The sequence below is a fragment of the Salmo salar genome, chromosome ssa22 (genome assembly GCF_905237065.1).
Source record: "Salmo salar chromosome ssa22, Ssal_v3.1, whole genome shotgun sequence".
NCBI classification, from domain to species: Eukaryota; Metazoa; Chordata; class Actinopteri; order Salmoniformes; family Salmonidae; genus Salmo; species Salmo salar.
The window spans coordinates 50,527,965-51,063,598 of NC_059463.1; the positions used below are offsets into that span (position 1 = coordinate 50,527,965).

General features: G+C 42.7%; 1 protein-coding gene and 1 long non-coding RNA gene across 3 annotated transcripts; both read right to left on the reverse strand.

Annotated features, from left to right (window-relative positions):
- Positions 1-226,339: 226,339 nt before the first annotated feature.
- LOC106583668 (cadherin-22) lies at positions 226,340-487,185 on the reverse strand. 2 transcript variants are annotated; one of them, XM_045705651.1, is made up of 13 exons: positions 487,026-487,185; positions 425,212-425,306; positions 374,576-375,890; positions 344,239-344,533; positions 306,367-306,486; positions 297,705-297,872; positions 294,438-294,625; positions 290,385-290,641; positions 287,386-287,522; positions 276,417-276,538; positions 253,045-253,162; positions 242,666-242,917; positions 226,340-228,191 (listed from the first exon to the last, which is right to left on the reverse strand). In XM_045705651.1, exons 3-13 carry the CDS (start codon positions 374,795-374,797, stop codon positions 227,674-227,676), a joined length of 2,397 nt encoding a protein of 798 aa, XP_045561607.1. In that variant the 5' UTR covers positions 374,798-375,890; positions 425,212-425,306; positions 487,026-487,185; the 3' UTR covers positions 226,340-227,673. The 2 variants fall into 2 exon arrangements, with proteins under 2 accessions (XP_045561607.1, XP_014023610.1); XM_014168135.2 differs by having other exon boundaries at positions 425,198-425,306.
- On the reverse strand, positions 318,833-321,386 carry LOC123729690 (uncharacterized). The gene is made up of 2 exons (XR_006761381.1): positions 321,037-321,386; positions 318,833-320,542 (listed from the first exon to the last, which is right to left on the reverse strand). It is a non-coding gene; the product is annotated as an uncharacterized lncRNA (long non-coding RNA).
- Positions 487,186-535,634: the final 48,449 nt, after the last annotated feature.

The following is a 535,634-nucleotide window of genomic DNA, read 5'->3' on the forward strand; positions in this document are numbered from 1 at the left end:
CATTAATTCAGGGTACTCAAGGACATCTGACATTAACAGTAGGCCTACAAGTGAATTACATAAAATGATCAAATAAATTGCATCAATTTTAATCAAAGAACCAGACGAAACAGGACAGATCACCAGAGGATGGAGGGGTTGGGTAGAGGATACAAACCCGGTTTAGGGTAAGGGTTTAGGTTTAGGGAGTAGGGCTGGAGTAGGATACGGACCCGGTTTAGGGTTAAAGTGTGTGTGTGGGTTGGGGGGACACGTAGGGATGCACAGAGGTAGGGGTAAGACTGAGTCAATCATAGAACACAGGCTATAGGTAACAGGCATCCTTGAAGAGGTGTGATGATTTTTAGGAAGACTATGTCTGCATCTTGTATGTGTGGAGGGAGAGCATTCCAGAACCTGGCTGCGGAGCAGCTGAAGGCCCAGGCACCTATGGTGGAGAGGCGGAATGGGGGAGACAAGGAGACCAATACAGGAGTGGATAGACTGGGAGAAAGTCAGAGAGGTAAGAGGGTTCCAGATTGTGGAGGGCTTTGTAGGTGAGGAGGAGTGTTTTAAAGTTAATACGGGATTGCATAGGGGAGCCAGTGTAGATTGATGAGGATTGGTGTGATCAGTTCAGTTGATCTGGTACATGTGAGGATTCTGTCAGCAGAATTCTGGACCAGTTGATGTCTGTTGGTGAGTTTGGTGGGGATACCAGCGATCAGAGTGTTGCAATAGTCCAAACTCAAAATGACCAGGGCATGAATGAGGGTTTATGTGCTGGAGTGTGACAGTGAGGGGCGGAGCCTGGAGATATTGCAGAGGTGAAAGAATGCTGTCCTGGTGATGTTTTTCATGTGGGGTTCGAATGAGATGGAACTGTCCAGGGTGACACCCAGGCTTTTGACTTGTGTTGACAGAGGGACTGGGGAACCACCTATGGTGATGCTGAGGTTGTGCTGTTTGGAGAGTGGTTTTGGAGGTGAAGAGCATGACCTCTGTCTTGTTGCTGTTAAGTTTTAGGAGGTTCATGTAAGGCTTTGGCTTTATTACATTTTGTCAGCCGGTTATTGTCATGCAAAAGACTGCTGGTCTCACGGTAATTGACCATGAATTAACATAAACATGTTCAGCATCTCCAGGCCTGCAGGCATACAAGCTGCATACAAGCCGCTGACAGGCACCTTTGGAACATCTACATTTAAAAAAGTATAATATACACCATCACCAAAAATCCATTATTTATTTGAGTCAAGTCTAAATAAACATTGTGAAATGAAGAAAATGTATTTCAGAAAAACAGAATGTGAGTTAGCCTACTGTATGTTATCTGGCTAGGCTCCATGCCATAGGCTGTAGGCTTGTTCATTTGGCAGACAAGATATGCTTATATGTCACGGCTGTCGAAAGGAGCAGACCAAAGTGCAGCGTGGTTGTAGTTCCACATTTTATTAAATCCGTGAATCTTTGCAATACATAAATAACTGTCATGGTTGTTGTCGGTGAATGAGGACCAAAACGCAGCAGGTACGTGAATGCTCATCTTGATTTTTAATTACTCTCAAAAATGAACATACAAAATAACAAAACACGAAAAACGAACACTCGACAAATAAACAGTCTGGTAAGGCACAAGGCTATACACAGAATAATCACCCACAAATCACACACACAAACACACCCTAATATATGGGACTCTCAATCAAAGGCAGATAGACAACACCTGCCTTCAACTGAGAGTCCCAACCCCAATTAACCAAACATAGAAACACACACACCAGACTAACCATAGAATACAAACACATAGACCATCAACCAAAAACCCGGAAATACTAAATCAAACACCCTTTACACAAACACACCACCCCGAACCACATAAAACAAATACCCTCTGCCACGTCCTGACCAAACTACAAAAACAATTAACCTTATACTGGCCAGGACGTGACAGTACCCCCCCCTTAAAGGTGCTACCCCAGAAGCACCTTAAAAAATAACCCGAAGCAACACCAAAAAAAATTCCCCTTTTCTAAAGGGAGGGAAGGGAGGGTGGCTGCCGTCAACGACGGCACTGTGCTACACCCCCCCTCCCCAACCCACCTATTTCTGGAGGTGGCTCTGGTTCCGGCCGTTCCAGGCTGTCGGGCCACTCTGGCATCGCCGAGGGGCAGTCGGGCCAGTCTGGCATCGCCGGGGGGCAGTCGGGCCAGTCTGGCATCGCCGGGGGGCAGTCGGGCCAGTCTGGCAGGTCGGGACGGTCTGGGCAGTCTGGCAGGTCGGGACGGTCTGGGCAGTCTGGCAGGTCGGAACGGTCTGGGCAGTCTGGCAGGTCGGGACGGTCTGGGCAGTCTGGCCACTCCGGCAGTTCAGCGCAGTCTGGCCACTCCGGCAGTTCAGCGCAGTCTGGCCACTCCGGCAGTTCAGCGCAGTCTGGCCACTCCGGCAGTTCAGCGCAGTCTGGCCACTCCGGCAGTTCAGCGCAGTCTGGCCACTCCGGCAGTTCAGCGCAGTCTGACCACTCCGGCAGTTCAGCGCAGTCTGACCTCTCTGGCGACTGTTGACTGGCGGGCAGCTCTGGCGACTGTTGACTGGCGGGCAGCTCTGACGACTGTTGACTGGCGGGCAGCTCTGACGACTGTTGACTGGCGGGCAGCTCTGACGACTGTTGACTGGCGGGCAGCTCTGACGATGACTGTTGACTGGCGGGCAGCTCTGACGATGACTGTTGACTGGCGGGCAGCTCTGACGATGACTGTTGACTGGCGGGCAGCTCTGACGACGACTGTTGACTGGCGGGCAGCTCTGATGACGACTGTTGACTGGCGGGCAGCTCTGATGACGACTGTTGACTGGCGGGCAGCTCTGATGATGACTGTTGACTGGCGGGCAGCTCTGATGATGACTGTTGACTGGCGGGCTGACGCACTATAATCCTGGTGCGTGGTGCTGGTACCGGATATACCAGCTTATGAACACGCACCTCCAGGCTAGTGCGGGGAGCGGGAACAGGACGAGTCGGACTGGGTTGACGCACTTCCGGGTCCGCACGAGAGACAGGAGCTGGAAACCCAGGGCTATGGAGGCGCACAGTCGGTCTAGATCTTACCTCCTGCACAACCCGCCTTGGCTGGATGGAACTAGTAGCCCTGTACGAGCGGGGTGCTCGTACAGGGCAGACTGGGCTGTGCAGGGGCCTGATGGTAGCCGTGCGTAGAGCGGGAGTTGGGTAGCCTGGTCCTCGGAGGCGTACCGGCGACCAGATGCGCTGCGCAGGCATCCTCCTACCAGGCTGGATGCCCGCTCTAGCACGGCACCTGCGAGGGGCTGGAATAACGCGCACCGGACTGTGCGTGCGTATGGGTGAGATAGTGCGCTCCTCAGCGAAACATAGCGCTCTCCACCCCATACGCTCCTCCATATAACCACGGGTAGCTGGCTTCCGGCTCTTCTTACGCCTAGCCAAACTACCCGTGTGCCCCCCCCAAAAATGTTCTTGGGGGTGCCTCTCGTGCATCTCCTTCAGCGCGTCCACTCTGGCCTCGTACCACCGCCTCTCTGCCTTGGCTGCCTCAATTTCCCACTGCGGGCGGCGATAATCCCCAGCCTGATGCCAGGGTCCGGCCCCGTCCAGAACTTCCTCCCAAGTCCACTTCTCCCGCCAGTCCAACTCGAACTCCATCTGCTCCTTCCTCTGCTGCTTGGTCCTTTGGTGGTGGGTGATTCTGTCATGGTTGTTGTCGGTGAATGAGGACCAAAACGCAGCAGGTACGTGAATGCTCATCTTGATTTTTAATTACTCTAAAAAATGAACATACAAAATAACAAAACACGAAAAACGGACACTCGACAAATAAACAGTCTGGTAAGGCACAAGGCTATACACAGAATAATCACCCACAAATCACACACACAAACACACCCTAATATATGGGACTCTCAATCAAAGGCAGATAGACAACACCTGCCTTCAACTGAGAGTCCCAACCCCAATTAACCAAACATAGAAACACACACACCAGACTAACCATAGAATACAAACACATAGACCATCAACCAAAAACCCGGAAATACTAAATCAAACACCCTTTACACAAACACACCACCCCGAACCACATAAAACAAATACCCTCTGCCACGTCCTGACCAAACTACAAAAACAATTAACCTTATACTGGCCAGGACGTGACAATAACTGAATTGACAGAACAACAAACCGTGATGCAGAGAGAAACAAACACTACTCAAAATATAATAACCCACAAAACCCAGGAAGAAAAACCCCTACTTAAATATGATCTCCAATTAGAGACAACGAGGACTAGCTGCCTCCAATTGGAGATCAACCCAAAAAACAACAACATAGAAATAGAAAAACTAGAACTTAAACATAGAAATACAAAACATATAAAAACACTAAACACCCCCGTCACGCCCTGACCTACTCTACCATAGAAAATAACCTCTTACTATGGTCAGGACGTGACATTATGTTACGGCTTGGTAATCGTGGAGGAGGAATGAGGCGCAGGAAGCAGCGAACACAGGGTAGTGGTGTTTTTAATATACACTCACACAAAAAACAAATGTTCCCACACACAGGGGAGAAAATACATATGGCGTCCAACAACGTCGACACGAACATAAGCCATCTGACAAGAAACAATCATTAATCCCGCACGAACAGGAGCGGGCCAGCTAAACTAAATAGCCCCTCTAATGGCTAATTGACCACAGGTGTCACAAAATAAAAAAAGGGAAAAGCAAAAGGGAATCGGTGGCAGCTAATAGGCCGGTGACGACGACCGCCGAGCACCACCCGAGCAGGAGGGGGCGCCACCGTCGGTGGGAATCGTGACAGTACCCCCCTCCTGACTCGCGGCTCCCGCAGTGCGCCGACACCGGCCTCGAGGTCGACCCGGAGGGCGAGGCGCAGGGCAATCCGGACGGAGGTGGTGGAACTCCCTCAACATAGATGGGTCCAGGACGTCCGCCGCCGGCACCCAGCACCTCTCCTCCGGGCCGTACCCCTCCCAGTCCACGAGGTACTGTAGGCCCCTCGCCTGGCGTCTCGAGTCCAGAATGGCCCGTACGCTGTACGCCGGGGACCCCCCGATGTCCAGAGGGGGCGGAGGGACCTCCGCCACCTCATCTTCGTGAAGGGGACCAGCTACCACCGGCCTGAGGAGAGACACATGAAACGAGGGGTTAATACGGTAATAGGAAGGGAGTTGCAACCGATAACACACCTCGTTTATCCTCCTCAGGACTTTGAAGGGCCCCACACACTGCGGCCCCAGCTTCTGGCAGGGCACGCGGAGGGGCAGGTTCCGGGTCGAGAGCCAGACCCTGTCTCCCGGTGCGAACACGGGCGCCTCACTGCGGTGGCGGTCAGCACTCCTCTTCTGCCGCGCACTGGCCTCCTTTAGTGAGTCCTGGACGGCTCTCCAGGTCTCCTTGGAGTGCTGGACCCAGTCCTCCACCGCAGGAGCCTCGGTCTGACTCCGGTGCCATGGTGCCAGGACCGGCTGGTAACCTAACACACACTGAAAGGGTGATATGTTAGTAGAGGAGTGGCGAAGTGAGTTCTGGGCTAACTCAGCCCAGGGAATATACCTCGCCCACTCCCCTGGCCGGTCCTGGCAATACGACCTCAGGAACCTGCCCACCTCCTGGTTCACCCTCTCCGCCTGCCCATTGCTCTCGGGGTGATAACCGGAGGTCAAACTGACCAAGACCCCCAGCCGCTCCATAAACGCTCTCCAGACCCTGGATGTGAACTGGGAACATCGATCAGAGATAATGTCCTCCGGCACCCCGTAGTGCCGGAAGACGTGGGGAAATAGGGCCTCCGCAGTCTGCAGGGCCGTAGGGAGACCGGACAATGGGAGGAGACGGCAGGACTTAGAGAACCGATCCACAACCACCAGAATCGCCTGTTCCCCTGAGAGGGGGGAAGATCTGTCAGGAAGTCGATGGACAGGTGCGACCATGGTCGTTGTGGAACGAGGAGGGGCTGTAACTTCCCTCTTGGTAGATGCCTAGGAGCCTTACTCTGGGCACACACCGAACAGGAAGAGACATAGGACCTCACGTCCTTAGCTAAGGTGGGCCACCAGTACTTCCCCCTTAGACTCCCCACTGTCCTCGCCTCACCAGGATGACCCGCAGTAGGTAGCGTGTGCGCCCACCGAATCAAACGATCACGAACACCGAGCGGCACATACATGCGCCCCACGGGCACTTGTGCAGGCGCAGGTTCCAACACCAATGCCCGCTCGATGTCCGCGTCCACCTCCCATACCACAGGTGCCACCAGCCTAGACGCTGGAATGATGGGAGTTGGATCGATGGGCCGGTCCTCCGTGTCATAGAGACGGGACAGTGCGTCGGCCTTAGTATTCAGGGAACCCGGTCTATAGGAGATGGTAAACCTAAACCGGGCGAAGAACATGGCCCACCTCGCCTGACGTGGATTCAGTCTCCTCGCTGCCCGGATGTACTCCAGGTTTCGGTGGTCGGTCCAGATGAGAAAGGGGTGTTTAGCCCCCTCAAGCCAGTGCCGCCACACCCTCAGAGCTTTAACCACTGCTAGCAACTCCCTGTCCCCCACATTGTAGTTACGCTCCGCCGAACTGAGCTTCTTCGAAAAGAAAGCGCAGGGGAGGAGTTTCAATGGCGCACCCGAGCGCTGTGATAGGACGGCACCCACCCCAGCATCGGATGCGTCCACCTCCACTACGAACGCTAAAGACGGGTCCGGGTGCGCCAACACGGGTGCGTCGGTGAACAGCGTCTTCAACTTCTTGAAGGCTCCGTCCGCCTCCGTCGACCATCGCAAACGCACCGGCCCCCCCTTCAGCATTTACATTACATTTACATTTACATTTAAGTCATTTAGCAGACGCTCTTATCCAGAGCGACTTACAAATTGGTGCATTCACCTTATGATATCCAGTGGAACAACCACTTTACAATAGTGCATCTAAATCTTTTAAGGGGGGGGGGGTTAGAAGGATTACTTTATCCTATCCTAGGTATTCCTTAAAGAGGTGGGGTTTCAGGTGTCTCCGGAAGGTGGTGATTGACTCCGCTATCCTGGCGTCGTGAGGGAGCTTGTTCCACCATTGGGGTGCCAGAGCAGCGAACAGTTTTGAGTGGGCTGAGCGGGAACTGTGCTTCCTCAGAGGTAGGGGGGCCAGCAGGCCAGAGGTGGATGAACGCAGTGCCCTTGTTTGGGTGTAGGGCCTGATCAGAGCCTGAAGGTATGGAGGTGCCATTCCCTTCACAGCTCCGTAGGCAATCACCATGGTCTTGTAGCGGATGCGAGCTTCAACTGGAAGCCAGTGGAGAGAGCGGGGTGACGTGAGAGAACTTGGGAAGGTTGAACACCAGACGGGCTGCGGCGTTCTGGATGAGTTGTAGGGGTTTAATGGCACAGGCAGGGAGCCCAGCCAACAGCGAGTTGCAGTAATCCAGACGGGAGATGACAAGTGCCTGGATTAGGACCTGCACCGCTTCCTGTGTGAGGCAGGGTCGTACTCTGCGAATGTTGTAGAGCATGAACCTACAGGATCGGGTCACCGCCTTGATGTTAGTGGAGAACGACAGGGTGTTGTCCAGGATCACGCCAAGGTTCTTAGCACTCTGGGAGGAGGACACAAGGGAGTTGTCAACCGTGATGGCGAGATCATGGAACGGGCAGTCCTTCCCCGGGAGGAAGAGCAGCGCCCGTCTTGCCGAGGTTCAGCTTGAGCTGGTGATCCGTCATCCACACTGATATGTCTGACAGACATGCAGAGATGCGATTCGCCGCCTGGTTATCAGAAGGGGGAAAGGAGAAGATTAATTGTGTGTCGTCTGCATAGCAATGATAGGAGAGACCATGTGAGGATATGACAGAGCCAAGTGACTTGGTGTATAGCGAGAATAGGAGAGGGCCTAGAACAGAGCCCTGGGGGACACCAGTGGTGAGAGCGCATGGTGCGGAGACAGATTCTCGCCACGCCACCTGGTAGGAGCGACCTGTCAGGTAGGACGCAATCCAAGCGTGGGCCGCGCCGGAGATGCCCAACTCGGAGAGGGTGGAGAGGAGGATCTGATGGTTCACAGTATCAAAGGCAGCAGATAGGTCTAGAAGGATGAGAGCAGAGGAGAGAGAGTTAGCTTTAGCAGTGCGAAGAGCCTCCGTGACACAGAGAAGAGCAGTCTCAGTTGAATGCCCAGTCTTGAAACCTGACTGATTAGGATCAAGAAGGTAATTCTGAGAGAGATAGCAGGAGAGCTGGCCAAGGACGGCACGTTCAAGAGTTTTGGAGAGAAAAGAAAGAACGGATACTGGTCTGTAGTTGTTGACATCGGAGGGATCGATTGTAGGTTTTTTCAGAAGGGGTGCAACTCTCGCTCTCTTGAAGACGGAAGGGACGTAGCCAGCGGTCAAGGATGAGTTGATGAGCGAGGTGAGGAAGGGGAGAAGGTCTCCGGAAATGGTCTGGAGAAGAGAGGAGGGGATAGGGTCAAGTGGGCAGGTTTTTGGGCGGCCGGCCGTCACAAGACGCGAGATTTCATCTGGAGAGAGAGGGGAGAAAGAGGTCAAAGCACAGGGTAGGGCAGTGTGAGCAGGACCAGCGGTGTCGTTTGACTTAGCAAACGAGGATCGGATATCGTCAACCTTCTTTTCAAAATGGTTGACGAAGTCATCCGCAGAGAGGGAGGAGGGGGGGGGGGGGAGGAGGATTCAGGAGGGAGGAGAAGGTAGCAAAGAGCTTCCTAGGGTTAGAGGCAGATGCTTGGAATTTAGAGTGGTAGAAAGTGGCTTTAGCAGCAGAGACAGAAGAGGAGAATGTAGAGAGGAGGGAGTGAAAGGATGCCAGGTCCGCAGGGAGGCGAGTTTTCCTCCATTTCCGCTCGGCTGCCCGGAGCCCTGTTCTGTGAGCTCGTAGTGAGTCGTCGAGCCACGGAGCAGGAGGGGAGGACCGAGCGGCCTGGAGGATAGGGGACAGAGAAAATCAAAGGATGCAGAAAGGGAGGAGAGGAGGGTTGAGGAGGCAGAATCAGGAGATAGGTTGGAGAAGGTTTGAGCAGAGGGAAGAGATGATAGGATGGAAGAGGAGAGAGTAGCGGGAGGGAGAGAGCGAAGGTTGGGACGGCGCAATACCATCCGAGTAGGGGCAGAGTGAGAAGTGTTGGATGAGAGCAAGAGGGAAAAGGATACAAGGTAGTGGTCGGAGATTTGGAGGGGAGTTGCAATGAGATTAGTGGAAGAACAGCATCTAGTAAAGATGAGGTCAAGCGTATTGCCTGCCTTGTGAGTAGGGGGGGAAGGTGAGAGGGTGAGGTCAAAAGAGGAGAGGAGTGGAAAGAAGGAGGCAGAGAGGAATGAGTCAAAGGTAGACGTGGGGAGGTTAAAGTCACCCAGAACTGTGAGAGGTGAGCCATCCTCAGGAAAGGAACTTATCAAGGCGTCAAGCTCATTGATGAACTCTCCAAGGGAACCTGGAGGGCGATAAATGATAAGGATGTTAAGCTTGAAAGGGCTGGTAACTGTGACAGCATGGAATTCAAATGAGGAGATAGACAGATGGGGCAGGGGAGAAAGAGAGAATGTCCACTTGGGAGAGATGAGGATTCCAGTGCCCCCACCCCGCTGGCTCGATGCTCTAGGGGTTTGCGAGAACACGTGGGCAGACGAAGAGAGAGCAGTAGGAGTAGCAGTGTTATCTGTGGTAATCCATGTTTCCGTCAGCGCCAGGAAGTCTAGGGACTGGAGGGTAGCATAGGCTGAGATGAACTCAGCCTTGTTGGCTGCAGACCGGCAGTTCCAGAGGCTGCCGGAGACCTGGAACTCAGCAGTGAGGTAATGGGAGCCGCTACCTGGCCAAAACCCCGGATAAACCTCCGGTAGTAATTGGCAAAGCCTAAAAACCGCTGCACCTCCTTCACCGTGGTTGGAGTCGGCCAATTACGCACAACCTTAACGCGGTCACACTCCATCACCACCCCTGTGGTGGAAATGCGATAACCCAGAAAGGAGACGGCTCGTTTGGAAAACTCACACTTCTCAGCCTTAACGTATAGGTCATGCTCCAGCAGTCTACCAAGCACCTTGCGCACCAGGGACACATGCGCTGAGCGGGTGGCGGAATATATCAGAATGCCATCGATATAGACAATCACGCCCTGCCCGTGCAGGTCCCTGAGAATCTCGTCAACAAAGGATTGAAAGACGGCTGGAGCATTTTTCAACCCATACGGCATGACGAGGTACTCATAATGGCCTGATGTGGTACTAAAGGCGGTTTTCCACTCGTCTCCCTTCTTGATACGCACCAGATTATACGCGCTCCTGAGATCCAGTTTTGTGAAGAACTGTGCTCCGTGAAATGATTCCACCGCCGTAGCGATGAGAGGTAGTGGGTAACTAAACCCCACCGTAATAGCGTTTAGACCTCGGTAATCAATGCACGGACGCAGACCTCCCTCCTTTTTCTTCACAAAAAAGAAACTCGAGGAAGCGGGTGAGATGGAGGGCCGAATTTACCCCTGTCCCAGGGATTCCGTGACATATGTCTCCATAGCCGCCGTCTCCTCCTGTGACAAGGGGTACACGTGACTCCTGGGAAGCGCAGCGTTAACCTGGAGATCTATCGCACAATCCCCCTGTCGATGAGGTGGTAATTTAGTCGCCCTCTTTTTACAAAAAGCGATCGCCAAATTGGCGTATTCAGGGGGAATGTGCACGGTGGACACCTGGTCTGGACTTTCCACCGACGTGGCACCTATGGAAACTCCTAGACACCTACCTGAACACTCCTCTGACCACCCCTGGAGAACCCCCTGTCTCCACGAAATACGGGGATTGTGACCAGCCAGCCAGGGGACCCCCAGCACCACCGGAAACGCAGGCGAATCAATAAGGAAAAAACGAATGCGTTCCTTATGATTCCCCTGCATTACCATGTCCAGTGGCACCGTAGACTCCCTGACTAGCCCTGACCCTAATGGTCGGCTATCTAGGGAGTGCACGGGGAAAGGGGAATCTATCGGCACCCGCGGAATGCCCAGCTTAATGGCAAGTCCACGGTCCATAATATTCCCAGCTGCGCCTGAATCGACTAGCGCCCTATGCTGGGAAGAGGGAAAAAATGTAGTAAACAAAACAGGTAAAAACACATGACCAACAGGGGGTTCTGGGTTAATCTGGTGCTGACTCACCTGAGGTGACCGAGAAGTGTTCTGCCTACCATCTCGACTCCCAGACTGGCTCCTCCAGCACCGGTCGGCCGTGTGTCCTCTCCGACCACAGCTGGTGCAGGAGGAGCCACCTCCTCCGGTGCCCCTTGGCACGGCCCCCCCTACCTCCATAGGGGTAGGGGCGGGGGTGCACGGGGGTGGAACGGGCAGGACCCTCTCCGAACGCCCGCGGGCAGCCAGCAAATTGTCCAGTCGTATGGACATATCTATCAGCTCGTCCAGGGACAGAGCTGTGTCCCGACAGGCCAGCTCCCTGCGGACGTCCGCCCGGAGACTGCAGCGGTAGTGGTCTATGAGGGCCCTGTCGTTCCACCCCGCCCCAGCAGCCAAGGTCCTGAAGTCCAGCGCGAAGTCCTGGGCACTCCTCATCTCCTGCCTGAGGTGGAACAGCCGTTCACCCGCCCTCTTCCTTCCGGAGGGTGGTCGAACACGGCCCGAAAGCGGCGGGTGAACTCTGGGTAGTGGTCCCTCGCCGAGTCTGGACCGTTCCAGACCACATTAGCCCACTCCAGAGCACGGCCCGTCAGGCAGGAAACGAGGGCACTCACGCTCTCCTCCCCCGTGGGAGCAGGTCTGACGGTGGCCAGGTACAGCTCAAGCTGGAGCAAAAACCCCTGGCACCCAGCCGCCGCCCCATCGTACTCCCTCGGGAGCGCCAGACGAAGCGCGCCAGAGCCAGACGTCATGGGAGGCGAAGATGGCTGTATCGGGGGAGGTGGAGGTGGAGAGAGGATACCACTTCTCTCCCATCGGTCCATCCTCTCCATCATCTGGTCCATTGCCGATCCGATGCGATGGAGGACTGTCGTGTGGTGGAGTACGCGTTCCTCCATCGAGGGCAGAGGAGTGGCCGCTGCTCCCGCTGATTCCATGCCTTCTATCGTGGTGCGGGATTCTGTTACGGCTTGGTAATCGTGGAGGAGGAATGAGGCGCAGGAAGCAGCGAACACAGGGTAGTGGTGTTTTTAATATACACTCACACAAAAAACAAATGTTCCCACACACAGGGGAGAAAATACATATGGCGTCCAACAACGTCGACACGAACATAAGCCGTCTGACAAGAAACAATCATTAATCCCGCACGAACAGGAGCGGGCCAGCTAAACTAAATAGCCCCTCTAATGGCTAATTGACCACAGGTGTCACAAAATAAAAAAAGGGAAAAGCAAAAGGGAATCGGTGGCAGCTAATAGGCCGGTGACGACGACCGCCGAGCGCCACCCGAGCAGGAGGGGGCGCCACCGTCGGTGGGAATCGTGACACATTATAAGTCCCATGCCATTATTTTATATTGTATGATTTTATAGTAACGAGAATGTAATTGAACTTAGCTTAATAAAATATAAAGGATATTTTTCACATTCAGGAGCAAGAGTGCGCACATATGAAGTGGCTATGTTGAGCATAAAAGTGATCATTTGAAGCAGGTCCCATATGTCAGATTTAGAGTTATTTGGCAATGTTAGTTTTGGATGATACAAACCTTAGAATGCCTTAGAAAACAAAAGATATAAAGGCTGCATGATGCGACTACAGGCTATTGATGATTTGAGAAAGTGGCAAAAAAAAGACTGCGCTCTGTTCCTTGCTCAGGCTGCACACACTGTTCTCTCATCAAGTGATCATATTTTCACCCATCAGACTATTCTCAATTTAATCTTGTCTATACGAATATGTCAAATTTGTTTCGATTTAGAATGAACCATTATCAAATGGGCAAGAACAGGGAAAATACATGTCATCTGCACTGGAATAGGGAATGGAGACCACTTTTCATCAGTACATTTTTCACTCATGTCAGGTAGGTTACTTCAGTCATTTCGTTGAGCGACAGATGATATTCTGCACAAGCTCTGTATGCCATGGGCTCTCCAACCCTGTTCCTGCAGCTACCCAGTGCTTAATTTGGGAAACCAAGTGAAATCTGTTCGGTAACATCGATAGTAACATGTTTTCAATACAAAACATATTTCATTAAACTGTTGACAGCCCGTCATTCTGCGCATTGGAGAAAGAAATGAAGGAGAAAGGGGAGGAGATGGAAACTCGTGGTGGTGAGATATTCTGTAGCTAAAGGTAATGTGTCAAGAGATATTCTGTAGATGAAGGTCATGTGTCAGCCCATTAATTATGAAAATATGAAAAATGCCCTATAACTAGCCTAGTCAAAATATAAATATATTATAAGATTAGGCAAAATCTGAATTTGTTTAATATAGGCTAGACCATTTATGTTCCAAAGATATCTTAAATCAGTATTTTTTAAATGTTTTTCTGCCATGTGTAATATCCAGCAGGCTATGTATTGTATAACGGCACAATCATTATTTTATTTTATTTTTCCGGACTTGTCCTCATAGAGTGTATTCTATCATTTCTAAAAAAATATATATATATATAAAAAATAAAACACTATACACTATATAGAGTGCATTCGTAAAGTATTCAGACCCCTTGACTTTTTCCACATTTTGTTACGTTACAGCCTTATTCTAAAATATTTTTTTCCCCTCATCAATCTACACACATTGCCCCAAAATGACTTCGTGAAAACAGGTTGTTAGAAATGTTTGCAAATTTATTCAAAATAAAGAACAGAAATACCTTATTTACAAAAGTATTCAGACCCTTTGCTATGAGACTCGAAATTGAGCTCAGGTGCATCCTGTTTCCATTGATCCCCCTTGAGAAGGTTCTACAACTTGATTGGAGTCCTTCTTGGGTACATTCAATTGATTGGATATGATTTGGAAAGGCACACAACTATCTATATAAGGTCCCACAGTTGACAGTGCATGTCAGAGCAAATACCAGGCCATGAGGTTAAAGGAATTGTCCGTAGAGCTCAGAGAAAGGATTGTGTTGAGGCATAGAACCTTCCAGAAAGACAACCATCTCTACAGCACTCCACCAATCAGGCCTTTATGCTAGTGGCCAGACGGAAGCCACTCCTCAGTAAAAGGCACATAACAGCCCACTTGGAGTTTGCCAAAAGGCACCTAAAGGACTTTCAAACCATGAGAAATAAGATTCTCTGGTCTGATGAAACCAAAATTGAACTCCTTGGTCTGAATGCCAAGCATCACGTCTTGATGAAACCTATCACCATCCATACGGTGAAGCATGGTGGAGGCAGCATCATGCGGCGGGGATGTTTTTCAGCTGCAGGGACTGGGAGATTAGTCAGGATCGAAGGAAAGATGCTCCAGAGTGCTCAGGACCTTAGACTGGGGCAAAGGTTCACCTTCTAACAGGACAATAACCCTAAGCGAACATCTCTGGAGAGCTGAAAATAGCTGTGCAGCGATGCTCCCCATCCAACCTTACAGATCTTGAGAGGATCTGTATAGAAGAATGGGAGAAACTCCCCAAATACAGATGTGCCAAGCTTGTAGCATCGTACCCAAGAAGACTCGAAGCTGTAACCGCTGCCAAAGGTGCTTCTACAAAGTACCGAGTAAAGGGTCTGCATACTTGTGATAGTTCCGTTTTTTTATTTTTTTATACATTTGCTAACATTTCTAAAAAACATTTTTTCTTCGTCATTATTGTCACAAAAAGAGCCGTGTTGAATAGACCAAACTGCAGCGGGAATATGGATGCTCATGTTTTAATTCAAAAAAGGAGTAACGCATCCACTGGAAAACAATATACACGACAGGAACAGTTTTGCAGGCACACAACACGCAGTGCAAAAACAACTACCCACGAAAACCAAACAAACACACACCTACTTATGGGACTCCCAATCAGAGGCAACTAGAAACACCTGCCTCCAATTGAGAGTCCAGCACCCAAAACTACACATAGAAAAACAAACCTAGAACCTATACCAAACTAATACACCCCACTACACCACACACAAAACCCCATAATACAAAACAAATATACCTCTGCCACGTCCTGACCAAATATAATAGAAATAATACCTAAATATTGGTCAGGACGTGACATTACCCCCCTAAAGGTGCAGACCCCGGAATGCACCTTAAAAGAAAACACAAAAATCCCCATTACCCCAACAAAACCAAAAAGCAATACCCCCTAAACAATAAGGGAGGGAAGGGAGGGTGGCTGCCGTCAACGACGGCACTGTGCTACACCCTCCCTCCCCAACCCACCTATCCTGGAGGTGGCTCCGGTGCAGGACGTGGACCCTGCTCCACCCTCGGCGTCGCCCACTTCGGTGGAGCCGATAGCTGCGCCAGGCAGACGGACCCCCTCGGGCTGGGCCGGAGGACAGGAGGGCCCCTCGGGCTGGGCCGGGGGACAGGAGGGCCCCTCGGGCTGGGCCGGGGGACAGGAGGGCCCCTCGGGCTGGGCCGGGGGACAGGAGGGCCCCTCGGGCTGGGCCGGGGGACAGGAGGGCCCCTCGGGCTGGGCCGGGGGACAGGAGGGCCCCTCGGGCTGGACCGGGGGACAGGAGGGCCCCTCGGGCTGGACCGGGGGACAGGAGGGCCCCTCGGGCTGGGCCGGGGGACAGGAGGGCCCCTTGGGCTGGGCCGGGGGACAGAAGGGCCCCTCGGGCTGGACCGGGGGACAGGAGGGCCCCTCGGGCTGGGCCGGGGAACAGTCTGGCCACTCCGGCAGTTCAGCGCAGTCTGGCCACTCCGGCAGTTCAGCGCAGTCTGGCCACTCCGGCAGTTCAGCGCAGTCTGGCCACTCCGGCGACTGTTGACTGGCGGGCAGCTCTGACGACTGTTGACTGGCGGGCAGCTCCCACGACTGTTGACTGGCGGGCAGCTCCCACGACTGTTGACTGGCGGGCAGCTCCCACGACTGTTGACTGGCGGGCAGCTCCCACGACTGTTGACTGGCGGGCAGCTCCGACGACTGTTGACTGGCGGTGCTGGGCTGACGCACTAGACTCCTGATGCGTGGGGCTGGTACTGGACGTGCCGGCCTGGAGACACGCACCTCCATGCTAGTGCATCTAGCGGGAAACACCGGACCGAAAGGGCGCACTGGCGGTCTTGAGCGCAGGGTTGGCATCACCCCTTCCGGCTCGATGCCTACTTCGCCCTGGCACATGCGGGGCGCTGGTACCTTGCCTACCGGCCTGAAAATCCCAGGCCTCACCACAGCCCCAACCCCAAAGCACGGGACCTGTCCAGTCTGCCCTACAAGGGTACGGGGAGCTGGCCTGGGGCTGTAATCTCACCCCGCCAAATAGCCCTTGTGCCCCCCCCTAAAAAATTCTTGGGGCTGCCTCCAACATTCCTCCCTCACTTGCCTCTGTCCTCTTCTCCGCTGCTTGGTCCTTTGGTGGTGGGTAGTTCTGTCACAAAAAGAGCCGTGTTGAATAGACCAAACTGCAGCGGGAATATGGATGCTCATGTTTTAATTCAAAAAAGGAGTAACGCATCCACTGGAAAACAATATACACGACAGGAACAGTTTTGCAGGCACACAACACGCAGTGCAAAAACAACTACCCACGAAAACCAAACAAACACACACCTACTTATGGGACTCCCAATCAGAGGCAACTAGAAACACCTGCCTCCAATTGAGAGTCCAGCACCCAAAACTACACATAGAAAAACAAACCTAGAACCTATACCAAACTAATACACCCCACTACACCACACACAAAACCCCATAATACAAAACAAATATACCTCTGCCACGTCCTGACCAAATATAATAGAAATAATACCTAAATATTGGTCAGGACGTGACAATTATGGGGTATTGTGTGTAGATTCATGAAGGGAAAAAACAATTGAATCCATTTTACAAAAAGGCTGTAAACGTAACAAAATGTGGGAAAAGTCAAGGGGTCTGAATACTTTCCGAATGCACTGTATATAGGCCTATGCTTATGCATAAGCTCTAATATGACTATAAGTCCTTTGAATTAATCATCACCTTAGAAAGCGCTGTCCATTTCATTGTGTTAGGCTTTGAAACAACATCCACAACAACCATGTTTTCCACTCAGTTTGAACCTGTTGAATATCTTTCTTCAAATTGATCAATCACAGTGAGGTGAGTTTAAAAGCACATAATGTTTTGATGATAAGTGTTTGATGTGATTTTCGATACATTTACATTCATGTCATTGTCGTTAGAGGGACAATAGAGCCCTAAGTACCAGGCCATTAGCGACCTGATGGAGGGACAATAGAGCCCTCAGTACCAGACCATTAGCGACCTGATGGAGGGACAATAGAGCCCTGAGTACCAGACCATTACGACCTGATGGAGGGACAATAGAGCCCTGAGTACCAGACCATCACGACCTGATGGAGGGACAATAGAGCCCTGAGTACCAGACCATTAGGACCTGATGGAGGGACAATAGAGCCCTGAGTACCAGGCCATTAGGACCTGATGGAGGGACAATAGAGGCCTGAGTACCAGACCATTAGGACCTGATAGGACCTGATGATTGTTAGTGAGTTGGGTACTACCAACGCATGTCCAGAGTGCATAAGAGGAGATTACCGTGACTCAACGGTCACGGTCCTGTGGTCATGACTCATGACTGCTGGTGTGGTGGTAATACGGTCACCGCAACAGTTCCTGTTCATCCTGCTCCGGATGTCTTGAGGTCAGCTGATGAGGGAGGTGGGAGGGGAGTGGTGGGTTTGGTGAAGAGGTAGATCTTTGTGTCATCTGCATAGCAGTGGAAGTGAACTTTGTGATGTCGCATGAGCTTTCCCAGGGGTAAGAGGTATATGATGAAGAGGAATGGACTCAACATTGACCACTGGGGGACACCGTTTGAGACAGTTGCACACCTTGATCTGGGATTTTCCATTTACACAAACTGAAAAGGCGGTTACTGAGTTAGAAGGAAAACCAGGAAAGTGCAACATCCGTGACACCATCACCAGCCAGACGTTCCATGAGTAGTGGATGGGAGATGGTATCGAAGGCTGCACTCAGGTCGAAGAGGATGAGGATGGATAGCAACCCTGAGTCAGCTGCATGAAGTTTGTCATTAGTTTCAGTTCTGTGTTTGGAGTGGAAACCGGACTGGATTGGTTTGTGAATGTTATTGGAGTTGAGATGGTGTTGTAGTTGAGTGGCCACAACCCGCTCCAGTATGTTGGGAAGGTTTGAGATTGGACGGAAGTTGTTCAGGTCATCGGGGTCAGTATTCCGCTCTTTGTGGATGAGGGAAATAGCAGCAATCTTGAGAGCGGAGGTACGATGCCAGTGGTGAAGGAAGAGTTGATTATGCCAGTGAGGACGGGAGAGATGGAAAGCATGCAGGATTTTCACAGGTGATCTGTGTATGCTTGAAAACGAACTACTAGACCAGTTCTCTTGTACAAACGCTTGAGACGGCATCCAATGGCTTTTAACTGGCGTAGCTCTGGGGTGTACCAGGGAGCAGTGTGAGTGAAGGAGACTGGGCGGGTTTGAGGGGAGCGAGGGTATCCAGGGAGAAGGAAAGGCAGTCATTGTAGTCAGTGATTAGGTCAGGAGGGGACTGCGAGTCAGGACTGGGGTATGTATTAATCAGGCTGAGGTCAGGACTGGGGTATGTATTAATCAGGCTGAGGTCAGGACTGGGGTATGTAATAATCAGGCTGAGGTCAGGACTAGGGTATGTATGAATACGGCTGAGGTCAGGACTGGAGTATGTATTAATCAGGCTGAGGTCAGGACAGGGGTATGTATTAATCAGGCTGAGGTCAGAACTGGGGTATGTATTAATCAGGCTAAGGTCAGGACTGGGGTATGTAATAATCAGGCTGAGGTCAGGACTAGGGTATGTATTAATCAGGCTGAGGTCAGAACTGGGGTATGTATTAATCAGGCTGAGGTCAGGACTAGGGTATGTATGAATCAGACTGAGGTCAGGACTGGGGATTTTTCACCTTGTTGGCTCGTGTATTGGAACCAGCGTCCCTTTCAGTTGCTGGCCCAACACTCTAACTGCTAGGCTACTATGCAGTCATGGTATAGTATTCAGCAGCAAAAGCACAGCTTACAGTAGCATCTGCCAGAGGCCCGGACAACAGGCCCTCCGATTTGACACACTGAACTCTATCGGAGAAGTAGTTGGTGAACCAGGCCAGGCAATAATTTGAGAAACCAAGGTTGTTGAGTCTGCCGATAAGGATGTGGTGATTGACAGAGTCAAAAGCCTTGGCCAGGTCGATGAAAATGGCTGCACAGTATTGTTTCTTATCGATGGCGGTTATGATATCATTTAGGACCTTGAGCGTGGCTGAGGTGCACCCATGACCACCTCTGAAACCAGATTGCATAGCAGAGAAGGTACGGTGGGATTCGAAATGGTCGGTAATCTGTTTTTTAACTTGGCTTTCGAAGACCTTAGAAAGGCAGGGTAGGATAGATATAGGTCTGTAGCAGTTTGGGTCAAGAGTGTCCCCCCTTTGAAGAGGGGCATGACTGCAGCTGCTTTCCAATCTTTGGGAATCTCAGACGACACGAAAGAGAGGTTGAACAGGCTAGTAATAGGGGTTGCAACAATTTCGGCAGATCATTTTAGAAAGAAAGGGTCCAGATTGTCTAGCTCGGCTGATTTGTAGGGCTCCAGATTTTGCAGCTCATTCAGAACATCAGCTAACTGTATTTGGGAGAAGGAGAAATGGGAGAGGCTTGGACGAGTTGCTGTGGGGGGTGTAGGGCTGTTGACCGGGGTAGTGGTAGCCAGGTGGAAAGCATGGCCAGCCATAATAAAATGCTTATTGAAATTCTCAATTATAGCAGATTTATCGGTGGTGACAGAGTTTCCTGTCCTCAGTGCAGTGGGCAGCTGGGAGGAGGTGCTCTTCTTCACCATGGACTTTACAGTGTCCCAGAACTTTTTGAGTTTGTGTTGCAGGAAGCAAATTTCTGCTTGAAAAAGCTAGCCTTGGCTTTCCTAACTGCCTGTGTATATTGGTTCCTAACTTCCATGAAAAGTTGCATATCACGGGGGCTGTTCGATGCTAATGCAGAACGCCACAGGATGTTTTTGTGCTGGTCAAGGGCAGTCAGGTCTGGAGAGAACCAAGGGCTATATCTGTTCCTGGTTCTAAATTTCTTGAATGGGGCATGCTTATTTAAGGTGAGGAAGGCATTTTTAAAGAATAACCAGGCATCCTCTACTGACGGGATGAGGTCAATATCCTTCCAGGATACCAGGGCCAGGTCGATTAGAAAGGCTTGCTTGCTGAAATGTTTCAGGGAGCGTTTGACAGTGGTGAGGGGAGGTCATTTGACCGTAGACCCATTACGGATGCAGGCAATGAGGCAGTGATCGCTGAGATCTTGGTTGAAAACAGCAGAGGTGTATTTAGAGGGCAAGTTGGTTAAGATGCTATCTATGAGGTTGCCCATGTTAACGGATTTGGTGTTGTACGTGGTAGGTTCATTGATAATTTGTGTGAGATTGAGGGCATCAAGCTTAGATTGTAGGATGGCCGGGGTGTTAAGCATGTCCCAGTTTAGGTCACCTAGCAGCACAAGCTCTGAAGATAGATGGGGGGCAATCAGTTCACATATGTTGCCCAGAGCACAGCTGGGGACAGAGGGTGGTCTATAGCAAGCGGCAATGGTGAGAGACTTGTTTCTAGAAAGGTGGATTTTTAAAAGTAGAAGTTCAAATTGTTTGGGTACAGACCTGGATAGTAGGACAGAACCCTGCAGGCTATCTCTGCAGTAGATTGCAACACCGCCCCCTTTGGCCGTTCTATCTTGTCTGAAAATGTTGTAGTTAGGTATGGAGATGTCAGGGTTTTTGGTGGTCTCCTAAGCCAGGATTCAGACACGGCTAGGACATCCGGGTTGGCAGAGTGTGCTAAAGCAGTGAATAAAACAAACTTAGGGGGGAGGCTTCTAATGTTAACATGCATGAAACGAAGGCTTTTACGGTTACAGAAGTCATCAAAAGAGAGTGCGTGGGGAATAGGAGTGGAGCTAGGCACTGCAGGGCCTGGATTAACCTCTACATCGCCAGAGGAACAGAGGAGGAGTAGGATAAGGGTACGGCTAAAAGCTATAAAGGCTGGTCATCTAGGACGTCTGGAACAGAGAGTAAAAGGAGCAGATTTATGGGGGCGATAAAATAGATTCAATGCATAATGTACAGACAAAGGTATGGTAGGATATGAATACAGTGGAGGTAAACCTAGGCATTGAGTGATGATGAAAGAGATATTGTCTCTAGAAACATCATTGAAACCAGGTGATGTCATCGCATGTGTGGGTGGTGGAACTGAAAGGTTGGATAAGGTATAATGAGCAGGGCTAGAGGCTCTACAGTGAAATAAGACAATAAACACTAACCAGAACAGCAGTGGAGAAGGCATATTGACATTAAGGAGAGGCATGCTTAGCCGAGTGATCATAAGGGTCCAGTGAGTAGTGAGGTTGGTTGGGGACACGGTGATTCAGACAGCTAGCCGGACCAGGGGTAGCAAGCTAGCAGAAGACGGAGGAGGTCTGTTAATAGCCTCCTCGTGCGTTTCCGTCGGTAGATTAGTGGGGTTCTGTGTGGTAGAGGGGACCAATCCAATTGGCAAAATAGTTATAGTTATAGTGGCCCAAGAAAATTGTCCGATGGACCTATTCAGCTAGCAGCCGATATGCTCTAGACAGCTAACGATTAGCGGGCCGCAGTTGGCAGATGGGTGTTCAGGTTTCGTCGCGACGGACGGGCCAGTTGAATAACCCCCTCGGGCAGATAACGTCGGTAGTCCAGTCGTGAAGGCCCGGTGGGTCTCTGCACCGGCAGTAAAACGGGTCCAGATAGGTGATTGTAGCCCAGGAGTGGCTGATGGAACTCTTCCATCAGTGGTTGATAGCCAGGGAATTTAACCGTCAGACTTTCAAAGGAAGAGTGCTGGGATACACTGACAGGTTTGACTTTAAGATTTTCACAGTATGGTACAGCAACACCACACCCTCGACCCGTAAAGCGAGGTTGACTGATGTACAAGTAACCGGGTGGGATCGCCTGATTAAGTTGATAAGTCATTTGGCTGTTGCCAGGTCTCAGTAAGGCACATAATGTGCAGCTTTCTGTCTGTGATAAACTCATTCACCAGTATGGCTTTGTTAGTGATAGATCAAATATTATAAACTGGGTGGTTAGAGTCCTGCTGATTGGCTGATAGCTGTGGTATTTCAGACTGTATAGCACGGGTATGACAAAACATTTATTTTTACTGCTCTAATTACATTGATAATCAGTTTATAACAGCGATAAGGCACCTCAGGTGTTTGTGATATATGGCCAATATACCATGGCTAAGGGCTGTGTCCGGGCACTCCGTGATGCGTCGTGCCTAAGAACAGCTCTTAGCCATGGTATATTGGCCATATACCACACACCCTCGTGCCTTATTGCTTAATTACGCAAGTTTAAAACAGTCACTCGGGCCGGCATACATTGTTGCCCTGGTAACCGGGCAAAGCTGTGGTCAGAACCACGGTGAGAGTCTTACTGTGTGTAAAGTTGCGACGAGACCCACAGTGAATATATCTTGGTCGACGGAGCATGTCACTGTGAGTAAACAGAGCTGGGGGAGCCCTATAGCTGGTGGAGTGAAGACGTAGTAGCTCCGCTACTGAGTATTTAAGTGCAGAGCTAAGACTGATGGCGATACAGAGGATAATCACCCAGAGAAGCATATTAATCCACATAGCGGCGATGTAGAGGACAACCAGGCAGACAGAAATCGGGAGTTTGAGATTGAGAAGGTAGCTGTGAGGCAGTCTGTCATGACTCTCCTGACAGTGGATCAAAGGACCCATCAGCTAGGTAAATGTTTGAAGATAGTCAGACCCCCTCTCTCCCAAAGAAGAGGGGAAGGGGGGCTGTGCTGGACTTGACACCTTAACACTGGATCGTAAATTTAAGCAGGAGGGAACTTTCCCTCTCGGCCTTTCAGTATCCACCAAAGGAATGCTTTGTCTAGAGAGAGTGTGGCAGCCAAGAAACTGTAACGTCAAATGAATGGACATTGGAACATTCATTTCTGACGTTTGAAATGGGACATGGTCAGTTGGGACTTAAAGAATAATCCTGTCACATTGTTTATTATATTGTGATGTCATTAAGGATGGTATATCAAGGTAATGGTAATGCTGGAAGTGTATGCGCCCTATGTAATCAGGTTTTAAATCTAAATGTTGTAAAAAATTATATGAATAAATATGAGACTACTTTTGTGAAGATAGCAATGTGATTTTAGCCTTCTAAATGAGAATAGTTTTTCATCTAAACTTGTGCCCAATCAGTAGCCACGCCCCAGTGAGCTCAGAGTTCATGCCAGCATGACAGAACGCCCCCTTTGGCCATAGTGCTTAAAAGGACTCGGTAAGAATTAACATACAGCGTGACAGACAGTGTGAGCTGAACGTTACGGAATGGTTAGAAGCCCTGAAATTCTCAATCTCTACAGAAGAAGAGCACCTAGGGTGGCAGGGTAGCCTGGTGGTTAGAGCGTTGGACTAGTAACCAGGAAGGTTGCAAGTTCAAATCCCTGAGCTGACAAGGTACAAATCTGTCGTTCTGCCACTGTTCCTAGGCTGTCATTGAAAATAAGAATTTGTTCTTAACTGACTTGCCTAGTTAAATAAAGGTAAAATAAAAATAAACCTAGGAGACCAGAAACATTCACAGTCTGCCGCTGTACATGTTAATGTTGTCCTAGAACTTCGACTAAAGACACGAGGTTGGAAGGAAGAAACCCCATCTCAGACTATCACTGGTATGTCTGAAGTATCTATCAAACAAACACTCCAAGACCAGAGAAGCTCTACAACTAACAATGACATGATGACCTCCGGTGGACTACCAGAGCCTTACATCAAACCACTACCCATAGATGGATTGTTTGGTTTGGTTTCAACAGAGATACAAGAGATAAACACATCTACATGTAAATATATATTGCATTTACAATCCTAATGAGCAGTGTGCTAAGTATTCGTATTTCCGTGAGCGTAGCTTCCAAATGGACTCTGTTTGTCTCTCCCTCTCTTTATCTTTCCCCACCCCCTTTCCATTGTGTAACAAGCCGTCATATCATGTCAGTCCACTAGGGGCTTTTATCTCATGTACTAGTAAGTGTGTGTGTGTATTCTGTTATTATTTAGTTAGTAAATCAATAATTAAGCCAATTTGTGTATTTTTGATTAATCAATGAGTTTAAGGTTCTTGCAGGTATCAAGGAGTATGCGACGTTCAGAATGAGACTGATATGAGGTAATAATAATTAATAATTGACTGTTATTGATGTAAGAGATATCTATATATCTTTAGAGTTTAAGTCAGGAGATAGTAACTCGTTAAACAACTTTTCCCATGGTGCCTCAAATTCCTAATGAGTTAATTGTTACCTGATTAATTTAATCAAGTAACAATTAAACATAGCTAATTGATAATATAAATAATGTCACGACAAGTCTGTGTATCCATGCATCACTGCAGGCAGTGGGGTAGGCGCACCAGCAGGCCGCACGGTGTGCGGGAGTCCGTCTCACAGTTGAGCCAGCAGTAAGCAAACCCTCCAGGGAGAGAGCACCTCAGCAGACACGAACAGCAGCATAGAGTCGCTCCCTAGCACCAGGCCGTGTCGGATGAAGACCAGGGTCGATCGGTTGATTCAGGAAGAAATAGAATGGGGAAAATAGCCACCTTTCCGAGACAGATCACAGACAGTCAGGTAAATCCAGGTGATCGTAAATCAAAGAGGAATAGAAAAATAGTCTATTTTCGGAGCCAACAGATAGCTAAGCACACAGTTTAATCCAGGTGAAAACAGAAAGAAAATCCAGGAGAAAGAATAGAGAAAATTGTCTATTTTCCAAGTCAGCAGGTAGAAGACAGATAGTAGACAGGTAGCAGACAGGTAGCAGGCAGGTAATAAACATGTAGAATGCAGGTAGAAGAGAGGTAGAAGCAAGTAGCAGGCAGGTAGCAGATGGCCAAAACGGATGCTTCTTGATCCTGCGGTTGTAATAAAAGCATTAAGCTAATGTGGATACTTTGTAAAACACTGTGTATTTAACTTGTAAAATAAAATGCAAGGTCAAATCAACACACAAACACTAGCAAAACATTTTAAATATTCTCGGTAGGAGAAGTGGCAGCCAACTGTGCCAGAATGCTCTCACAACCGTAAATTCCATCTATTGATATACGTAGCTGTTGGTATTGTCTTGCTAGGGAAATGTAATTTAAGTGCTGTCTTTTATCTAGTAGCCTACTTAATCATTGCTGTTTGAAATATCTGATTTGTTAGTACTTGGGACTGTCGTTGTGGATTTACAGTGAGGGAAAGAAGTATTTGATCCCCTGCTGATTTTATACGTTTGCCCACTGACAAAGAAATTATCAGTCTATAATTTTAATGGTAGGTTTATTTGAACAGTGAGAGACAGAATAACAACAAAAAAATCCAGAAAAACGCATGTCAAAAATGTTATAAAAATGATTTGCATTTTAATGAGGGAAATAAGTATTTGACCCCTCTGCAAAACATGACATAGTACTTGGTGGCAAAACCCTTGTTGGCAATCACAGAGGTCAGACGTTTATTGTAGTTGGCCACCAGGTTTGCACACATCTCAGGAGGGATTTTGTCCCACTCCTCTTTGCAGATCTTCTCCAAGTCATTAAGGTTTCGAGGCTGACGTTTGGCAACTCAAACCTTCAGCTCCCTCCACAGATTTACTATGGGATGAAGGTCTGGAGACTGGCTAGGCCACTCCAGGACCTTAATGTGTTTCTTCTTGAGCCACTCCTTTGTTGCCTTGGCCGTGTGTTTTGGGTCATTGTCATGCTGGAATACCCATTCACGACCCATTTTCAATGCCCTGGCTGAGGGAAGGAGGTTCTCACCCAAGATTTGACGGTACATGGCCCCATCCATCGTCCCTTTGATGCGATGAAGTTGTCCTGTCCCCTTAGCAGAAAAACACCCCCAAAGCATAATGTTTCCACCTTCATGTTTGACGGTGGGGATGGTGTTCTTGGGGTCATAGGCAGCATTCCTCCGCCTCCAAACACGGCGAGTTGAGTTGATGCCAAAGAGCTCCATTTTGGTCTCATCTGACCACAAGACTTTTACCCAGTTGTCCTCTAAATCATTCAGATGTTCATTGGCAAACTTCAGACGGGCATGTATATGTGCTTTCTTGAGCAGGGGGACCTTGCGGGCGCTGCAGGATTTCAGTCCTTCACGGCGTAGTGTGTTACCAATTGTTTTCTTGGTGACTATGGTCCCAGCTGCCTTGAGATCATTGACAAGATCCTCCCGTGTAGTTCTGTGCTGATTCCTCACCATTCTCATGATCATTGCAACTCCACGAGGTGAGATCTTGCATGGAGCCCCAGGCCAAGGGAGATTGACAGTTCTTTGTGTTTCTTCCATTTGCGAATAATCGCACCAACTGTTGTCACCTTCTCACCAAGCTGCTTGTCGATGGTCTTGTAGCCCATTCCAGCCTTGTGTAGGTCTACAATCTTGTCCCTGACATCCTTGGAGAGGTCTTTGGTCTTGGCCATGCTGGAGAGTTTGGAATCTGATTGATTGATTGCTTCTGTGGACAGGTGTCTTTAATACAGGTAACAAACTGAGATTAGGAGCACTCCCTTTAAGAGTGTGCTCCTAATCTCAGCTCGTTACCTGTATAAAAGACACCTGGGAGCCAGAAATCTTTCTGATTGAGAGGGGGTCAAATACTTATTTCCCTCATTAAAATGCAAATCAATTTATAACATTTTTGACGTGCATTTTTCTGGATTTTTTTGTTGTTATTCTGTCTCTCACTGTTCAAAAAAACCTATCATTAAAATTATAGACTGATCATTTCTTTGTCAGTCGGCAAACGTACAAAATCAGCAGGGGATCAAATACTTTTTTCCCTCACTGTAGATTAGTTTCAGGCCTATTTGTGTAACAGTCTTGCTAATTTGTAGGGGGTGTTTTCTTCACCTCTGCCAGCAATCAGCAATGAGTGCTTGGCAATTAGTGCTAGTAACTCCCATGTTTTTTACACATGACCTCATCTTCACTAGAGGTTGTTTGCCAGCTAATCTCACTGCAATCCCCCTCCATGTCTCTGATCACTACTTTCTTTCCTTTTCTCTCCATCTCTTCTCAAACCCTACCCACTCCTACCTAGATGGTTATGCGCCGCCTTAATCTTCACACTCTCTCTCTCTCCCGCTACTCCCTTCTGCTTCTATACTATCCACTCTTCCTTCTGCTAAATGTCTCCTGAATTTGCCTCTTTGACTCTACTCTTCACCCTTTCTGCATGCCTTGACTCTCACTGTCCCCATTTCTCCCGGCCGGCCCAACCTTCCCCTCCTGCTTCGGGGCTGAGTGACTCACTGCGTGCTAACAGAACAGGGCTGCAGGCAGCTGAGTGGAAATGGAGGAAAACTAAACTTCTGGAGGACCTATCATCCTTCCATTCCCTCCTCTCTATCTTCTCTTCCTCTGTATCCGCTGCTAAAGCCACTTTCTATCACTCTAAATTTCGAGCTTTTCCCTCCAACCCTGGGAAACTCTTCTCCACATTCTCCTTCCTACTTAACCCTCCACCTCTTCCCCTTCCTCCCTCTCTCTGCGGATGACTTTATCATCCACTGGAAAAAAAAGGTTACGCAGCCTACTGAGTCCACTGGTCCCACTTACACAGAACTTCTCTAAACCTTGACCTCTTTCTCCCTTCTCACTCTGTAGATTAAATCCTGCGATTAGTGATGTCTGGCCACTTGACAACCTGTCCTCTTGACCCCGTCGCTCCCTCCCTCTCCAGACCATCTCCGGAGACCTTCTCCCATTCCTCACTTCCCTTATCAACTCATACTTGACCACTGGCTGCATCCCTTCTGACTTCCAGATGGTCAGTCGCTCCCCTCCTCATGAAACCAACACTCGACACCTCTGATGTCAAACTACAGACGGGTATCCTTTTTTCTTTTCTTTCCAAAACACTTGAGCGTGCTGTCTCTTACCAATTATCTCATTATCTCTCTCAGAACAATCTTCTTGACCCTAACCAGTCAGGGTAAAGTGGCTCACTCAACTGAGACCGCTCTCCTTTGTCACACAGGCTCTCCTCTCTGCCAATGCTGACGCTCACTCCTCTGTTCTCATTCTCCTAGATCTATCAGCTGCCTTCCACACCATGAACCACCAGATCCTCCTCCACCCTTTCAGGGTTGGGTGTCTAAGGTTCTGCACAGTCCTCGATTGCATCCTACTTGGCAGGCTGCTCCTATCAGGTGGCGTGGAGAGGATTTGTGTTTGCACCACGTGCTCTCCCACTACTAGTGTCACCCAGGACTAGGTTCTACGCACACTCCTCTTTACACCAAGTCACTCGGCTCTTTCATACCCTCACAGTCTCTCCTATCATTACTATGCGGATGACACTCAACTACTCATATCCTATCCCCCCCCCCCCAATTCTGACGCCCAGGTGGCGATATGCATCTCTGCGTGCGTGGCAGACATCTCAGCTGGATGTCGGCCCACCACCTCAATCTGAAACTCAACAAAATGGAGCTGCTCTTCCTTCCGGGGGGAAGACAGCGGTTGACAATTCCACGGTGTCCCCCTCCCAGAGTGCAAAGAACCTTACCTCAACCCTGGACAACACCCTGTCATTCTCTGCAAACTTCAAAGCAGTAACTTGCAGGTTCATGCTCTACAACATCCGTAGAGTACTACCTTTCCTCAAGTGGCGCAGGTACTAATCTAGGCACTTATCATCTCCCGTATAGACTTCTGCAACTCTCTGTTGGCTGGCCTCCCCACTTGTGCCATTAAACCCCTGAAACGTATCCAAAATTCTGCAGCCTGCATGATGTTCAACCTTTCTAAGTTCTCCAATGTCACTCATCCGCACACTCCACTGGCTTCCAGTCGCAGCTCACATTATCTTCAAGACCCGGGTGCTTGCCTATGGAGCAGCAAGGGGAACTGCCCACCTTCAGGCTATACTCAAACCCTACATCCCAAATCGAGAAGCAGTCCGTTCCACCAGCTCTGGTCTCTTAGTCCTCCCACCCAAGATCCCGGTGAGCCCAGTCATAATAGCTCTTCTCTGTCCTGACACCTCAATGGTGGAACAAGCTTCCCCCTAAAGTCAGGACAGCGGATCTTTCAAAAACTTATGAAACCCTATCTCTTTGAAGAGTATCTTAAATTACTCTCACGGTGCCTCCGTCACCCCTCCCCCCCCCCCCAAAAAAGATGAAAAGGCCCTTTTTCCCCCCACTAACACTGACTTTGCTGATAAATACTTTGTTGAGGGAAAATATGCTTGACAAACTCAGAAAAAAAAGAAACGTCCTCTCACTGTCAACTGCGTTTATTTTCAGCAAATTTAACGTGTAAATATTTGTATGAACATAACAAGATTCAACAACTGAGACATAAACTGAACAAGTTCCACAGATATGTGACTAACAGAAATTGAATAATGTGTCCCTGAACAAAGGGAGGGTCAAAATCAAAAGTAACAGTCGGTATCTGGTGTGGCCACAGCTGCATTAAGTACTGCAGTGTATCTCCTCCTCATGGACTGCACCAGATTTGCCAGTTCTTGCTGTGAGATGTTACTCCACTCTTCCACCAAGGCACCTGCAAGTTCCCCGACATTTCTGGGGAGAAATGGCCCTAGCCCTCACCCTCCGATCCAACAGGTCCCAGATGTGCTCAATGGGATTGAGATCCCGGGTCTTCACTGGCCATGGCAGAACACTGACATACCTGTCTTGCAGGAAATCAATCACAGAACGAGCAGTATGGCTGGTGGCATTGTCATGCTGGAGGGTCATTTCAGGATGAGCCTGCAGGAATGGTACCACATGAGGGAGGAGGATGTCTTCCCTGTAACGCACAGCGTTGTTATTGCCTAAAATGACAACAAGCTCAGTCCGATGATGCTGTGACACACCGCCCCAGACCATGACGGATGCTCCACCTCCAAATTGATCCCGCTCCAGAGTACAGGCCTCGGTGTAACGCTCATTCCTTCGACGATAAATGCGAATCCGACCATCACGCCTGGTGAGACAAAACTGCGACTCGTCAGTGAAGAGCACTTTTTGCCAGTCCTGTCTGGTTTGTGCCCATAGGCGACGTTGTTGCCAGTGATGTCTGGTGAGGACCTGCCTTACAACAGGCCTACAAGCCCTAAGTCCAGCCTCTCTCTGCCTATTGTGGACAGTCTGAGCACTGATGGAGGGTTTGTGCGTTCCTGGTGTAACTCGGGCAGTTGTTGTTGTCATCCTGTACCTGTCCCACAGGTGTGATGTTCGGATGTACCGATCCTGTGTAGGTGTTACGCGTGGTCAGCTGTCCGTCCTGTCTCCTTGTAGCGCGTCTAAGGCGTCTCACAGTACGGACATTGCAATTTATTGCCCTGGCCACATCTGCAGTCCTCATGCCTCCTTGCAGCATGCCTAAGGCACGTTCACGCAGATGAGCAGGGACTCTGGGCATCTTTCTTTTGGTGTTTTTCAGAGTCAGTAGAAAGGCCTCTTTCGTGTCCTAAGTTTTTAGAACTGTGACCTTAATTGCCTACTGTCTGTAAGCTGTTAGTGTCTTAACGACCGTTGCACAGGCGCATGTTCATTAATTGTGTATGGTTCATTGAACAAGCTTGGGAAACAGTGTTTAAACCCTTTACAATGAAGATCTGTGAAGTTATTTGGATTTTTCTGAATTATCTTTGAAAGACAGGGTCCTGAAAAATGGACGTTTCTTTTTTTGCTGAGTTTATTATTGTGATGTGTTGTGGTCTCACCTAGCTATCTGAAGATGAATGCACTAATTGTTAGTCGCTCTGGATAAGAGCGTCTGCTAAATGACTAAAATGTCAAATGTAGCTACATACAGAGCACTGAGGCTGCATATCTTGAGCTGTCTGTGTCTTCCTGATATGTCTGTGTCTTCCTGATCTGTCTGTGTCTTCCTGATCTGTCTGTGTCTTCCTGATCTGTCTGTGTCTTCCTGATATGTGCCACTACTTCCGCCGAAGTCGATTCCTCTCCTTGTTCGGGCGGCGCTCGGCGGTCGACGTCGCCGTTCTTCTAGCCATCGCCGATCCACTTTTCATTTTCCATTGGTTTTGTCTATGTTTCCCACACACCTGGTTTTCATTTCCCAATTACTGGTCATGTATTTAACCCTCTGTTTCCCCCATGTCTTTGTGTGTGTTTGTTTATTGTTAGGGTCGGTACGTTTCCGGCTAGTTTGTTCCGGGTGCTGTGTTCACCTGTGTTGTATGGCAACCATTATTGTTCGCGCGTTGGTTTTGTTACTTTGTGCTATTTTCTATAGTAAAGTGCTTTGTTCACTCATCTCTGCTCTCCTGCACCTGACTTCATGCACCAGCTACACCCACCACCTGACAATATCTCTGTGTCTTCCTGATCTGTCTGTGTCTTCCTGATCATCTTTTGAAAAATAAACTAAATATGTTTCTCTGCATCTCTGCTAAAATCTGGGTAAAAGATTGAATGGAATATGAGTCCTATTCAATATATTTAGTAATTGCTTGCTTGTCTAAAGTCTAGCACCCTTGCCAGCACGCATGCTAAGTTAGTTAGACAATTTACTCTAACTTGATTGATAGCCTGAAATGGCTTGTTGTGAGGCTGGGAGATTGGGAACCTATCTAGCTGGGTAGCTAAATCAAACTTCATGAAATGTCTAGGTTGTTAGTATTACAGATACAAAAAAAACATTTTAATTTTATTTATTTATCAAGAAGGAATGAATAGGCTACATCGCTTAAACAAATACATTTCCAACATATCCAGTCCTATCCATCACTGGCAGCTAAAATCAAATCAAATGCCGTGTGTGTCACTCAACACTCTCTCCCTTGCTTTGTGGTGCACCTTGGAAGGAGTCACATACTAGGGAGAATGGGGGGGGGGTGTACTCTTTGCCTGGTCCAGTTAGTGTTCCACATCCGCAAAATACCGCTGACAGATATTTTCCTAAATAATGATGATAAAACGTGGGCTTAAAAATGAAGTTCGGTAATTAATTTAACATCTAAAAAATGTATGTTTGAGGGGGCACATACACTCTGCTGTAGGCGCAGTGACTCTACTGTACTGCAGTTATTCTGGTTACTGTAACAGTAGCTATCTTAATAATGATAATACATTATAAAGGCTTTAGTTCGGTGTAATTGCAGTCACACCACAAAGCGTCATTTGCATTTTTTTTTCTCAACAGGAGAGAAACTCATTAATTGTAGTCAATGAGGATTAGGGTTATGTAATGCTAGCTGTAATCTGGCAGCAGAAATGTAATTGGATTTCTACTGTCGGACTACTAACATCCTCATCACAACCACCTCATGGATATTACATGGATATTACGTGCCGTTTGATATAAATAGTTCTTACTCCACCATATTTGTTCCATATTATTATTTTAAACCATTGTTTTACATAAACAGTTTATTAAGTAGGATGAGCCAGAAGAATTGTTCATACTATTTTCTTGATTTGAACCTTGAACCTTGCATTTCACACGTATTTAGCAGGGAAGCCAGCACATTAATTATTTCTTATTTTCTTAATAGGTGTGTCCTACGCTCTATCTCCATTTCACTCGACAGTACAGTCTGCTCTATTATACACATGTATGCACCTAAACGTGTAACCAGATTTGTTTGGCACAAAGCGGTTGCTCAAAAGACTAATGTCACCTGTACCCAATGTGTTCCAAAGGGAAACCCATTAATTATCCAGAGTTTTACTTTCAGATCGTCCCTCAAATTAAATAAGTGGGTGCCGTGATAGTGAAATGGGTGAAAGATTAATCATGGAAAACTCTATTACTGTGATGGAAATTAATGTAACAGGAAAGGCCAGACATGATGAATGGTGAAATGAAATATATAGACAAAAGAATTGGGGGGAAACAAGTCAGCAATCCCGATGAGTATCCCCAGCTTCCCTTTGGGAGTTACTTCTTCTTCATTTACTTTCAGCTGTCGAAGGGAGCGGGAGAGCATAAACAACTGCGGCTCTCCTGTGAGCACTAGGACTAGGCCTAGTGCTAATGATTATGAAATACATGATCAAGCGCCACATAGAGATGTAGGATCTTAATTCGACCAGTACTGTCTCAGAAAAATAATCCTGCAGCAACAGGATTTTAACATTTAAAGTCTATAATGCTGCTTGATCAGTGGTTAAACTGGCCAAAATGAGGCCACGTGAATGGTTGTATAATGTTAATATAATCGTGTGTCATTGCGTTTTCAGTGAATTTGTGTAAATCATCAAGTAATCATGAAGCTCCTCTGGTGCTGGAAAATTCTCAGCAACAAAAGATCAAATTAAGATTCTACATCTGTAGTAGTAGCTCTGTGCTAGTCTAACGTGTCGCTGGTCTTTAATTTCCCACACAGACACATCTGCACACTCAGCCTTACCCTCCACAGATGGAAGTCGCTCTCGCTTCTTTCCATAATACTACCAGCAACATCTGTCATAAATAAACCTGTTAATTTTTTTACTATCCTTTTTTCTAATCAAATAAAATTGTATTTGTCACATGCTTCGTAAACAACAGATGTAGACTAACAATGAAATGCTTACTTACAGTCCCTTTTTCAACAATGCAGAGTAAAAGATAAAATGAACAAAATACAAATAAAACATAAATAGCGACAAAGGACTAAATACACAGTGAATAACGAATAACAATAATGAGTAAAAATAACATGGATATATACAGGGAGTACAGAGTCGATGTGCAGCGGTACGAGGTAATTGAGGTAGATATGTACATATTGGTAGGTGTAAAGTGACGAGGCAACCAGATAGATAATAGACAGAAGCAGCAGCTTATGTGGTGAGTGTGAAAGTGTTTTTGTGTGTGTGTGTGTGTGTGTGTGTGTGTGTGTGTGTGTGTGTGTGTGTGTGTGTGTGTGTGTGTGTGTGCACGTGTGCGTGTGTGTGTGTGTGGCGTCAGTATGCATGTGTGCTCGTGTTATGTGTGTGTGGGTGTGTGTGTGTGTGTGTTGGGGTGTTAGGATGAGAAGCCCACCATTATCTAATCTTGGTCTGGTTACTTTGAAAAATAAATTAGGTTCAAACAAAGCCCTAAGAGTGATCTGTTTATCAGATTATCGCTTGTAGTTTAAAGAAAAAAGTTAGAAAAAGTTAGTATTACTTTTTGAATACTTTGAGATGACTTATGGTCTTCGATACAAGGACACAGCAGCATGACTGTGTTAAATATAATATTCAAACGTTCCTTTGAAAGTGACTTGTAAGACACATCCTGTAACCTTGGTACATCTGTCGAGCTGCGTCCTTGCACCCATACATTACTGATTCATCCAGTGAGAAAGGAAAAAGGCTTCAAACAGACATTTGTTTCCCGCCTGGGGGCTGAGGACACTGTTCCCAAACAATGGCATTGTTTCCCTACGGACCACTTCCAGAGTGGTTGCGCATTTCAAATATATAATTGATATTCCGAGTATCAAGTGAACAGCCATGGAACTATATACTATTCCATCCCATGTTATTAATGTAGAACCCAATTTAAGCATGCATGAAATATGCAAGTTGAAAAGGTGGCTGTGGATTGTTCAAACATATGGGAATTGGTAGTGTCAACATTATGTCATTTCATTCTTCAATTACTATGATAAAGATCTGACAATAGCAAAGCATGTTAAATGTAGTCAACTGAGATAAGAGCTTGAAATTAAGGCTTGTACCACTCATACATTTTCATAGCTATCCAGTCAATGTCAAAAAGGTTATTTTCCTTCAAGCTATTAAGTGTTTCCCAGTCGTCTTTGAACTATCTTCCCAGAGGGCTAACAGCAAGTAATGTATTCGGGCAACTTTGATGGGGTGGGGGCCACAAAAAATCTGAACTCTTCATGAGAAGCCGCAGTTGCTCCACCCTCTGGCCTCTAGACTAACCTACCTATCTAAAAAATGTTAGCTGACATGGGCTAATTGAGTGACTGTCAGTGACTGACATAACAAGAGAAACTGTTGATGCACAGCTAGGGTTGCAAAGGGTCAGAAACTTTCCAGTAAATTTTGGGAATTTTTCCAGACATTTTCCATGGGAAGTTAAGCCCAGGAATTTTGGAAATTTTGCAAAAATTCATCAAAAAAGTAAGCTAATAACAGTGAACCTTTTTTTGTGGGATACATTTAAGGCAATTCTAGGTCTTGTGGCATATTTTGGTTAAACTATCCCCAATTCAACGGAATTGCAACCCTTTGCATGCACAGTGCATTCTTCCATCACATGTACAGTTGATTATCAAGATTTTGCACACCAATGAGATGCTATTGAGCCCACACAACTACACTGTCTGAGCTATGGACTACATGCTTTCTGGTAAGTTTTGATTACAATACCGGGTGGGGTGAATATATTTTATATGACATACATCATGATTGTTTGTTAACTAGTAAATAGTAGCCTACAGCAAATTATGTTTAACTCATTTGTAACTTGTTAACAATTGTTTCTAGTTTGTTTTTGCTACTATGTGGGTTTTAGCTTGAGCATGCTAACTGAGGAGTGTTAATTCACCTGTTTCCATACATCTTTCATTTTAAAACATTTATCTTACAAAGGAGTTGTTTAATCTAACTGCTTAACAAATGTTTTTTCTAATCTTTACAGGAAAATGCCACAGGCACTATCTGATGTGTGGTAACGTTTCACTGCAGCTAATGTAGAAGGAAAAGTTGTGTTCATTTGCAAATGCTGTGCCAAATCATTTGTGAAGAATGAAACAAAGATGCAAAATCATCTGGCCAAGTGCATAAAGTTCCCTCGGCGCTAACAACAAGCAACCTCTGACAAAAGTCCCTCTACTTCTATTCGAGGTGAAAATTATGAATCAGACACCTTATTGATAGCAACAGTTCATGATCCTCCTGGAATCAGACGTTTTTTTGACTCAATGGAGGAACGTAGTCAGAGATATGCTGATGAATGTCTTGCCCAAGCTGTGTATGCAACTGGTTCACCTTTGATGCTCACAGGCAATGTGTATTGGAAGAGATTTCTGAATGTTCTTCACCCAGCATACACTCTACATGAGAGCCAAGGAAAAGGTTAGGTATGTGAAGGGTCATCAAGTTATAGCAGCAGTCTACCTCACCAAGCAAAGTGAGAAGAATAAAAGCACCACATTGAAGCTGCCCAGCAACACCCGTTGGGGTGGTGTTGTCATGATGTTTGACAGTCTCCTGGAGGGGAAGGAGTCTCTTCAAGAAATGGCCATATCACAGTCTGCCGATATGGACAGCCACATCAAGAGGATCCTCCTGGATGATGTATTTTGGGAGAGAGTGGTAAGCAGCCTGAAACTCCTGAAACCTATAGCAGTAGCCATTGCTCGGATTGAGGGTGACAATGCCATCCTGTCTGATGTTCAGACTCTGCGAGAAGAAATCCGTACTGCCCTGCCCACTTCACTGTTGCTCCAAGCAGAGGAAACTGCACTTCTGAAATACATTAAAAAGGGTGAAGACTTCTGCCTGAAGCCCATACAAGCCACAGCGTACATGTTGGACACCAAGTATGCTGGCACCTTGGCAGTCTGGCAAAGTACACGTCCAAGCAAGGGCTTTGGGATGGAGATGCAATATGGCAGTCGTGCCAACATATCTCATCAGCCATCTGGTGGAACGGACTTTGTGGATCTGAGGCTCTTTCCGCTGTTGCCTCCATCATCCTCCAAATCCCACCAACATCAGCTGCCTCAGAGCGCAACTGGTCCTTGTTTGGGAACACACACACCAAAGCACGCAACAGGCTGACCAATACAAGGGTTGAAAAATGTGTGGCCTTCCGGGCAAATGTTTGGCTTTTTGAGCTTGACAACGAGCCATCCTCAACAAGGTTGGGAAGTGACAATTAAGATGAGGCCTCAGAGCCCGATGTTCAAGAGGTGGACATTGAGGAGGTCCAGTGAGAAGACATGGAACCCTGAGAGGAAGACAACCAAAGCTTTAGTTTCTAGACTATCATTTTACAGATGTATGTTGAAAACATTTTTGGGAGATGCGATGGATCATTGGATCATTCAATATTCCCTTTCTTTTGTTGTTCAGTGAAATCTTCCCATGTGAAGATTCAACTCATTTAATTAAAGTTAAATTTGTAACAATTTTATTTTATTTTTTCTATTGGAAGGATTAAATAATTTGCAATTATGTCTCCTTATCATAAGGTAAAATGTTTATGTTTCTGTCTCCATATGATATGGTAAATATATCCAATGCAAAAAAAAACATCTATATTTAAATGGTATCAATATTAATTTGCATACTTTTCCGTAATTCCCATATATTCCCGTTAATTCCCACAGAAAGTTTCCACCTCTGAATATTGCCCAAAATGTGCAATCCTATGTTTTAATTGCAACTTCAGGGGCCCATCCCTGCATTGGGTGTAAGCATACATGAATGTAACGATGGCTTAGCTGTGATACAGATGTACACTGCATGTACAGTATACTCTGTGTCCTCTTGTCAATTAAGTCAATTGAGCACTGAAGTTGGTAGTGCTTCATATTATACTAACTTCCAGTTAGATATGCCTAGTTAAATAAAGGTAAAAAAATATATATATATATAGATAGATAGATAGATAGATAGATAGATAGATAGATAGATAGATAGATAGATAGATAGATAGATAGATAGATAGATAGATAGATAGATAGATAGATAGATAGATAGATAGATAGATATCAGGTAAACAACAATGGAAATAGAACCGTGTGTCTTCTTTGATTTGTAGTCATGGTTACTGTCACGTCCTGACCAGCAGAGGGCGTAATTGTGTTAGTCTTGGTCAGGATGTGGCAGGTGGTTTGTGTTTGTTAAATGTTGTGTGGGTGATTGGACTCCCAATTGAAGGCAGGTGTGTTGAGTTGCCTTTGATTGGGAGTCCTATATAGGAGTGTGTGTTTTTCTTTGGGGTTGTGGGTAGTTGTTTGTGATCACTGCTTGTTTAGCCTGTCACACTGTTGCCGTCGTGAGTATTGTTTTTTTTTTGGTTTTCATGTGGATGCTTTACTTGTTTCTCATCAATAAATATGAGTATCCACATTCCCGCTGCGCCTTGGTCCAGTCCTAACGACGGTCGTTACAGTTACAGAGAATATCATCTCAGAGTAGCACTTAATTTCCTGTTCATTTCCCAAATCAGGTAAATACAACTTTAAATTGTACTGTAAAATAAAGTTATGCTCTGAAGTGTTTACAGCAAACTCTGAGATGATACTCTCAGTAACCGTGAACAAGGTGGGACAAATCAAGATGACATTCTCTCACACTCACAGAGGAATTTGCCAAAATATCGGAGTGATGAAGGGATATTAGGGCTGGAGCACCAGTTTATCAAAAGGAAGGAAAATCGTTGACACGGAAAGAGGAGAAACCTATTCTGCTACTGCGAGACAAAAACATGTCGGACACGAATGAACACAACAAAGGTAGAAGAGAGAAATAAGGAGTGGTGGAGAGAAAGTCGGATATGACGGCATTTCACTTCTGTCAGACCAAAAACATTTCACCTTTCAACTTCCTTTACCTTTCCCCCATTGCAAGCCATCCCGTCTCTGAGCTGCAGGAAGAGACAGTTGTGAGGTGAAGCAGTTAAAGAGGGGCATATCGATCATCCTTGCCCATGGTCGAGGCCTAGTGAGCTGAAAACATCCAATGTGTAGTGGATGAGTGCCTCTTGACTGAATAGCACAGGTCACAAGGCAACAGATGTCCAATTCCAAACGCCAGATACCATACATGCCTTTGGCTTCCAGTTTGCACAAACTATTTCCCTTTTCGTGTCTGTATTTCTGTTCTGGAATGGGTTCACTGGTCTAGCATAAGGCCTGATCAAGACTGAAAGTTATACAGGCTCCTGGTTTGATGTAGCCCTTTTGCTGTGTTATTTTTATAAGGATTCTGAGTGGAATCTAAGATCTTGGAGGATCTGGTAAAAAACAACAATCATACCAGTAATTCTTGAATGTGGATATTGGTCCTCTCCACTATGCTTGAAGCAGTGTTATCATTGGTCCTCTCCTCTATGCTTGAAGCAGTCTTATCGTTGGTCCACAGGAACAACTCTCCACAGCCTTACCTTACTGTACAGAACTCTACTCTGCTGTATTGTACTGCAGTGTACTCTTACTGTGCTATATTGTACTGCAGTGTATTCTACTGTGCTATATTGTACTGCAGTGTACTCTACTATGCTACATTGTACTGCAGTGTACTCTACAGTGCTATATTATACTGCAGTGTACTCTACTGTGCTATATTGTACTGCAGTGTACTCTACTGTGCTGCGATGTGATGTCCAACCTTGTGAAACATGAGGAGAATGACATTCATATCCATAATTACAATCCATTTCACTTACTGTAGGTCAATAACCAAACTATTTAACCATAAAAGTGACAGACAGAAGCCTATGAATACTGCACAAACATTTTCAAAACCCTTGCACACACCCTGCCTAAAAAAAAAGTGAGTTTGTAAAATGTAACATGCTTAAAGGATTCATACCCAAAGAAGTATGACGTTACTGCTATAAACGTCAATCCAAAAGGAAAATTAGCTATACATACAGTACATGCCAGTTAATGCTCAGTATTACACATTTACCCCTATTGTAAAGTCTTACTGAAAGTCGTCTGCCAGATCGAATACCTGCCCAGGCTGTGAAGCGCCTCTAAATTGTTCATTCACAGCACATCTGCCAAGTGCGTTTTGACAGCTGACAGTAACAGATTGTCTGATATCCAGCCTGATTTTCACTGTAGCGATTGGCAGTGCAGTAGTGTTGTGGAACCATTACTCTGTGTATCGAAGTGTAACTAGTTACTACAGGGAGAGCGCACAAATTGATCAATCTCTTACTCTGTGTTTGACAAGGTCAAGTCCAATAATTGGAATACTCAGACAAAACCTCCATCCAGATCCAGAAGGTAACAATATAAATGATTTGACCCTATAGCCCAGCCGTTTCTGAGCAGTGAACTTCATGAACACGTAAGGAAGCACCAAGGTCATCACCGACCAAAATAAATATTACACAATGCTCCACATTTTTTATTTATTTTTACTTTATTTAAATAGGCTAATCAGTTAAGGGCAAATTCTTATTTACAATGACGGCCTACCCTGGCCAAACCCGGACGACGCTGGGCCAGTTGTACGCTGCCCTATGGGACTCCCAATCATGGCCAGATGTGATACAGCCTGGATTCAAACCAGGGACTGTAGTGATGCCTGTTGCACTGAGATGCAGTGCCTTAGACAGTTGCAACACTCGGGAGCCCTCTGAATTTGAATGATTCAACATGTTCAGAGACTGGGCATTACAATAGACTTTAATATGCCAGTTTCCAGTCTAAATTTACTGACAGACTGCCAGTAATAAATTGTGCGGTGATAACTTGCTGCATTGGTTTTGCTGATAAGTATTACATATTGCTACTACTGTAGACTCTACAAGCTCCATGTTTACCTAGCCTTTCTGCTAGGATACAGTCCAGAAAGTGGTCCAGACAGTGTGAACACAGCATAAGCTAGGAGTGACAGGAGTAGAAACAAACACATTGCTTAATTGTCTGTTGCTTTGTTGTCTCTCAGGCTCTGTTGGTTGTCTGTATGACCAGAGTATACTTTCATGGCTGACTTCCTACACGGCATCACCTCGTGACATTTCTCCTGCCTGGAAAGGTTTTCCTCTATTGTAAAGGGTGGCAGGATGGGCTGTCTGCTTTAGCTGTCTATACGTCTCTTGAGTGAGTAGCCAGCTAGCACCTTTGGTTCCTTGGAAGTTGTGGGAATGTACGTTTTTGGTTTCCCATTGGTTCTGGGAACGAAGCCATACTTTTTCTGACCGGTGAAACAGAAAGGTTTTTTAACGTTCTGAGAACGGAAGTGAACATTTTGGGAGGTTCTGAGACCATTTACTAATGGTTCCTTGAAAGTTTCCTGGGAGGTTTTATTAATGCTCTGAGAACAGAAATGTAGGTTTTTGAATAACTTTGTTAACTTTCACTGAGTTTCAATAGGACATTTAATAACAACACTAGCTTATTTTGGGTTAACATATATGACACATGGAAATGAACTAATTTAGCCATTAATCATGCAAACACATGTATTTTTTTATTGTGACACAGCATCAGTTAAATTTGAACCTATATAATCCTCTGTTGTCCATCCATGGAATTAGTTCACTGCTCTACCAGGATGAAGCTAGCATACCACAAAGCTGTTCATTTGAGTCTATTCAAACAGACCCCATTTGAAAGTAAACAAGCACTAAGCATTAAGATTGGGTGTGGCCAATTACTGGGCGCAACCAACACAACTGAACACACTTAACAAGATAGAGGATAGAGAGAGCGTATATGTTTTAAAATAACGTTCTTAGAACATTCTCTGAACATTACTGAAGTTTTCTTGTGGTTTTTATGGAGTTTTGTTAATGTTCTGAGAACGGAATTTATGTTTTTAAATAACATTTTTAGAACGTTCTCTGAGTGTTACTAAAGTTTTCTTGTGGTTTTTATGGAAAGTTTTATAATGTTCTCTGAACAATTTTAGAACATGCCTTTACATAGAGCAATGAAGAAACTTTTAAAACAATGTTATGCTGAAGTACTGAATGTCACGACTTCTACTGAAGTTGATGCCCCTCCTTGTTCGGGTGGTGTTCGGCGGTCGACGTCACCGGCCTTCTAGCCACCATTGATCAGTTATTCATTTTCCATTGGTTTTGTCTGGTCTCTTTACACACCTGTTTCATATCCCAGTAATTATATGTTGTGTATTTAACCCTCTGATTCCCCTCATTTCTCTGTCGGTGATTGTTTGTTTGTTATGTACGTGTTGTTTCTATATCGGTGTGCGACGGGTTATTGGTTTACCCGGATTCTTTTCTACGTTGGTTTTGGAAATAAATATTCCATTTTTAAACCACTCTGTTTTCTCCTGCGCCTGACTTCCCTGCCACCTACATACACAGACTATGACACTGAAATTCCCACAGAAGAACATTCTTTCCTAATGTTCTTGGAACAATTTGAGGACATTAATTTAAATACAACAATGAGGAAACCATTAGCAAATGTTTTGCTAAAGTACTGAAATTCCCAAAAAAGAACGGTTTCTTAACATTCTAAACTATTTGAGAACATTCTCAATATCAAACCAGTTGTAGAACGTTCCTAGAACATTGCCAAAATTTAAATGAAATGTAACCATGTTTGAACTTTTAGGAAACGTTCTGTTAAAGTAATGAGAACATTAATTTAAATAGAACAATGACGAAACCCTTAGCAAACGTTTTCCTGAAGTACTGAAATTCCCAAAGAAGAACATAGTTCAGAGAATGTTAAGAAACAATTTGAGAACATTCTCAATATCAAACCAGTTGGAGAATGTTCCTAGAACATTGCCAAAATTGAAATGAAATGTAACCATGTTTGAACTTTTAGGAAACGTTCTGTTAAAGTAATGAAATACAAATAAAATTACGTTATTTTTCAAGTTCCATAAATGTGCTGAGAATGTTCCACGGCCAAACAACTATCCTGTACCATTCCCAGAAATTTGTGGGAAGGTTGTATGTAAAATAACCATTAGACAACCACACTATCACCAAGCTCTAAGAAACGTGTGGTTCTCAGAACGTTATATGCTAGCTGGGTAAAGTCTTCTAAGCTCCTGCGGAGGCAAACAGTTACTTTCCTTAATCAGATTATACATGCTTTAATCCTTTTATTTATTCTCTAAGGCAGATGCAATTTTGTGCTGGTGAGGATCGATCCTCAAGGCATTGCGACTTAGTACTGATATCTGGCTCGCAAGTTCCAAATGTACTTTTCTTATTGATTTCTTTTTTAATAGGTCAAAACTTTTTTAGATAATTAATAATTTATTCTTTCCCTGCTCTCTCTCCTCCTTCATCTTTCACGATTTCTATTTCACTTTTGAAATATTTCACACATTGTGTTTCATGTCTATTCAAAAATTAAATAGAAATGTTTGTGAGAGACAAATTATTTGAGCTGCTTTTCAAACTCGGCCATAATAGACATTTGACTTGATCTGAATTTACTATATATATGACCAACCTTTCTGGGCCTCACTTCAGAAAGATGTTAAAGCATTAAGTCAGTCATATGCAACTGTTACAGTATATGTTATGAAAGGAGGCATTGAGTCGGACAACGCTAGTGCCAATACTGTTGTCAGGTCATTATTTATTGTACAGTGGAAACAATAAAGAGTCACTAATGTGGAAACTGCAATGGGACACTAACACTACAAATTGTTCTTGACTGATTGATTGGCACTTTTACAAATCAAATTTTACAAATCAAATTTTAAACATCCATAATGTTGGGAAACTAACACTTTCAAGTGTTTTTGAATGACACTTTTAAATGGTCCCATATGTACTATGAAATTGTTAACAATGTGAGCGTTCAAAACGTGATTGGAAATGTGCTGTGTTGTCACGCCCTGATCTGTTGCACCTGTCCTTGTGCTTGTCTCCACCCCCCTCCAGGTGTCGTCCATCTTCCCCATTATCCCCTGTGTATTTATACCTGTGTTTTCTGTCTGTTGGTTTCCAGTTTGTCTTGTTTGTTCAAGTCTACCAGTGGTTTGGCGCAGCTCCTGGTTTTCCCTAGTAGCTCTTTTTCATCGTCCTCCTGGTTTTTGACCTTTGCCTGTCCTGACCCTGTACCCACTTGTCTTTGAGTCTGCCTGCCGTCCTGTACCTTGGCCTCTGCTCTGGATTATCAACCCCTGCCTGCCTTGACCTGTCGTTTGCCTGCTCCTGTGGTTACAATAAACATCGTTCTTCACACAGTCTGCACTTGGGTCTTACCTTGATTCCTGATATGTGTAGCCAGCAAATGGAAGAAAACGGTCTGAAACAGGGAGGGACTACTTGGACTGGTCCAAAAGGAAACATATTTTTTTATTATAAAAATGTTTGCAGTGATGTGCCTTTTTGAACAGGACCCAGACAAAAGACAATGATGTGCTGTGTAGGGACCAAATATTTAATATGAGCAACTCTATTTTCACACACATTATATTGATCCTGATAAAGTCCACTTTAAAAGTTTTACAGCTGCACCACCGAGAGCATCTTAACTGACTGCATTACAGCTTGGTTTGGCAAATGCACCTCCCTCGACCACAGAGGGCGGTGTGGACAGCCCAGTACATCACTGGGGCCGAGCTCCCTGCCATCCAGGACCTTTTATAAGCCATAGACTGTTCACTCTGCTACTGTCTGTCAAACGGTACTGAAGCATTAGCTCTCGGTCCAACAGGCTCTGAGATCGCTTCTACCCCCAAGCATTAATACTGCTAAATAGTTAATTAATGGTAACCTGGACTATCTGCACTGACTATATCTTGCACTCATGGGCGCCTGACTTAGTCTGAAAGTTGGATTGCAAAAGGTTTGGACTTTTTTGGCTGCCATTGTTTGAAAATGTACTTGTCTCAGCAGCACATTTTATGCAATATTTGATGCAATGAGGGTAGAAAGGATTATTTGGTTGATATAACTTACCAAGCCAAGCAGACAGACTCGACGCCAGGATAAAGCGACTAAGGGGGCAGATGAAATCAGTGAGGGGCACAATTTTTGGGGTGGTTCTTGAATTGGAATTATATTGCATTCTCCTTATATCACACTATACCACAATTAATATTAAGTTCAAATGCTGAGACTCCAAGACCATTGAGTGCTTTTGAAGTGACAGGTTGGCACAAAATCTGTACCCCCATCTCCGCTGTTCTGTATCAGCACAATGGACAACAAGCAAGGTCTATTTGGCAATGAACATAGGCTACAAGATATTAAGGGCAATTCACCTATTGCAAACAGCCAATGTGAATGCAGCCATACACACAGCTGTCTTACCAAATAAAGCAAACTAAATGCTGAAAGTAGTAGCCTAGTTATTCATGCAAGACAAAAATACTGAATTGAAGTTTGGCTTAGAATACTGACACAACTGCCAATACGAACGAATGAATGAACAGAACAAAACAAAAGTAGTCCTACTATAGGCCTCTAAACAAAATATCAGATTGATAAAGACATGACAAAATCACCTGTATATTTAGTTATATTAACAGTAAACAAAGGCTAATGGAGATCCAGATAAGCAAAACACAGCCAACTATAGTGAGATACAACCATGCACAGCTGTCTTGCCAAATAAACAGGCCCACTTCAAACATATACAGGCCCACTTTCCTATACAGGCCCACTTCAAACATGGAGAATCATGCCTTTCGCTCATGAGTTCAGCAACACTTCTGTGACTCAAATTCGACCCACGTAATCAATTAAACCAGGTATTCCCAAACTACGCGCAATGCCGTCGGGGGTGTGCCAAATAAAAATGTGATTCACATTTAAAAAAAATAATATTCCAACATTTCATTTATATTTTCCAACGGGGCTATACAATTGGGTGAGGTTTTTTTCTTGCCTGAGTAGCCTCATTTCACTGCCAAAAATAAAATTAAGCCATCTAGTGCTCAGCGAAATAACAACACAATGTCAAATACAGGTAGCCTACTCATTTTTACATTTACATTTTTGTCATTTTAGCAGACGCTCTTATCCAGAGCGACTTACAGTAGTGAATGCATACATTTCATTTCATACATTTTTTTTTTTTCTGTGCTGGCCCCCCGTGGGAATCAAACCCACAACCCTGGCGTTGCAAACACCATGCTCTACCAACTGAGCTACAGGGAAGACCAAATAATTAACATCCAATCACATTAACCGTTACTCTCTCGCGGGAATTCCACTAACGGTCCGTATGTAGCCAAACATAGCTGTTGCTCATTCCGTTTGCTCGAAAATTGATAAATGGTTAAAAAAAAGTAAGGCCCGCGTCCATAGAGACACATACCATCTCTACTGGTAGTACTGCTACTACCAGCTATACTACACCTGCACCTGTCCACGACACAAGTTGTTCTAGTTCCACTAGCACATCCAATGCTAGCATCAGTAATTCTACATTTGTTGTTAGCCCAGCTAGCATGGACACTGACAGTTGTGAATCTGATGCAGCCGAAGAGCTACTGCCCCCTTACCCAGGAAAGCACCGAACAACAGACAGGGACGTTGGACCATCGAAGAGGTGCAAATATGATGAGAACTACATTGATTTGGGGTTCACTTATATTGGGAGTAGTGCCTTTCCTCAGCCACAGTGTGTTATATATCTCACAACTCGATGAAACCTTCACTCTTGCGCAGACATTTAGAAAGAAAACATGCCAATTTGAAAAATAAGCCATGGGAGTTGTTTTTTTTTCTCGCCTGAATGATCTGAATCTAGGATTACAGGGACGCTCTGCAACTATATTCAATGTGAGGGACAAAATTGAGGCTATAAATAAGAAGTTGGAGCTTTTCTCTGTCTGCATTAACAAGGACAACACACAAATGAACTCAAGCTTACGGACAATGTCAAATGTGATATAGGGAAGCATCTGAGTGAGTTGGGTGCGCAATTACGCAGGTACTTTCCCGAAACGGAAGACACAAACAACTGGATTTGGTTATTCCTTTCATGCCCTGCCTCCAGTCCACTTACTGATATCTGAACAAGAGAGCCCCATCGAAATTGCAACAAGCGGTTCTGGATTTGGCTGCGCTCAGAGTATCCTGCCTTGGCAAATCTCTCTGTTAAAAGACACTGATGCCCTTTGCAACCACGTACCAATGTGAAAGTGGATTCTCGGCCCTCACTAGCATGAAAACTAAATACAGGCACAGACTGTGTGGAAAATGATTTCAGATGGAGACTCTCTCCAATACAACCCAACATTGCAGATCTATGTGCATCCTTTCATGCACACCCTTCTCACTAACCTGTGGTGAGTTATTCACAATTTTCAATGAACAAATAAGGTTTTTTAAGTAAGATGGTTAAATAAAGAGCAAAATTATTGATTATTGTTATATTATTATTTGTGCCCTGGTCCTACAAGAGCTCTTTGTCACTTCCCACGAGCCGGGTTGTGACAAAAATTCACATTCATTCTTATGTTTATCTTATAGTTTGTGTGTGTGTGGCAGACTTACAATGTTGTCAATAAAAACAACATTTGAGAGTGTGCTGACCCTGGTGCGAGAGGGGGTACGCAGCTGGAGGTTGAACGTTTGAAGGTGTAAGGGACTATAAAAAGTTTGGGAACCACTGAATTAAGCAATGCCGGCCTACCATAAACAGGTTTCCAATGCGTACAGGTTCATTTACAACCAGGAAAAGCAATAGTCTACCAGGAAAACATAGAATTGAATCTATTTCTATGATGAAACATACCGACATGTAGCGATACCCAGGGGCGTCATTTGGTTCTTGCTTTGGAATTATATGGTATTCTGCTTAAATCATGCTATACCACAATAAACATAAAAGTTCAAATGGCGAAACCATTGAGTGTGTTTGACAAGGAAGTTACAGATTGGCGCAAAATTTCCATTGCGCTCTATCAGCACCATAGACAGCGCCCTACACACTAATCAAGACCTTTTTGGCAATGAAATTATAGACTGGCTAAAGAAGTAATTTTGATCTGTAAATCAGGTATGGATCACGTGTCATACAGGTACCAAGGCAAAATATCCACTTTCCCTATTCTTCCAAATACCCTGGACACCATTTTCACCCAGCAGGTCAAACCAACCACCATGACCACCCACTTCTCCCAGATACCCGAAACCTCCGCTTTCCACCAAGTGTTTTGTAACGAAATACATTACATGACCAAAAGTATGTGGACACCTGCTCTTCGAACATGTCATTCCAAATCATGGGCATTCATATGTAGTTGGTCCCCTGTTGCTGCTATAACAGCTTCCACTCTTCTGGGAAGGCTTTCCACTAGATGTTGGAACTAGAGGTTGACCGATTATGATTTTTCAACGCCGATACCGATTATTGGAGGCCCAAAAAAGCCGATACCGATTAATCGGACGATTCTTCCTGTTTTATTTATTTGGAATAATGACAATTACAACAATACTGAATGAACACTTATTTTAACTTAATATAATACATAAATATTATCAATTTTGCCTCAATTAAATAATGAAACATGTTCAATCTGGTTTAAATAATGCAAAAACTAAGTGTTGGAGAAGAAAGTAAAAGTGCAATATGTGCCATGTAAAAAAGCTAACGTTTAAGTTCCTTGCTCAGAACATGAGAACATATGAAAGCTGGTGGTTCCTGTTAACATGAGTCTTCAATATTCCCAGGTAAGAAGTTTTAGGTTGTAGTTATTATAGGAATTATAGGACTATTTCTCTCTATACGATTTGTTTTTCATATACCTTTGACTATTGGATGTTCTTATAGGCACTTTAGTATTGCCAGTGTAACAGTATAGCTTCCGTCCCTCTCCTCGCTCCTACCTGGGCTCGAACCAGGAACACATCGACAACAGCCACCCTCGAAGCGGCGTTACCCATGCAGAGCAAGGGGAACAACTACTCCAAGTCTCAGAGCGAGTTACGTTTGAAACGCTATTAGCGCGCACCCGGCTAACTAGCTAGCCATTTCACATCGGTTACACCAGCCTAATCTTGGGAGTTGATAGGCTTGAAGTCATAAACAGTGCAATGCTTGAAGAATTGCGAAGGGCTGCTGGCAAAACGCACGAAAGTGCTGTCTGTTTGAATGAATGCTTACGAGCCTGCTGGTGCCTACCACCGCTCAGTCAGACTGCTCTATCAAATATCAAATCATAGACTTAATTATAATATAATAAACACACAGAAATACGAGCCTTTGGTCATTAATATGGTCGAATTCGGAAACTATCATTTCGAAAACAAAACGTTTATTTTTTCAGTGAAATACGGAACCGTTCCGTATTTTATCTAACGGGTGGCATCCATAAGTCTAAATATTCCTGTTACATTGCACAACCTTCAATGTTATGTCATAATTACATAAAATTCTGGCAAATTAGTTTGCAACGAGCCAGGCGGCCCAAACTGTTGCATATACCCTGACTCTACGTGCAATGAGCGCAAGAGAACTGACACAATTTCACCTGGTTAATATTGCCTGCTAACCTGGATTTCTATTAGCTAAATATGCAGGTTTAAAAATATATACTTCTATGTATTGATTTTAAGAAAGGCATTGATGTTTATGGTTAGATACAGTCGTGCAATGATTGTGCTTTTTTCGCAAATGAGCTTTTATTAAATCATCCCCCGTTTGGCAAAGTTGGCTGTCTTTGTTAGGAAGAAATAGTATTCACACAGTTCGCAACGGCCCAAACTGCTGCATATACCCTGACTCTGTTGCAGAGGTGACACATTTTCCCTAGTTAAAAGAAATTCATGTTAGCAGGCAATATTAACTAAATATGCAGGTTTAAAAATATATACTTGTGTATTGATTTTAAGAAAGTCATTGATGTTTATGGTTAGGTACACGTTGGAGCAACAACAGTCCTTTTTCGCGAATGCGCACCGCATCGATTATATGCAACTCAGGACAGGCTAGATAAACTAGTAATATCATCAACCATGTGTAGTTAACTAGTGATTATGATTGATTGATTGATTGTTTTTTATAAGATACATTTAATGCTAGCTAGCAACTTACCTTGGCTTCTTACTGCATTCGAGTAACAGGCAGGCTCCTCGTGGAGTGCAATGTAAAGCAGGTGGTTAGAGCGTTGGACTATGTAAAAATATGTTGTTCTGCCCCTGAACAAGGCAGTTAACCCACCGTTCCTAGGCCGTCATTGAAAATAAGAATGTGTTCTTAACTGACTTGCCTAGTTAAAAAAATATTATTAAAAAAAATAAAAAATTGGTGGCCAAAAATACCGATTACCGTTTGTTATGAAAACTTGAAATCGGCCCTAATTAATCGGCCATTAATTATTGCTGCGGGCGACTTGCTTCCATTCAGCCACAAGTGCATTAGTGAGGTAGGGCACTGATATTGGGCGATTAGGCATTCCAATTCATCCCAAGGGTGTTTGATGGGCTTGAGGTCAGGGCTCTGTGCAGGCCTGTCAAGTTCTTCCCCACCAATCTCTAGAAACCATTTCTGTATGGACCTCACTTTGTACACGGGGGCATTGTCATGCTGAAACAGGAAAAGTCCTTCCCCAAACTGTTGCCACAAAGTTGGAAGTACAGAATCGTCTAGAATGTCATTGTATGCTGTAGCGTTAAGATTTCCCTTCACTGGAACTAAGGAGCCTAGACCGAACCATGAAAAACAGCCCCAGACCATTATTCTTCCTCCACCAAACTTGACAATTGGCAATATGCTTTCGGGCAGGTAGCGTTCTCCTGGCATCCAGCAAACCCAAATTCATCCGTCATACTGCCAGATGGTAAAGAGTGATTCATCACTCCAGAGAACGCATTTCCACTGTTCCAGAGTCCAATGGCGATGAGCTTTACACCACTCCAGCTGATGCTTGGCATTGCTCATTGTGGTCTTAGGCTTTCGTGCAGCTCTAGCAGGGCAGACATTTGACACACTGACTTGTTGGAAAGGTGGCATCCTATGACGGTGCCACGTTGAAAGTCACTGAGCTCTTCAGTAAGGCCATTCTACTACCCATGTTTGTCTATGGAGATCGCATGGCTGAGTGCTCGATTTTATACACCTGTCAGCAACGAGTGTGGCTGAAAGAATTTGAAGGGGTGTCCACATACTTTTGTGTATATATAGTGTTTGACCGGCGCCGCTCTGAAGAGGGACGGATTAAGTATAATAATACAACCCACTTGACACTCGGCTAATTGTCTCCAGCATAATGTGGAAATCATCACTCTCTCTCCTTCTCAACGAACCTAGAGTTCAATTAAAAGTATAAAACTTTGATTAATTACTGTTCCTTAATATCGGGCCGGGGTGGAGTGGCCTGCTCGGAGCTTAGCAGGGCCATCAATTCGGCCTTGGGTGTACGTTTTTAATTTGGAATCTTTTATTTCATGATGTCACCAAGGAGTGTTTGATCGTTACTCGTTCAGTCTGAGCTCTCTGTGTCATTTCCTCCTGAAGGGTCCACACCGGCAGCACATAATGGCCCTTGTCTCCGCTCCTCAGCCTCCGATCCAGATGATTATGCCCTGCATCGCACCAGACAAATGCCAGTCTGCTTTCTCTGCCTCACAATTAACTAAATGCCCTTATTTAAGAATGGGCGTCTCATTCCGAGCACTGAGCTGGCATGAATGCAAAAAGACAAGCGATGGGGCAATTGATCACCCCTCCTTATAAAGTGGAATGTCATTCCCACAATAGAGAGTGGAGACTGGCTTCTTTCCAGGGGAAGGGCAGGCTGGTTTATTCTGATAGGAGCGCCCTTTTTACGGAAAATACTGTTAGTCCCACCACTGGTAATACTAACTGCAGCCAAGTGTAAATGGTCCATTAAATGTACTCACCAATTGATGCAGTGAAAAGGGCATACCTGGGTGTGTGGTGGCCAGTCAGGCTCACAGAGAAAAGGGCATACCTGGGTGTGTGACGGCCAGTTAGACTCACAGAGAAAAGGGCATACCTGGGTGTGTGACGGCCAGTTAGACTCACAGAGAAAAGGGCATACCTGGGTGTGTGACGGCCAGTTAGACTCACAGAGAAAAGGGCATACCTGGGTGTGTGACGGCCAGTTAGACTCACAGAGAAAAGGGCATACCTGGGTGTGTGACGGCCAGTTAGACTCACAGAGAAAAGGGCATACCTGGGTGTGTGACGGCCAGTCAGGCTCACAGAGAAAAGGGCATACCTGGGTGTGTGATGGCCAGTCAGGCTCACAGAGAAAAGGGCATACCTGGGTGTGTGACGGCCAGTTAGACTCACAGAGAAAAGGGCATACCTGGGTGTGTGACGGCCAGTTAGACTCACAGAGAATAGGGCATACCTGGGTGTGTGACGGCCAGTTAGACTCACAGAGAAAAGGGCATACCTGGGTGTGTGATGGCCAGTCAGGCTCACAGAGAAAAGGGCATACCTGGGTATGTGACGGCCAGTCAGGCTCACAGAGAAAAGGGTATACCTGGGTGTGTGACGGCCTGTTAGACTCACAGAGAAAAGGGCATACCTGGGTGTGTGACGGCCAGTCAGGCTCACAGAGAAAAGGGCATACCTGGGTGTGTGACGGCCAGTCAGGCTCACAGAGAAAAGGGCATACCTGGGTGTGTGATGGCCAGTCAGGCTCACAGAGAAAAGGGCATACCTGGGTGTGTGACGGCCAGTCAGACTCACAGAGAAAAGGGCATACCTGGGTGTGTGACGGCCAGTCAGGCTCACAGAGAAAAGGGCATACCTGGGTGTGTGACGGCCAGTTAGACTCACAGAGAAAAGGGCATACCTGGGTGTGTGACGGCCAGTCAGACTCACAGAGAAAAGGGCATACCTGGGTGTGTGACGGCCAGTCAGACTCACAGAGAAAAGGGCATACCTGGGTGTGTGACGGCCAGTCAGGCTCACAGAGAAAAGGGTATACCTGGGTGTGTGATGGCCAGTCAGGCTCACAGAGAAAAGGGTATACCTGGGTGTGTGATGGCCAGTCAGGCTCACAGAGAAAAGGGCATACCTGGGTGTGTGACGGCCAGTCAGGCTCACAGAGAAAAGGGTATACCTGGGTGTGTGACGGCCAGTTAGGCTCACAGAGAAAAGGGCATACCTGGGTGTGTGGTGGCCAGTTAGACTCACAGAGAAAAGGGCATACCTGGGTGTGTGATGGCCAGTTAGACTCACAGAGAAAAGGGCATACCTGGGTGTGTGATGGCCAGTCATGCTCACAGAGAAAAGGGCATACCTGGGTGTGTGACGGCCAGTTAGACTCACAGAGAAAAGGGCATACCTGGGTGTGTGACGGCCAGTCAGACTCACAGAGAAAAGGGCATACCTGGGTGTGTGACGGCCAGTCAGGCTCACAGAGAAAAGGGCATACCTGGGTGTGTGATGGCCAGTCAGGCTCACAGAGAAAAGGGCATACCTGGGTGTGTGACGGCCAGTTAGACTCACAGAGAAAAGGGCATACCTGGGTGTGTGATGGCCAGTCAGGTTCACAGAGAATATGAGATGGCCCTGGCTCCTTTGGCCTTGCTTTAGTTTTAATATTTCACCATGAACATTACATCAGTATGTGCAACAAAATACTCCTAAAATCATGTCATACACACCAAACTCAGAAATAGCTAAAGATAACATTTAACCCCCCACCCCCCGTGACGCAAATTGGAAAGCGTATACCATAACCCCTTAGCTTCAGAAGATATCAACCATCTGTCCTCTAGTGTAGTCAATTAGAGAGTGAAATGCTATGATTAGTTCAAGGGTAATATATAGTTTGTTGGTAGGTTTAGTTGTATAGCCTTCCTTATAATTACTGCACGTGTTTCTTGAATCCTTTAATAACACTTCTTAACAGTACGCTGCTTTGAACACAATATGAATTTCCCATTTGAATTCAGGCATTCTGGATTACCCTCATAGTTAGGGGATACTTGAAAGAAAGATAGAACACAAATAGAACACAAACTGTGTTCTATTTTGATTTAACTGCAATAATGATACCAACAATTGAGCTCTTGATAGTCAACTCGAATTCTAATACAGATGTAGGATCCTGTTGCAAGATAACTTTCTTGTGTCAACCCCTACAAAAATGTCCATGAATTATAATTCACATAATTTGCATTTCCTGTTGCTACAGTATTCCTGCTGCTGCAGTATTCCTGCTGTAGCAAACTGGCTCAAATTAAGATCATACATCTGTAGCACCTTGGTACAATCCATTTCACTTCAGGCACCAATAATAAACAACGGTCTGTCGTAGAAGACTAAACCCTGCAGTAAACTCAAGATGTTGTGGCTGAGACACCAAGGGATGGTGAAAATATGTCTGAGAAAAATGAAAAAAGGGCCAGCACTCACTTGAATATGATTTGCAGTTGAAGCTTTGTGTGTGTAGCAGCATGTTACTAAACCACACACTTACGTTTCAGCTTGTGCCTTTCTCAGAGCCTGTGTGGAAGGCGATCTGAGGAAGAAAAACACCTAATTCCACCAATCGTAATTTGATAGTTAGGACATTTATTTCAATCTAGGTTTCTCTGGAGACATAATATCAAGTCATCCATACCACCAGAGGGTGGAGGTGGACCTGAATCAGTGATTTTTACTAGATAGACAGATAATATGCCAAGATAAAGCTCCTAAGAGTGTACTTTTCTATACCACATATTGTGTGACTGTGTAAAAAAAAAAAGACCTTATTTTTGTCCATATAAAAATTGTCAATGGTATGAAAAGTCTGTCAATGGTATAAATACTTGATATAACTGCAATACAGAATTCAGATACACTCTGAATCCACAGAGAGATCTGTATTGGTGTGTATTCTCAAAAAAGTGGTCATTCTGGGGCAAATCTAAAAAAAGTATTTATTTGAATCCAGGTCTCCCTGGAGATATAATATTAAGTTAAACATATCATCAGAGGGGGACCTGTATCGTTAATTTTGACCAGATACACAGGTCACCTGCAGAAATGAAGCATCTTATGTACTCACCTATGATTATAACTAGGTATGACCATGTACAAAAACTAAATGACCTTACATATAACTCAAAGACATATAAAATATCTTGGTTGTAAAATAGTTGCTAATGAACTGAATATTTAGAATTGAAAAATAAAATGTGTACCTACAGAAAGCTGAAACCCTCCTCTCTTCGAGAGGGACACGAGGACGAAGCTTCTAAAGCTGTGTTTTTCCCGCAATTGCATTTTCAAATGGTATACGCTCAGAAAGCATTTTTCTCTCAGGAACATGGGGGGAAGGAGAGTGGCTCGCTCATCACAGCAGCAGGACATGAGCATAATGCACTTTATTGTTTGACCAAATCATGGTTTTAGCCATCCAAAAAATGCAACTCGCTCGAAAAGAAAAAGCACCCTGGGAAATATGTAAAATAGGCATTACACCACACGGTGTTAAAACAACACCCACATTTATTTTACTGTAACACTACAGGTGTTAATTTCGTACACTGTAATGGTTTCTATTGAGAAGTAGAGGAGTCAGGCGCAGGACACAGGAATAAGTGTAAACAAAACGTGTTTACTCAAAATTATCAATAAACTTCTCACAGAAAATAACATGGTTTAAAAAAAACACCAACAACCACAAAACAGGAAACAATCACGGACAAGACAAACAGGAAAGGCAGAGGGTTAAATAATGAAGATAATTAGGGAAATAAAAAACAGGTGTACACAATAAAGACAAAACCAAACGAACAGTGAAACATCGATCGGTGGTAACTAGTAAGCCGGTGAAGTCGACCGCCGCCCGAACAAGGAGAGGGGCCGACTTCGGCAGGAGTAGTGACAGAGTACCCCCTCCTGACGCGCGGCTCCAGCAGCGCGCCGACACCGGCCTCGGGGACGACCCGGAGGACGGGGAGCAGGGCGATCCGGACGGAAGCGGTGAAAATCCTGGATTAACGATGGGTCCAGGATGTCCTCCGCCGGTACCCAGCTTCGCTCCTCCGGGCCGTACCCCTCCCACTCCACGAGGTACTGAAGGCCCCTCGCCCGACGTCTAGAGTCCATAAGGGCTCGTACTGTATACGCCGGGACCCCCTCGATGTCCAGAGGGGGCGGAGGAACCTCCCGCACCTCCGACTGCTGGAGCGGACCAGCCACCACCGGCCTGAGGAGTGACACATGGAACGAGGGGTTAATATGATAATCAGGGGAAAGTTGTAACCTATAACAAACCTCGTTCAATCTCCTCAGGACTTTAAATGGCCCCACAAACCGCGGACCCAGCTTCCGGCAGGGCAGGTGAAGGGGCAGGTTTCGGGTCGAGAGCCAGACCCGATCCCCCGGTGCATAAACCGGAGCCTCACTGCGGTGGCTGTCGGCACTCGCCTTTTGCCGCCTGATGGCTCGTTGAAGACGTACATGGGCAGCGTTCCATGTCTCCTCCGAGTGCTGAAACCATTCATCCACCGCAGGAGCCTCGATCTGGCTCTGATGCCATGGTGCCAGGACCGGCTGATACCCTAGCACACCCTGAAAAGGGGTCAGGTTAGTAGAAGAGTGGCGTAGGGAATTTTGGGCCATCTCTGCCCAGGGGATAAACGATGCCCACTCTCCCTGCCGGTCCTGGCAATAGGACCGCAGAAACCTACCCACCTCTTGGTTGACTCTTTCCACCTGCCATTTCCTTTCGGGGTGGAACCCTGAGGTAAGGCTGACCGAGACCCCCAGGCGTTCCATAAACGCCCTCCAGACTCTAGACGTAAATTGGGGACCCCGATCAGACACTACATCCTCAGGCACCCCATAGTGCCTGAATACATGGGTGAACAGGGCCTCCGCAGTCTGTAGAGCCGTAGGAAGACCGGGCAAAGGAAGGAGACGGCAGGACTAAGAAAACCGATCCACAACGACCAGGATTGTAGTGTTACCCCGTGACGGGGGAAGATCCGTCACGAAATCTACCGATAGGTGTGACCACGGTCGTTGCGGAACGGGAAGGGGTTGTAATTTCCCTCTGGGCAGATGTCTAGGTGCCTTGCACTGTGCGCATACCGAACAGGAGGAGACATAAACCCTCACGTCCTTGGCTAACGTGGGCCACCAGTACTTCCCCGTAAGGCAGCGCACCGTCCGACCGATACCAGGATGACCAGGGGAGGGTGATGTGTGGGCCCAACAGATCAAACGATCGCGAACATCAAACGGCACGTACACGCGCCCAATGGGACACTGGGAGGGAGTGGGTTCTGCACGTGACGCCCGTTCGATGTCCGCGTCCATCTCCCATACCACCGGTGCCACCAGGCATGAAGCTGGAATTATGGGAGTGGGCTCTGTGGACCACTCCTCTGTATCATACAGCCAGGACAGTGCGTCTGCCTTGACGTTCTGGGAACCTGGTTTGTAGGAAAGAGTGAAAGAAAAGCGTGTGAAAAACATAGCCCACTTAGCCTGGCGAGGGTTCAGTCTCCTCGCTGCCCGAATGTACTCCCGATTTCGGTGGTCAGTCCAAATGAGGAAAGGGTGTCTAGCCCCCTCAAGCCAATGTCTCCAAGCTTTCAGAGCCCCGACAACAGCTAACAACTCCCTATCCCCCACATCATAGTTTCGCTCCGCCGGGCTGAGCTTCTTCGAAAAGAAAGCACAGGGGCGGAGTTTTGGTGGTTTACCCAAGCGCTGAGATAGCACAGCCCCTATTCCAGCCTTGGATGCGTCCACCTCAACTATGAACGCTAAGGAGGGATCAGGATGCGCCAGCACTGGAACCGTGGTAAACAGAGCCTTCAGGTTACCAAAAGCTCTGTCCGCCTCACCCGACCACCGCAATCGCACCGGTCCCCCCTTCAGTAAGGAGGTAATGGGAGCCGCCACCTGGCCAAAACCCCGGATAAACCTCCGGTAGTAGTTGGCAAACCCTAAAAACCGCTGCACCTCCTTTACCGTGGTTGGAGTTGGCCAATTACGCACGGCTGAAATGCGGTCAGTCTCCATCTCCACCCCTGACGCGGACAAACGGTACCCAAGGAAGGAGACGGACTGTTGAAAGAACAGACATTTCTCCGCCTTGACGTAAAGGTCATGCTCCAACAGTCGACCAAGCACCATTCGTACAAGGGACACATGCTCAGCGCGGGTAGTGGAGTATATTAGAATATCATCTATATACACCACTATACCCCGCCCGTGCAGGTCCCTGAAGATCTCATCCACAAATGATTGGAAGACGGATGGAGAATTCATTAACCTCTATGGGACCGGCGGGACGAATTCGTCCCACCTACGTAACAGCCACTGCCAGCCTGTGGCGCGATTTTCAAAATCTTCAAAATCCTATTACTTCAATTTCTCAAACATATGACTATTTTACAGCCATTTAAAGATAAGACTCTCGTTAATCTAACCACACTGTCCGATTTCAAAAAGGCTTTACAACGAAAGCAAAACATTAGATTATGTCAGCAGAGTACCAAGCCAGAAATAATCAGACACCCATTTTTCAAGCCAGCATATAATGTCACCAAAACCCAGAAGACAGCTAAATGCAGCACTCACCTTTGATGATCTTCATCAGATGACAACCCTAGGACATTATGTTATACAATACATGCATGTTTTGTTCAATCAAGTTCATATTTATATCAAAAACCAGCTTTTTACATTAGCATGTGACGTTCAGAACTAGCATACCCCCCCGCAAACTTACGGGGAATTCGCTAACATTTTACTAAATTACTCACGATAAACGTTCACAAAAAGCATAACAATTATTTTAAGAATTATAGATACAGACCTCCTCTATGCACTCGATATGTCCGATTTTAAAATAGCTTTTTGGTGAAAGCACATTTTGCAATATTCTAAGTACATAGCCCAGGCATCACGGGCTCGCTATTTAGACACCCGGCAAGTTTAGCACTCACCATAATCATATTTACTATTATAAAAATGTCATTACCTTTTGTTGTCTTCGTCAGAATGCACACCCAGGACGTCTACTTCAATAACAAATGTTGGTTTGGTCCAAAATAATCCATCGTTATATCCGAATAGCGGCGTTTTGTTCGTGCGTTCCAGACACTATCCGAAATAGTAAAGAAGTGTCGCGGCTCGGCGCAATTCCTGACAATAAAATTCAAAGTATTCCATTGCCGTACGTCGAAGCATGTCAACCGCTGTTTAAAATCAATTTTTACGTCATTTTTCTCGTAGAAAAGCGATAATATTCCGACAGGGAATCTCCTTTTCGGCAAACAGAGGAAAAAATCCCAAAGGCGGGGGCGGTCGGGGTCACGCGCATAAGCTAATGTCTCTTGATGGGCCACTTGAGAAAGGCGATAATGTGTTTCAGCCTGGGGCTGGAATGACGACATTCTCTTTTTCCCGGGCTATGAGAGCCTATGGAAGACGTGGGAAGTGTCACGTTAGAGCAGAGATCCTTAGTAAATGATAGAGATGGCAAAGAAGTTCCAGAAATGGTCAGACAGGCCACTTCCTGTAAAGGAATCTCTCAGGTTTTGACCTGCCATTTGAGTTCTGTTATACTCACAGACACCATTCAAACAGTTTTAGAAAATTTAGGGTGTTTTCTATCCATATGTAATAAGTATATGCATATTCTAGTTACTGAGTAGGAGTGGTAACCAGATTAAATCGGGTATGTTTTTTATCCAGCCGTGTCAATGCTGCCCCCTAGCCCTAACAGGTTAACCCATATGGCATGACGAGGTACTCATAGTGCCCAGAAGTAGTGCTAAATGCCGTCTTCCACTCATCCCCTCCCTTGATACGCACCAGGTTGTACTCGCTCCTGATGTCCAATTTTGTGAAGAAGCGCGCCCCGAGCAATGACTCTGTCATACTGGCGATCAGAGGCAGCGGGTAACTGTAACAGTAATCTGGTTCAAACCTCGATAGTCAATGCACGGGCGTAAACCTCCATCCTTCTTCTTCACAAAAAAGAAACTCGAGGAGACAGGTGAAATGGAGGGCCGAATGTATCCCTGTCCCAGAGATTCAGCGACATATGTTTCCATAAATCTCCTCCTGTGACAGAGGAGACACGTGACTCCTGGGAAGTGCAGCGCCCTCCAGGAGATTTATGGCACAATCCCCCGGTCGATGGGGTGGTAATTGAGTCGCTTTCCTTTTACAGAAGGCGATTGCCAAATCGGCATATTCGGGAGGAATGTGCATGGTGGAAACCTGGTTTGGACTTTCCACCGTAGTGGCACCTAAGGGAACACCTAAACACCTCCCTGAACACTGACAGGACCATCCCTTGAGAACCCTCTGTTGCCACGAAATAATAGGATCATGAAAAGCCAACCAGGGAAGACCCAACACAACGGGAAATGCAGGAGCGTCAATCAGAAAGAGACTAATACTCTCTTCATGACTCCCCTGCGTTACCATAGCAATGGGAGCTGTGACCTCCCTAATCAGCCCCGACCCCAACGGACGACTATCTAGGGCATGTACAGGGAAGGGAACATCAACGGGAACAATAGGAATCCCTAATCTATGGGCTAAGGACCGATCAATAAAGTTCCCAGCTGTGCCTGAATCTACTAGCGCCTTATGCTGGGAATGCGGGGAAAACCCAGGAAATCCTATAGATACCCACATGTGAGCAACAGGGGGGTCTGGGTGAGTCGTGTGCATACTCACCTGAGATGAACCACCAGTGTTCCGCCTACCACCTCGACTACCTGGAAAACCTCCCCAGCACCGACCAGCATTGTGCCCTCTGCGGTCACCTCTAGTGCCTGGAATGGTCTCCCCTCCGGTCTCCCTAGTACCAGCCCCTCCCAACTCCATAGGATTTGGATCTAAAGGACTGGGGGATGGAACCAACGGACCCCGATCCGGACGTCCGCGGGAGGCCAGCAGGTTATCCAGCTGGATCGATAAGTCCACCAGCTGGTCCAGGTGGATGGTGGTGTCCCTGAAGGCTAGATCCCTACGAACGTCCTCTCGCAAACCACACCTGTAGTGATCGATCAGGGCCCGCTCATTCCATCCCGCACCAGCCGCCAGAGTTCTAAAATCCACTGCAAACTCCAGAGCACTCCTCATCTCCTGTCTTAAATGTAACAAGCGCTCTCCCGCCGCTCTCCCTTCTGGTGGATGATCAAATACTGCCCGAAAGCGGCGGGAGAAGTCCTCGTTGTCTTCCAGAGTCGGGCCTTCCTCTTCCCAGATGGCGTTGGCCCACTCCAGGGCTTTACCAGTCAGACAGGAGATGAGGGCGCTCACACTCTCGCGTCTCGAGGGTGCCGGCTGGACAGCCGCCAGGTAGAGCTCCAGCTGGAGTAGGAATCCCTGGCACCCGGCAGCTGTTCCGTCATACGCTCCTGGGAGCGAGAGCCGAATCCCACCGGATACTGACGATGGATGGGTAGAAATGGGTGTATCGGGAGGTGTGACTGGCGGTGGTGTGGCTGGGTTGAAGGGAAATCTTGTTCTCTCCACTCTCTCCATGGTCTGCAGCACGCAATCCATAGCTGTCATGAGACTCTGTATATTACTCGCTTACTGCTGGACGCGCTCCTCTACAGTAATAGGAAAGCTGGCTGCTCCTGCTGACTCCATAGTTGGGTCCGTGATTCTGTAATGGTTTCTATTGAGAAGTAGAGGAGTCAGGCGCAGGACACAGGAATAAGTGTAAACAAAACGTGTTTACTCAAAATTATCAATAAAATTCTCACAGAAAATAACATGGTTTAAAAAAAACACCAACAACCACAAAACAGGAAACAATCACGGACAAGACAAACAGGAAAAGCAGAGGGTTAAATAATGAAGATAATTAGGGAATTCAAAAACAGGTTTACACAATAAAGACAAAACCAAATGAACAGTGAAACATTGATCGGTGGTAACTAGTAAGCCGGTGAAGTCGACCGCCGAACGCCGCACGAACAAGGAGAGGGGCCGACTTCGGCGGGAGTCGTGACATACACCGAGAATGTGTAACAGCGTCAGCACTAAGCAAAGTGAGTCCAGTTTAGTCCAGCCAATCAGTTGTCTTGTGACAAGGTAAGGGTGGTATAAAGAAGATAAACCTATTTGGTAAAAGACCAAGTCCATATTATGGTAAGAACAGCTCAAATAAGCAAAGAGAAATGACAGTCCATCATTACTTTAAGACATGAAGGTCAGTCAAATTTCAGGAAATGTGAGTTTCTTCAAGCGCAGTCGCAAAAACCATCAAGCGCTAAGATGAAACTGGCTCTCATGAGGACTGCCACAGGAAAGGAAGACCCAGAGTTACCTCTGCTGTAGAGGATAAGTTCACTAGACTTACCAGCCTCAGAAATTGCAGCCCAAATAAATGTTTCACAGAGTTCAAGTAACAGACACATCTCAACATCAACTGTTCAGAGAAGACTGTCTGAAACAGGCCTTCGTGGTAGAATTGATGCAAAGAAACCACTACTAAAGGACAGCAATAATAAGAAGAGACTTGCTTGGGCCAAGAAACATGAACAATGGACCTTAGACTGGTGGAAATCTGTCCTTTGGTCTGATGAGTCCAAATTTGAGATTTTTGGTAGCAACCCCTGTGTCATTGTGAGACGCAGAGTAGGTGAATGGATGATCTCTGCATGTGTGGCTCCCACCGTGAAGCATGGAGGAGGAGGTGTGATGTTGCGGGGGTGCTTTGCTGGTGACACTGTTGGTGATTTATTTAGAATTCAAGGCACACTTAACCAGCATGGCTAACACAGCATTCTGCAGCGATACACCATCCCATCTGGTTTGCGCTTAGTGGGACTATAATTTGTTTTTCAACAGGACAATGACCCAACACTCCTCCAGGTTGTATAAGGGCTATTTGACCAAGAAGGAGAGTGATGGAGTGCTGCATCAGCTGACCTGGCCTCCACAGTCACCCGACCTCAACCCAATTGAGATGGTTTGGAATGAGTTGGACAGCAGAGTGAAGGAAAAGCAGCCAACAAGTGCTCACAATATGTGCGAACTCCTTCAAGAATGTGGGTAAAGCCTTCCAGGTGAAGCTGGTTGAGAGAATGCCAAGAGTGTACAAAGCTGTCATCAAGACAAAGGGTGGCACTTTGAAAAATCTCAAATATATTTTGATTTGTTTAACACTTTTTTGGTTACTTCATGATTCCATATGTGTTATTTCATAGTTTTGATGTCTTCACTATTATTCTACAATGTAGAAAATAGTAACAAAAGTAGGTGTGTCCAAACTTTTGACTGGTACTGTACATTTAACACTTTTGATTTTGCTGTGTATATATATAAGGATTTATTATTTGGGAAACTAATTAAGTTAGTTATTCTTATAGTATACACAGCACTACACATAATTAAACATAAATCAAACATGCAAATATATTAATTGTTTTAGTGCTGAACATTTTCTGTCTCAAATTAGTTCCTTTGCAAGAGTAGTTAGTATGTAGTTAGAACCGTTAACACCAAAGTAAAAAAACAAAAATCAAGATCCAAATGCATGGTTAGGCCATGAAGTCATTTTGTTTAGATTAAAAGTGATGGTCAAATCTATTGCTAGTATAATGACAATCATTTCAGAAAGTCATACAGCTTTCCGATTGTTTTGCAGAACTAAATAATCCGATTTAGCTCGGCCTTCTCTTGCATCGGAGTGATAACCAACCACCCATGTACACCAGAACACGCAGACATACTACGGCACGTCTGGGCAGGTTTCCCAAAAACATCTTGCGGCTAAGTTCATCGTTAGAACAATAGGATGGTTCTAAGATGGACTTAGCCTTAAAATGATTTTGGGAAACCGGGCCCTGAATCATTCAAAATCGATTTGTGACTTTAAATTACCTGTACATCCAGATACTACAGATACAGGAAATCGACAGCATTAATTCTGTCAACTGTCACACTTTAGAATATTTTCTGAGAAGCGCTTAGCCGATAGCCACATACAGTATCTCCCCTTGCTTATTTGAGTAAGATATTGGGCCTATAAAATACATGACAAATCCATCTGGCCTCTCAGAACATACAGTATATTTTTCCACATTACACATATTGTAAGATTATTTGTCTTTGCAGAGATGGGGTCTACAAGAGAGAAAGCGTGGGAAAAGAATGTTGTGGAATGTATTTAATCTCAGAATTTGTATTAGAAATATTGTCTTACCTTTGCTGATCTTCGTCAGAATGCACTCCCAGGACTGCTACTTCCACAAGAAATGTTGTTTTTGTTGGAAAAATAATCCATGTTTATGTCCAAATACCTCCGTTTTGTTTGTGCGTTCAGGTCACTATCCAAAGGCGCGAGCGCGAGCGCTGTACCAGAGACGAAAACTCAAAATGTTCCATTACCGTACTTAGAAGCATGTCAAACGCTGTTTAAAATCAATCTTTATGGTATTTTTAACGTAAAATTGCGATAATATTCCAACCGGACAATAGCATATTCATTCAAGAAGAAAAAGAAGGAACGGTGCGCTCGCAGGACCGAGCATATCCAATCCCTTTGTCTCCAGGCAGTCCACTCAGTAACTGAGCTCCTATTATCTGCCCAGTGACAGGAGAATGCTCAAACCACTTTCTGAAGGCTGTTGACAGCCAATGGAAGCCTTAGGAAGTGCAACGTCACCCCACAGACACTGTAGTTTCGATAGAGAATCAAAAGAAGAACTACAATTCTCAGACTTTCCACTTCCTGCTTGGATTTTTCTCAGGTTTTTGCCTGCCATATGAGTTCTGTTATACTCACAGACACCATTCAAACAGTTTTAGAAACTTCAGAGTGTTTTCTATGCAAATCTACTAATCATATGCATATTCTCATATCTGGGCAAGAGTAGTAACCAGTTTAAATCGGGTACGTTTTTTTATCCGGCCGTGAAAATACTGCCCCCTAGCCCCAACAGGTTAAGACCACGCAAACCATAAGACTCGAAAACCATCCCATGTGGAGCATTGGCTACACGGCTGGAAATGGTTACACTCTGAGACTATCGATTCACTACAGAAGGAGCAAATTCTATGACACAAATTACTAGTCTGCAGCTAGAAATTACGTAAACCTAGAACAAGAATACCGACAACCGCCGAACCACATATGTTATGAAAACATTTTTGAATGGTACTCTGAAGTATCCATTCTAACCACCTACAACCACGAAAGACAGACTGTGACTTTTGGGGAACACAACCAGAGACTTTTCTGTCGACTCTCTCGAGCAGACTGACCAGATTCCAACAGAGAAGACGTACGGGCTTAAATATGCATTGCAATTTCTTTTCGAATGAGGGGTCATTCGAGTAAAGTATTAGCAATTCCTATGAGTGTAGTAATCCTCTATGTATGTCCCGCTCTTTCTCGGTCCCACCCCCTTCCCTTTGTCTACCATGCCATCATATGGGCTTAGCCCACTAGGGACTTTTCCATCATTGTTAGTAACCAATATCTACTGTTTGTTTGTTATGTACTTCTATGATTGTTTAGTTAGTTTGTATGTTGCTGATTCATAATTTATGCTAGGGTTCGTGCAGATAACCAAGAATTTTACAACGTTCAGATGAGACTGATAGACTGATTGAAGGTAAAGATGGCGCCAGAGAAGAAGGCAGACGTTTTACGTTCCCCCAACGGATTGTTTTTTTGTTTGTTTATTTTTTTACTTTTTTTGTACATAATGTTGCTGCTACCATCTCTTATGACCGAAAATAACTTCCTGACATCAGGACTGCGATTACTCATCACGGACTGGCAGAATATTCTTTTCTTTTAAGGAGTCTGACGAGGCCGACGCGAACAATATACTGCTTTCTCGGGAACAGGCCCAGATCCCCATGATTTACGTGAAGTGGAGGCGGAGAAAAAGGGGCTGGAGGGCGTGCTGTCTTCTGAGAATTTGTAGGCGATCTAAATAAACCCCCACTTTATTCCATTCTGCTAGCAAACGTGCAATCTTTGGACAATAAAATAGATGACCTACGAGGAAGATTAAACTACCAACGGGACATTCACAACTGTAATATCTTATGCTTCATGGAGATGTGGCTGAACGACAACACTATCAACATACAGCTGGCTGGTTATACGCTGTACCGGCAGGATAGAACAGAAGCGTCTGGTAAGACAAGGGGCGGTGGACTATGTATTTTTGTAAATAACAGCTGGTGCATGATATCTAAGGAAGTCTCGAGCTACTGCTCGCCTGAGGTAGAGTATCTCATGATAAACTGTAGACCATATTACCTACCTAGAGAGTATTCATCTGTATTTTTTGTAGCTGTTTACATACCACCACTGTCAGAGGCTGGCATTAAGACAGCATTGAATAAGCTGTATTCCGCCATAAGCAAACAAGAAAATGCTCACTCAGAGGTGGCGCTCCTAGTAGCTGGGGACTTGAATGCAGGGAAACTTAAATCCGTTTTACAAAATTTCTATCAGCATGATAAATGTGCAACCAGAGGAAAAAAATCTCTGGACCACCTTTAATCCACACACAGAGACACATACAAAGCTATCCCCCGCCCTCTGTTTGGCAAATCTGAACATAATTCTGTCCTCCTGATTCCTGCTTACAAGCAAATGTTTAAGCAGGAAGCACCAGTGACTAGATCAATACAAAAGTGGTCAGATGAAGCAGATGCTAAGCTACAGGACTGTTTTGCTACCACAGACTGGAATATGTTCCAGGATTCCTCCGATGGCATTGAGGAATACACCACATCAGTCATTGGCTTCATCAATAAGTGCATCGATGACGTCGTCCCCACGGTGACCATACGTGCATACCCCAACCAGAAGCCATGGATTACAGGCAACATCCACACTGAGCTAAAGGCTAGAGCTGCCGCTTTCAAGGAATGGGACTCTAACCCGGAAGCTTATAAGAAATCCCGCAATGCCCTCCAACGAACCATTAAACATGGAAAAGTGTCAATATAGGACTAAGATCGAATCGTACTACACTGGCTCTGACGCTCGTCAGATGCGACAGGGCTGGCAAACCACAACAGACTACAAAGGGAAGCACAGCCGAGAGCTGCCCAGTGACACGAGCCTACCAGACGAGCTAAACTACTTCTATGCTCACTTTGAGGCAAATAACACTGAAACATGCGAGAGCACCAGCTGTTCTGGAAGACTGTGTGGTCAACATTCACAAGGCCGCAGGGCCAGACGGATTACCGGGACGTGTACTGCGAGCATGCGTAGACCAACTGGCAAGTGTCTTCACTGATATTTTCAACCTCTCCCTGTCCGAGTCTGTAATACCAACATGTTTTAAGCAGACCCCCATAGTGCCTGTGCCCAAGAACACTAAGGTAACCTGCATAAACAACTACCAACCCGTAGCACTCACGTTTGCAGCCATGAAGTGCTTTGAAAGGTTGGTCATGGCTCACATCAACACCATTATCCCAGAAACACTAGACCCACTCCAATTTGCATACTGCCCCAACAGATTCACAGATGATGCAGTTTCTATTGCACTCCACACTGCCCTTTCCCGCCTGGACAAAAGGAACACCTATGTGAGAATGCTATTCATTGACTACAGCTCAGCGTTCAACACCATAGTGCCCTCAAACCTCATCAATAAGCTAAGGACCCTGGGACTAAACACTTCCCTCTGCAACTGGATCCATGACTTCCTGACGGGCCGCCCCCAGGTGGTAAGGGTAAGTAACAACACATCCGCCATGCTGATCCTCAACACAGGGGCCACTCAGGGGTGCGAGCTCAGTCCCCTCCTATACTCCCTGTTCACTCATGACTGCAAAGCCTGGTATGACTCCAACACCATCATTAAGTTTGCCGATGACACAACAGTGGTAGGCCTGATCACCGACAACAACGAGACAGCATTTAGGGAGGAGGTCAGAGACCTGGCCGTGTGGTGCCAGGACAACAAAGGAGATGAATGTAGACTACAGGAAAAAGAGAACCGAGGACGCCCCCATTCTCATCGACAGGGCTAGGCTACCAGGGCTAGGCTACCAGGGCTAGGCTACCTGGGTCGGCAGGTATTGGGTCAGTAACTAAAGGTTGCTGGATTGAATCCCGAGCTGACATGGTAAAAATATGTTGATCTTCCCCTGAACAAGGCAGTTAACCCACTGTTCCTAGGCTGTCATTGTAAATAAGAATTTGTTCTTAACTGATTTGCCTAGTTAAATAAAGGTTATATAAAATATTTAAAAAATAAAGAGCTACAGTGGAGCCGGTTGAGAGCTTCAAGTTCATTGTTGTCCACATCACCAACAAACTAACATGGTCAAAGCACACCAAGACAGTCATGAAGAGGGCACAAGAAAACCTATTCCCCCTCAGGAGACTGAAAAGATTTGACATGGGTCCTCAGATCCTCGAAAGGTTCTACAGCTGCACCATCGAGAGCATCCTGACTGGTTGCATCACTGCCTGGTATAGCAACTGCTCGGCCTCCGACCGCAAGGCACTACAGAGGGTAGTGTGAATAGCCCAGTACATCACTGGGGCCAAGCTTCCTGCCATCCAGGACCTCTATACCAGGCGGGGTCAGAGGAAGGCCCAAAATTATTGTCTAAGACTCCAGCCACCCTAGTCATAGACTGTTCTCTCTGCTACTGCACGGCAAGCGGTACCAGAGCGCCATGTCTAGGTCGAAGAGGCTTCTAAACAGCTTCTACCCCCAAGCCATAAGACTCCTGAACACTAATCAAATGGCTACACAGACTATTTGCATTGCCCACCCCCCCTTTTTTACACCGCTGCTACTCTCTGTTGTTATCTATGCATAGTCACTTTAATAACTCTACCTACATGTACATATTACCTCAACTAACTGGTGTCCCCACACATTGACTCTGTACCAGTACCCCCCTGTATATAGTCTCGCTATTGTTATTTTACTGCTGCTCTTTAATTACTTGTTACTTTTATTTCTTAATCTTATCTGTATTTTTTTTTTTACTGAATTGTTGGTTAGGGGCTCGTAAGTGAGGATTTCACTGTAAGGTCTACACCTGTTGTATTCGGCGCATGTGATTCATACAATTTGATTTGATTAATAATTGACTGCTATTGATATAAAAGATCTTTAAGAGAGTTGATTCGGGAGATAACCGCTCATATAAATGAATGCTTCCGTGGAGCCCCAGGTTATTAATGGTTTAATTGTTACATGATTTAATTCACTCGCATAATCAATTAAACGTTAGGTAATCGATTTGATGAAATAGCAGGTCATATAATTTTGTCACATTTAAGGATAGTAAAGACACGACACTGCCTTTGACCTGTCTTTTGCCTGCCCCCTGTTTGGGTCAATAAACATCTGTGACTCTAGCTGTCTGCATCTGCGTCTTATCCTGAGTTCTGATACTCATGAAGTGTGAACGAGGAAAGATGTGAAAGTCACAGGAGTATATGTAAAATAATGTTAAAAGAAAAGCTTGCTTATTTTATCTGGGAAAAATTCTTCAAGATCTGGCAAAGTGGCGATCAAGGGGAATCAATAAAATGAACAGGTCTCAACAAAATTATATTTAGGTAGGATAGAGTCGTTTTCAATCCATGAAGAAAAAGCTATTTATTTATCTATTGGTGAAGACCTCTCCATAAGAGTAGCATCACTGTTACATTTCCATAAACCTCAAGACAGGCTTTGTGTGAAGACACAAAGGTTGATTGATTGCCTTTATATTTTCTTCGTCATTATGCTACAAGTATTCCACATAATATATCAGGTAACCTTCAGTCGACTACGGGCAACAATAAACACTTGTCAAACGAGACAGAAATAATGTAGTGCCCTTTGCAGGAAGAAACACAAATTAGCAATTTCTCGCAAAATACATGGTATGTCTATTCAAATTCAGATGGGCCCCACATTTTGAATTAATGACTGAATTATTTCATACATCTTGTTTTGTTCATCTTACCTTAACTTGATTGTCTTACCTTAACTTAATTATCTTACCTTAACTCAATTGTCTTATCTTAACTTAATTAACTTGCCTTAACTTAATTATCTTACCTTAACTCAATTGTCTTATCTTAACTTAATTAACTTGCCTTAACTTAATTATCTTAACTTAATTATCTTACCATAAATCCATTCATCTGGGATAATTTTCATGACCCTCCTTCGTATCGGATAATTAATGGTTTCCCTGTGTGTGTGTGTATGCACGAGAGAGAGAGATAACAAAAACATTATGAGACTAGTATCACTGTCTAGAAGCAACCAACAATGATATTTTCTAAGGGGTAAGCGAGAGCCATTAGCAACACATTGGTAGTGTGTGTTAAAGTAATGAACTAGATAATATTTCTGGAAAAAAGTCGGACAAATGTGAAAATCCAAGAGACGTGTTATGTCGGTAGATTAAGTTTATATGGTCCTAGGCTTCAGTTTGAGAAAACTTCTACATCATCATTAACATTTCACAGAAATGATCCGTTTCGAAGGAACAAAACTTGTCGATCACACTAAGTTACAAGCAAGTCAGGTGAATGAGTAATGGAACGTTGGCTCTTTAAAAAGCTCCAATCAGATCCACCAGTCTCTACAGACTTAATTACCTTCTCCCCTCTCTCACTTTAGCAAAGGGCGGCATGTTTGTGCCTCCAAATCCATATTATATAATCTCTGAGGTCACTCCCGAAACCCCGGCCAGAAAGTGAATTGTCTGTGAACCTCCCACCTAGACAAGGTTTCCTCCTCCTTCCTTTCCGCCTTCCTCACACTCGCTGAGTTCTAACAGCCAAGGTCTTATGGGTAAGAAAAGGTGAAGCGGGGGCGGCTGTTTGAAGCGCTGCTCATTTTTGTTGGAGGTGTCCAATTAGTTTGGTTTTCCCAGTCGCATAACGTTGAGTGATGGTGGGCCGAATGTGCAAAATGAAAGCCAAGGTATATGATGTAATGATGCATTTCCAAAATTCGATGTGACCACAGCAAAAGACCCTGGCCACCTCGTTAAATGCAAATGGAAAAGCATGTCTAATTCTTCCACTCCATTTAGACTTAATTCTACACTGGAGAAAAAAACATTTTAACTGGAAATGATTAGAGCTCGTTTCTGTTACGGGAGATAAGAGGTGTCACACGGGGTAGTGACAGTCACCATAGTATAGCACTGTTTTTCCCCCAAAGCCGCGGTGGCAATCATGGCAAAAGTTCAGAAAGAATTCTAAATCAACCCGTGACAGAAGCAGAAGCTTTCTAATTTCAGTGAAACACAATACAGTGAAAAAAGGGGCCCTTTGTGGAGAGATTTCAATCATTTTCAGCCCAGCCCCTACCAGTGACACTGGCTTTCCTCTTGAGCCCAGAGGCATGTTACCAATCCCTGGAGGACATTGCTGGGTGCAAATGAAATTCTCTCCTATCCTCAAGGCTACAGACGTGATACTATGGAGTCGCTGGTTGATGGATATCACCATATTTTTATCTTCATCTGACTGTTTGATCTGAAACATCAAATAGTTATCTCTGCTTGCTGACCTCAAGACTACCTCAAACTGGTGATAATGCCCCTAACATGTATGCCATGATAACATTATTCAGACACCTTTCGTAAATCCATCAAATTTGACATCATATTGAGTAAATTCAACAATACGTTTTAGAATTGCTCTTCTTTTTTCCATCTTCATCTGTTCTATGGGTGTACAGCAGAAGGAGAATGGGCAGAAGAAAATATAAACTTTCTCCATTATAAGCAAACAGAACAGGCCGTGGTCCACCGGCTAAGGTTTACTCAAGAGAAGTGCCCAGCGCTCAGAGGCCTCATAGAGAAAAGCAAACACCAGCCTTTATCCCCCTATCATCCTTGCCTGGAGGAGGAAATACAATTGTTGCTTCGAGTTCCGAAGAGGCCTGCTGGATGCTTAGAGATCACAGGTCATGTTAGCACTATCCCGAGGTTTGAGCTGACATTTAAAACGTGGATTTGGCCAACATTTCTCTACGGTGTCTGTGGCTACTGGAAATCGTCTTAGATGAAAAGCTACTTTCCGATTCACACTCGCCAGAGCTTGGAAATGAGGTGAGCTTTGAGCCTTGAAGACTATGCCAATGTTGGGGGCCTTAGGGGCCTTGCCTCGGAATGTGGCCGAGCAAATGTGAAGGTAGGATGCCAGGCGCTATGGTGCTGTATCTACACGTTAGAGTGTGTACTCTGTGGAGTATCTGCTGTATCTACACGGCAGAGTGTATACTCTGTGGAGTATCTGATGTATTTACACAGTAGAGTGTATACTCTGTGGAGTATCTGCTGTGTCTACACAGTAGAGTATATACTCTGTGGAGTATCTGCTGTATCGCTACACGGTAGAGTGTATACTCTGTGGAGTATCTGCTGTATCTACACGGTAGAGTGTATACTCTGTGGAGTATCTGCTGTATCTCTACACAGAAGAGTGTATACTCTGTGGAGTATTTGAGCACTGCACATACAGTCCTCCCATGATATACTGGCACAATCAAAATCCATGGGTAGAAGTAAAAAAAAATGGCAAAGGCATATGAGATTTTTTAAATATTTATTTAACTAGGCAAGTCAGTTAAGAACAAATTCTTATTTTACAATGACGGCCTACCCCGGCTAAACCCTCCCCAAACCCGGACGACACTCGGCCAATTGTGATACAGCCCAAGATCGAACCAGGGTCTGTAAAATAAGCCATAGATTCAAAAATGTGCCTAAATACACAACGAAAGGAATGACTTAACTCCTAGGTTTGGTTATTACAGCATGCTTGAGCAGAGGGTTTAAGATGGGAGTCAAATACCATCTATGGGAGGATGTTTGTACAAACTGAATTGTCAGTTAGTAAATTTGGGGTTATCACAGGGGCAGTGCAGTGCAGGAGTACCACTACAACTTTTACATTAATCAGGATACCAAACTAGCTTCTGAGAGATCTGATTAACGATTCACAAAATAATGAAATCTGAGATAATAACGCAGAAGAACATAGAGTAAAGGACCTCTCGAACAGTAGACGTCTGTGTGTCCTCTCTGGCTCATTATTCCCAAATTGTACCAGGGGCGTAATGGCCAAGCGAAAGAGGCATTGGCAGCACACCCAGAGAGAGGCAGCCTTCTGGACCATACTCAGACTGCAGAGAAAATAGATCTGAGACGCCTTTATCAAACTTCAACATCCCGGGATGCCATAGTCCCTGGGCGAAAGAAGTCTATCCTCGTAGAAGAAGTTCTAGCAGCAAATTGCAAGCTTCTCATTTTTGGTAGACGAAAGGAGAGGAGACCAGACGAGCAAAGATGAGACGAGAGGAGAGCAAAGGCCACCTAGCTATAGTTACACACCACTCTATGCTTATTGTGAAACAGAGAGTAGGTAGTGGACCACTGTGAGCTTATTGTGAAACAGAGAGTAGGTAGTGGACCACTCTATGCTTATTGTGAAACAGAGAGTAGGTAGTGGACCACTGTGAGCTTATTGTGAAACAGAGAGTAGGTAGTGGACCACTGTGAGCTTATTGTGAAACAGAGAGTAGGTAGTGGACCACTGTGAGGTTATTGTGAAACAGAGAGTAGGTAGTGGACCACTCTATGATTATTGTGAAACAGAGAGTAGGTAGTGGACCACTCTATGCTTATTGTGAAACAGAGAGTAGGTAGTGGACCACTCTATGCTTATTGTGAAACAGAGAGTAGGTAGTGGGGAGGTCTTGAGGAGGAACTGCTTTTGGGCAAACTCTGAACAACTCAAAGACATTCCACATATTTGTCTTCAAGGCTTTTTGAATGAATAGCACTTTACCCTTCTACCTACTCCAACCTCACTGCAATACATTTGTAATACCAAAAGCTTACCTTGACTTGGAAGAGTTCCAGTGTTGTGTTGGAAAGTCAGAGCCAGCTAACTAATATAGCATCTCTCTGTTTGAGCAGGGTGTTTCAGTAGGTTAAACTAGCTAGCTGCATTTGCTAGCTAAGTAAATGAAACTGAAAGTGAAAACATTTTTGGAAATATTTCTCTCTCTCTACTTCTCTCTTGCTTCTACTTCATTTTGGAAGAAATGAATCTGTTCAAAACTGCTCAACTATTGTCTTTCACTCTTTTTGAGTCAACTACTCACCACATTGTATACACTGCAGTGATAGCTAGCTGTTGCTTATGCTTTCAGTACTAGATTAATTATCTGATCCTTTGATTGGGTGGACAACATGTCAGTTCATGCTGCAAGAACTCTGATGGACGTCCTCCGGAAGTTGTCGTAATTACTGTGCAAGTCTATGGAAGTGGGTGAGAACCATGAGCCTCCTAGGTTTTGTATTGAAGTCAATGTACCCAGAGGAGGACAGAAGATAGCTAGCATAGTTTTATCTAAAAATGATAACTTTTTAAATGTTATACTATTTTAATTTGAATGAAAATCACTGAGGAGGATGGTCCTACACTTCCTCCTCTGAGGAGCCTCCACTGAACTTGTCGTACCTTCAGGCAGCAGACGCCATTATAGAGTTCTACTTCGTTCAGCAAAACAACAAGAAACTGCCTTTGCAGTGGGGTAAGGAACGAAAACACTGGACACTGAAGAATTGCCTGGTCTGATGAGTCCTGGTTCCTGCTGTTTCACACTGATGGAAGGACTAGGGTATGGAGAAAACCACATGAGTACATGCATCCATCTAGCGTGTCAACATTACAGGCTAGTGGTGGTGTGATGGTGTGGGATGTGTTTTCATGGCACACACTGGGCCCCTTGATCAAAGTGAAGCAATGTTTGAATGCCACAGGATATCTGAGCAACATTGCCAATCAGGTGCAGCCCTTCATGGCAGCAGTGTATCCATCTCCAAATGGATTTTATTTGCAGGATAATGCTCCATGCCACAAGGATAGGATTGTCCAGGAATGGTTCCACGAACATGACAGTGAATTCAGCTTACTGTAGTGGCCTGCCCAGTCACCAGATGGCAATTCAATTGAGCATCTGCGGGATGAGATTGAACAAGCTATTCGGAGTAGAGATCCACTACCAGCCAACTTGACACAACCGTGGGAAGCATTGTAGTCAACATGGGCCAGCATCCCTGTGGAACGCTATCGAAACCTTGTATTGTCCATGCCCCGACAAATTGAGGCTGTTCTGAGGACAAAAAGGGGTGCAACTCAATATTAGGTAGGTGTTCCTAATGTTTTGTACACTCAGTGTATATTTCCACAATATGAGGTTGAAATAATACTGTAAAAAAAAAAGATTATGATAATGCTCTTTAAGTGTACATTTTCTGCCTATTTTAAGAGCATTTTGGCCTGCCTGGTGACATCACCAGGTGGTAAATTAGTTAGTAGACCAATAAGAAATAGAGTTCAAGACCTCTTCTGTTAATTTTCAGTTTCCCCCTCCCCACTCAGACCACTCAAAGACAGCCCTAGCAAAATTCTTGCTTGAGAAATTACTCTTTTCCTAAGAAACAATTTTTTATTTTTGGACCATTTTAATTGAAAACAATCACAGTAAGGTAAATTGTTACCCAGAAATATTGAAATAAAAACGGCTGCATTGGACCTTTAAGTAAATACTATAGTACTAGTCCCCAACCTTCCTCCATCTTGTTTTCCAGGTGTTGATGTTGTGGTGTTGGACTGGAGTGCTGTGTTGTATGCTCCACCAAGTGTGATTGCATGATGATCAATCACGATGAACAATATAGTTTGTAGCATCTAAAAAAAAACTTGATTTACACTGAAAGGGATAGTTACATAAGAAAAAAAACACAAGGCATTTCTTCCTAGGTTTTGGCCTTTCTAGGGAGTTTTTCCTAGCCACCGTGCTTCTACACCTGCACTGCTTGCTGTTTGGGGTTTTAGGCTGGGTTTCTGTACAGCACTTTGAGATATCAGCTGATGTAAGAAGGGCTATATAAATACATTTGATTTGATTTGAAGGCATGTATCCTCAAAAGGATTGAAATGGGGAGTCAACAATCAACTCAAAGTGCATAGCAGGATCATTGAAGTTTGTATTCTCTTTGCCTGTTTTGAACTTTTTCACAAGTGTTCTGGTTCTGGATTTTGTTTAGGAATGTGGATATACTGAATCTCTGCTCGGACAAGGATTCTGGGAAAATGTTTCTTGTAGACAACCTCTATCTCTGAGAGTTAGCCGACATGATCTAAAGTAGGTACCCCTGTAACACAGAGATGTGTATAGATGCATGAATGGCCTTATTGATCTCCCGGTGTGTGCTTCCTCTTCACTCATTGGTGTCTTCTATGTTTCCTGCTGGAGTGTGCGGTTGCCATGACGGCAGGACCGAGAGACGTTGCATTCGAAACACGGTTGGTGCAGTGTTGGGAAAGACATGCCTCAGAAGACAAGCCTTGGGTTGTTATTCCCTGTTGGTATTTCATCCTCCTCTTTTTACATCTTTGTTAAAGTGAAATAATAATTCTGCTAAGAGTTTACACAGACACAAACATTAAGTTATATTTAATACCATTGTGAAAATAAAAAAATAAAAATGTATTGCTGTTTATATCATGACACTAGGCGAGACCCAAATGCAGACACAGGAGGCAGATGGTTGAAGTTTAAGATGTTTAATAAATGCAAAGGGAATAGGCAAGAGAATGGTTGTGGACAGGCAAAAGAAAAAGGAGAAAAGCCAAAGCAGGAAAACGGGAAAAAAACGCTGGTAGGCTTGGACATACAAGACGAACTGGCACAGAGAGACAGGAAACACAGGGATAAATACACTGGGGAAAACAAGCGACACCTGGAGAGAGTGGAGACATTAACAAGGACAGGTGAAAGAGATCAGGGTGTGACAGTTTACTGTGATCAGTAAATGTTATCAAGTTACAAACAGATTATATAATAAGGTGTGTGTCACGCCCTGACCTTAGAGACATTTATTTTCCTCTAGTTTGGTTAGGTCAGGGTGCGATGTGGGGTGGGCAATCTAGTTTTTCTATTTCTTTGTTTTGGCTGAGTGTGGTTTCCAATCAGAGGCAGCTGTCCATCGTTGTCTCTGATTGGGAACCATACTTAGGGAGCCCTTTTTCCCTCCTTGATTTGTGGGATCTTGTTTTTGTGTAGCTGCCTTTGAGCAGCACCAGAGCGTCACGTTTCTTTCTGTTTTACCTGTTTATTGTTTTTGTTCGGTTTTTCTTCAATAAAGTATGTGGAATTACCGGCACGCTGCGCCTTGGCTTATATATGACAGGGAGTTCGAAGATAGCGAACGTGACAGTGTGATTGATTGATGGACATATCAAATGATATGTAATGGCTAACAAAATTATTTTTATAGGTAGATATTAAGTAAAGGTTGTCATGACTTTGCCCTCTGGGTTTTCTATGCACCATCCCCCTACCTACCTACCCCTACCCAGGCCCTGTGAGAGGGGTCGTAAAATTCCAAAGGGGAATGTCCTGCCTCACAGGCCACAGTATAAAGAGACAGAGTGTTTTCATGGAGAGAACAAAGGATTCTTCCACCTCACAGAATTGGAGAACCGAATGACATTTATGTTCTGGAGAAGGTATAAAAGGTCGGTGAAGTATCCAGCTACGAACTGGTCCGCTTGGTACAATTTTGTGAGGCTCATTAGAGACAATATGGCCATATTACCATACTAATGTTTATATACTAGCCTCAGCGATGAGACTTACATCTAATGGTTGTATAAAATGATTTAATAAGATTTAAGCTATTTGGAATATGTGGAGATGCTATGTACTGATGTTAATGTGAGAGAATTGTATTTCTGTACAAAGCTTATCTAACCACACTGTCCGATTTCAAAAAGGCTTTACAGCGAAAGCAAAACATTAGATTATGTCAGCAGAGTACCAAGCCAGAAATAATCAGACACCCATTTTTCAAGCTAGCATATAATGTCACAAAAACCCTTAAGACAGCTAAATGCAGCACTAACCTTTGATGATCTTCATCAGATGACAACCCTAGGACATTATGTTATACAATACATGCATGTTTTGTTCAATCAAGTTCATATTTAAATCAAAAAACAGCTTTTTACATTAGCATGTGACGTTCAGAACTAGCATACCCCCCGCAAACTTCCGGGGAATTTGCTAACAATTTACTAAATTACTCACGATAAACGTTCACAAAAAGCATAACAATTATTTTAAGAATTATAGATACAGAACTCCTCTATGCACTCTATGTCCGATTTTAAAATAGCTTTTTGGTGAAAGCACATTTCGCAATATTCTAAGTACATAGCCCAGGCATCACGGGCTAGCTATTTAGACACCCGGCAGGTTTAGCCTTCACCAAAATCAGATTTACTATTATAAAAGTTTGATTACCTTTTGTTGTCTTCGTCAGAATGCACTCCCAGGACTGCTACTTCAATAACAAATGTTGGTTTGGTCCAAAATAATCCATCGTTATATCCGAATAGCGGCGTTTTGTTCGTGCGTCCCAGACACTATCCGAATGGTAAAGAAGGGTCGCGCGCATGGCGCAATTCGTGAAAAAAAATTCTAAATATTCCATTACCGTACTTCGAAGCATGTCAACCGCTGTTTAAAATCCATTTTTATGCCATTTTTCTCGTAAAAAAGCGATAATATTCCGACCGGGAATGTCCATTTAGCTAAACAGAGGAATGAAAACAAACCTTTCGGTCGACGCGGGCACGAGCCTGAGTCTCACAGTACTGTAACCAGCCACTACCCAAACGCGCTACTTTGTTTCAGCCAGAGCCTTCAAAGCCACGATTCCGCTTTTTGCCGCCTTCTGAGAACCTATGTCAGCCGTAGGAAGTGTCACGGGACAGCTAAGATCCTCACTCTTCAATAAACAGAGACAAGAAGAACGACACCTTGTCAGACAGGCCACTTCCTGAATGAAACCTCAGATTTTGGCCTGCCATATGAGTTCTGTTATACTCACAGACACCATTCAAACAGTTTTAGAAACTTTAGGGTGTTTTCTATCCAAAGCCAATAATTATATGCATATTCTAGTTACTGGGCAGGAGTAGTAACCAGATTAAATCGGGTACGTTTTTTATCCAGCCGTGAAAATACTGCCCCCTAGCCATAACAGGTTAATCAGTTTAATCGCGTAATAATAATTACAGGGAGTAATTTGATAAACATGTCTTCAGTTTAATGGTGCCCAAAGACACGACAAGGTTATACTAATTGTTTGGCCGGTGCAGGCCGTCATTGTAAATAAGAATTTGTTCTTAACCTCTTACATCTAGATGTTCCGCTAGCGGAACACCTGCTCCAATATCCAATGATGGGTGTGGCGCGAAATACAAATTCCTCTAAAATCCAAAAACTTCCATTTTTCAAACATATGACTATTTTACAGCATTTTAAAGACAAGACTCTCGTTAATCTAACCACACTATCCAATTTCAAAAAGGCTTTACAGCGAAAGCAAAACATTAGATTATGTCAGCAGAGTACCCAGCCAGAAATAATCAGACTACCCATTTTTCAAGCTAGCATATAATGTCACAAAAAACAAAACCACAGCTAAATGCAGCACTAACCTTTGATGATCTTCATCAGATGACAACCCTAGGACATTATGTTATACAATACATGCATGTTTTGTTCAATCAAGTTCATATTTATATAAAAACCAGCTTTTTTACATTAGCATGTGACGTTCAGAACTAGCATACCCCCCGCAAACCTCCGGTGAATTTACTAAATTACTCACGATAAACGTTCACAAAAAACATAACAATTATTTTAAGAATTATAGATACAGAACTCCTCTATGCACTCGATATGTCTGATTTTAAATAGCTTTTCGGTGAAAGCACATTTTACAATATTCTCAGTAGATAGCCCGGCATCACAGGGCTAGCTATTTAGACACCCACCAAGTTTAGCACTCACCAATATCAGATTTACTATTAGAAAAGTTTGATTACCTTTCCTGTTCTTCGTCAGAATGCACTCCCAGGACTTCTACTTCAATAACAAATGTTGGTTTGGTCCAAAATAATCCATCGTTATATCCAAATAGTGGCGTTTTGTTCGTGCGTTCTAGACACTATCCGAATGGTAAATAAGGGTCGTGCGCATGGCGCATTTCGTGACAAAAGATTTCTAAATATTTCATTACCGTACTTCGAAGCATGTCAACCGCTGTTTAAAATCAATTTTTATGCCATTTTTCTCGTAAAAAAAGCGATAATATTCCGACCGGGAATCTGTGTTTCGGCAAATAGAGGGAAAAACACAAAGACGGGGGCGGCCAGTGCACGAGCCTAAGCCCTTTGTCCTCTGATAGACCACTTAGCAAAAGCGCTCGTGTGTTTCAGCCAGGGCGTTGAATTACGTCATTCAGCTTTTTCCCGGGCTCTGAGCGCCCATGGAAGACGTAGGAAGTGTGACGTTAGAGCAGAGATCCTTTGTAATGGATAGAGATGGCAAAGAAGTTCAAGAAATGGTCAGACAGGGTACTTCCTGTACAGAATCTTCTCACGTTTTGGCCTGCCAAATGAGTTCTGTTATACTCACAGACACCATTCAAACAGTTTTAGAAACTTTGGAGTGTTTTCTATCCAAAGCTAATAATTATATGCATATTCTAGTTTCTGGGCAGGACTAATAATCAGATTAAATCGGGTACGTTTTTTATCCAGCCGTGAAAATACTGCCCCCTAGCCATAACAGGTTAACTGACTTGCCTAGTTAAATAAAGGTATTATTATATATTATTAAGTAAAGTCAACAGTAGCTAGGTTTCCATTAACCTGTACTGGGATTTTTTGGTCGACATTTAGACAGTAGATGCGACAGTGCCTGCTACAATGTGTTTCCATTTAACTGTCTTGTGTCGATAAAAACAGCTGGACGTAATGAGGTCACACCTAAAAAGAAACACATTTTCGCAAAAACCTAGAATGCTGAATAAACGTGAAGTGGTTGAATTGTTTCCATTATCCATTTAGGAAAATTAGGCATTAATAAAGTGGTGAAAGCCTGTATTCCCTCCCACTTATCTGTGTCATGTCTCAGCTATCCTGCAAAAGCCAGCATGGATAGAATGCAAGAATTGACTAATATTTGCCATATTTTAATAATTCTCATGTGCCTACTTATTTTCACGGTCCTCGTCATGGTGTAACTTGTACTCATGTAGGCCTAGAAACAATTTGATGGTGACACTTAAAATTGCAATGTAAAACAATTAAGGCATTTTTGAAAGTCAAAACAATCTTTGTCTTTAAGAACATTCACAGATGATGCTTGTTCTGCGGAAGCCGGAAAACACGACAAACAAGGGCGTAGTAAATGAATTTATTTTTATCTTTATTTAACCTGGCTTGTCAGTTAAGAACAAATTCTTATTTTCAATGACGGCCTAGGAACAGTGGGTTAACTGCCTTGTTCAGTGGCAGAATGACAGATTTTTACCTTGTCAGCTTGGCGATTTGATCTTGCAACCTTTCGGTTACTAGTCCAACACGCTAACCACTAGGCTACCTGCCGAACAGATGCAATACTACTATCCAAAGGAACTTACTGTTTCTCCATGCTCTTATGCACTCCTTTCCACTCTTTTATCTTAGTTGGGTAACACTTTACTGTACAGTAGGTGTCCTTATGCATGCATTCATAAAGCCTTTACAACAGTACTATAATGTTTCATTTGTCCTTAAAATATATATATATATATATATATCCTAAGTACATCTGTGCTTTGCTGTTGAGTCTTGGATCCTCAACTCATCCTGTGGTATAAGCACATTCACAACTGTTTTATAACACCTCAAATGAATGTTTCTTTACTTAAGGTGTCTGTGCACAATGTATATGACATGGTTATGACGTCCATCATTCCATTCAATGTAATAATGTGACACAGAGGTTGGTAAATGACATAACACCCTGTTATAACATCTGGTATATAGACTCTTATGTAGCATGTAATAACATAAGTTGTCATGCAGACTGTGTAATTACATTTACATTTTAGTCATTTAGCAGACGCTCTTATCCAGAGCGACTCACAGTAGTGAATGCATACATTTCATACATTTTTTCCCCCGTACTGGTCCCCCGTGGGAATTGAACCCACAACCCTGGCGTTGCAAACACCATGCTCTACCAACTGAGCCACATGGGACCGTAATAGCAGTTGTTATTAATAGTTGACATTAGAGCATACTGTATGACAACAGGATGAACAGACATTTTTAGCACCCATATAACTGGTTGTATAACATCTCATGCCGTGACTCATAACTATTTAAAACAACTTATGACAGCTTATGACAAATGTTATAATGTGTTATATAGCTTTTATAAAGACTTTATGAATGCATGCATAAGGACACCTACAGTAAAGTGTTACCTTCACGGAGGCATCCAGTCAGTTTGGTTTTCCCAGTCCCATAACGTTGAGTGATGGTTGGCCGAATGTGCTAAATGAAACCCCAGGTATATGATGTAATGATGCATTTCCGAAATTGCATGTGACCCCAGCTAAAGACACTGGCCACCTTGTTAAATGCAATTGGTAAAGCATGTCTAATTCTTCCACTCCATTTAGACTTATAATTCTACGCATATGTAGTTATCATGTTATCACAAATGTAAAGTGAACTTGAATTCTAAAGGAAAGTGTTAACAAGACACTGTTGCGTTTGTCACAGGTCAGAAAATGGAAACGCAGTCAAGCAGACTTCAACGTGCATGTCTCGTCACGCATGAATTAACAGTGAGAAAAAAAAACAGGTTGGAACAAAACAAGAGAATTATCCTCTGAGATAGAATGTGTCACCTCTTCCGTTTTCACACCTTCAGAGATCAAAAGTGAGTGCCATTTTGGAGCCAGTATTCTGACAGGATTCTTGTCAGGAAAGACAGCTGTATTTAGAGAACTGGAATGGTCAGCCTGAAAGAGAGCAACACTCAAGCTGCCGGGGTCAAAGGTTCAACCATGCATCCAGCAAGATTAAGTGCAATTTACTCTAAACTGTGGGAGGTTACCGTGATGTTTATTCTATCCACCTCTAACCTCACTTCTAGCTAGGCTACATCAGTCTGTAGAGATGTGTTGAAGACATTACTGTTTCAATGTGAAAAAAAGGTACATATTAACACTTTATTAATGCAAATGAATGAAATATAATAATAACGTGTATGAATATAAAAAAGGTTACCAAAAGTAGGTTAAGGGGAATTTTCTTCCTTTGTGTGATACAACACCTACCCATACAATATCCTGTGATATGATTGGCTCACCAGACTATGGGATAACCTTTTGATTCTCTTACCCATCATACATTATCATTTACCCAACACCCTGATATGGTCCCGTAGTTATCTTCATCCTATTTCCGCCAATCTGTCAAAGTTGAATCCGCTGCGGTAGATCAGGATTAAGGCCGGCCCCCTGTCACTGTGACCCACCCAGGAAACTGTACACACTGTGCACATTACGGATAGGCAGATGATGCCGTGCTGGACTACGGATAGACAGCTGATGCTGCGCTGGACTACGGATAGGCAGCTGATGCCGTGCTGGACTACGGATAGACAGCTGATGCTGCGCTGGACTATGGACAGGCAGTTGATGCCGTGCTGGACTACGGATAGGCAGCTGATGCTGCGCTGGACTACGGATAGGCAGCTGATGCCGTGCTGGACTACGGATAGACAGCTGATGCCGTGCTGGACTACGGATAGACAGCTGATGCTGCGCTGGACTACGGATAGACAGCTGATGCTGCGCTGGACTATGGACAGGCAGTTGATGCCGTGCTGGACTACGGATAGGCAGCTGATGCTGCGCTGGACTACGGATAGGCAGCTGATGCTGCGCTGGACTACGGATAGGCAGCTGGAAAAGGTCCACATGAGTCAACTGGCAAGTCCCCTCCACAAACGGATATATTTTAACGGGAGCCCCAGGCAAGGCCAGTTAATACATATTCAACTTGACAGGCTAGCCAGGAGGAAACAAGACCAATGACCCGGATTGATCTGCTCTGATGCAGGACTAGAGAGCGAGCTAGAGCAACCAAGTGTTTTTCCACACTCTTTTTCACCCATATTTTTATCAAATTTTTTAGGGTTGATGGTAATCTTTCTTTCCCTTTCTCTAAATAAACTCTTGCAGTAGGGAGACTCTTGCAGTAGGGAGACTCTTGCAGGAGGGACACTCTGAGGTAGGGAGACTTCTGTGGTTGGGATACCTTGAGGTAGGGAGACTCTGAGGTAGGGAGACTCTGAGGTAGGGAGACTCTGAGGCAGAGAGACTCTGAGGCAGGGAGACTGAGGTAGGGAGACACTGAGGTCGGGAGACTGAGGTAGGGAGGCTTTGAGGTAGGGAGACTCTGAGGTAGGGAGACTCTTGCAGTAAGGAGACTCTTGCAGTAAGGAGACTCTTGCAGTAAGGAGACTCTTGCAGTAGGAAGTCTCTGAGGTAGGGGGACTCTGTGGTAGGGACACTTTGAGGTAGGGAGACTTTGAGGTAGGGAGACTATGAGGTCGGGAGACTGTGAGGTCGGGAGACTGTGAGGTAGGGAGACTGTGAGGTAGGGAGACTCTTAGGTAGGGAAACTGAGGTAGGGAGACTGAGGTAGGGAGACTTTGAGGTAGGGAAACTTTGAGGTTGGGAGTCTTTGAGATAGGGAAACTTTGAGGTAGGGAGACACTGAGGTAGGGATACTTTGAGGTAGGGAGACTTCTGTGGTTGGGATACCTTGAGGTAGGGAGACTCTGAGGTAGGGAGACTCTGAGGTAGGGAGACTCTGAGGTAGGGAGACTCTGAGGCAGAGAGACTCTGAGGCAGGGAGACTGAGGTAGGGAGACTGAGGTAGGGAGGCTTTGAGGTAGGGAGACTCTGAGGTAGGGAGACTCTTGCAGTAAGGAGACTCTTGCAGTAAGGAGACTCTTGCAGTAGGAAGTCTCTGAGGTAGGGGGACTCTGTGGTAGGGACACTGAGGTAGGGAGACTTTGAGGTAGGGAGACTATGAGGTCGGGAGACTGTGAGGTCGGGAGACTGTGAGGTAGGGAGACTGTGAGGTAGGGAGACTCTTAGGTAGGGAAACTGAGGTAGGGAGACTGAGGTAGGGAGACTTTGAGGTAGGGAGACTTTGAGGTTGGGAGTCTTTGAGATAGGGAAACTTTGAGGTAGGGAGACACTGAGGTAGGGATACTTTGAGGTAGGGAGACCCTGAGGTAGGGAGACTTTGAGGTAGTGAGACTCTTGCAGTTGAGCGTCTCTTGCATTAGGGAGACTTTGAGGTAGGGATACTTTGAGGTAGGGATACTTTGAGGTAGGGAGTTCTTGGATTAGGGATAATTTGAGGTAAGGAGACTCTGAGGTAGGGAGACTCTGAGGTAGGGAGACTGAGATAGGGAGACTATTGCTGTAGGGAAACTTTGAGGTAGGGAGACTTTGAGATAGGGAGACTCTTGCATTAGGGAGACTGAGGTAGTGAGGCTCTTGCAGTAGAGAGTCTCTTGCAGTAGAGATACTTTGAAGTAGGGAGACTTTGAGGTAGGGATACTTTGAGGTAGGGAGTTCTTGCAGTAGTAAGACTTTGAGGTAGAGACACTTTTAGGTACGGAGACTGAGATAGGGAGACTTTGAGATAGGGAGACTCTTGCAGTAGGGAGTCTTTGAGGTAAGGATATTCTGAGGTAGGGAGACTTTGAGGTAGGGAGACTGAGGTTGGGAGACTTTGAGGTCGGGAGACTCTGAGGTAGGGAGACTGAGGTAGGGAGACTGTTGCAGTAGGGAGACTGTTGCAGTAGGGAGCCTTTGAGGTAGGGAGCCTCTTGCAGTAGGGAGCCTCTTGCAGTAGGGAGCCTCTTGCAGTAGGGATACTCTTGCAGTAGGGAAACTTTAAGGTAGGGAGACTTGCAGTAGTGAAACTTTGAGGTAGGGAGACTTTTGCATTAGGGAGACTTTGAGGTAGGGAGTCTCTTGCAGTAGGGAGACTTTGAGGTAGGGAAACTCTTGCAGTAGGGAGCCTTTGAGGTAGGGAGACTTGCAGTATGGAGACTTTAACCTGTTATGGCTAGGGGGCAGTATTTTCACGGCTGGATAAAAAATGTACCCGATTTAATCTGGTTACTACTCCTGCCCAGTAACTAGAATATGCATATAATTATTGGCTTTGGATAGAAAACACTCCAAAGTTTCTAAAACTGTTTGAATGGTGTCTGTGAGTATAACAGAACTCAAATGGCAGGTCAAAACCTGAGAGATTCCTTTACAGGAAGTGGCCTGTCTGACCATTTCTTGAACTTCTTTGCCATCTCTATCTTTCACAAAGGATCTCTGCTCTAACGTGACACTTCCTACGTCTTCCATGGGCGCTCAGAGCCCGGGAAAAAACAGAATGTCGTCATCACAGCCCCAGGCTGAAACACATTATCGCCTTTCTCAAGTGGCCGATCAAGGGACTGTGGGCTTAGGCGTGTGCCCTGGCCGCCCCCGTCTTTGTGATTTTTCCTCTGTTTGCCGAAAAGGAGATTCCCGGTCGGAATATTATCGCTTTTTTACGAGATAAATTGCATAAAAATGGATTTTAAACAGCGGTTGACATGCTTCGAAGTACGGTAATGGAATATTTAGAATTTTTTTGTCACGAATTGCGCCATGCGCACGACCCTTCTTTACCATTCGGATAGTGTCTGGGACGCACGAACAAAACGCCGCTATTCGGATATAGCGATGGATTATTTTGGACCAAACCAACGTTTGTTATTGAAGTAGCAGTCCTGGGAGTGCATTCTGACGAAGACAACAAAAGGTAATCAAACTTTTATAATAGTAAATCTGATTTTGGTGAAGGCTAAACTTGCCGGGTGTCTAAATAGCTAGCCCGTGATGGCTGGGCCATGTACTTAGAATATTGCAAAATGTGCTTTCACCAAAAAGCTATTTTAAAATCGGACATATCGAGTGCATATATATATATATATATATATATAGAGTGCATATCGAGTGCATATCGAGTGCATAATCTAATGTTTTGCTTTCGCTGTAAAGCCTTTTTAAAATCGGAGAGTGTGGTGAGATAAAGGAGAGTCTTGTCTTTAAAATGCTGTGAGATAGTCATATGTTTGAAAAATTGAAGTTTTTGTATTTTTGAGGAATTTGTAATTCGCGCCACGCCTATCATTGGATATTGGAGCAGGTGTTCCGCTAGCGGAACGTCTAGATGTAAGAGGTTAACCTGTTAGGGCTAGGGGGCAGTATTTGCACAGCTGGATAAAAAAATTTACCCGATTTAATCTGGTTACTAATCCTACCCAGTAACTAGAATATGCATATACTTATTATATATGGATAGAAAACACCCTAAAGTTTCTAAAACTGTTTGAATGGTGTCTGTGAGTATAACAGAACTCATTTGGCAGGCAAAACCCTGAGACAGATTCTGACAGGAAGTGGATACCTGATGTGTTGTATTACCTTTAAACCTATGCCATTGAAAAACACAGGGGCTGAGGAATATTTTGGCACTTCCTATTGCTTCCACTAGATGTCACCAGCCTTTACAAAGTGTTTTGAGTCTTCTGGAGGGAGATCTGACCGAACAAGAGCCATGGAACGATGATGGCCCATTAGACACCTGGCGCGCGAGTTCATGTTGGGTACCCTCGTTCCAATACGTTATAAAAGAGAATGCATTCGTCCACCTTGAATATTATTCATGTTCTGGTTAAAAAGGCCCTAATGATTTATGCTATACAACGTTTGACATGTTTGAACGAACGTAAATATATTTTTTCCCCTCGTTCATGAAGTGAAGTCCGGCGGGCTTAGATCATGTGCTAACAAGACGGAGATTTTTGGACATAAATGATGAGCTTTTTTGAACAAAACTACATTCGTTATGGACCTGTGATACCTGGAAGTGACATCTGATGAAGAGAATCAAAGGTAATGGATTATTTACATAGTATTTTCGATTTTAGATCTCCCCAACATGGCGGCTAGTCTGTATCGCAACGCGTATTTTTCTGGGCGCAGTGCTCAGATTATTGCAAAGTGTGATTTCCCAGTAAGGTTATTTTTAAATCTGGCAAGTTGATTGCGTTCAAGAGATGTAAATCTATAATTCTTTAAATGACAATATAATATTTTACCAATGTTTTCTAATTTTAATTATTTAATTTGTGGTGCTGACTTGAATGCCGGTTATTGGAGGGAAACGATTTCCTGAACATCAACGCCACAGTAAAACGCTGTTTTTGGATATAAATATGAACTTGATAGAACTAAAAATGCATGCATTGTCTAACATAATGTCCTAGGAGTGTCATCTGTTGGAGATTGTAAAAGGTTAGTGCATAATTTTAGCTGATTTTATGGTTTTGGTGACGCCTGTCTTTGAATTGGCACAACATTACACACAACTCTTGTAAATGTACTGTCCTAACATACTCTAAATGTATGCTTTCGCCGTAAAACCTTTTTGAAATCGGAAAACGTGGTTAGATTAAGGAGATGTTTATCTTTCAAAGGGTGTAAAATAGTTGTATGTTTGAAAAATTTGAATTTTGACATTTATTTGGATTCAAATTTGCCGCTCTTGAAATGCACCTGCTGTTGATGGAGTGCACCACGGGTGGGACGCTTGCGTCCCACCTAGCCCATAGAGGCTAAGGTAAGGAGACTGTGAGGTAGGGAGACTGAGGTACGGAGATTTTGAGGTAGAAAGACTCTTGCTGTAGGGAGCTGTACCTGACGCTGTTTTCCTCTCCGCTACAGTTCTGCCTGCCTTGACTCTGGTCCCTGTCTCCAGTCCGACTTCTCGTCAGTCCTGCTACTCTGTCCTGAATTCCCCACTCTACGTTCCCTTGGATTCCCCTCTGGACCGGCTTACCCTGTCCCCACACCTCTCTTTCCAGCCTCAGCCTCTGCACCTGGTTTCCAGCAACCCGCCCGAGCTTCCCCTGGCCTGCACTCAATCTTCCCCCTGTGTTTAAATAAATACCATGGTTACCTCATCCCAGTCTCCTCGTCTGAGTCTGCTCTTGGGTTGACCTGTTCCGCTCCGCGTGACAGTACGATCTGGCCCAAGACATTAACACAGTAGACTCAGATCCTCACCACCAAACCCTCGCCGGCCAAAGCGCCCTGCTCGAGCAACATGACCAAGCCCTGAAAACCCTTCTGGACCACGTCAAGGAGTTTTCATGAAGCCTGTCTGACCTGCAGCGCCGAACCTTCGCCTGGAACTCGCAACCAGACCCTAGTTCGCCTCCTCTGCTCCGTGAGCCATTCGTTCCGGCCCCCGAGCGTTACGATGGCAATCTCCGAGCTTGCAGAGCCTTTTTGTTAGAATGTTTGCTGGTATATGAGCAACAGCTCTACGCTTATGCTAGTGAACGGGCCAAGATTTCCTTCCTGATTGGCAGCCTCTGTGGAGCAGCCCTTTCTTGGGCTGTGTGGGAGAGACAGTCCCCTGTCTGCTCCTCCTACTCCAGCTTCACAGAGGAGATGCGTCTTTGACCACGCTACCTGCGGTAAGGATGCTGCCAGCGACTCCTGTCCATCCGTCAAGGCTCCCATATTGTCGCTGAGATGGCAATCGAATTTTGCACCCTCGCTGCTGAGAGCGGCTAGAATGAGGAGGCCCTTCAGGGAACATTCCAGAACGCTCTCACCGAAACCATCAAGGATGAGTTGGTGTCCAGGGATGAGCCTGATGGACTCGAGGAGCTCATCTCTCTCACCATCCGCATCGACAACTGTCTCCGTGAGCGTCGGATAGAGAGGGCAGAACCCGAATGCATACGGCTCGACCGGGCCCGTCTCTCTCCTGAGGAGAGGCAGCAGCGAGTCAGCACTAGGAGCTATCTATACTGTGGCCAGGTTGGTCACTTTGTGGCTTGGCTGTTGTGGGGGATATACTGTTGAGTCAAAGCGCCAGTCCGTCTTCCCCCAGACCCTTGCTAGACAGCACTCTTATATGGAAAAACCAGGCTTTTTTTCTACCTGCCCTCATCGACTCGGGAGCCGACGAGAGTTTCCTAGACTGAGGTGTTGTTACCCAGTTGGGTCTGGACACTGTTCCACTCGATTCACCCCTCGATGCCAACACTCTCAATGGACAGCTCCTACCCCGTGTCAGTGAGAGAACTGTGCCGGTCATCCTAGGTCTCTCTGGGAATCACCAGGTAAGGATCAGTCTCCACATAATCGACCTCCCTCACTCTCCCCTGGTTCTTGGCCATCCTTGGTTAACCTCTCTGGGCTAGGCGGGACGAATTCGTCCCACCTACGCAACAGCCAGTGTAATCCAGTGGCGCGATTTTCAAATACCTTAAAAATCCTATTACTTCAATTTCTCAAACATATGACTATTTTACAGCTATTTAAAGACAAGACTGTCATTAATCTAACCACACTGTCCGAATTCAAAAAGGCTTTACAACGAAAGCAAAACATTAGATTTTGTCAGCAGAGTACCCAGCCAGAAATAATCAGACACCCATTTTTCAAGCTAGCATATAATGTCACAAAAACCCAGAAGACAGCTAAATGCAGCACTAACCTTTGATGATCTTCATCAGATGACAACCCTAGGACATTATGTTATACAATACATGCATGTTTTGTTCAATCAAGTTCATAGTTATATCAAAAAACAGCTTTTTACATTAGCATGTGACGTTCAGAACTAGCATACCCCCCGCAAACTTACGGGGAATTTACTAACAATTTACTAAATTACTCACGATAAACGTTCACAAAAAGCATAACAATTATTTTAAGAATTATAGATACAGAACTCCTCTATGCACTCGATATGTCCGATTTTAAAATAGCTTTTTGGTGAAAGCACGTTTTGCAATATTCTAAGTACATAGCCCAGCCATCACGGGCTAGCTATTTAGACACCCGGCAAGTTTAGCCTTCACCAAAATCAGATTTACTATAACAAAAATGTTATTACCTTTGTTGTCTTCGTCAGAATGCACTCCCAGGACTTCTACTTCAATAACAAATGTTGGTTTGGTCCCAAATAATCCATCGTTATATCCAAATAGCGGCGTTTTGTTTGTGTGTCCCAGACACTATCCGAATGGTAAAGAAGGGTCGTGCGCATGGCGCAATTTGTGACAAAAAATGTCTAAATATTCCATTACCGTACTTCGAAGCATGTCAACCGCTGTTTAAAATCAATTTTTATGCAATTTATCTCGTAAAAAAGCGATAATATTCCGACCGGGAATCTCCTTTTCGGCAAACAGAGGAAAAAACACAAAGACGGGGGCGGCCAGTGCACGCGCCTAAGCCCACAGTCCCTTGATCGGCCACTTGAGAAAGGCGATAATGTGTTTCAGCCTGGGGCTGGAATGACGACATTCAGGTTTTTCCCGGGCTCTGAGAGCCTATTGGAGCCGTGGGAAGTGTCACGTTACCGCAGAGATCCTAAGTTTTTGAAAGAGATGTCAAAGAAAGACAATAAATGGTCAGACAGGCCACTTCCTGTAAAGGAATCTCTCAGGTTTTGACCTGCCATTTGAGTTCTGTTATACTCACAGACACCATTCAAACAGTTTTAGAAACTTTGGAGTGTTTTCTATCCAAAGCCAATAATTATATGCATATTCTAGTTACTGGGCAGGAGTAGTAACCAGATTAAATCGGGTACGTTTTTTATCCAGCCGTGTCAATACTGCCCCCTACCCTCAACAGGTTAAAGCTGCACAACCCCCAGATCGACTGGATCATCACTTGGAGTACATCTTGTCACTCTAATTGTCTACATTCTGCCCTTCCCCCTGCCTTGTCTGTGCCCCAGTCCATTCCGGAACCCCCGGACCTGTCATCAGTTCCTCCAGAGTATCACGATCTAGCACCTGTGTTCAGCAAGCACCACACCCTGTCTCTGGCAACTCATCGGCCATACGACTGCGCTATTGACCTCCAGCCTGGAGCTCCTCTCCCCTGTAGCCGGTTGTATAACCTCTCTCGCTCCGAGCAAGAGGCCATGGAGGGGTACATCCAGGGTTCCCTGGCTGCAGAACATGTCCGGCCTTCTTCCTCTCCGGTAGTGGCTGGTTTTTTCTTTGTCAAGAAAAAAGATGGGTCACTGAGGCCGTGCATAGACTTCCGTGGGCTGAATAGGATCACTGTTAGGAACAAGTATCCCTTGCCACTCATCAGTTCTGCTTTTGCCAGCCCCCCCCCCCATGGAGCCACAGTGTTTAATAAACTCGAACTCTGGAATGCCTTCCACCTTGTCCTCATCAGAGAGGGAGGGACGAGTGGAAAACGGCGTTCAACACACCACTTGGACACTTTGAGTATTTGGTCATGCTGTTTGGTCTCACTAATGCTCCTGCTGTTTTCCAGAGCCTGGTTAATGACTTTCTGAGGGATGTGATTGGATGCTAAGTTTTTGTGTATGTGGCTCACCACTAACACATTCGCCAAGTTCTTCAACAGCTGTTGGATAATAAGCTTTTTGTTAAGGCTGAGAAATGTGAGTTTCATGCTTCCTCTGTGTCCTTCCTGTGTTACATAATTGCACAAGGACAGTTACAGATGGACCCTGACAAGGTCAGGGCAGTCACAGAGTGGCATGTGCCCTCGAATCTGAAGCAGCTACAGCGTTTCCTGGGATTTGACAATTTTTACAAACGTTTCATCCGTGCCGTTTGGCAGCCCTTCTCACCACTCTCATCTCCACCTCCACTCCGTTCCACTGGTCCCCTGAGTCAGATTCAGCGTTCCGGGAACTCAAGCGCCACTTCACTTCTGCTCCGATCCTCACCCAGCCAGACCCAGAACAGTTTGATGTCGAGGTGGACGCCTCCGACACTGGGGTAGGTGCTGTTCTGTCTCAACAGTCCCCTTCTGATCAGAAGCTCCACCCATGTGCTTTCTTGTCCCGCAAGCTCTCACCTGCAGAAAGAAATTTCGACATATTTAACCGGGAACTTCTGACTGTGAAGCTGGCCCTTGAGGAGTGGCATCACTGCTTGGAGGGCTTGGTTCTCCTCTTCATTGTGTGGACGGACCACAAAAACCTGTCCTACATCCAGACCGCCAAACGTCTGAACTCCCAGAAGGCCAGGTGGGCATTGTTCTTTGGAAGATTCAACTTCACACTTACTTATCGCCCTGGATCTAAGAATACCAAGCCTGATGCCCTTTCCCGTCAGTTCACTGCCGACAACATAGGTTCCGAGCCAGAGACCATTATGCCATCCACCTGCCATCCTGGGAGATCGAATCCCCTATTCGCCAGGCTCAGCAGAACCAGCCTGACCCAGGTGGGCCCATTCTACTCATCTCAACTGTCACCCTGGCATGAACCGGACTGTCGCCCTCCTGCGTCAGCGGTTTTGGTGGCCCACCATGGAGAGAGACATCTGGGAGATCGTCTCAGCCTGCTCAGTCTGTGCCCGGAACACAACCTCCACCAAACCCACTTCCGGTCTGCTTCGACCTCTTCCCATACTCAATCGCCCCTGGTCACACATAGCTCTGGACTTCATTACTGGCCTTCCCACATCAAACAGTTACTCAGTCATCCTCACCATTATCAACAGATTTTCCAAATGGACTCACTTAATTCCACTCTCCAAGCTTCCATCCTCCAGGGAGACTGCGGATCTGCAGGTATCCCATGTTTTTCGGCTGCATGGCATTGGCACTGACATCGTTTCCGACAGTTAGTCTTTCTTCTGGATATCCCCCTCAGACCAACGGCCAGACCGAACGGGCCAACCAGGAGCTGGAGACTGCCCTACACTGTGACTTAGGCTAACCCTTCCTCCTGGAGTGCTCAGCTACCCTGGGTGGAATATGCCCACAGCACCCTCATCTATGCCTCGTCAGGTATGTCACCATTTGAGTGTGCTCTGGGCTATCAACCCTCCTTGTTCCCTGCCCAAGAGGTCGAGGTAGCAGTGCCCTCAGTCCATGACCCCATGCGCCGTTGTCATCACACCTGGAGGAGGGCCCGGGCTGTCCTTCACCGTGCCTCTGCCGGGACCCAATCTCAAGCTAACCGTCGCCGTGCCACAGCTCCAGTCTACACTCCAGGCCAAAGGGTATGGCTCTCATCGAAGGACTTTCCCTTGAAAGTGGCTTCCAGGAAACTTGCCCCTTGATTCATGAGGAGCGCTGCTGGGTGCCGTCACATTCTGGACCCTGGGGGGGGGTACTGTCACATCTGCTCCTGCCACGCCCTCTAGTGCTCATCCGGTGTCTCCTTGACCTGCCTACACTCCACCAGTGCTCTCTCCCTCTCTCTCTCTGTGTGTGTGTGTGTGTGTGTGTGTGTGTGTGTGTGTGTGTGTGTGTGTGTGTGTGTGTGTGTGTGTGTGTGTGTGTGTGTGTGTGTGTGTGTGTGTGTGTGTGTGTGTGATTGTTTCTCTTGTCTTATCCGGTGTCCTGTGTGAATTTAAATATGCTCTGTCTAATTCTCTCTTTCTTTCTTTCTCTCGGAGGAACTGAGCCCTAGGACCATGCCTCAGGACTACCTGGCATGATGACTCCTTGCTGTCCCCAGTCCACCTGGCCGTGCTGCTGCTCCAGTTTCAACTGTTCTGCCTGCGGCTATGGAACCCTGACCTGTTCACCGGACGTGCTTGTTGCACCCTCGACAACTACTATGATTATTATTATTTGACCATGCTGGTCATTTATGAACATTTTAACATCTTGACCATGTTCTGTTATAATATCCACCCGGCACAGCCAGAAGAGGACTGGCCACCCCTCATAGCCTGGTTCCTCTCTAGGTTTCTTCCTAGGTTTTTGGCCTTTCTAGGGAGTTTTTCCTAGGGAGTTTTTCCTAGCCACCGTGCTTCTTTCACATGCATTGCTTGCTGTTTGGGGTTTTAGGCTGGGTTTCTGTACAGCACTTTGAGATATCAGCTGATGTACGAAGGGCTATATAAATACATTTGATTTGATTGTGTGGGCGGAGACAGGTGTGCTGGAGTCAGAGCAGATCCCCACCAGCAACCTGTTCCATAATCAAGACCTCTACAAATACTCAGTCCTACCACTTCTACTCTGCCAGATCGTAATCTCTGCCCAGTCAGTCCATGGTTCTAGCCGTTGGTTACTGTTGTCCTGTTGTGCCTGTTTTCCCTTGCCTGACGCTGTTTTCCTCTCCGCTACAGTTCTGCCCGCTCTGACTCTGGTCCCTGTCTCTAGTCCGACTTCTCGTCAGTCCTGCTACTCTGTCCTGGATTCCCCACTCTACGCTCCCTTGGATTCCCCTCCGGACTTCCTTGGTTACCTTATCCCAGTCTCCTCATCTGAGTCTGCTCTTGGGTTTCCCTGTTCCACTCCGCGTGACAGGAACTCATTGTTTCTCCATGCTCTTATGCACTCCTTTCCACCCACAGCTTTTGATTAGGTGTGCAAATAGCTCTGCTTTTATCTTAGTTGGGTAACACTTTACTGTACAGTAGGTGTCCTTATGCATGCATTCATAAAGCCTTTACAACAGTACTATAATGTTTAATTTGTCCTTAAAAAAAAAATATATATATATATCCTAAGTACATCTGTGCTTTGCTGTTGAGTCTTGGATCCTCAACTCATCCTGTGGTATAAGCACATTCACAACTGTTTTATGACACCTCAAATGACTGTTTCTTTACTTAAGGTGTCTGTGCACAATGTATATGACATGGTTATGACGTCCATCATTCCATTCAATGTAATAATGTGACACAGAGGTTGGTAAATAACATAACACCCTGTTATAACATCTGGTATATAGACTCTTACGTAGGGTTGGGTAGGTTACTTTCTAAATGTAATCCGTAACAGTTATTACTAACCTGTCCAGAATTGTAATCAATAACGTACTTTTTGGATTACCCAAACTCAGTAACGTAATCTGATTAAATTCAGTTACTTTTAGATGACTTTCACCTTAATTAAGAGGCATTAGAAAAATACAAAAATGTATGTTACCAATTGAACAACATCTATTGTAGGATAAATCAATGTTAAAGTTTACATAGCTGGCCATACATGGATGTTCAATTTTACTTTATGGGTTGGTTATGTAGGCTTCTTCTAACCCATCGCTTTCTAATACATATAATACATATAATACGATTTAATTATGTATTTACATTAATATATATAATTTATAAATCCCAAAACGGATGTAGCAACTACAGATTGCCCCTTTAAGTCTATCAAAAGTGTGTGAGTTTGAGCATGTGTCCATTAGGTCTATGGATGTATTTTTTTTTATCAGCATGAATTAGATTGAGTAATAAAGGCCCTACTTTTATTCCATAGGCTGGGATCAGCACTATGCAGGTGTTGCAAGAGCGCATTTTTCACTGGCTGTCCACTGGTTTCAAAAACAACGATTGATAGGCAGCTTAAACTTCTTGAAATCAACCATTATTGAGTTCAAATATACATTTAGATTTGTGAACAGCCATCCACAACAACACAATCCGTAAGGCGGAAATAGCTAAATGAGGAAGCAGCAGTGTGATTCACATCAATGCGCTTTGTAGATATCAATAATAAGTGATATCCTTATCGCCGTAGACGACACCACTGATGTTATCCTTACCTCCAAGCGTTTATTCAAGTTGGATAATCTTTGGATGCCGACAGCAGTCGCACCATTGGAAGACATAGCTTGGACTGTAGCCTACAAAAGCCTATTCCTGCTCTTTTCCCGTGATCCATCAAACACATTTGGTGTGTCATCATAGTGGACTCTGACTTGTGGTCAGACTCGCTCAGGTGGAACAGATTTAAACTTACGCCTTTTTTCAATGCTGATTTGAATGTCATTGAGGCCTCCGGGGCCTCCCACTCCTCTTTCTATTCTGGTTAGAGCCAGTTTGCGCTGTTCTGTGAAGGGAGTAGTACACAGCGTTGTACGAGATCTTCAGTTTCTTGGCAATTTCTCGCATGGAATAGCCTTCATTTCTCAGAACAAGAATAGACTGACGAGTTTCAGCAGAAAGTTCTTTGTTTCTGGCCATTTTGAATCTGTAATCGAACCCACAAATGCTGATGCTCCAGATACTCAACTAGTCTAAAGAAGGCCAGTTTTATTGCTTCTTTAATCAGGCACAACAGTTTTCAGCTGTGCTAACATCATTCCAAAAGGGTTTTCTAATGATCAATTAGCCTTTTAAAATGACAAACTTGGATTAGCTAACACAACGTGCTATTGGGACACAGGAGTGATGCTTGCTGATAATGAGCCTCTGTACACCTATGTAGATATTCCATAAAGAATCTGCCGTTTCCAGCTACTATAGTCATTTACAACATTAATAATGTCAACACTGTATTTCTGATCAATTTGATGTTATTTTAATGGACAAAAAAATGTGCTTTTCTTTCAAAACAAGGACATTTCTATGTGACCCCAAACTTTTGAACGGTAGTGTATATCTTTTTCTTTTTTACAGATATTAGAATACATTTACATTTACATTTAAGTCATTTAGCAGACGCTCTTATCCAGAGCGACTTACAAATTGGTGCATTCACCTTATGATATCCAGTGGAACAACCACTTTACAATAGTGCATCTAAATCTTTTAAGGGGGGGTTAGAAGGATTACTTTATCCTATCCCAGGTATTCCTTGAAGAGGTGGGGTTTCAGGTGTCTCCGGAAGGTGGTGATTGACTCCGCTGTCCTGGCATCGTGAGGGAGCTTGTTCCACCATTGGGGTGCCAGAGCAGCGAACAGTTTTGACTGGGCTGAGCGGGAACTGTGCTTCCTCAGAGGTAGGGAGGCGAGCAGGCCAGAGGTGGATGAACGCAGTGCCCTTGTTTGGGTGTAGGGCCTGATCAGAGCCTGAAGGTACGGAGGTGCCGTTCCCCTCACAGCTCCGTAGGCAAGCACCATGGCCTTGTAGCGGATGCGAGCTTCAACTGGAAGCCAGTGGAGAGAGCAGAGGAGCGGGGTGACGTGAGAGAACTTGGGAAGGTTGAACACCAGACGGGCTGTGGCGTTCTGGATGAGTTGTAGGGGTTTAATGGCACAGGCAGGGAGCCCAGCCAACAACGAGTTGCAGTAATCCATATGGGAGATGAATAGTGCCTGGATTAGGACCTGCGCCGCTTCCTGTGTGAGGCAGGGTCGTACTCTGCGAATGTTGTAGAGCATGAACCTACAGGATCGGGTCACCGCCTTGATGTTAGTGGAGAACGACAGGGTGTTGTCCAGGGTCACACCAAGACTCTTAGCACTCTGGGAGGAGGACACAATGGAGTTGTCAACCGTGATGGCGAGATCATGGAACGGGCAGTCCTTCCCCGGGAGGAAGAGCAGCTCCGTCTTGCCGAGGTTCAGCTTGAGGTGGTGATCCGTCATCCACACTGATATGTCTGCCAGACATGCAGAGATGCGATTCGCCACCTGGTTGTCAGAAGGGGGAAAGGAGAAGATTAATTGTGTGTCATCTGCATAGCAATGATATGAGAGACCATGTGAGGATATGACAGAGCCAAGTGACTTGGTGTATAGCGAGAATAGGAGAGGGCCTAGAACAGAGCCCTGGGGGACACTAGTGGTGAGAGCACGTGGTGCGGAGACAGATTCTCGCCACGCCACCTGGTAGGAGCGACCTGTCAGGTAGGACGCAATCCAAGCATGGGCCGCGCCGGAGATGCCCAGCTCGGAGAGGGTGGAGAGGAGGATCTGATGGTTCACAGTATCAAAGGCAGCAGATAGGTCTAGAAGGATGAGAGCAGAGGAGAGAGAGTTAGCTTTAGCAGTGCGGAGAGCCTCCGTGACACAGAGAAGAGCAGTCTCAGTTGAATGCCCAGTCTTGAAACCTGACTGATTAGGATCAAGAAGGTCATTCTGAGAGAGATAGCAAGAGAGCTGGCCAAGGACGGCACGTTCAAGAGTTTTGGAGAGAAAAGAAAGAAGGGATACTGGTCTGTAGTTGTTGACATCGGAGGGATCGAGTGTAGGTTTTTACAGAAGGGGTGCAACTCTCGCTCTCTTGAAGACGGAAGGGACGTCGCCAGCGGTCAAGAATGAGTTGATGAGCGAGGTGAGGTAGGGGAGAAGGTCTCCGGAAATGGTCTGGAGAAGAGAGGAGGGGATAGGGTCAAGTGGGCAGGTTGTTGGGCGGCCGGCCGTCACAAGACGCGAGATTTCATCTGGAGAGAGAGGGGAGAAAGAGGTCAAAGCACAGGGTAGGGCAGTGTGAGCAGGACCAGCGGTGTCGTTTGACTTAGCAAACGAGGATCGGATGTCGTCAACCTTCTTTTCAAAATGGTTGACGAAGTCATCCGCAGAGAGGGGGATTCAGGAGGGAGGAGAAGGTAGCAAAGAGCTTCCTAGGGTTAGAGGCAGATGCTTGGAGTTTAGAGTGGTAGAAAGTGGCTTTAGCAGCAGAGACAGAAGAGGAAAATGTAGAGAGGAGGGAGTGAAAGGATGCCAGTTCCGCAGGGAGGCGAGTTTTCCTCCATTTCCGCTCGGCTGCCCGGAGCCCTGTTCTGTGAGCTCGCAGTGAGTCGTCGAGCCACGGAGCAGGAGGGGAGGACCGAGCCGGCCTGGAGGATAGGGGACAGAGGAAATCAAAGGATGCAGAGAGGGAGGAGAGGAGGGTTGAGGAGGCAGAATCAGGAGATAGGTTGGAGAAGGTTTGAGCAGAGGGAAGAGATGATAGGATGGAAGAGGAGAGAGTAGCGGGAGAGAGAGAGTCAAGGTTGGGACGGCACAATACCATCCGAGTAGGGGCAGAGTGAGAAGTGTTGGATGAGAGCGAGAGGGAAAAGGATACAAGGTAGTGGTTGGAGACTTGGAGGGGAGTTGCAATGAGATTAGTGGAAGAACAGCATCTAGTAAAGATGAGGTCAAGCGTATTGCCTGCCTTGTGAGTAGGGGGGGAAGGTGAGAGGGTGAGGTCAAAAGAGGAGAGGAGTGGAAAGAAGGAGGCAGAGAGGAATGAGTCAAAGGTAGACGTGGGGAGGATAAAGTCACCCAGAACTGTGAGAGGTGAGCCATCCTCAGGAAAGGAACTTATCAAGGCGTCAAGCTCATTGATGAACTCTCCAAGGGAACCTGGAGGGCGATAAATGATAAGGATGTTAAGCTTGAAAGGGCTGGTAACTGTGACAGCATGGAATTCAAATGAGGAGATAGACAGATGGGTCAGGGGAGAAAGAGAGAATGTCCACTTGGGAGAGATGAGGATTCCAGTGCCACCACCCCGCTGGCTCGATGCTCTAGGGGTATGCGAGAACACGTGGGCAGACGAGGAGAGAGCAGTAGGAGTAGCAGTGTTATCTGTGGTAATCCATGTTTCCGTCAGTGCCAGGAAGTCTAGGGACTGGAGGGTAGCATAGGCTGACTTGTTGGCCGCAGACCGGCAGTTCCAGAGGCTGCCGGAGACCTTGAACTCCACGTGGGTCGTGCGCGCTGGGACCACCAGGTTAGAGTGGCAGCGGCCACGCCGTGTGGAGCGTTTGTATGGCCTGTGCAGAGGGGAGAGAACAGGGATAGACAGACACATAGTAGACAAGCTACAGACGAGGCTACGCTAATGCAAAGGAGATTGGAATGACAAGTGGACTGCACGTCTCGAATGTTCAGAAAGTTAAGCTTACGTTGCAAAAATCTTATTGACTAAAATGACAAATGATACAGTACTGCTGGCTGGTGGAGTAGGCTAGCTAGCAGTGGCTGCGTTGTTGACTTTGAACGTGTAGCTGGCTAGGTAACCTCAATAGTTTCAGTACTACACCTTGTCATGATACAAAGCAACTTTGTAGCTAGCTAGCTAACATAACACTAATCAAGACGTTCCTTGTAATGTATCTAGTTTCTACAATGCTGCTCGTCGGTAATAGTTGGCTGGGTTAGGAAAAATGGCGTCGCGGGGGACGGAAATAGCTGGCTATCTAACCTCGATGGCTGGCTAGCTAACCTCGATAATTACTAAACTACACAATGATCAAGCTATGACAAAGACAACTAAGTAGCTAGCTAGCTAACACTGCACTAGTCAAATCGTTCCGTTGTAAAGTATTAGTATCTACAGCGCTGCTAGTCGGTAACGGTTGGCTAGCTAGCAGTGGGTTAATGATGACTAGGTGTGTTGACTAAGTCTGGCGTCGCGTCGCGGCTGGCTAGCTCACCTCGATAATTACTCAAACTACACAATTATCTTAGATACAGAGACAGCAAAGACAACTATGTAGCTGGCTAACTTACACTAACACTACACTAATCAAGTCGTTCCGTTGTAATGTAATAGTTTCTACAGTGCTGCTAGTCGGTAGAAGTTGGCTAGCTAGCAGTGATGACTAGCTAGCTAGCAGCTAGCAGTGTTGACTACGTTAGGAGGACGAAGATAGCTAGCCTCGATAATTTCTCTAATTACTCTAAACTACTCTAAACTACACAATTATCCTTGATACAAGTCTGAAAAAAATAAAAATAATGATTGTGCCATTATACAATACATAGCCTACTGGATATTACACATGGCAGGAAAACATAAAAAAATACTGATTTAAGATATCTTTTGAACATAACTGGTCTAGCCTATATTAAACTAATTCAGATTTAGCCTACTATCAGGGATGCAGCATCAGGGATTTACATTGTACACAAAAGACATGATCAACATGTTCGTACAAACTCACCCAATGCAAAACTCAAGAGGGGAGTTACATGCAGCCATCTAGGCAGCATATCAAAGATAAGCAAGCCACAACAGCATTTCGCTTAGGGCTCCCGAAAGGTAGAGGTGTGGACTCGAGTCACATGACTTGGACACAAATTTGATGACTTGAGACTGGACTTGATAGAAAACAAAATGACTTGAGACTTGGACGTGGACTTGGAGCATCAAGATTCTGGACTCGACTTTGTCTTGGGACTGATGACCTGAAATGATCTGGCCAGGCTTTCTAACGTTTTGTCACTCATTTTGTGGCCAAAGTCTCCATGGATTACTCTCCATGCAGTCAGATTGGCAGAAACGCACACAAACGTCAATCAACCAGGTCGGGTGCACTTGCACAGTGGGAGGATTAGATTATGCTGAGCCTCTGGGCACCAAGCATAGGCCGATCACTTCATCGGGCGATAAGTGGGGAGGGAGGCGTGCCCTTCTCAAATCACACAGTATTCTGCACATCTCTGATATTTTTTCAACAAGGCAGCAAGGCAGCATTTTCATCCAGATAAAATACATGTTTGAATTTTCTAACTAGTCTTCATTGGGAAGGCAGATAAAAACGTTTTTATCTAAATCAATCCCTTTTGACTGGGAAAAAACTGAATCCTTGTACACATGCTTAATTACGTCACTTTTGTTTTGAGCCGACTTTGCTGTGGGCTTTGAAAGCAGCACCTGGCTCACCCCGGGAGGCAGCCAGGTTACAAATCGAATGCAATCAACTTTCAGCCAATGCAAAACACGCCTACACAGGCGCCTGGTGGGATTAATATAATCCCCTCAAGGAGAAGGTTTTTGGGGGTTGCGATTGTGAAACAAAGGGAAAAATAAATAAATCATACATATTTTAATAGGCCACACATAGCCTACCATTTTTATTTGACAGTATATTTATACCTTTGCTTATTTGACCTGGTCTCTAACATAGGCCTACGGCATTGCACCTAATTTTTGTTTCAAAAACATCGAGGCCGAATCTGTGCTTCTTGACTGTTGACCAATGACCAGTCATCAGCACTGGTGCGAAAAGGTGGGCACACATATCATGATTAGTGACCAGAAAGCACTTATTACATTTTCTCTAGTTTTGCCTGACAAAAACAGAGTAGCCTACCTAAATTAATTATATCCATATAAAGTACTGTTTAGCAATCTGCTACGGACACATCTTTGCCACAACAACATCATGTTCAAATTTCAGATAGGCCTAGTTTGGGTGGGTTATAATTATATACCTCAGTGGTGGTACTGGCTATATCTAAAGATAGCTGGAACATCGCACTACCTTCAATACTTATGGGATGACTAATTCACCAGTAACATATTCTGGTGAATTAATTACGATATTTGTGTGTAAGGAAATGGCTGCTGACAGATCATGCTTTCCATATCCGATCCTGCAACCTCAGCTTGCTCTACTTGGGACTCGAATAATAGTGGCTTGGTCCCACCTCTGCCAAAAGGCTAGGGCCGGCTCTGACTGCATGTGTGGGTATGGATGTGGGTACTCAGAACCACGAGCCACTGCGGCCCCGTCATGATGAGTTCAGATTTTTTGTGTGTCCCCATGATGTAGGCCTACATCTGGCCTACATCATCACACAAAATGCAGATCGTTTTTTGCTCCAATGTAATGTATAGGGACTGTGTCATGCTTGTACAACAGCAATATCCATTACAACAGACAGATAAGATTGTAGCCTTCATAATGTTCAAATCGCAGCAGGGTTTTTAATACAACTGTTAAGAAATATGAGGCAGAGACATAGGCTACATCATCATAGTTTAGACGAGGGTGAATAAATAAATAAATATATTCACTCTGTATTCACAGCCACGGCAATCTATTTTTATCTATTATAGACCTGTTTGGGTTGTTGATAATTTTTGGAGTGGCTCTCTATTTGCCCTAAGCACAGATGTTTTCACCACTCTGAATGTCTGAAGAATCCACATGTTTTTCTTTACATTTTTTAAAAATAATTTCACCTTTATTTAACCAGGTAGGCCAGTTGAGAACAAGTTCTCATTTACAACTGCGACCTGGCCAAGATAAAGCATAGCAATTTGACACATACAACAACACAGAGTTATACATGGAGTAAAACAAACATACAGTCAATAATACAGTAGAACAAAAGAAAACAAAAAGTCTATACGCAGTGAGTGCAAATGAGCTAAGATTAGGGAGTTAAGGCAATAAATAGGCCATGGTGGCAAAGTAATTTCAATATAGCAATGAAACACTGGAATGGTAGATGTGCAGAAGATGAATGTGCTAGTAGAGATACTGGGGTGCAAAGGAGCAAGATAAATAAATAAATACAGTATGGGGATGAGGTAGGTAGATAGATGGGCTGTTTACAGATGGGCTGTGTACAGGTGCAGTGATCTGTGAGCTGCTCTGACAGCTGGTGCTTAAAGCTAGTGAGGGAGGTAAGAGTCTCCAGCTTCAGAGATTTTTGCAGTTCATTCCAGTCATTGGCAGCAGAGAACTGGAAGGAAAGACGACCAAAGGAGGAATTGGCTTTGGGGGTGACCAGTGAGATATACCTGCTAGAGCGTGTGCTACGAGTGGGTGCTGCTATGGTGACCAGTGAGCTGAGATGAGGCGGGGTTTTACCTAGCAGAGACTTGTAGATAACCTGTAGCCAGTGGGTTTGGCAACGAGTATGAAGCGAGGGCCAACCAACGAGAGCGTACAGGTCGCAGTGGTGGGTAGTTGTATGGGGTTTTGGTGACAAAACAGATGGCACTGTGATAGACTGCATCCAATTAGTTGAGTAGAGTGTTGGAGGCTATTTTCTGAAATATGAACACAGAAATACTGGACATTTTGAACTCTTATTATGCTGGCAATTTGACAAAATTACAATCATGGTATTGAATTGGCATTTTTCTGGTTTTGGACCACTCGTCTCCCTCCCGGTCTTGGTCTTGTGTTGGTCTCTCCCCCCTCCTGTCTTGGTCTTACTTAACTTGTACTCGATTTTCTCCGGTCTCTGAATCCGTGTTGCTTTAGGTTGTCTCGAACACAACACTGTGAAAGAGCGTCCACTGAGGTTTGCACTTGCAGCTTGTGGGGTAAAGCAAAATAAATATAATCATTTTAAAGAACCTTTGGAGTTGCTGTGTTACTCAGGAGGTTCCTGTTCTGTAGACTAGACTGGATGGTATACTGCAGGCCTTATCTTCTTTGTTTTCAGAACTATTTTAAAACTGAGTGTATAAACATTAGGAACACCTAGTAGCCTACCAAACTTGTTTACTGCCTTGTACTCAACACTCTATTGTCCCTCTAATCACTCATCAATGCAAATGTAATCGAAAATCGAATCAAACACTTCACGAGAGCCCATGCTCATGTTGTGCAACATTTCTGTTGGCTACGCAATTGCATGAGAAAACAGAGTTTTGATGGCCTCAAAAAGAGGAGGATCTCATCAGCTTTCTAAAGGGTAGGTCTTGTCATGTATACTCACTCTCCGGTGCTCGAGGTCTTCAAGCTGCTCATTATTACACAAACCTGTCACCATCATTACGTGCATCAGCGCCTCATCAGACTCACCTGGACTCAATCACCTGCCTGATTACCTTCTCTATATATGTCACTCCTTTTGGTTCTTTCCCTAGAACCACTGTTTCATGTCTGTACACTACTTGTGTTTCTTGTTTTGTTCCTTGTGTTATTTATTATTAAAACTCACTCCCTGAACTTGGTTCCCGACTCCCAGCGTACACGTTACAGATCTACTATATTTATGTCTCAACTTTCCAAAATAGTAAGCACATTACTTCTCTTTACAACTGGAGTAAAGTTGAAGTTGTACGTCTACATACACCATAGCCAAAAACATTTAAACTCAGTTTTTCACGATGCCGGACATTTCATCCCAGTAAAAATTCCCTGTCTTAGGTCAGTTAGGATCACCACTTTATTTTAAGAATGTGAAATGTCAGAATAATAGTAGAGAGAATGATTTATTTCAGCTTTCATTTCTTTCATCACATTCCCAGTGGGTCAGAAGTTTACATACACTCAATTAGTATTTGGTAGCATTGCCTTTAAATTGTTTAACTTGGGTCAAACGTGTCGGGTAGCCTTCCACAAGCTTCCCACAATAAGTTGGGTTCATTTTGGCCCATTCCTCCTGACAGAGCTGGTGTAACTGAGTCAGGTTTGTAGGCCTCCTTGCTCGCACAAGCTTTTTCAGTTCTGCCCACAAATGTTCTATAGGATTGAGGTCAGGGCTTTGTGATGGCCATTCCAATACCTTGACTTTGTTGTCCTTAAGCCATTTTACCACAACTTTGGAACTATGCTTGTGTCACGACTTCTACCGAAGTCGGTCCCTCTCCTTGTTCGGGCGGCGTTCGGCGGTCGACGTCACCGGCCTTCTAGCCATCGCCGATCCACTTTTAATTTTCCATTCGTTTTGTCTTTGTCTTACACACCTGGTTTCAATCCCCCAATTACCTGTTCATTATTTAACCCTCTGTTCCCCCATGTTTGTTTGTGAGTGATTGTTTCTATGTAGGAAGGTCCATTATTGTGGGCTCTGTTTTTGTATTGCATTTATTATATGTTGAGTAAAATAAGTTTATTTACTCATATCTGCTGTCCTGCGCCTGACTCCTATACACCAGCTACACATAGACCTCTTGACAGAATCACTCACCCTAAAGAATGGAGTCAGCAGGAGCTGACCCCCTCCCTCCAGAGATAGAGGAGTGCGTCCAGCAGCACGCGACCATATTGCAACATCTGGGCACCGCCATGGATCGCGTGCTGCAGAAGATGTATCGTTGAGAGAGAGGAGGAGGTCGTCCAGGCCCCGATCCGCCAGCCCCACTACAGCAGGTCCCACTATCCACCCCTCCTTCACCCGGTTCCAGCGGGATCTGGCTCACGCTCCCGAGGGAGTATGATGGGACGGCTGCCGGATGCCAGGGGTTCTTACTCCAACTTGAGCTCTACCTGGCGACCGTCCACCCGGCTCCTTTCGGGACGTGAGAGCGTGTCCGCCCTCGTCTCCTGCCTCTCAGGCAAAGCCCTGGAGGGAACCAACGCAGTATGGAGTGAGGAAGACGCGGTGTTGGACCATTACGCTGAGTTCACCCGCCGCTTTCGGTCAGTGTTCAACCACCCGCCTGAGGGTCGAGCGACGGGTGAACGACTGTTCCACCTAAGGCAGTGGACGAGGAGCGCACAGGATTTTGCATTGGACTTCCAGACCCTGGCTGTCAGCGTGGGATGGAACGACAGGGCCCTGATCAATCACTACCGGTGCAGTCTACGCGAGGACGTCCGTCGGGAGTTGGCCTGCCGAGACACCACCCTCACACTGGACCAGCTGGTGGACATGTCCATCCGGCTTAACAACCTGCTGACTGCCTGCGGACGTCCAGATCGGGGCCTGTCAGTTCCATCCCCCAGCACCTCCGCTCCGACGCCCATGGAGCTGGGAGGTGCTGCACTTAGGGGGTGACCAGTGAGATATACCTAATAGAGCGCGTGCTACGAGTGGGTGCTGCTATGGTGACCAGTGAGCTGAGATGAGGCGGGGTTTTACCTAGCAGAGACTTGTAGATAACCTGTAGCCAGTGGGTTTGGCAACCAGTATGAAGCGAGGGCCAACCAACGAGAGCGTACAGGTCGCAGTGGTGGGTAGTTGTATGGGGTTTTGGTGACAAAACAGATGGCACTGTGATAGATTGCATCCAATTAGTTGAGTAGAGTGTTGGAGGCCATTTTCTGAAATATGAACACAGAAATACTGGACATTTTGAACTCTTATTATGCTGGCAATTTGACAAAATTACAATCATGGTATTGAATTGGCATTTTTCTGGTTTTGGACCACTCGTCTCCCTCCCGGTCTTGGTCTTGTGTTGGTCTCTCCCCCCTCCTGTCTTGGTCTTAACTTGTACTCGATTTTCTCCGGTCTCTGAATCCGTGTTGCTTTAGGTTGTGCTGGGAGGTGCTGCACTTAAGGCACTTAGGGCAACCGGAGGAGGGGCCATTTCCTGTACCATCTGTGGCCGCAGAGGGCACACTGCTGGTCGGTGCTGGGGGGTTCCTCAGGGAGTCGAGGCAACCCAGGTGAGTCAGCACCAGGCTCACCCAGAGCCCCCTGTTGCTCACATGTATGTGTTTATTTCATTTCCTGAGTTTTCCCCGCATTCCCAGCATAAGGCGCAGCTGGGAATTTTATTGTCCGCTCCACTAGACATGGTTACGCAGGAGGTTCATAAGGATAGAATCAGTCTCATCCTTATTGATTCTCCTGCGTTTCCCGTGGTGCTGGGCCTACCCTGGTTGGCCTGTCATGACCCCACTATTTCGTGGCAAACAGAGCAACAGGCTCAAAAGGGGTGGTCACGAGAGTGCTCAGGGAGGTGTGTGGGGGTTTCCATCGGTGTGACTACGGTGGAAAGTCCAGACCAGGTCTCCACCGTGCGCATCCCCTCAGAATATGCCGATTTGACTCTCGCCTTCTGTAAGAAGAAGAAGAGGGCGACTAAATTACCACCTCATCGACAGGGGGATTGTGCGATAAATCTCCTGGTAGACGCAGCATTTCCCAGGAGTCACGTGTATCCTCTGTCACAGGAGGAGACGGTGGCTATGGAAACATATGTCTCCGAATCCCAACAAAACCCCTCTCTATGGCCAGGGCGTTACAGCTATATTACATGGATTTTGTCACAGCTGTCGTAGGATGAAGGAGCGGACCAAAGCGCAGCATGTGTATCGTTCTACATTTTCTTTATTAAACTGTGAAACTATGCAATTCATACAAATAAACTGAATGAACAAAAACAACAAACTGTGACGAAGAGTTACAACATAGACTTACTCAAAATCAATCTCCCACAAACCCAGGTGGGAAAAACACCTACTTAAGTATGATATCCAATTAGAGACAACGATGACCAGCTGCCTCTAATTGGAGATCATCCCAAACAAAGCCCAACATAGAAATACAAAACTAGAACATAACATAGAAAATCTAAACTTGAAAAAAAAACTATCACGCCCTGACCTACTCTACCATAGAAAATAACAGCTTTCTATGGTCAGGGCGTGACAGTAACCCCCCCCCATCCATAGGTGCGGACTCCGAACGCCACCTAAAACATAAAATAAGGGAGGGTAAGGTGGGTGACTAATGTCTATGGCGGCTCTGGTGCAGTACGAAGAACCTTCTCATCCCGCGGATCCTCCAGGAGAGGAGGCGGCTCCGGTTCGCGGGCGTAACCCCCGCTCCGCCCGCTGATCCCTCTGCTTTTGTGTCACCGGACCCTGTATCGTCGCCGAAGGACCCGGACCGGGGAACATCACCTGAGGTTCTGGACTGCAGACCGTCGCTGGAGGCTCCGGACTGGAGGACGTCGCTGGAGGCTTCGGACTGTGGGCCCTCTCAGGAGGCTTCGGACTGTGGGCCCTCTCAGGAGGCTCCCGACTGTGGGCCCCCTCAAGAGGCTCCCGACTGTGGGCCCTCTCAGGAGGTTCCAGACTGGGGACCGTCGCTGCAGGCTCCGTGCCATGGATCATCACTGCAGGCTCTGCGCCATGGATCATCACTGGAGGCTTTGTGCCATGGATCATCATTAGAGGCTCCGGGCCATGGATTATCACTGGAGGCTTCGTGCCATGGATCATCCCTACAGGCTCCGGGCCATGGATCATCCCTACAGGCTTCTTGCCGTGGATTATCACTGGAGGCTCCGGGCCATGGATTATCACTGGAGGCTTCGTGCCATGGATCATCACTACAGGCTCCGGGCCATGGATCATCACTGGAGGCTTCGTGCCATGGATCATCACTGGAGGCTTCGGACCATGGATCATCACTGGAGGCTTCTTACGTGGAGCCGGAACAGGTCTCACCGGACTAGGGAACGTCGCTGGATGCTCCAGACTGGGGGACGTCGCCGGAAGCTCTGGACTGGGAAGGCGCACTGGAGGCCTGATGCGTGGGGCTGGCCCAGGTGGCGCCAGACTGGTAACACGCACCTCAGTGCGAGGAGCAGGAACTGGGCGTACCAGGCTGGATAGACTCACTGAAGGCCGGGTACGTGGAGCAGGCACAGAATATACTGAGCCGTGGAGGCGCACTGGAGGTCTCGAGCATAGAGCTGGCACAACCCGTCCTGGCTGGATGCTTACTTTCGCCCGGCAAATGCGGGGCGCTGGAACAGGACGCACTGGGCTGTGAATACGCACTGGCGACACAGTGCGCAGAGTCTGCGCAGGATATCCTGGACCGAGAAGGCGAACTGGAGACCAGGAGCTCTGAGCTGGCACCACCCTTCCTGGCTGAATGCTCAACCTAGCTCGGCAAATGCGGGGCGCGGGCACAGATCGCACCGGGCTGTGAATGCGCACTGGCGACACAGTGCTCATCACCGCATAACACGGTGCTTGCTTAGTCACTCGCTCCCCACAGTAAGCACGGGGAGTTGGCTCAGGTCTCCACCCTGACTCTGCCAATCTCCCCGTGTGCCCCACCCAAAACATTTTTGGGGGGCTGCCTCTCGCACTTGCCTCGTGGTTGGTATAGTGCCTCGTAATATCGCCGCTCCGCTTTCACTGCCTCAATCTCCTCTTTAGGACAGCGATACTCCCCAGCCTGCCTCCAGGGTCCTTTCCTGTCCAGTATCTCCTCCCAAGTCCACTGGTCCATTCCACGCTGCTTGGTCTTATTGTGGTGGGAGATTCTGTCACGGTTGTCGTAGGATGAAGGAACGAACCAAAGCTCAAAATCAATCTCCCACAAAAACCCAGGTGGGAAAAACTGCTACTTAAGTATGATCTCCAATTAGAGACAATGATGACCAGCTGCCTCTAATTGGAGATCATCCCAAACAAAGCCCAACATAGAAATACAAAACTAGAACATAACAACATAGAAAATCTAAACTAGAAAAAAAAACATGTCACGCCCTGACCTACTCTACCATAGAAAATAACAGCTTTCTATGGTCAGGACGTGAAGGCGTAGGCTATATTACATGGATTTATTGTGAAGGTGTAGGCTATATTGCATGGATTTATTGTGATGGTGTAGGCTATATTACATGGATTTATTGTGAAGGTGTAGGCTATATTATATGGATTTATTGTGATGGTGTAGGCTATATTACATGGATTTATTGTGATGGTGTAGGCTATATTACATGGATTTATTGTGATGGTGTAGGCTATATTACATGGATTTATTGTGATGGTGTAGGCTATATTACATGGATTTATTGTGATGGTGTAGGCTATATTACATGGATTTATTGTGATGGTGTAGGCTATATTACATGGATTTCTTGGACTTTTTTAAAATGTAAATTCTCCAAAGGTCTGCATCGGGGGCTTGTGGGCTATGAGTGGAAGCCAGGAGATGGTAAATGTGTTTATGTTAATTAACGGTCAATTACCGTGAGACCGGCAGTTATTTGCTAGACAATCACTGGATGACACATTTTCATGACCGCCACAGCCGAACGGGGTATGGTAGGAAATACTACCATACCCTGTTCAATGGCACTGAAATCTTTTCTCTTGCCCATTCACCCTCTGAATACTACACATACACAATCCATGTTTCAATTGTCTCAAGGCTTAAAAATCCTTCTTTAACCTGTCACTTTCCCTTCATCTAAACTGATTAAAGTGGATTTAACAAGTGACATCAATAAGGGATCATAGCTTTCACCTGGATTCAACTGGTCAGTCTATGTCATGGAAAGATCAGGTGTTCCTAATGCTTTGTAGACTCAGTGTATATTTACATTTTAAATACATAATAATATTAATTTAGGAGTGTAAGGGAAATGTGTTTCTTGCATATCTCAACTTCCCCTGAGCCACCCGCAGGGAGTGGGGTCACAGCCAAGGTCACCATTGTACAGCACCCCTGGAGCAATTATGGTTAAGTGCCTTTCTCTAGGGCACAGCAACAGATTTTTTTACCTTTTCGGCTCTGGCATTCGAATAAGCGATCTTTCACTTACTGGCCCAACGCTCTAACCTCGAGGCTATCTGCCACCCATACGTAATTAAAATACATTTTTTGGATTCAATTAAACATTTTTGAAGACATGTCTACACAAATGTATTAAATGACTAACCTCTGATCTGAAATTGTTTTGATTCTGGAGACAACTGGATCTAATTGTTTTTGACTGCATGTTAGTGAATCCCTATGGATATACCGTACAGTAGGTTGAAGACAAACAAAATTTAACAAGTCGACCGACGGACACATTATGTATTTTTTCATGGTTTTGATAATGCTGACAAATTAAAAAAAACTACAGTTGTAAGTGCAACAAAAAAATCCCATCCCTAGATGTAGCCTCACTTAGCCCATAGTGTGTTACCAATAGGACTCTCAGCTCAGCCGAGTGTATTGGGATAGTGGTGGTGGATTAAAAAACCTCCCCATGCAGGTAATCTATGAAGCATGGGTTCCAATACTGTTTGGGATCATTTCAAATACTTGTGCTGGGCTTGATTGAGCTTGCCTGCCTCAATGAATAGAATAGTCACAAAAAAGCAAACCCAACAAACCCGTCCACCTGGCACGCCATGCAGGCAAACGCAAACGCTAAACGTCTTTGAAAGATTTAATAGTATTCTAACAGTATTTGAACCCCACTTTTTTTAAAGGGGAATGAACAACTCCCTCCCCTTTAAATGCCATTGAAGCTAGAGAGTGCTAGGGATCAGCTCTATGGAGAATCCATCGAGTCCATGTGGCTGCATAGCCTGACTGGCCAGTGTGCTCCAGCAGGTTTGATGGACTTTGGACTCTTATCAGTGCCACTCAGTCCCCTACCAAACCCTATATAGAAGGACCAGAAGCACAATGGGGGATCCAGGTTTCCCGGGGAGAAGCTCTCCAACTCACATGGCAAACCCAGGATTAGAGTGAGCTGCACTGGGCTTTAGTCAACACCACCATCATTATCACCATCGCTACCACCACTACTACTACCAACACCAACACCATCAACACCACCACCACTACCACCACCATCACCACCACTACATCTCCACCACCTCCACCTCCACTACTACCACCACCTCCACCACTACCATCACCACCTCCACCACCACTATCACTACTACCACCACCACTACCACCTCTACCACCACCACTACCACTACAACCGCTACATCTCCACCACCTCCACCTCCACCACCACTATCACTACTACCACCACTACTACCATCACCACTACCACAACCACCACCACCACCCATACCACTACCACCACCACCACTACCACCACCACCACTACCTCTACCACCACCACTACTACCACCACTACCACTACCACCACCACCACCACTACCTCCACCACTACCACCACCACCACCACCACTACCACCACCACCTCCACCACTACCACCTCCACCACCACCTCCACCACCACCACTACTACCACCACTACCACCACCACTACCACTACCACCACCACCACTACTACCACCACCACTACCACTACAACCACCACCACTACCACTACCTCCACCACCACCACTAACATTACCACCACCACTACCACTACCATCACCTCCACCTCCACCACTACCATCACCACTACCACTACATCTCCACCACCTCCACCTCTCTCCCCGAGTCTTTTCCAGATACGCCCTACCTGGGTCGGACACATGGAAGCATCTGGAGCCTCCTGCTCACTAATTCCAGAGTAAAGCCATGTGCTGTGACTTGAGTGCAAATCAACCTACCCAGTTATACCCAACTCAGGTGCTGCTGTTGTGTGCTGAGTTGTTGTGGTTGTTTTTTAACTCCACATAGCAATGCATTCATTGTGGAATTTGTGATTTACACTATATATACAAAAGTATGTGGACACCCCTTCAAATTAGTGTATTCGGCTGTTTCAGCAACACCTATTGCTGACAGGTGTATCAATTGAGTACACAGCCATGCAATCTCCATCGACAAATATTGTCAGTAGATTGGCCTTACTGAAGAGCACAGTGACTTTCAACGGCACTGTCGTAGGATGCCACCTTTCCAACAAGTCAGTTCGACAAATTTCTGCCCTGTTAGAGCTGCCCCAGTCAACTGTAAGTGATGTTATTGTGAAGTGGAAAAGTCTAAGAGCAACAATGGGGAAGTGGTAGGCCACACAAGCTCACAGAACAGGACCGCAGAGTTCTGAAGCACGTGGTGCGTAAAAATTGTCTGTCCTTGGTTGCAACACTCACTACCGAGTTCCAAACTGTCCCTGGAACCAACGTCAGCAAAGGAACTGTTCATCGGGAGGTTCATGAAATGAGTTTCCATGGCTGAGCAGTCGCACATAAGCTTAAGCTCACCATGTGCAATACCAAACATTGGCAGAAGTGATGTAAAGCTCGCTGCCATTGGACTCTGGAGCAGTGGAAAAGCATTCTTTGGAGTGATGAATCATGCTTCACCATCTGGCAGTCCAACTGACGAATCTGGGTTTGGTAGATGCCAGGAGAACGCATAGGGTCAACTGTAAAGTTTGGTGGAAGGGCTATTTCTCATGGTTCGGGCTAGGCCCCTTAGTTCCAGTGGAGGGAAATCTTAACGCTACAGCATACAAAGACATTCTAGACGATTCTGTGCTTCCAACTTTGTGGCAACAGTTTGGGGAAGGCCCTTTACTGTTTCATCATGACAATGCCCCCGTGCACAAAGCAAGGTCCATACAGAAATGGTTTGTGGAGATCAGTGTGGAAGAACTTGACTGGCCTGCACAGAGCCCTGACCTCAACCCCATCGAACACCTTTGGGATGAATTGGAACGCCGACTGCAAGCCAGGCCTAATTGCCCAACATCAGTGCCCGACCTCACTAATGCTCTTGTGGCTGAATGGAAGAAAATCCCCGCAGCAATGTTCTGGTGGAATGCCTTCCCAGAAGAGTGGAGGCTGTTATAGCAGCAAAGGGGGGGACCAACTCCATATTAATGCCCATGAATTTGGAATGACATGTTTGACGAGCAGGTGTCCACATATTTTTGGTCATGTAGTGTATTTGTGAATTGTTAACTTTTTTTTGCATGGATTTTGTGTTGAGATCAAAGACATTATAAAACTGTCAAACTGGTATAGAAGTATTGAAACAAGATATCATGTGTTGTTAAACTGAATCCCCTGGATTGCCAGATTTCCTGAACAAAAGTAAGGCTGAGGGTCATTCAAAATGTCTCTGGGTCGGAGTCGAAAATAAACACTTGCTAGTTATCATCTCTCCTCTGGTGTATCAAATATAGTTAATTCATCAGAATGTATAACAATACTATACCTATGAAATATTACATATCTCAATGACAAATATTGGCATTGATGGCATCGAGGTATCGTCAGTTCCATTTTTATCTGTGGCTCAAAGATCAGTCAATGCTGATTCGGTATTGATATAACGTCCTGAGCCGAGACAACTGTTCAAAATGGGAAGATTGAGTAATTTAAATAATTATTATTTAAATTATTAAAGATACCTCTCTCTTTAATCACAAGTGTTAAAAAAAGTATCTATCTATCTATCTATCTATCTATCTATCTATCTATCTATCTATCTATCTATCTATCTATCTATCTATCTATCTATCTATCTATCTATCTATCTATCTATCTATCTATCTATCTATCTAATCTCTCTCTCTCTCTCTCTCTCTCTCTCTCTGTCTGTGTGTGCTTGATTTATGATGGGTATAATGAGATTTGGTGAGGGATGTCTTCCTCGAGTGGCATAAACTCACATTCCAAGAGCTACTATCAAAAAAAGAAGAGAAAGTGTATGTGAGGGGGGCTCAACTGCTCTGCGACTTGTGCTGATTGAAATTGACCCGGAGTCTGCCGTTAAGATCTCCTCGGTCCAAAAGAAAACTGAGAGCCATCGTCAGGTTTTAATTCAAGTGGCTGTCATGTGGTTATCAGGGGTGAAATTCGACACTGAACATTCCAATTTGATCGAGATAAACGAATGAGGAGGCACGGAAATGTGCCTGTCAATCAACAGGGCAGAAAGGGGGGAAAGATGGGCAATTATCTTCTGGAATTGAATTAATGCATTTGCATTTCCTATTTGAGTTGAGGCTGTTAAAAATGTTGCATATGTCTGCTGACAAGACAAAATGTTTGCTTAAGTGATGACACTGCACCCCACAAGCTTAAACTAGGGTAAAAAAGAGAAAAATACAAACAGAAATTGGCTCCGTTGTTGCCTGGCCTTGTACCATCTGTATTTAATCCCCAACTACTCATAGTCACAGATTTATAATGAATGTTCAGTTAGAATGCAGGAACCCGACTACTCGTAGTCACAGATTTATAATGAACGTTCAGTTAGAATGCAGGAACCCGACTACTCATAGTCACAGATTTATAATGAACGTTCAGTTAGAATGCAGGAACCCGACTACTCATAATCACAGATTTATAATGAACGTTCATTTAGAATGCAGGAACCCGACTACTCATAGTCACAGATTTATAATGAACGTTCAGTTAGAATGCAGGAACCCGACTACTCATAGTCACAGATTTATAATGAACGTTCAGTTGGAATGCAGGAACCCGACTACTCATAGTCACAGATTTATAATGAACGTTCAGTTAGAATGCAGGAACCCGACTACTCATAATCACAGATTTATAATGAACGTTCAGTTGGAATGCAGGAACCCGACTAATCATAGTCACAGATTTATAATGAACGTTCAGTTAGAATGCAGGAACCCGACTACTCATAGTCACAGATTTATAATGAACGTTCAGTTAGAATGCAGGAACCCGACTACTCATAATCACAGATTTATAATGAACGTTCAGTTAGAATGCAGGAACCCGACTAATCATAGTCACAGATTTATAATGAACGTTCAGTTAGAATGCAGGAACCCGACTACTCATAATCACAGATTTATAATGAACGTTCAGTTAGAATGCAGGAACCCGACTACTCATAATCACAGATTTATAATGAACGTTCAGTTAGAATGCAGGAACCCGACTAATCATAGTCACAGATTTATAATGAACGTTCAGTTAGAATGCAGGAACCCGACTACTCATAGTCACAGATTTATAATGAACGTTCAGTTAGAATGCAGGAACCCGACTACTCATAATCACAGATTTATAATGAACGTTCAGTTGGAATGCAGGAACCCGACTACTCATAGTCACAGATTTATAATGAACGTTCAGTTAGAATGCAGGAACCCGACTACTCATAGTCACAGATTTATAATGAACGTTCAGTTAGAATGCAGGAACCCGACTACTCATAATCACAGATTTATAATGAACGTTCAGTTGGAATGCAGGAACCCGACTACTCATAGTCACAGATTTATAATGAACGTTCAGTTAGAATGCAGGAACCCGACTAATCATAGTCACAGATTTATAATGAACGTTCAGTTAGAATGCAGGAACCCGACTACTCATAGTCACAGATTTATAATGAACGTTCAGTTAGAATGCAGGAACCCGACTACTCATAGTCACAGATTTATAATGAACGTTCAGTTAGAATGCAGGAACCCGACTACTCATAATCACAGATTTATAATGAACGTTCAGTTGGAATGCAGGAACCCGACTACTCATAGTCACAGATTTATAATGAACGTTCAGTTAGAATGCAGGAACCCGACTACTCATAGTCACAGATTTATAATGAACGTTCAGTTAGAATGCAGGAACCCGACTACTCATAGTCACAGATTTATAATGAACGTTCAGTTAGAATGCAGGAACCCGACTACTCATAGTCACAGATTTATAATGAACGTTCAGTTAGAATGCAGGAACCCGACTACTCATAGTCACAGATTTATAATGAACGTTCAGTTAGAATGCAGGAACCCGACTACTCATAGTCACAGATTTATAATGAACGTTCAGTTCACAAGACGCAGGCCTCCTAATTGTCCCTAGAATTTCTAAGCAAACGGCTGGAGGTAGGGCTTTCTCCTATAGAGCTCCATTTTTATGGAATGGTCTGCCTACCAATGTGAGAGACGCAGACTCAGTCTCAACCTTTAAGTCTTTACTGAAGACTTATCTCTTCAGTAGGTCCTATGATTAAGTATAGTCTGGCCCAGGAGTGTGAAGGTGAACGGAAAGGCTGGAGCAACGAACCGCCCTTGCTGTCTCTGCCTTGCCGGTTCCCCTCTTTCCACTGGGATTCTCTGCCTCTAACCCTTTTACAGAGGATGAGTCACTGGCCTACTGGTGTTCTTCCATGCCGTCCATGGGAGGGGTGCGTCACTTGAGTGGGTTGAGTCACTGACGTGGTCTTCCTGTCTGGGTTGGCCCCCCCCTTGGGTTGTGCCATGGCGGAGATCGTTGTGGGCTATACTCGGCCTTGTCTTAGGACGGTAAGTTGGTGGTTGGAGACATCCCTCTAGTGGTGTGGGGGCTGTGCTTTGGCAAAGTGGGTGGGGTTATATCCTGCCTGTTTGGCCCTGTCCGGGGTATCATCGGATGGGGCCACAGTGTCTTCTGATCCCTCCTGTCTCAGCCTCCAGTATTTATGCTGCAGTAGTTTATGTGTCGGGGGCTAGGGTCAGTCTGTTACATCTGGAGTATTTCTCTTGTCCTATCCGGTGTCCTGTGTGTATTTAAATATGCTCTCTCTAATTCTCTCTTTCTTCCTGTCTTTCTCTCGGAGGACCTGAGCCCTAGGACCATGCCTCAGGACTACCTGGTATGATGACTCCTTGCTGTCCCCAGTCCACCTGGCCGTGCTGCTGCTCCAGTTTCAACTGTTCTGCCTGCGGCTATGGAACCCTGACCTGTTCACCGGACGTGCTTGTTGCACCCTCGACAACTACTATGATTATTATTATTTGACCATGCTGGTCATTTATGAACATTTTAACATTTTAACATTTTGACCATGTTCTGTTATAATATCCACCCTGCACAGCCAGAAGAGGACTGGCCACCCCTCATAGCCTGGTTCCTCTCTAGGTTTCTTCCTAGGTTTTTGGCCTTTCTAGGGAGTTTTTCCTAGGGAGTTTTTCCTAGCCACCGTGCTTCTTTCACATGCTTTGCTTGCTGTTTGGGGTTTTAGGCTGGGTTTCTGTACAGCACTTTGAGAATATCAGCTGATGTACGAAGGGCTATATAAAAATAAATTTGATTTGATTTGATTTGAGAATGCAGGAACCCGACTACTCATAATCACAGATTTATAATGAACGTTCAGTTAGAATTCAGGGAAAGATGCATAGGCACATAAAGATTAGAAAATAAACTTTAAAGATGTAGGAAAGTAAAGCATGCTATTGTGAACAAAACCACCTGCACAAAACCACCTGCACAAATGCTGTCATCAACATACTGGTAAAGTTCAACACCTGCACCTAATTAAAGATAAACAGAAAAGTATAATTATTAGTAACACAAGGACTATATTTCTAATGTGAATTCAATTAGAAAAAGCACAACACCTGGACAACAGATTTGTTGCCTTTTCATTCTAATCTAAAATATTTGCCAAGCACGCATATGGCTTTCCCTAATGTACCCAATCAGAATAGAGTTGGAGAAAGATAGTGAATGATGAGATGAGCTTCATGATTGACCTACATTCACTGAAAACCCACACTGACAAACGGTTATAATAACAGTATTGCAATTTTCATGTAACACAATTTTGGCCAGCTAATAGCCTAGCCACCGATCAAGCAACATTATGGACTAAACACTCACATCCTGTTGCTGAGACATACTGGTCATAGTAAAATCCTATATCTGTACTGTACAAATGTATGCCATGTTTAGGTATATGTTTTACATTGTAATGGTGATTCCGTGTTGCTTTGTCTTTCTTTGTATGATTGTCGCCGCTGTCTTCCTTTCTAATGTTCCACCCCTTTGATTTCTATTTATTTAACCTTTCTTTAACTAGGCAAGTCAGTTAAGAACAAATTCTTATTTACAATGACGGCCTACCCCGGCCAAACCCTAACCCGGCCGACGCTGAGCCAATTGCGCCCTATGGTACTCCCAATCACGGCATGTTGTGATACAGCCTGGAATCGAACCAGGGTCTGTAGTGACACCTCTAGCACTGAGATACAGTGTCTTAGACCACTGCGCCACTTGGGAACCCCCATACAGTAGATACACATGGTTGTCATAGATACACATGTAATTGTTTTCCATCCTGATGGTTTTCATAGATACACATGTAATTGTTTTCTATTCTAATGGTTTTCATAGATACACATATAATTGTTTTCTATGCTAATGGTTTTCATAGATGCACATGTAATTGTTTTCTATGCTAATGGTTTTCATGGATACACATGCCATTGTTTTCTATGATAATGGTTTTCATAGATACACCTGTAATTGTTTTCCATCCTGATGGTTTTCATCGATACACATGTAATTGTTTTCTATGCTAATGGTTTTCATGGATACACATGCCATTGTTTTCTATGCTAATGGATTCATAGATACACATGTAATTGCCAAAACAAATGCTTTCAGAGTCGGCACAAGTCACGCACACAGCCCACTCTGCCACACTTCAATATCTTCCCAAACAAAAGGTGACGTTTTGCCTCATCGGATGAATGCCCAGTTCCTCTCTCCCTCCTTACAAATGAACCATAGAAACAATCACTTAGCAACTGTACATATTCTTTGTTTTTTTACGCAACCAAATTATGTAATTAAAAACACATGAAAAGCCTTAGTAGGGCAGTGCTCCATTTGTCAGGGGCTATGAAGTTCTCTCTTCCCCATCACAGTGTGTGTGTGTGTGTGTGTGTGTGTGTGTGTGTGTGTGTGTGTGTGTGTGTGTGTGTGTGTGTGTGTGTGTGTGTGTGTGTGTGTGTGTGTGTGCGTGTGCGTGTGTGTGCGTGCGTGCGTGCGTGCGTGTGCATGATGAAGAGGGCAGAGTGGGTGAAAATTTGAACACAAGACAAAACACGTTCATCATTTATACCGTATATCATATTGTGTAAATATCCATTTTATTACTATGTATACTACTTTCTTCTACCTGTTGTTATTTTATTTTTGATTATTATTGATGTTAATATTGTACTGCACTGTTGAAGGGAGCTTGCAAGTAAGCATTTCACTGCACCGTTTGTACATGCTGTAAACTGTGTACGTGACGAATAAACATCGATGATTTGACAAACTGTGTTACAAAGAACTACCTTTGACGATAACTAACACATTTTGAATCACTGCCAATAGGGATGATTGGCACCTTTCATTTCTTGTGAGGCACAGACAAGGGCTGAGTCCCAAATGGCATCTTGTATGGTGAACTCATTTTGACCTGGGCCCATAGTGATCCGTGTAGGGAAGAGTTGTAGGGACTATGGTGCCATTAGGGATGCACACAGATTAGATTATCTCAAAACGGATTCCTCCAAAATGTCTAGAGTTCCTTCCCCTAGCGCGTAGAGATGGGCCTGGAAATATTTTGATTCGACACAGACTGTGTTCTTAATTTTCTCTCCTCAATATTATTTCTTAAATAATGTAACAGGTAGTGTGTTATCACCTGTCATGGGAATTTGCCATAAGCAGAGTTTTCTATTCTCAGATAATACTTGCAAAGGGATTTACACCTTTCTTTCACAAGCTATTTGTCCTTCACAATAAGATACTTCTCTATTTGTAACGTCCATCGTTCAAGGTAGACCAAGGCGCAGCGTGAGTTGAGTTCATCATCTTTTATTTTAAAGGTGAACCAGCAAAAAAACAATAAACAACACAACGAACGAAAAGCTTCGTAGTGCAAAATACATGCAACCAAACAAAGACAAGATCCCACAACTGTCTGTGGGAAAAAAGGTTGCCTAAGTATGATTCCCAATCAGAGACAACGATAGACAGCTGCCTCTGATTGGAAACCATAGTAGGCCAATCAAAGGAACAACCCACAGAGAATTACAACACATAGAATGCCCACCCCATGTCACACCCTGACCTAACCAAACAGAGAAAAACCGGCTCTCTCAGGTCAGGGCGTGACACTATTAGTCTTTATTGAGACTATTCTATGACAGATCTCTTTGTATTTTTGAACCAACATTACTCATGGAGCTTTAATATTCCAAAGGTTAACCACTAGAGGTAGAACATCACAATGCTATTTTATGACATTTGCAGTAGGAGAAATTTGGGCAGTATGATTTTATAAATATAATTGTATTTGTTATATGAGGTTGTTTGTTTTGTGCCAGGGAGCTACAGTATACCTTTTCCTTTGGCAAGCAGGCCCTCACACTTCACTATCTCCATTCTCTCACGCAACTCTCTGGAACATCTCCAATGGGAACATTTTCAAAAGGAACATCTCCAATGGGAACATCTCCAATGGGAACATCTCCAATGGGAACATCTCCAATGGGAACATCTCCAATGGGAACATATCCAATGGGAACATATCCAATGGGAACATCTCCAATGGGAACATCTCCAATGGGAACATCTCCAATGGGAACATATCCAATGGGAACATCTCCAATGGGAACATATCCAATGGGAACATCTCCAATGGGAACATCTCCAATGGGAACATCTCCAATGGGAACATCTCCAATGGGAACATATCCAATGGGAACATCTCCAATGGGAACATATCCAATGGGAACATCTCCAATGGGAACATCTCCAATGGGAACATATCCAATGGGAACATCTCCAATGGGAACATCTCCAATGGGAACATCTCCGATGGGAACATCTCCGATGGGAACATATCCGATGGGAACATCTCCAATGGGAACATATCCAATGGGAACATCTCCAATGGGAACATCTCCAATGGGAACATCTCCGATGGGAACATCTCCGATGGGAACATCTCCGATGGGAACATCTCCGATGGGAACATCTCCGATGGGAACATCTCCAATGGGAACATCTCCAATGGGAACATCTCCAATGGGAACATCTCCAATGGGAAAATCTCCAATGTCCTAACATAGACCACTCCTAACACTAATGCAGCAAATCTGGGGCAGCATTTGAACTAGTAGCCAGGTTTCCATCAGTTTGTTGAAAGATTTTCAAGCAAATATTTGAATATTCACACAGAGATATCTGTGCATTACTAGGAGTGGTGTGTTTACATCAAATTAGCTTGTTGTGAATTAATAGCAGTACATAATGACGGGAATTCATCCCGCCCCTCTCCCCGTAACTATTCCCCAGGGCGTTGCTGTAAATGAGAACGTGATCTCAGTCAACTTACCTGGTAAAATAACAGTAAAAATCAAAATTTAAAATAAACAGAAAATCCAGAATCCTCCAACCAGGATTTATGGAAAAACTGGACTATGGCGCATCGCATCGCTGAAGACCTCGGGCCGATGTGCGTTGCTGTAGACCTCAGGCTGATGCGTGTCGCTGGAGACCTCGGGCTGAAGGGCAACTCTGGCTGCGCTGATTCCGGACTGTAGGGCGACTCTGGCTGCGCTGATTCCGGACGGTAGGGCGACTCTTGCTGCGCCGACTCTGGACTGTAGGGCGACTCTCGCTGCGCCGACTCTGGACTGTAGGGCGACTCTCTCGGCTCCGAACTGTGGGCCGTCTCTCTCGGTTCCTGACTGTGGGCCGTCTCTCTCGGTTCCTGACTGTGGGCCGTCTCTCTCAGTTCCTGACTGTGGGCCGTATCTCTCGGTTCCTGACTGTGGGCCGTCTCTCTCGGTTCCTGACTGTGGGCCGTCTCTCTCGGCTCCAGACTGTGGGCCGTCTCTCTCGGCTCCGGACTGTGGGCCGTCTCTCTCGGCTCCGGACTGTGGGCCGTCTCTCTACGGGGCACTGTCGCCGGAAGCTCTGGACGGGGCACTGTCGCCGGACACCTGGATGGGGCACTGTCGTCGAACACTCTGGACGGGGCACTGTCGCCGGAAGCTCTGGATGGGGCACTGTTGCCGGAAGCTCTGGACGAGGCACTGTTGCCAGAAGCTCTGGACGAGGCACTGTCGTCGGAAGCTCTGGACGGGGACTGCGCACTGAAGGCCTGATGCGTGGGGCTGGCTTAGGACGCGCCAGACTAGGGACACGCATCATAGGGCTAGTGCGAGGAGCAGGAGCAGGACGAGCTGGACTGGGCTGAAGCACTGGAGGCCTGGTGCGTGGGGCTGGTACTAGAGGTGTCAGACTGGAGACATGCACCTCAAGGCTAGTGCGAGGAGCAGGAACAGGACGTACTGGACTGGGCTGACGCACTGGAAGTCTAGTGCGTGGTGCTGGCTTTGGAGACGCCAGACTGGAGACACGCACCTCAGGGCTAGTGCGAGGAGCGGGAACTGGATACACCGGGCCATGGGTAGGCACTGGAGGTCTGGAGCGCACCTCCTGCACAACCCGTCCTGGCTGGATGGTAATAGCAGCCCTGCACGAGCGGAGTACTGGCACAGGGCGAAATGGGCTGTGCAGAGGCCTGATGGTTGCCGTGCGTAGAGCAGGCGTAGGGTAGCTTGGGCCTAGGAGGCGCACCGGTGGCCAGATGCGCTGCGCAGGCATCCTCCTTCCAGGCTGGATGCCCACTCTAGCACGGCACTTGCGAGGGGCTGGGATCGCTCGCACCGGACTGTGCGTGCGCATGGGCAAGATCGTGCGCACTTCCGCATACTCCGGCGCTCTCCACTCCATATGCTCCCCATAATAAGCATGGGGAGTTGGCTGAGGGCTCACCCTTGGCCCAGCCAAACTACCCATGTGCTCCCCCCAAAGAATTTCTTGGGGGTGCCTCTCGTGCTTCCCAATCGGCGCGTATAACGCCTCACACTGGGGCCGCTCTGCCTTGGCTGCCTCTATCTCCTCCGGTGGGCGACGGTATTCACCAGCCTGGTGCCATGGTCCAGCCCCGTCCAGAATCTCCTCCCATGTCCACGATTCCCTGTAGTCCACATAATTCCTCTCCAGCTCCTTACCCCGCTGCTTGGTCCGTTTGTGGTGGGTAGTTCTGTAACGATCGTCGTATGTAATGGACCAAGGTGCAGCGGGAAAATGTATACTCATCTTCTTATTTATTATAAAACAAGGAAAAAACTAAAAGAAACACGTATACAAAAACGAACGAACGACATTAAACAGTCCCGTCAGGTGCTACATACACTAAACAGGAAATAATTACCCACAATTCCCATTACCAAAACACCCCTATACATAGGACCTTCAATCAGAGGCAACGAGGAACAGCTGCCTCCAATTGAAGGCCAAATCAATAAACTAAACATAGAACTAGAAAGACTAGACTAGAACATAGAAATATACTAACATTGAACATTAACCAAAACCCCGGAACACTCTAAACAAACACCCCTCTACATAAACACATAGCCCAACAAACCCCGAACCACATAAAACAAACACCCCCTGCCACGTCCTGACCAAACTACAATAACAAATAACTCCTTTACTGGTCAGGACGTGGCACAACAATACACAAAAATCCAAAGTAAAGGAATGGAATTAAGAATATATAAATATTTGGACGAACAATGTCGGAGCGGCATAGACTAAGATACAGTAGAATAGAATAGAGTACAGTACATACGTATGAGATGAGTAATGCAAAATATGTAAACATTGTTAAAGTGACCAGTGATTTCAAGTCTATGTACATAGGGCAGCAGCCTCTAAGGTGCTACTGATAGCTATTTAAGAGTTTGATGGCCTTGAGATAGAAGCTGTTTTTCAGACTCTCGGTCCCAGCTTTGATGAACCTGTACTGACCTCGCCTTCTGGATAATAGGGGGCTGAACAGGCAGTGGCTTGGGTGGTTGTTGTCCTTGATGATCTTTTTGGCCTTCGACACTAACAGGATCTGTCACACCCTAATTTGTTTCACCTGTCTTTGTGCTTGTCTCCAACCCTCTCCAGGTGTCGCCCATCTTCCCCATTATCCCCGGTGCATTTATACCTGTGTTCTCTGTTTGTCTGTTGCCAGTTCATCTTGTCTCGTCAAGCCTACCAGTTTTCCCGTACTCCTGTTTCTTGTTAGTTCCTGTTTTCTAGTTCTCCCGGTTTTGACCATTCTGCCTGCCCTGCCCCTGCCTGCCGTTCTGTACCTCTTGACACTGCTCTGGATTACTGACCTCTGCCTGCCCTGACCCTGAGCCTGCCTGCCGTTCTGTACCTTACAAACTCTGCCCTGGATTACTGACCTCTGCCTGCCCTTGATCTGTCGTTTGCCTGCCCCCTGTTTTGTAAATAAACATTTGTTATTTCGAAGTGTCTGCATCTGGGTCTTATCCTGAGGTCTTATAGGATCAGGTGACTTAGGAGTAGAAAAAGTGACCAACTCTCAACACATAAGGAAACATCTTTATTGGTGGCGTTGATAACCTTCATTTTAATGATCTCGACGAGTAATTCAAATTATGGCCCCGGCCAAAGAAATTAGAATGAATGGAGATATAATCCTAAACAGCAAAGACTTCATCACTGAGGGGCAAGCAATATATCTCTTTTAAAGGCCTTTATGTGAGGAGGAGGGAGCTTTCCAATGACAAACGTATTATCTGTCACTCACTATGCAAGGTTGAAGGGAGATATCCATGGGAAGCGGAATTGGAAACAAGGGCATTTTCATATAGGAAGGGCTTTTTTATAATAGATGATCAGTGTCATTATGAGTGATGAGGTCCCACTGTCGTTATTCAAAACGCTAGTAAGAGTTGAGAACGACTTTCATTTCTAGGGAAAGATACCATCTTTTCCATAGCTTGCACATGTAGATGAGTTGGCCAGGACACTTTAGAAATAGGTGACTCATGGCCTAAAGTTACATTGGTTTATAGGTTGTTAGGGAGTACGCAGAACGTATGAGATCCTAAAGAACCTTGGGTTTTGACATAAGCATAAGTCACAATTATGTCATCCCTGCCAATAGCTTGTTTAACTCTTCAGCATGCAGTCATACGTTCTTGTATACAGCAGTGTTTATGCTTATATAACTCCCTATCTCAGAGACTGGGAGTCTCATGGAGCTGTATGGCCCTGATCAGAATGTCTTTTGCTTGGATTTTTGTATGTTTGTCTACATTGCAGTATATTTCCAGTTCAGCCTAAACCACGTGACAACAACAAGACTGTCAAAGTCAAATCATGTCCAAAATGGCCCTGGAGGATCAACAAGCCTTCTTAGGGTGGTTGGTCACATGTCCTTGCGTTGGAGTATCTCCACTGTGTGTGAGAGCAACCGCAGACAGGAGATAGTTAACTTTGGGAAAAAGACAGTGATTAATGGACTTCCCGGACTAGCGTCTTTGCCAGTGCTTGGGAAAGATGGCTGTAGGCGTTTGCTCTCCATAATCCACAAAGTTCCCAACGTTAGGCTACATTCTTCGGAGAGACCAGAGGGGTATAATACAAAGTAGGATCAATGAGTTTCTTTTTTATAAAGATAAGCTTGAAATGGGCAGGGTCTAATTCACTCAATAACCAAAAACACATATCTATGTTTAGTTTTCATATTAATGACCAGAAAATCAATAGTTATTTCTGGTTGTTTATCAAAGTTAGCTGGCTTCTTCATTGATCCTGCTTTGTATACCCGTCAGGGCCAATATTCATGAAGCAATTCAGGTGTTCTGATATAGGAAAAATGTTGCTTTTTCGATAATAAAGATGGACAAGGAGGACTCTTTGTGAATACAGGCCCTGATGGCTCAAATGCTGAGAGAGCAGTGGAGGCTGGTAGGAGGAGTTATAGGAGGACTGGCTCATTGTGATGGCTGGAATGGAATGGAGTCAAACATGTATACTAAAGTATGTGGACCCCTCTTGAAATCAGTGGATTTGGCTATTTCAGTCACACCCGTTGCTGACAGGTGTATAAACGTGGCACCTTCATAGGATGCCACCTTTCAAACAAGTCAGTTCGTCAAATTTCTGCCCTACTATAGTGGCCACGGTCAACTTTAAATGCTGTTATTTTGAAGTGGCAACGTCTAGGAGCAACAATCGCTCAGCCCTGAAGTGGTAGCGGGGCTGCCGAGTATTGAAGCTTGTAGACGGTTAAAAACATTTGTCCTCGGTTGCAGCATTCACTACAGAGTTCCAAACTGCCTCTGGAAGCAACGTCAGCACAATAACTGTTCGTCGGGATCTTCATGAAATGGGTTTCCATGGTCGAGCCCATATTAATGCCCATGATTTTGGAATGAGATGTTCGAAGAGCAGGTGTCCACATACTTTTGGTCATTTAGTGTAGCTGTGTGGTGTGGCAAAGCTGAAAAAAAGAAAACAGGATAAACAAAACAAAATGGCCTCCTTGGGTTGTTCTCTTTAGAAATTGTACCTATTGTGTGGCAGATAAAGAAAAATCTCATTCTCTCTGTCAATGTTGTGACAACATGTTTCATGAATTGGCTTTTGAGACGCGGCTTGAAAAGAGCAATTGTTACTGAACATGTGAGGTTAAAGGTCAATGTTGAATGCATTGTTGTTATTACTGTATAATAAACAAACCATTTTCTCTAAATAAATCAAATTGATAATACATATAAAAGGTTATACTTCATCATTTGAAGCCTATTGTAGCATTTATTTTGTTTATTTCTGTAGTTTTTCCACTTATATAGACTATGTAGTCTATACTCTATACATTGCAATTCAGCTTTTAGAAGCAACATTTTACCTTTACGGTTTCCATGTTAGGACAGCCTCAATTTCAGCAGGACTGAACAAACCATAATCGTTTTTTTTTAAAGATTCAGTCTATAAGAGAATTTCATGGCCTAATTCCCCTGCAAGCCCTTCATTCAACCCATATTTTTCCACTCCACCCGTTCTTTTACCAGTCAGTGAATACTCCACCGCAGCCAGACAGCGAGAGGAAACTATCTGCCACTTAATTGGACTTCCTTTGCGAGTGGGTACTGGAAATGAAAATTAAATCAAGACTAATGAGCAATGAACAGTAAAAGAGGAAGATAAATGGTTTGATGGCAGCGAGACAGGCAAGGTTGAGAGAGTCAAATAACTTTCTCCCTTCCTAATTTCTCCATTCAAATGGGAGCTGAAGCAATCATATGCTTTCAGGGTAACGCAGGTCTTCGTTCCTCTAGGACAGGGTCAACAACAGGCGTCTCGCGGACCAAAACCATCTAGTGAGGGATTTTTGTGTGTACTTTTTTGTTAAAACAAAACAAAAAATGATTGTAAAATCACCAGGAATTCAGCAAAAAAATATATAATTTTGTAAATCTGTTCCCAAGTATTCCCACAAACATAAAAAGAGACACGTGATCATGCCTCAATGTAATCAAGGTATGGAATTATTGTTATTTTCAAATTCAATCTGTTTTTGTGCTTAGTTGTGGTCAATTTGCAGTGTACAAATTATTATAGTTATGTGTCGTCCCCCGACCATCCGCTCCAACAAAAATCAGCCCGTGGCTGAATCTAGTTGAATTTACAAGACCTTTAAATAAGCAATACTTCCAAATCAAGATCCAGTAAACATATTGCATTGCATAAGGAAACTGTAACATTGCCAAAGAAACATGTCTTGTATAGGTGATATTCACAAGTGTTAGTATTAAAGCTTTTGTTTTGAAGAGAGTGTTGACAAAGAAAAAGGCAATTGTGTCTGTTTACTCGTCCAAATAAAGTAGCTGAGAAAAAAGGTTTTAATTTCCTGATATCTTCAAGCTTGGCTGTGTGGTCGCTTCAGGGTACAGGAGATGTGGTTAAGCTGTTTTATAAGAATCCTCTCATGCTGTTTGAATAGATTTTTAAGCAGAGTCTAATAGGATAGTAGCAGCTTAATCTGCAGGCAATAGAGAACAATTACTTTTCTGCTTCGGTGGTCATAGCCTGGCCCTATGTCAGTTTGTCTAATGTGTTGTTTATACATAAGATGTTAAAGATAGAATTTCACACATACAACCTTGACATTGCCACTGACATCAAAGTTATACAGGAGTTGAATCCGTGTACAGCGTTGTACAGGATGGATAGTTTTAATTGTATTAATACAATGTGCACGACCGTGCTTCTGTGAAACACTTTGTAGAGAAACTCTTTGCAATCACAGCCAAGGTGTTGGTTGATAGCATTGAGGCTTCTGTACAGGTTGTCCAAACTCACCATTTGACTAACCAAATGGTGCAATGTAAGTGGACGCTTTCATTTCATACCTTGTGTAGCTAGCTACTGTAGCCACCTAGTACAAGGTGGTAATGTAATGTAATAATAATTCTGCATGTTCTGATGAGAACATTAGATTTGTGCTTGGACAATTAGATTTTGATTGGCATAATTCATCATTACTATTAACACATGCATACAACACATTGTGGTTGTTCAGTGATTCAGGCCCATGATTAATTTGTTTGCAGAACAAACAGAACAAACAGATGTCAGAAAAGAACACAAGAAAACATCTGATTTGTTCTTAATCCTCATGGTCCAAGAATACACAATGGTGTGTTATCATAATCATAAACAACAGCCATAAAGCCAGGAAATACATATTTACATAGCCATATAATTCCAAACTCAATGCATAATGTGCAAGTAATGTCAAGCTCAATGTTACGAATATATCTGTCTGTTATACTGCAGTTCAAACAAATGTTTTAAGGAAGAATGTGGCTTTATGTCAAAAACAATTAAAGTGACTGTGGGAATGTTGGTGTGAAAGTGTCAAATTGGTGTGCACTGGGAAACAATATGGAGCACCTTGCATATACAGTTATATATGTTTATCAACCAGGTAGTTTGGATCATGCATGATGATTGGTTAAAACAGCATCCCCCTTGCTTCTAGCCTAGCATTTGGTTTGCAAAAATGTAAGTTTATATAAATATTGCTGTATGCCTCTCAACAACAATGACCTCTGCAAAAACATTTCAATGTAGAAATGCGATCTTCCCTGTAGCCTTTATTGAATGTTGTCTTGACGAGACAACAACATTTCTGACCAGACCCAGGCAAAATAATGCATCAGCATCAATGTTATTTATATATATTTTTTAAAGACCAGATAAAACGGCTAAAACAAACTAAAATTAAGCTGTCCTTGTCGTGTCTGAATCCTGGTTTAGAAAGGCCACAAACAATTCTGAGATTTCCATACCCAACTACAACATTTTCCGTCAAGATAGAACTGCCAAAGGGGGAGGAGTTGCAATCTACTCCAGAGATAGCCTGAAAAGTTCTGTTATACTTTCCAGGTTCTATGCCCAAACAGTCCGAGCTTCTAATTTTAAAAATGAATCTCTCCAGAAATAAGTCTCTCACTGCTGTGTCCTGGACACCATATGTGAATTGATTGAACCCCCATCTATCTTCAGAGTTCGTTCTTTTAGGTGACCTAAACTGGGATATGCTTAACACCCCGGCAGTCCTACAATCTAAGGAAGATGCCCTCAATCTCACACAAATGATCAAGGAACCCACCAGGTACAACCATAAATCCGTAAACATGGGCACCCTCATAGACATTATCCTGACCAACTTGCCCTCCAAATACACCTCTGCTGTTTTCAATCAGGATCTCTGCCTCATTGCCTGCATCCGCTATGGGTCAAACGACCACCCCTCATCACTGTCAAACAATCCCTAAAACACTTCTGCGAACAGGCCTTTCTAATTGACCTGGCCTGGGTATCCTGGAAGGATATTGACCTCATCCCGTCAGTCGAGTATGCCTGGTCATTCTTTAAAAGCAATTTCCTCACCATCTTAAATAAGCATGCCCCTTTCAGAAAATGTAGAACTAAGAATAGATATAGCCCTTGGTTCACTCCAGAACTGACTGCCCTCGACCAGCACAAAAACATCCTGTGACGGACTGCAATAGCATCGAATAGTCCCCGCGATATGTAACTTTTCAGGGAAGTCAGGAACCAATACACGCAGTCAGTCAGGAAAGCAAAGGCTAGCTTTTTCAAACAGAAATTTGCATCCTGTAGCTCTAACTCCAAAAAGTTTTGGGACACTGTAAAGTCCATGGAGAATAAGAGCACCTCCTCCCAGCTGCCCACTGCACTGAGGCTAGGTAACACCGTCACCACCGATAAATCCACGATAATCGAGAATTTCAATAAGCATTTCTCTACGGCTGGCCATGCTTTCCTCCTGGCTACCCCAACCCCGGCAAACAGCTACGCACCCCCCGCAGCTACTTGCCCACTCCTCCCCAGCTTCTCCTTCACCCAAATCCAGATAGCAGATAACAAATCAGCTGGGCTAGACAATCTGGACCCCCTCTTTCTAGAATTATCAGCAGCCATTGTTGCAACCCCTATCACCAGTCTGTTCAACCTCTCTTTCGTCTGAGATCCCTAAAGATTGGAAAGCTGCCGCGGTCATCCCCCTCTTCAAAGGGGGTGACACTCTAGACCCAAACTGTTATAGACCTATATCCATCCTGCCCTGCCTTTCTAAAGTCTTTGAAAGCCAAGTTAATAAACAGATCACTGACCATTTAGAATCCCACCGTACCTTCTCCGCTGTGCAATCCAGTTTCCAAGCTAGTCACGGGGGCACCTCAGCCACACTCAAGGTACTAAACGATATCATACCGTCATCGATAAAAGACAGTACTGTGTAGTCGTCTTCATCGACCTGGCCAAAGCTTTCGACTCTGTCAATAACCATATTCTTATCGGCAGACTCAACAGCCTTGGTTTCTCAAATGACTGCCTCACCTAGTTCACCAAATACTTCTCAGACAGAGTTCAGTGTGTCAAATCGGAGGGCCTGTTGTCCGGACCTCTGGCAGTCTCTATGGGGGTACCACAGGGTTCAATTCTCGGGCCGACTCTTTTCTCTGTATGTTTCAACGATGTTGCTCTTGCTGCGGGTGATTCCCTGATCCACCTCTATGCAGCCGACACAATTCTGTATACATCAGGCCCACTGTGTTAACTAACCTCCAAACGAGCTTCAATGCCATACAACACTACTTCCGTGGCCTCCAACTGCTCTTAAACGCTGGTAAACCCAAGCGCATGCTTTTCAACCGTTCGCTGCCCGCACCCGCCAGCCTGACTAGCATCACTACTCTGGACGGTTCTGACTTAGAATATGTGGACAACTACAAATACCTAGGTGTCTGGCTAGACTGTAAACTCTCCTTCCAGACTCATATTAAACATCTCCAATCACAAATTAAATCTAGAATTGGCTTCCTATTTTGCAACAAAGCCTCCTTCACTCACACCACCAAACATACCCTCGTAAAACTGACTATCCTACCGATCCTCAACTTCGGCGATGTCATCTACTAAATAGCTTCCAATACTCTACTCAGCAAACTGGATGCAGTCTATCACAGTGCCATCTAATTTGTCACCAAAGCCCCTTATACCACCCACCACTGCGACCTGTATGCTTTAGTCGGCTGGCCCTCGCTACATATTCGTCACCAGACCCACTGGCTCCAGGTCATCTGTAAGTCTATGCTAGGTAAAGCTCCGCCTTATCTCAGCTCACTGGTCATGATAACAACACCCACCCGTAGCATGCGCTCCAGCAGGTATATCTCACTGGTCATCCCCAAAGCCAACACCCCCTTTGGCCACCTTTCCTTCCAGTTCTCTGCTGCCAATGACTGTATCGAATTGCAAAAATCGCTGAAGCTGGAGACTTATATTTCTCCCACTAACTTCAAACATCAGCTATCTGAGCAGCTAACCGATTGCTGCAGCTTTACATAGCCCATCTGTATATAGCCCACCCAATCTACCTACCTCATCCCCATATTGTTTTTATTTACTTTTCTGCTCTTTTGCACACCAGTATTTCTACTTGCACATCACCAACTGCTCATCTATCACTCCAGTGTTAATTTGCTAAATTGTAATTACTTCGCTACTATGGCCTATTTATTGCCTTACCTCCTCACGCATTTGCACACACTGTATATAGACTTTCTTTCTTTTTCTATTGTGTTATTGACTGTACGCTTGTTTATTCTACGTGTAACTCTGTGTTGTTGTTTGTGTCGCACTGCTTTGCTTTATCTTTACCAGGTCGCAGTTGTAAATGAGAACTTGTTCTCAACTAGCTTACCTGGTTAAATAAAAGTGAAATAAATGTTTTATTTAAAAAAAAAATAAGATTGCATCATCTGTGTATCTGTTAGTGCAGTATGCAAATTGGAGTGGGTCTAGGGTTTCTGGCATAATGGTGTTAAATGTGAGCCATGACTAGCCTTTTATGGCTACAGACGTGAGTGCCACGGGTCAGTAGTCTTTTTATCTAATTTTTCTTTACGTTTATTTAACTAGGCAAGTCAGTTAAGAACAAATTCTTATTTTCAATGATGGCCTAGGAACAGTTTGTTAACTGCCTTGTTCAGGGGAAGAATGACAGATTTTTTGCTTCTTCTGATCTTGCAACCTTCCGGTTACTAGTCCAAAGTTCTAACCACTAGGCTACCTGCCACCCCACACCATGTACTATTTACGTAGGTTATCTTAGTGTTCTTGGGCACAGGGACTATGGTGGTCTGCTTGAAACATGTTGGTTTTACAGACTCAGTCAAGGAGAGGTTGAAATGTCAGGGAAGACACTTGCCAATTGGTCAGCGCATGCTCAGAGTACACGTCCTGGTAATCCGTCTGGCCCTGCGGCCTTGTGAATGTTGACCTGTTAAAAGGTCTTACTCACATCGGCTGCAGAGAGTGTGATCACATAGTCGTCCGGGAACAGCTGATGCTGTCATGCATGTTTCAGTGTTACTTGCCTCGAAGTGAGTCTTGTAGGCTCATGTCACTTAGCAGCTCTCAGCTGTGCTTCCCTTTGTTGTCTGTAATCGTTTGCAAGCCCTGCCACACCCTGCCATATTTTTTTGTTGCTCTTTTGCACCCCAGTATCTCAACTTGCACATCATCATCTGCACATCTATCACTCCAGTGTTAATGCTAAATTGTAATTATTTTGTCACTATGGCCTATTTATTGCCTAACCTCCCCAATCTTACTACATTTGCACACACCGTACATAAATTTTTCTATTGTGTTATTGACTGTACGTTTGTTTATCCCACATGTAACTCTGTGTTGTTGTTTTTGTCGCGCTGCTTTGCTTTATATTGGCCAGGTCGCAGTTGTAAATGAGAACTTGTTCTCAACTGGCTTACCTGGTTATTAAATAAAGGTCAAATAAAAAATAAAACATCCGACGAGCATCGGAGCTGGTGTAGTACGATTCGATTTTAGTCCTGTATTGACACTTTGCCTGTTTGATGGTTCATCGGGGGATAGTGGGATTTCTAATAAGCTTCCGGGTTAGAGTCCCGCTACTTGAAAGCAGCAACTCTACCATATAGCTCAGTGCAAATGTTGCCTATAATCCATGGCTTCTGGATGGGGTATGTACATACTGTCACTGTGGGGACGATGTCCTCGATGCACTTATTGATGAAGCCAGTGACTGATGTGGTGTACACCTCAATGCCATCGGAAGAATCCCAGAACATATTCCAGTCTGTGCTAGCAAAACAGTCCTGTAGTTTAGCATCTGCTTCATCTGACCACTTTTTTATAGACCGAGTCACTGGTGCTTCCTGCTTTCATTTTTGCTTGTAAGCAGGAATCAGGAGGATAGAATTATGGTCAGATTTGCCAAATGGAGGGCAAGGTGGCAGAGTTCCAGCATGATTGTCCAGTATGTACTAAAGTGCTTGCCATATGGCCATGTTTATGACCGAAATGTTGAACATAGTTGTCATCAGAGGCTCCTTATTTGCCTATATGGCATACCCGGCTGGCATGCAGACATCCAGGTACATACACTGAGTGTACACAACATTAGGAACACCAACCTAATATTGAGTTGCACCGCCTTTTGCCCACAGAACAGCATCAATTAGTTGGGGCATGGCTTCTACAAGGTGTTGAAAGCGTTCCACAGGGATGATGGCCCATGTTGACTCCAATGCTTCCCTCACTTGTGTCAAGTTATGGCCTCCCGAGTGGCGCAGCGATCTAAGGCACTGCATTGCAGTGCTAGAGGTGTCATTGCAGACCCTGGTTTGTTCCCAGGCTGTGTCACAGTCCGGTAGGGTGGCGCACAATTGGCCCAGCTTCGTCCAGGTTAGGGGAGGGTTTGGCAGGGGTGTAGGCCATCATTGTAAATAAGAATTTGTTCTTTACTGACTTGTCTAGTTAAGTAAAGGTAAAATAAATACACTTTTTTTTTAAGTTGGCTGGACCATTCTTGATACACATGTGAAACTGTTGAGCGTGCGATACCCAGCAGCTTTTCAGTTTTTGACACACTCAAACCGGTGTGCCTGGCATCTACTACCATACCCTGTTCAAAGACACTTTAATATATTGTCTTGCCCATTCACCCTCTGAATGGCACACATACACAATCCATGTCTCAACTGTCTCAAAGCTTAAAAATCCTTCTTTACCATGTCTTCTCCCTTTCATCGACACTGATTGAATTGGATTTAACAGGTTACATCAATAAGGGATCATAGCTTTCACCTAGATTCACCTGATCAGTTGTTGACATGGAAAGAGAAGGTGTTCCTAATGTTTTGTACACTCACCTAGAATTATGGTCTATACCATTGAAGAAAAAAGACAGGTATTACTTCCCAAAGGCCTCTTGCCCAGTACAGCATAGAACCATGTATACGTGCAGCAGTAGAGGTTGCTGAGGGGAGGACGGCTCATAATAATGTCTGGAACGGAGCGAATGGAATGACATCAAACCATGTGTTTGATGTATTTGATACCATTCCACTCCAGCCATTACCATGAGCCCATCCTCCACAATTAAGGTGCGACCAACCTCCCTTGACATGTAGCTCATTAAAGGGGAAATCTGCAGTGACAACAGTACAACAGCAAAGCAGTCAATGGGTATACTGTATATTATTAATTTAAACATTCAACAATGAATGTACTAATCACAGATTGCTCCTTTAAACATTTAGGAAAGCCTGCTTTTCTAAAGCTTTAGGGGACTTCTCACCCAAAATCTGGGGCCCAGAGAGAGGGAAAGTTTGGATCAGTACAAGGCACGGTAAAAAGATAAGATATTTGGGCACCCCCGTTGTGTCTTGAACAATATACTGTAATAGAGCGGAACAACTAAAGGCACTTCCTGATTACTTCGCCTAAATTCTCTTTTTGGTTATCCTTGACATCTCAATAAAATGTAATTGGATGAAGTGACTGAGAAATAATGTACTTCGCACAAAGAAATCTACGGGCTTGCAGATACCTTCCACGAGGATTAATGTTATTATTACAGTTCAGCCGCCACACAATCAACAACGGGGAATTGACTGTTCCAAACGCAATACCAGCCAGATGTATTTCCGAACACCAAACATTCATTTTTGTTAAGAGGCTAGATAATTTGGATTCTGAGTGGGACAATCATGCTGGAACTCTGCCACCTTGCTTCCCTGAAGAATAACAACAAAGTTAACAGCGAGCCTTTCCTTACCCGCTGTTATTATCATTGGTTTCAATCAATTTTACACCATTAGGTATGACCTAAATCAATGCATATTGGATATTCCATTATCTGAACAATCCAACATTGACTCTTGTATAGACCACCGGAGTGACTGTTGCTTGATTCCAGATCTATAACTGTCCAAGCAGTGGAGCCCACATATTTAGCCTGTTTAAATGTCTGATTTCGCAGGGGTTTATATGCTACTGTTCAAAGGGTAAACTACCTAAGGTCAATGTAAACAGCACCACATGGGTGCAGCATAGGCACAGGCAAAACTAGACACAGATTCTTCCCACAGGGCCACCATACCATAAATCAAATGCTAACCCTTTATTTTTAGCACAATATGTTTATGTGAGTCAGATTGTGAGCCATAGATGCTATTAAAGCTAATGAACCAGAGCCATATATCCTTATTTCATCACAAAACTCTCTCTCTCTCTCTCTCTCGATCATTAGAATGAAGACAGTGGAGCTTCACAGCTGAAGCAGAATGTATAAAAGGTATAATTTACCATTTAAATACAGCGGGAAACCAGTCTTAATTGCTATCACGGATGACTCCTAAACCAGTCAAATGACAGGTAGTGTTGACTGAGATAAGAAAGTCTCTCCACTCTCAAATTATCAGGCCCATCAAGATAGGAGAGCAATTTCCAGGCTCTCATTTTATTAGCCATGCATATCAATGCTCCATTAATCAAATCCCAAACCGATCCCAAAACCCCCTACACCTGCCCAGTTCATTTTAATGGCACTATCTTAAGAGGTTCTACTTCCCAGTTGAGTGACCTGATAGATAGATTCCCATTGGAGGGACTAGATAGATAGATTCCCATTGGAGGGACTAGATAGATAGATTCAGTTTGGAGGGACTAGATAGATAGATTCCCATTGGAGGGACTAGATAGATATATTCCCATTGGAGGGACTAGATAGATATATTCCCATTGGAGGGACTAGATAGATATATTCCCATTGGAGGGACTAGATAGATTCAGTTTGGAGGGACTAGATAGATAGATTCCCATTGGATGGACAAGATAGATAGATTCCAGTTGGTGGGACTAGATAGATAGATTCCAGTTGGTGGGACTAGATAGATAGATTCCAGTTGGTGGGACTAGATAGATAGATTCCAATTGGAGGGACTAGATAGATAGATTCCAATTGGAGGGATAGATAGATAGATAGATAGATAGATAGATAGATAGATAGATAGATAGATAGATAGATAGATAGATAGATAGATAGATAGATAGATTGAATACCAGTCAAAAGTTTTAGAACACCTACTCATTATGCTGAGCACTTGTTGGCTGCTTTTCCTTCACTCTGCAGTTCGACTCATCTCAAATCATTTCAATTTGGTTGAGGTAAGGGGATTGTGCAGGCCAGGTCATCTGATGTAGCTCTCCATATTTTTCTTATTTTTTTACATTTTATTTCACTTTTATTTAACCAGATAAGCTAGTTGAGAACAAGTTCTCATTTACAACTGCGACCTGGCCAAGATAACGCAAAGCAGTGCGACACAAACAACAACACAGAGGAATGGAATAAACAAGCGTACAGTCAATAACACAATAGAAAAAAAAGAATGACTATATACAGTGTGTGCAAATGGCATGAGGAAGTAAGGCAATAAATAGGCCATAGTAGCGAAGTAATTACAATTTAGCAGATTAACACTGGAGTGATAGATGAGCAGATGATGATGTGCAAGTAGTGATACTGGTGTGCAAAAGAGCAGAAAAGTAAATAAAAACAATATGGGGATGAGGTAGGTAGATTGAGTGGGCTAGTTACAAATGGGCTATGTACACCTGCAGCGATCTGTTAGCTGCTCAGATAGCTGATGTTTAAAGTTAGTGAGGGAAATATAAGTCTCTGGCTTCAGCAATGTTTGCAATTCGTTCCAGTCACTGGCAGCAGAGAACTGGAAGGAAAGGTGGCCAAAGGAGGTGTTGGCTTTGGGGATGACCAGTGAGATATACCTGCTGGAGCGCATGCTACGGGTGGGTGTTGTTATCGTGACCAGCGAGCTGAGATAAGGCACTCTCCTTCTAGGTAAAATAGCCCTTACACAGCCTGGAGGTGTGTTGGGTCATTGTCCTGTTGAAAACTAGGTGCAAACCAGATGGGATACCGTATCGCTGCAGAATGCTGTGGTAGCCATGCTGGTTATGTGTGCCTTGAATTCTAAATAAATCACAGAAAGTGTCACCAGAAAAGCACCACCACACCATAACATCTCCTCCTCCATGCTTTAAGGAGAGAAATACAAATGCAGAGATCATCCGTTCACCCACACCTCGTCTCACAAAGACACGGTGGTTGGAACCAAAAAATCTCCAATTTGGACTCCAGACCAAAGGACAAATTTCCGGCGGTCTAATGTCCATTGCTTATGTTTCTTGTCCCAAGCAAGTGTCTTCCAATTGGTGTCCTTTAGTAGTGGTTTCTTTGAAGCAATTTGAACACTAAGGCCTGATTCACACAGTCTCCCCTGAACAGTTGATGTTGAGATGTGTCTGTTACTTGAACTCTGTGAAGTATTTATTTGGGCTGCAATTTCTGAGGCTGGTAACTGTAATGAACTTCTCCTCTGCAGCAGAGGAAACTCTGGGTCTTCCATTCCTGTGGCGATCCTCATGAGAGCCAGTTTCATCATAGCGCTTGATGGTTTTTGGGACGACACTTGAAGAAACTTTGACATTTTCCGTATTGACTTACCTTCATGTCTTAAAGTAATGACGGACTGTCATTTCTCTTTGCTTATGTGAGCTGTTCTTGCCATAATATGGACTTGGTATTTTACCAAATAGGGCAATCTTCTGTATACCCTGTCTACCTTGTCTCAACTCAACTGATTGGCTCAAATGCATTAAGAAGGAAAGAAGTTCCACAAATTAACTTTTAGGAAGCCACACCTGTTAATTGAAATGTATTCCAGGTGACTACCTCATGAAGCTGGTTGAGATAATGCCAAGAGTGTGCAAAGCTGTCATCAAGGCAAAGGGTTGCTATTTGAAGAATCTCGAATATAAAATATATTTTCATATGTTTAACACTTTTTTGGTTACTACAAGATTCCATATGTGTTTCTTCATGTATTCACTATTATTGTACAATGTAGAAAATAGTACAAATAAAGAAAAAACATTAAATGAGTAGGTGTTCTAAAACCTTTGACCGGTAGTGTAGATGCAGACAGAGATAGCTCTGCATGAATAAGTCAAAATAGAAGTATAAGACTTTTTGGGAGAAAATGTACTCGATACAGTAATATTAACTACATTCGTGTGATTTGGATGGAACTCTTTGAATAGATTTCTTCAGATGAATATTGTTAACCTCATTGAGTTTTCAGTGTTATTTTTCCATTCGCCACTACCAGTGTGAGTCAACAATTACTTTTTGAAACTGAACGATGAAATGGCACAAGATGAAGATTGACAGAATGTAAATTGCTCAACAGTTTTCCATCATCGGTGACTGAAAAAATGGTTGGGGGGGGATGCTTTGGTGGGAAAAACCCTGAAAACTATCCTTCTCATCTGTTACATGGCTGAGAAGCATGACAGTGTGATTGATTGCTACTTTTGTTAAACAAAGCAATTAAGTCAGAGGCTACATCTCAGAGGCTACATCTCCAATGGTACCCTATTCCCTATGTAGTGCACTACTTTTCACCAAGGTCTAAGTCAAAAGTAGTGCATTAAATAAGGGATAGGGTGCCATTTGGGATGCAGACAGAGAGTAGTTGTTGTCGTGATGAGGGAATCTGTGGTGTCTTAAAGAGCGATTGCCCATAAAAAATCTACTTCTGGTTTTGAAAATGGCTTGTGTGGCATCAATTTGAGTCAGAAACATTTCTTCTAGTGTCAAAATTGATTGAAAGCTGTAAACAGGATCATTCTTGTCATAAAGTCAGTCTTGTCCAAAACAGATATTTGCGAGACGATAGGAAAAAAATTGCATGTCACGGAATGAAGTCTACCGTAACATACCCACAGCTGGCAGCACCCAAGTAATGATCAATTCGGAGCACAGCTGCATACCACCTGATCATAGTGCCCATAGTCAATTTGGTTTGACATACTGTACGATATCCATAATGGGCTAGTTATGGACTATCAAAATATGGGCTATTATTTTAAAATGTCATAGCTCTGAATTTCAATTTCTAAATTGTAGAAATTCATATAGAAATATTGAAAGCATTTAATGAGAGAACTAAAACATGTGCAACATTAAAATACTGTCCCATTTACATTGTGTAATTTATTGAAGGTCCCTAACTAGCCCCAAAGATAGGCTATCCAAAGTCAAACTAATTTTGCCACGGTCGCACACCAGCCAGCTGAAGCTAATTGGCTAAATTATTTTGCTAACTCTTCCCACCTGCGAACACACACAAGAGACATCCACATCAAACCACACCCCGAAACCAACTCACGATGTAATTCAGTCATGGCCGCTAGCATTTCTTAATGAACCAAATCTAAAACGAGGCCAAATCAGGAAGTGCAGTCACCCTTTAAATTACACTAACCAATGGAGAAAGACCTGAAATACATTACTAATTAAAATGGATGATTTAAGGATGAGAAGCATGATTGCTTTCAAACTATAGTAATATTCAAATGAGAGAAGTATGCATAATCAAAATCTACAGAGGGATGAAGGCAGTCTTTTTGGATGAACAGTATCTTTATAATCGAAGATACAGAAATTGTGCTGCAAACGAAAGCCGTTGGCCAGGTCATCGGGCCTGTTGGCATGATACAGTGTTTGAAGCCACAAAGCAAAGCGGTCTATTGTGAAAGACATTCATGACTCGATAACAGCTAATTCATTAAATTATGTTCATAAATATGTACAGTGCCTTCAGAAAGTATTCACACACTTTACTTTTCCACATTTTGTTGTGTTACAGCCTGAAATTAAAATCAATTAAATTAAGCCTTTTTGTCACTGGCCTACACACAATGCCCCATCATGTCAAAGTAGATTTGTTCCCCTTTTTTACAAATGAATAAAAAATGGAAACCTGAAATGTTTTAAGTCAATAAGAATTCCACCCCTATGTTATGGCATGCCTAAATAAGTTCAGGAGTTAAAATGTGTTTAACAAGTCACATAATAAGTTGCATGGACTCAATCTGTGTGCAATAATAGTGTTTAACATAATTTTTGAATGACTAACTCATCTCCGTACCCCACACATACAATTATCTGTAAGGTCCCTCTATCGAGTAGGGAATTTCAACCATAAAAACCAGGGAGGTTTTTCAATGCCTCACAAAGAAGGGCACCTATTGGTAGATTGGTAAAAATAAAAAAATCCTACATTGAATATCCCTTTGAGCATGGTGAAGTTAAGAATTATACTTTGGATGGTACAGTGACTTCGGAAAGTATTCAGACACATTGACTTTTCCCACATTTTGTTGCGTCACATCCTTATTCTAAAATGGATTAAGTAAAAAAGAAAATCCTCAGGAATCTACACACAATACCCCATAATGACAAAGCGAAAACAGGTTAAGATTTCTTTGCACATTTATACAAATAAAAAAACAGAAATACCTTATTTACATGAGTATTCAGACCCTTTGATATGACATACTGTTTTTCTCATATAATTTAAAAAACTGTTTGCTAGGTGTAGGCAAGGCCATTAGCAAATAGGTGAACTGGGATATGACTAAAGAGTCAATCGGGGTGAATTTTCCACAAATAGAAAGGTATTTGCCTTTCCATGGCAGCAAGATCTTATCTATTTTTGCTAACTTTCTTTTAAAATATATTGGAATGAGAATTTATTTTGGGACATGTATATCCACATCACCATCAGACCATTTTATTAGTAAACTACATGGTAATGTAGAATTATTTTTTTGTGATCCAATACGTGATATAGTACACTTATAATCATTTGGTTGTAATCCGGAGAGGTTATGATTAATTTTTCTATCTCCTATCAGGGGTATGAATACGTTCTGAAGGCACTGTATTAATGAGTCTACTGGGTCTCAACGGCTGTGCAGTCTAAATAGAACTTTAAGGTGTTGACTGACCGCTGCAAGGTCATGGACAAATTCGTTCTCACCAGATGATCAGTTGTCGAAGCGCGTACATTCGTCGGAAGATCAAACATCTCTTAACCAAACTGGACAGATATTTTCTTGGACCGACCTCTCTTGTCCCTTCCTCTCCTTCAAACCACTTCATGGGATCAAAGTGCAGCTAAATAATTGACCAGGCGAATTAAAGAATCGAGTAGTGAACAGCAGCTTTCGAATTGTATCAATTCCGCCTTTCTACTTTTATTAACGACAACCTCCACACAGGGCATGTAACTAGAGTATACAACCAGTTGGAAGTCCCCTTAATCAGGAGAAGACAACCAATCTAATAAGGCCTTGTTTGCCCCAGAATCAACTCCTGTGACAGAAGCACATTGACCAAGCCTACACTTTACAACATGCCATTTTACTCAACAAATAACCTAGTATGTCAGTATGCAAAGTACAAAAGACATGCCCGCCACCCCACTAACTTTTCACTTAACCAGAGTGGATAATATCAATTGTCTCAGCCAATGATGGCTAGCGGGAAGGTTCCTGTCCGTGTCTAAACCAACTAGGCTCGTAATTTAATAATTGTATTGTTATTTACAGATAGCATACCCGTTTGTTATTAAGTCGCATTGAAAGTTCACATGTTCCAGAAGGCATTTCTGCCAAAAAACACATTTTGATAAAAAATTCATTCCAATGCCACACCAGTGAAGTAGAGACGTGCGACGTTCCCTGAAACGAGTCACATATACAGTACTGTACATCAACTCGACGACATACATGAACCAATGCATCGGTCATGGCTTTGCAATCGAGGCAATAGAGTTAAGCTGACAAGCCTGGTTTTCAAATTGTTTCCACCTCATAAATTACCTGCACAATACTATGAAGAAGTTCAGCTACAATGAGAAGAATGTTACACTGTGTAATGATGTCAGACTGTTTCATGATGTCAGACTGTTTAATGATGTTACACTGTGTAATGATGTCAGACTGTGTAATGATGTCAGACTGTCTAATGATGTTACACTGTGTAATGATGTCAGACTGTGTAATGATGTCAGACTGTGTAATGATGTCAGACTGTTTAATGATGTCAGATTGTGTAATGATGTCAGACTGTGTAATGATGTCAGACTGTTTAATGATGTCAGACTGTTTAATGATGTTACACTGTGTAATGATGTCAGACTGTGTAATGATGTCAGACTGTGTAATGATGTTAGACTGTGTAATGGTGGTCCCGTGTGGCTCAGTTGGTAGAGCATGGTGTTTGCAACGCCAGGGTTGTGGGTTCGATTCCCACAGGGGACCAGTATGGAGAAAAAATGTATGAAATGTATGCAATCACTACTGTAAGTTGCTCTGGATAAGAGCGTCTGCTAAATGACTGAAATGTAATGTAAATGTAATGATGTCAGACTGTGTAATGATGTCACACTGTGTAATAGATACAGTAGGCTACCCATGATGAAGTGATTTCTTCAGGCATACATTGTTTGAGCCAGCTTTTATGATATATAAACAACATTTTGATTATGCATTACTACAGATTTATTTATACTCTCTTACTGGTTTGTATAAGAGTGTGCTATTTAAGTGATAATGCCCTCGAAGCCGGTGTTTGGAGGATATATTGGAACCGGTGTTGTTCTGTTGAGGGCCGGCAAACAGTTCCAATATATCCTCCAAACACTGGCTTTGAGGGCATTATCACATTTATATAACGGGTTACTAACATATTCAAGTAAAGATTTACATATTTTCATTAAAAACATTATTTGTATGAATTGTTTCATAGTAATTCATCCTTCCACGAGACATAGTCCTGACAGAAATCTAGGGTTGCTACTCATGCCGGCTGGTTGTTCATTCTATCGGTTTGGTTGCCGGAGACGAGACCCAGTCGTTAACTTCTATGGGCTAGGTCAACAGTCAGTGGAATCGCGTGGCGCGAAATACAAATACCTCAAAAATGCTATAACTTCAATTTCTCAAACATATGACTATTTTACACCATTTTAAAGACAAGACTCTCGTTAATCTAACCACATTGTCCGATTTCAAAAAGGCTTTACAGCGAAAACAAAACATTAGATTATGTCAGGAGAGTACCCTGCCAAAAATAATCACACAGCCATTTTCAAAGCAAGCATATATGTCTCAAAAACCAAAACCACAGCTAAATGCAGCACTAACCTTTGATGATCTTCATCAGATGACACTCCTAGGACATTATGTTGTACAATACATGCATGTTTTGCTCAATCAAGTTCATATTTATATCAAAAACCAGCTTTTTACATTAGCATGTGATGTTCAGAACTAGCATACCCACCGAAAACTTCCGGTGAATTTACTAAATTACTCATAATAAACGTTGACAAAATACATAACAATTATTTAAAGAATTATAGATACAGAACTCCTTTATGCAAATGCTATGTCACATTTTAAAAGAGCTTTTTAGCGAAAGCACATTTTGCAATATTCTGAGTACATAGCTCGGCCATCACAGGCTAGCTAATTTGACACCCACCAAGTTTGGGGCTCACTAAACTCAGAATTACTATTAGAAAAATTGGATTACCTTTGCTTTTCTTCATCAGAATGCACTCCCAGGACTTCTACTTCAACAACAAATGTTGTTTTGGTTCCAAATAATCCATAGTTATATCCAAATACCTCCGTTTTGTTCGAGCGTTCAGGTCACTATCCGAAGGGTAATGCGCGAGTGAATTTTGTGACAAAGAAATTCTAAATATTCCATTACCGTACTTAGAAGCATGTCAAACACTGTTTAAAATCAATTTTTATGCTATTTTTCTTGTAAAATAGAGATAATATTCCAACCGGGCAACGTTGTATTCATTCAAAGGCTGAAATAAAAAAATGGTGAATTCTCGTGAATGCGCATCTCAGTCTCACTGTCCCCAGGCTGACCACTTACAAACTCTGCTGCTGTACTTTGCCCAGAGACAGCAGACACCCCATTCCACTTTCTGGCGGCTTTAGAGAGCCAATGGAAGCCTTAGAAAGTGTCACGTTACAGCACAGATGCTGTATTTTCAATAGAGATGCAACAGAAGGACAACAAATTGTCAGACAGGGCACTTCCTGTATGGAATCTTCTCAGGTTTTGGCCTGCCATATGAGTTCTGTTATACTCACAGACACCATTCAAACCGTTTTAGAAACTTTAGAGTGTTTTCTATCCAAATCTACTAATTATATGCATATTCTCGTTTCCGGGCAAGAGTAGTAACCAGTTTAAATCGGGTACGTTTTTTATCCGGCCGTGCAAATACTGCCCCCTAGCCCGAACAGGTTAAGTATTTTTGTTTTGTATCTATGGACGCGACCCAGTCATTCATTCTAAATGTTCTATTGCCATTCTAGCTAGCAACATTCCTATTCCTAGCTTGCTAGCAAACCAACTACGGCTAACTTACAGTCAAATCAAATCAAAGTTTATTTGTCACGTGCACCGAATACAACAGGTGTTACCTTACAGTGTAATGCTTATTTACAGGCTCTAACCAATAGTGCGAACAAACGGTCTGTGTGTGTGTGTGTGTGTGTGTGTGTGTGTGTGTGTGTGTGTAAAGAAATAAAACAACAGTAAAAATACATTTTAAAACAAGAGTAGCAAGGCTATATACAGACACCGGTTAGTCAGGCTTATTGAGGTAGTATGTACATGTAGGTATGGTTAAAGTGACTATGCACATATATTAAACAGAGAGTAGCAGTAGCATAAAAAAAGGGGTTGGCGGGTGGTGGGACACAATGCAGATAGCCCGGTTAGCCAATGTGCGAGAGCATTGGTTAGTCAGGCCAATTGAGGTAGTATGTACATGGATGTATAGTTAAAGTGACTATGCATATAAGATAAATAGAGAGTAGCAGCAGCGTAAAATAGGGGTTGGGGGGGGCACACAATGCAAATAGTCCGGGTAACCATTGGTTACCTGTTCAGGAGTCTTATGGCTTGGGGGTAAAAACTGTTGAGAAGCCTTTTTGTCCTAGACTTGGCACTCCGGTACCACTTGCCATGCGGTTGTAGAGAGAACAGTCTATGACTGGGGTGGCTGGGGTCTTTGACAATTTTTAGGGCCTTCCTCTGACACCGCCTGGTGTAGAGGTCCTGGATGGCAGGCAGCTTTGCCCCAGTGATGTACTGGGCCGTACGCACTACCCTCTGAAGTGCCTTGCGGTTGGGGACCGAGCAGTGCAGCCAGAATAAGTAGCTGCATTTGCATTTGTTTAAGCAGTTTTCTAGTGACATTTATTTGGATACATTCCTAACAATGAGCTAATGATGCACTATTTCACCTGGCATAGAAAATGTGCTCTCTTGTCAGGACACTGTTGTTCAGAGGAGCTGATCAACAACACAATTGCTTCAAACTGAAGCTGGAAAGACTGCAAACTAGCTGCATTTCTTTTCGTTTGACCTGTTTTCTATTGACATTTCTTTGTATTTATCCTCAACAATTATGCTGGTTAATGATTTCGACAGGCTGAGAAAAGTTGCCTGCCTGTCTGTCTCATCCGGACTCCCGACCCCCACACGTTCATTACTATAGGACAGCTGGAGATCAAATTTTAATATTGAAGCCATGTTGCAAATGTCAGAGAGACAGACAGCAAGGTGAGAGGTGAATGTCAATACAATGCTGCCTAGGTGATATCTTTAGACACATCATCTTCAAAGACTGCTTTAAGCGCGTGAAGACAAAAACTGAAAACCCTGTTCTACGATCAACTGGAAGACATCTGGTAGGACATTGTAAACCTGTGCAGCAATCCCAGGGATTTCTAAAGAGAAAGAACATGACAGTACACAAACCTTGTTAGCTTCCCTTGCCTGAAGGTATTGATTTCATTATCCTCTGGGTTCTCCCACTTCTCAAACAGCACTGATGGAGCTCTCGTATTAAGTGATGTAAAAATGGTTTAATAGGGAAACTTAATGAAGGCGCCCCTTTGGGGTTTTCAAGCTAACATCGCTTAATGAAACAACCAGGGTCAGAGATTCCATTGAGACCCGACAATAAGAGCCAATAAAGATGACAAACGGCGAGGGGCAAGAACAGGAAATGCAATACTCCTTTGAACGAATACAGAGTTGAACAGTTCATGCTCTATTGTGAATTGACTTGCGTTTTTTTCATGCAAAATTTGTTTATGTATAGCGTATGGACATCTATTGTATTTTTTTTTTCTTTCCGTTTCATTAACTCAGAACATTTTAAGAAAAGTTACTGAACAATTTTCTGAATGGGTCTGAATAAAACTCACCAATTAAGTTAAGGCAAAAAAAACATTTTACTTTAAGAAAGTGCTGAGGGCCTATCCAGGATAGGAAATTAACTGTATTTATGCTGGTAATTGGAGTTTACTATTGACTTTAGTGAAGTAGTGGGAGGGAGAGATTATAGGCTTAGCTAGGTTCCAAACCTTTCCCAAAGCAGAGAGATTAGGATGCAAGTAATCAGTCTTGTCTGAAATGAAGAGAAAAAATCAGCATGTTTACCTCCCATTTTTACATTCTTGTGTTATTAAACACCACCAAATATCACTGACATGAAAAGGTTCTTAGAATAGCAATATCTAGAATTCGAAAAATATTAATCTTTAACTTACAATATGTGGATACTATGCGATTTGGTTAAAAATCCATATAAGGCATCACAGCACAGTTGAAAAATATATGTCACAGTGTAAATCAAAAGAGGATGGTCTACAGAGATAGGAGGGACAGGCAAAGAGTAGCAGAGGCATGGGATGATCATGATCGGTAATAGTTATTTCTGAAAACACTATATAGATTATATATCTCCGTGACACGTAACGTGTATTATAGAAAAAACTGTTATGTAACTAATGTGTGTAAAAGTTTAATTTACTGTATTTAGTTTAGTTAGTTAGGATCCCTATTAGCTACTGCACATGCAGCAGCTACTCTTCCTGGTGTCCATACAAAACGTACAAATACATGACAAATTACAGAATAGTTATAACACAAGAACAACACAAGATATTACATTAAATTCTAAATAAAAAAAATAAGAGTCATTTATTGAAAAGACACCAAGAGACACCAAAAATACTATTTACACACTATTCACATATATATATATATTTACATTTAAGTCATTTAGCAGACGCTCTTATCCAGAGCGACTTACAAATTGGTGCATTCACCTTATGATATCCAGTGGAACAACCACTTTACAATAGTACATCTATATCTTTTTTTGGGGGGGGGGGTGTAGAAGGATTACTTTATCCTATCCCAGGTATTCCTTAAAGAGGTTGGGTTTCAGGTGTCTCCGGAAGGTGGTGATTGACTCCGCTGTCCTGGCGTCGTGAGGGAGCTTGTTCCACCAGAGCAGCGAACAGTTTTGACTGGGCTGAGCGGGAACTGTGCTTCCTCAGAGGTAGGGGGGGCAGCAGGCCTGAGGTGGATGAGCGCAGTGCCCTCGTTTGGGTGTAGGGACTGATCAGAGCCTGAAGGTACGGAGGTGCCTTTCCCCTCACGGCTCCGTAGGCAAGCACCATATATGTGTATATATATATATACATATATATATATATATGTTAATGTTTTTATATACAGTACAGTTAAACTAGATCCTTAGAAAGAGGAAAAGCTTTGATACAATACTTTTTTTAATCTGTTTTTTCAAGCTAAACTTGCTTTTTGCCTGAGTAACCTCTGGTGGCAGAGCATTCATAAAGACATGGCTCTATACATAACTGAGCTATGCATTAAATCTGTTTTTGGTTTGGGTACAGTGAAGAAACCCATAGTGGCGAGTCTGGTGGGGTAAGTATGTCTGTTTGAAGTGTATGCAAATACAAGTGGTTTGGCAATTTCAGACTAGAATGGAAGTAGTACATTTTCTCCTCAACCTTCAACCATGAAGGTCTAACTGTGTGGGCATGGTGCAAGGCATGGTGCTTTGTTTTGAGCCAGCTGCAGCTTTGTTCGGTCTTTGCTGCGCCTGACCATATTACCGGACAGTAATCAAGATGGGACAAGATCAGAGCCTGAACAACTAGTACAGTTGATCTTTGTGTCAAAAACGCAGAACAACTTTGTCAATATGACTTGACCATGATCACTAACCATCCAATGTTACTCCTAGGAGTTCAGCTTCTTCAACTAATTCAATGGTCACATCCTTTATGTACAATTCCATTTGAGGTTTAGGTGTAAGAGAATGCTTTGAACCAAATAAAATGCTTTTGGTTTTAGATGTATTTAAGACCAGTTTATTCTTAATTACCCGTTATGACACTGTAACTCCTTGCTAAGAGTGTCAGTGAGCTCACTGGCTGTAGGTGCTGATGACTTCTTCTAAGACAAGTAGCAAATCATTTCTTAAAATAGAGAAGTGTAACAGCCCAAGGCAAATACCCCGAGGGACACCGCACTGTACATATCTGATGTTAGAGAAGCTTCCACTGAAGAATACCCTCTGGGTTTTATTGGATAAATAACTCTCCAACCATGTGATGGCAGGCGATGTAAAGACATAGCAAGTGAGAATCTTCAATATCAGATTATGATCAATAACATCAAAGGCTGCAATGAAATCGAACAATACATCTCCAACTATCATCTTATTATCCATTTAATTTAGCCAATCATCAGTCATCTGAGTGAGGGCAGTGCAAGTTGAGTGCCCTTCCCTATATGCATGCCGAAAGTCAGTAGTTAACTTGTTCTTTGTTGAAACCCAATTTTCACCACCAGTTTACTACGAACAGGCAGCAAACGCATTGGTCAGCTGTTAGAGCCAGGAAAGGGTGTTTTACTATTGTTAGAGAGTGGAATTACTTTAGCTTCCTTCCACGCCTCTGAACACACACACACTACTTATGGCTTTGGTTAAAGACATGGCAAATAGGTGTGGAAATACAGTCTTCTACCATGGCTTATCATTATTGATGGATAACAATCGTTTTTCCACCTCTTCCACATAAACCTGACTAAATTCAAAACAGCAATCCTTCTCTTTCATTATCAATACACAAATATGATGGTTTACTGTTCAGTATTGTCATTTCACTTCTCAGTTTGTCCACTTTACTAGTGAAATAGTAATTGAAATGATTGGCTATATCAAAAGGTTTTGTTATAAACGACCCATCAACTTCAACGAACGATGGAGATTAATTACACTTTCTGCTCATAAAGCGACTCGAAAGTCTTTTTCAATTGTTTTTTATGTCATTTATCTTGTTTTGGTAATTTAATTTCTTATTTATTTTGCTAAGTTCAGTAAAAAATGTCTCAGTTGACATTATGTCAACCAATTAGCTGAGCAGCCTGAATTGTTTGCCACCTTTTTTGAATTATTAATTTGAACCATACAATTACTCAATTCATCATTGATCCAGGGGGCTCCAGGTGACTACCTCATGAAGCTGGTTGAGAGAATGCCAAGAGTGTGCAAAGCTGTCATCAAGGCAAAGGGTGGCTACTTTGAAGAATTTAAAATCTAAAATATATTTTGATTTGTTTAACACATTTTTGGTTACTACATGATTCCATATGTGTTATTTCATAGTGTTGATGTCTTCACTATTTTCTACGTTTTCCTTTTCTTTTCTTTTTTTATCTTTATTTTAACAGGGAAAACAGACTGAGACCTGGATCTCTTTTATGGCTGTGCCCTGTGTAAACATGTTGACATGTACAGTTTTAGGCATACAGACAAGAACATTTCAAACATACAAAACAAAGGCACAATTCAACAGAAACAATCACAGACAACATCATATTGATCCTCCATAACATTTTAAAAATGGGCAAGGGACACCAGAGTGTCTAACTACTAATGTAGAACATAGTACAAATAAATAAAAACCCTGAATGAGTAGGTGAGTCCAAACTTTTGACTCGCACTGTATATATACATAATTGAAAATACAGTATGATATATTTCAAATATCAATATCTATAATTGTACATTGATGTATTGTCCCCAGACATTGACACTGAGTAGCAGTGAAATGTAATACTGGACACAATCATGTTTTGTAGCTGCTCCATTTGAATTGAAAATGTCTCTTCCCGAAAACAAATAATTAATACCTGGAGAGGTTATAAGCTGTCCGTTTAGGACACAATGAGTAACACACTAACTTGATGAACTTTGTCTGTGCTTTGTTACAGAACGTTCTGCTAGGTCTGCCTGTCATGGTTATCACGTGTCTGAAGAGAGAACTCCGAAGCCGGAATCTACTGTGTATTTGTATCTATGGTGGTTGTAATTCAAAAAATGGTTGTGTGGATAGATGTGGTTTAGTGTTTCCAATGAAAATGTCCATGACATTTTAATCTTTGAGTACTCAGGGACACGATAGGAAGCAGCATTGGAGGTGTGTCAGCCATAAGTCCTCTACACCACAGTTTCAGACAGTCTACAATATGTGAATGTGCTGTGCAGGCCAAGTAACCACTTTACGGCCCTGTATAACAAGTTTGGCACAATGGTTGTGATACAACAGAACATTTTTCTGCACGTAATTAAATACGCATGTGTTGTAGAGACATTGGACAATGGTGGTGTAAACATTTTTGTGCAGAAAAACTCAGTTCTATTACAAAAACATCAGTTGTATCAGAATGATTGTGCTAAATGAGTCGTAAATCAGTTGTACAACTTGAGGTCTCTTGGTGTTGGCTGACCTGTATCAGAAACTGATAAAATATTGCTGATTGATATTAATGGTGAAGAGAGCTGGTCAGACTAACAAATGTCAATACACTGCTGGAGAACGCTATGACCTGAGCACCTTTTCTTGTATAATTAGCCTATTAGCCTATTAATTATTCTGTTGTGGGTTAGGTTGAATCTACGTGCATGTTATGGTTCAGGATGAATCTATGTGCATTGTATTTAGGCATAGGGAAAGTACAGAAGATACCTGTCTCTGAGGGCAAGAACAATTCCATAAAGGTTGCATAGAAACCATCTGCCTGGTTTAGGGGTTGAGTTACTGTCCAACTGTTCAGTTTCTGTGGGAAGGAAAGAGATGGCTTTCAACGTGGTAGTTGGAGAGTGGAATGAGAACAACAGGATGCAGATAGCGGAATCGTATCTCAAGAAGGGAGATCAGAGCCAGACAGCCATCTGGCCCAGCCTGGGTCATCCTACTGAGACATTTATTTTACTGTAGATAAGACTGACTCTGTGTCACTATGCCATTTAGTTAGGTGAATAAATCTAGTTTGAGCTTTTCTCTGTGTCCGTCTGGGTCTGTATCTGAGTACTGTACCTAGTAAGACATACTGCAGATGGAGCTCTGATGTTTTCTGCTTTCATCACTCACCCACAACCTTTAGAAGGAAACCAGGGTTTGTACTCAAGCCAATGACTCAGGCTTGGCTACATGTCTAGCATACAATGCCCATTTAAGGAGGGTATTGTGAACTCTGTAGCATAGAAAGTATCAGTCCGAATAAAACGTGCAGATGTCAACAGTCATTGTAATCGGATTCATTTTCTTGATAATATATATATTTCAAAGCCACAAAGCACTTTACTTCCCCTCAAGACCAGATTTAGAAGAAAAAAAAAACTCCCAGGGTCAAAGACAAAAGACAGAGGTTTGTCCTCAAAGTCATTAATGACCAACATGTATGACTGGGACCTCCCTCCCTCCCTGAGCGCACTTCGCCAAGGGTTTGTCTGGAATCAAAAGCTATTACAGCTGCACAGCCTCTGTGGCTGGCGAGACTAAGGATAAGTGACAAGGTTACCCCGGGGACAGTTGACAATAGAGGACAGAGAGCGGGGCGGGCGAGAGAGAGAGGGCGGGAGGGCCAAAGGGATGTTACCCTGTGAATGAAACTGACTGAGAACTATTTTCCTTTTTTGGTCTCCGTAGTCCACTATGTTAGAGAGATAATGGCTAAATTGAACTGCTATCCATGGCACGGACTGTACTCCAGAGACTGGTTGTTCCCCACAGGATTAGGTATTAGAAGAGGGGTAAATGAGAGGCAGGTTCAGCTCATTACATTTAAACCTGTATATTTGACCAAGCCCCTAAATTGCACTGCTCTAATAATTTGTAGCCTCTCCAAAAAAATCTATATAAACTTAATGAATTGAGCATCATTTTATATTACTCAAGGGTATGTCTAGATTGAAGTAGGCCTATGTGTATGTCCGTCTGAAATCCAATAGCAAGAAAGCTCTGATTTGATTTCAGATGGTGTAACGTGCAGACAGAACATTCCCCAGAACATTGCTGAGCACTAAATAGAACACATTTCCCTCCTTAACTTGGATATTTGTTAGTAACTGAAGAGGCATGTGTTATTGAGTCGCAGTGTGGAATGTATTGATGTTTTTGGCAAACTGTTTTCTATTCCGGTTATTACAATGCGGTTGACTTGGGACATAACATATTCAGGGGGTTGTAAACATACAGTTTGTGCTCATTATAACCTGCTGTAACAACATTATAATGTACTCTCTAAAACAATTGCCATGTGCCTCATCACATAACAGTATTTGAACATGTACACAAACACACAGACAGACACAATCAAACACACTTACATTCACACATATGCACGCTCAAACACACACGCACACGCACAGACACACACACACACACACACACGCACACTCACACGTACACTCACACATGTACACTCACTAAGAACTAGCTATTTTGCAGCGGTGTGCCTGCTCTCAGGGATATGCCTGCAGAGGTGGAGTGAGCTGATTATCCCTGTCATAGGAATGCAGCCTCAACACTTTCCTACCTCTTCCATTACTGTACTATAGCTCTGCAGCTGTGCCTGGGTTCCACCTGGGCACATACAGTAGAGTACAGCACTGTACCTACCTGCCTGGGCCCGTATTGACCCATTCACGTCCTTGTACTATATTTAGTACACTATTAAAATGCGCCACAGAACAAATTCTGTTTGGTGTAAATGCATGAAGTGTGGTGTCAACATAGCTAGTACTAATGTCTAGACAGGACACATGGCTATTTTAACATTGTCATTATCTATCATACTTGCAGTGTCAATCAAAGTTGTGATTTTGAGAAAATGTGAAAAAGTCTTTAAAATTTACATTTACATTTTAGTCATTTAGCAGACACTCTTATCCAGAGCGACTTACAGTAGTGAATGCATTTTCAGCATATTTTGAAATACATTTCAGAATGAAATTGTTTAAAACCTTATAGTACTGTTATTTGACCTGTTCTAAGCTAAATATATGATTAAACTCATTGTCGTTTGTAAACCTACAGCCGATTCGGTATCATACTACAGTATATTTAAGCAATAATGCATGAGGGGGCCAATATACCACGACTAAGGGCTGTTCTTAAGCACGACACAACGCGGAGTGCCTGGATACAGCCCTTAGCCGTGGTATATTGGCCACATACCACAAACCCCTGAGGTACCATATTGCTATTTTAAACTGTTTACCAACGTAATTAGAGTAGTAAATAGGAATGTTTTGTCATACCCGTGATATATGGTCTGTTATAAACCGGGTAGTTTGGATACTGGATGCTGATTGGCTAAAACAGCATTTAGCCATGTGTATGTGAGACTGTATACCATGACTATGACTTTTTGCCTTTTCGCCTTGATATCAATTCACAACGAGCAACAATGTGTTTGTCTGCGTGATTAAAAAGTTGAGGAAAGAAGGGTGCTGCCCAACACGCAGCCGTAACTGAACACCATCAAACAATCCAAGGCTCTGGACACTGAAACACCTGAGGGTTTGGTGAAGAAAATGTGGTTTGATGTTCAACTTCATTTTGTGGCAAAGGTGGAAGGAGGGAAACCGTTTTCTTAAAACGGACTAATTTAACATATGTACAGACGAGAACTGCCTACAGTATGTGTCACGACTTCTGCCGAAGTCGATGCCCCTCCTTGCTCGGGTGGTGCTCGGCGGTCGACGTCACCGGTCTTCTAGCTATCATTGATCAGTTTTTCATTTTCCATTGGTTTTGTCTTGTCTTCCTACACACCAGTTTCCAAGCTAATTAATCATGTTGTGTATTTAACCCTCTGTTTCCCCTCATGTCCTTGTCGGTGATTGTTTGATGTTATGTTACGTGAGTTTGTGTATCGGTGTGCAACGGGTATACTTTACCCAGGTTATTTTGTACTTTGGTTGTGGAGCTTGTTTTTTCATTAAATACTCCATATTAACCAACTTGGTTTCTCCTGCGCCTGACTTCCCTGCCACCTACATACACGGATATGACAGTATGCAACTCTCTCATTCAACGAACCTACAGAAAACCACAAGGGCCCGCAGGAGAAGAACAGGGAGAGTGGATGGGGATTCATGTTTTAACAGCCAGGTGATCCACTCTGCCTGGTAGCTTCCCTTAAAAAGTATCTTTCCCTCCTTCCGTTGTACCTCCACCTGAAACGGAAAGCAGTTAACGGATACATATGGTATCTAGCTGTTAGCTAGCTAGCTAAATCAAAATAACCGGTAGCTATGTAGGCCTAACTATTAGATAACCATATTTTGTTGCATATGTTTTAGGTACACCAAAGAGCTTATGGGAGTGAACACCCTTGCAACAATGTTCCTAAAGATCTGCAAAATAGCTGGTACATCGCAGATTTACACAAACCACTGCGTCCGAACCATCATGATCCAGAAACTGTCAGATGCCGGACTAGAGGCATGATAAATAATGTCTGTCAGTGGACACAGGTCCGAAAACCTCTCTTTAAAGTTACTGGATGCCAAATCGGGAAGCGGTGGAGCACTGTTCTATCTGACAACACAGCAGCTATCAGTTTCCATTTCCAGCTGTGTGGAGCCAACAAACGACAACATGGGCAAGCAAACAACCAACGATAACATGGGACAACTTTTTCATTTGTGCACAATAAATGGCAACATTCAGATCAACATGAATAAATCATTGCCGTGTGTTAGTCACTGTTGAAGTGGTAATAATGCTCGGTTTTTGTATACATTTAATGTAAGTTTTCTAGCTAGCCTGTGGTTATGTTGCATAGCAACCAGTCTAGCAACATGACTTTTGTCCGGACTACTTTTTCTGGCAGAATGTATTTATTGTGAATTTATTTATTAAAGCAACATTTTCATTTTAAGTGTGTCATTCCTGGCCTTTCTGTGTTGTTAAACCGATTATAAAAGCAACATAGGTACCTTGGGGGTTAGTGGTATATGGCCTATATACCACAGCTAAGGGCTGTATCCAGGCACTCCGCTTTGCATTGTGCGTAAGAACAACCCTTAGCTCTTATATAGGCCACATACCACAACCACTCAGGCCTTATTGCTTAAATAAACTATGGCTGTCAGCCAACCAGCATTCAGGGCTCAAACCATCCAGTTTATAATGTCTGATATACCACAGCTGTCAGCCAATCAGCATTAAGCGCTTGAACCACCGAGTTTATAAGTAGTCTTTGGACACAAGGGTTACTATTTTTTAAACATTTAATGAATCAAGTAATGTGAATACATGTTCAAATGATCAGATCTTAATAATTGGTGGTAATGTATATACACTACTCAAAAAAATGAATGGAATAATCTTATTAAATAATTTTTTCTTTACATAGTTGAATGTGCTGACAACAAAATCACACAAAAATAATCAATGGAAATCCAATTTATCAACCCATGGAGGTCTGGATTTGGAGTCACACTCAAAATTAAAGTGGAAAACCACACTACAGGCTGATCCAACTTTGATGTAATGTCCTTAAAACAAGTCAAAATGAGGCTCAGTAGTGTGTGTGGCCTCCACGTGCCTCTATGACCTCCCTACAACGCCTGGGCATGCTCCTGATGAGGTGGCGGATGGTCTCCTGAGGGATCTCCTCCCAGACCTGGACTAAAGCATCCGCCAACTCCTGGACAGTCTGTGGTGGATGGAGCGAGACATGATGTCCCAGATGTCCTCAATTGGATTCAGGTCTGGGGAATGGGCGGGCCAGTCCATAGCATCAATGCCTTCCTCTTGCAGGAACTGCTGACACACTCCAGCCACATGAGGTCTAGCATTGTCTTGCATTAGGAGGAACCCAGGGCCAACCGCACCAGCATATGGTCTCACAAGGGGTCTGAGGATCTCATCTCGGTACCTAATGGCAGTCAGGCTACCTCTGGCGAGCACATGGAGGGCTGTGCGGCCCCCCAATGAAATGCCACCCCACACCATGACTGACCCACCGCCAAACCGGTCATGCTGGAGGATGTTGCAGGCAGCAGAACGTTCTCCACGGTGTCTCCAGACTCTGTCACGTCTGTCACGTGCTCAGTGTGAACCTGCTTTCATCTGTGAAGAGCACAGGGCGCCAGTGGCGAATTTGCCAATCTTGGTGTTCTCTGGCAAATGCCAAACGTCCTGCATGGTGTTGGGCTGTAAGCACAACCCCCACCTGTGGACGTCGGGCCCTCATACCACCCTCATGGAGTCTGTTTCTGACCGTTTGAGCAGACACATGCACATTTGTGGCCTGCTGGAGGTCATTTTGCAGGGCTCTGACTGTGCTTCTCCTGCTCCTCCATGCACAAAGGCGGAGGTAGCGGTCCTGCTGCTGGGTTGTTGCCCTCCTACGGCCTCCTCCACGTCTCCTGATGTACTGGTCTGTCTCCTGGTAGCGCCTCCATGCTCTGGACACTACGCTGACAGACACAGCAAACCTTCTTGCCACAGCTCGCATTGATGTGCCATTCTGGATGAGCTGCACTACCTGAGCCACTTGTGTGGGTTGTAGACTCCGTCTCATGCTACCACTAGAGTGAAAGCACCGCCAGCATTCAAAAGTGACCAAAACATCAGCCAGGAAGCATAGGAACTGAGAAGTGGTCTGTGGTCCCCACCTGCAGAACCACTCCTTATTGGGGGTGTCTTGCTAATTGCCTATAATTTCCACCTGTTGTCTATTCCATTTGCACAACAGCATGTGAAAATGATTGTCAATCAGTGTTGCTTCCTAAGTGGACAGTTTGATTTCACAGAAGTGTGATTGACTTGGAGTTACATTGTGTTGTTTAAGTGTTCCCTTTATTTTTTTAAGCAGTGTAGATTGGCTGGACCACTATATACAGTATCAGTCAAAAGTTTGGACATACCTACTTATTCAATGGTTTTTCTTAATGTTTACTATTTTCTACATTTCAGAATAATAGTAAAGACATCACAACTATGAAAAAACACATATGGAATCATGTAGTAACCAAAAAAGTGTTAAACAAATCTAAATAGATTTTAGATTCTTCAAAGTAGCCACCCTTTGCTTTGATGACAGTTTTGCACACTCGTGGCATTCTCTCAACCAGCTTCACCTGGAATGCTTTTCCAACAGTCTTGAAGGACTTCCCATACAGTGCCTTGCGAAAGTATTCGGCCCCCTTGAACTTTTCGACCTTTTGCCACATTTCAGGCTTCAAACATAAAGATATAAAACGGTAATTTTTTGTGAAGAATCAACAACAAGTGGGACACAATCATGAAGTGGAACAAAATTTATTGGATATTTCAAACTTTTTCAACAAATAAAAAACTGAAAAATTGGGCGTGCAAAATTATTCAGCCCCCTTAAGTTAATACTTTGTAGCGCCACCTTTTTGCTGCGATTACAGCTGTAAGTCGCTTGGGGTATGTCTCTATCAGTTTTGCACATCGAGAGACTGAAATTTTTGCCCATTCCTCCTTGCAAAACAGCTCGAGCTCAGTGAGGTTGGATGGAAAGCGTTTGTGAACAGCAGTTTTCAGTTCTTTCCACAGATTCTCGATTGGATTCAGGTCTGGACTTTGACTTGGCCATTCTAACACCTGGATATGTTTATTTGTGAACCATTCCATTGTAGATTTTGCTTTATGTTTTGGATCATTGTCTTGTTGGAAGACAAATCTCCGTCCCAGTCTCAGGTCTTTTGCAGACTCCATCAGGTTTTCTTCCAGAATGGTCCTGTATTTGGCTCCATCCATCTTCCCATCAATTTTAACCATCTTCCCTGCCCCTGCTGAAGAAAAGCAGGCCCAAACCATGATGCTGCCACCACCATGTTTGACAGTGGGGATGGTGTGTTCAGGGTGATGAGCTGTGTTGCTTTTACGCCAAACATAACGTTTTGCATTGTTGCCAAAAAGTTCGATTTTGGTTTCATCTGACTAGAGCACCTTCTTCCACATGTTTGGTGTGTCTCCCAGGTGGCTAGTGGCAAACTTTAAACAACACTTTTTATGGATATCTTTAAGAAATGGCTTTCTTCTTGCCACTCTTCCATAAAGGCCAGATTTGTGCAGTATACGACTGATTGTTGTCCTATAGACAGAGTCTCCCACCTCAGCTGTAGATCTCTGCAGTTCATCCAGAGTGATCATGGGCCTCTTGGCTGCATCTCTGATCAGTCTTCTCCTTGTATGAGCTGAAAGTTTAGAGGGACAGCCGGGTCTTCGTAGATTTGCAGTGGTCTGATACTCCTTCCATTTCAATATTATCGCTTGCACAGTGCTCCTTGGGATGTTTAAAGCTTGGGAAATCTTTTTGTATCCAAATCCGGCTTTAAACTTCTCCACAACAGTATCTCGGACCTGCCTGGTGTGTTCCTTGTTCTTCATGATGCTCTCTGTCAGGGATTTCTTCGTCGGAGGACGATATAACGAAATCATCGTCGGAAAAAGATGACCAATACGCAGCAGAGTCGATATAGTTCATTTTGAACATTTAATAAACTCAAGATGGATATACAAAATAGCAGCTCCGACGACTGTTGACTGGTGGGCAGCTCCGACGACTGTTGACTGGCGGGCAGCTCTGACGACGACTGTTGACTGGCGGGCAGCTCTGACGACGACTGTTGACTGGCGGGCAGCTCTGACGACGACTGTTGACTGGCGGGCAGCTCTGACGACGACTGTTGACTGGCGGGCAGCTCTGACGACGACTGTTGACTGGCGGGCAGCTCTGACGACGACTGTTGACTGGCGGGCAGCTCTGATGACGACTGTTGACTGGCGGGCAGCTCTGATGACGACTGTTGACTGGCGGGCAGCTCTGGTGACGACTGTTGACTGGCGGGCAGCTCTGGTGACTGTTGACTGGCGTGGCTGGGTTGACGCACTTGAAGGCTAGTGCGGGGAGCAGGAACAGGACGAGTCGGACTGGGTTGACGCACTTCCGGGTCCGCATGAGAGACAGGAGCTGGAAACCCAGGGCTATGGAGGCGCACAGTCGGTCTTGATCTTACCTCCTGCACAACCCGTCTTGGCTGGATGGAACTAGTAGCCCTGTACGAGCGGGGTGCTGGTACAGGGCAGACTGGGCTGTGCAGGGGCCTGATGGTAGCCGTGCGTAGAGCGGGAGTTGGGTAGCCTGGTCCTCGGAGGCGTACCGGCGACCAGATGCGCTGCGCAGGCATCCTCCTACCATGCTGGATGCCCGCTCTAGCACGGCACCTGCGAGGGGCTGGAATAACGCGCACCGGACTGTGCGTGCGTATGGGTGAGATAGTGCGCTCCTCAGCGAAACATAGCGCTCTCCACCCCATACGCTCCTCCATATAACCACGGGTAGCTGGCTTCCGGCTCTTCCTACGCCTAGCCAAACTACCCGTGTGCCCCCCCCAAAAAAATCTTGGGGGTGCCTCTCGTGCTTCAACGCCAGTCTTGATCCTCGGAAACGTTCCCGGTCCTTACCAGCCATACTCCATGGGCCTTCTCCGGCCATAACCTGCTCCCATGTCCATCTCTCCACATAGTCCGTATCCTGAGCGTGCTGCTCCTTTCTCCGCTGCTTGGTCTTGGTTTGGTGGGTGATTCTGTCAGGGATTTCTTCGTCGGAGGACGATATAACGAAATCATCGTCGGAAAAAGATGACCAATACGCAGCAGAGTCGATATAGTTCATTTTGAACATTTAATAAACTCAAGATGGATATACAAAATAACAAAACCAAACTCACAATAAACTGACAGTCCTGTTAGGCTTGACGCTATACACGGAACAATCACCCACAAATAACAAACACAAACACACCCTAATATATGGGACTCTCAATCAAAGGCAGATAGACAACACCTGCCTTCAACTGAGTCCCAACCCCAATTAACCCAACATAGAACCAGACATACTAGACTAAACATAGAATACATGGAAACCAAACAGTGCCCAAAAACCCCGGAATACTAAATCAAATGCCCCTTCAACAAACACACCACCCCGAACCACATAAAACGAATATCCTCTGCCACGTCCTGACCAAACTACAATACTAATTAACCTTTATACTGGCCAGGACGTGACACTCTCTGCGCTTTAAACGGACCTCTGAGACTATCACAGAGCAGGTGCATTTATACGGAGACTTGATTACACACAGGTGGATTCTATTTATCATCATTAGTCATTTAGGTCAACATTGGATCATTCAGAGATCCTCACTGAACTTCTGGAGAGAGTTTGCTGCACTGAAAGTAAAGGGGCTGAATAATTTTGCACGGCCAATTTTTCTGTTTTTTATTTGTTAACCTCTATGGGCTAGGTGGGACGCAAGCGTCCCACCCGTGGTGCACTCCATCAACAGCAGGTGCATTTCAAGAGCGGCAAATTTGAATCCAAATAAATGTCAAAATTCAAATTTTTCAAACATACAACTATTTTACACCCTTTGAAAGATAAACATCTCCTTAATCTAACCACGTTTTCCGATTTCAAAAAGGTTTTACGGCGAAAGCATAAATTTAGAGTATGTTAGGACAGTACATTTACAAGAGTTGTGTGTAATGTTGTGCCAATTCAAAGACAGGCGTCACCAAAACCATAAAATCAGCTAAAATTATGCACTAACCTTTTACAATCTCCAACAGATGACACTCCTAGGACATTATGTTAGACAATGCATGCATTTTTAGTTCTATCAAGTTCATATTTATATCCAAAAACAGCGTTTTACTGTGGCGTTGATGTTCAGGAAATCGTTTCCCTCCAATAACCGGCATTCAAGTCAGCACCACAAATTAAATAATTAAAATTAGAAAACATTGGTAAAATATTATATTGTCATTTAAAGAATTATAGATTTACATCTCTTGAACGCAATCAACTTGCCAGATTTAAAAAGAACCTTACTGGGAAATCACACTTTGCAATAATCTGAGCACTGCGCCCAGAAAAATACGCGTTGCGATACAGACTAGACGCCATGTTGGGGAGATCTAAAATCGAAAATACTATGTAAATAATCCATTACCTTTGATTCTCTTCATCAGATGTCACTTCCAGGTATCACAGGTCCATAACGAATGTAGTTTTGTTCAAAAAAGCTCATCATTTATGTCCAAAAATCTCCGTCTTGTTAGCACATGATCTAAGCCCGCCGGACTTCACTTCATGAACGAGGGGAAAAAATATATTTACGTTCGTTCAAACATGTCAAACGTTGTATAGCATAAATCATTAGGGCCTTTTTTAACCAGAACATGAATAATATTCAAGGTGGACGAATGCATTCTCTTTTATAACGTATTGGAACGAGGGTACCCAACATGAACTCGCGCGCCAGGTGTCTAATGGGCCATCATCGTTCCATGGCTCTTGTTCGGTCAGATCTCCCTCCAGAAGACTCAAAACACTTTGTAAAGGCTGGTGACATCTAGTGGAAGCAATAGGAAGTGCCAAAATATTCCTCAGCCCCTGTGTTTTTCAATGGCATAGGTTTAAAGGTAATACAACACATCAGGTATCCACTTCCTGTCAGAAAATGTCTCAGGGTTTTGCCTGCCAAATGAGTTCTGTTATACTCACAGACACCATTCAAACAGTTTTAGAAACTTTAGAGTGTTTTCTATCCATATATAATAAGTATATGCATATTCTAGTTACTGGGTAGGATTAGTAACCAGATTAAATCGGGTAAATTTTTTTATCCAGCCGTGCATATACTGCCCCCTAGCCCTAACAGGTTAAAAAAGTTTGAAATATCCAATAAATTTCGTTCCACTTCATAATTGTGTCCCACTTGTTGTTGATTCTTCACAAAAAATTACAGTTTTATATCTTTATGTTTGAAGCCTGAAATGTGGCAAAAGGTCGAAAAGTTCAAGGGGGCCGAATACTTTCGCAAGGCACTGTATATGCTAAGCACTTGTTGGCTGCTTTTCCTTCACTGCAGTCCAACTCCTGCCAAACCATCTCAATTGGGTTGAGGTCTGGTGATTGTGGAGGCCAGGTCATTTGATCCATCACTCCATCACTCTCTTTCTTGGTCAAATAGCTCTTACATTGCCTGGATATGTGTTAGGTCATTGTCCTGTTGAAAAACAAATGAGAGTCCCACTAAGCGCAAACCAGATGGGGTGGCGTATCGCTGCAGAATGCTGTGTTAGCCATGCTGGTTAAGAGTCCCTTGAATTCTAAATAAATCACCAACAGTGTCACCAGCAAAGCACCCCCACACCATCACACCTCCTCCTCCATGCTTCACGGTGGGAGCCACACATGCGGAGATCCTCCATTCACCTACTCTGCATCTCACAAAGACACGGAGGTTGGAACCAAAAATCTCTAATTTGGACTCATCAGACCAAAGGACAGATTTCCACTGGTCTAATGTCCATTTCTTGTGTTTCTTTTCCCAAGCAAGTCTCTTATTCTTATTGGTGTACTTTAGTAGTGGTTTCTTTGCAGCAATTTGACCATGAATGCTTGATTTACACAGTCTCCTCTGAACAGTTGATGTTGAGATGTATCTGTTACTTGAACTATCTGAATCATTTCTTTGGGCTGCAATCGGAGGCTGGTAACTCTAATGAACTTCTCCTCTGCAGCAGAGGTAACTCTGGGTCTTCCTTTCCCGTGGCAGTCCTCATGAGAGACAGTTTCATCATAGCGCTAGATGGTTTTTGCGACTGCACTTTTCCAGATTGTCTGACCTTCATGTCTTAAAGTAATGATGGACTGTCCTTTCTCTTTGCTTTTTTAGCTGTTCTTGCCATAATATTGACTTTCCCAAATAGGGCTATCTTCTGTATACCACCCCTACCTTGTCACAACACAACTGTTTGGCTCAAACGCATTAAGAAGGAAAGAAATTCCACAAATTAACTTTTAACAAGACACACCTATTAACTGAAATGCATACTACGTGACGACCTCATGAATCTGGTTGAGAGAATACCAAGAGTGTGCAAAGCTGTCATGAAGGCAAAGTGTGGCTTTTTTGAAGAATCTCAAATATAAAATATATTTTGATTTGTTTAACACTTTTTAAGGTACTACATGATTCCATGTGTTATGTGTTATTTCATAGTTTTGATGTCTTCACTATTATTCTACAATGTAGAAAATAGTAAAAATAAAGAAAAACTCAGGAATGAGTAGGTGTGTCCAAACTTTTGACTGGTACTGTATATAAAAACAATATCTAAAGAAACCGACACACACTCTCTCTTTCACACACACAAACACATTATCTCACACACACACACACACACACACACACACACACACACACACACACACACACACACACACACCCTAGAGTATATGCAGTATAAGCAAATCCAATGCAAATCAATGGAGACTAAACAGTGAGTCATTTTACTGGATTTTCCTTATATATATAAACAGTATCTAAAGAAATCCACAGACTCTCACACACACACCTGGAGTATATATTTTAATATCTCCTTGTCCCAGTCTGTAACCACAACATGTTTCAAACTGACCACCATTATCCCTGTTCCCAAGAGCTCCAAGGTAACCTGCCTAAATGAATATCGCCCTGGAGCACTCACATCTGTAATGATGAAGTGCTTTGAAAGGCTGGTCATGACATACATCCACACCATCATCCCAGACACACTATAACCACTCCAATTCGAATACCGCCCCAACAGATCCACAGATCCCTCAATCTCAATTGCACTACACACTGCTCTCTCCTACCTCGACAAGATTGGAAATAACTATGTGAGAAGGCTGTTCATAGACTACAGCTCAGTGTTCAACACCAGTCCCCTCCAAGCTCATCACCAAGCTAGGGACCGTGGGACAGAACCCCTATCTCTGCATCTGGACCTGCTGATGTGATGGCCCCAGGTGGTGAGGGTAGGCAACAACACCTCTACTACTACACTAACCCTCAACACAGTAGCCCTACAGGGGTGTGTGCTTAGTGCCCTCCTGTACTCCCTGTTCACCCACAACTGCGTGGCCACGCACGGCTCCAACACCATCATCAAGTTTGCTGACGACACAACGGTGGTAGGCCTGATCACCGACGGTGATGAGTCAGCACACAGGAAGGAGGTCAGAGACCTGGCAGTATGGAGCCAGGACAATAACCTCTCCCTCAACATACAGTTAGATCAAAGAGCTGACCGTGGACTATATGAGAAAGAGGGGAGATTACGCCCCCATCCACATCGACAGGGCTGTTGTGGAGTGGGTGCACACACACCCGTACAGTTGTGAAGAGCTTTCAGGAGGCTGAAAGGATTTGGAATGGGCCCTCGGATCCTCAAAAAGTTCTACAGCTGCAACATCGAGAGCATCTTGACTGGCTACATCACCGCTTGGTATGGCAGATGCCCTTGACCGCGAAGCGCCACAGAGGGTGGTGCGGACAGCCAAGTACATCACTGGGGCCGAGTTCCCTGCCATCCAGGACCTATATATCAGGCTGTGTCAGAGGAAGGCCCCCAAGCCACCCAAGCCATAGACTGTTCACTCTGCTACCGTCCGGCAAAGAGTACCGAAGCATTGGCTCACTAGACTATACATACACATACAACATATGCACACACTGAAGGCAAAGGGTGGCTACTTTGAAGAGTATATCAAATATATTTGATATTTTGATCACTTTTTTATTTACTACATGAATCCATATGTGTTATTATATTTCATAGTTTTGATATCTTCACTATTATTTTACAATGTAGAAAATATAAAAAATAAAGAAAAACCCTGGAATGAGTAGGTTTGTGCAAACTTTTGACTGGTACTGTATATAAAACCATATCTAAAGAAATCAACACATACTCACACACACTCCTAGAGTATATTGTACAGTATAATAAAATCGATGGAGAGTGAGGTATACCAGAACAAAGTACTCAAAGATGAGCCATACCCCACCCTACCAGGAGACGTCCATGCACACCCATGTGTGTGTGTATGTCTGTGGCACAGAGTGAGAGAGAGTGAAAGAGGGAGCATGCTGAAGAATGCCTCACTCTCCATTGGGTTTGATTACACTTTATAATATACTCTAGGAGTGTGTGTGTGGATTTATTTAGATATTGTTTTATATATGACTGTATATATATATATATATATATATATACACACAGTTGAAGACGGACATTTACATACGCCTTAACCGCCTTAACCAAATACATTTAATCTCAGTTTTTCACAATTCCTGACATTTAATCCGAGTAAAAATTCCCTGTCTTAGGTCAGTTAGAATCACCACTTTATTTAAGAATGTGAAATGTCAGAATAATAGTAGAGAGAATGATTTCTTTCAGATTTTATTTCTTTCATCACATTCCCAGTGGGTCAGAAGTTTACATACACTCAATTAGTATTTGGTAGTTGGGTGAATTTTGGTCCATTCCTCCTGACAGAGCTGGTGTAACTGAGTCAGGTTTGTGGGGTTCCTTGCACGCACACGCTTTTTCAGTTCTGCCCACAAATGTTATATAGGATTGAGGTCAGGGCTTTGTGATGGCCACTCCAATACCTTGACTTTGTTGTCCTTAAGCCATTTTGCCACGACTTTGGAAGAATGCTTGGGGTCATTGTCCATTTGGATGACCCATTTGTGACCAAGCTTTAACTTCCTGACTGATGTCTTGAGATGCTGCTTCAATGTATCGACATAATTTCCCTTCCTCATGATGCCATCTATTTTGTGAAGTGCACCAGTCCCTCCTGCAGCAAAGCACCCCCACAACATGATGCTGCCAACCCCATGCTTCACGGTTGGGATGGTGTTCTTCGGCTTCTTTTCTGAGGTCTTGGCTGATTTCTTTTGATTTTCCCCTGATGTCAAGGAAAGAAGCACTGAGTTTGTAGGTAGGCCTTGAAATACATCCACTGGTACACCTCCAATTGACTCAAATGATATCTGGAATTTTCCAAGCTATTTAAAGGCACAGTCAAATAAGTGTATGTAAACTTCTGACCCACTGGAATGGTGATACAGTTATAAGAGAACAAAATTTGTCTGTAAACAATTGTTGGAAAAATGACTTGTGTCATGCACAAAATAGATGTCCTAACCAACTTGCCAAAACTATAGTTTGTTAAAAAGAAATTTGTGGAGTGGTTGAAAAACAAGTTGTAATGACTCCAACATAAGTGTATGTAACTTTCCAACTTCAACTGTATATATATGTCCAGACAATAACTAAGATTTGAACTTGTTTAAGATCTGAGAAAAAGAGAAAACGCTGTAAAATTACTCTCCAGTCTTTTTTGGATCTTCTTACAAATTCATACACTCTCGTGGTGTGTGTGTGAGAGAAAGAAAGATGGAGAGTGTGTGGATTTCTTAAGATATTATTTTATACATACAGTATATTGATCCAGGCAAAATGTATACCAACCATTTTTAAGATTTGAACATTTCACGACTTGATTCATCGAATGTGTAAAAACATAATAATACTGTAACCCCATGCGACCAAAGACTGAATATACAGTGCCTTGCAAAAGTATTCATCCCCCTTGGTGTTTTTCCTATTTTGTTGCATTACAACCTGTAATTTAAATTGATTTTTATTTGGATTTCATTTAACGGACATACACAACATAGTCCAAATTGGTCAAGTGAAATGGCAAAAATTACTTCTTTCAAAAAAAGTTTAAGAAAAATAGAAAAAAGTTCAACAGAAAAGGGTGCATGCATATATGCACTGTATTCACCCCCTTTTCTATGAAGCACCTAAATAAGATCTGGTGCAACCAATTACCTTCAGAAGTCACATAATTAGTTAAATAAAGTCCACCTGTGTGCAATCTAAGTATAACATGATCTGTCAGATGATCTCAGTATATATACAACTATTCTGAAAAGCCCCAGAGTCTGCAACACCACTAAGCAAGGGGCACCACCAAGCAAGCGGCACCATGAAGACCAATGAGCTCTCCAAACAGGTCAGGGACAAAGTTGTGTAGAAGTACAGATCAGGGTTGGGTTATAAAAAAATATCAGAAACTTTTAACATCCACGGAGCACCATTAAATCCATTATTAAAAAATGGAAAGAATATGGCACCACAACAAACCTGCCAAGAGAGGGCTGCCCACAAAAACTCACGGACCAGGCAAGGAGGGCATTAATCAGAGAGGCAACAAAGAGACCAAAGAGAACCCTGAAGGAGCTGCAAAGCTCCACAGCGGAGATTGGAGTATCTGTCCGTAGGACCACTTTAAGCCGTACACTCCACAGAGCTGGGCTTTAAGGAAGAGTGGCCAGAAAAAAAGCCATTGCTTAAAGAAAAAAATAAGCAAACACGTTTGGTGTTCACCAAAAGGCATGTGGGAGACTCCCCAAACATGTGGAAGAAGGTAGTCTGGTCAGATGAGACCAAAATTTAGCTTTTTGGACATCAAGGAAAACACTATGTTGGTGCAAACCCAACACATCCCATTACCCCGAGAACACCATCCCCACAGTGAAGCATGGTGGTGGCAGCATCATGCTGCGAGGATGTTTTTTATCGGCAGGGACTGGGAAACTAGTCAGAATTGAAGGAATGATGGATGGCGCTAAATACAGGGAAATTCTTGAAGGGAAACCTGTTTCAGTCATATAGAGATTTGAGACTGGGATGGAGGTTCACCTTCAAGCAGGACAATGACCCTAAGCATACTGCAAAGCAACACTCGATTGGATTAAGGGGAAACATTTAAATGTCTTGGAATGGCCTAGTCAAATACCAGACCTCAATCCAACTGAGAATCTGTGGTATGACTTAAAATTGCTGTACATTAGAGGAACCCATCCAACTTGAAGGAGCTGGAGCAGTTTTGTCTTGAAGAATGGACAAACATTCCAGTGGCTAGATGTGCCAAGCTTATAGAGACATACCCCAAGAGACTTGCAGCTTTAATTACTATTTCAATACCAGGTTGTAAGGCAACAAAATAGGAAAAATGCCAACGGGGGTGAATACTTGCTCAAGCCACTGTAGTACAATATTAAAAAACTCACATTGTAGACAAACGCTTTGGCTGGTTTAAAACATACAGGAAACAGGAAACATACAGGAAAAACCCACATCATTTCACATGTTTTTGGAACACTTCATGTGATCATGTGAAATTCATGTGGTTATTCCGTAACGGTATTCAAGGTTTAAAAAGGCTTCTAATGTTTGTAATTTCCACTTTACATTTTTTGACTTGATTTGCCCTTACAAAAAAATATAAGCTCCTGCTAAAATTTCCATTAATTATAATCCACACAATAATTTATATTGTCTGTTACAGCAAGATTATTTTCTTGTGTGAGAAGCAAGGTCAACATTAAGATCTGACAGCAAATCTTGATTTGGGACCTATGCAAGTCTCTGGAACTTTCAGACACATCCTGAATTTATTTAATAAAATGTTTAACTTTGACAGTGTGTGTTCTAGTTCAAAATGGTATTTTGCTCTTGTTTTAGATGACCAAAGTACTTCCCATTGTTTTTAACACAATTGTTTTCTGGACATATTTCTCATTGACACATACACTAAATGACCAAAAGTATGTGACACCTGCTCGTCGAATATCTCATTCCAAAATCATGGTCATTAATATGGAGTTGGTGCCCCCTTTACTGCTATAACAGCCTTCACTTTTCTGTGAAGGCTTTCCACTATATGTTGGAACATTGCTGCGGGGACTTGCTTCCATTCAGCCACAAGGACATTAGTGAGATCAGGCACTGGTGTTGGGCGATCGGCGTTCCAATTCAAACCAAAGGTGTTCGATGCGGTTAAGGATCAGGGCTCTGTGTAAGCCAGTCAAGTTCTTCCACACAATTTCTGTATGGACCTCACTTTGTGCACTTTGGCATTGCCATGCTTAAATGGGAAAGGGCCTTCCCCAAACTGTTGCCACAAAGTTGGAAGCACAGAATTGTCTAGAATGTCCCTTCACTGGAATTAAGGGGCCTAGCCCGAAACATGAAAAACAGCCCCAGACCATTATCCCTCCTCCACCAAACTTTACAGTTGGAACTATGCATTCGGGCAGGTAGCGTTCTCTTGAAATCCATCAAACCCAGATATGTCTGTCAGACTGCTAAATGGTGAAGCGTGTTTCATCACTCCAGAGAACGTGTTTCCACTGCTCCACAGTCCAATGGCGGCGAGCTTTACACCACTCCAGCCGACGCTTGGCATTGCGTATGGTGATCTTGGCATTGCGCCGCTGCTCGGCCAAGGAAACCCATTTCATTAAGCTCCCGACAGTTCTTGTGCTGACATTGCTTCCAGAGGCAGTTTGGAACTCGGTAGTGAGTGTTGCAACTGAGGACAGACGATTTTACACACTACATGCTTCAGCACTCAGCGGTCCCATTCTGTGAGCTTTGTGGCCTACCACTACGCGGCTGAGCCGTTTTGGCTCCTAGATATTTCCACTTCACAATAACAGCACTTATACTTGACTGGGGCAGCTCTAGAAGAGCAGAAATTTAACAAACTGACTTGTTGGAAAGGTGGCATCCTATGACGGTGCCAAGTTGAAAGTCACTGAGCTCTTCAGTGATATCATTCTACTGCCAATGTTTGTCTACGGAGATTGCATGGCTGGGTGCTCGATTATATACACCTGTCAGCAACTGGTGTGGCTGAAATAGCCAAATGCATTAATTTGAAGGGGTGTCCACATACTTGTATATATAAAGTGTATATGACCTTGAACTACAGAGCATAATTGCAGTAATGATGTGTAACTAGTGAGAAGGAACAGATTATCTTATGATGGATCATGTGAATCCCATCAATCATATTTCCAGTGGCATGGAGGAAAGGGTGTGATTGGCAGACAGTTAACCGTGAAATTCAGTGTCAGTGACGTTAAAAGGGATGCAATTTGCCAGAGGGATTGGGGTGAATCCCCCCACCACATTCTCATGCAAATGCATGCACATACAAAACACACACACACGCGTACACACACACAAACATACACACAGTGTCACTCTTATCTTCCTACGGGAATTAAAGGCCCAGAATTCAGGTATGGACTCTACCCTGACATGATTATTACATTATTATTAGCTCAATCATGCAAAATCCCCTTCTGTTTCCATGACAACAATGCTGAGTATAAGTCATCAGTGAGTACTTGTTGAGCATTTCACAATGGATCAACATGGACACAGTTCCCCACCAGTGTTATATAACTGCTCAGCATGTTTGTTGTGTAGCTGAAAAAGAATGCAAATTTGACCCTTAGTGGATGCCTCTGCGCTATTTGACTTGACAATTGGCAACATACTGTACCATTTACACCACTAATGAGAAAATGTCTCACTCGCCCGCAGCAAAGCTCAGGGCAGTAATTCCGCACTCCGCCGCCGTAATAATAAGCTTCACAAAGTCCAAATGAAAACTTCAAGTTTTCTTCCAATTAGGATATGTTTTCCAGACAAAAATAATGTTTCCTGACACTCATTGCCTCCAGCATTGGAGGAGAAGATACTCAGTGGTCTATGCGGATATACAGACAATATATTTAGTAAATTATATGGATTTTGCAGATCTAGACAGAGTGGCCCTAGGGGGAATGGTTCAGAGGCTTTGCTCACAGTCAGAAGAGGGAATGGAAGGGGTCACAAGAAGCCAGGACGGACTTAAATGGAGGAAGTGAAAACAAGTTGTACATTATGAGAAGGAGGCAGAGTTGTTAAAAAATAAGTCTCATAAGACTCTCGCCAAGTCTTGAATCGTCTGCAGCACAAATTCACATTTTATTCAGAGCAGAGTGAGAGTTGTTCTGGCTTCGCTACGGGCAAAATGAACTCATAAACTTGGCAAGCACAATGGGCCGCTACCCAGGATTTTATAATCAAAGACATGCATTTTCCCATAAGCCCTGTGAGACAATACTGTATATATTATAATTATACATACAATAGAATATATCACCAGAAATGCAGTGATAACTTTTTGTAAATAAATATATATACAGTACCAATCAAAAGTTTGGACACACCTACTCATTCCAGGGTTTTTCTTTATTTGTAATATTTTCCACATTGTAGAATAATAGTGAAGACATCAAAACTATGAAATAACACATATGAAATCATGTAGTAACCAAAAAAGTGTTAAACAAATCAAAATATATTTTATATTTGAGATTCTTAAAAGTAGCCACCCTTTGACATGATGACAGCTTTGCAAACTCTTGGCATTCTCTCAACCAGCTTCACGAGGCACTCACCTGGAATGCATTTCAAAGCTAGACGTGCCGCTAGAGCCCCACCTTTACAACATCAGGTGAAATTGCAGAGCGAGAAAATTCAGCCGCTTTGTTCAAAAAAATCCAGCCACTTTGTCAGATTTCAAAAAGGCTTTACGGCGAAAGCATACCATGCGATTATCTGAGGACAGCGCCCCGCATACAAAAGCATTAAAAACATTTTCCAAACCAGCAGAGGCATCACGAAGTCAGAAATAGCGATAAAATAAATCACTTACCTTTGAAGATCTTCTTCTGTTCGCAATTCCAAGGGTCCCAGCTACATAACAAATGGTCGTTTTGTTCAATAAAGTCCTTCTTTATATCCCAAAAAAGTCAATTTAGTTGGCGCGCTTGATTCAGTAATCCACCAGTTCCCCTCGTTCAAAATGCATACAAAGGAATCCCAAAAGTTACCAATAAACTTCGTCCAAACAAGTTAAACAACGTTTCTAATCAATCCTCAGGTACCCTAATATGTAAATAAATGATAACATTTAAGATGGAGAATAGTGTGGTCAATACCGGAGATAAATAACGAAGTGCGCGCCCTGATCAACGTGCGCCACAAGACTACAGTCAAAATGAGAGCCACCTAGAAAAACAACAAATTCTAGCTCATTTTTCAAAAAACAAGCCTGAAACCCTTTCTAAAGACTGTTGACATCTAGTGGAAGCCATAGGAACTGCAATCTGGGAAGATTTCCTTTGATTTTCCCATAGACAGCTATTTCAATGGGTGGTCACCTCAATAACAAAAAAATCCGGATGGATTCTTCTCGGGTTTTCACCTGCCATATCAGTTCTGTTATACTCACAGACATTACTTTAACAGTTTTAGAAACTTCAGCGTGTTTTCTATCCAATACTACCAATTATATGCATATCCTAGCTGTCATAATCTTCGTCATCTGAAGAGGAGAAATCATCAGACCAATATGCAGCGGGGATATTGCTCATCTTCGTATTTATTGAAGGTAACACACTTAAACAAAAATAACGACGATAACAGTCCAGTAAGGTGCACAGACTAAACCGGAAACAATAGAAAACTAGAAAAACCACATAGAAAACATAAAACATAAACCAAAACCCCGAAACACACTAAACAAACACCCCCTGCCACGCCCTGACCAAACTACAAAAACAAATAACCCCTTATACTAGTCAGGATGTGACACTAGCTTCTGGGCCTGAGTAACAGGCAGTTTACTTTGGGCACCTCAGTCATCCGAACCTCAGAATATTGCCCCCTATCCCTAAGAAGTTTTAACAGGCGTGCCTTGTTAAAAGATAATTTGTGGAATGTCTTTCCTTCTTAATGTGTTTGAGCCAATCAGTTGTGTTGTGACAAGGAAGGGGGGTACACAGAAGATAGCACTTTTTGGTAAAATACCAAGTCCATATTAAGCAAAGAACAGCTAAAATAAGCAAAGAGAAACGACAGTCCATCATTACTTTAAGACATGAAGGTCAGTCAATACGGAACATTTCAAGAACTTTGAAGTTCTTGAAGTTTCTTCAAGTGCAGTTGCAAAAATCATCAAGCGCTATGATGAAACTGGTTCCCATGAGGACCGCCAAAGGAAAATTAATTTGCGTTATCAGTGTCAGAAATTGCAACCCAAATAAATGATTCACAGAGTTCAAGTAACAGACACATTTCAAAATCAACTGTTCAGAGGAGACTGCGTGAATCCGGCCTTCATGGTCAAATTGCTGCAAAGAAACCACTACTAAAGGACACGAATAAGAAGAAGAGACTTGCTTGGGCCAAGAAACATGAGCAATGTACAATAGACCAGTGGAAATCTGTCCTTTGGTCTGATGAGTCCAAATTTGAGATTTTTGGTTCCAAACGCTGTGTCTTTGTGAGACGCAGAGTAGGTGAACGGATGATCTCCGCATGTATGGTTCCCACCGTGAAGCATGGAGGAGGAGGTGTGATGGTGTGGGGGTGCTTTGCTGGTGACACTGTTGGTGATTCATTTAGAATTCAAGGCACACTTAACCAGCATGGCTACCACAAAAGTCTGCAACGATACGCCATCCCATCTGGTTTGCACTTAGTGGGACTATCATTTGTTTTTCAACAGGACAATGACCCAACACGCCTCTAGGCTGTGTAAGGGCTATCTGACCAAGAAGGAGAGTGATGGAGTGCTGCATCAGATGATCTGGCCTCCACAATCACCCGACCTTAACCCAGTTGAGATGGTTTGGGATGAGTTGGACCGCAGAGTGAAGGAAAAGCAGCCAACAAATGTTCAGCATATGTGGGAACTCCTTCAAGACTGTTGGAAAAGCATTCCAGGTGAAGCTGGTTGAGAGAATGCCAAGAGTGTGGAAAGCTGTCATCAAGGCAAAGGGTGGCTACTTTGAAGAATCTCAAATATAAAATTCCATACAGTATGTGTTATTTCATTGTTTTAATGACTTCTATTATTTTACAATGTAGAAAATTGTGAAAATAAAGAAAAACCTGGAATGAGTAGGTTTGTCCAATCTTTTGACTGGTACTGTATATATATATATATATATATATAAATTCAACCACAAAGACAGGGACCAAGTAATCTGTCATTTTACTGACAACAGTTAGCTTTTCTTTTTATTTCCTCATTGGTATTATTATTATAGTGATTTTATGGTTTAAAAAATCCCTACAATGAAGAAATCTTGAGATAAACACAGTATACAGACAGTATACAATAGTCCGTATATTAACTAAAAGACATGGAGACAGACGGTATAGGCAGTATATTAACTAAAAGACATGGAGACAGACGGTATAGACAGTATATTAACTAAAAGACATGGAGACTGACGGTATAGACAGTATATTAACTAAAAGACATGGAGACAGATGGTATAGACAGTATATTAACTAAAAGACACGGAGACAGATGGTATAGACAGTATATTAACTAAAAGACATGGAGACAGACGGTATAGACAGTATATTAACTAAAAGACACGGAGACAGACGGTATAGACAGTATATTAACTAAAAGACATGGAGACAGACGGTATAGACAGTATATTAACTAAAAGACACGGAGACAGACGGTATAGACAGTATATTAACTAAAAGACATGGAGACTGACGGTATAGACAGTATATTAACTAAAAGACATGGAGACAGATGGTATAGACAGTATATTAACTAAAAGACATGGAGACTGACGGTATAGACAGTATATTAACTAAAAGACACGGAGACAGACGGTATAGACCGTATATTAACTAAAAGACACGGAGACAGACGGTATAGACAGTATATTAACTAAAAGACACGGAGACAGACGGTATAGACAGTATATTAACTAAAAGACACGGAGACAGACGGTATAGACAGTATATTAACTAAAAGACACGGAGACAGATGGTATAGACAGTATATTAACTAAAAGACACGGAGACAGACGGTATAGACAGTATATTAACTAAAAGACATGGAGACAGACGGTATAGACAGTATATTAACTAAAAGACACGGAGACAGATGGTATAGACAGTATATTAACTAAAAGACATGGAGACAGATGGTATAGACAGTATATTAACTAAAAGACATGGAGACAGACAGTATAGACAGTATATTAACTAAAAGACATGGAGACAGACGGTATAGACAGTATATTAACTAAAAGACATGGAGACAGACGGTATAGACCGTATATTAACTAAAAGACATGGAGACAGACGGTATAGACCGTATATTAACTAAAAGACATGGAGACAGACGGTATAGACCGTATATTAACTAAAAGACATGGAGACAGACGGTATAGACCGTATATTAACTAAAAGACATGGAGACAGACGGTATAGACCGTATATTAACTAAAAGACATGGAGACAGACGGTATAGACCGTATATTAACTAAAAGACATGGAGACAGACGGTATAGACAGTATATTAACTAAAAGACACGGAGACTGACGGTATAGACAGTATATTAACTAAAAGACACGGAGACTGACGGTATAGACAGTATATTAACTAAAAGACACAGAGACAGACGGTATAGACAGTATATTAACTAAAAGACATGGAGACAGACGGTATAGGCAGTATATTAACTAAAAGACACAGAGACAGACGGTATAGACCGTAAATTAACTAAATGACATTGTTGGCTATTGACTGGGTTATGAGGAAGACCACCGAATGGAGATAACTGGACGACCTCAACTTTTAGTATGATGGAACAAGCTGGAGAAGACTATTCAAAACAGAGTGCAGTGTTTGATGCTGTGTTTGATGTTCCCTGAGGAGTCATGGGCCTAAGAAAATAAGTAACTGAAACATCAGCAAGGCATCAGAGAAGAGGGTGAAGTATGGTGAGTGAATATCAATCAAAAGCATTGATCCTTAAATACACTTAATCCTTATGCAATATTTAACTTTTCAGATTTAATTTCACACAGACCCCAAGTTCGTACATGCTGTCAGATTTCCTCAGCCATGATTGAATCAAAGCATCATCGTCAACAATGCACTTACATTTAAAGCTCAACATATGCTTGAATCGACATCTGCAGCGTTTACCATGAATGTGATCGCCGCAAACATCAGAGAAATTGTATTTTTAAAGGTGCAAAGTTGACAGTGCCATGTGCTTATCAACAATGGACCTTCAGTTGAATCCTAGCCAAGATCACTACAATACACCAGTGAGGATTCAGTGGGTTGACATTTACGTCATTTAGCAGACGCACTTATCCAGAGTGACTTAGTGCATACCTTTTTTCCCCTTTCTCCTCCGTACTGGTCCCCCGTTGGAATCAAACTCACAACCTTGGCATTGCAAGAGCCATACTCCTCCCACTGAGCCACATGGGACTATACAACAACAATGGTTACACACTCCATACCGACAAAGGGAGAAGGCTAACGCTCATAATGTTCTCATAATATTATATAAATCCACTAGTAAAGTATTATTGTCACATATAATAGGTTATTTCCTTTTTACTGTGCCACGTGTACAATAAGTAATTGATTAATGGACCTGGTAAGCTGGTGACAATGGCTTTGTTCAAGGACTCTTCAGGGCAGAAGGTGAGGCTACGGAGGATGTTCTAAGCACGGCTAACCTTGTCGGCAGAGGACTTAACGGCACGCTCGATAACGCAAACAATGTCATTAGGCACAAACAGGACCTGTGTCTCCTGTTGTTGATGGGGAAAGATAACCACTGCTTAATTAGCATGAGAATTGTCGTCACCGAACCGATTCGGGTCTTAGCTTAATAATAATAAAAGTGTGCATTATAATACAGATGCTTAATTAAGGGTGAAGTTACTGATAATTAACCACCGACCAATCAACAGGTTATCTTCAAAAACAAGGGGCGGATTTAGCCATGGAAGGGAAAATTGTTAAATCTGGCTAAATATACTCTCCCTGCCCGTTCCAGTCTGCTGTTATTCTCAACACATGTAGGATCTTAATTTGAGCCAGTTTGCTAGAGCAGGATAATAATTATTCAGCAACAATGTGAATCATTATGTGGATTATAATTCATGGACATTTGTGTAGGGGTTGATACATTTTTCGTAAGGGAAAATCTCGACTGAAAGTTATCCTGCAAGACGTTGATCAAATTAGGATTCCTACATCTGTATGTATGATTATTAATTTCATAAGTGATAGGAGTATCTGTAGGAATCCTTAGGTTTTTACAGATACAGGCTGAATACTGAGAGAGTAGGGCACGTCTGGAAAATTGTGCAGGTGCAGAGTAACATAATTATATAGCATTGTCCAACAACATGTTTTCAGGGTTTTGGGTCAACAAGAGTTTGATGAAATTACCATAAAAAAACACCACGGTCGCAGTTAACATGTGTTTCATTTCATGAATTTACCTTCATTGATTCAGGACTGCCTCTGCACAGTTGGCGGCAATCCATCACTGTGTTGAATATAAGAAAGCCAACCTATCAGCCCTGCCCACTTCCCCCTCCCAATGTCAACCCCTGTTTTAAAGAAAGATTCTATGTTTTTTTCCCCCTTATAACTCCATCGTCATCAACCATAATGAACCAGCCTAATAGTGGATTCAAGTGAAGGGAGGCAGACCAGTGGGGCAAGAACTCGTCTTTTTTCTTACCCACTCTTTATGGGCAAGGAGTTTGGATTTACTGTTTTAATAAGACTGCTGTATTTCTTTCCTCCTCTCCTGTATTTATGGTGCACTGAATTATGCCACCAAACATTATCCCAGTGAGCCAGGAGTTATGGGGACATCACCTTACATCACCAGAGATGTATCAGTACAATGAAATATGACTTCACAAGCAGGGCAGATCCAGCCGTGCCAGTTGGATTCAGTATCTGGGGGCTGACGGAGCATGGGAGTGCACGTAGATGCTTTTACCTCATTGCCATACATTTCATATTCAGCAATCAGTCATAGTAGACATTTCCTGAACAGAGCAACAGGTCTTCAGTCACAATAAATGCCCTTCGCAGGTATTCACAAAGCCTCAAAGTCAAACGTGCACCTTTGAGTACAATCACTGGCCCGGTGAGTACAGTCACTGGCCCGGGCCCTTTGAGTACAATCACTGGCCCGGGCCCTTTGAGTACAATCAAGTCAAGCAGAACAGTTTGATTACGATTAAGTCACTGTCAAAGATCTGGACAACATAATTCCCTAGAGAATAGACTTTGAGGAGTTTCAGAGCAATATCTTTCTCCAAAAGGGTACTATATACAATGTGAGCAAATGAGGTGAGATAAGGGAGGTAAAGGCAAAAAAGGCCATGGTGGCAAAGTAAATACAAAATAGCAAGTAAAACACTGGAATTGTAGATTTGTAGTGGAAGAAAGTGCAGAGTAGAAATATAAATAATGGGGTGCAAAGGAGCAAGATAAATAAATAAATAAATACAGTAGGGGAAGAGGTAGTTGTATGGGCTAAATTATAGATGGGCTATGTACAGGTGCAGTGATATGTGAGCTGCTCTGACAGCTGGTGCTTAAGCTAGTGAGGGAGATAAGTGTTTCCAGTTTCAGAGATTTTTGTAGTTCGTTCCAGTCATTGGCAGCAGAAACTGGAAGGAGAGACGGCCAAAGGAGGAATTGGCTTTGGGGGTGACCAGAAAGATATACCTGCTGGAGCGCGTGCTACAGGTGGGTGCTGCTATGGTGACCAGTGAGCGGAGATAAGGGGGGACTTTACCTAGCAGGGACTTGTAGATGACCTGGAGCCAGTGGGTTTGGCGACGAGTATGAAGCGAGGGCCAGCCAACGAGAGCGTACAGGTCGCAGTGGTGGGTAGTATATGGGGCTTTGGTGACAAAACGGATGGGATAGACTGCATCCAGTTTATTGAGTAGGGTATTGGAGGTTATTTTGTAAATGACATCGCCGAAGTCGAGGATTGGTAGGATGGTCATTTTTACGAGGGTATGTTTGGCAGCATGAGTGAAGGATGCTTTGTTGCGAAATAGGAAGCCAATTCTAGATTTAATTTTGGATTGGAGATGTTTGATGTGAGTCTGGAAGGAGTGCTTACAGTCTAACCAGACATCTAGGTATTTGTAGTTGTCCACATATTCTAAGTCAGAACCGTCCAGAGTAGTGATGCTGGCAGGTGCAGGCAGCGATCGTTTGAAGAGCATGCATTTAGTTTTACTTGTATTTAAGAGCAGTTGGAGGCCATGGAAGGAGAGTTGTATGGTATTGAAGCTAGTCTGGAGGGTTGTTAACACAGTGTCCAAAGAAAGGCCAGAAGTATACAGAATGGTGTCGTCTGCGTAGAGGTGGATCAGAGACTCACCAGCAGAAAGAGCGACATCATTGATGTATACAGAGAAAAGATTTGGCCCAAGAATTGAACCCTGTGGCACCCCCATAGAGACTACCAGAGGCCGGGACAACAGGCCATCCGATTTGACACATTGAACTCTATCAGAGAAGTAGTTGGTGAACCAGGCGAGGCAATCATTTGAGAAACCAAGGCTATTGAGTCTGCCAATGAGGATGTGGTGATTGACAGAGTTGAAAGCCATGGCCAGGTCAATGAATACGGCAGCACAGTATTGTTTCTTATCGATGGCGGTTACGATATTGTTTAGGACCTTGAGCGTGGCTGAGGTGCACCCATGACCAGCTCTGAAACCAGATTGCATAGCGGAGAAGGTGCGGTGGGATTCGAAATGGTTGGTAAGCTGTTTGTTGACTTGGCTTTCGAAGACCTTAAAAAGGCAGGGTAGGATAGATATAGGTCTGTAGCAGTTTGGGTCAAGAGTGTCCCCTCCTTTGAAGAGGGGAATGACTGCAGGTGCTTTCCAATCTTTGGGAATCGCTGACGACACAAAAGAGAGGTTGAGCAGGCTAATTGGGGTTGCAACAATTTCGGTAGATAATGTTAGAAAGAAAGGGTCCAGATTGTCTAGCCCGGCTGATTTGTTGGGGTCCAGATTTTGCAGCTCTTTCAGAACATCAGCTGACTGGATTTGGGAGAAGGAGAAATGGGGAAGCCTTGGGCGAGTAGCTGTGGGGGGTGCAGTGCTGTTGTCCGCGGTATGGGTAGCCAGGTGGAAAGCATGCCCAGCCGTAGAAAAATGCTTATTGAAACTCAATTATAGTGGATTTATCGGAGGTGACAGAGTTTCCTATTGTCGTGTCTTTGGGGGTACCATTAAACTGAAGATATGTTTATCAATTAGCTCCCTGTAATTATTATCACGCGATTAAACTGATTAATCGTTTAATTGTAATTAACTAGGAGATCGGGGCACCAAGGAGAATATTCAGATTACAAAGCTATAATTTTCCTAATATAACTTTCCTATACTATAATATTATATTCTATTATAGGCCGATTATCTTCTGGTTTAAATGGTGTATTTTACCTCGAGTCCAGTCTCATTCCAAACGTCGTAAATTGTTGTATCTGCACGAATCCAGTCTTGACTAAAATCATCCATACATCAATTGTCTTAAAATCATTTATTTACTACACTAAGTAATTAACAGAAAACATACAAACAGTAATTATCGTCACAAAGGATTGGTATAGTAATGTGCGCTATTGGCTAACAGTCTGTTAGACAATGGGTCATAAACGGTCAGCTGAGAATGCACACCTACAGAGTTCATTAATATTAATTAACAATTGACAATTGAAGGCTCACTCATTCGGGAACAATTGCAATCAATATATATTTACGCTCAGTGTGTCGTTCTGATTCTTGCTGGAGAGTTCGATTCTGTTGGGGAGTTTCCTCCGCGTTCTCTCTCTCTCTCTCTCGGTTAGAATGGATGTTTCGTTGGTCTTCGCGTTCGATGATATAATTTACTTAGCTGCAGACTAATAATTAATATCAAAGACTTGTTCTTATTCTGTCGGTCTCGATAGTCTAAAAGTTAACCACGTGGTATGGTTCACTTTCAGTAGAGGAATTGGATGGTAAAACCTATTGGCCATGGAGTGAAGGCCTGGTCTGGGGAAATGTAAATCAGGGTGGTGTTTTATAGTGCCCATAGAACAGGCTTGTCAAATGACGCCTGGTCCTGTATGTGTCCCTGGGGGGCGGGCCGATGACTGAGCTAGACTTGGTTACAGAAATACAATTCTATCACATTAACATCAGTACAATAGCATCTCAATGTATTATAAAAGCTTCATCCTTATTAATACATTCTATACAACCATTATGATGCAAGTCTCAAGCTGAGTCTATTATATAAACAGTTTTATGGTAATATGGCTATATTGTCTCTTCTGAGTATCACAAAATTGTACCAAGCGGATCAGTTCGTAGCTGGATTCTTCACCAATCTTCCATACCTTCTCCAGAACACACATGTCGCTCGGTTCTCCAATTCTATGAGTTGGAAGAATTTCCTTTGTCTCTCTATGGGCCATGTGGCCAGAGACTCTACTGGAATTTTAGAGTTTTTACAACCCTTTACACACAGGGTGGATTGGGGGGAAGGTAGGTTGGGTGGTGGTGCAAAAGGGAGGGGGTCAACTGTCCTCCCTGTACCAAAAGAGGCCAACGTCATGACATACCCCCCCTGGTGGTTTGGATCTTGTTTATCCTGCAAGTTACAAATCAACATAAAATCATGACCACGTGATGTCCCATTGGTAGATCATTGTTGCAGTCCTCTCTGGTGGTTGAACTTGGTAGGCTCTCTGAAAGCGGAGCCGTCCACCACAAGGATGGGCAGTTGATGTCCGGTTGGTGATCGCCGTTGCGGTCTCCTCTAGTGGTGTACCTTGGTAGGTTCCCTGGAAGCTGTAAAGTACCCCAGGAAGGGCCAGAGGATGTCCTGGTTGGTGATCGCCGTTGCGGTCCCCCCCTCTGGTGGCTTACCTTGGTAGTCTCTCTGACAGCGGGCATGCCGCCACAAGGATAGGCTGTGGGTGTCCGGATTTGGGGTCGCCGTTCCGGACCCGTCGTCCAGACTGGAAGATCTGGGCAGTAACTTAGGCAGATGTTAACAACGCACACACACTCATGAAATATATATAATTACATTCATTCCCCAATGAGCGGCATTGTGGCACTAAGTGATGGTTGTATGGGGACTTTGTTTATGGCTCTATCACTTCCTAAGTGTCAAAGGAACTGAACCGAAAAGGAATGAAAGCATAAACAAAACTAAAAATATACAAAATATAGTTCACACAAAAAAAATCATCTAATTGGACTGTATTCTATATACGTCCAATGTTCTGGCAAAATGATTATCATGGCATTGTCTCTAATGCCATATCTAGGGTTTTTCCTACTTGGTGTGTTGCTTATGCGCTATCCTAAGATTAACTATATGGTGAAGGGTCCCAACTAGTCTACAGCTGTAATGCACTAGTTTTGGGCAGTCTACAGGTATGACCTACGGACTTCTGGGAAGAAAACTGGTGAGTGCTGTAGAGTCAAAGGCCTAGAAGTAAATGTTCAACTTTACTAAGGCTGGTATATTGCTTGGGCCCTTAAGTGGTCCTAGCATAAATCCTAATTGGATGTTCCGTTGTGCATGTGCGTTTATGCTTACACAAGCGCTCATGTCAAGGGAAGAAAACCAAGTATCGGGGCAGATTACAACTTGTTCAGAATGAGTCTAACGTAGTCAGGTAATTTTCAGGTCAATGCCTGGAGGTCAGTCAGAATTGGTGTCAAGGGAGTCTGTAGTAGTTTTTCTACAAGTCACTGTTTCTTCCACTTTTGTAGTGGCGATAGGTATGAAGTCTATTTCATAGCTATGTTATCCACGGAGGAGCTAACCTCACGACGGAAGTACTCTTTAAGTATTGGACCAGTCATATGTGGTGTGATCATGGTTCATGACTTGTAATAATTTTACTCCTGAATGGAGGGTCCTATTTATTAGTGACATGTGTGTTAACCATTGGAAGAGTGCACTGGAGATTCCCCTCCACGTGTTGCACTCTGAGTGACTCCTATGTCGCTGTTGTCAATGGTAATTTGATTGGTTAAGTCTCTAACCTTCTTACTGATTGTAGCTGGACTGACTGTTGCTAGTATTGGTACTGGTACTCAAGGGGACCAGTTATCCTACCGATTTATTCTGAAATATTATCTACCGGAACACATGATTGGAGCATTTTACTAGTTGTATTGTAGTTGAACCTACGCATGGCAACCAATGATTATTGATGCCATTAGTTTTGGAGGTGGACAAGTCCACTGGACTTCCTTTACGACCAGTGTGGTACACCTCAGTACTATCTTAGATGTCTTCTAAGATAATCCCCGTCTAGGGGCCTGTCTGCTCCTCACTGTTCTCATAGGAGAGTTTACAACTAGATTTGATTTATGCTCTGGCGGCCTCGTACGGTGTTGTCCGTAGTCTTGACCCCCCCACCGGCCTCGATGAGGCTCATCATAGGTCTGGGCTACTATTCCCCCCCTTTGTGCCTCGGGACCCCCCCACCAGCGGGTGGTGTTGGTGTCCGCTGCGCAAACGAGAAGATCGGACCCTACGTACGAGTTTTCAGCGGCCGCGTTGTTATGAGAATGGCTGTAACCTTTCAACCAAGTCTCCTGGTGTTTGTGCTTCAAAACGCTCAGTGGCTGTCGAGGCATGTCAGTCACCACCGCGTCCACGTGTGGCAACCTCTTCATTACCTGCGAACTGAGACGAGGATATCGGTCTGTGATATCGCAAAGTGTTTCACCAGTGGGAGTCATCGGGTCAGTTGCTGGACTGACGCCATTAGTGTCATTGTAAGGGGTGACAGTCCCCAACAAAGCGGAAGGTGTATCATCGGAAACAGAGTATACTCTGCGCATCAATGTTTTTCTTGCTGAGACGGCCGCAGTGCTTGCGGAAGTGTCCAAAGGGCAAGAGAAGTTCATCTCAACTATCGTATTGCACGACTGCAAGGAGGAGGGAAGTTGCTTATTCACAGAGACAGCTGGCTCGAAATCATGAAAAGAATGGTCAATCAGGTTGGCTGATGGAATGTGTTGAGATATCGTACTATCTCCGTGGATCGGATTTTGTACCAAGAGGTTTCTAAACGTCTTTTTCCCAAGGGGTGCTTTCGACAGATACCCCTCGTGAATGACTGCGTTGCAGCTAGCGTTAGGGGGAGACGGTGTGGTCAGTGGAGAAGGCACTGTGGCCTGTGACCATACCTGGTTGGTTTTCCAATCCATCAATGGGAGTAACCGATCCATCAAGTCTGCTCCAAGTAGCAGGGTTACAGTTTCGAGGCTGGTAACATACACAGGGTGAACGAGCGATACATCCTGGAAGTGTAGTTTCAGCATGACTCTCAATGTGAGAGGCGAGGTAGTCTGAGTGACCCCTCGAAGTTTAGTGTCGCATCGTTCCACTTTTAACCAACGTTTAGTTGGCTTCAAAGCCCTTTTGAGATCATCAAACAATGTTTGAGAGATGAGTGATATTGTCGCACACGAATCAATTAGCGCATGACAAGCTAAGCAGTCCTCCAGGACTGTTTCCAGGTATGGCCGTTTAGATTCGTGGTTAGTGGACATATTCCCCACAAAGTGGAGTGGTCGTTCGCAACGACGTGATGTGCCATGTCTGTTCAAGATGGAAGCAGATTGACTTTTCCGATTTTGAGTGGGCTTGGCTTTAACGAAGCGTTTGACCTTTTTCTTCGCAACTTTTGTATCAGAGTCTATAGACAGAGCCCGGGGGCTTGTTTCTTGATCAAGCGGGCCCTGGATAGGGTCTTGAATGAGAGCGGGAGAAATTTGAACTTTAACGTCCATGCTATGGGTGTTAATTCCTGCGGACCTGGTGTCCGGTAATTCCCCGTCTAGTCCTTGTGACTTATCTTTTACCCTTTTCTCAAATTGTTCTCGCTTAAGTTCTTCCCGTAGTGGGACTTCTGAAGAACATTGGTCTACGTTTTGATCGTCCTTCAACCCTTTGTTACCCTTGTGCTCTGACACTTTTTGTGGGTTGGGTGCAGGAACGTAGCGAACGGGTCGATTGTAGCGGTAGTCATGTTGATGGCTACGTACTTTACAGTTATTTCGACCGCGGAGGTTATTGGAATCATGGTTTCGTGGTAGAAACTGTTGTTGTGCGTCATCTCTCGACGCTCCAATACCTGATAATGCACCCTCTAACTGGAGTGAGTGCTCCTGGTTAAACTTCAAAACTGAGTGGTTAGGGCTCTTAGCGTTGTGAACTTTTGATGCCTCAAAAGCTGTGCTTGCAAGCTCTCTGAGTTGTAAGATAGGCAAGCCAACGTGGGCTGCAGGGCCCAAGTAGGTAATGAAGGTGGGATACATGTTTGACAGAAACATTTGTTTGAATGGTAACAGGTCTTCCATTCCTGTTTCAGTGAGTAGGCCAAAGTAAGCTGAACAAAGCCTATGATAGTAAGCTTGTGGGTGTTCGTTCCGAGCTTGTTTGACGGTGTTAGCCAGTGAGCTATCGTGTTTGCGAGTCGCAGAACCACTGAATTCTAATTTCAAAGCTGTGGCAAGTTTAGCATAGTCATTTAGCACGTGTTGCTGTTGTAGACGAATGAACCTCGTCACGTGTCTATTTGACGTTCGCTTCAACAGGTAAACCCTGTCAGAACCCGTAGCATTCGGGTAGCCACCCAACGCGTCCTCTATGTCAGCTAGGAACGTCTCAGTATCGTTTGGCTGACCTGGAATGGGGTCAAAGGTGGGGAAATTCTTGACGAGTTTGTCAAGGTATTCCGAGCCAAGTGGGCGGGGAGGGTTGGCTTCATCCTGTGGAGAAATTGGGGCCGAAAGACCAAGAGAGGAAGCCAAGCCTTGTTGTTGTTGGCCAAGAGGCGCCATATTACTCAGTGCCGAAGGGCAAAGAGGAGAAGACTGAGGGACACATGAGGGAGGCAAGGTCTGAAACCTATTGTCTTCACTCCTGTGAGTACAGGGCTCCGGTTGCTTGGATGGGTAGTCGTGCTGTAGAGCGTGACCATTCTGGATTTCCTCCAGATGGTACCTAAGGGTGGAATTCTGCTGCATTGCAGAGTCCACTTGAGCGCTTAGAGTACTGATTTTGGACACGTGAGTGTCACACCTGCTCCTTTCGGTCTCAAACGTATCTGTCATGGTTTGCAGATAGAGGTCTTGAGTACGGAGCGAGAGATTCAGTGATGAGATTTCCTCTGCTTGCTTAGAAATCAATATTTCCAACCTCATCACCTGAGTTCTCTCATCATTCATTTGGTCAGCGACTTCAATAAGTTCTGCTGATTTATCATCCAACTTTGTCATTGTGTTCATTAACTGATCGTCTTTGGTCTGCAGCGCTTTGAGGAGCACCGTGTTATTTTGAGTAACATTCAACAAAACAGCATGCATGTTGTCAAGTTGAGCGCTCCTGTTTGTAGATAACTCTTCAGATTTATCTAGTTTGGCGTGGACATCATCGTATTTAGTTTTGGCTAAATCGAGTTGTTCCTGTAGCATATGATTTTGTTCCTGTAGAAAACGATTTTGTTGAAGAGCTTGTGCTTGTTCATCGTCATACGTTTTTGCAATTACATTTAATTGTTCGGTTTTCAAGCACAGTTCCATAGCTAGCAGAATTTTTCCCTTTTCTGCATTTGTCATTGGTTTCTCGGTTCTCTCCACCTGTCCCTTTATGTCTACCGTTACCTGCTCGTGCTTCAGCTGTGCACTGCGGTATTGGACAGATGGCAATCTCGGATGGCAAGACATCAGAGCTAGACTGGAGAGAACCTTTACGAGGCCTGCGCCCGATGGTTGATTTTGGAAAACATTGTTGTCTGCTTTTCCACTAATGGCATAATTAGGGTTGTTATCGCTGCTGAGGTCAGAGATCAATCCATTTACGGGTGGAGGTTCACTAATTAGCGGGCGAGTGGGGACCACCCCCTCTGATAGCTTGCACATTATTAGAACATTTGAAAGGAAAAAATGTTTTTCCTAATTTTCCAAAAAATTTGGAATGTGGGGAGCTGCAAAGACGATTTTAATCTATTTATAGACGTTAATGAACCATCAGTACTGTACAGTACTGTGGAAGTTGGACGTGAATGAATTTGCAAAAGCAAATTGAATTAATCAATGCCAATGATTAGTCCTACCTGGGTAGGCTATCTGGGTATTAAACTTGAATTACCTGAGAGGTTGCTTCATCCAGGTTAATATGCAAAGTTTAAGTTGTCTCATTTAATTGGAAGAACCTAGAAAGGTATGTTCGACAATTTAACTAAATAAATTGAATGAGACGATAATCCATACAATCTCCATTGATTGGATATCATAAGTGTAAACCGTAGGTCAAATGTTGGGACCCTTCACCACTAGGGTACGCTCCTCCCTGGGGCTGAGCGTCAGTAAAGGGGTTTTACTGACAGTGCCTTGCTAAAGCAGATTTGACTGATTAATCTATTTATGATATATCAAACCTGTATAGGCTATCTGGGAATTAACTTTCAATTAACCTGAGAGCATTGCTTCATCTAAGTTAAGTTTGGAAAAAGTTAATCATGTCTCATTGTAGACGCCCAATCAATTTTGGATATTATTTGAAAGATCCACTTGAAAAGGTAAATCTGGCAATTTCACTTGTTACTTAAATTGAATGAGACGTGCTCCACGTTTGAATTTCCCCTAGAGATGTATTAGCAATTCTTCACCACCAGGGTGCAGAATGCTGAAATTAAACGGAAGTACAAAGGTCGGACTTCCGTCGCGCTAGCGGAGGACTTTTAAACGTGTTACGGGGAGAGGAAATGTTCCCTCTCTGTTAGCTTGCCCTTAATGCTAAGCTATTGCTACTTGGTTCAGGAGTATCCTTCCAAGCACCAAAATAGGATCCTTTCACTATGGAAAGGGTGGGTTTTCTAGTGACGTCTCACCTTAACCCCCTTCAGCCTATTCTGCTGGCGTTTATGCTGACCGGAGCGACACGGTACTTAAATACCGATACGCATACGGTCTGCCCACACTGTCTTAGTGCGGTAGGCAAATTATTCGGCTCGGTTACCGGACAGTTAACTTCTAATTTCTAACCTTACTCTAGAAGTTAACATTTACCGACAGAAATAGTACCGTTTGGCCTAACGGACTAAAACTGGAATTTATCCCTCACTGCTATCGACATAAGACCGGAGCTACTCTAAATAGCTTCTCTCAATGGAAAATGCACAATCACTTTTTTTTAGACAGCAGCTGTTTGTACAATTCTGTTTGCACAATTGATATATAGAATTTCACAGCAAAGCCCAATTCTATCTTAGATTCCTCGCACGGGGGCTCCAATATGTATTATCAAAATGAACCAACGTGCGTTTTAGTTTGAGTCACAACACGGGGGCACCATATGTCGTGTCTTTGGGGGTACCATTAAACTGAAGATATGTTTATCAATTAGCTCCCTGTAATTATTATCACGCGATTAAACTGATTAATCGTTTAATTGTAATTAACTAGGAGATCGGGGCACCAAGGAGAATATTCAGATTACAAAGCTATAATTTTCCTAATATAACTTTCCTATACTATAATATTATATTCTATTATAGTATAGGCCGATTATCTTCTGGTTTAAATGGTGTATTTTACCTCGAGTCCAGTCTCATTCCAAACGTCGTAAATTGTTGTATCTGCACGAACCCAGTCTTTACTAAAATCATCCATACATCAATTGTCTTAAAATCATTTATTTACTACACTAAGTAATTAACAGAAAACATACAAACAGTAATTATCGTCACAAAGGATTGGTATAGTAATGTGCGCTAATGGCTAACAGGCATGGCTGGTCTGTTAGACAATGGGTCATAAACGGTCAGCTGAGAATGCACACCTACAGAGTTCATTAATATTAACAATTGACAATTGAAGGCTCACTCATTCGGGAACAATTGCAATCAATATATATTTACGCTCAGTGTGTCGTTCTGATTCTTGCTGGAGACTTCGATTCTGTTGGGGAGTTTCCTCCGCATTCTCTCTCTCTCTCTCTCGGTTAGAATGGATGTTTCGTTGGTCTTCGCGTTCGATGATATAATTTACATAGCTGCAGACTAATAATTAATATCAAAGACTTGTTCTTATTCTGTCGGTCTCGATAGTCTAAAAGTTAACCACGTGGTATGGTTCACTTTCAGTAGAGGAATTGGATGGTAAAACCTATTGGCCATGGAGTGAAGGCCTGGTCTGGGGAAATGTAAATCAGGGGGTGTTTTATAGTGCCCATAGAACAGGCTTGTCAAATGACGCCTGGTCCTGTATGTGTCCCTGGGGGGTGGGCCGATGACTGAGCTAGACTTGGTTACAGAAATACAATTCTATCACATTAACATCAGTACAATAGCATCTCAATGTATTATAAAAGCTTTATCCTTATTAATACATTCTATACACCCATTATGATGCAAGTCTCAAGCTGAAGCTATTATATAAACAGTTTTATGGTAATATGGCTATATTGTCTCTTCTGAGTATCACAAAATTGTACCAAGCGGATCAGTTCGTAGCTGATACCTTCTCCAGAACACACATGTCGCTCGGTTCTCCAATTCTATGAGTTGGAAGAATTTCCTTTGTCTCTCTATGGGCCATGTGGCCAGAAACTCTACTGGAATTTTAGAGTTTTTACAACCCTTTACACACAGGGTGGATTGGGGGGAAGGTAGGTTGGGTGGTGGTGCAAAAGGGAGGGGGTCAACTGTCCTCCCTGTACCAAAAGAGGCCAACGTCATGACACTATCCTCAGTGCAGTGGGCAGCTGGGAGGAGGTGTTCTTATTCTCCATGGACTTTACAGTGTCCCAGAACTTTTTTGAGTTTGTGTTGCAGGAAGCAAATTTCTGCTTGAAAAAGCTAGCCTTGGCTTTTCTAACTGCCTGTGTATATTGGTTTCTAACTTCCCCGAAAAGTTGCATATCACGGGTGCTGTTCGATGCTAATGCAGAACGCCACAGGATGTTTTTGTGTTGGTTAAGGGCAGTCAGGTCTGGAGAGAACCAAGGGTTCCTGGTTCAACATTTCTTGAATGGGGCATGCTTATTTAAAATGGTGAGGAAGGCATTTTAAAAAAAATAAGCAGGCATCCTCTACTGACGGGATGAGGTCAATATCCTTCCAGGATACCCGGGCCAGGTCGATTAGAAAGGCTTGCTCACTGAAATGTTTCAGGGAGCGTTTGACAGTGATGAGTGGAGGTCGTTTGACCGCTGACCCATTACGGATGCAGGCAATGAGGCAGTGATCGCTGAGATCTTGGTTGAAAACAGCAGAGGTGTATTTAGAGGGCAAGTTGGTTAGGATGATATCTATGAGGGTGCCCGTGTTTACGGCTTTGGGGTGGTACCTGGTAGGTTCATTGATAATTTGTGTGAGATTGAGGGCATCAAGCTTAGATTGTAGGATGGCTGGGGTGCTAAGCATGTCCCAGTTTAGGTCACCTAGCAGCACGAGCTCTGAAGATAGATGGGGGGCAATCAGTTCACATATAGTGTCCAGCACACAGCTGGGGGCAGAGGGTGGTCTATAGCAGGCGGCAACAGTGAGAGAATTGTTTTAGAGAGATGGATTTTTAAAAGTAGAAGTTAAAATTGTTTGGGTACAGACCTGGATAGTAGGACAGAACTCTGCAGGCTATCTCTGCAGTAGATTGCAACACCGCCCCCTTTGGCCGTTCTATCTTGTCTGAAAATTTTGTAGTTAGGGATGAAGATTTCAAGGTTTTTGGTGGACTTCCTAAACCAGGATTCAGACACGGCTAGAACATCCGGGTTGGCAGAGTGTGCTAAAGCAGTGAATAAAACAAACTTAGGAAGGAGGCTTCTAATGTTAACATGCATGAAACCAAGGCTATTACGGTTACAGAAGTCATCAAAAGAGAGTGCCTGGGGAATAGGAGTGGAGCTAGGCACTGCAGGGCCTGGATTCACCTCTACATCCCCAGAGGAAAAGAGGAGGAGTAGGATAAGGATACGGCTAAAAGCTATGAGAATTGGTCGTCTATGACGTCCGGAATAGAGAGTAAAAGGAGCAGGTTTCTGGGGGCGATAAAATAGCTTCAAGGTATAATGTATAGACAAAGGTATGGTAGGATGTTAATACAGTGGAGGTAAACCTAGGCACTGAGTGATGATGAGAGAGATATTGTCTCTAGAAACATCATTGAAACCAGAAGATGTTATAGCATGTGTGGGTGGTGGAACTGAAAGGTTGGATAAGGTATAATGAGCAGGACTAGACGCTCTACAGTGAAATAAGCCAATAAACACTAACCAGAACAGCAATGGACAAGGCATATTGACATTAAGGAGAGGCATGCTTAGCCGAGTGATCATAAGGGTCCAGTGAGATTCAGACAGCTAGCCATAGGTAGCAAGCTGGCAGAAGATGGAGGGAGGTCTGTTTTTAGCCACCTCGTGCGTTTCCGTCTGTAGATTAGTGGGGTTCCGTGTGGTAGGGGGGACCAGTCCAATTGCCAAAATAGTTATAGTTATAGTGCCCAAGAAAATTGTCCGATAGACCTATTTAGATAGCAGCTGATAAGACAGCTTACGATTAGCGGGCCACAGATGGGCGTTCCGGTTACGTCGCGACGGGGCCAGTTGGATAACTCCCTCGGGCAGATAACGTCGGTAGTCCAGTCGTGAAGGCCCGATGGGGCTCCGCATCGGCAGTAAAACGGGTCCGGATAGGTGATTGTAGCCCAGGAGTGGCTGATGGAACTCTTCAGCTGGCTAGCTCCGGAATAATTGATGTTAGCTCCGGGACCGACGTTAGCCAATAGTCACTCGGGTAGCATATATACAGTACACCACTAGCCATGCTACTGTATGACCTGTTATTACAGCAGGCAATGCCACAAGGCAGAATATTGTCATATATACAGTACACCCCTAGCCATGCTACTGTATCGCAAACACAGGTAATGAATAACAATATACCCAGCGGACAAAATACACCAGATTACAACCAAATGCTTCTTGGATAAAATGTTCCTTTTACAATCAGTATACAACCTGACATCACAAAATTGCAACTACTTTTGCCTGCTGGGTAAGCACTAAGTCCACTTGTTTGGCACCAGCAGCTCCACAGCAGAATAAGCGCTGTGTAATAGTTTACAGTTCACACGCCATCTGCATCACTGCATCACAATAACTCACTGCACATTATTCACTCGGTTTGTCGCTAAGCCGCTCAACATGTAGATGAGCTGCTGTTACACCACTGTGAAATCAGACTGCTGGAAAAGATCTAGTGGCAAAGCAGCATCTTCTGTCGTCTCCGCAGTCCCATTTCCTTTTTTGGCCAAGCAGCATTCCAACCAACGTTCCATCTACATTCCATCATAATGTGAGACATGTCAATCAGAGCTCATAAGAAGCACACTGATCTCCCAGAGAGATTATTATGTCATCAGAGGATATAGAGGAAACATGCACATCTCCCTGTCCATCCTCTCCTGAGGAGGGCTTTAAAAAGAGAGGAAGAGACTCCTTGGCTGTGATTAGAGAGGGAGATTGAGTGCATTTGTGCAACGTGGCGACAGCTTATTACAATGCATAGCATGTTGTTGGAATGATGTGTTGTGTTCTGTATACTCCCAATAGCTTTCCAAAATGTCAATGCAACACAATACACAACCTCTGCTTGGCCTATTGTTCTACTCAACTGTTTAATATTGCCAGCTTGCTGATGCACAGTATATCCTAATTGCTTTTTTGGTCCGAAAAGGAGATTGCAAAATGCATTGATTCCAGTCCAATCTCAGAGACACTCTTTCAAACTTTTAGATTTAATCGCTTCAGTGCCAGTAACACAGCCAGTCCTCCCTCCAGAGTGGAAAAATGCATCATCCTTACACTGTCGCCGGTGTGTAGTGAGCTGCATGATGCAGTCACCATTGAGAATATGAATGGGAAGTTACCATTGTGAAAATGAATGGGAAGTTACCATTGTGAAAATGAATGGGAAGTTACCATTGAGAAAATGAATGGGAAGTTACCATTGGGAAAAGGAATGGGAAGTTACCATTGTGAAAAAGTAATGGGAAGTTACCATAGAGAAAATGAATTGGAAGTTACCATTGTGAAAATGAATGGGAAGTTACAATTGAGAAAATGAATGGGAAGTTACAATTGAGAAAATGAATGGGAAGTTACAAGTGAGAAAATGAATGGGAAGTTACCATTGTGAAAATGAATGTGAAGTTACCATTGACAAAAAGTAATGGGAAGTTACCATTGAGAAAATGAATGGGAAGTTAATATTTTGAAAATGAATGGGAGCTCTAACATTTGAACTCTCCCAGCAGTCTTGGTTTTTGAGAGATAGCAATGTAAAATTGTGTAGATTGCCTCTGAATTAAAATCCAAGCTGTGGTCTGTATAGATGCGTGTTCTCTTTCTCTCTCTCTCTCTCTCTCTGGTAGATTTAAAACAACGTACAATGGAGAATATTCCTTTAACTTTTTGTGCTGTTGTTTGGGAACATTGGATATATTGAATCAAAACCCTTGAAGAAGCTTGTCTATTCTCTCACGCACATGGCATTAGTATATTGTCAAGGCTCTATTTCTTGTGGTTGTAGGTAACAATTCCAGGCAACAAAACGGACATCAATTTCCAAGCGAGTCCCACGCTTCCTGGTAATATGAAACCAACCATGAAACAATTGTTTGATACATAATAGAAAAATTAGTTTTCGCTTCCTCGTTTGCGTGAGTCAAAGTCTTCCCACAGGAGCCTGTACACATATTTCCTCTCCTGTTTTGGTTTTCAATTAATTTACTTAATGTATTTTCATCCCCAGGTTTTAAAACAACTCAAAAGGAACTGCCTCCATGCTGTTATGAGACTATTTCTTATTAAGAGAGTCATTCATCCCTATTCATCTCTCCTGGGTCAGGCATGTGACTGGTGTACTGCCAACTAGCTGTTCGGGAGTTACACATGTTGGAATTTGTCCTTGTCGTCTCCCAAATTAGCCAGAAAATTACTCAAGGCTAAACGGTGTTCAGGACAACAACAATGAAAAAAGAGGGACGGGGGACGGGAGACCAAATATAGCAACACCTTGTGAATATTATAACAGTTATATTGTACAGGACAGCAGACCTGGATTCAAATACTATTTCAAATTATTTCAAATGCTTTATCTGGGCTTGATTGAGCTTGTCTGATGCAGTGGAACCAATAGAGTAGTTGCAAAACTACATTCCTCTAAAACTGTTTGGCTAGCTAGCTAACAAAGATACAGTGCATATACATTCTTCAAATTCACTATTTTACATACTTTCCTATCACAGCAATGGCAAACCACAGTTGACCACCTCCCTGACCAAAATGGCTGACCTTTAGCCCATCATAAGAAGGTTCATGTCCTAAATAGTATTTTAATTCCTAATTCTATGGGGACGACCTCCAAGGGAGGTCCATATTTGTAAGGACACAAACACACACTGACACACACTGACACACACACACACACACATTCAATAATGTTGAACTCTGCTGTGGTCAAATAAAGCAACCATCATAAAACAACTTATCAGTGCAAAATCTGAATTGTGACACACTTACCGATCATGTGCCATGGTGAAATAACTTTGATGGGCTTCAACTCCGTCACCACAGTCTTCACCCTTTCAAACTTCTGGCAGGCTAGACAGGTACTGACCTTTAAGCTCAAAGTGACAAATTGAAACATTGTGTGCTCTCTGATGTGGCATTCATAGAAATAATAATTTCACATATAATAGAATGTGATCGATAAACAAAAGGTTATTTCACTTGCCCAACTGTCCACATCCTTGACAATTCCACACCAGAAGAAGCGTAGGTTGATTTTGGCAATCATGCACTGCACTCCGAAATGGTCAGCATGCATCTCGGTCATTACGGCCTCCTTCTCCTCCTTTGTGAAAATCACCCTCCTGCATGGCTGGTCATCCTTCCCCTGTAGGTACATGTGATTGCCTAACAAGTTGGAAGGCAAGAGTTATTGAAATACTAGAGTTTACGTCTGGAGATATGTGAATGTGGTAGGCCTGATCACCGACAATGACGAGACAGCCTATAGGGAGGAGGTCAGATCCCTGGCCAGGTGGTGCCAGAATAACAACCTATCCCTCAACGTAACCAAGACTAAGGAGATGATTGTGGACTACAGGTAAAGGAGGACCGAGCACGCCCCCATTCTCATCGACGGGGCTGTAGTGGAGCAGGTTGAGAGCTTCAAGTTCCTTGGTGTCCACATCAACAACAATCTAGAATGGTCCAAACACACCAAGACAGTCGTGAAGAGGGCACGACAAAACCTATTCCCCCTCAGGAGACTGAAAAGATTTGGCATGGGTCCTGAGATCCTCAAAAGGTTCTACAGCTGCAACATCTAGAACATCCTGACTGGTTGCATCACTGCCTGGTACGGCAATTGCTTGGCCTCTGACCGCAAGGCACTTCAGAGGGTAGTGCGTATGGCCCAGTACATCACTGGGGCTATGCTGCCTGCCATCCAAGACTTCTACACCAGGTGCTGTCAGAGGACGGCCATAAAAATTGTCAAAGACCCCAGCATGGCAAGCGGTACCGGAGTGCCAAGTCTAGGACAAAAAGGCTTCTCAACAGTTTTTACCCCCATAGTACTTCACCTGGTTGGAAAGAAAAAAAAGAAAAATCTCCTCGAGGGATGCCATTAAAGTGCAAGCTACATACAAACAGAAAGCTACACTAACAGTTACCTAGCTAGCTTAAGTTAGCTAAATAAAACTGTCTGGCTAGCTAGCTAACTAGCTGACAAGGCAGGCTGAGGTAAATGAGCAGCTAGCAATGTCAATCTGAAAACTGCTTAAATTATTTAACAATATTATCATATACAAAGACAAATATATGGTAAGGAAAGTCCTCTTTTCAGTCTTTTCTGAAGCAGTACTGTATGTAGTCAGCAGGTAGTCACGATTGTGAGGTAATACATTTGCGCGGACTGAGCGGGCGCTTATAAGTTGAAATAGAACTAGAACTACCCGTGTCCTCCATCCTCTGAAACGAGGTAAAATAGAGCCAAGCAGCCAGCAGAGCATGGAAGCTTTGGGGCAAATTATTATTATTATTTTAAGGGGGAAAAATTGCGTGACACCAAAGCCCGCAGGGGCTGCGGGGGTGTGTGGAACGCCAGTGCTCCAGTGTTGTATTGGTGGACATCTCTAATAAAATTAAAATAATTGGATAGGTACCTGGGGGCTGAATCTAATAATTTTGAGGACCAGACCAAGCTGAATTAATTTTACCCTTTTCTATACAGAGCCACCCTAGCTGATTAAAATGCTCGACCTCCAGATGAGTACGAGGTGGGTGTACAATGTACAATTCGCACCAGCTTGTTTTGGTTGGTCTGTTGCTTATTCTTTAGATGTTTGGGTATGCTGGTGAACCATGGTGTGCACGCATAATCAGTGATAATGAACTAGCGTACCTGCCAGAACATATAGAAACTTGTTTACAATTGTTGGTAATCAAATTTACTGCAACACCAATTAATATCCCAACATTTTATGTGGCTCATTAAACAACCACGTAGATAAATATTGCAAAAGTCGTTTATGCTTTGATCCATCTATAGACAGTAGATTTAAAGCTGCAATGTGTAGCTTTTTTGGGCGACCCAATCAAACCCACATAGAAATTTGAGTTGTAGATCAGTCATTCTCAGTTTTTTGTTGTTGCATCTTTTACATACACAGCTGGTGTACTCTAGTCTACAATATTTTTAGTTATGGAAAATATATTTCACAGTGGTTAGATGGTTCATTGATTTTCCACACTATACTTGATTGCCTATTTTCAGTTTGTGTCAAAACAAACTATTAAACTATCCCAGTTTATCAGAGGAGTGCATGCAGAAATTAACACAAATTAGCACTGTCCTGCAGAACCATAAAAACAAAGGGAGGGGATGTGCTGGCTATATGCCAGATATACATATTCGGGGAAAAACAGCTCTTGCAGTCCATAGGCATGGCCCGGTTGTGAGATCACCGGCTGTGTTGTTATAAATCAGATTCACAACCTATTTTTACTCATCAATAAATCTTATTTGAGAAAAAATCACCAGAGGAACCCATGAAGCAACACCAACGACTGAAACAAGCAAGTTACTTCTAGTGCCACGTTGGTTAGAACACCGCGGCCCGCGTAATGATCGTTATTTATTTTAGCTGTCTTCTCGGTCTCAGATACTAATATCGGGCTGATCTGTCTAAGTAGCAATGAGAACAACATTAGGAGGGTGAGTGGTCATTAGCCAGTCTTGTTAATTGCACATATCGTGGCAATTAAGAGTCATGGTGAATGCAAGTAAGATCAACAATCATGTTAATAGATGGTAGACATAATACTTGGTGTGTGGTGTCGAAGAGGATAAGATATTAGTGGATGTTTTATAACTCAGAAGAATGTAATGCAATTATTCATTGGATTAAATCTGGCCTATATATTATGGCAGGTTGGGACACATGTTATCCATTAAAAAAGATGCCACAAGATTTACAAACCAAAGAGAATATGAAGAATTTTAGCTGGACCTATAAAATCTACACAATAGTACATAGTTACCGGCAGACCTGGGTTTAAATACAAATTGAAATCATTTCAAGTACTTCATCTGTGATTTATTGAGTTTTCCTGGCTTAATGGACCAATAGAATAGTCACCAAAATGGCAAACCCCGTCCATTAATAACTCCAGGCAGACTACAGCAAATGCTTAAAAGTATTTTAAAGATTTCAAATAGTATTAGAACCAAGATCTGGTTCCCAGACAGCCTATATACAGAAACTGTTATACCCATGAATCTCATGAGACATGAGACATACTGTAGCATGTGTCAATGTCATAGAAACATACTGTAGCTTGGTACATTTGGCTCACAAAGCCATCCAATCCACATTACAGGTTGTACGTTAATTCCGCATGACGATATTGAATTAATGTAGTAATATGGAAATATGAACTCTGAAGAAATAGTACCTAATGGGGCATACGTTGGATCGTTATGGTCCATAATTACCGAGAACTCCACGCCTGACAGGCATGTTATCGATTCCTCGTGCTATGATGTCCACTCTGTCAAAAGTCTAAGACTGCATTCTGACAACTCTATCAAAAGACTCCATTCAAAAATCTTTCAGATCAATATAGATGATATAAGTGATGTCTTAATGATGTCCTTTCCGTAACTACCTAAGCACTGCGATGGGGGTTTGGGTAGTTGGGTGTATTCTTCAAAATGTTTTTTTTTTCTTCTCTGGGCATTGGAAGTGTAATGATCTTTTTACCCTCTCTGGTAGAGCAGAACCAAATCATCTCAATCTTATTTGTATTTGAATGATTAATGATTAATGACGTACAAACACTGATCATTTGTTGGGTGGCACATCCTTCCATCTCTTCATTCTCAAACAAAGAGTTGTAAATGGTTAGCACTCGAAAAGATGTCACATAAAGCAAACTTCAACCAGCCAAGCTTCTGGGAGAGCAGCATGGTTCTCTTCTGGTTCATCTCTTCTTTCTTCTCCGCTAGACTCAGATGAAAAACATATATAGGTGTGTGTATAATGAGTGTGCCTATTTAATACACGTTAGATTTAGGGGTCCAACTAAAATATGAACATCGAGGTTCATGTGTTTATGTGCAAAGGCGGGAAAATAGATTTATATTGAGAATTGATGCAAAGAAGGTTATGCTGGTAATTCCATAAGTATACCAAAAGGCTGGCCTGTTGAAAAAGTTGAATTGAAAAAAGCATTGACATTTTGTACCATCAGAGCACCTTGGTCATGTCCTACGCTAGTCTGATTTATTTTTAGCCAATCAGTGTAGGAGATGTATCATGGACAGGTCAGGCCCGTTTTTATCACTAGACCAAATGCAGCTACTTCTACTAAATGCTGATAACACTGAAAAGTAACTTTCACTCACAACAATCAATCAATCAATCAATCAAATGTATTTATTAAGCTCTTTTTACATCAGCAGATGTCACAAAGTACTGTATAGAAACCCAGCCTGAAACCCTAAACAGCAAGAAAAACAGCAAGTAATGCAGATGTAGAAGCACCGGTGATAGCAACACCGGTGTTGCTATCAGTGAAAATCATTTCAGTTGACAGTGTATGTACATGTATACCATTGATCATGGTCTTCCCCATGCATAGGGGGGCTGATCCAGTACAAGATGGGTGTACTTAATGAACTGGCCACTGAGTGTATATCAATTATGCATATTTCTGCTGCTTAGTGATTCACCTATGGAATATGTGTTTTATGAAGATTTTGATGTACTGCTTAGGTTTAAGTTTAGGCTTATATGAACATCTTTGTACATATGCAGAAATATACATCAAATGTGATGTCATCCAATATAAAACACAAATATAAAGATATGATCAGCCTAGTTATATGGACAGTGCATCATCAATAAGTCACAAGTCATTAACAACAAATTGGCATACCACTCAATCAATACAATGCATATCAAATGTCTTTAGTGATAGAGAATGTAATTTAGGTAAAACTTTACTGTAGGTGTCCTTATGCATGCATTCATAAAGCCTTCATTACAGCTATATAACATATTATAACATTTCTCATAAGCTGTCATAAGCTGTCATAAGTAGATTGAAATAGTTATGAGTCATGGCATGAGATGTTATAAAACCGGTTATAATGGGTGTTAAAAATGACTGTTCATCCGGTTGTCATATGCTCTACTCTTTTATTACACAGTCTGCATGATAATGTATGTCAAATGTTATTACATGCTACATAAGAGTCTACATACCAGATGTTATAACATGGAGTCATGTCATTTGCCAACCTCTGTGTCACATTATAACATTGAATGGAATGATTGCCGTCATAACCATGTCGTATGCCTTCATAGAGTGTTCACAGACACCTTAAGTCATGTGACATTCATTTGTTATATGTGTGCTTATACCACAGGATGAGTAGAGAGTATCACAAACATTTACCATTCAAAGGATCTCCAAGAAACATGGGCAAATGGGAGCACAGTTGTTCTTAGGATTTGTATTTATTTGAAAAAGCATACATTAAAATACCAACAACTTGACAAGAAAACACAATGTTGAAAGAGCCTACAGGGAGGAGGTCAGTGACCTGGGAGTGTGGTCAGGGAGGAGGTCAGTGACCTGGCAGTGTGGTCAGGGAGGAGGTTAGTGGCCTGGCAGTGTGGTGCCAGGACAACAACCTCTCCCCCAACGTCAGTAAGACCAAGGAGCTGATCGTGGATTACAGGAGGCGGAAAGTTCTACAGCTGCACCATTGAGAGCATCTTGACTGGCTGCATCACTGCTTGGCATGGCAACTGCATGGCCCTCAATCGCATGGCCCCATATATAGAGATAATGTTTAAAATGCCCCAGGTTGAGAGGTAATGTTTGAAATGCCCCATGTATAGAGGTAATGTTTGAAATGTCTCATGTAGAGAGATAATGTTTAAAATGTCCCATGTATAGAGATAATGTTTGAAATGTCCCATGTATAGAGGTAAAGTTTGAAATGCCCCATGTAGTGAGGTGAAGTTTGAAATGCCCCATGTAGATAGCTCTACTGTACCTAAGACAAGGCCTCTTGTACTGTTCCCCCAATCCAACAACCTTCAAAGCTATTAACTTGTATGGAAGGATAGCCATTGTCATCCCCGGACAGACACGTTTAGCTTGAAAGAGCTCTCATTCAAACAAGCCTTAATAGACTTTAATTACATCCTACCAACTGCAATCTGTAATGTCGCTAAATTTATCAATCGAATCGCCCAGCTGAACCACCCAGTCGGAGCTAAAAAAGCATGAAATGACGTCCCTCGTCATTTTATTTCATAACAAAAAGCAAAACGAGAGGACATGAGAGGCTGTGTGATAACCTTGCCGGTGGCATTTGTCTTGTGTGGCGGGCGATGTCGTGGCTGGGCCTGCTGAGACAGCTTGTACACAGCCCAGTGTCTGTCGGGGCCCCATGTGGAGACAGGCTGCAACCCACCACCGCGGGGGCCGAGTCCGATACATTCATATCGGTCATGGAGCCATTTGGCTGTAGATTCTGGTGTTGTTAATTAATTTGATCAGGGGCGGAGGGGGAAGCGAGCCCCGCCAGAGGAGGGGGCATGTGTAGTGCGTGTAGTACAAATGACTCCCAAATGAAAGGCACATTTTAATCAAAGGGGGGATGTCCAAGTGATTTTGTAACTCTTGAGGGTGATTGAAGATTAAATGGAGGGACAGATCACGACATTCACCCCTCAGTTGTAATGAATGATGAAGCACTGAAATGGCTAGAGCCCAGAGGTCTTTCCTGCCAGGCCACGTGGTTAGGAAAACTCCAGGCCCTAGCCATGACGTAATAGAAAAGAAGCAGCTATTATTATTATTTTTAGCATTTTAGGCGTTACATCATTAGGTTATTCCAGTGTTAAGCGCTTTGGGTGAATTGGTATATTATGTTAATTTTCATCCCGTTATAAGTACTCATGCCAGCACTGTGAAGATCTTGACTCCTTCCATCAATCTTACATGAGACAAAGTAAAAATAATTGGCTTTGGCAAATTGTACTTCCTAGCTGAGTTTTACAATGTTGACATGTAGAGAGGATATTGAAGGGATCATCACTCTGATACTATATCCCAAAGCCCTGTCTCTCACCCCTGACATTGTTCAAGGAGCATAACTGTTTTAGGGCAAAACAGGTGTCAACCTAAATCAACTCCAAATGTTTTATGGATGTAACACTGAGCACACAAAATGGTGGGGTTTGATCTATTGAACGAGGGCCAGGGAGACTCTCATGCTTCATTTCGAATGAATTTCGTTATGTGTCCTTTTCATCCTTTTGATTCCTTTGCTCTCCAGCCTTTAGCTGAAATGAAATTGATTTGCATAATGAAAAGAGATCAAATTTACTGTACAGAACTGAGACATAATAATGAATTCTCTCTCAGGCAGAATGGGGTATAAACCACAAAGAGCAGGGAGATGAAGGGAGAGGTGAAAGAAAGAAACACTAAAATGCAATTATACAGCACCAATAAACCTAGAACTTCTCCATGTACCAATACCAAGATAGGAGGCTCACATTATTTCATTCGGCAAAGCCAACAAAGGCTCATTCAAAGCCGCAATGAGTCTTACAACATGACAATTCCTCTAATCGGCCGTGCTCCAAAAGTGAAAAGACAATGTAGGCATCCCTGTCGACAGCCCCTTTTCTTTTGGAGGTTTTACTAATTACATTTCTGTTATCATGCTAATGCCCAGTCGCAACATAGAATCTCTTCTAATTATTCTGTTATTTGTTATATCTCTGTTAGGGGAATCATGTTGGAGTGGGAGGGGAGCACGGCTAAAGTGCATCTGGGCAAAGTCTCCAAAATTTGTTTTTGGAAAAGGGAGGGTAGAGGGAGTTGGAGGGTTTTTGCTAAAACAGTTGAGGTAGATGACTTTCCTACATCCTCTCCTAGGTTAAGAATTACCTTGAACCTTTCTTTCTGTAGTTTTACTGAAATTGGACTTTTGATAGAAGTTGTACCAGCTGAGAAGATTTGGAAGTGGGTGGTACATACAGTAATTACAATGGGAGTTGCCAGTATTAGCGTTTACATGTGCTCATATGCTGTTTAATAGTGTACACTGTGGAGGCTCCTCAGAGGAATAAGGGGAAGACCATCCTCAGTGAATTTCATAAAAATAAAAATAGTGAAACATTAAAAAAGTTATCCCTTTTAGATAAAACTATACTAAATATTTTCACGCCAACAAAAAATTGATTAAAACACACGGCTTTGCAATGAAGTTCTACATTAGCCTCAACAGCACTCTGTAGGGTAGCACAGTGGTGTAGCCGGTTGTTTCCATCCTCCTCTGGGTACACTGACTTCAATACAAAACCTATGAGGCTCATGGTTCTCACCCCCTTCCATAGAGTAACACACCAATTATGACAACTTCTGGAGGACATCCTCCATCCTATGAGAGCTCTTGCAGCATGAACTGACGTTGTCCACCCAAACAAATTATCAGAGAATTAATCTAATACTGAAATCATAAGCTACAGCTAGCTAGAACTGCAGTGCATAAAATGAAGTGAGAAGTTAATTTTTTTTAAATTAGTAGGCAAGTCAGTTATGTACAAATTCTTATTTACAATGACTGCCTACCAGGGAACAGTTGGTTAACTGCCTTGTTCAGGGTCAGAATGACAGATTTTCACCTTGTCAGCTCAGGGATTTGATCCAGCAACCTTTTGGTTACTGGCCCAATGCTCTAACCACTATGCTACCTGCTGCCACACTTTGAATTGACTCAAAGTGAAAGACAATAGTTGAACAGTTTTTAACAAATTAATTTCTTTAAAAATGAAGTGGAAGCAAAAGAGAGAACTAGCTATATTTCATAGTATTTTTTTCAATTTCACTTAGCTAGCGAACACAGCTAGATAGTTTAGCCTACTCAAACACCCGACTCAAACAGAGATGAATGCTATGTTAACCAGCTCACTATGCCTATCCAACACTGGAACTCTTCCAAGTCAAGGTAAGCTTTTGGTTTCATTAATTTATTGCCACCAGGGCCCGCCGGTGTAACTTCTAAACTGCTTGCTGACTGTACACTCTACTGAATGATTGCAGTGGGTTCACTAATGTGTTAGTCATAGTCAACATAGCTACTAAAACGAACTAATATGGTGACAATGATGTAGACTGTGTGTAGTGGTTAGCGGTTATGATAAAAAGGTTTGACTTTGCCTGGTCACAAACAGCTGATGTGTTGTGAACTGAAGTCCACAAGTGAAGGGAAAAGTTGAGAGGAGGAGAGTGCGTAGATAGATCCAAGAAGGAATTATACAATGAGCAAAATTATCATGCTGTTTGTATGTGGCTGCTATGAAAGTGGACTGTGTTTACGTGTGATCAGGGTTTTATTGATTCCGCCGATTCTGTAGACAACAGTTTCTTAAACTGAAGCAAACTGAACGAAACGGGGATAAACATTCCTGAATTTGTCCTATAGAGTCTCTGGTTTGCAACTGTTGAACTAATGATTTCACCCTAGATCAGCTAGATGCAGGCAAGCGTGTGCAAGGCGGTACTGAATGTGTCACTACCTTGATTAATCAAATTTGTCTCTCGACCTGCGCACCTACACCTTGCAAACTTCCATTCATAGGCTAGGTTGTAGCAACCTCATGATAGGTACAGGGACAATTTGAGCATCATGTAGTAGTCTAAACCTATCAATGTTACATTGAACTGGGTGAATGGAATATGAATGACAGTCATCCAATATACTGTAATAGAAATAAGGCCACGCTCACAACATTTTGTATCGTCCTCCCTCATCTTAAACGTCACCGACCGCTACTGAGTGTACAGTATATCAAACTGTCATCCATATGAAACCCCTTCATCCACAACTCAAGGCTGAGATGTTTCCCTGGGATAGCACAACGAGTAACTCACCAATGACTCTCTCCCACCACAGAATGGCCTCTTCTTCACTGCGATGTTTTCAATAATGCATGAGGACCATGTCGGTGCTACCTGTCTGCTCTCGACAAATGTCAGAGGTGAACGGTGTGGAAGTGTGAACAGATAACTTCCTTATATATCACAACTTCCTTATATATCGCGCCACTTCAAGCGGATAGGGAAAATAACCTCTTACTGTCTCCCAGGTAAATGAATAGGCATATGGATGAGCTCCATGTACCCTATAGTCACGGCTCCTCTGCTCTCACCATAATTCCATCTGCCTCCACTCTCTCTCTCCATTTGTGTGCCCATTATAATGGTGCATGAAACCATGTCATTCCATGCCTCAAAATTGCAGAAAGTCTATTATACACTGTTTATTTTCATTAAAACCAGAGAGCGATATTCTACTTTTCCAATTATTGGACTTGTCCATGGTTTTGCTTTGAGCGCAGAAGACCGGATTAAGAAGCTTCACATTATTATTAGCACATGCAAATTCTTATCTATTGAGAGTGGTATGTTACACCACCTCTCAGAGTCGCCGACGTTCAAGGATCCTCTCAAGTGAGCGTAGGGATAGGTTCTTAGGTGGCGCATGGTGTGAACGTGAATGGAGAAAAAAAGCATTTTGTGGCTTAATTAAAGTAATATTATGTGTCTTACACTTTGTAACTGACATTTTTCCAATTGCAATTTTGGGGCCATTCAGACCAAGGCATGAGCGTGCATAAGAGGAAGTTGGCATGTTCAAGTCCAGGCCTTGGCAACCTGTTTATCTGTGATTAGTTATCATTCATCAGTCATCATGATTATACAACGGGTGGGTCTAATCCTGAACGCTGAATGCTGGTTAAAAGCTCATTCCAGCCGGTGTCTATTCCACAAGTTACCACCAGCTAAATCTAGGATGTTAAAATGCCTATTTACTCTGTTCCATTTGACTGCGCAATCCACTGTCTCATCAGCCCAGCAAGTTATAAACTTCATCTCCACTATAAAAAGCAGCCAGACATTATCTCACATTTCATTAAGACTAACATTTAGTTTTCAACAGCGGAGATTTGTATAAACTTTGCTATCTGTCTCTCCGACATTTGCAACATTGTTTCAATATTCAAATTCGATCTCCAGCTGTCCCATAGTAAAGAACAAGTCGGGACGAGACAGACAGAAAGGCAGCGTTTCTCAGCCAGTCGAAATCATGAATTAGCTGGCATCATTTTTATGGATATATGCAAAGAAATGTCAGTTGAAAAAAGGTAAAAAGAAACGAAGTGCAGCTACTGTAGTTTGCAGTCTTTCCAGCTTCAATTTGAAGTGACTGTGTTAGCTGTGTTGTTGGCTAGCTCCAACAGTGTCCTGACGAGTGAATACATTTTCTATGCCAGGTAAAATCGCGCCTCATTAGCTAATTATTATGGATGTATCCAAATAAATGTCACTAGAAAACAGCTTAAACAAATGCAAATGAAGCTACTTTTCTGTTATTCTTGCTGCACTTTTTGACGTGACTGTAAGTTAGCCGTAGTTGGCGAGCTAGCAAGTAAGAACGTTGCCAGCCAGTATGGCAATGGAACCAGTGTTGCCAACTCCTCAGTAAGGAAAGTAGCTATTGGCTGTCCTAAAAGTTACTAGAAGTCGCTAAATGATGTCATCACCTAATTTGCATAATTGGCCATGAGCATGTAATTGTGATGGACGCTGTAGGAGAGAGGAATAACGTCATGGGAGAGACAAAAAGTGAGTAAAAAACACCCTAAATATGTTTAGAACTACAAATGAGCAAGCTGCAGAGAGTGGCACACACAGCGAATAAGAACCAGATATTTGAGGCCATACTCCTCCTTCAGCACTTTATGGACCCCATTGTTAATCCCCGTCAAAACAGAAGCATTGTCAGTCCCTATCTCCAGGAGTTTCTCTTTTTTAAGACAACACTTCTCAAGGAAAGCCACAACAACACAGGCTACAGATTTAGCATCTCCTCCCTCCCTCCAACTCAACAAGACCCAGAAATGTTGATACAATTGTCTGCTTGGTGTCACTAAAGTACCTTATCACAACCCCCAGGTACTTAGAAACACTTACATCCGTGGACTCATCAAGGAGGAGGCTGAAACGCTGGTCACCACCATCTGCGACCAACTTTTTCAGAAAGTATGGTGCTAGAACACCATTAATCATTTCTGTGCACTTTGTCCTGTGCATTTTGAAGTGGGTAGCATCAGTGGAGTCTGAGAAAGCAGCTCTACATGCTTCTCCAATGTGATCACATGCCAGCATGGAACAGTGTTCAGCGATAGCTAATGCCATGGTGGCCTCAGACTTCTTTGCAGGTACATTTTTTTAACCATAAACGGCAGCTGGTTTTGGGTGGAAACTGTTTTAAGGCTTTGCCTTTTGAGTATGTTTTTGAGTTGTCATGTGTTTTTTTACATCACTAAGTTTGGCGTAGAAATCAGCCTTACAATACAGGCAGTATGCCCGTGTATCATCTCCAATAAACGGCTTCAACCAGCCTTTGAATTCAGGGTTTGATTCCCACTCCTTTCTGTATTTTTGAGTGTACAGTTTAGACTGAGACATGATGACCTAGCCAGCTAGATGTTTAGTTTATTTCACAGAGAGGCACACACAGTGGACAAGGTGAGTAAGTGACTGAGGCTCTGTGAGTCAAATGCAGTGATTTATTTTTGTGCAGTGATTTAATTTAGACAAAGAACATTTTACATTTACAGCCAGCGGCGGCTTCCCGCATGCGCAATTCATTTGCAGTCTGGACGCGAAGGGGTGAACATCTCCTGCTCTGACTGCAGCTGGGAGGGACTGCTGCGCAAGGACGGGGTGGGGCCCACGGGAGAACCCGCTGCTCGTTGAGAAGAGTAAGAACGATAAGTGCTTTCACGTCAGAGTCTCCAAAAGTCTCCAATAACACCAGAAAAAGTCGCTAGATTTGTCGCTAGTCGCTTTTTTGAAAATGTGTCGCTAGAGGGGTCTGAATACTCACTAAATATAGTGACAGAGTCACTAAGTTGGCAACACTGAAGGGAACACTTAGAATGAATGACTGGGTCGCGTCCATAGATACAGAAACATATAGAACGAATGACTGCCAGCTTGGGTAGCAACCCTAGATTTGTGTCGGGACTATATTTTGTGGAAGGATGAAATAAGTATGAATATTTAATCAAAATATTATTTTTAATTAAATATGTCAATCATTATTTGAAAATGTCGGTAACCGTTGTAGAAAAGTGATAACTGCCTCAAAGCTGGTGTTTGTAGGATATATTGGCAAAGTTTGACTTCGTCTCGGGCCTAACAACACCCGTGCCAATATATCCTCCAAACACCGGATTCTCGGGCATTATCACTTAATTACTTGTCATTCACTCGGGAATTCTGGCACCTTCATGGCATTGCATGTGTCACATTGATTGATTGGTCATTTTTGTTTAACCATAAATGTTCATTTTAAAGCTAAATAGTGAATCATTTTGGACAAACAAGTATCAATCAGGTTTGAATGTATGCCACATAAATAAATAGTGAATATCAATGAGAGCGTATTGCATCGCAGAAGAGAGGACATTAAGAAGGGAACTTAACAACATCCTCAGCAGGTTTGGCGATCTAAAAACATGAAATACGCTATCTGTTTTGAGGACAATTCATCTTAGCAAGGCTTGCAGCATGCACATAGAAGTATACAATTGGATCAATTGTCCTCACTTGTACCTGTGATACAGGTTGTACCAACATTACCAGTCCTACTCATTTCAGAGTTTTTCCTTATTTTAAAAATGTTCTACATTGTAGAATAATAGTGAAGACATCAAAACTATGAAATAACACATATGGAATCATGTAGTAACCAAAAAAGTGTTAAACAAATCAAAATATATTTTATATTTGAGATACTTCAAAGTAGCCACCCTTTGCCTTTTTCTTAGCTAAACCGGTGGGTCTCAAAACAGGTGGGTCTCTGCCCTGAATGACGGGTCGCCACATGTCTATTGAACTGTATTTCTGTGATGTAATACTGTGTGGAAAAGTGTAATTTGTGTGAAATGTATGTAGCAAAATATCTGTAAAAACAAGAGTACAAAACAAGGTTGCTTTTGTCCTCTAAAGGGGTTGGGTGGGTGATGGCTTTAAAATAAATAATAATTTCTCTACTGTTTTATGTATTGAATTTGTCAAAAAAAAGAAAGAAATAATAAGTTCTCTCAGTCTGGACACACAAGGTTACTCAAATTCGAATTGGCACCACCCCCTGAAATGCCACTTCGAGGGCATATTGAAAACATGCTGGTCTCTGTTGTGTGTGCATATGATGACATCAAAAAAGGATCGTCTTTGGCTTTCTGAATGCTGCTTTTGAATACAGCCCTGAGGGAGTTCCTGCATTGTGACAGCTGAATTTCCGGAAAAAAAATGAAACATTTTGAAATAGAATGTATGACAGTTGATGTCAACCTAGGTGAACCATTGGCCTGGAGGGAAGCAACATCTAACAGCATTGGAGAGGCCCAAGATAGAGCAAGCCTAGAGAAATAGGGTCTCAAGGGGCATCTACAAAGATACGTGCGAGAGGATCAAGCTATCTTTCAACTGTGTAAACTAGCTAGTTAGATTGTCAGCTTTTCTCTGGAGCAGAATAGGGATTTTGCCAGTTCTGAAATTACGGAGAAAAGGATTGAGAGAGAGAGAGAGAGGGGGGATGGCAAGCCAGACAGTTTACAGCTAAAAAAGCAGCAGATATGTGGAAAAACAAAGACTTCTATAAAAATCTTAATCCAATTTAGCTATCCCAAATAAGGTAAACAGAGTACAGCATCACCGTAATCCAGAGGTTTCTAATTATTATATTAACTTAACCTTATAAAATATTGCTAACTGCATTATTTAATATTATGTTGATATATTATGTTAAATGCATTTGCTAAGATGTTTTTTCTCATAAATAATGAAAAGTATTTGAGCATTTATTTACCTTAGCAAATGCATATTTACCCAATACATACAAGATTCAGGGCCAAAAAGTATTACATTTCCCAAATGTTCATATATGTTCATCATCACTGGCTCTCTATGCAGGCATTTTTTGCACTGTGGGTTCTAGGAGGCATCCCGAAAGCACAGATAACCACCCTTTAATATTTATCTGATTGTAAGATGGCTGACATTATACAACATGATGAACTGTGGAATAAACACTGCATGGTGGAATACACTTTACACACAAGCCACAGGAGAAGAGAGACAATACCATTTCTCCATTGGAGATTACAGTATCCATAGCACTGACGTCCTTTTTTATTCAAAGTGACATAGCTGCCATAGAGGTATAGTCTCAGCACTAGTAATATGGAGTCAGTGTCAAATCAGTTCTTTAGTTACAGTCAGTGTCTAGGGGTTTTAGAGGACTTCCCTGTGACCTCTAAATATAGGGTTTGGTCACATCAGAACTTTATTGTGATATTTAAATGACATCCTCATAAAATATCAAATAGTATATACTTAAGCAATAAGGCAATGCGGAATGCCTGGATAAAGCCTTTAGCTGTGGTATATTGGCCATATACCACAAACCCCAGATGTGCCTTACTGCTATTATAAACTGGCTACACATGTAATTAGAGCTGTACAAATACAGTTGAAAGCGGAAGTTTACATTCACCTTAGCCAACTACATTTAAACTCAGTTTTTCACAATTCCTGACATTTAATCCCAGTAAAAATTCCCTATCTTAGGTCAGTTAGGATCACCACTTTATTTTAAGAATGTAAAATGTCAGAATAATAGTAGAGAGAATGATTTATTTCAGCTTTTATTTATTTCATCACATTCCCAGTGGGTCAGAAGTTTACATACACTCAATTAGTATTTGGTAGCATTGCCTGTAAATTGTTTAACTTCGGTGTCACGTCCTGACCAGTAAAGGGGTCTATTTGTTATTGTAGTTTGGTCAGGACGTGGCAGAGGGTATTTGTTTTCATGGTTTTGTGTATGTGTTTAGATAGAGGGATATTTTGTGTAGAGTGTTTCTGGGGTTTATTGGTGTAGTGTCGATGTAGAGGGGGTAGTTGATTTAGGTGGTTCGGGGTGTGTGTGTATTGTAGAGGGGTATTTGATTTATGTGTTCCGGGGTGTTGGGTATGTTCATGTGTTTGTATTTCTAAGGGGCTGTTCTAGTTTTGTATTTCTGTGTTGGCCTGGTATGACTCTCAATCAGGAACACCTGTACATTGTTGTTGCTGATTGAGAGTCATACTTAGGGAGCCTGTTTTCACCTGTCACCTTGTGGGAGGTTATTTCCGTGTTTAGCATTATGCCTTACAGGACTGTCTATCGTCGTTGTGTTTTTGTATACGTGTTTGTTTTTGGTTTCCCTTCTTTATCCTAATAAAAGAAGATGAGTGTACATATACCCGCTGCATTTTGGTCTCAACCCTACGACTACCATGACATTCGGTCAAATGTTTTGGGTAGCCTTCCACAAGCTTCCCACAATAAGTTGGGTGAATGTTAGCCCATTCCTCCTGACAGAGCTGGTGTAACTGAGTCAGGTTTGTAGGCCTCCTTGCTTGCACACGCTTTTTCAGTTCTGCCCACAAATATTCTATAGGTTTGAGGTCAGGGCTTTGTGATGACCACTCCAATACCTTGACTTTGTTGTCCTTAAGCCATTTTGCCACAACTTTGAGAATCTGTGGTATGACATTTGCGACCATGCTTTAACTTCCTGACTGATGTCTTGAGATGTTGCTTCAATATATCCACATAATTTTCCTGCCTCATGATGCCATCTATTTTGTGAAGTGCACCAGACCCTCCTGCAGCAAACCACCCCCACAACATGATGCTGCCAACCCCGTGCTTCACGGTTGTTCTTCTGCTTGCAAGCCTCCCCCTTTCTCCTCCAAACATAACGATGGTCATTATGGCCAAACAGTTCTATTTTTGTTTCATCAGACCAGAGGGCAAAAAGTACAATCTTCGTCCCCATGTGCAGTTGCAAAACATAGTCTGGCTTTTTTATGGCGGTTTTGTTGCAGTGGCTTCTTCCTTGCTGAGCGGCCTTTCAGGCTATGTCGATATAGGACCTGTTTTACTGTTGGTTAGATACTTTTGTACCCGTTTCCTTCAGCATCTTCAAAAGGTCCTTTGCTGTTGTTCTGGGATTGATTTGCACTTTTCGCACCAAAATACGTTCGTCTCTAGGAGACAGAACGCTTCTCCTTCCTGAGCAGTATGACACTCAGGAAGGACCGCTTTCTGAAGGACCGCTTCCTGAGTGGTCCTTCCTGAGCGGTATGACTATATATGCATAGTCACTTTAACTATAAATTAATGTACATACTACCTCAATTGGCCCGACCAACCTGTGCCCTTGCACATTTACTGTTGTTTCGCAGTCGCACCACGCTTCGCTCCACAGGTAATATTCCACTTCGCTACATTACAACGGCTTGATTTGTTTGATCTGAGCAATTCTTCTTAGCTAGCTACATAGCCGTCTTTGTATCAAAGATAATTGTGTAGTTTAGAGTAACTGAGTAATTATCGAGGCTAGCTATCTTCGTCCTCCTAACGTAGTCAACACTGCTAGCTGCTAGCTAGCTAGTCATCACTGTTAGCTAGCCAACTTCTACCGACTAGCAGCACCGCAGAAACTATTACATTACAACGACTTGATTAGTGTGGTGTTAGTGTTAGTTAGCCAGCTACATAGTTGTCTGTGCTGTCTCTGTATCTAAGATAATTGTGTAGTTTGAGTTTGAGTATTATCGAGGTGTGCTAGCCAGCCGCGACGCGGCGCCAGACTTACTCAACACACCTAGTCATCATTAACCCACTGCCGGCTAGCCATCCGTTACGGACTAGCAGCGCTGTAGTTACTAATACTAAACAACGGAACGATTTGACTAGTGCAGTGTTACCTAGCTAGCTACCTAGTTGTCTTTGTCATAACTTGTTAATTGATAATTGTTAGCTAGCCAGCCATCGAGGTTAGCTAGCCAGCTATTTCCGTCCCCCGCGACGCCATTTTTCCTAACCTAGCCAACTATTACCGACGAGCAGCATTGTTGAAACTAAATACACTACAAGGAACGTCTTGATTAGTGTTATGTTAGCTAGCTAGCTACAAAGTTGCTTTGTATCATGACAAGGTGTAGTACTGAAACTACCGAGGTTACCTAGCCAGCTACACGTTCAAAGTCAACAACGCAGCCACTGCTAGCTAGCCTACTCCACCAGCCAGCAGTACTGTATCATTTTAGTCAATAACATTTTTGCAACGTAAGCTTAACTTCCTGAACATTCGAGACGTGTAGTCCACTTGTCACTCCAATCTCATTTGCATTAGCGTAGCCTCTTCTGTAGCTTGTCTACTATGTGTCTGCCTATCCCTGTTCTCTCTCCTCTGCACAGGCCATATAAACGCTCCACACCGCGTGGCCGCTGCCACTCTAACCTGGTGGTCCCAGCGCGCACGACCCACGTGGAGTTCCAGGTCTCCGGCAGCCTCTGGAACTGCCGGTCTGCGGCCAACAAGGCTGAGTTCATCTCAGCCTATGCTACCCTCCAGTCCCTAGACTTCCTGGCGCTGACGGAAACATGGATCACCACAGATAACACTGCTACTCCTACTGCTCTCTCCTCGTCTGACTACGTGTTCTCGCATACCCCTAGAGCATCGAGCCAGCGGGGTGGTGGCACTGGAATCCTCATCTCTCCCAAGTGGACATTCTCTCTTTCTCCCCTGACCCATCTGTCTATCTCCTCATTTGAATTCCATGCTGTCACAGTTACCAGCCCTTTCAAGCTTAACATCCTTATCATTTATCGCCCTCCAGGTTCCCTTGGAGAGTTCATCAATGAGCTTGACGCCTTGATAAGTTCCTTTCCTGAGGATGGCTCACCTCTCACAGTTCTGGGTGACTTTAACCTCCCCACGTCTACCTTCGACTCATTCCTCTCTGCCTCCTTCTTTCCACTCCTCTCCTCTTTCGACCTCACCCTCTCACCTTTCCCCCCCTACTCACAAGGCAGGCAATACGCTTGACCTCATCTTTACTAGATGCTGTTCTTCCACTAATCTCATTGCAACTCCCCTCCAAGTCTCCGACCACTACCTTGTATCCTTTTCCCTCTCGCTCTCATCCAACACTTCTCACTCTCCCCCTACTCGGATGGTATTGCGCCGTCCCAACCTTCGCTCTCTCTCTCCCGCTACTCTCTCCTCTTCCATCCTATCATCTCTTCCCTCTGCTCAAACCTTCTCCAACCTATCTCCTGATTCTGCCTCCTCAACCCTCCTCTCCTCCCTCTCTGCATCCTTTGATTTCCTCTGTCCCCTATCCTCCAGGCCGGCTCGGTCCTCCCCTCCTGCTCCGTGGCTCGACGACTCACTGCGAGCTCACAGAACAGGGCTCCGGGCAGCCGAGCGGAAATGGAGGAAAACTCGCCTCCCCTGCGGACCTGGCATCCTTTCACTCCCTCCTCTCTACATTTTCCTCTTCTGTCTCTGCTGCTAAAGCCACTTTCTACCACTCTAAACTCCAAGCATCTGCCTCTAACCCTAGGAAGCTCTTTGCTACCTTCTCCTCCCTCCTGAATCCTCCTCCCCCTCCCCCTCCTCCCTCTCTGCGGATGACTTCGTCAACCATTTTGAAAAGAAGGTTGACGACATCCGATCCTCGTTGCTAAGTCAAACGACACTGCTGGTCCTGCTCACACTGCCCTACCCTGTGCTTTGACCTCTTTCTCCCCTCTCTCTCCAGATGAAATCTCGCGTCTTGTGACGGCCGGCCGCCCAACAACCTGCCCACTTGACCCTATCCCCTCCTCTCTTCTCCAGACCATTTCCGGAGACCTTCTCCCCTACCTCACCTCGCTCATCAACGCATCCTTGACCGCTGGCTACGTCCCTTCCGTCTTCAAGAGAGCGAGAGTTGCACCCCTTCTGAAAAAACCTACACTCGATCCCTCCGATGTCAACAACTACAGGCCAGTATCCCTTCTTTCCTTTCTCTCCAAAACTCTTGAACGCGCCGTGCTTGGCCAGCTCTCTTGCTATCTCTCTCAGAATGACATTCTTGATCCTAATCAGTCAGGTTTCAAGACTGGGCATTCAACTGAGACTGCTCTTCTCTGTGTCACGGAGGCTCTCCGCACTGCTAAAGCTAACTCTCTCTCCTCTGCTCTCATCCTTCTAGACCTATCTGCTGCCTTTGATACCGTGAACCATCAGATCCTCCTCTCCACCCTCTCCGAGCTGGGCATCTCTGGCACCGCGCACGCTTGGATTGCGTCCTACCTGACAGGTCGCTCCTACCAGGTGGCGTGGCGAGAATCTGTCTCCGCACCACGTGCTCTCACCACTGGTGTCCCCCAGGGCTCTGTTCTTGGCCCACTCCTATTCTCGCTATACACCAAGTCACTTGGCTCTGTCATATCCTCACACGGTCTCTCATATCATTGCTATGCAGATGACACACAATTAATCTTCTCCTTTCCCCCTTCTGACAACCAGGTGGCGAATCGCATCTCTGCATGTCTGGCAGACATATCAGTGTGGATGACAGATCACCACCTCAAGCTGAACCTCGGCAAGACGGAGCTGCTCTTCCTCCCGGGGAAGGACTGCCCGTTCCATGATCTCGCCATCACGGTTGACAACTCCCTTGTGTCCTCCTCCCAGAGTGCTAAGAGCCTTGGCGTGACCCTGGACAACACCCTGTCGTTCTCCACCAACATCAAGGCGGTGACCCGATCCTGTAGGTTCATGCTCTACAACATTCGCAGAGTACGACCCTGCCTCACACAGGAAGCGGCGCAGGTCCTAATCCAGGCACTTGTCATCTCCCGTCTGGATTACTGCAACTCGCTGTTGGCTGGGCTCCCTGCCTGTGCCATTAAACCCCTACAACTCATCCAGAACGCCGCAGCCCGTCTGGTGTTCAACCTTCCCAAGTTCTCTCACGTCACCCCGCTCCTCCGCTCTCTCCACTGGCTTCCAGTCGAAGCTCGCATCCGCTACAAGACCATGGTGCTTGCCTACGGAGCTGTGAGGGGAACGGCACCTCCGTACCTTCAGGCTCTGATCAGGCCCTACACCCAAACAAGGGCACTCCGTTCATCCACCTCTGGCCTGCTCGCCTCCCTACCTCTGAGGAAGCACAGTTCCCGCTCAGCCCAGTCAAAACTGTTCGCTGCTCTGGCACCCCAATGGTGGAACAAGCTCCCTCACGACGCCAGGACAGCGGAGTCAATCACCACCTTCCGGAGACACCTGAAACCCCACCTCTTCAAGGAATACCTGGGATAGGATAAGGTAATCCTTCTAACCCCCCCCCCCTTAAAAGATTTAGATGTACTATTGTAAAGTGGTTGTTCCACTGGATATTATAGGTGAATGCACCAATTTGTAAGTCGCTCTGGATAAGAGCGTCTGCTAAATGACTAAAATGTAAAAAAAAAAAATGTAAAAAATGTACTTAACTATTGTTCACCTAATTGCACTGTTGTATAGAGCCTATAAGTAAGCATTTCACTGTAAGGTATACACCGGTTGTATTCGGTACACGTGCCAAAAAAACTTTGATTTGACAGCTGCGTGGTCCCATGGTGTTTATACTTGCGTACTCTTGTTTGTACAGATGAACGTGGTACCTTCAGGTGTTTGGAAATTGCTCCCAAGGATGAACCAGACTTGTGGAGGTCTACAGGTTTTGGCTGATTTCTTTTGATTTTCCCATGATGGATAGCAAAAAGGCACTGAGTTTGAAGATAGGCCTTAGACTAGGTCAATTAGACTATCATAAGCTTCTAAAGCCATGACATAATTTTCTGGAATTTTCCAAGCTATTTAAAGGCACAGTCAACTTAGTGTATGTAAACTTCTGACCCACTGGAATTGTGATACTGTGAATTATAAGTGAAATAATCTGTCTGTAAACAATTGTTGGAAAAATGACTTGTGCCAAGCACAAAGTAGATGTCCTAACTGACTTGCCAAAACTATAGTTTGTTAACAAGAAAATTGTGGAGTGGTTGAAAAACAAGTTTTAACGACTCCAACCTAAGTGTATGTAAACTTCCGACTTCAACTGTAAATGTTTTGTCATTCACATGGTATACGGTCTGATATACCACGGCTGTCAGCCAATCAACATTCAGGGCTCGAACCACCCAGTTTATACTGTAACTCAAGACGCATTGTTTTGAATTGTCCTTTGTGCCTTTAGATCAGAACAGATTGACATCAATAATACTGTACATAGTGAGCAGCATAATGTGAGGTAGGGCAAGCCATCAAGGTTGTGTTATTAAGATTGTCCTGTTCCTTTCAATCGACATTAAAAGAGAAACATTAATTCATAAAGTGACACATTCTGGCCCTTGTGCTGTGGATGGCGTTTTGTCAGCTATGGAGTCTAGTCTAACATCATCTTATAAGTGGTGTGGTCTGATTCTCAGAACAAAGCAGATTGTTCTTTCTAATTGGGTCCTGAACAAAGTAAATATCTGTCTCTTATATTATAGTGTATTGACAGAACAGACACTCAACCTGTACTAATTGATTTGTATCAATATTTTCTAGATGTTCATTTGGTGGTTTTTCCAGGGTTAAAATTAGTCCAGGGCTAGCTTACCCTCCCTTCCACACAAACATGTGTTAACCCAGGGCTCTCTGAAACTCATTTTTAATCTGGAGTAGAATATTCAAATGATGTGACAATAGAAAAAAGTTGGTGCCAAGACTCACAAGTAGGGCCAGCTAACCTGGGTAAAGGTTGGTGCTATCCCACTTGAGAATGTGCAAATGTCAGCAATAACTTAACCATGGGATAAAATCTATCTTAGATTTTCCTGGGCTAAGTGCAGTGTCCCAGGGTCTTCAAAAAGTCCATTATCGCAGATATCATACAGCTGGTAGGGTTCTATTCTTTGAAAACTTTTCAAACAAGAAATAAAACTATCTGGAGGTTTCAGTGGTATAACAAGGCATGTGCTAACTAATTTAATCAAAATGTAATTACTGGCAATCATAATCTAAATAAATAACTACAGTATCAAAATAAAAAAGGTCATCATTTTAAATCAAGGAATCTTGAAGTTTAAGTGATAAAACATATGTTTTGATTTATGAAATTAAGTTGTACATACAACAGGGCCCAATGTTCCCATTGCTAAATTATCTAAATTAATTGGGTTGTGCATAATTCAACATAATCAGAATTTCAGCAAGTATTTTCAGTCTCAAAATATACGTTTTTAGAAAATGTTTAAACTCCCTGAAACGTTTTTTTTCTCTCCATCTAGCAGGTTTAAATGACATCAGGTTTAACCTACAGCAGTCTTGCATTTCATGACATAAGTAAAGAAAATGTAGGTTTGTTTTTCCATCCCTCTTTGAAAGCTTTGTTTTTCCATTGTGCCTTCGAAAAGTAAATAGTGCTCCGCTGCCAATTTTATTAATAAATAAGTTCTATAGTACATTCATATTTTCACCATGTCTAATCAATTGTCATTATCAATCCCAATGAGAAAAGTGGGGGGACTTTAGTGTCAGCCCAGAAATTTCCCCAGAGCACTGTCAATCACTTTTCATCCACACGCATAACAAAACAATGTCCTCATGTTGCCCTTGGACAGTCTGTGATTTATTACGACACATTAATATGTTAGCATCTATAGCCTATTATTGAAAAATGGCCACTGCTGCCTCTGTGAAGACGCTCGTTTATGGGCGGAGAGTGGAGTGACCAGGAGTCCTGGGAGAAACAGATATTCCCCCTTAGGCAGTGCTTACTCTTTAACCTTCTACATTGAATTAGTCATTCAGCGGTATCCTGCTGACATTTCACTGATGAGGAATTCATTCAGTTCCCGTCTCTTGTCCTATGTCTCTAATGGCCTGGGTGTTTATAGGCAACAGTCTAGAGGAATGTAGGCTATGCCATCACGTCATCCGGTGCTGTCGTCGTGGAGTTATGATTAATAATACACTGAACAAAAATATAAATGCAACATGCAACAATTTCAAAGATTTTACTAAGTTACAGTTCACATAACTGCCCACACAATGCCACACACGCTGTCTGCCATCTGCCCGGTACAGTTGAAACCAGGATTCATCCGTGAAGAGCACACTTCTCCAGTGTACCAGTGGCTACTTGAAGGTAAGCATTTGCCCACTGAAGTCGGTTACAACGCCAAACTGCAGTCAGGTCAAGACCCTGGTGAGGACGATGAGCACACAGATGAGCTTCCCTGAGACGGTTTCTGACAGCTTGTGCGACCATTCTTCAGTTGAGCAAACCCACAGTTTCATCAGCTGTCTGGATGGCTGGTCTCAGATGATCCTGCAGGTAAAGAAAACAGATGTGGAGGTCCTGGGCTGGCGTGGTTACACGTGGTTTGCGGTTGTGAGGCCCGTTGGATGTACGGCCAAATTCTCTAAAATGACGTTGGAGGCAGTTTATGGTAGAGAAATTAAGATTCAGTTCTCAGGCAACAGTTCTGGTGGATATTCCTGCAGTCAGAATGCCAATTGCACTCTCCCTCAAAATTTGAGACATCTGTGGCATTGTGCTGTGTGACAAAACTGCACATTTTAGAGTGGTCTTTTATTGTCCCCAGCACAAGGTGCACCTGTGTAATGATCATGCAGTTTAATCAGCTTCTTGATATGCCACACCTGTCAGGTGGGTGGATTAGCTTGGCAAAGGAGAAATGCTCACTATCAGGGATGTAAACAAATGTGTGCACAACATTTGAGAGAAATAAGGTTTTTGTGCATATGGAACATTTCTAGGATAATTTATTTCAGCTCATGAAACATGGGACCAACACTTTGCATGTTGCGTTACTATTTTTGTTCAGTATAGCCGTGTCATCCCACATTACGATTAGACCTGGCCACATCCAATCTCTCCTGGCCACATCCTTTCTCTCCTGACCATGTCCAATCTCTCCTGACCACATCCAATCTCTCCTGACCACATCCAATCTCTCCTGGCCACATCTAATCTCTCCTGACCAGATCCAATCTCTCCTAACCACATCAAATCTCTGACCACATATAGCTCTCTCGCCCTCGCTTTTCTTGTTCAAGTCGCATACAGTGACTTGCAAAAGTATTCATCCTCCTTGGCGTTTTTCCTATTTTGTTGCATTACAACTTGTCATTTAAATTGATTTTTATTTGGATTTCATGTAATGGACATACACAAAATAGTCCAAATTGGTGAAGTGAAAAGAAAATAATAACTTAAAAAAAAAAAATGTAAATTACAAACAGAAAAGGGTGTGTGCATATGTATGCACCCCTTTGCTTTGAAGCTCCTAAATAAGATCTGGTGCAACCAATTACCTTCATAAGTCAAATAATTTGTTAAATAAAGTCCACCTGTGTGCAATCTCAGAGTCACATGACCTGTCACATGATCTCAGTATATATACACCTGTTTTGAAAAGCCCCAGAGTCTGCAGCACCACCAAGCAAGCGTCACCATGAAGACCAAGAAGCTCTCCAAACAGGTCAGGGACAAAGTTGTGAAGAAGTACAGATCAGGGATGGGTTATAAAGAAATATCAGAAACTTTGAACATCCCACGGAGCACCATTAAATCCATTATTAAAAAAATGAAATAATATGGCACTACAACAAACCTGCCAAGAGAGAGCCGCCCACCAAAACTCACAGACCATGCTACGAGGGCATTAATCAGAGAGGCAACAAAGAGACCAAAGATAACCCTGAAGGAGCTTTGAAGCTCCATAGCGGAGATTGGGGTATCTGTCCATAGGACCACTTTAAGCTGTACACTCCACAGAGCTAGGCTTTACAGAAGAGTGGCCAGAAAAAAAGCTATTGCTTAAAGAAGAAAAAAAATAAGCAAACACGTTTGGTGTTCACCAAAAGGCATGTGGGAGACTCCCCAAACATATGGAAGAAGGTACTCTGGTCAGATGAGACTCAAATTGAGCTTTTTGGCCATAAAGGAAAGCGCTATGTTTGGCACAAACCCAACACCTCTCATCACCCCGAGAACACCATCCCATGAAGCATGGTGGTGGCAGCATCCTGCTGTGGGGATGTTTTTCATCTGCAGAGACTGGGAAACTAGTCAGAATTGAAGGAATGATGGATGGCGCTAAATACAGGGAAATTCTTGAGGGAAACCTGTTTCAGTCTTCCAGAGATTTGAGACTGGGACGGAGGTTCACCTTCCAGCAGGACAATGACCATAAGTATACTGCTAAAGCAACACTCGAGTGGTTTAAGGGGAAACATTTAAATGTCTTGGGATGGCCTAGTCAAAGCCCAGACCTGAATCCCATTGAGAATCTGTGGTATGACTTAAAAATTGCTGTCTACCAGCGGAACCCATCCAACTTGAAGGAGCTGGAGCACTTTTGCCTTGAAGAATGGGCAAAAATCCCAGTGGCTAGATGTGCCAAGCTTGTAGAGACATACACCAAGAGACTTGCAGCTGTAATTGCTGCAAAAGGTGGCTCTACATAGTATTGACTCTGGGAGGGGGGGGTGTGAATAGTTATGCACGCTCAAGTTTTCCGTTTTTTTTTCTTATTTCTTGTATGTTAAAAGTTATTTGCATCTTAAAAGTGGTAGGCATGTTGTGTAAATCAAATGACACAACCCCCCCCCAAAAAAAAATCAATTTTATTTCTAGGTTTTAAGGCAACAAAATAGGAAAAATGCCAAGGGGGTGAATACTTTCGCAAGCCACTGTATATTTCCAGCCAACAGTCAAGTTTAAATGTTATTATTGGAATGTTTTTTACTAATCTTGTTCTGGTTCAATATGACTGTCCACCCTGACCATAGAGAGCCCTCTGGGTTCTCTATGGTGTTTTAGGTCAGGGCGTGACTAGGGGGGTTTCTAGGTATTATATTTCTATGTTGGTGTGTGTGTATGGTTCCCAATTAGAGGCAGCTGAATTTCGTTACCTCTAATTGGGGATCATACTTAGTGTGTCCTTTTTCCCACCTGCTAGGTGGGATATTGTTTTGTATGAGTGCCTATGTGCGCTATGTATTTTACGATCGTTATATTTTTGTTGTTTTGGAAGTTTCACTATCATTAAAATGTGTAACTCTACTCACGCTGCACCATGGTCCAATTATTCATACGACGGTCGTGACAGAATATCCCACCCAGTCAGGACCAAGCAGCGTGCTCAAGAGGTGAAGGAGAGTTGGTCATGGGAAGAGATACTGGATGCGAGACCCTTCCTTGGCGGGAGTCGCCGAGGAGTAAAGGAGGACAGCGACGACGCCGGCCACAAACAACCCAAGGGCAACCCCAAAGTTGGGGGGGAGCACAAGGGGCGGTCGGCCAAGGCGAGGAGAGAGCCAGAGACTGTCTGGGAGTCGATGGAGCAGTTTGAGGAGGGATATCGGAGAGAGATGTTGGCTAGGATTATGCTGCAGCGCAGGCGTTTTGAGGAGCATGTCATCAGTCCGGTGCAACTTGTGCCGGCTCCACGCACCAGGCCTCCAGTGCGCCTTCCCAGCCCGGTACGTCCTGTGCCGGCTCCCCGCACTCGCCGCGAGGAGCGTGTCATCAGTCCGGTGCAACCTGTGCCGGCTCCAAGCACCAGGCCTCCAGTGCGCCTTCCCAGCCCGGTACGTCCTGTGCCGGCTCCCCGCACTCGCCCTGAGGAGTGTGTCATCAGTCCGGTACAACCTGTGCCGGCTCCATGCACCAGGCCTCCAGTGCGCCTTCCCAGCCTGTTATGTCCTGTGCCGGCTCCCCGCACTCGCCCTGAGGAGCGTGTCATCAATCCAGTGCAACCTGTGCTGGCTCCCCGCACTCGTCCGCCAGTGCATGTGTACAGTCCGGAGTCTCCAGCGACGGTCTACAGCCCGGAACCTCCAGCGACGGTTCACAGTCCAGAGCTTCCAGTAACGGTCCACGGACCCCGGAGCTTCCTGCGCCGGTGCCATGGCCGGAGCCTTCCACTGCACGAATGCCCAGTCCAGGCATGGTGTCCAGTCCCGCTCCATGGCCGGAGGCCTTCCTCTGCGCCGGTGCTCAGTCCAGGCACGGCGTCCAGTCCCGCTCCATGGCCGGAGCCTTCCTCTCCCCCTGTGCTCAGTCCAGGCACGGCGTCCAGTCCCGCTCCATGGCCGGAGCCTTCCTCTGCGCCGGTGCTCAGTCCAGGCACGGCGTCCAGTCCCGCTCCATGGCCGGAGCCTTCCTCTGCGCCGGTGCCCAGTCCAGGCACGGCGTCCAGTCCCGCTCCATGGCCGGAGCCTTCCTCTGCACCGGTGCCCAGTCCAGGCACGGCGTCCAGTTCCGCTCCATGGCCGGAGCCTTCCTCTGCGCCGGTGCCCAGTCCAGGCAGGGCGTTCAGCCCGGCTCCATAGCCGGATCCACTGTCTGAGCGGGTGCTACGTCCCGCACCGGAGCCGCCACCGACAATAGTTGCCCACCCTAACCCTCCCCATCTAGTTTCAGGTTTTGCGGTCGGAGTCCGCACCTTTTGGGGGGAAGTTTCACTATCATTAAAATGTGGAACTCTACTCACGCTGCGCCTTGGTCCAATTATTCATACGACGGTCGTGACAATGACCTTGAAGGATAGACATATTAGAAGTCTCCGACTTGTCAATGTTTTGGAAGTACTGTAGATATTCAGCAGGCAGATTAATTAGATTAATGTTAGGGGTTAAATCAAGGTAAGGTACAGACAGACAGTGGTTACATGTAGGTTTAGGGTTAGGTTTAAGGTTAAAGGGAGAGTTTGCTTTTTTAAGTTTAGAAAAAAGTTAACTATCCCTTTAAGGCAGTGGTATTCAAATATTTTCAGGAGCCCCATTTTATTCCCCACAAGTTTGTCACAACCTCACCCTACCTCAAATCTAATGACAACCTTAAATAACCTTTTAATTCATTGCATTTTCATCACTCATTAAAACGAAAATAAACATTTACTCAATTAAAACACTCTAGGGGTCGCGAACCCTACTTTGAATAGCACTGCATTATTAAGGTTAGGGTTAAGGGAAGATGTAGGTTAAGGATTAAGGATATAATTTGGGATAAGAATCTGCCGGTTAAATGTCCACTGTCCAACATTTTTCAACATCCTTAGTCAAAACGGCTGACTCAACACTCAAGTGAAATTTTAACTTTAAACTCACAATGGACCTCCTACTGATCAATTCAGTCCATAGCGCGGAAGACCTGCAATTGGTAGAGTGATTGACATTTAAAGGCATTGTTACCGCGTTCGCAGAGACAGCATTCGCGGTAAACACTGCATATGTCGGCTCAATTGGAAATTACCTTTAAAGGTCAACTGCGCTACAACATAGATCTTCTACACTAGGGTTTGAATTGAGCCCTTAGTCCTTTGAAGTGAAACACGACATGGTATGACTTGGCCACCACCACAGACCACAAAGATGAGAGACTGAACTCCATATGCTTCAGGATCCTCAGGTAAACTCTACCCATCCTCAGCAGTAATTAGACTTACACATTCTGACTGTACTCTCTCTAGTGGAACCAAGCTATACAATTACTTCCTGGATGCAGGACTATAGATCCCTAAAAATATAAATATCTTCAGTCAATAAGTGTCATCATACCATAATTATGAGGGTAAAGTTTCACTGTATTAAATCAGCTATTATAATATCAAACTGTCCCCTACATCCCCCCCCCCCCCCGGAAAACTGTAGCGACTCTCACAAAGAATGACATAATAAAACAAGATTATGATGTTAAAATTATATTAGATCATAGGGATGTCTGTTTTTGCAGTGTGGAGAAATAGCCAACAGAGTATTTAAAAAAACAAAACGATAAAATATTTATTGATTTTTATTTCCCATACATTTGCAAGTTTAAGGTCAACATTAAATAGGTTCTGGATGGTGGGTAGAGGAACTCCATCTCCGCACCTGTCACCCCTTCACATATCCATCCATCTTCTAAAATAGACCCAAAAGAACAAAAGCGATCAAATCTTTCAGAATATAAAACAAGTTGTTCGCATATTACACACATACAAATACTGGAATGAAAATGAACTCCTCAGGAAGAGTTAGCTTATAGCCAAATTCATGAAACCAACAGTCATTTCATATAGTCCTGGATCACTCGTGTGGATTGTGCCTTATAGCCTTTTAAATGGCGCTGAAAAAGAAAAGCAAAAACCCGGTTATCACATAATGTCCCACAACCTTCATAACCCCTTACAAATCTTCACAATACAGTGAAAGTATGTCAACACAAAACCAATCTGTGCACTGAATTGTCTCATCCTTTGTTCTCTCACTCTTTTCTTTTCTGTCGTGCTCTGTCTTCAGTTGTTTATTTTACAAAAGTGTTCCTGAAAAATAAATACAAATATTTCCAATACTGTAGTTGTCTGTGACCCAAATATCACCTTTGTGAAAGCAGTATGTAAAGTCCTATCTATGCTAAGTGCTTCTGTAGAAGCTCTTCTCTCCTCAGGTTCTCACCATAATAAACTTTTCTTCTTTCTTTCTGTATCATTCTTCACTGATGTCCATTGTTACAAGTGGTGCGGTGATTATGGACAAAATAAATAAATAAATACAAAGGAATAAATACATATTGTAAATATTTTCTTAAATAAATACATATCAGATAGTTTGCCTTGTCTTGAAAAAAAATTACTTGACCCCCTGCTGTTTCATAATGTTCATATTTCTCGGAATGTCCTCAGAACGTCCACTCACACAGCTAAAAATTAACCCAGTCTTAAATTCCAGACAGAACATACACAGAAACTAATTTGAAAGGTAATGGTATTGTAACCTGTGGCGCCCCACTTATATTCTATTACGTCATACTCCTCTCTTCCTTATTGGAATTAAGGGAAAAGTGAATGGATAACACCTGCTTTTATCCCTCATTTAAACAGCCCACCTTTCACCCTGGAGTTTCAAAACCTTTGAAAACATTCTTTTGCTTTGAAAAACGTCAAACTTAAAGATTCAAAGTAAGAAAGATTTTTTAACCTAATCGATTTCCAACACATCAACTGGGCTTCAGTTCTGTTGCTGTGGAGATGATGGAGGAGGGCTTTATAGGACAGTGTTGACACTGGGCTCCCTTGATACGGTGCTGGGGACAGAGGAGGAGAAGGCAAAGGTCTGGGCTGAGGACACTGCTAGGAGCCCTCTTCCTCAGGATGTCCCGGGGCGTAGTAGCCCGCCAGCTGCCTGAAACGTGGCCCCCAGTCGCTGAGGTAGGAGAAATCCTGCTCGGACGTAGTGGACAGGGTGTGGATAGAGCTGAGAGAGAGGGCCGGCGAGCTGGTGCCTTCAAAGGCGTAGGTCTGGAACGAGTCGTAGGGCGGCACTGACAGGTCGGCATCCGCCTGCTCCACCTTCTTGCGGATGTAGCCCTTGAAGAGGGAGAAGTCGGCTGCCCCGCCATCGCCGCTCACCCGCCCCTGGATCCACTGGGGCAGTGCATGCAGATCAGGGCCTGACTCAGAAGATCCACTCTTGGCCTCGGGGAAGTCATAGAGGTTGCGCAGGGCACTCATGTCATAGGCCTGCGTGTCCTGCTCGCCGCCGCCCTCGTCGTTGTACTTGATGACGTTGTCGCGCATGTCCTCCTCGTCCTCTGACATACGCTGGCCCTTGCGGTGGCGCTTCAGGGTTAGGATTAGCAGCACCAGGACTGCAGAGGTGGAGAAAGAGCATGGAATTAGGGATTAAGGGGGTTAGGGGATTACAGCGGGGAAGTCAGAGCCAAAGATCTGGATTATTATCTGGAGTAGGGAGAAACTTTTTGAGAGTAGATGGTAGAGAGTCATTTCACGTAACAGGGAGAAGACTAATGAATTATAGGAATGAACAAAAACATCGGGGGCCATCTGCCCTTTTGTAAAGATTCTCTCAAGCACAATGGGGAATAACACAATTAATGAAGAGTTATTGGATTATGCAAGTGGCTAATAAAATTTCAACAGCCTTTTTTGTCAATATCAGGAAAAAGTTTCCCCTTTTCCATCTCTGGTTTTCTAACTTTGATTTCACCCCAAAAAGACAGCCAAGTGAAGTGAAATAACAAAGGGTAACATTTCCAATGCATGAGCATCGATTCTCCACGGGATGCACGAACACAATCTTTAATTTTGCTTGCCCAGAAATATGTTTTCAAATGCTTAATAGAGGCTGATCCGTCTATCAATACTTATTCAAGTGAAACGTGCTGCGGTAGAACCAGACAGAAAATCATAGCAGAGATCTACTGTATTGGGCTCTACCTAGAGAGGGTTTAATGACTGAAAAATGAGGTCTGAATTAAAAAGGAAAACAATTGAGATGGATCACTTAATAGTCTAATGAGACGGAGGAAAAACAAAAGCTGTATCCACCTCAATAAATCAATGAAGGCTTTAATCCAAGCTTACTTCTTTTAATCACCTCCTTTATGTCTGATTAGAAAACTTCCACTTAGCAATAGCCCCCTTCTCCAGACATATCGTTATTCTGGAGGGGCTGTAGCTTGATTCGTTAATGAATTAACTATAACTTAATGTCTACCACCAAAGCAAATGTCATCGCTATGACAACAACATTCTAATCAAAAGTGTCTATCGATTGTGGAAATAAAAAGATAAGATAATTAGAATGACGATATGAATATTCAGACAATATTAATGTATATCATGACTATTATGGAGTAATATAACCATTACTATGAATAATACTGCTATGACCATTACAATTATTGGGATTGATGTGAAAACTGTTTTTCTTCTGTTTGTTAGGATCCGCATTATCCTATGCAGAAGCTACACTTCCTGGGGTCCACAAAAAAACATTACAAGTAACAAAGCACTGATACACTGACAGACAAGGACAGTTACACATATTTAAAATACAACGACATACAAACAATAAATCATAAAAATGATGTATCTGTTAGAGTGTGTCTGTGTGTGCATGTGTTTGTGTGTAATTCCCTTCATAGTCATTACCGTTTCAGGAGTTTTTGTTTAATCCTTGTTTTAAAGGTAATATTGCTGTTTGCTTGAATGGAAGAGATTTTTTAAGGGGGTAGATCAGCTTCAATATTGCTGATAGAAGCCACAATCTATCAATGTAATTGTCTGCATCATTTCCTATCCGCATCATTTCCTATATTATATATATATAGCACAACATGATGCTACCACCCCCGTGCTTCACGGTTGGGATGGTGTTCTTCGGCTTGCAAGCCTCCCCCTTTCCCCTCCAAACACAACAATGATCATAATGGCCAAACAGTTCTATTTTTCTTTCATCAGATCAGAGGATATTTCTCCAAAAAGTATGATCTTTGTTCCCATGTGCAGTTGCAAACCGTAGTCTGGCTTTTTATGGCGGTTTTGGAGCAGTGGCTTCTTCCTTGCTGAGCCGCTTTTCAGGTTATGTCGATATAGGACTCTTTTACTGTGGATATAGATCATTTTGTACCTGTTTCCTCCAGCATCTTCACAAGGTCCTTTGCTGTTGTTCTGGGATTGATTTGCACTTTTTGCAACAAAGTACGTTCAGAACGTGTTTCCTTCCTAAGTGGTATTACGGCTGCGTGTCCCATGGTGTTATTACTTGCATACTATTGTTTGTACAGATGTGGTACCTTCAGGCGTTTGGAAATTGCTCCCAAGGATGAACCAGTCTTGTGGTCTACACTTTTTTTTTATTTTTAGGTCTTGGCTGATTTATTTTGATTTTCCCATGATGTCAAGCAAAGAGGCACTGAGTATGAAGGTAGGCCTTGAAATACATCCACAGGTACACCTTCAGTTGACTCAAATTATGTCAATTAGACTATCAGAAGCTTCTAAAGCCATGACATCCTTTTCTGGAATTTTCCAAGCTGTTTGAAGGTACAGTCAACTTAGTGTATGTAAACTTCTGACCCACTGGAATTGCATTAAGAAGTTCCTCCTCTGTAATTTGGCCTACACATGAGTCTTTCTGTACAGCTGTTCATTTTAAGGGAAGGGAGTTCCATGCAATCAAGGCTCTGTATAAAACTGTGCATTGCCGTGAATTCGTTTTTTTGGACTTGGGGACTGTGAAGAGACCCCTGGTGGCATGTCTTGTGGAGTATGTATGGGTGTCTGAGCTGAATGTTACTTGATTATGCAGACAATCTGGAATTTTCATCACAGTAATATTTCTCATAAAAAAAACTAGAAGAGAGGCAGTTAATCTCTCATCAACTCTCAACCAGGAAGGACTGGCATGCATGTTGTTGATGTTACTTCTGTATGTGCAGATACGGGCAAGGTGTGCTGCTCTGTTTTGAGCCAGCTGCAGAAATGCTAGGTTTTCCTTTGCTTTGACAATATTACCGGACAGTAATCAAGATGGGACAAGACCAGAGCCTATAAAAACACATATCTTTTTATAAGAGACATAGCCCTCCGCATCTTCACAAAAGCGTTGTTAAAATGAGTTGACCAACATCATTGACCATTCAATGTTATACCTAGGAGTTTAGCAAACGCAACTTGCTCAATGATCACACCCTTTATGTACAACTCCAGTTGAGGTTTATGTCTTAGAAAATGTTTTGAATAAAATATAATGCTTTTAGTTATACATGTTTTAATTATTAATCACCCATTCTGATACTGACTAACTCCTTATTTAGAATTTCAGTGAGGTCCATGCTTTGGTTGCTAACATGTAGAGTGTGGAATCATCCACATAGATAGTCATTTTAGCTTAGTGTAAGAGTAACGGCCCAAGGCAACTGTCCTGAGCGACACCGCACTGTACATATCTGATGTTAGAGAAGCTTCCACTGTAGAATACTCTCTGGGTTCTATTGGATAAATAACTCTCCAACCATGTGATGGCAGGTGATGTAAAGCCATAGCAAGTGAGCTTTTTCAATAACAATTTACAATCAATAACATCAAAGGCTGCACTGAAATCTAACAATACATCTCCAACTATCATCTTATTATCTATTTACTTTAACCAATCATTGGTCATCTGAGTCAGTGCAGTACAAGTTGAGTGCCCTTCTCTATATGCAGGCTGAAAGTCAGTAGGTAACTTATTCTCTGAAAAATAGTATTTGGTGAACCACAATCCTCTCCATCAGTTTACTAAGAACAGGCAGCAAACTGATTGGACTGTTGATATAGCCAGCAAAGGGTGCTTTACAATTTCTAGGCAGTGGAATTACTTTAGCTTCCTTCCACGAAGCTAAAGTAAATAGGGGTGGCAATACAGTCTGCTACCATTCTCAATAGTTTCCCATTAAAGTTGTCTTTACCTAGTGGCTTATCATTATTGATGGATAGCAATAGTTTTTCCACCTCTCCCATACTAACTTGACCAAATTCAATATATAAATCCTTCTCTTTCATTGTTAGATCTCTTATACAAAAATATGATGGTTCACTGTTCAATGTTGTCATTTCACTGCTGAGTGATTTCAATTAAATTCTGACCTTGGTTTCTGCCAACTCATTGGTTTAGACTTTACAAATAATTGTCTTGTTTCCAGTATCAGTATGGTAGGCCTACTGCCATTTAAATGGTACAATATGTATCCTAAAATGCAACTGTGAATCCTATTATCAGTATCACTGATAAACTCTAAAAAGAAAGATTAACTTAATTTATCTAAATATACAGTGCCTTCAGAAAGTATTCACACCCCTTGACCTTTTCCACATTTTGTTGTTCTGCAGCCTGAATTTAAAATTTTGATTTTGTGTCACTGGCCTACACACAATACCCCATAATGTCAAAGTGGAATTATGTTTTTAGACATTTTTACAAATTAATTACAAATATAAACGCTGAAATATCTTGAGTCATTAAATATTCAACCCCTTTGTTATGGTAAGCCTGAATAAGTTCAGCAGTAAAAAAGTGCTTATCAAGCCACATAATAAGTTGCATGGACTTACTCTGTGTGCAATAACAGTTTTTAACATGATTTTTGAATGACTACCTTATTGCTGTACCCCACACATACAATTATCTGTAAGGTTCCTCAGTAGAGCAGTGAATTTCAAACAAAGATTCAACCACAAAGACCAGGGAGGTTTTCCAATGCTTCACAAAACATCTGACATTGAATATCCCTTTGAGCATGGTGAAGTTACTACACTTTGGATGGTGTACACCCAGTCACTACAAAGATACAGGCATCCTTCCTAACTCAGTTGCCGGAGAGGAAGGAAACCACTCAGGGATTTCACCATGAGGCCAATGGCGACTTTAAAACAGTTACAGAGTTTAATGGTTGTGATAGGAGAAAACTACTCCACAATACTAACCTAAGAAGGAAGCCAGTACAGAATAAAAATATGCATCCTTTTTGCAACAAGGCACTAAAGTAAAAATGAACTTTATGTCATGAATACAAAGCGTTATGTTTGGAGCAAATCCAACACAATACATCACTGAGTACCACTTTTAATATTTTAAAGCATGGTGGTGGCTGCATCATGTTATGGATATTTTTAGGGCGTTTTTGTTAGGGCGTTCTTGTTAGGGTGTTTTTTCAGATATAAATATGTGGAACAGAGCTAAGCACAGGCAAAATCCTAGAAGAAACAAATTCACCTTTTAGCAGGACAACAACCTAAAACGCAAGGCCAAATATACACTGGAGTTGTTTACCAAGATGAAATTGAATGTTACTGAGCGGCCTAGTTACAGTTTTGACTTAAATTGGCTTGAAAATCTATGTCAAGACTTGGAAATGGCTGTCGAGCAATGATTAACAACCGACATGACAGAGCTTGAATATTTCTTTTACAACCCAGGTGTGCAAAGCTCATAGAGACCTACCTAGAAAGACTCACAGCTGTAAATGCTGCCAAAGGTGATTCTAACATGTATTGACTTAGGGGTGTGAATACCTATGTGAATTAGATATTTGTGTATTTAATTTTCAGGAAATTTGCTAACCTTTCTAAAAACATGTTTTCACTTTGTCATTATGGGGTATTAAGTGTAGATGGGTGAGAAATTCAATTTTTAAGCCGGGCTGTTGGAATAAGTCAAGTATGTATGGTATGAATGAATACTTTCTGAAGGCACTGTGTGTATGTGTGTGTGTGTGGTTCACTTACCATGGCCTTTCTCTCGCATACTGTACGTGTTAACCTAGCGGTGTAAAACGTGATTGATGTTATTTCCTTGCAGACACAATTTGCTAAAAATAGTCCTCTGTGCATTGCTTTTGGAATCTCAATCCTCCCTGACTCTCTAGCTTTTGTTTCGATGACCGTTAGCAAGCTGGATAGTGAAGAGACCATAAATGTAGGTCTATTATCATTCATAGACAGTTTCGATTTGGTTTTGGTCATTTCAACGTCGATTGAGATTGTTTTTTCCCGGGAAAACCAAACTACCCACGGGCAGCGGGCCGGATTGAATGGGTTCGCGGGGCGGTTCCGGGCTGGAACACAAAATTGTGGAGATTGTATGCTGAATAGATGGCAAAGACACTAAATGAAGATAGGAACACTAACCAAGCTTATCCACGGATGAGGAGCTTGAGAAGAAATGGAATAAAAAAGAAATGAAAAAGAAACATTTGAGGTCACGGTAATGGGTGTTTCAAGGCAATATTACTGTTCAAGAGAACATTACCAGGCAAGGGAAAAGAAACCCTCATAGTTGTGATAGTGTTCGTCATTGAGAATGCACACTAGCAAGCCAATTGTCTTTAACAATGACCGCTTGCCCAGACATACTGTATATGATATGCACAGCCATTTATTTCAATTAATATTAAGAATCTTAAAGAATATCACCTATCTATAAATGCCTCACAAGCTTTATTCAACTGTCTAACTCCATCATATCCCAAAATATAAAGTCAGGCCAAAAATATGCACAAAAAATGGTTGTATTTTTTTTATTTAAGGATTTGGCTCTATGGATCTATTATACTGGTAACTTCGCTATCCGGTCGGCACAAGATACTTAAAGGCCCAATGCAGATGTTTTTATCTCATTATATCTCATTTCTGGGTAACAATGAAGTACCTTACTATAACAGTTTTCCATTAAAATTGTCAAAAATAAATAAAAAGTTTATTTGGCAAAAAAAACTATTACTCAAGCAAAGAAATGCAAGGACTGTCTAGGAGTGGTCTGAGTGGAGTGGGTAAGGCCACCAAAGTGGTGGAGGGACCTAATGGGAGGGATACGTAATTTAAAAATTGTTATTGGCAGAGGTTTGGATGTCACCAGCAAGCTGAGTGGCGCAGCAGTCTAAGGCAATGCATCTCAGTGCTAGAGGCATCCCTACAGACCCTGGTTTGATCCCAGGCTGTATACCGGCTGTGATCGTGAGTCACATAGGGCAGTGCACAATTGGACCAGCGTCGTCCGGGTTAAGGGAGTGTTCGGCCGTCATTGTAAAATAAGAATTTGTTCTTAACTGTCTTGCCTAGTTAAATTAAATAGCCAAAACTCCCTCCATGCAAAACATGCTCATTAGAAGGTCATGTGTTGACTGCATTTTCAACAAGCAAGTAGTGTTAATTTCATCAGCTGTTGTATAGTATATGATCCAAAACACAGAAAAAATCTGAATTTCCACTGCACTAGGCCTTTAGTGCTCTAACCCCTCACACTACTAAAGTCACACATTGTGAATGTGAGAGATATGGCCTGACAATTAACTCAAAGAAAATGAATGACAGTACACTATTTTTTTTAATTGGGTATGTCAGTGAACCCTTATATCTTGAAGGATTTGATAGACTTCTATTGGATTCGCAGCTTGATGCAAAGCACAGGCCCTTAGGGAATATACAGTCCTACCCTTAACCGTGACCTTGATAGTCGGAACATGACGCTGAAACTCTGATTGTTTCACCTTTCTTTCATGTTTTTTTTTCCTCTTATGTGAAAGAGCAAAATGCAACAGTGACAAGCATATTAATCTGTATAAAAAAAACTTGTCTTCATTTGCTGTAAATGACTTGAAAAATAAGACTGGGAGTCGTAGAGAAAATGGCCTGCGTTCCCATCTGGAGAGCTGCGTTTGAAGAAAGGAAGATGAGGACTGTTGATCGTCTAGAGCCTCTTGTACAATAACTCTTCATCTAGCCACTTCTCTTAACCTACATTGTCTCCATGGTGCCATGGGGAGATGGATGTCTTTGATCATTGTGGGAGTTTTTCCTCCGCATTCCCCATCATTGGAGACAGTTAATAGCCGGGTCCAGCCAATAGACACGGGTCATACTAACCTCTTGATGCATGCTGCTGTGCATGCCAAACATGCACTTGATTATTACTCTCAATTCCCAATGGTGAAGAGGGTAATGGGAGGCGGAGATCTTGATTATACGACTCCTCTACTAACCAATCAGTGGTGTGCTTGGTAAACTGTGTGAGTGATATAAACTGCATGCGAGATGGGGACAGTGTTTTTCTTCTCTTAGTGGAAATGGAAAATCAGAGGTAATACATTGGCTGGTTCATTCCTCTTAGAGATATTAACTTGAACGTTCTATATTACGGTTATTCGCCGTATTACAGCGACGGTGATATAGCGCATGATATGCAAAGTCACATTTTCCATGTTATGCATGGAATAATGCATCACAGCCTGTTGTATATGTCCTGCAAACAGTGGCCAAACCCTGTAGTATAGTACCTGCCTTGCCAACATGTGGCTGTTCCTCTGTGTACAGATGTTCTGATAAGCGGTCCTGACAAGACGGCTAATTTACCCTTGGGCTGTGCCTAGCCGCACGAGGCCAAGGGTTCATCTTGGCAGATGGGGCTTAATTGGAACGGATGTGCGCAGATGCCTCGCCAAAATGGATTTATCACGTCACCCACTAAATTAACTGATGGAGGGATTGTTTATTTGTTGCTAATTAGGCAGAAATTTGTTTTCATTTCGCTCATCATGCCACAATTGATCTAATAGGTTGCTTGGGCGCCTCCGGGGAGCTGGTTTCTCCAACCCAACCACACTCATAAACATGTACAGAACAATGGGTGAGTTTGTGTGTGTTCTGTATGTGTGTCTAGGCTCTGTGTGTGGTTCTATTCTCTCTCTGTGTGTGTGTGTGTGTGTGTGTGTGTGTGTGTGTGTGTGTGTGTGTGTGTGTGTGTGTGTGTGTGTGTGTGTGTGTGTGTGTGTGTGTGTGTGTGTGTACGCTCTGTCTGTGTGTTCTGTGTGTGGGTGGATCATTGGGAAGTCATTGCCACCACACAAGCAGTCAGTTGTTTTGCTCCAGTACATCTCTCCCATTAACACACAAGGTTGGCTGTTAACACAGTGCTGTCCATTCTCGTTCCGCTCTCTCCCCATACGGCAAAGAAATATATGGCAATATATGTATAGTTGAAGACGGAAGGTTACATACACTTAGGTTGGAGTCATTAAAACTTGTTTTTCAACCACACGTTTCTTGTTAACAAGCTATAGTTTTGGCAAGTCGGTTAGGACATCTACTTTGTGCATGACACAAGTCATTTTCCCAACAATTGTTTACAGAGATTATTTCACTTATAATTCACCGTATCACATTTCCAGTGGGTCAGAAGTTTACATACATTAAGTTTACTGTGCCTTTAAACAGCTTGGAAAATTCCAGAAAATGCTGTCATGGCTTTAGAAGCTTATGATAGGCTAATTGACATCATGTGAGTCTATTGGAGGTGTACCTGTGGATGCATTTCAAGGCCGACCTTGCTTGACATCATGGAAAAATCTAAATAAATCACCCAAGACCTCCGAAGAAAAATGGTGGACCTCCACAAGTCTGGTTCATCCTTGGGAGCAATTTCCAAAGGCCTGAAGGTACCACATTCATCTGTACAAACAAAGTACGCAAGTATAAACACCGTGGGACCACGCAGCCGTCATACCGCTCAGGAAGGAGACACATTCTGTCTGAACATACTTCGGTGCGAAAAGTGCAAATCAATCCCAAAACAACAGCAAATGACCTTGTGAAGATGTTGGAGGAAACAGGTACAAAAGCATCTATATCCACAGTAAAACGTATCCTATATCAACATAACCTGAAAGGCCGCTCAGTAAGGAAGAAGCCACTGCTCCAAAACCGCCATAAAAAACGGCAGACTACGGTTTGCAACTGCACATGGGGACAAAGATCGTACTTTTTGGAGAAATGTCTTCTGGTCTGATGAAACAAAAATAGAACTGTTTGGCCATAATGACCATCGTTATGTTTGGAGGAAAAAGATGGAGGCTTGCAAGCCGAAGAACAACATCCCAACCGTGAAGCACGAGGGTGGCAGCATCATGTTGTGGGGGTGCTTTGCTGCAGGAGGGACTGGTGCACTTCACAAAATAGATTGCATCATGAGGAAGGGAAATTATGTGGATACATTGAAGCAACATCTCAAGACATATTTATTTTAACTAGGCAAGTCAGTTAAGAAAAACATTTTATTTTCAATGACGGCCTAGGAACAGTGGGTTAACTGCCTTGTTCAGGGGCAGAATGAGAGATTTTTACCTTGTCAGCTCGGGGATTTGGTCTTGCAACCTTTCGGTTACTAGTCTAATGCTCTAACCACTAGGCTACCTGCCATCCCACATCAGTCAGGAAGAAAAGCTTGGTTGCAAATGGGTCTTCCAAATGGAGAATGACCCCAAGAATACTTCCAAAGTTGTGGCAAAATGGCTTAAGGACAACAAAGTCAGGGTATTGGAGTGGCTTTCACAAAGCCCTGACCTCAATCCTATAGAACATTTGTGTGCAGAACTACAAACCTGACTCAGTTACACCAGCTCTGTCAGGAGGAATGGGCCAAAATTCACCCAACTTATTATGGGAAGCTTGTGGAAGGCTACCCGAAATGTTTGACTCAAGTTAAACAATTTAAAGGCAATGCTACCAAATACTAATTGAGTGTATGTAAACTTCTGACCCACTGGGAATGTTATTCAAAGAAAGAAAAGCTGAAATAAATCATTCTCTCTACTATTATTCTGACATTTCACATTCTTAAAATTAAGTGGTGATCCTAACTGACCTAAGGCAGGGGATTTTTACTAGGATTAAATGTCAGGAATTGTGAAAAACTGAGTTTAAATATACTTGGCTAAGGTGTATGTAAACTTCCGACTTCAACTGTATATTATTTATATATTATATGCCCATATATGGTGCAAACATACAGTATATGCCAATAAATGGTGGAAATGTATATGCCCATATATGGTGGAAACATACAGTATATGCCCATAAATGGTGGAAACATATCTGCCCATGTATGCTGGAAACATATATGCCCATATTTGGTGGAAAGATACAGTATATGCCCATATATGGTACAAACATTTATGCCCATGTATGCCATGTATGTATGTCACATATATGTTGAAATATATAAGAATTGGCAGTTTTCATAAATGTGACATATGTTATTGAAATATATGATAATATATTTTAAAATGTATGTCACGTTCATTTATGGGATTTAAAAATATGATAATATATTTTAAAATACCGTACCAGTCAAAAGGGTGGACACACCTACTCATTCCAGGGTTTTTCTTTATCTTTACTATGTTCTACATTGTAGAATAATAGTGAAAACATCAAAACTATGAAATAACACATATGGAATCATGTAGTAACCAAAAAAATGTTAAATCAAAATATATTTTATACTTGAGATTCTTCAAAGTAGCCACCCTTTGCCTTGATGACAGCTTCGCACACTCAACAAGCTTCATGAGGCTTCAATTAATGCATTTCAATTAACAGGTGTGCCTTGTTAAAAGTTAATTTGTGGAATGTCTTTCCTTCTTAATGCATTTGCCATAACAAAGGGGTTGAATACTTATTGACTCAAGACATTTCAGCCTAACATTTTTAATTAATTTGTAAAAACATAGTTTCACTGTGTAGGCGAGTCACACAAAATCTAAATTGAATTCATTTTAAATTCAGGCTGTAACAAAACAAAATCTGGAAAAAGTCAAGGGGTGTAAATACTTTCTGAAGGAACTGTATGCGTTTCAATATAGCACAATCTAAATGGAATACTGTAAATACTCTATAGCTATAGCACCACCAAAACCACAGTACCTTTTAACCAATGCTTTTTGTAGTGAAGCTTGTCTCCTTACGATTTGAACATAACCATAATGTGTTGGTTGAGGGCCAAAAGGCTTTTAAAAACCACAATGAATAAAATATAAGTGGCTTTTTAAACTCACTACGCTTAAGTTAACGGAGGCATAACTTTAACCGTACTCTCATTTAAACCACCCTAAAAACAATACCCCTTCCCTGATTCAGAGACCCCGGGTGACCTAAGGTATGTCCCAAATGCCCCCCCCCAATCCCACTGCCCTGGTCAAAGGTAGTGCCCTATATGGGGACTAGGGTGCCATTTAGGGACCTAGTCCCAGCCTGTTCATCAATCATTCAAAACAAACAAGATGTGAAACATGTTAGTGAAGTAAGACAAGGGAACCGAAAATAAACTGACAACGATGTACACTGCGTTATTGCGTTTCAACCGCAGCCGAAAGAGGAACGTTTCGGGCAATATTGACGAGGCAAGCGACTCATTAAATGTTTAAACATGACAATCCAAAATCCTCTCTCGCCTAGCACTCCTGCTGAGAGTCGTGCATGTGAGTGCTTGTATCTGAGAACGTCTGGAAAGCCTTATCTATTTAAAGAGCGTTGTTCCAGGGGGACGTTAGGGCTGATGCAGCAATCCCCCCCTCTCCTCCTAGTTCTTCTAGGCCTCCCACTCTCTCCACTCAGCTCCCCCTACCTCCATATTCTGGGAAGCAGAGTGGTTTGATATCATTGAATTGTATACACTCTCCACTTGGACAAAACTTTTTCTCATGAAAGGGGGTTGAGTTTTCTGACTGCAACATCAGCAGTTACCCGTTTGAAGGAAAAAGATGGAAAAGTAAAGAAATGCATCACCTTTTAATGTAATCTGTCCTTGTTTTTCCAGCCTGTTCTACATGAGATGAGAGAAAAAAGTAACCCTAAAAGGTGGACTGTCCATTAAAGCCTAACAATGATAGTTGTGGTGGGGTGATACACTCAGTTTTAGTACTACTTGGTTTATCGTTCAGATAAGTGCCACACATTTGGATAAGTGCTGTTTGGTGGGATAGCATCATGAACTGTATATCCTTAGTCAAGCATAAGGAAATGTTGAAGGAATGATAAGGAAATGGTGACAATAAATGTAAAACAAATCATAGATACATGCAATTCATGAATGAGGGATACAGCTACAGGGGTATATTGTTTGGTGGGATTGCATCATGAACTGTCTACACTAAGACAAGGATAAGAAAATGAGGGATACATTGGTAGTGGTAGATTTTAGTTTGGTCTTATGGTCTCTATATTATCCACATTGTTTTGAATAATTCCCATATACTCATACAGTGCATTCGGAAGGTATTCAGACCCCTTCACTATTTACACATTATGTTACTGTACATTACAGCCTTATTCTAAAATGAATTAAATAAAAAATGCCCCTCAATCTACAACACAATACCCTATAATGAAAAGTGAAAACAGATTTTGAGAATTTTTTTTAACAGAAATACCTTACATAAGTATTCAGACCCTTTGCTATGAGACTTGACATTGAGCTCAGGTGCATCTTGTTTCCATTAATCATCCTTGAGATGCTTCTACAAATTGGTAGGATTCCACCAGTGGTAAATTCAATTGACTGGACATGATTTGGAAAGGCACACACTTGTCTATATAAGGTTGACTGTGCATGTCAGAGCAAAAACCAAGCCCTGAGGTTGAAGGAATTGTCCGTAGAGCTGCAAGACAGGATTGTGTTGAGGCACAGATCTGGGGAAGGGTACCAAAACATTTATGCAGCATTGAAGGTCCCCAAGAACACAGTGGCCACCATCATTCTTAAATGGAAGAAGTTTGGAAACACCAATACTTCCTAGAGCTGGCCACCCAGCCAAACTGAGCAATCGGGGGAGAATGGCCTTGGTCAGGGAGTTGACTAAGAACCCGATGGTCACTCTGACAGAGCTCCAGAGTTCCTCTGTGGAGATGGGAGAGCCTTCCAGAAGGACAACCATCTCTGCAGCACTCCACCAATCAGGTCTTTATGGTAGAGTGGCCAGACGGAATCCGCAGGAGTGACTTCGGCACAATGTTCTTGAGTGGCCCAGCCAGAGCCCAGACTTAAACCTGATCGAACATCTCTGGATAGACCTGAAAATAGCTGCGTAGCGATGCTCCACATCCAACTGACAGACCTAGAAAGGATCTTCAGGGAAGAATGGGAGAAACTTCCCAAATACAGGTGTGCCAAGCTTGTAGCGTCATACCCAAGAAGACTCGAGACTGTAATCACTGCCAAAGGTGCTTCAACAAAGTACTGAGTAAATAGTCTGAATACTTACGTAAATATGATATTTTACGTTTTTTATTTTGAATACATTTGCTACAATTTCTAAAAACCTGTTTATGCTTTGTCATTATAGGGTATTGTGTGTAGATTGATGAGGAAAAAATATATTTAATCAATTTTAGAATAAGGCTGTAACATAACAAAATGTGGAAAAAGTCAAGGGGTCTGAACTTTCTGAATGCACTGTATATGTGATATACATATAGCAGAATTATCATATTTTACACCCATATACTGTATACTATCTATTTGTCTGTTTTAAAACAAAAGCATTTTTTGTGTCCCTATAGACCCCCATCAGATTATCCAGAGCAGATGTTTTTAATGCCAGTTGTAAACATACTTTATTCCATACTTTATCCCAACAAACAATCTGTATCCTTGAAATTGATCCTATGCCCAGCTTGTGTCTTTACAGTTCACTTATTCCAACAGAAGGGCCATCTCATTAATGAAATAGACAGAAATCTCAACAAGTGTGCAATTATGTTGCCCCAAAAACTGTATAAGCAGACCAACCGGTCATAGTGTTGTTTGTTTTGTGCATAGTTTCTTTACATAAATGCTCACTTCTTTGCGAGCTAAAACAGATGTTTTCAGACCTGGGTTCAAATAGAATTTGTTTCTTTCAAAAACCATGAGCGTTTGATTGCCTAAAGTGCCAAATAGACTGGAATTTCACTTTTATAACTATTATGTTGGCAACCTCAATCAAGAAGGGGTTTCGTCGCTGCTTACCTATGAGTATGAGCATGCAGACCAGTAGAGCTATGAGGGCCCCGGGACTGAGTGAGGCGCTAATGACGTAGGCGGTGGCATTGCAGGACTGGATGGCGCCCTCCGGGTCACAGCCACACACGTGGATGGTCAGGGTGCCCGTGGAGCTCAGAGCAGGAGGCCCGGTATCCACCACCAGGATAGGCAGCAGGTAGACGTTCTGCTCGTGGCGGTTGAAGCCCGAGCGCTGGGTCCGGATCCCTACAGTGTTGTCTGGAACATAGAGATATAATATTATACAAGGGTAGCCTATGTCAAACATAGACCTTCATAACTATCTGCTCGTGGTGGTTGAAGCCTGAGCACAGGGTCTGCAGTGTTGTCTGGAACATAGAGATATATGAGATAATATTAGTGCCGGGATGATACCAGTATTTCATTACCAGTATTCCAGAGTCATATTTAGTTATTTTCCAAGCTATAGTACACAATATTTTACATACAGCAGGTTTTTAAACGACTAAAGAGTTGGTCTGCTTCGTCTAATATTGGGACGGAAACTCAAAATGTAATACATTTCAACTCTATATCTGACATGGTACAGGTGTCATTTTGTTAAGTCCATAACCATGTGTGTGAGGTGTATACTTTGGTTTCAAAGTAGATTTGTTTAAGACTACCAAGAAACACTCTGTATGACCCTGATTTAGCCCACTGCAGTAAAATGTTAATTCTATGGTCTGGAATTCCACACAGACAGATGAATCAATCAAGATAATTCAGTACAGCCATGTGGAAAAATAAAATAGGTGCTACTTAATAAATACATTTGCTTCTGCTCAGGTAGACCATTTGTGTCACAGATTTCTTCGTCGTCAGACGATATAGCGAAATCGTCGTCGGAGAACGTGGACCAATACGCAGAGGAGTTAGTGCTCATCATCTTAATTTATTAAAAGAATGTGAACACGGAGGAAAAACAAGAAAACGAAATAAGACTAGTGACAGTTTTAAAGACATAAATAAACGCAGTGCAAAATACAACTACCCACAAAACACAAAGACAAACACACCCTATTATATAGGACTCCCAATCAAAGGCAACTTAACACACCTGCCTTCAATTGGGAGTCCAACCCCAATTAACTATACATAGAAAAACAAACCTAGAACCTATACCAACAACTAACACCCCACTACACCACACACAAAACCCCAAAATACAAAACAAATATACCTCTGCCACGTCCTGACCAAAATATAATACAAATAATACCTAAATATTGGTCAGGACGTGACATTCCCCCCCCCCAAAGGTGCATACACCGAATGCACCAACATAAAGAAAACCCAATACAAAAATAAACCCCCTAAACTAAAGGGAGGGAAGGGAGGGTGGCTGCCGTCAACGACGGCACTGTGCTACACCCCCCCTCCCCAACCCACCTATATTGGAGATGGCTCCGGTTCTGGCCTACTGCCCTCCAGACCGTAGACAGACTTGCTTGGCTTTGGACAGTAGGCAGACTCCTTCGGTTCCAGGTCGTAGGCCGACTCCTTCGGTTCCAGGTCGTAGGCCGACTCCTTCGGTCCCGGTCTGTAGGCAGACTCATTACAGTCACAGTTACTTAATTCAAATTTGGGATCGTAGCCAGACTCACCCGGTTCTGGGTCACAAGCAGATTCCCTCGGTCCCGGGTCGCAGGCCGACCCCCTTGGTTCCGGGTCGCAGGTAGACCCCTCCGGGCAGACGGGCCACTCTGGCAGCTCCGGGCAGATGGGCCACTCTGGCAGCTCCGGGCAGACGGGCCACTCTGGCAGCTCCAGAGTGGCCCGTCTGCCCGGAGGGGTCTACCTGCGACCCGAACCAAGCTGCCCGGCAGCTCCGGGCAGACGGGCCACTCTGGCAGCTCCGGGCAGACGGGCCACTCTGGCAGCTCCGGGCAGACGGGCCACTCTGGCAGCTCCGGGCAGACGGGCCACTCTGGCAGCTCCGGGCAGACGGGCCAATCTGGCAGACGGGCCACTCTGGCAGATCCGGGCAGACGGGCAACTCTGGTAGATCCGGGCAGCTCTGGCGACTCCTGACTGGCGGGCAGCTCTGGCGACTCCTGACTGGCGGGCAGCTCTGGCGACTCCTGACTGGCGGGCAGCTCTGGCGACTCCTGACTGGCGAGCAGCTCTGGCGGCACCAGACTGGCGAGGCTGGGCTGACGCACTAGATGCCTGATGCGTGGGGCTGGTACTGGATGTGCCAGTCTGGGCACACGCACCTTAGGGCTAGTGCGGGGAGCGGGAACAGGCTGAACAAGACTAGGCTGACTATTGGGAAGCTTGGTCCGGGTTGCTGGTACTGGTCGTACTAGACTGGGAGTACTCACTTCCGGGATACTCCGAGAGGCAGGAACCGGAAAGACTGGGCCATGGAGGCGCACAGGTGGCTGTGATCGCACCGCCTGCACAACCCGTCCTGGCTGGATGGAACTAGTAGCCCTGCACAAGCGGGGTGCTGGTACAGGGTGGACTGGACTGGGCTGTGCGTGCGTATGGGCGAGATAGTGCGAAACACGGCGCTTTCCACCTTCTTCGCCCCTTCCTGCACTCACGCATAGCTGGCTTATGGCTCTTCCTACGCCCAGCCAAACTACCCGTGTGCCTCCCCAAAAAAATTATTGGGGGTGCCTCTCCGGCTTCCTAGCCAGACGTGTCCCAACGTAGCATTCCTGTTCCACCCCAGCCTTCTTCCACGGGCCCACTCCGGCCAATATCTCTTCCCAAGTCCACTTCTCAGAATAATCCATAAATTCCGCGTCCCAATCTTTACTCCGCTGCTTGGTCCTGTTGTGGTGGGTAGTTCTGTCACAGATTTCTTCGTCGTCAGACGATATAGCGAAATCGTCGTCGGAGAACGTGGACCAATACGCAGAGGAGTTAGTGCTCATCATCTTAATTTATTAAAAGAATGTGAACACGGAGGAAAAACAAGAAAACGAAATAAGACTAGTGACAGTTTTACAGGCATAAATAAACGCAGTGCAAAATACAACTACCCACAAAACACAAAGACAAACACAACCTATTATTTAGGACTCCCAATCAAAGGCAACTCAACACACCTGCCTTCAATTGGGAGTCCAACCCCAATTAACTATACATAGAAAAACAAACCTAGAACCTATACCAACAACTAACACCCCACTACACCACACACAAAACCCCAAAATACAAAACAAATATACCTCTGCCACGTCCTGACCAAAATATAATACAAATAATACCTAAATATTGGTCAGGACGTGACAATTTGGTCATATGGTTACTACCATCCATCATTTTTTATATTATTTTTTTATTTAACCTTTATTTAACTAGTCAAGTCATTTAAAAACAAATTCTTATTTACAATGACAGCCTACCGGGGAACAGTGCCTTGTTCAGGGGCAGAACAACAGATCTTTACCTTGTCAGCTCAGGGAATTGATCCAGCAACCTTTTGGTTACTGGCCCAACGCTCTAACTACCTGCCACCCCAAATTATCAAATTAACAGTTCAGAAGCATTTACTTGTTCATGCATAGATGGGTTATACAGGCTAAATAGACATTATTTGAAGTAAACACTCCCATTTTGCCAAAGATAGATACCTCAGATCATCAACTCTGAAATAATTTAAAAAAAAATGTTTTACTTATTATTATTTTTATTTTTTCACCTTGATTTAACCAGGTAAGCTGGTTGAGAACAAGTTCTCATTTACAACTGTGACCAGGCCAAGATAAAGCAAAGCAGTGCGACAGAAACAACAACACAGTGTTACATGGAATAAACAAGTGTACAGTCAACACAATAGAAAAAAAGAACGTCTATATACAGTGTGTGCAAATGCATGAGGAGGTATGGCAATAAATAGGCCATAGTAGCAAAATAATTACAATTTAGCAGATTAACACTGGAGTGATAGATGAGCAGATGATGATGAGCAGATGATGGTGTGTAAGTAGTGATACTGGTGTGCAAAAGAGCAGCAAAGTAAATAAAAACAATATGGGGATGAGGTAGGTAGATTGGGTGGGCTATTTACAGATAGACTATGTACAGCTGCAGCGATCGGTTAGCTGCTCAGATAGCTGATGTTTAAAGTTAGTGAGGGAAATGTAAGTCTCCAGCTTCAGCGATTTTTGCAATTCGTTCCAGTCACTGGCAGCAGAGAACGGAAAGGAAAGGCGGCCAAAGTAGGTGTTGGCTTTGGGGATGACCAGTGAGATATACCTGCTGGAGCGCATGCTAAGGGTGGGTGTTGTTATCGTGACCAGTGAGCTGAGATAAGGCGGAGCTTTACCTAGCATAGACGTGTAGATGACCTGGAGCCAGTGGGTCTGGCGACGAATATGTAGCGAGGGCCAGCCGACTAGAGCATACAGGTTGCAGTGGTGGGTGGTATAAGGTGCTTTGGTAACAAAACGGATGGCACTGTGATAGACTGCATCCAATTTGCTGAGTAGAGTATTGGAAGCTATTTTGTAGATGACATCGCCGAAGTCGAGGATCGGTAGGATAGTCAGTTTTACTAGGGTAAGTTTGGTAGTGTGAGTGAAGGAGGCTTTGTTGCGAAATAGAAAGCCGATTCTAGATTTAATTTTGGATTGGAGATGTTTGATATGAGTCTGGAAGGAGAGTTTACAGTCTAGCCAGACACCTAGTTATTTGTACTTGTCCACGTATTCTAGGTCAGAACCGTCCAGAGTACTGATGCTAGTCGGGCGGGTGCGGGCAGTGAACGGTTGAAAAGCATGCGTTTGGTTTTGCTGGCGTTTAAGAGCAGTTTGAGGCCACGGAAGGAGTGTTGTATGGCATTGAAGCTCGTTTGGAGGTTAGTTAACACAGTGTCCAAAGAAGGGCCAGATGTATACATAATGGTGTCGTCTGCAAAAAAGTGGATCAGGGAATCACCTGCAGCAAGAGCGACATCGTAGATATATACAGAGAAAAGAGTCGGCCTGAGAATTGAACCCTGTGGTACCCCCATAGAGACTGCCAGACGTCCGGACAACAGGCCCTCCGATTTTACACACTGAACTCCATCTCCGAAGTAGTTGGTGAACCAGGCAAGGCAGTCATTTGAGAAACCAAGGCTATTGAGTCTGCCAATAAGAATACGGTGATTGACAGAGTCGAAAGCCTTGGCCAGGTCGATGAAGACGGCTGCACAATTCTGTCTTTTATCAATGGCGGCTATGATATCGTTTAGTACCTTGAGCGTGGCTGAGGTGCACCCGTGACCAGCTCGGAAACCGGATTGCACAGCGGAGAAGGTATGGTGGGATTCGAAATGGTCAGTGATCTGTTTATTTACTTGGCTTTCAAAGACTTTAGAAAGGCAGGGCAGGATGGATATAGGTCTGTAACAGTTTGGTTCTAGAGTGTCACCCCCTTTGAAGAGGGGGATGACCGCGGCAGCTTTCCAATCTTTAGGGAACTCGGATGAAATGAAAGAGAGGTTGAACAGACTAGTAATAGGGGTTGCAACAATGGCGGTGGATAATTATAGAAAGAGAGGGTCCAGATTGTCTAGCCCAGCTGATTTGTACGGGTCCATGTTTTGCAGCTCTTTCAGAACATCTGCGATCTGGATTTGGGTGAAGGAGAAGCAGGGGAGGCTCGGGCAAGTAGCTGCGAGGGGTGCGGAGCTGTTGGCCATGGTTGGGGTAGCCAGGAGGAAAGCATGGCCAGCCGTAGAGACATGCTTATTGAAATGTTCGATTATCATGGATTTATCGGTGGTGACCATGTCATCTAGCCTCAGTGCAGTGGGCAGCTGGGAGGAGGTTCTCATGTTCTCCATGCACTTTACAGTGTCCCAAAACTTTTTGGAGTTAGAGTTTCAGGATGCAAATTTCTGTTTGAAAAAGCTAGCCTTTGCTTTCCTGACTGACTGTGTGTATTGGTTCCTGACTTCCCTGAACAGTTGCATATCGTGGGGACTATTCGATGCTATTGCAGTCCCCCACAGTATTTAAGGACATGGAGCAAGGGAATCACATGTGTCAAGCCCATACACTTCAACCATGTCTTTTTTTAGAGTGAACACATGAATTGCTAGCTGTTGTCAGTGAGCATTCAATTCAATTACAATTTAAGGGGTTTTATTGGCATGGGAAACACATGTTTACATTGCCAAAGTAAGTGAAATAGATAATAAACAAAAGTGAAATAAACATTAAACATTACACTCACAAAAGTTCCAAAAGAATAAAGACATTTCAAATTTCATATTCTGTCTATATACAGTTTTGTAATGGTGTGCAAATAGTTAAAGTACAAAAGGGAAAATAAATAATCATAAATATAGGTTGTATTTACAATGGTGTTTGTTCTTCACTGGTTGCCCTTTTCTTGTGGCAACAGGTCACAAATCTTGCTGCTGTGATGGCACATTGTGCTATTTCACCCAATAGATATGGGAGTTTATCAAAATTGGATTTGTTTTCGAATTCTTTGTGGGTCTGTGTAATCTGAGGGAAATATGTGTCTCTAATATGGTCATACATTTGGCAAGAGGTTAGGAAGTGCAGCTCAGTTTCCACCTCATTTTGTGGGCAGTGTGCACATAGCCTGTCTTCTCCTGAGAGCCAGGTCTGCATCGTCACACATTCTTTTTAGTCAAATGAAACCAAGGGGCGAAAATGGGAGGACGTCATGATTTGAAATGAAACCTCACTGGTGCACAGCCTCTCGGGGAGACACATGTAACAATAAATGTATTTGTATGTTTTTATTTAACCTTTATTTAACAAAGCATACAGTAGCAGGCTTTGACAAATATAGTCAGAATAGCTAGTGTGGATGGACTTGCATATAAGACACTGGGAAATCCATCACCGGAGGCAGACATCACTGTTATGGACGTAGCAACAACACTGTCAGGAGGCAGACATCACCGTCATGGACGTAGCAACAACACTGTCAGGAGGCAGACATCACTGTTATGGACGTAGCAACAACACTGTCAGGAGGCAGACATCACTGTTATGGACGTAGCAACAACACTGTCAGGAGGCAGACATCACTGTTATGGACGTAGCTACAACACTGTCAGGAGGCAGACATCACTGTTATGGACGTAGCTACAACACTGTCAGGAGGCAGACATCACTGTTATGGACGTAGCTACAACACTGTCAGGAGGCAGACATCACTGTTATGGACGGAGCTACAGCACTGTCAGGAGGCAGACATCACTGTTATGGACGTAGCTACAACACTGTCAGGAGGCAGACATCACTGTTATGGACGTAGCTACAGCACTGTCAGGAGGCAGACATCACTGTTATGGACGTAGCTACAACACTGTCAGGAGGCAGACATCACTGTTATGGACGTAGCTACAACACTGTCAGGAGGCAGACATCACTGTTATGGACGTAGCTACAACACTGTCAGGAGGCAGACATCACTGTTATGGACGGAGCTACAGCACTGTCAGGAGGCAGACATCACTGTTATGGACGTAGCTACAACACTGTCAGGAGGCAGACATCACTGTTATGGACGTAGCTACAACACTGTCAGGAGGCAGACATCACTGTTATGGACGTAGCTACAACACTGTCAGGAGGCAGACATCACTGTTATGGACGTAGCTACAACACTGTCAGGAGGCAGACGTCACTGTTATGGACGGAGCTACAGCACTGTCAGGAGGCAGACATCACTGTTATGGACGTAGCTACAACACTGTCAGGAGGCAGACATCACTGTTATGGATGGACGTAGCTACAACACTGTCAGGAGGCAGACGTCACTGTTATGGACGTAGCTACAACACTGTCAGGAGGCAGACATCACTGTTATGGACGTAGCTACAACACTGTCAGGAGGCAGACATCACTGTTATGGACGTAGCTACAACACTGTCAGGAGGCAGACATCACTGTTATGGACGTAGCTACAACACTGTCAGGAGGCAGACATCACTGTTATGGACGTAGCTACAACACTGTCAGGAGGCAGACATCACTGTTATGGATTATGGACGTAGCTACAACACTGTCAGGAGGCAGACATCACTGTTATGGACGGAGCTACAGCACTGTCAGGAGGCAGACATCACTGTTATGGACGTAGCTACAACACTGTCAGGAGGCAGACGTCACTGTTATGGACGTAGCTACAACACTGTCAGGAGGCAGGCATCACTGTTATGGACGTAGCTACAACACTGTCAGGAGGCAGACGTCACTGTTATGGACGTAGCTACAACACTGTTATGGACGTAGCTACAACACTGTCAGGAGGCAGGCATCACTGTTATGGACGTAGCTACAACACTGTCAGGAGGCAGACATCACTGTTATGGACGTAGCTACAACACTGTCAGGAGGCAGACATCACTGTTATGGACGTAGCTACAACACTGTCAGGAGGCAGACGTCACTGTTATGGACGTAGCTACAACACTGTTATGGACGTAGCTACAACACTGTCAGGAGGCAGACGTCACTGTTATGGACGTAGCTATAACACTGTCAGGAGGCAGGCATCACTGTTATGGACGTAGCTACAACACTGTTACAGGCAGGCAGTACACTCTTCCTATTACAGTAACTTTGCTGAGTATAATGTCTTTGACATTGTCCCTCTGACCTTTACTCAGCATCCTATTTCAGTGCATCTTTCTATCTGAAAAAGAGAAGGTGTGGACTGAAAAGGGATGGCTCCATCCTAGTTGTATTGTTTATTTCAGAAAGATATGATAACCATATAGCAGGTAATTACTTTGAAATTCCTTGTTAAAATGTTAATGAACTAATACACTTTAGTTTCTTTGAGATTGACACAATAATTGTTTTGGACCATTTAGTTACCAATGGTGTTGAATTCTTTGAGATGGGTACCAGAGTGTATTCATTATTAACATGCCAATACCACCTTAAACTCATCGAAAATAAAGCGGAATTTCATTGCACTAATAGGTGCATTGACGAGTGCTGTGGAAACAGTCTGTATATTTTAATATGTATTTTATGAGGCGACAGGGAAATGATTAAGCTAATTACGTGTGTTTTAATGGAGTGAAATATATACAGAACAGTTTTTGTTATTGAATGTCACGTTAATTTACAGTAATCAGTTGAGTAAATTAACAAAAACTGATAAGCTAAGACAAAACAAAACACACGTCTTTCATTAGCTTCATAAATAATATTTACCTATGGGGAAAATGCAGTAAAATAGTCAGTAAAATAAAGCAAGACGTTTCTCTATTTTTTGCAATAACTCCAGACCTTCTTCAATGGCCAAGATTAGCTTTACAGACATCCAAACAAACAATGAGTATAACAGTTTTAAGGGATGGAATAAAAGAGAGTGTCTGTTTGTCCTGATGTATCAAAGCTCAAAGACAGAATGCAATGTGAAGCCGTGATGGTGGAGAGAGAAAGTGACAGATCCAATCTGACAGGTTGACAAACGTGTCCATGAAAACAGAAGTACAGTGGAAAACAAGAGAGATGGGAGGAGAAAAAAAAAGGTCTGAGTCACTGCGTGTCTCTGTGTTAGAGCATACTTTTAAGCACTGTGTGTGTGTGTGTGTGTGTGTGTGTGTGTGTGTGTGTGTGTGTGTGTGTGTGTGTGCATGTGTGTGTGTTTGCTGCCAGCATACAGATTTTTCTGTGTGTATACATGAGTGATTGGTTCAAATAACCTGTGTCTATGCATGTGCATGTGTTTGTCTGCCTGCATCTCTGCGTATACGTGAACCCGTGAGCCTGCCTGTGTGGAGGGGTGAGTGGACCCATGCGGACGCTGAGCCCCATGTTTCCCCGTACTCAGGACCCCCTGCCCTGGCGCGTGACTGGGGTTACACCACACCACGCCGCAGCCTCCGTTGACATTTCCCTGGCTCACTCGCCTGACATTTTCACTGTGTCAGATCAATCTTGATTTAGCCACGTGTCACATTCACTTAGGTACACATCTCCAAAGAGGGATTTGCTTGCGAACATGTAATCCCTCTTGGCTACGTGGGTCAATGTTTTGCAACAACAAAAAAGATGGATGCAAAGTCACCACTCTGTATGGATGTCCTTATGTGGTGTTTTCTAATGCAGTGGCAAGTTAAGCTAAACAGTGTGTCCATATACCAAATTCCCATGTGCCACATGTTAGTGTAGCTACACAGTCATTTTATATTTCAAAATATGTTAACGACCTTTTATGCTACACAGTTGGACCTATTCATTTGATAATACGGTACAGCCTACTCTAAAAGCATTCACTGATAGGCTCAAAGACCGTCTAAGGCATGACACCAGGATGTACAGTATCATCCTTCAGAATACCCTTCAGAGTGACTCTGTAACAGCTGGAAGTCCTTTGATTTATGAATTCTTACCCCTTACCTTTGACATCCCACAGGGTGAAGTGGCGGTTGTTGGTGGCCTCCGGAGCCAGGGTGAAGGAGAAGCGTTGGCCCGACTGCGGCTCGTCCCTATCCACCACGCTGATGGTGTGAATGAGCTGCCAGAGAGGAAGGAAATCAAGATGCATGGAACACAAGCCACCATCCCACTCCCAACCATATTTTCACCTCAAGACAAGACAGCCTTGTAATGACAATTAATACTTTATTCTATTTCAGTGCGGCCAGCATCGAACCGCCGGTTGATAAATTACGTTTTCACATTAAAATCAGTGTGCCACAGACCGATGAGAGAAGTAGCACATCGAGGGAAACGTGGTGAACTTCTAAGAGTGGTTTACCAAATCAGCTGCAGTTATTGAATTAAGTGACTGTATAAAATAACAGGAGGAGGAGTTGCGATAAAAGGAACACTTCAGGCAATCCTCCTAAAATACAAAGTTCACTTTTCCCATTAAACGCTTGTCAAAAGATGCGTACAGTTCTGGGTTTATTTCACTTGGCTAAGTCTGTGAAATCCAAATGACAAATTAGGAGGCCAGGGACATTTCCTCAATGCAGAATCTCTTGAGCAGTTGTGTGGCTCATGTACAAACTGGAAGAGACTCTGTCCTTCTGTCACTCCTCTCAAAACGACAGAGTACAGACAGAGAGAGACAAGGGGCAGAGAGAGAGAGAGAGAGAGAGAGCATCCACATAGAGATAGAGAGCAAGGGCATCCAGTCACACAGAGAAAGAGAGAGCAGGGACCTACAGACTTATACATACACACACACACCTGATCTCGTGCTCTTCTCTCACACTCTCTTTCTCTCTTTTCTCTTCTCTCCTTCTCTCTATTGTCAAGAACTGTCTTATAATTTAATGTGTTTATTGTTTGTCTATCTTTTTTATGTATTTGTCTACAAGTTTATATATGTTTACAACAAACAAGGGGAAGACATCAAAATAGGGGCATTGGGGAATAACAACATATTGTACTGAATACATTTGTACTGTAGTGAAGCTGTCTCGAGTAATGCAAGGTCTCTCATGATCATGTGAAACATCAATTGCTATGGAAATGCTGGGATGTGTTTTTCAATTATGTTAAAGGTAATTATGATGGAACTATGATGGTGATACGATATGGATTACAATTATGAATATTAAGGCTATACGCACTACATGTTACACACATTGACACTCAAACATGCAAATTGGCAGAGTTATTATTTATTTGGACATCGCACATTATAGTCTTACTCTTATACAGACATCATACACTCTCATTATATCATATCCAATATCATACACATCAACCTACTCAGATTTGTGACACACATCATTTGTCTTAATTTTCTAACATCTGTGGCATTGGATCACAGGCAAACAGGCAAGGGAATAAAAATATATTGCTAGAACCTATTTCCTGAATTCTAAATATCAGACATTTGAAAGCTCTAGTTTTGACCTTCATAATACCTCTGATGGCAGTAACTTTACAAGCACTAATTATGGTCAATTTAGACTGAGAATAGTATCTAGTTAAGGTAAGGGGTGAAATAAGTATAGCTAGTTATAATTGTAATGGTTTGGCAGATTATAAAAAAAGAAGGTCAGTCTTTACGTGGCTAAAAGAAAAGGAATATAACATATACTGTTTACAGGAAACTCACTCTACATCCTTAGATGAAGTTGCGTGGAAAAAGGAATGGGGTGGTGAAATAATTTTCTGTCATGGACAAAGGAACTCAAAAGGTGTGATGATATTAATTAACAAACATTTTGATCTGAATGTGCAAATAATCAGGAATGATTCACAAGGAAGGTGGATCCTTTTGAATATGAAAGTGGACGAAAAAGAGATTTGGCTCATTAATCTATATGGTCCAAATCAGGATGATCCACACTTCTTCGAAAACATTTATACCAATTTATTGAACTTACAGGCAACAAATGATCTAATCATTATGGTAGGAGACTATAACACAGTGTTAAGTACCTCAATGGACCGTAAAGGTAATCACTCTACAAACTATCATCACCGTGCCCTTAAGGAAATCACAAATATTATGGACACATTAGAAATAGTGGATATTTGGAGACTAAAAAAACCAGACCTAGTGAGACATACATGGAGGAGACTTAATCAAGCTAGTCATCTTGACTACTTTCTTGTCTCTTTCATCAAAGGTTTAAAAAGTTTTAATAGGAGACAGAATGCGATCGGATCATCTAATTGGCCTTCACATAACTCTCATAGATTTTCCACATGGATGGTGATATTGGAAATGTAATCAAAGTTTACTGGGGGACAACTTATTTTTAACTAAGACAAAATAATTTATAACTGAATTTTTCCAGTATAATATAGGTTCAACAAATCCCCTTATTGTTTGGGATACCTTTAAATGTACCTTCAGGGGTCATTCAATTCAATATTCATCAATAATAAAAAAGCAGTTTCTGGCTAAAGAAACAAGACTACCAAGGGAAATCCATGAACTAATAGTACAGGTAGATAGCAATAAAAACGATACTACAGATATATAAAATAAGTTATAGGAAAAACAAAAAGAACTTGAGGAACTTATTAGGATCTAATGTAATCTATTACAAAAATAAAGCAAACTGGATGGAAAATGGAGAAAAATGCACAAAATTCTTCCTGAATCTCCAACACAGGAACGCTAACAAAAAGAATTTGCAGAAACTCGTTACTGAAGACGGAGTCATCTATGATTCTCCGAATTATATTTTAAAAGAGGAAGCTAATTATTTTAGGCAGATGTTCTCTTTTCCATCTCATCCTCTCCCACTGAATGAAGATTACGGTAAGGAATTCTTTCCAAATAATATAAAAAATTGAATATTAACAAATGTACAGAAAGATCAGTGCGAAGGCCTATATTACAGAGGAATAACTTTTTGAGGCTATTAAATGCTTTCAGTCTGGAAAAAACCCCAGGGCTTGATGGCATACCGGTAGAGGTATATCAAGCATTCTTTGATCTACTAAAAGCTCCATTGTTAGATTGTTTTAACTACTCCTATAGAAATGGTAGTCTGGCAGGTTCTCAGCAGGAAGGTCTGATTTCTCTATTATTAAAACAAGACCCAGATGGCAAATATAAAGACCCAGTCTATCTAAAAAAGTGGAGGCCCCTTACACTTCAATGTTGTGATGCAAAAATACTAGCAAAATGCATAGCACTCAGAATTAAAAGGGATTTGCCAGGTATTGTTCATCCTAATCAGACAGGTTTTTTACATGGACGATACATTGGAGATAATATAGGACAACTACTAGAAATAATAGAACATCATGAAACATATAAGAAGCCAGGAATGGTATTTATAGAGGATTCTGAAAAGGCTTTTGATAAAGTAAGACTGGATTTTATTTATAAATGCCTGAATTTTTTCAATTTCGGTAATTCTCTTATAAAATGGGTAAAAAATAATGTATAGCAACCCCAGGTGTAAAATAGTAAATAACGGCTACTTCTCAGAGAGTTTTGAATTGTCAAGAGGAGAAAAACAAGGGTGTCCGCTGTCACCATATCTATTTGTTATGGCCATCGAAATGCTAGCTATTAAAATCAGATCTAATAACAACATTAGAGGATTAGAAATCCAATGCTTAAAAACAAAGGTGTCCATGTATGACAATGACTCAAGTTTTATGTAAGTCCACAAGCTAGATTTTATATTTACATGTTAGTCATTTAGAAGATGCTCTTATCCAGAGCAACTTACAGTAGAGTGCATACATTTTTACATACTGGCCCCCCATGGGAATCGAACCCACAACCCTGGCGTTGCAAGTGCCATGCTCTACCAACTGTCCTACAGTAGATCCCTGCAATGTCTCATTAAAGATCTAGATAACTTTTCTGTACTCTCTGGACTAAAACCTAATTATGATAAGTGTACAATATTACGTATTGGATCCTTAAAAAATACAACTTTTACATTACCCTGCAGCTTACCAATAAAATAGGCTGATGGTGAAGTAGACATACTCGGTATTCATATCACAAAATATATAAATCTGCTCGCCACAATGAATTTTAATAGAAAACTTGTAAAAATAGACAAGAACCTGCAACCATGAAAAAATTGACCTGATTAACTCCTTAGTCATATCTCAGTTTACTCACTTAATTATGGCGCTGCCTACTCCTGATGATTTGTTTTTCAAATCATATGAGCAAAAAATATTTCGCTTTATCTGGGATGCTAAACCAGACAAAAAAGTTTTATTTTAACCCTATATGGTTCTCAAGTAGATTAATAAGAAAAGCTCATCCATTGTTTAAAAATGGCCTTTTTGCCTTTGTGCAGATTGCCATGTCTCATTTTCAATTAATTGAAGATTATTATTTTTTCAAAGTATCTGTCTTTTTCAAACAAGCATTGTAGAGCTGGCTACAATTTCAATTTCATCCCCCTGAAAAGATAGAACAAATGTTACAACAAGTATTATGGCTGAACTCAAATGTGCTGGTTGATAAAATACCTGTATTTATGGGAAAGATGTTTGAAAAGGGTATTTTGTTCTTAAATGATATTGTAAATTGTAATGGTAGAGTTATGTCCTTCATGGAGTTATCAGAATTGTACGGGAAGGTCTGCTCAATCCAAGAGTACAACCAATTGATTACAGCATTGCCCCAAAAAATGGAGGAGGCGGCTGGCAGCGGGAGGAGGTAGGGAACTGGTCTGTCTGCCCAATATAAAGGATCAAAACTGGTGGAGGAAAAAAATTGCATAAATAGGAAAGTATACCAGTTTCATTTGAGGACCAGGATGTTGACAACTGTGCCATACAGATTGCAAAATAGTTGGGAAGAGATTTTTGATGTACCGATTCCATGGTACAGGGTGTATGAGTTGATATAAAAAAACAACGCAAGATTCAAGACTTCGTGCTTTTCAGCTAAAATTATTATATAGAATTCTTGCCACCAACAAAATGTTGAATATTTGGGGCATAAAATCATCAAAGCTCTGCAGATTTTTTTGTGAGGATACAGAATCAATAGACCATTTCTTTTGGTATTGCCCTCAGGTAGCCTGTTTCTGGTCTCAGGTTCAGGAATGGCTGAAAATACATAGCATTGATCTAAAATTGACCCTACAAATAGTACTGTTAGGAGATCTGGAGAGACCGGTCAGTCAATTACTAATATACTAATACTCTTAGTAAAAGTATTTATCTTCAACACGCAATCTGTAGATTCCATTCGATTAGATAGATTGAAATTATACGTTAAACATCACAGCATAGTTGAAAGATATGTGTTGTGTAGAAACACGAAGTGGGTGGCCAGCAGAGATAGATGGGATGGGCTGAGGGAAGCTGAGGGTTAGTATGTGGAATTGGAGACAAGTGGGAGTGGAGTTGCTGTGTGAGAGAGAGAATGATGGTCAAAAGATAAAGGGGAAAAAAAGTCCAAATAAAACATAATAAAAGTACATTTGAATGACACTAAGTGGCAGTGTTTTTACAACTAATGCCGGTTTGCCTGAGGCTGATGCTGTGCAGGTGTTTGTACACATGCATATACACACACTCTCATTCAAATAAACACATACAAGAACACACACATACATGTAATAGTGCCAGACATGCAGACAAACATATACAGTTGGCATTGCTGTTATGATTTCAGTTGTCCTTGATGTCTTTTGTTTTAAATATATTATTATAATTTTTTTTTTTGCATTGTTGTTTGCTGTTTTCTTCTGTCTTTTCCTTTTTTCTCTTTAGTTCATTCTCTTGGTTGTTGGTGCATTGGGGGGTTCTTGGGGGTGTGGAATGGAATTAATTGTCTTTTTTTATTATTCGGGGGGAGGAACTGTGGGAGGGGTCTCGAATGGTTGAGGGACAGCTATTGGGGAACTGTGGGGGGATCTTGGAGGGTTTGGATTTCACAAGATTGTGATCATGAAAAAGGAAACTATGTCATATATTTTATATCACTATCAAGGACACGCACCCTCACACGTAAGGATGGCTCTGTTGCGGAAAGACTGATACATGTTTGATAGTGTCTTGATGCTGTATTGTTTGTCCTTCATGTTCTAATACTTTAATGTTACCCTTGTGTTTCTTTTAATAAATAAAAAAATAAAAAAAAAGAGAGATAGCAGGGGTATCCACACAGAGAGACAGAGAGAGAGCAGGGGTACCAACACACAGAGAGAGACAGAGAGAGAGAGAGAGAGAGAGAGAGCAGGGGTATCCAAACACAGAGAGAGAGAGAGAGAGAGAGAGCAGAGGTATCCACACACACAAAGAGAGAGAGAGAGAGAGAGAGAGAGAGAGAGCAGGGGTATCCACACACAGAGAGAGAGAGAGAGAGAGAGGGGTATCCACACACACACACACACACACACACACAGAGAGAGAGAGAGAGAGCAGGGGTATCCACACACACACACACAGAGAGAGAGAACAGGGGTATCCACACAGAGAGGGAGCAGGGGTATCCACACAGAGAGAGAGAGAGAGAGAGAGAGCAGGAGTATCCACACACACAGAGAGAGATAGAGAGAGAGAGCAGGGGTATCCACAGAGAGAGAGAGAGAGAGAGAGAGAGAGAGAGAGCAGGGGTATCACACACACACAGAGAGGGAGAGAGCAGGGGTATCCACACACAGAGAGAGAGAGAGCAGGGGTATCCACACACACACAGAGAGAGAGAGAGCAGGGGTATCCACACACAGAGAGAGAGAGAGAGAGAGCAGGGGTATCCACACACAGAGAGAGAGAGAGCAGGGGTATCCACACACGGAGAGAGAGAGAGAGAGAGAGAGAGAGAGAGCAAGGGTATCCACACACAGAGAGAGCGAGAGCAGGGGAATCCACACACAAAAAGAGAGCGAGAGAGAGAGAGCAGGGGTATCCACACACAGAAAGAGAGAGAGAGAGAGAGAGAGAGCAGGGGTATCCACACACAGAGAGAGAGAGAGAGAGCAGGGGCATCCACACACAGAGATAGACAGTGCAGGGGTGTCCACACACAGAGAGAGAGAGAGAGAGAGAGCAGGGGCATCCACACACAGAGAGAGAGAGAGCAGGGGTATCCACACAGAGAGAGAGAGAGAGAGAGCAGGGGCATCGACACACAGAGAGAGAGAGAGCAGGGGCATCCACACAGAGAGAGAGAGAGAGAGAGAGAGCAGGGGCATCCACACACACAGAGAGAGAGAGAGCAGGGGCATCCACACACAGAGAGAGAGAGAGAGAGAGAGAGAGAGCAGGGGCATCCAGTCACACAGACACACACACAGAGAGAGAGAGCAGGGGCATCCAGTCACATACACAGAGACAGCAAGAGAAAGCAAGAGAACGCGAGAAGGGGCATCCACTTACACACACAGAGAGAGAGAGGGCGAGAGAGAGAGAGACAGACAGACAGACAGACAGACAGACAGACAGACAGACAGACAGACAGACAGACAGACAGACAGAGCAGGGGCATCCACTCACACACAGAGAGAGCGAGAGGGAGACAGAGAGAGAGAGAGAGAGAGAGCAGGGGCATCCACACACACACACACACACACACACAGAGAACAGGGGCATCCACTCACACAAGCATGCGTCTCTCGACTCTCTCTTACACACGTACTGTACACACGGACACATTTTTCTTAGTTACGGTTTGAGCTCCGTACGGACTTCACATAACAAATAACCCCAGTTCTAACCGTGACACTTTTCAAGGCTGAAGACTTGGAGAGTCGTAAAGTGTGGCTTTAAGTCCTGGAGAACATGATTCCCTTGTCTGGGCTTGGTAACATTCTCCAGAAGATAGATCTTGTGGGGGAAAAAATCAAGGATTTATAAGCTGGTTTAGTGTAGTACAGTGAGGGGAAAAAGTATTTGATCCCCTGCTGATTTTGTACGTTTGCCCACTGACAAAGAAATCTATAATTTTAATGGTAGGTTTATTTGAACAGTGAGAGACAGAATAACAACAAAAATATCCAGAAAAACGCATGTCAAAAATGTTATAAATTGATTTGCATTTTAATGAGGGAAATAAGTATTTGACCCCCTCTCAATAAGAAAGATTTCTGGCTCCCAGGTGTCTTTTATACAGGTAATGAGCTGAGATTAGGAGCACACTCTAAAAGGGAGTGCTCCTAATCTCAGTTTGTTACCTGAATAAAAGACACCTGTCCACAGAAGCAATCAATCAATCAGATTCCAAACTCTCCACCATGGCTAAGACCAAAGAGCTCTCCAAGGATGTCAGGGACAAGATTGTAGACCTACACAAGGCTGGAATGGGCTATAAGACAATCGCCAAGCAGCTTGGTGAGAAGGTGACAACAGTTGGTGCGATTATTCGCAAATGGATGAAAACACAAAAGAACTGTCAATCTCCCTCGGCCTGGGGCTCCATGCAAGATCTCACCTCGTGGAGTTGCAATGATCATGAGAACGGTGAAAAATCAGCCCAGAACTACACATGAGGATCTTGTCAATGATCTCAAGGCAGCTGGGACCATAGTCACCAAGAAAACAATTGGTAACACATTACGCCGTGAAGGACTGAAATCCTGCAGCGCCCGCAAAGTCCCCCTGCTCAAGAAAGCACATATACATGCTCGTCTGAAGTTTGCCAATGAACATCTGAATGATTCAGAGGACAACTGGGTGAAAGTGTTGTGGTCAGATGAGACCAAAATGGAGCTCTTTGGCATCAACTCAACTCGCCGTGTTTGGAGGAGGAGGAATGCTGCCTATGACCCCAAGAACACCATCCCCACCGTCAAACATGGAGGTGGAAACATGCTTTGGGGGTGTTTTTCTGCTAAGGGGACAGGACAACTTCATCGCATCAAAGGGACGATGGACGGGGGGGCCATGTACCGTCAAATCTTGGGTGAGAACCTCCTTCCCTCAGCCAGGGCATTGAAAATGGGTCGTGGATGGGTATTCCAGCATGACAATGACCCAAAACACACGGCCAAGGCAACAAAGGAGTGGCTCAAGAAGAAGCACGTTAAGGTCCTAGATTGGCCTAGCCAGTCTCCAGACCTTAATCCCATAGAAAATCTGTGGAGGGAGCTGAAGGTTTGAGTTGCCAAACGTCAGCCTCGAAACCTTAATGACTTGAAGAAGATCTGCAAAGAGGTGTAGGACAAAATCCCTCCTGAGATGTGTGCAAACCTGGTGGCCAACTACAAGAAACGTCTGACCTCTGTGATTGCCAACAAGGGTTTTGCCACCAAGTACTAAGCCATGTTTTGCAGAGGGGTCAAATACTTATTTCCCTCATTAAAATGCAAATCATTTTATAACATTTTTGGCATGCGTTTTTCTGGATTTTTTTGTTGTTATTCTGTCTCTCACTGTTCAAATAAACCTACCATTAAAATTATAGACTGATCATTTCTTTGTCAGTGGGCAAATGTACAAAATCAGCAGGGGATCAAATACTTTTTTCCCTCACTGTATATGTTGTCTCCTCTCTTTAAGATGGTTGCGTGTTTTAAAAATTTGAGACGTCAGTTGGGCAGTCTGTTTTGCTCAGTGGTGTAAAGTACTTAAGTAAAAATACTTTAAAGTACTAATTAAGTTAGGTATTTTTTTGTATCTGTACTTTACTTTACTATTTATACTGTTGACAACTTTTACTTCACTACATTCCTAAAAAACAATAATGTACTTTTTACTCCATACATTTTCCCTGACACCCAAAAGTACTAATTTTGAAGGCTCATCTGGCAGAATCACTAAACACAAATGCTTCATTTGTAAATGATGTCTAAGTAATGCTTCTGGCTACCTGGAAATAAATAAAAACTAGAAAATGGTGCCATCTGGTTTGCTTTACATAAGAAATGATTTGTACTTTTACATTTACTTTTAATACTTAAGTATTTTTTAGCAATTACATTTACTTAAGTATATTTAAAACCAAATACTTTTAGACTTTTACTCTAGCAGTATTTTACTGGGTGACTTTTACTTTTACTTGAGTTATTTTCTATTAAGCTATCTTTACTTTTACTCAAGTATGACAATTGGATACTTTTTCCACCACTGCTCTCATATGCTCGCTCTAAAATTAAACATATCGACATAAAAAGCCATACTGTTAGGTACAATTCCATGTCTTTGAAGTGATAGACATATGGAACAGACCCTAAGCTCTGCAGTGACCTAGCCATTCATTATTTTGTTCGAGTTTTGTAGGCAGAAGGGAACTTGTTACACTAGTGAGTAGGTCTATAGAGTATTTATGGACAAGCATTGTTCAGAACATTTACAATCTGTCATAATCGTGTATGTAGGTGGCAGGGAAGTCAGGCGCAGGAGAAACAAAATTGGTTAAACTGGAGTATTTAATAACAAAAAACAAACTCCAAAACCAATGTACAAAATAACATGGGGAAAAATAACCCGTCGCACACCGATACAAAATACACACGTACATAACATCACAAACAATCACCAACAAGGACATGAGGGAAAACAGAGGGTTAAATACACAACATGTAATTAATTGGATTGGAAACAGGTGTGTAGGAAGACAAGACAAAACCAATGGAAAATTAAAAACTGATCAATGATGGCTAGAAGACAGGTGACGTCGACCGCCGAGCACCGCCCGAACAAGGAGAGGCATCGACTTCAGCAGAAGTCGTGACACAATCACTCCTCAACCGCCAGGCTTTCATTTGGGAAGTTGTTATGCAAAGGCATATAGCAACTTTGATATTATATATTTATATTTTTTTTTTACCCAATACAGTGTGAATAGAGATTTTTTTGTATTACTTTCCTTTGTTTGGAGCTGTGGAAAATTGTGTAGGAACTATGGACAAACTCTCACTGTCATCTTTCCTTCAAAGGCGACAAATATGCTAAGTTCTGTTGAAGATGCAGACGTTTTCCATCATGTCCTCTCCACTCACATAAACAACAAGCCAGAAAGCATACTGACGCTTACCACCTACAGCACAAATACCAGCCCTATCCCTGCACAACAGCACATGTAAATACCAGCCCTATCCCTGCACAACACCACATATAAATACCAACCCTATCCCTGCACAACAGCACATATAAATACCAACCCTATCCCTGCACAACAGCACATATAAATACCAACCCTATCCCTGCACAACAGCACATATAAATACCAACCCTATCCCTGCACAACAGCACATATAAATACCAACCCTATCCCTGCACAACAGCACATGTAAATACCAGCCCTATCCCTGCACAACAGCACATATAAATACCAACCCTATCCCTGCACAACAGCACATATAAATACCAACCCTATCCCTGCACAACAGCACATATAAATACCAACCCTATCCCTGCACAACTGCACATATAAATACCAGCCTTATCCCTGCACAACACTACATATAAATACCAACCCTATCCCTGCACAACTGCACATATAAATACCAACCCTATCCCTGCACAACAGCACATATAAATACCAACCCTATCCCTGCACAACACCACATATAAATACCAACCCTATCCCTGCACAACAGCACATATAAATACCAACCCTATCCCTGCACAACTGCACACATAAATACCAGCCCTATCCCTGCACAACAGCACACATAAATACCAACCCTATCCCTGCACAACAGCACACATAAATACCAACCCTATCCCATTACATTTTGTTCAAACGATAGATTTAGAAAAAATTATCAGCGAGTTTACAAAAAGCAACGGTGGCCAAATTGTTTCTCGGCTTGACTCTTTGAACTCGGCCCGCTTTTGTTTAATCTGTCATAAAGGAATCAAATGACAAAGTGTAAACAAGAGCCTCTAGTTGGATGAGAGATGACTGCCTTAGCATTGCTAGTCATAATAACGGGCATCTAGGGCAAAAAACAATCACCAGAATGTGGATTCCTGTGACAATGCTCCCACAGTAGGGAGCTCTCTAAGGCGAGATAGAGTGAGAAAGAGAGAGAGAGAGGGAGGCAGAAAAAGAGAGAGAAGAGTGCGAGAGTGTGTGGGAGTTTATTGAGCAGAGCGAGAAGCTCCCTCAAGCACAATCACCTAATTAGATTTCTATCTAACAGTCCCCTGTCTGACCCCTTAAATCTCAGACAGCCTTGGAAAGAAAGAAGGGTAGATTTACTAGGCCATCTTCTCCTGGGCTAACCTGGGTAAAGGTCCGGACAGGCGGTCTGCTTTCCCAAAACTTCAAGAGGGTAACATTAATCAAGGTAAGATAAATGAATCTTTAAATCGCCACAAAGGGGGTTCGTAATCATTACGGGGAGGTTAGAATTAGGATTGAATGGCGGGAACCCAGGTTACCGAGATTTACCAGGGTTTACGGCACAAAACCACTCAATTTTCCCGGGATAAGTAACAGCGAGAAAGCGGTAAATTATCATAAATGATTTAATGAAACAGCATAGCGTGAAATGGAACTGTTAAATTACTGTATATGTGATGTCTAAATCTGTCTTCTCTATGGCCTCTGCATGATGAATCATCAATGCTCAGGGTGGGGACAGACAGCCCATCTCAGTACGGAGTACAGTTCACAATGCATGTAGACTTATCATCTCATCATGGGAACTTTTTTTCTTCTGACAGGTAGGCCCGTCAGCATAGCCTAGCTACAGCAATATAAAGACCGAATGTGCGTCTAATTTACCTTATCTGACTTTCGGGGGTCACCTTATTTTTTCATTGTAATGATTATTATTTGTTTTTATTCCAGCTGCAGAGTTTTAAAAAAGCCTATCAGTCGAATATTGATGCTTTAAATCATTGAAAGCGTGACCACTCTCTCTCTCGCAGTCTTGCTCTCTCTCAATCAACTCCATTTAAATTGCATCCAAAATAGATAATCCTGTTCTAGATTGATATATAGTCCTATATATAGATGTTCTAGCCTACCTCTTTCAAGAAATACCTTCATTGCAGTATTAGCTTTATATTTAGTTAAGTAATGATGGCTTATGCATAATAAGCTTCTAATTTATAGTCTCTGTCTCTTGTGCAATACGCACACACCTGTGCTGCGCTGGCCTCTCTCCTTAAAAAACGCTCTTTAGCTCTTGGAGTCCCATGCAGAAAAAGCTAAACTAGAATACTGCCCTACCAAGCAAAAAGGCAGTAACAGCTCATAGTGTGGAACTGAGAAAAAATGGCTTTTATTTACCTTGGTTTCACAGTAACATTATGCAGTTACTTTTAACATGACCCCAATTTTCTCCAAAACACAATAGAGGTAGGATACTAGTCACATGATTAAGCATATATTTATTGTAGCAAAAATTACATTAACAAATTTTCGATCAAATGGGCAGTTACTGACCATTTGCTTGGTATATATTTTTGTTTACAGCTTTTCTCCCCAATATCATGGTATCCAATTGTTACAGTCTTGTCCCATCTCTGCAACTCCCGTACGGACTCGGGAGAGGTGAAGGTCGAGAGCCGTGCATCCTCCAAAACATGACCCAGCCGCACCGCTTCTTGACACAATGCCCACTTAACTCTGAAGCCAGTCGCACCAATGTGTCGGAGGAAACACTGTACACCTGGCGACCGTGTAGCGACCCAGTCCCTGCTGCTGAAAAACATCCCCACAGCATGATGCTGCCACCACCGTGCTTCAACGTAGGGATGGTAATAGGTTTCCTCCAGATGTGACATTTGGCATTCAGGCCAAAGAGATCAATCTTGGTTTCATCAGACCAGAGAATCTTGTTTCTCATGGTGTGAGAGTCCTTTAGGTGCCTTTTGGCAGACTCCAAGCAGGCATTCAATGTGCCTTTTACTGAGGAATGGCTTCCGTCTGACCACTCTACCATAAAGGCCTGATTAGTGGAGTGCTGCAGAGATGGTTGTCCTTCTGGAAGGTTCCCCCATCTCCACAGAGGAACTCTGGAGCTCTGTCAGTGTGACCATCGGGTTCTTAGTCACCTCCCTGACCAAGAGCCTTCTCCCCCAATTGCTCAGTTTGGATGGGCGGCCAGATCTAGGAAGAGTATTAGTGGTTCCAAACTTCTTCCATTTAAGAATGATGGAGGCCACTGGGATCTTGGGGACCTTCAATGCTACAGAACTGTTTTTGTACCCTTTCCCAGATCTGTGCCTTGACACAATCCTGTCTCTGAGCTCTACGGACAATTCCTTCGACCTCATGGCTTGGTTTTTGCTCTGACATGCACTGTCTACTATGGGACCTTATATAGACAGGTGTGTGCCTTTCCAAATCATGTCCAATCAATTTAATTTACCACAGGTGGACTCCAATCAAGTTTTAGAAACCTCAAGGATGATCAATGGAAACAGGATGCACCTGAGCTCAATTTCAAGTCTCATAGCAAAGGGTCTGAATACTTGTGTAAATAAGGTATTTCTGTGTTTTATTTGTAATACATTTGCAAAAAAATTTAAAAACCTGTTTTTACTTTGGCATTATGGCATATTGTGTGTAGATTGATGAGGATTGTTTTATTTATTTAATACATTTTAGAATAAGGCTGTAAAGTAACAAAATGTGGAAAAAGTCAAGGGGTCTGAATACTTTCCGAATGAACTGTATGTGTCAGCCTACTATTTATATAAATAGGCCCTATTCTATTTCAAAGTGTTGTTGTCCACATGTACTGCAAGAGAACATTCTCTCCATGCTTTATCATGGTAATTCCAGTCCATATAATACAGTATAATACAGTACAGTACAGTAATACAGTTCACACTCAAAAATATTAGCCTACTGGAGCTAGTTTCATTTATTTACCCAAGAGAGCATATAGCTAGCTACATCTATGGGCTTTTATGTTTTTCTGTCATGTGTAATGTGCATCCTATATTATATACTGTACAGTATGTACTTGATAACAGCACAATCATTTTGGCTTTTTTGGGCTTGGGCTCTTTAAATGTCTTTAATGTAAGACTCATAAAATATATTTCATGAATGGCTCATCAGGGTCAGGTAGGAGCAGGCTTGAATTTTTGATCAAAGCTCTAATCAAATCCAAACATAAGCCTATTTATATGTTTTATACTGCTTTAAAAAAGTATATATACATATATATTTTAAATGTAACCTTTATTTAATTAGACAAGTCAGTTAAGAACAAATTCTTATTTACAATGATGACCTACCCCGGCAAAACCCAGACAACGCTGGGCCAATTGTGTGCCGGCCTATCGGCCTATGGGACTCCCAATCATGGCCGGTTGTGATACAGCCTGGAATCGAACCAGGGACTGTAGTGACGCCTCTAGCACTGAGATGCAGTGTCTTAGACCGCTGACCCACTCAGGAGCTTATGAATGACACTTCCGGTTTTGGCGGGAAATACCAGTTTACCCGGGAGAAAAGTGATTTATTCTTGTGATTGAACATTTGTAAAATATCGGGAAAATATTCAACCCTAGTTGGAATGAAACAAAACAGTCAAGTAAATAAACATTAGTCTTTGTGCGAGACAAAGATAAATTGCTTTAGTTTTTTCCGAGACACAAATTGTTGAGGGTTGTTGAATCTAGACAGTGTCTTTGTATGCTTGTCTGTCTGTCAGGTTGTATTTGCATGTTAATCAGCAATACATTTTTGCTAATGTTATTTTCTGCGAGTAAAAAGATGATTCATTTAATCTCAGACACAGCTCACAAAAGACTTGCTTGCAAATCTGACTGTCTGGTAGTCAGATTGTCTGTTTGCATGCAAATGTGTGTGTGTGTGCCTGCAAATGTGTTTGTGTGTATATTTGTCTCTGTATGTGTGTGACTGTGCACAGATCTGTGTGTGCATGTGATTGCGGATTTGGGCATGCACACGTGCGCATGAGCCAGTGTGTGCGTGTTTCAGAGGGCCCTCGCATTAGTCATTTTACTTGTAGTGTGGAGGATCTGGCTCGACCCACTTGCTCAGCTATGAGAAGTACTGTGGAGGACTGAACCTTGGTGATCTGTCTCGCCAACCCACTGGCTCGGCTATGAGAAGTGCTGTGTTGAGTTGACAGGCTCCTCTAGCCGGGGAAATACTCAGTATGTGCCTCTCCACCTGGTCTTTTCCTATACACACGGCACTACATGCCACTATATGGCACTATATGGCTCTACACAGCACTACACTGCACTACACGGCACTACACTGCACTACACGGCACGGCACTACACTGCACTACACTGCACTATATGGCACTACATGGCACTACACTGCACTATATGGCACTATATGGCACTACACGGCACTACGCCGCACTATATGGCACTACACTGCACTATATGGCACTACACTGCACTATATGGCACTACACGGCACTACATGGCACTACACTGCACTATATGGGACTACACGGCACTACGCCGCACTATATGCCACTACACGGCACTATATGCCACTACAGGGCACTACATGGCACTACTGTATATGGAACTATATGGCACTACTGTATATGGAACTACACAGCACTATATGACACTATATGGCACTATATGCCACTAAACAGCACTACATGGCACTACTGTATATGGCACTATCTGGCACTATATGGCACTACGAGACAGCAGGAGCGGTAGAGATACTCTGAATGATCGGCTATGAAAAGCCAACTGACATTTACTCCTGAGGTGCTGACCTGTTGCACCCTCGACAACCACTGTGATTATTACTATTTGACCCTTCTGGTCATCTATGAACATTTGAACATCTTGGCCATGTTATATGGCACTACTTTATATGGCACTACACGGCACTATATGACACTACACGGCACTACATGGCACTACATGGCATTACTGTATATGGCACTACACGGCACTATATGGCACTATGCGGCACTACATGGCACTATATGGCACTATGCGGCACTATATGACACTATATGGCACTACGCGGCACTACATGGCACTATGCAGCACTACATGGCACTATATGGCACTCGAGGGGACAACACGGCAGTATATGGCACTATGTGGCACCATGTGGCACTACACGGCACTATATGGCACTATGTGGCACTACGTGGCAATATATGGCACTATATGGCACTACGAAACACTATATGGCACTACGCGGCACTACATGGCACTACGCGGCACTATATGGCACTACATGGCACTTTATGTCACTATATGGCACTATGCGGCACTACACGGCACTGTATGGCACTACACGGCACTATATGGCAGTACATGGCAATATATGGCACTAAACGGCACTATATTGGACTACAGGGCATTACATGATATCTGTCTATTTGCATCTAGTCTGTCAAATGCCACAGGGTCGATGAGGAGGATCGACTGAGGCCTGAGACTTGGGGTAGCTTTGGGGGTATCTTTGTTAGCAGGCAATATTAACAAAATATGCAGGTTTAAAAATATATACTTGTGTATTGATTTTAAAGAATGGCATTGATGATTATTGTTAGGTACATTGGTGCAACGACAGTGCTTTTTCGCAAATGCGCTTGTCGAAGTAGGATGTGATTCAATGAGAAATTAACAGGCACCGCATCAATTATATGCAATGCAGGACATGCTACATAAACTAGTAATATCATCAACCATGTGTAGTTAACTAGTGATTATGTTAAGATTGATTGTTTTTTATAAGTTTAATGCTAGCTAGCAACTTACCTTGGCTTCTTGCTGCCCTCGTGTAACAGGTAGTCAGCCTGCCACGCAGGCTCCTCGTAGAGTGCAATGTAAGGCAGGTGGTTAGATCGTTGGACACCTAACCGGAAGGTTGCAAAAACGAATCCCCGAGCTGACAATGTAAAAATCTGTCGTTCTGCCCCTGAACAAGGCAGTTAACCCACCGTTCCTAGGCCGTCATCGAAAATAAGAATGTGTCTTAACTGACTTGCCTAGTTAAATAAAGGTGTATAAAAAAATAAATAAAAAAGATCGGAAAATTGGTGTCCAAAAATACCGATTACCGATTGTTATGAAAACTTGAAATCAGCCCTAATTAATCGGTCGACCTCTAATTGATTCATTCTCCCTTTCAGGAGTGGACTTGTCAATTACCAATCAATGAAGAAACACCATGCAAAAGTACAAAGTACACTTCAACTTCATACACCAGGACTAAGAATGAGAGAAACTTAGCATCTAAGAACTGTTCACACGAATTGTCAAATTTTAGGGTGCAGCAAAATTGGGGGAAAAACACAGAGAAAAACCTACATTCCTGGAAAACAACAGAGTGCAGCAAATCTGTAGTTTTGCCAAGGCAGAGAATGAACACGAGAAACCCTCTGACCTAAAGATAACAACATTTTCGTTTAATCTCCCAGAGGTCAAAGGCACATCAGGGGTTTGTGATATATTGCCAATATATCATGACAAAGGGCTGTGTCCTAGCACTCAGCCCTAAGCCGTGGTATATTTGCCATATAACACACTCCCTCTGGCCTTATTGCTTAAAATGTGCATCCAACATAAATAGAAATCCATTTTATTTCTATTGCTTACATGAAAAATTAAATATTTAAGTCGAATGAAAAATATTTCCAAATGTCAATGTGCAATCTAAATGGACCTGTGAAAGAACCTCCTCACTGTCGGGGGTGGGAATCTCAACCACAAGACTAACGGTCGTCCCTGTGATTATGTGTTGAAGGTTAATGTTGGCTCGCAGATGGAGGAGGGAGTGAGGAAGGAGCGAGATGGAGAGAGATCAGACCACACAATGTTCTTGCGAAACGTGGCGAACACAGAGGGCGATGAGCATTTAAAAAAAGTCTGCAGATCAAGAGGAGGGGAGGCCTAGGCCTCATTACACATGTAGCTTCCAGCAAGGAGGCCACGCTTTAAAGACATCGCAAATGGCACCCTATATAGTGCACTACCTCTCACTAGGTCCCATAAGGCACTGGTCAGAAGTAGTGGACAATATAGGGAGGAGGGTGACATTTTGGACACATTCCCAGTCTTTTAATTATTCCTTTGCTCCGCTCAGCGTAATTGGCTCCAGCTGAGCCCCGGGCCTGTTGACTGAATGTAAAATAAAATACCTTAATGACCCTGTCCATTTTTAATGGTAGTTGAGAATCAGGGCTCCGGATAGATGGATTATCGCTATATTTACACGTGTATATTCTGTCTATTCTCTTCAATCTGCCACCAACTGTTCTAAGATCATGGCCTTTAGATTATGCATTCATTTCTGGCCAACTTCAATGATATTGTGTAATCTCTCCACTAAATCGGCTGTTGAATATTACGTAGTAAATATCAACACAGCTGGTAAAAAAATAGCTAAATGGAACAGATGAAGGATATCAAATCGCATGACGGCAACGAATCAAAATAACATACTCCTCTAATCCATCCTCCAAAAGGAGTAACTCAATTCATATTTTTTGTACATTATATTGAAAACTGATACAGTACATGTATTTTATACTTGGGCCGCCATTATGAAAATGTATGCACTCACTGTAAGTCGCTTTGCATAAAATAGTCTGCTAAATGGCATAATATTGATCTAAATTGACATATTCACCCAACTGATTCAATCCCACCTTTGTCTTTGTATGTATTATGGATGCTTCCTGAGGTCCAGCAAAATGAAGGCAATTATATACAGTGCATTCTGACTTTTTCACATATTATGTTACAGCCTTATTCTAAAATTGATTAAATTGTTGTTTTTCCTCATCAATCTACACACAATACGCCATAATGACGAAGCAAAAACAGTTAAAAAAAAAATTGTTTGCAAATGTATATAAAAAAATCTGAACTATGACTTTTACATAAATATTGAAACCTTTTACTCAGTAGTTTGTTGGAGCACCTTTGGCAGCGATTACAGCCTCGAGTTTTCTTGGGTATGACGCTATAAGCTTGGCACAGCTGTATTTAGGGAGTCTCTTCCATTGTTCTCTGCAGATCCTCTCAAGCGCTGTCAGGTTGGATGGGGAGCGTCGCTGCACAGGTATTTTCAGGTCTCTCCAGAGATGTTCGATTGGGTTCAAGTCCGGGCCCTGGCTGGGCCACTCAAGGACATTCAGAGACTTGTCCCGAAGCCACTCCTGCATTGTCTTGGCTGTGTGCTTAGGGTTGTTGTCCTGTTGGAAGGTGAACCTTCGCCCCAGTCTGAGGTCCTGAGTGCTCTGGAGCAGGGTTTCATCAAGGATCTCTCTGTACATTGCTCAATTCATCTTTTCCTCGATCCTGACTTGTCTCTCAGTCCCTGCCGCTGAAAAACATCCCCATAGCATGATGCTGCCACCACCATGCTTCACCGTAGGGATGGTGCCAGATTTTCTCCAGACGTGACACTTGGCATTCAGGCCAAAGATTTCAATCTCAGTTTCATCAGACCAAAGAATCTTGGTTCTCATGATCTCAGAGTCATTTAGGTGCCTTTTGGCAAACTCCAAGCGGGCTGTCATGTCCATTTTACTGAGGAGTGGCTTTTGTCTGGCCACACTACCATAAAGGCCTGATATGTGGAGAGCTGCAGAGATGGTTGTCCTTCTGGAAGGTTCTCCCATCTCCACAGAGTTTCTCTGGAGCTCTGTCAGCGTGATCATCAGGTTCTTGGTCACCTCCCTGACCAAGGTCCTACTCCCCCGATTGCTCAGTTTGGCCGGGCGGTCTGCTCTAGGAAGAGTCTTGGTGGTTCCAAACTTCTTCCATTTAAGAATGATGGCGGCCACTGTGTTCATGGGGACTTTCAATGCTGCAGATTTGTTTTGGTACCATTCCCCCAGATCTGTGCCTCGACACAATCCTGTCTTGGAGCTGTATGGACATTTCCTTCGATCTCATGGCTTGGTTTAGACTCTGACATGCACTGTCAACTGTGGGACCTTATAAGGTCTGAATGCTTATGTAAATAAGTAATTTTTTTTTTTTTAATACATTTGCTACATTTTCTAAAAACCTGTTTTTGCTTTGTCATTATGGAGTATTGTGTGTAGATTGATTAGGATTTTTTAAATATTTAATCAATTTTAGAATAAGGCTGTAACGTCACAAATTGTGGAAAAAGTCAAGAGGTCTGAATACTTTCCGCATGCACTGTACAATTTTTTTATATATTTTTTTACCTTTATTTAACTAGGCATGTCATGCTCGTAGAAAAGGTCGGACCAAGGGGCAGCGTGATTTGAGTTTCACATATTTTATTAAAGTGAAACTAAGAAGAAAATAAACATACAACGAACGTGAAGTCATAGTGCTCAACACATTAACACAAAACAATATCCCACAACCCAGGTGGGAACAATGGAGAACTTAAGTACGATCCCCAATTAGAGACAACGAACATCAGCTGCCTCTAATTGGGAAGCATACCAAGAGCACCAACATAGAAATGAAAAGACTAGAACACCCCCTAGTCACGCCCTGACCTACAACACCATAGAGAACCAAGAGCTCTCTATGGTCAGGGTGTGACAAGGCAAGTCAGTTAAGAACAAATTCTTATTTTCAATGACAGCCTAGGAACAGTGGGTTAACTGTCTTGTTCAGGGGCAGAACAACAGATTTGTACCTTGTCAGCTCGGGGATTCAAACTTGCAACCTTTCAGTTACTAGTCCAACACTCTAACCACTAGGCTACGCTGCCGCCCGAACATCACATTACATTTCCCCTCAGATTTCACAGCACATTATGTAGATGCCCACAGGCCACTAATCTACTACAGCACCATATATCGACAACACAAAATCCATGTGTACGTGTGTGTATAGTGTGTATATTATCATGTGTAGTCGTTCCACACGGTGTGATTTTACTGCTTGCATGAGTAACTTGATGTGGAATAGAGTTCCATGTAGTCATGGCTCTGTGTAGTACTGTGCACCTGCCATAGTCTGTTCGGGACTGTGACGAGACATCTGGTGGCATGTCTTGCAGGGTATGCATGGGTGTCTGAGCTGTGTGCTTGCAGTTTAAACAGACACCTCGGTGCATTCAATATGTCAATAATTCTCACAAATACAAGTAGTGATGAAGTCAATCTCTCCTCTACTCTGAGCCAGGAGAGACTGACATATTAATGTTAGCTCTCCGTGTACATTTAAGGTTTCTTTGAGGCACCTGACCACACGGCTGGACAATAGTCCAGGTGTGACAAAACTAGGGCCTGTAGGACCTTTCTTGTTGATTGTTAAGAAGGCAGAGCAGCACTTTATTATGGGCAGACTTCTCCCCATTTTAGCTACTGTTGCATAAATAGGTTTTGACCATGACAGTTTACAATCCAGGGTTACTCCAAGCAGTTTAGCCTCCTCAACTTGCTCAAATATTTTATTGGGGTTTAGCGAATTATTTGTCCCAAATACAATGCTTTTTATTTTCAAAACATTCAGCTCTTTGTTACCTCTTCAGTCAAGAAAACACAAATGCAGAGCACACAAATACATCTTCCTTTTATAACTGATAACTCAAGTATTGGCGTGAGAATAGTTTGGCAAGCTGCTTCCCGTGCCCAAAACAGCATTTATAAATTGCCTTTGGAACAAAGTGTCAAATAGATCATGCTGTCCAATTGAAAAAGGTCCAAACGAGAAACTAGGCAATAATGAAACAATTCTGACAAAGAGGGAAAATGATTGGCTGTGCCCTACAACCAACACAAACTTATTGCCGACCACTCTTAGGTGGCAAGCATCCAACGGTCTACTAGTTTATAGCAAGGCCCCAGGGATTTACGTTTTGCACACAGTTTTGAAAACAACATTTCAGATTTAAAACAGCAGAGATAGTTGAAATGAGGAGATGCATTGTTGACACTGCATAGTTCCTAAAACAAAACTGGATGTAGCACAATGCAACCATGGGCTGTTTCACAACGGTGATATTGAAGTCCTAGGTCGTGATGTTAAATTACATTACATTTCTGGATGTACACCATACAAATCCCAAATGAGTACAAAATATTTTCAATGAAGTCAGTTCCTCAATGGGATTTGTTTTATTCGTCCCCTCTTGCTGTTGTACTCAGAGTTGTGGTTGAGTCATGGTAATATATTTGTTCATCTACTAAAAATAATGATTATGCTTATGACAGGAAATACTAGCAACTTCATTCACACACAGCATTCATACAGCAAGCACTTTGTAGTCCATTAAGACAGGGTATCCCAAACTCGTCCTCCCCCCACCCCCACCCTCCCGGGTGCACATTTTGTTTTTTGCCCTAGCTCTACACCGCTGACTCAAATAATCAAAGCTTGATGATTAGCATGCTATTTGAATCAGCTGTGTCATGCTAGGGCAAAAACCAAAACATGCACCCAGGTGGGGCCCCCAGGACCATGTTTGGGAAACCCATTATTAAGCTGTAGTAATTATGTTGTAACACATTAGTTACATGGTAATAATGCATTACTTTAGAATTTGCCCTTACCTGACCCGGCTTAGCGTCCTCACAGATGGACGCCTCGTAAGGTCTGGCCAGTTCAGGAGGGTTATCGTTCACGTCCAGGATACGAATGCTCACTGACGAATGGGATATCTGGGATACATTATCTACAAAGAGAACAGATTTATTTACAGTGTTAGTATTGAATATTTTACACAATAGTGATTTTGTACTGTTCTAATGTGTACTACAACAGTACTCTATTGTACTGACAAAATGAACTTGACATTGCTACGGTCAGAACTGCCAATGTCTATAATTGCAAAGAAAGTGAGTTAAATAAATATTTGCTACCAACCAAAACTGTACATCATATCTACAGTATAGCTTTCTGAGGTACAAAGCTGAATGAGTTCTGAGAAAACAGAAGGTTATAATATTGTGTAGTGCATTCTCTTATAAACACACGGTTGAGTGATGACATACGGTTGATTGTTGTGTTCAACGGAAGACTGTACAAAAGACAACATATACCCAATGAAGCCATCAGTCAGCTCGTGCATTTTCACTAAGTGATGACAGCTTTTAATGTATCCTGAAATTACCTCCATTACCAGGATAACACTTTTCTGACACAAGTCAGGGCTAACACAAATGAGCGAGCCCATTTTCATATCAGAGCTCCAGCTATCAAATAATGAATAAATAAAAAATTACAAGTTTAATGATTAGAGTACACCAGGGGCCTGACTTAATCATTGAAATATGAATTAATGCACTTAAAATTATTTTGATCACACCCTTGTTAAAAGATTAACAAAGCAACGAGTGCACACCCCTATTCTCCTGCAAACTTCTTAAAAGACTACATCGAAATGAGGGAGGGGAGACGATTACATAATTAGCGCAATCAAAATCCATTTCAAATTAGCCCTACTACCCTAATTACAAGACTCTGTGGGTTCGGCACTCCGACTTGTCGTTGCATTTTAATTCCAACTCCTAATTATTTGATTATGTTTGACGAGTTTCCATTTTGCTTCTGAACCATTTACAGTGGGGTGCTTCGAACGGGAGTCAATTCCAGTTGAAAGTGAGTCATCACTGCAATCTCATGTGCAATTTCGGTATCTACAGGATGTAATTATGTTCTAACATATCTATATATGTAAGAGTGTGTACAGTCCCCATTTAGCGATGCCTCTTTAATTGTCAGCCATTTACAGTTTCAAATCCATAACACGAAATGCGTTCCATTAAAGGGACAAACTGCAGTTCAAACAACCACAAAACACACCACTGTTTTGGTAAACAATAAACAGTGATATGGCTGGAAAAATACACCATAAGATTTCAACATGGTCTAAACTGCAGTCTTCAGTCAGTGTTAGCCCAGATACTCCATATAGACCAGGTACCCCAGATATCCCAGGTACCCCAGATAGCCAATATACTCCATATTGACTAGGTACTCCATATAGCCCAGGTACCCCAGATAGCCAATATACTCCATATAGCCCAGGTACCCCAGATAGCCAATATACTCCATATAGCCCAGGTACCCCAGATAGCCAAGATACTCCATATAGACCAGGTACCCCAGATAGCCCAGGTACCCCATATAGCCCAGGTACCCCATATAGCCAAGATACTCAATATAGCCAAGGTACCCCAGATAGGCCAAATAGCCCAGATACTCCATATAGCCCATGTACCCCAGATAGCCAAGATACTCCATATAGGCCAGGTACCCCAGATAGCCCAGATACCCCATATTGCCTAGGTACTCCATATAGCCCAGGTACCCCAGATAGCCAAGATACTCCATATAGACCATGTACCCCAGATAGCCAAGATACTCTATATAGACCAGGTACCCCAGATAGCCAAGATACTCCATATAGCCCAGGTACCCCAGATAGCCAAGATACTCCATATAGCCCAGGTACCCCAGATAGCCAAGATACTCCATATAGACCAGGTACCCCAGATAGCCCAGGTACCCCATATAGCCCAGGTACCCCATATAGCGCAGGTACCCCATATAGCCAAGACGCCCCATATAGCCCAGACGCCCCATATAGCCCAGACTGCCCAGGTACCCCAGATACCCCAGATAGCCAAGATACTCCATATAGCCCAGGTACCCCAGATAGCCCAGATACCCCAGATACTCCATATTGCCTAGGTACTCCATATAGCCCAGGTACCCCAGATAGCCAAGATACTCCATATAGCCCAGGTACCCCAGATAGCCCAGATACCCCAGATACTCCATATTGCCTAGGTACTCCATATAGCCCAGGTACCCCAGATAGCCAAGATACTCCATATAGCCCAGGTACCCCATATAGACCAGGTACCCCAGATAGCCCAGGTACCCTATATAGACCAGGTACCCCAGATAGCCAAGATACTCAATATAGCCAAGTTACCCCAGATAGCCCAGGTACCCCATATAGCCCAGGTCCCCCAGATAGCCCAGGTACCCCATATAGCCCAGGTACCCCATATAGCGCAGGTACCCCATATAGCCAAGACGCCCCATATATCCCAGACGCCCCATATAGCCCAGACGCCCCATATACTCCATATTGCCTAGGTAGTCCATATAGCCCAGGTACCACAGATAGCCAAGATACTCCATATAGCCCAGGTACCCCAGATAGCCCAGATACTCCATATTGCCTAGGTAGTCCATATAGCCCAGGTACCACAGATAGCCAAGATACTCCATATAGCCCAGGTACCCCAGATAGCCCAGATACTCCATATTGCCTAGGTACTCCATATAGACCAGGTACCCCAGATAGCCAAGATACTCCATATAGCCCAGGTACCCCAGATAGCCCAGATACCCCAGATACTCCATATTGCCTAGGTACTCCATATAGCCCAGGTACCCCAGATAGCCAAGATACTCCATATAGCCCAGGTACCCCAGATAGCCAAGATACTCCATATAGACCAGGTACCCCAGATAGCCCAGGTACCCCATATAGCCCAGGTACCCCATATAGCGCAGGTACCCCATATAGCCAAGACGCCCCATACGCCCCATATAGCCCAGACTGCCCAGGTACCCCAGATAGCCCAGATGCCCCATATAGGCCAGATGCCCCATATAGCCCAGATACCCCATATAGACCAGATACCCCATATTGCCCACGTACACCAGAGTGTAATATTATATTATTATATTATATTATATTATATATATTACCCCATATAGCCAAGACGCCCCATATAGCCCAGACTGCCCAGGTACCCCAGATAGCCCAGATGCCCCATATAGGCCAGATGCCCCATATAGCCCAGATACCCCATATAGACCAGATACCCCATATTGCCCACGTACACCAGAGTGTAATATTATATTATTATATTATATTATTATATTACCCCATATAGCCAAGACGCCCCATATAGCCCAGACACCCCATATAGCCCAGACTGCCCAAGTACCTCATATTGCCCAAACGCCACATATAGCCCAGACGCCCCATATAGCCAAGATTACCCAGGTACCCCAGATAGTCCATATAGCCCAGATTCCCCATATACCCCATATAGCATATACCCCATATAGCCCATATACCCAGGTACCCCATATAGCCCAGATGTCCCAGATAGCCCAGATACCCCAGATAGCCCATGCCATCCTACTGCACACATTTCCTAGCTATCACTTGCTTTTCATTGAAGTGGTAGTAGTGCTGATGAGAATACTCACTCCACTAATAGCATAATCCTCACATCAATGCTATATTTTAATTGAGCGGTTTTTGCCTGAGCAGCAAGAATATAAATGGATGTGCTCTCACAGTCTTATCTACCTTAATTCAGCCCTCCACAGTGGACCTACAGAGCAGATAGGAGAATGGCAATAATCAGTGCGCATTACATTTCAATCCCACGAACAAAAAAGAAAAGCTAAAATTGGGCACATTGGGAAACTGGAATCATTGGGAAACTGAGGAACATTGGGAAACTGAGGAACATTGGGAAACTGAGGAACATTGGGAAACTGGGTCATTGGTCACTTTAAACCTCAGTGGGGGGATCCTCCGTCGTTTTCAGCAGACTGTTTTTATTTGCCTCACTGGTGAGCTGATCTGTTCTAAATTTGTCTTGAAGAAATATCAGAGACATGAAGAAAGTGGATTTCAACAGATTATTGACACGCTGTACATCTGGTGGCTGCTCAGCAGATGTTAAAAATCTTGATAGCAGATTTCTTGCTGAAATAACATTATACTGAGAGTCTTCTTCAGAGAGTCTGGAAAGGAAGCCCGTGACCACCATGCCACAGAACCACCATACCACCGAACCACATAACAATGTCACATAACCACCATACCACATAACCACCATACCACATAACCACCATACCACAGAACCACCATACCACCAAACCACATAACAATGTCACAGAACCACCATACCACATAACCACCATACCACAGAACCGCCATACCACATAACCACCATACCACCAAACCACATAACAATGTCACAGAACCACCATACCACATAACCACCATACCACAGAACCACCATACCACATAACCACCATACCACAGAACCACCATACCACAGAACCACCATACCACATAACCACCATACCACAGAACCACCATACCACATAACCACCATACCACATAACCACCATACCACAGAACCACCATACCACAGAACCACTATACCACCAAACCACCATACCACATAACAATGTCACAGAACCACCATACCACCGAACCACCATACCACATAACCACCATACCACAGAGCCACCATACCACAGAACCACCATACCACATAACAATGTCACAGAACCACCATACCACATAACCACCATACCACAGAACCACCATACCACCAAACCACATAACAATGTCACAGAACCACCATACCACATAACCACCATACCACAGAACTGCCATACCACATAACCACCACACCACCATACCACATAACAATGTCACAGAACCACCATACCACAGAACCACCATACCACAGAACCACCATACCACAGAACCACCATACCACAGAACCACTATACCACCAAACCACCATACCACATAACAATGTCACAGAACCACCATACCACATAACCACCATACCACCGAACCACCATACCACATAACCACCATACCACAGAGCCACCATACCACAGAACCACCATACCACATAACAATGTCACAGAACCACCATACCACATAACCACCATACCACAGAACCACCATACCACCAAACCACATAACAATGTCACAGAACCACCATACCACATAACCACCATACCACAGAACCACCATACCACAGAGCCACCATACCACAGAACCACCATACCACATAACAATGTCACAGAACCACCATACCACATAACCACCATACCACAGAACCACCATACCACATAACCACCATACCACAGAACCACCATACCACCATACCACATAACAATGTCACAGAACCACCATACCACATAACCACCATGCCACAGAACCACCACACCACCAAACCACATAACAATGTCACAGAACCACCATACCACATAACCACCATACCACAGAACCACCATGCCACAGAACCACCATGCCACAGAACCACCATACCACCAAACCACCATACCACAATACCACATAACAATGTCACAGAACCACCATACCACAGAACCACCATACCACATAACCAGGCCTTAGACATAAAGGAATTGTGTAGATTCATGAACAATTGTTTAGGATGATTGCTACAGGAAACAGTTTGTTCTAAATGTAAATTGGGTCAACAGGGAAATGGGGATATGAATGGACTCTGAGTTATTCTGTCTTTGTTTTACCTCCCTTCTGAGGTGAAAGCACAGTGAAGTAGAGAATGGGAGCATATATGGTCATTTTGCTAGCAAAACAAAACACTATCAAAACACAAAATGTGACGTTATACTAAACATTGCCACTAACCAAAAACACATGAGGATGCATACACTCAATAGGAAATGTTTAGTTAATAATGTACAGTCCTGTGCAAATCTAATGTTAACTCAAAGGGATAGTTCAGCAATACATATGTAGCTATTTATTTTACCTTGAAAGACAAGAAGTGACTGGAATACATACTGGGGTTAAAATGTAATGCCCAAATAATCTAAAGAAATTAAGAAAATGCTACATTTTAACAAAACCAAAGTACTCCTTGTCCAGAGACTGCTTTCAAAGTAAGAAAATAAATGTTAAATTGCTGAACTGTCCCTTTAGGAAAAACACTTGTAATGAATATACACCAGTCATTAGCATACAGCCTTACACAAAGGTGCTAGACATGGTAGTGTATGAGGTGCGTTACCTCTGAACAATGTCAAGAGCTTTGTGCACTTGGAAAAGCACAATATGAATCCAATCCATTAAATACAACTGGCTGACATGATACATTGATCACAAAAACAATATTCAAAAGTTCAAAATATCGCTAAGCAGTCTTGATAAGGACATCGCGTAGATTATACAATCACAGACAAATCCCACAGGTCAGTGTGGCTCTGATGTATGATCAGTCTGAATATCTGTCTGAAATGTCCTCCACAGAGCACACCATTACTAAATGAATCCTAACAAACTCACCTTCGTCATCATTGGCTCAATGGTAAGCATAAATAATTTCCTCTGTTATATAATGTCCCTTCTCATTTGAACTGTTACACAGCCTAACACATAATGTTTTGTGCAAATTAATTCTCAAGTGTTCACGTTCATTAGTATGTCGTATCCAATTAGACAAAATGGCCACTATTTGTCATATTTCTATTACTTTTATACAGTTGCAACATTTCAATACTTTACAAATTCTAAGATATTTCCTTGCGAGGAAGCAGTCTGCACCAAGTCAGGGGCAATGTGAAACCTTCGCTTTAAATATATTTTCTTGAAAGATAAAGACTTTCAAACTACTCAGGTATCTTTTTACCCTAAGGGTGGGACAAGTACACATTTCCCCCCCATTTAACTGTCTCTGGGAGAAAAAAAAACAGTTTGCAATGTGATATCATACTATCTATCACAGGTCTTTGAAATGATGTGTCAGTCTTGCCGCCCTGATAGGATTCTTCCCCGGCAGGTCTGTCAAGAGTCTGCAGAAGATGCAAAAAGCTGCTTTTGACATTACTACTCAGCTCTTTGGTCTCCCATCGAGGGAAGAACTAGATACAGTACACTGCAGAGGGAACCACCTTTATGCTGCCTTCATGCGCAAATTGGAACTAGGAAACTCCAAAATATCCAACAAAGGAAACTGGGGATACAATGCTTCTGATCAAGTTTCACACTCGTATTTACCACTTGAAAGCTGGTAATGAACAGTTTTGGACGTCTCAAGCTCTGAATTAAGACACGTTCTAGGGATTTTTAAGCATATGTGAATGAAAACAATTGAGTTGATACTTTGTTGCGAACAATTGAGTTGACACTCCGATAGGAAGAAAATGCTGTATGATTGCCTCTGACATGGTGATATCATTCTTAAAGTATAATATGTTTGTTTGTTCTGGCCTTGCTCGTTACAAATCGGGGTCAATCCCCCCTGCAACATGATGACCAACCATGGAACTCATTCAAGAAAGGATTCAACAATGCTGATGTACTGTAGCTAGCAATCACACGGTTTCAATGTCAATAACGGAGTTGGGGGATAATGAGGGGTCATGTTATTTTCCTGTAATCTTAAAATGGCCTTGTTCAATTCAACCTTTTGCCACTCCAACCATAACTAGCTGAGGAGTCATAAAACCAAGTTGCACAAAACTGTTGAAAGAGTTCTTTAAAAAAAGTTTTGTCCTGGTGGTTTGCTGCTTCACTTCTCTTGACTCCTGCTCAATGTGCTCAAGAATCAATGAGCCGCTGGCGATAAGAAACATTTAGAGAGAATTTCTGATGAAGTCAACTGTCGACTTTGTTTGTCTGGGTAAAAAAAAAAAAGAGAAGCAAGGAAGGGCTTTATCTGTCAAGCACAGCCCTGTGTTTATGCCTGATATAGGCTCAAATTACTCTCTCACACACAATTAAATGGTAAATTAACATTAAAATGTGCCTATGTCATAATGTGAGCACAGAGAGAAAGAGCACAATAGCAAACAATTTGTCTTGAGAATTACAACACCAAGCAGATGCTGAAAGACTCCCAAATGCTCATTTGCTCCACATGTTTGAGTGAGAAGTTTGCTTGCAAGGCAAACAAATGTGTCGTGTAGAGCACTTGGAGAAAGCACAATCCCAAACTACCATGAATAATTATATTCGTACACGTATAATTATAACACACAGTATAAGGCTACATTTTTACACTTAAAGGGATAGTTCACACAACTTATACATTAGTTTCATTACCTTGTAAGCAGTCTATGGACAAGTTATGATGACAATCCATGCTTTGGTTTAGTTTCCCTAGCACTGTTTCCACATGCTAACATTTTAGCCTTTTTTTGGCACAAATCCAATTCAAGTCATGGGACTGAAATTAGCACTTTTAGCGCACCATGTCCGAATCATCAAAAGTATCTAAAATTGATTGTGAAGCTTAACAAATTTACTTAAAGATGATTTAAACATGATGCATGAAAAATGCAAATATCAGTCCTATGACATGAATGGGATTTTTCATACAAATGCTAAGTCTTTAGCATGTGGAAACAGTGCCAGGAAAGCTAAACCAAAGCATGGATTGCTGTCATACCTTGTCCATAAACTTCTTACAGGGTAAGGAAACCAATATGTAATTTTGTAATTTGGGTGAACTATCCCTTTAAGGGAGAAAAACAAACACAGAGAGACGTAGAATTCACTGTTGTGCTGAAATGGTTTATTTCATCCTGTGAGGCCAGGTAGATATTACTAGCCAGATGCAGAATGCAATCTCTTGTGCTTTCAATACAATCCCAACTTCACTTCATCTGTCAAAGATTGGAAAAAGTACTCTGTGTATTCCTGTCACTGCACGACGTTTAGTTCTTAGGGTATAAGAATAGCTTGCCACCAGCTACTCCACCGTCAGGGTATTACATTCTTCATTTTCTTTGCGAATGAAAAAGTATTGAACAAGATGAAACAATGTTACATGTGTTCTGCTTTTATTTTGGATTATGTGACAGCTTGTTGGTGCTGACGATATCTGTTGGTCATCTGTGATTCCATAGCAATATCATAACAATCACTTCACGTAGAGCCTTATTATATATGAAAAAGCAAAACAAACCAAACTTCAGATTAGTATCATATCAGTTACTATTGGGTCAAGGCTGGGTGTTATAAACTGGTATGACAGGTGCTATGTCATTCTTATGATAGTGTTATGTATCATGGCCCTGTATCAGCCTCTCAGTCAAAGGCATATTACCAATTCTTACTTAATTTAAAACATACAGGTATAATGCTTTAAAACTTGTTATAAGCATGTACAGTGGGGGAAAAAAGTATTTGATCCCCTGCTGATTTTGTACGTTTGCCCACTTACAAAGAAATGATCAGTCTATAATTTTAATGGTAGGTTTATTTGAACAGTGAGAGACAGAATAACAACAAAAAATCCAGAAAAACGCATGTCAAAAATGTTATAAAATGATTTGCATTTTAATGAGGGAAATAAGTATTTGACCCCTCTGCAAAACATGACTTAGTACTTGGTGGCAAAACCCTTGTTGGCAAACACAGAGGTCAGACATTTCTTGTAGTTGGCCACCAGGTTTGCACACATCTCAGGAGGGATTTTGTCCGACTCCTCTTTGCAGATCTTCTCCAAGTGATTAAGGTTTCGAGGCTGACGTTTGGCAACTCGAACCTTCAGCTCCCTCCACAGATTTTCTATGGGATTAAGGTCTGGAGACTGGCTAGGCCACTCCAGGACCTTAATGTGCTTCTTCTTGAGCCACTCCTTTGTTGCCTTGGCCGTGTGTTTTGGGTCATTGTCATGCTGGAATACCCATCCACCACCCATTTTCAATGCCCTGGCTGAGGGAAGGAGGTTCTCACCCAAGATTTGACGGTACATGGCCACGTCCATCGTCCCTTTGATGCGGCAAGTTGAGTTGATGTCAAAGAGCTCCATTTTGGTCTCATCTGACCACAACACTTTCACCAGTTGGCCTCTGAGTCATTCAGATGTTCATTGGCAAACTTCAGACAGGTATGTATATGTATTCTTGAGCAGGGGGACCTTGCGGGCGCTGCAGGATTTCAGTCCTTCACGGCGTAGTGTGTTACCAATTGTTTTCTTGGTGACTATGGTCCCAGCTGCCTTGAGATCATTGACAAGATCCTCCCGTGTAGTTCTGGGCTGATTCCTCACCGTTCTCATGATCATTGCAACTCCACGAGGTGAGATCTTGCATGGAGCCCCAGGCCGAGGGAGATTGACAGTTCTTTTGTGTTTCTTCCATTTGCGAATAATCGCACCAAATGTTGTCACCTTCTCACCAAGCTGCTTGGCGATGGTCTTGTAGCCCAATCCAGCCTTGTGTAGGTCTACAATCTTGTCCCTGACATCCTTGGAGAGCTCTTTGGTCTTGGCCATGGTGGAGAGTTTGGAATCTGATTGATTGATTGCTTCTGTGGACAGGTGTCTTTTTTACAGGTAGCAAGCTGCGGTTAGGAGCACTCCCTTTAAGAGTGTGCTCCTAATCTCAGCTCGTTACCTGTATAAAAGACACCTCGGAGACAGAAATCTTTCTGATTGAGAGGGGGTCAAATACTTATTTCCCTCATTAAAATGCAAATCAATTTATAACATTTCTGACATGCGTTTTTCTGGATATTTTTGTTGTTATTCTGTCTCTCACTGTTCAAATAAACCTACCATTAAAATTATAGACTGATCATTTCTTTGTCAGTGGGCAAACGTACAAAATCAGCAGGGGATCAAATACTTTTTTCCCCCACTGTATGAGCCTTTATGATGTCTTATAACAAGGCTGATAATATGTTATGTCTCTCTATGTATACAATGCAATACACATTCATAGAACTGGAGCATATACCTGCTTCCACTGCTGTCACAGTGATGTTGTGCCAGCCAGCCGTCTCTCGGTCCAGAATCTTGCCCAGGGTGATGGCGCCCGATACTGGATCAATGTGGAAAATCTGCTCCTGGTCTGTACTTCGGTCAATGGAGAACCTGGTATGGAGAGCAAGAAAAAAGGGGAGTACGTATTTGAACAGTGTAAAATCCAATTCTAAACCATCTGCAATACTTTTTCGGTGGCTGCCCTAACACTGTGGCCCATTGGGATATTGCCAGTTGCCGTTGACATCGGATTATGGCTATACATTAGCATTTTCAAATGTAGGGAAACTGTGAGCCAGATTAAAAAGAGGATGAAAATAATTATCCATTTAGCATCTGTATAGGAAACCTGTCACAGTGCTTGTGTCCCTACTGCACCTACATCCCTAAACAAGTCTGTGGTTTCAGCCCATGCTGGAGGGGAAAAAATAAAAATGAATATTTCATGTTGCACTCCAATGAAAGCAAAATACATTTGCACATCCTTGTGGTTGGCTCCACGAGGAGCGCTCAGAAGAGTATAGAGCCAACAAAACCCTGTGAGGAGTTTATTTTTTTCTCTTGAGCAGGCTCGTGTGCCCGTCGGGACTTTAATGGAATATTATGAGCATAATCATTTCCTTTTCTACCTTTTGGACAAAAAGCTCATCAAAGGGACCAGTCGGGTCTTTGTACAAGTCGTACAAGACAGCTAAAAGGGCTACAGTGAGATGAGCTTCATGTAGTCTAGGTGTTGAGGTGCATACTGCATCCACAGATTATTCTAGTCATATTACATTAGAGTCTGCCCGCTCTGAATCTGTAGTCTATACAAGGAACAACACATTTCATAGCAGCAACGTTTATACATGTTTACACTACATCAATCAACAGTATAGTTAATTCTATCATTAAAATTTATTTTATTTATGCAAGAATTAGTGACAAACGGTGACACCTACAAAATAATTATATAAATGACATCAAATTATATTTCAGTTTTCAAAACTGCTATAGTAGTTGGTGAAGGGAGATCATGAAGATATTACCAGATATTACCAGTGTATCTTATAACATTTGCAAATATGCCATCACTTTAAAATATTAATGGAGAAGTACACATTTCCAGAAGATCTGTAAGCACTAATATGATCTGTAAGCTCTAAACACATCTACCCAAACACTTCAGTTTCAAGACGCCATTCCATCTTCCTGATAAAGAGCCAAACAAACAAAACAAACACATTTTCTGTTCACACGAGGCCAGATTTTGTTTCCAGAGGCTGTGTTCATTCCTCTGGAACTCTTACCCCCTTGGTACAGCGCCCGTTACTGCCTGCTAGTGCCAGCCAGTGTCCAGCAATACCCGATCGGTGCCCTCCGGAGCAGGGTGACAGGAGTGTGGGAGAGAGTGATGGGCCCTTGGGCACCAGGTGGCGGGGTTAGTTCCGTCCAATCGAGATGATTAAAGTGGTACCGATGGGCATGGCGCAGCGCCAGGGTACCCTCGAACCCGTTGGCTCTCGCCTGCCAACAAGCAGGCAGTGGCACTGCCATTGTGTTGTACTTTATTACACCTGGAGCACTTTCAGTTCAGCCTCATGCATTTTTAATAGAGGTAATTTGCACAGTCTGTGTGTGTCGGTGTGCGTGAAGCTCCACTCGCCTCACCGCTATTATTCCTCCACCCAAGACCTGAGGTGGAGGCTCTGGCACAAAATAATATCATTCTGTTCATAAATAGGGATCTGAGCGAATGCACAAAGATGTGTGAGATACTGAGGAACCCTATAGCATGGTCAACAGTCAATGCAGTAGCCTAGAGTAATGTGATTCTGGCATTGTACAAATGGATGAATCAATGTTTTCATGATTCAAATTGTGTCATGGAGCGATCTTCCAATTGTGTGTATATTACCATATTTAAAAAGAAATGTCAAATCCCAAGCTCCATGTACATCTAAACGTGTGTTTGTTGATATAAGATGCCATTTAAATCAGTCCTATAAATGCAGTAATGTAGTCCTTATTTGGGGGTCTTATATGACATTGCAAACATATGGTCGGGTCATTTGTAGCTATGAACAAGTTTCTATTTGTTGAATGTTCTGCTTCTTTACTTGTGAAGCATACATTATACTAATGGTATGTCTTATTATAGGCATATCTCTACCCGTTCTTATAGCCATATCTCTACCCGTTCTAATAGCCACATCTCTACCCGTTCTTATAGCCATATCTCTACCAGGCTCATAGCCATATTTCTGCCAGTTCTTATAGCCATATCTCTACCCATTCTTATAGCCAGTTCTACCAGTTCTTATAGCCATATCTCTACACATTCTTATAGCCATATCCCTTCCCGTTCTTATAGCCATATATCTACCAGTTCTTATATCCATATCTCTACCGGTTCTTCTAGCAAAATCTCTAGTAGTTCTTATAGCCATAAATCCACCAGTTCTTATAACCAGTTCTATCAGTTCTTATAGCCATATCTCTACTAGTTCTTATAGCCATATCTCTACTAGTTCTTATAACCATATCTCTACCAGTTCTAGCAGTTCTTATAGCCATATCTCTACCGGTTCTTCTAGCCATATCTCTACTAGTTCATATAGCCATATCTCCACCAGTTCTTATAAACAGTTCTAGCAGTTCTTATAGCCATCTCTACTAGTTCTTATAGCCATATCTCTACCAGTTCTTATAGCCATATCTCTACCGGTTCTTCTAGCCATATCTCTACTAGTTCTTATAGCCATATCTCCACCAGTTCTTATAACCAGTTCTAGCAGTTCTTATAGCCATATCTCTACTAGTTCTTATAGCCATATCTCTACCAGTTCTTATAACCTGTTCTAGCAATTCTAGGCTTATCTGTAGGTTTATCTGTAGCAATACTTACATACCCATCTGAAGCAGTTAATGAAGAACTATCTGAATGAAATAATAAACTGTATTGGATTTGAAAAAAGGAGCCATGATCCATACCTGACAGGTGCGTTCTCCTTGTCCGGGTCCTTGGCGGTAGCTGTGCCCACCAGTGCACCTAGCCTGGCATCCTCCTGGACCTCCATGATGGCCCCCTCAGCAGGGAGGAAGACAGGCGGCTCGTCTGCATCAGTTACGCTGACCCGCACGATTGTCTGGTCGCGGAAAGAGCCAAGCTCCAAAAATCGGGGATCCACGTGCTTGTTGACAGCCTCCACCACCACGTTGTGTGTACGCTTGCTCTCGAAGTCCAGTGGCTGAACGGAGCACAAACAGGGAAGAGCTAAAGCAATGACATGTCACTCTAAGGGGAAATAATTCACCCCTCAGGCAGACGCTATAGGGTGCCTAAGTGTAAACTGAGCAGATATAAGGATTGCCATGTCTATCAAATACCTAAACAGCAATAAGGAAATCTGAGCTCTACTGCTGTACAAACCTTTTCTATTCATATACTGTCCATGCCTTCAGAAAGTATTCACAGCGCTTCACTCTTTTCACATTTTGTTGCGTTACAAAGTGGGATTCAAATGGATTTATTTGTATTTTTTTTGTCACCGATCTACAAAAAATACTTTGTAATGTCAAAGTGGAAGAAACATTCTAACATTTGTAAAAAAAAATATGAAAAATAAAACACGAATATATCTTGATTAGATAAGTATTCAACCCCTGAGTCAATACATGTTAGAATCAACATTGGCAGTGATTACAGCTGTGAGTCTTTCTGGGTAAGTCTCTGGGCTTTCTACACCGGATTGTGAAACATTTGCCCATTATTCTTTTCATAATATTTCAAGCTCTGTCAAATTGGTTGTTGATTATTGCTAGACAACCATGTTCAGGTCTTGCTATAAAATTTCATAACGATTTCAGTCAAACGGTAACTCGACCACTCAGGAACACTCACTGTCTTCTTGGTAAGCAACTCCAGTGTAGAGTTGGCCTTGTGTTTTAGGTTATTGTCCCGCTGAAAGGTGAATTAATCTCCCAGTGTCTGGTGGAAAGCAGACTGAAGCAGGTTTTCCTCTAGGATTTTGCCTGTGCTGAGCTCCATTCCATTTATCTTTTAATTCCGAAAAACTCCCCAGCCCTTAACAATTACAAGCATACCCATAACATGATGCAACCACCACTATGCTTGAAAATATGGAGAGTGGTACTCAATTATGTGTTTTATTGGATTTTGAAAGGACAAAAAGTTAATTGCTTTGCCACATTTTTTTCAGTGTTACTTTAGTGCTTTGTTGCAAACAGAATGCATGTTTTGGAGTGTTTTTTATTCTGTACAGGCTTCCTTCTTTAAAAAAACAATTCTATAAAAAAAATAGATTTCGGCCTTTACTATTAAAGCCCATAAAAACACATGAAATAACACATTCATAAATGGCAAAAAAAGAGTCAAAAAATAAATCATAAGGAATGAGGTCTTGAAGTGTCTTTCCTATATTTAGAAGATACAAGAAAGCTCAGTGTTCGTGAGTCTCGTCTTTCTATAGTGGGGTCATATTAGTTTGTAGCTCAAACGGTTCGGACACCACAGACAGAAGTTAGCACATCAGCGTTACCGACTTCAGACGAGTCCAGTGACACTTGTTGGGTCCGTAGAGCAACATGGAGAACACCATTGTCTTCGTGAGAGTCTCCCCTTTCCATAGAGGGTTCATAATAGTTCAACCAAACAGTTCAGACGATACAGACATTTTGTGTGAAGACGGATTTTCTGGATGTCTCATGGTCTGACAAACTCCGCTGTGCTGTAGCTCAGCCACTGATATAGGCGGATGAAAAAGGCTGATATAGGCAGATAAAAAAAAACTGATATTTGTAGCTTAAACTAACGGATTTTGATGGGGATTTTTTTAGTATCTTACTTACAGTAGATGGAATCATGACTGTTAAGGATTAAAGTCCCCATTGGCCTCATTGTGAAATCCCTGAGCGGTTTCCTTCTTCTCCGGGGTATTGGAAAACCTCCCTGGTCTTTGTGGTTCAATCTGTGTTTGAAATTCACTGCTCAACTGAGGGACCTTTCAGATAATTGTATGTGGGGGGTACAGAGATGAGGTAGTCATTCAAAAATCATGTTAAACACTATTATTGCACACAGAGTGAGTCCATGCAACTTACTGTGAAGCACATTTTTACTCCTGAATTTATTATGGCTTGCCATAACAAAGGGGTTGAAAACTTATTGACTTAAGACATTTCAACTTTTAATTAACTTGTAAAAATTGTGAAATACATAATTCCACTTTGATATTATGGGGTATTGCGTGTAGGCCAGTGACTGTACCGTATATATACAGTACTAGTCAAAAGTTTGGACACCTACTCATTCAAGGGTTTTCTTTATTTTTACTATTTTCCACATTGTAGAATAATAGGGAAGACATCAAAACCATGAAGTAACGCATTTGGAATCATGCAGTATCCAAAAAACTGTTAAACAAATCAAAATATATTTTATATTTGATATTCTTCAAAGTAGCCTTGATGACAGCTTTGACAACACACTCTTGGCATTCTCTCATCCAGCTTCATGAGGTAGTCACCTGGAATGCATTTCGATTAACAGGTGTGCCTTGTTAAAAGTTAATTTGTGGAATTTCTTTCCTTCTTAATGCATTTGAGCCAATCAGTTGTGCTGTGACAAGTTAGGGGTGGTAAACATAAGATATCCCTATTTGGTAAAAGACCAAGTCCATATTATGGCAAGAACAGCTCAAATAAGCAAAGAAAAACAACATTCCATCATTACTTTAAGACATTAAAATGTCAAGTTTCATCAAGTGCAGTCGCAAAAACCATCAAGCGCTATGAGGATACTTGCTCTCACGAGGACCGCCACAGGAAAGGAACACCCAGAGTTACCTCTGTTGCAGAGGATAAGTTCATTAGAGTTACCAGCCTAAGAAATTGCAGCCCCAAAAAATGCTTCACAGAGTTCAAGTAACAGACACATCTCAACATCAACTGTTCAGAAGAGACTGTGTTAGTCAGGCCTTCATGGTCGAATTGCTGCAAAGAAACTACAACTAAAGGACACCAATAAGAAGATTAAACTTGCTTGGGCCAAGAAACACGAGCAATGGACATTAGACTGGTGGAAATCTGTCCTTTGGTCTGATGAGTCCAAAATTGAGATTTTTGGTTCCAACCGCCGTGTCTTTGTGAGACACAGAGTAGGTGAACGGATAACCTTCACATGTGAAGTTCCCACCGTGAAGCATGGAGGAGGAGGTGTGATGGTGTGGGGCTGCTTTGCTGGTGACACTGTCTGTGATTTATTTAGAATTCAAGGCACACTTAGCCAGAATGGCTAAAACAACATTCTACAGCGATACGCCATCCCATCTGGTTTGCACTTAGTGGGACTATCATTTGTTTTTCAACAGGACAATGACCCAACACACCTCCAGGCTGTGTAAGGGCTATTTGACCAAGAAGGAGAGTGATGGAGTGCTGCATCAGATGACCTGGCCTCCACAATCACCCAACCTCAACCCAATTGAGATGGTTTGGGATGAGTTGGACCGCAGAGTGAAGTAAAAGCAGCCAACAAGTGCTCAGCATACATATATGTGGGAACTCCTTCAAGACTGTTGGAAAAGCATTCCAAGTGAAGCTGGTTGAGAGAATGCGAAGAGTGTTCAAAACTGTCATCAAGGGTGGCTACTTTGAAGAATCTAAAATATAAATATAAAATGCTATAACATTTGCAAATCTGTGTAAGCAACCAATAAACTTTGATTTGATTTAACTCAAACGCTCCGACTTAAACATTACAATGGCTGGAGCAGAGGGCAGCCGCAGTGCCCAATGAGCAGTTTAGGTCCTTGCTCAAGGAAAAATTGGCAATAGGTGGCACCTGAGATATTACTGCCAGCAACCCTCCAGTTGCCTGCTCACTCCTGACAGATTTTCTTTCACACCGTCAGCACTGGGATTTGAACCAGCAACCCTCCGGTTGCTGGCCCGCTACATTAACCTCAAGGCTATCTCTGCCCCCAAATCCAAACTGATCCCAAATCAGCTACATTCTACTCCCACCTTTTTGATAGTGATGACAGCTTCCTGCGTGTCTCCGTCGGTGGTAACCTTGAAGAGTTCCCCGCCCTCCTCGTCTTTGATCAGGTAGCTCATGTCCGTGTTCTCCCCCATGTCTGCATCTGTGGCGATCACCCTCCCCACCGGCGTCCCCACGGCCGCCCCCTCAGACACCGAAAACTGGTACATCTCTGAAGGAGAGGAATGAGGAGTAGGTGGAAAAGGAGGAGGAGGAGGGTGGAGGAAGAAGAGGAGAGAAAATGGAAGAGGGTGAAGAGAAAGGTGACAGGAGCGTGGAGGATGAAGATTAGGGGAAGGGTGAAGAAAGGGAGGAGGAAGAGAAGGAGAAGGTTAACGAGAAGGTGTAGCGGTAGAGTCGATGGTGAAGATGAGAGGAAGGAAGTGGAAGAAGGACAAATACATACAAGCCCACCATTTACTGTATATAAGAGCACTCTTCCCATTGGCAAGAAAATTCAGCAAAAAGAAAATTCACCCAGGATTTTTATTCTGTAGCGCCAACTTAGTTGCACATGAATCCATCCGCCCCCAATGCTTGACCCTTAACCCAATTGGCCCTCAGCATTCCCTTTAAGTAATGCACTGGATCTTTGCTCATGTTAGACCAAGGCACTATGCGATTATGTTAACCACGTCTGGTAAAAATGCTGACCCCGGGTGATCATTGGCAGGGCGTGGAGTCTATGTATGGAAGGTTTTACGCTTACTCTTTCAATACCCTCCTGTAAAATTTCCAAAATATACTTTTTAATCAACTTTTTGTTGACCACAGCACTTCCACAGCACAAAGCAACATTTTGTGTGAGATATCAGCGCAGGGGTCAATTACATTTCAGTTCAGTCAATTCAAAACGGAAATTCCAATTCCAATTTTCCTCAATGATTCCCTATGTAAATATTTAGTTGGAATTTGAACTTCTGTTTAATTCCTGAATGAAGGAAATGTAAATGGAATTGACCCCAACCCTGTAAAACAGCTGCACTTGTCACACAACTCTGTTCTTTTCTAATAAAACGATGTATCCTCGAACCGCAGACAGCATTTTGAAAGCGCTAGGAAGTTATAGAAGAGAGAAAATCACATAGGCGACAGCCAGGAAACGAAATCAGATTATGTGAGACAAAGCGATGAGAGCATCACGACTGGAGCGTCATGACACTTGAACTTAGACTGAGCTCTCTTAGCTTTAATAACATGTATTGTTGTTTATCTCACAAAAGTGGGAGAGGAAAAGTGGGAAAGTGCAATAACACCGCTATTCACAGGCTATAGAGTCTGGAGTCTTAACAGGAAGTACCTTTTTCTGTCATTCATTATGAGCTGGTTATATGCAGAGGGTTTACAAAAGAACTAAACTTTCAATTCCACTAAGATGTCCAGGGTACAATAGAAAGGGTTGTTGAAGTTTCTAAATTATGTACTAGCGTCATAGGTAAGATTTCCCCCAGCAGGAAATACAGATTAAAGTAAAACATCCTTTTACTGAGCACCATTGTGAAATGTACAATGAAATATAATACACATTTGAAATGGACTTTGTCTTTTTTTGCTGTAGCGAGTAGTACAAGTTGGGTCCAAATTGGTTCACCTGAGATTCATTTATCAAATACAATCTGAGAAATCAAATAGAAAAGTTTCAGAATTCTAAATATTCTAAGCATTTTTACAGCCTAAGTCCCTGATTAAATATTTTACACATGCATCCTTCCTTCCTTATTTCCTTGAGCTAAGCACCTACTGTATCTAAGTGATTGGATAAGAGTAAGCAAGGTCACCAACCTATTACTTTCACCAATCCAGATCAGTAAGCACTTCAAGAAAGGTAGGAAGGAAAGACTTCTGTAGTAATGCATCCATTTTAACATTCAATATGATCTGCTGTTTTCACATTGTAAACTTAAACAGTAAGAACAGGCTGGGTAACATTGTGAAACAAAGTAGCTGGATCACCAACTTAACTGACCTTGCAGACCTTTCTCACCTGTAGTATCAGCCACCAGTGATACTCATGGCGCAATCCATTCTGAGGGACACCCAGCATCCCCTGTTTGATGAATTTATGTTGCTTCTCTCAAAGCGCAGATACAGACTCCCCACGTTCAAAACTAATAGGTCTAAACTTCATGCCAGCTGCTATCAGCTTTCTCCATACGCTGTATTGTTACTGTTAGCTGTGTACATATTGCTGTATGCATTGCTTTGCTGTATATTTATTGTCATGTGTTCAATGTGTTTTTACTACGTGCTACAAAATGAATTGCTCCCCGGGGATAATAAACACTCTACTAGTATTCAAACAGGGTCCTGTATATTGACCATAATGTTATTACATTATGGCCTTTGACCTTTCTCCAGCTGATAAATAACGGATGTCACCTACATAAATCCATACCACTGGAATGTTAAAATTGTTAAATCGGCTCCATCTTATCGTATGCAGACATATGGAAACTCCCAAAACCACTTTCATCAGATGATTGCCTAACCCTTCTTAGCGGAGTGTTTGACATGTGGATAAATATAAGTGAAATGATTTTCTCAGAGTGCTTCTGACCACTCCATGGAGTCCGATACTTCTATTACTGATGGGGGTACTTCTATTACTGATGGGGGTACTTCTATTACTGATGGGGTACTTCTATTACTGATGGGGTACTTCTATTACTGATGGGGATACTTCTATTACTGATGGGGGTACTTCTATTACTGATGGGGGTACTTCTATTACTGATGGGGTACTTCTATTACTGATGGGGGTACTTCTATTACTGATGGTGTACTTCTATTACTGATGGGGTACTTCTATTACTGATGGGGGTACTTCTATTACTGATGGGGTACTTCTATTACTGATGGGGTACTTCTATTACTGATGGGGGTACTTCTATTACTGATGGGGGTACTTCTATTACTGATGGGGGTACTTCTATTACTGATGGGGTACTTCTATTACTGATGGGGGTACTTCTATTACTGATGGGGGTACTTCTATTACTGATGGGGTACTTCTATTACTGATGGGGGTACTTCTATTACTGATGGGGGTACTTCTATTACTGATGGGGGTACTTCTATTACTGATGGTGTACTTCTATTACTGATGGGGGTACTTCTATTACTGATGGGGGTACTTCTATTACTGATGGTGTACTTCTATTACTGATGGGGGTACTTCTATTACTGATGGGGGTACTTCTATTACTGATGGGTGTAAGTTCACCGCTGCCATCAATATGAGAGTGACTCACTCTGCGGAAAGCGTGGTGGGTTGTCATTAACATCTGTGATCACTATGGTCACCGTGGTGGAGCCGGAAAGACCGCCCATTTGCCCTGCCATGTCGGTTGCCATGACGACCAGCTCGTAGCGATCCTGCGTCTCCCGGTCCAGATCGGCCACAGCCGTCCGAATCAGTCCTGATAAGAGAGAGAGAGATCCAAAGGGAAAGGTCAAGTTAGCTCTTAGCTCTCATATACGATAGCCCGTTACATCTTCTCTGGTCGCAAATATCAATTTCAGAGTTTACACAGGCAGCCGAATTCTGATATTTTTTTCACTAATTGGTATTTTTACCAAACATATCAGCTCTGAAAAAGACCTGATGTGAAAAGATCGGATGTGATTAGTCAAAAGACCAATTTTTAGAATTGGGCTTCCTGTGTAAACACAGCCTATTAGAGGCACAAGTGCGGCACATTCCATTTCGCCCTCTCGACTCGTCTTGATAGAGTAGATCGTGTCACATCCGTGGCTCCATTCACATATCCTTACGGCTGAGCTCTATTAAAATTCATAATATATATGGGCCAAAATGAAGGCACACACAATTGAAGAATGAGGCTTATGTTCCGGAGAAAAAGCCTGTGCACGTCTTTCTCTGGCAGTCGGAGAGGAGTGGATTTAAGAGAGAAAACCACAACAATCTCATGAGTTGTCTTAATCCTACTCCAGTGAGCATTTTGTTCCGATGCTTTAACAACGCCCTTGGAGTACAGACCTACTGCTGTGTTTAGCCAGGTTTATATTTCTACTGAAGTAACTATAGTTGGAAGTGGATTAGTCTGAGGTTAAAAATAAATGGAACTTTGGTGGCCCCCTTCTATTTCATACTGGTATGAACAAATATACAATATTTTGCCACTGATAAGACTTGGAATTGTCTTAATCTCACATTTGTTCTGATCGATATAATGACACTGCATATCCCTCTCCTAAACAGTACATTAAGTTATTAGCATCTACATTTGGGCATGTCCATATCAGTACAATCCCTGGAGTTGAAAGGGGTTAAACTAATCTCATGACTGAGGTCAGATCACCATAACCAATTTACATGGCGGACATTCTAAAACCATGACAGTGTAATGACAAATACCAGCTTTTTGTAGTTCGAGGAGCACCATGTGTATTTTTTCCATACAATATGTTTCCCCTTTACCTTCCAAGGTATGTTTCTCCAAGAACCTGGCGGAAAAGAACGTCCCCGTACCATTGGCAGTATACAGCCAGAGCTCAATCTGAATTACATCCTCAGCTAACACTTTATTTGGATAGTCCATCTGCAGATGCTCTATCAGTAACATTTCAACTAACTATCTACTAAACCTAGCTCTAACCTTGACCCTTATCCTAACCCTAAACTTAACCCTTACCCTAAACCTAGCCCTAATCTTAACCCTTACACTTATTCTAAACTTAACTCTAACCGTAGAAAGCAGTTGCTTATCAACAGATAGTTTGTTGATATAATCCGGACTATCCAAAGTGTGACCCATCCTCAGGGTTAAGTACAATATTTTAAAACAGAAAAGAAAATAGAAAACCAGGGCATGTGGTGAAATTCTGCTCCTTTCAGTGCAATTTCCACCCATATATATATTTAGATACAGATCCTAGACTCACAATGACCCACATGAATCTTCTCTTTGTGCCACACTGGGTTCAAAGGCCTTCTGTTTCATTTTTCTGTATTTAATTATCTGTATATGTTATGCATGTGCAACAGTGTTCCTTCCGTCCCTCTCCTCGCCCCTACCTGGGCTCAAACCAGGGACCCTTGGCACACATCGACAACAGTCAACCTTGAAGCATCATTACCTATTGCTCCACAAAAGCCACAGCCCTTGCAGAACAAGGGAAACAACCACTTCAAGGTCTCAGAGCAAGTGACGCCACCGATTGAAACTCTATTAGCGCACACCCCGCTAACTAGCTAGCCATTTCACACCGGTTACATATGTATGTATTTACTGTGGCTTACAAAAAGTATTCATCCCCCTTGGCATTTTTCCTATTTTGTTGCCTTACAACCTAGAATTAAATAGATTTTGGGGGGGGGGTTGTATCTTTTGATTTAAACAACATACCTACCACTTTGAAGATGTAAAATATTTTTTATTGTGAAACAAACAAGAAATAAGACAAAAAAACTGAAAACTTGAGCGTGCATAACTATTCACCCCCCATAGTCAATACTTTGTAGAGCCACCTTTTGCAGCAATAACAGCTGCAAGTATCTTGAGGTATGACTCTACATGCTTGGCACATCTAGCCACTGGGATTTTTGCCCATTCTTCAAGGCAAAACTGCTCCAGCTCCTTTAAGTTGAATGGGTTCTGCTAGTGTACAGCAATCTTTAAGTCATACCACAGAATCTCAATTGAATTGAGGTCTGGGCTTTGACTAGGTCATTCCAAGACATTTAAATGTTTCCCCTTAAACCACTCGAGTGTTGCTTTAGTAGTATGCTTAGGGTCATTGTTCTGCTGGTAGGTGAACCTCCGTCCCAGTCTCAAATCTCTGGAAGACAAACAGGCTCCCTCAAGAATTTCCCTGTATTTAGCAACATCCATCATTCCTTCAATTCTGACCAGTTTCCCAGTCCCTGCCAATGAAAAACATCCCCATAGCATGATGCTACCACCACCATGCTTCACTGTGGGAATGGTGTTCTCAGGGTGATTAAAGGTGTTGGGTTTGTGCCAGACATAGCATTTTCCTTGATGGCCAAAAAGCTCAATTTTAGTCTCATCTGACCGGAGTACCGTCTTCCATATGCCTTTTGGCGAACACCAAATGTGTTTGCTAATTATTTTCTTCAAGAAATTGCTTTTTTCTGGCCACTTTTCCATAGAGCCCAGCTCTGAGGAGTGTACAGCTTAAAGTGGATCTATGGACAGATACTCCAATCTCCGCTGTGGAACTTTGCAGCTCCTTCACAGGGCTTTCTTTGGTATCTTTGTTGTATCTCTGATTAATGCCCTCCTTGCTTGGTCCGTGAGTTTTGGTGGGCGGCCCTCTCTTGGCAGGTTTGTTGTGGTGCCATATTCGTTCCAATTTTTTTTTATAATGGATCGATCTGGAGGGACTGTATCCATACATGTCATAGTGTTGCCACCATGCCTCTCTTCAGTACATGGTTTGTTGGAAGTAATCATTAAAATCCAGACAGAAAATATTTACACAAGTATCAACCTAATATCACACAGTCAACCTCTCATTTCATTTAGTAAGTTCACCATTCTGCCATTCTCAGAGTAAAACATGGTGCTCTGTGGGATGTTCAAAGTTTCAGATTTGTTTTTATAACCCAACCCTGATCTGTACTTCTCCACAACTTTGTCCCTGACCTGTTTGGATAGTGCTCTGTGGGATGTTCAAAGTTTCATTTTTTTTTTATAACCCAACCCTGATCTGTACTTCTCCACAACTTTGTCCCTGACCTGTTTGGAGAGCTCCTTGGTCTTCATGGTGCAGCTTGCTTGGTGGTGCTGCTTGCTTAGTGGTTTTGCAGACTCTGGGGCCTTTCAGAGCAGGTATAAACAGTTGAAGTCGGAAGTTTACATACACCTCAGCCAAATACATTTAAACTCAGTCTTTCAATATTCCTGACATTTAATCAGAGTAAAAATTCCCTGTCTTAGGTCAGTTAGGATCACCACTTAATTTTAAGAATGTGAAATGTCAGAAAAATAGTAGAGAGAATTATTTATTTCAGCTTTTATTTCTTTCATCACATTCCCAGTGGGTCAGAAGTTTACATACACTCAATTAGTATTTGGTAGAATTGCCTTTAAATTGTTTATCTTGGGTCAAATGTTTTGGTTAGCCTTCCACAAGCTTCCCACAATAAGTTGGGTGAATTTTGGCCCATTCCTCCTGACAGAGAGGAATGAACTGAGTCAGGTTTGTAGGCCTCCTTGCTCGCACACACTTTTTAAGTTCTGCCCACAAATGTTCTATAGGATTGAGGTCAGGGGTTTGTGATGGCCACTCTAATACCTTGACTTTGTTGTCCTTAAGCCATTTTGCCACAACTTTGGAAGTATGTCATTGTCATTGTATGTCATTGTCCATGTGGAAGACCCATTTGCATCCAAGCTTTAACTTCCTGACTGATGTCTTGAGATGTTGCTTCAATATATCCACATAATTCTACCTCCTCATGATGCCATCTATTTTGTCCCTCCTGCAGCAAAGCACCCCCACAACATGATGCTGCCACCACTGTGCTTCACGGTTGGGATGGTGTTCTTCGGCTTGCAAGCCTCCCCCTTTCTCCTCAAAACACAACGATGATCATTATGGCCAAACAGTACTATTTTTGTTTCATCAGACCAGAGGACATTTCTCCAAAAAGTACGATCTTTGTCCCCATGTGCAGTTGCAAACCAGAGTCTGGCTTTTTTATGGCGGTTTTGGAGCAGTGGCTTCTTCCTTGCTGAGCGGCCTTTCAGGTTATGTCGATATAGGACTTGTTTTACTGTGGATATCGATACTTTGTACCTGTTTCCTCCAGCATCTTCACACGGTCCTTTCCTGTTGTTCTGGGAATGATTTGCACTTTTCGCACCAAAGTACATTCATCTCTAGGAGACAGAACGCGTCTCCTTCCTGAGCAGTATGATGGCTGCGTGGTCCCATGGTGTTTATACTTGCGCACTATTGTTTGTACAGATGAACGTGGTACCTTCAGGCATTTGGAAATTGCTCCCAAGGATGAACCAGACTTGTGGAGGTCTACCATTTTTTTCTGAGGTCTTGGCTGATTTCTTTTGATTTTCCCATGATGTCAAGCAAAGAGGCACTGAGTTTGAAGGTAGGCCTTGAAATACATCCACAGGTACACCTCTAATTGACTCAAATTATGTCAATTAGCCTATCAGAAGCTTCTAAAGCCATGACATCTTTTTCTGGAATTTTCCAAGTTGTTTCAAGGCACAGTCAACTTAGTGTATGTAAACTTCAGACCCACTGGAATTTTGATACAGTGAATTATAAGTGAAATAATCTGTCTGTAAACAATTGTTGGAAAAATGACTTGTGTCATGAACAAAGTAGATGTCCTAACCGACTTGCCAAAACTATTGTTTGTTAACAAGAAATTTGTGGAGTGGTTGAAAGCCGAGTTTTAAGGACTCCAACTTAAGTGTAAACTTCCAACTTCAACTGTATATACTGAGATCATGTGACACTTAGATTGCACACAGGTGTACTTTATTTAACTAATTATGTGACTTCTGAAGGTAATTGGTTGCACCAGATCTTATTTAGGGGATTCATAGCAAAAGGGGTGAATACTTATGCACGCACCACTTTTATGTTTTTGAATTTTTTAAACAAGTAATTTTTTTCATTTCACTTCACCAATTTGGACTATTTTGTCTTTGTCCATTACATGAAATTCAAATAAAAATCCATTTAAATCACAGGTTGTAAATGCCAAGGGGATGAATACGTTTGCAAGGCACTGTATGTATGCATGTATGTGTATATGTATGTATATATATTATTTTACTGCTCTGGGGATGTAATTATTTGTTTGTGTCAATTAATTATTTTTTATGTGTCAAGTTTGTTAATGTGTCAATTAATCTCATAAGGGATGGGTTGCCAATTGGCGATTTCACACAAAAAGAAAATGTCATTCATTCATTCATTCATTCATTCATGATAAACTGAACGAGATGGCAATGGGAAGAGTCTACTCTCTGGTCAAATAGCGGGAGCCAAACTCTATTCCCTGGTGGGTTATCCACATCAAATTCTATTGTTGCCCTTTCTTAGTTGATGGCACCTCTCCCAGTGCCTTGCATTGTGCTACTCAGCTAGACACACAACTTAGAGATTGCACTCACATTTAACATCAGGTAGCTGCAGGCAATGCTTGTATGTCAGCATACAGTGCACAGGCAAATTCAGTTGCCGGATATGGAGGCACATAATAATAGCTTTCAATAACAAAGGGCATGGGGAGCATCAGAAATGCATATTTTTGCATCAGCTCTTTCTTAGTCAGAACTTATTCAACAATCAAATGTTTCTTGACTGCTAACATTTGTAACATGCTTGAAAGGGGATCTCATTCATAGCATACTATATATTGCACATCAATTGTCAATGACTATGAGTCCTGTGTATTTGCCTGTTAGTCGTTTCGGATAAGAGCGTCTGCTACAGTAAATGACCAAAATGTAAATGTATTGTTATGACAGTGTCTGAGATCAGAGTGCCAGGTAGTTATGTCTCTTTCCTAGAAATGTATGGAATATAATTTAATAGAATCCTCAGGCTTTCATCCTGAGAAGAAGCTCACTTGAACTTCAATACCAAATACCACTCTGAAGTTCAAATACATTCAAATGACTGCTACTTTCGAAAAATCCCTCAGACATTGACCATTGATCATATTCTAGTCATGTATCTGGAACGGAGAAAAAGATAGTGAAGGATTAACACTCTTTTGAATGACTGGGGCGACATTAATGAGGGGAAATTCACAGCTGCTCTGTTCTCTTGATGACCTCTTCCCCCTGCACCTATTTGAATGGTTAATGTCGATAAAAAAAGAAGGGGGGGGACAAGAGTTGGTACGATCTGCAAGTCTCCAGGCCAACGTTGCCGAGACAAGGCCATTTATCATCTAGGCACTAGGGCCAACCGAATCAAAGTGGGGAGACCAAAAAAAGGAATCATTAAAAGTTTAGTGCTGCTCCCAGGAGGACATTTGCAGGCAACACAAACCTTGGGATATGCCTGAGAGACTACGATTCAAGCCCAGGTACAGGCCCTCAGACCAAAAGGGAATTCACCCAAATGTGCTGACTGGGAGAGACAATTAGAGAATCCGCATCTGGACAGACTGTAATATAACACTTCAGAGATTTAATCGCAACTATTTTCATTTCAATATGTATCCTTAAATGTTGAGAAATATAAACTCAGCAAAAAAAGAAATGTCCCTTTTTCAGGACCCTGTCTTTCAAAGATAATTCGTAAAAATCCAAATAACTTCACAGATCTTCATTGTAAAGGGTTTAAACACTGTTTCCTATGCTTCTTCAATGAACCATAAACAATTAATGAACAAGCACCTGTGGAATGGTCGTTAAGACACTAACAGCTTACAGACGGCAGGCAATTAAGGTCACAGTTATGAAAACTTAGGACACTAAAGAGGCCTTTCTACTGACTCTGAAAAACACCAAAAGAAAGATGCCCAGGGTCCCTGCTCATCTGTGTGAATTTGCCTTAGGCATGCTGCAAGGAGGCATTAGGACTGCAGATGTGACCAGGGCAATAAATTGCAATGTCCGTACTATGAGACGCCTAAGAAAGCGCTACAGGGAGACAGGACGGACAGGTGATCGTCCTCGCAGTGGCAGACCACGTGTAACAACACCTGCACAGGATCGGTACATCTGAACATCACACCTGCGGGACAGGTACAGGATGGAACAACAACTGCCCGAGTTACACCAAGAATACACCAGGAACGCATCAGTGTTCAGACTGTCCGCAATAGACTGAGAGAGGCTGGACTGAGGGCTTGTAAGGCAGGTCCTCACCAGACATCACCGGTAACAACGTCGCCTATGGGCACAAACCCACCGTCGCTGGACCAGACAGGACTGGGAAAAAGTGCTTTTCACTGATGAGTCGCGGTTTTGTCTCACCAGGGGTGATGGTCGGATTCGCGTTTATCGTCAAAGGAATGAGCGTTACACTGAGGCCTGTACTCTGGAGCGGGATCAATTTGGAGGTATGTCACAGCATCATCGGACTGAGCTTGTTGTCATTGCAGGCAATCTCAACGCTGTGTGTTACAGGGAAGACATCCTCCTCCCTCATGTGGTACCCTTCTTGCAGGCTCATCCTGACATGACCCTCCAGCATGACAATGCCACCAGCCATGCTGTTCGTTCTGTGTGTGATTTCCTACAAGACAGGAATGTCAGTGTTCTGCCATGGCCAGTGAAGAGCCCAGACCTCAATCCCATTGAGCATGTCTGGGACCTGTTGGATCAGATGGTGAGGGCTAGGCCCATTTCCCCCAGAAATGTCTGGGAACTTGCAGGTGCCTTGGTGGAAGAGTGGAGTAACATCTCACAGAAAGAACTGGCAAATCTGGTGCAGTCCATGAGGAGGAGATGCACTGCAGTACTTAATGCAGCTGGTGGCCACACCAGATACTGACTGTTACTTTTGATTTTGACCCCCCTTTGTTCAGGGACACATTATTGTATTATGTCTGTGGAACTTGTTCAGTTTATGTCTCAGTTGTTGAATCTTGTTATGTTCACACAAATATTTACACATGTTAAGTTTTCTGAAAATAAATGCAGTTGACAGTGAGAGGACATTTCTTTTTTTGCTGAATTTAAGTACACAATATGAGGTATGAGACAAGAAATATATCAACTCACTATCATTTCCGTGGATAAAGCATGGGGTTGATACTTGTGTATTTCACTCAATACTGTAACACTACACGTATAATACTGCAAGTAATACTTGTAAAATACAAGTATTACCACAAGTAATATATAGTATGTAAGTATTACTACAATTAATACATTGTATACACATCATCTTTGACTCTGTCTGGTCATGCCAGGAGTCTGCCCTTACCAGTCTGTCTGTCCACGGTAAAGAAGCTCTCTCTGTCCAGCACACTGTACACCACCCTGGCACTGCTCCCGTACGTAGGGTCATCTGCATCCCATGCAGTGACCTTCATCACTGATGTTCCTGCGGGAGAATTGCATGTCAGAACAGCACAATAACACAAGGCTTCAGGACCTCCAGGCGTGCCCTTCACTTAAACAAATGGATAGTGAATCAGAGAGGAAGAGGAAGCGTGAGATAGGGAGAGAGGGCAGGCTGGAGAGCTATTTTAATTCACTGCATATTGTTTGTTACTGAAAATAATGTGTTATTTCAGAACACCTCTCCTAAACGACCTCTCCTTCGTGACAGAGCGTTATCCGGGATGAAAGAGCGCATCAAGATATTTAAGAACTCTATCTTCAAAGACAGATGGAAGAATATTAAAAATCAAACAAACAACTAATGATGATTACAACCATTTATGAACCTGAATAGTTTCCATGACGCCTTTAAAAAAAATATTTATTGGGGGACACAGTTGTTTCATTGAATCATAATTCTTGTCTGTTCTAAGTAAATTGTGTGGAGCCACAAGCCTCTGGCACTGCAAAGCCTATATTTTACATTTAGTCACACATTTTAGCCAAAGCAAAGCCTTAAGCCTATAAAGCTTAATGGGCCACAGTCCTGTGGGGAAAGAAAAACTCAACTAGCCTTTTAGCGGTGTTTCTCTGTGGAGAAACATCTTGTTTGGGGTGACTGGGTTGGTGGCAGCAATGGCCCCTCAAGGACGGAGAGTCAGCCTCCATCCTTGGCCCAGCTATAGGTAATTACTGACAGCTGGTGTTGTCCACAAAAGGTCACAGCTGTAGCATTCCCAGAGCCCTGTCATGCCTTATGCTAATTATGCTAATTAGCAGAATGTGTCAGCGTTCTGTTTGTTTCCTGTCATGAGAGTCGCTCCCGAGGGTGGTGCAGGGAAAAGGATAGTGTATTATATTAAAAGCCACCCAGACATTACCACAGGCGCCTCAGATCAGTATCTGTCTCCACCTTTTTGGTTTCTCCTTAATCTTCACTTGCTAGCAGGGCCCGGAACTTTTCTCCATGGCGGCTTGTGCTAGCTATTAGCATAGCTAGCTAAGGGGAATGTTTTCCATGCAATGGCATGGAACTGAAGCCTAGGAATTCTGCGATGTTCTCGAACTCTAAGCTGGTTTCCTATTATTGCACCGCTAAATCCTCATCAGTGTAGCCCTTTGAGTTTAACCTAATTCCAGCTTTTAGTGATTCATATTTCACCTCATGTCGAATAATTCAAAGGCTGGATCTATTGATGCTGTTCTTATGGGGTCTTTAAGTATGTACTGTGTTGTATAATACCATCATTATCACTCCTAAAATGCTAAAGTAGACACCCTGCCTATCCTCAAACAAAGGGGTTTGTGTCATTGTCTGGCTGAGATCAGTTTGAAACTGTCCTTATCATCTTAAAAAGAGAAGGTATTTTAAGCAGTTAAAAATGTTGCATTGCTGGAAATGGGGGGTTTGTGCATTTCTGCATACCTGGTTGTGCGCTGGTAAAGCTGGGACGCTATTCCCATTCATGGGGTTATTTTGTTATCTTAATTTTCCCCAGGTAATAATCAGCGTGAAGCCATTTCGGGGCTGCCTGGGAGTGAGGCGGCTGGAAGAACTATATAAATGCAAATGCTAAGTTATTGTGTTTTAAAATAGGGAAGTAGGAGTTATAGTCTGCAGCAGCTAGAGTCCTTATTAATGCCTTGACTGGCCTCAGCTTTCACAAGCAGAAGCACCTAAGTCATTAGTTATTGGCTGGGGTGTTTGTCTGTTTTAGGCAGTCTACTTTGTGACAGCCTCAAGGGGATTTCAATAAAAGTTTTTGACTAACCCAATAGGAAAACAGAACAAAATATTACAGTAATGAGAAAAGTATTTTAATGAAGAAAGTGTCCGTTATTCATCATCTAAAGATTTGTTTTGCTGTCTCTAAATAAAACTTGATAAGTAAATTGCTTTGATATGAGATAGAAGGTAGTGGAGTAATTATTAGCTTTTTTTATTTGTTACAGTTCAGCGTAATGGCAGATATGCACTTAGTGAACATATTTTTTAAACAAGCATTTTTTCCTGTTTGTTTGTGGGTCCTCCTCCTCTTCAGTTGAGCTTCACGTTGACTGTTTTCAATCTCTGGCTACTGTAGGTTTGTATAGACCTGCTCTTAGCACGTCCTGGCCATTAATATTGCATATACTGTGGAACTTCACATCACTGCTCCACAAGAATAATAAAGGAATTCTGAAGGCTATCTCTGCATCCCAACTGGCATCCTTATTCCCTACATAGTGTATTTATGTATTATTTTATTTATTTAACTAGGCTAGTCAGTTAAGAAAAAAATCTTATTTACAATGACGGCCTATCCTGGCCAAGCCCGGACAATGCTGGGCCAATTGTGTGCCGCCATACGGGACTCCCAATCATGGCCGGATGTGATTCAGCCTGGATCATGCTGTTTAATCAGCTTCTTGATATGCCACACCTGTCAGGTGGATGGATTATCTTGGCAAAGGAGAAATACTCACTAACAGGGATGTAAACAAATTTGGACACAAAATTTGGAGTGAAATAAGCTTTTTGTGCGTAGGGAACATTTCTGTGATCTTATATTTCAGCTCATGGAACATGGGACCAACATTTTACATGTTGCGTTTATATTTTGTTCAGTATACAATTGCTCAGAGAAAGATATTTTGTTTAACAAGTTATATCTTTTTTGGTTAAAAAGATAGGGACCTAAAATATTGTCACCCCTGTTTTTAATATATTTCAATACATCACCTTGCGAGGATAACAGAAGTCAGCCTTTTTATAAAAAGAAATATGAGATTGGAGAACACATTGGGAGAGACCTTAGGCCATTCCTCTATACAGAATCTTTCCAGATCCTTGATATCCTTCATCTGTGCTTATGGACCGCCCTCTTCAATTCAAACCACAGGTTTTCAATGGGTTTCATGTCCTGAGACAAAGAGAAGGTCTCAAGGTTTTGCTCACCTGAGTTAGAATACCTCATGATAAGCTGCAGACCATATTATATACCACGATAGTTCACATCTATACTTTTCATAGTTGTCTATTTACCAAAACAAACTGATGCTGTCACTAAGATCGCACTCAACGAGCTGTATAGGGCCATAAGCAAACAATAAAATGCACATCCAGAGGCGGCATTCCTAGTGGTCGGTGATTTTAACACTGGAAAACTGAAATCTGTCTTACCTCATTTTTTACCAGCATGTCACCTGTGCAACTGGAGGCGACACGACTCTAGATCACTTTTACAACCACACACAGAAACGGATACAAAAGCTCTCCCTCTCCCACCATTTGGAAAATCTGACCATAACTCTATCCTCCGGATTCCTGCTTTCAAGCAAAAACTCAAACAGGAAGTACCAGTAACGTAAATGGTCCGATGACGCGGTTGCTAAGCTAGAGGACTGTTTTGCTAGCACAGACTGGAATAAGGTCCGGGATTCTTCCGATGACATTGAGGAGTACACCACATCAGTCACCAGCTTCATTAATAAGTACATCGACATCATCGTCCCCACAGTGACCTTACGTACATATCCCAACCAGAAGCCATGGATTACAGGCAACAGCCGCACTGAGCTTAAGGCTAGACCTGCCGCTTTCAAGGAGTGGGACAAAATCCAGACGCATATAAGAAATCTTGCTATGACCTCCGAGCCAGCAAACAGTCAAAACGTCAATACAGGACTAAGATCGAATCCTACTATACAGGCTCTGACGGTCATCGGATGTGGCAGGGCTTGCAAACTATTATGGATTACAAACGGAAACCCAGCCGTGCGCTGCCCATTGATGCAAACCTACCTAACCAGCAAAATGCTTCCATGCTCACTTCAAGGAAAGCAACACTAAACCATGCATGAGAGCACCAGCTGTTCCGGATGACTGTGTGATCTCACTATCAGTAGCCGATACGAGTAGGACCTAGCGGGGCCAGACGGATCACCAGGACATGCACTCAGAGCATGCTCTGACCAGATAGCAAGTGCCTTCACTGACATTTTCAACCTCTCCCTAACCCAGTCTGTAATACCTACATGTTTCAAGCAGAGCACCATAGTCCATATGCCCAAGAATGCCAAGGGAACCTGTTTAAATGACCATCGCCCGGTAGCACTCACATTTGTAGCCATGAAATGCTTTGAAAGGCTGGTCATGCCTCACATCAACACCATCATTCCAGACACCCTAATCCAGGGACATTAAATACTGTAATTATGTTCCGGCCCCCCACCATCTGATCAAGAGAAAAGTCTTGCATACCGCCCCAACAGATCCACAGATGACACAATCGCTACTGCACTCCACACTGCCCTCTCCCACCTGGACAAGAGGAACACCTACGTGAGAATGCTGTTCATTGACTATAGCTCAGCGTTCAACACCATAGTGTCATCACTAATCTCGGGACCCTGGGACTGAACACCTCCCTCTGCAACTGGATCAACTGGATTCTCGCCCCCAGGTGGTGAGGGTAGACAACAACACATCCGCTACGCTAACCCTCAAGACAGGGGGCAACTCAGGGGTGGGTGCTTAATCCCCTCCTAAACTCTCTGTTCACCCACAACTGCGTGGCCGCATACAACTCCAACACCATCATTAAGTTTGCTGACAACACGATGGTGGTTAGCCTGATCACTGACTACGATAAGACAGCCTATAGAGAGGAGGTTAGTGACCTGGCAGTGTGGTAACAGGACAAAAACCTCTCCCTCAACATCAGCAAGAGAAAGGAACTGATTGTGGAATACAGGAAACAGAGGACTGAGCATGACCCCATCCACATCGATGGGGCTTCAAGTTCCTCAGTGTCAACATCACTAAGGAATTATCATGGTCCACACTCACCAACACAGTTGTGAAGAAGGTACGACAATGCCTCTTCCCCCTCAGGAGGCTGAAGAGATTTGGCATGGGCCCTCAGAATCCCCAAAAAGTTGTACAACTGCACTATTGAGAGTATCTTGACTAGCTGCATAACTGCCTGGTATGGAAACTGCTTGGAATCTGACCGCATGGTGCTACAGAGTGTAGTGAGTAAATCACTTGGGCCAAGGTCCCTGCCATCCAGGACCTCTATACCAGGCGGTGTCAGAGGAAGGCCCTAAAAATCTTCAAAAACTCCAGCCACCCAAGTCATAGACTGTTCTCTCTGCTACCGCAGTGATGCAGCTAGTCAAGGTGCCAATGCACTCAGTCTGGAACCAACAGGACCTTCAACAGCTTCTACCCCCAAGCCATAAGACTGAAATAGTTAGATAGTTAAATAGTTAACCAAATAGCCCCATTTCATGAAGCTCCCCATTAACAGTTCTTGTGCTGACGTTGCTTCAAGTTTGAAACTCGGTAGTGAATGTTGCAACCGAGGACAGGCGATTTTTACCCGCTATGCGCTTCAGCATTTGCCGGTCCCGTTCTGTGATCTTATGCGGCTGAGCCGTTGTTGCTCCTAGACATTTCCACTTCACAATAACAGCACTTACAGTTGACTGGGGCAGCTCTAGCAGGGCAGAAATCTAACAAACTGACTTGTTGAAAAGGTAGCATCCTATGACGATGCGACGTTGAAAGTCACTGAGCTCATTGGCCATTCTACGGCCAATGTTTGTCTATGAAAATTGCATGGCCCTGTGCTTGATTTGAATCACCTGTCAGCAATGGGTGTGGCTGAAATAGCCACACCCATTGCTGAAGGGGTGACCATAGACTTTTGTAGTGTATCTACCTTAACTACTTCATACCCCTGCACATGGACTCGGTACTAGTACCCTGTGCATATAGCCAAGTTGTCGTTACTCATTGTGTATTTATACATAGTGTTATTACTTTTCTGTTATTTTCTCTATTTTCTTCTCTCTGCATTGTTCGGGAAGGGCTCGTATGTAAGCATTTCACTGTTAGTCTACACCTGTTGTTTATGAAGCATGTGACAAATAACATTTGATTTGATTTGAAATGGCCAATAAGCATAGCCTACTGGACAACAATGCAAAATGTGGTGCTGTTGGTTGTGGTCCTGTTAGTTACAAAATAATACAGTGTTAATAACAAAAATGGTAATATCCTGTATCAGCATTTTAAAACATGAATAGTTGGAAGCCTCAGGTGTTTGGAGCATCTCTGAGTAATTGCACCCACAGTGATATACTAAGGAAGCGGCAATTGAAGCGTAATAAGCCATTTTTTTCTGACCATGAACATTGTGTGATGAGCTTCCAGCACCTTTGAGGCTGCTCTTGAGTAGCATCCCCCAAGTGGGTGCTACACGGTGTTAGTGTGGAGTCGCCTCAATCTAGCTAACCATCTACAAAGCCGGAGAAAGTAGAACCTGAGGGGGCAGCGAGGTATGTAGCTGAGGCTGCGCAGTGGACCTTTCTGTCTCTCTGACGCCAACTGACTGGCTACCTCCGAGACCATCAATGCTTCCTCCGCTCTCAATTCCATCTGAACTGCTTCAAATCCAAGATAAATTACCATCCATCCTTCAGCTCCCATCCTGCATGACACTTAAAATTGTTTTTGCTTAAATTACATGCTCATGGATTTCAGTTTGTATTGACTGCTATATGAGTGTAATAAAACTTGAACTTGAATATACTGTGGATTACAAATACATGCAGAGGTAAGTACTGTATGTGCACAAATACATATATATATATATATATAAAGCCCTTTTTACATCAGCAGTTGTCACAAAGTGCTATACATACACCCAGTCTAAAACCCCAAATAGCAAATAATGCAAAAGTAGACGCACAGTGGATAGGAAAAACTCCCTAGAAAGGTAGGAACCTAGGAAGAAATCTAGAGAGGAACCAGGCTCTGAGGGGTGGCCAGTCCTCTTCTGGCTGAAAAACATTTTAAGGCCAGCTACCTTCGGAACGAATGGAGGGTTTTGGGTTGATAGCTTTCTTTTTCGCCCCTACTGGCAAGATTTATGCATAGGCCTGTTTTAATGGCAGCAACACAGTCTGTTCAAACGGCTTCCCACAGCATTCTACACTCAGAAGGAGATGGTTCAATTACTGTGTGGGGAGCTGTAGAAGAGTGCCATGTGTGAGACACTAGACTGACAGATATTTAAGAGGCAGCCTCGTAAAAGAGATTTGTGCCCATCTCAGGCGCGTCGGCGATGGCTGCGTGGCGGCAGCTAACGCAGCATCCTCCCCCGGTTCGGCCCGCCCTAATCTGCAGGACTGAGTGCTCCCGTATTATGGATCATTTAGTAAAGCCATAAAAGCCTAGGTGTTTTCACATGAAAAGTTATTTATCCACTACTTCCTGGAGTGATTCATTTCTCAGCGGTCCACGTAAAAGGACAGGAAGGGAAAAAAAAGATGAGGGGAAAAATTTGCTGTGTCATAAAAGTAAATGGCCTGCTTACTGAACATTTCTATGAGGTCCCCCTGAGGATTTAGCGATAATATTTCCCATCTCCCGTGACAGAAAAAAATACATTTAGCCTTTATTAGCCCTTACCTTTGTTATTTTATCAGATTGTGTCATTATTTGTTTACCAGACAGTATTGTGGAGCCGCTGGCCTTCAGTTGGCTCCCGCGAACCACAGCTACAGTTCAGTCTAAAAGCAATCGATTTAATGCTAACAGCACAGAGCAGACACTTGTGCGGCCAGGGAACCAAGGAGGGGGTCTGTTAAGTACACTTGAAGAAGTATGAAACATAGTGAGAACAATGTTGAATAATGCAATGGTCAATATGAACATAATCTCTTTGAAACAATAAACTGTACTGGAATTGGCTTACAGCTGTGTGTGTAATGAAATACACACTTTTAGAAAAGTTAAGTAGAACCATATATAGGGTTATTCAGCTTGTTCCCATAATGCAACCCCTTTTGGTGCTAGGTTGAACCCATTGCAGAGGGTTCTACCTAAAACCCTCTATGAAGGGTTCTTCATAGAACCCTCTATAAATGGTTTTACCTAGAACCCACTATGAAGGGTTCTTCCTAGTAGCCTCTATAGAGGGTTGCCAGGCGACATTAAACACCCCCTAGCGGCCATGTTGGAAGACCACCACATCAATTATTCCGACAACAACAGCTGCGTCTACCCCAAGCTGCATTACAACAGTGCCTAAAACTAGTTGATTCATCACCACAGACAATTTCTGTGCGGTATTTGGCTGCTCTAACAAGGCAGGAAAGAACATAGGGAAAAAACATTTTCAACAGCAAACATGAAACACTAAGGAGATAAGACTCACGAGCTGTCAGAAAAGCGAAGAAACCTTTTTGCCCGTCAAGACCTGAACCCAGACAGCCGTCAGTACAGGGTCTGCTACGATCATTTCATCACTTGTCAGTCTGATCTATTTAGAGTTTAGTGTAGCTGTTAGCTGTTATGCTAACCAGGTGTTGACAACAAGACTAAGTTAGCCAACATTTGCTAGCTACATAGCTTGTAGTCTAGCTATTAGCATGCGTCTCTCTCATAGGCGGCGGGTGAGTTAAAGTTTTGCGGAAGCAAATGTTTTACCATAAAAATGCACCTTTATAATAAAGCATTGCATGCATATCAGGGACCTACATTTCTCTGAGCAATTTGCAGACTAATGTAAGACTACTATTCTTAATGTGATGAGTAGATTGGAAAGTCAATTTATTAGGCTATTAATTAATAATCACTGCATGATTGAGCGTGTAGTGGTATAGGCCTATAGACTATATCAGAGAGGTTGCTTTTATTTCCCTTTCACAGGAAAAGTATTTCCTTTGATAAACACATTTCATGCAATTCTACTACACTTTATATGACTGGAGACATTAGCTTAATCTTTTTTAAGACGATAAATCATGGTGAAGCCTAGGCCTACGCTGCTGACACTGACAAACAGATCAATAAAAATGACCTTTGTAACCATCTAATCTAGGCCTACGAAAAAGGGGAGGCATGCATTTTACAATATGGCGTCAATCTAGCCTGGAGGAGGACATTATTGTCCAAAAAACCTCCAGTGACCCAATGATCATTTGTTGAGAACTTTATTCATAAGAGGTCAAATGTATGGACGTTACAGCATAGGCCTCAATGGGATAGGACAACCTGCTGTGTTGACTATTGGTTGTTCCAGCACAACAAAATATGTAATCTTTATATTAAACTAAAACACCTGAATTAATTAAACACAACCAAACATTCAATAGCCCTGATGGTATAGGTGACCTGAATAAGTGATATTCTAACAGCAGGTGTAGTTTTCATTTGTTTATGTACTGTAGGTTCACTAGCTGACTTCCTACAGTCTGTCGACTGTATTCCCACTGTAAAAGATGCGCAATGCTGCATCAGCATTATTTTCTACTTCTACTACTTTGTCCTTTTCCAGATAGGAAAGGAGAGGTCCCTCAGTTAGACAAAATGGTTGACATATGCTGTTCCTTGGTCAATCTGAATGATTCTGTTGTGCCATTTAAGTAGTGTCCCCTTAAACCGAATGAAGAGTGTAGCAATAACTGCTGACTAAACAGAAACACAGTTTCCCAGTCATTTATTTATGTACATGTATTAATAACTAAAATGTAACTTGGAACAACATGTAAAATACTATTATTTATTATATTGTAAACATATTGTACTTTAATAATAGGCTCTTTTGTTGTATGAGTGAAATGAAAAGTATTTTGTGTGTCATCTCTGCTTTGCTTAGCCCCATTGAATAAAATGTATACTGCTCAAAAAAATAAAGGGAACACTAAAATAACACATCCTAGATCTTAATGAATGAAATAATCTTATTAAATACTTTTTTCTTTACATAGTTGAACGTGCTGACAACAAAATCACACAAAAATAATCAATGGAAATCCAATTTATCAACCCATGGAGGTCTGGATTTGGAGTCACACTCAAAATTAAAGTGGAAAACCACACTACAGGCTGATCCAACTTTGATGTAATGTCCATAAAACAAGTCAAAATGAGGCTCAGTAGTGTGTGTGGCCTCCACGTGCCTGTATGACCTCCCTACAATGCCTGGGGATGCTCCTGATGAGGTGGCGGATGGTCCTGAGGGATCTCCTCCCAGACCTGGACTAAAGCATCCACCAACTCCTGGACAGTCTGTGGTGCAACGTGGCGTTGGTGGATGGAGCGAGACATGATGTCCCAGATGTGCTCAATTCGATTCAGGTCTGGGGAACGGGTGGGCCAGTCCATAGCATCAATGCCTTCCTCTTGCAGGAACTGCTGACACACTCCAGCTACATGAGGTCTAGCATTGTCTTGCATTAGGAGGAACCCAGGGCCAACCGCACCAGCATATGGTCTCACAAGGGGTCTGAGGATCTCATCTCGGTACCTAATGGCAGTCAGGCTACCTCTGGCGAGCACATGGAGGGCTGTGCGGCCCCCCAAAGAAATGCCACCCTACACCATGACTGACCCACCGCCAAACTGGTCATGCTGGAGGATGTTGCAGGCAGCAGAATGTTCTCCACGGCATCTCCAGACTCTGTCACGTCTGTCACGTGCTCAGTGTGAACCTGCTTTCATCTGTGAAGAGCACAGGGCGCCAGTGGCAAATTTGCCAATCTTGGTGTTCTCTGGCAAATGCCAAACGTCCTGCACGGTGTTGGGCTGTAAGCACAACCCCCACCTGTGGACGTCGGGCCCTCATACCACCCTCATGGAGTCTGTTTCTGACCGTTTGAGCAGACACATGCACATTTGTGGCCTGCTGGAGGTCATTTTGCAGGGCTCTGGCAGTGCTCCTCCTGCTCCTCCTTGCACAAAGGCGGAGGTAGAGGTCCTGCTGCTGGGTTGTTGCCCTCCTACGGCCTCTTCCACGTCTCCTGATGTACTGGCCTGTCTCCTGGTAGCGCCTCCATGCCCTGGACACTACGCTGACAGACACAGCAAACCTTCTTGCCTCAGCTCGCATTGATGTGCCATTCTGGATGAGCTGCACTACCTGAGACACTTGTGTGGGTTGTAGACTCCGTCTCATGCTACCACTAGATTGAAAGCACCGCCAGCATTCAAAAGTGACCAAAACATCAGCCAGGAAGCATAGGAACTGAGAAGTGGTCTGTGGTCCCCACCTGCAGAACCACTCCTTTATTGGGGGTGTCTTGCTAATTGCCTATAATTTCCACCTCTTGTCTATTCCATTTGCACAACAGCATGTGACATTTATTGTCAATCAGTGTTGCTTCCTAAGTGGACAGTTTGATTTCACAGAAGTGTGATTGACTTGGAGTTACATTGTGTTGTTTAAGTGTTCCCTTTATTTTTTTGAGCAGTGTATTTCTTATAGCCAAACTATTCTTTCTTTCTTTTACAATTTAAACATATTTAGCATAGACAATGTGATTGTTGTGGTAGTCTTAGGTAAACCATTTTCATTATCACAGTGACACCTCCAAGTGCCACTCAGACCTTCTGGAAAAACAGTATCTGTCATTGAACTTGGTGGTAGTGGTTGTGTGTATATTTTAAGCTATGGACCCCATCATCTCCTGCTTCCAGACATTTCACCACCTAGATTACAAGTGCTGGATTTGCACTGAAACAATTTCATGTTAGCACAAGGCATGTACAAAATCTAGTATAATGACTAGCCTCATACACATTGTCTACTGATGTAGTTTTAACATTGAGAACATACAGCTGAACAATATGTAAACAACATGTGACATGTAAACAACATGTGACTTAAGCGATTCTCTGCTTCAGCTACACAACGTCAAGGGGTGCATTGCAAATGCCCATAAGGTTAACGCCATCATACTGTAGGCCAGTGGTTCCCAACTCCGGTCCTTGAGTACCCCCAAATAGGGTTGAAAAATTCCAGGAACCTTCAATAAATTCCCTGGTATTCCCAAAATCCCAGTTGGCATTTTACCTGAATCAGGAGGGCAGTAAGCAGGAAATCTGGAATCCTCCAACCAGGATTTCTGGAAAACCACTTAAAAAAAAAAATATTGTCGCCCCGGTCAAGCACACCTGATTCAACTTGTCAACGAATCATCTGGCCCTTAAAGTGGCTACAACCAAAATATCTGCTGTTGGGGGTACTGGAGGACCGGAGTTGGGAAGCACTACTGTAGGCCTATGGTGCTTTGGCGTTGCATGCCATTATAGTCAGCTGCAAAATGGGTTCACATGGCTGATATTCTGAGATAGCGTGGCAATCAAATAAAACAAATTGGAGAACTTAAAACTGAACAAAAATGTAATGTTAATTTGCGAATAAAACACAGAAAAACAGACAAATTAGAGACAGATTCCCTTCCCCTCTTCATTGTGATCTGTGATTGTGATGTGATTAATCAACATTGACACTAGTTCATCTTGAATAATATTTTTAAGTTAACAATTAAAACAACTTTAAACACTTCACTTCAAAGAATCAACATTTTATTTAATATCATTTCAAAGTGTACAAGTAAGCTAACTCATATGTAAAGGTTAGATATCTTAGTAACAAATAGGTTATTATTACTAAAGCATCATTTCAGATGAACAAAAAAAAGACAACACCAGAGGTGGCCAACCTCGCTCAACTGATCGCTGTTCTACTTGGTTCCAGCCCAGAAATAGCACAATTGATTATCAACTAATTAGGTTTGATTATTTGAATCACGTGTGTTATTGCAGGGCTAGAACAGAAGCCTGCACAACCAGCAAGGTTGGCCTGCTCAAGTTGTAATAGGTTTATACGTACATTGTGTGTGACTATTAAACTGTATTTTTGTTTACAACATTGCTAACATAGGTACACGTAACTCATGTTATACAACAGTGGTCACCAAACGGAAGATCGCGATCCACTAGTCGATCTCCAAACATTTCTGCAAAAGACCCAACACTAAAGCCTTGCGTTCCTATTTGTTTTATTTTCGTTTCACGCTGTTGGCGGTAAATGCACTTGATTCAGCAGCCCAAATGCCGGGAAGGCAGTGTTCCCATTTTTAGCCTTTTCATGTGTCTGAAGGTAGAACTACCCAGCAGGCCCAGAGAGCAAATCAAGTGCACCTATAGGCCTACCGCTGGCCAATCAGATAGCTCAGATCACTGTGTCGGCCCAGTTTCTCACGCCATAGACTGTAAAAAAAGAAGCCTCAAACGCACAGCAAAGTTGATAATATGAGATTTCAAAACTTTTAAAACCATGACTAGAGAGAGACTCAACGAATACAGCAAAGAGCTGCTGTTTTTATGATTAAGTTCATGTTTAAGTTGTTATTCAGCACTGTCAACACTTTGGTGAACAGTTTTATAAGCCATAAAATGCGCGTTTCGATAAGCTTGAGTTGTTATTTGCAGCTTGTCTTTTTTAATATCGAGGATTTATTACACTTTCTATGGTCATAGGAGTAACAACATGAATTGGTGCATGAGGCAGAAATAATGCATTGTGACTTAAGTTTGGGCATCAGCTGGAAGACTGTATCCCCTTTTCTCAGCGGAGGGAGAGAGGAAATACGGTGAATCAGGTGAGAGGCAGCCTCACCGCTGCTCCCTCTCTCCCCTCAGACTGACCATCAGATGCAGGCCATCAGTCCAGTAAAAAAATAAGCAAATGATTATGCTCACTCAGCTGTGCCTCACAAGTAATATAACACATGGTCTATTACCAGTGTGATAATGTAGCTAAAATGTTTAAATATAATTTCAAAATGGTCTGAGAAGAACACATTGGCAGGGCAATTCAAGCTTTGCCAATATGCAGTGATAATGTATCGGGGCCTATAGTCTACTGCGCAAACCTCATCGCTACAGACCTGTTTTTAATTGGTTAATGTTGCTTAGGCTTATATGTTTTAAGCCATGCTTTAAAAAAATCTGAGGGATAGATCTCACATTTACATTACATTTAAGTCATTTAGCAGACGCTCTTATCCAGAGCGACTTACAAATTGGTGCATTCACCTTATGATATCCAGTGGAACAACCACTTTACAATAGTGCATTTTGAATCAGAAAGTGATCTCAACTCAGAAAAGGTTGGTGTACAAGGACCACTGGTATACAAGGATGTACCCTTATTCTCTTGGATCATTCATTGGGACCTCTTCATCTGCAAACAGGGTTTCACAGCTCTCTGTATCTGACGACAGAAAACATCACAAAGAAACAGGCTTCATTACACTCAAATTAGACAGCACTGAATATCATGTTGCTATATATTTGTCCCCACAGTTTGTCTTGCTAGGGACTAGAACTGGAGAATATATTCATAATGTCCTCCCACAAAGGTTTCTGCCATATCCAGCGTAGCCTACTCTCTTCTTTCTCTGACAGCTGGAGCTGTTAGTTAATCCACTCACCCTCTTCCATTGCTTTTAGCTAGCTTTTCGAGTTTGTGTTTTTAATTTACAATGATAAATACATCACGATAGCTAACTAGTGAATATAAAGTTAACTAGCTGGTGATATGTAATTCACTTAGCTACCTGAATCTATACAGTATGTAAAGTTAGCTAGCTCACCAGCTAACATTATGTTAGCAGCTAATTTGAGTTAGCCTGCACACAAAGTTTCGGTAGTAAAAATAATATTATATTTTATTTTTTATCTAATTTCCTTAATATATTTACTTACTTGAATAGGTTCTCCCACTGCCACTGTTTTCTACGTCCTTAGAAAAATAAAATAATGGTCAATCTTCCCAATGTTTTCAGTGGTAGCAAAACATAGCCAGCCATGTGGTTGATTAGGACTTCCACCAGACTGACTCTGATCTTCCAACATGCCACCTGGTGTGGTTGCTAGGTGATTTGTGATGCAACTGCTACTGCTACCCCTCTATAAATGGTTCTACCAAGAACCCTTTTATCATCTAAAGGTTCTTCCTAGAACCCTCTATGAATGATTCTACAGAGAACCTTTTATCTTATGTTATCTTTAAAATTAAGCTCTTTATGACAGTATGTTACATATATCATAAGGCCTTTTGTTGGAGGCTTAGTTAAATCGTAACACAGTGGTCTGAAACCAAGGCCGCATCAGACCTGCAAGTCACATTATGCTGGCTTGCAAAGTGGAATCCAGCCAAAGTGAGGATATCGAATAATTTGAACTTTTAATCACCCGCAACCCACATTCAGAATGACTGCAAAAGTAGCGAATATTGATAGATATTGAGACTACATAAATCACCTAAATTGGAACAACCATCTCAGTAACGGGTCCAATTTATACAACTACTAACATATTTGTTTAGAAACGTTTATGTTATTTCTCTTTGTGTAGCATACGATTAATCAACCAATCAATGCACATGCATAAACACAGATATTGCAACAAACAATTCTGTAAATCAACCTGCAATAAAGGATGCTGGGAAATACAGTAATGATGGGTGTGATTGAGTGTTTTTCTATTTATTTATTTATTTATTTATTTTCATCAGGGAGTCATGCTGAAACCAAGGATACTTTCTCAGATGAGCCATGCATACAGATCAATACACTAAAAGTAAAAGAGTCATAAAAAAACTAAACATTCTTCAGTAAAATGGTCCTCTATCAGCATTTTGAATTGTCCTTGAGGCACCTGGTTTAGATCTCATCTGTCAGAAAGATATCAGTTCGTCTCTGTGGATGGTTGGTCCTCTGACAAATCAATTTTAAGTTTGTGTTCCTCAAGGTTCCGTTTTAGAACCACTATTGTTTTCACTATATATTCTACCTCTTGGTGTTGACATTGCATTTCCAAATGACAACTTTCACTGCTATGCGGACGACACACAGCTCTACATGTCGATGAAACATGTTGAAGCCCCAAAATTGCCTACTCTGTGTATACTACGGTCACAAGACACAGGCCTCCTTATTGTCCATAGAATTTCAAAGCAAACAGCTGGAGGCAGGGCTTTCTCCTCCTCCATTTTAATGGAATGGTCTGCCTATCCATGCGAGAGACGCAGACTCGGTCTCGACCTTTAAGTCTTTACTTAAGACCCATCTCTTCAGTAGGTCCTATGATTGAGTGTAGTCTGGCCTAGGGGTGCGAAAGTAAACGGCAAGAGACTGGAGTGATGAACCGCACTTGCTGTCTCTGGCTGGCCGGCTCCCCTCTCGCCACTGGAATGTTTTGCCCTGACCCTATTACGGGGGCTGAGTCACTGGCTTACTTGTGCTCTTCCATGCCATCCCTAGGAGGGGTGCGTCACTTGAGTGAGTTGAGTCACTGACGTGATCTTCCTGTCCGGTTTTGCACCCTTTCGGGCTCATGCGGTGGAGGAGATCTTCATGGGCTATACTCAGCCTTGTCTCAGGGTTGTAAGTTGGTGGTCTGTTGATATCCCACTAGTGGTGTGGGGGCTGTGCTTGTGGGTGGTGTTATATCCTGCCTGGTTGGCCCTGTCCGGGAGTATAAGCCGAACAAGGCCACAGTGTCCCCTACCCTTACTGTCTCAGCCTCCAGTATCTATGCTGCAATTGTCTATGTGCTGGGGGGCTAGGGTCAGTCTGTCCTATCTGGGGAAATTCTCCTGTCTTATCTGGTGTCCTGTGTGAACTTAAGCATGCTCCCTCTAATTCTCCTCTCTCTCTCTAACTCTCTCTCTGAGGACCTGAACCTTAGGAAAATGCCTCGGACTACCTGGCCTGATGACTCCTGGCTGTCCCCTGTCCACCTGGCCGTTCTGCTGATCCATTTTCTGCTATGGCTATGGAACCCTGACCTGTTCACCAGATGTGCTACATTGTCATGCTGCTGCTCCAGTTTCAACTGTTCTGCCTGTGGCTATGGAACCCTGACCTGTTCACCGGACGTGCTACCTTGTCCCGGACCTGCTGTTTTCGACCCCCCACCTCTCTCTCAAGGAAGCATCATGCAAAATATATTGGCACACTCCACTTACCAAGATCATTACCAAATAAGGTGTGCTGTCACCTGCTTTTATAGTAAGCCTTGAGGTGGTACCACCCAGTATACACATTTCATACTGAACCGAACCAAATCTACATCACTTTTGCAACTAACAGTCAAAGTTAACACCAGAATTAACTTGTTTCATTAGAACTATGCCTAAAACATCTGGTTTTCAATATTCTCTCTCTCTCGCTCTCTCATGAAAAGCCAAGTGACATTTACTCCTAAGGTGCTGATCTGTTGCACCCTCTACTGTGATTATTATTTGACACTGCTGGTCATCTATGAACATCTTGAAGAACGATCTGTCCTTTATGGCCATCTACTCTTATAATGTCCACCTGGCACAGCCAGAAGAGCACTGGCCACTCCTCAGAGATTGGTTCCTCTCTAGGTTTCTTCGTAGGTTCCTCCCTTTCTAGGGAGTTTTTCCGAGCCAACATGCTTCTACATCTACATTGCGTGCTGTTTGGGGTTTTAGGCTGGGTTTCTGTATAAGCACTTTGTGACATCTGGTGATGTAAAAAAAGGCTTTATAAGTATATTTGATTTGATTTGACCAATTCATCCAATTTTAGGTAGCTTTGGAGATTATTCCACAAGTAAGCTGCAAGGAAAATCTAAAAGCAGATTTACCTAACTCAGTGGAGATAGAAGGGATCTCCAGAGTTAGCCATCCCTGAGACCAGGTCTGGTATCTCGTATGTCTATAAATTAACAATGAAGTAAGGTACAGCGAAGTTTATGCACAGGAGGGCTTTGTATTTTTTTTTTACTGTATTCAGAGTAAAAATTATTCAATCACACTTAACTGCAGTATAGTTATTAACCCCTACATTGGGGTTCTTTAAGAGTCACTGAGTGTTAATTTAACTCCTGAATGAACATTAGTAATGGTACACTGAAAACCACTAGGTAACACAGGTCAATTTGCTGTGTACCATGCAATACATACACTGCTGGGTTACTCAGACTCTCTTCTATGCTCCTACTCTCTGCCAAAAAAGAACCACAGAAAATACTCATTTGAAATACGGAAATCATGGCAAAGATATCAACTATGTCAGTACTGTATGTAAAATGATTAAGGGATTACCAGATACACAAACATTCCCATAATATACACTATATATACAAAAGTATGTGGACACCCCTTCAAATTAGTGGACTCGCCTATTTCAGCCACACCCGTTGCTGACAGGTATATACAATCAAGCACACATCCATGCAATCTCCATAGACAAACATTGGTAGTAGAATGGCCTTACTGAAGAGCTCAGTGACTTTCAACATGGTACTGTCATAGGATGCCACCTTTCCAACAACTGTTCTTTGGGAGCTTCATGAAATTGGTTTCCATGGCCGAGCAGCCGCACACAAGCCTAAGATCACCATGCGCAATGCCAAGCGTCAGCTGGAGTGGTGTAAAGCTCACTGCCATTAGTCTCTGGAGCAGTGAAAACGTGTTCTCTGGAGTGATGAATCACGCTTCACCATCTGGCAGTCCGACGGATGAATCTGGGTTTGGCGGATGCCAGGAGAACGCTACATGCCCGAATGCATAGTGCCAACTGTAACGTTTTGTGGAGGAGGAATAATGGTCTGTGACTGTTTTTCATGGTTTGGGATAGGCCCCTTAGTTCCAGTATAGGGAAATCTTAACGCATAGAAAGACATTCTAGACAATTTTGTGCTTCCAACTTTGTGGCAACAGTTTGGGGAAGGCCCTTTTCTGTTTCAGCATGACAATGACCCCGTGGACTAAGCGAGGTCCATACAGAAATGGTTTGTCAAGATCGGTGTGGAAGAACTTGACTGGCCTGCACAGAGCCCTGACCTCAACCCCATTGAACACCTTTGTGGTGAATTGGAACGCCGACTGCGAGCCAGGCCTAATCAGCTAACATCAGTGCCCGAAATCACTAATGCTCTTGTGGCTGAATGGAAGCAAGTCTCCGCAGCAATGTTCCAACATCTAGTGGAAAGCCTTCCCAGAAGAGTGGAGACTGTTATAGCAGCAAAGGGGGGGACCAACTCCATATTAATGCCCATGATTCTGGAATGTTCAACGAGCAGGTGTCCACATACTTTTGGTTATGTAGTGTAGGTACAGCTTAAAACATCTCACACCTATTTTTTTTGTAGATTACTCAAATTGCTGTCATGACGTTTCCCTGTTGGGGGAGGTTTATGACACCCCCATAAATACCTTTCCCGCTTTTTCTCTCCACTCTACAGAATGGACTCTTGGAAAGCCCTTTGTTAACATAGAGAGTGCATTGTAACATCAAAAGGTTGGGGAAAAGAACAATCTTTATGTAATCCAACCAGTTGGAATTGTCCGTTGGTACTTAAAGAATATGATGTCAGATCAGTTGTTGTCTGGGACATTATTACTGATGATAGGACAACAAACTGTATCTTGGAAAGTCTACACATTCTAGTTATCAGATTCACATGGAACTGTTGTGCAATTTAAATATTGAAATATGAAACTATTTATGAAAATATGAAATGTAAATGTAGTTTTTAAAATGAGAGAATAGGCATTGGTTGGAAATGATGAACCAACCCCTTTTCTACATTTCTATAAGAGCCCCCGTGACCCAATTCACGGCGAACTAAGCCAACCTCAGCGTGACCTCTGGTTGCGAATGGTTGAACGACTACAACCTAACGAAATTAACATTGTGTTCCCGATGACATGAGGACTAATGTCCATACGTTTAGAAGGGCGAATTTCAACGTGGAGATGACGATTGCCACGCTGGAAGGAATTTGATTACACAATCCAGAATATAGCATGAGCTTATAGTATGGCAACTTGGTATGAACTTTGAACTCTTATTCACTAAAGAAGTGATACATCCTAGACGTCGAGTTATCAGCAGCAGTTGTAAATGTGCGTGGCCTAGGAAAGGACAAACAATCTCTTCAGAACGACAGGATACTACAACGTATCCCTTCTACCACACGACGACGGCACTACAACGTAACCGTTCTACCACAAGACGACAGACTACAATGTATCCGCCCAGAAATATTCTTCAAAGGAACCCAGCCTTCAATCTTCGACCAATCTATTGAAGCGCAACTCAGAGTAAATATATTTCTTGCATTTTACTTTTCCGAATGAGCGGTTATTTAGAATGCATAAGATTCTGTATTTACGATAGCATAGCTTCATAAGGTCCGATAGAGACCCAATCCTTTTGTTCCTCAGCCTTCCCGCGCTTTCATTCAAACCCTATCCCCTTTCTTTGTGTAACCAGCCATCATATCGGTTTCGTCCGCTAGGGACGTTTTCTCTTAGGACATAATTATTAATCATTCTATGATCCATCCTGTGCATATGAAATTCTGTGTGATTATTTAGGTATTTAGTAAATAAATAATTAAACCAAATTTTGTATTGCTGATTCAACTTGTTAGCCAGGGTTCGTGAAGATAACCAAGAATATACGACGATCAGATGAGGCTGAATAAGGTGACGATTAATAATTGACTGCTATTGATATAAAAGATTACCAGGTCTTTAAGAGTTTATTCGGAAGACATCAGATCTATAAACATTCTTCCGTGGTGCCCCGACTTCCTAGTTAATTATATTTACATGATTAGTTTAATCAGGTAATATTAATTAGAGAATTGATTTTATAAAATAGCATGTCATATCATTTAATCCATAGTAAAGACACAACACTGCTGATGTTAAAGTTTAAACATTGAGGTAAACACCAATACTCAGGCACTATTTAAAAGAAAGAAAAAAATACAATAAAAACGTATTCAGATTCAGATGTGTTCTATGTAGAACACTTCCTGCCTTCCAAAGAAACATTCTTGCCTTCCAAAGAATCAAAGAACCCATTCTTCCAAAAGACGGTTCTTAGGATGAAAAAGGGTCTTGGTGCTTTAGTTTAATATCCTTACATGAGAGCAATGTTGTACGTCCAAAAGACTGCACGACTAAAATGTCTAGGTCATGTCACTCAAGGCATGAAAAATGTCCCTTGAAAGTGGATATGCCTGCTCTGCCTTTGTCCATCCAGCTCTCCCAGGTGACACATCAGACTTCCCCACTTCCATGTCAATTCATGCTCGGCGACTTCAGACACGTCAAAATCAATGAGTTACGACGTAGGGGTTGAGTCTGTAACACTGGATGTTCCTAGGCAAACAAATAGACTTGGACGTGGGCCATATTGATCGAAGCACGCGGTCGGACCATCCCATTCCTTTTCACTGTGATCTCTCTCATTTCACGTCTCACCTGCACTTAGCCTGGATAGGCTGTCACTGTCATGATGGTAACCTCTGCAATCTACAGCTCTCCACAGCATAGAAAGGTTATATAGACCATATGCTTACTTTAGTCTCTACTATGGGATCTGTGCTCTACCCTAAGCCCTGTGCTATGCCCTGCCAATCAACACAGGTAGCATCAGGTAGGGCTTTGAAGGCTGTGAAACGAATCTCATGTCCTAGCTTCTCTTTCCTGGCCAGGGTCCCCTTTGAAGGAAACCACATCAATCACAGGATTAAAGCAGCGAAAAAGTTCACACAATGTTCACCCACTGATGCTCCTGTCTGAGGCTGTGTTGACCATTAATATAATAAATAATATAATAATAATAATAAATGCCATTTAGCAGACGCTTTTTTCCCCAAAGCAATTTACAGTCATGCGCGCATACATTTTTAAGTATGGGTCGACCTGCGAATCGAACCTACGCCATGCTCTTCCAACTGAGCTACAAAGGACCACTTTGGGGTCACCGTGAGTGTGACTCGTGCAAATACAGTGCATTCCGAAAGTATTCAGATCCCTAGACTTTTTCCACATTTTGTTACGTTACAGCCTTATTCCAAAATGTATTAAATTGTTTTTATCCCCTCATCAATCTACACACAATATTCCATAATGACAAAGCAAAAACAGGTTTTTAGATTTTTTTTGCAAATTTATTAAAAAGAAAAAACAGAAATACCTTATTTACATAAGTATTAAGACCCTTTGCTAATTGATCATCCTTGAGATGTTTCTATATCTTAATTGGAGTCAACCTGTGATAAATTCAATTGACTTGACATGATTTGGAAAGGCACACACCCGTCTATATAAGGTCAGAGCGTTTACAGCGCATGTCAAAGCAAAAACCAAGCCACGAGGATGAAGGAATAGTCCGTAGAGATCCGAAACAGAATTGTGTCGGCACAGATCTAGGGAAGGGTACCAAAAAATATCAGTAGCATTGAAGGTCCCCAAGAACACAGTGGCCTCCCTCCATCATTCTTAAAATGCAGAAGTTTGGAACCACCAAGACTCTTCCTAGAGCTGGTCGCCCGGCCAAACTGAGCAATGGGGGAGAAGGGCCTTCCAGAAGGACAACCATCTCTGCAGCACTCCACCAATCAGGCCTTTATGGAAGAATGGCCAGATGGCATCCTGACTGGTTGCATCACTGCCTGGTATGGCAACTGCTGGGCCTTCGACCTCAAGGCACTACAGAGGGTAGTGCGTACAGCCCAGTACATCCCTGGGGCCAAGCTTCCTGCCAACCAGGACCTCTATACCAGGTGGTGTCAGAGGAAGGCCCTAAAAATTGTAAAAGACTCCAGCCACCCTAGTCATAGACGGCAAGCGGTACCGGACCGCCAAGTCTAGGTCCAAAAGACTTCTAAACAGCTTAACAGCTATTGTATTCGGCGCATGTGACAAATACAATTTGATTTGATTTGGAAGCCACTCCTCAGTAAAAGGCACAAGACAGCCCGCTTGGACTTTGACAAAAGGCACCTAAAGGACTCTCAGACCATGAGAAACAAGATTCTCTAGCCTGATGAAACCAAGATCGAACTCTTTGGCCTGAATGCCAAGTGTCACATCTGGAGGAAACCTGGCACCATCCCTACAGTGAAGCATGGTGGTGGCAGCATCATGCTGTGGGGATGTTTTTCTGTGGCAGGGACTGGGAAAAAGGATTGACGGAAAGATGAACGGAGCAAAGTACAGAGAGCTCATTGATGAAAACCTGCTCCAGAGCGCTCAGGACCTGAGACTGGGGCAACGATTCACCTTCCAACAGGAAAATGAACCTAAGCACTCAGCCAAGACTACACAGGAGTGGCTTCTGGACAAGTCTCTGAATGTCCTTGAGTGGCCCAGCCAGAGCCCGGACTTGAACCTGATCGAGCATCTCTTGAGAGACCTGAAAATAGCTGTGCAGCGATGCTCCTCATCCAACCTGATAGAGCTTGAAAGGATCTGCAGAGAAGAATAGGAGGAACTTCCCAAATACTGGTGTAGACTTGAGGCTGTAATCGCTGCCAAAGGTGCTTCAAGAAAGTACTACGTAAAAGGTCTGAAAACGTATGTAAATGTGATATCAGTTTATATTTAATACATTTGCAAAAATGTTTAAAAAAAAGCTGTTTTTGCTTTGTCATTATGGGGTATTGTGTGTAGATTGAGGAGGGAAAAAAACAATTTCATACATTTTAGATAAAGGCTGTAACGTAACAACATTTGGAAGAAAATCAAGGATTCTGAATACTTTCCGAATGGACTGTGTCTTAAAAGCATACCCACAAATTACAACAATTTGAGCAATTTTCTATACCAGACCTAGGTTCAAATACTATTTTAAATAATTTCAAATTCTTTATCTGTGCTTTATTGAGCTTGCCTGACTTCATGGACCGATACAATAGTCCAGAAACTGCAAGTGCATACACACTTATGATAATACATTTAGCAATTGGAGATATGCGTCCTTGCTTTTTATACCAGACCTGGGTTCATCAGATGTCAAACAAATTATGCAAAATGGGTTGATGCAGATAGTTAAGTATTTTAGCAAATAGTTAGCCGGACTAACTATTTAGAAGTCTTATGGCTGGAGGGTAGAAGCTGTTCAGGGTGCATCGGTACTGCTAGCCTTCTTCTGAAACCGCCTGGTATAGAGGTCCTGGATGGCAGGGAGCTAGGCCCCAGTGATGTACTGGGCCGTACCCACTACCCTCTGTAGCGCCTTAATTATTGTGTTGGAGTCGTGCGCGGCCACGCAGTCATCTGTGAACAATGAGTACTGGAGGGGACTAAGCACGCACGCCCCTGACGGTCAGCATGGCGGATGTGTTGTTGCCTCCCCTCACCACCTGGGGGTGGCCTGTCAGAAAGTCCAGGATTCTCACATGGGTGTTCCTCTTGTCCAGATGGGAGAAGGCGGTGTGGAGTGCAGTAAAGATTGCATCATCTGTTGATCTGTTGGGGCAGTATGCAAATAGGAGTGGGTCCAAAATGTCTGGGATGATGGTGTTAATGTGAGCGATGACCAGCCTTTCAAAGCATTTCTTGGCTACAGATCTGAGTGCTACCTTGGTGTTCTTGGACACTATGGTGGTCTGCTTGAAATATGTAGGTATTACAGGCTGGGTCAAAGAGAGGTTGGAAATCTCAGTGAAGACACTTGCCAGCTGGTCAGCGCATGTATCCTGCTAATCTGCGGCCTTGTGAATGTTAACCTGTTTTACAGACATCGACGGATCCCTAAGGGGCCCAAGGCTGGGTAGTTTTTTTACAAAAACTTATGCAGAGTCCAAATGGTTTGAGCAACAAACTATTAAAAGCTTTCTATGATGACGATCAAAAGCTACACAAGAGTTGTTAGAAAGTAAGGGGTTCTTCTACATGGAAGATCATATTGAATCCCAGGACATAGTGTCTATAACACTGTAATAAGCTTGCATTGTTGCTGTCACAAACTCCACATAGTTCTCACTGACTAGTTGGATACTTATTTCCCAGTGAGCAAAGAATGTCTGTACTTACAGCATTAATATAAATTCATTTTTATCAGGTTTTTGGCGGACTTTATTTTTTTTTATTAACATTTGTCAATGAAACTCATGTCATAAATGTAACTGTTTATATCAAATGTATTTCTGTTCTACTTGGTTGTCCTGAAAGGAAAATGATAAAACACTTAATTGTGAGGCTAAATATAAGGGCTGGACATCCAGATAAATCGATCCTTCCAATGCATACAAAAGCCATATTATCCATGTTCTTGTTCAGCCACAACTCAGAGAAACATAGGATATTACAATTCCTCAGGTCCTGTTAATAGGATAGTCTCGAATGGCGCTCACCCAGTTTGTTATCCGGCACTTCATGCAGTCTAGGGCAAATGCTGAAATAATTTGTAAGATTTCAAACAGCATTTGAAGGTCTGTTCTAATTGAAGGCCCTGCTCTACAAGTAAGGTTGTTACCGTGCAGAATGGAAGGTAACCTTTCTTGACCTTTTCTGTTAGGTCAAGGAGTGTGACCTTTAGGGGATTATGGGTCAGAGATAATTGTAAGACATGTTAGAGGTTTTTTTGGATTAACTATAATGATCAATGTCCAATGAGGTTTGTATTTTATACTTTTGATCCACATGGATATAGAATTTGTATTATCTATCCACTTGGAGGTCTCTGGTGGCGTTAACAAAGACAGCCCAATTCTGATATTATTTCCCAATTATGGCAAAAAACCTGATCTGATTAGTGGGAAAATATCCAAATTAGGCAGCATGTATAATGTCTGAGGGTGACATTTTAAAGTATCAGTGCTGCCAAAATTCAGTTTTTTTCTGTGTTGTATAGCATATTGTACAGCAGCTGATGGAACCAACACTGTAAAAGTGTGAAACCATTTGATCAGTGTTGTTTCCTGATAGTTGCTGGTTGAAATTACAATCTACAAGGGACCTTCTAATCAGCGGGTTTGCATGGGCGGGAGTTTCAGCTTTCCATGGTGACATCACCATGTGGTAGATTGGTTAATAGACCAATAACAAAGAGAGTACCAAACCTTTCTGCCAATAACAGCTCATTTCCTGTTTTCCCCTCCCCACTCAGACAGTCCTGGTAAAATTCTCATTTGATAAAAAATGTTTTGCTAGAAAACAATTTATTACAGTAAGGTACTTACTGTTCATTGTTACCAAGAGATTATTTGATATTGATATAAAAATGGCTGCATTGGGCCTTTAAAGAGTCCAGAAAAATGATGCATCATTGTTTGTTCCTGACAAACAAAATGTAAGAAATACAATTCTCAATAGTGCTGTGGATCATTGAGAAAATGTACAGAATAAGTTTGACATCACTTTTTCATGTAGCGCAAGTTTTTGAAACTGTAGGCATGGTGTATAAAGCAAAGCTAAATATTTAAACCCCTACTTTGGCTGCCATGGTCTGAAAGAGCGAGGAGATGGATCCCATTCAAATATTAATGGCTTCTCTTTCTATAGCGCTAACAAAAGGCAGAGTTTGATCCAATTCAAGCCCTTCTCAATATGTTATTTTCAAATTGTCAGCAAAAAAACTAAAAGACTGGTATTTGTTAAAAAGTTGAAAAATCCATGTCGCAAACACATATCTCCAGCAAGTATATTGTGTGGTGTACTGCAAAGCCATAGGCGACGCAAAGTGCCATTATTATTTTTCAAGTGCCGTTTTTTTCAGAACTGTTTCACACTGGTCGAGTCACTGCTGTATACAATCTTGCTCCATAAACATGTACAAACAGAGATATACACACTGCCCTGCACGCACCAGTACAGTATGTGCACATCAAATATAATACATTATCTTTTTCAGCAAAGTGGGTTTTTCCATCTTGAGCATACCACTTGGAAAGATAAACCATACTCCTCTCAGTCGCATAAACAATGCCTAGCAGCCACGCTGTGAGCACTTATCTACCTCCGCACCCTCATGCTTGAACCACCTCCTCAACACCGAGCTAGTAGACCTATGGTAGTTTGTTTACCATTACCAACTTCTGAGTGGACTGTGTGAATAAAATCTCCTCTTTCAGAATTGTCCATCTTGACATATAATCACTGTTTTTATCAGAGCCAAATTAGAGCTATGGGAAAAGTAACTATGGCTTTTGGACTTTAAATGGACGGCTGACCACGGCTCGCAAATGGACAGCGGTAGGTAACATTAGCTTTTAACACGGCCGCATAATTTACAATAATGCCAGGGCCATTTTATTTAGAAAATAAAAAAGACTCTTAAAGAGAGATGATGTCCTGGTGTTTTTAAATTGAACAGACAATCAAAAAGGCATAGATAGAAGCCTTCATCGTGTGGAGGGCTCTCTCAGGCTACCGTTAGCACTGGCTCATCGCATTAGCATTGAACGAACTGCCTGACCCCGCAGCTAGCCACAATTTGCTCTGCTAGCTGCTGCTTTTACCCTGTAGCAGATACATGTGTGCATAATAGGGCAGCAACATTACATAGGAAGACACTACAGAACCCATGAACATACCATAGGTGGGCAAAGAGAGTAGCACTCACAAAAATATGCTAATGCTAATTCTACCACTATTGTTCTGACAATATTCATCAATTTTATCAACCTTTTGATCGCTTATCATGGATCTACATTAGGTAGAATCCTGGTGGAATTGAAACATCAAGTATATCTCTGGTAAGGTCTGAGTAAGATGAGTTTGAAAGTATAAGCTGTACTACATTTCCTGCAACACCTAACTACATAGAACACGTTCCACTATCCTCACAGGACCCTTAATACAGAGGTGAAACAGCCTGTACAGCAGCCTGACTCTCCCTGTTCAACCAATAGTCCGAACATGAAGACATTCACACGGCTCAGTGCAAAATTCAATCGCCGTCGCAAGGCAAATTTGATTTAAGACTCAGATTTCATTAGCCAGACCATGTTTTCGCAGGACAACGGCGAATGATCCCTCTGAATTAATCTTCGCCCTGACAGGCCTAGTTTATTCTCCTCTCCTCTCCTCCTTGGCGTTAACCGATCTGAAACAACAAGCAGACTTTGAATGATATGTAAACAAAAAAATGTTGGTTCCCGGGCTCTCTCTTGTAAGGGCTATGAGCTATGGCAGGGCCATGTTAGGAAGAACATGACAGCAGCGTTAAGAGAAAATGAATATGCCGCATTACTTTCATCTTCTTGTTCTTCTTATTACACAACAGCTTTCCACCAAGGCAATAAAACAGCACAGCGAGCATGTGCATGTTACTGGGTGAAGATGTGTCCCATGGGCATGCTACTGGCTGAAGATGTGTCCCATGGGCATGCTACTGGCTGAAGATGTGTCCCATGGGCATGCTACTGGCTGAAGAAGTGTCCCATGTGCATGTTACTGGCTTAAGAAGTGTCCCATGGGCATGCTACTGGCTGAAGATGTGTCCCATGGGCATGCTACTGGCTGAAGATGTGTCCCATCTGCATGTTACTGGCTGAAGAAGTGTCCCATGTGCATGTTACTGGCTGAAGAAGTGTCCCATGGGCATGTTACTGGGTGAAGAAGTGTCCCATGGGCATGTTACTGGCTGAAGATGTGTCCCATGGGCATGTTACTGACTGAAGATGTGTCCCATGGGCATGTTACTGGGTGAAGATGTGTCCCATGGGCATGTTACTGGGTGAAGATGTGTCCCATGGGCATGCTACTGGGTGAAGATGTGTCCCATGGGCATGTTACTGGGTGAAGATGTGTCCCATGGGCATGCTACTGGGTGAAGATGTGTCCCATGGGCATGCTACTGGGTGAAGATGTGTCCCATGGGCATGCTACTGGGTGAAGATGTGTCCCATCTGCATGTTACTAGCTGAAGATGTGTCCCATGTGCATGCTACTGGCTAAATGTGTGTCCCAAATGGCACCCTATTCCCTACCTACACTATTAGAAAAAAAGGTGACATCTAGCAGTGGTGAAAAGTACTTAAGTAAAAATACTTTTCAATACCACTTAAGTATTTTTTGGGAGTATCTGTACTTTACTATTTATATTTTTGACAACTTTTACTTGTACTTCACTACATTCCTAAAGAAAAGAATGTACTTTTTACTCCGTACATTTTTCCTGACACCCAAAAGTACTTCTTACATTTTCAATGCTTAGCAAGAAAGAATTGGTCCAATTCACATTCTTATGAAGAGAACAATCCTGGCGATCCATACTGTCTTTGATCTGGCGGACTCACTAAACATACATTCTTCATTTGTAAATTATGTCTGAGTGTTGGAGTGTGACCCTGGCTATCCATAAATTCTAAAAACAAGAAAATTGTGCTGTCTGGTTTGCTTAATATAAATCATTTTATAAGTAATAAGTAATTTTTCATTATTCATACTTTTACTTTTGATACTTAAGTATATTTTAGCAATTACATTTACTTTTGACACTTAAGTATATTTAAAAGCAAATAATTTTACTCATGTAGTATTTTATTGGGTTACTCGCTTTTGGTTTTACTAATTCACTGCCACCGGGGTCCGACGGTGTAAGAGCTTAACTGCTTAGTGACTGTACACTGTAACGTTACTGCATGATTGTAGGGGATTTCCTAATGCGTTAGTCCTATTAGCTATGTTGACTATGAAGTTACTTTAGCCAATATGGTGACAACGAAGTAGGCTGTGTGTAGCAGTTATGATATGGTTTGGCTTGGAAATGTTTGGCTTGGAAATCCAGTCAGGAGAGTGCAAGGGATTATTGAATGTGTTACTGTCTATACATGTGTCACTGGCCTGTGTGCACGTACGTTGTAAACTTTCATTCATAGGCTAGGTTGTCGCAACTTCATGAAAACTAACTATCGTGTAGTAGCCTAAAGCTATCAATGTTACATTCAACTGGGTAAATGGAGGGCCGTGCTCCTGAAAAAAAAGTGTCCTCCCTCATCTTAAACTGCACTGATCGCCACTGGTCTCTGGGTAGAGTGGTTACCATCTCTGATAGAGAGTGGTTACCGTCTCTGATAGAGAGTGGTTACCGTCTCTGATAGAGAGTGGTTACCGTCTCTGATAGAGAGTGGTTACCGTCTCTGATAGAGAGTGGTTACCGTCTCTGATAGAGAGTGGTTAACGTCTCTGATAGAGAGTGGTTAACGTCTCTGATAGAGAGTGGTTACCGTCTCTGATAGAGAGTGGTTACCGTCTCTGATAGAGAGTGGTTACCGTCTCTGGTAGAGAGTGGTTACCGTCTCTGATAGAGAGCGGTTACCGTCTCTGATAGAGAGCGGTTACCGTCTCTGATAGAGAGCGGTTACGGTCTCTGGGTAGAGAGCGGTTACGGTCTCTGGGTAGAGAGTGGTTACCGTCTCTGATAGAGAGTGGTTACCGTCTCTGATAGAGAGTGGTTACCGTCTCTGATAGAGAGTGGTTACCGTCTCTGATAGAGAGTGGTTACGGTCTCTGATAGAGAGCGGTTACGGTCTCTGGGTAGAGCGGTTACGGTCTCTGTGTAGAGCGGTTACGGTCTCTGTTAGAGCGGTTACGGTCTCTGATAGAGAGGTTACGGTCTCTGATAGAGAGGTTACGGTCTCTGATAGAGAGGGGTTACCGTCTCTGATAGAGAGTGGTTACCGTCTCTGATAGAGAGTGGTTACCGTCTCTGATAGAGAGTGGTTACCGTCTCTGATAGAGAGTGGTTACCGTCTCTGATAGAGAGTGGTTACCGTCTCTGATAGAGAGTGGTTACGGTCTCTGATAGAGAGGTTACGGTCTCTGATAGAGAGGTTACGGTCTCTGGGTAGAGAGGTTACGGTCTCTGGGTAGAGCGGTTACGGTCTCTGATAGAGAGGTTACGGTCTCTGATAGAGAGGTTACGGTCTCTGATAGAGAGGTTACGGTCTCTGATAGAGCGGTTACGGTCTCTGATAGAGAGGTTACGGTCTCTGATAGAGAGGTTACGGTCTCTGATAGAGCGGTTACGGTCTCTGATAGAGCGGTTACGGTCTCTGATAGAGAGGTTACGGTCTCTGATAGAGAGGTTACGGTCTCTGATAGAGAGGTTACGGTCTCTGATAGAGTGGTTATGGTCTCTGGGTAGAGCGGTTACGGTCTCTGATAGAGAGGTTACGGTCTCTGATAGAGAGGTTACGGTCTCTGATAGAGAGGTTACGGTCTCTGATAGAGCGGTTACGGTCTCTGATAGAGAGGTTACGGTCTCTGATAGAGAGCGGTTACGGTCTCTGATAAAGCGAGATTACGAACTCTGGGTAGAGAGTGGTTACGGTAGGTCTCTGGGTAGAGAGTGGTTACGGTAGGTCTCTGGGTAGAGAGTGGTTACGGTAGGTCTCTGGGTAGAGAGTGGTTACGGTAGGTCTCTGGGTAGAGAGTGGTTACGGTAGGTCTCTGGGTAGAGTGGTTACGGTCTCTGTGTAGAGTGGTTACGGTCTGTGGGTAGAGAGTGGTTACGGTCTGTGGGTAGAGAGTGGTTACGGTCTCTGGGTAGAGAGTGGTTACGGTATCTGGGTAGAACGGTTACGGCCTCTGGGTAGAGCGGTTACGGTCTCTGTGTAGAGCGGTTACGGTCTCGGTAGAGCGGTTACGGTCTCTGGGTAGAGCGGTTACGGTCTCTGGGTAGAGAGTGGTTACGGTCTCTGATAGAGGGGTTACGGTCCCTGATAGAGAGTGGTTACGGTCTCTGATAGAGAGTGGTTACGGTCTCTGATAGAGAGTGGTTACGGTCTCTGGGTAGAGTTGTTACGGTCTCTGGGTAGAGCGGTTACGGTCTCTGATAGAGAGGTTACGGTCTCTGATAGAGAGGTTACGGTCTCTGATAGAGTGGTTACGGTCTCTGTGTAGAGCGGTTACGGTCTCTGATAGAGAGGTTACGGTCTCTGATACAGCGGTTACGGTCTCTGATAGAGAGGTTACGGTCTCTGATAGAGTGGTTACGGTCTCTGATAGAGAGGTTACGGTCTCTGATAGAGAGGTTACGGTCTCTGATAGAGAGGTTACGGTCTCTGATAGAGTGGTTACGGTCTCTGATAGAGAGGTTACGGTCTCTGATAGAGTGGTTACGGTCTCTGATAGAGAGGTTACGGTCTCTGATAGAGAGGTTACGGTCTCTGGGTAGAGCGGTTACGGTCTCTGATAGAGTGGTTACGGTCTCTGATAGAGAGAGGTTACGGTCTCTGATAGAGAGAGGTTACGGTCTCTGGGTAGAGTGGTTACGGTCTCTGATAGAGCGGTTACGGTCTCTGATAGAGAGGTTACGGTCTCTGATAGAGAGGTTACGGTCACTGATAGAGAGGTTACGGTCTCTGTGTAGAGCGGTTACGGTCTCTGGGTAGAGCGGTTACGGTCTCTGATAGAGCGGTTAAGGTCTCTGATAGAGAGGTTACGGTCTCTGATAGAGAGGTTACGGTCTCTGATAGAGAGGTTACGGTCTCTGATAGAGAGGTTACGGTCTCTGGGTAGAGCGGTTACGGTCTCTGATAGAGAGGTTACGGTCTCTGATAGAGAGGTTACGGTCTCTGATAGAGAGGTTACGGTCTCTGATAGAGCGGTTACGGTCTCTGATAGAGAGGTTACGGTCTCTGATAGAGAGGTTACGGTCTCTGATAGAGAGGTTACGGTCTCTGATAGAGTGGTTATGGTCTCTGGGTAGAGCGGTTACGGTCTCTGATAGAGAGGTTACGGTCTCTGATAGAGAGGTTACGGTCTCTGATAGAGAGCGGTTACGGTCTCTGATAAAGCGAGATTACGGACTCTGGGTAGAGAGTGGTTACGGTAGGTCTCTGGGTAGAGAGTGGTTACGGTAGGTCTCTGGGTAGGGAGTGGTTACGGTAGGTCTCTGGGTAGAGAGTGGTTACGGTAGGTCTCTGGGTAGAGAGTGGTTACGGTAGGTCTCTGGGTAGAGTGGTTACGGTCTCTGTGTAGAGTGGTTACGGTCTGTGGGTAGAGAGTGGTTACGGTCTGTGGGTAGAGAGTGGTTACGGTCTGTGGGTAGAGAGTGGTTACGGTCTCTGGGTAGAGAGTGGTTACGGTATCTGGGTAGAACGGTTACGGCCTCTGGGTAGAGCGGTTACGGTCTCTGTGTAGAGCGGTTACGGTCTCGGTAGAGCGGTTACGGTCTCTGGGTAGAGCGGTTACGGTCTCTGGGTAGAGAGTGGTTACGGTCTCTGATAGAGGGGTTACGGTCCCTGATAGAGAGTGGTTACGGTCTCTGATAGAGAGTGGTTACGGTCTCTGATAGAGAGTGGTTACGGTCTCTGATAGAGAGTGGTTACGGTCTCTGATAGAGAGTGGTTACGGTCTCTGGGTAGAGTTGTTACGGTCTCTGGGTAGAGCGGTTACGGTCTCTGATAGAGAGGTTACTGTCTCTGATAGAGAGGTTACGGTCTCTGATAGAGGGGTTACGGTCCCTGATAGAGAGTGGTTACGGTCTCTGATAGAGAGTGGTTACGGTCTCTGGGTAGAGCGGTTAATGTCTATGATAGAGAGGTTACGATCTCTGATAGAGAGGTTACGGTCTCTGATAGAGAGGTTACGGTCTCTGATAGAGAGTGGTTACGGTGTCTGATAGAGAGTGGTTACCGTGTCTGATAGAGAGTGGTTACGGTGTCTGATAGAGAGTGGTTACGGTCTCTGGGTAGAGCGGTTACGGTCTCTGGGTACAGCGGTTACGGTCTCTGGGTAGAGTGGTTACGGTCTCTGATAGAGAGTGGTTACGGTGTCTGATAGAGAGTGGTTACGGTGTCTGATAGAGAGTGGTTACGGTCTCTGGGTAGAGCGGTTACGGTCTCTGGGTACAGCGGTTACGGTCTCTGGGTAGAGTGGTTACGGTCTCTGGGTAGAGCGGTTACGGTCTCTGATAGAGAGGTTACGGTCTCTGGGTAGAGTGGTTACGGTCTCTGATAGAGAGGTTACGGTCTCTGATAGAGATTGGTTACGGTCTCTGGGTAGAGAGTGGTTACGGTCTCTGGGTAGAGAGTGGTTACGGTCCCTGTGTAGAGCGGTTACGGTCTCTGTGTAGAGCGGTTACGGTCTCTGTGTAGAGCGGTTACGGTCTCTGTGTAGAGAGGTTACGGTCTCTGTGTAGAGCGGTTACGGGCTCTGATAGAGAGGTTACGTCTCTGATAGAGAGGTTACAGTCTCTGATAGAGAGGTTACGGTCTCTGGGTAGAGTGGTTACGGTCTCTGATAGAGAGGTTACGGTCTCTGATAGAGATTGGTTACGGTCTCTGGGTAGAGAGTGGTTACGGTCTCTGGGTAGAGAGTGGTTACGGTCCCTGTGTAGAGCGGTTACGGTCCCTGTGTAGAGCGGTTACGGTCTCTGTGTAGAGCGGTTACGGTCTCTGTGTAGAGAGGTTACGGTCTCTGTGTAGAGCGGTTACGGGCTCTGATAGAGAGGTTACGTCTCTGATAGAGAGGTTACGGTCTCTGATAGAGAGGTTACGGTCTCTGATAGAGTGGTTACGGTCTCTGATAGAGAGGTTACGGTCTCTGATAGAGAGGTTACGGTCTCTGATAGAGAGGTTACGGTCTCTGATAGAGAGGTTACGGTCTCTGATAGAGCGGTTACGGTCTCTGATAGAGAGGTTACGGTCTCTGATAGAGAGGTTACGGTCTCTGGGTAGAGAGGTTACGGTCTCTGATAGAGCGGTTACGGTCTCTGTGTAGAGCGGTTACGGTCTCTGATAGAGCGGTTACGGTCTCTGATAGAGAGGTTACGGTCTCTGATAGAGAGGTTACGGTCTCTGATAGAGAGGTTACGGTCTCTGATAGAGAGATTACGGTCTCTGATAGAGCGGTTACGGTCTCTGATAGAGAGGTTACGGTCTCTGATAGAGAGGTAAAAGGGTCTCTGATAGAGAGGTTACGGTCTCTGATAGAGAGGTTACGGTCTCTGATAGAGAGGTTACGTCTCTGATAAAGAGGTTACGGTCTCTGATAGAGGGGTTTACGGTCTCTGATAGAGAGGTTACGGTCTCTGATAGAGAGGTTACGGTCTCTGATAGAGCGGTTACGGTCTCTGATAGAGAGGTTACGGTCTCTGATAGAGGGGTTATGGTCCCTGATAGAGAGTGGTTACGGTCTCTGATAGAGAGTAGTTACGGTCTCTGGGTAGAGCGGTTACGGTCTCTGGGTAGAGTGGTTACGGTCTCTGATAGAGAGTGGTTACGGTCTCTGGGTAGAGCGGTTACGGTCTCTGGGTAGAGAGGTTACGGTCTCTGATAGAGAGGTTACGGTCTCTGATAGAGAGCGGTTACGGTCCCTGGGTGGAGTGGTTACGGTCTCTGGGTAGAGAGCGGTTACGGTCTCTGGGTAAAGAGTGGTTACGGTCTCCGGGTAGAGAGTGGTTACGGTCTCCGGGTAGAGAGTGGTTACGGTCTTCGGGTAGAGAGTGGTTACGGACTCTGATAGAGAGTGGTTACGGTCTCTGATAGAGAGGTTACGGTCTCTGATAGAGGGGTTACGGTCCCTGATAGAGAGTGGTTACGGTCTCTGATAGAGAGTAGTTACGGTCTCTGGGTAGAGCGGTTACGGTCCCTGGGTGGAGCGGTTACGGTCTCTGGGTAGAGCGGTTACGGTCTCTGGGTAAAGAGTGGTTACAGCCTCTGGGTAGAGTGGTTAGAGCCTCTGGGTAGAGCGGTTACAGCCTCTGGGTAGAGTGGTTACAGCCTCTGGGTAGAGAGTGGTTACGGACTCTGATAGAGAGTGGTTACAGCCTCTGGGTAGAGCGGTTACAGCCTCTGGGTAGAGTGGTTAGAGCCTCTGGGTAGAGCGGTTACAGCCTCTGGGTAGAGAGTTGTTACGGTCTTCGGGTAGAGAGTGGTTACGGACTCTGATAGAGAGTGGTTACGGTCTTCGGGTAGAGAGTGGTTACGGTCTTCGGGTAGAGAGTGGTTACGGTCTTCGGGTAGAGAGTGGTTACGGACTTCGGGTAGAGAGTGGTTACGGTCTTCGGGTAAAGAGTGGTTAAGGTCTCTGATAGAGAGTGGTTACGGTCTCTGGCTAGAGTGGTTACGGCCTCTTTGTAAAGTGGTTACGGCCTCTTTGTAGAGCGGTTACAGCCTCTGGGTAGAGCGGTTACAGCCTCTGGGTAGAGCGGTTACAGCCTCTGGGTAGAGCGGTTACAGCCTCTGGGTAGAGCGGTTACAGCCTCTGGGTAGAGCGGTTACAGCCTCTGGGTAGAGCGGTTACAGCCTCTGGGTAGAGCGGTTACAGCCTCTGGGTAGAGCGGTTACAGCCTCTGGGTAGAGTGGTTACAGCCTCTGGGTAGAGTGGTTACAGTCTCTGGGTAGAGTGGTTACAGTCTCTGGATAGATTGATTACAGTACAACGACACCAGAAATAAATGATGCTTTTTGCAAATCCATCAGTCAAATGTTAATGCTTGGTGAAATGGTGGCAGTTTAATGTATGGGACATGTACAGAATGACCTCCTAGAAGCCATCTGAAGTTTGAAATGAACATATTCAAATTTAATCTGAATGGTAATAAGTCACAAATCAACCATGTCTAGAAAGCGAAAAAATAATAATATTTTTATGACACTTCCATTATAATTAATAGAAATTGACTTCAACATTATTTCACAATTTTTCATATAGTTCACATTTTCCATAAACAATGCAAGTTGTTCCATTCAAGGACTGCTACTACTATTACCAAGTCATACAGTACTGTAGGTGAAGATATATATGTATACTTTAGCCAACATAATATTCAAGTGTGAACACCATCAAGTAGGCCTATGCAGTGGCCCTAATTGCCCTGCGCAGGGCCGGCCCCAGGCATAAGCGGTCGATTAGGGCCACTGGACGGTTTTGTTTTTAGGAACTCAGTTCGGGTCTCAACTCACTGTTAAGAGTTAGAATAGTAGAATACACAAGGTGCAATCTCAAAATGGGGTAGTGCATCAGCAGTTTTTCTCATGTTATGTCAGTCACTGACAGTCACTCAGTTATTGTTAGCTAACATTTATTAGATTGGTAAGTTAGCCTAGCCAGCTACTGTATGTAAACTTGTAGTAATCATGGTCAAATGACCGACCGGGCACGAAGGGCACGTGCCCAGGGGCCCTGACCTCCAGTGGGCCCCCATTGATTTTGTTAGTCACTCTCACTGAGATATGATATTAACATGGCATAAGAAGGAAATTAGCAGTAAAAGTGCAACAACATTTCACAGAGGGCCCCCAAAAGGCTGTGTTTGGGTTGAGGTCTGCTTCAGTACTTGACAGTCTGTCACCATGCACCGCGGTGACTTTGACCTTATCACAGTGGTGCCAGATCAACGCCATTAGCTGTTGTTCTACAGGAAGAGGAAATATGACCAGAAAACAAAACGGAGGGAAATGCTTGACTAAGCACTGCAGTTCTCATTAGCCTTGACACTTTACTCAATGTATAAAACATGAAGTGCACACTCACTTAATGTGTAATTTGACTGAAAGGTGGGGTAACAAGGAGGAGGAGGAGGGAGGGTTTGAACGTTAACCACCATCCCCCCTCTCACTCTATATTTCTTTTCTCTCCCTCTCTCTTCTGTTCTCTCTCTACTCTTTCTCCTGTTTCAATAAGCATTGCCGACAGAAAAGGGCCAAAACGTGCTGCGGTAGCAGGAATTAATTCCAATCAGAGGCGAAGGAGGGCGAGATCCATTACATTTATTCTAGTATCCCCTTCTCACAAGTAGACTCCCTCTCACACATACACGCAAACAATGTTCTGCTGTACATCGAAAACAATCACACACAGGCATAAACAACGTCTCCCACTTCCTCACAAACTATCAAACCATCTGGTGATCATTATCTTGGGACTGGGTTGGGTAGCATTCTGACCTGGGTAAAAATCGCACCATCTACACAACTCTTCAAATGTACACTGAATATATAAAACATTAAGAACACCTGCTCTTTCCATGACATAGACCGACAAGGTGAAAGCTACGATCCCTTATTGATGTCACTTGTTAAATCCACTTCAAATCAGTAAAGACGAAGGGGAGGAGACATGTTAAAGACATGGATTGTGCCTTTGAAAGGGGTATGGTAGTAGATGCCAGGCGAACTGGTTTGTGTCAAGACCCACATACAGATACTCCTCCCTGGTTATCCTCTTACCCATTTGTGAAAGCTCCGCCACACTCCCAATATATGGCCCTTCCAGGAACTTGGGTTCACTGTCGTTGATATCCTGGACCTTGATGATGAACTCTGACTCGGATTCCAGCAGGTGGTTGGTGAGTCGGTCCCGGGCCTGAGCTCTGAGGGTGTAGTAGCTCTGCTCCTCACGGTCCAATCGCTCGGTGGCGTGGATGTCGCCCGTCAGCTCGTCGATGATGAAGATAGTGCCCGCTCCTTCCCCGGAGATGGTGTACTTGATGTTCCCCTCGCCCTCGTCCGAATCCGTGTGGATCTGTCAATTAAGGCAATTAAAGTCAAGCTGAGATTTTATGCTTTTAGGAGGTATACGTCGTTATTTAAAAAATATTTAGAAAATGCATTGATTTCATTGACTGACAGTTGACACTACTGTGAATGCAGTACTCAGATTTCACAGCATCAGCATCATGTAGAATTATCCTTCACTTTCTCTTCAAAGATACAGCTGATAAACAAACATGTACGTATAGAATTCCATACTCCAAAATAACATATGTTCGAAATGCAGTGGATGAAAAAGTACCCAGTTGTCATACTTGAGTAAAAGTAAAGATACCTTATTAGATAATTACTCATCTAAAAAAGAAAGTCACCCAGTAAAATACTACTTGAGTAAAAGTCTGAAAGTATTTGGTTTTAAATATACTTAAGTATCAAAAGTAAATGTAATTGCTAAAATATACTTAAGTATCAAAACTAAAAGTAAATGTACAAATAATTTCAAATTCCTTATATAAAGCAAACCAGAGCTTCATTTTCTTGTTTTTTTGTGCAGAAAGCCAGGGGCACGCTCCAACAGTCAGATATAATTTACAAACAAAGCATGTGTTTAGTGAGTCCTCCAGATCAGAGGCAGTAGGGATGACCAGGGATGTTCTCTTGATAAGTGTGGGAATTAGACCATTTTCGTGTCCTGCTAAGCATTCAAAATGTAAGGAGTACTTTTGGGTGTCAGGGAAAATGTATGGCGTTTAAAAGTACATTATTTTATTTTGTAATGTAGTGAAGTAAAAGTTGGCAACAATATAAATAGTAAAGTGAAGTACAGATACCCCAAAAAACGACTTAAGTAATACTTTCAAGTATTTTTACTGAAGTACTTTACACCATTGTCAAAATGTCATATAAAAAAAAACAGCCTTGAACCTGCCAATCACAACATGTTTATTATATACATTTGAGCCACTTTATAGGATGCCCTTTACAGAACTGTCAAGGCTTTGCTCTTTCTTTTATGTCAGATTTTCTCTCTAGTCATCAAGAAGCAAAGTTCCTATTTCACAGCTGGTAAGAGAGGAAAGAGGAGAAGCCCTCGCCTCCCTCTAGGGTTGTCATCAACAGTACCATGACAAAAGACACTGCAGTGCTACCGGTGATTTACACAATCCCCACATGGCGTGCCCTTCACAGAATTAGGGCCCCTCAAATTAGAAGTAATTTCTAAAGGTTTTTAAAGTTGCGGTACGAACATGAACACGGTTGGGGCCGACAAATGAACTTAAAGAGCCCTTATAAATCTGCCATGACTTCTTCTAAAGTGATTAAAAGACATTCTAGCAGCCCCCTATGCATCCTGTGGCTTTACTGCACATCTGAACTGCTACTCCCTTCCAATATGAAATTAGAATGCAGGACTCGGGCTCCATAGCCTGTAGGACCCATCTCGCAAAACAGGCGGGAATTGAGGGAGAAAACGCCCGTCTCCCACGTTAATATTTTATAAAGGCTTAATTAAATACAGGACTCGATCGCCCTCGCGGGGGTTTTCATTAGGTATTTGTCGTAAAACAGGGGAATAATGCAAAACATAGCCCCCTCTTTCTTTTCATTTGGAATAGTCCCCAAGTCAAATAAATGCACACTGAGAGAAAATCTACTCTTTTTGGGGGCATCAATATTTCAGCGATAATAAAATAAACTTCAATAGCCCAGTCGGTAAAAAGACAGTAGAAAGCTCTCCAATATGTGGAGATATGTGACGTCTGCCTTTACATTGTCTGACTGTCTCTCTATTGCTTACTGTCTTTGATCAATTTGAGACAACTTACTGCAATCAAGTCTTTCAAGAATATTAGAGCAGATTCTGAAGACAAGGATCAACAGTGATGCATCATCCAAACACATCCAAACATCTTTAGAGAGTCTTGTGGTTACAATGTGTTCAGTAGAATGTAAAGGGTTTTCTACCATCACAGTCGATATTTGCTCTCCGATCACACACGTACTGTTTGCAAATAAACACCCACACAAATGTCATGCACACACACAGTCATGCATACACAATCATACTCACATTTCTCTCCCTCGCTTTCTCTCACACACACACACTTCGTCCATACATATACAATAGGGCATCCTACAATGCCTTGCAAAAATACTCATCCCCCTTGGCGTTTTTCCTATTTTTATGCATTACAACATGTAATTTAAATTGATTTTTATTTGGATTTCATGAAACGGACATACACAAAAGAATCCAAATTGGTGGAGTGAAATGAAAAAAATTACTTGTTTAAAGAAATTCTAAAAAATAAATGGAAAAAAGGTGTGTGCATATCCTTTTGCTATGAAGCCCCTAAATAAGATCTGGTGCAACCAATTACCTTCAGAAGTCACACAATTAGTTAAATAAAGTCCACCTGTGTGCAATCTAAGTGTCACATGATCTGTCACATGATCTCAGTATATATACACCTGTTCTGAATGTCCCCAGAGTCTGCAACACCACTAAGCAAGCAGCACACCAAGTAAGTGGCACCATGAAGACCAAGGAGCTCTCCAAACAGGTCAGGGACAAAGTTGTGGAGAAGTACAGATCAGGGTTGGGTTATAAAAAATATCCAAAACTTTGAACATCCCAAAGAGCACCATTAAATTCATTATACAAAAAATTTAAAGAATATGGCACGACAACAAACCTGCCAAGAGAGGGCCGCCCACCAAAACTCACGGACCAGGCAAGGAGGGCATTAATCAGAGATACAACAAAGATACCAAAGATAACCCTGAAGGAGCTGCAAAGCTCCACAGCGGAGATTGGAGTATCTGTCCATAGAACCACTTTAAGCCGTACACTCCACCGAGCTAGGCTTTATGGAAGAGTGGCCAAAAAAAAGGCATTGCTTAAAAGGCATGTGGGAGGCTCCCCAAACATATGGAAGAAGGTACTCTGGTCAGATGAGACTAAAATTGAGCTTTTTGGACATCAAGGAAAATGCTATGTCTGGCGCAAACCCAAATCCTCTCATCACACCGGGGCGGCAGGTAGCCTAATGTTTAGAGAGTTGGGCCACGATCCGAAAGGTTGCTAGATTGAATCGCCGAGCGGACAAGGTAAAAATCTGTCGTTCTGCCCCTGAATAAGGCAGTTAACCTTGTTCCTAGGCCGTCATTAAATTCCTTATATTAAGCAATCCAGACAGCACCATATTGTTGTTTTTTTATTTAGAGATAGCTGGGGTCACATTCCAACACTCAGACATAATTTACAAATGACGCATGTGTGTTTAGTGAGTCCGCCAGATCAGAGGCAGTAGGGATGAGCAGGGATGTTCTCTTGATAAGGGCATGAATTTGACAATTTTCCTGTCCTGCTAAGCATTCAAAATGTAACGAATACTTTTGGGTGTAATACACAAGTGAATTTGTCCCAATACTGTTGGTCCCCTAAAATGGGGGGACTATTTTTTTAAGTCCTCAAATTTCTAAACGGTTCACCCGATATGGATAAAAATGCCTTCAAATTAAAGCTGACAGTCTGCACGTTAACCTCATATTCATTGTATTATTTTAAATCCAAAGTGATTGAGTACAGAGCTGAAACCACAACAAAAATGTCACTGTCCCAATACTTTTGGAGCTCATTGTATTTTGTTGTGAGTAGGCACACGTGGCAACAACGCAGCGCAAATGTGATTTTTTTTTTCACAGATCATGCTCGTTCTCCCCCTTCAGGCTCAATGTGTCAGTCCATCCGTCAGTATGTCCTCATCAAAGTGATTTTGTGGCTAAGCTGTGGACTTCAAACAAAAGGTCAAAGCCAGGGCTTCACTTAATGCTTAGCAATCATAACCATCAGCAATGTCAACATGCCATTGCCAGCTAAATTCCCCTTCCAACCAAACAAAACAGTAGGGACGCATTCCAAATGGAACCATGTTCCCTATGTAGTGCACTACACCCCTATGGGGCCTGGTCAAAAGTAGTGCATTAAATAGGGATTAGGGTGCCATTTGGGACGCATTCTAGGCCTGCAGTAAGCCTTCCCCATCATGAAGAAAAAGTAGCTATTTATCACAACAATAGTGTTGGCACTTGGCAGTTGGAAGAAAACAATATGTCTATAAACAGGACTCATAATGTCACCTCCCACTCTAGACGGCAACAGGGTCTTCGTCTTAAATGGTACCCTGTTCCTTACATAGTGCACTACATTTGACTAGGGTCCATAGGGGTCCATAGGGCTCTGGTCAAAAGTAGTGCGCTATGTAGGGAATAGGGTGCCATTTGGGACATGCCTTGTGGCTTCAATAATCAAATCGCCCGTGCACCTTTGGTCAACTCTCCAATACTGTACATGCTGCCTGCTTCCTCAGCAACGAGTGTATAGACAAATACAGTAATGCAGGCATGCACACACACATACAGACACACAGAAAAACACATGCACACACACACACACACATACACACAGAAATACACACACAGACGGGTACATAGATATGGAACTGCCCTGCCAAATAGGGGTCAGCGCACTAACGAAGACCAATGGTGTCGCTTTGGCCTCAGGGCAAGCCAGCCTACTGAAAGGACATCAAAATGAGGCAGCTGATTGAAGAGGAGATCAGGATATACCGCGGGAAAATGTCCTTGTCTCACCTTGCTATGTAAAAATAAAAGCATTCATTGTAAGTCGTAAGAGCGTCTGCTAAATCATGGGTTCCAAAACAATTTGACTTGGGGCCCCCGTTCCAGCATTGGGGAACATCCCACGGCCCCCCTGTGAACGCGCACCACGTCTATTTCTATGGGAACAAGCACTGTTCATTACCCAAACTATTCACACCGCTCTTGTTGGTGGAAAGAATGTTGCAGGTTTAAAGCTTATTTCCTACAATTCTACTCATTGACATTGGGTCCAAAGAAAATAGTGTAGTTTAAATACACATTTTCTTGAAATTCTATACATTTTGCCATGTCTAATGTGAATTCATGTGATATTTGTGTGACAACGGTAGCTGACATGGGCTTGTTGATGTGGACATTTCTGACACATTATAAATAGCTCTCTATAGTATGTAATGACTGAGATGGGATAGTTGATGTGGACATTTCTGACACATTATAAATAGCTCTCTATAGTATGTAATGACAGATGGGATAGTTGATGTGGACATTTCTGACACATTATATATAGATCTCTATGGTATGTAATGACTGGGATGGGATAGTTGATGTGGACATTTCTGACACATTATAAATAGCTCTATAGTATGTAATGACAGATGGGATAGTTGATGTGGACATTTCTGACATGTTATAAATAGATCTCTATAGTATGTAATGACTGAGATGGGATAGTTGATGTGGACATTTCTGACACATTATAAATAGATCTCTATAGTATGTAATGACTGAGATGGGATAGTTGATGTGGACATTTCTGACACATTATAAATAGCTCTCTATAGTGTGTAATGACAGATGGGATAGTTGATGTGGACATCTCTGACACATTATAAATAGATCTCTATAGTATGTAATGACTGAGATGGGATAGTTGATGTGGACATTTCTGACACATTATAAATAGCTCTCTATAGTGTGTAATGACAGATGGGATAGTTGATGTGGACATTTCTGACACATTATAAATAGATCTCTATAGTATGTAATGACTGAGATGGGATAGTTGATGTGGACATTTCTGACACATTATAAATAGATCTCTATAGTGTGTAATGACACATGGGATAGTTGATGTGGACATTTCTGACACATTATAAATAGCTCTCTATAGTATGTAATGACTGAGATGGGATAGTTGATGTGGACATTTCTGACACATTATAAATAGATCTCTATAGTATGTAATGACAGATGGGATAGTTGATGTGGACATTTCTGACACATTATAAATAGCTCTCTATAGTGTGTAATGACTGAGATGGGATAGTTGATGTGGACATTTCTGACACATTATAAATAGCTCTCTATAGTGTGTAATGACTGAGATGGGATAGTTGATGTGGACATTTCTGACACATTATAAATAGCTCTCTATAGTATGTAATGACTGAGATGGGATAGTTGATGTGGACATTTCTGACACATTATAAATAGATCTCTATAGTATGTAATGACTGAGATGGGATAGTTTATGTGGACATTTCTGACACATTATAAATAGCTCTCTATAGTATGTAATGACTGAGATGGGATAGTTGATGTGGACATTTCTGACACATTATAAATAGCTCTCTATAGTATGTAATGACAGATGGGATAGTTGATGTGGACATTTCTGACACATTATAAATAGATCTCTATAGTATGTAATGACTGAGATGGGATAGTTGATGTGGACATTTCTGACATGTTATAAATAGCTCTCTATAGTATGTAATGACTGACATGACAAGAGGAACTGATGATCCAATACCCAATTTATAAATGGCACCTTGTGCATTCTACTATTATAACGTTCAAGAGTAAATTCAAAGCTGGACTGAGTTCCATTAAAAAGTTCCATTTTGAGGGGGGGGTATCCACGCGCCCTCTTGCCCTTGCTGACCCCTCGCACCCCCCTAGGGCGCGTGGCCCACAGTTTGGGAACCACTGTGCTAAATGACTCATATGTACTACATTTGTTATAAGGAATTGGCATAATCTAAAAAACTCAATAATATCTGGAAGAAATTCTAATCAACAGAATCTGGAAGTTATTCAAATCAACCGTATCTGGAAGATATTCTAATCAATAGTATCTGGAAGATATTCTAATCAAAAGTATCTGGTAGAAATTCTAATCAACACTATGTGGAAGAAATTCTAAACAACAGTATCTGGAAGTTATTCTAATCAACAGTATCTGGAAGATATTCTAATCAACAGTATCTGGAAGATATTCTAATCAATAGTATCTGGAAGATATTCTAATCAACAGTATCTGGAAGATATTCTAATCAACACTATCTGGAAGTTATTCTAATCAACACTATCTGGAAGTTATTCTAATCAACAGAATCTGGAAGTTATTCTAATCTACCAAATCTGGAAGTTATTCTAATCAACCCTATCTGGAAGTTATTCTAATCAACCGTATCTGGAAGTTATTCTAATCAACAGTATCTGGAAGTTATTCTAATCAACAGTATCTGGAAGTTATTCTAATCAACAGTATCTGGAAGTTATTCTAATAAACAGAATCTGGATGTTATTCTAATCAACCGTATCTGGAAGTTATTCCAATCAACAGTATCTGGAAGTTATTCTAATCAACAGTGTCTGGAAGTTATTCTAGTCAACCATATCAGTATCTGGAAGTTATTCTAATCAACAGTATCTGGAAGTCATTCTAATCAACCGTATCTGGAAGTTATTCTAATTAAAAGTATCTGGAAGTTATTCTAATCAACCATATCTGGAAGTTATTCTAATCAACAGTATCTGGAAGGAATTCTAAACAACACCATCTGGAAGTTATTCCAATCAACAGTATCTGGAAGTTATTCCAATCAACAGTATCTGGAAGTTATTCTAAACAACAGAATCTGGAAGTTATTCTAAACAACAGAATCTGGAAGTTATTCTAATCAACCGTATCTGGAAGTTATTCTAATCAACAGTATCTGGAAGTTATTCTAATCAACAGTATCTGGAAGTTATTCTAATCAACAGTATCTGGAAGTTATTCTAGTCAACCGTAACAGTATCTGTAAGTTATTCTAATAAACAGTATCTGTAAGTTATTCTAATAAACAGAATCTGGAAGTTATTCTAATCAACCGAACCTGGAAGTTATTCTAATCAACAGTATCTGGAAGTTATTCTAATCAACAGAATCTGGAAGTTATTCTAATCAACACTGTCTGGATGTTATTCTAATCAACACTATGTGGAAGTGATTCTAATCAACTGTATGTGGAAGTGATTCTAATCAACCGTATGTGGAAGATATTCTAATCAACCGTATGTGGAAGTTATTCTAATCAACCGTATCTGGAAGTTATTCTAATCAACAGTATCTGGAAGTTATTCTAATCAACAATATCTGGAAGAAATTCTAATAAACTATCTGGAAGAAATTCTAAACAACACCATCTGGAAGTTATTCTAGTCAACTGGTATCAGTATCTGGAAGTTATTCTAATCAACTATATCTGGAAGTTATTCTAACCAACAGAATCTGGAATGTATTCTAATCAAACGTATCTGGAAGTTATTCTAATCAACCGTATCTGGAAGTTATTCTAATCAACACTATCTGGAAGAAATTCTAATCAAAAGTATATGGAATTTATTCTAATCAACAGTATCAGGAAGTTATTATAAAGAACAGTATCTGGAAGTTTTTCTAATCAACACAATCTGGAAAAAATTCGAATCAACAGTATCTGGAAGTTATTCTAAACAACACTATCTGGAAGAAATTCTAATCAACCGTATCTGGAAGTTATTCCAATCAACAGTATCTGGAAGTTATTCTAATCAACAGAATTTGGAAGTTATTCTAATCAACAGTATCTGGAAGTTATTCTAATCAACAGTATCTGGAAGTTATTCTAATCAACAGAATTTGGAAGTTATTCTAATCAACAGTATCTGGAAGGTATTGTAATTAACCGTATCTGGAAGTTATTCTAATCAACCGTATCTGGAAGTTATTCTAATCAACCGTATCTGGAAGTTATTCTAATCAACAGTATCTGGAAGTTATTCTAATCAACAGTATCTGGAAGTTATTCTAGTCAACCATATCAGTATCTGGAAGTTATTCTAATCAACACTATCTGAAAGAAATTCTAAACAACACCATCTGGAAGTTATTCTAATCAACCATATCTGGAAGTTATTCTAATCAACCGTATCTGGAAGTTATTCTAATTAACAGTATCTGGAAGTTATTCTAATCAACAGTATCTGGAAGTTATTCTAAACAAGAGTATCTGGAAGTTATTCTAATCAACACAATCTGGAAGTTATTCTAATAAACTCTATCTGGAAGAAATTCTAAACAACACCATCTGGAAGTTATTCTAGTCAACTGGTATCAGTATCTGGAAGTTATTCTAATCAACAGTATCTGGAAGTTATTCTAACCAACAGAATCTGGAATGTATTCTAATCAAACGTATCTGGAAGTTATTCTAATCAACCGTATCTGGAAGTTATTCTAATCAACACTATCTGGAAGAAATTCTAATCAAAAGTATATGGAATTTATTCTAATTAACCGTATCTGGAAGTTATTCTAACCAACAGTATCTGGAAGTTATTCTAATCAACAGTATCTGGAAGGTATTCTAATCAACAGTATCTGGAAGGTATTGTAATTAACCGTATCTGGAAGTTATTCTAATCAACCGTATCTGGAAGTTATTCTAATCAACAGTATCTGGAAGTTATTCTAATCAACAGTATCTGGAAGTTATTCTAATCAACAGTATCTGGAAGTTATTCAAGTCAACCATATCAGTATCTGGAAGTTATTCTAATCAACACTATCTGAAAGAAATTCTAAACAACACCATCTGGAAGTTATTCTAATCAACCGTATCTGGAAGTTATTCTAATCAACCGTATCTGGAAGTTATTCTAATTAACAGTATCTGGAAGTTATTCTAATCAACAGTATCTGGAAGTTATTCTAAACAAGAGTATCTGGAAGTTATTCTAATCAACACAATCTGGTAAAAATTCTAATCAACAGTATCTGGAAGTTATTCTAATAAACTCTATCTGGAAGAAATTCTAAACAACACCATCTGGAAGTTATTCTAGTCAACTGGTATCAGTATCTGGAAGTTATTCTAATCAACAGTATCTGGAAGTTATTCTAACCAACAGAATCTGGAATGTATTCTAATCAAACGTATCTGGAAGTTATTCTAATCAACCGTATCTGGAAGTTATTCTAATCAACACTATCTGGAAGAAATTCTAATCAAAAGTATATGGAATTTATTCTAATTAACCGTATCTGGAAGTTATTCTAACCAACAGTATCTGGAAGTTATTCTAATCAACAGTATCTGGAAGTTATTATAAACAACAGTATCTGGAAGTTTTTCTAATCAACACAATCTGGAAAAAAATTCTAATCAACAGTATCTGGAAGTTATTCTAAACAACACTATCTGGAAGAAATTCTAATCAACACTCTCTGGAAGAAATTCTAATCAACCGTATCTGGAAGTTATTCCAATCAACAGTATCTGGAAGTTATTCTAATCAACAGAATCTGGAAGTTATTCTAATCAACAGTATCTGGAAGTTATTCTAATCAAGAGTATCTGGAAGTTATTCTAATCAACAGAATTTGGAAGTTATTCTAATCAACAGTATCTGGAAGGTATTGTAATTAACCGTATCTGGAAGTTATTCTAATCAACCGTATCTGGAAGTTATTCTAATCAACCGTATCTGGAAGTTATTCTAATCAACAGTATCTGGAAGTTATTCTAATCAACAGTATCTGGAAGTTATTCTAGTCAACCATATCAGTATCTGGAAGTTATTCTAATCAACACTATCTGAAAGAAATTCTAAACAACACCATCTGGAAGTTATTCTAATCAACCGTATCTGGAAGTTATTCTAATCAACCGTATCTGGAAGTTATTCTAATTAACAGTATCTGGAAGTTATTCTAACCAACAGTATCTGGAAGTTATTCTAATCAACAGTATCTGGAAGTTATTATAAACAACAGTATCTGGAAGTTACTCTAATCAACACAATCTGGAAAAAAATTCTAATCAACAGTATCTGGAAGTTATTCTAAACAACACTATCTGGAAGAAATTCTAATCAACACTCTCTGGAAGAAATTCTAATCAACCGTATCTGGAAGTTATTCCAATCAACAGTATCTGGAAGTTATTCTAATCAACAGAATTTGGAAGTTATTCTAATCAACAGTATCTGGAAGTTATTCTAATCAAGAGTATCTGGAAGTTATTCTAATCAACAGAATTTGGAAGTTATTCTAATCAACAGTATCTGGAAGGTATTGTAATTAACCGTATCTGGAAGTTATTCTAATCAACCGTATCTGGAAGTTATTCTAATCAACCGTATCTGGAAGTTATTCTAATCAACAGTATCTGGAAGTTATTCTAATCAACAGTATCTGGAAGTTATTCTAGTCAACCATATCAGTATCTGGAAGTTATTCTAATCAACACTATCTGAAAGAAATTCTAAACAACACCATCTGGAAGTTATTCTAATCAACCGTATCTGGAAGTTATTCTAATCAACCGTATCTGGAAGTTATTCTAATTAACAGTATCTGGAAGTTATTCTAACCAACAGTATCTGGAAGTTATTCTAATCAACAGTATCTGGAAGTTATTCTAAACAAGAGTATCTGGAAGTTATTCTAATCAACACAATCTGGTAAAAATTCTAATCAACAGTATCTGGAAGTTATTCTAAACAACACTATCTGGAAGAAATTCTAATCAACACTCTCTGGAAGAAATTCTAATCAACCGTATCTGGAAGTTATTCCAATCAACAGTATCTGGAAGTTATTCTAATCAACAGAATTTGGAAGTTATTCTAATCAACAATATCTGGAAGGTATTCTAATTAACCGTATCTGGAAGTTATTCTAATCAACGCTATCCGGAAGTTATTCTAATCAACAGTATCTGGAAGTTATTCTAGTCAACCATATCAGTATCTGGAAGTTATTCTAATCAACACTATCTGAAAGAAATTCTAAACAACACCATCTGGAAGTTATTGTAATCAACCGTATCTGGAAGTTATTCTAATCAACCGTATCTGGAAGTTATTCTAATCAACAGTATCTGGAAGTTATTCTAATCAACCGTATCTGGAAGTTATTCTAATCAACCGTATCTGGAAGTTATTCTAATCAACAGTATCTGGAAGTTATTCTAATCAACCGTATCTGGAAGTTATTCTAATCAACAGTATCTGGAAGTTATTCTAATCAACAGTATCTGGAAGTTATTCTAGTCAACCATATCAGTATCTGGAAGTTATTCTAATCAACACTATCTGAAAGAAATTCTAAACAACACCATCTGGAAGTTATTCTAATCAACAGTATCTGGAAGTTATTCCAATGAACAGTATATGGAAGTTATTCTAATCAACAGTATCTGGAATTTATTCTAATCAACAGTATCTGGAAGTTATTCTAATCAACACTATCTGGAAGAAATTCTAATCAAAAATATCTGGAATTTATTCTAATCAACTGTATCTGGAAGGTATTGTAATCAACCGTATCTGGAAGTTATTCTAATCAACCTTATATGGAAGTTATTCTAATCAACAGTATCTGGAAGTTATTCTAAACAAGAGTATCTGGAAGTTATTCTAATCAACACAATCTGGTAAAAATTCTAATCAACAGTATCTGGAAGTTATTCTAATAAACTCTATCTGGAAGAAATTCTAAACAACACCATCTGGAAGTTATTCTAGTCAACTGGTATCAGTATCTGGAAGTTATTCTAATCAACAGTATCTGGAAGTTATTCTAACCAACAGAATCTGGAAGTTATTCTAATCAACAGTATCTGGAAGTTATTCTAGTCAACCATATCAGTATCTGGAAGTTATTCTAATCAACACTATCTGAAAGAAATTCTAAACAACACCATCTGGAAGTTATTGTAATCAACCGTATCTGGAAGTTATTCTAATCAACCGTATCTGGAAGTTATTCTAATCAACAGTATCTGGAAGTTATTCTAATCAACAGTATCTGGAAGTTATTCTAGTCAACCATATCAGTATCTGGAAGTTATTCTAATCAACACTATCTGAAAGAAATTCTAATCAACCGTATCTGGAAGTTATTCTAATCAACTGTATCTGGAAGTTATTCTAATCAACCGTATCTGGAAGTTATTCTAATTAACAGTATCTGGATGTTATTCTAACCAACAGTATCTGGAAGTTGTTCTAATCAACAGTTTCTGGAAGTTTTTCTAAACAACAGTATCTGGAAGTTATTCTAATCAACACAATCTGGAAAAAATTCTAATCAACACTATCTGGAAGTTATTCTAAACAACACTATCTGGAAGAAATTCTAATCAACACTCTCTGGAAGTTATTCTAATCAACACTATCTGGATGTTATTCCTATCAACCGTATCTGGAAGTTATTCCAATCAACCGTATCTGGAAGTTATTCTAATCAACAGAATCTGGAAGTTATTCTAATCCACAGTATCTGGAAGGTATTCTAATCAACCGTATCTGGAAGTTATTCTAATCAACAGAATCTGGAAGTTATTCTAATCCACAGTATCTGGAAGGTATTCTAATCAACCGTATCTGGAAGTTATTCTAATCAACCGTATCTGGAAGTTATTCTAATCAACAGTATCTGGAAGTAATTCTAATCAACAGTATCTGGAAGTTATTCTAATCAACTGTACCAGTATCTGGAAGAAATTCTAATCAACACCATCTGGAAGCAATTCTAATCAACACCATCCGGAAGTTATTCTAATCAACCGTATCTGGAAGTTATTCCAATCAACAGTATCTGGAAGTTATTCTAATCAACAGTATCTGGAAGTTATTCTAATCAACAGTATCTGGAAGTTATTCTAGTCAACCATATCAGTATCTGGAAGTTATTCTAATCAACACTATCTGAAAGAAATTCTAAACAACACCATCTGGAAGTTATTCTAATCAACCGTATCTGGAAGTTATTCTAATCAACCGTATCTGGAAGTTATTCTAATCAACACTATCTGGAAGAAATTCTAATCAAAAATATCTGGAATTTATTCTAATCAACTGTATCTGGAAGGTATTCTAATCAACCGTATCTGGAAGTTATTCTAATCAACCTTATATGGAAGTTATTCTAATTAACAGTATCTGGAAGTTATTCTAACCAACAGTATCTGGAATTATTCTAATCAACACAATCTGGAAAAAATTCTAATCAACACTATCTGGAAGTTATTCTAAACAACACTATCTGGAAGAAATTCTAATCAACACTCTCTGGAAGTTATTCAAATCAACACTGTCTGGATGTTATTCTTATCAACCGTATCTGGAAGTTATTCTAATCAACCATATCTGGAAGTTATTCTAATCAACAGTATCTGGAAGAAATTCTAATCAACACTATCTGGAAGAAAATCTAAACAACACCATCTGGAAGTTATTCAAATCAACACTGTCTGGATGTTATTCTTATCAACCGTATCTGGAAGTTATTCCAATCAACCGTATCTGGAAGTTATTCTAATCAACAGAATTTGGAAGTTATTCCAATCAACACTATCTGGATGTTATTCTAATCAACCGTATCTGGAAGTTATTCCAATCAACCGTATCTGGAAGTTATTCTAATCAACAGAATCTGGAAGTTATTCTAATCAACAGTATCTGGAAGTAATTCTAATCAACAGTATCTGGAAGTTATTCTAGTCAACTGTATCAGTATCTGGAAGTTATTCTAATCAACACTATCTGGAAGAAATTCTAAACAACACCATCCGGAAGTTATTCTAATCAACCGTATCTGGAAGTTATTCCAATGAACAGTAGCTGGAAGTTATTCTAATCAACAGTATCTGGAAGTTATTCTAACCAACACCATCTGGAAGAAATTCTAATCAACAGTATCTGGAAGTTATTCTAATCAACAGTATCTGGAAGATATTCCAATCAACAGTATCTGGAAGATATTCTAATCAACAGTATCTGGAAGATATTCCAATCAACAGTATCTGGAAGATATTCTAATCAACCGTATCTGGAAGGTATTCTAATTAACAGTATCTGTAAGTTATTCTAACCAACCGTATCTGGAAGTTATTCTAATCAACAGTATCTGGAAGTTATTCTAATCAACACTATCTGGATGTTAATCTAATCAACACTATCTGGATGTTATTCTAATCAACCTGTCACGTCCTGACCATAGTAAGTTGTCATTTTCTATGGTAGAGTAGGTAAGGGCATGACAGGTGGTGTTTGTCCATTTTTGTATTTCTATGTTTAATTTCTAGTTTTGTATTTCTAGGTTGGTTTTTGTTTGGCATGACCTCCAATTAGAGGCAGCCAGTTGTTGTTGTCTCTAATTGGAGGTCATATTTAGTTGATGTGTGTCCCACTTGTTTTTTGTGGGTGATAATATTTTGTGAGTAGTGCTTGTTCCTCCTGCGTCACGCTTTGTTGTTTTGTCCTTCAGTTTATTTTTTGTATTGCATTAAGTTTCACAGTTTAATAAATATGTGGAAGGAAACAGACGCTGCATTTTGGTCTGATCATTCAGACAGCCGTGACACAACCCTATCTGGAAGTTATTCTTATCAACCGTATCTGGAAGTTATTCTAATCAACAGTATCTGGAAGTTATTCTAATCAACAGTATCTGGAAGGTATTCTAATCAACCGTATCTGGAAGTTATTCTAATCAACCGTATCTGGAAGTTATTCTAATCAACAGTATCTGGAAGTAATTCTAATCAACAGTATCTGGAAGTTATTCTAGTCAACTGTATCAGTATCTGGAAGTTATTCTAATCAACACTCTCTGGAAGTTATTCCAATCAACACTATCTGGATGTTATTCTTATCAACCGTATCTGGAAGTTATTCCAATCAACCGTATCTGGAAGTTATTCTAATCAACAGAATCTGGAAGTTATTCTAATCCACAGTATCTGGAAGGTATTCTAATCAACCGTATCTGGAAGTTATTCTAATCAACAGAATCTGGAAGTTATTCTAATCCACAGTATCTGTAAGTTATTCTAATCAACCGTATCTGGAAGTTATTCTAATCAACAGAATCTGGAAGTTATTCTAATCCACAGTATCTGGAAGGTATTCTAATCAACCGTATCTGGAAGTTATTCTAATCAACCTTATCTGGAAGTTATTCCAATGAACAGTAGCTGGAAGTTATTCTAATCAACAGTATCTGGAAGTTATTCTAATCAACACCATCTGGAAGAAATTCTAATCAACACCATCTGGAAGAAATTCTAATCAACAGTATCTGGAAGTTATTCTAATCAACAGCATCTGGAAGTTATTCTAATCAAAAGTATCTGGAAGTTATTCTAATCAACAGTATCTGGAAGTTATTCTAATCAACACCATCTGGAAGAAATTCTAATCAACACCATCTGGAAGAAATTCTAATCAACAGTATCTGGAAGGTATTCTAATCAACCGTATCTGGAAGGTATTCTAATCAACTGTATCTGGAAGGTATTCTAATTAACAGTATCCGGAAGTTATTCTAATCAACCGTATCTGGAAGTTATTCCAATGAACAGTAGCTGGAAGTTATTCTAATCAACAGTATCTGGAAGTTATTCTAATCAACACCATCTGGAAGAAATTCTAATCAACAGTATCTGGAAGGTATTCTAATCAACCGTATCTGGAAGGTATTCTAATCAACCGTATCTGGAAGGTATTCTAATTAACAGTATCTGTAAGTTATTCTAACCAACCGTATCTGGAAGTTATTCTAATCAACAGTATCTGGAAGTTATTCTAATTAACACTATCTGGATGTTAATCTAATCAACACTATCTGGATGTTATTCTAATCAACCTGTCACGTCCTGACCATAGTAAGTTGTTATTTTCTATGGTAGAGTAGGTAAGGGCATGACAGGTGGTGTTTGTCCATTTTTGTATTTCTATGTTTAATTTCTAGTTTTGTATTTCTAGGTTGGTTTTTGTTTGGCATGACCTCCAATTAGAGGCAGCCAGTTGTTGTTGTCTCTAATTGGAGGTCATATTTAGTTGATGTGTGTCCCACTTGTTTTTTGTGGGTGATAATATTTTGTGAGTAGTGCTTGTTCCTCCTGCGTCACGCTTTGTTGTTTTGTCCTTCAGTTTATTTTGTGTATTGCATTAAGTTTCACAGTTTAATAAATATGTGGAAGGAAACAGACGCTGCATTTTGGTCTGATCATTCAGACAGCCGTGACACAACCCTATCTGGAAGTTATTCTTATCAACCGTATCTGGAAGTTATTCTAATCAACAGTATCTGGAAGTTATTCTAATCAACAGTATCTGGAAGTTATTCTAATCAACACTATCTGGAAGAAATTCTAATCAAAAATATCTGGAATTTATTCTAATCAACCGTATCTGGAAGTTATTCTAATCAACTGTATCTGGAAGTTATTCTAATCAACCGTATCTGGAAGTTATTCTAATTAACAGTATCTGGATGTTATTCTAACCAACAGCATCTGGAAGTTGTTCTAATCAACAGTTTCTGGAAGTTTTTCTAAACAACAGTATCTGGAAGTTATTCTAATCAACACAATCTGGAAAAAATTCTAATCAACACTATCTGGAAGTTATTCTAAACAACACTATCTGGAAGAAATTCTAATCAACACTCTCTGGAAGTTATTCTAATCAACACTATCTGGATGTTATTCCTATCAACCGTATCTGGAAGTTATTCCAATCAACCGTATCTGGAAGTTATTCTAATCAACAGAATCTGGAAGTTATTCTAATCCACAGTATCTGGAAGGTATTCTAATCAACCGTATCTGGAAGTTATTCTAATCAACAGAATCTGGAAGTTATTCTAATCCACAGTATCTGGAAGGTATTCTAATCAACCGTATCTGGAAGTTATTCTAATCAACCGTATCTGGAAGTTATTCTAATCAACAGTATCTGGAAGTAATTCTAATCAACAGTATCTGGAAGTTATTCTAGTCAACTGTATCAGTATCTGGAAGTTATTCTAATCAACACTATCTGGAAGCAATTCTAAACAACACCATCCGGAAGTTATTCTAATCAACCGTATCTGGAAGTTATTCCAATGAACAGTAGCTGGAAGTTATTCTAATCAACAGTATCTGGAAGTTATTCTAATCAACACCATCTGGAAGAAATTCTAATCAACACCATCTGGAAGAAATTCTAATCAACAGTATCTGGAAGTTATTCTAATCAACAGTATCTGGAAGTTATTCTAATCAACAGTATCTGGAAGATATTCTAATCAACAGTATCTGGAAGATATTCTAATCAACACCATCTGGAAGAAATTCTAATCAACACCATCTGGAAGAAATTCTAATCAACAGTATCTGGAAGGTATTCTAATCAACCGTATCTGGAAGGTATTCTAATCAACTGTATCTGGAAGGTATTCTAATTAACAGTATCTGGAAGTTATTCTAACCAACCGTATCTGGAAGTTATTCTAATCAACAGTATCTGGAAGTTATTCTAATCAACAGTATCTGGAAGTTATTCTAATCAACCGTATCTGGAAGTTATTCTAATCATCAGCATCTGGAAGAAATTCTAATCAACACTATCTGGAAGAAATTCTAATCAACAGTATCTGGAAGTTATTCTAATCAACAGTATCTCAAAGTTATTCTAATCAACAGTATCTGTAAGTTATTCTAATCAACAGTATCTGGAAGTTATTCTAATCAACCGTATCTGGAAGTTATTCTAATCATCAGCATCTGGAAGAAATTCTAATCAACACTATCTGGAAGAAATTCTAAACAACAGTATCTGGAAGTTATTCTAATCAACAGTATCTCGAAGTTATTCTAATCAACAGTATCTCGAAGTTAATCTAATCAACAGTATCTGGAAGTTATTCTAATCAACAGTATCTGGAAGTTATTCTAATCAACAGTATCTGGAAGTTATTCTAATCAACAGTATCTCAAAGTGAATCTAATCAATCGTATCTTGAAGTTATTCTAATCAACCGTATCTGGAAGTTATTGTAATGTACAGTATCTGGAAGTTATTCTAATCAACAGTATCTGGAAGTTATTCTAACCAACCGTATCTGGAAGTTATTCTAATCAACAGTATCTGGAAGTTATTCTAATCAACCGTGTCTGGAAGTTATTCTAATCAACAGTGTCTGGTAGTTATTCTAATCAACCGTATGTGGAAGTTATTCTAATCAACCGTATGTGGAAGTTATTCTAATCAACAGTATATGGAAGTTATTCTAACCAACAGTATCTGGAAGTTATTCTAACCAACAGTATCTGGAAGTTATTCTAACCAACAGTGTCTGGAAGTTATTCTAACCAACCGTGTCTGGAAGTTATTCTAACCAACCGTGTCTGGAAGTTATTCTAATCAACAGTGTCTGGTAGTTATTCTAATCAACCGTGTCTGGAAGTTATTCTAATCAACAGTGTCTGGTAGTTATTCTAATCAACCGTATGTGGAAGTTATTCTAATCAACCGTATGTGGAAGTTATTCTAACCAACAGTATCTGGAAGTTATTCTAACCAACAGTGTCTGGAAGTTATTCTAATCAACACTATCTGGAAGTTATTCTAATCAACACTATCTGGAAGTTATTCTAAATCAACTGTATCTGATGCCTATATCACTTCCATTCCATTCAATCTAACTGATATAAGCAGACTGCTTCAACGTTCCAGCAATAAGGTGAAATCCAAGATGTATAGCATGACATGAAGCGAAAAGAGGAGCCATGAAATAATGCAAAAATGAACCAGGCAAATATCACCCTGTTCCTTCACATCTTCCCAAGACCGTATTCCCTGATATTAGAACAGATCTTCTAAGATTGTAATCCTTTCCATCCAGTCCACATCGTTTTAAATGTGCTTGGAACTTCATGCCAAAATAAATTATTGAAATAGATGTATGTGATCAAACACTTCCTACACACATCCTGATTAAACATGTCGTCAAAGACGATTGTACTATCACAGCCAATCAAAGAGGCATTACAGTCCATGAACAATAACAACAATGAACAGTTTACATGTAGTCAGTCTGACTAAAGCTAAATGACATTCACAGTTATCCCATATTTTAACCCTTTTTTCGTTGTTGTTATTGTTTTAGCACATTGATTGTGCTGAAAATCTAAAAATATTAAATGAAAGGTAAAGCCACAGTCTGTCAGATTTTCAGTAATTTCATGTCATGAAAGACAGTACTTAAGTTGTAGTAATAACTTATAAATAAATTAGTACTTTACTGTAAGAAGGCTATCATACACAAAAAAATGACATATGATTCCTGTGTGTGTGGATGTGTTGTCATAGGAGACCTTGCAAGCAAATTATGTATGGTTAAAATCATCATGTAAATCATGTTTAAGCTAGAGATATCTGGGTTTTCTCAATCCACCGCATCTGCCTATGTAACACATCTACATCTGCCTGCTGTATTTACCACATCCACATCTGCAGTGAAAGGCAACAGAGCTAGAGCGCTGTTTGTCAGACCATGAGACGGCCTTCTCACAAAATCGTCTGTAGTGTCCGGGCGCTTTGGCATAAACTATTATGGAAAGATGAGACTCCCACGAACACGTCCATGTCAGTAGTTTTGTTTTAGGACGCCCACAGGCCTCACAAGACTTGTCTGAAGGTCACCTGGAACCAGTCCAAAAAAGTTATGGAAGTATAAATGGAGAATGTTTAGTGGCAAAAATAAGGGGTTTAATGTACAAAAAATATATGTTTCCTGATCTTTCTTATATCAGATATAGGATAGACACTTCAGAACAAACTTCATTTAGATTTTTTGGGGGGGACTATCTGTTGATCCATGTAGTGAATCTGTTATCCTGTCACGTTCGTCGTAAGGATGGGACCAAAGCGCAGTGGGAATGTGAATACTCATCTTTATTATGAAGAAAACCAAAAATAACACTTAAACAAAACAACGACGAGAAACAGTCCTGTAAGGCACACAGCTACACATGGAACAGCTACCCACAAAACCCCATGAAAAAACACCCCTACTAAATAGGACCTTCAATTAGAGGCAACGAGGAACAGCTGCCTCCAATTGAAGGTCAACCCAATAAACTAAACATAGAAATAGAAAAACTAGAACGAACATAGAAACATACTAACATAGAACATTAACCAAAAAACCCCGAAACACATAAAACAAACACCCCCTGCCACGCCCTGACCAAACTACAATAACAAACAACCCCTTTTACTGGTCAGGACGTGACATATCCAATGTGTTTGTATGGGCTAATAGCAGTAAGGACAAAGATTAAAAATACAGTGCCTTGCAAAAGTGTTCATTCCCCTTGGAGTTTTCCCTATTTTGTTGCATTACAACCTGTAATTTAAAAATATTTTTATTTGGATTTCATGTAATGGACATACACAAAATAGTCAAAATTGGTGAAGTGAAATGAAAAAAATGACTTGTTAACATTTTTTTTTTTTTAACGGATATGTATTCACTCCCTAAAAATGGATATGTATTCACCCCTTTGCTATGAAGCCCCTAAAAAAGATCTGGTGCAACAAATTACCTTCAGAAGTCACACAATTAGTTAAATAAAGTCCACCTGTGTGAAATCTAAGTGTCACATGATCTCTCACTTGATCTCAGTATAAATATACAGTGGGGCAAAAAAGTATTTAGTCAGCCACCAATTGAGCAAGTTCTCCCACTTAAAAAGATGAGTGAGGCCTGTAATTTTCATCATAGGTACACGTCAACTATGACAGACAAAATGAGAAAAGAAAATCCAGAAAATCACATTGTAGGATTTTTTATGAATTTATTTGCAAATTATGGTGGAAAATAAGTATTTGGTCACCTACAAACAAGCAAGATTTCTGGCTCTCACAGACCTGTAACTTCTTCTTTAAGAGGCTCCTCTGTCCTCCACTCGTTACCTGCATTAATGGCAACTGTTTGAACTTGTTATCAGTATAAAAGACACCTGTCCACAACCTCAAACAGTCACACTCCAAACTCCACTATGGCCAAGACCAAAGAGCTGTCAAAGGACACCAGAAACAAAATTGTAGACCTGCACCAGGCTGGGAAGACTGAATCTGCAATAGGTAAGCAGCTTGGTTTGAAGAAATCAACTGTGGGAGCAATTATTAGGAAATGGAAGACATACAAGACCACTGATAATCTCCCTCGATCTGGGGCTCCACGCAAGATCTCACCCCGTGGGGTCAAAATGATCACAAGAACGGTGAGCAAAAATCCCAGAACCACACGGGGGGACCTAGTGAATGACCTGCAGAGAGCTGGGACCAAAGTAACAAAGCCTACCATCAATAACACACTACGCCGCCAGGGACTCAAATCCTGCAGTGCCAGACGTGTCCCCCTGCTTAAGCCAGTACATGTCCAGGCCCGTCTGAAGTTTGCTAGAGAGCATTTGGATGATCCAGAAGAGGATTGGGAGAATGTCATATGGTCAGATGAAACCAAAATATAACTTTTTGGTAAAAACTCAACTCGTCGTGTTTGGAGGACAAAGAATGCTGAGTTGCATCCAAAGAACACCATACCTACTGTGAAGCATGGGGCTGGAAACATCATGCTTTGGGGCTGTTTTTCTGCAAAGGGACCAGGACGACTGATCCGTGTAAAGGAAAAAATGAATGGGGCCATGTATCGTGAGATTTTGAGTGAAAACCTCCTTCCATCAGCAAGGGTATTGAAGATGAAACGTGGCTGGGTCTTTCAGCATGACAATGATCCCAAACACACCGCCCGGGCAACGAAGGAGTGGCTTCGTAAGAAGCATTTCAAGGTCCTGGAGTGGCCAAGCCAGTCTCCAGATCTCAACCCCATAGAAAATCTTTGGAGGGAGTTGAAAGTCCGTGTTGCCCAGCGACAGCCCCAAAACATCACTGCTCTAGAGGAGATCTGCATGGAGGAATGGGCCAAAATACCAGCAACAGTGTGTGAAAACCTTATGAAGACTTACAGAAAACGTTTGACCTGTGTCATTGCCAACAAAGGGTATTTAACCTGTTGGGGGTAGGGGGCAGTATTGACACGGCCGGATAAAAAATGTACCCGATTTAATCTGGTTACTACTCCTGCCCAGTAACTAGAATATGCATATAATTATTGGCTTTGGATAGAAAACACCCTAAAGTTTCTAAAACTGTTTGAATGGTGTCTGTGAGTGTAACAGAACTCATATGGCAGGCAAAAACCTGAGAAGATTCCTTACAGGAAGTGCCCTCTCTGACAAGATCTTGTTCTTCTTGTCTCTGTTTATTGAAGACTGAGGATCGTTGCTGTAACGTGACACTTCCTACGGCTCCCATAGGCTCTCAGAGCCCGGGAAAAAGCTGAATGATATCGAGGCAGCCCCAGGCTGAAACACATTTGCGCTTTTGGCAAGTGGCCGATCAGAGGACAATGGGCTTAGGCGCGTGCACGAGTCGACCCCGTGCTTTATTTTCTTTCGTCTTTTTACCTAAACGCAGATTCCCGGTCGGAATATTATCGCTTTTTTACGAGAAAAATGGCATAAAAATTGATTTTAAACAGCGGTTGACATGCTTCGAAGTACGGTAATGGAATATTTAGACATTTTTTGTCACGAAATGCGTCGTGCTCGTCACCCTTCTTTACCCTTTCGGATAGTGTCTTGAACGCACGAACAAAACGCCGCTGTTTGGATATAACTATGGATTATTTGGGACCAAACCAACATTTGTTATTGAAGTAGAAGTCCTGGGAGTGCATTCTGACGAAGAACACCAAAGGTAATCAAACTTTTCTAATAGTAAATCGGAGTTTGGTGAAGGCTAAACTTGCTGGGTGTCTAAATAGCTAGCCCTGTGATGCCGGGCTATCTACTTAGAATATTGCAAAATAGTGCTTTCACCGAAAAGCTATTTTAAAATCGGACATATCGAGTGCATAGAGGAGTTCTGTATCTATAATTCTTAAAATAATTGTTATGCTTTTTGTGAACGTTTATCGTGAGTAATTTAGTAAATTGTTAGTAAATTCGCCGGAAGTTTGCGGGGGGTATGCTAGTTCTGAACGTCACATGCTAATGTAAAAAGCTGGTTTTTGATATAAATATGAACTTGATTGAACAAAACATGCATGTATTGTATAACATAATGTCCTAGGGTTGTCATCTGATGAAGATCAAAGGTTAGTGCTGCATTTAGCTGTCTTCTGGGTTTTTGTGACATTATATGCTAGCTTGAAAAATGGGTGTCTGATTATTTCTGGCTGGGTACTCTGCTGACATAATCTAATGTTTTGCTTTCGTTGTAAAGCCTTTTTGAAATCGGACAGTGTGGTTAGATTAACGAGAGTCTTGTCTTTAAAATGGTGTAAAATAGTCATATGTTTGAGAAATTGAAGTAATAGCATTTCTAAGGTATTTGAATAACGCGCCACAGGATTCCACTGGCTGTTACGTAGGTGGGACGATTTCGTCCCGCCGACCCTAGAGAGGATAACAAAGTATTGATATAAACTTTTGTTATTGCCAAATACTTATTTTCCACCATAATTTGCAAATAAATTCATAAAAAATCCTACAATGTGATTTTCAGGATTTCTTTCTCATTTTGTCTGTCATATTTGAAGTGTACCTATGATGAAAATTACAGGCCTCTCTCATCTTTTTAAGTGGGAGAACTTGCACAATTGGTGGCTGACTAAATACATTTTTGCCCAACTGTACCGGTTCTGAAAAGCCCCAGAGTCTGCAACACCATCAAGCAAGTGGCACCATGAAGACCAAGGAGCTCTCCAAACAGGTCAGGGACAAAGTTGTGGAGAAGTACAGATCAGGGTTGGGTTATAAAAAAATATCCAAAACTTTGAACACCCCAAAGAGCACCATTAAATCCATTATATTTTTTGGGGAAAGAATATGGCACCACAACAAACCTGCCAAGAGAGGGCCGCCCACCAAAACTCAAGGACCAGGCAAGGAGGCCATTAATCAGAGAGGCAACAAAGAGACCAAAGATAACCCGGAAAGAGCTGCAAAGCTCCACGGTGGAGATTGGAGTATCTGTCCATAGGACCACTTTAAGCCGTACACTCCACAGAGCTGGGCTTTACGGAAGAGTGGCCAGAAAAAAGGCATTGCTTAAAGAAGAAAATAAGCAAACACGTTTGGTGTTCGCCAAAAGGCATGTGGCAGACTCCCCAAACATATGAAAGAAGGTACTCTGGTCAGATGAGACTAAAATTTAGCTTTTTGGCCATCAAGGAAAACGCTATGTCTGGCGCAAACCCAACACCCAACACCTCTCATCTCTCCAAGAACACCATTCCCACAGTGAAGCATGGTGGTGGCAGCATCATGCTGTGGGGATGTTTTTCATCAGCAGGGACTGGGAAACTGGTCAGAATTGAAGGAATGATGGATGGCGCTAAATACAGGGAAATTCTTGAGGGAAACCTGTTTCAGTCTTCCAGAGATTTGAGACTGGGACGGAGGTTCACCTTCCAGCAGGACAATGACCCTAAGCATAGTGCTAAAGCAACACTCGAGTGGTTTAAGGGGAAACATTTAAATGTCTTATATTTTTATACTTTAAGAGGTCTTAAAATTTAAAAAATTTAATTAAAAAGGAAAATGATCCTTGGTATGACCTTCTTAAAACATTTCCATATAGCTCAGCTTAGACAGGATTTTGACTCTAATGCTTAAACATTGAAGTCATTCCTTGATCACTACAGATATATCACTACTGATATATCATGGAAATCACAAGTCCATGTGAAAATGTCATGGGATGCATTTGCTCGATTGCTTACGTTTTTTGTTGGTGGCCCACTGTTTGGTGGTATGCACATCTCACAGAGTGTGGCTTTAACTGAATCTAAGACATCTTGTATCTGCAATGAAACAAACGAATACAGCTTGAGACAAAGGTTGTGTCACCAAACAGTATGCTCTAACACTATGATCTATACATTTAAAATGTAGAATGTCATTATTATTTTTTTGCACAAGTGTTTAATGATTAGTGTCTTGTAAGCTCTTATGGGCTGGGCACCAAATGCTGAATGACACTGAAATAAAATGAATGAATGAATCATTCAGTCAATCAATCAACCAAGCATATACAGTAGAGTAAATGCAATACTTTCTTGGTTTATAATGTCTTTAAATCTGCTAGTTTATAATGGTTAGAACCCTGCTTTACTATATCTAATTAACAAACTGACAAGTAGTTACTACAATAAAGGTGAAAAAGTATTAATTTCATTTCCCCCTTATACAATAGGTTCCATATTCTAAGAATCTAGACCTTTGGTTCAGATACATCACTGTCAGATTGTATCCGAATGCCTCTAACTGACAATGGGTTCTACGAGTTCACATGTATCATTAGAAGTTGTGAGTAGCTGTAACCACAGAACAAGAATGTCATTCTGTCCATGGCTGTAACCTTCTAGCTCCTGAATGTGGTTCAGCGTCAACATTGAACTTCTTAAAAGGCTCTTGAGATTGAATAACCACTTTCATATCTCTGCTATAGATGAATCTGAATGTAAACCTTGGAACACCTTTCTGTTTCAACCTGTAATAGATTTGTCCCGACACCAGTATTGCGACACTCAGAAGTATCGTGGCAAGGAAACAAAACAGCTTGGGGACTTAATTTCTTTAGAAAATAAATGTTGTAATATTGCAAACACACAGCCTTCTGTTGTCATCCAGAGTCCCATTAGTTTTTTTAACAAGCTATATAACTCTATGTTTAGCATACTGCAGGTTTTTAAAGACCATCTGCTTTGTGTTTCCTTCTTTGTTGCGATGGAAAATCTATATCGTGATAACCCTATTAGGTAATCTTTCAATATGAACTTTCACCCCAGTGAATAGCTTAGTTTCACTTACTGTAATTTCACTAGACTAAATGGATTCTGGATTCACATGGAGTACGAAAAAAAAAGTGGTTCCATGCATATTACTGTACAGGAGTTTTGACTGAACCACCATCAAGTCTTAAAACGGGAAAGGGGCAAGTACAGTGCCTTCAGAAAGTATTCACACCCCTTTACGTTTTTCACATTTTGTTGTGTTACAAAGTGGAATTAAAATTGATTTAATTGTCATTTTTTGGTCAACGATCTACACAAAATACTCTGTCAAAGTATGGAAAATAAAACACTAATATATATTAATTAGATAAGTATTCAACCCCTTGAGTCAATACATGTTAGAATTACCTTTGGCAGTGACTACAGCTGTGAGTCTTTATGGGTAAGTCTAAAGAGCTTTACACACCTGGATTGTAGAATATTTGGCCATTATTCGTAAAAAAAAATATTCAAGCTCTATCAAGTTGGTTGCTATACATTCATTGTCATGTCATGCCATAGAATGTCAAGACTACTTAAGTAAAATCTGTAACTAGGCCACTCAGGAACATTCAATGTCATCTTGGTAAGCAACTCCAGCGTACATTTGGCCTTGTGTTTTAGGTAATTGACCTGCTGAAAGGTGAATTTGTCTCCCAGTGTCTGTTGGAAAGCAGACTGAACAAAGTTTTCCTCCATGATTTTGCCCTAGCTTAGTTATCTCTATTCTGTTCATTTTTATCAACAACAAAAAACTCCCTAGTCCTTGCAGATGAAAAGCATAACCATAACGTGATGAAGCTACCACCATGCTTGAAAATATGAAGAGTGGTACTCAGTGATGTGTTGTATTAGATTTGCCCCAAACATAATGCTTTGTATTCTAGACATTTTTTTCAGTTTTACTTTAGTGCCTTATTGCAAACAGGATGCATGTTTTGAGATATTTTTATTCTGTACAGGCTTCCTTCTTTTCACTCTGTCATTTATGTAAGTATTGTGGAGTAACTACAATGTTGTTGATCCATCCTCAGTTATGTCCTATCACAGCATTTAAACTCTGTAATTGTTTTAAAATCACCTTTGGCCTCATGGTGAAATCCATGAGTGGTTTCAAATTGTCACATGCTTCATAAACAACAGGTGTAGACTAACAGTAAGATTGCTTATTTATGGGCCCTTCCCAACAATGCAGAGAGACACAGAAAAATACATAAAAATAACAAGAGAAGGAAACAGCCTGTATCTTTGTAGTGACTGGGTGTATTGACACAACATCCAACGTGTAATGAATAACTTCACCATGCTGAAAGGGATATTCAATGTCTGTTTTCTTCACCCATCTATCAATAGGTGCCCTTCTTTAAAAAACATTGGAAAGCCTACCTGGTCTTTGTGGTTGAACCTGTGCTTTAAATACACTGCTCGACTGAGGGACCTTACAGATAATTGTATGTGTGTGTGGGGTAAAGCAATTAGGTAGTAATTAAAAAATAATGTTAAACACTATTATTGCACACAGAGTGAGTCCATGCAACTTATTATGTGACTTATTAAGCACATTTTTACTCCTGAACTTATTTAGTGTTGCCATAACAAAGGGGTTGAATACAGCTATTCATTTTTAATTCATTTCTAAACATAAAAAAACGACATAATTCCACAATATGGGTTATTGTGTGTAGAACAGGGACACGACATCTAAATGTAATCCATTTTAAATTCAGGCCGTAACAACAACATGTGTAAAAAGTCAAGGGGTGTGAATACTTTCTGAAGGCACTGTAAGCACTGTGAATGGGATAAATAAAGCTTTCAGCATTTGAATCATGAACTTAAAAGAAATAAATGTTAAGGGTCAGAAGGGATGTGCAGCAACACAAAATATACAGTACAAGATGTATGAATTTCAAAAGGAGGCCTTGGAGTGAATTGAGAGAGAGAGAAAAACCTCTGAGGAACATAGTCTTATTCTCTTTCCCTCAACAATAGATCAGTGGAAAGTGATGCTTTGGATTGGATTTTTTCAATCTGCTGGAGAATTTTTTTTTCAGTGTAAGTGCATCTCCCTGCATTTCAATGGAGTCACGAGTGCATCTTGTATCTCAATATTAGATGTGGTATACAGTAGTAAGCTACCTCCAGAAAACCAGTGTGGAAATAGGAAGCAGGAGGGTTCTCAAATCATAGAAGACCAAGGAATTTCATTACCCAAATGTATTGAACGAAGCTGTCAGGTTATTGCGATGTGAGTGACCATTTAGGGAAAAACATATTTCATTAGCAAATGAATGGCGGGAGTAGGACAGCCTTGGCATCTTTGCTGAGTTGGATGAAGAAGAATTCAGAAGAAAATGTGTTGTAAATGGCCAGTGCTGATAAAAGGCATGCTGGCCATATTTAATACTAGATTGCTCTAATTAAAGTATTTGATATCCTTAGCGATGGTTGAGTCCGGCAACACCACCACCCAGTGACTATTAATAGTCCTGGCTTGTGCTTCATGGAGAGCAATCATTCTGGGTAATTTTATAAATAAAATAATTTCTCTTTCTTTCCCCTCTGCAATGCCTCGACCACATTTATATATCAGCGCCTTGCTTTCCCCACCACACTCTCCCGCAATGAATCACTTCAAAATGCATGAATCCTTTTACGCTCTCCCTCTTCCCCTATTTTCCCCCTTGCTCTATCCCCCTCATCCTCCCTTTTCTCCCCCCTTCTCTCCCCCACTTCTGTCCCCCTCTTTCCCCCCCTTCTCTCCCCCACTTCTGTCCCCCTCTTTCCCCCCCTTCTCTCCCCCCTTCAGACCCCCTCTTTTCCCCCCTTCTCTCCCCCTCTTTTCCACCCTTCTCTCCCCCTCTTTTCCCCCCTTCTCTCCTCCTCTTTTTCCCCCATTTCTCTCTCTCCTTCTAGCTCGTTATTTTGAGCTCATCTTTGCTCGGTCTGTCTGTCTGTCTGTCTGTCTGTCTGTCTCTCCATCTTCACTCCGCCGCCACCCCCCTCTCTCTCTCACCCTCTCTCCTCCTCTCATTCTCTCTCTAAGTCTGACTAAGTCCCATAATGGATCCTGGCTGAAGAGATAGACTGCTGTCCCCTAAGAGAAATAATAGAGGCAGACAGAGGGATTCTAACACCGCCTTTATAAGGAAAATCATTCAGATTGGAGTTCAAAATATGAATATCAATTGCAAATGACTGAATTCAGACAGACATGGGTATGCAGTAAAATGTATACAAGAACCATCCCTATTTCTTTTGCAGTTGGCATCAAAATTCCATCTGATTTGATTGCATAGCACATCTTATCCTTTCCAATCCTAACTTGTCATACAAATCAAATCACAATCAACTCACACATAAGACATGAATCATGTCTAGAGCAAAAAACTTAAACTGTAATGTTAAGTGTTCTTCCCCTAAACACACAAAAAACTCTCAAAGTCTTACCTTTCCAACGTAGAGAGGTTCTGTGCCTGTGTACTCCTCCACCACAAAGAACTGGTTCCACACCCATCCCCTCTTCACTCGTTCATGGGACATGAGCTGCTGCTCCTTAGTTTCTCCCTTGGCCATGCCACTAGTCCTCTCCGACCATCCACAACTACAGCAATGCAAAAGCCAAAGGGCCGTCAACAGGCTACATGCTCCCAGTCTCCAAGAGGGAGCCATTTTGGAAAATCCTGCTTGGCTCTACATGTGACGGGGATTTCCAAAGAGGTGAAAAGAGTCCTCAAACCGGCAATGTTGAAGAAATTAAACCCAGAGGCCAACCAAAATCTCTGTTCTAGGACACTTGAATTAATCCACAAGATTCTTAAGTATTCTATTGTCTTAAATAGTTCTATTGTCTTAAATAGTTCCACCTCAGGACGCAGGGCATGCCATGGCACATCATGACTCATTGAATTTAGACAGGCTACAGAAGGTTTTTTCTCTGTGCAGAAGAAACTTGGCAAATCATGTTGAACCGGCCTTATCTTTCCCATGTAATCTTCTCCATCGGGTTTTTCCCTGACTTATCTCACCTGTCCGTCTACACTGGTATCAAATCCATTCGGGTAACAGAGATGTGTTTTGTTACGGTACAAGGGAAAACTGCATTCAAGATTTCCAAGACAAACTTTCCCATATGTTCTAAGGCAGCTTCAATCTTTCCCACAAGTGTTGTGGTGAAGGGAGTGGGCCTGACATTGATTTAAAAAAACCTCCCTGAGAATTAAAATTGACACTTTCAATCCATAGGTGGTAATTTACTTGATTCCAATACATTAATTTGAGAAATCATTTAATGGATCGGGTCCTTTGAGAAGATCATGATACCGATAACCATTGAAATGGCATTTGTATAATTGTCAAGGACAATGTGGGTTTTACCTGGTATGACAAGGTTCAAATCTTACAGAAACCCATAGTGAGATACCCAAGGCTATCTCCAAACTATTGGAACTGATTCTCACTAAAATGCTTAGTTATCTTTCACAATATCTTTGTTCTGTTTTTTGTAACTCATTAGCAATGGATTTCAAAGAAAAGTGGATCATTCTGATACTCGGGTCCTCAGATCAAAAGGTTCTCTCCAGGTCAAGGATCCTAGGGTTGTGTGTATGGTCCAGCTGCCATCTCTTGTCACTTCATTCCAGTATTAGAGAACAGTATCCTTCAGGAGACCCCATTGGCTCAGATCTTATTTTGTTCCATAATTCTTCTGGATGGTTCAGGCAGTGAGAGGACCCCCATAAAGTGCTGAGAGTAGTGGCAAAACCTGCAAAAGACCAGAAAGCATAGGTTACCATCACATTTTCCTGTAGAACAGAGATGGCATCCATCACTGGTTGGGCTTTAACACTGCAGGGTCTTTCATTACACAGTATATGAAATTGTATACATTTTCCAAACGCGCACTGCAAACAAAACGTGTTCAAGCCTGAACTCATTTATCTTTTTATTAGCTCTTCACAAATCGAGCCACAATAATGAAAATGTGTTTGTTTTTCTTCGGATTATCTGGAGCGAACTGTTTTCAGCTGGTCTGTTGTTGTGTTCGACAAGAAACCCAAACAATGTGCTCTAAGAGCGATGGCGCAGTACTGTACGAGGGCAGAGAGCACCAGGTGTGTGGAGGGGAGGATGCTGCAGAATAGAGGGAAGAGAGAAAGAGAGGGATGGTTCTTCTTCATGAGCCAGGCCACTAGCATCTGTCTGCTTTAGTCCGGCCAACCAAGCGGCCCTAACCCCGGCCAGCTGATTAATTGCATGAGGGAACACTAATTGGATAAAAGTATTAATTCAATCCATCACGGCAACAGCCCCCTAATGCCTCAAACAAACACTGCTGAGAGAGGCGGGAGTAGATAAGAGGCGGTACGTTGCGGCGAGGCGGGAGTAGATAAGATGCGGTGCTTTGCGGTGAGGCGTTGCGGTGTGAAGAAAGTAGATAAGAGATGGTGCGTTGCGGCGAGGTGATGCGTTGCGGGAGTAGATAAGAGGCGGTGCGTTGCTGCGAGGCGGGAGTAGATAAGAGGCGGTGCGTTGCGGCGATGGCGGGAGTAGATAAGAGGCGGTGCGTTGCTGCGAGGCGGGAGTAGATAAGAGGCGGTGCGTTGCTGCGAGGCGGGAGTAGATAAGAGGCGGTGCGTTGCTGCGAGGCGGGAGTAGATAAGAGGCGGTGCGTTGCGGCGAGGCGGGAGTAGATAAGAGGCGGTGCGTTGCTGCGAGGCGGGAGTAGATAAGAGGCGGTGCGTTGCGGCGAGGCGGTGCATTGCGTCGAGGCAGGAGTAGATAAGTAATGATGCGTTGCAGCGAGGCGAGGCGGGAGTAGATAAGTGGCGGTGTGTTGCGGTGAGGCGGGAGTAGATAAGTGGCGGTGTGTTGCGGTGTGGCGGGAGTAGATAAGAGACAGTGCGTTGCGGCGAGCCTGCTTCGCAAAAAGAGGTTGTGATTAATGGGCTTTGTGAAACCTTTAGAATGGGCAAAAAAAAAACATTTTAGTGTGTCTGTGGTGTCACCACCTCAAGGCAAAGAGATGGCAGCACCAGTGGGAGGAAGAAGTGGAGGAAAGCTGTTTCGAGCTGCTTCAGGACAGCAGTTGTTTAACCTACTGTGCCTTTGTGCTAGCTGGGTGAAGCTCTCCAATATTTCTCCATGCCTACAAGCAATTTTTTTTTTTTCTGTAAAATTATTCAAATTCAGACTGAGGTCAAACGAACACTGTGCATGGTATTTGCAATTGAGCTCTGTGAATGAAGCCAAAGAATAGGAAGTAGGAAAGCATAGTTTTAAAGGCCTCTCGGTTTTGAGGCAGGGTTATGAGACAGAGCTTTGTGGCAGGGTTTCGAGACAGGGTTTTGAGGCAGGGTTTGCATCGCATTTGTGCTGCAATGTAGGTATGAGACACTCTCCCTGAACACATATTGAACTCCTAAATGTAAATTCCAACATGGCCTTGAATAACAATGACCAAGTTGTGTAAGGAGAACACAATCATATATACCTGTAGATATTGCATACAAAGTACAACATCTGCGAAGTGTGAACATACAGTATATTTACATAATCAGATGTGATATATACAGCCCAACCATGAATAAAATGCATGGCATCATGGCAGACTGCACAATAGCGTTGTTAGATGCTTTCCATTTGATTGTGTCATGTATTTGGTTGTGAAAAGCTGTGATCTGATAGCTTTGTTTTCAGTCTTGTATAATACTGAGTACTAGCAGCACTACCATTTGTTCCTCAGTCTTGCATCTATGAATTATTGTGATGTTAAAAGGTTATGACGTGTGACATTTAGAGGAAGAAGTGGCAAAGATGACTCAAGTCACAATTCAACATGACTTTTTGATCCAATGGAAAAACCTTGACATCTAGGAGGGAAAAAACTCTATTAGAAATAAATAGAATAAGAGAAAAATAAATGCAATGAAAGGAAAATATTAAATCCAATTTAATATGGTAAAATGAATCATTTACGTCGTCCATATTGAACAAAAGTCGGCCAAAATATCCTTGCAAGTCTTTTTCCTCGACTTTAATTGATCCAAAATATTATTTTTCATGTCTCCAATTAGACTCGTATGTTTTAGCTAAAGAGCTGACTTCAAAGTTAAAGTCGTTGTTTATTCCTTTCCGCCTCAAAGGCAAACGGCTTGGGGAGAAAAACCCAGATGAAATCATTTTTTGCCTATCTACGCTTACCCTGCCCCCTTAACTCTAGATATTTTAACTGTGTGCTTGGCAGTGCGTATATGATTAATTAGAAACCATTTGTATCAAAAACTTTTCTGGGTGAACATACAGCTCTGAAGTTGCACTCTAACCGAAACATTTGCTTGACACCAAACCAAACCGCTTGGCATTTCAAAACAGCAACCAGACTGCCAAATCCTTGTTTTTCTAGCTCACTCTGGGAATTTCATTAAGTGCGTATGCATTTACTCTTAATGAGGTCCAAAAAAAGTATAAAACCCTAATGAGTTGGAGAGAGAGAGAAAGCGCACGATAGAGAGAAGTCTCGTTCTCTATCGCAACTTGGCCACACAAGAGAGGTCGTGGAAGCTCGTTGCTAGTAGCCGGGCTAATTAGCGCTGTGTCAATTAAAGACCTTCCAAGCAGGGGCAAGCCAGCTAGCCGATACAGTACAGTCGCAAGGCATCTCTTTCACCCCAAAAGCTATTAGCAAGCTCTGCAGTCATTCGTGAAATTTTAGGGCAGTGGATTGATTCTTAAACATGGCTGCTGTTTCACATCAGTGGCCGTGCCCAGAGCAGGCCCCCTGACAGCTGGCAAGCGGCAGACGACGGACTGGGAGACTGATCACTGCAAAGTGATGGGCGTGGGGCCAGTGACCGGGCGACAGGCCCTCTCAGTCACCCCCCCCCCCACCCCTCCATTACGCCCATCAGCTCTTGCTTTCTCTCAGTCCCTCTCATCCTTCTCTTTTCTCACTTTGTCATCTTTCTCGCAATCCTCCTCTTCTTCTACTGTCTCCACCTCCCCATCTCATCCTCTTCACCTACCGTCTCCACCTCCCCATGCCCTCCTCTTCTCCTACTACTGTCTTCACCTCCCCATCCCGTCCTCTTCTCCTACTATCTCCTCTTCTGCTACTGTCTCCACCTCCCATCTCCTCCTCTTCACCTCCCCATCTCATCCTCCACTTCTCCTACTGTCTCCACCTCCCCATCTCATCCTCCTCTTCTCCTACCAACTCCACCTCCCCATCTCTTCCTCTTCTTCTCCAACTGTCTCCACCTCTCCATCTCATTCTCTTCTGTCTCCACCTCTCCATCTCATCCAACTGTCTCCACCTCCCCATCTCATCCTCCTCTTCTCCAACTGTCTCCACCTCCCCATCTCTTCCTCTTCAACTGTCTCCACCTCCCCATCTCATTCTCTTCTACTGTCTCCACCTCCCCATCTCATCCTCCACTTCTCCTACTGTCTCCACCTCCCCATCTCTTCCTCATCTTCTCCAACTGTCTCCACCTCCCCATCTCATTCTCTTCTACTGTCTCCACCTCCACATCTCATCCTCCTCTTCTCCAACTGTCTCCACCTCCCCATCTCATCCTCCTCTTCTCCAACTGTCTCCACCTCCCCATCTCTTCCTCTTCTTCTCCAACTGTCTCCACCTCCCCATCTCTTCCTCTTCTTCTCCAACTGTCTCCACCTCCCCATCTCTTCCTCTTCTTCTCCAACTGTCTCCACCTCCCTATCTCATTCTCTCCTACTGTCTCAACCTCTACATCTCATCCTCCTCTTCTCCAACTGTCTCCACCTCCCCATCTCATTCTCTTCTACTGTCTCCACCTCCCCATCTCATCCTCCTCTTCTCCAACTGTCTCCACCTCCCCATCTCTTCCTCTTCTTCTCCAACTGTCTCCACCTCCCCATCTCATTCTCTTCTACTGTCTCCACCTCTCCATCTCATCCTCCTCTTCTCCCACTCTCTCCACCTCCCCATCTCATCCTCCTCTTCTCCAACTGTCTCCACCTCCCCATCTCTTCCTCTTCTTCTCCAACTGTCCCACCTCCCCATCTCTTCCTCTTCTTCTCCAACTGTCTCCACCTCCCTATCTCATTCTCTCCTACTGTCTCCACCTCTCCATCTCATCCTCCTCTTCTCCAACTGTCTCCACCTCCCCATCTCATTCTCTTCTACTGTCTCCACCTCCCCATCTCATCCTCCACTTCTCCTACTGTCTCCACCTCCCCATCTCTTCCTCATCTTCTCCAACTGTCTCCACCTCCCCATCTCATTCTCTTCTACTGTCTCCACCTCCACATCTCATCCTCCTCTTCTCCAACTGTCTCCACCTCCCCATCTCATCCTCCTCTTCTCCAACTGTCTCCACCTCCCCATCTCTTCCTCTTCTTCTCCAACTGTCTCCACCTCCCCATCTCTTCCTCTTCTTCTCCAACTGTCTCCACCTCCCTATCTCATTCTCTCCTACTGTCTCAACCTCTACATCTCATCCTCCTCTTCTCCAACTGTCTCCACCTCCCCATCTCATTCTCTTCTACTGTCTCCACCTCCCCATCTCATCCTCCTCTCCATCTCATTCTCTTCTACTGTCTCCACCTCCCCATCTCATCCTCCACTTCTCCTACTGTCTCCACCTCCCCATCTCTTCCTCATCTTCTCCAACTGTCTCCACCTCCCCATCTCATTCTCTTCTACTGTCTCCACCTCCACATCTCATCCTCCTCTTCTCCAACTGTCTCCACCTCCCCATCTCATCCTCCTCTTCTCCAACTGTCTCCACCTCCCCATCTCTTCCTCTTCTTCTCCAACTGTCTCCACCTCCCCATCTCTTCCTCTTCTTCTCCAACTGTCTCCACCTCCCTATCTCATTCTCTCCTACTGTCTCAACCTCTACATCTCATCCTCCTCTTCTCCAACTGTCTCCACCTCCCCATCTCATTCTCTTCTACTGTCTCCACCTCCCCATCTCATCCTCCTCTTCTCCAACTGTCTCCACCTCCCCATCTCTTCCTCTTCTTCTCCAACTGTCTCCACCTCCCCATCTCATTCTCTTCTACTGTCTCCACCTCTCCATCTCATCCTCCTCTTCTCCCACTCTCTCCACCTCCCCATCTCATCCTCCTCTTCTCCAACTGTCTCCACCTCCCCATCTCTTCCTCTTCTTCTCCAACTGTCCCACCTCCCCATCTCTTCCTCTTCTTCTCCAACTGTCTCCACCTCCCTATCTCATTCTCTCCTACTGTCTCCACCTCTCCATCTCATCCTCCTCTTCTCCAACTGTCTCCACCTCCCCATCTCATTCTCTTCTACTGTCTCCACCTCCCCATCTCATCCTCATCTTCTCCTACTGTCTCCACCTCTCCATCTCATCCTCCTCTTCTCCTACTGACTCCACCTCCCCATCTCATTCTCTTCTACTGTCTCCACCTCTCCATCTCATCCTCCTCTTCTCCAACTGTCTCCACCTCCCCATCTCATCCTCCTCTTCTCCAACTGTCTCCACCTCCCCATCTCTTCCTCTTCTTCTCCTACCAACTCCACCTCCCCATCTCTTCCTCTTCTTCTCCAACTGTCTCCACCTCCACATCTCATCCTCATCTACTCCAACTGTCTCCACCTCCACATCTCATCCTCATCTACTCCAACTGTCTCCACCTCCACATCTCATCCTCATCTACTCCAACTGTCTCCACCTCCCCCTCAGTCTCCTCCTCTCTACCTCTCCCTCTGTTTCTTTTCTAATATCATTCCATACTCTTCCTCTCTCCGCCTCTGCAGCTGAAGCCTACTATGGTGGTTTAATACACACTTTAATAGTAAAAACTCATCCTTACTTCTTATCCTGCTAACTTTTAACAGTCTATCCCTTTCTGTCTCTCACTTTCTTAGTCTCTCCCACTTAGCTACTCCCTTTCTCTCCCTACGTCTCCATTTCACTCCCTACGTCTCCCTTTCACTCCCTACATCTCCCTTACACTCCCTACGTCTCCCTATGTCTCCCTTTCACTCCCTACGTCTCCCTTTCTCTCCCTACGTCTCCCTTTCACTCCCTACGTCTCCCTTTCACTCCCTACGTCTCCCTTTCTCTCCCTACGTCTCCCTTTCTCTCCCTACGTCTCCCTTTCTCTCCCTACGTCTCCCTTTCTCTCCCTACGTCTCCCTTTCTCTCCCTACGTCTCCCTTTCTCTCCCTACGTCTCCCTTTCTCTCCCTACGTCTCCCTTTCACTCCCTACGTCTCCCTTTCTCTCCCTACGTCTCCCTTTCTCTCCCTACGTCTCCCTTACACTCCCTACGTCTCCCTTTCACTCCCTACGTCTCCCTTACGTCTCCCTACGTCTCCCTACGTCTCCCTACGTCTCCCTACGTCTCCCTATGTCTCCCTACGTCTCCCTTTCTCTCCCTACGTCTCCCTTTCTCTCCCTACGTCTCCCTTACACTCCCTATGTCTCCCTTTCTCTCCCTACGTCTCCCTTTTCTCTCCCTCACGTCTCCCTTTCACTCCCTACGTCTCCCAACCTCTCCCCTACGTCTCCCTTTGTCTCCCTACGTCTCCCTTACACTCCCCTACGTCTCCCTACGTCTCCCTATGTCTCCCTACGTCTCCCTTTCTCTCCCTACGTCTCCCTTTCACTCCCTACGTCTCCCTTACACTCCCTACGTCTCCCTTTCACTCCCTACGTCTCCCTTACGTCTCCCTACGTCTCCCTATGTCTCCCTACGTCTCCCTATGTCTCCCTACGTCTCCCTTTCTCTCCCTACGTCTCCCTTTCTCTCCCTACGTCTCCCTTACACTCCCTATGTCTCCCTTTCTCTCCCTACGTCTCCCTTTCACTCCCTACGTCTCCCTTTCACTCCCTACGTCTCCCAACCTCTCCCTACGTCTCCCTATGTCTCCCTACGTCTCCCTTACACTCCCTACGTCTCCCTATGTCTCCCTACGTCTCCCTTTCTCTCCCTACGTCTCCCTTTCTCTCCTTACGTCTCCCTTACACTCCCTATGTCTCCCTTTCTCTCCCTATGTCTCCCTTTCACTCCCTACGTCTCCCTTTCACTCCCTACGTCTCCCAACCTCTCCCTACGTCTCCCTATGTCTCCCTACGTCTCCCTTACACTCCCTACGTCTCCCTATGTCTCCCTACGTCTCCCTTTCTCTCCCTACGTCTCCCTTTCTCTCCCTACGGCTCCCTTTCTCTCCCTACGGCTCCCTTTCTCTCCCTACGGCTCCCTTTCTCTCCCTACGGCTCTCTTTCTCTCCCTACGGCTCTCTTTCTCTCCCTACGGCTCTCTTTCTCTCCCTACGGCTCTCTTTCTCTCCCTACGTCTCCCTTTCTCTCCCTACGGCTCCCTTTCTCTCCCTACGGCTCTCTTTCTCTCCCTACGGCTCTCTTTCTCTCCCTAAGTCTCTCTTTCTCTCCCTACGTCTCTCTTTCTCTCCCTACGTCTCCCTTTCTCTCCCTACGGCTCCCTTTCTCTCCCTATGGCTTCCTTTCTCTCCCTACGGCTCCCTTTCTCTCCCTACGTCTCCCTTTCTCTCCCTACGGCTCCCTTTCTCTCCCTACGTCTCCCTTTCTCTCCCTACGTCTCCCTTTCTCTCCCTACATCTCCCTACGTCTCCCTTTCTCTCCCTATGGCTTCCTTTCTCTCCCTACGGCTCCCTTTCACTCCCTATGGCTCCCTTTCACTCCCTACGGCTCCCTTTCTCTCCCTACATCTCCCTACGTCTCCCTTTCTCTCCCTATGGCTCCCTTTCCCTCTACAGCTCCCTTTCAGTCCCTACGGCTCCCTTTCTCTCCCAACCTCTCCCTACGGCTACCTTCCTCTCCCTACGGCTCCCTTTCGCTCCATTCTATAATGACATTTTTCAGGTTTTTAGAGCCATCTGCCTTTCTCTTCCAGTCATGTTATTCCCTTTGTTTGTTTAATTTTCTACCCTGCATTACCCCATCTCTCAAAACTTTTCCCTCTTCATCATGCTCCTCCTGTTCATCATGCTCCTCCTCCTCCTCTCTTAATGATGCTCCTCTCTTCATCATGCTCCTCCTTCTCTCTGCAGCTCTTCATCATGCTCCTTTCTCTCATCTCACCTGGTTAATTTTCTTGTTGTGTACACTAGTGAGGTTCCCTGTACAACAAGCGAGTAAAAAACAATGACCACGCAGGTTCCTTTAAGCCAGTGGTCACCAAGATGAAAGCAGAGATTTACTGGTCAGATTTAATTTTTTATTCACTTAATGTAAGCCTATGCAACATTAAACTATTAAAAACAGTACTGTAGCAATGATGGTTGTGCAGTAGGCTATAGGCCCAACATATTATTACTGCATATTCGCTTTGCTTGAATTGCCCTGCTAATGAATTGTTGATCGGACCATTTAAAATTATATTTCAAAGTTTGAGGTACTGTAGGCTATATGATCTCATCGGTAATAGATGAGTTGTTGTATTACTTGTGAGGCACAGCTGAGTGAGCATACATTTAAATTATTTTATTTTACTGGGCTGAAGGAGCCTGCATCTGATGGTCAGTCTCAGTGGAGGGAGAGAGCAGCAGACTGAGGGTCCATCCCTCAACATACCTCTGCTCTCCCTTTCCTCCACTGACACTGACCAAAAAGGACACCGTCTTCCAGATGATGGCAAAACTCAAGTTGCACCGCATAATTTCTACCTCATGTACAAATTCATGTTGTAACGCCAATGAACAGAGAAAGTTAAATATTCCTCCATATTAAAAAAGACCCAAGCTGCTAATAACAACTCAAGCACATCGATACACTTTCCTACTCATTCATTACAGCTGCACTGCTGGTTGTAGCATGACCGGAAGTAGGAAGAATGCACATTTTATGGCTTATGAAAGTCTTGATTTCAAAGTGCTGACAGAGTTGAGTAAGAACTTGAAACATGAACTCACTCATAAAACAACAGCTCTTTGCTGTATTCATTGACAGTCTCTCTCTAGTTTTAAAAGTTTTGAAAACTCACAGTATCAACCTTGCTGTAGTTTATTTTATGCCTGCTACGTTACTGCAGACACAGTCATCTGAGCCATCCAATTGGCCAGTGGTATGCCTACAGTGCAATTGATTTGCTCTCTGGGCCAGCCGGGAAAGCAGAGTTTTTACCTTCAGACACATGAAATGGTTCAAAATGGTAATGCATTGCGAGACAACTTTTTTTTTTAAACAGGAACTCAATGTTTTTTTTTTTACAGAAGTGTTTGAGATCGACTAGAAATGCCTTGGAGATCAACCAGTTGATTGACCGGTTGGTGACCGTGTCTTTAAGCACACGTCTGACATCCCTAGTATCACTGCAACATCACCACATAGCTCCTTTAACAACGTGTAATTTCAGGCAGCCAAGAAATAGACTGAATTGATTACAATCTCAGGGGGAGGGGGTGAGGGATTATGTTCGGAAGCTAATAGCTAATAGTTATCACATAACCCTCCTTTAACCCCCCCCCCCCCCCCTCCTTCCTCCTGTGTTTTCTATATTACTCATTTTGATTCGTCCACCGATTAAGTATCTGCTCAACACTGTCCCTACACGTCCCCCCATACCCTCCTCCCTCACTTTTCCACCCCCCCCCCCCATATCTCGTATCAGATGGATGAAAGCGATCATCAAAGCAGTACCCATGTCTGCTTATTCAAGTGAGCCCTGCCACCAGAGTCAAATACCCTTTGCCATGCTTATTAAAAAAGCCTATTTTGTCATCTCCAGTCCTAATTTGTCACAGTTGCTTGGGTTCCGTGGCCATGGTGTTGAGGAGAAAAACCACAGCACACAGCATACACAACAAAAAACATTGCTTTGGCGTGAAATGTTTATGTGGTCTCACTTTATCTGGAGTTTTAATGGGTAGTCTAATTCAAGATTGACAGAGGAAGAGTGGGTTGAGAGTTCAGTAGGCTGAAAACATAAAAATTGTGCTCACACAAGGAGCATTAGAACTGTGGTGGAATCATTTAAAACTTTTTGTAACAGTTTAAAAGCATTTCCATGAAAGTAAACAAGTAATGTAATTTCATTGAAAAACAGCTTACCTTAAATTAGTTTATTTTAAACACCTATGCATTGTGGATAGGTAATGACAGAATAGACTAGAATATCCATATCTACCTTGATTAAAGAGAGTATTTGCTAAAAGCATCTTCTGGATCATCATATTGTGTAAATGTGTTTTCAAGTCTCTTCAGCTACACACCAAAATGTACTAATTTAACACATAAGATAATTTGGATGCACTCGTTGTAAAAACATTCCTCTCAAATTACAGAATTTGAGAAAATATCTAAAATATCTAAAATATGCATTCAAACATCTCCAGACAACACATTTGATCTCATGAATTACTAAAACCCCCATTGATGTTGCGATACCCAGATATTGACTGCATCCAGACAGCAATGCTCCAGTGACTATTATTGTTTGGAACCTTCACCTTGTGAAAGGCATTCTGCATCCAAAAGACCCAGTGTCCTATTGGCAGGGCCAGCTCTAGTCTTTTGGGGGCCCTGTGCGAGAATTGTTTTGCTGTTTTAAAACACATTCCCTGAAATTCTCCAAATTTTATTATGACTGATGTCATGTTAATTTGATATCTGAGTGAGAATAACTAACACAAACAAATGGGGACCTCCTGTCGGTCAGGGCTTGTTCAGTATTCAGCCATGATTACTACAAGTTTAGATAGCTGACTAGAATAAATAAGAATAAAAACATTGTTAGTTGACATGGCTAATTGAGTGAGTGACATAAGAGAAAAACTGCTGACACACAACCACATTTTGAAATTGCAGCTGGTGTATTCTACTATTCTAACTATGATCACTGAGTTGTGGGTGTGTATATATATATATACATGTATATATATATGTATGTATATATATATATATATGTGTGTATATATGTATATATATATATATATATATTATATATATATATATATATATATGTGTATGTATATATATATATATATATATATATATACACACACATATATATACACATATACATATATACACACATATACATGTATACATATACATTTATATACATGTATATATTATATATATATATATACACATATACACATATATATACACACACACATACACACACACACATACACACATACATACATACATACATACATACATACATACATACATACATACACACACACACACACACACACACACACACACACACACACACACACACACACACACACACACACACACACACACACACACACACACACACACACACACACACACACACACACACACACACACACACACACACACACACACACACACACACATATATATACACACACTCAGCAAAAAAAGAAACATCCCTTTTTCAGGACCCTGACTTTCAAAGATAATTCATAAAAATCCAAATAACTTCACAGATCTTCATTGTAAAGATTTTAAACACTGTTTCCCAAGCTTGTTCAATGAACCATAAACAATTAATGAACATGCACCTGTGGAACGGTCGTTAAGACACTAACAGGTTAAAAACAGTAAGCAATTAAGGTCACAGTTATGAAAACTTAGGACACTTAAGAGGCCTTTCTACTGACTCTGAAAAACACCAAAAGAAAGATGCCCAGGGTCCCTGCTCATCTGAGTGAACGTGCCTTAGGCATGCTGCAAGGAGGCATGAAGACTGCAGATGTGGCCAAGGCAATACATTTCTATGTCTGTACTGTGAGACGCCTAAGACAGCGCTGCAGGGAGACAGGACGAACAGCTGATTGTCCTCGCAGTGGCAGACCACGTGTAACAACACCTGCACAGGATCGGTACATCCGAACATCACACCTGCGGGAAAGGTACAGAATGGCAACAACTGCCGAGTTATACCAGGAACGCACAATCCCTCCATCTGTGCTCAGACTGTCTGCAATAGGCTGAGAGAGGCTGGACTGAGGGCTTGCAGGCCTGTTGTAAGGCAGGTCCTCACCAGACATCACCGGCAACAACGTCGCCTATGGGCACAAACCCACAGTCACTGGACCAGACAGGACTGGCAAAAAGTGCTCTTCACTGACGAGTCGCAGTTTTGTCTCACAAGGTGTAATGGTCGGATTCACGTTTATCGTTGAAAGATTGAGTGTTACACCGAGGCCTGTACTCTGGAGCGGGATCGTCCGTCATGGTCTGGGGTGGTGTGTCACAGCATCATCGGACTGGGCTTGTTGTCATTGCAGGCAATCTCAATGCTGTGCGTTACAGGGAAGACAACACCTCCCTCGTGGTATCCTTCCTGCAGGCTCATCCTGACATGACCCTCCAGCATGACAATGCCACCAGCCATACTGCTCGTTCTGTGCATGATTTCCTGCAAGACAGGAATGTCAGTGTTCTGCCATGGCCAGCGAAGAGCCCAGATCTCAATCCCATTGAGCGTGTCTGGGACCTGTTGGATCGAAGGGTGAGGTCTAAGTCCATTCCACCCAGAAATATCCGGGAACTTGCAGGTGCCTTGGTGGAAGAGTGGGGTAACATCTCACAGCAAGAACTGGCAAATCTGGTGCAGTCCATGTGGAGGAGATGCACTGCAGTACTTAATGCAGCTGGGGGTCACACCAGATACTGACTGTTACTTTTGATTTTGACCCCCCCTTTGTTCAGGGACACATTATTCAATTTATTTTAGTCACATGTCTGTGGAACTTGTTCAGTTTATGTCTCAGTTCTTGAATGTTGTTATGTTTATACAAATATTTACACATGTTAAGTTTGCTGAAAATAAACGCAGTTGACAGTGAGAGGACGTTTCTTTTTTATATATACACACACAGTTTGGACACACCTACTCATTCAACGGATTTTCTTTATTTTTACTATGATAGTCCCACTAAGCGCAATCCAGACGGGATGGCGTATCGCTGCAGAATACTGTGGTAGCCATGCTGGTTAAGGGTGCCTTGAATTCTAAATAAATCACAGACAGTGCCACCAGCAAAGCCATACCATCACCGTCATATTCCCTCCTCCATGCTTCACGATGGGAACCACACATGCGGAGATCATCCGTTCACCTACACTGCGTCTCACAAAGACAAGGCGGTAGGAACCAAAAAGCTCAAATTGGGACTCATCAGACCAAAGGACAGATTTCCACCGGTCTAATGTCCATTGCTCGTGTTTTTTGGCCCAAGCAAGTCTCTTCTTATTATTGGTGTCCTTTAGTAGTGGTTTCTTTGAAGCAATTTGACCATGAAGGCCTGATTCACACAGTCTCATCTGAACAATTGATGTTGAGATGTGAGATTACTTGAACTCTGTGAAACATTTATTTGGGCTGCAATCTGACGTGCAGTTAATTGCCGATTTCTGAGGCTGGTAACTCTAATGAACTTATCCTCTGCAGCAGAGGTAACTCTGGGTCTTCCTTTCCTGCGGCGGTCCTCATGAGAGCCAGTTTCATCGAAGCACTTGATGGGTTTTGTGACTGCAGTTGAAGAAACTTTACAGATTGACTAACCTTCATGTCTTAAACTATTGATGGACTGTCGTTTCTCTTTACTTATTTGAGCCGTTCTTGCCATAATAGGGACTTGATCTTTTACCAAATAGGGCCATCTTCTGTATACTACCTCTATCTTGTCACAAAACAACTGATTTGCTCAAACGCATTAAGAAGGAAATAAATTCCACAAATTAACAAGGCACACCTGTTAATTGAAATGAATTCCAGGTGACTACTGTACCTCATGGTGCTGGTTGAGAGAATGCCAAGAGTGTGCAAAGCTGTCATCAAGACAAAGGGTGGCTACTTTGAAGAATCTCAAATATAACATATATTTTGATTTGTTTAACCCATTTGGGTTACTACATGATTCCATATGTGTTATTTCATAGTTTTGATGTCTTCACTGTTATTCTACAATATACACTACAGTTCAAAGTTTTGGGCTCACTTAGAAATGTCCTTGTTTTTTAAAGAAAAGCAATATTTTGGTCCATTAAAATAACATCAAATTGATCCGAATTGCAGTGTAAACATTGATAATGTTGCAAATGACTAATGTAGCTGAAAACGACAGATTTTTTATGGAATATCTACATAGGCATACAGAGGCCCATTATCAGCAACCATCACTCCTGTGTTCCAATGGCACGTTGTGTTAGCTAATCCAAGTGTATCTTTTTAAAAAGGCTAATTGATCATTAGAAAGCTCTTTTGCAATAATGTTAGCACAGCTGAAAACTGTTGTTCTGATTAAAGAAGCAATAAAACTGGCCTTCTTTAGACTAGTTGAGTATCTGGAGCATCAGCATTTGTGGGTTTGATTACAGGCTCAAAATGGTCAGAAACAAAGACTTTCTTCTGAAACTCGTCAGTCTATTCTTGTTCTGAAAAATGAAGGCTATTCTATGGGAGAAATTGCCAAGAAACTGAAGATCTCATACAACGCTGTGTACTACTCCCTTCACAGAACAGCGCAAACTGGCTCTAACCAGAATAGAAAGAGGAGTGGGAAGCCCTGGTGCACAACTGAGCAAGAGGACAAGTACATTAGAGCGTCTAGTTTGAGAAACAGACACCTCACAAGTCCTCAACTAGCAGCTCCATTAAATAGTACCCGCAAAACACCAGTCTCAACGTCAACAGTGAAGAGGTGACTCCGGGATGCTGGCCTTCTAGGCAGAGTTGCAAAGAAAAAGTCATATCTCAGACTGGCCAATAAAAAGAAAAGATTAAGATGGGCAAAAGAACAGACACTGGACAAAGGTACTCTGGCTCGAAGGTCAGCATCCCGGAGTCGCCTCTTCACTGTTGACGTTGAGACTGGTGTTTTGTGGGCTACAATTTTCCAGTTACAACATTAACAATGTCTACACTGTATTTCTGATCAATTGGATGTTATTTTAATGAACAAAAAAATGTGCTTTTCTTTCAAAAACAAGGACATTTCTAAGTGACCCAAAACATTTAAACGGTAGTGTATATACAGTATCGGTCAAAAGTTTGGACACCACTACTCATTCAAGGGTTTTTCTTTATTTTTACTATTTTCTACATTGTAGATTAATAGCGAAGACATCAAAACTATGAAATAACACATATGGAATCATGCAGTAACCAAAAAAAAGTGTTAAACAAATCAAAATATATTTTATATTTGAGATTCTTTAAATTAGCCAACGTTTGCCTTGATGACAGTTTTGCACACTCTTGGCATTCTCTCAACCAGCTTCATGAGGTAGTCACCTGGAATGCAGGCTAGCGGTCGCGGGCCCTAAGTGACCGCTTATGCCATGTGTGCCTGGAACCGGCCCTGCCTATTTGCTAAGTCAATGATATGCAACTGGCTGAAACTGGAGACTAGCATCCACATTGACACACACAAGGTAGCCAGGGAAAAACTGTCCAAAGAACGCTGAAGCCCGTTGCCTCATATTAAGCCCTGTGTTTACTTACGGGATATAATGAGAGGTGACATATATTGTCAGAGCCTTGCTAAAGCTGGTAGCCTAATTACATTAATTGCTGCTTTCCACCCCCACTCACTCTCTCTACCTCTTTTCTCCCTCCCTCCCTCCCTCCCTCCCTCCCTCCCTCCCTCCAGTACAGGCATGGCTCTGCAAAGCTCTTCAAAATCTGCCCACAGCAGAAAACTGCATCCCTGCCTTTCTCTCTCTGTCTTCAAATCAAATCAAATTGTATTTGTCACATGCGCTGAATACAACAGGTGTAGACCTTACTGTGAACAGCTTACTTACAAGTCCTAACCAACAATGCAGTTAAAAAAAAAAAAAAAAAAAAGAATAACAACTAAAAGTAACAAATAATTAAAACAAATAATTAGAGCAGCAGTACAATAACAATAACATCCCTGCCTTTCTTTCTATGTGTCTTCATTCCTGCCTCTCTCGCTCTCTCTCTCTCTCTGTATCCCTGCCTTTCTCTCTCTGTATCCCTGCCTTTCTCTCTCTGTATCCCTGCCTTTCTCTCTGTATCCCTGCCTTTCTCTCTCTGTATCCCTGCCTTTCTCTCTCTGTATCCCTGCCTTTCTCTCTCTGTATCCCTGCCTTTCTCTCTCTGTATCCCTGCCTCTCTCTCTGTATCCCTGCCTTTCTCTCTCTGTATCCCTGCCTTTCTCTCTCTGTATCCCTGCCTTTCTCTCTCTGTATCCCTGCCTCTCTCTCTGTATCCCTGCCTTTCTCTCTCTGTATCCCTGCCTTTCTCTCTCTGTATCCCTGCCTCTCTCTGTCTTCATCCCTGCCTTTCTCTCTCTGTATCCCTGCCTTTCTCTCTGTATCCCTGCCTTTCTCTCTCTGTATCCCTGCCTTTCTCTGTCTTCATCCCTGCCTCTCTCTCTGTATCCCTGCCTTTCTCTCTGTATCCCTGCCTCTCTCTCTGTATCCCTGCCTTTCTCTCTGTATCCCTGCCTCTCTCTCTGTATCCCTGCCTTTCTCTCTGTATCCCTGCCTCTCTCTCTGTATCCCTGCCTTTCTCTCTGTATCCCTGCCTCTCTCTCTGTATCCCTGCCTTTCTCCGTCTTCATCCCTGCCTTTCTCTCTCTGTATCCCTGCCTCTCTCTCTGTATCCCTGCCTTTCTCTCTCTGTATCCCTGCCTTTCTCTCTCTGTATCCCTGCCTCTCTCTCTGTATCCCTGCCTTTCTCTGTCTTCATCCCTGCCTTTCTCCGTCTTCATCCCTGCCTTTCTCTGTCTTCATCCCTGCCTTTCTCTGTCTTCATCCCTGCCTTTCTCTGTCTTCATCCCTGCCTTTCTTTCTCTGTCTTCATCCCTGCCTTTCTCTGTCTTCATCCCTGCCTTTCTCTGTCTTCATCCCTGCCTCTCTCTCTGTATCCCTGCCTTTCTCTCTCTGCATCCCTGCCTTTCTCCGTCTTCATCCAAGCCTTTCTCCGTCTTCATCCAAGCCTTTCTCAGTCTTCATCAGTCCCTCTCCCTCATAATTTTTGTCTCTCACTCTTCTATGCCCCCTTCTTTTTGGTCATCTCCCCCTCTCCCTCTGTACAGACAGCCCCCTGACTACTGGCTGGCTGCACATGCCACACTGCCCACCACCGTGGCGCAGGCACGCACATGGGGTGCCCGCACTGCCAGCTGCGCAATTACTCAATCGTTCATCTCACGGGTGGCTGGCACACTGGAAGCCCCGGCTTTGGTCAATAATCAGGGGGTGCGAGAAAGCAGGAAGAGCAGGGAGAGCTGGTAAAGCTCTGTCTGAGGCTGGCCTGGCCAGAACGCTCACTGACGCTGACAGACAGAGGACGTCCAAAGCAGCTGACAGCTGTCGGTACACATGGTCCCAGAACAGCAGAAAAGCATGGGTATCTGCTAGTTTCATCACTGTTGGAGAGTCAGTTCCTGTGAGCTCAGGTTCTTTGGCTCGTAAGGGGTCGAGGATAGGGCCAAGGGTTCGACAGAGCTGATCCCAAACCTCTTGGGCAGAGGGTGAGCTGAGCGGGTCACTCCGGGCTGAGGAAAAAGCTTGGCCACGTGCAATGTGCCTCCTCCAGTGTGATCCAACATCCACAAGCCATGGCAAGTCTCTCTGAGGAGGACCTCATTACATCATTAACCATCATCACTCAGGCGTGGACTGTCAAGTGATGGATGTTAAGCTAATCACACAACAGCAGGGGCATAATCAGTATTTTGCTACAATGTTGAGCCTCCTCCATCCGCATATACAGTCCTCTCCATATGCATTTGGACACTGAAGCAAAAAAATTATAATTTGTCTATATTCTCCAGCATGCTAACATCTCACCATTACCAATAACAGGGCAGGTTAGAATGTCTTGGGAGTACGATCTTTGACCCTCTAACATTCTCACTTACTATTCACGATTCATTCAGAATTATCCGTAACCATGGTAGCATCCACATTAATGTAGAAGTCTTTAAAAACATGATATTCTTATTGACAATAAAAGTGACTCAATATGACACAATACATTATTTACCATTATTTCTACTGGGCACAAAAAGTTCTGAAACACAAGCAAAACGAACTGCAAATGAATCCAACAAGTTTGTAGAGTCACAAGCTTCATGTAGTCATTGCATGCTAGGAATATAGGACCAAATACTAAACTTTTGACTACTTTATTTATAAGAATCTTTAGAGACGTCAGTAATTTTGACCTCCAAATTTTTTTGAGAAAAAAAGATGACTTGTTGAACAAAATCTTTGAGTATTTGTGTTAGTATAAAATAAATCTCCCAATTTTTTGGACCACAGAATATAGTTCAGTATTTGCATTATTTATTTTATACACTCTTTATTACTAATCTTTATAAAGGGTGTCAATAATTTAAGATCCCACTGCATCTCCCCCCCCCCATGAGAAGAAGTCATACGTATTTGGACAAATTCACTTACAGTGTAGTCAAAAGTTTAGTATCTGGTCCCATATTACTTGCATACAATGACAACGTCAAGCTTGTGTGATATTTTTGGGGTAATGTTTTGCCTAGTGCGGAGCCATTAAGATAAATGTAGCCTATTTTTACTTTTTAAACTACTAATTGACCAATCTCGGTTCAATTATTTGAACTCCATTTCATTTGGTATTTTCTAAACTTAATGCACAGTTTCTCTAGAGACAAAATCAGATCAGGTCCAAACTGTGCAGTGTAGTAGGGAGTTGTAGTTTCCAACTGACCAATATTCTACACTGAATTGCCATTGATAAAATGCACTTGTGTTCGTTGTCTGTAGCTTATTCTTGCCCATACCATAACCCCACCACCACCATAGGGCACTATGTTCCCAGTACTGACATCAGCAAAACGCTCGCCATCTGCACAGTGCAGTTGAAACCGGGATTCATCTGTGAAAAGCACACTTTTCCAGCATGCCAGTGGTCATTGAAGGTGAGCATTTGCCCACTGAAGTCGTTTACAACGCCGAACTGCAGTCAGTTCAAGACCCTGATGAGGACAACGAGTTTCCCTGAGACGGTTTCTTGATAGTTTGTGCAAAAATTCTTCACTTGTGCAAACCCACAGTTTCATCAGCTGTCCGGGTGGCTGGTCTCAGACGATCCCGCAGGTGAAGAAGCCGGATGTGGAGGTCCTGGGCTGGCGTGGTTACACGTGGCTATGCAGTTGTGAGGCCCCTTGGGTGTACTGCCAAATTCTCAAAAAAGACGGAGGTGGCATATGATAGAGAAATTAACATTACATTTTCTGGCAAGAGCTCTGGTGGACATTCCTGCAGTCAGCATGCCAATTGCAGGCTCCCTCGAAACTTGTGGTCATTGTGTTGTGTGACAAAACTGCACATTTTAGAGTGGTCTTTTATTGTCCCCAGCAATTTTTGTTCAGTATACATAGTTTTTTTTAAAAAGCACTAACCACTCAGCACTAGTTTTGCCCAAACATGGGCAACAGGTAGCCTAGCGGTTAGAGATGTGAACCAGTTTGAATACCATGTCTAGCAAGGAAATAAATCTGTCAGGAAGTGAGCTGGCAACCAGAGGCTTGTGACTCTACAAACTCTTTGGATGCATTTGTGGTTTGTTTTGGGTTATGTTTTGCCCAATAGTAACTGAATGGTGAATGATGACTGGAGTAATTTTCTTTCTAAGTGAGTAGATAAGACGTTTCTGAACACTTCTAAAGTCATCTTGATAATGCCATGAGTAAGAAAAATGATGAAGAACATGTCACTCTCCCTAGGAGAGGGGGTGACCTCGATGATGTATTGTTAAAACGAGAGGCTGCCTTTAAATCTAAAGACCATTGTTCCCTTCGGTCTCAATGTAGACTTTGATCTGAAGCCATTCTTGTGATTTTGCTATTCATTGTAAATGTTTGTAGGCCTATGTAGCCAAATTGTATCTATGATCACATGCTATCCATTCATGTTCTTTGTATGTTATTTTTATATCTAAGAATTAACCAATGATATCAGGCCACAACCGGCCATGATTACAGACACCTGTGTGACACTATATAAACTAGTGAATCGCAGTGTTTGTCATTATACCTTGATGAAGACAGTTTGTCTGTCGAAATGTTGGATATTAGGTTCTTAAATTATTGCATCTGAGCAGCTCTCATTTTCTTTTTCAAAACCTCTCAGCAGGGGAGATTAGTATTGGGCGGGTATGATCATTGTGCCTGTGTAATCTTCCCACTTCACAATTCATTTATGATTATCCATAATCATGGTACAGTAGCATCCACATTAATGTAGACGTGTCTTTTATTCATCTTCTATTCTTACTTACAATAAAAGTGACTCCAAATGGCAGAAGACATTATTTACCATTCAGTTCCATTTGGTTAGATTAAGATTACTTTATTTGTCAATTGTACACAACGTCCAAATGAAATTTGACTTCTGCTTTATCCCAACTTCTCTGAATGACTCGCATAACAGGTTGGAGCAGTTGTTTTGGGGGGTTAAGTGCCTTGCTCAAGGCAATAGCATCTAGGATTTGATACCATGATGGTTGCCAGCTCACTTCACAACAGCTTTTTTCCTCGTCAGACCTGAGATTCTAACTGCTAGGCTCTCTGACTGCTAGGCTCACTTCACAACAGCTTTTTTCCTCGTCAGACCTGAGATTCTAACTGCTAGCTTCTCTTCAGACCTGAACCTCTTTTCTTTCTTTCCTCGTCAGCTCTAACCGGTTCGCCTCTCTGACTGCTAGGCTACCTGCTGCCCCTGTTTGGGAAAACATAACCCAAAACACATCTAATGAGTTTGTAGTCACACAAGCCTGATGTAGTAATATGGGACCAAATAAACTTTTGACTACTTTCATACACTATGAGTGAATATTTCCAGGGGTGGAAAAAGTACTCAATGGTCTTACTTGAGAAAAAGTAAAGATGCCTTAATAGAAAATGACAAGCAAAAGTGAAAGTCACACAATAAAATCCTACTTGAGTAAGTCTAAAAGTATTTGGTTTAAATGTAATTGCTAAAATATAATTAAATATCAAAAGTGAAAGCATAAATCATTTCAAATTCCTTATGTTAAGCAAACCAGACGGCACCATTTTCTTGTTTTTATTATTTACCAATAGCTAGGGGCACGTTCCAACACTCACACTGTTTAGTGAGTCCGCCAGATCAGAGCCAGTAGGGATGACCAGAGATGTACTCCTGATAAGTGTGAGAATTAGACCATTTTCCTGTCTGGCTGTAACACTCTTCGTCGTCAGACGATACAGAGAAATCATCGTCGGAGAAAGTGGACCAATACGCAGCGGGGTTATGTGTACTCATCTTCTTTTATTTACTGGATAAGAAGGCAAACCGAAAACAAAACACGTACACAAGAAAAACACGACGACGACAACGACGACTAACAGGCTTGTAAGGCACACCGCTATACAATGCATATAATCTCCTACAACTCTAATTATAGGACTCTCAATTAGAGGCAAATAAAAACACCTGCCTCCAATTGAGAGTCCACACCCAAACCTAACCTAGATAGAACGTAGAAAATACAACCTAGAACATACCCAACACCCAGAACTAACAAATCACACACCCTAAACACAACCAACCACCCCGAACCAACCAAAACAAATACCCTCTGCCACATCCTGACCAAACTACAATACAAATAATACCTAAATACTGGTCAGGACGTGACACTGGCTAAGCATTCAAAATTACTTTTGGGTGTCAGGGAAAATGTATGGAGTTAAAAGTACATTTTCTTTAGGAAAGTAGTGAATAAAAAGTAAAAGTTGTCAAAAATATAAATGGTAAAGTACAGATACCACAAAAAAAGTAATTAAGGAGTTTTTCTAGTATTTTTACTTAAGTACTTTAGACCACTGAATTCTTACAAGTATTTTGACTTCTTCAAATGGGGATACTGTACATAAAATGTTTCATTTCTAAATGGTAAAACAGATACTGTTAGTATGAAAATACCCTCAAATAAAAGCTGACATCATGTAGTGTCGCCTAATATGAAACATCTAAAATCTAAACTGCTGGAGTATAGAGCCAAAATGTAGCTTCACTGTCCAAATACATATGCAGGGGAGTGTAGCCCACTGACCCTGTCCACTCAAACAGCTTCAAGTGCTTTGTTTTCCATTGCAAAGTGATAGTTCAGTGATTTTATATATTAAGATACTTGTTTGCTTACCTTGAAAACAGTCTATGGACAAGACAAGGAGAGACCTTCATCTACACTTTAGTTTTGTTAAAATGGCACTAAATGCTAATATTAGTAGACCAAAACCGCACGCAATTCAATCGCTGAACTATGCCTTTATATTATCTCACGGTTTATTGTTAAAGATCGAGATATGCTGAAGAGCTACACAACCAGGCCACAAAGCCACTGAGTCTGAAAGCGTGCTAATTGGGTGTTTTCATGCACACTACGTATTGACACTTAGTCAACGCATTATCACAGACCATCGTAAAATAGACAAATTACTTATTCAAAATGTGTGTCAGGCACACAATTGTTTTTTTATTTGTGTACACTACATGTTTATTTTATTCCAATTTGTAGCTAACGTTAGCTAGGCTAGGGGTTATGGGTTAAGGTAGGGGTTAAGGTTAGGGGTAGGGAACACAACAGCTAAGCAGTTAAAATTAGTAAGTAGTTGCAAAGTTTCTAATTAGCTAAAATGCAAAAGTTCATCATGTGATTCTAACACGCAACGTTTGGGTTGCTTGACCTTTGCGTTATTTGCCCACCCATCCTCCCCGACCAACCTCCCTCCTATCGTTTCTGTCTTATGTAACATACTGCTTTTATCAGTGATTGAAATGCACTGCATACCAAATTGTGTGGTGGACATGAAGAAAAAAAATCAGCTTTTTAGTATGTCTGTCACGAATTCCACAAGAAGTAATTTGTGTCTATTTGTGTCTATTTGTGTCTACAATAATTTGTGATAGTGTGTTGTCAAAGTACTTCTACTGACCCACATGATATATAGCAAGAATCTTATCCCCAAACAAGTTATTAGTTAAGAATGCTTAACATGAAACAAGAAACAAAAATATAAATGGTGGTACATTTATTCAAGGAGTATTCGCAAAACACAAAACCCAGGACCTTTTTTTTCTCCATTTTCTCAATAAAGAAATATGCTACTTACTTATTTCTATCGTCAGATTGGTTTTTTATGACGGTCAGTAGAATGTTTTTGTTTATAATCATGTTATGTAAAGTCTCTAATCTCTTAATATATTCAGGCCAATAAACATTTTATGAGGACTTCAGAAGCACAACCATCTCATGCTTTCCCTTCATTGCTGTACAAATCCAGATATAATATCCTGAGACAAAATAAATATTATCTCAAGAAATTCGCTGCCCCCCTTTTGCCCTCAGAACAGCCTAAATTTGTTGGGGCATGGACTCTACAAGGTGTCTAAAGCGTTCCACAGGGATGCTGGCCCATGTTGGCTCCAAAGCTTCCCACAGTTGTTTCTAGTTGGCTGGATGTCCTTTGGGTGGTGGACAATTCTTGATACACACAGAAAACTGTTTAGCATGAAAAACCCAGCAGCGTTGCAGTTCTTGACACAAACCGGTACGCCTGGCCCCTACTGTACTACCATACCCCGTTCAAAGGCACTTCAATCTTTTGTTTTGCCCATTCTCCCTCTGAATGGTGCACATACACAATCCATGTCTCAAGGCTTAAAAATCCTTATCTAACCTGTCTCCTCCCCTTCATCTACACTGACTGAAATGGATTTAACAACTGAAATCAATAAGGGATCATAGCTTTCACCTGGATTCACCTGTTCAGTCTGTCATGGAAAGAGCATACTCTAGAACAGTGGAGAGTGTGGGTGAGTTATGTCACAGCGTGAGAGTTCTTAATGTTTTGTCCACTCAGTGTATACTGTAACAAAACAAACAGTAGGCCATGTACACAAACATGATCTACTGTTTGTTTTGTTGCAGTATACACTGAGTGTACAAAACATTAAGAACACATTTTTCCATGACAGACTGACCAGGGGCGTTGTCCACCATTACAACCCGGATATTCAGACCACCAAAGCAAAAGGGACTTGGGAAAATATCCAAACCACCTAGCCAATAACAGACAAAGCTACAAAACTTCACTGCATCAGTGTGAGAAGACAAGGGGGAGCCCTGAATGACTTCCGAAGGTCTCGCTTTCTGGGAAGAAAAGCAACACCTTGGCTCTGATTTGAACACTTCATCATCAATCCCATTGTTGACCATTTATTTCTCTTGGAGGCTGCCTCCCCACTTCCCCCCCTGCTCTCTCTCACAGTGCAGTTCATTTTCCCTGTGACAGCGGCACAGCTGGAATGCTTTCATTCCACCGCCATACATCCTGGGCCCGAGCCTCTGCGCACTCAGCCATAAGATTCCCATTAGACCGGGCAGTGGTCAGAGAAGGCCAGACTCCCAGTGTGTGTGAACCCTCAACCTCATGATGTGTCGGAGCTGCCTCCCCGCCCGCCCGCCATCTCCCCGCCTCCCCGCCCGCCACCTCCCCGCCCGCCGCCTCCCCGCCCACCACCTCCCCGCCCGCCACGCCATCTCCCCACCTCCCCGCCCACCACCTCCCCGCCTCCCCGCCGCCACCTCCCCGCCGCCACACCGCCTCCCCGCCCGCCATCTCCCCGCCATCTCCCCGCCCGCCACCTCTCGCCTCCCCGCCCGCCACCTCCCCGCTGCCACCTCCCCACCTCCCCGCTGCCACCTCCCCGCCTCCCCGCCCGTCACCTCCCCGCCTCCCCGCCGCCACCTCCCCACCTCCCCGCCCGCCACCTCCCCGCCTCCCCCCGCCACCTCCCGCCTCCACACCGCCTCCCCGCCCGCCATCTCCCCGCCTCCCCGCCCGCCACCTCCCCGCCCGCCACCTCCTCGCCTCCCCGCCCGCCACCTCCCCGCCGCCACCTCCCCGCCTCCCCGCTGCCACCTCCCCGCCTCCCCGCCCACCACCTCCCCGCCTCCCCGCCCGTCACCTCCCCGCCTCCCCGCCCGCCACCTCCTCGCCTCCCCCCCCGCCACCTCCCCGCCGCCACCTCCCCGCCTCCCCGCCCCGCCACCTCCCCGCCGCCACCTCCCCGCCTCCCCGCCCGCCACCTCCCCGCCTCCCCGCCCGCCATCTCCCTGCCTCCCCACCCGCCACCTCCTTGCCTCTCCTCCCCGCCCCGCCACCTCCGCGCCTCCCCTCCCCGCCCGCCACCTCCCCTGCCTCCCGCCACCTCCCTGCCTCCCCGCCCGCCACCTCCCTGCCTCCCCGCCCCTCCCCAAGTCCAGGTAAGCCCACACCCTGGGTGGCCATTAGATTCCCATGAAGAAGACCACGGGAGAAAGGAGAAAAGGAAGCCCCATCCCAAGTTAGATATTATGATGGTGAATTGGTTCCGTTACACATCTGACTGAGTGAAAGGTTGAATGAAACCTGTATTACTAAAGAAAAAAAAGCTTGTTTTGACATTTAGAGAAATGAATGTGCAATTTTGAGAAAGGCCAACCTGGTCAACCTTGTCGAGTGCAATACAGTCCTGAGGTTCATGACAGGAGACAATAACACCATTTCAATTGTCTTGAAAAAAGTGCCATGTTTTTCCCATGATATGGAATCCAGATTTTATTTAACACGTGTGTAACGGATGGCTATGATAACATTGCCAGTCCCGCCCTGAGATCTGAAGTACTGTAACTGGTATCAACAGTGCTTCTAGAGCAGTGGTTTCCCAACCTTTCTCACTTGCAGTAGCACCGCGCAAGTGTACCCCCTCATGGTCATTTTATCAGTAGGTCTGTGGTCTCATGGTTCTTCTCAAGGACCCCCTGTGGATAGGCCAAGTACCCCCAGGGGTCCTAGTACCACTGGTTGGGAACCACTGTTGTAGAGTATGTTTGATTATCTTGGCGTGAGTTCAAATCCCAGGTCCGCCATGGACAGCTTATTGGCCTATACGTGGACCACAAATTGTTTTGCTGAAGATTTACAGTATCTTAGTTTGATCACTCTTCAAAACCCACATTAGTTATATTAAACCCACACGGTTATATTAACAGTATTGCACTTTTCATGTAGCTTACTTTTGGCCAGCTAATAGCTTAACCACCGAACAAGCAACATTATGGACAAAAATTAGAAATCCTGTTGCTGCAGGATTTTTTTGCTGCAACAATATAGGTCAAATTAAGATCCTACACATCTGTACATGCATATACTGTAGTTTCATATTAATGGCAGCAGCTGGAATTGAACCCACGATCCTGGCGTTGCGAGTACCATTCTCTACCAACTCAGCCACACAGCTAAAGATGAAACTGTGTAGATCATATGAGGACACTGCAGCTGATTTCACAGGTTAGCCTCATCATCACAAAACACACTCCCTCATCATCCCAGAGAGCCTTTTTGCAAATCAATAATTGGCTGACTGACCAACCACTGTCTACTAGAGACTACGTTACAAATATAAAGAGCTCCCTACAAGAGCTCTGCTTTTTCTTCACAGTCTTATAAATATTTTGACAATCCCAACCCAATTCTAACAAGACTCCAGGGAAAGCAGAAGAAAATATGTAGAGATTGCAGCCCTGGAATGTGTGGCAGCTAGGGAAAACCACCAGTACACAGTAGCCTCCTTGAAAAGAAACTCAGAGATCTACATGGCAAGATAAATAGTTCAGACGCCAAATATGAACCCGGGAGGAAGTCGTTATTACAGTATAACATAGAACTCAGATTTGTTCCGTGCCAACTTTCGGGGAGTCTGACAATGTCAAGAGCAGTCATTAAAACAGATGGTCTACGTGACAGATACCTATTTGTTTGCCGTGTGAGTTTGTGGTAACAAAGCCGCTTCCGCCCTTTAGGTGTCACATCCCCAGAGTTCACATTAGAAATCACTGTGTGTGTCGCCAATGGCACCCAATTCCCTGTGTATAGTGCAAAACTTTTTACCAGGGTCCATTGGGCTCAGGTCAAAAGTAGTGCACTATTTAGGGAATAGGGTGCCATTAGGGGCGCAGATTAGAAATCCCTTTGTGCAAATGGCTCCTCGATCAAATGCAATATTCACAGCTGAGTATCAATATCAGTTGCTCGCTACCAAACAGCTGGCAAACGCGGTAGGGTGGTGGATGGGTAGCGGGCTTGGTAAATACTACATGATCCCGTGAGCTCTGGATGTGCCTACAAGTGAGGTGACATTGTCATGTCACCGCTTAAATACAGCACTTGCTTGATTTGCAGCTCTCGTGCGGGGCCGTCTCATTTCTAGTCAGTGAGGATGTGTTAGCTGCATGTTGTCCTTGTTGTATAGTGCTCATTATCACACTTTATGAGCACTAAGGCACAGTGGTCATTATGGCCCACACAAAGGCTTCACAGAGCATTCGTAAAGCCTTCATAAGCACTACATAGATGATTCACTGAATATTTAAGTCGTACTACATATAGGGTGATAAGAACATCGCATAACCCATGATATACGAAGGCTTCATTAAGCCTTAAAACGTGTTTGTTTAAAGTAGGCTGCCCGTCATGATGAACTCAGTCACCTCAAGATACAGTGTTTTCGAAAAGCAGACCCCTTCCCCATTCATTGCCATAGCATGAGTAATACTCCGTACCTACACACACACTCCCACACTCTCTCGCTGTCACACAGCCCTGTCCCCGGTATGATTGACAGGCCCATTACACGAGTCGCCATTACTATATTGACTAATCAATCTATTCAATGTATTCCCTCATGGCGAAAAAAAAAGGCAATCTATCTTTCGAATAAAATGTTGGAGGAGTGATTCGAAGGAGGAAAAGTGCAGGATTTCAATTGGTTGAATGGAGTAGCTAGATAATTGATGAGATGAATCTACTTCAGGAGGTCTTTGGCCAAAAACATTGTTATTCTAACTTTCTCATCTAAAGACATTAATGCAATATTAAACAAAGATACATTGCGTATGTCTTAACATGTATAATATTGCATGTACTTACTTAAAGAAAATACAACTCCCAAGTGGGGCAGCGGTCTAAGGCACTGCATCTCAGTGTAAGAGGTGTCACTGCAGTCCCTGGTTCGAATCCAGGCTGCTTCACATTCAGCTGTGATTGTGAGTCCCATAGGGCGGTGCACAATTGGCCCAGCGTAGGCTGGGGTAGGCTGTCATTGTAAACAAGAATATGTTCTTTATTTAAATAAGCAAGTCAGTTAAGGTTAAATACAAATTTAAAAAAATACTATGAATATACCTTTATCCCACAGAATATTAAAATCCAGCAAGTACAGATCTCTTTCTTCCTCATCTTTGAGAACACAATGCACAAATCAACTCAAAATATATGCAGAACAAAAACATTCTCAGTGATTGGGCGAAAAAATTTATACAATTACATATGCAGATATTATTTTTGACAATATCCCAATATTATGTTTGTACTAGTTGGCTGTACCTGCACTAAAACTCCAGTATTTGTCCTTCTATAGCGTGTTCTCCATCTTCTTTTAAATGGCGAGCCAATAACTTTTTTGCACTTTTATTTCCTTGACTGATCAAAACTAGTTGTTTTCTCATGGCTCTCGTCTCTCTGCAGCAGACATATAGTGAGCAATATGTTTGGAACATCAAATCGCAATAAAATCTCAGTATCGAATCCCCATACATGTAGAATTGTGAAAATCACAATAAATATTGGCACCTAAGTGTCGTAATGGGCCGAAACTTAAATCGAATGTCAATGACAACAAAAACACGATTTAGATTGTACGTGCAGGGCTCTTAATTCTGACCATGAAACAACCAGAGACCCCTGAAACAACCAGAGTACCCTGAAACAACCAGAGACCCCTGACTCCCTGAAACAACCAGAGACCCCTGACTCCCTGAAACAACCAGAGACCCCTGACTCCCTGAAACAACCAGAGACCCCTGACTCCCTAAAACAATCAGAGACCCCTGACTCCCTAAAACAACCAGAGACCCCTGAAACAACCAGAGACCCCTGAAACAACCAGAGACCCCTGACTCCCTGAAACAACCAGAGACCCCTGACTCCCTGAAACAACCAGAGACCCCTGAAACAACCAGAGACCCCTGAAACAACCAGAGACCCCTGACTCCCTGAAACAACCAGAGACCCCTGACTCCCTAAAACAACCAGAGACCCCTGACTCCCTAAAACAACCAGAGACCCCTGAAACAACCAGAGACCCCTGAAACAACCAGAGACCCCTGACTCCCTGAAACAACCAGAGACCCCTGACTCCCTGAAACAACCAGAGACCCCTGAAACAACCAGAGACCCCTGAAACAACCAGAGACCCCTGACTCCCTGAATCAACCAGAGACCCCTGACTCCCTGAAACAACCAGAGACCCCTGACTCCCTGAAACAACCAGAGACCCCTGAAACAACCAGAGACCCCTGAAACAACCAGAGACCCCTGAAACAACCAGAGACCCCTGAAGACCCCTGACTCCCTGAAACAACCAGAGACCCCTGAAGACCCCTGACTCCCTGAAACAACCAGAGACCCCTGAATCAACCAGAGACCCCTGAAACAACCAGAGACCCCTGAAACAACCAGAGACCCCTGACTCCCTGAAACAACCAGAGACCCCTGAAACAACCAGAGACCCCTGACTCCCTAAAACAACCAGAGACCCCTGAAACAACCAGAGACCCCTGAAACAACCAGAGACCCCTGACTCCCTGAAACAACCAGAGACCCCTGAAACAACCAGAGACCCCTGAAGACCCCTGACTCCCTGAAACAACCAGAGACCCCTGAAGACCCCTGACTCCCTGAAACAACCAGAGACCCCTGAAACAACCAGAGACCCCTAAAACAACCAGAGACCCCTGACTCCCTGAAACAACCAGAGACCCCTGAAACAACCAGAGACCCCTGAAACAACCAGAGACCCCTGAAACAACCAGAGACCCCTGACAACACCAGAGACCCCTGAAACAACCAGAGACCCCTGAAACAACCAGAGACCCCTGACCCCCTGAAACAACCAGAGACCCCTGACCCCTGAAACAACCAGAGACCCCTGAAACAACCAGAGACCCCTGAAACAACCAGAGACCCCTGAAACAACCAGAGACCCCTGACTCCCTGAAACAACCAGAGACCCCTGAAACAACCAGAGACCCCTGAAACAACCAGAGAACCCCTGAAACAACCAGAGACCCCTGAAACAACCAGAGACCCCTGACTCCCTGAAACAACCAGAGACCCTGACAACCCCTGAAACAACCAGAGACCCCTGAAACAACCAGAGACCCCTGAAACAACCAGAGACCCCTAAAACAACCAGAGACCCCTGACTCCCTGAAACAACCAGAGACCCCTGAAACAACCAGAGACCCCTGAAACAACCAGAGACCCCTGACCTGGAACAACCAGAGACCTCCCTGAAACAACCAGAGACCCCTGAAACAACCAGAGACCCCTGACTCCCTGAAACAACCAGAGACCCCTGAAACAACCAGAGACCCCTGAAACAACCAGAGACCCCTGAAACAACCAGAGACCCCTGACTCCCTGAAACAACCAGAGACCCCTGACTCCCTGAAACAACCAGAGACCCCTGACTCCCTGAAACAACCAGAGACCCCTGAAACAACCAGAGACCCCTGAAACAACCAGAGACCCCTGACTCCCTGAAACAACCAGAGACCCCTGAAACAACCAGAGACCCCTGAAACAACCAGAGACCCCTGAAACAATTAGAGACCCCTGAAACAACCAGAGACCCCTGACTCCCTGAAACAACCAGAGACCCCTGAAACAACCAGAGACCCCTGAAACAACCAGAGACCCCTGAAACAACCAGAGACCCCTGACTCCCTGAAACAACCAGAGACCCCTGACTCCCTGAAACAACCAGAGACCCCGGAAACAACCAGAGACCCCTGAAACAACCAGAGACCCCTGACTCCCTGAAACAACCAGAGTACCCTGAAACAACCAGAGACCCCTGAAACAACCAGAGACCCCTGACTCCCTGAAACAACCAGAGTACCCCTGAAACAACCAGAGTACCCCTGAAACAACCAGAGACCCCTGAAACAACCAGAGACCCCTGACTCCCTGAAACAACCAGAGTACCCTGAAACAACCAGAGACCCCTGACTCCCTGAAACAACCAGAGTACCCCTGAAACAACCAGAGTACCCCTGAAACAACCAGAGACCCCTGAAACAACCAGAGACCCCTGACTCCCTGAAACAACCAGAGTACCCTGAAACAACCAGAGACCCCTGAAACAACCAGAGACCCCTGACTCCCTGAAACAACCAGAGACCCCTGAAACAACCAGAGACCCCTGACTCCCTGAAACAACCAGAGACCCCTGAAACAACCAGAGACCCCTGAAACAACCAGAGACCCCTGAAACAACCAGAGTACCCTGAAACAACCAGAGACCCCTGAAACAACCAGAGTACCCTGAAACAACCAGAGACCCCTGACTCCCTGAAACAACCAGAGACCCCGGAAACAACCAGAGACCCCTAAAACAACCAGAGACCCCTGACTCCCTGAAACAACCAGAGACCCCTGAAACAACCAGAGACCCCTGAAACAACCAGAGACCCCTGACTCCCTGAAACAACCAGACACCCCGTGACCCCTGCTCAAGCAGAGTCTTTGCCTTCCTAGGAAATTGCATGAAAACAAGACAAACTAATATCCACTCTGCTCCAGGCTGAATCATACTTTTGAACATTGAGAGCTGGTAGTGCACCCCACTGGGACTGTGCCATAGTAATCAACGGACTATAGGGACGGTGTGCCGGGAGAGAGTGAATACCTATGATTGTGACCACTATCATTATTACGGTATTACTATTATTATTACCATCATAAACAGCATTATAGCCATCAGGAGCCTATCAGAAACTCTGTGTGAGGCTGCCGGTAGCGTGTCGACGGATTTCAACTCAGCTCGAGGTGGCCTCTATGAAGAACAGCTGTAGGCTAACAATAAATCTGATATTTTAGTGGGGAAAACCTATGGATCTTATGAAAGTATCTTATGAAAATGCCTTCCCTACATGTTATAACTAAGGAAAAAAAATGCCAATACTAAGTAAACACTAAAAACCATGCAGTGTATAACATCACAGAGCTTTCCCTTTTCATAATTTATGACGCTGGCCCCCCATCAAGCCCGCTGTCAATATGAGACAACAGGAACTTGCTATGTTTCAGGTCAAAGCTTGCACATATTAGGGAGTCAGGAATGTCTAAAACAAATAAAACTACACTGATTTGGGGAAGCATTTGATAATGAGACAACCCAGAGGGCTAGTGCATTTCTCAATTTGTGTTCTCAGAAAATAGTCTTCATCATGTTGGTTTGTTTGTAAAAAACAAAAGATCCCCTTTGGATACAATTAAAAACTTTTGCATAAACGACTCACCAAGACATTCAATTATTGTTAAACCACATAAAAAAACTGGATTGATCTTTCAAATAAACTTTGAGGCATCCCTTCCTTGTCTTCTTTGGAAACACTCTCAGTAGTTTTAAAAAGGTGGACATGCTTTCAGTTTAATTTTGTTTGTTTGAGTAAATTGCTATTTAGATAGATTAGGATAAGAGGGGCTGTCAAAGTTGCATTATGCGAGAGTGAGTAACTCAGAGAAAATACATCTAGATTATCACAAGCACACTCTAGAGTGTGAACATTAATCGTTTACTGCATGCATTTAACAGAAAATGGATGCCACATTAACGGCGTCTAACCCACTGCCCGCCTAACATCCATAAATGGAAACAGCATTGAGTGAATTACATGCTGAAAACATAAAGACATGACATACTGTATGAGGGATGGGAGTGCATAGGGGTTGAAAAGTACAGACTACAGTGTCTAGGAGAGAACAATTACAGTGTAGGTAGCAGTTTTCAAACTCCCACCTCTCATTTTTCTTAATTACCGGGCAAATAGTCTCCCTCTTCTGCTTCATTAGCTCCTTTGTTGATCAGTTAGTAACGTCAAAGAGAATATAGAGGGACGGGGTAGTGAAGCGATGGGGAAAATATAATAAATTGTCTAGACCCCTTGCCTTCAGTCTCAGATCATGCACCTGTATTAGTGCCTAGGAAAGTCTCCTGAGTGCTGTGGCCTCTATAACTCAAAGTCCACCAGTCTGACAGATGAAGGCCTGGATAAAACAGGGTCAAAATCTTGTCCAGTCCTGCCAGATTTAAAGGCGTCGACAAGAGGGAAAAAGAGAGATCAGGCTTTCTTAGCTGACATGAATCAGGTTCTTCTAAGAGTGGAAAAATCCCTACATGCAGTTATTTTACTATATTCTCAAATACAAATCTCCTCTTTTCAGAAGTTGTCTTGATGTTTGGTCTAATTTAGGCAGAGGTTGATCACTTGATCGCACTAAGATTTCACTCCTCTTTCCCCCTTCCTCTCCCCCTCTCTCTCTCCCTCTCCACGATCCCACACGGTGCACTGAAATTGTTATTCCCAAGTCATTATCCTATTTGTGCGTCTCCACTCGGCTGTAAATCCTCCAGGTATTATGCAGGCCTACTTCTCCTCAAGTAGCTCCACTGCACCGAAACTTCAGATGTCAATCACAAGCCTCCAACCGGTAAGCGAGAGAAGCGAGTCTTAAGGGCTAACGGAGGCAAGCGAGAGGCCTAAGAGAGTCCAGATGAGGGTCAGGCACTTCAGTTTTCAGGTTGCTATGGAAACGTCTGGAAATCGAGAACTTAATTCCCCGTTTATTTTTTTTGCCCTGTCCTTCGGTTTAAAGATAAAGCAGCGCTGGCAGGGGTTGTACAGAATCTGGAGTGCTAATTGGAACTTTGGTCAAGTTTGACAGAGGAGTGCCTTCAGAGAAAATGGGATCTCGAGCAGCAAGTCCAGGGTGGCTATGAGGAAAATAATAAGTCTTACCTTGTCTTTGGACATGTTCATCAAACTCCTATTGGAAATATCAAGATACTCCTGCTTTACTAAACAATGAACCCAAAACACAGGTCATCTTTCTGTTCTACACCTGGAAACACCCAGATTTAAGCCTGTAAAACATTCCACTACTAACATACTCTTAAACCTTACAGGCCCTGGACAAAAGTAGTTGACTATATAGGGAATAGGGTGACATTTGGGATGTAACCAGCCCTAGCTCTGTTCCCTGCCTCTACCAATCCCTCTGTGATTATAGTATACACAGTCTCTGTGCACTGCATGAGAATTAGCTTTATGCTGTAGTAGTCGGTGCAGGCCCATCTGGTTGTATTAATCCTTCCTAGGTTAAGGTCAGTCGCATTACAACAATAGCAGCCTGCTAATAAGCAAGTCTAAAGATTTTTCTGGGGTCCAAAATTATTCAGAAGTGCGACGCAAAAGCGGTTGAGACAGTCAGCGAAACGACGTCAGAATTAATGGCGGCCGCCTTAGCACCTCGCCGCAATCTTCCATCTCGTCCCGCACATCTGAATCCAGCAATCACCATGGTGTGGAATTAACGAGTGCATTAGAGTGGAGGACACAAGCAATTAGAGTCTGCTAAGGTTGTCGTGCAGGGATGCCAAAACAAGACATTAACGGGTGGTCATCCACCTCCAGCGTATCAACATCAGATAGGAACAGTGGCCTCAGAGGTTCTGAAAAATTACATTTAAACGGTGTATGATGTTGACCTAACACAAGAGGACAAGACTATGCATTTGCCATTACTCTTATCGGCCCAGCTTAAGCTACTTGTTGTTCTCATGAATCATAATGATTCTATTTCTCTAGTGAGGCCTGGTTGTTAGCGAAGCACGGACAGAAAATTGCAGAAGTTTCAGGAAGGGAATAAAGCACATTGATTTGTGAGAGCAGAATAGCTTTGCATCATGAATACATGAGTCCTGTATTGGTAGTACCAACATGAGGGATTGTAGGTACCCACTTGAAGGTATTTTAGATTCGGTCAGAAATTCATTCAAGATTTTCCCCAATAGCACAGTGTCTATTCTATTTTTTCTCACTGTTTACTTCCAATAAACAAACCAGGAAGCAAACCATTGCAGATAGTGTCCTTCCAGATAACACTTTCCGAAGTGTTTTTGATTTGCACAGCAGCTTATCATGGATTGAGGAAGTTGACACTTGATTTAGAAAGTGGCATTCCCATGGCGTGACCTGTTCAGTTCTGTCCGCAAACCTGGCTGAGAAGTCTTTCAGAGCATGCAACCGGAAAGACAATTTTTATATCAAGTGTCAAGTCATGCTACTGTGGAAAATGGTGGAAATCAAAGGCTCTTCTAAAAGCAATATTTGCATTTGATTGAGTCCCTTCCATAGAGTTTGTTAGAACATTTTGGGAAGAAAACGGTTTGACATAAACCTATTCGCATCTGAATTCAGTATTTACCTACATTACATGTCGAAGTTGATAATATTACCTGACAATCATTAATTCCCCTATCAACAGCTACACAATATCACTAATATTTTTCACTTCAGTATATGCTGGCTGAGATTACCAATAAGGCTGTTCACTTTACAAGACCTTTTAATGTCGACAGTCAAACACAAACTGTATTACAAACCAATATATATTTGTGTAGACTAGGAACATACTACATCAACAGTATTATTGTCAGATTAATTTCAGAGGCGATGTAAACATAAATGTACCAAGAGCCTCAAAGTGCAGAGTGGACCCTGATCTGGATAATAAGGAGAACAGAGAACTGTTATAACCAGGCCTAAAAGGAGAAGAAAAAAAATACAGTTACGAAGTTAGTGGCCTGTTTTTCATGGAAAGTACCAGCTTGTCTTGAGCATAATGTACTTCTACTTTTTTGTCAATCAAGAATTGACTGTTTTCTTCAGGGACAGTTGCGATCTAAAAATGGACCGTACTTTTTTTTCTTCCAGGCAGGAGTCTTCAGTGCAAGTAATTCAAATCCTGTGGGGGATTCAATCGGGTGTGCAGGGGAGTGTTTGTTGACTCTTTATGGAAGGCGGCTGGTAGCTGTCTGGATCGAGACGAGCCTTTCCCACAACCCAAACAACAGGGTCAGGGAAGTGAAGTATCACAATCAATGAATGACAGACAACGCTGGGGCGAGCTTCACCAAACACACATACAAGATCTGGGATTAAATAGTATTTGGTTTTCTTTCAGATACTTTGACGGTTTGTTTGAGACTTCCTGGAGTGCAAGATGTACGGGGATGACTTTTGGGACTATTCCATTGGTTCCTTTGCACCAGGCAAGCTTAGAAAAACACAGATCAAGAATATGAAAGAACACAAATACTATTTGAACCCTAGGTCTGACATGTACACAAACATACGCACAAAATATGTACACGAACAAGCCCATACCTCTACTCGCACATATGAAAAAACACAAATGAAATTGAGACAAATCAAGCAACATTTTGTAACAGGTCCTTATATAATCGAATCAAACATATTGTGGACATTGTTCATGAAATTTTGACAAATATTGTGTGAGTATTTCACAATTGTAAGTTGTAGACCGACAAAGGGATGAATGACTGCCATCCCACAGAGTATGACATGTTTCTGCTTTATGTTACTTTCAATGTCAACATTTTACTCACAGAATCCTTCAATCTCAGTTAAATCTTGGCATTGGAATCCAAGAAACACTCATGGTCTCCTGTTGTTTCTCATGAGTTTATGCATGTGCTTCCCTGTTCCTCAGCAGACAAGAACACCCCTGCACATTGACCTGTAACCCTGCACATTAACCTGTACCCCTGCACATTAACCTGCACATTGACCTGCACCCCTGCACATTAACCTGCACATTGACCTGCACCCCTGCACATTAACCTGCACATTGACCTGCACCCCTGCACATTGACCTGCACATTGACCTGCACCCCTGCACATTGACCTGCACATTGACCTGCACCCCTGCACATTAGCCTGTGCATTGACCTGCACATTGACCAGCACCCCTGCACACTGACCTGCACATTGACCTGCACCCCTGCACATTAACCTGGTACCGGTACCACTTGCATAGAGCCTCATTGTTATTTTATTGTGTTACTATTTTTCCTTTAGTTAATTTAGCAAATGTTTCATACTTTTTTAAAGCTCTGTATTGTTGGTTAAGGGCTCATGAGTAAGCATTTTCACGGTAAGGTCTACAACGGTTGTATTCGGCGCATGTGTTCATGTTTCAACAATTTCTGCTGAGATTGAAAGAAGTCCTGCAAATACTGAGGCTGTCCTAATAGACACCGTACATGTTGACGATGCATGCAAACCTATTGGTAAAACCAAAGACTGAGGCTGTCCTAATAGACACCGTACATGTTGACGATGCATGCAAACCTATTGGTAAAACCAAAGACTGAGGCTGTCCTAATAGACACCGTACATGTTGACGATGCATGCAAACCTATTGGTAAACCAACGCAACAGGATGCCAAATTTCACACGACAAAATAAAACAAATCAATACAACCATATCTGTAATAAATGTGGCTGAAAATACAGCGCTAAAATGCTCCCACAGAGAGACTGAATGCTCATGTTAGTATAAACCAACACAAGCAACACAATACCATGTACATTCATCATCAAGCAAATGGACCCTGGGCTAATAATGTAAAACAAACAGGCGCGCTGCTAGGCTCATAATGAGACCCTGTTGGGCTACTAAGGCAAGCAACGGCTTGCTGTTCAACAGAGGAAAGACATTATGGGCAGTCACATAATGTATCAGTCAGGGATTTCGTCTTAACACCATGCCCATAGGTGAGAACATTAGGTACTTCATTTCAATGGTGATGGATAACAGTGCATTGAGTAGGTAAGAAACATGTACAAAACATTAGGAACACCTTCCTAATATTGAGTTGTCAGCCTCAATTTGTCAGGGCATGGACTCTTCAAGGTGTCGAAAGCATTCGACAGGGATGCTGACCCATGTTAACTCCAATGCTCCCACAGTTGTGTTAATTTGGCTGGATGTCCTTTGGGTGGTGAACCATTCTTGATACACACAGGAAAATGTTGAGCGTGAAAAACCCAGCAGCATAGCAATTCTTGACACACTCCAACCAGTACACCTGTCACCTACCACCATACCCTGATCAAAGACGCAAAATATTTGTCTTGCCCATTCACTGTGAATGGCACACACATACAATCATGTCTTAATTATCTCAAGACTTAAAAATCCTTCTTTAACCTGTCTCCTCCCCTTCATCTACACTGAATGAAGTGGATTTAACAGATGACATCAATAAGGGATCATAGCTTTCACCTAGGAAAGAGCATGTGTGCTTAATGTTTTGTACACTCAGTGTATACTAATGTTTACTAAAGTTTATTTTGAATATTTTCAGCTATACCATGAACATTATTTCCATTACGTAGCTACTAGGCTCTTTCCAGATTATCAATTTGGACATCTGATTGTGTGTGTAGACAATGCCACAGAACAACGTTCAATAACATAATCCAGGTCAGTGCAGAGCCCAGAGAGAAAGTTTTCAGAATTTAGTCCAATCTATACCTAACTAAATGAGTCATGAGTTGGAAGCAAATGTGCCTTGTTAACCAGGGCCTGTATTTATATAAAACATCTAGGACTGCTTATCTAGAATCAGTTTTGCCCTTTAGGTCATAACAAATAAGATTACATAGCCAAGACCCAAAGATCTTCATTTCCGGCGCCAACAGAGATGGCCGCCTCGCTTCGCGTTCTTAGGAAACTATGCAGAACACAAGCATTTCGCTACACTCATATTAACATCTGCTAACCATGTGTATGTGACCAATAACATTTGATTTGAAGATCATTGGCCAGACAGTCCTCTGATATGAAATTTAGCACCCCTAATGTCCTCAGCACAGTATTGCAACACTTCATTGTTCAACTGGGTAAGGACCATGGATTGTACCAGAATGGATAAAGTAACCAGACTATATATTCCATATTACTAAGGGTTTCAAACACATTCTGGATTAATTGTCACACACTATAATTGACTACATATAGTAAGTATTATTAGTGACTTTATATCTTCCAGTTTCATGAAAAGCAAATGCATAGAATGAGAAGAGTTGAAAACTACAATTATAAAAAAATATTTTAATTTCCATGTTTGTGAACGAGTAGAAGCACATTTCGGTCTCTTCAGACCCATATTCCATGCCTTAAAATATTTCAGTTGTACGTACACTGCATATCTTCAGTCACAACTTATGAAAAGCAAACAGAATGCATTTCACAGCCTCCACAAAACAAGATTTATAAAACCAATTGATAGGTCTGGTAATTGCTGCCAGCGCGGCACTTGAAAACGACTGACATGGTTTCTTTGGAACGCGTGAAGGTAAATATAAGCCTCTTTTAATGAGAACCAGGGTCACATTGAGCTTACACAAATGTTAAAATACCGATACATACAACTTATCCCTGTACGATTACTTTCTCTAGGTCTTAAGTTAAACATGACATTCATCCACAAAAGCCTATAGAATAATGTTAAACTACAGGAAATACACTACATGACCAAAAGTATGTGTACACCTGCTCATTGAACATTTCATTCCAAAATCATGGGCATTAATATGGCGTTGGTCCCCCCCCTGTGCTGCTATAACAGCCTCCACTCTTCTGGGAAGACTTTCCACTCGATGTTGGAACATTGCTGCGGGGACTAATGCCACAAGAGCATTAGTGAGAATGGGCACTGATGTTGGGCGATTAGGCCTGGCTCGCAGTCAGCGTTCCAATTCATCCCAAAGGTGTTCAATGGGGTTGAGGTCAGGGCTCTGTGCAGGCCAGTCAAGTTCTTCCACACCGATCTCGACAAACCATTTCTGTATGGACCTCGCTTTATACACGGGGGCATTGTCATACTGAAACAGGAAAGGGCCTTCCCCAAACTGTTGCTACAATGTTGGAAGCACAGAATCGTCCAGAATGTCATTGTATGTTGTAGCGTTAAGATTTCCCTTCATTAAAACTAAGAGGCCTAGCCCAAACCATGAAAAACAGCCCCAGACCATTATTTCTCCTCCACCAAACTTTACAGTTGGCACTATGTATCGAGGCAGTTAGCATTCCCTTGGCAGTTTGGAACTTGGTAGTGAGTGTTGCAACCAAGGACAGACGATTTTTACACGCTATGAGCTTCAGAACTTGGCGGTCCCGTTCTGTGAGCTTGTTTGGCCTACCACTTGCGGCTGAGCCGTTGTTGCTCCTAGGTGTTTCCACTTCACAATAACATCACTTACATTTGACCGGGGCAACTCTAGCAGGGCAGAAATTTGACAAACTGAATTGTTGGGAAGGTGAAATCCTATGACAGTGCCACGTCATTTCAGGCCCCACCTCTTTCTAAAGTAATTTCAGTCTCTACTTGTTTATCACAGTAATTTAAGTCTCCACCCCTTTTTATAGTCATTTCAGTCTCCACCCCCTGCTAGTCATTTCAGTCACTGTATTTGCTAATTAGAGTCTATCTTTAATTGGGCAGCCATGTTTGGAGACTTCTATGGTAAGGCACAATGTCAAAAGAGAAACCATGCGTGATACATTCAGCTTGAGTGAGTCCCAAGGAGAAGAGCACTGAGTCACAAGCTGATGACTGCCAACGACAAGTGAAAGTGGCTCTGCTAGACTCACTCCTAGTTATGTGGTTAGTCAGTGTCTGTCAGTTGTAGTCTACATGTACAGGTTATGCCATGAATGGAAACACATAGGCAGTTGAAAATCTGAAGGCAAGCATTTGGTATTTCCTTTTCAAGAGAGAAAGAAACAGTATCTTAAATAATCCTCCTCACCACGACCCACCCCCCTCACCACGACCCCCCCTCACCACGACCCCCCCCACCACGACCCCCCCCTCACCACCGACCCCCCCTCACCACGACCCCCCCCTCACCACGACCCCCCCCTCACCATGACCCCCCCTCACCACGACCCCCCCTCACCACGACCCCCCCCTCACCATGACCCCCCCCTCACCACGACCCCCCCTCACCATGACCCCCCCCCTCACCACGACCCCCCCTCACCATGACCCCCCTCACCACGACCCCCCCCTCACCACGACCCCCCCCTCACCACGACCCCCCCTCACCATGACCCCCCCCTCACCACGACCCCCCCTCACCACGACCCCCCACATCAAAAAATAAAAACACTTAACCAGCACTTGCATTTGACCCCCCCCTTCTAGCTCGGACTCTACTGATAGCTACGTTGGGGGAAAATGCCTGTGATGTGTGGTTGTCCAACCTAGCTATTTTAAGATGAATGCACTAACTGTGAGTCGCTCTGGATAACAACGTCTGCTAAATGACTCAAATGTAAAAAAAAAAAAAATTAAGAAAAGAGAGAGGAGGAACCTCCAGCCCATTGGTTGAAGGATCATTTGTACACCGATTTCACCCCAACGGCACTAAACTCGATCAAATTCTCCTCATTCTTCAGTGCCGTATTAACCTAGCGAGCAGGGACAGCGGTTCACTCCCTCAATTAAATGCTTGCTCTCACATAATTAACGGCTGTTTTGTCCACAGATCAATAAAGGGCATGTTCATTAAAAGTCCCTTTGCTTCCTCAAAGAACCCCTTGGCAAAGTTCTCTCATGGTACGCAGAGGAGGCACATGGCAGAATTTGCATTCGGGTTTTGTGTTTTTCAGTGCGTGTTTCGTTTTTTTCTCTGCGGAAAGAGACTAGCGGAAGTCAAAGAGAAAGAAAGGGGGAGAATGAAAGCTCGCTGGAGCTCAGTTGTAAAGAGAAAGGGGCTTGAGGGATCGTATTAGATTGAATGCACTGCCGTAAGAGAAGTAGAGTGGGTTTGGTTAACCTTGCTTGAGTAACATGGAGAAATAAGCCGGAATATTGGAGGGAGGGGTCCACACTCGACATAACACAGCTTCGCCTTTCTCCAAGAGAACAGCACTGCTAGTGCTCACACCATCAGTGTTTACAGATGCAAAAACAAAACACTTCTCTGTATCGTCTTTATGGATAGAAAATCCATAAAGGCAGCAGCAAGCCTCCATTCAACACCCAGTCTGCCAGCCACCTGCCACAGATAACATGCACTGATTAAATGTATCGCACCACACAACCACAATCAATAGAGACTTTATACCCTTTTAACAATCGCCTCTGCTATTCGCTATGGTATAAGAGGATATCGTGAGAAGGTTTACAGGGTTTGAACTTGCAAAGAGTATTGCAGTTTGTTAATATTAACCATGTTAGAGCCTGAGCATTACCTTGAAGATTTGAAATCATTATCAGAAGCAGAGTGTTTTCTTAAATGTGTGCCTCAGAAGTGCTGGTCATGCCCTGAGGATTATTGTATTGAATCATTTATCATCATTAATTACTGTATGTTATCAAGGGAAATATCTGCCCATTGATGCAGTGGTATTCTATATTAAATATCTTGAAATGCCTATATTAACTGTATCATTGTTATACACTGGAGTAAACAATTTCTGATTCATACAGTGGTGCACTCTGCTTATAGTGAGCATAGCCACAGTAGTCAAGTGCTTGTCCTACACAAAATGTGATTACTGTATTGTATTTCTATTGTGGACTGTTGCAGACAAGTCTTGAACTGGGAAAGGGGGATACCTAGTCAGTTGTACAACTGAATGCATTCAACTGAAGTGTGTCTTCCGCATTTAACCCAACCCCTCTGAATCAGAGAGGTGTGGAGGGCTGCCTTAATCAACATCCACGTCTTCAGCGCCCAGGGAACAGTGGGTTAACTGCCTTGCTCAGTGGAAGAACAGATTTTTACCTTGTTGCTGGATCGAATCCCTGAGCTGACCTTTCAGTTACTGGCCCAATGCGCTAACCACTAGCCTACCTGTCTATTGCTGTCGCTACCTTCTTGCCCAATAATGTTTGTAACATGTTTATTCCTGCTACCATGTTGTTGTCATGTTGTGTTGCTACCATGCTGTGTTGTCATGTGTTGCTGCCATGCTGTGTTGTCATGTGTTGCTGCCTTGCTATGTTGTTGTCTTAGGTCTCTCTTTATGTAGCGTTGTGTTGTCTCTCTTGTCGTGATGTGTGTTTTGTCCTAGATTTTTTAAATCCCAGCACCCGTTCCGGCAGGAGGCCTTTGCCTTTTGGTAGGCTGTCATTGTAAATAAGAATTTGTCCTTAACTGACTTGCCTTAAATAAAGGTTAAATAAAATAAATAAAAAATCTTAGTCTTTCTACGACAATACAGTGCATTTTGACTATCTGCACACTGAAATATTAAAACAGACTATGAGTACAATAATTCAGCTCTACTATTCAATCAAATTTTATGTCTCTGATCAAAGTTGCTCAATGAAAAACATTTAACTTTGACTGTGGACCATCAATGGGTAATATTCCATGTGAAACACAAGCCTGATCTTTTTTATTTCATTTCACCCAATTTAAAAAAAAAAACATTTTAAAAAACATTCCACCCCTGTCAGTGTATGGCATTTGGAGCTTCTCTAACCAGTCTCCAGTTCTGCATTCACTCTCATCGCATAAACTAGTGTAAAATCTCCTTCTTACTGCTTTCAGTGCTTTTCTCATATTCTGGGCACAGGATCAAAATAAGCTTTGTATTGTGTATGGGCCATGGTCAAACATAGTGCACTTTATAGAAAATATGCTGCCATTCGGGACACATCCCTAAACTGCTTTGTAATCTGAGGTAATGTTGGCACCGTGCGTTCAACGCTAAAACTCGACCATATATAGGATATAGAATCTTAATTTGATCACTCTTTTGTTACTGAGAATTTTCCTGCACAGCAGGAAATGCAAACTTGTAGTGTATTCACAATTTTAAAAGGCTTCTAAAGTTTGTAATTTCCACTAAAAATGTCAGACTTGATTTGCCTTTATGAAAAATTTATCAACCCCTACAAAATAAATCCCACTAATTATAATCCACATAATAATTATAATTTCCTGTTGCTACATGATTATTTTCCTGCTGTAGTTAACCGGCTCAAATTAAGATCCTACATGTGTCCACCCCCACAGACAGATTAAGGAGCAAAACCACTCTTAGACTTCCCCTGGGTATAGTAACTAGTCTTGTGGATTAGCATCACAACCCACACATTCAAAATGAAACTATTGCATTTACAGTTACTGCACTGATTTTGGAAAGTGTATCTTTAGAGAATTTAAGCTAAATTAAGGTATATAACCATTTCAAGTAACAACTGTACACAATGAAAGTATTACATTTAACTTTGAGAATTGTCGAATTTGGAGTATTTGAAACGTCTCTGCGTCAGAGATGAGATTTACAGTACCTTCTAATTTTTAAAGTGTATGTGAGGTGAAATTTAATGACAGCATATAACTGTTTCAATGATCAAGAATAAGGACTGTAGCAACTGTATATTGACATTATTTAGCAGACACTCTTATGCTGAGCAACTTACAGTAGTGGAAGCATACATTTTCATACTAGTCCCCCATGTGCATCGAAACCACAACCCTGGCATTGCAAGGCCATGCTCTACCAACTGAGCTACATGGGAAATATACACAACAAGATATCTAACAATAGTAGCGCTGTACTATCACTGTAGTAGTCCATGGGGAAAAACAGCCTGGTTCACTAACATTACCTCAACTGTTAACAGTTGTCGTTGGTGTTATTTTGGTTTTGAAATTAGAGCATTAGCTACACACAGCAGCACCGCTTCCACTCAACTGTAGTAAGGCTGATGGATGAGGGGTAATGCCTTGTCATGGATTGAAACCAATGATACGCTAAGAATACTGTATCTCAGTGCCCTCTAAACCACAGTTCCACGTGATGGAAAACATTCTGTACATGATGCAACATCCCCCTTGGCTGGGAAGCAAACTGCAGTACTATACCGTTATGACGATGCTGTTCCCTCACTGTGATAACGTGTCTCAGTACTATACCGTTATGATGATGCCGTTCCCTCACTGTGATAATGTGTCTCAGTACTATACCGTTATGATGATGTTGTTCCCTCACTGTGATAATGTGTCTCAGTACTATACCGTTATGAAGATGTTGTTCCCTCACTGTGATAATGTGTCTCAGTACTATACCGTTATGAAGATGTTGTTCCCTCACTGTGATAATGTGTCTCAGTACTATACCGTTATGATGATGTTGTTCCCTCACTGTGATAATGTGTCTCAGTACTATACCGTTATGAAGATGTTGTTCCCTCACTGTGATAATGTGTCTCAGTACTATACCGTTATGATGATGCTGTTCCCTCACTGTGATAATGTGTCTCAGTACTATACCGTTATGACGATGCTGTTCCCTCACTGTGATAATGTCTCAGTACTATACCGTTATGACGATGCTGTTCCCTCACTGTGATAATGTGTCTCAGTACTATACCGTTATGATGATTTTGTTCCCTCACTGTGATAATGTGTCTCAGTACTATACCGTTATGAAGATGTTGTTCCCTCACTGTGATAATGTGTCTCAGTACTATACCGTTATGATGATGCTGTTCCCTCACTGTGATAATGTGTCTCAGTACTATACCGTTACGATGATGCCGTTCCCTCACTGTGATAATGTCTCAGTACTATACCGTTATGATGATGCTGTTCCCTCACTGTGATAATGTGTCTCAGTACTATACCGTTATGAAGATGTTGTTCCCTCACTGTGATAATGTGTCTCAGTACTATACCGTTATGATGATGCCGTTCCCTCACTGTGATAACGTGTCTCAGTACTATACCGTTATGATGATGCTGTTCCCTCACTGTGATAATGTGTCTCAGTACTATACCGTTATGATGATGTTGTTCCCTCACTGTGATAATGTGTCTCTGTACTATACCGTTATGATGATGTTGTTCCCTCACTGTGATAATGTCTCAGTACTATACCGTTATGAAGATGTTGTTCCCTCACTGTGATAATGTGTCTCAGTACTATACCGTTATGATGATGTTGTTCCCTCACTGTGATAATGTGTCTCAGTACTATACCGTTACGAAGATGTTGTTCCCTCACTGTGATAATGTGTCTCAGTACTATACCGTTACGATGATGCCGTTCCCTCACTGTGATAATGTGTCTCAGTACTATACCGTTATGATGATGTTGTTCCCTCACTGTGATAATGTCTCAGTACTATACCGTTATGATGATGCTGTTCCCTCACTGTGATAATGTCTCAGTACTATACCGTTATGATGATGTTGTTCCCTCACTGTGATAATGTGTCTCAGTACTATACCGTTATGATGATGTTGTTCCCTCACTGTGATAATGTGTCTCAGTACTATACCGTTATGATGATGTTGTTCCCTCACTGTGATAATGTGTCTCAGTACTATACCGTTATGAAGATGTTGTTCCCTCACTGTGATAATGTGTCTCAGTACTATACCGTTATGATGATGTTGTTCCCTCACTGTGATAATGTCTCAGTACTATACCGTTATGATGATGCTGTTCCCTCACTGTGATAATGTGTCTCAGTACTATACCGTTATGACGATGCTGTTCCCTCACTGTGATAATGTGCTCAGTACTATACCGTTATGATGATGCTGTTCCCTCACTGTGATAATGTGTCTCAGTACTATACCGTTATGACGATGCTGTTCCCTCACTGTGATAATGTGTCTCAGTACTATACCGTTATGATGATGTTGTTCCCTCACTGTGATAATGTCTCAGTACTATACCGTTATGATGATGCTGTTCCCTCACTGTGATAATGTGTCTCAGTACTATACCGTTATGACGATGCTGTTCCCTCACTGTGATAATGTGTCTCAGTACTATACCGTTATGATGATGTTGTTCCCTCACTGTGATAATGTGCTCAGTACTATACCGTTATGATGATGCCGTTCCCTCACTGTGATAATGTGTCTCAGTACTATACCGTTATGAAGATGTTGTTCCCTCACTGTGATAATGTGTCTCAGTACTATACCGTTATGATGATGCTGTTCCCTCACTGTGATAATGTGTCTCAGTACTATACCGTTATGATGATTTTGTTCCCTCACTGTGATAATGTCTCAGTACTATACCGTTATGACGATGCTGTTCCCTCACTGTGATAATGTGTCTCAGTACTATACCGTTATGATGATGCTGTTCCCTCACTGTGATAATATGTCTCAGTACTATACCGTTATGATGATGCTGTTCCCTCACTGTGATAATGTGTCTCAGTACTATACCGTTATGATGATGCTGTTCCCTCACTGTGATAATATGTCTCAGTACTATACCGTTATGACGATGCTGTTCCCTCACTGTGATAATATGTCTCAGTGACAGCACAGGACAACAATAAGACAAAATGCACTGTAAAATATGCTCTCTTGGTAGAAAGCCTTACACTAGATATGAAGACAAAATCCAGTAGTTGTCATGAAAATCGTATTACTGGGGCAGTAAAGGAAAGAAACACAGGAGAGAATAAAACGTAGGGCTTATGTTAAGTCCTGACATGTCAATGTGGAAGGGATATATCTGGTAAAAGCCTGTAGTGCTATGGACTTAAATGTACTATATTATAGCCCTTAAATTAGCATTCACCAGAAACAACTGAGCGGTGTTAAAAGGGATTTGGGTATTACTTGAACAAGTAACAGAGACGAGAGTGAAAGCCATACACATTACATCCACTGTTGTGTCAACACAAACGCATGAAGACGATAAACACATAGCGAGATCTAGTTCGTACACCGTACCCTGTCTGGAAGACATTTTGGGGTCGAGAAGCCCTTGCGACACACAACAGCCACGTCGCCCGGATCCATCTGATTATGGTATACATTACTGAAAAGGCAGATGCTGTAAACAAATTCACACACTGTAATCTGGAGAGATTGGGTTCTTTATCTGGGCGTTACCTCTTATATCAAAGACACTGACACAGACATATTAAATTGGGGAGGTCCATAAGGTCTATAATCATGTGTCAGCAGATTTTGGTTGCATGTTAATCCAGAGCATTGGGGACACACGAGGACAGAATTGGGAGAACTGCTTTAGCGACAAGAGGAGGATTTTCTCTTCATCTATTCCCGGTTTATTATGATAATCAGGATGTGATTACTGTGCGTGCAGCCGTTTCCTTTCGTATGTAAATATGGTGAATTATAATACATTATTAATCAATCACATAATAATCATTTAATTTGTAGAGCGCATTTTCCACGCTCAATGCGCATGTCTAAATGTATTTATTTATCCCAAACATACTGGTTTAACGTTCCAATCTCTCAAAGAATGTGCTTATGATAAAGACCCTGTTGGGGAAATTGAAATAATATTTAGCATTTCTATGTACACTGATTGCATACTTATATAGTAGTTAATTGGTCTGTTGATGAAAATGTATAATAAACATTTGTATTCCAGCACACAGTTGGTTGAGAAGGTTTGAATCTTAACGCCTGAGGATTCTTTTTCTCCGACGGGGGTGGGGGGGTTGCAGCAACCTCAGCAACCCTACTTCCTGCGGCTATGGCCAGTGGTTTCCTTTAAGCAAAGTAAACCAACAAAACTAAGGCTGAATGTGCTGGAAAACCTTGCAACTAGGTAAAGTTGTTGGTTGTGGTACTCATTTGAATCTCCTGATTATTATATTGTCAACCCCAAATTTGACTTAAAACACGTTTTTTGGGAATGTAATATGTACATGTATGTTAAGGTATACAGGAACATTTATAAACACTTTGCTAATGGTTAATAAAGCAATAAGGCCCGAGGAGGTGTGATATATGGCCAATATACCACGGCTAATGGCTGTTCTACTGCACAACGCAATGCAGAGTGCCTGGATACAGCCCTTAGCTGTGGTATATTGGCCATATATCACAAACCCCCGAGGTGCCTTATTGGTATTATAAACTGGTTACCAACGTAATTAGAGCAGTAAAAATAAATGTTTTGTCATACCCGTGGTATACGCTCTGATATACCACGGCTGTCAGCCAATCAGCATTCAGGGCTCGAACCACCCAGTTTATAATAAAGTATTTGATAATGGTTTATAAGCAGGTTATAAGTATAAATCCAAATGAAACATTAGCTACTTAAATGGTGTGCTCATACCATAGTCACCTGACCTTGTTGGTTTCTTTAGAATGATATACTCTTCAGGTATTCTGGTCCTTCTCAATATTCCACCCCTTCTTCCACTCTTTCCATCTGCCCCACAGACCTGCAACAAAGGAGGAACAGGAGTCTACTTAATTGTTTTCCAAGTTAAGATGAATTAATTTCGAAGACGTACATCTAACGGCAGTGAGGGGAGGTAATTTGCTAATGGAATGGAGAAAAATGGTGGGACCATTTCCCTCGCGGATGAAAAGTGAGGCTACCCTCACACTGTCTGGAAGTGAAGGCAAGAGCTAAAGTGGTTTTATAAAACTGAGTCATTAACTGTCATCCTCTACTCTCAGGTCGGGGGGTAAGAAGGCACCACTTTGTTCGGGGCGAGAACACATTCAATAACCCACAGACATTTATTTAATTACCTCCCCCCCAAAGGTAGGGTACAGGATCCCCCGAGACGGTGCCATGTCTATTTAAACTCTTTTAATTACATTTTAACTCCCGTCTAATCACACAAACTTTGTTCCTGACAACGTACTTACGAAGAGATACATCCTGCATCTACCCCACAGCAGTCAGCCAGCGGACCGAGACATGCGTTATTAACTCTGTCATTACGGGTTGGGTGTGAAGTTGGCCCCTTGCTAATAGCCTGTCTGTTGTGCTGCTTGGTGAGCTTCAGCAAGTAGATAGGTGGCTTGGTCAAAGAAGATTGACCATTGATTACAATGAGGGTGATTTTCTCTGTTTACCTGGCAACCCACATTTGATCCAGAATTGATACGTGAATAAAAGTGAATGTGATGATATAACAAAAAAAATCGATCATTTCAAAAGGCAATTTTATTTTATTACAAAGGAACAATTTTGGCTCTCGTACTAGTACCTTTCGTTTGGCACCAGAAAGCGATATGCAGTGGGGTACAGCTATGGTAAATCAATGCTTGAGGCTCACACAAAAACAAATACTACTCGCACGGCATATACTGTACGTAGGATCTTAAATTTGATCACTCTTTTGTTGCTGAGAGTTTTGCAGATGAGCTTCATGATTTATAGAAATTCACTAACACACGGTTAACAGTATTGCACTTATTAACAGTATTGCACTTTTCATTAAGCTTAATTTTGGCCAGCTAATAGCCTAACCACTGATCTAGCAACATGATGGACTAAACGTAAAAATTTAGCTGCGACAATACTGGTCAAATTAAGATCCTACACTTGTAAAGCACAGTGTTTGTATAGATTGCATCAAATAACAAAGCAACACTACAGAAATGGTGACTCTGACTTGGACATAATGCACAGTCAAACAGTGAGACCTTGTGTACTTTGATGAAAACAAACCTACAAGATAACTGTCGTTGAGCACTAACATAAGCCCTTGAGGAGACGCACAAGCACACAGCTCACCTGATCAAACACTTCAGTGTACGGAGAGATTGTTTCCTCAGGCCTCTGACAGTTTCCTGCGTCGCTCCAGTTGTGCTTAAACAGATCCACCACGTCACGGGGCGTCTAAAGACATCACCCTAAGGTGGAATGACATCCTCTTCACACAGTTAAAAAAATTTCAACTTTGATTTATCTCCGTCTCTTTGTTTGTGTAGGCATTGAAAGACTTCACACTGTAGCCTTGGAGGTGTGGTGCCAATACAGAGCGCAAACAAATAAACACGGAGCCTAAGACGTAGGATACTGATTTATTCTCTTAGAACAATAGTAGAACTAACACCAATCATGTTGTCTTTCACCTAGAGTTGACCTTACTGAACATACAGTAGGAAGAGAAATGGATAGGTTTTCTCAAGTTCATTGAGAAACAGTTGTACTGTAAACCCTTAATCGAGCACAGAGGTCAAAAACAATTCAACTTGTGCCGGAAAAGACAAATGAAAGCGCATGGTTTTATAAATCTTCTTTAAACTGCTACTCTGTCTGTGTCTCAGACGATCCTACTGAGGAGGAGTCTGTGCCGTTATAGTGTAGGAATTGGTGGCAGCTGTGGGATCCAGTGTAGGGTGAAGTCAACCCTAGACGCTGATCTTGGGTCAGTTTTGCATTTCCCTCACTAATGGTTAAGGTTAGGATTGGGAGAAGACAACCTGATCCATGATCTATACCTACGGGAAACTTCACGCCAGAGTAGTGGAATCCAGGGTCATTGGGCAGCCCTGCAGTTATGTCATCACAAAGGAAGACTTGTTCATAGATTAATACCTGATATTGACAATAGACTAATGCAGGTAGGACACTCTGCCAGTTGGCAAACCAATGCATGCGTGAAAGACTTCTAGGGAAAAGGCTCCAGAACACATGGACACAATATTATTTTCTACCACTTTGACCTAAAAATACCCTTGATGCAAAATCAAAATAACATATTTTTCTACAAGTCAACAATAAAAGTAGAGGAAAGTTTAACTTTAGTGTGTCTTAGCATTGTTTGTCTCTACTTTAGGAAACAAGAATCAAATCTCGGATGCGCTGACCAGCTACTCAACTTCATGCTGAATGTTAAAATCAGCACTGATCACTCTCAAATCCAGGGTCCTGCCCCTTCGAAAAGTCCACCCGTATTTACAAGTTGGCTGCACAGGATGCACTGAATGACAACAGGTATTTGACAATGTTTTCAATTTTATATGTTATCAGTGTAACCCTTATCCATTTTTCCAGCAGACGTTTAACAATCTGTCACAAGTACTTGTGTTGCTCTCAATACTCTTACTTTGCATCATCCATATAATCATAAGTGTGTGACTTGGAGGCTCATTGATGGTTTAGTCCTACCACCAGACGTGTATTCCATATGACAGTTCAACATTAACAAACAGAAAGCCCACAATTTTTTTTTTTTTTTTTTACATTTTAGTCATTTAGCCGACACTCTTATCCAGAGTGACTTCAGGAGCAATTAGGGTTAGGTGCCTGGCTCAAAGGCACAGACAGATTTTCCACCTAGCCAGCTCAGGATTTGAACCAGCGACCTTTCGGTTACTGTCCCAACGCTTTTAACCGCTAGGCTACCTGCTGCTCTTCTCTATCAGTCAGTGGAGCCATTCCAAGCCAAACTCTAAAATCACAGTTGATAAGCACCCTACCACCAATCACCAACCATCCAGTTCAAGCGCTCAACTATACCTAAACATGGAAGCCTTTTCCAGGTCTACCCAAGTGCCAGCTTTAGGTGACATCAGACACAGGCACATGAGGCCCATCTAATCTGTTAATCACAGAAGTAACTACATGGCTGCTGGCTAGGATTGTCTGCACTGAAACGATATGATCCTGGCCCCCACCCCTCCTGAGTCCCTAGCAAAGCCCTGTGTATCTGGGGGTATTAGACAGATCAGGGTGGAACAGCAGCCACCCGCTTTAATGTGTCTTCCTGAGGTGCTGTTTCAGAAGCCTGCTGCAGAGCTGGATAAACGCACACAGCCTAACCACAATCCCACAGCCTAGGGCTTCCTCAGCCACACTCAGTCTGTACCCCTCCCCTCTCCACCTTCCCTTTCTTCTCTTCTTCACTCTATCCATATTTTCCTCTCTCCAGACTCCTCACTGCCTTGACAAAGGCTTTTGGCCATCCTCCCCTAGCTGGCACGGAGGAGACGGAAGGGGCTATAGAGTATAGCTGATGCAGATTCGTTGCATCACACAAACCCCACCACTCTGTACAGTCTACTCACCATATAACACAGTCAAGATGGTCATTCATATTTTGCAAGAGTTTATTAGTTTCCTGAAATGTATTTGCTAGCTAAAGTGCAAACACAAGGTCCATCTTGTGCAGGAGTGAGTGAGTGAGTGAGTGAGTGAGTATTTATGTGGATTGAACCTGACTAGAACCAAAAAATTTGATCATATTACTCCAGTGCTAGCCTCCCTACACTGGCTTCCTGTTAAGGCAAGGGCTGATTTCAAGGTTTTACTGCTAACCTACAAAGCATTACATGGGCTTGCTCCTACCTATCTTTCCGATTTGGTCCTGCCGTACATACCTACACGTACGCTACGGTCACAAGACGCAGGCCTCCTAATTGTCCCTAGAATTTCTAAGCAAACGGCTGGAGGTAGGGCTTTCTCCTATAGAGCTCCATTCTTATGGAATGGTCTGCCTACCAATGTGAGAGACGCAGACTCAGTCTCAACCTTTAAGTCTTTACTGAAGACTTATCTCTTCAGTAGGTCCTATGATTAAGTATAGTCTGGCCCAGGAGTGTGAAGGTGAACGGAAAGGCTGGAGCAACGAACCGCCCTTGCTGTCTCTGCCTTGCCGGTTCCCCTCTTTCCACTGGGATTCTCTGCCTCTAACCCTTTTACAGGGGCTGAGTCACTGGCCTACTGGTGTTCTTCCATGCCGTCCATGGGAGGGGTGCGTCACTTGAGTGGGTTGAGTCACTGACGTGGTCTTCCTGTCTGGGTTGGCGCCCCCCTTGGGTTGTGCCATGGTGGAGATCGTTGTGGGCTATACTCGGCCTTGTCTTAGGACGGTAAGTTGGTGGTTGGAGACATCCCTCTAGTGGTGTGGGGGCTGTGCTTTGGCAAAGTGGGTGGGGTTATATCCTGCCTGTTTGGCCCTGTCTGGGGGTATCATCGGATGGGGCCACAGTGTCTTCTGATCCCTCCCGTCTCAGCCTCCAGTATTTATGCTGCAGTAGTTTATGTGTCGGGGGGCTAGGGTCAGTCTGTTACATCTGGAGTATTTCTCTTGTCTTATCCGGTGTCCTGTGTGTATTTAAATATGCTCTCTCTAATTCTCTCTTTCTGTCTTTCTCTCGGAGGACCTGAGCCCTAGGACCATGCCTCAGGACTACCTGGTATGAGGACTCCTTGCTGTCCCCAGTCCACCTGGCCGTGCTGCTGCTCCAGTTTCAACTGTTCTGCCTGCGGCTATGGAACCCTGACCTGTTCACCGGACGTGCTTGTTGCACCCTCGACAACTACTATGATTATTATTATTTGACCATGCTGGTCATTTATGAACATTTTAACATTTTAACATTTTGACCATGTTCTGTTATAATATCCACCCTGCACAGCCAGAAGAGGACTGGCCACCCCTCATAGCCTGGTTCCTCTCTAGGTTTCTTCCTAGGTTTTTGGCCTTTCTAGGGAGTTTTTCCTAGGGAGTTTTTCCTAGCCACCGTGCTTCTTTCACATGCTTTGCTTGCTGTTTGGGGTTTTAGGCTGGGTTTCTGTACAGCACTTTGAGAATATCAGCTGATGTACAAAGGGCTATATAAAAATAAATTTGATTTGATTTGATTTGAACCTCCCCCTTATCAAAAGAAGTCTGGGACTTTAAGAACTTTTTCTCAACAATGAACCTTCTTCAGCACAACTTTATGCTTTGTTCCCACATTGAAATAGGTTAGATATTGATGGGTATGCATCCTCAAAATGTTCTAATGAAAGACAGACATGACAGTTCCGACAGCGCATTTCTGTGATGTATTGGCGGTTTGAGATTTGGAGAGCTATTAAAAAAAACTTTTTGAAAACGGGTCTACAGCAGACGCTTTAAGTGAGACTAGCAGGGAAGCCAAGTGTCTGAGCAAAGCTTTCAGACCAAACGCATCCCTATCTCCAGTAAATACCGCTTCAAAAGCCAGTTTAGAAAAAAAAACATCTCACTCAATCAAGCTTTTCATTCAACATTCTTGCATGTAAAGTATAACACTGTGTGAGAACACTTTACGAGGCCACCCAAGGCATTGTCAGATAGGAGTAGGCACCAACCAAAGATAAAACGGATTCAGTGATATCAATATTATTTTATGAACTGAAGGTCCAAAAAGCTCCTGCAAATTCAATCAGCAGTGTACAGATGTAGGATCTTAATTTGAACACCCTGTGCAGGAGATCTTTCCTACAATGCAGGAAATGTAAAACTTGAAGTATATTTGAGGTTTAAAAAGACTTCTGAAGTTTGTCACCTACAAAAATGTCTATTCATTATAATCCACAAAATAATTCACATTTCCTGTTGCTGCATGATTATTTTCCAGCTGTACACTCTTAGAGAAAAAACATTATTCAGCTGTCCCCATAGGAGATCCCTTTTTGGTTCGAGGTAAAACCCTTTTTTTCTAAGACTGTAGCAAACTGGCTCAAATTAAGATCCTACATCTGTAGGTACTGTGCACATCAAAGAGACCGGCAAACTGAAGTAAAAGGCCAAGAGATTTAAATCTTCCCAACTTCAAACATCTCCTTATTTTCATAAAATTCTTCCAACACACAGACGAATGGAAAAATGTGATGAAAAAACACATTATTTACCACAGAGCTGGGAAGAGAAAGAAAATAAATTCCCTTGTCCTTTCAAATAGCACGCCGAGATCTCATCAGCAGAAGGACACAGAAATAAAACATGGGTAGTACAACATGACAGTATCTCATACAGAGAGGATAATGCTTCACATTAGCGTGCTAAGGGATGAAGGGAAGGACAGACAATTCTAATACAAGAGTAAGACGGAGCATCTCAAAAAAAAAAAAAAACTATCTGATTCAGGAGTTATGTTTGTGGGTCTGTGTCTGTCTGCACATTTCTATTTATTTAATTAGGCAAGTCAGTTAAGAACAAATTATTATTGACAATGACAGCCTAGGAACAGTGGGTTAACTACCTTGTTCAGGGGCAGAATTACATTTTTTTTACCTTGTCAGCTCAGGGATTCGATCTAGCAACCTTTCGGTTACTGGCCCAATGCTCTAACCACTCAGCTACCTTCCACACCACATATGCAACACATATTCTAAAAAAAAGTTGCTAATACTGCCTGTTCTAATGTCTGTTCTACAATATAATCTACAGCCATAATTTCCTCCAGTCAGTGATGTAGCTATTGTGCCTATAGCAGAGAGCAGTAGGCTAAGCTATTGTGCTTATAGCAGAGAGCAGTAGGCTAAGCTATTGTGCCTATAGTAGAGAGCAGTAGGCTAAGCTATTGTGCCTATAGCAGAGAGCAGTAGGCTAAGCTATTGTGCTTATGGCAGAGGAGTAGGCTAAGCTATCGTGCCTATAGCAGAGCAGTAGGCTAAGCTATTGTGCTTATAGCAGAGAGCAGTAGGCTAAGCTATTGTGCCTATAGCAGAGAGCAGTAGGCTAAGCTATTGTGCCTATAGCAGAGAGCAGTAGGCTAAGCTATTGTGCCTATAGCAGAGAGCAGTAAGCTAGGCTATCGTGCCTATAGCAGAAAGCAGTAGGCTAAGCTATCGTGCCTATAGCAGAGAGCAGTAGACTAAGCTATCGTGCCTATAGCAGAGAGCAGTAGGCTAAGCTATTGTGCTTATAGCAGAGAGCAGAAGGCTAAGCTATTGTGCTTATAGCAGAGAGCAGTAGGCTAAGCTATTGTGCTTATAGCAGAGAGCAGTAGGCTAAGCTATTGTGCTTATAGCAGAGAGCAGTAGGCTAAGCTATTGTGCCTATAGCAGAGAGCAGTAAGCTAGGCTATCGTGCCTATAGCAGAAAGCAGTAGGCTAAGCTATCGTGCCTATAGCAGAGAGCAGTAGACTAAGCTATCGTGCCTATAGCAGAGAGCAGTAGGCTAAGCTATTGTGCTTATAGCAGAGAGCAGAAGGCTAAGCTATTGTGCTTATAGCAGAGGAGTAGGCTAAGCTATTGTGCTTATAGCAGAGGAGTAGGCTAAGCTATTGTGCTTATAGCAGAGCAGTAGGCTAAGCTATTGTGCCTATAGCAGAGAGCAGTAGGCTAAGCTATTGTGCTTATAGCAGAGGAGTAGGCTAAGCTATTGTGCTTATAGCAGAGGAGTAGGCTAAGCTATTGTGCTTATAGCAGAGAGCAGTAGGCTAAGCTACTGTGCTTATAGCAGAGCAGTAGGCTAAGCTATTGTGCTTATAGCAGAGGAGTAGGCTAAGCTATTGTGCTTATAGCAGAGCAGTAGGCTAAGCTATTGTGCTTATAGCAGAGGAGTAGACTAAGCTATTGTGCTTATAGCAGAGGAGTAGGCTAAGTACAATAGGATCTACAGTGTTACAGACACTTGAAAAATAATGAACACCACTTCTTTTGAAAAAGGAGAGCTCTACAATTGTATGTCCTTTCCTCAGTCTGCTTTTTACTCAACAATGAATGACAGAGGCACAAACATAAATCTCAGCATAAACCTCAATTCCAACAATGTTGAGCAATCGTCTCATGCCCCCACTGATTTAGCTTTTTTAACTGACAGCACATTATGCTGACATGCTACGTCAGAACAATTAGAATTAAAGATTTGAAAAGATAAAACACAATTCGGCCTAATTTCAGTGAACTTATCTCCATTATGTTGACATGTACTTCGGTCCAATTATGCGTCAAAATGGCCAAAAGAGAGGAGACGGGGGTGGAACGTGACGGCCGTACATTTATCTAACCCCCATTTTTCTCAGAAATGGCGATGAAGTTGTGAAACGACAAAGAGGCAAAGGTTGTGTGAAGGTTAGAGGTCAACCACGTCGCCCAGATTATCAACATTTTTAAAGAGCTACATTCATTGACCGTCTATCAAATGTGATCATGGAAATATTTAACTAGATTGGTTTCGATAACTGAAAGGGGTCGGGAGGTAGACCTGTGTAGAACTGTACTTTTTGATGACCACTTTTCAGCTTAAAATACTGTATGGTACAAGTTCATTGAAAATGATATTTTTTAATCGAAGAGACAATTAGTATTCAACTGGTAAAACTGACATGCTGTCTTTTTTGTTGTGTTTACCGTCCTGAATCCCTTGGCCAAGCAGAATATGAAAGGGTTGGACAAATCAATACCAGGAAATGGCAATGTGATGATGGTGTAGAGGTTCTGTGTATGCAAGTCCCAGAGTATGGTCTGTACTGAGTTCTCTGATTTGGCTGCCCACGACTTCCCAAACTATGGCCAAAAAAGAAAAGGTCAGGACCTTGGATGGTGAAGAGAGTGCAGCATACATCTCCTGCAGCATACATCTCCTCCTGTAATTTCAAATGTGAACAATCAAATGTAGGCTAAGTCTTTGTGAGCTCTTCTTTGGTAATAGCAGTTTGTACTGCACGATCACAAAAGGTGCTCAACAATAAATACATCAATAAGGCCACATGATTTTGCAACTGAAACCTAATCCCTGTAAATACCATTGAAACCACAAACCAACCAAGCACTCATTTCTTTCATGCTTTTGTGACAAATTGAGAATGCCGAATTTGATCACAAAAGTTAAACAGCTGTGCAAATCGGATATGGACATGGTGGCATACAGAGCTAAATCGCTGTGTGGAATTGGGTGCCACATTCATTTATATCCACCTGATTAACCTTGCATCAAGAGGGGAAATTTGCCTTACTGTGTACTGTTTGGCTGCTGTCACGATAAGACGAGATGGCTTCTGGAGAGGCGGCATGCCTTTACAAACCTATTCATGTCAGAACAGTTAAAATGTTGGTTTAGGCTGCCTTATGGTTGTAGTAATGCAGCAAAGAAAATCCTTCAGAAATCACATACGCATAATTGCACTATTTATTTCACCAGATCTCAGCGTTTAAGAATCTTCCTAATTTCAATGTGCATTTAGATGAATTTGAGAGGACAAGAGCCTTTTAACAGAGAGGCCTTTTGACAGAGAGGCCTTTTGACAGAGAGGCCTTTTGACAGAGAGGCCTTTTACAAGTCAATTTCATGCTTATTTCTCTCTGTCCCTGGTGATTCAGTTGATGTCGCCTAAAAACTTAATCCTGTCCAGATTGTCATCTCACTCTGGAAAGGAACAAAAAGCCATTTTTATGAAATATCAAGTTCAGAAATCAACTTGTTAATGAAGTGCGTTAAAATGTGTAAACTATTGTATTACAATTTTTTTTATTAAGATCACAAAAGTTCTGGCTTTTGGTTTGACTGTTGTCCAAGATAAAACAACTTCTATTGTTCTTACTCTGGACATCTACTTCTCTTCCCATCGGTCATCGTCGGTGAGGCATCAGCTCAGTAGAATGCAAAGAAATCATTTTGCAGTAATTGGCAATACACCATTCTAACAAGGCCAACAGTCTCTTTGAGTTTACCCAGGATCCCCATCTCCTGCCTCTAATGCCAAACTGGGTTGGAATTACAGAAAAATCCCAGGGCAGATGAGTCGAAGTTGAAGCCGGAATTTAGGTAAGTAACTTCCGTTCTGATGTTCAAAAGATATTGGTCGGTTAAAATAAATGATAGTGGATAGATTTTGTGAAAATAAAAGTAAAAATAAACACCAAAATATTCACAAAATAGCAAAGTTGGTTCGGAGCTCGCAGAACCACGGCCATACAGTACAGCACCATCTTTGATTCAGGCGGTGTGAAAGGAAGGACCGGAAAAACGTTAAAGACCCCAGCCATCCAAGCCATAGACTTATCTCTGCTTCCGCACAGCAAGCGTTACCGGAGCAACAAGTCTGACACCAACAGGCTCCTGAACAGCTTCTATCACCATTCAATAAGGCTGCTGAATAGCCTTCCCTGTAGCTCAGTTGGTAGAGCATGGTGTTTGCAACGCCAGGGTTGTGGGTTCGATTCCCACGGGGGGCCAGCACAGAAAAAAAAAAAAATGTATGAAATTGTATGAAATCTATGCATTCACTACTGTAAGTCGCTCTGGATAAGAGCGTCTGCTATATGACTAAAATGTAGCTTACAAAATGACTATCTGAGTTTATTTTTGCACTCACAGGACTCTACACACTGACACTCCAACACACACACACACACACACTTCATTTGCTCACACACACATGCACACAAGTGGAGGCTGCCGAAGAGCAAACGGCTCACCATAAATGGTTGGAACGGAGCAAATGGAATGGCATAAAACACATGGAAACCTTGTGTTTGATACCATTTCACTTATTGTGCTCCAGCCATTACAACGAGCCCATCCTCCCCAATTAAGGTGCCACCAACCTCCTATGATGCACACACATTTATACTGACTCTGCACACACACACAATTATCATACAGTATATGGTGCTGCTACTCTGTTTACCATATATCCTGATGCCTAGTCACCTTACCCCTGTACATATCTACCTCTATCACTCCAGTATCCCTGCACATTGTAAATATGGTATTGCCACTGACACTGGAACTTACCCCGTATATAGCTTATTTTCTCGTGTTCTTCATATTTTAATTTTTTTTTTAATATATTGTATGTTTTTGTTCTACCTTGTGTTATTTTTGGTACTACATTGATTACTGCGTTGTTGGTTTTAGAGCCCCGAAAAGAAAAAAGAAAGGCATTTCCCTGTACTTGTGCACGTGACATTTAAACTTGAACCACTTCCCTGATAATCCCCCCCTACTTTACAATACAGTTGCTGTGCACACTGTGTCTGACACAGGAGTGACTGACCAATACGCTTTTATAGAATATAAAATCCAAAGAAAATGAGCACAGTTAATTGCATTGGTAAGTATTGGAGTCTCACACATTTCACAGTTCTAAATAACAACACTGAAGCCAAATATTGTGCTACAGGTTTTGAGTAAGACACACCTGTATGTGTCTAAAAGCAAAAGATACTCAAAGATCCAGTTGTTTTGGGACAATGTTCCGGTCATTTTTGGGAAACTAGTCCAAAAATGAATATTACATACAGTCAGAAAGTGATTGAACATCTATCATTAGATAATCAATATTCCCCTCCTCAGTGAAGCTAGGAAACTCTGAACTATTTCAGAAAATAGAATATGACTATAATTATGATTCAAGTTCTCAAAGACGGCCAGGATGAACGTCATTTGAGAATCCACTATTGTGTGTTATTGATAGCAAGGCTCATGTCTGAGATGTGCTTCCAGAATAATTGTCCCAGGGAACTTTAGAAATAGAAAATGCCTCAACAAAACAGCTTCAGAGAAATGGAAGAATGACAATGGCAAAGATGTCAGTCTTAATACTCCTCTTATCAACGTTATTGATTTGTCATTCGACCAGCGATCTCGCGTCATTGAGGAGAAAAGAAAGGTTCAGCTGTACTTTTGGAGAAGGTCCAGTGGTCAATCTGAATAAATCCCTCTCCAACACACACGGCCAGTGGTCAGTCTGAATAAATCCCTCTCCAACACACACAGCCAACACATCCAAAAGATAAGGCCTACAGCCTCTAACACTCAAATTTAAACTTTCTCTCAAATGCTTTTTTTGCGGTATCCTGAGAGAAATGCTGGTCCGGTTGCCCTTAAGAGTTCCAATGAAGTTTCACTTACTTTTCAATCACTGTCACAGGGTCTGACCTTAAGTTAATGTTCTCGAGATACCTGGGCACTCGGGAGTAACCTTTCCCCTCAATGAAAGACTGGCACTTGTTCGTCGACATCATTACCCTTGTTCACTACCTCTAAATGTATCTCAGAAAACCCAGTGGCACCCAATATGGGCTGACTCTCTTTAGTTCCTGTTTCTACTTCTCTCCATTATGTGGCACTCATTGACCTGATAAGCACAAGCTCTCAAGCAGCTCTCTGTTTTGCCTTGTAAAGGGGCGAGTGAGTGACAAAGAGAGGCTAGATCATAGCAGCAAAAGGAAGGAGGGAACTGAGACAGGGGTGCAGATCAGACAGAGGGAATTAGGAAAGGAAAATGGTGTTTATAAGTCATGTCACAAGAGAATTCGCAAAGAGGGACAGTAACAGATAAGCCACAACAAGCACTGTGAAAATGTTTTGGTTTTGTTACATTAAATGCACAAAGACCAAATAGGTATATTTTTTGCTGAAGAGCTACATGTGGCATATTATCACATAAAGAAATAAGATGAGATCACAGAAGATAATTATTAGATAGTAGTACTGAAGAAATTATGGACACATTTTGGCATAACAAGTGTCATGGACACATCAATTGATATTGGGCCACTATATTTCTACATTCCCATAACCGACTGGGTAGCTTTCACTTTTTGCTCCATTTTCACATTAGTTTCAACTGAAAACAGAAGCTAAATTAATATTAAAATTAGCTGCCTGCTGCGCATAGAACTTGCTAATCATACCCTGCCAGAAAGAATTCCCTCCTGTTCTCTTAGCCATAACCAGAAAAAAAGATGTTCATTCTGTTTACGGGGCGAAAGCCACAAAGTAAGAGCCAAAGAGTGTCTGTCATCAATAAACTGTATGTTCCAATCGCATCCGACAAGCCTTTATGGTCGGTCTTATGATCTCAGTGACATTAAAAGGTAACCGTTTTTCTTGCTTGGGGAGAACAGGCAAACAGGCCCATTGCTGTGGGAAATCCCGAGGGATGACATACATTAGTCTTTAGAGTTCCCTTCCCTGTTCGATCGTGTTCAACAAAGCAGCATGTTCTACCAAGCCTCAGCCATTAGAGGAGACGGACTTGACTGCAGAATCTATAAAACAAGGGACCAAAGATGTTGACTGGACAAGGCCCATTTAGCCGGGCCACATTGTTAGTTAAATGGTGAATCTAGCTGCCACGGAGAGGAGATTGCACACCACCTGATTTACAAGGTCTCTTGTTCCAAGGTGCACCTTCCACAGGAAAGGCAAGAGAGCGGCCATGGCCAAGGCCAAAATTGAAGTCTTTTAGATTAACCAGGTTCAAGATTAAATGCTAACTCTCAACCTTTGCCCAACCCCTTCAAATAATAAAAAAAAATGAGAAGTTGTGGGTGGGGGGGATTGTTCAACTATATTTATTTTGAGGGTGGGTAAACATAGTTGTACCTGACCTAAACGCTTTCTCCCTAAAGCATACTTACCAGAAGTCCACTGGCATGCTCTGATAATAAAATTATGTGCTTTACAAGCCAACGCGGCTTTGGACAGTTAGCTCATAGTAAGTAGTAAGGAGCCGAGTTCTTACCATCTATTGCCACTTGCAAAGCGCAATCATCACCTAGAAAATGAAGATTATGGCCTCAACTCAATCCAACCCGCATTGCCATATTTACACAGTAGCTCTTTTTCAAATGGTCAAAACTTTTACGAATTAGAAGTGTGTGGGCACGGGATGAATATTCCAAAAGGATTTGGAAGAAAGAAAAACAAATTCTTCCCCATGTGGGATTAAAAGTCTTGAACTATGAGCCAACTGTTTTAACAGGACTGCGCCACCAATCAGTCGTAGCAGTTGGGGGAAAAATGCAACGAGTTGACATGACCACCATGCTCATCTATTTCTTGTTACGATGGATGTAACCACGAATATAAGCGTATAATCCTCATAGCCTCCTTTTTTTTTCTTCGTAAAAGCACATCGATGTGTATGAAACGGTACGCAAAAACGTTGAATTTGGTCATATATAGAAATGTGCTTTACTGCATTTTTAATTTTGTGTAACGTCAGTAGTCTAGGCAAGGAAGCATCATGCAAAATATATTGGCACACTCCACTTACCAAGACCATTACCAAATAAGGCACGCTGTCACCTGCTTTTATAGTAAGCCTTGAGGTGGTACCACCCAGTATATCTAGAAGGGAGTGCATTTCATATCGAACCCCTCCCTTGAGATGATGTAGAAGCACATCTACATCACGATTTCAATGGTAGAGTTGAACCACTAGGGGCAAAAATGCTAGATTTACTACTAAAATACCAAAATATATCACTTTTGCAACGAACAGTCAAAATGAACACCAGAATCGACTTGTCTCATTATAACTATGCCTAAAACATCTGCTTTTCAATGATAGATCGATCTATCTATCACTTTTTATGAAACTTACTTTAGAAAAGATACTAGTAGTATACTGCTACCGGCCTTTTTGTGGACAGTATTTTTCTAATATCAGAAGTTCCAGTGTTCTCATTTTAATGTTCAGAACACAGAGTGCTTTCTTACCCTTCAGAGGGTGATCCATCACCTCTTCTCCCTTCTGCATAAGATCTAGAGGAGCCCAGAAGAACAACAGAGCCACATTGACCTTTTGTCATAGAAGCCTTTTACTGTAGCTGTTATAGTAGGCCTCAGAGTCCCAGATACAAAGGAAGTGCACTAGCTATTGTTTTTAAGGGAAAGGTCAGAGCAGACCCAGTTTACAAATGTTGGTTCGAAGAATGTTGTGGCAAACTAAACAATAACCTTTTGGGAATGTTACAGGAACATTGTGTTAGCTGGGGATTCTCCATTAATCTACCTCTTTTGGGAGTTTTCAATGGAAATACAAAATAGTACGGGGAAGATAACAATTGAAATAATAATACATATTTCAACTAGGCCTAATTCGTTATCAACTTTGGAAATATGTGACTGAGCTGTCAATCAAAATATCTAACATGACTTCACGTTTAGAAACAACACGTCACTGTCAACCCTTAAACCCCTAGTTTTGGCTGCAGAGCAGAACACGCTCTCGAAAGAGCGTTCATTTCTCCTGGGAAGTGACATGCTTTGGTTGTGGGTTCTCCCCTGAAACCTGCCTACGCACCATATTCACCTGTCAGATCAACGGTTGTGTACCAAATGGCACCCTATTCCCTATTTAGTGCACTACTTTATAGGTCCTGGTCAAAAGTAGTGCACTAAATAGGGAACCGTTTGCAATGCACCCAGTCTGGAGCCCAGGCAGCACCCCTTTCCGCAGCTGCCAACTCTGCAAAGTCTTCCAAAAACAAACCTTTCTCTTCAGAATTCCATCGTCCTCCGCACACACAGCCTATACCACTTCAAAACCACACAACACAATGACACATACTGTAATGGTAGAGAAAACAGAGTGACAAAAACACACACAGTTATACTATGTACTTCTGCACGTGACAAAACTTGAAAAACACTCTCGCCTTCTCTCACACACACCCTCTCTCTCCCACACAGTTAAAATGGTGACATCTTATCTGTAGTAGTAATGTGTAAATATACTGTATGTACGTGTCATGCTATGTCATGTACAGATCCAAGTGTATAGCTCCATTACCACTGTTGACATGTTCCTTTCCTTTCCTTTAGAAACCACAAAGATCACTTCTATGTGTGTGTGTGTGCTGATGGATATGGACATAATATCTGCCTGGTTCTTGCAGGACCGCCTGTAGTTGGGTCAGACCAAAGTAGAGTTAACTTAAGTCACTAGTGAGTGAGGGCATCTACAGCCAACCGCTCAGAAGGCTCCAGGTAGCCGTTTTAACACTTGCGCTCCTATAAAAAATATATATTATTTATGTTGCACTGTTGGTTGTAAGTGCACTTGATTCAGAAGCCCTGTGCACCGGGTAGGTAAAGGGTTCCCATTTTGAACCATTTAATTTGTCTTTATAGATGACCAGAGAGAGATTGTCAAAGAATACAGCAAAGAGCTGCAGTTTTTAACTTCTTCAGGCTAGGGTCCTTTTTTCTCAATTTCCGCCTGACTGACGTGCCCAAAGTAAACTGCCTGTTGCTCAGGCCCTGAAGCCAGGATATGCATGTAATTGATACCATTGGAAAGAAGACACTTTGAAGTTTGTAGAAATGTTACAATAACGTAGGAGACTATAACACAATAGATATTTTAGGATCCAACATTTTTATTTTGTTTTGAGAGCCCATGCTCTTACAATGGAAAGTATAGGGAAATAATTAAATCTCGCACACAGTATGCAATTCCTATGGCTTCCACAGGGTATCAGCACTCTATGTTCAAGGTTTCAGGCTTGTTTCTTCCAAAACGAGGAAGAATAATGAGTTTTAGTACTGGGACACACTATTGGAAATTCGTGTTTGGGCGTGCGAGGAAGACAAGACGCACCTGCTAATATCAGATTCCTATTGAACATACTTCTTTGTGTATGAAATATTGTAGTTTGATTACATTTTAGGGTATCTGAGGAGTCAATAGAAACATATTTTGACTTGTTTTACCAAAGTTTAGCGGTAGATTTTTGGATTCGTTTCTCTGCATGTTTCACTCAAGTCGATGGCGCCAACTCAACTGACTTTTTGGGATATAAAGAAGGATTTTATCTAACAAAACGACATCTTATAGCTGGGACCCTTTGGATGACAAATCAGAGGAACATTTTCAAAAGTAAGTGAATATTTAATCGCTATTTGTGAATTTATGAAACCTGTGTCGGTGGAAAAATATTTTGATGTGGGCGCGCCGTCCTCAAACAATCGCATGGCATGCTTTCACTGTAATGGCTACTGTAAATCAGACAGTGCAGATAGATTAACAAGAATTTAAACTTTAAACCGATATAAGACACTTGTATGTACCTACATGTTTAATATCCGGTAGCGGGACGCTTATCCCAGAGTGAGTTTTTATTCAGCACTGTCAACACTTTTTATTCAACACTATTAAAAAAACATAACACACTTCTCCCTACTTCCACTCGCGCTGCAGCTGCAATGAATAAGTAGCCAAGTGTATTGATAGCCCTGCGTTTCTATTATTATTAGCAGCTCGCTGTGTCTATTTTAATATCAAGGAATATTTTACTTTCTCTGGTCATAGGAACAACATGAATTTGTACATGAGGTAGATGCGGTGCGACTCGAGTTTTGCCATCGGGTGGAAGACTGTCCCCTTGCTCTGGTTAGTCTCACCGGCGGAAAGGAAGGAGAGAGCAGCGACCATGAGTGGTGGACCCTCTGCTGCGCACTTCAGTGCATTCAAGACAACTGGGAACTCAGAAAAAAACGAGATCTGACTGGGAAAAATATTTTTGAACGGTCATCCAACACTGACCTTATGATTTGACCTCATTTTTTTGTCCAAGTTCCCAGTTGTATTGAAAGCACCATGACCATCACAAGCAGGTACCATCATTTAAGTAAAATAAAAAAGCTAATTATTTGCAAATTATTTAAATTTATGCTCAGCTGTGTCTCGCAAGTGCTACACCGACTAATCTATTTGTTATCAAAGGTTGAGTTTTGCAATATAATATGGTCTGAGAATAACAATATTGGCAGGCCAGGCATATAGCCAATATGGTGTGATAATGTAGGCTATTAGGCCTACTATATAAACCTCATTCCTACAAAACAGTTTCTATTAGGTTCATGTTAAAAATGTTTAAGCCATGTGCCCTCTTTTCTCCCCAATTTTCGTGATATCCAATTGCGATCCAATTTACGAATCTTGTCTAATCACTGCAACTCCTCAACGGGCTCAGGAAAGGCGAAGGTCGAGTCATGCATCCTCCGAAACATGATCCGCCAAACTGCGCTCCTTAACACCCGCCAGCTTAACTCGGAAGCCAGCCGCAACAATGTGTCGGAGGAAACACCGTTCAACTGACAACCGGAGTCAGCCTGCTGATACCCGGACCTCCACAAGGAGTCTCAAGAGCGCAAATGAGCCAAGTAAAGCCCCACCGGCCAAACCCTCCCCTAATCCGGACGACACTGGGCCAATTGTGCGCCGCCCTATGGGTCTCCCGGTCACGGCCGGTTGTGACACAGCCTGGGAACGAACCCGGGTCTATAGTGACGCCTCAAGTCCTGTGATGCAGTGCCTTAAACTGCTGCGCTACTCGGGAGACCCTCGGCTTGATTTTTGACTGCGAAAGTGATTTTGACCACTGACTTAAAAGGGGTAGGTAGCATAAACGTAACCACATGTAACATATGGATATGCATTAGTATACACATTAAAAGTCCCAATGCAAATTTACACCACACATTTCTATTTTGAGTTATTACATAAAACCGATCAGAATTCCAAAGAATGACAGAAAAGAAATACAGGGTGTGATGTAATATGGAGGACCCGGGAAGCCAGGCTCCCTATAATGTAAACTCCAATAGAAATCGTTTGCACTCATCGCTAGTGGGTTCAATTTATTTTTCATTGTGTATTTCCATTTGTGGAATATTTAGGTAAAGCTTGGAATAAAAGAAAAAGGGCTACCTATAATTGAATTATACAAATATTAAGCTTCTATGTGGTAAATGGCACGTGTGTATATAGATTGTGTAGGGTACTTGTCTCCCACATGAATCTCCTCTTTGTGCCAGACTGGGTTCAAATGCCTTCTGTTAAATTGTTCTGTATATGTTATGTATATTTTATTTACTGCTATATATAGTAGTTTGGAAAACCTTATTTGCTATTATGTATTGATTTGTATCTTACATTTTTTCATTCTTTACATGATGCGAACTGCAAAGAACACCGGAAGAAGAATTATCAATGAATTGTCACAGCAAATTATTGTAAGGTTTGTTTATGTGTTAATTAATCCCATAAGGGATGGGTTACCAACTGGCGATTTGACACGAAAATGTAATTTAATTAATTAATTCATACAAGCAAATACTTTGAAGTTATTACATTAAAGTAAACCAAAGTTTTTGAAATACATATCGCCATCTAACCAGATATCAAAGAATGTTAGTTATATACAGTTATCTTAGCCAGCAAGCTAGCCAGACAGCTAACATGAGCCATTTAGCCAATTAGCTATTAACCTAGCTAGCCTAGCCAACCACCACAGTAATGGTCGGCAAGCTAGAGCCAAACTACTGGAAACCAGCTAGAACACAACTAAAACATAATGGCAGATTAAAAGTAAAGAGAGCAGAGACTTACAGATTGATAGCAGACAGAGTTAGCTACCAAAGCAAGGGGGAGGCAGGCACTTCACCAGGCCAAAATCCAAAGTAGATAGATTCCAGATGTTAGCTAATGCATTAGCACTAAAAGTTACAAAACTCCCGTAGCCTAATCGACAGAGTTGATAAAGCAAACAGGAGAACAGATGAAGTACTAAACAGGTATGATTTTCTCTTTCGTCTTGAGCCCACTGCAAGTAAGCACCAGAGCCTGCGTGCTAACGGGTTTCCACCAGATAATAGTCATAAAATCTGTGAATAGCATGAGTTGAGGCTAACGTTAGTTAGCATACGAACTCTGTAGCACAGAGTAAATCCTCCATATGACGTTGAGAAATAGTATATTGTGGATAGTTTAGAACTGATGTAATAACCCCAAAACATTACTATGTTTGTACTTATAGGTAACCAGATCATGTATACAACTAAGTTACTAAGTCTTTGACCACACAGCCTTGTTACATTGGTGAGTAAAAACTCATGCTTCCTACCCTTTAAGTGGTCTGGACTGTTTTTACTTAGACCTCAAAACATGTGTAAATAGCGCCGCCGGTCTTTCCTGAATAATTAACTGGGCAAAATCATAGGTTACACATTCATTATGGAGAATATGGCTGCAGCTATTCCAAGGCAGCCGAGCCTGGTGAGCTCCATGTTATTTACAGAGTTGAGCACTCAAACATTTAATCAGGGGCAGAAAATTGCATGTTCCTTACCTGGAAAACCTAGTCAAAGTGGAGTTAACGTCGTAGACCTTTGCCAACCTCTTTCACAATCTCTGCTGCAATTGGTTGGCATCTCTGTAATTACAGGTGAGATTGATGTTTGCCATTTTGGCAGGAGGGCGAGGCAGCTTCACTGAGATAATATGATAAAGTTTGTCGGTCATGTTTGTGTGACCACTACTAATGAAGTGGGAGTAGGAGTTCCTGAGCGGTGTAGTTTCAGTTTAATGTACGGTTTCTTTGAGTGCATCGATTTGATGTGATTAAAACGGCGGCCATGTTTGCTTGAACACTAAAGGCCGTGGCCACATTGAGATTGTGCCTGAGTATTTCGGATTGGTTAACGCTTTTTTAAATGGGAGTCATCATCCATTGCAGGATGAATGACAACGGGGATGGTTGTGCGTCAAAAAACGCAAAAACTGTGCTTATGTGGAAAGGGTTCTACTTGGAACCAAAAGTGTTCCAGCTATAACAGCCTGGTCAAAGGTCACCCCGGGGGCCGAATGCGGCCCGCGACCTGATTCAATACTGCCTGCGCAATCAAATAACATTTTATTGGTCACATACACGTGATTAGCAGATGTTATTGTGGGTGTAGCGAAATGCTTGTGCTTCTAGCTCCGATATTACTGTACTAACTAACAAGTAATATCTAACAAATTACACAACATATACTCAATACACACAAATATAAGTAGGAATGAATTAAGACTATATACATATGGACGAGCAATATCAGAGCGGAACGGACTAAGATACTGTAGAATAGTATAGAAAAAACAGTATATACATATGAGATGAGTAATGCCAGATATGTACACATTATTAAGTGACTAAGATACCATAGAATAGTACAGAATACAGTATATACATATGAGATGAGTAATGCCAGATATGTAAGCATTTATGTGACTAGTGTTCCATTCCTTAAAGTGGCCAGTGATTCCTAGTCTATGCCTATAGCCTCTAATGTGCTAGTGATGGCTGTTAAACAGTCTGATGGCCTTGAAATAGAAGCTGTTTTTCAGTGTCTCGGCCCCAGCTTTGATGCACCTGTCCTGACCTCGCCTTCTGGATGATAGCGGTGTGAACAGGCTGTGGCTCGGGTGGTTGATGTCCTTGATTATCTTTTTAGCCTTCCTGTGACATCGGGTGCTGTAGGTGTCCTGGAGGGCGGGTAGTTTGCCCACGGTAATGCATTGGGCAGACCGCACCACCCTCTGGAGACCCTTGCGGTTGTGGGCAGTGCAGTTGCGGTACTAGGCGGTGATACAGCCCGACAGGATGCTTTCAATTGTGCATCTGTAAAAATTTGTGAGGGTTTTAGGTGACAAGACACATTTCTTCAGCCTCCTGAGGTTGAAAAGGCTCTGTTGCGCCTTCTCGCCACAATGTATGTGTGGGTGGTCCATTTCAGTTTGTCAGTGATGTGTACGAAAGGGCCTTTTTGCACATCCGATGTACAGCCTTGTCAAAGCCTTCAAGGGAAAATTACTCCTCCTGACCCGTCAAGTAGAAGCCAACAATCTCACCCACCTTCCGACACAACTAGTCTGTTCCCTATCAGATGACCAGCGGGAGAAGTATACATCACTGCTGCGTGCTTTGAACAGTGATTTTTCTCGTCGTTTTGAGGATTTCAAAGTGTTGGAAAATGACATGCTGTTGGTTTCCTCTCCTTTCACCTTCAATGTGGATAACGCTCCCACTGACCTGGAACTTGAGCTTATCGATCTTCAGTCTGATGCAGTGATTGGAGAACTATTCAAAACAATGTCACTGACGAGGTTCTATGCATCTCAGCATGAACAAAACTTTCCAAAGATTAGGAGTCATGCTCAAAAGATGTTTGTACTGTTTGGGTCAAACTATGGATGTGAACAGACATTTTCAGTGATGAAATATAACAAGTCAAGGCATCATCTCTTACTGATGCTCACCTCTCAGCAATCCTGCGCATAGCAATGTCAGAAACTATACCTGACTTCACTGCTCTAGTCAATGCCTATCAGAGACTTCATTCCTCACACTGATAGAGTAGTTTAAATGTAATGTTGAACTCTCTCTCTCTTTGTGTTTTTGTGCATACCCGTTAACACAAGTTCTGTCTGTGGTGTTGAATGCAGTCTACTTTTCCCTCCGTGTAGTTCATTGCATGTTTAATAATGAAAATACCTACCAAAAAGGCGTACACGGAAGTGGTTTATTTCTGTGCATGTTAAAAAACTAAAATAAGTAGCATATCTGGACGTGATTTACAGTAGATAGATCTGTCAACACAGTCATACACATGATGTATAATCCTGTAATAATATATTTTAATGTGGCCCTACATGGAAAATAATTGCCCAGGCCTGACCTATAATCAAAAAGGGTTCTTCAGAGGTTTCCCCTATGGGTTCTATACTAAGGGTGTAGTTGACTTGAGTTGTCCTTTTGATGGACAAAAACAGACAATGATGGGCTTCATGTACGATTGCATCCGTGGTCATGTGTCTCAGTGTAGCTGTACTTTAAGGCTGGGGAGTACATCAAATGATATTTGTCAAACGTTTCATAAAACAGGGATAGACTAAAACTGAAAATCTTAATTACAGGCCCTTCCCAACAATGCAGAGAGAAAAAAATAACAAGGAATAAATATACAATGAGTAAGGATAACTTGGCTATATACACGAGGGTACCAGTACCGAGTCCATGTGCAGGGATACGAGGTAGATATGTACATATACAGTGCATTCTGAAATGATTCAGACCCCTTGACTTTTTCCACATTTTGTTACAGCCTTATTTTAAATTGATTCAATTGTCAATCTACACACAATACCCCATAACGACAAAGCAAAAACATGTTTTTAGAAATGTTTGCAAATGAATAAATAAGTGAAATATCATATTTACATACGTAACTATTCAGATCCTTTACTCAGTACTTTGTTGAAGCACCTTTTGCAGCGATTACAGCCACAAGTCTTCTTGGATGTGACACTACAATCTTGGCACATCAGTATTTGGGGAGTTTCTCCCATTCGTCTCTGCAGATTCTCTCACGCTCTGTCAGGTTGGATGGGGAGTGTCGCTGCACATCTTTTTTAGGTCTCTCCAGAGATGTTCGATCTGGTTCAAGTCCGGGCTCTGGCTGGGCCACTCAAGGACATTCCGAGACTTGTCCTGAAGTCACCCCTGCGTTATCTTGGCTGTGTGCTATGGGTCGTTGTCCTGTTGGCAGGTGAACTGTCGCCCCCAGTCTGAGGTCCTGAGCAGGTTTTCATCAAGGATCACTCAGTACTTTGCTCCGTTCATCTTTCCCTCGATCCTGATAAGTCTCTCAGTCCCTGCCGCTGAAAAACATCGCCACAGCATGATGCTACATCCCCCATGCTTAACCGTAGGGATGGTGCCAGGTTTCCTCCAGATGTGACGCTTGTCATTCAGGCCAAAAGTTCAAATGTTGGTTTCATTAGACCAGAGAATCTTGTTTCTCTTGGTCTCAGAGTCCTTTAGGTGCCTTTTGGCAAATTCCAAGTGAGCTGTCATGTGCCTTTTACTGAGATGTGGCTTCTGTCTGGCCACTCTACCATAAAGGCCTGATGTGGAGGGCTGCAGAGATGGGAGAACCTTCCATAAGGACAACCATCTCCACAGAGGAACTCTGGAGCTCTGTTAGAGTGACCATTGGGTTCTTGGTCACCTCCAAGGCCCTTCTCCCCAGATTGCTCAGTTTGGCCGAGCAGACAGCTCTAGGACGTGTCTTGGTGGTTCCAAACGTCTTCCATTTAAGAATGATGGAGGCCACTCTGTTCTTGGGGAGCTTCAATCCTGCACACATTTTTTGGTACACTTTCCCAGATCTGTGTCTCGACACAATCCTGTCTCGGAGCTCTATGGACATTTCCTTCAACGTTATGGCTTGGTTTTTGCTCTGACATGCACTGTCAACTGTGGGACCTTATATAGACAGCTGTGTGAGCCTTTCCAAATCATGTCCAATCAATTGAATTTACCACAGGTGGACTCCAATCAAGTTGTAGAAACATCTCAGAGGTGGTCAATGGAAACAGGATGCACCTGAGCTCAATTTCGAGTCTCATAGCAAAGGGTCTGAATACTTATGTAAATAAGGTGTTTGTTTATTATAAATATGCAAAGATTTCTAAAAACCTGTTTTCTCTTTGTCATTATGGGGTATTGTGTGTAGATTGATGAGAAAAATAAATAATTTAATCAATTTTAGAATAAGGCTGTAACGTAACAAAATGTGGAAAAGGTAATGAGGTAAGGAACAAGTGGCTAGGCAACAGAATTGACAAACAGTAGCAGCAAGGTATGTGATAAGTCAAAAGAGTCAATGCAGATAGTTAAATAGTTAACCAATAGCAACTAGGACAAACTACACTATGTGGACACAGATTTGGTCATGCAGTGTATTTAGCAGTCTTATGGCTTGGGGGTAGAAGCGGTAGAAGCTGTTCAGGGTCCTGTTGGTTCCAGACTTGGTCCATCGGTACTGAGTGCCGTGCGGTAGAAGAGAGAACAGTCTATGACGTGGTTGGCTGGAGTTGGACAATTTTTTAGGGCCTGGATGGCAGGGAGCTCGGCCCCAGTGATGTACTGGTCCGTATGCACTATTATCTGTAGCGCCTTGCAGTCGGATGCCAAGCGGTTGCCATACCAAGCGGTTGCCATACCAAGCGGTTACCATACCAAGCAGTTGCCATACCAAGCGGTTGCCATACCAAGCGGTTGCCGTACCAAGCGGTTGCCGGACCAAGCGGTTGCCATACCAAGCAGTTGCCATACCAAGCAGTTGCCATACCAAGCAGTTGCCGTACCAAGCAGTTGCCATACCAAGCGGTTACCATACCAAGCGGTTACCATACCAAGCAGTTGCCGTACCAAGCAATTGCCATACCAAGCGGTTACCATACCAAGCGGTTATGGTCAGATTTGCCAAATGGAGAGTGAGGGAGAGCTTTGTATGCGTCTATGTGTGTAGTGTAAAGGTGGTGTCATGACGTTGGCCTGTGGGTAAGGTTTATGACACCCCCCCCCATAAATACCTTTCCCCCTTCCCCTCTCTGAATCTACTGAAGGACTTGAATACCCTGTGTTAAATATAGAGAGTCTGGGAACATCAAACAAATGGGGAAAGGTACCACATATTTTGTTAATAAAACCAGTTGGAAATATGCTTGGGAACGTAATGAGTATGTATGTCAGTTCGGTTGTCATCTGAGACATTATGACTGATGACAGGACGACATAAACTGTATCTGAGAAAGTATACGCCCTCTAGTTATCAGAGTCACATGGAATTGTTATGCAATTGAAATGTTTGATATTGAAAATGTTTGTTAGGAGATGAAATGTAATTTTAGCTTCCGAATGAGAGATTTGGGTTTTCATAAGGAAAGTGCCCTGCTCGATCAGTGGCCCAACCCTGTGAAGAGACAGGGGTTATAAACGATGAAACACCTCCCTCCCCCTCTCCACTATATAAGCCTTTGACGAAAAGATAACAAGTGGTTCCAGTACGGGAGGTCTGCAGCCTCTACGTTAGAAGGACACACATGTCAAGAACAGAACTAAGCCAACCTCGGCATGAGCTTTGGTGGCGAATGGTATGAACTTTGAGCTTATTCACTACAGAAGTGCTACTTCCTAGCCGTTGAGTTAGCAGCGGCCGCTGCTTACGTGGGCTAGGAAAGGACGGACGACGGATCCAGTCTAACAGACGGACGAAGATACCACCACGTATCCAATTTACCACCAGAGACATTCTTGCGAGGACAGGAAGGTCTGTTGGCCAACCCGGCCAGCATCTACGACCAATCTACCGAAGCACAGCTCAGAGTAAATATTTATTGCATTTTCCTTTTCCAAATGGCCGGTAATTTAGAATGCATAAGATAATGTATTTACGATAGCATAGCTGCTGTTTCTGTGTTCCTAAATCTTCCCGCTCTTTCATTCAAGCCCAACCCCCTTTCCTTTGTGTAACCAGCTTTCATACAGGTTCCGTCCACCAGGACGTTTTCTGTATGACATCATTGTATTCTGTGTATTTGTAATTCTGTGTGATTAGTTAGGTATTTAGTAAATAAATAATTAAACCCAATTTTGTATTGCTGATTCAACTTGTTAGCCAGGGTTCGTGAAGATAGCCAAGAATTTACAACTTTCATTATGAGACTGAAAATAAGACAAGGGTTAATATTGACTGCTATCGATGTAAAATATTACAAAGTATTTTAAGAGTTTATTCGGAAGATAACAGCTCTATAAACCTTCTTCCGTGGTGCCCCGACTTTCTAGTTAATTACATTTACATGATTAGCTTAATCAGGTAATATTAATTACAGAGAAATCATTTTATAAGTTAGCATGTCATATCACTTAATCCGGCATAGCCAAAGACACGACAGTGGTCTATAGTTTTTTCGCCTCTAGTTGCACAGGTGACATGCTGGTATAAACTACCAGTTCTCACAGTCTTGCATCAGAATTAAAGGTTCATCCATGTTTCTCAAATGTCAAAATGTCGAAGTTGTTCCAAACATCAAATTTCAAAGTGTAAAAGGGTAAGAATGGATAAGGTAAGGGTTAAGTACAGGCATTAACTCTGAATGGTGTCATGACGTTGGCCTCTGAGTACAGGGAGGACAGTTGACCCCCTCCCCCCTTGCACCATCGCCCAACCTACCTCCCCCCACCCAGGCCCTGTGTGAAAGGGTTGTAAAATTCCAGAGGAGAATCTTACAACCACATGGCCCAGTTGAGACACAGAGGGGTCCCATAGAGAGACACAGGAAATTCTTCCAACTCACAGAATTGGGGAACCGAATGACATTTGTGTTCTGGAGAAGGTATGGAAGATTGGTGAAGAATCCAGCTACGAACTGGTCCGCTTGGTACAATTTTGTGATACTCAGAAGAGACAATATAGCCATATTACCATAAAACGGTTTATATAATAACCTCAGCCTTGAGACTTGCATCAACATGGTTGTATAGAATGTATTAATAAGGATAAAGCTATTTGTAATACATTGAGATGCTATGTACTGATGTTAATGTGATAGAATTATATTTCTGTACCAAGCTTAACTCAGTCATCGGCACGCCCCCAGGGACACAGACAGGACCAGGTGTCATGTGACATGTTCACTATAAAACCATAGCCTGATCTACTTTCTTTAGACCCCGGCCTCCACTCCATTGCGAGTTGGCCAATAGGTTTGACCATCCAAGTACTCTACTGAAAGTGAACCATACCACGTGGTTAACTTTTAGACTATTGATACCGACAGAATAAGAACAAGTCTTTGATATTAATTATTAGTCTGCAGCTAAGTAAATTATATAATTGAACGCGAAGACCAACGAGACATCCATTCTATGACGACATTAATGAATCCATTCTAACCGAGAGAGAGAGAGAGAACGTGGACAAAACTCTCCAACGGGGCGACGCTCCAACAAGGATCCCGACGACACACTGAGCGTAAATATATATTGATTGCAATTGTTCCCGAATGAGTGAGCGTTCAATTGTCAATATTGATGAACTCTGTGTACCTCCTCAGCTGAACATTTTATGATCCATTGTTCTACAAGACACCAGCCACGCCTGTTTAGACCACTAGGGCACATTACTCTACCAATTCTTTGTGATGATAATTACTGTTTGTATACTTTCTGTGAATTAATTAGTTTAGTAAATAAATGATTTTAAGACAATTGATGTATGGATGACTCTTAGTAAAGACTGGGTTCATGCAGATACAACAATTTACGACGTTTGGAATGAGACTGGACGCGAGGTAAAATACACCATTTAAACCAGAAGATAATCGGCCTATACTATAATAGAATATAATATATAATGTTATAATGTAGGAAAGTTATATTAGGAAAATTATAACTTTGTAATCTGAATATTTTCCTTGGTGCCCCGATCTCCTAGTTAATTACAATTAAACGATTAATCAGTTTAATCGCGTGATAATAATTACAGGGAGTTAATTGATAAACATGTCTTCAGTTTAATGGTACCCCAAAGACACGACAATGGTTAAGGTAAGGGTTAAGGTTAGGCATTAACTTAGAATGGTTAAGGTAAGGGTTAAGGTTTGGGATAAGCTTAAACAAAAATGATCAAAAATACCTTTCTATCGCAACCTTTGGAATCAGAGTCAATGAAATGTATTTAGAAAGCCCTTGTTAAAACAGCTGATGTCAAAGTGCTGTACAGAAACCCAGCCTAAAACCCCAAACAGCAATCAATGCAGGTGTAGAAGCACAGTGGCTAGGAAAAACTCCCTAGAAAGGCCAGAACCTAGGAAGAAACCAGGCTGAGTCAGATGCTTATGCCTATCCACCATCCCTTCTACAACTGAAACCTACTTGAAGGTAACAGTGCTCACTGTTGCCCCTAATGGCTGGTTTCCACGTCATCTCCTGATGTCCTCAGACATGGATGGATGTTGAATACCTGGCTGGAATGAGATAAAAACGGATTTCAGTGCATTTATGTCACCGGCCACTAGAAGCGCCGCCTCTGGGTGAGCATTTTCTTGTTTGCTTATGGCCCTATAGAGCTTGCTGAGTGCGGTCTTAGTGCCAGCATCGGTTTATGGTGGTAAATAGACAGCTATGAAAAATGTTGATAAACTCTTGGTAAATTGTATGGTCTACAGCTTATCATGAGGTATTCTAACTAAAGCAAGCAGAACCTCGAGACTTCCTTAATATTAGAGATTGCGCACCAGTTAACAAAAGAGACACACACCACCTCCCCCCTTGAGCTTACCCGTTCTGTCCTACCGATGTATAGAAAGAAAACAGCTAGATTTACATTTACCATGTCCTTGTTCAGCCACAACTCAGAGAAACATAGTATATCACAGTTCTTCAGATCACGTTGATAGGATAGTCTCGAACAGAGCTCATCCAGTTTATTATCCAGTGATTGCACGTTGGCCAATAGAACGGAGGGTAGAGGCGATTTATCCTTTCTCCGACAGTCTCATCACGTATCCCGCCTCTATGATGCCGTCTCCTCCTCCTCAAGGTGTCGGGAATTTAGGCCTGGTCCGGCATAATCAATGTACTTCGCCTCCGACTCATAGAATTAGAAATCCTCATCCAAGTCGAGGTTAGTGATAGATGTTCTGATGTCCAGAAGCACAATTGGTCAGGAGACAGTAAAACGTCCGGTATTCCCTCCAGCGCTATTCCCTCCAGGAGGTGTAGTTCAGTTTAATGGACTATTTCTTTGAGTGCATCGATTTGAATAACTGATAGGAGCTAATGAGAACTCTGGAACTAAAGGCTTGTTGTGTAATTAGGGTAAAAGCACAGCAAGGAGGCCCTGTTACTCAACAAGTATCTTCCTTCGCTTTCGGCTTGGATGTTAATTAGCCACAGACACTATTTTGCAATGAGTCATGTCTCAGAAGACTTCCACAAAACCCTGAAAAAAAAGTTTCTCTCTGTTCTTTAGCTATATTATTGTGACTGAGCATCCAAACAATTCGATTGGGACAATTTAAGGACAATTTGAAATAATAGGTTGTGTCATCCTTATCGAAATCCTAGTCAAAGTAGCTTGAGTTGTCATCGTATCGAAGACGGACACAAAGGACATCCTAGACTTATGTGGTCAGGAAGGAACAATTTGGATAAATTACCTTCAATCCAAATCAGCATTCCCCAGTTAATTCAGATAAATCGTAAGCAAAAAGGGTGTGTGTAATGTACAATCTAAGGCGGAATGTTAAGTGTGTATAAAACACACATGCACGTAGACATACTCAAGGAAAGGATGAAGCCCAGTGTTGTGTAGGAGTGACTGGAACACAGCCTCTTTGTCAGACTCCCACCGTAAGCTGGATCATCATGTCATTTACTGATTAGACCTTTGTCGAGGCCTAATCTAACGTCGTCTAACTATGGGCCAATAACAGCTGATCTGCAATGTAGCCCATCCAGGCCCAAGCCTCTCGTCCCTTTTCAGATGAGGCCAATACGGCATTTGGAGAGTACTGTCTAACAGCGTTCTGTCATGCCTGCCTGCTACTGCCTTGCGGGTCTGAAGATGCGTAATTTTCTCCCAACAAGGGCTCCCATGATAGCCCTCTGCTTTGAGTAGCGTTTATTGCCTTTTCCTCTCAGTGGCCTGTCAAACACATTAATCTGCAGCTAGGTGATGGAGGGAAGGGAAGAGCAAGAGGAGAGGAAGACGGGGTGTTCTTCATCCACGGGTCACTCCACATCAGAGCTGGGTTCTGATTGGCTGTCAGCTCGCCCACTCTCGTCAAACCTGCATGGCTCTTTGTGGCCAAACACTGACCCATAATCACAACCACTGGAGTTGCTCGAAAATAAATTCCTCAGTACGGAATAATTTCTGAGACAAATAGCCAATTTGTTAAATCCTATTGTATATTGTCTTGCAGCTGAGAATACACAGGAGGTTGTGATGGTGAAATTGGAATGCAAAGTGAAAATGAAGACTTTTGTCGAGGGGCTAAACTAAGAATAGCTATGAAAGTTCATTAATTGTCTTATGCTTCTCTTAGTGTTTTCTCCGTTAGACCTCTTGTTAACTCAGGCAACCATGTTAGAATTGGGTGTACTACTTTCCAAATCAACATTTGTGTTCAAAAACTGCTGCTTGTTGAAACAATGCCTAGTGATGTATGTACATTGGATACAGAACACTTGGTTCCAACTTCAAAAGGAAGCAGCAACATGTCATATTTAAGCATTAAAGCCCGAGGAGGTGTGGTATATGGCCAATATACCACGGCTAAGGACTGTTCATACGCACGACGCAATGCGGAGTGCCTGGATACAGCCCTTAGCCGTGGTATATTGGCCATATACCACAAATCCCCAAGGTGCCTTATTGCTATTATAAACTGGTTTCCAACAGAATTAGAGCAGTAAAGATACACATTTTGTCATGCACATGGTATACGGTCTCATATACCATGGCTGTCAGCAAATCAGAATTCAGGGCTCAAGCCACCCAATTTATATTGCAGAATATACTATGCATGAATACAGTGATACTCTGAGCATTTGGAGTATCCCAATCCAATTTCAAGTTTTGACACGTTAAATAATGACTTGAAAAGGATGAAACACTACAAAGTGAATTATATAGAATAATAAAAAGATACCTCTCCATGAATGCAATTCAGCACAGGCATCAAACAGCAAAAGTTAAGTGGTGCAGACCTACAGAGGTATTTTAATTCAGTGTTTTCATTCATTCAAAACATGACAAGACATTGTTACTGTAATACCAATAGCTGATCTTAAGAGATGTGATAATGAATTGAATGGATTTTAATTCAAGAAACTCAAATCACCATGAAACTTATACTGTAGCATGTTAGGGATATTGACTTCAGAATTAGCCTAATGTATGTGTAAATAGGATAACGCTTAACTAATTATTAAACCATCTGGAGACTGGAGTTGAACAATGCCCAGTGTTCAAAGAACCCATATTCCCTCCTTGAGAGTTCTGAGTAGAAACAAGATAGGCTTTTATTTTATTTAACTAGGCAACTCAATTAAGAACAAATTCTTATTTACAACGACGGCCTACCAAAAGGCAAAAGACCTCCTGCGGGGACGGGGGCCTGGGATTTAAAAAATACAAAATAAATATAGGACAAAAACACACATCACAACAAAAGAGACAACACAACACTACATAAAGAGAGACCTAAGACGACAACATAGCAAGAGAGCAACACAGCATGGTAGCAATACAACATGGTACAAACATTATTGGACACAGTCAACAGCACGAAGGTCAAGAAGGTAGAGACAACAATACATCACACAATCTAGCCACAACTGTTAGTAAGTGTCCATGACTGAGTCTTTGAATAAGATAAAACTGTCCAGTTTTAGTGTTTTTTGCAACTCGTTCCAGTCGCAGTGAACTGAAAAGAGGAGCAACCCAGGGATGTGTGTGCTTTGGGGACCTTTAAAAGAATGTGATTGACAAAACAGGTGTTGTACGTGGAGGATGAGGGCTGCAGTAGATATCACAGATAGGGGGAGTGAGACCTAAGAGGGTTTTATAAATAAGCATCAACCAGTGGGTCTTGCGACAGGTATACAGAGATGACCAGTTTACAGAGGATTATAGAGTGCAGTGATGTGTCCTATAAGGAGCATTGGTGGCAAATCTGATGGCTGAATGGTAAAACACATCTAGCCGCTCGAGAGACACTTACCTGCCGATCTATAAATGATGTCTCCATAATCTGGATAGGAAGGATGGTCATCTGAATCAGGGTTAGTTTGGCAGCTGGGGTGAAAGAGGAGCGATTACAATAGAGGAAACCAAGTCTAGATTTAACTTTTGCCTGCAGCTTTGATATGTGCTGAGAGAAGGACAGTGTACCGTCTAGCCTTACTCCCAAGTACTTGTATGAGGTGACTACGTCAAGCTCTAAACCCTCAGATGTATTAATCACACCTGTGGGAAGATGGGCATTCTTCTTACCAAACCACATGACCTTTGTTTTGGAGGTGTTCAGGACAAGGTTAAGGGTAGAGAAAGCTTGTTGGACACTAAGAAAGCTTTGTTTTAGAGCATTTAACACAAAATCTGGGGAGGGGCAGCTGAGTATAAGACTGTATCATCTGCATATAAATGGATGAGAGCTAAGTCCCTAAGGGGAAACGGGGAGTTAGGAGGTAAACATGCCTGACTTTTGGCTGTCTAAATTGATCATTGTAAAGGGAACGCATTCTTAGCTTTAGGACAGGGCTGCCCAACCCTCTTCTTGGAGATCTACGGTCCTGTGGGTTTTCAGTCCAACACTAATTTAGCACACCTGATTCTACTAATTAGCTGCTCAACAAGACCTTAACTATCCGAATCAGATATGCTAAATTAGAGTTGGACTGAAAACCTACAGGAGAGTAGATCTCCAGGAAGAGGGTTGGGCAGCCTTGCTTTAGGACAACAGCCTTGCTTTGCTTTCCATGTTGCCCAAACAATAGTTACTATGCAAGGCATTACATGCACAAACAGGATAGTAATGACTTGTGTTGGGCTAAAGTCAGATTTATTTCAAGGGTATTAAAGCTGAGAGTTGTCCAACCCAGTGACACAGAACAGAAAATTAATTCAAAAGGTGACGGCCCTTCATATGATTTACAATTTGTTTTTATTTGAAGTGTAACACATCCATAAATTAAAGATGCCCCTGAAAATCTTAAGAGGAATGTCATATCTCCATTGTACTTCAAATGTGGCATATGTGGACAAATATTTGCTTTATTAATATCTATATGCCATATATGCTATTATTGCTTGTTTAAAACATATTTGGTGATTTTACTACTAAATGCCATGCTTGAATATATGGCCAACTGGCTGTTGGCGTAGCTACAATAATTCTGGGTTACATCTATTAGTTTCCTGTCCGTGGATTTGATTGCAAATCAGCTCTTTTAATAATGCGAGCTAGCTAGTTAACTAGTGTGTTTTGATTTAGTCTCCTAAAATATGAGGAGGACAGCAATGGATGGCGAGCTGGCAGTGAAATTAATAACTCAGTCTGATGATTCCTACGGCTATGTGGATCCCATTTGACTGTCACCACATTTGTTGGAGTCTTGAAACACCCAAAATGTTAAATTTGCAGACATTTATAAAAAACTGATTTTGCTATGTCATTATGGGGTATTGTGTGTAATTTGAAATTTTTTAGAATAAGGCTGTAATGTAACAAATGTGGAAAAAGTCAAGAGGTCTGAATACTTTCCAAATGCACTCTATGTAGCTACTTAATAACAGAGAGAAGGTGTGGAATATTTCTTAAGAAAATTGTCATGCAGTGCATTTGGAAATTGTTCAGATCTCTTGACTTTTTCCACATTTTGTTACATTACAGCCTTATTCTAAAATTGTTCAAATGGTTGTTTTTCCCTCATCAACACACAATACCCCATAATGACAAAGCACAACATTTTTTATAAATATTTGCAAATGTTAAAAAAATATATATATTACATATCACATTTACATAAATATTCAGACCCTTTATTAAGTACTTTGTTGAAACACCTTTGGCAGAGATTACAGCCTTGAGGCTATTTGGGTAAGACGCTACAAGCTTGGCACACCTGTATTTGGGGAGTTTCTCCCATTCTTTGCAAATCCTTTCAAGCTCTGTAAGGTTGGAAGGATAGCATCGATACACAGCTGTTTACAGGTCTCTCCAGAGATGTTCGATCGGGTTCAAGTCCAGGTCACTCAAGGACATTCAGAGACTTGTCCACCCCTGCGTTGTCTTGGCTGTGTGGTCACCACCCTGACCAAGGCCCTTCTCACCCGATTGCCCAGTTTGAATTTACCACAGGTGGATCAAGTTGTAGAAACATCTTAAGGACAATCAATGGAAACAGGATGTACCTGATCTCAATTTCAAGTCTTATAGCAAAGGGTCTAAAGACTTATGAAAATAAGATTTTTCTTTAAAAACATTTGTTTAATGTTTTTGCTTCGTCGTTATGCAGTACTGTGTGTTTTAGAATAAGGCTGTAATGTAACAACATTGGGAAAAAGTCAAGGGGTCTGAACTTTCCGAATGCACAGTATATATTTTATTATATACAGGCACTTGTCATCTCCCGTCTGGATTACTGCAACTCGCTGTTGGCTGGGCTCCCTGCCTGTACCATTAAACCCCTACAACTCATCCAGAACGCCGCAGCCCGTCTGGTGTTCAACCTTCCCAAGTTCTCTCACGTCACCCCGCTCCTCCGCTCTCTCCACTGGCTTCCAGTTGAAGCTCGCATCCGCTATAAGACGATGGTGCTTGCCTACGGAGCTGTGAGGGGAACGGCACCTCCATACCTTCAGGCTCTGATCAGGCCCTACACCCAAACAAGGGCACTGCGTTCATCCACTTCTGGCCTGCTGGCCCCCCTACCTCTGAGGAAGCACAGTTCCCGCTCAGCCCAGTCAAAACTGTTCGCTGCTCTGGCACCCCAATGGTGGAACAAGCTCCCTCACGACGCCAGGACAGCGGAGTCAATCACCACCTTCCGGAGACACCTGAAACCCCACCTCTTTAAGGAATACCTGGGATAGGATAAAGTAATCCTTCTACCCCCCCCCCCCCCCTAAAAGATTTAGATGCATTATTGTAAAGTGGTTGTTCCACTGGATATCATAAGGTGAATGCACCAATTTGTAAGTCGCTCTGGATAAGAGCGTCTGCTAAATGACTTAACCTGTTAGGGCTAGGGGGCAGTATTGACACGGCTGGATAAAAAAACATACCCGATTTAATCTGGTTACCACTCCTACCCAGTAACTAGAATATGCATATACTTATTACATATGGATAGAAAACACCCTAAATTTTCTAAAACTGTTTGAATGGTGTCTGTGAGTATAACAGAACTCAAATGGCAGGTCAAAACCTGAGAGATTCCTTTACAGGAAGTGGCCTGTCTGACCATTTCTTGAACTTCTTTTCCATCTCTATCATTTACTAAGGATCTCTGCTCTAACGTGACACTTCCCACGTCGTCCATAGGCGCTCAGAGCCCGGGAAAAAACAGAATGTCGTCATCCCAGCCCCAGGCTGAAACACATTATCGCCTTTCTCAAGTGGCCGATCAAGGGACACTGGGGTTATGCGCGTGACCCCGACCGCCCCCGCCTTTGGGATTTTTTCCTCTGTTTGCCGAAAAGGAGATTCCCTGTCGGAATATTATCGCTTTTCTACGAGAAAAATGTCGTAAAAATTGATTTTAAACAGCGGTTGACATGCTTCGAAAGTACGGTAATGGAATATTTAGAATTTTATTGTCACGAATTGCGCCATGCGCGCTGCACTTCTTTACTATTTCGGATAGTGTCTGGAACGCATCGAACAAAACGCCGCTATTCGGATATAACGATGGATTATTTTGGACCAAACCAACATTTGTTATTGAAGTAGCAGTGCTGGGTGTGCATTCTGACGAAGACAACAAAAGGTAATCAAACTTTTATAATAGTAAATATGATTATGGTGAGTGCTAAACTTGCCGGGTGTCTAAATAGCGAGCCCGTGATGCCTGGGCTATGTACTTAGAATATTGCAAAATGTGCTTTCACCAAAAAGCTATTTTAAAATCGGACATATCGAGTGCATAGAGGAGGTCTGTATCTATAATTCTTAAAATAATTGTTATGCTTTTTGTGAACGTTTATCGTGAGTAATTTAGTAAAATGTTAGCGAATTCCCCGGAAGTTTGCGGGGGTATGCTAGTTCTGAACGTCACATGCTAATGTAAAAAGCTGGTTTTTGATATAAATATGAACTTGATTGAACAAAACATGCATGTATTGTATAACATAATGTCCTAGGGTTGTCATCTGATGAAGATCATCAAAGGTGAGTGCTGCATTTAGCTGTCTTCTGGGTTTTGGTGACATTATATGCTGGCTTGAAAAATGGGTGTCTGATTATTTCTGGCTTGGTACTCTGCTGACATAATCTAATGTTTTGCTTTCGTTGTAAAGCCTTTTTGAAATCGGACAGTGTGGTTAGATTAACGAGAGTCTTGTCTTTAAATAGCTGTAAAATAGTCATATGTTTGAGAAATTGAAGTAATAGGATTTTTAACGTTTTGAAAATCGCGCCACAGGCTGCCAGTGGCTGTTACGTATTATTATTATTATGAGACTGAGAGAAAATGTTGTGGTTTTATAGCTAATTTCCTGTAATTCCCCCAAAGTAATTCATGGCTTATGACGTGTTTATATGCTTTCTGGGGACCTCCGGGGGACCGACCCCCCCCGGAATCTCAAATATAAAATATATTTTGATTTGTTTAACACTTTTTTGGTTACTACATGATTCCATATATGCTATTCATAGTTTTGATATATTCACTACTGTTCTACAATGTAGAAAATAGTACAAATAAAGAATGAGTAGGTGTTCTAAAACTTTTGACTGGTAGTGTACAGTAGGCCCGTGGCTGGGGTTGGTCTAATGGTTAGCGATGGCCCCTGCAGCACCTATACCTGCCCAAGTCAACATTCAATCGAATCCACGTCCCAACACTGTTGTTCTGACTCTCTCCAACCTTTTTGATCTGTTTCTCCAAGATTAGAAAACTTAAGTGTACACAGAATGGAAATGTGTCTTTGCTTACAGTAAATGATAAAAAAATAGACAAACATTACATATTGAGCATCTACTACAGTGGGGGGAAAAAAGTATTTGATCCCCTGCTGATTTTGTACGTTTGCCCACTGACAAAGAAAGGATCAGTCTATAATTTTAATGGTAGGTTTATTTGAAAAGTGAGAGACAGAATAACAACAAAAATATCCAGAAAAACGCATGTCAGAAATGTTATAAATTGATTTGCATTTTAATGAGGGAAATAAGTATTTGACCCCCTCTCAATCAGAAAGATTTATGGCTCCCAGGTGTCTTTTATACAGGTAACGAGCTGAGATTAGGAGCACACTTTTAAAGGGAGTGCTCATAACCGCAGCTATATACCTGTAAAAAAGACACCTGTCCACAGAAGCAATCAATCAATCAGACTACAAACTCTCCACCGTGGCCAAGACCAAAGAGCTCTCCAAGGATGTCAGGGACAAGATTGTAGACCTACACAAGGCTGGAATGGGCTACAAGACCATCGCCAAGCAGCTTGGTGAGAAGGTGACAACATTTGGTGCGATTATTTGCAAATGGAAGAAACACAAAAGAACTGTCAATATCCCTCGGCCTGGGGCTCCATGCAAGATCTCACCTCGTGGAGTTGCAATGATCATGAGAACGGTGAGGAATCAGCCCAGAACTACACGGGAGGATCTTGTCAATGATCTCAAGGCAGCTGGGACCATAGTCACCAAGAAAACAATTGGTAACACACTACGCCATAAAGGACTGAAATCCTACAGCGCCCGCAAGGTCCCCCTGCTCAAGAATACATATACATGCCCGTCTGAAGTTTGCCAATGAACATCTGAATGACTCAGAGGACAACTGGTGAAAGTGTTGTGGTCAGATGAGACCAAAATGGAGCTCTTTGACATCAACTCAACTCGCCGTGTTTGGAGGAGGAGGAATGCTGCCTATGACCCCAAGAACACCATCTCCACCGTCAAACATGGAGGTGGAAACATTATGCTTTGGGGGTGTTTTTCTGATAAGGGGACAGGACAACTTCACCGCATCAAAGGGACGATGGACGGGGCCATGTCCCGTCAAATCTTGGGTGAGAACCTCCTTCCCTCAGCCAGGGCATTGAAAATCGGTCGTGGATGGGTATTCCAGCATGACAATGACCCTCATTAAAATGCAAATCATTTTCTAACATTTTTAAATGCGTTTTTCTCGATTTTTTTGTGGTTATTCTGTCTCTCACTGTTCAAATAAACCTACTATTAAAATTATAGACTGATAATTTCTTTGTAAGTGGGCAAACGTACAAAATCAGCAGGGGATCAAATACTTTTTTCCCCCTCTGTACATCTTTCAGTTCATTGAAAATGTACAAATATTCAATAAATAATAAATAAATAAATGTTTTTTTCAGCCTATTCGTGCCATTGCTTTGGTGCATGATTGTACAAAATCTAAATGTTTTAATTATTCAATTCAGTGGCTAAAGATTAACGATTGATGCTCTTCACAGAAATGGATTAAGTCCTTTATGAATAAAGCCTTGTGATGAATGTAAGAAATTGAAGTGGCCCCTGTCTCACAACTTAATCTCAGGTCCAAAAATTGGGTAAATTGCCAGCCCTGTACAATAGAAAGGTGCTTTGGCACTTGACCTTTTTTTGAGGAAATCATCTGCAATTTGATCGATTTTATTTCTGCAGATAATCTCCTCTAGACAATATGAGCTCTTAAAGTGGCTATGTGCACTATCCACAGGTGAGACTACCTTTTGCATGAAACCACTTCACAAAATCCCCTCACTCTGATCATGTCCCGCTGACTGCAAAGCTGCATTATCATCTGATCGCTGCAATTCACTGTGCCTATATAACCTAAATGGGCCAAAAGAGAATGATCACAAACATATTTCAGACACCAAAATGAGATTCTATTGCCATTTCCATTGCACTGACAATACACCATTATCTGAGAAAATTTATTTCAGGATGTCAGTCTAAAAAGTTTCTAAACGTGCCTAAAAAAGGTTCTAAGCATTCTAAGACCAAACTAATAAAACATATATCACTAAAAGCAACCTACTGGCAACTTCCACAGCAGCAATATTGTTTGCCGTCGGTATCATTACTGTGGCTTGTCAACAGCAAGGGGAAAGAAAACCAAGATGAGGAATCATTGTCTTGACAACTTCCAGAGAAAGGTACCTCCACCCATCATCCTCTTACCCCTCACCCTCCTTGAAATTCCGGGGTGGGGGGGGGGGGGCAAGCACACTCCCTGGCCCCTGTTTGATTTTGGAAGATCAGGTGTCAGTGTTCTCTACAAGCACAGGTTGAACCATGAATAATGGATCTGCCAGTGGCCCGGGCCCCTGCGGGACCCATAGCCCTCACTGTGACTGAAATTACCATGGGACCCACAGGCCTCACTGTGACTGGAATTACCAATGTTCCATTATCAGCCAGTGATTCGTAGAGCCATCCCCAAGGGAAATGGGATTAGTTCCATAGAGGTTGGTCTCATTTGAAGACAGTGGGTGCCCCTCCAAATCCTGGTTGTTCGTTTGCTTTATTTAGAGGTTTTTAATTAGGTTTTTAATTGTGGGTGTTTTGGGGTGAAAGAGATATATATAAAAAAATAGAATATTAGATATTATAGTGAGGGCCAGGCGTTTTGGTAGTTTTTTGTGGGGGTTTTCTTTGACCATTATTTACAGCATTATCCACTGGGTTTACTGCATACAAAAAATCCTAGGACATGCTCTTTAATTGACAAGCTGTCTCCAGTCAATCATTCAATGTCTGGTTGTGCGCAAGTGTTTGGTCGGTGGGGAATGCCTAAACCAGGGGAGGCGTAGCATACGAATCTTAATTGCACAAAGCGTGTTACTTGACAGTGAATACTATTTGTAAATCAGTCATACCACACATCACTTTGCTCAAACTGATCCCCTCCAACAGACTCAATCCCTGATCATCGGTGGTTATAAAAATGGGGCAGTTAGGACAGTTAAAGAGGAGAGACTATGAATCCAACCAGAAAATATTCAAAATCACAATATCGCTTGAAAAAAAGAGCGCACCAATATCCCGCTGGGACACTCTTTGCAGACAATATATTCTGCTAAACCTGCAATTCAGCATTAGATTATAAACCGAAAGATAGGCTCGACAGCTATCTGAAATAAAACATTTAAAAATCATGCTGTCTTAGAAGAATGCTTCTACCTTAAGTTGTCGAGGATATAGCGAATCACTCATCCTTACATAACAAGAAAACATCAATCAACAAAAATATTTCACAACGTATTCCTTGTCTGTCCTTAACATATACAGTTGAAGTCGGAAGTTTACATACACCTTAGCCAAAAATATTTAAACTCAGTTTCACAATTCCTGACATTTAATCCTCGTAAAAATTCACTGTCTTAGGTCAGTTAGGATCACCACTTTATTTTAATAATGTGAAACGTCAGAATAATAGTAGAGAGAATGATTTATTTCAGCTTTTATTTTTTTCATCACATTCCCAGTGGGTCAGAAGTTTACATACACTCAATTAGTATTTGGTAGCATTGCCTTTAAATTGTTTAACTTCGGTCAAACGTTTCGGGTAGCCTTCCACAAGCTTTTTTTTACGTTTCCCACAATAAGTTGGGTGAATTTTGGCCCATTCCTCCTGACAGAGCTGGTGTAACTGAGTCAGGTTTGTAGGCCTCCTTGCTCGCACACACTTTTTCAGTTGTGCCCACACATTTTCTCTAGGATTGAGGCCAGGGCTTTGTGATGACCACTCCAATAACTTGACTTTGTTGTCCTTAAGCCATTTTGCCACAACTTTGGAAGTATGCTTGGGGTCATTGTCCATTTGGAAGACCCATTTGCGACCAAGCTTTAACTTCCTGACTGATGTCTTGAGATGTTGCTTCAATATATCCACATAATTTTCCTGCCTCATGATGCCATCTATTTTGTGAAGTGCACCAGTCCCTCCTGCAGCAAAGCACCCCCACAACATGATGCTGCCTCACAGTTGGGATGGTGTTATTCGGCTTGCAAGCCTCCCCCTTTTTCCTCCAAACATAACGATGGTTATTATGGCCAAACAGTTCTATTTTTGTTTCATCAGGCCAGAGGACATTTCTCCAAATAGTACAATCTTTGTCCCCATGATCTTTGTCCCCATTTGTCCCCGTGAGCAAACCATAGTCTGGCTTTTTTAATGGCAGTTTTGGAGCAGTGGCTTCTTCCTTGCTGAGCGGCCTTTCAGGTTATGTCGATATAGGACTCGTTTTACTGTGGATATAGATACTTTTGTACTTGCTTCCTCCAGCATCTTCACAAGGTCCTTTGCTGTTGTTCTGGGATTGATTTGCACTTTTCGCACCAAAGTACGTTCATCTCTAGGAGACAGAACAGGTCTCCTTTCTGAGAGGTATGACGGCTGCGTGGTCCCATGGTGTTTATAGGTCTACAATTCTTTTTCTGAGGTCTTGGCTGACTTCTTTTGATTTTCCCATGATGTCAAGCAAAGAGGCACTGACTTTGAAGGTAGGCCTTGAAATACATCCACCGGTACACCTCCAATTGACTCAAATGATGTCAATAGCCTATCAGAAGCTTCTAAAGCCATGACATCATTTTCTGGAATTTTCCAAATTAGTGTATGGAAACTTCTGACCCACTGGAATTGTGATATGAATTATAAGTGAAATAATATGTCTGTAAACAATTGTTTGAAAAATTACTTGTGTCATGCACAAAGTAGATGTCCTAACCGACTTGCCAAAAGTATAGTTTGATAACAAGAAATTTGTGGAGTGGTTGAAAAATGAGTTTTAATGACTCCAACCTAAGTGTATGTAAACGTCCGACTTCAACTGTAAATATGATAGGCATTTTTATATTAGAAAACGTAGGGGGGGGAGGGGGGTTCGCCAAAAGGCATGTGGGAGACTCCCCAAACATATGGAAGAAGGTACTCTGGTCAGATGAGACTAAAATTGAGCTTTTTGGCCATCAAGGAAAACGCTATGTTTAGCACAAACCCAACACCTCATCACCCCGAGAACAACATCCCCGTGATGCTTCCACCACCATGCTGTGGGGATGTTTTTCATCTGCAGAGACTATGAAACTGGTCAGAATTGAATAAATGATGGATGGCGCTAAATACAGGGAAATTCTTGAGGGAAACCTGTTTCAGTCTTCCAGAGATTTGAGACTGGGACGGAGGTTCGCCTTCCAGCAGGACAATGACCCTAAGCATACTGCTAAAGCAACACTCGAGTGGTTTAAGGGGAAACATTTAAATGTCTTGGAATGGCCTAGTCAAAACCCAGACCTCAATCCAAATGAGAATCTGTGGTATGACTTAAATTGCTGTCCATCAGTAGAACCCATCCAACTTGAAGGAGTTGGAGCAGTTTTGCCTTGAATGGGCAAAAATCCCAGTGGCTAGATGTGCCAAGCTTATAGAGACATACCGCAAGAGACTTACAGCTGTAATTGCACCAAAAGGTATTGACTCTGGGGCGGGGTGAATAGATATGCACGATCAAGTTCAGTTTTTTGTCTTATTTCTTGTTAGTTTCACAAAAAAATATTTAGCATCTTCAAAGTGGTAGCCATGTTGTGTAAATCAAATGATACAAACCCCCCCCCCAAAAAAATCTATTTTAATTCCACTTTGTAAGGCAACAAAATAGGAAAAATGCCAAGGGTGGTGAATACTTTCACAAGCCACTGTATATTTCGCCTTGCGTTTTAGGTTATTGTCCTGCTGAAAGGTGGATTTGTCTCCCAGTGTCTGTTAGCTCTATTCCTTTTCTTTTTATCCAAAAAACTCCCTAGTTCTTGCTGATGACAAGCATACCCATAACATGATGCAGCCACCACTGTGCTTGATATGAAAAGTGGTACTCGGTGATGTCTTGTATTTGCCCCAAACATAATGCTTTGTATTCAGGACAAAAAGTTACTTTCTTTGTCACCGATTTTGCAGTATTACTTTAGTGCCTTATTGCAAACAGGATGTATGTTTTGGAATATTTGTATTCTCTACCGACTTTCTTTTCACTCTGTCATTTAGGTTAGTAATATGGAGTAATTCTTAACAGCTAGTTAACAGATACTTAGAATAATTTACCCTTACAATTCTGAACTGATTTCACCATATTTTAGAACTACACAACAGTGACTTAGAAAATATTACCTCTCAAAATGTTCCTATAGCATTCAGTAGGTTGGATTAAATCCAACATTGGTTTCTCTGAGGTACGGCTCCTGTTTGTGGTCACGCTGCTCGTTAGCAGTGCCTCCATGCCTCATTCCAAATGTGCAATCTTGGAAAGGAATATCCGTTCCCTGACACCATAGTTAATTTCAGGAGCAACATGGGAGGAGCTAAATTATCCCAGTGTTGTACACTCACTGTTAACACCACTATGATAGGATGGGGGCATTCATTTACAACTAGGACATTTGTGCTTGCTATCTGTTGTTATCACTTCTATTTCATTCTCAGAGACGGCCTCGACGTCACCTGTCTACTAACCACCGGTCCTGGCAACCCATCTGTACGCACACCTGGCAACCATCATTACGCACACCTGCGTCTCATCATCATCAGTCACACCTAGACTTCATTACTCCCTTGATTACTTACCCTTTATATAGCACTCTTTAGTTAGCAGTCATCAGGTATTGTTTATGTTTCCATGTCAGACGTTTCTCTTATTTTGTATTGCTTCATGCTCGTTATTATTAAACTCACTAACTACGTTATAGGTTTCATATCGTAAATGCTCAGACATTTATTTTCAGTCTCAGCAGGTTAACAAGCAGGCAAAAATGGTCCCAATGACATCATAGATTTGTAATAACATCATAATTACAAACCTATGTCACAGGGATCAGTTTTGCCGCTGGGTATGACTGACATTTTAGCCTAACTGAACATTTTGTCTGTTATTATAATTTTATTTAACTAGGCAAGTCAGTTCAGAACAAATTATTATTTACAATGACGGCCTGCATCGGCCAAAACCGGACGCCGCCCTATGGGACTCCCAATCATGGCCGGGTGTGATACAGCCTGGATTAAGACCAGGCTGTCTGTAGTGACGCCTCAAGCACTGAGATGCAGTGCCTTAGACCGCTGCGCCACTCAGGAGCCCTGCCTTTTAAAACAGTGAATTAACTAAAATGTATATTTATATATTAAATAATATATTTAAAAGGGACCACAGTAAAACATCAGATAAAAATAATTAAATCAATGACAATTGTGGATCTTTGCAAAATTGCCAACAAAAAGACTTCGAAGTCATTGACCGTTATATCGCACCTCAAGGTTAGTAGAACATATGGTCGAAAAATGACAAGATTATGTTTTAATAATGCTTATGCATCAAATAAGGTTTGATGAGTACTCTCTCATCTGTGTCTGTGGGACTGAGATGGGCCTCTGGGGCTTGGCGCTAGCAATTGATTTATGATGGCTTGGTGATAAAACCTGCAGCATGCATTCCATAGAAATAGTTGGTGTTTGTATACTGTGAGGTACCAGGGAGATGTTTCTGGTGTGGACAGCTGATGGGAGGAACCTCGTCTTAGGGGCCAAACCCCGGTTTATATATAATTGGAACAGTCTTTACAGTAAATGCTATCTGGCTGGAGGATACTCCTTTCTCACATACAAATCCTAACCTTTTGACCTATTCTAGACATCTGTTGTTTGTCACGTATTCAGGAGGATGTGTCTTAACTATAAAGTAATGTGGCTCGGTTCTGCTCGTTGAGCTCTCGGCATCACACTTGAGAGTGTGGGATCGACCAGCTTCATTATTGCAATAATTAATCGATATTAAATAAAGATCATTGTTTGAAGAAATGACAAAGTCTCTCTCACTTGATTAGAATATTCCACGACAAACAACTACTACACAACCGATACACTGACACCAACTTCTGTCTCTCATTTTTTGTTATCCTGAAATCCAATTAAGCCTGGATACAAAATAATATGTTCTACGCAGTCTGGGCTTTAGTATGGTTACATCAAGGAGACTAAACCTCTCCCACATACCCCTGATCCCTCCCCCTCCCTGCTCCCTCCTCCCTTCATGCCCCCTACCCCTTCCTGCCCCCTCCCCACCACCTGTCATCTTGAAACGTGACCACAACAGTCCAAAAACATCAATTGCCATTCCCATCACCTTTTATGCCCTCCATTTTTTCTTTGCCAGCAATCTGGGAGAAGACAGCATCTATGTTTCTCCTTTCAAGACAGAAGATTTGAATAGAACCACCTGTTGTGCTGAGCAGTTGGAGGCACATTAAACATCTGTGGCATGTTGCCTCCTAAATATGCAGTTGGCTCAGACACGATTAGAAGACTGGGCAGCCCATAAAGTGAGACTTGTGCTACTGGGGAGGCGTGTGGTGTTGGAACAGCGTAGGGCTGGTTAGCGCAACACAGCGAGGGTGCCTTGGAGAGGCTTCAGTGCACCAGAGACATTGTCACTGAGAAGCCACAAGGAAAAGCACAGGAGGCCCAGCCTTAATAAACACACTATCAAACTGTCACCCAATGGAAAGGAGGGACTTTAGGGGACCCATCACTCAAAATACTTCCTCAAATGCACTAGTAAAACAGAGCATAGTAAGACTGATATTGACAGCAACAAAACTCATGTAACTCATCCCTATAGGCAAAATACGTTAAAAATATGTGTTTTTCGTTGTCTTGTGGTCACTGGGATACATGTGGTAAAATAATATTTTAAGCGGTATCAGGCAACAAGCCGGGGAGTGGTAAAATACCACGTTAAGGAGTATTTTATTGTCCTTTTGCAGCTGTTTGCTTGTTAAGACCGAATTTAACTGTGAGTTATGCATCCACAAGCATCCCACATCAACAAACTGATTATAGCCCTGTCTGTTACAATGAGGACTTGGAAAGACAAAATGGATAGCTTCAAAGGCTGCAATATTAACTCTATAAGAGCCACGCCATTATCTGTCCCCTCTGAAAAGGGAAACGTCGGCTATAGAGGTGAAGGGTTCCATTCTGGTCAAGCGGTCATTCATTCAGGTAAAACCTAGGGTGAAACTGACATAAGAACGAAGGTCAGACCATTTAAATTGAACTGCCAGGTGTCCTTTATCAATGAGAGCTGTTGGAGCCTTGAGTATAATGAGCTGTTTATCTGCGTATTACAGACCACCTTGTAAAATAAATCAGCTGTCGTAAACAACGCACCAAACCACTGTTACACTGCACCTCGCAAGATAAGAAGTGGAGTTTAATTAGGAGTTCATCTTCACAAGTAGAATGATGTATTATTTCATAGCCTTGTAAAATAGCAACCCAGCCAGTTATGGGCAGAGCCATATTCCACTCATTCAAATGTCATTTTCTTTTCCTTGTTCAAGATGTTTGAGTTGATTGCGGTGCAAAAGATCAAACTTAAAATCAGAATATCAATTTAGTAGGTAAACTTGAGGAAATTTATACCGATCAGGTAATTGAAGAAACTTATGAAGGACCACGAAAAGTGCAAAGTAATAAGGAAAGTAATTATCGAGTAGCAAATCACAGAAACAATTAAACTTTATTAACTTTTAAATGTTTAAAATGTAGTTTGGAGACCATAACAGTAGTCCCGTTCTACTGGGGGATATTTTGAAAAATCAAAAAGAAAAATAGTAATTTTCTTTAAAAAAAAACATTCATACTCAATCTACAGGGTTACTAGAGGACATGACTGCACTGCAGGCATTAAGACACAATCAAGTATTGTACAAAAGGCAGTGTATTTTCTAAAACATCTCACTTTACCCTCTTTTCCATAACGTCTTATATTTTCTTCACACTTATAAGGCAAGTGCTACTTTTCGTGTTACCTTTAATGGTTAATTTAGCTGATGAAACAGTAAGGTGTGACATCCCGCACTGCCCACTGTGAAACCTCACAGATCGAAAACCTGTAAACCGTGGGCAGTCCCCATCTCATAAATATAACACTCAGGCAACTGTTTGCTATTGCATGTGACATCCTTCCCTCTCCATTTAAGGTCATCCAATAAAGAAACGCCACATTTCTTTATTTTTACCAGAGGCATGTGTCTTCATGTACTGTTAACTGTGGACAAAAGGAGTACACTACTGGGGCGGCAGGTAGCCGGGTGGTAGGAGCGATGGGCCAGTAACCAAAAGGTTGCTGGATAAAATCCCGGCGCTGACAAGGTAAAAATCTGTTGTTCTGCCCCTGAGCAGGGCAGTTAACCCACTGTTTCCCGTGTGCCGTCAATGTCAATTAAGGCAGCCCCCCACACCTCTCTGATCCAGAGGGGTTGGGTTAAATGTGGAAGACACATTTCAATAGTATGCATTCAGTTGTACAACTGACTAGGTTTCCCCACTATAGGGATTTGACATTAAGTCCCAAAATGGCACCCTTTTCCCTATACAATACAGTACACTACTTTTGACAAGAGCCCCATGGGCCCTGGAGCCCATGTATACTACTGTCCAACTTCATCATCAGTCAACCAGAACCCCATCACTAGAAGCCGACTGACTGACCTCGACTTCATCAGTCAATCAGAACCCCATCACTAGAAGCCGACTGACTGACCTCGACTTCATCAGTCAATCAGAACCCCATCACTAGAAGCCGACTGACTGACCTCGACTTCATCAGTCAACCAGAACCCCATCACTAGAAGCCAACTGTCTGACCTCAACTTCATCAGTCAATCAGAACCCCATCACTAGAAGCCGACTGACTGACCTCGACTTCATCAGTCAATCAGAACCCCATCACTAGAAGCCGACTGACTGACCTCGACTTCATCAGTCAACCAGAACCCCGTCACTAGAAGCCGACTGACTGACCTCGACTTCATCAGTCAATCAGAACCCCATCACTAGAAGCCGACTGACTGACCTCGACTTCATCAGTCAATCAGAACCCCATCACTAGAAGCCAACTGACTGACCTCGACTTCATCAGTCAACCAGAACCCCATCACTAGAAGCCAACTGTCTGACCTCAACTTCATCAGTCAATCAGAACCCCATCACTAGAAGCCAACTGTCTGACCTCAACTTCATCAGTCAATCAGAACCCCATCACTAGAAGCCGACTGACTGACCTCGACTTCATCAGTCAACCAGAACCCCATCACTAGAAGCCAACTGTCTGACCTCAACTTCATCAGTCAACCAGAACCCCATCACTAGAAGCCGACTGACTGACCTCGACTTCATCAGTCAACCAGAACCCCATCACTAGAAGCCGACTGACTGACCTCGACTTCATCAGTCAATCAGAACCCCATCACTAGAAGCCGACTGACTGACCTCGACTTCATCAGTCAACCAGAACCCCATCACTAGAAGCCAATGTTGACTATGCAAAACGATCCTTATCAGAATGGCATCACTCTGAGTGAAAACTCAAAAAGAGAAGAGGAAATATAGAAAAGAAAGGAGGACCGCAGCGATTAATGTCTCTGCCAAATCCACTCGTTCTGTGTGTTCCAATCAGAGTGGAAGCGACTTCGAACTGGGACATATCACAATCCCAGCTCAGTAGTGTTGTGTCTCATGGGTATTAACTTACAAAGCCCATTATGCTGCAGAAACAAAGAAGCGCACGCAGAATGACAGAAAACTCTGTAAATCCAGGCAGAGGGCTTAATCTCCCAAAGATATGCATCATCAGAACAAATCCCAACGTGTCCCCAGATTAAATTCATGTGTGCATGTGGCTGTGCACCATTAAAAACAGATGTGCCATTGTCATATCATAACTTCTTTACACAGATATGGCAGATTCAGCAGTGAACACAGAAATGCTGACGCGCACACATACACACAAAATGTGAAACACCGGATGCATATAAATGCATGCTTACATTAGCAATAGGGTGCTTAAGCATAAACTCAAAACACACCCACATATTATCATGCATGTACACAGAAATACCATTAACAATACCATAATCGTGCATAACTACACAATGATTTACTACAACACACATTAACACCCCAAGATAAGACAACATGATCTTGGTCATGATGCAAGCCTAGCTGCAGATAGGAAGCAAGGAAGTAAATGTCTCTGTTAAAATGTTTGAAATTTGGCCACAATCTCCTTCACACCCACCTAGTGTGCGTCCCACATTTTGCACCCTATTCCAGGTGTAGTGCACTACTTTTGACCAGGGCCCATATGACTGTGGTCAAAAGTAGTGCACTATATTAGGTAGTAAGGTATCATTTGGGAGGCAGGCCTAGTCAACACCTCTCTCAGTATGGAGAGAATATCCGCAGCCCACCAGAGGCAGGCCTTTTCAAAGCTACGTTGCTCTGAGATGCTTCCTAACCTTGTTCACTGTCACGCAGATGATCTAGTTTACTTAGCAGCCTTCCAGATATCCAGAACAGAAGCACTCTGCGCTCGGTCCCACGCACAATGGCCCAGTCTGATTCAGCCTCCTCTTTCTCCCCACACTGTGGCTGACCACAGCGAGTGGGGAAAGAAACACACGCACACTCAATTTTAATTCAATTTAAGGGGCTTTATTGGCATGGGAAACATGTTTACATTGCTTAAGCAAGTGAAATAGATAAACAAAAGTGAAATAAATTATAAAACAATTGACAGTAAACATTACACAGTTAAAAGAATAAAGACATTTCAAATGTCATATTATGTCTATATACAGTGTTGTGTAAATGATGTGCAAATAGTTAAAGTACAAAAGGGAAAATAAATAAAACATACACTCTCTCTCCATCTTTCGCACACACACACACACACACACACACACCCCATCTCTTTCTATCTCTCGTACCCACCCACACACAGCGTTTTTATATTAGTGCATGAACTACTGTAAATATAATACCTGTGACCATCTAATATTGAAGTGAGCAAATCCTGTGCTGCCCATCTTGATTAGACATTTTTAAATTCTATTTCAATAGAGATTTCTCTCTTTCTCTCCTGTTGTTATCATAACTTGTAGCACATCACGACACATACAGCGGAAATCCATTTGTTATTTTGTTTTATAAAATCCTCATTGATAGCACATTGTTATGCGCCTACACTTGGCATTTTTTGAATTTTAAAAGAAAGTGTCGCCTGAGAACACTGAGAAAATCGTATTGTCAGGTTGTAAGACCTTGAGGTAACACTGAGAAAATCTTATTGTCAGGTTGTAAGACCTTGAGGTAACACTGAGAAAATCTTATTGTCAGGTTGTAAGACCTTGAGGTAACACTGAATGTCTGTCTGCCTTGAGATGAAAAAACATTGGCCACAGTATCACAAGCTGTGCTTTCTTTTCCAAAAGACTTCTGATATTGAGTCCAGAGCAGAAGTCCTCACCCCAAGGCACACATTGTGCTGTAGTCTAAGCCTCCATATGTCAAGATCATGTCTATATATGACAGCTTAACGATGGTCAGAGCTGGCCAGACCCTGGGCAGGGCAAATGTTGCAGGAGACAAAGAAAACTCTTTTAGAGACAGAAAGAGATGGAGGGAAACAGGGGAAAGAGAAAGTGAAAGAGAGACAGAAACAGAGACGACCACAGGGGCTGTCTAAACAGCTGATCTACAGTATACAGTAAAGCTGTACAAGAGACAATTTCTAGCCTGAAAGCTGAAAACAAAATCACCGTATCTGTCGAGTTGGTCAACCGCACAGGACTTCAACATTGCACAGTGCAATGTTGTTACTTTATAGACGCAATCAATTGGCTAGTACTCCAGAAATCCCTCAATTGAGATGAGGGATGAGTAATCATTTGGATGAGGGATGCGGGTGGTTGGATGGGGAAAGGGATGTTGTTTTCTTTAAAGTGGCAGTCAGCAGTAGAAACAATAGCAAAGATCCTCCCTGCCCCTGTTTTGGTAAAAAGCTGAGGGATGGGGCTTGAGCAATGTAACCACTCAAATTCATAGAGAGAGTGCTATGGATACAAGGACTGACATCCATGATATCAAAATTATAGTTTTAACCGTGTTTTTGAAGCTGTGTGGCTCAGTTGGTAGAGCATGGTGTTTGCAATGCCAGGGTTGTGGGTTCGATTCCCACGGGGGACCAGTATGGAAACAAATTAAATAAAAAGAAATGTAAAAGAAATCTATGCATTCACTACTGTAAGTCGCTCTGGATAAGAGCGTCTGCTAAATGACTAAAATGTAAAATGTACAAAACAAGTGTATATTTGGCTTCTGATGGGGTAGGACAGTTACACTGAGTTCGTGAGGCATTTATAAGTTATATTCTTCAAGAATCAATAGTTACTGTACATATTCATTTATACGTCCCAAAATGTGCCAACTGCTGATTGCCCCTTTAAATACAAATATTATTATCATGTGATATGATGGTTTCAATTTTGTATGTTTTTCTTTAGATTGGCAGCCCACATGTACTACAATAATATACATTTAAAAATATGGAACCAAAAAATATGTTGAGAACTGAATATGAATTGATATGCGTTTGAATATTGTACCTGTAACCCCCAAACAAAAAAATGGCAAGCAAAATAAAAGGTTGATTACAAATAAAAAGGATGAGTAATGATTCAATACTATCTGTTATCCGTGTGAGCGGTCGACCAATACTATCTGTTATCCGTGTGAGCGGTCGACCAATACTATCTGTTATCCGTGTGAGCGGTCGACCAATACTATCTGTTATCCGTGTGAGCGGTCAACCAATACTATCTGTTATCCGTGTGAGCGGTCGACCAATACTATCTGTTATCCGTGGGAGCGGTCGACCAATACTATCTGTTATCCGTGTGAGCGGTCGACCAATACTATCTGTTATCCGTGTGAGCGGTCGACCAATACTATCTGTTATCCGTGTGAGCGGTCGACCAATACTATCTGTTATCCGTGTGAGCGGTCGACCAATACTATCTGTTATCCGTGTGAGCGGTCGACCAATACTATCTGTTATCCGTGGGAGCGGTCGACTTGTAATGATGGGAAGTTCGGCTCTTTTTACTGACTCAGATCTTTGCAACTCATTCAGTCAAAAGAACGAATATTTCAACCAATTTCCTTCATTTAATTCAGTAATGTCCAGAGCACCCTACCGGAGAAGATGGAGAAAAAAAAAAGATTCTACAAGCCTCTCATTCGCATGTCGTTCACCATAGGGGGCTTATTGGAGCTGTGTATTGTAACTGAGACTTATAAAAGTGTGCTTCAAATAATGTTATTTTGTGATTGCTAAACATTCAAATAAGATATATTGTTCATTTGAACCAAGGTCTAGTTGCCAATCTCTTAGTTGCGGAAGCAACCGGACCAGATTGTGAACGACTCTTGGCGTAATTCATAACTGCCACGAGGGAGAGATTAGCATAATATTGTTCGCAAACTGCAGCATCCCCCAATGTTTAGGTATGTTTTGAAAGTTTCCGAATGTTTAGGTATGTTCTGAAAGTTTCAGAATGTTTAGGTATGTTTTGAAAGTTTCAGAATGTTTAGGTAAATGTTTTGGTTCTACAAAGCACTGTCTATCGATTACATTCAATAATCTAATCAAATCAATTGTTATTGGTCACATACACATGGTTAGCAGATGTTAATGCGAGTGTAGCGAAATGCTTGTGCTTCTAGTTCCGACAGTGCAGTAATATCTAACAAGTAATCTAACAATTCCACAACAACTACCTAATACACACAAATCTAAAGGAATGGAATAATATGTACATATAAATATATGGATGAGCGATGACCGAGCGGCATAGGCAAGATGCACTGGATGGTATAAAATACAGTATATACATATGAGATGAGTAATGTAAGACATGTAAACATTATTAAAGTGGCATTATTTAAAGTGACTAATGATCCATTTATTAAAGTGGCCAATGATTTCAAGTCTGTATGTAGGCAGCAGACTCTCTGTGTTAGTGATGGCTGTTTAACAGTCTGAAGGCCTTGAGATAGAAGCTGTTTTTCAGTCTCCCGGTCCCAGCTTTGATGCACCTGTACTGACCTCGCCTTCTAGATGTTAGAGGGGTGAAAAGGCAGTGGCTTGGGTGGTTGTTGTCCTTGATGATCTTTTTGGCCTTGACATCAGGTGCTGTAGGTGTCCTGGAGGGCAGGTAGTTTGCCCCTGGTGATGCGTTGTACAGACCGCCCCACCCTCTGGAGAGCCTTGCGGTTGAGGGCGGTGCAGTTGCCGTACCAGGCGGTGATACAGCCCGGCGGGATGCTCTCAATTGTGCACCTGTAAAGGTTTGTGAGGGTTTTAGTTGACACATTTCTTCAGCCTCCTGAGGTTGAAGAGGCACTGTTGCGCCTTCTTCACCACACTGTCTGTGTGGGTGGACCATTTCAGTTTGTCCGTGATGTGTACGCCGAGGAACTTAAAACTTTACACCTTCTCCACTGCTGTCACGTCAATTTGGATAGAGGGGTGCTCCCTCTGCTGTTTCCTGACATCCACGAGCATCTCCTTTGTTTTGTTGACGTTGAGTGAGAGGTTGTTTTCCTGACGCCACACTCAGAGTGCCCTCACCTCCTCCCTGTAGGCTGTCTCATCGTTGTTGGTAATCAAGCCCACAACTGTTGTATCGTCTGCAAACTTGATGATTGAGTTGGAGGCGTGCGATGGCCACGCAGTCGTGGGTGAACAGGGAGTACAGGAGGGGGCTGAGCACGCATCCTTGCATTTATAAATTGCATTTATTCTTGCACCATGCGAACATGTATTTTTATTCTCTATGCTGCCTGCAGAGTGATATTTTTCACGTACATTTGGGCTGGGCGATATGGCCAAAATATGATAGCACGGTATTTTTTTAACTTTTGACAGTATGACAGTATTTTATGTTTTTGAATAATAAAAGTTCAAAATTTGCTTAAGGAGTAGTGGTGGCAACACATACATTCTAAGTTATTTCAATGGGTCTTTCTACATTGACTGTTTTATACTGTCCAATTACATTAACAAAAAAATTAAGTATATATTTTCATATATTTCTGCATGTCCTGCACTCATTTGATATTATTTCCACACTACCACGTAGGGCTGCATGATATGGTCAACCAAATATTGCAATTGCAATTCGACTTGTGATTTAGATCAAAACACTTGGGTAAACTGTTGGAATTGTGGAAATAGAATGCTTATTCTAATTCTATAGTTAGAATATAATAGTGGGCAGTTTAAGTAGAGTTTTTTAAGATGAGAAAAAATAAGAAACCCGCACACTGCTCTTGCTAGTATCGCTGCTCTTTATTAAGCTTTACGTATCGGCCTCAAGGCCTTCGTCAAATCTTTGAGGCCGATATGTAAAGCTTGAGAAAGAGTCTTGATCCTAGCAAAAGCAGTGTGCAGGTTTCTTCTTTTTTCTCATCTTATTAAACTGTTACCATGCACCTGCAACAAAGATAACTCAGATGTGTGACTGCCTTTTGAATACAGTGATGTTTGACATGACAACAAATGAAAATGCCAAGGATGAGTGATTTTGACAGGTTAGGAACCAAAGTGTTGGTCAGTGTTTCCTACGGGACCCTAATCTTTTGCTACATTAAATGTTTTCTCTTTGCTACCTCATGTAGCTAACATATTCATGCTTCGCCTATTCCTCTTTGATTTAGAAGATACTGTTGTACAAACATGCTGATTTAAGCCTACACCATCACTGGTAGCTACGTTTGCTCTGACTCCGTACATATTTTAGCTAGCTAGACAGCTAACTAGCGATTAGCAGCTAACATGATTTAGCCACAACTTGCTAAGAAAAGACAAACTAGCTGTTTGCAGATATAAGAACGCTTGTGAATTTATAATAGAAGCGGAAACAGCATCGTTAACAACATTGTTGCATGACCATGTAGACTGAACGCAAGTGTCTATTGGTTGAGCAACAAATGTGCTCACTCCTTCAGTGACAGGGGGCGGTGCCAGGTATGTGTGGAAAGTGGCATGGAGAGAGAGAGCGGAGAGGGATGACAAGTAGAGGATTTAACTATAAAAATGGACGTTACACACAGCGTATTATATTTAAACCAAACATTCAAATACCGTTATAGAAGGTAAAGTAAAAACTCAAACCGGTTCGTGCATCAATATCGGTATATAGTAAAATACAGTATATCGCCCAGCCCTAACGCACATGATAGACTGTTGGTCGGAGCACGTCTCTGGAGCAGCTGAGCCCGAGGAGCGCGTATTCAGTCCTGCTGAAGAATTCATTGCGGCCAGCAAGTCAAACAAACGACTAAAATGAATGAGTCACTCTAAAAAACAAATAATGACTCTCAAGTCATTCAAAAAGAACAAATAGTTTGCGAACTGCACAGCACTATTGACTTGCCATCTTTAGGTGGTGATGGAGTCTGTTAGCTGGGCATTGATCGATTCTTGCCTGTAATCTGCGATAAGAGTCATTGGTCATGTAGGATGCCCTTACGGTCAGCAGGAACGATCAGGTAAATTCATGATATTATAGACTCAGAAGGAGAAATGCATTGCCTTGCTGAAGAAAGGTACCAAGCCTGACAAGAAGAAACACCATGAGATCTAGGTTCTGGTGTGTAGCGTTCTAGGCTGAGACACCCCCGGCAATTCTCGCAAGGTTTTTTATTTTATTTGTTATATCTTAGAAACTTCAAGAGTCCATCTCCATCTTCTTCTTTACCACACAGTGCACACACCATGAATCCTGTCTATGCCTCTAAAAACTCAGAAATATGGTAATGCTATTCAGACTTTCTGCTGCATCTGCGTCACAAGCAGTGCTGTAGCGGTCAGGCCAGAGAGCACTGGAGTTGGAGCTGGAGGCGATTATTTGGCCAGCAGTCTCCAGAGGTAAACAGAGGCCAAGGCAGCCGTGACTCTCACAGCACTAGGCTAGCATAGGCACAAGGCTCTGGCCTTAGTACCAGAGGATTACCAGCCTAACAGCAGGCCTCCTACTTTATCTAGCCACTTTACCAATTTCCAAAGGAACTTATGGATGTACGTGTGTATGGAGAGGGGGAGATAGTGTGGGGGTGGTAGCAGCGTGTGTGTGGAGAGGGGGAGACTGTGTGTGTGTACCAGGTGGAACTATGAACGCACCACTACCATCCCAGATAGTGCCACTAATGCATTATTCAGAAGCTTCAAATGTGAAACTTTGGGCAGTTTTGTCCCAGGGGGCGTATAGGGGGTAAGGGCTTTTCTATCTTATAAAACTACCCTACTACCACTGGTAACAGCTAGCAAACATGTGATTTGCATGGGCGGTGGGACTCTCTAATCAATACATGGCTCTAGGAAGTGTGTTGCAGTTTACTCATTTTACAAAATGTGTACCATCACTGAGCATTAAACTCACAATATTTAGGGAATGATTTTTATGTGCCTGAATCCAGACAGTAGGACACAAATAAATCAGTGGAACTTGTGATTACTTCCGTCAGTAAAGCTAACAGACTTTTGATTTATTTACCTAACCTGAAAATAGATAGGCTATTCATATCGAACATATATCACATTTATTTATAAAGCCCTTTTTACATCAGCAGATGTCAAAGTGCTATACAGAAACTCAGCCTAAAACCCCAAACAGCAAGCAATGCAGATGTAGAAGCTGCTATTTACCATTTACTCCCTTTTTATGACACCTAGATACCGGAAATCACCTTTATCCTTAGCCTCCTTTATCATTAACAGTTACAGATGGAAATACCAGTAAAGTGAGACAAGCAAATCATGCATTTTCAGTCTTTTGCTCTGTGACAAAGGCCAAATGTCCTCCACAAAAGCTAAATTGCCAAGGAAACAGTGAGCCTGGTGATAATCATAGGAAATTCATGACATCCTACTATTACAACAACAAAAAAACGCAAAATCATGTTATTTTGTTGATGCTCTCAACATCATTATAGCACTTACGAGCATTGGCCGAATGCCAAGGCACTTCAAAGAGATTCACAGAATCTTGGTAAAACGGTCTAAATGCTACAAAGTGAATTTTACGTTTGCACCATTACATTCCTACATTACAATTATGTTATGACTGAAAATTCAGCACATTGTAAAAACTATGGGGGATATCAATGTAAATTGAGTATGACCAATTCTGTGTTTTATTTGTTTATATGTCAATGGAACTTAAATAAATGTAAAAAAAATATATATATATATATATATATTTATATATATATATATATAACAAAAAAAAATATATATATATATATATATATTTTTTTTTTTACATTTATTTAAGTTCCAACTTGAACAACCGTAAGTAGGGGCGCACTGCTGGAAACCATTTCAAATTCAGGATCATACAGTACACTACGCAGTATCAGTTGAAATGGTTTTGGAGCCAAACTGTCCGTTCTTGGTACCTGAGTCACTTTAAAGAAATACAGTCCCATCACCAAATCTCATTTTAGGGACACTCATTGTTAAGGATCACTTTCAGTCTGCCTCTGTGTTGCCAAGTCCTTTAGGCAACACCAGATGAGAACAGATCTTAAACCGTCTTCTATCCACAGTAAATAAAATAACATTGAAAAGTTATTAAACCATCTTGGAACACAGTAAATGCCATTGAAATAGACTATTGCCCAATTTCAAATCGACCCCTCACCACTACACCCAAAGCACTTATGTAGATTTGAAAGTATTGGATAGAAATAAGCAAGCTAGTAATAATGTAGCTTCATTTTGGTCTTCGATTTGCTAGGGCTAAACTACATTGTCTCCACCATATTGTTTTGCCTATCCAATCCTTCTAGATCAAGTAGCTAGAGGCCTGGTGGGCTATAGGGATTTGGTTAAAAGGTTCTGGTTACGTTACGTTAAGGTTCAGGGTTATTTGTTGGCATGTCAGTCACGTCCCTTTTAGTCACACCCCATCTGTGTCAGTTTCCGCCAAACAACCCAGAAGCGATAGTCACCACAACCTCCTGGCAGACGAGCCTGGTTCCTGGGGCAGCAGGTGTTCGACTGTAACCCGGAGAGCGTGAATGAGCCACCCACCCACCCCCTGGTCCCGGGCCAAAGACACAGGAGCAGGTGTGGAGCAGAGTGGAGCACTGCAGATGAACTAAGGAACACACGGAGCCCAGATCAATTAAACAGCCTAATAGTCATAGGATTCATAAAGCCTCTCTCGTTTGTAACCCCTATTTGTCATCTTTACGACCCCTTCCTTCCATCCATCTCCCCCTCCTCCCTCGGCTGAGGTTTATACCCAGGGTCGGTAAACAGTAATCAATGACCCAAAACGGTGGACTACTTCATCGTAACGATTTATCTGAGGGTTGGGGGGAACCTAGAATCGGCTAAGAGGCTGCCCCGAGAGCCCCCAGATATGCATTCAGTGGAGGTACACATATCACCATAAATCCATAACGTATTCAGTTGGGAGATCTGGGTTACTAGCGCATAAACCCTGTAATTTGCATACTGCTTACAACAGACCTGGTCTATATGAGATTATAAACTGAGTGGTTTGAGTCCTGAATGCTGATTGGCTGACAGCCGTGGTATATCAGTCCGTATACCACGGGTTTGGCAAAACATTTGTTTTTAATGCTCTATTTACGTTTGTATACAGTTTATAACAGCAATAAGGCACCTCTGGGGTTTGTGGTATATGGCCAATATACCACGGCTAAGGGCTGTATCCAGGCACTCCACGTTGCGAAAATCCCTTAGCCGTGGTATATTGGCCATATACCACAAACCCCAGAGGTGCCTTATTGCTATTATAAACTGGGTGGTTCGAGCCCTGAATGCTGATTGGCTAAAAGTTGTGGTATATCAGACAGTATGCCATGGGTATGACAAAACATTTATTTTTACCACCTCGGGGTTTGTGATATATGGCCAATATACCACGACTAAGGACTGTGTCCTAGCAGTCCGTGTTGCATCATGCGTAAGAACAGTCCTTAGCTGTGGTATATAGGCCATACACCAGACCCCCTCGTACCTTATTGCTTAAATATACCACGGCTGTCAGCCAATCAGCATTCAGGGATCGATGCACCCAGTTTATAATGTCTGATATACCTTATTGGTTAAATATGAGCATGACCAGGTTTAATAGATGTCATAGACAACATTCATTTGTCTATGACTTGGGAGCCCATGGCTCTAATATAGACACAAATGTTCCACCCTCGTCCTATAGTGTTACCGTGGTGAAGGTCTAAAACCGATGCGCCACCTAGGTCAATATGGGTTCAAGGGCAATCCCTAGTGGCTTTCAGAGTCTGCTAATTCTTGTTGTGGATCAGCATCCTAATTGGATAATTACACTCATTGATTGGATGGTGAAAGAAAGAGGCCCTCCCCTCTCGCTCGGTTTCCCCAACCTATTAGATTCTAGCCTAGTTGTGAGAACTAGCAACCTCCCAAAAATTCAACTTGGACACTTCTGACCTCCAGCAAGGTCAGACAGTAATAAACAGGTGTAAAACGTACACAGGCTAGCTACCCCCCCTGGTCACAAATCAGATTTATTGGGAGTAGACAGTATTTTATTCTGCTCCTCCCCCTTGGTAGTAGGCTGTATTCATCCTGGTCTATATTAACAGTATTGCACTTTTCATGTAGCCTACTTTTGGCCAGCTAATAGCCTAACCACTGATCAAATCCTGTTGCTGCAGGATCATTTTGCTGTGACAATATAGGTTAAATTAAGATCCTACACCTGTAGACGTAGATAAACCACAAATAAAACATTGTTTAAATTTTTTTTCATTAAAAACTACTAAAACATTTTTTTCAAAACTATTAGTTTGTGGATACATCTTTGTCATCTACCCAAAGGAAAATGCAAAACATTGCAAATTAGGTTAAAACCATCATCAGTCTGAATGACCAACTCTAGAGTGGTTGAGACCAGACCTCTCCTTAGAATGCATTACTTTCTGAAGGATATGCAAGCACATTCATGGAACAATGGAATACAAATTATCAAAGGATTCAATCACTGACTTACTGATTTCTAACTATCTGGAGTTATACAGCATAAGTTTGGCATAACATACACTTGGCAAAAGAAAGGCAAAAATGTAATATGAATGTATAAAGAAAGGTATGACTGAATAGGCCTACATAAAACCTCATCTAATGTATGCTATAGAAGACCCATACGGTAAGCCATATGGTACAACCTAACTAATACAAATTGGTGTCACTGTTTTGGGTGAAATTTCCAACAAAGAACCCCAGAAGGCAAATAACTGGAGATGTGCTGTTTTAGACATAAAATGTTCCATCACATTATAACTGGAGGTATATTGATGATGATAAAAATAAATACAAAAATATTATTATTAGTATTATTATTAACAACTAATTGAGCCTTAAACGTGAAGTGAATATGCCGTTTTGACAGGTAGCCTTGATATGGACATGCAATATTCAGCCTAGCGCACACGTCCAACTTCCATGCACACAGGAGTCTGCGCATCAAGTGTCAACTCCAGTCGTTTTCAGAATGTGTGAAACTCGCCCCCCCCCCAACAATGCCAATTCATTATAATTTCTAAAGAATATCCCATATACAGTGAACTGACAGTCGCTCCAAACAGTGTTTTATTTCGTTCTCTCCCCTTACCTATCGTTGCGCAAATAAAAAAATGTGCAGTGCGTGTCCCATTGAGTCCATCTGCATCGATTACATTGGGTTTGCAGACAAAATAGTATCAATCTATTCAATAATCTAATCGCATAGGCTACTGCAAGACTCGGCTACTATACTAGAGTGATGTGTTTTCAATAGCCTACCTCAATTCCTTAAGTAGCCTGGCATTTTAAGTTTTTATTTTATTTATTAGACTTTCATTCCCTGAACTCAGTGACCAATCATAGACCTCCAGACCAAATACACATATTGCGCAACCCATTATGCCTTTTTTTTTTATTCAGATCATTTAAAATATCTTCTGACATAATTAGATTTAAAACAAGCTGCAAACAAGTTGACTGTGAACCGATGATTTCCATAATGCACGAGATGGACAGAACATTACGTACGGTCAATAGTTCTTTCACTTGAGATATCTATCCGCCTTCATCAGTGTAGTGATGCAAAATGGCAACAAGTTCGATCTTCGATTTAGCCTAATTGCATCGTTAATCGCCCATCACTAATGGGAGCATATCCATGAGAACTGGCAAGGCATTCTCCCGTCGGTTGCCATACAAAACTCTCCAGTTTTCAATTCTAGTTCCTCTCATTCCGCTTGAACTACGATATTGAAGACGGAAACGAGCGCGGAAAGAAGTCGCTCATACAGCCGGTTTATACATGTCCAAATAAATGCAAAACTAGACTAAACAATATGCTCGTACCTTTTTACGTGGGAGAATGTCAAAGACTCGGTTAGCAAGTTGGAGAGACTGGTCTTGTCTATCCGACTTGCAGTTTTTCCAAAAGGTATGATCCTCTATGAGCAGCAGCAGCAGCAGCAGCAACGGCGGCGGTTAGTCTGAAGCGCAGCTACGCTCATCCTCCCTGCCACCACGCTTTTATTGGAGTCTTCTTTTTGACAGGACAGAAACACACTGCACGGTTAGGAAAGCCCCTTGTGGTGATGGAGAGAATTTATAAATGAAAGTGAGGGAGAGAGCGTTGAGAGTAGTGAGATTAAGCCTTGCTGCATTATATAAACCATTCACCCCCTTTTTTCATAAATGCCACCAGTTTGGAGCCAAAACATTTTCAACAAAGACATATTGACCTAGTAAAATAAATAGTGTAAAAAAAGATATATGTACAGTTTGGAAAGTATTTAGACCCATTGACTTTTTCCATATTCTGTTACGTTACAGCCTTATTCTAAAATGGATTAAATTATTTTTTCCCCTCATCAATCTACACACACTGGCAAAGCAAAAACACACAAACACATATATATTTTTATTGTATTAAAAATAAAACAAATACCAAATTGAAATAACTATTCAGACCCTTTACTCAGTACTTTGTTGAAGCACCTTTGGCAGTGACTACAGCCTCGAGTCTTGGGTATGACGCTGCAAGCTTGGCACACCTGAATTTGGGTTTCTTCTCTGCAGATCCTCTTAAGCTCTGTCAGGTTGGATGAGGAGAGTCGCTGCACAGCTATTTTCAGGTCTCTCCAGCGATGTTCGATTGGGTTCAAGTCTGTGCTCTGGCTGGGCCACTCAAGGACATTCAGAGACTTGTCCCGAAGCCACTCCTGCCTTGTCTTGGCTGTGTGCTTAGGGTCGTTGTCCTGTTGGAAGGTGAACCTTCGTCCCAGTCTGAGGTCCTGAGCACTCCAGAGCAGGCTTTCATCAAGGATCTCTCTGTACTTTGCTCCGTTCAACTTTCTCTCGATGATGCTGCCACCACCAAGCTTCACCGTAGGGATGGTGACAGGTTTCCTCCAGACGTGACGCTTGGCATTCAGGCCAAAGAGTTCAATCTTGGTAGGGCGGGCTGTCATGTGCCTTTTACTGAGGAGTGGCTCCAGTCTGGCCACTCTACCATGGCCTGGTTGGTAGAGTTCTGCAGAGATGGTTGTCCTTCTGGAAGGTTCTCCCATCTCCACAGAGGAACTCTGGAGCTCTGTCAGAGTGACCACTGGGTTCTTGGTCACCTCCCTGACTAAGGCCCTTCTCCCCTAATTGCTCAGTTTGGCCTGGCGGCCAGATCTAGAAAGAGTTTTGGTCAGTACAAACTTCTTCCATTTAAGAATGATGGAGGCCACTGTGTTCTTGGGGACCTTCAATGCTGCATACATTTTTTGGAACCCTTCCCCAGATCTTTGCTTGACACAATCCTGTCTCAGAGCTCTACGGACAATTCCTTTGACCTCATGGCTGGTTTTTGCTCTGAAATGCACTGTCAACTGTGGGACCTTAAATAGACAGGTGTGTGTCTATCCAAATCATGTCCAATCAGTTGAATTTACAACAAGTGAACTCCAATCAAGTTGTAGAAACATCAAGGATGATCAATGGAAACAGGATGCACCTGAGCTCAATTTTGAGTCTCATTGCAAAGGGTCTGAATACTTATGTAAATAAGGTATTGGTTTTAGTTTTTTTATACATTTGCAAAGATTTTTTTTTAAACTGTTTTTGCTTCGTCATTATGGGGTATTGTGTGTTGATTGATTAATCCATTTTAAAATAATGCTGTAACATAACACAATGTTGGCAAAGCCAATGGGTCTGAATACTTTCCAAATGCACTGTATAAAATGATTTTTTTTAAATAAATGCAACGTAACAATTTCAAAGATTTTACTGAGTTACAGTTCATATAAAGAAATCAGGTAGGAGCATGGATCAGAAAACAAGTCAGTATCTGGTGTGACCACCATTTCCCTCATGCAGCGCAACACATCTCCTTTGCATAGAGTTGATCAGGCTGTTGATTGTGGCTTGTGGATTGTTGTCCCACTCCTCTTCAATGGCTGTGCGAAGTTGCTGGATATTGGCGGGAACTGGAACACGCTGTCGTACACATCAATCCAGAGCATCCCAAACATGCTCAATGGATGACATTTCTGGTAAGTATGCAGGCCATGGAAGAAATGGAACATTTTCCGCTTCCAAGAATTGTGTACAGATCCTTGCGACATGAGGCTGTGCATTATCATGCTGAAACATGAGGTGATGGCGGCGGATGAATGGCACGACAATGGGCCTCAGGGTCTCGTCACGGTATCTCTGTGCATTCAAATTGCCATCGACAAAATGCAATTGTGTTCATTGTCCATAGCTTATGCCTGCCCATACCATAACCCTACTGCCACCATGGGACACCTTGTTCACAACGTTGACATCAGCAAACTGCTTGCCCACACGACGCCATACACGCTTTCTGCCATCTGCCGGGTACAGTTGAAACAGGGATTCATCCGTGAAGAGCACACTTCTCCAGTGTACCAATGGCTGTTGAAGGTGAAGTCAGTTATGACACCAAACTGCAGTCAGGTCAAGACCCTGGCGAGGAAGACGAGCACGCAGATGAGCTTCCCTGAGACAGTTTCTGACAGTTTGTGCAGTAATTCTTCGGTTGTGAAAACCAACAGTTTCCTCAGCTGTCCGGGTGGCTGGTCTCAGATGATCCCGCAGGTGAAGAGGCCGGATGGGGAGGCCCTGTGCTGGGGTGGTTACACATGGTCTGCGGTTGTGAGGCCGATTGGCCATACTGCCAAATTCTCCAAAATTATGTTGGAGGCTGTTTATGGTAGAGAAATTAATATAAAATGATCTGGCAACAGCTCTGGTGGACATTCCTGCAGTCAGCGTAACAATTGCGCACTACCTCAAAACTTGAGACATCTGTGGCATTGTGTTGTGTGACAAAACGTAACATTTTAGTGGCCTTTTATTGTCCCCAGGCAAAGAAGACTTGTTTAATTAAAAAATATATATTTCACCTTTATTTAACCAGGTAAGCTAGTTGAGAACAAGTTCTCATTTACAACTGCGACCTGGCCAAGATAAAGCAAAGCAAATGATCATCCTGTTCAATCAGCTTCTTGATATGCCACACCTGTCAGGTGGACGGATTATCTTGGCAAAGGAGAAATGCTCAATAACAGGGATGTAAACAAATTTGTACACAAAATTTGAGAGAAATAAGCTTTTTGTGTATATGGAACATTTCTGTGATATTTGTTTTCCACTCCAGAAACATGGGACACTTTTCATGTTGTGTTTATTGTTTTGAAAAAAAAAAACTAATTAAGTTATTCAAGTATAAATTACAAAAATTACAGAAGATTCCAGTAACTTTGGTAAATTAGCCAACCGGTAGATTTGTAACCCTATTCATGGTGCTATATGACAGATGGCATATTGTAAATGGCATCTTCAGTTACATTAGCCTACAGGTATGTGGATCTCATATTGATAGTGATAATGATGCCTTCCTTTATAGGCAGGGGATGGTAGCTTGTTATATTAGCTTAGTCTAGACTAGTTCCTAAGGAAATAGCTATTGAATATTATTATGTTTTCCTCAGTGAGGTGTTGAAACAGTGGCAGTGCCAATCCCTCATGCTTGTAATGAGAACCAAACAGTAGCAGCTATAGTGAAAGACAAACAACAAGGGGATCAATCATGGCTAGAAACAGAACAAAATACAAATCAAAAAGTCTTTAACAGAGCACTGTAATCCGTTGATGGCCAAACCACTATTGACATAATACTGGATACCGGTGGTCAGATTGATATTTAGGCCAAATAGGGGTACGGTCTACAATATGTTACCATAGTGAGTACTGTAGTTACTGTTGTAGATTACGAGTGTGTTCAATTATGAGCGCGTTCTGGCCTTCGTAGTGTTTCTCTCTCAGAGAGTTCAGAGCGCACACTGGACGCTCTGGTCAAGGAGTAGGGTTGATCTGAGCGTTCTGACCTCACAACAGCAGTCAAGCACACATGCTAACTGGCTAATATTGGCTAGCTACTTCCAGACAAATGAGAGAACACCTCACTCTGACCATTTTACTTATCCACAGCGTTGGTGACTGTACTGCTGCTGGCAACAATTTAAACATGTTTTTTTGTCAACGTTTGGCTGAGCATTCTTAAATCCATCAGTTATTCTGCGCTCTGGGAGTAGATGGCCAGAGTGACTTTACAAATTCTCCTGTACATGGAAGATTGCATGTGTAGCGGTTGGCTAAACGCTCAGCTACTGCCTTTATGTACTGCTTGTAGTGTACTGAGGTAGGGTCACCCCACATTTAGAAACGCATTGGCTTTTCTGAATCAGTGGTATTGACAGTGCTTCCTGAGTACATTGTGTTACAGTGCAGAAGGTCTTGAATTTGCGCCCCAGTAGGGGAGAACTTTCCACTCCATCACACACTTACAGGGTTGGGCAGGTTGGATATATTTTAGTCAGGGAGTCCCATTGAGACCAAGGTCTCTTTTTCAAGGGTCCTCTGCATGACAAGATCTGCAGCAATTACACAAATAGATACTACAATAAAGGCAGGAGCACAGGAAACGCAAAGAAAAATACAAAAACACTATCATTAAACAACAAGAGGTCCTCTACCAACATGAAGCTCAAAGCACCCATTCTTTTCAAAATTGCCTTGAGATAATATCCTCTCATTTTGGTAGGAAGAATGTGAAACCGCAATAAACATAATCATTGTTATTTCTGGCTGTTCAGATTATTTTTTATAGCACTGTACATTATTGTCTTTGTATGTCGGTGTGTGTGTGTGCGTGCGCGTGTGTCAACCGTCATTGTTTGATGGCAAGGGAAGAGGAACAATAAACCAGAGGCCACCTGGTCACAAAGCCCAATGTTATGTTAATGCATGTAAATACACTACAAAGCACAACAGTTGATGCTTTGTGGTAGCTTGGGTGCCAGTCTTCTAGCTAACATTCCACTTCTTGTAGCCTACTCCGTGTCAAAACTTAGGGAAAGAGTTTGGAAATGCTTCTCAAATAACCCACACAGAAACCGTCAAAAAAACAACATGAAACCCAGAGACAAAATGTCAATCTGGCAGATAGTGTCATTTTGGCCCTCTGGGTTATGTTTTATTATTATTATTATATATATATTTTTTTAAAGTATTACCAAACTCTTTCTCAACGTTTTCCTTAAAGGCTATTGCAATTAAGCTTTGAGTAACCTGTCGGCGAAATGCCTAAAAGATTTCATCGTGTTTATTTTGACAGCAAGCAACCTACTCTGTAAACAATTATGTCAAAACAACTACAGCAGGAGTTCATCTCTGTTCAATTGCCTCCGTAACTGTTTTTCTGTAATACATTTAAAAATGTCATAAATGTCATGTGGACTATTTAAATATAAAGCCACATATGATTTTGATGGGGAGAAAATATCTTCATACTAATGAGAAACATAGAGCAAAGGAACCACCAGGAGAGAGCACAAACAATTTTTATTTTCATTGTTTTTATTTCACCTTTATTTAACCAGGTAGGCTAGTTGAGAACAAGTTCTCATCTACAACTGCGACCTGGCCAAGATAAAGCAAAGCAGTTCAACACATACAACAGAGTTACACATGGAATAAACAAACATACAGTCAATAATACAGTACAAAAAGTCTATATACAGTGTGTGCAAATGAGGTGATTTTAATATATATATATATATATATAATGATTGTCATTGAAAAACAACATACACAGATCCTGTTTGGTTTTTCATGCTTTGAAATATGTAGGGCTGGAACCACACCACATATTTTTGATCAGTCTGTTTATAGACTGATCAAAAACATAAAACGCAACATGTAAAGTGTTGGTCCCATGTTTCATGAGCTAAAATTAAAGATCCCCAAAATGCACAAAAAGCTGATTTCTCAACAACAACAACAACAACAAAATCACACATTTGTTTACATCCCTGTTAATGAGCATTTATCCTTTACCTTTTGTGGCATATCAAGTAGCTGATTAAACAGCATAATAATTACACAGGTGCACCTTGTGCTGGGGACAATAAAATCACACTCTAAAAGATGCACATAACAAAATGCCACAGATGTCTCAAGTTTTTGTGGGAGTGTGCAGTTGTAATACTGACTGCAGCAATGTCCACCAGAGCTGTTGACAGAAAATTAAGCCGCCTCCAACGTCGTTTTAGAGAATTTGACAGTACGTCCAACTGGCCTCATAACCGCAGACCACGTGTATGGTGTTGTGTTGGCAAGTGGCTTGCTGATGTCAACATTGTGAACAGCGCCGCATGATGGCGGTGGGGTTATGGTTTGGGAGGGCATAAGCTACGGACAACGGACATAATTACATTTTATTGATGGCAATTTGAATGCACAAAGATACTGTAATGTGATCCAGAGGCTCATTGTGGTGTCATTCATCCGCTGCCGTCACCTCATGTTTCATCATGATAGTGCACGCCCCCAAGTCGCAAGGATCTATACACAATTCCTGGAAGATTTTCCATGGCCTGCATACTCACCAGACATGTCACCCATTGAGCATGTTTGGGATGCTCTGGATCGACGTGTATGACAGCGTGTTCCAGTTCCCGCCAATATCCAGAAACTTCGCACAGCAATTGAGGAGGAGTGGGACAACATTCCACAGACCACAATCAACAGCCTGATCAACTCTATGCGAAGGAGATATGTCATGCTGCATGAGGCAAATGGTGGTCACACCAAGTACTGATCCACTCTCCCCTACCTCTTTTTTTAAGGTATCAGTGACCAACAGATGCATATCTGTATTCCCAGTCATGTGAAATCCATAGATTAGAGCCTAATTTATTTAAATTAACTGATTTCTTTGTATGAACTGTAATTCAGTAAAATCTTTGAAATTGTTGCTTTTATATTTTTGTTCTGTTTGAAAATTATGCCAAATCTCCACATAAGTTAGAATGAGGATGAAAACACAATTTGATAAAAAAAACACACAATAGCTCTTAAAAAAAAAGTTTTTGAGGACAGAATGTTCCTGGTAAGCCCCAAATAACCCAAATTCAGATCAAAACATCAATGAAAAGAGGAAGGCACTGTCCCAATAGTACCATGGGCTACACACAGTTATCTGCACATTGACAGATATCTGACGTATCAGTCTGTATCAGCCCTCTCTCAGTACACATCTTCCCTGTGATTAGAAAAACATTAGATATCCCCTCAATCTGAGAAACTTCCCCAAGGTTAAACCAGCATCTATCCTAAATGAGCTAGCTAGCAGCTCTAAAAAGGTTGCCCTGATCACCTCCACTGATTTGATCTCATCAGCTCTGAGGCAGTAAGATACTTTGAAAGGTTTCTGTTCTGTCACTGCAGCCATTCAAAGTGTCATTCACCTAAACAATGAAATGTTAAAACCTCGAAACCTCAACAACTGACTTTGAGGTATTGTAAAGAAAAAGCCAATCAAGTGCAAAGTATTAACATTTTCCTTTGCAGACACTTAAAGCCGGCATTTACACACATTAGTAGTTGAGGTTTAGAGGAAAAAAAAAAAACGCTGCAAGAGTGCGAAGCATGAAAGCGTTCCTGTTTTTTTTCTGATTCATTTGGTTGTCAGCAAAGATCATCATTTACCTAAACACTGAAATGTAACACCTAAGTTGTCGAGGGTTTGAGGAAAGAAAAACGCCACACGAGTGTGACGTACAGTATGAAAGTTGCCTCACATTTTCTTTCTTCACTAATGCGCATGTGACTTAAGTTTAGGGAAAGCAAAGAGTGACTCATTTCCAAATGGTCCAGGAAGTTAAAAATAGACTCATCTTTAGAAGATTCATCTTTCTTTACTCCTGGAAGAAAGAGGGGGGGGGAATCCAGTTATTTTTTAAAAGATAGTTTCTTTAAATCACATATTATTACCACCGCATTATATGGGTTGGTTCTGGAACATAGAAGCAATGTATTGCATCCCAGTCTAATCTTCCGTCAGAAATGTAATAGGTGTGAAAATATGACATCATTCTATAAGAATATATGAGAAGAAGAAAACAGTATGGTCCCTCGCCCTGCTGTTAACATATTCACATCACATTACAACTTTTGTTGTTGTTTCTGAGCATGAGGATTGAGACATGAGTAAATAGCATGGCACGATATGCAGTAGCTGACAAAGGTCAGGAAATGACTATTTAAATGTGTTTTCATGTTGTAATCAATTAATGACGTGGGCTGTCATCCACTCAGGATGAAAATGTGTAGGTTCTTATGACTGTAGGGTCATGGTGCTCATGAAGCATGCACACTATTGATGCCCAATGTCAAATTACTATGTGGAGAGAATATTTAGGAGGCTCTAGTCAAGGACTGGTAGGAACATTTCTTTGAGGAGATGCCGCAAAATAATCCCCAAAGTGTTATTGGCTGTTAGGGAAATGGGTTTGTGGCTTTGGAGGGGGGAAAAAACAGAGTAAAAGCAATCAAGGCTTTAAATAAAAAGGCATATTGAAAATGTTTCATGTGAGGGCAAAGTCACATCTACTGTAGCTAGCATTCAGGTTAATTTCTGAATAATTACTCTAGTGCTCAATGGCACTGCTCTCCCATGGCAACTGCCTGTTTATCTGCTATTGCTACTGTAACAAGCCCCCTACTCCTAAGCAACTTCTCACCTAGTAAGCCATGGTTGAAAGGAGAATTGCTTAAGTACTGTGAAATAAAAGGTTACGATTGCTTTTAAATGGCTGTTGCTATAATGTGTTTATACAACCCGAAGTTACAAAGGGAACAGAGAACCATAATGTCCTTAAACACAAGCACACCAATTTAACAGCATCGGTTTCGGGCCGATTACAACTCACATGGGGAAGAGACATTTTCCCATATACTTTAATCAATTTATGCCCATTGACATCATTGAGGGGGCCGAGACTCTCAAGAGCGTCCACCGTGGTGAATTGAAAAGTGTGGAAGGCTGAGATTACAGCGGTGAAGAACTTTGATTTGACACAAGGTCAGAGGGAGCGCTGATTGACGAGTCTGATTACTGACTGTGCCACACAGGGCCGGGCTTTGGCAGAAGCTCCCACTGCCGGGCGTTTCAACCGACAATCTCTCATTCACAACATCGCCGCCACTCGACAAGCTGACACAAGCGGGCGCCCTGATAGATGGACCGGGTCGAGAGATGGAGAGATTTTAAAAAATGTACGGGAGCAGGCACCGGCTAAACAGCAGCCAGGAGGGGGGCTACACAGACACTGCAAAGACCTATATGTCCTTTCAATTTCCCATTAGACATTGGGACAGTTAGAGCAACGTGTTCATTGATAGAGGAATTCATCAAAAGTAGCATTTTTACACTAATTGGTCAACCAATCAAGCTACTTTTCCAGACAAGTTCATGTTAAACACTGCAATCAGAAGAACAGACATATTACATCGTATCTCAGTGAGATGGTCACTACATGGCCCTGGCCAGCACCACACATGCCTAAGAGCATGATTAAGAAGTGGTATGAGGGAAAGATCGGGAATTTAGCCAGGACACCGGGGTTAACAACCCCTACTCTTACACTAAGTGCCATGGAATCTTTAGTGCCCACAGAGAGTCAGGATGCCCGTTTAACATCCCATCTGAAAGACAGCACCCTACACAGGGCAATGTCCCCAATCACTGCCCTGGGGATACTTTTGATGTGTTGGCCCTCCAACACAACTTCCAGCAGCATCTGGTCTCCCATTCTGGGACCAACCCTGCTTAGCTTCAGAGGCAAGCCAGCAGTGGGATGCAGAGTGGTGTGCTGCTGTACCCTATAAGATAATCATGCATATAAAGACTATTTCAGCACATAGATCACATTTGCAGTAGGCTAGGTATGTGCTGCTAACAAACAATTAGCCTAGCGAGAAAAGGCGCATATAAATTGCTTCCCTCCAAACAACACACTTAAAATGGGGCTACTTACATGTTATAATGATGCACACAGTACCACCACAAACCTTTGTAGCTTGCTCTGCTCACATCTGTCCGTTTCCCTCACGTTATCAAATTAGCCACACCCAGTAGGCGCACACCAGCTGGCTGATTGGAGGACACACAGGAGCAGTGATTGGTTTGTGGTCGGGCCAATCAGGGTAGCTGTAAGGGTGAGTGAGCCAGATGGTTGGGTTAGGATTAGATGATTGGGTGGCTATGATATGCAGATTGTGAATACGTGTTTCCATTCATTCCAGCCATTATTATGAGCCGTCCTCCCATCAGCAGCTTCCACTTATCCAGAAATGCAGTGTTATCACTCCTCAAACGTCAGGGTTTTTAGCTAAGCTAACGTCTTTATTTGTCAGACCTAATGTAGGATGATAGGATAATAGAAAACTGCATACATAATGTTACACACAGCACTTGAAACCTACTAATCCCTCCATTGAGTCTCTTGGCCGTAGTCTTAGTCGTTAGCATGACGAAGAGGAGGACATGGCCAAGATTTGAATATGGAAGGACAGTAGTCTGTATGAAGTTACATACATATACATAGCACCCTAACCTGTCTTCTATAAACAGCTTTAAACACCTGCTCAGAATATACACGGCAAAACTGTCATCTATGCACTAAGCATGTTAAGTATGCCATGGAGCAAACCTGGGTTCAAATAGTATTTGAAATCTTTCATATACTTTGCGTGTTTACTTAAGCCTGTTTGGAGTGCCAGATAGACGGGTTTTGGTCTTTTGAGGCTATTTGGTTCCATTGAGCCCGACAAGCTCAATCAGTATTTTTAAGATTTCAAATGTGATTTCAACCCAGGTCTGGAAGAGAGTCGTACCACATGACACGTTCCCTTGCCCATATCAAGTTATGGAACATCTCACGGAGCTTCAGTGTAGCCATAATAATTACAGATGTAGTATTACTTTGATACTTATTCATGCGAGAGAACCACCCTTGTGTCCTAGGATTGTCATAATGACGTGGGACTTTTACAGCTGCAAAAACATTTAAACGCAAATAAATGGCTTCAATGGCACTTGTACATTTCTTTCTAATTGATGCCCAGCAGAACACCACTGAAGGACACATTGTAGGGCATTCATTGAAGTTGTAAGTAACAGTTCAGTGTGCCATTAAAGTTGTCTGTGATGCTATTACCGGGCTGTTCATAAAACCAACATGTTATGACATTTATGTTGATAGCTGTGTGAGAAAATGCTGACTTTAAGGAATATTTGTTTAGTCAACACAGGGAACATGTACAATATATAAATGTGGTCATTAAATCTCTCTCTTGCATGTCTGGATGGGGATGAATGTTACTACTGTATGTAAAATAGAAGACGACAAAGGAGGCAGATGGTCATAGAGGGATATTTAGTTTTCATGTTAAGAACCTTTAGAGGGCATAGAGGGATAGTTAAGTTTTCATGTTAAGAACCTTTAGAGGGCATAGAGGGATAGTTAAGTTTTCATGTTAAGAACCTTTAGAGGGCATAGAGGGATAGTTAAGTTTTCATGTTAAGAACCTTTAGAGGGCATAGAGGGATAGTTAAGTTTTCATGTTAAGAACCTTTAGAGGGCATAGAGGGATAGTTAAGTTTTCATGTTAAGAACCTTTAGAGGGCATAGAGGGATAGTTAAGTTTTCATGTTAAGAACCTTTGTTTCAGTCCAATAATACACATAAATCTGATAAAATCAAAGTTTATTGGTTGCACACACAGTTTTGCAGATGTTATTACAGGTACAGTGAAATGCTTCTGTTTCTAGCTTCAACAATGCAGCAATATCTAGCAATTCAATAACAATACACACATAATCCACATATCACAACAAGCAATGTCAGAGTCCGGAACATAAATAAATATATATGTATGTGAATAGTGTGTATAGACAGTATGGACAGTATATGAATAGAAAAGGTGTGTAACAGCAGTAGTTATATATGATGAGCCATGACTAGAATACAGTATATACATATGAAGTGGGTAAAACACAACGTAAATACACTGCTCAAAAAAATAAAGGGAACACTTAAACAACACAATGTAACTCCAAGTCAATCACACTTCTTTGAAATCAAACTGTCCACTTAGGAAGCAACACTGATTGACAATAAATTTCACATGCTGTTGTGCAAATGGAATAGACAAAAGGTGGAAATTATAGGCAATTAGCAAGACACCCCCAATAAAGGAGTGGTTCTACAGGTGGGGACTACAGACCACTTCTCAGTTCCTATGCTTCCTGGCTGATGTTTTGGTCACTTTTGAATGCTGGCGGTGCTTTCACTCTAGTGGTAGCATGAGACGGAGTCTACAACCCACACAAGTGGCTCAGGTAGTGCAGCTCATCCAGGATGGCACATCAATGCGAGCTGTGGCAAGAAGGTTTGCTGTGTCTGTCAGCGTAGTGTCCAGAGCATGGAGGCGCTACCAGGAGACAGGCCAGTACATCAGGAGACGTGGAGGAGGCCGTAGGAGGGCAACAACCCAGCAACAGGACCGCTACCTCCGCCTTTGTGCAAGGAGGAGCAGGAGAAGCACTGCCAGAGCCCTGCAAAATGACCTCCTGCAGGCCACAAATGTGCATGTGTCTGCCCAAACGGTCAGAAATAGACTCCATGAGGGTGGTATGAGGGCCCGACATCCACAGGTGGGGGTTGTGCTTACAGCCCAACACCGTGCAGGACGTTTGGCATTTGCCAGAGAACACCAAGATTGGCAAATTCGCCACTGGCGCCCTGTGCTCTTCACAGATGAAAGCAGGTTCACACTGAGCACATGTGACAGACGTGACAGAGTCTGGAGACGCCGTGGAGAACGTTCTGCTGCCTGCAACATCCTCCAGCATGACCGGTTTGGCGGTGGGTCAGTCATGGTGTGGGGTGGCATTTCTTTGGGGGGGCCGCACAGCCCTCCATGTGCTCGCCAGAGGTAGCCTGACTGCCATTAGGTACCGAGATGAGATCCTTAGACCCCTTGTGAGACCATACGCTGGTGCGGTTGGCCCTGGGTTCCTCCTAATGCAAGACAATGCTAGACTTCATGTGGCTGGAGTGTGTCAGCAGTTCCTGCAAGAGGAAGGCATTGATGCTATGGACCGCCCGTTCCCCAGACCTGAATCCAATTGAGCACATCTGGGACATCATGTCTTGCTCCATCCACCAACGCCACGTTGCACCACAGACTGTCCAGGAGTTGGCGGAGGCTTTAGTCCAGGTCTGGGAGGAGATCCCTCAGGAGACCATCCGCCACCTCATCAGGAGCATGCCCAGGCGTTGTAGGGAGGTCATACAGGCACGTGGAGGCCACACACACTACTGAGCCTCATTTTGACTTGTTTTAAGGACATTACATCAAAGTTGGATCAGCATGTAGTGTGGTTTTCCACTTTAATTTTGTGTGTGACTCCAAATCCAGACCTCCATGGGTTGATAAATTGGATTTCCATTGATTATTTTTGTGTGATTTTGTTGTCAGCACATTCAACTATGTAAAGAAAAAAGTATTTAATAAGATTATTTCTTTCATTCAGATCTAGGATGTGTTGTTTAAGTGTTCCCTTTATTTTTTTGAGCAGTATATTATTAAAGCGACCAGTGTTCAATGTCTATATTCATGGGGCAGTAGTCTCAGCAGCCGGCTAGTAACAGTGTTTAAGGTTCAGGGCAGAACAAATATTCAACAGTGACTGTAACTACTTGTAACAGTAACAGTACCTGTAACAGTGACTGTAGCATTAACAGTACCTGTAACAGTAACAGTACCTATAGCAGTAACAGTACATGTAACAGTAACAGTAACTGTAGCAGTAACTGTACCTGTAACAGTAGCAGTACCTGTAACAGTAGCAGTACCTGTAACAGTAGCAGTACCTGTAGCAGTAACAGTACCTGTAACAGTAACAGTACATGTTACAGTAACAGTACCTGTAATAGTAACAGTGCCTGTAGCAGTAACAGTACATGTTACAGTAGCAGTACCTGTAACAGTAACAGTACATGAAACAGTAACAGTACATGTAACAGTAGCAGTACCTGCAACAGTAACAGTACATGTAACAGTACCTGTAACAGTAACAGTACCTGTAACAGTGTGTAATCCTCACATATTCAATATTATTAGACAGAGAAAAATAGTGACCAATGACCAGCCATCTTTTATTTGCATATGTATCCTCCTACTTTGAAGGGGTAAGCGGGGTAGGCTCCAGAGTCTAGACGATCCTATTTCACCAATCAGGGCTGTGTATGGAAATATATTTAAAGCATTTCAATGCATTTCAATGGAAAAAGTAGTTTATGGGGAATAAAAACATACATTTTGAGTTATTTTCATAAAATAAACACACAGTGATTTATTATTAGACATATAGTGATGATATATACAATTAAAAAGACTGCACGTGGGGCTTTAAGAATTTACATAACATATCTAGCACTTCACAAGATACATTTTTCCATGAAATCCCACCTAAAAGGATTCCACTCTTACTTATACATACTGAGATCTCTACCGAACTGTGTGGAAGTCTGCCATGGAGGCGGTATTGTGTGCTTTTGAAAATGGATGAACGCTTCAGTAAATATCTTTGCTGTTTTCCAACACATCTCTTTGTACCCGCTCTGTGTCATCAGCCTCTCTCTTCTCTCCCTCCTTCCTCAAAGCGCTACGTCTTGAAGAGACATTTTATCTTTTCACACATCATCTCAATGCTTGATCACTCCTCGTCTTTGTAGTGAAGAACACTGGCAGATAGATAGATAGAGAGATTAATCTTTATCAAGCACATAAATGGTTACACAATATGAAAAACCCTGTGAGGACCTCAAGGTGGAAAAAGTTTGAGAGAGAATACTAAGAACTCTTGGTTCCATCCCAAAAGGCACCCTATAGGCAGCCCTCCATAGAGCACAACGTTTTATCAGAGCCCTATGGCCCTGGTCAAAAGTAATACATTATATATGGAGTTGTTTGGGATGCACACTATATATATTCACTCTGAGAGGTTACAAGTATAACCAGTAAGTTTGTGCCTCATCATTCATAGATAACTAATAGGTATTGAGTGTACTCATAGATATACACATTTGTATGTGTTTTTTCCCCATATAGGCAATCAGAAAACAATGCCTCATGCAAATGAAACTTGATAGTGAAAAAAACATTCATACATTACTTTCACGAGATAAATAACAACGACAACAACAACAACAGCAATCAAACAGTTTATTTTTTTGCAAATGTAATGAAGAATTCAGCTGCACCTTTCTCCTCAACAGTTACTAATTCTCATATTTTTCAAGAAAATGTATTCTGCTGACTGATGTGCTTTTGTAATAGCCTAATAGTATGCCACTGGCCCATCATTCAACTTGAACTGATAGAGACAAGAATATATTGATTGAGAGGCCTGCTCTGCTCCATGATTTAATAGAGAGATATCATTTTGCTTCATTTTTTAATTTCTGCAACCTTTGATGAGAAAAAATAATAACAGAAAAACATGAAAGACATGAAAGACAACGTTCACAATTACAGAATATTTAAGTTTGAGAGTCATAATTGCATGGGCCCAAGTAGTCGAGACCAAATCAAGTAATACCAAATAACATAATACAATTGTATCCCACCTGGCAGGCCGCTCCTACCAGGTGATGTGGAAAGGATTTGTGTCTGCACCATGTATTCTCACTACTGGTGTCCCCTAGTGTCTACTGGGCCTTCTCCTCTTCTCTCTATACACCAAGTCACTCGGCTCTGTCATATTCTCACATGGTCTCGCCTAACATTGCTTTGCGGATGACACTCAACTACTTTTCTCCTTCCCCCCTTCTGACACCCAGGTGGCAGACATCTCAGCTTGGATGTTGGCCCACCACCTCAAGTTCAAACTCAACATGACGGAGCTGCTCTTCCTCCTGGGGAAAGCGTATCTGCTCCAAGACCTCTCCATCAAGGTAGACAATTACACGGCGTCCCCCTCCCAGAGTGCAAAGAACCTTGGCGTGACCCTGGACAACACCCTGTCATTCTCTGCAAACATCAAAGCTGTGACTCGCTCCTGCATGTTCATGCTCTACAATATCCGTAGAGTGCAACCCTACCTAACACAGGAAGCGGTGCAGTGCCTAATCTAGGCACTTTTCATCTTCCATCTGGACTACTGCAACTCGCTGTTGGCTGGGCTCCCCGCTTGTGCCATCAAACCCCTGCAACTTATCCTGAATGCTGCAGCCCGCCTGGTTTTCAACCTTCCCAAGTTCTCTCATGTCACCCCGCTCCTCCACACACTCCACTGGCTTCCAGTCAAAGTTTGCATCCACTGCAAGATCATGGTACTTGCCTACAGAACAGCAAGTGGAACTGCCCCTCCCTACCTTCACCTCCCTATCTTCACCCCTCTGGTTTCCTGGAACTCCCACCCGCCCTGGCACCCGAAAGGTGGAACCAGCTTCCCCATGAAGCCAGGACAGCAGAGTCCCTGCCCATCTTCTGAAAACATCTGAAATCCTAATTCTACAAAAAGTATCTTAAATAATCTCACAGCACCCCGCCCTCTCACACCCCGCCCGTCTTGTTGAGGGTTCGTAGCTTCAACCCCGCAGCACACACACACACACACACACACACACACACACACACACACACACACACACACACACACACACACACACACACACACACACACACACACACACACACACACACACCAACTGATTAATGGACTGCTAAATGTTTTTTTTCTAGTTTTGTTTGTTATTTTCCATATTATGTCTATCTCTGATTAGCTACCCAAGAAAAGCCTGAAAATAGCCCATATTAATATACGTAGCCTTATATATAAGGTTCATGAAATCAATAACTTGTTAACATCAGATAACATTTATATATTAGCCATTTCTGAGACTCACTTGGTAATTACTTTGATACAGCAGTAGCAATACAAGGATATAATATCTATCAAAAAGACAGGAATGCTTATGGGGGAGGTGTTTCTGTATATATATTCAGAGCCATATCCCTGTAATGCTTAGAGAATATCTCATGTCAAGTGTTATTGAAGTGTTGAGGTTGCAAGTTCACCTGCCTCATCTAAAGTCTATTCTTTTGGAGTGTTGCTATAGGTCACCAAGTGCTAACAGTCAGTATCTAAATCATGTGTGTGAAATGCTTGATAGTGCATGTGATGTAAACAGAGAGGTCGACTTTCTCGGAGACATGAATATTGACTGGTTTTCATCAAGTTGTCCACTCAAGAGGAGGCTTTTCATAATAACCAGTGCCTGTAATCTGGTTCAGGTTATTAATCAACCTACCAGGGTGTTTACAAACACTACATGACCTAGATCATCCACATTACATTTTTAATAACACTGTAGAACTTTGTTCTAAAGCTCTATCCATACCCACTGGATGCAGTGATCACAATACTAGCTATATCCAGGAAAGCCAAGGTCCCAAAAACTGGGCTTAAAATAGTGTATAAGAGATTATACAAAATACTTTGATGTGACTCTCATGTGGATGATGTAAAGATATGTGTTGGTCTGATGTGATTAATAAGGAAAATCCAGATGCTCCACTTGATGAATTTATGAAATTGGATCTTCCAATTACATGCACTTGTTAAGAAACTGACTGTTAGAACTGTTAAGGCTCCATGGATTGATGAGGAATTTAAAACTGTATGGTTGAAGGACATGGGGCAAAAGGAGTGGCTATTGGTTGCACATCTGACTGGCTGACTCTGCAAATTGAGAAATTATGTGACTAAACTCAACAAAAGAAGAAGAAACTGTATTATGAAGCCACGATTATTGACTTAAAGAATGATGGGGAAAAAACCTTTGGAGTACTTTAAATGAAATTATGGGCAAAAATACTAATTCAACTCCATCTTTCATTAAATCAGATGGCTTATTCATCACAAAACCATTTGATGTTGCCAATTATTTTAATGATTACTTAACTGGTAAAGTGGGCAGATTTAGACAAGAAATTCCAACAACAAAGTGAGCCATCATATTCATGCATTAAAAAAAATTATGAAAGAAATTCATTGTAAGTTTGAATTTTGTAAAGTTAGTGTGGGAGAGGTGGAAACAATATTGCTATCGATCAAAAATGACAAACCTTCTGGCATTGACAACTTGGATGGAAATCTACTGAGGATTGTAGCTAACTCTAAAGCCTCTCCCATCTGTCATATCTTTAATCTGAGTCTAGAGGAAAGGGTTTGTCCTCAGGCCTGGAGGGAAGCCAAAGTCATTTCGCTGCCCAAGAACGGTAAAGTGGCCTTTACTGGTTCTAACAGCAGACCTATCACCTTGCTGCCAGATCTTAGCAAACTGTTGGGAAAAATTGTGTTTCACCTAATTCTCTGTAATGTAATTAACAACTGCCTTCGAACATGCTTAACATACATGACTGATGATTGTTTGAAAGAAATGTGTAATAAGAATAGTGTCTGAGCTTTACTGTTAGATTTCAGTGCAGCCTTTGATATTATTGACCATAACCTGTTGTTGAGAAAACTTATGTCTTATGGCTTTTCAACCTTTGCCATATCCTGGATTCAGAGCTATCTATTTCATAGAACTCAGGGTATTCTTTAATGGAAGCTTCTCTAATGCCAAACATGTAAAGTGTGGAGTACCGCAGGGCAGCTCTCTAGGCCCTCTACTCTTTTATATATATATATATAAAAGAGGAGGCTTCTCTTTTTACCAATGACCTGCCACTGGCATTAAACAAAGCCTGTATGTCCATGTATATTGGTGATTCAACCCATACGCATCAGCAACCACATCTAATGAAGTCACTGAAACCCTTAACAAAGAGTTGCAGTCAGTTTTGGAATGGGTGGCCAGTAATAAACCTGTCCTGAACATCTCTAAAACTAAGAGCATTGTATTTGCTATTTCTGATTTTAGTTGACTCCAAATGGCGGGTATCTGTATTGCTTGTTGTTGTTGTCTGAGCGCTGTACTCAGATTATTGCAAAGTGTGCTTTCGCTGTAAAGTTTTTATGAAATCTGACACAGCGGTTGCATTAAGGAGAAGTGTATCTATAATTCTTTGAATAACAGTTTAATATTTCATCAACGTTTATGATGAGTATTTCTGTAAATTGATGTGCTCATTCACCGGAAGTTTTGGGAGCCAAAACATTTCTGAACATTACACGCCAATGTAAAATGTTTTAAAAAAATATATAATTATGAACTTTATCGAGCAAAACATACATGTATTGTGTAACATGAAGTACTATGACTGCCATCTGACGAAGATCATCAAAGGTTAGTGATTAATTTTAGCTGTATTTCTGGTTTTTGTGACGCCTCTCCTTGCTTGGAAAATGGCTGTGTGGTTTTTCTTGTCTCGGCGCTGTCCTAACATAATCTAATGTTATACTTTCACCATAAAGCCTTTTTGAAATCGGACAATGTGGTTGGATTAACGAGAAGTGTATCTTTAAAATGGGATATAATAGTTGTATGTTTGAGAAATTTGAATTATGAGATTTTTGTTGTTTTGAATTTGCCGCCCTGCTATTTCACTGGCTGTTGAATAGTGTGTCCTGCGGGTGGGACGCTAGCGTCCCATATTTCCCAGAGAGGTTAATAAGTTGACTGTTTATAGATGTGATAGGTAAAGACCTTTTAGAGTTTAACTCGGGAGATGGTAAGTCTTTGAAGAACCACTCTCGTGGTGCCCCAGATCCTAATGAGTTAATTGTTGCATGATTCATTTCATCAGGTACAACTAAACATATTTAGATAATTAGATAAATTACAGTCTTCAGATTAATATTAAAGTCAAGTCACGACAAACATCTTAAGAATGATCAATGGAAACAGGAATCACCTGAACTTAATTTCGAGTCTCATAACAAAGGGTCAGAATAATTACGTAAATAATGTATTTCTGTTTTAAATTTTTGATAAATTTGCTAAAATTACAAAAAACCTGATTTCACTTTGTCATTATGGGGTATTGTGTGTAGAGTGATGAGGGGAAAAAATTATTATACAAGAAAATGAATTAAATCAACCGCAAGGTGGACTAGCAACCACAAGGCTGCAAGATCAAATCCCTGAGCTGACAAGGTACAAATCTGTCCTTCTGCCCCTGAACAAGGCAGTTAACCCACTGTTCCTAGGACGTCATTGAAAATAAGAATTTGTTCTTAACTGACTTACCTAGTTAAATAAAGGTACAATAATTTTTTTTTTAAAGAAATATAATCCATGTCAGAATAAGGCTATAACGTAACAAAATGTTGATGAGTCAAGGGGTCTGAATACTTTCCGAATGCACTGTATGTTGGAAATTCCAAATTGTTTGCAGAGTCAACTTACAAACAGCACTGGCACACACGCTTACCCCACCAGACATGCCACCAGGGGTCTTTTCACAGTCCCCAGGTCCAGAACAAATTCAAGGAAGTGTACAGTATTATACAGAGCCATGGGTGCATGGAGCTCCCTTCCATCTGGTTATCAAAAAACAAGCAAAGCAATCCGTCACAGCACAATGCCTCTCCCCCATGTGACCTACTTGTGTATACAGTATGTACTCACATGTAAGTGTAACTGATAGTGCTAGAGGCGTCACTACAGACACCCTGGTTCGAATCTAGGCTGTATCACAACCGGCCGTTTATTGGGAGTCCCATAGGGCGGCGCACAATTGACCCAGCATCGTCTGGGTTTGGCCGGTGTAGGCCGTCATTGTAAACAAGAATTTGTCTTAACTGACTTGTCTAGTTAATTGGGGCTAGGGGGCAGTATTGAGAATTTTGAAAAAAATATGTGCCCATTTTTAACTGCCTCCTACACCAACTCAGAAGCTAGGATATGCATATTATTAACAGATTTGGATAGAAAACACTCAGAATTTTCAAAAAACTGTTTGAATGGTGTCTGTAAGTATAACAGAACTCATATGGCAGGCAGAAACCTGAGAAAAATACAAGCAGGAAATGAGAATTTTGTGGCTGTACTATCTTCGAGTCATTGCCAATAGAACACACAGTGACAAAGGATTCATTTTGCACTTCCTACGGCTTCCACTAGATGTCAACGATCTTTATAAAGTTGTTTGAAGCGTCTATGATGAACAGAGACCGGATGAGAAGGAAGGGAAGTTGACGTCCCTGGGATGTCATCACTTCATTATTGCGCGCACATGTGAGATGAGACTTTGTATTTCAAACGTTTATCAAGACACAGGAGAGGTCCTGTTGAAATATTTATCCGTTTCACGTTCTCAAGGCCTGAAAGATTGATGCTAAACAACGTTTGACATGTTTGAACGAACGTAAATAGATTTTTTTTTTTTACTTTTCGTCGTGACTTTTCCCTCCCCTGCCCTACATTTTGTGTAGCCTACTGAACGCGCTAACAACATGGAACAACTTGGAGTTATTTGGACATAAATTATGAACTTTGTCGAAAGAAACAACATTTTTTGCGGACCTGGGATTCCTGGAAGTGCCTTCTGATGAAGATTATTAAAGGTAAGGGAATAGTTCTAATGTTATTTATGATGTTAGATGACTCCAACATGCCGGCTAACTGTATAGCCTAGCCTATTTTTCTGAGCGCAGTAGTCAGATTATTGCAAAGTGTGCTTTCCCAGTAAAGTTATTTTGAAATCTGTCAATGTGGTTGCTTTCACGAGATATTAATCTATAATTCTTTGAATAACAGTTTAATATTTTATCCACGTTTTATAATGAGTATTTTTGAAAATTCACCTGCAGTTTTTGGGGAGATACATTTTCTGAACGTCACGCGCCGATGTAAAATGCTGTTTTAGATATAAATGTGAACTTGATGGAACAAAAAATGCATGTATTGTCTAACATAATGTCCTAGGAGTGTCATCTAATGAAGATTGTCAAAGGTTAGTGCATAATTTTAGCTGGTTTTCTGCTTTTGGTGACGCCTGTCTTTGCATTGACAAAACATTACACACAGCTATTTTCAATGTACTCTCCTAACATAACCTAACTTTATGCTTTCGCCGTAAAGCCTCTTTGAAATCGGACAATGTGGTTGGATTTAGGAGATGTTAATCTTTCAAATGGTGTAAAATAGTTGATTGTTTGAGAAATTGAAATTATTAGATTCTTGCCGTTTTGAATTTCCCGCCATGGTATCTTGTCAAGCAATCCCGTTAACGGGATCAGAGCGGCAAGGGGTCCCCAACAGGTTTTAAATAAAGGTTACATTTTTTATTTTTATTTCAACCTAGCTATTTTAAGATTAAAGCACTATCTAAGTCGCTCTGGATAAGAGCGTCTGCTAAATTACTAAAATGGAAATTTAAATGTACAAGGTAAAGGGGAAGTGTATAATAGGCCTATAGCGGGCCAGATGCTAGCAGCAATAGCGCTAATACCATATTCTAAAGAAGAACCAAACATCTGTGGTTTTTACAAGACAATAATGCTCTTTACAATATTATAACAAGATAAACTGCAGCAGAACAGAAGTGGCCTTTTCATGCAAGACATATGCATGACATTTGTTTTCCTGCCTTTCTGCCTTACTCAGTATCTGAGACAGAGCCATTCAAAACAAGTCTTCTCTTGTTTATCATTCACACTCGACCACAGGTTGAAGGTTGAATCCTTACAAAGACGCAGAAGATGTTACATGGCATATGTTATTGTTGGCTCTATTTCAGTGTTTCAACATCGTCCTGTAAGACGTGCTATCATTCAAAAGAAAGACCGAAGAGAAGCCAACCCGTCTCATTCAATACCTGTGAACACAAAAGCTGTATATTTTCACGATAAAGATTCATTTTTTTATAGCAATGCTAAATGTAATACTATTCCCCACATACAGAGTGAAGAGACCACAGGCACATCCATAGTCAAACACTCCAGAATTGGATTCCATCTCCAATGCCCAGAGCATATACAACAGGTCATCTTGAATTGGATTTTTATTTTTATATATATTTGGATAGTGTTCCCTGTAACCTCCCACTCCAGCTCAACACAGACAGACTGGATACGTTCCAAAAGACACCCTTTTCACTATGGACCCTGGTCAAAAGTAGTGCACTATAAAGGAAATAGGGTGCGATTTGGGACGAACAGACTGTTAGAGCGGAGCACCTGTGTCAGCTTACACCAATGTCATCCATCTTTGTACAATCCAGACAGTTCCTGTGCACCAGTGACATCCAGGCATGCAGTGGGCAGGAGTTTGGAACATATGGACATGCAAATTTGACAAGACGTAAGGGTAATTCTGGGATGTTTTCCAGTGCACTGATTTCTAATTGGTAAAAAGAGAATCTTGTCTGCTGTAGAGCCAGTGTATTTTTCACCTTGGCCCTTTGTGTACACAATTTAACTCAGTTATTTTGCATTTAATATCTGAAATGTATTGAATAGGGATTTAGTTAATCTTATAATATAATAATATATATGGAATTTAGCAGGCACTAAATATAGATGCCATTTAGCAGACGATCATGCATTCATACATTTTACACACAGGTGGTCCAGGGAATCAAATGTCCTATCCTGGCATTGCCAGGACCATACCTACTGAGCTGCATAGGACTGCATAAAATAGATATGTAGTGGATGGCTTTGTTAGCTTCACTACTTCTTTACTGAGACCCGAAACCCTGTCGCACCAGACCAAGAATTGGCTCTGATTTTCTGGGTCAGTGGTATTCTCTGTGTTCTGTAGAGTATGTTGTGTTGTTGTGGGTTCGGATCCCAGGTCTGTTGTGGCAGGATGACCTGTGATATACACCACATTAGTTTATGTTACTGTAGTACCTTAACCACCATGTAAAGCACTGAACAGTTGTCTGGCTAGCTTTATATGTCACAAACATGAACATCTCATCAACAATTCCATGATCAGCTTGATTCACCTGCTAAATGTTCCTAGCAGCCAACAGTATTTTTCTTTTTCATGGTTGCCAAATTCTGAACTCTCAAGCCATCTCAGCTGCCATTCAATACACATGCAGTATTTTCAGCGAAAGGCCATCCCAACAATACACTCCCAGCTGGCTGTGAGAGCTAAGCGCTATAAGTATGGGGAAACAGATTACAGCTCTGTTTATAGTTAAAGTGTTTGTGTTATTCCCCATCCTACCAGTCCCCTATATCTACCAAGCCACTGACACTATCAGGTCGCTGCAATGCATGTGTTTATTCCCAGCTCCCTCTCTTTTATCAATCTCTCCTCTAAAATGTTTAAGAGAGAAAATCAAAACTTCTCCCTTTGAATTTAATTAATTGCTTTTATCGTTTGAATTAGGAATTCAGTAGCATTCACTAGGCACCAAGGAGGGGTACAGTCCGGAGAGGCAGAGGGAGTGAGGGATACAGTACGGAGAGGCAGAGGGAGTGAGGGATACAGTACGGAGAGGCAGAGGGAGTGAGGGGTACAGTCCGGAGAGGCACTGGGGAGGGAGGGGTACAGTACGGAGAGGCAGAGGGAGTGAGGGGTACAGTACAGAGAGGCAGAGGGAGTGAGGGATACAGTACGGAGAGGCAGAGGGAGTGAGGGGTACAGTACGGAGAGGCAGAGGGAGTGAGGGGTACAGTACGGAGTGGCAGAGGGAGTGAGGGATACAGTACGGAGAGGCAGAGGGAGTGAGGGGTACAGTACGGAGTGGCAGAGGGAGTGAGGGATACAGTACAGAGAGGCAGAGGGAGTGAGGGATACAGTACGGAGAGGCAGAGGGAGTGAGGGGTACAGTACGGAGAGGCAGAGGGAGTGAGGGGTACAGTACGGAGAGGCAGAGGGAGTGAGGGGTACAGTACGGAGAGGCACTGGGGAGGGAGGGGTACAGTACGGAGAGGAAGAGGGAGTGAGGGCAACAGTACAGAGAGGCAGAGGGAGTGAGGGGTACAGTACGGAGAGGAAGAGGGAGTGAGGGCTACAGTACGGAGAGGCACTGGGGAGTGAGGGGTACAGTACGGAGAGGCACTGGGGAGTGAGGGGTACAGTCCGGAGAGGAAGAGGGAGTGAGGGGTACAGTACGGAGAGGAAGAGGGAGTGAGGGCTACAGTACGGAGAGGCACTGGGGAGTGAGGTGTACAGTCCGGAGAGGCAGAGGGAGTGAGGGGTACAGTACGGAGAGGAAGAGGGAGTGAGGGGTACAGTACGGAGAGGCAGAGGGAGTGAGGGATAAAGTACGGAGAGGCAGAGGGCGTGAGGGGTACAGTCCGGAGAGGCACTGGGGAGTGAGGTGTACAGTACGGAGAGGCAGAGGGAGTGAGGTGTACAGTACGGAGAGGCAGAGAGTGAGGGGTACAGTACAGAGAGGCAGAGGGAGTGAGGGGTACAGTACGGAGCAGCAAAGGGAGTGAGGGGAACAGTCCGGAGAGGCAGAGGGAGTGAGGGGTACAGTACGGAGAGGCAGAGGGCGTGAGGGGTACAGTACGGAGAGGCAGAGGGAAGGAGGGGTACAGTACGGAGAGACACTGGGAGTGAGGGGTACAGTACGGAGAGGCACTGGGAGTGAGGGGTACAGTATAGAGAGACACTGGGAGTGAGGGATACAGTACGGAGAGACACTGGGAGTGAGGGGTACAGTACAGAGAGACACTGGGAGTGAGGGGTACAGTATAGAGAGGCACTGGGAGTGAGGTGTACAGTACAGAGAGACACTGGGAGTGAGGGGTACAGTACAGAGAGACACTGGGAGTGAGGGGTACGTTACGGAGAGACACTGGGAGTGAGGGGTACAGTACAGAGAAGCACTGGGAGGGAGGGGTACAGTACAGAGAAGCACTGGGAGTGAGGGGTACATTACGGATATGGTGACTGCAGTTTGTGACTCTGGGTTCCTATTTGTATGCAGAGAGTCTTGGCATATGAAAGTGTCCAGTATCTTGTGTCCATAAAAGCCAGAACCAGTCCTGTGGGTGACCATTAATGAGAATCTATGTACTGGGCCTTATTAAATGTTAATGACACCTGCCTGCCTGCCTGCTGGCCTGGCTGGATACCTGAAATGATCCCTACCAATCATCTACACAGGGAATGTCAAATTGCCCGGAATAGAGGCCCATATGGATTCAGATGGATATAGATTCTCATATACAGTATAATTATCAAACTACTGGATCAGAATGATTCTGTACAAGGAGTAACTACTTCGGTAGCAGTTTATTTATAGAGTAATGACCTATTAATTACTTGTGTGTTTCTTTGGGATTCATTCAGTCAAGCACAACTGGGGACCATTTGGTACCAGGTAGTTACCAATTGTGTGGTGTTGTTTGAAGTATGTACAAGGAAGTACCATTTGTTACTACATAATTTTCTGATAAATACTTGTGGAAGCAGTATTGTAAAATATAGTGCTGCAATCACTGTTTCAGTAGGATCATACACTACCGTTCAGAAGTTTAGGGTCACTTAGAAATGTCCTTGTTTTTGACAGAAAAGCAATTTTTTTTGTCCATTAAAATAGAATCAAATTGATCAGAAATACAGTGTAGACATTGATAATGTTGTAAATGACTATTGTAGCTGGAAACGGCAGATTTTTTATGGAATATCTACATAGGCGCAGAGGCCCATTATCAGCAACCATCACTCCTGTGTTCCAGTGGCACGTTGTGTTAGCTAATCCAAGTTTATCATTTTAAAAGGCTAATTGATCATTAGAAAACCCTTCTGCAATTATGTTAGCACAGCTGTTGTTCTGATTGAAGATGAAATACAACTGGCCTTCTTTAGACTAGTTGAGTATCTGGAGCATCAGCATTTGTGAGTTCGATTACAGGCTCAAAATGGCCAGAAACAACTAACTTGCAACAGGGTGATCAAATGAAGATCCTACATCTGTATAAAGTCTCATTACAGAATGGTAATGAGGCGTGTTATAAATAATGGAAGATGTTACTTTGTACTGTTATATGAAATTCCCTGTAGGTTGGCCAATTTTATCACCTCTACTTCCCTTTATGTATCTCCAACAGTGATGAATAAAACATTCACCAATGTCTTTGTCTCTAAATCCACAGTACAGACTTGTGGTTTGTTGCAAATAAATGTATGCCAGCTTTCTGTAGACAATTAAAAGAAAAGAGTGTGTTAATGAAAAGTAGCATACAGGGAGACTGTGTGGGCTGCCGTTATATACTGTGTGCTACTACGAAGATACCTTAGCATGGGTGTTTAGCATGAACAAGCTGACAATTGCAGTACTCATGGGTGTGTTAATTAGTGCACACCGTAGCAACATGTTTTGCAGTGAATATGAGCATTTCTTATTGGACAGGTTCAGGTTAGTCCTCACTGTTTTGTCTCGTTTGCTACCGTTTGGTTCAGAGTGAATAAACCCCTGGTTATACCTCACAAGGTGTACCTTTGTACAATAATTGAAAAGACGGAATATGAGTGTGTTTGTTTCCATGGAAACATCACAATCTATGAGAGGCTCTGGTCCTCATGCCTCTTCTATGTTACCTGGTCAGACTGTATGATGTATATCACGTCAGGCTGTAAACTAGAAGCTATGAGCTTTTATTATCGTGCGTGCGTGCGTGCGTGCGTGCAAGAGGGAGAGAGAGAAAGAGAGCAAGTGCGAGAGAGAGCGAGAAGGTCATCTTAAGGGAATCTTCCCCAAAATCCTTTGAAAAGTCACCATATTATAGTCCAATTTAAATGTAGGACTATTACCAATGTAGGACAATTACTATTACTTGTGAACCACAGCCTTGGAATCAAATAGATTATAGATTTTTTTTTAAATGACCCAAACACATTTTGATCAAGTAGACTTTTGAAGATGCTATCATGATGTTTGTGGTCAACTCAACCTTTTCAATTGTACATAACTACATTAAAACATGCAGGGAAAAATCCAATGGTTGATCATTCACATGCACCTATCCATGACATGGCTTTCTTCCATTATGATCTGGGGATTTCTCTCTCCACTGGCAGTAGGATTCTTTTACATCTTCTGAGTATTCCTTTGGTCATGGTCAGCGAACAGGCCTCTGGATTACTACATTTCCTCCTCCATCATCTCCAAAGGTTTGGGAGGGTGGAGGGTTGTAGAGCAACATCTGAGAACTTTATGTATGTAGATACGTATGTCAACCCAAGCCAACCCAATAGAAGAGGCTCAACATTCTGCCATTCAGCAGGTAAGCATCAGTTCATGGCATGGCAGCAGCTTGCTCTTTAGGGTGTGGGATTCCATCACCCTAAGTGCTGCGCTCAGGTCAGTTCTGCTTTTTACTCCCAAGTTGTTCAAGACAGAATCAGACAGGGGATAAGCTGACCCTAGCTCAGCACTTAGTAGCAACTTGTACCTCTAGCGCTCCCTGGCATCTGTCACGTTCGTCATAATAATGATCGGACTAAGGCGCAGCGTGAGTATCGTTCCACATAATTTATTAGAAAGTGAAACTTTTGAAAAATACAAAACAAATAAAGAATAAACGAACCGTGACTACAATGCAACTACACATAAACAATATCCCATAATCCCCAAGTGAAAAACAAGCTACTTAAGTATGATCCCCAATTAGAGACAACAATTACCAGCTGCCTCTAATTGGGAATCATACCAAATTAACCAAACATAGAAAAACTAAACTAGAACCCCACATAGAAAATAATAACTAGGAAAACCCCCCTGACCTACTCTAACATAGAAAATAAGAGCTTTCTATGGTCAGGACGTGACAGCATCAAAGTGGATGGTGATTGATGGCTGCGACAGTGTGGGCCAAGAGGTGTATTTGTATGGGTTCAAAGTGGTACATGTATGACATTTTTCCTTTTCAAGACTGGGATGAAAGCAACGTTCTTCGACATAGGCAACCCATGTTTTGTGCTTGGCTGGTGGAATAGGCCTTTATACTGGTGAATTGTGGGACATTTGAAAGAGGACATTGACGTTGATTAATTTGAGACCTTTCCATTGAATGAACTTTGGATGTTATGACAGGTATTATAGGGAGTAATACAGTAACACTTCTCTCCGAGGCCGCACAGGATAAAACCATTGTAGGCAGCACAGGATCAAACTCTTCTAGGCAACACAAGATCAAACTATTCTAGGCAACACAGGATCAAACTCTTTTAGGCAACACAGGATCAAACCCTTCTAAGCAACACAGGATCAAACCCTTCTAGGCAACACAGGATCAAACTCTTCTAGGCAACACAGGATCAAACCCTTCTAGGCAACACAGGATCAAACTATTCTAGGCAACACAGGATCAAACCCTTCTAAGCAACACAGGATCAAACCCTTCTTGGCAACACAGGATCAAACTCTTCTAGGCAACACAGGATCAAACTCTTCTAGGCAACACAGGATCAAACTCTTCTAGGCAACACAGGATCAAACCCTTCTAAGCAACACAGGATCAAACCCTTCTTGGCAACATAGGATCAAACCCTTCTAGGCAACACAGGATCAAACTCTTCTAGGCAACACAGGATCAAACCCTTCTAGGCAACACAGGATCAAACTATTCTAGGCAATACAGGATCAAACTCTTCTAGGCAACACAGGATCAAACTCTTCTAGGCAATACAGGATCAAACTCTTCTAGGCAACACAGGATCAAACTCTTCTAGGCAACACAGGATCAAACTCTTCTAGGCAACACAGGATCAAACCCTTCTAAGCAACACAGGATCAAACCCTTCTTGGCAACACAGGATCAAACCCTTCTAGGCAACACAGGATCAAACTCTTCTAGGCAACACAGGATCAAACCCTTCTAGGCAACACAGGATCAAACTCTTCTAGGCAACACAGGATCAAACCCTTCTAAGCAACACAGGATCAAACCCTTCTAGGCAACACAGGATCAAACTCTTTTAGGCAACACAGGATCAAACTCTTTTAGGCAACACAGGATCAAACCCTTCTAGGCAACACAGGATCAAACTCTTCTAGGCAACATAGGATCAAACCCTTCTAGGCAACACAGGATCAAACCCTTCTAGGCAACACAGGATCAAACTCGTTCAGGCAGCACACTTTTCCAAGCAGCAAAGTATTCCTTAGAGTGAGACTAAATGGTGTAGACGGCCCCAGTACCAATACTGATCAAGATGAGATCAATGTTATTACTTGAAATGCTAATTTCTTGAAAGCATGATTGGGTTTGAATGTATCTCAGTAAAATGTCTTCATAATAATACTAACACTGCCAGATGCCAATACTGTCAGAGAATACATTTCAGAAAAAAGTAGCCGCATGTATTGTATGCAAAAGCTCTTTTCAGAACTCTCCTCCAGGTATTGCACTCAGACTCGAGGGTTTACAGCCAGCCATCCTATATGTTCCTATTGTAGCACTGTTTCTCTTACTCTAAACAGCATCTATTTCCTAAATGGTTCAGGGTGATGGCACTGCGTCACAGACCTTATCTATTGATACATAGAGCAATACATTCTGCCGCTGCCAATGTGTCACCCAGCAGCTGTAATCTCTGGCAAGATTCCATTAGAGAGCCTGACCAACATTCATTGAAACCAACGTCGCCTAAGGGGCATTGTGAAAGCTGTCTTCTCCATCCTTTATATCAACCTCCACCTGTCAATAAGCCTTGGTCACTAGATCAAGGTCCACATGTAGCTGCCTCCTTCCAGATAGTACAGATTGGCTCCAGTACGACATTAGAGTTTACAAGATACCATGGCTGTGTCCGAAATGGCACCCAATCCCTATATAATGCACTACTTTTGACCAGGGTCCATAGGGCTATTGTCAAAAGTAGTGCACTATGTAGGGTAGTGGTTCCCAACTCCAGTCCTCCAGTACCCCCAACAGCACACATTTTTGTTGTAGCCCGGATAAAAAACACCTGATTCAACTCATTGAGGGACTGATGATTAGTTGAAAAGATTAATCTGGTGTGCTTGTCAGACTACAATAAAAATGTGTACTATTGAGTGCAGGCCCGACACCATGAGGGGGCTAAAGTTCAAACTTTATCTTGCACAGTTTTAGGTCCCTATATTAAAATAGCAAAAAAAGAATTAATGATTGATTGACAGGTTGGCGCCCCAAAATCTGTATCTCTGCTGCACTGTGTAGCTGTGTGTACGCAGCCTTGGCTGATAGACTAGACGTAACATTGTAAATGTAAATCTGGGACACTCAAATCAGTATGATATGTTACGTTTAGTTCGGTTGCATAAGACAGAAGCTACAAAGTTGCAATATGCTGAAATCGCTCCTCCATTTCTTGGTTGCTAAAATTCGAATAGTTTGCTTAATTTCAGTTTATGTGACAAAACAAGCAGTCATAGTGTAGAGAATCATTGTACTATCTAAACTGCTGTGAAATATATTTTCCATAACCACAACTATTGTATTTTCAGCTGTTTGAAGCTGGTGTACAAAACCAAAGGTAAAAGATGCAGAAACTAAACTTAAGAATGGGATGCATAGAAATAGTGCACATTCTTAGACTTGCTTTCAATGAGAATGACAGATCTATATCTCAACATTTCTATGTGACTTTGGGTCAGATCACCCAAAAAATGACATATTGCAGGGTTAAGATAAAAACATATTGTACGATTTGCTAATTCATAACATATCATACGAATTGTAATTCGTAACATATCATATGAAAATGGATGATGGACATTCTCAAATTAATACATACCATACGAAACGTAACATATGGAATGTCTAGGCTTTACGTACAGACTAACACAAAATGCTCTGAGACCAGGTTGCAGCAGGGAGCCTATGGAAAGCCACTGGGCGGTTAGGTATGACTCCTTTGGGTTTCCATAAAAAGCGGAAAAAAGGCTTCTGATCTCTCATCGCTGAAGTAGGTTAAGTAAATAGCGTGATACGCCTTCACCTGTAATATTTAATTTTGATTTAAAAGGGCAGGGTCAAGTTTACTTTTTTTACCTTTATTTAACTAGGCAAGTCAGTTAAGAACAAATTCTTGTTTACAATGACGGCTTACCCCAGCCAAACCTGGACGACGCTGAGCCAATTGTGCGCCACCCTACGGGACTCTCAATCACGGCCGGATGTGATACAGCCTGGATTCAAACCAGTGATGCCTCTTGCACTGAGATGCAATGCCTTAGACCACTGCGCCACAGTTGAAGCTGCTTCACTCTTAGCTACAGCTGTAAAAAGCGTTAGTGTTATTATCCTTAGCCTATTTAGCTAGCTCAAACCAGCTAATCTGCCACGATTGATATCAAAAATTGGCATTGACAAAGTACCAGAACAAAGGAGAAGGAAAGCGATGAGCAGCAGCATCAAACCACTGAGGCCGCCGCCAAGCCCAACAGCTATGATGCTCCCGAGCTCCAGCTAGCTCTGTGTGCAGAACCTACCCACCCTTCCACAAGCGTCAACATAATGCTAATGGCTCCATAGCCGCCTCCACCTCCGAGTGATCCTGATGATCTTGGAACAAAAGAGCCAGCCCAGGTTAGCCTAGAATCCTATCCTAGCCGCAGGTTTTCTGTCCAAAAACCTTCATTTAATAGCAACTGGTTCATAGGAAGAAAGTGGCTGGAATACTCGTTTACTGCAGATGCTGCATTTTGTTTCCCATGTCGAAAGTTCTGTATTGGATCCAATGGTAACGTAGACAAGGCCTTCACCCAAGCTGGGTATTCTAAGTGGAAGAATGCTATTGATAGGACCAAAGGACATGCTAGGCACGCATCAAGCAAAGAGCATTTGAAATGCCCTGCACTGTGGAAATAAAAACTAGTTTGAAGTGCAATGGGAACTTCGGTGTCAACACTTGCATGTATTTGTCATCGATTGTGGACATTATTGAGTTCCTTTTGGGTCGTTCACAGATACATGAACACCCCAAAAGGAGCTAATTTCCCACTTTGACAAACTGTGTTCAGTCAGCACAGAAGAAGCATGCTTCACCTGAGGAAAGCTCAATTAATCCAACTGGCATTTGAGGAGAATCTTACAAGAAGATTCCGGAGAGAATGGAGATTGGAGAATGGAATGATCGATTACTCAGGAAGTTTTACAGAGCAATCAAGGCATCTGCAACTCTTTTGAAAAGGCAAGATTGAAACAGTCTAGCTGGTTTGTTTATTATCAAAATCTTGTTTTGGTTGAGGGTGCTATCCATGGTGCTGATAGAGTGTAGCGAGATATCGTGCCATTGTTACTTCTTACTTCTTTGATCAAAAGCTTTTTTTTTTTACTTTTATGTTTATTGTGGTATAGCGTGATATAAGCAGAATTCAATATAATTCCAATGAAGAACCCAAATGATGCCCCAGGGTATAGCTACATTATAGAGCTACATACTGCAGGCTACATTCTATTATGGTTTTCTACGTAGCCTATTGCTTTTCATTGCTGTAAATGGAACTGTACATAATGGTGTTTATGGTAGGCCGGCATTGCTTAATTGATTACGTAGGTCGAATTTGAATCACAGAAGTGTATTGTGCCATATCACAATGTGTTGCTGAACTCATGAGCGAGAGGCATGATTCTCCATGTTTGAAGTGAGACTGATCAGGCCTATTTATTTGGCAAGACGGCTGTGCAGGGCTGCATCTCACTGCAGTAGGCTGTTTTGGTTATTTGGATCTCCATAAGCCATTTGTTTGCTGTTAATGTAACTAGCATGAATATAGATTGTGTCATGTCTGTATCGATCAGATATTTAGTTTACTGTTAATGTAACTATCCTGAATATAGATTGTGTCATACCTTTATCGATCAGATATTTAGTTTACTGTTAATGTAACTATCCTGAATATAGATTGTGTCATGCCTTTATCGATCAGATATTTAGTTTACTAGGCCTGCTACTTGGTATCTCTGTTTTGTTCTGTTCTCATTCGTTGTGCCAGTATTCAAAGCCAAACTGCTGCTACTTTCAACATTTCATTTGCATTATTTTGGTAAGACAGCTGAGTGTACAGTGCATTTACATAGGCTGTTTGTAATAGGGTAATTGCCCATCTAAACGGCCTAGCTGTAGGGGGCTGTCTGATGCAGTGCAGCGGAGATAGGCCACAGATTTTTTTTAAACACTCAATGATCTCGGAGTCTCTGCATTTGAACGTTACGTTTGTTATGGTATAGCATGATTATGTTTAAGTAAAATTCAATATAATTTGAATGTAAGAACCCCAAACAAATTTTGCCCCCTTGGTGATTTCAACAGCCCCCTTAGTCACTTTATCCTGGCCCCGGATCTGATTGGTGTTACTCGAGGACTGGAGTTGGGAACCACTGTTGTAGCGGGTGCCATTTGGGATGCAGCCCATCAGTTGCCATCCCTTCACTGGAGCGACTCGAAAGGCCCTACCCATGGGCAGGTATCGGGGAGCATTCCCATCATGATAGCAACAATGGTTAAAACCTACAATTTGGTGAGGATGTTGCAGTGATGCATGCTGTACATTGCATGATTATTCAGGAAGTGTCCCTCAATGAGGAGTAAACGTGAACAGGAGGGGACTTAGCTGTAAATACAAATTGCAGGATGTGTAGGCTTCATCCATGTGTCTTCAATGTCACATTCAATATCCTATCTTTCTTCACCTCAGGGATTTCCAAAATATCACCGGCATTAGTCAGTGTGGTTAATGCAGGATTCATTCTGAATGAAATATACTCCACAGAGCACAGAGAATACCACTGACCCAGAAAATCAGAGCCAATTCTTGGTCTGGTGCGACAGGGTTTCGGGTCTCAGTGAAGAAGTAGTGAAGCTAACAAAGCCATCCACTACATATCTATTTTATGCAGTCCTATGCAGCTCAGTAGGTATGGTCCTGGCAATGCCAGGATAGAGAATTTGATTCCCTGGACCACCTGTGTGTAAAATGTATGAATGCATGATCGTCTGCTAAATGGCATCTATATTTAGTGCCTGCTAAATTCCATATATATTATTATATTATAAGATTAACTAAATCCCTATTCAATACATTTCAGATTTTAAATGCAAAATAACTGAGTTAAATTGTGTACAAAAAGGGCCAAGGTGAAAAATACACTGGCTCTACAGCAGACAAGATTCTCTTTTTACCAATTAGAAATCAGTGCACTGGAAAACATCCCAGAATTACCCTTACGTCTTGTCAAATTTGCATGTCCATATGTTCCAAACTCCTGCCCACTGCATGCCTGGATGTCACTGGTGCACAGGAACTGTCTGGATTGTACAAAGATGGATGACATTGGTGTAAGCTGACACAGGTGCTCCGCTCTAACAGTCTGTTCGTCCCAAGTAGTGCACTATTTCCTTTATAGTGCACTACTTTTGACCAGGGTCCATAGTGAAAAGGGTGTCTTTTGGAACGTATCCAGTCTGTCTGTGTTGAGCTGGAGTGGGAGGTTACAGGGAACACTATCCAAATATATATAAAAATCCAATTCAAGATGACCTGTTGTATATGCTCTGGGCATTGGAGATGGAATCCAATTCTGGAGTGTTTGACTATGGATGTGCCTGTGGTCTCTTCACTCTGTATGTGGGGAATAGTATTACATTTAGCATTGCTATAAAAAAATGAATCTTTATCGTGAAAATATACAGCTTTTGTGTTCACAGGTATTGAATGAGACGGGTTGGCTTCTCTTCTGTCTTTCTTTTGAATGATAGCACGTCTTACAGGACGATGTTGAAACACTGAAATAGAGCCAACAATAACATATGCCATGTAACATCTTCTGCGTCTTTGTAAGGATTCAACCTTCAACCTGTGGTCGAGTGTGAATGATAAACAAGAGAAGACTTGTTTTGAATGGCTCTGTCTCAGATACTGAGTAAGGCAGAAAGGCAGGAAAACAAATGTCATGCATATGTCTTGCATGAAAAGGCCACTTCTGTTCTGCTGCAGTTTATCTTGTTATAATATTGTAAAGAGCATTATTGTCTTGTAAAAACCACAGATGTTTGGTTCTTCATTAGAATATGGTATTAGTGCTATTGCTGCTAGCATCTGGCCCGCTATAGGCCTATTATACACTTCCCCTTTACCTTGTACATTTAAATGTCCATTTTAGTAATTTAGCAGACACTCTTATCCAGAGCGACTTAGATAGTGTTTTAATCTTAAGATAGCTAGGTGGGACAACAAATCTCAATCATAGTACATTTTTCTCAATAATACAGCAATCAGCAAAGTCGGTGCTAGTAACTCAGTAGTGAGTGTTGCAACCGAGGACAGAAAATGTGTACGTGCTACACGTTTCAGCGGTCACGTTCTGTGAGCTTGTGTGGCATCCACTTCGCGGCTGAGCCGCTGTTGCTCCTAGACATTTCCACTTCCACTTCACAATAACAGTTGACTGGGGCATCCCTAGCAGGGTAAACATTTGACAAACTGATTTGTTGGAAAGGTGGCATTCTATAACGGTCACTGATCTCTTCAGTAAGGCCATTCTACTGCCAATTTTTGTCTATGGAGATTGCATGGCTGTGTGCTCGATTTTATACACCTGTCAGCAACGGGTGTAGCTGAAATAGCCGAATCCACTAATTTGAAGGGGTGTCTGCATACTTTAGTATATATAGTGTAACTAGCAGGTCTATTAGGCTACAGCAGTTAGAATTTGCCTGTCCACAATTCAACTGTGGGAACGTGACGGCTCTCAACACCAGACAACAGAAAGAGCTGGGCTCTACTATACAAGAGATTTTTTATGAGGAGATTACCTCTAACCTTGACATACAATTAAAACCGGTGAATGAATTGTTGAAAGTGCTCACTGCTAAATGGATACCTATTCAACCAAAGTGGAAAGTCTGGAGAAGACAGCCAATGCGACAGAGCTTCAACTCCATGACCTGGAAACAGTGCTAGCTGAGTTGAAAGGGATAATCACACTCCTAAAAGACTAAACGGAATCACTCGAAAATCATTCCCGTAAGTTCAATATGCGGGTCACAGGACATGAAACTGGTGTGGAAGCTGGCATCCAAACTTCCTTCGTGAGCAATCTTTTCCATGAACTATTCGGGCAGGAGAAGCTGGGTCGCATGCTGCTGTTTAACATCGCACACCACACAGGTTAACTCAACAACGGCTCTCGCTGTATGATTTTATGGATTCACAGCTTTGAAGTTAAGCGGCAAATTGTTCGCCTTGCAGTGGAATCCGGGGGGGTAACCTTTGCAGGGAAGAGGATCAGCATCTACCCAGACCTGATTTTCGAACTGCATAAAAACAGAGGGAGACCTACAACGAAGTGAGATCCCAGCTACCAAGTTAAACCTGAGATGCGACTTCATCTACCCTGTAAAACTCATCTTAACCTTCCAGAACACAACACATGTTTTCCGCTGCCTAGGAAGCTGAAGACTTCTTCGATAAGCCTATCAAACCCAACATACAAGGGGACAAGACCGACAGATAGAACCCATGACTGGCTCATTATTCAGGTATTTGGTAATTGGTATTTAATTAAGATCTGCATTAGCTGTTGCGAAAGCAGCAGCTACTCTTGCTGGGGTCCTCACAAAACATGAAACATGACATAATACACAACATTAATAAACAAGGACAGAGCTACATAAATGTAAAAATGGCACACATAGCCTATATATCAATAAATACCCTGACCCCGAGCCTGCCTGCCGTTTATACATTTATTTAACTAGGCGAGTCAGTTAATAACATATTCTTATTTTCAATGACAGCCTAGGAACAGTGGGTTAACTGCCTTATTCAGGGGCAGAAGGACAGATTTGTACCTTGTCAGCTCAGGGATTTGATCTTGCAGCCTTGTGGTTGCTAGTCCACCTTGCGGTTGCTAGTCCACCTTGCGGTTGCTAGTCCACTGCTCTAACCTCTAGGCTACCTGCCGCCCCTGAGTTGTGAGAGTGCCGCTCTGTTCTGGGCCAGCTGCAGCTTAACAAGGTCTTTCTTTGCAGCACATGACCACATGGATGGAGAATGCATGGCTGTTTGTTTGATTTTATACACCTGTCAGCAACAGGTGTGGTTGAAATAGCCAAATCCACAAATTTGAAGAGGTGTCCACATACTTTTGTGTATATATAATATAGCTCTGAATGCACGATATGGTAGAGGCTGAAAAGTCATAAAACATACGTTTTCTCAACAACAGGTTATGGTCAATAATATTAAAGGCTGCACAGTATAGCTCCCACAATAATTTTATTATCAATTTCTTTCAACCAGTGCAGTACATGTTGAATGCCCTTCTCTATAAGCATGCTGAAAGTCTGTTGTATTTGGTGAAACACCATTTCTTTCAACAGTTTGGGAAGAGCTGTCAGCAAGCTGATAGGTCTGCTGTTAGAACCAGTAAATGCTGCTTTACCACTCTTGGGTAGCGGAATGACTTTGGCTTCCCTCCAGGTCTGATGACAAAAACTTTCTCTAGACTCAGATTAAAGATATGACAGAGTGGCCATAGTCAGCTACCATCCTCAGTAGCTTTCCATCTAAGTTGTCAATGCCAGTAGGTTTGTCATTAATGATCGATAACAATCATTTTTCCACCTCTTCCACACTAACATTATAAAATTCTAATTTACAATGCTTTTTTTCATTATTTGTTTTTTCATGCATGAATACGATGGCTCACTGTTCGTTATTGGCATTTCCTGCCTAATTTTCTCCTCCATTGCCAATGAAGTAATCATTAAAATAATTGGCAAAGTGAAATGGTTTTGTGATGAATAAGCCATATGATTGGATGAAAGATGGAGTGGAATTTGTCTTTTTGCCCAAAATTTTATTTAAAGTACTCCAAAGTTTTTTTCTATCATTCTTTATATCATTGATCTTGGCTTCATAATACAATTTTTTCTTCTTTTGCTGAGTTTAGTCACATCATTTCTCAATTTGCAGTAAGTCAGCCAGTCAGATGTGCAGACAGACTTATTAGCCACTCCTTTTGCCCCATCTCTTTCAACCATAAAGTTTTTCAGGTCTTCATCAATCCATGGAGCCTTAACAGTTCTAACAGTCAGTTTCTTAACAGGTGCATGTCATTGGAAGAAGCAATTTCATGAATTCATCAAGCGTAGCATCTGGATGCTCCTTATTAATCACATCAGACCAACAAATATTTTTTTCATCATCCACATAAGAGTCACATCAAAGTATTTTGTATGTTCTCTTATACACTATTTTAAGCCCAGCTTTTGGAACCTTGGCTTTCCTGGATATAGCTACTATGGGGATCACTGCATCCAGTGGGAATGGATACAGCTTTCGAACAAAGTTCTACAGTAATATTAAAAATGTGATCAATACATGTGGATGATCTAGTTCCTGTAGTGTTTTTAAACACCCTGGTAGGTTGATTATTAACCTGAACCAGATTACAGGCGCTGGTTATTATGAGAAGCTTCCTCTTGAGCAGACAACTTGATGAATACCAGTCAATATTCAGGCCTCCAAGAAAGTCGACCTCTCTATTTACATCATATACACTGTCAAGCATTTCACACACATGATTTAGATACTGACTGTTAGCACTTGGTGACCTATAGCAACACTCCAAAATAATAGGCTTTAGATTAGGCAGGTGAACCTGCATCCACAGCACTTCAATAACACATGACATAACACTGTTTGTATTCTACCATATTCCCAGTCTCCTTGCCATGGTTAAATAAGGTGGTTTGAGCTTTCATTCTTTCGCGAATGCTGCCATCTATCCACGGTTTCTAGTTTGGGTAGGTTTTAATAGTCACTGTGGGAACAACATCCCCTATACACTTCCTGATGAACTCAGTCACCCTGTCCATGTATACGCCAATGTTATTCTCAGAGGCTACCCGGAACATATCCCAGTCCGCATGATCAAAACAATCTGGATTCCCATTGGTCAGACTAGTGTTGAATAGACCTTAGTATGGGTACTTCCTATTTTAGTTTCAGCCTATAGGAAGGGAGGAGCAAATAGGAGTCGTGTTCTGATTTGCCGAAGGGGGGGCAGGGGAGGGCCTTGAAGGCGAGTAACACTGGTCTAGTGTTTTTCCTAAGCGAGTACTACAGTCAATGTGTTAATTATTTAAAAAATGATTTAACCTTTATTTAACCTCTCTAGGGTAGGGGGCAGTATTTTCACGGCCGGATGAAAAACGTACCCAAATTAAACGGCCTACTACTCGGGCCCAGGAACTAGAATATGCATATTATTAGTATATTTGGATAGAAAACACTCTGAAGTTTCTAAAACTGTTTGAATGATGTCTGAGAGTATAATATAACTCATATGGCAGGCAAAAACCTGAGAAAAATCTAACCAGGAAGTGAGAATTCTGGTGCTTGTAGTCCTTTCAAGTCATTGCCAATCGAACACACAGTGACTTAGGGTTAATTTTGCACTTCCTAAGGCTTCCACTAGATGTCAACAGTCTTTAGAATGTTGTTTGAGGCATCTATGATGAACAGAGAGTGAACAAGGTGGGGAAGTTGGTGACCCAGGGAAGGACATCAGTTCATTGGCGCGCATTCACGTGAGAGTTAGCTGTGTTCCAAAACGTTTTTCAAGACAATGGAATCGTCCGGTTGGAATATTATTGAAGTTCTAAGTGATAAAGGCCCTAAAGATTGATGCTTTACAACGTTTGACATGTTTGAACAAACGTAAATAGAACGTATTTTTACTTTTCGTCGTGACATTTTCCGTGCGCTTCCTACACTTGGAGTAGCTAACTGAAAGCGCTAACAACAAGGAGCTATTTGGACATAAATTATGGACTTTATCGAACAAAGCAACATTTATTGTGGACCTGGGATTCCTGGAAGTGCCTTCTGATGAAGATCATCAAAGGTAAGTGAATATTTCTAATGCTATTTAATATTTTAGATGACTCCAAAATGGCGGGTATCTGTATTGCCTAGTGTATTTTTCTGAGCGCAGTACTCAGATTATTGCAAAGTGTGCTTTCCTCTTGAAGCTTTTTTGAAATCTGTCACAGGGTTAGCATAAAGATGTTCATCTATAATTCTTTGAATGACAGTTTAACCTGTTGGGGCTAGGGGGCAGTATTTGCATGGCCGGATAAAAAACGTACCCGATTTAAACTGGTTACTACTCTTGCCCAGAAACGAGAATATGCATATAATTAGTAGATTTGGATAGAAAACACTCTAAAGTTTCTACAACTGTTTGAATGGTGTCTGTGAGTATAACAGAACTCATATGGCAGGCCAAAACCTGAGAAGATTCCATACAGGAAGTGCCCTGTCTGACAATTTGTTGTCCTTCTGTTGCATCTCTATCGAAAATACAACATCTGTGCTGTAACGTGACACTTTCTCAGGCTTCAATTGGCTCTCTAAAGCCGCCAGAAAGTGGAATGGGGTGTCTGCTGTCTCTGGGCAAAGTACAGCAGCAGAGTTTGTAAGTGGTCAGCCTGGGGACAGTGAGACTGAGATGCGCGTTCACGAGACTACTTCATTTTATTCTTTCAGCCTTTGAATGAATACAACGTTGCCCAGGTGGAATATTATCGCTATTTTACGAGACAAATGGCATAAAAATTGATTTTAATCAGCATTTGACATGCTTCTAAGTACGGTAATGAAATATTTGGATTTTTTTTGTCACGAAATGCGCTCGCGCGTTACCCTTCGGATAGTGACCTGAACGCACGAACAAAACGGAGGTATTTAGTTATAACTATGGATTATTTGGAACCAAAACAACATTTGTTGTTGAAGTAGAAGTCCTGGGAGTGCATTCTGACGAAGAACAGCAAAGGTAATACCATTTTTCTAATAGTAATTCTGAGTTTAGTGAGCCCCAAACTTGGTGGGTGTCAAAATAGCTAGCCGTGATGCCCGAGCTATGTACTCAGAATATTGCAGAATGTGCTTTCGTCGGAAAGGTATTTTAAAATCTGACATAGCGATTGCATAAAGGTGTTCTGTATCTATAATTCTTAAAATAATTGTTATGTATTTTGTCAACGTTTATCATGAGTAATTTAGTAAATTCACAGGAAGTTTTCGGGGTATGCTAGTTCTGAACATCACATGCTAATGTAAAAAGCTGGTTTTTGATATAAATATGAACTTGATTGAACAAAACATGCATGTATTGTATAACATAATGTCCTAGGAGTGTCATCTGATGAAGATCATCAAAGGTTAGTGCTGCATTTAGCTGGGGTTTTGGTTTTTGTGACATGCTTGCTTTGAAAATGGCTGTGTGATTCTTTTTGGCAGGGTACTCTCCTGACATAATCTAATGTTTTGCTTTCGCTGTAAAGCCTTTTTGAAATCGGACAATGTGGTTAGATTAACGAGAGTCTTGTCTTTAAAATGGTGTAAAATAGTAGGGGAAGGACATATGTTTGAGAAATTGAAGTTATAGCATTTTTGAGGTATTTGTATTTCGCGCCACGCGATTCCACTGGCTGTTGACTAGGGTGGGATGCAAACGTCCCACCTAGCCCAGAGAGGTTAATATTTTATCAACGTTTATGACGAGTATTTTTGTAAATTGTTCTGCTGTTTCACCGGCAGTATTGGAGGCAAAATATTTTATGAACGTCACGTGCCAATGTAAAATGGGGTTTATGGATATAAATATGAAAATGGCTGTGTGGTTATTTGTGTCTATGTACTCTCCTAACATAATCTAATGTTTTGCTTTCGCTGTAAAGCCTTTTTGAAATCGGACAACGTGGTTCGATTCAGGAGAAGTGCATCTATTAAATGGTGTAAAATAGTCCTATGTTTGAGAACTTTTAATTATGACATTTTGTGGTTTTGAATTTGGCGCTCTGATTTTTCACTGGCTGTTGAATATTGTGAACCGTGGGTGGGACGATAGCGTCCCACCTGCCCGAGAGAGGTTAACTAGGCAAGTCAGTTAAGAATAAATTCTTATTTACAATGACGGCCTACCCCGGCCAAACCCGGACGACACTGGGCCAATTGTGTGCCGCCCTATGGGACTCCCAATCACGGCCAGATGTGATACAGATCACATCCAGGCTGTATGATAGAACTTTGGTTGTTTTTTCCTCAAATTTGCTTTGTTAAAATCCCCAGCTACAATAAATGCGGCCTCAGGATATGTGGTTGTCAGGCCCTGACCCGAGAGAGACGTTTTTCTCTGTTTAGTTAGGTCAGGGTGTGATATGGGGTGGGCATTCTATGTATTTTATTTCTATGTTTTGGCCAGGTATGGTTTCCAATCAGAGGCAGCTGTCTATCGTTGTCTCTTATTGGGAACCATACTTAGGCAGCCCTTTTTCCCTCCTTGAGTTGTGGGATCTTGTTTTTGTGTAGCTGCCTTTGAGCAGCCCCAGAACGTCACGTTTCTTTCTATTTAACCTGTTTATTGTTTTGTTCGGTTTCACTTCTAAATAAAGGATGTGGAATTACCGGCACACTGCGCCTTGGCTTATTTATGACAGGGAGTTCGAGGACCGTGATTGGGACAGTGGTCTCCAGTTTGCATAAAGTCCAGTTTAGTTTCTTGAGGGCCGTCGTGGTATCGGCTTGAGGGGGAATATACACCGTTGTGACTATAACCAAAAATAATTATCTTGGGAGGTAATATGGTCGGCATTTGACTGTGAGGTATATTTAGGTTGGGTGAACAAAAGAACTTGAGTTTCTGTATGTTATCAAAATCACACCATGAGTAGTTAATCATGAAACATACACCACAGCCTTTCTCCTTCCCAGAGAGTTCTTTATTGCTCTCTGCGCAATGAACTGAGAACCCAGGTGGCTGTATGGACGGGGGCAGTATATCTTTAGAGAGCCATGATTCCATGAAACATGTTACAGTCACTGATGTCTATCTGGAAAGAGATACTCGCCCTGAGCTTATCTACTTTATTGTCCAGAGACTGAACATTAGCAAGTAATATACTCAGAAGAGGTGGGTGGTGTGCACACCTCCTGAGCTGGACTAGAAGTCCACTCTAAATATCTCTTCTCGGCCGGCGGTGTCTTGGAGCAGCCTCTGGGATAAGTTAAATTGCCCTGAGGGGTGCCACAAAGGATCCAATTCGGGAAAGTCGTATTCCGGGTCGTAATGCAGGTGAGTTACTGCCGCTCTGATATCCAAAAGTTATTTCCGGCTGTATGTAATAACACATTAAAAAAAACTTTTGGGCTAGTAATGTAAGAAATAACACACACAAAAAACAAAATGCTGCAAAGTTGCTTAGGAGCTAGAAGCAGAGCTTCCATGTCTGTCAGCACCAACGATACGAGAGGACCGCTTGATGGGCTGGAGGACACTCATAGGATCCTCTACCGACTTGAAACCACAGGGTGCGGTAAAGCAGGTCCTCCGGCATCCTGGTCCCCAGACGGTGATTCTCATCTTTGACCAGGAGATGGTGGAGTAATGGAGTTGGAAGCAAGGGAGGCAGAGGATGACTCTGTGTACAGGTGCGGTGATGATGAAGGGAAGGCTTTCCTGGAGCTTGGGTCCCTCGGTGCGAATGAGTGGTGCTGTGATGTGAATAATTGTGCCGGATCACGATGGTCGAATAGAGCTAAGCACAGGCAAAATCCTAGAGGAAACCCTGGTCAGTGTGCTTTTCAACAGGCACTAGGAGACAAATTCACCTTTCAGCAGGACAATAACCTAAAACACAAGGCCAAATAAACACTGGAGTTGCTTACCAAGACCAAATTGAATGTTCCTGAGTGGCCTAGTTACAGTGTTTTGTTAGCATCAATCACATTTGGGGTCAACTTTGGGAAAAGAATTTGGCCAGCTTGGCATTTGTGTACTGACTTCTTTGTATCACTTTGAAGTGTATCACAACATGCCCGGTACATATAGAAATAGAAAGGACTTTTCAAAGAATTGTATCCCAACTATTAGTTGACATTCCTAAATCCTTTCCCCAAGTTGATCTCAATAATTGAAGGCCGACAGTTAATCCTTTTGTAATACACAGCTGGTAGAGCTCCTTTTGCATTTGGGTTGGTTTTCAATATTTTGGTTTGGTTTTGAATATTGACCTTTTTGATATATACTGCTCAAAAAAATAAAGGGAACACTAAAATAACACATCCTAGATCTGAATGAATGAAATAATCTTATTAAATACGTTTTTCTTTACATAGTTGAATGTGCTGACAACAAAATCACACAAAAATAATCAATGGAAATCCAATTTATCAACAAATGGAGGTCTGGATTTGGAGTCACACTCAAAATTAAAGTGGAAAACCACACTACAGGCTGATCCAACTTTGATGTAATGTCGTTAAAACAAGTCAAAATGAGGCTCAGTAGTGTGTGTGGCCTCCACGTGCCTGTATGACCTCCCTACAATGCCTGGGGATGCTCCTGATGAGGTGGCGGATGGTCTCCTGAGGGATCTCCTCCCAGACCTGGACTAAAGCATCCGCCAACTCCTGGACAGTCTGTGGTGCAACGTGGCGTTGGTGGATGGAGCGAGACATGATGTCCCAGATGTGCTCAATTGGATTCAGGTCTGGGGAACGGGCAGGCCAGTCCATAGCATCAATGCCTTCCTCTTGCAGGAACTGCTGACACACTCCAGCCACATGAGGTCTAGCATTGTCTTGCATTAGGAGGAACCCAGGGCCAACCGCACCAGCATATGCTCTCACAAGGGGTCTGAGGATCTCATCTCGGTACCTAATGGCAGTCAGGCTACCTCTGGCGAGCACATGGAGGGCTGTGCGGCCCCCCAAAGAAATGCCACCCCACACCATGACTTGACTGACCCACAGCCAAACCGGTCATGCTGGAGGATGTTGCAGGCAGCAGAACGTTCTCCACGGTGTCTCCAGACTCTGTCACGTCTGTCACGTGCTCAGTGAGAACCTGCTTCATCTGTGAAGAGCACAGGGCGCCAGTGGCGAATTTGCCAATCTTGGTGTTCTCTGGCAAATGCCAAACGTCCTGCACGGTGTTGGGCTGTAAGCACAACCCCCACCTGTGGACGTCGGGCCCTCATACCACCCTCATGGAGTCTGTTTCTGACCGTTTGAGCAGACACATGCACATTTGTGGCCTGCTGGAGGTCATTTTGCAGTGCTCTGGCAGTGCTAGTCCTGCTCCTCCTTGCACAAAGGCGGGGGTAGCGGTCCTGCTGCTGGGTTGTTGCCCTCCTACGGCCTCCTCCACGTCTCCTGATGTACTGGCCTGTCTCCTGGTAGCTCCTCCATGCTCTGGACACTACGCTGACAGACACAGCAAACCTTCTTGCCACAGCTCGCATTGATGTGCTATACTGGATGAGCTGCACTACCTGAGCAACTTATGTGGGTTGTAGACTCAGAGTGAAAGCACCGCCAGCATTCAAAAGTGACCAAAACATCAGCCAGGAAGCATAAGAACTGAGAAGTGGTCTGTGGTCACCACCTGCCGAACCACTCCTTTATTGGGGGTGTCTTGCTAATTGCCTATAATTTCCACCTGTTGTCTATTCCATTTGCACAACAGCATGTGAAATGTATTGTCAATCAGTGTTGCTTCCTAAGTGGACAGTTTGATTTCACAGAAGTGTGATTGACTTGGAGTTACATTGTGTTGTTTAAGTGTTCCCTTTATTTTTTTGAGCAGTGTATATTGATATCTGTGGTATCTGTGGGAAATCACTTGTAATTTTCTGGCTTATAAGAATCTAAAGAAAGGGGTATTTAGAATACTGAATGTAAAGGTGCCATCTTGATAGAGTTCAAGGAGGGATTTCACACCATATTGTCTCCATATATCAAAAGCATTGTCTGTAAGGGATGGTGGAAATATATTGTTACAAATTAAAGGGAAGTTGGGAAGAATATCTCTAATATCTAGGTTCAGCCTTAGGTAATGCCATATCTTGAGAGTTTGTCTGATCAGGTTATTCTTACCGAAGGTAGAGAATGGAGCTGGAAGGAAAGAGCAGACGATAGCTCTTATTAATGATGTGGCCATACAGGATTTGTATTCTGTGATGGCCCACTCTGGCATTACAGAGTCATGAGGTTGAATCGTAAACATGATATTACGAATGTTTGCAGCCCAATAATATTTCTGTAAATGAGGGAGCCCCAAACCCCATACTCCTTTAGATTTTTGCATTTTTACGGATTCGTGGCTTTTTATTATTCCATACAAGTTCTGATATCATTGTGTCCAGAACCTTAAAAAAAAAAAGTTTAGGTATAGCTTTTGGAATACACTGGGGAAAAAAATAGAGGAATATTGGTAGGATGTTCATTTTGATAGAATGTATTCGACCCATAAGTGATACTGGAAGGGTTGACCATTGTATCAGGTCTTTAGTGATTTCCAATTCCCGCATAATATTTTCCTTCAGCAAGTCTGACGGGGAGCGTTTAACAGTAATTCCTAAGTATCTAAAATGATCTGTAACCATTTTAAATGGGACATGAGTATTAGACAGTCTTTTTATTTCTTGTTCAGCTTTCATACATGCATCATTTCCAAACACCATATATATTTTTGGGGATATATACACTGCCATTCAAAAGTTTGGGGTCACTTAGAAATGACCTTGTTTTTGAAAGATAAGCACATTTTTGTCCACTAAAATAACATCAAATTGATCAGAAATACACTGTAGACATTGTTAATGTTGTAAATGACTATTGTAGCTGGCGGAGTTCCTCTGTCCAGTGTCTGTTATTTTGCCCATATTAATCTTTTCTTTTTATTGGCCAGTCTGAGATATGGCTTTTTCTTTGCAACTCTGCCTAGAAGGCCAGCATCCCAGAGTTGCCTCTTCACTGTTGACGTTGAGACTGGTGTTTTGTGGGTACTATTTAATGAAGCTGCCAGTTGAGGACTTGCGAGGAGTCTGTTTCTCAAACTAGACACTCTAATGTACTTGTCCTCTTGCTCAGTTGTGCACCGGGGCCTCCCACTCCTCTTTCTATTCTGTTTAGAGACAGTTTGCGCTGTTCTGTGAAGGGAGTAGTATGAGATCTTCAGTTTCTTGGCAATTTCTCGCATGGAATAGCCTTCATTTCTCAGAACAAGAATAGACTGACCAGTTACAGAAGAAAGGTCTTTGTTTCTGGACATTTTGAACCTGTAATCGAACCAACAAATGCTGATGCTCCAGATACTCACCTAATCTAAAGAAGGCCAGTTCTATTGCTTCTTTAATAAGAACAACAGTTTTCAGCTGTGCTAACATAATTGTAAAAGGGTTTTCTAATGATCAATTAGCCTTTTAAAATGATACACTTGGATTAGCTAACACAACGTGCCATTGGAACACAGGAGTGATGGTTGCTGATAATGGGCCTCTGTACACCTATGTAGATATTCCATAAAAAAATCAGCCGTTTCCAGCTACTATAGTCATTTCCAACATTTACAATGTCCACACTGTCTGTATTTCTGATCAATTTGATGTTATTTTAATGGACAAAAAAAAACGTGTTTCTTTAAAACCTGTTGAGGACAGATGTTCCGCTAGCGGAACGCCTCACCAATATCCAATGGTAGAGCGTGGCGCGAAATACAAAAACCTTAAAAATGCTATAACTTTAATTTCTCAAACATATGACTATTTTACACCATTTGAAAGATAAGACTCTCGTTAATCCAACCACATTGTCCGA

Excerpts from the sequence above, each read along its gene's own strand:
- LOC106583668 (XM_045705651.1), bottom strand. The coding sequence starts at position 374,797 with ATGGCTCCCTCTTGGAGACTGGGAGCATGTAGCCTGTTGACGGCCCTT. Across the intron at positions 287,523-290,384 it reads AAGGAGAACGCACCTGTCAG|GTTCTCCATTGACCGAAGTA; the intron begins GTATGGATCATG and ends TCTCCATACCAG. Across the intron at positions 228,192-242,665 it reads CTGCATGCTCATACTCATAG|TCCTGGTGCTGCTAATCCTA; the intron begins GTAAGCAGCGAC and ends CCACCTCTGCAG.